This window comes from Carettochelys insculpta, chromosome 4 (assembly GCF_033958435.1).
Source record: "Carettochelys insculpta isolate YL-2023 chromosome 4, ASM3395843v1, whole genome shotgun sequence".
NCBI lineage: Eukaryota > Metazoa > Chordata > Testudines > Carettochelyidae > Carettochelys > Carettochelys insculpta.
This window is the reverse complement of record NC_134140.1, coordinates 30,013,329-30,590,044: the sequence shown is the minus strand read 5'-3', so window position 1 is coordinate 30,590,044 and position 576,716 is coordinate 30,013,329. Positions and strand designations below refer to the sequence as shown.

At 42.5% G+C, this 576,716-nt stretch overlaps 1 protein-coding gene across 10 annotated transcripts; it reads left to right on the top strand.

Moving 5' to 3' along the window:
• The first annotated feature begins 132,572 nt into the window (after window positions 1-132,572).
• LDB2 (LIM domain binding 2) lies at window positions 132,573-553,171 on the top strand. Of its 10 annotated transcripts, none has more exons than XM_074992531.1 (9): window positions 132,573-132,611; window positions 264,488-264,563; window positions 380,199-380,301; window positions 493,013-493,185; window positions 499,401-499,523; window positions 502,061-502,144; window positions 544,016-544,139; window positions 546,083-546,234; window positions 551,923-553,171. In XM_074992531.1, the coding sequence occupies exons 2-9, from the start codon at window positions 264,504-264,506 to the stop codon at window positions 552,151-552,153; spliced, it is 1,050 nt and encodes a 349-aa protein (XP_074848632.1). In that variant the 5' UTR covers window positions 132,573-132,611; window positions 264,488-264,503; the 3' UTR covers window positions 552,154-553,171. The 10 variants fall into 10 exon arrangements, with proteins under 10 accessions (XP_074848632.1, XP_074848634.1, XP_074848635.1 ...); XM_074992533.1 differs by lacking the exon at window positions 132,573-132,611 and adding an exon at window positions 548,815-548,957 and having other exon boundaries at window positions 264,031-264,563; window positions 546,086-546,234; window positions 551,923-552,032; XM_074992534.1 differs by lacking the exon at window positions 132,573-132,611 and adding an exon at window positions 548,815-548,957 and having other exon boundaries at window positions 264,032-264,563; window positions 546,083-546,228; window positions 551,923-552,032.
• The last annotated feature ends 23,545 nt before the right edge of the window (window positions 553,172-576,716 follow it).

The following is a 576,716-nucleotide window of genomic DNA, read 5'->3' as shown; positions in this document are numbered from 1 at the left end:
GAACATCATTGCAAGTGGACTGCAATTTATATCAATATAATTTATGTATATTTATCTTGTCATCCCAAAGGGTATTGCAGAGCGCTTAATTACCTCCAAATCCAATACATAAAATTGGTGTATTGGAATACTACTAATTTTCATACAGAGTGAAGGTCTCTAATTTGAAAAAGTGTTATCCCTGAACTAATGGTGAACAATATTGATGAATAACAAAAGAAATATGGAAGTACACACAAAGGGCAGGGAGACAAAGGACAGCAATAAATATAAGTAAATACATAAAAGAGCAATTTTAAGTAATAGATTTTTTTCTCAAAACTTTTAATCAGATTTGTTTGTCTGAATAACCTTTACTCAGTGGACCAAAAGTTGCCAGAAGTCTGTAGGTGACAATAATGCCTCTCTTCAAGGCTAGATCTCTAAAGTACCTCATAAAATCTAATGTATTTGTCCTCACAACACGTCCTTGAAGTAGGGAAGTATTATCCCTAATTTAGAGATGGTGGGGAGTCAGAGAGGTAATAGGCTTGCCCAGGTGACCTAGGAAGTGTGTGGTAGAGCATAGAACTGAACCAAGGGACTCTATATCTTAGCCCAATCACTAGACTATCCTTGGTTTAGTAAGCCAATTGCTGAAATATTTCAAACTCACCACTCACCTATAACTGTGTGGCCTATGCTGATCCTGAAATAGCAGCATTCCAGAAGCCAATAGTCAATATGCTGTGAATGAGCACTTATGGTGCAGGATGGATGTAATACCTAGGCAGAAGGGATGAAGCCAGACTTCATTCTTTTCCCATTTTATCTCTTAGCTAGTGGAGGCTGTCTCTAAAATACAGTGACTTGTGGAGAATTTGGGGATGTCTAAGTATCAGACTGCCATCACTAGGAATGGCCCATTGTCTCAGCAAACCTGGAATCCCTTTGTCTCCATCAGCCTTTGAGGGCACACCACGAGAATCATATCAGCCTGACATCAAATCCTTGGTCTTGCAAAAATCCATGGCAAAATTCCAGTTAAAGTCAAGAGAGCCAGGATTTCACCCTCTAGCTCTGTCTCTCTTGTAAAGTTATGATCCAAAGAGTGCTTATCAGTAGGAGCAGAAATTAAAACCACTTGGGATAATTTCTGTGAATACATAAGATTCTGAGCTATGAGAACTTAATATTTAGTATCTTCTGCACTGTTAATGTTGGATCCTGGGCTTTCAAAAGTGGTTGATGGCATCTGGTGAGCTTTGGCATTTCCATAATGTAAGACTATATCTTGTGCACCAAACAGTGAGTACTTTAGCACTATGTTGCCTTATGTCTCCTGGGTTTTAAAAATTCCTTTGATCAGATGGCCTTTTAGAGTGTGCCATAAGCCCTTTTCTCTCATCATGCCTACACACTCCCTTTTTTTTTTACGGTACTTGTACCTCACATCTTAATATTTTCTTACACTATCACTAATGCAAAATCTCTCAGTGAAATATTAAAACTAGTTCAAGCAAGAATGCCTGCTGGGTCTAAACTGCTTGGACTGTGCTCTTGTCATCTGACGTCAACCGAAATTCAAGCCTGAATTGTTGTCTTGTCGTCACTATAACAATTTGAATGAAGGCAGAATTATCCTTATTTAATCCCACATCTGCTTTCTCTTGCATGTAGAGTTGACAATTCACCAGGTAGGAAAACTGCAGTGAAATTTTATGGCAGCTAGTATTGCAAAAGGAAGGGAGGGAGCAAGCAAGCAGACACACATGATAATTATTCTTTTCAGAATCAAAATTTACTTGAAATTTCTAAAACCCAAGGAAATGTCTGGCCAAAGTTATCATGGGGTTATTGTGGAAATAAGCTTTGGAAAGGGAAACAATGAACAGAGGCTTAATGCAGTAGTTTATGTATACTGTCAGTTTCTAGGCAATATACCTATTGTCAGTTTTTTCCCCGCTCTAGCTACCCTCTTTAGCTTTTGGGAATAACTATGAAATGTGTTCATTTATGTGACATGTCTTCCTTTTATTTTCTTTGCAAAACTAACTCCATTCCCCGTTGGCAGATTTGATATTTCAAAGCACTCAAATGCACACTTGTCTGCGGTTTAAAAAAAAAACTTTGTTTTACAATATTGCCACTGAAGTGGTTTTTCGTATTATGTAGATAGCTGAGAAATCAATGTCAGGTTTGCATCCAGGCTTAAATAAACTAGAAATCAAAAGATGGAATGACTCATATTTATGAAAAGCTACAAAGTGACCATATGATTTCATGATGCTCTGTACTGGCTAGGCTATCCCCTTCTCCCTCTTTTATCCCCCTTCTCGATTATGCTCTGTTTTTCACTCCTAGTTTATTGTCCTCTCCTGTCACTCATACTCCAGTATGATCCCAGATCCTGCAGCTTAAATTATTATTTGACACTTCATGTCCTTATGTGAGCTGGTATGATCAATGCGGTGTAATTTCCATAGATTAGCAATTGTCCAGCATCTCACCCCTTGGGAGATGGAAGAAGACATTAAATTTCTGAACTGTAGTCCTGGCCTTAATAATAAGAGTAAAGTTAGATGATATGAAGCATTAATTATGGCTTAAACCGTAGGTGAATAATGTGTTTTTGACTGTGAAAAATATATATCTTACAAAGCCATTAAATAAATTTATATGATTGCCATTCTCTGCTAGACTAGGGCTGTAAAGCAAGAAATGAAATGCACTAAGCAGAGCTATTTTCAGATGCTCACACAGAGTCTGGCACACTTATGTGTTGAATAGCAACATTAATAATTAAAGGATAAACTTTTAATTTTTCCAGATTCACAAGGTGAATCTTTGTCTTAAACATATTCATGAGAATTATGGAAAATTTACCAGACTGCAAACATCAGGAAGGGGTTCTGAGGTTTATTGGTTACCTGTTACAGTAGGTAAGTTTGAGATGTTTATTACAGCAGCTGTAGCCAACAGAGTGTATAGGTTTTTTTTAAACTTTCCCTGGATTGTCTAAATTAGAAGAATATTGTTAAGCAAAAGGGAAGATAAGTTTTTCTAACCTACATACGGGTTTTTTTTTCCCTTTGGGCTTTTTTGTAATGTTCTTTTTTTCTAATGACATAAGATAACCAAAATATAGGGGCTTGATTTAGCTGGATTTCTGCACAGCTGTGACATAGGCTTCCCCCTCTTCCTACTGCACAGTCTGTCTAGAACAGTGGTTCCCAGCCTTTTCCAGACGAGGGCCCATTTTGGCAATTCAGGAAGACTTGGTGACCCAAGACAATTCAAAAATGGTGGGGGTAGGGGCACTGCTGTAACTAGCCAATTTTGTGCCTGAGGCAAGAACATAAAATTGTAGCCCCTCATATTTGTATATTCATAGCAGTTTTTCATAGAAAAGGGGAAATATATTAATAAACTAACACTACATTTACTACAGTTAGTCAGAGTTGTAGTGGTGGAAGGACACTCATCCCCATACTGCTCCCCGCTGGCTTAAACACCAAAATCAGAGGCTTGGGGAGTCACACTTAGGGTCTGTGGAGGGGGCTAAGGGAGTCACATTGAGGGGCTAGGAGTCACTCAGGTGCTGGAGGGAGCTAATGGAAGCACAGGAACCTCTGAGCACTGTAGTTAGAAGCTGGCTGGGGCAGCAAAGCCCCACCTGGCAGCACCAGCCATGGAAACACTGGCCAGGCGTGGGGGGAATCCCAACCCCCACAGCTGGAAGCCAGTTGGGGCGTGGGGCACAGAGCCCTGGGTGGTGGCACAGAGCTCTGAGCTGGCAGCACCAGCCATGGGAACCCTGGCTGGGTGCGGGAGGGAACCCTGACTCCCACAGCTGGAAGTTGGCTGGGGCATGGAGCCCTGGTGAGCAGCACCAGCTGCCAGAATCCCTGCCAGGTGCTGAGGGGACCCCTGACCCATGGAGCCCTGCACCTGCAGCGCCAGCCGGGGTGGATGGGGATCCCCAGCTGGAAGCTGGCAGGAGCAAGGAGCCCCAACAGACTCTCAGCCCCCAGTCCCAGGCTTAAGCCTGCCAACCTCCAACCTTGCCTCCTCTACAACCTCCCTCACTTGAGCTGGGTGCTGCTCCTTTGGCTCCCTAGCTCTCTGCTCTATACCATTTTCACATGCAAGTGCGCTGTTCCCTGCCCTGCATGGTTGAAATGGTACTCAATGTAATTGATTGGTTTAAATGCCTGATGGCTGTTAAGCCAATTAAGAAGTTGAGTACCATTTCAATGTGAATTACTTCTTACGAGCCACCTGGGGAGCCACCCAGCCCAGCCAGCAACCCTTTTCAAATGTAATCATGACCCATGTTTGGGTCCTGACCCATAGGTTGGGAAACCCTAGTCTAGAAATAGGACACTCTTTTGACTGTATGCAAGCCAGAATCTATTTGAAACTAACTTTTTTGGATCTAGTGTGGGTTGTATCTTTAAGCAGAACAACGAGGATGCACAGAGGCCAGTGAAAACCTGGAATAAATTGAGCTGTGGTCAAAAACAAACCAAGAAACCACCTCTTCCTTCTCCCGCCCCATTAATGAAAATAGTGAAGTCCACATGTGCCACAAACTGAATACCTATGTCATCTTATAATTGCAACCCTCTCTCTTACTTGCCATTGTTCCACTCTTACTCTGTGACATTAAAAATCAGCTGGTGAGCTTTGCCGGCCAGGGATCTTGGTTATTGGTAGAGCCTGTAAAGTGTTTCTGCATGTATTTGGGATACAGATGTTGGCACAGGAAACGTTATTATATTCTGATCTCATAGAGACATTGTTTTGTAAATGAATGCTTATTGATGTTCTCATAAGGTTCAATATTGAATTTAGCATTGTTAGTGAATCCTCCTTAATTTTTAGTATTGTTTTGTTAATGAGATCCTGTTCATGTTCTATACAACCAAATAACTCTACCTTCCTGTAATTTACTTTTTGTTAATAATCTATTGGTACTTGACCTCCTGCTCAATAGGGAATTACCAGAGCGGAATGGCATGAGACCAGTAAGAATTCAGTTTGAGCTGGGGGAGTGGATAAGGGAATTATGAGAAACTCTCCCCTGGTTTGTTGGGAGGGGGTGAACAAAGGAGGAGAGAGGTATAAGTATTGCTCACTGCTTGTTGCAAGGTGTGCAGGCTTTGAGGAGAGATCCCCCTGCACCTTACTTGGCATGCCAAATAAAGAATCTTCTTCCACTCTCGGTGTGTTATTGGGCCAGCGTTGGATACCGGGCACGAACTGCCACTGTGCCACCTTAAGAAGGAGGCAACACAGAAAATACATATTTATTGGGAAAGATGTAGACAAAATTCTTTATTGGGAAAACAAATACTTCAATAATGAATGTATTGGAAGTAATAAAACAAATGAGGTAAGAAACTAAACTTAACCCTACTCTAAATTCTTAATTTTTTTCCCGTCTTCTGTGAATTTAATGGGATTACTCACATGCTGCAAGTTAAGTTTATGCCTATATACTTTTCTGAATTGTGGCCAATTACAGCTGGCAGATCAGTTACAAAGCTGAACATTTTCAGAGGCAAGTGGAAGAGAGGACAAAATATTAATGTTTCCCATTGCTGTAAGTGCAAAACATTCCCCCATCCCTAACCACCCCATTATCTTAAACCTATATGTAGTATCTTGGAATAGTTTTTTAATGTAGTTGGCTTGATGTATGAATATTGTTTGTGAATTGCTCTAAGCTTAAGAAGACTGTATTTGTCACCAAACTTTCACTATGATTCTTTAAGGCTTCTTATGCGTTGTGACAGACCCAGGCCCGCAGCCAGCTACAGCACCCTGAAGCACCCTACAGCACCCTGGGAGGGGAGATATATAGGCAGCTGGGTGTGTCCTTTTACGTATCCCAAGGACTAAGGCCCAGGAAGGAGCAGCCTGCAGTACCAAGGTAAGCCAACATCTGGGGCTAATTAAGCAGCTGCAGCCAATCAAGGCCTGTGGAGCCCTTGAAAAAGGCCTCACCCAGGAAGGAGCGGGGAGGAGACAGTGTACAGACCGGGAGTGTGGAGAGAAAGACTCACGAGGGAGAAGAACTGTGGTTATCAGAGGAAGGTAGTGGGGAAAAAGTTTTCTGGTGGAACTGGCCCAGGGAGGCAGACTGTGGCACTAGGAGGGCCCAGGAAGGGAAGCCCCTCCTTCCCTGGGCCGGAACCTGGGGTGGTCCCCCCCAGACCACCCCACACATCAGGCCAGGCCTAGAGCGGCACCAGTCAAGGAGTGAGCCTCCTTCCCAAAAGACTGCATTTTTGGACTAGCCAATGATGAGATTGGCCTGGTGATGCTGTGACCCAAGCTCTCATGAGTACAGCAAGCAGAGCGAGGGACACAGCAGGCCTCTGAGGCTGCTTTTAAACCACCGAGTAGTGCAGGGACTAATAAGGACAAGCGTGGGGTTGTGTTACAACATATACTACAGAGATTTTTGCTTACTCTTCATTTGAGTGACTTAGAGGACCTCATTGACATCCTGCAAGATGCCACATATGTAAATGTTGTTGAAGGGGAAAAATGATAATGTAACTAAATGTTAATATAACAACTTCACAACAGACAGCAGGATTAAAGGCTGTGTGTACAATCTTGTCACTTCTTGATTACAGTGCATAACAATATCCTCTAATTATTTTGCTTAATGTTTTTAAATATCTAATACGTTAAATATCAAAGAAATGGAAATGCAAACAGCACTGCAGATGTTGATGATCATATCACATAGAATGAGGACTTATAGAGTAAAATGATGATATAGGATTTATGCAACAGACATCCATTAATACTAATGGGAGCTTACCTGAGCAAATGTAGCCACTAATGAGAGGATAGTAAATGATCAGACTATGTCAATATGATTTGTGCAATACACCATTTAGCTATTGATTCTAGCATGATTGTTTTTTCTTTGTGACTTTGCTGCTTGTGATTTTTACAAATGTTTTTGCTGTTCCAAGAAACGTTCGTAAAAATTGACTGTGTTTATGTAAGGGGATGTAACAAGTATGAGTTACCCAGTGGTACTTTCAGCAAATAGATAGCAATCAATTTAAATTAGAATTTTAAAGTGTAAAGAAAGCAGAAAACACTAGCAAAAATAGCCATACCAGCCATAGATAAGGAAAGTAAAAAGGCATGAAGAATATGAGGAGAGAAAAAAAATCCTGTCAATGATCTAGGCCCATTATTAGATGTAGATGGTATAACTGTTAATGATTCAGAAAAGTTAGAAGTGTGCAATAAGTATTGGTCTTCTGCATTTTGGAAAAACACAGGATGATTTTGTGAAGACAAAATACTTTCCCATCCATTAATCATTAAGGAGGATGTTAAATAGCTATTAGAGATAAATATATTTACATAAGCAGAACAAGATACCTTCTAATCAGGAGTCTGAAACGATCTGGCTGAGATCTTGGGCTCACAAATGGCTAATATTTAATGTATCTGGGAATATCAGGGACATTCCAGAACAGTGGGTGAGTGTCAGGGCTCAAAAAGAGCAAGTGGGATGAGCAGGACAATTTTAGGCTAATTAGCCTGATCTCAGACCCAGGCAAAATAACACCGAGAGTTGATACTCAATTCAATCCATAAAGAATAGAAATATAATTAATTCCTGTCACCATGAAATACAGTTCTTGTCAGACAAACTTGACTTCATTCTCTGAGATGACCAGTTTGGTTGATAAAGGAATTTGTAGATGTAATGTGCTTACTATTTATATTACTAGTGTCAGAGGAGTGTCTGTGTTAGTCTGTATCCAATAAAAACATTGAGAAATCCTATAGTACCTTACAGATTAACAGATACATTGGAGCATAAGCTTTCATGGGTAAAGATCCACTTTGTCTGATGCATTGGAGTGGAAATTCCAGAGACAGGTCCAAATATACAGGCACATGAAAAGAAGGGAGGAAGGCCTGAGTTAATGAGGTCAATTCAGTCAGGGAGGATCTGGTCCACCTGATGTGGAGGTCTGAATATCAAGACAGGAGAAACTGCTTTTGCAGTTGGCCAGCCATTCCCAGTCTTTGTTCAATCCTAAATTGATGGTGACAAATTTGCAAATGAATTGTAGCTTTGCAGTTTCCCTTTGCAGTCTGTTTTTGAAGTGTTTTTGTCACAGGATGGCTACTTTTAAATTTGCTACTGAGTGTCCAGGGAAATTGAAATGTTCTACAGATTTTTTTGTATGTTACCATTCCTGATATCTGATTTGTGTCCATTTATTCTTTTATGTAGAGACTGTCCAGTTTGGCCAGTGTATATGGCAGAGGGTCACTGCTCTCTATACCAATATCACACACAAAGATGGAATACAAGCCATCAGGAACAGTATCCCTGATGATGCCACAGCACAACTAGTGGCAGAACTTTGTGACTTTTTCCTCATGCACAACTATTTCAGATATGGGGACAATTTATATCTCCAAATCAGCGGCACTGCTATGGGCATCTTCTTGGCCCCACAGTATGCCAACATTTTTATGGCTGACCCAAAACAGCACCTCCTCAGCCCTTGTCCCCTAGCGCCTCTCCTCTATTTGCACTATACTGATGACATCTTCATCATTTGGACTGATGAGAAGGAGCCTTTTGAAGAATTCCACCATGATCTCAAGAGTTTCTACTCAACCATCAACCTCAGCCTGGACCAGTCAACACAAGAGACCCACTTCCTGGACACTACAGTGATAATAAGTGATGGTCACATAAACACCACACCTTCCATGAGTGGCTGCAATCTGTCAACGGAAGTTCTGTTGGAAGATGCTGGAGAAAACGCCTTCCAGTTGAGAGACTTGAAATCACAATCTGTTCAGATTATAAAAAGAAGACTGAAAAGTGATATGATTAAAATACATGAGTACATTAATGAGGGAAAACAGCAAGTACTAAAGGCCTCTTTAATCTAGCATAGAAAATCAAAGGAAGAACAAATGCCTGAAAGCTGAAGTGGTTAATCCCTGTCACCCTCACTCAATCAAACTGCCAAGGGATGTAGTAGGTGCCCTATGTTTTGATGTCATTAGATCAAGACCAGTTGCTCTTCTGAAAGACATGCTTCAGTTAAACACAAGCTTTTGGGTACAACACAGGGTAAATGGATGAAGATTTTATTTACAGTCCCTTTGGTCTTCAACTCTATGATATTAATCTAAAAAAATGTGTCTTCAAATGTCTCCAGGGAACTGGACAAAAATCTTTCAACCAGACCAACATTCCTTTTTGGCAAAACAAAAACCTTTTACTCAAACAAACAATTTTTCAGTACACTTTTTTTAATTCAAACTTTACTAAATTTTGACCAAAATAAGTAGTTTTTTTTGATATTTCAAGAAATATTTTTAATGTCCTTGCATCCCCGCCCTCCAAAAAGAAAAAAAGGGAAAAATATTTTTTTTTGTTCTACAACATTTTTGAGTAAGGATTCTTTCTACTTTGCAATCAGATTTACTTGGCACTCACACCCTGGGGGATCCTAAATCATTAGTGACTTTTACAACGTCTATAGAACCTAGAAACCATTTTCAAAACCATTTGCTCTTGTTCTGGAGTTTTTGCTAATGGCCAATCTAAACCTCCCTTGCTTCAATTTAAGCTCATTGCTTCTTGTCTTCTTCTCAGAAATTAAGATTTTTTTTCTCCCTCCTCCTTGTAACAACCTTTTAGATACTTGAAAACTGTTACAATATACTCTGTCTTTCTGTTCTATTCCTTCCTAGATCATCACTTCCTTTTTTATACGTGTGATGCTGATTGGTCATTCCTAAGTGAAGTACTTCGCACCTTTTGTTATTGAATTTCATTATACATTCTTCAGACCATTTCTCCATTTTGCCTAGATCATTTTGAATTATAAGCCTATCCTCCAAAGCATGTACAACCCTTCACCTTGATATCATCCTCATTTCTAAATCATTAAGGAAGATTTTGAACAGAACTAAACCCAGAACTGATTCCTGTGGAAAACCTATCATTATGCCCTTCCAGAATGATGGTGAACCACTGATAACTACTCTCTGGGAATACTTATCCCAACAGTTATGCACCCACCTTATAGTAGCTCCCTCTAAGTTGTATTTCCATGGTTTGTTAAGGAGAAGATCATGTGAAATTGTTTAAAATGCCTTACTAAAGTCTAGCTGTACCACATGTACTACTTTCCCCTTTTCCATAAGTCTTGCTATCCTGCCAAAGAAAGCTATTGGATTTGACATGACAAAAATTTAAATTCTGCCTTTTTTATTGATTTGAAAAAGACCGCAAAATCTCAACATTTTTGAGACAGAAAATCCATTTTCCAGGTAACTCTCCTCATCACTATTATGGTAACTAAGCACTGTAAAACTCTAGTCAGGACAGTGTTATTTATTGATCTTGTGACAGACCACAGCCAGCAGACTATAGTAACCTGGTGAAGGGCAGGTATGCTGGCAGTTGGATCTGTGCCTTTATGTTTCCCAGTAACTGAGGCTCATCAGGAATCAGCCTGCAACAGCAGACTAATCTAACACCTGCTGCAAATTAAGCTTCTGCCACCTATTAGGGCCTGCTGGGCCCTTTAAAAAACTTCTTGGGTGAAGAGGGGGAAGGAGAAAGGGGACAGAAGAGGAAGGAGAAAAGGTCTGAAAAGGAGGGCTTGCAAGAAGAACAGCTTGCTGCAACTACGTGGAGAAAGTACCAGAGAAGTGTCTGAGGAAGTGGCCCAGGGAGGAAGCTGCTGCACCCAGGGCTGAGGGAGACGGCCCAGCAGTGGCTACACAGGATCCTTGGGCTGGACCCTGGAATGACTGGGAGGGGACCAGGTTCCCCACACACCCTGGGTCAGCTCCAAAGGGGCAGGAGGAGACCCAACATACATGAGGGGTCTCCCCTGCTATTGACTGTGCCAATGATGAGAAGGGGTCAATAAGCTATCACCCAGGCCTGTAGGGAAAACAGGAGGCAGGGTAAAGGCATACAGCAAGCCTCTATGGCATTACTTTAACCATCACAAAGTGCAGGACCTAAGAGGAACTGCTCAGGACTTTGTCACAGTCAGTAAAGTTATAATGCACAACAGACACTGAATAAATACCCACATATACTATGGTGGGATATGTTTTATTGATGTCTGAGCTGTATGTTCCATAAATGTTTAAAAGTTACTTGATTATTTCCCTGTCTACCTGCACTGTGTATCTTTATAAGATTAAGTTGCTTGTCTCTCAGGAAATTGCTCCTGATACTCCTGTGCAGTGAAAATGCCCCATTCAATATATTTCAGTGAAAATGCTCCCTTCAGTATATTTTAAACGTGTCCATTGTGGAGGTATTCCTTGCCTGCCTTTTTCTTGATCTGTTTAGTTTGGGTTTTTCTTTTGTCTCACAACTTTCCCCTCTGGCTTATGAAATGCCAAGGTCAAAGTGAGGTGAATCTGAATGGTACCGAGGATCTGACATGGAAATAAATTTCAGATAATCCCTGTGATGTTCAGAGGGCATCTAGTCGCATAGAGTCATTAGCGTTCAGGGATACTCATTAGCACTCAGGCATCCCAGTCAGGGTGCATTAGCAAAATTAGATGTGTTGATTAGAGATACAAATTACATGTTGTATGTTTAGACACAAAGAGGATGGCTTAATATTTTAGATTTAAAAATGATCTTTTGTCCTGTGAACATTTTCTCTTTTCCTTTTTGGTGGGAGAGGGGAAAAAGAGGGGTACTAACTCAGGCCAGAAAGGGTAATGCCTCTTTTTCCAAAATAAAGTTAATGTTTAACCACATGAATAGCTGAATAAAGTGAAATTAGAGCCAAATTTAAGGTAAGCATTTTTGTTTCAGCTGTAACCATTGACAAGGAAGCTGGGTACCTAAATACACCTTTTAAAGGCTGGCGTTATGCTCCCTGGGGCAAAGGCAAATCTGTTTTCTAATATGCCCAAATACACCAGTACTGTCTGTAAAACTTTGGTGACTTTGGATAATCAACATATATTGTTAGCTAATTTACCTCATTCTGGGTTTCAAGTGAGATCTAGCTTAAATGGGAGCATCACGCACAAAGCACTGATGTGTAAGTTTTACTATCCGGCAGGGATGTATTAATATTAAAATTGTATCACAATGTGTCATGTTTATATTATACAGACAGTGCTATCTCATGTAAACATAACGAACAAGGATAGTGTACTTAACATTAGGCTATCAGTGCTTTGGATAACACTGGTAAAACATACCATACTTCTTGTGCAGTATGCATTAATACAGAAACACCAGAAAAGTTATCTTAAGCAAGCATAGCATTCCGATGTCAAACAGCCTTCAACACTGCCAAGATAAGGTACATCATGCAGGGAACTTAATCAGATATTTAGTTCACTGAGATGTAGAAGTTCCCGCTTCAACAATTCATTGGTTTTAATTGCCTTACATAGAACAGCCTAATGCAAATGAATATTAGCAAGTTGCTTATTGATCCTAAATGCTTTGCGATTAGTTTTCACTTTACCTAAACCCCACATTTGTGCATTGGTGAAAAAATCCAAATGGACACAGCACAGTATTTTCCTCTGCTCTGTTTTCTACATTTTCTTGCCTCATGGTGAAGAGTCTTTGGAAAGGTCCAACTATCAGCGAAACAACTATTTTAAATAGGTGGTGGCTTGGCTGAAGAGCATCCATACCCACAAAAAATTCCTTGAGAGTATTCATAAGGACACAACCATAAGGACACATTCCATATCCACATGGTGAGGAAGTTATCTAGCATACAGGACTTCAGGCACACCACTGGTGAAGAAGGTGACAGCTCTGTCATGGGGAGGGCAATGGCAGCTGGTTATTTCTGGCAGTAGATGTTGTCCCACTCCTGCTGCAGATCCTCCCCCATGGCACTGGAGAATCAATGTGCTGACCTGGCAATGAGAGAGAAAGAATCCTCCCTAAGGTGGAGAAGGAGAAGTCATGTATCCCCAGGCTGGGAGGTCTACAGCCACCTCTCCCAAGTGGAAACACAGAGTAGTGGTGGTTCAAAACTCTCTTCTGCAGGGGAGGGAGGCACCCATCTGTTGCTCTGACAGGGCATCCTGGGAGGTATGCTGCCTGCCAGGAGCCCATATCTGAGACATTACAGAAGGATTGTGGAGGTTCTCCCAATCCTCCAGCTATGAAGGCATACTACTCTCCCATGTGGGCACTAACAATACTGCAAGATATGACCCCAAGCAGATCAAAAGGTGAAGGAGTTCGGAGTACAAGATGGTGTTCTCTTTGATCCTTCCAGTCAAAGGTCGAGGTCCAGGCAGAGACAGGTGCATCCTGGTGGTGAATGCCAGACTACGAGGATGGTGTCAACAGGAGAGCTTTGGCTTCCTTGATCATGGGATGCCATTCCAGGAAGAAAGACTACTCGGCAGAGATGGAGGAAGGGGAAGAGAGTATTTGGACACTGACTAGTCGTCTTAGTGAGGAGGGCTTTAAAATAGATTAGACAGGGGGCAGCTGACTAAAGCCCCCAGGTAAGTCATAAACATGGAGACCTGGAAAACGGGTCAGAATATGGGTGGGGAGCATGGGCTGTAATAGCAGGGATAAGGGAGAGACAAGACAAAACTGAGGAGCAAAATCAAATCAGTATTTTAGCTGTCTATAAAAATTATGAGAAGTCCTGTGGCACCTTATAGACTAACAGATTGTTTGGACCATATGCTTTCACGGGCAAAGACCCACTTTGTCAGCTGCATGTGTTGTCTGTATACTGATGTGAGAAGTATGGGGAATAGGCAGGAAGAACTTGAAATGCTAGAAGATAAATACAACTATGACATCATTGTCATCACAGAGTCTTAGTGGGATAATATGTGTGACTGGAATATTGGTATAGAAGGGCATAGCTTGCTCAGGAAGGACAGGCTGGGAAAAAAGGGAAGATATGTTGTCTTATCTATTTAAAATATATACACTTGGATTGGGGTTAATATAGAAATAGGAGACAGGCTTATTGATAGTCTCTGGGTAAAGATAAAAGGGATAAAAATCAAGAATGATGTCTGACCTCCTAACCAGGAAGAAGTGGATGAGGTTTTTCTAAAAAAAAAAACTAAGAAAATCATCCAAAGTACAGGACTTGGTGGTGATGGGTGACTTCAACTATCCAGATATCTCTTGGGAAAATAACACAGCAGGGCACAGATTATCCAGCAAGTTGTTGGAGGCTGTGTCTACATTACCATCTTCCTTTGAAGCAAGGATGTTAATGAGGCTGTTTGGAGTTTACTGATGAAGTGCTGCCGTACATAGGCAGCACTTCATTAGGCAAATTCTGCCCCCCTGCGGCAACTCCAAAGTTTTAAACTTCAAAGTACTGACACATGTCTAGCCGTGGTGCTCCTGCTGGTACTTCAAAGTGCCGGGGCATCTTCCAAGTACCAGCAGGAGCGCTGTGGCTAGACACACATTGGTACTTTGAAGTTTAAAACTTCGGAGTTGCTGTGGGGGGGAATTTGCCTAATGAAGAGCTGCCTATGTACGACAGCACTTCATTAGTAAACGCTGAACAGCCTCATTAACATCCTTCCTTCGAAGGCAGGTGATAACGTAGACACAGCCAGAATGTATTGGAGACAACTTTTTTATTTCAGGAAGTGGAGGAAGCTACTATGGGGGAGGTGGATCTAGATCTACTTTTAACAAATACCAAGGAATAGGTTGGGGATTTGAAAGAAGAAGGCAGCATGGGTAAAAGCATTGTAATCATAAAATGATATAAGGTCATGATTCTGAGGAATGATGGCGGGGCAAAACAACAAAATAAAGATGTGGATTTCAAGAAGGCAGATGTTAGCAAATTCAGGGAGTTAGTAGATAAAAGTCCCATGGGAAAAAAGTCTAAGAAGAAAAAAATAATGAAGAGAGTTGGCAGGTTTTCAGAGACATTATTAAGAGTGCAAGAGTAAATTGTTCCATGTGTAAAAAAGATAGGAAGTCTGGCAAGAGACCACCCTGTCTTAACCAGGAAATCTCGAATGATCTAGAAATCAAAAAAGACCCCTACAAAAACGGAAACTAGGTCAAGTTACAAAGGATGAATGGAAGAATAATTAAAGATTACTTACATAAGTTAGATGTCTTCAAGTCACCATGGCCTGATTGCATCCTAGAATATGCATGAAGGACTGAGGAGATAGCTGAACCATTAGCTAATATCTTTGAAAAGTTATGGAAGACAGGAGAATTTCCAGAAGACTGGAAAAGGACAAATATAGTGCCCATCTATTAAAAGTGGAATAAGGACAACCCAGGGAATTAGAGTCCAGTCATCTTTACTTCTGTAACAGGAAAAAAATGGAGAAAAAATTAAGGAATCCATTTGCAAACTTCTAGAATGTAATAAGTAATAGTCAGTATGGGTTTGTAAAGAAAAAAATATGTTAAACCAACCTGACAGTGTTCTTTGATAGGATAACAAGCCTTGTGGATAAGGGGGGGAAGCAGAAGATATGGCTGCCTGATGGGCATGTCCAAGGATTTAGTTTTCACTGGCCTGATAACCTGATTAATACATACTGATTCTTTCCCAACCATTTTGGGCAAGAATCAGTTGCTGCAATTAACAAACTGAACCAACAAGATAATATCATCAATGTATTAGAGATCTAAAACCAGAATTGTTTTCAACACCACCACCAATTGTCTCCTCAAGCTTCTCAATCAGTGGTGATATTGAACCCTGATAAGGACAAAACACACTCATGCCAAACCCCTGCAGATAGGAAACCAGGTTGTGCATCTGTCATTGACTTACTTTGCTTTCTATTGCAATATAGAGCTCTTCTACCAATGACACTATCTTCCCAGAGATCTCATCAGCACCTAAAAACATGCGCAATGGACTGAATCAAAGACCCAATGGACATTTACAAAACGGCCCACACAGTTTGTTACACTCAGCCATCAACTGAAGAAATAGTTTGATATAAACAGGATGAAATTCAACAATAACAAATGCAAAGTGCTACACTTAGGAAGAAACAATCAATTTCACGCATACAAAATGGGAAATGACTGTCTATGAAGGAGTACCACAGAAAGGGATGTTGGGACTGTAGTGGATCACAAGGTAAATATGAGTCAACAGTGCCACATTGTAGCAAAAAAAAAAAAAAAGCAAACATAATTCTGGGTGTTCTAAGCAAGATACAAGAAGTTATTCTTCTGTACTACCGTGTGCTGATTAGGTCTCAACTGGGGTATTGTGTCCAGTTCTGGGCCACACATTTCAGAAAAGATGTGGAGAAATTGGAGATGGTCCAGAGAAAAGCAAGAAAAAATATTCAAGGTCTAGAAAATATGACCTGTGAAGAAAGACTGAAAGAACTGAGTTTGTTTAGCTGCAAAAGAGAAGACTGAGTGGAGACATTGCTTTCAAGTATCTTAAAGGATGTTACAAGGAGACAGGAGAAAATATATTTTCCTTTATCTCTGGTGACAGGACAAGAAGCAATAGGCTTAAATTGCAGCAAAGGAGGTTTAGGTTGGACGTTAGGGAAAAATTTCCTGTCAAAGTGGTTAACCACTGGAATCTCCATCACTGGAGTTTTTTAAGAGCAGGCTCAACAATCACTTATCAGGGATGGTTTAGATGGTGCTTGGTCCTGCTGTGAGTGCAGAGGACTGGACTTGATGACTTCTCAAGGTTTTTCCCAGTTCTGTGATTCTTTGATAAATTAATTGTTTCTTTTTCACTGCCAGGGCTGATCAGTGAAAGTGTCCTCTTTGAGAGGCTGTGAGGAAACTCAGTTATTTGGATTTGCAGAATAGGCTCACGGCTACATCTAACAGTGTCATCAGATGAAAAGTCAAGTGAGCAAAGTGTGATGTGATCTATATATATATATATATATATATATATATATATGTATTGATCAGTTCACTAAGGCAATTCCTAAAATTTGTTGCTTCTAAGAAGATGGATAGTTTTTCCTTTCCAAATTTCAGTGTTCCCTTTCTGGACCCTCACACCTGCTAACCTCCCAAGCGAATCATAACACAACTTTATGGATACAGATTATGTTTAGTAACATGTTCCCACAAAAATGTGGGACTCTGGTATGGTGGACTTTTCTGAAATCTGTTTGAGACACATTCACAGAACCACAGCCTAGATAACTGAGCAACTGTGTGGCATTCCTGTCTTATTAGAAGCCAAAAACCAAAAAAATGAGGAGTTGCCTTAGCAAACTGATCAATTATTCATGTGAGCTGAATGCCTTAGAAGAAGTTATAAAAACCCAGTAGAGCTCCAGCTGTGTAATACTGCAGTGTTCTATGGATGAGAGATCTTTTCCTGATCCCAGAGTCAAGGCTAATTTGGAAGGCAGACAAATAGGTGGTGATAGTTTAAGGGACAATTTAAAAGGTCAATCTCATTGGCTAACACTTCCAAAAATGAATGCTTATTGATTAGTGCCTAAACAAATAACCTGATTTTCAGAGGCATTTAGTGATGGCTCTCTGGTTCTGGGTTTCCTACACTCTGGAAAGTCACAGATCATAGAAAACACAGCCATTTCACTGATGTGGTTCATGTAACCCAGTGGAGCCAGGGTATATCTATACTGTAAAAAGCAATCTGCAGCACTAATTCTCAAAGCCCGGGTCAACTGACTTGGGCTTGCAGGTCTCCTGCTATGTGGCTAAAAATAGCAGTGTACATATTACTGCTGGGGCTGTAGCCCAAGCCCTGATACCCACGGAGGGGATATGTCTCAGAACCTGAACTCTAGCCCAAATGGATATGTTATGTGACAATCAGAGTCCAGACACCCCAAGGCAGAACATTGTCCAATGAGGGAAGACCATGGTTTATGGGCGAACACTGAAAAATCCTGAGAGGAAAAAGAAAGCCCCAGTCCTAGAAAACAAAGAGAAGAGGGAATTTCCATGACCATGACTTGCCACAGTCTCAGACAGAAAAACCAAATTACAACCCCTTAAAAGGAAAGGGGCTTATAATGAGGGATATCCAGAAATGGAAGGGAAATCTCTAAATGGCAAGTGGTCCATGAAACATCCATCCCCTCTAGGAGGGGTGGTTAACTGGGAAACTGTTCTAAGGCACTAGGAAGTGTATTGGAAAAGAGAATTTAGCTAATACAGAGGTGTAAACCTTGAAGCTGCATCTTCTGCTTATGTTCTATGTCAAGTGGATGTGTTTGCTTTCTTTGCTTTGAATAAGTGATTTTTCAATTGAATAAATGTTTTGATCTCTGTTGTGTAAATTGTGTGGAATGTGTGTGTGCCAAAGTGACCAGCTAGTGGGTCTGTTTTCCCTTTTGTGGTGGTGATGAACTAGAATACAAAAGTCAGTGTGTCTTGTAGTTAAGAACTGTGGGTAGACAGATCTGAGGACACTTGTAACCAGAAACTGTTGAGGTCACCCTGCAAGGAGTAGCTAGGCTCGGGAAGCCACAGTGAGAGCTCTGTGCTTGTGGGCTGGCTACTGATATCAGGATGCTGAGACATAGCAGTATAGCCCTAAGGCACCCAAAGTTATAAGGCAGGTGGTAATAAATATTGTTTCCCAGGTAGATACTTATGGATTGTAATCAAGTCAACCATTACCCTTCTCTTTCTTACACTAAATTGACTGATGAGGTCTTTGCGTATATCATTATAAAGGCAAGTTTTTGAGTCCTTTAATCTTTCTCATGGCTCTTCTCTGAACCATCTTCAATTTATCAACATTCTTTTTGAATTGTGGACTCCAGAACTGGTAACTGTATTCCAGCAGGTGTTGCACCAGTGCCATATATAAAAGTAAAATAATATATTCCTGCTTGAGAGTTCCCTGTTTATGCATACTATGACATTAGTTCTTTTGGATACAGCACTGGGAGCTCATGTTAGATGATTATCCCCCATGAGTTCCACATCTTTTTCAAAAATAGAGTCCCCCCAATCTTGTATCACCTGCATTCTTTGTCCCTAGATAAATATATTTACATTTAACAGAACTTAAACTCATACTACATGCTTGTGCTCAGTTACCCAGGTGACCTTCGTTATTTACAATTCCCCTAATTTTTGTGTCACCTGCAAATTTATCAGTGATGATTTTATTTTTTTCTGATAAAGCTGTTAAATACATAAATCCAAGAACCAATCCCTGAAGAAGCCCTTTGGAAAAACACCTGTTTGAGGATGAGTCCCCATTTACAATTACATTTTGAGACCTTTCAATAAGATAGTTTTTAGTTATTTTACCATGTACCATGTTAATTTTATATTGTTGCGCATTGCTGAGTTTAAGTGCCTTACAGAATTCTAAATATTTTACCTCATTAGTTTTGCATCGAAACTTGTAATCCCATTAAAAAAGACATCGGGTTAGTTTGGCAAAATCTATTTTCCATAATAAACATTGATTTGGATTTATTACCCTCCTTTAATTCTTTATTAATAAAGTCCTGTATCAGTTGTTCCATTATCTTGCCTATAATTTATATTATGCTGATAGGCCTGGGTCATCCTTTTGCCCTTTCAAAGTATTGGCACAACATTAGATTTCCTATAGTATTCTGCAGATTCTGCAGTGCTCCAAGACTTACTGAAAATCAGCTTTGGCAACCCAGAAAATTCCTCAGACAACTCTTTTAAAACTCTTGAATGCAAGATATCTGGACCTGCTGATTTAAAAATGGCTAATATTAGTGGCTTGTGTTGTTCCTTCAGAGATATGAGTGAAAAAGTGTTACTGTCATCATGTGATGATGATATATAATCTTTTTTGTTCCTAAATAAAGAACAGAAAGGTTTATTGAACACTTCTGCCTGTTCTGAATATCACTGATAATTCTACCATTTCTATCTAGCAATGGACCAGTACCATTGTCAGAATTCTTTTTGTTCTTAATATAATTAAAAACTCCTCCTTAGTGAAAATGTGCCAGATCTTAAAATAACATTGTTTGGCCTTTTCTCCTCCTCTCTAAGGGAAATACTGTCATTGATTGCAATGGAAAGAAAAGTGGCTGGTTGTTTTGGTTTTTTTTTGGAACTGAAAAAGGAAATACAGACTTAAGATTTTTATTTGAGTAAAACTAGTGTAGAGGGGCTGTTGGCAGAAACGCATGGACAAAGTAAGTAAGTGAATCTAGTGCATTTTTGTTTAGTTGGTTTTTGTCACACTTTAAATATACAGAAGATTTTGCTGGACAGAAGTATTAAGATAAGTGTGGTTTCATCACTGGAGTTTCTGAGAGGTATATTTTAGATTGCCAGACTTTTAACCTTCTTTTGCTTACAATAAGTTTGCTGTCCTTTTAAAACCCTTTGCTTCGGTGTCTTTTGTTCCCCTTCAAGGGGGACAGTGCTGCCTGGTTACTCAAGCAGATGCCAAGCTTGTGATTTGCATTTGATGAAAGCCCCTTGTGAAAGCAGAATCAATGCTCAGATTTACAAACAGTAAATGTGGGTCCTGGCTTGTCATTTCGTCCTAGGCTATTGTCCTATAAAGTCTCAAGTTCCTATCTCCACAAGAACATCTTCCTGATATCCCTGCTGCCCTGCTCTATAGTCCAGGCGATATGTTAGGTCGAGATGCAGGGTGAGTAATGTTTTTTTCCTTCATTTTACCAGCAAAAGCATAGCATGAAAATGTGGTCATTGAAAATAATCCGTTATAAGTTGATCAAGTGAACCATAACCAAACTGTGTTTATATAGGGTCCTAATCAAAGACCACCAGACACACAACAGGGAGTTTATTGCGAACAAAATAATGTTATAATAATGTAGTCACAGCAGTGACTACAACATGAGCACTAATACAAGTGTTTGTATGCAGGCAGAGTGAGAATGGCATAGAATACATGAAATAAAGGAAAAGAAATTAAATTGAGGTGCTTTATATATGACACTCCACCAATCAAAGTAAGAGCGGAGAGAAGCTTTATCTTGAATGAGGTTAACTGAAAACAAAATGGCATTTGATGTATTTATATTTATAAAATAAAGATGTGTACCTGTGATGGTACTTAGACTTTACACTTGAGACTGTATAAAGTGCGTGTGTGTTTATGTGGCAGAGAGAAGCAAGCATATGAGAAATAACTTCAGGGATTGTGATTTTAGATGAATAGATCAGCTAGGGCATGCTGTTGTATTTTCATCAAGACCAGTGCACAGCACAATGGAACACTGGAAGTGTGTTAAATGTTTTATTTAAGGGAGGTGGTGTTTTCCCTTCTTGATTCATGGAGCACTGTTGATACTTCGCATATAAAGCATAAGTGGAAGAACCATGTTGACTGTTCCAATTTTTAGATGCTCAGACTCATCATTAATATGGCCTGATAAACATATCTGTTGCCATTTCCCCTTAAAAAAGGCTAGACTGAATCTAACTTAACCTAGATTGAGGGTCCTGTCTACCCATTCTCAGCAAAACCCAATTCAGTAGACTGGTGTATGGTAGCTGTGAACAAAATGCTGGGAGGCTTGTGTTTGTGCCTGAGACAGAACATTCACAGGCGCTGGATCTGGACTAAGAAACTTGCTCCCACAAGCGATTGGAATAAACTGTATTCAGAAACTAATTTCTTTCATTTGGCTTTCCTGCAGTTCCTTCATACACTTAAGACACACAGCTACATGAAGGAAAGGGAGAAAGAGGAAGAGATGGTCACTGTAGGCTTCTAATGTTAAATACTTCCTACTCGCTCGGATATTGCAGATATTGCAGAATTGCGGGCCTTCTAATGAACTACATAGAACATCTGCATGTAATATTTTGCAACTACAGGCTGTATAAACTTTTAAACTTTAACTATTTATAACAGAAGTTAACAGTTAACTGTCTTAGCTGTTTATGTGAGGCATTTTAACAGGTTTGTAAATCAGCACTATACAAGAATCTTTATGAATCTTTAAGTCTTTATGCATGTATTTCAAATTTAATATTCAAAAATATTCATCAGATGCAATTGCTGTATGGCTATTTTTACAGGTGTATTCTGAATATTAAATAAGTGATAACCAAGTAGCAAAGTATCTACTTATCCTGTATTTTGCTGGGTACATATTTGATGACTTAATATTTCCATTATAATTTTTCATTTTTTTAAATTAATAAAGACGAGTTCATGACCCCAGATCATAATAAATAACCCAGCAACATAAATATCAAATTTTTAAAATTTTTAACTTTTTTTTAAATTAGCCTTCTAATACTGGTCTGTTTTTCTTTTTCTAATGGGAACCTAGCAGTAGTCTAACAGCTAGCTGCCAATAAGAGATTAATTCTTCATTTCTCTGAGTGTGATCATTTCCACTAGTAAGTTCACAGAGGTTTATCATTCGATCATTTGGTAATAAATAACCACCAGTCTGTAATACTTGGTTATGAATTGCATCCCTACTTTCTACTGTCCATCATTTAATATTTTTAAATTTGTATAAACTAGTATATTGTAAAACTCAGTCAGTTTAACAATGCATTTTACCTTTTGTAAGTCAGACTTTTTCCAGTGATAATTTCTTTTAAATATGTAAAATGAGAGTTCAAATTACATAAAAATGGCATTTTTAGGGCTGATTTTTACTGCTGAAGTGTGTTTCTGTTTTGACAGGTGACTGTATGAAATATACTGTGGAGTTCTGTGTTCATGGGTGGGTGTTTCTGAGACCTTTGGGAATGCCACAGCAAGTTTGCTCCATTTACAAGAAAAAATGTTTTTCCTAGCTATGTAAACTCACCCTGGACTATGTTTTTCCCCAATATCATAGGAAAAAGATCTAAGTCTAAGCTCTGCCTTTCATCACACCAGTGCTACCCCAAGAAGGCAAAGGTTGGCACAGTTTTAACCGAGGAGAAAAATGCCCCTGCAGTTGGAATGTAGTTAATATTTTATTTGCAAAGGAACAGAACAGAATTCAGCAGCTTTTTCAATGGCACTTCAGAGCCAATATGGATAAGAAGAGTAAAAAGACTCACTTTTTCTCCCATGGCTTATGAGGAGATGGAAATTGGGTAGTAGTGGGGTAGGATTCTGGGGTCTGTCTGAGGAGGTCAGCTAATTTTTTTGGTATTTATATTGTTGCCAGGTTTTTTATTATGAACTAGGGTCATGGACTTGTCTTTATTTATATATTTTAAAATAGATTGTCTTTTTTTAATAAGGAATTGAGTGTGTACTCTTTCACTTTTATTTTAGCTTAATAACAACACAAGTAGATACAAAGCAGTAAAAGGTTCTGCTAATTTCATTCATCAGATATTGTTCTGAATACGTACAAATTCAGATCTCTTAAGTAAGACAGTGTAACTTTAAAGACTCCAAGTAAAGAAAGTCTTTGGAGGTTATAGTCGAGAAGATTCCAGGTAAGTAGTAGTTTTGACTGGGAGTGGGGGATTTGGATAGGACTATTGTTTGGGTAACATCTCCCCAATCTGACCTAAGAATTTCCAGGTTTGCCCTCCACTTGGACCACTGCTATGAGGTGCTATAGGAGCACTTACATGGAGGCAGATCACAGGACCTGCAGCAATTGCATGAACAATGCAAACGATGTAATAGTAGCATAGGATTTATTTCACTCAATAATGGAGTTTACAATCAAATATCTGAGGTGGTGATTACATACAGATTAATCCACCTGCTTATATAAAAGCAGTATATAAGCACAAATATACCTAGAATAACATCATACACACACTCCCTCTGATGGACTTGAGGAGTTGAAGGACCAGCTTCACTCCATTGGTGGTGAGAGGTGAGGAAGCAGAGGAAACTTTTGAGAGAGAGTAGTACTAGTGGGGGGAGGGGAGAAGCAAGGAAACCCAAAGAAAACTGAACTGAGGGAGAACCAGGAAAAAAAGACTTCCCAGAACCCATCAGCCATAGGCCGCGTCTACACGTGCACGCTACTTCGAAGTAGCGGCGCCAACTTCAAAATAGTGCCTGTCACGGCTACACGTGTTGGGCGCTATTTCGAAGTTGAAATCGACGTTAGGCGGCGAGACATCGAAGTCGCTAACCCCATGAGGGGATGGGAATAGCGCCCTACTTCGAAGTTGAACGTAGGGCACGTGTAGACGATCCGCGTCCCGCAACATCGAAATAGCGGGGTCCACCATGGCGGCCATCAGCTGAGGGGTTGGGAGAAGCTATTTCAATGTAGCGTGCACGTGTAGACATAGCCATAGGGTGTTATGGGTTTCCTGATATCTCTTCAGTCCAACCTTTCAAAGCAAAAACTAGACTTCTGCACCCTAAGATTTTGAGTATATGAATACCTGATTGGGGAATGGAACCCCCTTTGAATATGCTTAAGATATCACACTGCATTCTAATTAACAACCTCCAAAAATGGGCATTTGGGGGAGAGATACCATCTAAAAGCCGTTAATGACCTTGGCTTCCACTTTGCAATAAACAGGATGGTAGGTCCCATGTGGCCATGACATCTTGGTATCACACAAGATAAAAATGCCATTTACTATCTGAACTAATGTCTGGGAAAGCAGATGCACTCACCCTTATCTATATTTGTCTAGAAATGTCCAGGTGCCTACACCTACCTAACTCAAGCTAATGTCTTACAGAGTATGATCTCTGTAGGCTTCTTGCATTATTGCTAAATGGAGTAAAACAGTAGAAGGAAATAGTAAATAATAGCAAATAATATATAATACAGGCTTAGGCTACAAGAATGAGATGTATATAATATAGGATTACATATCCTTATAGGCTTTAAGTCTCCACCTTTGATGGCATAAGCCTCCAGGTAAAGCAAATCTTTAAAGGTTATAGTCAGGAAGATTCCAGGTAGGTAGTAGAAAACATTACTCAGAGGACAAAAATCATTTCAGTCCTGCTTATGTCTATACTAGTGCTACCTCCTAGATTGGGGCAATATTTACTAGTGTGAGTATGACTCTAACAGACTCAGTAATTTAAGCCTCAATAACTGAGCTGGATATCAGTGAAGTGATGGCAGAGGCGAACCTAGAAAGTTATCAATTTAGAGTGAAGTACTATTATATGCATGTGCTTCCTGCATACCCAAGGTTCGAGGAGGACATTGCAAGCAATGGCCAACAGAGAAAAGGCAAGAACTGGACTGCACAGGTCCTAGGAGATGTTTGATCTGCCAGTACACAGTAATCACTTCTATCAAGCTCTGGTTATTACCATCTTCAATGAATTTGGGATCCACTCACATTTACACTGGTACACAGAGGATCCTAAATAAACTGCTACTTTCATATGCCTTTATTATGGATTCTAGATATTCCAGAGCTTCTATCATTCAAGACTAAAATGCAAATCTCCCTAGAGAGATCTGGATGGATGGGAACATAGGAAGAAGAGAAAACTGCCAAGCAAATGGATAATCAGGGGAAGTGTGATTGTATCAGAGCCACAGACATTTCTCCTACCTGCCAAAACCCTTCCACACCACTAGGGACAGGTTCTTTGACAGAACTCCCTGAAGTCATAGTCTTATGCACATTTCCTCTACCAATGGTGAGCAGCTGAGCTCAGTGCCTGGTTGTCAGATTGCAGCACAGGCTTTTCTATCACCCTCCTACAATCCTCTTCCTTTCCTGCCACTTTGACAGGTCAGTGTCCACTTAAAAACCCTTTCCCTGGCACCTTATCCCCTTCTGCATCGTTTTCTACTAGCCCCGACACTTGTTGATCTGAATAGCTCTGCTCCAGCTTATATCTGTCTCTTCTCTCCTTTCTCATTTCCTACTGTTATTTTCCACCTTGACCCCTCTCCTAACTATACTCTTTTTTCTTCTGCTTTGATATGTCATTTCAATGCCTCTTTCCATGCTACCTTTTTCCCCTGCAATATTTCTTGCAGTTTGCCAGTAAAAATAACTTTTTCATGTAAAACATCATCTCTTCCAGCTTGCTCTCCCTTGCCAATCTTTGCTCTGGTACGATACTGATTTGGGCTCTTCGGGGCACTGTGGTCCGGGGCCATGACTGGGAATTCTATATGCTATGGTGATACAGATAACTGGAGCTCCATATCGGTCATGGAGGTTGCATATGTTACTCCAGGGTGCCAAAGCAACAAGCTGATGTCACTGGCTCCTCCTCCCAGCAACAGTCCCACATGTACCCCCTCCTCCGCATCACCTTCCATACTGTCCCCCAGAAACAACCCCCATATGCATCCCAGCAACACCCCCCACTAAAATATAGTCTTGCTGTTTACCATACAGGTCACAGGTATGAATTTTTGTTGATTGTGCATGACTTGTCCATGACTTTTACTAAAAATACATGTGACTAAATCATAGCCTACAAATAATAATAATCCCCCTTCCATTCTGTGGCTACTCCTGGGAAGAAAAGGCAAAACAAACACCTAGGGCCTACATTTCAGATTAAAAAATCTCAAACCCACAGCACAGTCTCTTGTAAAAGGCAACCCCTGGAGAGCAGTTTTCCCTTTCGCCTCGCTTTCTGCAGTTAGCTCTCCCCTCCCCAATCATCTGTCATCAGTTCCTCCTGATGCTTTCTCAGTTGGGTTGCAAGCTCTTCGGCTCAGGGACCTTGTTTTCTCAGTTGTCTGTAAAGTGCCACCCACACCAATACACTACACAAAATCTGTTTTAGTGTAGGCTTGCTTATTTGCCCACCTATTCAGATACAGAGTTGGGGCTCGAGTTTATTTTATGTGATCTCTTTTGTGCCCCAGACAGAACAGATGGCTCAGCTCAATATACATCTGGATGTGGACTATAAAGAGCTCATATGCCTGACTGTATGCAAGGTGAAACCTTGAGCCTTTGAAAACTATTTTTTGAGGTAGGGGATTATGAAAACTTCCTATTAACACCAGATCATATACTAGGGATAGTTGCTATAAACACACTTTAAAAAATCCTCAGACGTCTATTGAGCTCCAATAAATAACATGCTTGGCTTGGAAAAATAAAAAAAATTAGCCATGTGTGGCTTGGCGTTCTCATGGGATCTTGCATTGGGCCTGTTAACTGGAAGCCATTTTCAGAGGAAACCTTGCTGCAAAGGCACCATTTCCTATGGGCTGCCCTTACTTTGGTTACCTCTGATTCATGAAGTTACAGCAAAGTTTCCTGTGGTAACAGATGGCAGTTGCACTGTCTTAGCAGGAAACCAAATACCCTGTGTACTCTGCAGCAAGCTGGCTCTAGATTATATGTGGTGCTCCCTGGGACCTGTGGAATTCCAGTTGTCAGATCTGTGGCATACTGTCAGAGAATTTTATTTCAGTATTAATTCTGGTGACTTTCAAAACATATGGGTTCCAAGGATTTTTGTGCTTAGATTTCTATTTTTTCTGTCAGCTGATATAGCTTGGTTTTAGTGTAATAAATTGAAGAGCTAAATGGATACTAATGTTGTTTAATTGTAGTGAATCAGCCTTGCCTAGTTCTTAGGCAAACCAAACAATTAACCAGCCAACTTTCAAGACCCTTAGATATAGCCATCACATTGTAAATACTCAAACACCATGTTTGTGAAGTCTCCAATGCTTCCTTCAACTCCTGCCAGCTTCATTCCCATCTCTGATTTTTCTCCTACATTTTCTGTTTTCTCTAAATCTCTTTTCACAGAAGATGAAGTTCTTTAGAAACTTTTTCCTGCTTTAGTTAGAAGGACTGATTGCTGTGACTTCAATAGCATGGCTTTCCGTATCATACCATTTTCCTTTGTTTATTGTTTCAGTGTGTTTGAGAAAGGGTTTTGTGCTAAATTCCGTTGTAGACAGATGAAAGAAATCAGTCCAAGAGCAGTCACAAAAATGCCCATTAAAATTTTTAGTTGCAAGAAAATGTTTTCCTTTTTTCTATTTGCCTTTAATCAGAAATAAAACACTAAGGCTATGGCTACACTGTTGTTGCTACAGGTATTTTGGCATACAAATGCATCCCAAAATAGCAACTACAGAACTAAATGCCCTGTTCGAAATAGAAGCGCTTGTCAGCCGATGGCCAGGTACGGGTGCCCTAAGAGTCTGCTCCATGGAGGCAGCACGACTCAGCGCCCAGCTATTACTGCACCTTACCACTGACCAGGCTGAATATAGCCAAACCGGCTAAAGTTCTTTCTTTGTGTTTGGCCGAGTTACAGCAACTAGAAGGAGTCAGGCTGAAGCTTAAACATGGTTACTATTTATTACAAAGCAGAAATGAAAATTTTAATGGTTACAGAATTATATAAAGTTTTAATGGTTACAGTTGCAGGAAAAGTTAGATAAAATCTTAATGGTTAGACTGTTATTGCTCTGTTTGCTTAGCCACTATAGTAGGATGGTACAAATGACATGTCAATTAGAGAAAGTTACCCATTTGAGGACCAGACGCCTCTGACTAAAGAGCTCTTACTATTAAATGTGCACAAAAAAAAATATTGCAGGTAAAATTCTCACCCCTGCATCCTTCGACTCCAGCATAGCCAAGGTCGTTCACTGAATCCCTCGGGAAGAACTGAACAAGGAAGGGGGTCCCCTAGATCTTCGGGAGGCAATAACCTTACCCGACCTGCAGGCACAGGAAATTGGAGCTCAGTTAGAGTAGGCTGCCGGGCCCCTCTTTATACCCCCTTGGGGCATGTAGGTTCTTCCTTATCTCAAGGTACCAATTGTACTGGTTCGTCTTTGTGACGCCAGCGCTTTCAAGGCAGTTACACTTGTAAGGACGGAGATAACTAAATTTATAGAAACAGGGCAAACTTTCACGCATGCAGTAAAGTTCCCCTCCTGGGACCAAGTGTGGGCGGATCAACTATTGATGCCAGCCAAGGGCAGCTTGAAGCCCTGAGGCCGACAGCAAGCCTGTTAGCCCCCTTATCTGTATTCTTCAGTCCAGGGTCATGCTGACATAGCACATCTGTGTTTGTGAGACACTGGACAGTGTGTTCTCACAACATTCCAAGATTGTGCTGTTTCTTTGTGGTGTGTGCTCTGAGGCAACTAAGAGGGGCAGGCAAGATGGAGTAGAGCAGGGGGATTCTGTCTGGCTACAGTGCTATTTTGAGTGCAGTATTCCATTTCCGCTACCCCTTGTCATGAGAGGAGTAGCTGAAACCTTGAAATAGCCCCTTATTTTGAACATCACTGCAGTTTGAATGGCACCAAGTTCGAAATCAGGTAACTCAAAATACCTTATTCAATTTGCATTGCACAAACTGTGTCAAGTTATTTTGATTTGCAGTTATGTTGTAGTCATAGCCTAAGGTGGGACAAAAGAGACATGTATAGGTGGCTCTAAATAAATGATGCATAACAAATCAAGTCAGTTTCACCATGAATCAAAGGCATGAAATACCAGACTTGGAAGCTGGTATGTAACTTCAGGCATGTTACTCAGATATGTAATGTGCTTTTCTTAAACCTCGACAGGCAAAGATGGACTTAGGACTCCTTCTCACTCAGATTTGACTTTTCCTCATCTGAGGTGTTTGCATCTCTGTTGTAAACCACTAAAAGCAACTAAAAGGCAAAGACTTGTTCTACTTTTATGCCTCCAACCTTACCCTTAATGCAGCACAAAATGAACTATTTTAAAGAAATAATTGAAATCCTTTACCCTGGATATTCTTCCATGACCATCTTCAGTCTCATGATTGATTGAAAAAGGAGGATTGCCGTTTCAGCTTTCCAGTGATATTCCCTAGACATCTCAGGAAGATTGTGTCTTTATGTTTATATCCAGTTTGCCATGAACAGATTAAAATTTTCACCAAGCCAGAGGAGAACTCTTGAAAACACAGCAAATGTTTTACCCACCAAGGGACTCTGCTGAAAGACATTAAATGGGTTTTGTAGGGACTACACAGTTTACAGGCTCATATTACTGTTACAGTCTAAGTAGAAATCTGGCTTGATCTAAATTACAAAGAACTGGGAACCACACTGGGACAAAATCGAAAAACTATTAAGGGAAGCTATGGACCATTGCAATATTTTAGCTGGGCTGACCACCCTCAAAGCAAAGATTGTGTATTGAGTCCAGAAGAGGAAAAGAGGCTGAAACAAAGCTGATGGAAAGTAATCCAGAGTTTGTTCCTTCTCCTCTTGCATATAAAAATCAAAAATCTAGGGTGTGTCTACACTAGCCGGCTACTTAGAAGTAGCCAGCACAACGTCGAAATAGCACGCGTCGCGTCTACATGTGCCATGTGCTGTTTTGATGTTGAAATCAACGTTAGGTGGTGAGACGTCAAAATTGCTATTCCTATCCGAAGATGGGAATAGCGCCCTACTTTGACGTTTAACGTCGAAGTAGGGCATGTGTAGACAATCCACATCCCGCTACTTCGAAATAGCGGGGCCCTCCATGGCAGCAATCAGCTGAGGGGTTGAGACACTCTGTCCAGCCCCTGCAGGGCTCTATGGTCCCCGCGTGCATGAGCCTTTAAAGCATCATGGACCTGGATTTCCTGTGGCAGGAAGCTGAGAGCGTGCAGGCAACAGCACACGCACGTGCTAGCCCTGCATGCTCTCCAGAGGCCCCAAACATCCCAAGCAGCACCATGGCATCCAGCCAGCCCCCAGACCGCCCCCAGGGCTGCCCCCCGAGGGGACCCAGGCACCCCCGGCACCCAAACAGGGGGGCCAAAAAGAGGCAGGACCCCTCCTGGCCGGAGGCCGAGCTCTGAGACCTGCTGGGGCTCTGGGGTGAGGAGGAAGTGCTCCATGTGATGGGGAGCAAGTGGTGGAACGCAGAAGCGTTCGCCCAACTGGCTGAGGGCCTGGATGCCTGGGGTCACCCTGCCCGCACTCCGGATCACGTCTGGAGTAAGGTGAAGGAGTTGCAGCAGGGGTACGCCCGGGCCCGGGACTCAGCCAGCCAGTCTGGGGCTGCCCCTGCTGCTTGCCCCTATTACAGGGAGCTCAGGGCCATCCTGGGCCCCCCCGGGACACCTCCCCCCTCCTAGCCACCCTTGACACCACGGCCGATGAGCCCCAACAGGCCTTGGAGCTGGAGTCTGGCCTGGAGGCCAGCTCTGCACCCCGGGGCCTGCCCGAGGAGTCCCCCGCTGGGACAGCAGAGGAGGGGTCCAACAGCATGGAGGGGGTGATCCCTCATAGCCCTCCCCTCCTGGAGCACCAGCCAGGCGTCCACCCACCGGGGTTCCCCTGACCGCAGCAATGGATGGTCAGGTATGTACCCCACAGGGCACGCACCCACGGGCCCTGGGGCGGAGGCACCAGACATGATGGAGAGCTTCACACACCCCCAGCGGACCCCAACCTGCAACTGCCCAGCCACAGCATGGTCCCAGAATGGTGGCATTGCCATCAGTGCCCGTCAGCACCCACACCCATGGACAGCACTGTGCCCTAACCCCGGGGGGCGAGGGGACCATGCATTGGGGACACCCAACAAGGACATCACATCCACTGACAAGGACAGAGACCCAGCACCCACGGGTCCATGAGGCCCTGCGCACCCATTTTGGTATGGGAGACCTCTGAGAACCTCCCTGGCCTTCCCTGGAGGTCCCTCCCTGGCCTTCCCTGGAGGTCCCTCCCCACCGCCCGCAATGCCCGCATACCACCCCCACCGCCCACATACCATCCCCCCATCAAGCACACATCTCGGGTTCTTTGGAAAATAAAACTGTGAATTATTGAAAACTGGTAACTATGTTACATGCACAACCAAAACTGCAACCAATATACAAAGGGGGACAACTATATATAAAGGAAACAACTATACACAAGTGGGACAACTATATACAAATGGGGGCCCAGTGGATGGCTTGGCCGTTGGCCCATCAGTCTCGGGTGGGTGTAGACGGGCGCAACCACCGGTGGGCACGGGTCACGACTCCCCCCTTGTCTGCGGTCCCCAACTTCCCAACTTTCTGCACTTTCTCATGGCTGCCTCCACATAGTTGTTGATATCCTTCAACAACCATATCAGGGTGCTACCATACTACTCTAACACTGCCAAAGTCACTTTCTGATCTATACTGTCAAATGCCTTCTGAAAATCAATGAAGTAATTGTAGATGTTGTTCTTTCATCGAGCTTTCTCCACTATCAATCTTAGCGTCAATATCTGCTGCATGGTTCTTCTATCTTTCCTGAGTCCTGGTTGCTCATCTGCTAGATGTTCTTCTATCTGCGATCTCAGTCTCTCCATCAGTATCTTCAACAGCAACTTGCCTAGATGACTTGTTAGGGCAATCGTTCTGTAGTTCTTGTACTCCAACGCACTACCTTTCTTGTATATTGTCAACAGCATGGATCTTGTCCATTCCTTAGGTGCCTTCCCTTCTTTCCATGCTAAATTACATAGTTGGTGTATTTCCAGAGTCATACTCTCTCCACTGTATTTGATCATCTCTCCCATGATCTTATCATTTTCAAGGCTCTTGTTGTTCTTTAGTTGTTTCACTGATATTTCTACTTCCTCCTTCAAAATATCAGTCATGGTTTCAATGGTTGCTGGTGATACCTCTTTCAGTTCCTCAAGTAGTCTCTCTGAGACACTTGGGTCCAACTGTGCTTTGTACAAACTGGTGCAATATCTCATACGTTGCTGCACAACCTTCTCCTTGGTCATGAGTACCTCATTGTTCTCGTCTTTGATCACCATCAGCTTTGGCTGCCACTGCCTATTAATACTCCTGATCATTTTATACACCTTCCTGGTCTTACAATAGCCGTAATATGCTCTATATCTTCAAACTGCTCCCCTAACCATTTTGCCAGATCCATTCTGGCTGCTTTTTTTAACTCGTTGCACTTCCCTCTATATTGCTGTTCCGCCTTCTCAGAAACATCTCTTCTGATCTTCAATGCTATCTTCTTTTGGAGCAACTTCAACTGTCCTGCATAATCCACTTTTTATTGATTTCCTCTTCTTCCAGAACCATCTGCTCAATTACCGCTTCTATTGCTGTGGCTGTCCCTTTGAACCTCTTATCTAGATCTTTCTCTGTGCCTGCATTCCTGATCTTCTCTTTGAGCGCTTCTCTGTATGCATTCCCTGTTTCTTCATCGCCTAGTTTGCCATGTCTCTTTGTTTCTTGAACTGTGTCTTATACTTTTTCTTGAGTTTCATCTTGATGTTTGCATTCACTAGACTGTGGTTTGAGTCTATAACTGCTCCTTGGAAAGTTCAGCACTGCTGTGCTGATGTCCCATCGTCTTCTTACCAAAATCATATCTGTCATGTTCTTGGACTTCCAGTTGTTCGTTCGCCATATCTACTTCCTACAGCCCTTTTGTTGGAATCTCATGTTGCAGATCACCATCTTGTGCTCCATAGCAAACTCTAGTAGTTTCTTGCCTTGTTCGTTTCTTCCTCTGTATCCAAACCTTCTCATGATTCTCTCCCAACCTTTTTTATCTGTTCCAACCTTTGCATTCCAATCTCCTCCAATGACCAACACAACTCTTTTCAGAATCTTCTCTGGTGTCTCTGTCAAGTCTTTATAGAACAACTCAACCTCCTCCTCCGTGTTAGCCAATGTGGATACATATACCTGAACAACTGAGATATTGAACAATTTTGCTTTGAATCTCACTACCATCATTCTTGCACTCACCAATTTATATCCTAACAATGCTCCTCTAGCTTTTTTGCTAAGAAGGAATCCGACTCCTGCCTCATGCTTTGTTTTGTTCCCTGACCAAATGACTTCGCAACCTCACATCTCTCCTGATGCCATCCAGTGCATCTTCGCCAGTCCAAGTATATCACATTGGTATCTCTCCATTTTCTTTCTAAGCGGATCTAACTTTCTAGTGGCCCACAGCATTCAGACATTCCACGTTCTGATTGATGGTATATGTGTTAGTTGCAATTTTCTGGGATATATTTGCAATTGACTGGCATGGAACCTCTAGAGACTTCATGGTGGAGTTATGAGGATCTAAGGGCAGATATAAATGAACGGTAGACCTAATTAATATATGGGGGCTTGATTATTGTGTTTCTGAATCTACCAGCTGCAAGCATTTCATTTTAGAAAATGTGCACATTTTTTGAGGAATTCTAACAAAATTATATTGTACTTTTCATTTAAGTTTCAGTGTTCCATCACTTCCACCCAGAGCCAGATTTACACCTCCCTCTGCACAGCACCTCTAGTGTCCCCTGCCCACAGCTGATCTTTATGGTTTCCATATAAAATGAAACTTTTAACCCATTTTTAACTTCTATCTCAAGGCATGTGCATACTGTGCCCAGTTGGAAATCTGGCCTGCCTCCGCCTTACCCAGGGATTTATGCCACTTTAAAGTCTTTGGATTATAACAACACTGTAGTGTAGAAAGGAAACATTCCAGGGTTTTGATAATCATTAAAAAACTACATTGCTGGCATTGGTGTCATAAGAGTTGCTTTCTTACAGGAAGTTAAGTAAGTATTTTATGCCTATGGTACTTTTGGAGTATTTTTTCAGCCATGATTAATGTTTTATTCTTGTTGTAATTAGAGCTAATTAGATCACCTCATTTCAGATGTAATCTATAGTAATTAGCAAATACATAAATTATGCTGAGAGTAGAGAGTGACCTCTGGTTCATTAAATACTAAGAAAGATATCATGCACAGACGCCTGCAAATCTTCACTCAGTTTCAGAAATCTCTGTTTCAAATTAAGAAATAAATAAAGTAAATTCCATTGAAAAACTGAACAGGTAGTACATATGCTGCTGAATTTGTCCAGAAGTAAAGCAAGTCAGAGGTAGATCTGAAAATAGTATCCAGGACCTGACCTCCAAAGCCATGTTCTCACACGATTAGTCACAGACAAAATTAAATTTCTTGTGTTCAGACAGTTTATTCTGCTTTGCCTATTCGTAGCCAGACATACACTTCTCTTTCTTCCATCTGCATTCACCTGGTATCCAAACTATGTGATGCATAATACACAGCAGGATAAATAGGGGTAGAACCCAGAACCTTCTGGCTCCAAAAACATGGGTTTATCATTTCAGATGAAGAAGAATTCCCTTTAGCTGTTGAAAGTATCAGGGGTGAAATCTGCCAGCTGTTATAAGGTAGCTTTAAAAATGCTGCTTTAAAATCATAAACTGTACCCTCTCTCAACCATACTCTTTCTCCTGTACAGTATGTATTCACGAGGCCATTGTGCTCTGTTCCTATAGGAGTCCTCTCTGGATTAAATAAAAAATTGAGATCCTGATGACTTTGGACTATTAAAAATCCACTACCATCCTTCTTAAGTATAGGTTGTTAAACTCCATGCCCTAGTCAGATTCCAATAAGTGTAATTAAATTCTACCTGTTAAATTGTTTCCTCCCTTTCATATGGAAAAAAATAGCACTCACCTTCAGTTTCCGATTAAGTCATCCTTCCAAATAATTGCAATATTTATTGATTTATTTTTATTCTTTTCCTGTCACACCTAGAGGTTTGGTAGTTCCTGGTTTTGTCCATGACTAGCTTGATGTGTAACATAATCCAGTACAGGCTAAACCTCTCTAGCTCAGCATCCTAAGGACATGACCTGTACTGAACCAAAGAATTTGCTGTATCACGGGAGGTGGTGCTACTGTATGTGACCATTACCAACACTTCCACTGCTTACTGGCCTCTTAGAAGACATTTAGGCTATGCCCCTAGGCTCTTAGAAGACATTTAGGAGTAAAGTAGAGCTAAACAAGCGCACAGAACGCTGAGAGCCAACCAGGACTGCTGGCTGTAATCAAACTTTATGGGATCACAAAACTTGGCCACTCCCACCATAAGTGGACATCAGGCTGGACCATGGAATTTGCTGCCCTAGAGATGTTCACACTATAGTGTTCTATGAAAATGTTTCTCTTAAAATGCTGATTCGATTATTCATTTGGCCACTAGGGGACACCAATGATCTCTAGAAGAAAAAGCAAAGCTTTGTTTTGCTTTTGTAATAAAACTGTACCAAGCAGAAAATTCTGTTAGTAAAAAACTTTATTTTTCATATTTTGCTATAAATCTTTACTTGAAGATTTTATTCTAAAATTCACAAAGAGCTGCCTGTTCCCCTGCTTCAGTGAAAGTTTTAGTTCTAAAAGTTTCCTTAATTATAGAAAGTAACGAGGTAGTTTAGGTTTTCATACCCACTTAACTCTTAACATAAAATCTATCACAGCTTTTACTTGAATCAAGGACCAAAACTGTAAAGGGACAATATCTTTTTTTTTCCGGGTGCAACACAGATAGTGTATAAATAAGAAGCCTAGATATTAATGCATAATTATACTATCAAAGTAAGACTTCTAACTGAAGTTTCACATTGTTCCCAGATTCTTCTCTCTTTAAGAATTGGTCAGTAATTAGATGTATTAGTCAGATCGGTAGGAAAATAAGATAGATACACACACTAAACAATGAGGGCAGGAAAATTAGCCGTCCAGCGGATGCAGTATTTTTAAAAATAAACCATAATAAAACACAGAATGTGCTTGTATTTTACAATTGTCCCTAGTCGGCTCAACATATGCACGATGTGTCTCAATTTGGTCCGCTATTTGGATCACGAGCTTCCTTGGCTTGGCCCAGATATTGACAGGATGTGCAACATGAATACTGATCCATGTAGAGAACTGGATTGGAATCCCTTCAAACCACATGGCTGTTTGGATCAAGTGCTCAAAGCCTGAGTCTCTTGTTCATGTAAATTTGCCCTTTTTGTGAGAGGAAAACCCACTTCCTTGGTTGCAGTCCTATATAAACATCTCATATTTATTCTTTTGCTCTGGGCATTGAACAGAGTTTAAGAAAAATGTCTAATGGCGACTGATTTCTAACACCTGCCACACACCTTGGGAATGTAAGTGACTAGTGATTATGTTCATACTGCTTTATTCTAATCATTTAATAAACTGTAACTGACAGAAAATGCAACACTTGCAAGCGGGTAAACAATCCCTGTTTTGAGGGAAGGTTCAGCTAAGTGTTCTGTGATCCCTTACTTTCTTGCAGAAAAGAACATACGAACATAATAATGACCATTACTGGGTCAGACCAAAGGTCCATTTAGCCCAGTATCCTGTCTGCTGACAAGGGCCAGTACGAGGTGCCCCAGAGGGAGTAGACCAAAGACAACGATCAAATGACTTGTCTCCTGCCATCCATCTCCAGCCTTTGACAAACAGAGGCCTGGGACACAATTCCCACCCCTGGCTAATAGCCTTTTATGGACCTAATCTCCATGAATTTATCTAGCTGTTCTCTGAACTCTCTTATAGTCCTAGCCTTCACAGCCTCCTCTGGCAAGTACCACCACAGATTGACTGCATGCTGTGTGAAAAAGAACTTTCCTTTATTAGTTGTAAACCTGCTACTCATTAATTTCATTTGGTGTCCCCTAGTTCTTATATTATGGGAACAAGTAAATAACTTTTCTCATTCACCCTCTCCACACTGCTCATGATTTTATATACCTCTATCATCTCCCCCCTCAGTCTCCTCTTTTCTAAACTGAAAAGTGCCAGTCTCTTTAGCCTCTCCTCATATGGGAACCGTTCCAAATTCCTGATCATTTTAGTTGCCTTTTCTGAACATTTGTGTGCCCTGGGGCCTGTTGTGCTGACCATAGTTCATGGGGACCAATAAGAGATAGTCCTGGTTTCATTTTCCCTAACTGGGGATGGCAAGTTTTTAAGTGAGTGGTAGGTTCTGCATATTGCAGCTAAGGCAAATGTAGCCCCAGAAGCACTGAGACCACGTACTAGAGGAGTGAAGTCTCTGCCCTACAGCTTTGGCTGAGAGGCAGGCTGGCCTTTAGTTCCTGTGGTACAGCATAGGGCTTTAGCCCTGTGGTTGAAGAATCAATCCCTTCTGCTGATGACCCAGGTTTGTCAGAATTACACAAAGATCCTGCAAACCCACAGGCTGGAATCAGGTTGTTGGGTTTAGTGTGCAGGTGCTGGTGGCCTGTGATATGCAGGAAATCAGACCAGATGACTGAAGGTCCCTGGTCACCTTAAACTTTCTTCATGTTAACCATCCCAGTGTGTCTTCAATCCACTGCAGGTCATCCTCTTTGCTATTGCTGTCCATGAAAATAACTCCCATTAGCCAACAAAGCAACATTTATTTAGAACCATAAATATATCCAAAACAATACAAATCGAGACAGTTCCTTTGCCCCAGTACATCATCCAACATCTCAAGATTTAGCATTGCTGGCTTTTTCTTATTTCCATTTCTATAAAATGCCTTCCAGCGGCATTGCATTGTGGATGGGCACTAAGAAAACCTGAGAGATTCCAATAGGTAGATCCTTGCTGGTTGACCATGTGGGGAATTTCTAAACCTCTGCATCATGCCCTGAAAGCATTTATCAACTAAACATGGAAGATGATGGTTTGACCTTTTAAATGTTTAAATACTTAGAGTCTCTCTTGAATCACAGACTCCCAGTCAGCTGACTGAGCCATTGAGCCATATGAGGCAGATAAACTGAGTAACAGATAATTAATTTGTCTGGGTCTTTTGAAAGGGGCCTTACAAGTAGAAGTACTGTCTGCTGTACATGAACACTAAAGATCTCTTGGAACTTAATGTAAGAATAAGGGACTGTCTTATAATCCTCAGCCAAAACAGTCTTCCTTCTTCCTCATCTTCTGACTCCTTCTCCTGTCAAAATGCAGTGCCACCTCGTCTGTTTGTTTGCCACATGGCTACCAATGTTCACTTCAGAAGTAGCTGCATTTCAGTGGAGAAGTATATTCTGTACACATGCAGCTTGTACATTTATTTGGAATCCAGCAGGAGGAAAGGTACTAGGTAAGAGTGATGTCATGTAATTAAAATCAGTCTTCTCTGACCTACAGCATTCAGTTGGAAAAACAATGTAAAACCAGATGAGCTACCATCGGTGGAGATTGTTTAGGTTGCTACCAGTCTCCCTGAATGGCTCCACTATTACCCTAGTGTCTGCCAACATAGGTGCTGACTGCGCAGGTGTTCCACCAGTGGCCCTCCCTCGTAACCAGCACGTCCCCCAGCAACAACTGCCAGCCACTGGTAGCCCTGCCAATTAGCACCTCTACCTCCCTCCCTCTCAGTGCCTCCTGTGGTCAGCTGTTCCACGGCAACCACCTGGGGAGGAGGAGGAGGAGGAAGAGCACGAGTCGGGTGTGCTGGTGGAGGAGGCAGAACAGGGACAGGGAAGGGGTGGGAAGAGGCAGGGTGGTGTTAGGGAAGTCCGGGGTCTAGGCACTCATCCCAGTTCTCTTTCCCACTCACCTTGTCTGCTGTGGATGATTACTGGCTCCTGGTAGAGCTGATTACTGTTAACTGTTTTAGTGAAAAGGTCAGACCGGAGAATTTAACCACAGCCTGCCAGGCAAGTTTATTGAGAAGGAATTGCACCAGCAGTAAGAGAGTTATATCAAGTACATGGCTTCTATTTTAGACAAAGTGATACATCAGAAACTATATGTTCCCCTAAAAGAGCCTCCCGTTCATAAACATACACAGATAGTACCCAGGCTGGCCCCACACAGGGCTTGTCTGGTCGATAGGAAGGGTGTTGACCAAACTACAGACAACTCCTTTTCAGCTCCTCTGGTCCCTTCTTGTCTGAGTCTGGTCTGTTCCAACAGAGCGAGGCCTTGGTTGCCTCAGAAATCCTCTGGTACACAGGCCCATAGATCACATAGTGGAACGCTCTGAGGGTCATGACTTAATCCTTACTACCACTACCAACAACACTCTGTAATTGATTTCAGTGCTCCACTAACACTTTTTCTATTTTCCTGGAGAAGTCACATGCCTTAAAGTCCTTCCCACTGGGTGTGTAATGCTGTTTCTGACCCAATTAGTATATTTGGAAGGGACTAATGGGGAGGTACCCAGACCACCCCACCCTCATTTACACATCGGCTTTTGTGTGACTTCTTTTGCTAGATTGAGGTGATCAAGTCAGTGTGGCGCTCTACACTGAAACTTTTCTTGCCAGGTATTTACCTTCTCATGGGCCCATATTTAATGACCAATAAATCCAATATTGACTGTACACACAAGCCAGTTCACAGTCCCAGTCCTGGTGACATATCAAGCCATCTCAGAGAGACCCCGCTCCTGGGATCTCCTCTTGTTCAGCCATGTTTAACTCATGTCAGATCACAATCACACTCATACAATCCAATCACTTTTCTACAGCACCGTCCCAACAAGTGGGGCCTGGAGGGGAGGGATGGAGTAGGGATGGGACCTGGGACAGAACATCTCCATGGCAGATTTGAAAGTTGGTGCCTCTGTCTGGCAACATGTTTATGAAACACCAACCCCAAGTTCTAGCAAGAGCTAAGGACTCTTCTTTCCAACCTTACCTCCAGTGAAGTCTCAGGCATTCCTGCAGTCTCTAACATAATGTGAGTCCTAGAGTCCAAATGCATGCAAATATTCAAAAAAGGAGTTGGACCACTCAGCAGGCTGGGTGTGAGACTAAACTTCTTGGGGTGCAGGGGCAACTCTCTGTAAATAGAGTCACAATTTAAATGTGCACATTACAATCTCCAAGTACAACTGAATAACATGGCAGTAGTCACATGGACTGCTATGAAGTATCTCCCTAAGAAGCCAAGAAAATATTCCCCTTAAATCCATGAGAACAGAAGAACTGTTGTGTGTAGTTTAACTAGAGCGGACTCACAGTGATATTCATACAGCATGCAAATAAAAAAAGGCAGTACTTTCACAATGACTACAGCTGGGGTATTGTAATGCCTACTGCTTTAACCAGTTTAAATAAGGCAAGGGAAGCATAAACCAAGAAACCCCAATCTGATTTGCTAAACAAGTTCTATCCTGACTTCTCTGTATATACTAAATCTTTCTCCAGCTGTTAGTCAAAACAATGCATAAATAAGGACACAACCCTTTAGCTCTGTTTCATTTCCTGGCAATACTATCAAAAATTAAAATTAAATAAAAAGCTTTCCCAAACTCCATTTCACCCCCTCCCCTCAGAACTCAGTCCTTATACTGATGTAGCTGTTGGATTCTTGCAAAACAGAATAACAAATTTAACCGAAATCTACTTGCAGGGTGGGGGGGTGAGATTTATGCAGTTTAATTGTTGGTATATTTTCCTGATAAGGTGAAACCACTCCCATGTCACTGGGGTATGGTGTCCTGCTGTGTTTTTCCATCCTCATTTACAATGATTATGTTATCAGGCTAGCCAGGCAAAAGGGTGGAGCAACTATAATTTCAAAGCAGGATTAGGTTGAAATAACGAGGTCACCAAGTTGTGGTTGCCACGGCAACGTCACATCTAAGAATATGGGATGCTTCTAAGAGATGAGGCAAGCCTGGAGTCTCTCTCCTGCCGAACAGAATCCTAGACTACTAGAAAATTGCTTAATTGCTTTTAAATATTAATTTTTTTTAAAAGAGTGGCTTCTGACATAATGAGAGTTGGCTTTCCTTTTTGTTTTGACATTGTCCAGTGTTCACATTATCTCTCACTTGATATTGAGCCTGTTTTTACTGTCACCTATCACATCGCATCTTCAAAAATTAAGACCCAGACACTTACTTATCTGATGCTCAGTATAACATACAAGCATTTTAAAACATTATGTGGGTGACAATAAACTGACCAGAGTTCAGAGTGGGAGGGGTCTGATCCCATTCCTCACTTAACACATGGGGTTTTCTATCAGATCATACACTACACTGGAATTTCTGCAATTCCCAGAGGTCTTAACCCTTGAATTTCCATGCTCTTGATGATTTGTATCCATCCTTTACCATGAGTTTAGTTTAAAAACAGCAAAAACATTTTCTATTTATTTTTGATGCTCTAAAGTGTTTTTAATACACCATTTAATAGATTCATGGTGTTTTGAATTCTAGCTAATGAATGGCAACTCTATAGAGTAACTGCTCTTTAGGACTCATTATCCGCTTTTAGCCTTTAGGGGGGAACATTTAAAAAAATATCCTGTCAAATGAATTGCTGAACAGCTGGATTTTTGTTTTGTCTTGTTTTGCTATACAAAATCCTAACAAAGGAATTTTGTTTTACTCTTTCAACCTTTTAGTCTTATAATGTTCCATTATAATCTGACTGAAATATTATGATGTAAATCTTTGGACACAAAGTCTTATTGAAATCAATGGGAGATTGTTATCCAAGCCAAAGCTTTACATTTAGTAGTGTAATGTAACATTTAAGTGCCAGTGGTGGGGATTTACTGAGAAAGGGCGTGTTACAAACACTCCTAAGAAGGTTTGGCTGTTGCAAAAAAGGTAAGGCAAAGTTTTTAAAAAGCAGATGGGCATTGCAGAGTGTTCACAAAATGGTTGCATATGAACTCAGTCTGATCTCCTTCAAGGGGTCCTTAGTCAAAGAAACCTTATCACTGTCCTCTCCCCATGGGCTTTATGCTAGACACTGGCCAGCTGCATGCTCCAAGGGGAGTACAAGTATTTGAATAGGTCACAGGTGGAGTGGTGAGGGCTAAAGATGTCACCACCAAGTCCTAACTCATTGAAGGCCTTAAAGATCAATATATTCTTTAGAGCAGGGTCTGTCTGACTCTTCATACATTTGCAAGGTACCTACCACATAGTGATACTATACAGAAACTGTTCTGAACTGGAACTAGAAGTGAACTTGCAGTCAAGAGAGGTGCAGTGTCTTTTGATAATCTGTCCTATCGTTTGTTCCCTCCTACATTTTGCAAAATTCAGAGGCTGTGTTTCCTCAGTCTTCAGCTCCAGATGGCATGAATTACAACAGCCCAGGCTGGAGGTGATGAAGACATGGCTTCTGTTGGACAGCTCCTCACCATGAGGATTCAGACAAGCTGAAGGTGAAACAGGGCATTTTTCACCACTTTTACTACTTGCGTATCCAAGTTGAGGGGTGATTGATAGACCCTTCAGACTTGATAATACTTTTAAATTGAGGACAGATGCCTTGAAGGAAGTCACGTCCCTAGCAAGCTCTTAAAGTGTTCCCCTATTTCTACCATTCACACTTAGACCTTTCATTATGAGCCAGCTGCTCTCCATGCAGGTGTTAATTGCATGCAGATAGTGTAACATATTTATTATGGTGCTGATAGTATCCAGTGAGAAAGAGGTCTTAAAGAAGAGTGCTGGCATGTTCTTAGTAGTAGAACATTTGGCTTCTTGCAATTTCTCCGTGAGGGCTCATAAGACACAGAAGAGAAGAGGTACAGCACTGGTTTCCATGGGGTTCTCACTGTAGTGCTTTGCTACCTATTCCTGTGTGGCTATCTATGGGAAGTCACATAACTTCCCTCCATTAAGAGCACAGAGGCCCCATATTTAAATATGCAGAATAACATATATACTTTGATTAAGAGCCCATGTCTAAAATAGAGCATCTCCTGCCCCCTGTGGGTGAACCTGGTGTTTGGTACTATGTGACCACAAAGCTGTGTATTCATGTTTCTAATGTCTCATCAGATCTGTTGCTGCACTGGTCAGGGTTTTCTCTTCTGAGATATTCCAGTCCCAGATGTACCTGGTAATACCTGCCTGGTCAATTCCTGACCCACAGGTTCAAGCTGAATTTAGACCTACTTCTAAGATCAGCTATAGCTATGCTTACACTAGCAAGTTTTGCTTACAAAAACCCAGTTTTGTTGACAAGACTGGTGGAATGTCCACATACAAAAAGTGTCTTGTTGACAGTTCGTCAAAACTCAGCACTTTCACTGGCAGCATTCTGCACCTCAGCCATGAGTCATAATGCTGCTGTTGACAGAGTCTGTCAACAAAAAATCTGTGTGGCTGTTCCGGGGGGCCTTCGCTGGACAGACAGAACACCCACAACAATGGGCAGCCCTATCTGCTGTATTTCTGGGAGGCTGTTTTTTCGAGAGAGCAGCCCGGCAGTCCAGCGCTCTCCCGATTTGCTTTTGTGTGTGGCTGCACTCTCTCAACAGAAGGTTTGTCAGGAAATCTCTTCCAACAGTGACTTGTGTGGACACAGCACGGTAGTGTAACTATAGCCTATGTGCCCTCTGGCCTTAACTGGATGACTCCTCTTTCCAGCCGATGCAGCACATTTGTCCAGAGCCTATGGTTCCCATCTGGGCTTGACTTCTGCAATTGACTCCTGGAATGCAAGGCAGGATATCAGAAGGAAGGAGGACTGGAACTAAATTGTCAGTGCATGTGCCCAACAGATGGTGATGTTCTGACAGTAATTTGGTAGTAAGACAGTTAATGTTTCTGGGGCACTTTGCAAGTCCATTGAGTTTAAGAGTGTTTCTTTCCACCTGTTTCACTACATATATAGTATGGAAAGAAATCCATGAGTTTCAAATGATGGCCAAATTGGAGAAGGGGAAAGAGGTTATATTTCTAATGTCTTCTCCCAGGCTAAAGAGTGGATTTAGTGTGTGCTGTGTAGAACATGGGATAAGAAAATATCCTGTCCTTCATGGAAATTAAGAAAATGCTACTGTACGGGAAATGATATTCCACCAAGGCCTTTCCGCCCAGGCCCTGCTGACATTGAATCTGGCAGACTCCAGTTCTATGCTGGACAGTTTCTGTTTAGTTACTTAGAAAGAACTGTGGTATGTTTTCTTAAAAAGTCTTTGCTAGGAGGACTTTGTTGTTACCACTGTTAGTTCCAGGCTCTTTCTGTCCCTTGCCTTGCAGATCATGGGAGTGCACTCAATGAGTCAGTTTGTCAGGTGTTGCCTCTTTTGCCTCTGCGGTTGGAAAGGAACAGAACAGCTTCATTCCTCTTTTTTTTCCCCCTTAGCTTGCTGTTGAGTAGAACAGCCTGCAGAAAAATTCCTGTGTGTCATGGAAAATTATACAGTTTAAGTTCTGGCTTTTCCTCTGTAATGCAAAATAAACATTACATTTCAGCCAGTGTGCATGACTAAAGTAAAATAACCATGCAGGGCATTTCCATACCCCAGTTAGACACTCACAGTTTCCTTGTGACAGCTGATGCAGGCTCCTGAGGCTGTGGTACTGTTTATTTGCAGTGTAGCTGTTTGGGCTCCAGGACTCTATGAAAGGGGAGGGTCCCAGAGCTCAGATTCCAGTCCAAACTTGAATTGCTACATCACAGTTTAACAGTCTCTCAGCCCAATCCCCTTGATCCCCAGGCAGTTGGCATAGTTAGCCCAGGGTGTCTCATTGCAGTGTAGACGCATCCTCAGAGTGAAACAGCCATTTAAAAGAGTAATTTCACAATTAGAGCTACAGGTGCACTTCAAAGAATAATTGCTAGTAAAACTTAATTCTTCACAAGTCTTCCAGTTTTTCTCTAGTAGACTGCACAAGTGTATCAAAAACACCAGGTATGTCATTCTGTATAACCCTATCTCACTAGTGATCAGAGAAATGTAAGTACAAATTTTTGGTCCACTATTATGCCTAAGTCTTTGTTTTCAGCTGTTTGTGATTCTCCTGCATGCATAAAGATCAAATGAAAGTACCTGAAAGGCTATTAACCACGTATAAACACAAAATAGGCCAAATTTAATGCAAAAGTGACTGAAAATGGCTATGTTCTGTGCCCTCAAAGCCCTAGGTCATAATAGGGGCAAACGCTCTTCTGACTGGAATGTCAACCACAGTAAAACTAAGCTTAAAGTCAGATTTGTCAAACAAAATGCCTTTTTCTACATTTAAAAGATATGAAAAACCTGTGATGGTAACATAGAACTGCATTCTACTTAACTGCATGCTAGAATATGTATTGTACTAAAACAGATTCCCACTTATTAATTCTCAATCACAATGCCATCTCTGATTTCACCAAGGTTATGTCTACACTACAGCAATCTCTCAAAAGAAGTTCTTTTGGAAGAGCTCTTCCAAAAAAAATCTTTCAAAAAAGCACATCCACACACAAACAAAGCAGACTGAAAGATCAAGCTGCTCTTTCAGTACAGGGCATCCACACAGCCCCCACTCTTTCGAAAGAATGGGCCAGGAATCAAAAAATCTGATGCCACGAATACTTATCTTTTAAAAGAAGAGCCCACAGAGCATTTACACATGCTTTTTTTCCCCCCATAAAAGAATCTTTCAGAAAAAGAAGTGCTTCCTTATCTGAGACAGGAAGAGGGCCACTGGAAAAAGTGCAGTTTGTTCAATTTCATATCGAACGAGTGTATTTGGTGTGTAGACACTGTGGGTTCTTTCAGAAAAAAGCACAGTTTTTTCAAAAGAACTTGCTCGTGTAGATGCAGCCTAAGGTGAAGAGCACAATTGGGGATAAGTCCACCGAGCCTGTTCACAGCTTCCTCTCTGACAGATAGAATGGTGCAGAGGGCCTTGGGAAATCCAGATTCAATACTCTTCATTAACACAGGCTTCCTGTGAGAGAGATGGCATAGCAACATCTGGAGCCATGTTGCTCGTAAAAGGAAACGCATGTGTTACTCCTTTCTTCTTTTCAGCTGCTATGATGAGGATTCTAAAGATCTAAATCAGCTTTATTGATCTAGTTCCTGACTTGAAATCTCTTTGGCTGGGAACTTTCTTTGTATCAGGACCCCAACATGCTCAAGAACTCAAATGTGGCAATTTTCTTATTGTGTGTGTCACCATCTACAACTAGTAAAGATAGGAACCTAAGGGACTTGTATTCACAGATGCAGGTAACAAAGACATTTTTTTATCATATGGGACTGAGAAGGTGAGCAAATGACATCTCCCAAAGACAACGCCCTACGCTGTTCTGTAAATTGCTTGACATGCATATGTCACAACCCCAGCACTCAAGACTCAATTTGCTAAGTGTGGAAGGTCTAAAAAATGCTGATCTTTTACACTGTGACATACAGCAGTCCTTTTTTGAAAAGTGGTGGCAATACAGCATGTATGATTGCTTTCCTTGTGGGCAGGGGACATATTTGCACATTTTTTTGCAAGTAACTTATGGCCTTCGGAGGCCAGGTTTGACTCTTGAGACCAGAGTGACTGAACTGGAGGAGCTAAAAGAGACAGTGGTACACAAAGGAGACTTTCAGGCACACTGTAGAGTAGTCTTAAATCAGTCTGTCAGCCCCTGGGCAGCTGTGGAGAATAAAACCCTGACAGGAGACGACCATCTAGCTGGAGTGGTAGGAAATAATCCTATAGCCAGGACCCTCCCTCCTTCAAGATGATTTTATGATATCCTGTCAATTCAAGATACTCCTCCAGGTGAGGAGACTCTAGTTCTTAGGAAAAGACAAGTACAGGCTGAACCTCTCTAATGTGGCAACATTTGTGGTCTGACATTATTGTACTTGGCCAGATGTGCATTTATTAAGGTGTAGCCAAGTTTCCTGCAGTCCCATAAAGTTTGTTTTCAGCCACCAGTCCTGGTTTCAGTGTTCTCTGATGTTATTTAGCTCTGATTTACTTCAAACTGTGTTCTATGAGCCAGTAAGTAGTGAAGTGTTGGTAATGCTGCTGGACAACATTAACTGCCCATGGTTTGGCAAATTTTTTGGTTGGGCACCGTCAGGTCCTCAGGGTGCTGAACTAGAGAGGTACGAGCTATAACAGTAATGAGAGAGAGAGAGTTGTACTTGTGATGGCCAGAAAAACCACATGGTGAATTGCCTGCTGAATGGAAAGGATGCATACCACTTGAGACATACTTACCTGTAATGCTGGAAAGGAGCCAGCAGTCATGGTACCAGTGACCTGGGGAAAGGGAGGAGATAAGCCTTGCTGGCCATTTTTAGGCTGCTAGGTAAGCAATTAAGGTCCAGGACTTCTAGAGTGGCATTGCCCAGTTCCACATTCAAGCCCATTAGATAGGCTCAATGCATGGGTGAGAAAATGGTATTGGGAGGAGGGATTTGGGATTGTCGGGAACTTTTGGGAAAGAAGGATCTTAAGGGAAGGCTGAGCTCCATCTGAACCAAAACAGCTGGCATCTGCAATTAAAAAAAGTTAGAGGCGTGTTTAAAAAAAAAAAAAACTGAGGAAAAGCTGCCAAGAGAGTAAAGGGATAAAACACATTACCATCTCAAAAATAAAGAATAAAAGATGTGATTAGAAGCAAAAGAGCATCTTTTAAAAATTGGAAGTCAAAGTACTGAGGTATATCTGGCAATTAAATGTAAAAGCATAATTAGGCAGGCAAAAATAGCATTTGAAGCTCAATTAGCAAAAGCCACAAAATAATTTAAATACAGGAGAAGCAGGACAACCAATGGGGCTGCTAGATACTTAACTAAAAGGCAATGCAAAGAAAACCCTGCTATTTCAGAGAAACTAAATGAATTCTTTGCCTTCACTATGGAGGTTCTGAAGGAGACCCCCACACCTAAGCAATTCTTTCTAGGTGACAAATCTGAGGAAATGACCCAGAAAAGGCTTTGGAACAAATTTATAAGTTTACCAGTGATAAACCACTAGGACCCAGATGATATTTATCCAAAAGTTCTGAAGGTGTTGTAGCGATAGCCCCTGTCTCCCTGGCCCATGTTTGGGCAAGCAGCTGATTTCTAGTGTTGGGAACCTAGCCACTCACTTTAAGACGCCCTCTCCTGCTAACTCTACTCCAGAGCTCTTTGTACCTTGCAAGTCCCTAGTGTACAATCCCTGTCTCATCTTCTCTTCCTCTAGCAAACTGGAGAGGCTTTTAAAGGCTTCCAGCTGGCCCCAATGAACCTGGGTGAGCTCCCTGCCTGCTGCTCCTAATTGTAGTGCAGTGCTCCACCCTTTATTAGCAGGCCTTTCACCCTTTTTGGGCTGCCTTTTCCCTACTCTGTAGCAGACCTCTGGTCTGACCTTGTTGCAGAGGTCAAATATGAACTGGCAGACACTGTTGTACGTAATCTAGCACTTCAATCTGAATCTGTATCAGATAAATAGATGTAGCTGAAGTTATGCTGATTTTCAAAAAAGTCTCCAGGAGTGGTCTCAGCAACTACAGGCTAGTAAACCTAACTTCAGCAACAGGCAAACTGGTTAAAACTACAGGGAAGAACAAAATTATCAAACACATAGATAAACTTCATATGTGGCAGAAGAATCAACATGAAAAGGGAGATCAGTCTGAATTCTTTGAGGGTGTCAACAAGTATGTGAACAAAGGCAATCCGGTTGATGTAGTATACTCAGACTTTCAGAAAGCATTTGCAAGGTCCCTCACCAAAGGCTCATAAACAAAGTGAGCTGTCAAGCGATGGGGGAAGGTCATCTCATACATTTTAAACAGTTAAAAGCTGCCAAAAAAGTAAATGTTAAGTGTGCTTAAAAGGTAGGAAACTAAGGATAAGAATAAATGGTCAGTTTTTACTACAGAAAGTAGTAAACAGCAGTGTCTCACCAGGATCTGTACAGGGACTTGTGCTGTTTAACATATTCATAAATGATCTGGATGGTGCAAGGGAGCTGTAAATAGTGAGGTGGAAAGGTTTGTGGATGACAAAGTTACTGAAGTTAGTTAAGTCCATGGCTGACAGAGTTACAAATGGATCTCAGAAAACTGGGTGAGTGGGCAAGCAAATGCCAGATGAAAATCAACTTTGATAAAAGCAAAGACATGCACATTAGAAAACATTATCTAAACTGTATGTACAAAATGAGGGGGGTTAGATTAGCTGTAAACACTCAAGAATAAAATCTTGGAGTCACCACAGATAATTCTGTGAAAACATCTGCTCAGTGTGCAATTGCAGTCAAAAAAGCTAATAGAATGTTAGGAACCATTAGGAAAGGATGGCTAATATAAAGCATATATCAATTCCACAATATAAATCCATGATATGCCCACATCTTAAGTATTGCATACATTTCTGATCACCTCATCTCAAAATGATATATGAGAATGGGAAAAGGTACAGCGAAGGGAAATAAAAATGATTATGTGCATGAACCAACTTCCATATGAGGAAACATTTTAAAATTGGGATTGTACAGCTTGGAAAAGAGACTAATAAGGGTGATGTGACAGAGGACTACAAAATCATGAATGGTGTGGAGAAAGTGAGGAGGGAAGTTATGGCTGCACTATCGCTGCTATTTTGGGATACAAATGTGTCTTGATATAGCAATTCTGTGGCTAAACATCACGCTCAAAATAGCAGTGCTATTTCAAGCATGGTATTCTGGTTCTGGTACCCCTCATCGTATGAAAGGTAGCAGAAACCTCAAAATAGCTGCTTATTCGAACTTCAGTGTGGACAGCACCAAAACAGCCATGAACTTCAAAGTGTGGTATGGACAGCACCAACTTCGAAATAAGTTAACTTGAAATAAATTACACAATTTCTGCAACACAAATTGCATAAGTTATTTTGAGTTATGGCTACAGTGTAGTTGTCACTGAAGTCATCCAGATAAATTAATAGGCAGCAGGTTCAAAACAGACAAAAGGCAGTACTTCTTTGTACAGTCACAGTCAACCTGTGGAACTCATTACCAGGGGGGTTTGTGAAGGTCAAAAGTACAACTGAAGTAAAAAAACCCAAACAATTAGATAAGTCCATGGTGGATAGGTCTTTCAATGGCTATTAGCCAAGATGGTCAGAGATGCAACCCCATTCTTTGGGTGCCCCTAAACCTCTGTCTGCCAGAGATGGTAGTAGATGATAGGAGTGAATCTCTTGATAAATAACATGTTCTGTTCATTCCAGTGAAAGTATGTGGCACTGGTTAGGATGGTGAGATATTGGATTAGACTGATCATTGGTCAAACCCAATATGAGTTTGACCAAAGAGCTGTCTAACCCAGTATGGCTGTTCTGATGGTCCAACTTTGTAAGGAGTAGTGACTATGACTAGAGGTAACAGCATTGGACTACACCTTGCCTGGTCAGGAGGAATTCAGGGGGGCTGACAGAATTTTCGGGTCACAGGACTAGGTGGGGAGGCAGGCTCTGAGCTCCCAGAAGGGGCAGAGCCTCAGCAGAAGGGGCAGGGCTTGAGGCTAACCCCCACTGTGAGCCCGGAGCATGCCTCATGGGGCTCTGGCAGCAATTTAAAGCACCCATTGGCTCCATTCATCATTGCTGCTGTGATAGCTGGTAGCCCCTGGCCCTTCAGAACCAAGGTACCTCAGGGCCATTGCCGCCTTTGATCTCCCTCCCACCCTCATCATCAGGCTGGGAGGAGTCAAATAGCGCAAGCTTTCTGTGCTTTTCTTCTGTTCGATATGAAAGGGCATTATGCATTGCTGACTTGCTCCCTAAGTTGTCTCCTACTTGGGGAAGTGCAGCTTGCATCTGTTAGAGGGACAGGTCTGCATGCTCACGTATCTGTAGGAGAGCTTTCACGAATCCTCCAACTTGTCAGACTCTATTAGAAAATGACTGAAAGGCTTGCGAGATGCAACAAATATTCCTGTGGGCTCCTGTTACATGTAAATGGATGGTATTGTACTTCCTCTTAGTTCAGTGTATCTTTTGTGTCATGGCCGACTGACAATTGGCAATACACTCTGTATATAAATGGAGTATCTGAGCTGCAGACAGCAATGTTTATAAATTGTGTTTCTTCTGGGTTTCCTTTCAGGTATTTGGTCTTGGCACATATTGTACCAGAAGACATGTGATTCCTATTTTTCAAAAGTGACCCACCCAAGGGATTCATGCAAAGGCAATGGCTCTTGTAATGTCATGCACGCATCTATCTAAAACGTATGCTGGGTTGGCACCTATGCCGTACTGAAAAGTGCTGCTATGATTTTTGTGTAAACATGAGAAAAAGCTTCCTAGCCAATAGACACAACCTTAGTGAAACTCTCCAGCTAACTTGTAAGGCACCTTGCCACCTGAACAGATGGGCATATATAGGCAGTCAATAGTCAGGTTTGTCCCTTATGTGGGGGAATTCAGACAGGAACTTTAAACATCTTCGTACACAAAAGGCAAAGTACTCTGAGTAGGAGACATGATGGGGTAGAATAGCCATATGTAGATATCCAGATGTCTGTGCATCTTGTTCTGGTGTCCTGAGCTGAACGGATATGCCATCAGTAAACTAATTCTGACCTGGGATAGCTTTCTGAAATAGATTTTGCCTTGACTGTTTCCCCACCTCCTCCTCCTCCCCCTGTTCCTCCTCCTTTCCTGGTTTTTCAATTTGTTCTCCAACCAATTCAGAGGGCTGCTGCAAAAAAATCCATTTTCTCCCCCAGCACTCAGAATCTCTTTGATGGTTTCTGTCCATACAGAATTAAGTTCCAGCTTCTGGTCCTGAGCAACTCCAGTTGCTCCTGCTTCTTTATTCCTGTCTTCCTACCCTTTTCCTGCCTATCTGCTATCGTCAGGCTTCTGTCTAACTGTTCCTGTGTGTTTTTCACACCCTCCTACCTTTATGCTTTCTTCCCTGTTGCACTTATTCATGGAGCAGTCTTAGCACTCAAGAGTCCCTTCCTCCTTAAATGCTTTCTTAAAACACACGTTTTGTGAGAATCCTGTATAGATACCAATGGTGACGAATAACAAAAGCCAGGTCTTTCAATTGGTCACTCAGTATCACCCCTTTGCATGTCTGTATTGAATTCCTCCCCGTATCTCACATCTGCAAGCACATGCTGATGGCGCTCAAGAAATAATAATCAAAGACCAGGATTTTTCCATGACTGACCACATATGGAACATTTTTGGCCCATTTGAAACAGTGGAATTGCTGTATAGGAAGTGAGGAGTGGAGGGGATTAAGGGGAAAGTTGGGCCCCTCTTTGTCTCTGGGAAATCCCTTTTCAGCATGTTAAAATAAGTGCTCCAGGGAAAACTATCTTCTGCAGCCTTACATACACGTACACCACATTGTCCAAATGGACCTTTGTATCTATTGGCTGGGAAGCTTGCCTTTCTTGTTTATGCAAAAATCATACTAGTACAGCTTATGACCATGTGGTTTGTGACTTAAAAGGAGTCATACAAACATGATTTTACTGCCTGCTTGTTACTAAATAACTGTGCACAGACTTGCACAAATGCAGCATACACATACATAGTGTATCAGACACATTGCAAGTGAGGAAACGCACGTGCGTGCGCGCGCACACACACACACACACACACACAGAGCCCAACATATGCTGAAGAACAAGGCAGCACTAACAGTTAGTCAACAGCCTTAATCATCTGCTAGGCAGGGGCAAAATGAAAGTTGCCAGAATGATTGCCTATGGATCTCACCAAGGAGCCAAATAGGCTGGCTGAGAATATAATATTCAGGCTGGCACCGGGGCACTCTGATTGTCATCAGTCCCTGAGCAGTGGGGAGCAGCTAACAGTAATCAACATGCTCACTGCAGCATTTTAAAAGTAATGATTTTAAATATTTTCATGCACAATATCCACCCTTGCAAAAATAAGTAAACGTGTTTTAAAGGGGCTGGGAGAAACAGCGTTAACAAAGCCATGCAAAATGCCTTTCCAATGGATTGCTGTTTAAATGGCTAAGCTTCATTTCCTGTTCTGTGGAGTCTCCTCCACCCTGCACCGAGGCTGTTAATTTAGCTTTCAAAATAATGTTTCTATATTGTTTTAACCTGAATAATAATTGTATGGGGAGGCATAAAAGTCAAAACTCCACCCCCTGGAAGTGAGGGGCTGTGCAGATGACACCAAGTTGTTCAGGACAGTCAAAACCAAAAGGGATTGTGAAGAACTACAAAAAGATCTCAGCAAACTGAGTGATTGGGCAGCAAAATGGCAAATGAAATTTAATGTGGGTAAGTGTAAGGTAATGCATGTTGGAAAAAATAACCCAAATTACACGTACTACATGATGGGGTCAAATTTAGCTATGACAGATCAGGAAAGGGATCTTGGAGTTATAGTGGATAGTTCTCTGAAGACATCCACGCAGTGTGCAGCGGCAGTTAGTAAGGCAAATAGGATGTTAGGAATTATTAAAAAAGGGATCGATAATAAGACAAAAGATATCATACTTCCCCTATATAAAACTATGGTACGCCCACATCTTGAGTACTGCGTGCAGATGTGGTCTCCTCACCTCAAAAAAGATATATTGGCATTAGAAAAGGTTCAGAAAAGGGCGACTAAGATGATTAGGGGCTTGGAACGGGTCCCATATGGGGAGAGGCTAGAGAGACTGGGACTTTTCAGTTTGGAAAAGAGGCGATTGAGGGGCGATATGATAGAGGTATATAAAATCATGAATGGTGTGGAGAAAGTGAATATAGAAAAATTATTTACCTTTTCCCATAATACAAGAACTAGGGGACACCAAATGAAATTGATGGGTAGTAGGTTCAAAACTAATAAAAGGAAATTTTTCTCCACACAGCGCACAGTCAACCTGTGGAACTCCTTGCCCGAGGAGGCTGTGAAGGCCAGGACTCTATTAGGGTTTAAAAAAGAGCTTGATAAAGTTTTGCAGGTTAGGTCCATAAATGGCTATTAGCCAGGGATAAAGTATGGTGCCCTAGCCTTCAGAACAAGGGCAGGATATGGATGGCAGGAGATAAATCACTTGATCATTGTCTTCTGTTCTCCTTCTCTGGGGCACCTGGCATTGGCCACCGTCGGCAGATGGGATGCTGGGCTGGATGGACCTTTAGTCTGACCCAGTATGGCCATTCTTATGTTCTTATGTTCTAATAACCACACACCATAAACCTATGTTCCTCAACTAATATCATATATGCCATCATGTGCCAACAATGCCCAGATGCTTTGAATATTGGACAGACTTCAAACCTTCTTATACAAAGAGTTAATGGGCACAAAACAGACATAAAAACACTCCTGATCCACAAACCAGTCAGCCAACATTTTAATGGAGTGGGCCATTCTGTTATTGACTTAAGAGTTTGCATGTCACTGAAGAGGAATTTTTACACTACTTTGGAAAGAGGCTGCTGAACTCTCTTTTGTAATCAAATTTGACACAATACGTGGTTTGAACCGGGATGCGAATTTTCTGGCCTCTTTTGCAAACTTGGCTTAATCTAATTCTTGACTCCCCCTTCCCCCCCGCCCCTCTACTCTCTGATTTGCTCACCTTGATAATATTTTTCTGATTTGTCAACCTTGATTACTAGTTTTGGTTCTCTGTGCCTTAAATATTGAGTCTGTTCTGGTCTGGCTATGGTCTGAAGAAGTGGGTCTATCCCACGAAAGCTCACCTAATAAATTATTTTGTTAGCCTTTAAAGTGCTACTTTACTGCTTTTTTGTTTTCATAAACCTATTGTTTCAGCTGAAGTCACCCATTGTAGAGTGTGCTTTATTGCACTGGTGCCAACTGTCACAAGTAACTGGTCGAGCCCCTGTTGCAGGAAAGACTGTAGCCTCCATATGATTGGAGAGTCCCCCTTCCCACCTCAGCTGTAGTCTAGTAGAAAATATGCAAAATTGCAAGGCCAGAACTTCCAGTCCCAGGTCTCCTGCTGAGCCATACAGTGATGAATCAAGGTTTCATACCTTGGGGGGTAATTTTCATTCACCATGTGCAGATGAGAGAACTGAGGCTTTCAATCAGGTCACTTCGGACATGGTGGAGAATAGACTCCCAGTCAGAATGAACTCTTATCCCCTTTACCCCTTAGTGTTTTGGAAGGAACACCCCAAATAAAGTGCTTGTGTAATCCATCTTTACACAGTAGTTCTTTTTCTGTCTGACAGACCACATAATGACAGTTTCTAGTTCTGCTATTACTTCCATACTGAGCAAATTGTGGTAAAAGGCTGAGTTCACTGAAATCAATGGGAGCTTAATCAATGGAACAAAAAAGCAGTCATGTAGCACTTTAAAGACTAACAAAATAATTTATTAGGTGATGAGCTTTCGTGGGGCAGGCACGAAGAAGTGGGTCTGCCCCACAGAAGCTCATCACCTAATAAATTATCTTGTTAGTCTTTAACGTGCTACATGACTGCTTTTTGTTTTGTTAGGGATACAGACTAACATGGGCTACCTCACTGATACTATTAATTAATGGAGTAAGATTTCAGCTGAGTTTCTTCAGGTCAAACATTGGAGGCTCATGCTTTTTTTACCTCCAGGTATCTCCAGTCCACTGCCTTGAGTTCAATGGTTTTCAACTAGAAGTATTCAGAGGTTTTCCAGGAGATGTATCAACTCATCTAGATATTTGTCACATTTTACAATATGATATATTAAAGGCACTAGTAAAGTCAGTGCAACTAAACTTACATACTTGTCTATACTACTGTTTGTATGATACAGTGAAGTGTAAGTATAGTGTTTATATTCCAATTGTTTTACAATTGTATGGGGAAAATTAAAAAGTGGGCAAATTTTCAGACAGTGCATTGTGACACTTTATTTTTATGTCTGATTTTTGTAAACCACAGGCCTAAGTGAGGTGAAACTTGTGGGATATGAAAGACAATTCACAGTCCTGAAAGGAGTACAGTGGTCTGGAAAGGCTATGGACCAGTGCCTTAGGTGATAAAACAGTGCTAATTTGCAACATTTAGTTATGCTCTTTGTAAGTGCTAGACCACAAACTACTCCCAGACACAGGAAGAGAATCCTAATGCACAACACTCTGCTGCTCTGTCATAGACAACTGTGTGACGGACCACAGAAACAACTACTACTCCTATGGCTGAAATGGTTTGTGCTGTGAAGCTGAGGAGGGTAGGCTCAAGCCTGTGCTGAGATGATAGAACCCCCCCCCCCCCAAAAAAAAGGTGGCAAAACATATTTAGAAATTAATGAAAGGGCAGTGGAGTTATTTTGAGGGGTAGGCACCTGTAGTTGAAACTGAACTTGCATGTTGTGCTCATATTGTTTTTATTTGCATTTTGGTTTGTAAGAGCTGTCCCTTTAAGAACTGGGTGGAGCAGACTCAGTGTGTTTCAGGACTGAAAGCAAGGTGGGGGAGATTTTTACTCTGCAGCTAGGAGTAGAAAACCCTGCCAGTATGAGTGCTGCAAAGGTCAGCAATGCATTTAATAAACATCTCTTTCCAGAAAGTAAGCCCCATTCTCAAAGTGAGAATATTAGCATTACTGGGGCTGGCAGCCACAGGGCATTGTTAATAAGCTATTGAGCCTTCTACCTTTCTTCATCAGCTTGAATCCTCTGCCCAGTAGGTTCTAAATGTTGTTCCTAGTCAATGGTTATCTGGTAAATCCTGTGACACGAGTATAACAAGTCCCAGTTTCCACGTGACAAACTCACTGCCCTCTACTCTTGTCTGTGTCCGAGGCCTGGGCTCTCTCTTATGCTTTGTACAGTGCCTTATGCAACAAAGCCCAGATCTTGTCTGGCTCCTCTAGCAAGAGCTCCTGCAGCAAAGACCACCAGCTGAGAAATTTAAGAGTTGACAGCTTTGCATGGCCACGTGTGTTATGGGTGGGGATGGAGCTTTCAGAAGGAACCCACAGAATAATAACCATTCTTTTTAAAAAAAAAATTTTTTTTTTGTTAAAAGACAAATCCCATGACCTTTTAACTTCAGGGGACGGCAGTCCTACGATTGGTGTGACTACAAAGTATACACCATCTTTGCATCAGAGCTTTCAGGTCCTTTTGTCTGAGTTTTTCTGCATTACCTTAGCAAAGTCTCCCTCCCTAAATCTTGCTTCTGCTCTAGCTCCCTCTGCACAGGGAGCTTCATCGGTCCCTCTCAGGAGTGTTGGTCACTCTGCTTCCCTAGATAGCTGTTCATCTGCCAGGGTCTGCAAAGAGCATCTTCCCTGGTCTCTTCTACACTGAGAAGGTGTCATTTTTAGTTTGCAATCCCCTATTCCTAGTCATGTGATAAGGAAGGACTTTTCACCTCTGATCAGGAGGGGTTACCTGGGGAGATGGGCATAGGTGAAGATGGTCCCAAACTCCACTAAGGTGTGTTTATGCTGCAGCTGAGTGCAAGCTGCCAGAATGAGAAGGTGCTGTGAAGAAGGACCTGGCACAAGGTAGGGAGCCCGCCACAGGAAATGAGAACATAGATGTGAATGGGACAGAACAGTGCAGCACGTTGAAATCCAGGTATGCACTTTTTTAGTTGTAGAAAAACTCCCCATGCCAAACAGTAACAGCTTCCTGCTATCTCCCTATTTACCTCTGAGGGGTTAATTGGTTAGTGCAGTTGGGCTGTCTGTAAAAGGGAGCAGAATGGTGCAGCAGAATTGCTCACTATAATCACATATAAAGCAATAGTTTCTAAAGTGAACTTCCTTACCTGGTGTTTGTAAATGACGAGTTCTCTTGATTATTGACTGAGAAATCGACTGATGAAGCTCATTTGGTTTATTAATCACAGACTGGACTTTTGAGATGAAATAGCACAAATAAAATAGTCTAACATGCTAATACTGGGGTACCAGGCCTATCTGCCTGCACTGTCTCAAAGAGGGACAGAGCCCAAAGAGTTTATATAGATCAATGGTCCCCAAACTTTGCAGCATCACACTCCCTCCCACCTCTTCTTTACCGTCATCCAACCCCCTCTTTTAAACAAAAACTCAATTAATAATTTAACAAATACAAAAACTTGATATAAAGATGTTACTGAAAAATAGAAATAAGCACAAATAGTTTTTCTTGGCCCAAAAATTTAATAAAAATGTAACTTAACAGCAGAAACAAAATGAATTTAATGTGAAGGATGATGCTGCATTTTCTTTCCAAGTTGGGAAATCCTAGGTTTGAAAGATGAAAGTGTACAACACAAATCATTTTTGACATCCACTCGATTTCTTTGTTTCGTTTTTAATGTGAGTAAACTTGAAAAGCTTTTTTCACAGGGATATATTGACAAAAATGGAAGAATATGTAGCACTTCTTCCCCATTTTGCAAGTACATTGGGAAATATTTTATCCAAAATTCCTCCAAGCTTGAGTTTTTGAAGTTCTTTTGCACTTAAATCATATTTTATTTCAATTGCTTGTTCTTGCGATATTTCTGGCAATGTATCGACATTGACATTGAATGGATTTCTTACTAATTTTATGAATAGGGTTGCCAGAAAAGTTGTCTGGAAAATAGCAGATAGCAGACTCAGTGGAGGTGTGCTGCCCTGCCCTGAGCCACGTGCCAACTGCCCAAGCCTTAGTGTCCCCCCTCCCGTGCCCCAGCCTCCTTACTCTTGCTGGACCTTGACCCCTGCTGGGCTGACATCAGCCCAGCCACAGGCTGCAATGGCTGATTCCAGCCACATGCTGGACATGGCCTGGGCCCCATGGGCACCAGCTCTGCCCCAAATGGGCTGCTGGCATGGCCTCAGAGCTGCAGGTGTGGCCTGGGCCCTTCAGAGACTAGGGGCAGTCCTGGCTGGGGTGCTGGACACTGTACTGGCTGCATCCCAGCCCAGAGGCTGATTATGGACCAGCCAGGCTAATGGGACAGCCCCCACCCAGGGGATGCCTGGTGCAGCCCCAGCTGGCCAGCTGCCTGAGTCCTGTGCCAGCCGCCAGAGCTGCCCACACCAGCCACCCACCCACCTGATCCCTGTGCTGAGAGAGCCTCTTGCCCACCAGCCGCCTGAGCTGCCTACCCAAATAGCAGGTCAGCTGCTTGAGCCACCTGCTCACCAGCCTAAGCCGGGTCCAGCTGCCTGAGCCCCATGCTGCTGGGGCCAGCTGCCCAAGCCCCACAAGCTGGCCCCACAAGTCCCTCCCCTCCCTCAAAGCCAGGCACCACCAGCTCCCCACTCTTACCCCATCTCTGTCCTCTCCCTTGAGCCAGGCTCCCCCAGCCCCACATCTAACCCCACCTCCTTCTCCTCCCTCTCCCTACAACCCACGCTCCTTTGCAGGAGGCAGCTAGCTCCATGTGGGTCTTTGCTGGTAGTCTGCTTTTTATAGCAGCTGCACCAGGTTGCCCACATAAAATAGCAGGGACTGAGAGCTGGAAGCAAAGGTGGGCTCTTTCTTGGAGTAAGAGGAATGAAGTGGCGGGGGGGGAGGGGGGGTGGGAAGGGGACTGGGTTGTCTCACCCCCGCACCTGGAATTTCTTCACGCACCCCCATTTTGGGAAACCATGATATAGACAATGACTCCTTTTGTTTTTATTCAATTTTTGTGATTTAGCTGTATAGCTGGTGTCATTCAGTCCATCTAATTGTCAACATTTTACTAATCCCATGGCATCCCAAATTTCCACCAATAAAAAAGCACAACAAATTTAGCTTATTTTATCACGGGCTCAGAATAAGTCTCTAATTATTATGAAACATTTTCTGACATGCCTCCCTCTTCCTTTTTTCCCCCATTATAATATTTATCTATTTATCCCATTTGGGTGGTTTCAGTTAACATTTGTAACTTGAATAACAAGTCAGTTAGCTAAGTGTATTTTACCTAGCAAGCACATATGCTATTAAAAACAACCATATACAGCTATAACGAAAGGTCATGCTCATAAACATATTTCTACTTACCAGGCAGTTTAGCTCTTGTTGGCTAATAATTCTATATCATCTCTTTTAGTACTACTATTTTGCAAAAGACTTATGGATGTTCTTTGGCATACTGATGGTAAATACTTAAATTGTAGGCCTTCATATGCAAGGATGCCTCATTCTCCTTGGGTTTCTGCCAACTTCCACTGGCATAAATCCTGGCACAAGTTCCAGACACCAGAAAGTATGCCAGGAGGAGAAGGTGACAGAAGCATAAAGTTGCTGCAACTTTCCAACAAGGAGCTGTTCTCAGTAGAGAAGCATACTGTAGACCCCAGTACGATGCTGTTTGACAAAAAATATTACCAGGAGATATGCAGTTTTGCAGTTTCTTGCAGCAGAAGTCTGAAGGAGCACCTGGTGTGGTGTTAAATCAGCTGACCCTTGCAGTGAGCCTTAAAGGAAGTGTAGTACAAGTACGACCTCCCCTCCACTAGAGCACAAAGGAAATCACTGGTGAATGGTGTTGTAATTCTCCTCCGCCAAAAGTAGCTTCACCAAATCCTGCCAGTTTCTCAGCTGTTTAGTGTAGGTAGAGCAGCCTTTGTAACACTTGTAATGGAGAATGGGCAACCATTCACCCTTGTTGTACAGGCCACTTATCAGGTGTTGCTGGGGAGCCCTGATCCTGAGGATCTGGTAGATACCTTTACACCATCTAAGGTGGAAGAATGATCAGAGTGTGGGTCTCCCATTTAACTGCCTGATCCAGTTATACAGAGACCGTAAGTGACTGATTTTGCCCAGATGTGCCAGCAAATGCAATTTCAGAGACTGTCCAATGGCTTGATTTAGGTAACAGTGAGGAAGTGTGAATGAACATTGCACTGTACTGTTCCCAGTAACCTCCTTTTTGTAAACCTCATACTTTATTTTGGTTGGTTAGTGTCAAAACCACATGTATGTTAAAAGCACCACTCCAACAAAAGATTGTAATTGGAAGCAAAGTGCATCTCACCAGATTGTAGTCTTTTCTTCTTGGAAGGGGAAATGAATATATAGATGTTTATTTTATCTTGTTATAATTGGTGAACTTTAATCAGGGTTTTTACATACAAAATGGTTCCAACTCTGATCACATTAGCACAATAATGGGAAGAAAAACTCCACAACAAATAAGCCCAAAAGGCAAATTTTTACTTTTGACTCTACTAATTTAGCCTTGATTAATTAAATATGTGGTGACAGATCAACTGCTGTTCCATCAATGTTTTATTAAGACAGTGTAAATACAGTCCACAAATGAAATTGCTTGGCAACACAAATAAAGCAGCTCAAATGGAGTCTATAGTTATTTCCGTGTAGAACAGGACACCTTTAGAGAGCCAACAACTATTTCATGGCTGTGTGTCAGTGGCATTTCTTTTATTCCCTACTCACGTAGGTGGCTGAAGAAACCATCCCATTTGTGTAACAGGGAGTTTTTTAAAATTTGGGTTTTCGCCTTTGCTTTGATAAAACGTATGAAACACTTGCTTTCTTGTGTTAGAACCATGAAAAACACTAGGGGCTTGTCTTCGCTACCACCTTCCTTTGAATTAGGGTGTTGGGAGTTTACTAATGAAGTGATGCCACGCCTAGGCAGCACTTCATTAAGCAAATCCCCCCCGCAGCAACTTCAAAATCCCCTTACTCCTCAAAATTTTGAGGAGTAAGGGGACTTCGAAGTTGCTCCGGTACTTTGAAGTACCGGCAGGTGTGCTGCGGCTAGATGTGTGCCAGTACTTCAAAGTTTACAACTTCGAAGTTGCCGTGGGGGGGGGCGGGGAATATGCTTAACGAAGTGCTGCCTATGCACGGCAGCACTTCATTAGTGAACTCCCAACACCCTAATTACCATCCTTCCTTTGAAGGAAGGATTGTATAAGTGTAGACGCAGCCTAGGTATGGTCTCTCTGGGGGAATGTTTATTGTGAGGGCTTCTATGCTCAAGAGTAGTGCTGAATGTTTAAAGATGACTTCAGTTTTCCAAATAATTCATTAGCCCCTGCAGTTAAGTAGATTGATAAGCACCCGCAAAAAGAATTTTAAGCAGCGTTAGCAAAAAAAAGAAAAAATCCCTTCTCTTCTCAGTGAGTCTCAAACACATTGGAATTGAATTCCTAGTTTTACCACTTTTGTTTTTTATATTTAAAAAAAACCCACTTCATTCCCACCTAATGTGGTTTACTGGGCCTCATATGAGATTGCTGGCTAGTTGAAAACCCACTGATTGAAGTTTAAATACTTTATGAGAGTCATTGTCACTTGTGGGCCCCAGACTTCTCTTCAGTCCCACAGCATGGGGCCCACTTGCCTTTGTGGGCAATCAGACTTGCCTTCCTGGGCTTAAGGGGCAGTGGGTAGGAGCCGTCTGAGTGGGCTGACCCCTAAGGTTACCTGGGGCAGGGAGCCCCAAACACTCCCTGCTGGAGCTGTTCAACTCCCAAACTGTCTCTAATATTGACGTTAGTTGCCTACACGCCTCTAACGTTCTTCTTGCCTTTTCAAATCTCCTCCCCCTGGCTTTTAAAATGCTCCTGGCAGCCTCAAGTAGGACCAGCTGGCCCTAACTGATTTATAGTGGCCTCTTCCCCTCCTGCTCCCACTCTGCCTGATTGCCAGGGCTGTTTCTGCTTTATGGATTTGCTTTTCCCCTTGTAAGTTACTCCACTGGCCTCACCCTGTCCATTTCCATCCATTGCAAAAAGAAAATGTAAAGCCCCCAATTCACAAATTGAAATGTTTCTCAGATATTATCTTTTCACAGAAGAAAGCGTTTTAGTTTCACTTAGTAAAACAAAGTCTTTAAAATGTTCACTTTTTATTTATTTGTAAGTTCATACCAGTGAAAGAATTTTAGAGTAAGTTTTTCTGTCAACAGAAAATTTCAGACCGTCATTTCCGAGCAATCCATCTTCATTAAAGAAAGACAATGGCACAAGTTTTGAATTTAATTCCTATTTTGAGGTGTTTCTTGAGGATTTCTGAAATGGTCCAGCCATTTAGATTAATCTAATGTGGCTTATTCATTCTTAAATTTGCTGGTTGTGGTGCCCTATGTTATGGAGTCAGCACATTTGTAGTAGCACTAAGAAGTGCTCATGCATATAGGAATGGGGGGGTTTGTCTGCTCAATTTCTGGATCCCTGGTTCTTATGCCAGAGCAAAAAATACTAGATGGAACAAACATTTTCCCAGGCTTGGTTTTATGATGAGGTGATATATCCTGCAGGCTCTAGAAAGGCAGATATAAGATTTAGATGACCCTGTTGAAACTGTGGAAATCGCATCACTATCCAGAGGGGGTGGAAGAACACCACTATGGTGCCATTGGTGACACAAGGTATTTGCAGATAGTTGACTTTATTTTTCCTCCCGTGATGACACTGTCTCATGATTTCGCTGAAATGTGAGTAAGAGCAGGGAAGCTATTCTAACATCTTCTGAGCAAGACAATGGAAAGCTATGGTTCGGTGAATATCCTTTTGGTTCACGTATTCCATCAAGAAGGTCCAGGAGTCATGCATGTGCCACAGTTTGTTTTGATTTGTTCCTGGTGTGGGAAGAAAAGGGGCTTTGTTCAAGAATCCATCAGAAATCACACGTGTGCCAGCTGTTTCTCTGAGACATTCTGGCAGTGGTCTGATCACAATGTGGAGTCCCTTGGCATAGTCTGCTGTGAAGCCCAGAGCAAAGCTGGTATAAGGTACATAATGCTGGCAGTTATGGATTGGTGATGTGCCTCTTGGAAAGGTCTGACTTTGATGAGAGCAGTGGAATTCAGGCAGCACCCATTAGTGAGGTGAAGATGTGAGAGTGGGATTTGGCTGTTGTATGAACTGGTGGGTCTTGGTGGCTCCCTACAAACAGGTAAATACTAATTCATTTGAGCAAGTTGGAGACGGAAGGGGAGTGCTCTGGGGTGGGGCAAAAGGCCCAAAAGCTAAAGAAACAAAAACCTGTTTCCTTGCAGTGACTGCAGCTACCATTGTAGGATATTCCTGACATCCACGTATGCAGGCAGTTCCTTACACTTGCTTTTTGAGGTTTTGATCTGGTCTTGTTCTGTATTCCAGATGTGGGAGCAGCACAGTCATTGCAGCTCTCCTTTCAAATTGAGAGTAATATTGCCAGGGCATTTTACAGGTCTCAGTATGCACCCTGTTTAGGTCTGATTTAAGCAAAGGGAGCAATGAGGAGACAACTTCTTCTGAAGAAGTGGGAGTGATTGCAGTAACACAAGGTCTGGGGAGTGTGCATGTAGCTCACATTAGTGGTTTGAGTAGTAACAGAGAGGAAGCCATGCTAGTCTATACACTATCAAAACAAAAAGCAGTCAAGTAGCACTTTAAAGACTAGCAAAATAGTTTATTAGGTGAGCTTTCGTGGGACAGACCCACTTCTATGGTCTGAAGAAGTGGGTCTGTCCCACGAAAGCTCACCTAATAAACGATTTTGCTAGTCTTTAAAGTGCTACTTGACTGCTTTTTGTTTTGATAGTGGTTTGAGGATTTTGTGGGGCTGCTTTTGGTATCCTTTTGGGACTGAAAAACTTAGTGATTGAAGAAAACATGTTTTCTCTGTCTTTATTACTAATGTGCATGAGTTCTTCGTGGTTTTGAGGTACGTATATTAATATTGTAGCTGCTATCTTTCTTTCCAAGCTGGTTGTAACATTTTGTGGTATTTTTTTTTGGTTTTACTGCTTATTTCCACTGGCCTTGTTTGAATTTTCTCATATATGGCTTGAGGCAGGTGGAGGCAGGGAGCAGCTTATGAATTTATTTCTTGAAAACAACAGCATGGCTCATTTCAGTATTGGGAATTTTTTTTTTTTTGGGTAAAACTATTCAAGTATTTTAATTCATTACTCAGAGTTGTCATGCCCTAGGATCATGCCAAATAACTCCTCCTCTTTGTGGTTCTCACCCTTCAAACATTCTTACAGCACTGTTTTTGTTAATCATGTATCAAATGTCTCAACTCTTGAGTACTATGCTTGATTTGTCACCTCAGGAGGAAAAAGTGATTTTGGATCTTTCACATCTTCGGCTTATGCGATGCCAGAGGAGTTCAGCTGGCTGACAAATGCGCATTTATAAATGATAATTGCCATGAGGTTGTCTGTGTATGTGTGTTTTACTTTATTAGCATTCACATTTGATTTGAGATGTTAATGGTGGGTTGTTTTTTTTTTGTTGTTTTTTTTTCCTGGCTGTTAAAGGATAGCTAGCTTGACAGCTATAGCTGGAACCTGTTACGATGTTTGTATATCACTTTGTGTCTCTTGCAGTATATTGATTGCAGCCTTCATAGATGAATAACTACATTAAGGACTGTTCCAAGCCTATTAAGTTTCTAGAAGAAATTGTGGTAGTGTGGCTTTCTCAGACTGGGGGGGGCATGGATTATTTCATTATTAGAATTAAGCTTAATCACTCAAAGTGCTGCTCATTGTGAGGAAAAATTGCAGAATGGAGCTGATTTTTTTCCTTCCCCCCACCCCCCCAGCAGCAGGAGGAACCTCTTGAAACAGATATTTTTAAATTCCAGTATGTGCTAAAAAACTTGGAGAAAATTTAAATATAGTGGGTAGAAAGAAGTTTTTGCTTCAATCTGTAGTGCTGCTTATGGAGCTTTTTAGTACCACGGTAATACCTTTAGAAGGGCAAGCCTCCTATTCTGAGAAAATATATGGTCCTTCAAAATTGTTTAAGAGCAGTGACTGGCAACCTGAGTGTAGAGTGGAGCTATCTCTGTTTCTATAATTTATTCCAACCTCATACCAGAGAGTTTTGCCCCTAAACATTCTGTAGTTCCACAGCCTGGTGGACAACAATGGAAATGCTTTGTTGCAGCAGAGCTGACAGTCACCACTGGCTTGGCGGGAAGGTGGGGGGGCCTCAGGCTCTGTGCTTCAGAAGGGGTGGGCCTCAGGTGGCAGGATGGGGCCAAGGCAGTTGGCCCTCATTCCAGAAGGTGGCACTTAGTCGCCTAGCCCCGCAGCCTTCAGAGCTGCATGGAGCAGCACTCTGGTGGCCATTCAAAGGGGCCTAAGGCTCCAGCTGCTGTCACAGTTTCAGCAGTCAGGAGCTTTTGGCGCCTTTGAAACTCCAGGCTCCAATGCAGCTCACCTGCTTTTCCCTACACCTGTCAGTGGTTCTGCTTTGTTGGCACCATTCATGGAAAGGCGCCTTTTCAGAGTCAGGATCCATGTGGAGAACTCTGCTTGTTTCGGGATGTGGCACTTCAGCTTAGTGGTACCCCAGATGCTAGTGAAGCATAGCTGAGACCAAAGATCCCTGCTTGTATTTTGGACGTGCACCATCTATTGTAATGTCATCTCCTGAGGCAGAGTGTCCTTCAGATGTGGAAGGGTACGACTGCCTTTCTATCCCCCCAGCCTGATCCCTGCCTAGAAGGCTTGGAGCACAACGGTACAGCCTGGAACAACCAGACCCGCTTTTGGGGAGCGCTGATTGATACAACTGACAAGGAACTGACAGAATTCCTGCCATAAAATCATCCACTAGGACAGCACAGTGTGCCTGCACTGTTCATAGCAAAAGCTGTGTAACTTTTTTAGTTTCTTTAGAATACTGCTTACTATGGTTAAATTGTAAACGGTATTACCTCGCTCATTTTCTCTGTCCTCAGCTTGAATATACAGTACTAGAAGACTGGCTTGGCGTTGCTCAGCTCCTTAACTCAATTTTTTATTTTTAATTCATTTCAGTCATTGTTCTGGGATGGGGCTGGGGATGAAAGGTTCGTTATACAGGCTGAGAAGGGGAGAGAGGACAACCCCAGCCCCCTTTCAAAGCAGCAGCTTGGGGGCAGGTGAGAAGTGCCTATCCATGGCCTCTGCAGCAGGCACAGCTGGGGGCAGGGTGCATAACAAAACACAAACAGGCAACCTCTCTCAAATATATGGTAGATAGCTGTCCCTCTCTCCACCTCTGCTCCCTGCTGCCAAAGGAGTTTTAGCTGTCTCTGACCCCTTGCTGCATCCCTATGGCCACTGTACCTTATGACTGTCCCTGCTTTACATCCCATATTGCCTGCTTTCCCCATGTGGTCATTTTATGAGAAACTATCCTGTTGCAGGCACAGCTTATTTTTTGGAATAACCAAACCCTAACCTCGCTTTAAGTTAGAGTAATAGGAAGCTGCCTGCCAAATTGGGTGGTCTTAGCTCTTCCCATTAAGAGGAGTTCTTGAATAAATGGACAGACAGACATACTCACAAACAAATGCTCTCAAATATATAGTAGACTAGTAATACTCTAGAGGATGTTTAAGTCTCAGTTAGGTTGTTCTAATTGATAATCGGAAGGAAAAGCCTTATTCCTTTTCTCCATGATGTCTGTCCTGTAGTTCCATGTTTGAAAAGGCTATGGGCATGATGTAATTCACAAGTTACTGTTGATTTCTATTCCTTTTCTTTATCTTTTGCATTGATCAATTTCTCTTGTCCCTGAAAATGCTGCCTCTGCATGTCCTTTACTTTTTTTATTTAATACGTGGGCATTGGTGCAGAAATATTGTTACTAACCATGAGTCAGAGTTTTTTTATTTTAGTTTTGCCTCTTATCTGGTCATTTCTGATGAGTGTTTAATTTTCTTGCTTATTTGATGGACTTGTAAGACCAGGGAAATTCAAATAGACCCTTTCCCATTTTGATTAAACCAGGAACAAGAATTAAAGTTGCTAAATCTGTTGAGTGTCACAATTGTATGTCATGTGGTTTTAATTGTTTTAACTAATTTCCTTTATCGTGTCACAGTAATTAAGACTATCCAAGTCATGTCATATTAATGGGAAAACAGCTCTTCGGCATGGCTGGTCAAGAAACAAAGCTGTTGTGACCTGTCTTGCTAAATTAAACCAGAGAGGCTAATCAACTTGTATTTGGCTACTTTCTTTGATAAACTACGTTAAAAGGTGAAGAAAAGTGCTAAAGTGCCAACTCATAATGGTGCTGAATGTTCCTGAGCCGCAGCAGCAGAAAGACTGAGAGGAGAGTTCTTTAGGCCTTTTAAATTTATGCCCCAGGCATTGATAATGAAAAATGAAATGACATGTAGCAATAAAGTAGTTTAAGAAAATTGATAATGCATGAACAAATCTAAACTCTATAGAGGGTTAAGTATAATGGATTTGGTTCTGCACAAAGCTGATATTTCCTCAGTTGGAAAAAAAAAAAAAAGACTTTGTGGCCTAGCTGCAGAGTGCTGGTTTTTTGTTTTTGATGCATGAGAGCCTGGGTTCAAATCCCAGGCGCTGGTATAGCAGAAGGAAATAAATGTATGTGGTGAGACTAGATGATCAAAATGGTCTCTTTTGGCCTTAAAAACTTGCGACTTATTTCATACAAACTAGGAATAAACAGAGGCAGATATATAATACTGTCAGAAATTACTTCTGCAGACCCTGAATCTGACTGCATCCAGTATACCTGCTCAAACTTGTCTTAGCTGTTGGAGTGTTCTGCTTAAACAGCAAGACTGCTGTAAGGGGATAGGTCTCTCCCCCTGCCAACCTTTGCCTTTTTGGGGCCTCCTCTTCTATGCATAGCAACAGCTGGGTGAATTTCTCCAGACTCTGCGTGGGTTTACGGCTGCTATTTGGAGCTAAGTATGTGCAGTCACTCTGCCCAGTCTTCATTTTCATTCCGTTACCCCTGAAGGAACATGCAGAGTAACAGGAGAGGCAAGAGAGTGGCTTGTTGGCAGACCCAGAAGGATAGCAGTACTTTGGTTCATGCCTAGAAGTGTATCTTTGTGACACCAGGGTAGAAAATTGCATTTCATTTTCAAATGTAGCCTTTTTCTTTAGAAATAGAAGGCTTATGCCCCCAATTCTTCAGAGAATGTTTCCCGTTAGCCACTGGTGAGTGGCTTTGTTGAAAGCCCTGATTAGAGAAGCTTGTGGATAGTCTGGGAGATGGAACTGGTGCTCCATTTCCAAACACTGCATGCTTACATACTATAAACTTTTTTCAACTAGAAATCAACTTTCACACACTGGATCTTCTGGTTCGGAGGCAGGGACAGACCATCTGATATGGGAAATTAGACGACTGTAGTAATGAAGACTTGAAGACTGGTAGGGGTCCAGGAGAGGGCGATGGAGTTACGGGTTTCCCCCTATTGAGCTGTGAAGCTCTATGACTGAACTATGGCCATTTATATAATTAATATTGCCACTCTTAGACTATTGCAATGAACCTTTGTATAAGTATCATGTGAGATGTCAACAGCAAATTGCTTGTTAAATAAGATTTTGCTGTTTAAACCCATGTATCATCACTGTATGTAAAACTTCAGGCAACAACTTTCTCCTTGATTCAGAGAGGCTCTGGCTCAGGGGTTGCACTGCAAATTGGCAAGTGTTGATGGGCAGAGAAATAAGGTGCAGGCTGGTGTGGTGTGATGTGTGGAAGGAAGGAACTTTTAGCTGGAACAAAAAGAATAAGGTGAGCAGCGTCAGAAAGCGGACACTTGACCATGCTTTGATCAAGTCTCCAACATCTTTGCTGTTTGCCCATTGCTAAGGTGAATGATATTGTAAGGAAGCCAACTTCTGAGGGGCTTCTTGAAGTCAAAGCTACTTTTAGCCCACTAAATCTTGCAGTATGAAGGGCTGTGCTTAGAATGCTGGCACCAACATGAGAGCACCAACTATACTTTAGGAGAGCTTTAAAACTATCCATGGAGTCTTCCCCCCCGCTCCACCGGGTTTAAATCTTCAGATTGTTAAGCTTCAATTTCAAGTGCTGAGCTGCTTTTGTAAGAATTTTTCTCCTGTCTGCTGCCCTTGTGTTAATCTGTGCTATGAGAGAGACTACTCCGAAGCTATGATGTGCCCTTTTTTCTGCAGGCTTCTCACATGAATTGGAGCCTGTTGCAATAGAAACTGACTTTTGGGATAAATCACTGTTCAAAGTGAACAGTAACTCCCATAAGTGGTACCTTCTCTTTCCCCCAGCGTGAGCTGGGCACCGGACATTCTTCCCACTTCAGTCAAAGACAAGGAAAAACAATGATGCAGAAGGAGGAGGGAGCAATAAAAGTTAAGGTAATAAATCAGAAAGAGAAAAAGGAGAGAGAGCATTTAATGAAGGAGCCGATAGAATCTGCTTTACAGCGTGTTCCCCTCCTCAGACATTCATCCCTGCCTGTTCTGCTTGTTGGCAAAGATCTCTGCTGTTGTCTAAATTCCAACATTATTAATATACATGGGCTGAAGAAGAGGTCGCTTGCGGTAATATTCAAATGTTTCTAAAACGTGCTGCTGCCCAATTCACTGAGTTTCTCTGTTCCCATCAAAATAATTCCACTCAATGGGGGAGGGGAAACATATCTGGAAGACATAATCAAGTCATAGGTATAATGGATATTAACACTTAACTGGCATGTTATGATCTTGAAACAACACAGAGTATCTTTTTCACTGTAATGTATTTAAACAGTTACTTTTGCACATCAGAAGCCTGATCTAAAGCCTGTTGAGATCAGTTGGAAGACACCCATTGATGAAGCATAGGATGAGGCCCTTGGGAAATGGCATTCAGAGGCTTTTTGGCTTAGGCATAGAAGCCATAGGCAAGCTCCTCACGTTTTACTTGCAGATGTGCATTTCTAAGCCATTCACACGCAATAGGGGAAATTCTGCCCTGGCTGTCCAAGGGAAAATAGAGGTTGTGTTTTTTCCAGTGACCACTTCGGAAATAGGTATAAAAGTGTACTCTGAGCTAAACTTGCTAGTCATGACAATGAAGAGGGGGTATGCAACTTGGAGGGTAGGATATTTGTGTAATAGATAGATAGATCCAACGATGAGAAAAGAGCACGCTGTGTATGTGGTTACAGGCAGAGAAATGGCAATACCAATGTGAATCCAGTAGACTTTTTTTTATGTTTAATACTTAGTCTTTGACCAGCTCCAGTGCGATCCTGTAAAAGCACCATCCTTAGACATCCTGCTTACTCAGCTCACTGTTCCAAGAAGCAATTTGATGTTTAGCAGCTGAGAATTTACTCTCTCCTTCAACCAAGATTGCAAGCTCATCAAATTGTATAAAAGCATGAAGTTTCATAACTCTTTCTCCCTAATTCAATAAACATAGAAAATCTGAGTTATGGGGCAGTCGTTAGCTCTATATTAAAATTAGTTTTGATACCCCAAGTTTTTCATTTTTCTCCCAAACCACAGTGCAAATCTCACTGAGATGTATAATAAGAGTTATTTTAAAGGGAAACAAAAATGTGGAAAACATGGAAGTGCTAACACTACAGCAAAAATAACTGCTTCTTATACATGTATCAGTTATTGATAGCCTATATTTTATATTCTGGGTTTTACTAGGTTACCACAGTTTGGGAGTGGCTGGATCAGCACACACCATTCATGAAAATAAAATACTGAGATGGCAAATTCATCCTTTTTCTCTCTTCTCATATTCATGTTTCTTTGGAGAAGGCTAAGAAGGTACAATAATTGCTTCCTCTTAGAGTATTGAAGGTGAGTAAATACATCTTTTTTCTTGACTGGAGTTCCCTCTTAGCTACTTGATCTCCTTTCCCATTCTGAAAACTCCAGTGATGACTTTTTTTAAGATCAGTGTCATGCATTATATGGTGTGTTTTTTAAATCCCAGTTTCTGGCGTCATGTGATGGTATCAATTACCATTTTGACAATATTTTTTTAGATTTCACTGTTGCAGAGAAAAGCTTGAAAATATGACTTAAAAGTTCAAAGCAGAAGGTTAGTATAAAACTCCATGTGTTGTATTTTAAAAAATTGCTATTTTTCTTTTAATGCAATCCTATGACTTCAGCAATGTTTATATCATTGAGGCTGGCAATACTGCTGTCTTCTCTCAAAACAATGATGCTTGTCATAGAATCCACAGAATACTAGAAATGGAATGAACCTTGAGAGGTTATCAGGTCCAATCCCTTACCCTCACGGCAGGACCAAGCAACATCTATAACATTCCCTATTACATATTTATCTAACCTGTCCTTACATATCTCCAGTGATGGAGATTCAGCAACAAACCTAGGCAATTTATTCTCATGCTTCCAGCTGGCAGCCCTGCCTTGTCCCCTTTTCCTTCCTTCCCTCAATCTTTGGTTACAGGCTTGTTTGTCTAGTCCTGATCACAGTTTCCCATCACTGCTGATTCCTTGCCCTGGGAGACAAGATTAGGAAAGAGCACCTATAGAAATTGGGGAACATTGGGATGCAGGAACAAGCACAGAGAAGGTTTCTGGTAATGAGAATAAAATGGCAAGATTCCCCCACCCCCGCCAAAAAAAACCCCAAACCCTACAACAGTAGGGGAACCCTTTAATGTTCCACCAAAGAGTCCCTAGTGGTGAATATCCCTCCCAAATGTCCATTACCAGACAAAGAAAAGCCTTGGAAAATTTCCCAGTTGCCAGGCATTCAACACCAGGAAAACAGTTTCACTGCTTTTTAAATAAAATCATTTCTCAGATGGGGATGGGAGTCTTAGAAAGTACCAAAACCTAGTTTTTCTATGAATATCTGAGCTTTTTTAAATCAGTAACAATCATAAGATTTCATTATAACATGCAGGATTGATTTCCATGAAAGTGTTTTGTATTTCAGAGGCTGTATGTGTACCAGGCACTGTAGTGATTTCTCAGGCAGTTATGCTCAGTCTCCCTGAATGCTGTAGATAATCTTACTGTGCACCAACGTAGGTCAAAACCAAGCATTCCCTCTATCAGACTGAAATAATGAGTCTGGTGGCTTTGTTCTGTGTGAAGTAACACTCAGTCTCCATCTCTTCAGAATGGCTTCCTGGGATAGTTCTGTAAAGATGCCAAGGCTCTGAGGACTACTGGAGGTTGTGAACAGAGTTAAGGGCTACGAGGTTGGTAGAGGCAGAGAATGGAGTTCCGCAGCTGGGGAAAGAAGTATCATTGGTACTCCAGTGTTGGATGGGAGCTGGTGGAGGCTGGAGGAAGACTCATACTGTAGAAGCAGCAAATTTCCCTCCTGAAAAATATCTAGAAAAGCAGTATCTCCAAGTTTCCTTTCTGGGAGAAGAGTAATGGATCAGGCCCAGTGTGGGTCTGGAGGAATGTTAGCCAATGGTCAGGTGAGATGCCACTATACCCTTGTATTAATATGAGATTTCAACTTCCAGGGCAGAGCTCACTAGTGACCAGGCTGAGAGCGGCTGAAAAGCAGCTAGGTTCTTTGTTTTGTGTTGGGGTTTGCACAGTAACAGGAGGAGTCAGGTTACCACTTAATCAATTACTTTGTTTATTTATCTAACAAGTTAAGCTCTTACTGTTACAATGTTTGTTGTAGCAGTTAAGTTCTTGTGGTTACCATTGTTACAAGGTTTATACTTTGATTACAAATAGCTAGCATACACTCTAATTCATAGATCTATACTTGTTGAATGCGTGCAAAAGAAATGAAAAGTAAAATACCTAGCAGGTCTTATTCTTACCCCTGCATTACCAACGTGGCTTGGCCAGTTTTTCTCTTTCAATCCCTTGGGAAGAAGTCCTTTGTCCTTTTTTTTTTCCAGGAGTCGAGCGTCCCCAGGGACCTGGGGAGACCCCCCACCCTCCTGTCCGGCAGGAAAGATGATTGGAGCTCAAATAGGGGGTCTGCCGGACCCCTCTTTTATACCCATTGGGTCATGTAGGCTTCTTCCTTGGTTTAATTGAATTAAACTGTCTGATACTGGTTCTCACAGGGAGTTCAAGGGTGTAGTTCACACATGTGAGGTAGACAATTGAGGGCATTTGTGTCTTAATGGGCCAGATTTTCCTCCTGTCTGGGACAAGTGTCCTGGCAAATCAACTAATGGTAATTAGCCAAGGGCAGTCCGAGGCTCGGCTGTTAATTAGCCCCTTTGTCTGGAGCTTCAAAGGCTGTGGCTAAGATAACCCCATCTGCGCTCTCTGGCATTCCAGGGCTGGGCTATTCCTTTTAACCCTTTCGTGCTCTGAAGCACCTAGGGAGGGCAAGATGGAGTAGAGCAAAAGGGGGGATTCTGTCTGGCTACAGGGAATGGCTGGGCAACCAACTCCTCAAGATCACTCAAAAACTCAAGAGTATCCTGACAAGCACAGATGCTGCCCTCATTAGCTTGTGACGAAGAACTGGAAATCAATTTTTTGCCAGAAGCGAGTTGCAAAATTTCACAAAGCAATGTTTAGAGCATGGATTCTTCTACCTGATGGAAAATATCATAATACTAGAAAGTGACTCGCTTATGAGTCAATCCTTTATTTCCCACCTAGAAATTTACTTCTGCTTTACACTATTAACCATTGTGGGGTAAAGATGCATCATGCTACTCCGATAGAGCACAATAGTGACTGTGTCTCAGAGGGTGTAAACTTTTCTAAGAGAAACTGTAAACCAAGAACTTGCAAGATTGAAGATGCCACGGTCCTAATTTCAGCAGAAGGGGTTAACTGTTGTGAAGATGATAGTCACTGTGTTCTGTGTTACTGAAACGTTATACATCTTTTCCCAAATACTTGTTTTCAGTCAGTCAGGTTCTAAACTGGCTGTTGGTGGGGAAGAGACTTCTGATATATGCGGCAATAACAAGATCTGTTAGAACACTGTTCTTGTGCATCATATTATTACTATAGGGACTGGCAATGTGGTATAGTGAGTTGGGCTCTGGATTAGGATTTGGGAGAACTAGGTTCTGTTTGTAGGTTGGCCACTGACTTGCATAATGTTTGGCATTTCTCCCCTCTGTGCCTCCATTTCTGTTCTCACCCTTTGTCTTATCTATTTGGACTGTTCAAATCAAGGACTATAGGTTTCCATAGTTACCCCTGGGAAAATTCTGTGCCAAAAATGAAATTCTATGTATATTTTAAAATTCTGCAAATTTTGTCAAATTAATACAATATAAACACTTTGTCAATTTATTTCAAAATATATGTCAGCCAGTATCTCTAACAAGACATGATTTTGACAAATAGATTCGTTATTAAGCACAGTGGCCGTGTCTACACTAGCCCCAAACTTTGAAATGGCTACGCAAATGGCCATTTTGAAGTTTACAAATGAAGCGCTGAAATACATATTCAGCTCTTCATTAGCATGCAGGCGGCCGCGGCACTTCGAAATTGATGCGCCTCGCCGCCGCGTGGCTCGTCCCGACGGGGCTCCTTTTCGAAAGGACCCCGCCTACTTCGAAGTCCCCTTATTCCCATGAGCTCATGGGAATAAGGGGACTTCGAAGTAGGGGGGGTCCTTTCGAAAAGGAGCCCCGTCGGGATGAGCCACGCGGCGGCGAGGCGCATCAATTTCGAAGTGCCGCGGCCGCCTGCATGCTAATGAAGCGCTAAATATGTATTTCAGCACTTCATTAGTAAACTTCGAAATGGTCATTTGCGTGACCATTTCGAAATTTGGGGCTAGTGTAGACACGGCCAGTAATTTATAACTTTCAATGCATTATTACTCAAGGTACAATATCGGAATGTGTTTCCCACAACTTTGAGAAATAAGGCAATGGCTTGATGGGAGTCAGGTACCATAGGAGCTGAGAGACAGAGAAGTAGCTGCTGGTGGTGAGAAGCATGGAAGTGAACAGGGAGGATTGTTGGGGCCTGGTCGGGAAAATTATGGAGCAGGTGGCTTTTTTTGGCCGGAGGATGATTTTTAGGGAGTTGAGGAACCTCCTTCATGCAGAGTGTTGCTGACTTCTAATCTCTCCCATCTGGTCAGGCATATCTGCTCCTGGTCCTCATATGTCCCTGCAACCCTGTCCCCATGTGTACTTGAACCACAATTTCTATTTTTTCCCCAGCCTAGTCCGTTCCCACCACTAGCCCTTCTGAAACCCATTCTATATGACCTCCCCTCCAGCAACCCTATGTGCCCTGCTCTGGGTGTTCAACCCACCTCCTCCCTGGCCCCATGGGCAACGTGCTGTGAGGAACACAGCCTCTCCTCTCTGTGAGCTTCTGGTTGTGCTACGGTAGCCCCAGGTGTGTAGAAGGTGGAACTGTAGTGACTCTCCGACAGAATATATTTGCCGGGGGCGGGGGGGGGCGCGGGCTGGAAGGGAGGGAATTGGCAAAGGCATGAATTATGCACGTGCACAATGGTGTGGAATTCCCCCAGGAGTACATAATGTTTATATGGTGCCTAGCACTCTGTTGGCAACACCTGGCTCTTTTGTCATACAAATACAAAATAGCAGCAATTCAGAACAGTCCTGTTTTTATTTCTCCATACACCTTTTGAGATGAAAGCACTTCTCAAATATATACACACTATCTCTCTGAAATACCCTTGGATTTACTTCTATTTCCTGCTGATGCACAGTGTGCTAAATGCATTCAATGCACATACAGTATAAAAATCAGGACTTTGCTTCACGTGGGCTCATACATTAGCCAGGCCGTGAATACAAGGAGAATGGGAAGCATAAGCAGTATGACTTGAACAGTAAAGTACAGCAAATGTGCTGGTGGTTCTGCAATTTGCTCTCCTTGAACAGTTGATTTTAAGGTAAATATGTGACTGTTAAGTGATTTGCAAACAAAGGACCCTGAATGGCACTTTCAGATGCACTAATGTGAAACAGTTATCTGGTTTTACAACTGCTAGCCCATGAAAGGAGTGGAGTGCTTGACTCCTGTTTCAGTGGGATATCAGGGGTTTTGTGGCTCTTTCATAGTACTGGACCCATCATACATATATCTAACTCAAAGGGTGTGTCTACACTTGCATTCCTTGCACTTGCACTTGCAAGAGCTATGCAAATAAGGTAAATTGGAAAAATGCAAATGAGGTATAAATTTGCATATTCAGCACCTCATTTCATATTCTAATTTTGAAAGAGCTTCTTTCAAAAGAAGAAAGCCAGTGTAGATGCTGCTCTTTCGAAAGTAAACCCATCTTCGAAAGAATCCTTCTTCCCATTAAATAAAGGGAAGAAGGATTCTTTCGAAGATGGGGTTTACTTTTGAAAGAGCAGCGTCTAAACTGGCTTTCTTCTTTCAAAATTAGAATATGCAAACGAGATGCTGAATATGCAAATGTGTGACTAATTTGCATTTTTATTTACCTCATTTGCATACCTCTTTCGAAAGAGGAATGCAAGTGTAGACACACCCAAAATGTTCCAAAACTTAGAATTAAAACTTGCTACCTCAGTGTCAGTGGATTCTTGCTGTAATTTCGCATGTACAGAATCGCAAAGTCTATTTGGTATGAAACTGCACATCAGGAAAAAACTACAGTAAACCCTTAATTTAATGGACTAATGGTCGGGGGTGGGTGTCGCCATTCCCAAAAGTCCATTGACTGCAAGGGTTTACTGCCCACCCACCTCTGCCAAGTTCCTCCAGTTCTCCCCCACTCTCCACAAAAAAACAAGGACCTGCCCCCCGCCACTCAGCAAAGCCACTGCCACTGAAAGACCCACTGGATCCTGCTGCGTGACTGGGACGCCACCAGTGCAGCTGTAGGCACCCTTGCCCTGCAGGGCTGGAGCTGCCCCTCCATGTGGTGCTGGGGCCATCTCACCACATGCAGCTGGAGGCACCCTGCTGCATGGGAGGGTGCCTTGAGCTGCAAGCGGCTGGAGGGACTGCTGCCAGTGCCGCCACACGGTCCTCCCACCAGAGTGCCAGGGTGCAGGAGTGCCAGTCTGCCAATGTACGTGCCCCACCATTGGTAGGAGGAGCATGTGGCAGCTCTGATGGAGGAGATGGCGGTGGCGTCTCCAGGCTGCAGCAGCATAAGTCTCAATTTTTTGGGAGGTAGGGGTTGCGGGGGATGATTTTGTGGACTTTGGAGAAAATGGGGTGGGGGAGGGGACATCCATTGTTGCTGAAGTTGGCTAAATTGGGGTCCATAAAATCAAGAGTTTACTGTACACCCATGTTGCTGTTCAATCCAGGAGTCCCCTTGTACGTTCTTAGGCTTCCAGTTTTGAATATGTGCACATGGTACCAACTGACACAAACTAAATGTCAGAAAGCCACTTTCCTTTAAGGGTCTGCACTAATGATAGCTATTGATCCAATGGTCAGCCCTAACTTAAAGGCGAGGTCAGCCTCAAGCTTTTCCCCTACCCGTCCCTCTGATTTATGAGTACGCTGTCTTTGGGAATAAAATCCACCCTTTATTTGGAAACTCACTAAGCTGCAGAAGTTGTTGTTCCCAGCATTCCATGTCTTCTTTTGTAGCAGTCACAAAAATAAATCACTGCCTGATACACCGTATCCTTTTCATCAGCCTAGAAAGCCTCACTATACTGGGCAGTAACACAAAGTTGAAATACTTAATTTATCTATATAGGATAATTTTGATCAGCAAGAAAAAAAATCTAGAACTGTTTGTATTACAGCAGGTCCAGCCCCGTACCTTTACATGAACACTTCTGTTGCTCATCCCATTGTTAGAGTATGCATATTATAATACATATGCACAAATATTTTTGTGGAGGGAACTCCTAGAAGCCCAAATTTTCACCAGGTCTCTGTGGAACCTCCAACTCTAAGGACAGATTCATAGATATGGCCAAAAGGGAGCAGTGTAGCCATCTAGTCTAACATCCTATCTAGTCTTTTCCTATCACAGCCAAATATTAAGGTAGGGACTGATTGCCCAAGCCTGAAAACAGACCTTGTAGGGTGAGGTGAATGTGATGTGCCAAATTCTGTAAAAGTTGTTCTTCTATAGTCATGCACTAGACAGAAATCTGGGAAGGTCAAATGAATAACCCAATTTAAACTCTTTCCCTCAGAAGAGATGGAAGTTAATCATGAATGAATGAACACAATTCAAAAACAGTTGCTGTAAAGAGCTCGCATATGATTTAAATAAGCGGCTGACACTGCCTCAGTCTCTTTGGGGAAAAAATGAATGCTCTTCCCAAGATCCATTTTAGTCTGAATTCTTTCCATATTCATATTCCTATCTCTTTTTTTTTTAACCAAAGGCAGCAATATACTGTGACCTTCCTTATAAAATGCTGATAAGTCCAGAATCACCTGGTAGCTCCCTAACAAAGCAGATGATTTTGGATTTCATGACTTAAACTCTTAGCCAAACAATGCTGTGTCTCATTCTCTCATGCGCTGAGCCTGGGATTGACTCCAGGTGGATGCAGAATTTACCTTTTCCCAGTGTGTTGCACTCAGAGTGCTGCTGATTCCATAAGGAGCAATTACCATTTATCGTGGCAGCCAGAAATACTTGGCATACGATGCTTACTCAGTTCAGAAATCACTGCCATCTATGTACTACAGCCACTGTCTGCGGTAAATCAAAACTGTAGAGCAGACAGCCCATCATTTGACCAGACTGGATAAGGAAAGGATATCTTGGCTATCAGCCAATTGATGGAAAATGATACCTTCCTCCTTTTATAGTATTAAAAGTTCAATATAGAGATCAACTAAAACATGTAATCTCTAATGAATTTAGCCCTGATGCATGTGCTACTGCACATCCACCTGAACCGCTTTCATTTCCTCAATATTACTCAGATTACCAAAACCTCTGTCTGCACACCAGGCCAGCAAATTTGAGTTAAATATGGATTCCCTAAAAATAAATGAGAAGAGGAACTAGACCAGCTACTCTCTCTGCTAACCAATTAAATCAAAGGTTTAGCCAGTGAACTGCTCCTGGGCTCCCTGGTTCAGATTAATCCATCAGAAAATCATACAGACGATGGATTGGACCTCCCTCTAATCACAACAGGTGTCGCTAAGTCAAGCAAATGCTGATTTTGATTCATCAGGTGCTAATTTAAACTATACGCTCTGGGAAGGCCCCTACCCTCTATGTTTTGGGCTGAATTCAACCGGAGAGTTAATGTTTTTCTATCACATAAAGTTGTCTTACTGTGTGCTAAACATGATATTTTAATGGACACTAATCAGAAGCTGAATAAATATGAAAAACTTTGGCTCATCAGAGCTCTAATTATTGCTGCAAGTCTAATGCTACAAAAATGGAAATTCAAGAAATGTCCAACAACTGAAAACTGGAGCACAGAGAATGTAAGTGTGGCTATGATGGAAATAATTAGTATACGGTAACACCAGTCTGCTCAAAATTGTCACAGTTATATGAGATATTTCCAGGAAAACATCTAACTGGCCCACCCTCACCAGCCCCTTTTCTCTGCCTCACTTCCTTATCTTCTTTTTCTGCTTCCCACCCCCAAAGTTTGGCTTTTGTTCTTTATTTTATTTTGATAATTCTTTCCTCTCATTTCCTCTGCATGAGGCAGAATAAACTGTGTAATACAAATAATTACTGTATGCTTTAAACCATTCATATTCCTATTATTCAGTTTAAAGTATTGTTAAGGTTAGGCAGTAAATGGTTAATTTGTATTGAGATGGTTTACATAGTGGTTTGTGTGTGCACAAACAACATAAACAAAATAAAAAGTTAACAAGAAAAAACAACTGCTATAAGATATAGTCACATTCTTTATACAGAAAGTGGATCCAAAATGGGAATAAAGGAGAAAAACTGTAACATGTTGGAGTAGAAGCGTTTACAAGAAATCATATGGGTTCAAAAAGGAAAAAAAATGTTCTTTTTAAAGATTTTATTTTCTCTTTCTGAACATCAACTAAAGCTGGAAAAACCTAGAAAATGTTGCAGAATTGCAACCAACAATCTTTTTTTTGGCAATTAAAAGAATCCTAATGAAGGTAGACGAGTCTGCACCTAGTATAAGTATTCATGACAGGTTGAACACCTCTAATCCAGAAGTGTCTCATCTGGCAACATCTGTAATGCAGAATGATTTCAGTTAGCCAGATGACCACTTATCATGCTAACGGAGAGGTAGCCATTTTAGTCTGTATTCCAACAAAACGAAACAGCAGAAATGTAGCACTTTAAAGACAAACAGAATAATTTATTCCATGATGAGCCTTCATGGGACAGACTCACTTCATCAGATCAATCTCATTTCCTACACAGACTGACATTTATAAGTAGAGGACCAAAAATATGTATAAATGTCAGTCTGTATTGGAAATGAGATTGATCTGATGAAGTGGATCTGTCCCACGAAAGCTCATCACTGAATAAATCATTTTGTTAGTCTTTAAAGTGCTCCGTTTCTGCTGCTTTGTTTTGTCACTAATCATGGGTGTGGTCCAGTGTCTCCTGGTCCCATGAAGTTTGTTTTATAGGTACTAGTCCATGTTCTCCGGGTTCTGTGCTGTTATTTAGCTGTAATTTTCCCCTAAATGTCTAAGAGCCAAGTAAACAGTGGAAGCTTTTGGTAACACAGCTAGGCAACACTGATCTCTCATGTTCCGGCAAATTTGCTGGTACCAGTCAGATCCTGAGTGTGCCAGATGAGAGGGGTTCAGCCTGCATTAGCTAGTTTCTGAATTAACTAAAGTATCCTGGAAACTTATTATGCTGAGGTTGAAATATATTTTTGCTGCCAACATAATACCTGCATGTAAAAATGTTCATGCTAAACAGTTTGTTGCAGAAGGGCAGGAAGGGCCAACAAAGAACAGCAAATGTAACCAGTTACTTTTCAAGTGGGTCCCAACTAGCACTGGCTGAAAAGTAGTACAACACTCTAACTGGATGTGAAGAACTCATTTCCAGACTTACGATAGTGGCTCACGCGAGTCTCAGTCGGAACTGGGGCCCCAAAGTGCCAGGTAGTGCGCAGATACTCAGACATGAACTCTGCACAGAAAGAGCTTGTCTGATCTGAAAGCTGACACAAGAAAAAAGGACTGACCCAGCTTGAGCTATTAGCATGTTAGGCATGTCCAAATGCCCTGCAGAGCTACACTGTGCCTTAACCCAAGGCTAATAATGAACTCTCAACTGAAGACACAATTTCTATGAATCAGTAATAAAATTTCTTCTTCCAAAACTGCTCTATTTAGAAAATCTGAAGTCCCACAATTTAAGACTTATTAAAGAACAGAAATAGACTGGAAGAAGTAAAGGAGGAAGAGAATGAAAGACCAAACTGAGGCACAAAATGAAACAGTCGCCAGTAGATTCACTAATGTCCATGCTATTAGTCTGCCAGAGGGTGAAACCCAACTCGCCATGAGTAATACTTCGCTGCAAATAGATCCATTCAGACCAGTGCTTGTGCAAACAGGCACTGCTCCAAGGTGAGTGAGGGATTCACAGTCTGATCCAGAGATAAATGAAATAAAACTGATTTAACCAAAATTCAAATAAAAGCAATCAAATTGGCATTATGATGAATAAAGCCACAAAAGCGGCCATTTCCACTCAGGAAATCAGTGGTATAGGGCTTGTCTGGAAACCAAAGTCTATCGATTTAACCAAGTAGAAAAACTCCAACTAATGTGCTTGAAGGTTGTAGCTTGATTTATGAATTTTGGTTAGAGTGGTTTTATTTAATTTATCTCTGCATGAGACTATAAAAGAAGTAAAACTACACGCTATTGAAGCAGGAAAATATATATAAGCGAATAATGCTCTAAGAAATTCCAATAAATGGATCATTGTGTATTTTTACTCTTTGCCTTAAAATAGAAGTGTGGTTTACATTAGGTTATTGGCTATAGTGCAGTCATTATTACAGCTCATGCATATGTAACATCTGTACTGGAATAACTGCTACAGCTATTTAGTTTCAGTATAGTGGTGACATAAGAATAGTAGGGATGGACACGGTATCGAGCCTAAAAGTGTTGTTGTTTCAAAATGCACTGGCATATACAGCTGTAGTTTTAGACTCTTGTGTCATAATGCAGCCAGAACACAGTACTGCGGGAAAGAAAGTTTCACACTTTGCTACAGTGAGATACACTGTCACTGGAAAACCTGACTGAATGCACCACAGTTTCAGAGGGAACAGCACTCTGTAGCACTCTGAGAAAAGAAGCCTGGACAACCTTCCTTTAACTGTTGATTTTTCTGAAACAATGTTGCACTCTCAGGCTGTGTCTACACATGCTCCTCCCTTTTGGAAGCCTCACGTTAATGAGGCACTTGGGAACAGCTTAATGAGGCACTGACATGCATATTCAGTGCCTCATTAGCATAATAGCAGCCAGTTGCACTTCGACAGTGCTGCAGTAAAAACGCAGGCTGGCTGTATAGACACAGGTGCTTCGAGATATACCCCGCACTTTGAAATTCCCTTATTACCATCTGGTTTGGGAATAATGGAGTTTCAAAGTGTGGCACTTATTCTGAACCGCCCGTGTCTATACAGCCACTCTGCATTTTTAATGCAGCACTTTAGAGGTGTGACTTGCTGCATTATGCTAATGAGGTGCTGAATGTGCATGTCAGCAGCTCACTAACCTGTTCCCAAGTGCCTCGTTAACATGCCCCTTCCGAAAGGGAGGGGCACATGTAGACACAGCCTACAAGGCTAGTTCCTTTCAAAAGACAGAGGGAAAATGAGCCTTTCCTAACAGCTTTAATAGATTTGAACAAACTAAAATAAAAAATTTTAATACAAAAGGCAAAGTGAGACCTAGCCATCTAAAATGACCCCTACCATTGTGGATCATGCCGGATCAGAGAGCTGCATTTGATGGTGCATGTTGTGCTGACATACAGTATGCAGGGGAATGGGTGGCCCATGCTGCAAGCCCAAAGCAGAGACAAGACGTTCCACATGGAATCCTATTTCAGCTGAGGGGAAAGAGACCTGATTTATCTTAAATTTACTTCCTAAGTTCCCTGGACTGAGGCTGATTCCCCACTCTAGGCCCTGACATTGGGATCCTCGAACCTTCAGGAGCTAATGAGCCCTGGGGCTGAGGTAACTCCTTCTGACTGTTTTGAGGGTGGGGCAGAGAAGAAGTAAAGGTGACTTGTTCCTTCCTTTTCACTAGAGTAAAGAAGACCCTTCTGTTCCCCTGAAGAGTGCTGCTGCTCAGCAGGGCTGACAGCCACCACAGGCCCTGGGGCAAGGTGAAAAGGGGCCCAGTTTTGCACCCCTGGAAGGGGCAGGGCCTAAGGCAGTCAGCCCTCTGCACCCTGGCCCCCTGCCCAGCCACACAGTGCAGTAGAGTAGTGCTGCCTTGGCATTCCAAAGTAGCAGTGGCAGCAGCCAGAGCTCTGGACCCCTTTAAAATGCTGAGCCTGGGGCAGCTGCCCTCTTTGCCCCCCTGCTGCTGCTAAAGGATGTCTCCATAAGTGGATGACTTTACTGGGGTCTGTGGGCTAGAGCCAATGTCACCGTTAGAGCCCCTGTGCACCATCTTCAGTCCCTTTGTAGCATACTTGCCACACCAGCTCAGCCCCAGCAAATGTCTTAGTCTGCCCCTCTCTCCCTGTCCAACACACGTTGTCCTGGCCTGCTCTGCCCATAGGTGTGACCTGGCCTTCCAGCCAGACCCCTTAACACAGTCCAGACCCTTCCAGGACCACACAGTCCTTTCTTTTTTTACAAAAAAAAATTCCAACAAAGCAAAAGAGTACACCAACCCTTCAGCCCAGCTGATACTGCTCACTCGTTCAGTCAGTCCCCCAATTCAGGGCTGGCACAGGTGCCACCTCAGGCTTCTTCCTAGGGAGAAGGCACATCCTGCCTTGGAATCTCCTCCCCAAGTGGATTTACCCAGTTTGTATGGTGGCAAGCCTTCCACTTCTCCAGGCTGTGCTTTATATCTACTTAGTTCTGGCTCACCTGCCATCTGCACCACAGTTAACTGGCCCCTCTCCCTGGAATACCACATTGTAGTTGTGGAGTGGCTTGCATGTTTCAGTGGCTCCAAGAACAATGCTGCCTGGAGTTGTGAACTCTCATAGGGTCACCCGGGGCAGAACGGTCAAGGGAATGATGCTAAAATCAAGCCAACTCCTCAATGACAAGAGCTTGACGTTTTGAGCTTGGGAAAATGACATAAAGTGTAATTCAAAGAGAGAAGCCCATGCCACGGTGAGAGTGGAAGGCCAATGTAAAGCCAGAGAACTCAGGAACAAATGGTGGCTTGAGAGAGGGAAGGATGCCAGCATCTCACAGACATCTACAACACACATGGTTTCCTACAATCCATTAAGGCCATCTACAAGCCAGCTTTTTTGTCGTGAATCCTCTTCTCTTTGGACCACACTTGTGAAGGACAATGAAGCCATCAATGTTTGCTGGAAAGAGCATTTTGAAGATCTGCTTAACTGCAATTCCATTGTTTTAAATGAAGTCCTTGAGCAAATGTCCTCAATGACCTTCTAGGAATCAGCTTGGAGACCCTTCCAATTTGTATGAGGTACACAATGCCGTTAAGAAGAACAAGGAGGCAGGCCCAGATGGGATTCCAGCTGAAATCTTTAAAGATGATGGACCAGAGCTAATTCTGCAGCTTTACTTGCTCATCTTTAAAATTTGGGTAAAGGAGGAGATATCCCATGAGATGCAGGACTCCCTTATTGTCACCCTCTTCAAGAAAGGGGACAAAGCAGACTGTGGAAACCATCATGGTTTCGCTCTCCTTGCCTCCACAGGCAAATTTGTGGCACAGACCCTTGCAACTCGCCTTCTTCCCTTGTGAGAAGAAATTTTACCAACGTCTCAGAGTGGTTTTCCACCATGTTGTGGAATGCAGATATGATCTTCACAGCATGGCAGTCGCAAGAAAAGTGTCGGGAGTAAAACCAACCACTGTATGTGGCTTTCATTGATCTAACTAAAGCCTTTGATTCAGTGAATTGCCATGTCATCTGAACTCTACTTTGGAACACTGGATGTCCTGATAAATTTATCAGTGTCCTAACATTGCTTCATGACAATGGGAAAGTGACTGTTCTGAGTGGTACAGGCTCCTAGAGTGAATCTTTCAAAATATAAACTGGAGTCAAATAGGGCTGCATCATCACCCCAACCATGTTTGTTGTTTTTATCACCATCATTCTTTATCTTATTGCTGGGAAGCTCCCAGCTGGCATTGAAATCATTTGTAGACTGGATGGAAATCTGTTCAGGCATAGCAGACTGAAAGCTAAGAGTTAGATTTCCATCACATCTGTCGTGGAACTTTGGTATGCTGATGCCAGTGCAGTTTTTGCCCACTCCGAGAAAGATCTTCAGATTATCCCAAATGTGTTTTGCCAATGCTTACACGTGTCATAGTCTCTGGCTCAACATCAAGAAGACTAAAGTGCTCCATCAGCCCTCTCCAAATGAGGTACCATAAGCTCCATCTAGTAAAATCAATGCAGAAATACTGAAGAAAGTCAACCATTTCCTCTGCCTTGGAAGTCATCTCTCCTCTAAGGCAGATATTGAGGCAGCCATCCAACACCCTCTGAGCTGTGCCAGTGCAGCCTTCGCTTGTCTGTGGCACAGGATTTTTGAAGATCACAACATTCAAATAGGCTCCAAGCTTCTTGTGATCAAGTGTTGTTCTCTCAGCATAGTTGGACAGGTGTGAAACGTGGACAACCTATAGACCTCGCTTGAAAGTCCTTGAGAGGCATCACCACCGCAGCCTCCACAAGATCTTTAACATCAAATGGGAAGACAGATACACCAACACTAACGTTCTGGACGAGGCAAAGACCACAGTATCAAGGCAATGATCACCCATCAGCAACTCTGCTGGACTGGTCTCATTGTCCAGATGTCAGACTGTCACTTCCCAAGACAGGTCCTTTTTTGTCAGCTGAAAGAAGGGTACTGTAATGTAGGAGGAAAACGAAAAACTTTAAGAACTTGCTGAAGGATAACTTGAAGTGCAACATTGACACTTGGGATTGCTCAAAATGGAGAGAAGTCCTAAGTGATTGTCCCCTGCATTTTGAACTTACCCACCAACAAAGTGAGGAGGACAACAGGTACAGAAAGAAGGCGAGACTGGCTTTTGGTCATAGTCAAGAACCTCCTGCAATACTGAGATACAACTGTCCTCATTGTAATAGAACTTATGATTCAAAGATAGGCCTTGTCAGTCACCTAAGGATCCATAACTCCCATTGAAGATGACCCTACTTGGAGTGATTACCATCACCATTATTTGACCTCTCTGGCTGGTATAATCCTTTTGCACCTTTTGTGGGGTAAACAACCCATCAGAAGAGATTAGCCAGATAGGAGTGATTTTGTGCTATACAGTCTCTGTGGTGCTTCCTTGTTTGATATGTCACCCAGGATAGAAAACAGCCCCAGATTGTTGAACTGATTGCCTAAGGTGGAGCGAGTGGATGAATACAGCCACCTCCACTGCCCCCTGCTGCTGGAAGGTCAGTGAGCGTCCTTCCTTACATAGCAATGAAAGCAGCAACCTATTCTGAATTTCAAAGACTTTTGCCTACCTGAATTACCACCATATGGTTGTGTCTCTAATACTATCACTGGGAAAGGACCAAGCAATTTGCCCACTACTGAAAAGGGAGCACGTTCTTCCAAAAAAAAAGTAGGGAGGCTCAGGGAGCTGTCATAGGGACAATAGTCTTGGACACCTTATTCAGTATGGACAGATTAAAGTTTTACTTAAAAACTGTAATTGCTCCATAGACCTTTTATACACAGAAAAAATATTAGAAGGGAGAGAAATGATGTTGCATGCAGTGATATTTAATGTATGAAATACTAATGAAGGGCTGATGCGTCACTCATGAGGAAGTCTGTTTTTTCCAATTTACTTAGCAGCATGAAACTCCAATGAAAAGAAATTTTTAAAAACCTAAAATAAGTGGGAAAACAGCTAAAAAGAGATGATTACATAAATGTTCAAACCATCTTTCAAACTTTCATAATTTTCTCACAGAAGCAATTTCTGACTTTACAAATATGTAGTGATTGTGGTGGTGTTTTTGCAGATCACAAAAGTCCCAAGAGGAAGCACAAGAGAGCTGGAGACAAGGAGCTCTCTCACCTGAGGAGACTCTGGCTTGGGTGAACTTCCAGAGAAGATCAGTTTAATCCAGACTATGACCACCTTTTGAGAAAGGTTGTAAAACCTTTTCATTTGACAGTTCATTTCCACTGTAAGTGGAACGGTGTTGCACGTCAGCCAGTCACACCCCTTAAATAACAATCCTCCAAAGCAGTGTTTCCCAAAGTGTGATTCGCATACCACCCCTGGTAGGCGAAAGGATTTCAGGGGTATGTGGCCGAAAATAAATGAATAAAAATCAAGAGATGAGCACTTGGATGGCATTGGGAAAGGGGGGTCTGCTGCTAAAGCTGAAGTCCCAAATGGGGTATGCAAATGTTTCGAGTTTGGGAAACACTGCTCTAAAGAACCAAACTCGAGCAGAGCTTTCTATAACACCCCCCCCCAAGAGAAAAGGGCAAGGGACTCCTAGTAGTTTAGCAGGGATTTCATTACTGACGATCTATGTCCTGTGAACGGTACTTACATACTACAGTGTTTGGTCTCAGTACAAAACACAAGGATTAAAAGAGGAGGCATTTTACTTCAGCTAGGAGAGAAGATCTGCAGACATGCTGACAGGAGTTTCTTACATTTGTGGGTTTAGTAATATAAATTACAAGTTTTGCATTATTCACTAACATTAACAAGGGAAACTGAAAACTTATGCCAGGTAAAATTCTTTTGAAACCTGTGCCTCAGATTCTTGAATTTTTACAGTACATGATGATGAGCATTCTAGAGCCCTTTTACTCAAATCAAGATATGTTTTCCTAAACTTTTATGTTCTAGGACTGTGAAATGAAATATAAAATACCCTGTTTTATTTAGAGGTGATGCCACATTTGTGTAGGTAATCATAATGCAGAGGCATTCCACAGCGAGTGAGGGGAAGGAATCCTCCTTCCAGAAGGTTGAATAGCAGGAGAATGGCTTTTTTGGGTGCAGCTCCAGGGTAGCTTGCAATAACCTCTGCTGCAATTCTGCAGAAAGAACTGGCAATGGCTCTGCTTAGTTGTTACCAGTCCTACCTCTACTGCTCACAAGCCCTTGCTGCATAACCCAACCATTGCTGTGTGGAAAGCCACTGTAGAACTGGTATTGTAGGTTCCTTGAATTCTTCCCACCTTGCACAAAGGAATTGTACTGGGTTTACTGTTCCTGGAGTCTGCTGTGGCCTTGGGGCAGGAAGTGGCTTTCCCTGTGTTAGAGTGATTATAACATGTGCACAGTTACAATATCTCCCTCATAAAAGATTGGTCTAACTCTTTTCTCACTGAAGTTGGAGGAATGACAGTGGCTGTGAAGTTAGGCTAATGTTGTTGTGCATTTTTGAAATTTCCTGTCTATATTTTAGTGAATAAGCACAGGATGTCAAGCTCAGGCTGCACATAGAAACCTATCTCTGGCAATGTAGTCTTGAATGCAGAATTTTATTACATATATATTTGCATGTTTCTTACATGGAGTTATTAACTTTTTTCGAGTTCATTTTTGTCCACTGACACAGTATGTTTGTTTTTGACATTGAAGCAAACATCTTATTACCCTTTTTCTATTTGACTTAGCATTATCATTTATATTACTGTAGGCTCTAGACACTTGAGTCATGGACGACAACCTCCTTTCTGCTAGGTGTTGTACTAACATGGAGCAAAAAATGCATGTAGGCTCCTTAGGGAAAGGATTATGAACTATATAGACAGAAACAACTGCTGACATTGGGACATATGGAAGGGGGATGACAAGAAATATGCCTAAGGGAATTCTGCCCCCACCGCCCTAAAAATTCTGTGCCAAAAATTAAAAATTCTGCACACAATATTTTAAACTTCTGCATATTGTATTTGTGAAAAAAACCTAATATAATTATATCAGTTTCCATTATTTTGGTGTAACCCTCCTGCCAGGTGGAGCCAGGAGCAATCAGGACTAGGTTCAATTTGTAGGGGTTCCTCTCCACCCATCCAGAACAGAACTGGCTCAAGCCCCCACCTAGTAACCTGGGAACTTCAGATACTACCTGTGCATGCCTGACAGGTGATGCTTCCCCACTCACAAGCACAGAGTCTGAATGTAGAAAACAAACTTTTATTAAAAGAGGAAAGTAGCTTGCCATTAATTTGGGAAAGCACCACAGACAGAGCTTATAAAAGTAAAAGTGAGACCCTAGTTGGCCCTAGGTTGGGCAATGTTCTCTTCCCCTCAGGTTCATAAATCCAGTAACCCAAATGTCCCCTTGACATGCTCAGTCCTTCTCTGCCCCTCACGCACAGTTGTTGCCCTTGGTCAGGGCAGACCCAGAGTTCAGGGTTGCCTCTGCAGGGTTCCTCTCCCATTCTGAGTAGGGAAGGTCAAGTTGTGTTCTACTCGCTCCACTCATTCCACACCATCCACCTGCTTACTGCTGTCTGCTGCCAGCCCGCTGGCCGCTCATTACAGCACTGTTGTAATGCGACTCCCGCTGGCTGCGCTGCTGCTCCTGAGAACTGCACTGGCTTGTGACGGATTTGTCTGCATCTAAAGCTCAGTGATGTCAGCTCTTGGCCCAAATCACAGTCCAGCCGCAAGAAGTCTCCAGCATCCACTGGAATAAATTTAAAATAAGACTCCTGATGAAGCCTGTTTTAGCTCTGTTATTGAATGGTGGAGAAAAACAGGCTGAACCAGTCTTACAACTCACACCTGGAGGGCAGGTAGCCTGCTGGCTCTGAGCCCTGCCCTCCCCCTCCAGTTTCACAGAATTCCAGCATGGGTCCGTTGGCCACCAAAGGTTGTTTCAACTGACAGTGTCTCTCTCCTTTTGAAAAAATGAGTTGAACACAGCCTGTCTTTTCTGAATACCTACAATAATTGCAAAAATCAGAGATCACGTTTCACAATTCCTGTGTTTAGCATTCATATAGTTTGTGATCCCACAAGAATCATATTGTTTACAATAGGTGAAACACTCCTGTATTAAAACAAAAAGCAGTCAAGTAGCACTTTAAAGACTAGCAAAATAGTTTATTAGGTGAGCTTTCATGGGACAGACCCACTTCTTCAGACCATAGCCAGACCAGGTAGAGGAGGATGGGCCAGATTCTTGGCTAACTGGGAGCTGGAGAGCTGGGCTCTGCAGAGTTCAGAGGTCCCTAATAGTGGCCAGCAGCTTTGCAAGCCTGAATCTACTGGGGAAACATGAAGTTCTGCGCAGAACATTAATTCTGTGCAAATTCTGCATTGTGCAGTAGCACAGAATGCCCTAGTGATACAGAAACATTGATCAGCTCCTGGTGTACTGATACCACAGCCTAAGCGCTGTCAAGTTGTTTGTAGGCATCCTGGAAATTTTAAGGAAGAATTTGAAGGATACTGAAATAACTTTACAAATCATAAAACCATAGAAATGATCAGCTGGAAGGCATCTCAAGAAATCTGTATTCTTTCCAGCAAATAGACGGGAGGGACTGTCAGAGATTACTGGAACCTGGAGCCAGAGGGCAGGAAGAAGTCTGAAGACAAACAGGCTGATAGCGGTGGTGGAGAGAAAGTTGGCAACTTAGGCACTGGGACTGAAGGGCTGAAAGCTGCAATTTTGTCCACTAGTGCCTGGACTGAGCACAGCCTCATTTCACAGAGAACAGCATGTAGCCATTAAATGGTAATGACTTTGGGTTGCTATATTTCTAATCTGTGCCTGAGGAGGTATATTACTTTAGAAAAAAGGTCATTTACTCAAATAAGCAAGGTAGAAATATGCAAGTGGAAAACACCAGGCACCACAAAGAGAGATGTATTTCACATCCAGTGTGATATTAGACTAGTGTTTTTTGGGTGAAGTGCAGCACCTAAAGCGGCAAATATCAAATGCAAGCATATGATTTTCTAAATTCTGTAAGGATCCAGGCAGTAAAGTGAAATGGAAGTGGATACAAAGCTTAGTGGTTACACCTATAGAACAAAAAGCTCCTGGAAGAGGAGGTTTTTCAATTTAAGTAAAGAATTTAATCGGTACCAGGGGACCAATACTTAAATGTGTACTATTTCCAGTCCAATATTTAAATGTCCTATATGAAAAAAGGTAATCTGAATTCAGAACATGGTCTCTCCTAGAGGAAAGGAAAAGCAGCAGCAGAAGCATCAATTTTGGGGAAAAATGGTTTAAAATTAATTTCAAACAAAAAGGGGTGATTGTTATAACTTACTCTGAGTGCATTCTGTAGAATGTCAGCCAAATCAGAAACCCAACCTCAGTCAAATCAGGAAGGTGTTAATGAGCTAGCTCAAAGCACAGACTGAAGTCAGCTTCTCTCTGCATCCTTTCCAATAGTGTCAAATTTGGAATAAGAAAGAAGCAGCAGACTTCTAACCCTTAGTGTAGGTATTAGATATTGGAATAAGCTACACAAGGCCCGCAATACAACATGTTCTTATCTGCTTTTCTTCCTGTTTTTGTTTTTTAATCGTTTTAGTTCCTAACTGGCTGCTATGCAAAATGCAGCAATTTTTCAGGATTTCTCAGTCCTGTCCTGCATAACATTAGGAGCAGCCAGCCAGGGGAGAAGGCTGGGATTGGACATTGTTGTTACTTTACTAGTACAGTAAAATTCTAGATGTAAGATTTGATTCTAGACAGGGTTTGTAAACATGGTCTAGGGCAGAGAGGGAAAATCATCTGCTCACAGTGTCTTGGGACGGGTGTACAAGTGGAGAGCGATCCTATTTGGGGGTGCATGAAATTTCACGATCGGCTGCTGGGTCTCAGGTTCATCCATCTCATTAAAAATGTTGAAATATGTTACTGTTCTATGCCTGTGTATTCACATTTATATACTGATTAATAAAGTGTCTACATTCTACAGACTTTTTTGGTTTTTTGCATGTGCCAAAAGGATTTTTTTTTCTTATTCTCATATGACTATAACCAAAATTTCAGTCCGTTCAGATTGCATTAGATGGGTTGGAGACGGTGGGACGGTGCTGCTAATTGCAGGCACAAAAAGTCAAACGTTTGCTCACCCCTGTCCTAGGAGACCCATCAGTGCTTGTGTGTCCAATTTGACAGAGCAAATATGTGCCTGACAAGGCCTATTGAAAGTGAAGTAAAAGAACTCAGAAAAATAAAATCCAAGTTTGCCTTCTGACCCTGATCCTAAGGGCAGAGGTGAAGTGAGATGCTAATTAATAACGACACAGGTATGAGAACACTAAAGGGTCTGTCATGTTTTTGCTGTCTAAAAAATTGAAATAAAAGGCCAAATAATCCTTTTCTGGAATTCGGAATCCATTGCAATATTGCAGTACATCAGGGAAAAGTGCAAACTGGCTCAGAGGATTCTGATGGAAGATTTACTTTTGAAAACATTTTTTAAAAATGTTTAAAAAGCAGCTCCTTATCATGCTGTTGATAAAATCAGACTCTATTAATTGGACAAAGAAAATAAAATTAAACCCTGCTGTGTCTGAATGGGCAATGAAGTTGAAGCTGTTTTAAAAAACAAAAACAAAAAAACCCCCAAACTGAAAGCAAATTATTAAAGTGGCTTTCTTCCAAATGGTTCATTTTTTGATATATTCATGGGCACTTATCTTCTTTTTGTTTTTTATAAAAAGAGCAGTTTTTTATTTTATGAAAAAAACAATCTCATTATCTGACCAAATATTAGCATGGAAAAACCCTGCCCAAACTACAAACAGACTAAGATTTTCATCAAAAGTGTTTATCAACAATGATTGAAAATTAAACTTAAAGTAAAAATTGCTTTTGATGAGGTAATTTTAAGTGAAAGGTTTTTAGTTGCAAAACCAAAATTTTAATTCCAGGTATAATTCCAGGTATAATATAGCTAAGGACCCATGTATTTTATGGTTCCATATACAGAGGCATTTGCCACACAGTCCATCGCTTACAGCAAAATTCTGCACCTCAAGTTAAACTTTCATTTAAATTATTAAATGATTTCTTTGCTTCAGTCTTCACGGCTGAGGATGTTACAGAGGTTCCTAAATCTGAGCCAGCCTTTTTAGGTGACAAATCTGAGGAACTCACTCAGATTGAAGTGACATTAGAGGAGGTTTTGGAGTTAATTGATAAGCTGAATAGTAACAAGTCTCCAGGACCAGACGGTATTCACCCAAGGGTTCTGAAAGAACTCAAATGTGAAATTGCGGAGTTATTAACAGTGGTTTGTAACCTATCCTTTAAATCCACTTTGGTACCAAATGACTGGAAGACGGCCAATATAACGCCAATATTTAAAAAAGGCTCTAGAGGAGACCCTGGCAATTATAGACCGATAAGTTTAACATCAGTACCAGGCAAATTAGTAGAAACACTAGTAAAGAATAAAATTGCAAGGCACGTAGAAGAGCACGAATTGTTGGGCAAAAGTCAGCATGGTTTCTGCAGAGGGAAGTCGTGTCTGTCTAATCTATTAGAATTCTTTGAAGGGGTTAATAAACATGCGGACAAGGGGCACCCAGTGGACATAATATACCTAGATTTCCAGAAAGCCTTTGACACGGTCCCACACCAAAGGCTTTTATGTAAATTAGGTGGTCATGGGATAGGAGGAAAGATCCTTTCATGGATCGGGAATTGGTTAAAAGACAGAAAACCGCAAAGGGTGGGAATAAATGGTAAATTTTCACAATGGAGGAGGGTAACTAGTGGTGTTCCCCAGGGGTCAGTCCTGGGACCCATCCCGTTCAACTTGTTCATCAATGATCTAGAAAATGAGGTAAGCAGTGAGGTGGCAAAGTTTGCAGATGACACCAAGTTGTTCAGGGCAGTCAAAACCAAAAGGGATTGTGAAGAACTACAAAAAGATCTCAGCAAACTGAGTGATTGGGCAGCAAAATGGCAAATGAAATTTAATGTGGGTAAGTGTAAGGTAATGCATGTTGGAAAAAATAACCCAAATTACACGTACTACATGATGGGGTCAAATTTAGCTACGACAGATCAGGAAAGGGATCTTGGAGTTATAGTGGATAGTTCTCTGAAGACATCCACGCAGTGTGCAGCGGCAGTTAGTAAGGCAAATAGGATGTTAGGAATTATTAAAAAAGGGATCGATAATAAGACAAAAGATATCATACTTCCCCTATATAAAACTATGGTACGCCCACATCTTGAGTACTGCGTGCAGATGTGGTCTCCTCACCTCAAAAAAGATATATTGGCATTAGAAAAGGTTCAGAAAAGGGCGACTAAGATGATTAGGGGCTTGGAACGGGTCCCATATGGGGAGAGGCTAGAGAGACTGGGACTTTTCAGTTTGGAAAAGAGGCGATTGAGGAGCGATATGATAGAGGTATATAAAATCATGAATGGTGTGGAGAAAGTGAATATAGAAAAATTATTTACCTTTTCCCATAATACAAGAACTAGGGGACACCAAATGAAATTGATGGGTAGTAGGTTCAAAACTAATAAAAGGAAATTTTTCTTCACACAGCGCACAGTCAACCTGTGGAACTCCTTGCCCGAGGAGGCTGTGAAGGCCAGGACTCTATTAGGGTTTAAAAAAGAGCTTGATAAATTTTTGCAGGTTAGGTCCATAAATGGCTATTAGCCAGGGATAAAGTATGGTGCCCTAGCCTTCAGAACAAGGGCAGGAGATGGATGGCAGGAGATAAATCACTTGATCATTGTCTTCTGTTCTCCTTCTCTGGGGCACCTGGCATTGGCCACCGTCGGTAGATGGGATGCTGGGCTGGATGGACCTTTGGTCTGACCCAGTATGGCCATTCTTATGTTCTTATGTTCTTATTAAATCTCTAGTCTTATGTGTCAAAGGCTATATCTACTCTACAAGATAAATTCAAATTTATTAATATTGATTTTATAATGCTGGATTTTATAAAGTCATATTTGACTATCACCTCCCACACATGCTTCCCACAAAGTCGACATTTTGCTTCCACACTCAACTGGCAAACATAGCAGTGCATTGTGGGAATCTATCCTAGGGTTCCCTCATTCCTGTAGCTTTCTGGATATTTTCTCTGGTGCACCATGGGGGAAAAAATTCCCCACAAGTTGTTATTGGTATGTGATATCTTCCCACATTGCATTGCCCTCATTTCCCTCCTGTGGTAAGCAAACTTCCATTTCTTCCAGGTGGAAGGAAGGAAAACTAGTGCATCAACAAAGATCTCCACATTAACAGAAATCTTTCTTCTGTAACTGAATTGCTTTTTAAAACTGCAGCTGTAACTGAATTATCAAAGATTTTATAAAAAAAGCAGAAGGTGCATATCTTCTCAACTGGCCCTCCAGCCACCGTGCCCCCCCTTGATTACATCTCATCCCTGAAAATAATACAGGGACAAGGCAAAGCTTGTAAAAGAGTAGATAGTAAAGGTTTTGAAAAAAAAGATTTGGTGAGGGAGGGTTTTTGGCTTCCCAGTTCATTACACAGCTTCTGTGCACAGTCTGTATTCTCAACTGGCCCTTCACTCACTCCTCCCTGTGTGAAGGGGTCTAAAGTTAGAAGAAAGAGGATAGAAAAGGCTAGGAAAAAAGATTTTTGGCTTCCCTTTTCACTACACAAACATTGCCAAGACAGGGGATGGGGCTAGCTAAATTTCATTGCCATTGGGTGGGAGGGAGGAGTTTGATATTTGAGATGTTGAATGGCCAGTTGACATGGTCCCTGAAAATCTTTTTTGGCAGTGGATTGTGGGGTCCGTGTCTCAAGGGCCACTCAAACTGTTTCCCCTGGGCAACAGCCAGGCCCCACAATTTGTGGCTGCTGGACAAGACTGCCCCCTGGCTAGCTAGTGTCCTTGTCATGGCAGGGTGTGTGTGTGGGGGCGGGGGGGGGGTTGAGTGAGGGGTGGCCAGTTGAAGCAGTTGCCTGGTGGCAGCAAAGCCCCAAAATTCTTAGCTGCCGGGAGAGACTTTCCCCTGGAGGCAGCAAGACCCCAAAAATATTTTTGAGGAGGGGCAGTTGAAGCAGTCTCCCTGGTGGCAGGAAGGCCCCGAAAATTGTAGCCGCTGAGGAGACTTTTCCCCGGCTGGAGCAAGGATCCAAAATTCTTAGCCTGAGGTGAGACTTCCCCCAGGCGGCTGCAAGCCACCAAAAATCTTTCCTACCCTTGGCGCCCTCACTGCATGCAAGCCAGGACATGGCACTGCCTGGCAGCATGGTCAGCACTGAATGGCAGGCACATCCTTTTATTGGGTCAGGGGCTACCTACGTGATGTGACTGGGTGCAGGAAAGGCCCTGACTGAGTGATGCCTGTGGGGGAGGGAGGGTGTGGTCTGCCTAAATTTAAACCACTGAGAAGAAGTTTCTCGGCCTCTCATACAAGCACGACCCCCACAAAAGCCATGCCAGGATCTTAACAAAGAATTTGGATGCCGGTGTTGTGGTGCTTATGGCCTTAGCTAGATTTGATTTTGGCTGCGTTCTGTCTGCATTCTTTATAACATCTTCTGTGTTTTGGGTGTTGTATTTCAACTTTTTCATGGATACATAGAAGGAAGTATTTTCATTCAGTGTCTGTGTTAAATATCCATGTTTCTCCTAAATAAACAGAATTAAGGTTATCTATTGCTAGAGCCCAGCATGGGTACAATTTTGTATGTGCATACACATCCCCAAAAAAGAGCTGCAGATATCCTCGTCCACATCCACGGGTGTGGATACCGCATGTATATAAAGTGGATATCTGTGGTTTTGTGGGGATTTATTTACCTCTTGTGGGAGAACCTAGGAGTCAGGGTCAATTATTTGAGAGGAGAAAGAGGAGAAAGAGATGAAATCCCGGTTCTTCTGGAGTCAAGAAAAGCTTTGCCATTGACTTCAATGGAGCCAGGATTTCACAATTTGTGTAGCAGCAGTGCTGGGAACCTGAACCAAACTGTAAACCCACATATAATGGAAACCCCTTGAAGCCAAGGGGTTTGGCAGCATTCCCCCAGTGCCAACACCTGTAACGCCACCCCGTGTATTTGAACTAAGGCTTTAGATTTATTGCGGTTAATTCACACAATTAACTAAAAGAAAAACACAATTTAAAAAAATTAATCAAGATTCATTGCTGTTTTAATCTCACTGTTAAATAATAGGATACTAATTTAAATTTATTAAATATTTTGTATGTTTTTTCTACATTTTCAAATATATGGATTTCAATTACAACACAGAATACAAAGTGTAGTGTGCTCGTCTTGTGTTGAATTACAAATATTTGCACTGCAAAGATGATAAAAGAAATATTTTTCAGTTCACCTTATAGAATTATTGTGGTGCAATTTATTTTTCATAAACAATATAACATTTTAGAGACTACAAATTCTATTCAGTCCTACTTGTTTGGCCGATCACTAACAGAAATATATTTGTTTACATTTACTGAAGATAACACTGCTGTTTCTTATTTACAGTGTCACCTGAAAAGGAGAACATGCATTCATATGGCAGTTTTGTAGCTGGCATTGCAAGGTATACCAGATATGTTAAACATGCAATGTACCTCTTCATACTTTGACCACAGTTTGAGGATATGCTTCCAGGCTGACCATGCTTATTAAAAACAAAGCATTCATTAAACTTATGACTGAATTTCTTGTATTTCCACTGTTCTACCCACATTCTGCCATCTATTTCATATTATATTAGTCTTAGAACATGACCCAGAACACTTTGTTCATTTTAAGAGCACTATCACTGAAGATTTGACATAATGCAAAGACAGTATCAATGTAATATTTTTAAAGATAGCTACAGCACTCGATTGGAGTTTTAAGAATTTGAAGTGCCTTCCCAAGTCTGAGAGGGGCAAAGGGTGAAACATGCTTTCAGAAATCTTAAAAGTGCAACACTCTGATACAGAATTTACAGAAGCTGAACCATCAAAAATGAAAATGAAGCTTCTGCTGCTGGCATATGACTCAGATAATGAAAATGAGCATGCATCAGTTTATGCTACTTTGATTATGTGTTCTGCTAGATAACAATCCAGTGTGAATTGTGTCCTATGGAATGGTGGTTAAAGCATGAAGGGAGACATGAATTTTAGCATATCTGGCATATAATTATTTTGCAATGCTGGTTATTAAAGTGCCACGTGAATGTCTGTCTACACTGACATCTGAAAGTGAGAACAGCATTGTCTTCTGCAAATGTCAACAGTCTTGTTTGACTGTCTTGAGTGATTGGCTGTACAAGAAATAGGACTGAGTAAACTTTCTAGGTGCTAAAGTTAAATTACACTATTTATAATACAGTTATTTTTGTGTATAATTCTACATATTTTTGCACATAACTCTAAATTTGTAAGTTCAACATTCATGATTACACTACAGTTCCCATGATAGGTGAATCGAAAAATACTTTTTTGATTTATTACAATACAGTATTTTAATAAAAATAAATATAAAGTGAGCACTGTACACATTCTGTGTAGTAACTGAAATCAAAATATTTGAAAATGTAGGCAACATCCAAAAATATTTCAATGCACCTATCCCTTGATTTACAAACTTCCAATTTATGAATTTTTGCTGCAGAGCCATGTAAATTTATATCTATTTTTCAATTTACAAATGTAATTTTCACTACAATGAAGAGCCAATCTGTGTCCAAGGAGGAAGATGGTACAGACAGTGCTCCATTGGCAGCTCCAGCCCTGGGACCCAGCTGGGGCTGGGGAACCCCACAAGCCCCTGGGATAGGAGCTGGCCAGGGTGTGGAGCTCTCCTGGCAGCTCTAGCCCTGGGATGTGGCCTAGGCCAGGGAAGCTGGCAGCTCTGAGCCTGGGAGCTGGCTGGGGCATGGAGATCTGCTGGCAGCTCCAGCCGCAGTATCTGGCTGGGGCTGGGGAAACCCTGACAGGCCCTGGACTAGGAGCCAGCTGCGGTACAGATCTCCACTGGTAGCTCCAGACCTGGGAAGTTGGCCAGGGTGGGGAACCCCAGCAACTGAGTGGGCTGCCCCAGCCGGCAAGGGGGTGGGGAGCTGGCTGAGAAGAAAGCAGTACACATGTGCAGGCTTACGCACTTCCCTCAGCCACCCTGCTCTTCACAGTTGGTTCATATGCTTCCTTGCATTCATGTCATCTTGACTATGAGTGATATTCTTCAAATATCTTTGTTATTTTTGGTCATCCTGGGTCCTAAATGTGAAAAAGTTTCTTTGGCAGGTGTTACTCAGGCCAAGAAACCAAGGAAAGTAATATCTGTGGCTACCAAACTTGAAGTTATTAAAAGAATTGAAGGGAGCCAGCAATCGAAAGAGAGATGTTTGGCAATGAACTTGTCAGCACCGACACTGCATGAGAACTTCTTGCAGAAAGAAAAGATAAAAGAAATGGCAAAAATGTATGTTGGTGGAGCTAAGTTATATTAAATAACAAAGGCCAGGGCTGCAATAATGTATAAACATGAAGGCTTTTAATACATTGGATCAATATCCACAATTAATGCAACATGTTTTGAGCTTCCTCATCATAAGGGAGAAAGCCCTGTCTTTGTTTGAGGACCTGATGAAGAAAGCTGAGGAAGAGAGGCAAGTTGGGGCTGCTGAAGTAATTTTCAAAGCAAGTCATAGCTGGTTTGAGCTCTTTACGGCATGTTCACAATATCATAGTCTGCATGTTATAGGCAAAGCATCATCTGCCGATATTCAGACAGCTAACATTTTCCCAGATGCATTGCAGTGAATAATTGATAGAGGTGGACATTCTCTAAAACAAATCTTTAATGTTGATGAAAAAGGGCTTTTCTGGAAAAGAATGTCATTTCAAACCTTTCTTTCAAGGTATGAAACAAAAGCAATGGGTTTCAAGGCCTTGAAGGACTGACTTTTCAGTGGAAATTTGGATGGAGGTGTGAAATTGAAACTGTAGACTATTGAAACTTAAGGGAATAGAATTACTCAAAGTATCCTGAAAGGTGTTTGGAATAAGCTATTGCCAAAATATGTTCATGATTTCCGTGGTTTTGAGGGTGAAGTGAAAAACATTCAAAAGACTATTGTGCAACTGGCAACTCAAGCAGGATTCAATGCAGACACAGATGATGTTCAAGACCTGTTATTGTCATACACACCTGTTATGGAAGGATTAACTAATGAAGAATTAGTTCAGCTGAATGCAGAAAGTTTATCAGAAAAGGAGGAGGAAGAATTGGATGAACCACAAAACACTTTCAAAAATCTTCAGTGCATTGGAGGCAGATAGACAAATTCTTGATAATGACCCAAACTTAGAATGGAGCTCAGCATGCTAACGACAAATTCATGAAGCCATTTGACGCTATCAGGAGTTGTACAACAGGAAGAAGTGGGCTGTAGTACAAACGTCAGTTCTATCATTTTTCAACCCTCAAGCTCATCATCTTCATGTAAACCCTCAACATTATCATCTGATCCTCAACCTTCACCCTCAAAAGCTAAAGATAAAACCCTAATTAAGGAGGTTGAAGCCACTATGACACTGTCTTCTGATGACAACGCAGATGATCTCATGAAACTCTCATCAACACCACCCTCTTCACTGCTATCTAAGAACAGACTAGTGGTAATAAATGCCATAAAAAAGTAATAAAGTATAAAGTATTTTTCACACTGAAATTAATGGAAATTTCATTTTTGATTTATGAATTTTCACCTTGAATACATCTACACTAGCCAAAAATTTTGAAATGGCCGTGCAAATGGCCATTTCGAAGTTTACTAATGAAGTGCTGAAATACATATTCAGCACCTCATTAGAATGAGGGCGGCCGCGGCACTTCGAAATTGATGCGGCTCACCGCCGCGCGGCTCGTCCAGACAGGGCTCCTTTTCGAAGGGAACCCAGCTACTTTGAAATCCCCTTATTCCTATCTGCTCATAGGAATAAGAGGACTTCGAGGTGGCTGGGGTCCTTTTGAAAAGGACCCCCGTCTGGATGAGCCGCGTGGCAGCAAGCCATGTCAATTTCGAAGTGCTGCAGCTGCCTGCATTCTAATGAGGCGCTGAATATGTATTTCAGCACTTCATTAGTAAACTTCGAAATGGCCATTTGCATGGCCATTTTCGAAGTTTTTAGCTAGTGTAGACACAGCCCTTATGAACAGTTTTCATTGAACAAATTATGTTTGTAAATCGAGGGATAGGTGTAAATGTTTTTCTGTTCTTAACAGCCTGATTAATTGTGTGTGTGATTAATCACAGTTAATTTCTAATTGCTTGAGAGTCCTAACTTGAACAGGATATTCAGCAGGGCACAGTTATGACACCTAAACCTATGCAGTTTGAGGATTTTTGGGAGATGCTGGCTCCCACCCATCATATCCTAGGTTATCTACATTCGTGACAATCCCTTCATGTTTCCATTTGGTGCCTTCTCACTATTGACCATTCCAGGGCACAAAAGAGACATCAAAAGATTCCTGATCCACAAACCAGTTAGTCTACATTTTAACGGAGGGGGCCATTCTGTTAATGACTTAAGGGTTTGCGTCTTATTGAAGAAGAATTTTCAGTGTGCTTTGGAAAGCGAAACTGCTGAACTCTCTTTCATATTCAAATTCGACACATTAACACATGTTTTGAACCAGGATGCAAATTTTCTGGGACATTATAGGGGCTTTTTTCCATACTTGGCTTAATCTAATTCTTGACTCCCCCCTCTCCGCCCCCTGCTCTCTGATTTGCTCACCTTGATAATTTTTCTTCTGATTTGTCAACCTTGACTACTGTTTTTGGTTCTCTATGCCTTAAATATTGAATCTGTTCTGGTCTGGCTATGGTCTGAAGAAGTGGGTCTGTCCCACGAAAGCTCACCTAATAAATTATTTTGTTGGTCTTTAAAGTGCTACTTGACTGCTTTTTTGTTTTGATAGTTTGGAAACAAGAGTTCCATTAGATTTCTGTGCTGTCTCTCGCCAGTGGGTCTCAAAGAAAGCAGTTGTTTCTCATATCGGGTTCAAAGGGAGCATATGTAGAGTGGCTGCTCCATTTCTTCATTTCTTCCAAACTGCAGAACCCCAAGAATGCGGGCTTGAGATAGGGGGATTTCACTGGCTCAAATGGAAAAGGAGGAGGGAGTATGTCATGAAACTACCACCCTTCCTCTGATAGAACTGTGTGGTCTCTTCCACCTTCCAAAGAGGCTAGGGCCATCCAGGGGGTTGGTTTGTGAACATTGTTTTTGATGAAGGGCTCCATTTCTGATGATGATTTTGCAGTGTGCCCCTAAGATGCTATGGTTTTCAATATGTTTGAAATTGCTGACCAGAAGAATTAGGGTTTTATCCAGAACATTTGTCAGGCTGGCTGAGCTTTCCATTGCTGTTCAGAACTACATACAGAATAAAAATATCAAGAAGTATAGATGCCAGAACCTAAAATTACAATATAAACCTATTCTGAAAAATAGAAGCCATAATGGCACAAATTACTTTAATTCACCTAAACACATTTTAAACTTTCAAGTTTAAAAAATCTTGCTTCACCATGAACATCTCACAGAACAATATTAAATGTAGAAAAGCCTTTTAAATGCTGTGATAGCAAGACTGGGGAGTGCAAGTTTACATGCAGTGCTGAAGATGTTCATTAAAATTGTAATTAGACTCACGATTAAATTCAGTCACAGTAGAAACTTTGCGTAAGTGTTGCTACAGGAAGAAACCTCCAGTCTGAAAATTAGTTCAGCAGCCTGAGCTATTTTAATTATGCAGAGTTGATTATCATTGGAGAAGAAAACCTTTATTACTACAGCAGAATTTTGATTTTTCTACTCTATTTTCTGGGCTACAGTGTGGTACATACTTTGATAACCTAATCTTTTCTGTGCAAATAACATGAAAATTAATAATAGCATGTGTTTAATATTAGGATACTGAATTTTATTAAATGACCATCTGACTAATCTGACATACATTTTCCTTGTGGTGTTACAACTGCAGTTATAGTGCATATCCTTTCAGAGGCAAACAGTCTTGCAATGAGAGAATTCTGTAAGCTCCAAAGCTGCAAAACCTTGTTTAAAGCTGCATTCCAAGGCAACATCTTGTTTCCATTTGCACACTCAAAGCTTGTGGCAGCAGAGATGATGGATGAGTCTAACTCCCTAAAATGTCACAAACATACTTTAATTTGGCAAATCTTAGTGTAGCAGAAGGAAGCGTCCCTCTCCATTCATATCTGGTTTGATATCTGTAGAATCCCCTATCACAGCAGCAGATATTATATACTAATTTAAGAGAACATTTCTCTGAAATGAAACTTGCCTTTATCTCAAATCAAACAGCAAAAGGTATATAGTGTGCAGGTCACTTTCTTCTCTGTTTTCGAAAAAGGTACTACTGAAAAGACTTTAGACATGGTGATCTGATGTACAGGAGATCAGGGACTTAGGATATTGTCTGATGCTGAGGGAGACTAGGGAAGTATAAAGGCAATGAAGTCAGGTCCTGAAGGAAGGATGTTCTTATGTTACTTTCTTCATTTTCATGCACTGTTCTGGAATTTAAATTCCAGACTACATATGCACACAAATATCCTCATGATTGGGGTTTAAATATGTGTAAGCTTCAACTCATGAAAAGGAACATTTTTCCTCTTCCAGATGGTTGGAAATCTTCTTTCCCAATATTTTGCTGATTCTCTAGAGTCCTGTAATGCGCCATCTATGTAGCCCTAAGATTCCTTTTTCAGTACTCATTTTTACTATACAATAGATATAAGGTAAGTATTGAAACACAAAATATGTCAAAATATAAGAAGTGTCTTGAATTGGCTAGCTAAACTAACATACCCAACTGAACTGGATAGTGCCAAGCTACGTACATCCTTTTTCTGACGTGCCTGATATTTTATATAGAGAATTTATTTTAAACATATATAAACCTATATTCAAAATCTGAAATGAACCTTGGTTACCATTCTAGCTAGAAGAATTAGCATGGAAAATCATAGTCATGGGGCCAGAACAAAGAGCAGATAGCTCTTGGAAATGTGGGCAGTATTTATATGTGTTACACAATGCAAATGTGAACCAAAAGACACCTGTTCATAGAATCACAAGGTTAGAAGGAACCAGAAGGGTCATGCAGTCGATTTGCATCTTAACCAACCAAGACAGATGGCTACCCAGTTGTGTTTTTTCCTTCTTTTGTTTTTTCAACCTCCAGTGGTGGAGCTTTCACAGCTTCCCTAGCCAGACTCCGTTCCATTATTCTACTGTTCTTACAGTAAGGATGTTTTCCCTGAGAGGTTTTCTAAATCTTCTGTGCTGTTGTTTGTACCCATTGCCTTTTCTGCCTCCTTTGGCAAGAGAGAACAATATTTCTCCTCAAATGCTCAACAATAACTTCAGATTTTCTTAGGAAGCAATACTATTTATTGTAAATGTTGTTGTTCTACTGTGTTTTCAGTAGTACAAGAAAATAGGAACATTCCAAACATTAGGGAAGGTTCCTGTATCCTGCAGTGATATTCCTTTTGGTAAGTTTATTATGGTCATGCTGTGTGTTTGAGTAACTTTCGAGGGTTCTGTGTTGTTGGTGCCTGTATGTTGGAAGTGTAAAAGTGTGCTAAGGACAAAAAGTCAGTGCTGCATATTTGGATGACTGGGCAGCAAGGTGTGTGAGCTGAATTTCGGCTATATGGTAATGAGCTGTGATTTGCATGCTGTTTAGTTACTGTGTTGTTAGAAGGTGCTCTTGAGCAATCTTCACAATAATTTAACAATGTTATTTTGCATAGGAATATTCCTAGTAAAGAGAACAGCAGGTAATTTTGTCATCTATGTGTGAAGTGGTATTCACCATTTCCAAAGAATTATCGCTTCTGTTACGTTGCAGAAGTGACTCTCAGAAGGAAAAGAACCAAGTTACTTCAGGCATTATACTTCATTGTATTAACCTGTGTGTGTGTTCACGCACATGTGCGCAATATAAACCACACCTACATATAAAATAGCTATTTATCTTTCAGGTTTATACAGTTTCCATCACTATAGCATGTAATTGCTTCTCAGAAAATAAGATAGGCATAGTGATGTCCCCTGGAAACTTTATGGAATCTTCTATTCTCCCTTCACTGTGAGGGCTTTTTGTGGGAGGCAGAGAGAAAAAAATGGTAGATGGTTGTGCACATCCAATTGTTGTTATGGTGGAAAACCTTTATTAAAACAAGAAAGTCCTGAAGTGTTTCCTGAAGAAGGTCATTCTGGTTGAGCTTGGTCTGCCCTAGAAGTATTTCTGCAGCTCACAGCCATATCTTGTAAAGGCCTTCTTTTTGGTATCCCAATATGAGCTACGCCCAGCTATGAAATATGTGTTCAGTATATCTCATATGCAACTCTATTCTGTGTAATAACAACTCACCACTGCTTCCATTTTTGCACATCTACTGCTAAGTCCTTGTTTATTCCCATGTCATTCTGGTATTTTCATTTCTGCTTCCATGGTGCATTTCAGCATCATCATTGATTTTATTATATTACCTCTTGTTCCAGTCCAATGCCAGTCTTGTTATTTTATTTGGTTCATTCTTCCATGTATGTTCAAACTGTACTCATTTGTGCTCCGAAATTTCCTATTCCATTGTTTTATAGTTTGTGCTTTGTCAGAATGTTTTGTGACTTTTTTCATCCATTTGATATTGAGGATTTGTTTGAGGTAGCTGTTTAGGAAAACTTTTAGTTCACATAATAAGTCATCAGGTTTAAACTCTATCCAGTAAGATAGACTTTGTAATTGTGTTCAACGTTCAAAGTTTTGTTTGAAGGGGAAGATTTATGTTTCTCCACACAGGCTTAAAATTACAAAGGCATGTATGCTGTGGCTCTTTGCGCTTTAATATTTTTGTACCTACAGTGCTGTCAAGATATATGAAATATCAGATCTCTCCTATAGCAGCTCCAGAAAGTGTTGTTGTACTTCTTGTTATGTGTTGACTCTCATGAGCTACGTCTACACGTGAAGCCTACTTCGAAGTAGCCTATTTTGATGTGGCGACATCAAAATAGGCTATTTCTATGAATAACATCTACATGTCCTCCATGGCTGGCAACGTCGATGTTCAACATCGACATTGCGCAGCACCACATCGAAATAGGCGCCGTGAGGGAACGTCTACATGCCAAAGTAGCACACATCGAAATAGGGATGCCAGGCACAGCTGCAGACAGGGTCACAGGGCGGACTAGCGCTTCTGGGGCAACAGCTAGCCGCTCCCTTAAAGGGCCCCTCCCAGACACACTCAGCCTGCCCAGCACGCGGTCTGAGGAGCCATAGGCACGCAGACCTCGGGCAACGCAGTCATGGACCCCCAGCAGCAGCAGCAGCAGCAGCCAGAGGTCCACCCAGCCCTCCCTGCAGGAGCAGGGTTCGCCCTCATCCATGCCATGCGGGAGGCAGCTGAGCACCTCCTTGCCACACCGGAGGAGGAGCGGCCTGCAGGGGAGCAGGACTCAATCCCCAACTGTGGAGCACCCCGACCCCCCCCCCCCGCCTCACACACCGCCGCCTGTGGAGCTACCCCACCAGCACCGACTGGTGGGAGCGGCTGGTGCTTGAGGAGTGGGACAATGACCGCTGGCTCAGGAACTTTAGGATGAGCCAGCAGACATTTATGGAGCTGTGACAATGGCTCACCCCCGCACTCAGGCACCAGGACACCGCCGTGCGGCGTGCCCTCCCAGTGGAGAAATGGGTCGGCATCGCTGTCTGGAAGCTGGCCACTCCAGACAGCTACCGATCCGTGGGCCAGCAGTTTGGCGTCGGCAAGGCCACCGTCAGGGCTGTCTTCATGGAGGTAAGAGGACCCACGGGGGGAGGGGGAGGCAGCTCTGGGAGGGCAGGGGAGGGGAGGGGAGCCCTGGCAGGGCAAGGCCACGCACACCCTGCTCATCCCTCATTGGTGCTCTCCCATGTGCTTCCCCTGCAGGTCGTGCGCGCCATGAACGCCATGCTCCTCCACAGGCTCGTGAGGCTGGGGGACCCAGATGCCACCATTGCGGGCTTTGCCACGCTGGGCTTCCCCAGTTGCTTCAGGGCTCTAGATGGGACTCACATCCCCATCCGCGCCCCGCAACACAGTGGAGGACGCTACGTAAACCGCAAGGGCTACCACTCAGTGGTCCTCCAGGCCTTGGTGGACAGCCGGGGCCATTTCCAGTACGTTTATGTGGGCTGGCCTGGCAGCACCCACGACGCCCGGGTTTTCCGGAACTCGGGCCTGTGCTGCCAGCTGGAGGCGGGGACCTACATCCCCCAGCGGGAGATCCCTGTGGGGGACACCACCATGCCCCTCTGCATCATCGCAGATGCGGCATACCCCCTCCGGCCCTGGGTCATGCACCCGTACACGGGCCATCTCTCTGCCAGCCAGGAGCGCTTCAACCAGCGCCTGAACCACGTGCAACAGGTGGTGGAGCGCTCATTTGGCTGCCTCAAAGGGTGCTGGAGATGTCTCCTGACCCGCTTGGATGCAGGCCCCAACAACATCCCCCAGATTGTGGGTGCCTGCTGCACCCTACACAATCTGGTGGAGAGCAAGGGGGAGGCCTTTTTTCAGGGCTGGGCTGTGGAGGCCGGCAGGGCTGACGTGCAGCCACCCGCTGCCCCCAGTCACCAGGTGGACCCCGAAGGGACCTGGGTCCGGGAGGCCCTGCGGGCCCACTTCGATGAGGCCGCGGGGTGAACACTGCCAGGCCCCCCCCCTTCCTCCACCACACTCCCTGCCCCTATGCCCACACCACGGAGCACCCAAGAGCACACCCGCCCCCCACTTTTCCTGGACAAATAAAAGCACGCACTTGTTGGTGAAATGAAACTGGTTTCCTTTGAACTGCTTTTTTTAACTAATAACAACAAACTATATACAAGACCTTCTAACTAAACTATTATATAAGTGAATAATAAAAAAGTTTGCAGATATTATATGTACAAAAAACAGAAAACCAGGGATTACAAGGAAGGAGAGAACTATGTACATGGGGGGGGCAAACGGGGGGCACAAATAAATAAGTCCCAAAACTATATACAAGAGGGGGGGCCACGTCCTGGGCCCCACGCCCCTATAGTCTGGCACTGGGGGGTGGGCGGCCGGGAGCCCTGCCTCGGCCGCAGCCCTGTCTGGGGCTGGCTGGGGGCCGGGCGGACCGGAAGATATGTCCGTCGAGTCTCAGCTGGCCCCAGGTGTCCCTTGGCGGTCCGGCCCTCGGTGGCGGGTGGCGGGGCAATGGCGGATGGCATGGCAACGAGTGGAGCAGCAGGTGGTGCGGCGGGTGGAGCACTCAGGGCGGGCGCTGCGGCAGCCGGCGTGGCATGGGGGGGCCAAATAGTCCACCAGGCGGTTGAAAGTGTCCATGTAGGCCCCCCATGCCTCTTGGCGCCAGGCCAGCGCCCGCTCCTGGAGGTCGAGGCGGCGTTGTTCCACCCGCAGGTGCTGCTCCGTGACCTCCAGCTGCCGATGATGCATGGCCAGCAGCTGGGGGTCCGTCGCCAGCGTGTGGTGTTGCAGGGTCCGCCGTCTTGCCCGCCGTGGGGCCGGTCGGTCCTCCGCCGAGGGGCTTGCCTGGAGCGATGGCCCCGGAGGGGTCTCCGGGACCACCGATGCCTCGCCAGCGCTCTCTTCTGGTCCTTCCGATGGTGCAGCTGCAGAACACAAGAGGGGGGGAAGAAGAGTGGAGACAGGCGTTAGTGTGGGCCCCGAGCCGTGGCCCTTGTCCCCCTACCCCTGTGCTGCAGGTTCACCATCCCCGTCTCTGGGAGATGCTGCTGTGATGGATGGGGTTCAGGGGTCCCCCTGCACTGCACCCCGTCCCCTGGCGGGAGTGACTCTCACTTCACTCAGCAGGGTCTGACAGGAGAGGTTTCTTAGGCCACAGATGCCCAGTTTCTCTCAGGAGTGACCATACAGCTGTCAGAGACAGTCCTTCCAACCCGTCCTGGGGAGAAGACCCTAAGGGGTGCCCCTCTGGGGTGTAGCTGTCCCCCTCCTCAGGCTGGCTGCCTTCCAGCTCTCCCTTCCCCTATCCTCTACCTGCGGCTCCCCCCGATTCAAAGCCAGCTCGGCTCCTCCCTCCTCTTTGTTCAGGGCAGAGGTGTCACCTGCCAGCTGTAGCCCCAGGATCATCCTTTGCCCCTGGGAACTATTCGGCTTGTTGCTCATATCTAGCCTGAGTCTCGCTTTTGCACTCCCCCCACTCCATCACATGCTGCTGCTGCTGCTGCTGCTGTGGGGTGTCCCACCCCCTCCTTCCGGGGGACCCTCGAGGTTCCGCTCCTCTCTGCCCCGGGGATGGGGCATGGCACTGTTTTGCTGAGGAGGGGGCAGGGGCTGATGCACTCCTGTGAGGGACATGGCCCTGCTGTCCTTGGGGCCATGGCCATGTGGGCATGTGGGGGGCCCTGGGCACATATTTATTACCCCTGCCCCTCAACCCCGGGGATGTACACTGGGGGGGGTACATACCTGTTGGTCCACTCCCACGGTCCGGGGATCCCTGGGGGGCGGACGCCTGGCTGCTGCTCTGGGAGGGCAGGAGGAGGATCTGCAGCCCGGTCTCTGCAGAGGAGGAGTCCCCCTCCTCCTCCTCCTGCCGCGATGGCCCAGGGGTGGGCTCCGGGGGGGCCCCCGGGGTGCGGGGCTTACCTCCTGTCCGGACTCCGGCTGCAGGGCCTGCTGGGGCTCGTCGGCCGATGTATCAAGGGTGGCTGGAGGGGAGGAGGTGTGCCGGGGGCCCAGGATGCCCCTGAGCTCCCTGTAAAAGGGGCAAGTGACGGGGGCGGCCCCAGATTGGCCGGCCGCATCCCGGGCCCAGGCGTAACCCTGCCGCAGCTCCTTCACTTTACTGCGGACATGATCCGGAGTGCGGGCAGGGTGACCCCGGGCGGCCAGGCCCTCGGCCAGCCGAGCGAACGCATCCGTGTTCCGCCTCTTGCTCCCCATTACCTGGAGCACCTCCTCCTCACTCCAGAGCCCCAGCAGGTCCCGCAGCTCGGCCTCCGTCCAGGAGGGGCCCCGCTGCCGCTTCCCAGCCTGGCTGCCTGCCTGGCTGCCCTGGCTCCCCTTGGGGGGGTTCCTGGGGGGGTGCTGGGGGGGCTGCCGGGCAGCCATCGCAGGTGGGGTGGCTGGTTTGGATGGCTGAGGGACGTGCAGGCTGGCCGTGTGTCTGGGCTGCTGCCTGCACGTTCCCTCAGCTTCCTGCACAGGAGGGGAGGGGGAGGGGACCTTTAAGGGGCCACTCCACGCGGCCACCATTGAGCTGAGGGGCTGTAGAGAGCGTCTCTCAACCCCTCAGCTGATGGCCACCATGGAGGACCCTGCAATTTTGACGTTGCGGGACGCGCAAAGACTACACGGTCCCTACTTCGACGCTGAACGTCGAAGTAGGGCGCTATTCCCATCTCCTGATGAGGATAGCGGCTTCGACGTCTCACCACCTAACGTCGATGTTTACTTCGAAATAGCGCCCAACACGTGTAGCCGTGACGGGCGCTATTTCGAAGTTAGTGCCGCTACTTCGAAGTAGCGTGCACGTGTAGACACGGCTATGGTGTTAGTTTTCTCTGTGTTGATTTTCAACCCTGCTAAGTATGTATAAGCTTGGAGATCATTTGTTTTAGATTGCATATCTCTGTGATATGCGATAACACATTGATGTCATCTGCAAAGTCAAGGTCCTTCAATTTCTGTGTGAAAATCTGTTGTATGCTTCTTGCTTGTTCTGTGCACTTTCTCATTATGCAGTCCACTACCAGTAAGAAGATCATGTGTGACATAAGACATCCTTGTCTGATGCCTATAGTAGCCTTGAATAACTTACTTAAGTTGCAGTTTATATTAATTGGTATGTCATGCTGACATAGAAGCTTTGAAGGATGTTCACAAATTTCTGAGGGATTCCATTGTGATATAGCAACTTCCATAAATATGTTCAATCTACTGTCTCAAAGCCTTTTGGAAATCTATGAAATTCAATTGACAATTCTATGATGATATATAGAGTTACTATTTGCGCTATACAACATACCTTTGTCTCAACCCTGCCTTTTCTTATTGTTACCTTGAATTATTACTTTCTTTATTCTGTCCAGAATAATACATATAAATACCTTTTTTGGAAAGGTCACCGGCTGCATGCCCCTCCAGTTTTTACACTGCGTGAGTTAGTCTTTCTTTGGCAACTTCACAATACAAACCTGGTTTTCCTCATTTAATATTTTTCTTCTAAATCAAGCAAGAACACAGACACAGTAACTCTAAGAGGAATATGCTATAATAAACAAAAAAAGGCCAAAAAGAGCACGGGGAAAGATAAATGAGACTTTATAGACAAAATGACATCCAAGCTGCGTCTACACGTGCACGCTACTTCGAAGTAGCGGCACCAACTTCGAAATAGCGCCCGTCGCATCTACACGTGTCGGGCGCTATTTCGAAGTTAACTTCGACGTTAGGCGGCGAGACGTCGAAGTCGCTAACCTCATGAGGAGATAGGAATAGCGCCCTACTTCGACGTTCAACGTCGAAGTAGGGACTGTGTAGACGATCCACGTCCCGCAACGTCGAAATTGCCGGGTCCTCCATGGCGGCCATCAGCTGGGGGGTTGAGAGATGCTCTCTCTCCAGCCCCTGCGGGGCTCTATGGTCACCGTGGGCAGCAGCCCTTAGCCCAGGGCTTCTGGCTGCTTCTGCGGCAGCTGGGGATCTATGCTGCAGGCACAGGGTCTGCAACCAGTTGTCAGCTCTGTGTATCTTGTGTTGTTTAGTGCAACTGTGTCTGGGAGGGGCCCTTTAAGGGAGCGGCTGGCTGTTGAGTCCGCCCTGTGACCCTGTCTGCAGCTGTGCCTGGCATCCCTATTTCGATGTGTGCTACTTTGATGTGTAGACGTTCCCTCGCTGCGCCTATTTCGATGTTGGGCTGAGCAATGTCGAAGTTGAACATCGACGTTGCCGGCCCTGGAGGACGTGTAGACGTTATTCATCGAAATAGACTATTTCGATGTCGCAACATCGAAATAAGCTATTTCGATGTTGGCTGCACGTGTAGACGTAGCCCCAGTGTGCAGACCACTGCTGCACAAAATGACGCAAAGACACTGTACAACATCATTAGACAGTTGTCAGGAAGAAAAACAAATGCCAACCAGCCAGTTCACGTCAATGAGTACGGTTTAACAACAAACCCATCCAAACACTTACCTTTAAAGAGGCAGAACTTTTTAGTAAACTATGGAATAGCAAGCAAGTGGCCAGTCCATAAGGAGAAGATCTGTAAGCTGAACAATGCTTTGTCACCAGAGTAGAAATAGAGAGGGAATGAAACATGGAATGAAACCTGGTCCAAATAACACTCCAAAAGAAGATCTTAAGGCAGACTTGAAGGACAGATATACTTTGATAGGTGTATTAAAAAAGATACAGACAGAAGAAGAAAATTCAGGTACATGGAAGAAGGTTAATATAGTGAAGCATGTGTACTGTACATGAATATTTACTGCTTTTTAGACACTGTCTGTCCAGGGCACAAACTTTGACATTTAAAATGTCTGCTCCTCTGGATGGTAATTATTTCTTCCATTCTGTTCTCTGTCTTCCTTTCTTTATTAGAGCAGTCAATGGTAATCTTGTATCTACTGTATCTCCTTTGGATGTCTATTGTTTCTATAATTCTTCTTCATTACCATAGCAGCTCTCAAGAGTACATTGTCTTCTCAGGGTGTCTTTTAATACATAATCTTTAACTCTTTCCCTTATTCTAGTGAGTAAGCAGCATTTATGATTACAATAATCCTTGTATCTCTTTCAGTGTGATGCCAGATGTGGCAAACATTTGAGTTTTAAAGTAGTATTAGTTTGTAACATGGTAAATATGACCCTTATCAGACTTGACAGGAACCAAAGTGAAGCATTTCTTCTTTATGGCGTATTGATAAGAAACTCACAGCAGTTTTCCTAAAAAACTTTGTGTCTAAGATAAGGAAAAGCCATTTCTGGTTTGCATTTGGTCAGTAAAGAAAATGCACATGTAAGTAGGACAGGGTTTTTAATGCATGGTTGTTTTCTTCAAACACATTTGCTAGTGATGGCTGTTTCAGTAGGAGCCTGCTTCTTACTTTATTTGGTTTCTTAGTAACAAAAGAGAGACACAATATGTTTTATTACACTGCATAGTAATATCTTTGGATCGGTAGGGACTTGGTTTCTATAGCCTGAGATTTTTTGTTTTGTTTTGTTTTGAATTAAAAAAAGTATACTGGAGGAGCATTTCATATTTTACTAGCCATGATTCCATCAGTAAAATTAGTTTTGTTTTGTACCTAACTACCTTCATTTTATTTCAGATTTAATACCATTCATTTTTACTCGTGACTATGTCCAAAATAGAGAGAGAGAAACAAAGAACATAATTAAAAACTTAGAAAAGATGGTACCTAGAAACACATTTTAAACTTCACATTCAGATGAAGTACAGGTTGAACCTCTCTAGTCTGGCATGCTCATCCAGCAATATCTGTAATTTGGCATGATTTTAATTAGCTGGACAGCCATTTATTATGGATATGTCCAAGTTTCTCATGGTCCTATAAAGTTTGTTTATAGCCACCAGTCCTGGCTCTCAGTGTTCTGTGCTGTTATTTAGCTGTAATTTACCCCTAAATGTCTTCTAAGAGCCCAGTAAGCAGTGGAAGTGTTGGTAACGTGTTGGACAATATTGACCTCCTATGGTCCGGCAAATTTTCTTGTTTGGCATCAGTCAGGTCCCAAAGGTGCCAGACGAGAGAGTACTAAACTCAGTCCTAGGGTAGATGAGTACAACTTCAGTTGAAAGCAACATGAGCTGCGCTCACTTCAGTCAAAGATAAATTGACCCAAAGAGTTCATTCATGTTTCGTGAGAGAGTGAGTTACCTCCAGGAAAACAGGCCAAATTCCGTGCAGCCTATATAATCCTATTGATATCAATAGGTCTTTAGTCCCATTTATCTCTGTAAAAATGCTCCATGGAATAAGCACTCTAGAGAGGTAGATTAAATGTAGGTCCAGTTAATCCTGATATTTAGGTTCTTATTCTGTGAGGTGGCAAGCACCTTTAGTCTCCATTCATATTAGTGGGATCTGTAGCTTTAAGTTATATAATCCGTGCCAAAAGTGCATGCAACTTTTATAAATAGAAGTAAACGCATTCCCTGCTGTGACAATCTGAACCCCATGTTCACCTTTTTGTAAAAGTATGTTTTGTGAGGTATCATTTGAGAAATCATAATTTTGCTTATCTCCATTGTCCTGGTAAAATATGCAAGGGAACATAGCATGTGAAGTTCCAAGATTCCTCTGTAGGGTCTTAATAGACGTGTTCCAAATGTGGGGGAGGTAGCCACAAACCAATCGCCCAGAGACAAAATGTTAGCCATTGCCTCAGCCAGGTGACAGCAAAATGAAATGGACCAGCACTTGGTTAAGCAGCCATTGTTTGACAGAGAAGACAGTATGGGTGAACATCTACAGCTTGGCAAAGAAACAGGTGGGGGCTCCCATCCACACAGGCTTTTTGTTCTTTTGTTGCCTGAACCACAGCTGGAGATGATCCTTGGACAGACACAAACAGCTGTAAAGAAGAGAGAGAAGACACCTAAATTATCTCTCCTTCCCTCTTTACCCATAGCATTGAGAACACTCAAGCTGCGTCTACATGTGCACGCTACTTCGAAGTAGCGGCACCAACTTCAAAATAGCGCCCGTCACGTCTACACGCGTCGGGCGCTATTTCGAAGTTAACTTCGACGTTAGGCAGTGAGACGTCGAAGTCGCTAACCTCATGAGGAGATAGGAATAGCGCCCTACTTCGACGTTCAACGTCGAAGTAGGGACCGTGTAGACGATCCGCGTCCCGCAACGTCGAAATTGCTGGGTCCTCCATGGCGGCCATCAGCTGGGGGGTTGAGAGATGCTCTCTCTCCAGCCCCTGCGGGGCTCTATGGTCACCGTGGGCAGCAGCCCTTAGCCCAGGGCTTCTGGCTGCTGCTGCGGCAGCTGGGGATCTATGCTGCAGGCACAGGGTCTGCAACCAGTTGTCAGCTCTGTGTATCTTGTGTTGTTTAGCGCAACTGTGTCTGGGAGGGGCCCTTTAAGGGAGCGGCTGGCTGTTGAGTCCGCCCTGTGACCCTGTCTGCAGCTGTGCCTGGCATCCCTATTTCGATGTGTGCTACTTTGACGTATAGACGTTCCCTCGCTGCACCTATTTCGATGTTGGGCTGAGCAACGTCGAAGTTGAACATCGACGTTGCCGGCCCTGGAGGACGTGTAGACGTTATTCATCGAAATAGACTATTTTGATGTCGCAACATCGAAATAAGCTATTTCGATGTTGGCTGCACGTGTAGACGTAGCCTCAAAGAACAAAGGAAGCATCATGAGCATGGGGAAGGGATCCTGATTGGAAGAGATTGAACCAGTAACACTGCTATAATGTGTTGTGAAAGAGACCTTTGCTTTGAATTCACCTAGCTTGTTAAGCTGGGTATTTGTGTTTTGCTTTTATTGCCTTGTTACTAATTCTGATATTTATGCCTCATGACCTGGAGTCATTTTACATGTATTTTTGTAGTGAATAATCTTGATTTATTGTTTTATCTAAACCAAAGTATTTGGATTGAAGTATATGGGAAACTCAATTTGGGATAATAGGATTTGTGTGTATCATCTTCTAGCAATAACATGATGGACTTTAGAGGAGCAGCTGTTGCCCAGGAGAAAGCTGGGCAGTACCAGATGTATATTTCTGTGGAAAAGCCTGGAAATGGGACTTTGGTGGTGTTGCTCTGCAGTGCAATTTAGCACTCATATATTGTAATTGGGCATCACTTGCATGCTGGAGGCTGTGGGAGGAGACCAAAAGCAGTAACTCTTACGGTGAAGCAGCGTAAAAGGCACCCCAGGTTGGATAATGGAGGGGATACAGTTGTTCATCAGTGCAGACTGTACCCTGGGTAATGTCACACCTGTCTAAAAAGCTTTTGAGCCTAGACCCATGACGACCAAATGAAAAATTGCTCTGAACTTTTCAGTGATAACATTTTCCAAAGGTACATTGTGAAAAACTGTGTAGTGATGGGAAAGTCATGATAGGAAGTGTAAGAGCACGACTCACTGAATCATCAAAACTATGAGCTACAATGTCTGGCTTTGCTTGTGATGACACTGAGAGAACTTTGATCAAAATAAGAACTATAGCACTGAATTGTTTTTTAAAAAAGATGTATTTAAAATTTTTTTTGGTTGAGCATACCTTTATGTGCCTCAGAGAAAAGTTTTGAGTAGGCAGTGGAGAAGGAGGAATAAGGGATTCATACTGGCTCAAAACTACATGACAGCATGTTTATTAAATGTGATGTTTGCCTTTGTAATTTTTGCATCTGCTTTCAAGTTTCTCTTTGTACCTCAGAGGAATTGGGAAAGAAATTAACACAAAAACGCACCAGGCAAACACAAGTGCTTTCCATTTGGATGCTAGATAGGTGGGCTAAAATGTCTTAGGTAAGTAACAAATATTTTTGGAATGTGTTTTTACGTGTTTTAGACAGAAGACGCCTGAAAAGTGTCAGGGGAAATAGGGATACAGCTATTTCCTGAATATTTATTTTGCGTAGCTACATTTATATACTAGCTGATTCCCTTTTCTTATGCATTTTCTTACCTTGAAAAAATTCTGTGGCTTGTGTTATACAGGAGGTCAGACTGGATGACCACAAGCAGTCCTTTCTGGCCTTGGAATCTATGAATATCCAGGCCTTCTATCTAATTTCTGTATGCTTCCTTTTAGCTGCCATTGCTTTTTTTTTCCCCTTCCAGGCAAACCTCATGTTTATAGATGATGCTGACTTTTGTGTAATCTCTATGATTCTGGCTTTGCTAGGTTACAGGCACAATTTAAGGAGCTTGTATACGAAATTCACATGCCCTATGTAGAATGTGAATTGGTTTGATCAGGAGCTTCCTGCATGTGGTTGCAAGGGATGGGTGATGGGCGTTAATTGTCTGCAGCTTTTAATAATCTATCCCCATAGGAACAGTGGACCAGATACTCCTGCTTTAGTAGTGGTCATAGCATTACTTTGCTGTTGCTCTGCAGCCTGACTTTGAAGGGGACTAGGCATAGTCGGAGGGTCCGTAAGGCAAGGGAAGACAATGGCTTTCCCGCAGAAGTGCACCAGAAACCCCTGGTGGTTCCATGCCTCTGATGTTTTTGTTATGGTCCAGGCAGGTTCTGGCGTGGCAGGGAGCCTTCTCAGCTGCCTGCCCTGGAACCTGTATGGAACATCCAAGCTCACATTTCAGATCCAGGCTTGCAGCTGGCAGACTGTGCCAGGATGTACATTGTCTGGGCAGCCAAAGGCAGCCTGCTGTCTGTGTCCTAGTGCCTCCCTTTCTGTGTGCTGGGAGGGGAGGCTGCTGGTTTTCTGTCCCTGCAGTGGAGCTGGGTAGTTGGGTGGGCATGGGGACCTTGAGGAAATGAGGTGAGGGGAAGAGGAAGTGGGGAAGGATGTGAAGTGACAGGAGTGAGGGAAGGAGGATGGAGAAGAAAAGGTGACAGGAGACTTGCAGGGGGGAAGTGCAAGTCCCACATGCAGTGCCAACTCAGCAGCTGGGGCTCTCTGGTTAGGTTGGCCCATCTAACCCTGTGCCCTGACAAGCCCTACCCCCTACACCTCGACCCATCCAACAAGCCCCTGACTCCCAGACCCCAACCCCACTGAGACCCAGCAAGCTACACCTGGACCCCTGCCCCATCAAACCCCACTTCCCCAGCATCTGGATTCCCTCATCAAGCTACACCTCTGGTCACCAGCCCTTCCACTGAGCTCGACCATAGTCCCATTGCCCCTACATCCACATCTCCCACTGAGCAACCCACATCCACATCTCCCCACACTAAACCCATCTACACTTGGATCATGCTGGATGATCTCCCCATCTCAATGCAGCCGGTGATCTGTGCTCTCCACTGCTGGATATGCAAAGCTCTTGGGTTTTCTTAATGGCTCTCCTGTCACAGACTTCCAGTATGACATGGGACCCTTCATTTAAGGCTTGATCTTAAGGGGAGTTTTTCCACTGATGTATAAAAAAACGAACAGTAGATAAGGAACCTAATTATCCTGTGCCTCAGCTTCTTCCTCTGAAAAATGGGATAGTTATAATACTTGCATGCCTCCTAGGAGTGTGTGTAAATTCATTGGTTTTTGGTTAGGTGTTTGGGGTCAGCAGATGGAAAGCGTTGAGAAGTGCAGTTTTGCAAAGTGGTTTTTAGAATTCCAAAACCTCTCAGCTTCATTCATGCAATAAGCACTGCTCCTGCATAACAGGACAATTCCAGTTTGGGACTTCGTGGCATGACTCCTCCTATTATGTGATACTGGAACAATTTGCCAGAAGAGGCAGAGTAATGAGAGCAGGGCCCCACCCAACCTACCCCATCATCCCTTGGCAAAAGGCTAGACAAATAGGCAGGTAGGCCAGCCAGCCTTATGCTATGTGTGTATGTGCTGCAGAATGGGATGGATCATTTGTGGCATCATGCACCCTGTGCTGGCCTGTCCTTAGTGCCTCAGCCAGCTCCGTGAGACTGGCCAGAGCAATAAATAGCCAGGAGGAATGGATGTCCCTCCACCTGGGCTAGGCCAGTCAGAGCATCCCCACAGGTAAGCAGTGGCCTGGGTCTGGGCAATTAGGGCTTTTTATTATTATTATTTTATGTTTACTTGTTCAAATTCTGTGATGGACAGGGCAGGGGAGTGCTTGGCTGGGGAGGGCAGAGAGCTTGAGCAGAGGAGGATTTCCCTCAAGGATTTTGTATGTGAGGGGTACAGAGGATTTTTAAAATGTGTTACTACCGTGTTTATTTTCAGAGAGGCAGCCGTGTTAGTCTGTGTCTTTGCGAACAACAAGAAGTCCTGTGGCACCTTATAGACGAACAGGTATTTTGGAGCATAAGCTTTCGTGGGCAAAGACCCGCTTCATATATAATATCCTAATGTGGGAGGGGCAGGGTTATTGTCTTTGTATGTATTAGTTGGCTGAGGTGAGCCCCAGCGGAGGATACAACTTGCCCTGCCAACACTGAGCTTTTACTCTTTTCACCTATTTCTTGTGATCATGTTTAAAAAAAAACACAAAAGCAAAGCCAAAGCAAACAGAAAACACGCACATGCCTTGAGAGAACAAAAGCTGAGCCAATGCAGCAGCAGTGCTGGCCACCTGATTCCTTTCAGCTTGAGGTGAGGAGAATAAGACCACCTGTGAATAATATTAAAAGAAATTCTAGTGCTCCCAACCACTGTTTCTGAAAGTCACAGGAGAGGCTCACATGCCAACTCTGTTGCCTCATCTGACAGGCTTTTGCCCACCAATGCTGCTGCTACCTAACCCGTATTACTTCATGTGCCAGTTTTACTTTCTTAACTGACATTCCCATGCCGTTTATCTACTCAATTTAGACACCTGTTGTCATTTAACCATCCCTTAGTGCTGCATACATTAGCTCAGCTGTGGATGGAAATTGGTCGCCTAGAAGAAAAGAAAGGAGCTCAAACTCTGTCATTTAGCAGCTCCAGCTAACATCACTGTCAGTGAGAAAATTAAGTTCCCACTGATATTTCAAATAATCATATTTATTGAATTGCTCTGATTACTGATTAACTTTCTCTGTTCATTATTTGAATTCCTCATGTGCCTTGAAAATGGAACCACAAATTGATCAATGGATTAAAATGTCCAGTTGTTTTTTTAGCAATTCAAGTTCTTCTGCACTCACATATCAATTGTTACTTCGTTGCCTTCTCAGGCTATACAGGTTGAACCTCTCTCGTTCACCCCTCTTAGGACCTGACTGGAGTCAGACGAGAGAATTTGCCAGAGGCGGGGGGTCAATATTTTCTAGCACATTAGCAACACCTCCACTGCTTACTGAGCTCTTAGAAGACATTTAAGGGTAAATTATAACTAAATAACAGAACAGAACACTGAGAGCCAGGACTGGTAAGCTGTGAACAAACTTCATGGAACCATGGAAAACTTGGCCACACCCATGATAAGTGGTCGTCCAGCAAACTAAAATCATGCCAGATTATGGAGTTTGCCACCTGAGAGAGTTCCGGATTAGAGAGATTCAGACTGTACTTCTGTTTGAATCACAGAAGACATCCTCATAGTCCTGGTTTGTTTAGAAATGAAACCATATCACTTATTAAAAAAAAAGTGTTGTTGCAGTAGGGCAGTAACATTTACTGTATAGGCATCCTGCACATAGAGCCAAAAACAGCTTGTTTCACAAGGGCTATTTTCTAGTGGGATTTGACTTTTCACATGCAACCTAACAAATGAAGTCTTTTTGTTTTTGAGAGACTGTGGCTTTTGTTTTGTTGCTGGTGTTGCACCACTCAAATTGAAAGCCTGACTAAAAACCCAGTGACTCATGTAGTTCAGTAGGGGTAGGGGTGCAACAATTTTGCAGCTGAAAGATTATCATAAAAAGGCTTCTGCCCATGTACTGAAAAGCCAAATTAAGAGAGGCTCTTATAGAAAAATAAGTATAGTTTATTGAACCACTTGAAGATTTATTATGGCGTTAGCTTTCATGAGTTGCAACTCACTTTGTCAGATGCACAAAATGAAAGAAAAAGACCCATATAGCAGGCATACAGAGATGGGAGTGTAACATCAGAGCTAATTCAATCATCAGAGGGGATGTGGATAAGAGATGAGACGATCTAAAGAGGAAAATACTTATTGTAATGAGAGAGACATTCTCGGTCCTTATTCAGACCCATTCAGATGGTGTCAAACTTGCATATGAATTCCAGCTCAGCAGTTTCATCTTACTGTCTGTTTTTGAAGGTGTTTTTTTCTTCCTTGAGAATGGCAACTTTCATGTCTAACTGTGTTCAGGAAGGTTAAAATATTCTCTCACTGTTTTTTGTATACTTCAATTCCTGATGTCTGATTTGTATCCATTTATTCTGTTGCACAGAGACAGTCCAATTTGTCTAATGTACAAGGCAGTGGGGCTTTATCAGCACATGATGGCATATACCACATTAAGGTGCCCCTGGATTCATTGTTTTTACTGAAACAGACTAATGCGGCTACTTCTCTGGAACCTAGTGCACGTTACGTGTGCCATATCTGTCACACACTACCTACAGGGTTACATTTAATGCTGAATCATCAGTCATGTTTTCTCCTGCAAACACAGAAATCATAGAGAGAAGCTAGAAGCTTGGTGGACTTCCCAAAGGTGACCTAACTGCCTGCGACACATTGAACACCATAAATGTCGTTCTCAGGAAGTGGATCCATGTCAGTACCTTGTAAGTGGGCATAATTGTCACAGTTCTGCCACAGTTCTGCCACAATGAATGGTGATGTAAAAAAACTCATCACCGTTTGTACCCTTTTACATTTTGGGGCTTTCAGTGAAACATAGTAGCCTGAAAAAAGAGAGAAGTGTAGCACATCATTGCACACAGATGGAATATCTGCTCTTATTTTCACAGCTCAGCGACTGAAGCTCTTTCTAAAGGTTTGGGGAGAGGGGATTCAGCATGCCTGCCCACAAAAACTGTTGAAGTATAATATGTTCGATGGTGCTCAACCTACTAGAGGATGGGTTAGCTGAGCAAAAACATTGTGTATCTGAGGCCATTTGAACCAGTCAGTAGAACTAAGTGCTGAAGGAGTGAGACTGGACCAGATCTGGGTAGGAGTTCAGATTGTCCTGTGAATAATTAAAGGTTTCAGGCAAAACAAAGATATCTGTCAAGCCTTGCAAATCTGCAGCTATTTGATTAATGTCTGCCAATAGCCACATCTGCAGACATGGATATCCGCACACCAAATCTGTGGATCGTGCATCTGATTCAGAAACAAATTTTTTTATCCCTGCAGCGCTCTGGATATCCATATGGAAATTCTTGTGTGGCTGAAACAGCCAAGGAACTCCACAGACAGGTGTACCAATTCTTATGGAAAGGAAATGTGGCTACATCGCTTCACCTAGGTTTTTGAATCAAAACTTTTGTTCTTGCTACTGAATATGGTGAAGGACTTTCTTGATTCCAGTTGTATGGAATCAGAAAATGATTATACATATAAAATATGCTATTGTTGTGGCTGGCATCCTAGAGTTGATTGTCACAGACTGACCAGTGATGGCTCCAAATATCTGTGTGGTGGGAGGAGGAATACAACTTCACTTCTTGGCATCAGTTTTCATGCTTAGTTAATCTGGCAGTTAAATTCATCTGCTCGTCTGTTTTCATCTTAAGGCATCAAAACAAATAATAAAAATCCCCACACAGATGGGTAGGGAAAAGATTCTGAACTAAGGTCTCTGATATATGCCATTGTTGTAGGAATGAAATCTAAGATAATATGCTGCTATGGAATTTATTTATTCATCACAGGAATTCCCCACTAAGTTAGTTATTGAGTGAGCATCCACAGATTTCGGACAGATGGTGTAAGAAAAGGAGACATTAGAAAAATTGTTGGGCTTTTACAGCACAGAGGCATCACTAACAGCAAAGTCACCAAAAAGAAAATTATTAGAGTGGTAGCCATGTTAATCTGTTTCCACAAAAACCATGAGAAGTCCTGTGGCACCTTATACACTGACAGATTTTTTGCAGCATAAGCTTTCATGGGCAAAGACCCATTTTGTCAGATGCATGAAAGCTTATGTTCCAATAAATCTGTTAGCCTATAAGGTGCCACAGGACTTCATTTTTTTCGAAAAAGTAAATGAAGAGCCACAAATTCCTGATTTTTTTCAATCCCTTCCCTAGGGAATGGATATTGTAATCGCATCCACTGTTGGCATAAAACCAATACATTCAATGGACTCACCAATATGAGGGTAGTAAGGTATATGGCATAGGAGACATTGCTTGAAACACACTGTTCATCAATGTTATTTTTCCAACCAGTTTTAAAAATCACTGGAGGCATCGAAGACTTAATAAAGCAACATACAAGAAAATCCTTGCACAAAATTACCCAACAACATAATTGATTTTAACATAAATGTTGACAGCGATCTGTGCACCCCCCCCGCAACTCATCCCTCTGTCTCTGACTGGGCAAGAACGTTTTAGACATCAGGAATGGAGTATTTCCTAATTGGGAGAGAACTGATACCACCAAGCAGACCTGGTGAAATGTGGGAGAAATGTTGCTTGAAATAATGACCACAAATCCAATGTAATGAATAACCTCCTTTGGCAAAGTACATGAGAGCAGAACTCTCATTGACATCTCAGGTTAACAGAATTATGGATAAATTCTATTAAGTCTGGCAATAGCAGGATGCGGAGGGCAACGAGAATAACCGTTACCCTTACTAGAAAAGATGAGAGGAGATCTAGAGCAAGATTTTGAGCTGTGCCTCTAAGAGATTTAATATAGATCCTGCAGTCCAAGGGAAAAGTCACCAGTGTAGGCTCTAAGCCACTTCTATGCTCTCCTGATTCCTGACCTAGGTTGTTCTGGAAATTGGAGTGGTTGCTGGTGTAATTTAGGCTTCCCAGTGCTATGCAGGTTACAATAGCTCCCATATGCTACCCAATGAAGCATAATGCTGCTCATTGCAGTGTGCTCCCCAAGGCACACATGTGCATTCATGCCCAGCCTTGACCTGCACATGTGTTACAAGCGGGTCCTCAGAAAGCAGCCTTGTAGCTGTCTATTGCCGTGCCTGTGCCAACAAAATTCTCCTTTGGCTGCATATGGGACGTTCAGGGTCCCTTTAGGCCACTCCACACTATTACATGGCATAGACTGAAACACAGGTGTGGATCTTACCCATAAAAATCCAGCCCCACTGAAGTCAATGGGAGTTTTGCTATTGACTTCCGCAGTGGGACCATAATGTCACTTATAAAGTATAATCTTAGTGAAAAAGAGGCAGGAGAGTGTAATAAAATGAAAATGTAATAAATAAATAAATAAACATAATAAAATAAAATAACATGGCCAGCCAAAACTGTGGGCACCTGATTTGCCCATTAGTGCAGTCCCGTAGAGCCCAGGCTTCTATGCTGTGGCTTTTAGTGAATTGCCATACAAAAAATAAGAGACAGATATAACACAGCTTGATTTTTAAGTTTTATGTGGAGTTTGCTTGCTAGGAACATGTGGATCTATCTCATCGTATCAGTTCCCTGTATTTGCAGGAGCCTTGGGCGTTGGCACACCTCCATCCCCCATAATCTCTGCCTGTGGCACACAGTAGTTGAATCTCCTGAGGGCTGTAATAATTTGGGATAAACCAAGTTACTGGGCTCAATTCAGGCATCAGTGTGTGGACTTTGATGGCTTGTGGTGTGTATGCAATCAAATCAAATCAAAGTGTGCTTTGACTTATAAACTAGGTACCTTTGATCTGGTCGGTGATATTTTTTCTCATTTTTCTGGCCAATAATTGCATTCTAATTATCTAGGTAGGAGTTCCTCACTGCACAATTCGAAATGAATTTCTCTTCCTATTCCCTAGAATTGTCATGCCCATGTCCAGAAGCACCCCAGAATTAACTGTATACCTTTTTGTTACATCTCTATGGCTACGTCTACACGTGAAGCCTACATCGAAGTAGCCTATTTCGATGTGGCGACATCGAAATAGGCTATTTCGATGAATAACGTCTACACGTCCTCCAGGGCTGGCAACGTCGATGTTCAACATCGACGTTGCGCAGCACCACATCGCAATAGGCGCTGCGAGGGAACGTCTACACGCCACAGTAGCACACATCGAAATAAGGGTGCCAGGCACAGCTGCAGACAGGGTCACAGGGCGGACTCAACAGCCAGCCGCTCCCTTAAAGGGCCCCTCCCAGACACACTTGCACTAAACAGCACAAGATCCACAGAGCCGACAACGAGTTGCAGACCCTGTGCATGCAGCATGAATCCCCCGCTGCAGGAGCAGCAGCCAGAAGCCCTGGGCTAAGGGCTGCTGCACACGGTGACCATAGAGCCCCACACAGGCTGGAGAGGCAGCGTCTCTCAACCCCCCAGCTGATGGCTGCCATGGAGGACCCCACAATTTCGACGTTGCGGGATGCGGATCGTCTACACGGTCCCTACTTCGACGTTGAACGTCGAAGTAGGGCGCTATTCCGATCCCCTCATGAGGTTAGCGACTTCGACGTCTCGCTGCCTAACGTCGAAGTTAACTTCGAAATAGCGCCCGACGCGTGTAGCCGCGACGGGCGCTATTTCGAAGTTAGTGCCGCTACTTCGAAGTAGCGTGCACGTGTAGACGCAGCTACAGTGTACAAAACCAGGGGACAAAGTTTCGAAAGACTTTTGAATGTGTGTTTGTTTGAAAATGTAAACAGACTAAAGAAAGAATGGGGAGAAAATGTACTCCTGCCCACCCCCGAGGCACCTTTCTTTAATAAGTATCCTAGATGTATGAAATAAATATTCTTGGATTGGAAAATAGCCTAACTGACCCTTTCTTAAAGTGTACTTCATGCTGGTGTAATAGTGACTAGTACTTTAAGAAAAGTATTAGGAAAAGTCATGTACAGATACAGCTACTGACCTGAGGAAGAGCTGTGTGAACAGAGGTGGATGCAGATTTAATGGGAACATGGGCAAAAAGAATCTTAGGACCCCTCACACTTGGGGTGCCAGGGACACAAAAGCTGTTTCCTAGGAGAGCCTGCACCCTTTTTAATACAGATCACGTAGCCTCAGGCAGGAGTGGAACAGCAGCAGTTGGAGCTGCACTTTGTGGCGGAGGAGCTCATAACATGATCGGCTCCCTTGCTTCAAAGCACAGCCCTTGCTGGTAAGGTTACCAGCGTGGTCATATTTAAACACTGGACACTCCAGCAGGAGTGCCTGAGGCACCCCTGCCCCATTTCATTCCACAAGACCCCCTCCCCAACCACATCGCCTGAGGCCTCACCCCTCATCTACTCCTCTTCTCCCTTTTCTCCCCTCACTGCTTTTCTCCTCTCACACCCCTGGCTGGGTTGCGGGGGACTCACCCTGGGAGCTCAGGCCTCTCTGTGGCGCCTTGAGCCCTCCACCTGGCCTGTGGGGGGGGGGCTTGGGGGCAGGGAGACAGAATAGGAGCTGCTGTTGAGCCCCTTGGCTCCCCTCAACAAGGGCAGGTAGAGGGTCTGGGACTCCCTGTAGTGGCCAGGGCTCCCTGGCAGCTCTGACCATGGCAGCTCTGACCACGTAGTTCTAGCTCTCGTGGGCCTCCCACTCCTGCACAGGTTTCCACACTCCTGAAAAGGCCTCCAATTTGTCTGGGACACCTGGGCATAGCCCCAACTTACTCACATCTCAAGGGGGTGCTCAACCCCTGCTCTGCCACAGGCTCCCATCCTGCCTCTTTCCATCTATTCCCCTGCCGCTTCCCAGCCAAGCTCTGCCCCAGGCTCCGCCCACACGCTACCCTGTCATCCCCTCACCACTAACTCCCCTGCCTCTTCCCGCTCCTTCCCATCCGTCCAGCACCCCTGCATGCTGTGGAACAGCTGATTGTGGTAGGCAGGAGGCAGTGGGAGGGTGAGGGTAGGTCCAATTTGTGGAGCTGCTGACAGGTGTGAGGCTGCCAGTGATTCTGAGCACCCACTATTTTTTTCTCTGTGGGTCTCCAGCTCCAGGGCACCCACAGAGTCAGACCTTATGCCCCTGGGATCTTAATTGGGCATAGGGAAAAGGGGCCTGTGGGTTAATCCACCGATCCCAGTGAAGTTCAGAAGTTTGTCCCTTCTACCAACACAAAGTGGTCCAATAAAAGTTATGACCTAACCTATTTTGTCTCTCTCATGCACTGCTGTTGACATGAATGGCCCTCTGTAGAAGAGCATTTCTGTAAACATATCTTCACCTTTATGTCATCTGTGTTTTTGGTGAAATGAACAAAATGTTTCTGCTTCCATTTAGCTGCTGTTGCATCCACCTAATTTTTGTATTATTTGTAGGAAATTAGCAGACGCAGGATGGTTGTGGCATAATTAATATTCATGGCAAATACTTTTGTCAGGGGAATTTGTTGCTCCTGCAATCAGAATGAAACGATAAAGACAAAAGTAGGTTTTCTGCTGATTTTTCTCCCATGCAAACTGTGTCCTTCATTTTTTCTAAATTAATAACTAACCAAAAAACAAATGACAAAAAGATTGTGTCACAGCTATAGTACTGCAGTGTCTAGACAGGTAAATAATGACTACAATAAACCTTTGAAATGTGCAGCTTCAAGTTGCACATAACTCGCTTTAACACAAGTTAAGCACAACTTGAAGTTGCTGTGTAGCTGTCAGCCTGCCTAGGGCAGGTAGGTAGGCGAAGAGCCCCTTTTCCCCGCCTTCCCCCAGCCACGCCATTGAGGGAAGTCAGGCAGAAGCAGCCAGGAAACTGACTAGCCCTGGTGGACTGTTCCGTTCCCGGGTTCCGCAAGTGGAGGGAAGCTGGGAACCAAGTGGCAGCCTGGCTCCTGGCTCTCCTCCACTTGCAGAGCTGGTAAACTGAACAGGGCAGCAGCCCTGGTCAGTTTAATGTACCTCCAAGGAGTGGAGGGGAGCCGGGAGACAGGCTGCCCCTGATTCCCAGCTCCCCTCCACTGGCTGGAGCCAGGAAACTGACCAAGGCTGCTGCCCTGGCAACAGGGATCTGGGAACCAGGCTGCCAACATGGCTGGTCAGTTTCCTGGGTCCTGCAAGTGATGGGGAGAGGGGAGCCAGGATGCGCCCCCCCCCCCCCCCCGATTCCCAGCTCCCTGCCATTCTGGGAGCCAGGAAACTGACCAGCCCTGGTGGGCTGGTCATTTTCCCAGCTCCTGCAAGCCTAGGGGAGCTGGAAATCAGGCGGCAGCCTGGTTCTCATCTCCCTCCTGACTTATGCGAAAATTTCAGTTATGTGGGGATTACAGGAATGCAACCCCCACGTAACTAGCGGATTTGGTGTAGTTAAGTGAAGAGATGGCAAAACCATCTTCTTTCCCTCTTTTCAGCAGTTTTGTTCCTTGTTAATTTACAAAAAAAAAAAAGGGGGGGGGATTTTACCTGGTGTAACATTCACAGTCTGTTTTGAAACAATTAAACAATTTAAGATAAAACACTGGTATCCTTATTTCTTTCTAGAATATTAGTAACAAGTAAAAGTAAACGCAACAGGAATCCAAAAGTTAAGGAGGGTTTGTATGGCATGGTGTCCTCCTGCATGAATTCTCTCTCTCTCTGCCTCTCTCTCTCTGTCTCTTCAGAATTTTAAATAGAAGGCCTGGGTTGGGAATCAATAGTTCAATTAGATTATGTGGTACTTCTCAGATGACTGTTAGCACAGCCAGGAGATTACTTTTGTTGATATTGGGAGATGTGGCTGCTTTGGATTTAAGCTTGTAACAGCACCTTGAGCTAGTATACCTTGTGAGAGACAAAACTATGGTAGAAAATATGCCTAAATTTGCAGTGTTTGTATCATGCATGTTGGATATACAAGGACTGTAACATGCATACTACCACACACGTAGCATTGAACAAAAACTGTTTGCAGAATATGCAAACAATGAAAGGAAGAGTTAGATGCCAATGAAGTAACTTTAAGCATGTGAGTTGTCTCACTTGAGTCAATGAGACTGAGGCTAAGTCTACACTTACTTGGAATATCGATGATTGCTACGCAATTTTAGGTGTGCCAGCTACGTACCAAAAATCTATTTTGCAGCCATCAATATTTGTCTCTGCTCCGCTGCAGAATGCTGACAGGAGTGCTCCTTCCATCAGCATTCCTTAATCCTTGCCGCTCGCAAGGAGTTCTGGGGTTGATGATGACCCCAGAATGCACCACTTCGCACATGCGTGAAACAGCACCCTGGAAGATTGAACCTGAGCATTTGATCTTCCGTGGCAAGTGCAGACCCAGCCAGAGTGCTTTGCTGGAGCAGAGCATTGGTGTTTTAAAGAGAAGCTACTGCAGCTACAGTATATGTTAGCCTGCTAGAAAAGCTATTTTTGAACATAAGAGAAATAAAATTCTTGTGTTGGAGGAAAATATAAACTGATGGTTTGCTTTAAAAAAAGAGTAAATATGTCTCTAACTCTATACAAACAATTCTGCTCAATAATCTTACCAGTTTAGCCAAAAGAGAAAATGTACTGTTGACCTTCTAAAATAAATGTTTGTAAATTCCATTTTCCCCAAAAAATTCAAACAGAATGTTTATTGGTCTATAACATCAACATTCATAAGCATTGCACAAATGTTCTTTGGAGTATTTGTTGGATGCATGCAGCTAAAATGCTTGAGCATGGATGTATTTTGTGGCTGTAAGGTCATTCATATAAATTACATCAGATTTATTAGGCTTTGGTTCACACTTTCCCGTCCCCCCAACCGCCCCATTTCAGTAGAAAAGAGGAATTTCATTATGAAAAGCTTTCATTTTGAAAGGATTATTCTATTAAGAATGTTACATTGGTTTGAGTGGTGATAAGCATCTATTTCTGTACTCTACAATCGGAGTTTTAAAACAGATATTCAGGTGGTCTTTCCGGGAGCTGATAAAACAAGAAATGAACCTGCATTTTTAACATAAAGAGGACTAACCATCTTCATAAAGATGTTATTTCTGGAAACAACCTTTCTATTATAAAAAATCTGTTTGCCGGAAGAGATTAATATTGCAGGCTTCCTTTGGGAAGCTTGGGCATTGCTCATTATAATAATATTTCTGGCTGAGAGGTTTGAAAAGGTTAGTCTTTACTCTTTGACCAGAAAACGTACAGAGACTGTAAAAAATTGCAGTTAGAAAAACTGTATTTTTATTGATCAAACTAAAATTTCTCACTCAAAAGAATTAATTAGAAAGATATAAGGATGGGGTAGTGAAATTCTAAGGACAGTGAACATTAGAGATGAATTTATCTTATTTATCACAACCTTTCTTAAACAACATACTCCATAATAATCCACAGAGAGCTGGTTGATAACATGACCTAGCTCTTTTCCTTGTTTCCAATTGTTTCTTCAGTTATCCCAGGTTCTTCTTTGCAAAGGGATTGGAGGTCTGTAGAAAGAGAACAGATCCTACCTGACTCCATAGGTGGCTTGTGAGCCATAAGAAGGATGGAAAATGAAGCTGAGTTTAGGGAATATAGTTACTAGTGGCATTAGGCTATTAGGTATTACACTGAAACAGGCAAGAATTGCATGATACTTCCTTCCCCAAACTACTTTGATCACATTAAAGAGAGCTAAAGTAGGGGATATGAGAAAGTTGCGGAGGGGAGCTCATAGCAACCAAAATGTCTGCAATTTTCTTTCTGTCTATATTTAAAATAAATATTACTGCAAAGAGAATTACACAATTCTCCCTGTATTTTCCCTTGACACATGGGGTGGACAGAATTCTTCACTTGAAACAAAACAAAACAAAACAACTAGCAGGGGGAAGGAGGGATAGCTCAGTGGTAGACCATTGGCCTTGTAAACCCGGCATTGTGAGCTCAATCTTTGAAGAGGCCTTTTAAGGTTCTGAGGCAGGTTAGATTTAAAAAAAAATCTGTACAAGATAGCGATAGGTCATGCTGTGAGTGCGTGAAACTGGACTTGATGACCTCTCAAGGTCCCTTCCAGTTCTATGACATATATACACACACATGTCAGGGATAAGCATAGCAAATGTATTTAGTTTTCAGTGAATGAGAGAGCAGAGTTCAAAATTAACAAATACAGGTGTAAAAAGGATATGAAGGAATGCTTCCACTGGAGATTGCTGGAATGGAAGAGAAATCTTGGATGTGTGTATCTAAATATAGTTTGTTCCTCTGTGCTTAGATCTGCTGGATATTCAGCTGATACAGTGGTGTTTCACCTGTTATAATCAATTTGGTGATTGTGGGACCAAAAACTATGTTAATGATAAATACAGGAATTGTGATCACTCATGATCAATCATTGTGGGAACACAGAAACCTGCTTTTTTTTTCCACAGAAAGAGAGAGACGTTGTCAGTTTAAACAAACTTGGTGGGGGCCAAGTGAAACTAGAGGGGGAGGGCAGGGCTCAGAGCCAGCAGGCTACTTGCCCTCCAGGTGTGAGTTGTCAGACTGGTTCAGCCTGTTTCTCCCCACTGTTCAGTGATAGAGCTAGAACAGGCTCCATGAGGATTCTCTTTTATTATTTTAAATTTATTCCAGTGGGTGTTGGAGACTTCTTGTGGCTGGACTGTACTTTGGGACAAGAGCTGAAATCATTGACCTTTGCTCGGAGCCACATCTACCACAAGCTAGTGGAAATTGTGAGCAGTTGCCCAGCCGGAAAAGCAGTGCAGCTGGCAGGAGCAGAAGTGCAGCCAGCAGAGCAGCAGTGAGGTTGGTGAGAGCAACAGAGCAGCCAGCAGAAGCAGCACTACAGCAGTGGTGCAATGAGCAGCCAGCCGGGTGGCAGTGGAGAGCAGTGAGCAGGTGGATGGCAAATGACCAGTGGAGTGAGTAAGATGCTGCTTTACCTCCCCTACTCAGAATGGGAGTAACCCTGAACTCTGGGTCTGCCCTGACCAAGGGCAGCAACGGTGAGAGAGAAGCAGATGTAGCATTCAGAGGTGCTGAGAAGTCTCTGCTGCACAGCCTTGGCTGAGAGCCAGCTGGCCTTTAGTTCACATGGTAGAGTGCAGGGTTTTAGACCCTATGCTTGCAGGTTCTCTCCCAGGGGCGGGCAACCTGGGTTTGTCAGTGTTACGCAGTGAAAGGTTGGGCATGTGAAGGGGATATTTGGGTTGATGGCCCTAAGAACCCAAGAGGAAGAGGACATTACCCCACTTACTTGGGGTTGGCCTTTTGCTCATGGCTTTGTTGATGAACTCTGTCACATTTTCCCAAACTAATGCGAAGCTACTTTCCTCTCTTTTATTTAGTTTCTTTTCTACACTCACACTCTATGCTTGCGAGTGGGGAAGCATTGCCTCTCAGAGGACCCCCCGGGGTGGTGCATGAACTTCTTAGGTTACTGGATGGGGGCTCAATGCACTTCTGTTTTGACTGGATGGAGAGGAATCCCTAGAAATTGAACCTGGCACTGGCTTCTGATGGTTCAACTTGGCAGAATGGCTACATAGGTACTTTGGTATATTGTGTAGCACCATGGGTAGGTGTACTGGCCATTTTCAATTACTTGTTCTCTTATTTTGGAAGCCCTGTAATTTCACATCACTGTCACAGTGGGCTGGAGATGGGCGCAGAGATCAGGATCTAAACAACTTCCCCAAAGACTGGAATGTCTTAGTTCAATCAGTCTGTACTTCAGTCACACACTAGCATACAGAGCCAGCAAGAGGCTGTACTGCAAGTGTCCCATATATTGCTTTGATAGATAGGCTATGGCAAGGCTTATTTCGACATCCTGTGGGCTATTTGTATGTAAAAAAGGCTAGCTTTTCTTCTTCTCTTTTTTTTTTAAAGCTGAACATAATAAAAAGCAAGAAACAAAAGAATTATTGGACACATATGCACTCCTACAGGCTTTTCAGGCAAGTTCTTTTGGTTCATCAACCAAATCTAAGTAAGGGAGACAGGCTGCGACCCTTTCTTCAGTGACACACTCCGTCCACTGTCACTCAGTTATTCTCCATTTGGAAAACACCAGGTGAAAACCCATCTATTGTCATTGCTGGCTGTTGTCAGCTTGTGAGAACTTGTCAGAATGCTGAAAAACACCAGAGAGGACAATGCATGTCCCTTTCTTGTTACTCCCTTCACCAAAAACAGTTACAAGGCTGAGGCCAACAGCTGATAACACGTAGACAAAAACTTAAAGAATGGCAGTGGAATTACCAAACTGAGGAACAGGTATATTCATCGTAAATTATGATTTCTGCTTTCTGCCACAAAATCAATGAGTTGTACAAATTGAGGTTATCCCTGTAAATAACATTTTAGGCAATCTAGAAAACATCATGATTTGTTTGCCTGCATATTACATGTACAGAGATTATTAATATCACATCGTATCAAGGCCATAAGTCAAATTAGAGACATTTTTCAAACCTGGGGGAAATAATCTTTTTAAAATATGATGAAAATTAAATTTCAAAATAATCTTAGAGAAATGCATGTCTGAACAGTTACACTTTATTTCAGAAACCTTATACCTATGGCCATTCATTTTTAGTTTTTACTGATTTTTACTGAGTCTCAGAGGGGTAGCCATGTGGGTCTTACCTACAAAAGCTCATTACCTAATACGTAAAATTGTTAGTCTTTAAGGTGCTGCAGTACTGCTTGATTTTTACCCAGTAAGTCCTGGATTTTACAAAATCTATTATTCTGTTTTTACTGATTTTTTTCACCCAAATTTTAGACCACTTAAGTATGTGATTCAATGTATTATACTAGATGTCTTTATGTTAATAATAAATTAATCTACGTGTAAATGTGATGCTGTCTGTTAAAATAGGCAACATAGGGGAAAAAGCAAACACAAGCATGAATGCGTACATACTAATAATGTACAGTTCATTAAATAAACTACAACATTAAACAGCTTTTGCTTTCAGTACTCCTACTTTCACTATATGTTGCTTTCTTTCCTCTCCTGTCACCCCACCAATATTAATTCTGATGTTGACTCAGAAATTGGCGAAGATAATTTTTGCACTCTTTCATCCATTTTTGCAAATGCCTAGGAAATTTTAAACAACTTAAAAACTGAGAACAAAGGGGCCTTACTTATGACATAGAGGGCCTGATCCTGACCAATATCAAGGCCTTCTTGGGAGAGGTTTAGCACACTGCTACATGAAAAAATATGCACATCTCTTATTTGCTTCTGGTATCACACACAATATGCTAAGCACTGCAGAGACACTAAAGAAGGTGCAGTGTTTATACCAAATAATTTAAGACCTCAACAGATGAGACAAACAGATCAGAGATAGTAAAGTGAAGAGTAAATAAAGGTAGTGGGGTTGGTGGTGAGTCACAGTGTCAGTATCAGTGAGGTAGCCGGGTTAGTGTGTATCTTCAAAACGACAAAAAGTCCTGTGACACCTTATAAACTAACAGATATTTTGGAACATAAGCTTTCGTGGGCAAACATAACGTTCACAAATTCAATTATTCACTAGCAGCCACTTCCCCTGGGCTCTGGGTGGGAGCGCCGGCAGCCGCCGCTTACCCTGGAGCCCCAGGCAGGAGCACTGCCAGCCACCGCTTCCCCTGAGGCTCCAGGCAGGAGTGCCGGCAGCTGCCACTTCCCCTGGGGCCCTGGGCATGCCCCCGTATTCATGAGAAATCAACATTCACGAGGGTTCTGAACACGGAACCCTCACGTATGTTGAGACCCTACTGCATATCGATTGATTATCTTCATATACTCTGTCTTCCTATAGTTATATACACCCCTGCAGCTGTTACAGTAGAAGTGAGTCTTCTGCAGAGATTTGAATGTGGAGAAGGTGGTGGACCTATGGACAACCTTAGAAAGGGTGATCCATAGGTGCAAAACCCCAGATTGGGCAGCAAGGGGTTAAGAAATGATTTTTGGACCTAGTCAGTCTCTGCCCAGCATACCTGCAACAAATGCTCCATCTGCTGGAGGAATGAAGACAATTATCTCATTTGGCTGGCAGAGCTGCAGGTGAGCCGACCCACAGCCCACAGCTCCAGCAGCATGGAGCAGAGGAAAGCCTAAACTCTCTGACACAAATGTCCAAAATGGCCCTCCCTAATGGAAACGAGGGCCTACCTCAGAAGCAGTGAGAGAGGGAAGTACCCCTGCCTCCATCCTGACTGTCACCCCTGGACATTGGTAAGCCCTCTTACTTATTTGATTTGGACTTCCTCAATAGGGGAAAGCCCTAGATTAAGGTGTGTGTGTTGGTGGGGGTGGGGGGTTGATAAAAAGAAGTGGCCAGATGTTGCGTGCAGACCACTACAGAGCATCATGGAAGAGAGTATGGAAGTGCTTGTGGGAGAAGTGGGCACACTGGAAACAAGGCTACCATTACCAGAGAAGATGGACATGAGTGGTGCTGTAAGTAGGGAGGAGCAGAGACAGGGAGGATCTTCCAGGACAAGCAACTAAATGTGCATCACCAGTGGAGTGGCATCTTGATCACACAAGGCATGGACTAGCTTAGCAGCTGCATTTTGCATGGGCTGGAGCGGAGTACCACATGTGTCAGGGAGGATGGAGAGATGGGAGTGACAGTAATTATAAGGGGGACATTACCAGAGTTTTAGCTGTAGGAAGAGAAAGAAAAGGACAGACTATAGATATTTTGGTGGAAGAAGCAACAGAAAAGAGCATGAGTTGTGTAGGGCACAAGAGGGAGAAGTCAAAGATGATCATAGGGAGAACAAACATGTTATTGACAGTGACAGAAGAAAGGGAGTGGGCAGGAATTGGGAGGGAAGATCAGTTTTTACTACATTTACTTTTGCTCTTGGTGAGACATCCAGCCAAAAATGTAACAAAGAAAGGCGTGAGACTGGAGAAATGGTAATTCTGACTTGTCTGCAAAACAATGGTTGATAATGTATGTGGCTGGAGAGATGGCCCAAAGAAAGAAGGTAAGCAAGGGAAAAATTGCAAAGCAAAAAGTTGGGTGATTTGGTGGATAGAGCACTGGACTGTAGTGTGATGTTGCACAAGCCACTGTCTCCCTCTCCATCCTGTCTGTTTAGTTGGCAGGCTCTCTGGGGAATGACTGGTCTCTTACAATGTGTGGGTCTGGTGCTTAGCAGGTGTCTGACACCTTTGTCTTGCTGAGACCTTTAAGTGCTGCTCCACTACACATAATCAACAGATGGTGAGGGAGCCAGAGTCACAGCCAAGATATTCCCTTCTGCATTATGGGAGAAAATGGGGAGGCACTGAGAAATGTAGGAGAGTATCCTACGGTAATTTTGATAAGGTTTCAAAATATGTGATAATGTTAAATACAGCGAAGGGATTGGGGCAGAGGATGAGGATGGTCTACAGGTCCTGAGATTCGGCAAAGAAGAGGTCATTAGAAACCATAGAGAGAGCAGGTTTTAGCGGAAAGGAGATGGGCAGAGCAGGACTGGAAGGGATTCCAGCTTACAGTTTGACAAGAGGCCTGGGTATTTCATAGAATCATAGAATATTAGAACTGGAATGGCCCTGAAGAAGTCATGAAGTCCAATCCCCTGCCCTCATACAGGATCAGGCACCGTCTATATCATCCATGGCATATGAAAAACATAGTGATAAATGGAAGAATTCTAGGTTGTGGTGGCTAAAGAGCCAGCTGAGGAGATGGTTACAGTTTGGATAGATTTTTTTCAGAATGGGAAAACCAGCGTGCAAACATTGTCAAGAGGGGCACCTACAGGGCTGAGGGAAGTTGAGGGGTAGAGGGGACGGAGAGTAGGCCTAAAGGTTATCAGAAGACAGAATCTAACAGTGTCAATGGAGCAGATCTAGAAAATAGGCAGCAGAAAAGAAACCTCAGATATGGGTCGAGAATGAGAACCTGTAGAGGGCAAGAAAGGAGGCAGAAGAATAATCTTATTTATGCTAATCATTTCTCTGAAAAAAGCCGACAGGATCTTGTGTGAACAAGAAAAAGGAGAAGATTGGAGAGGGGGAAAAGGGCACTTTGAAGTTGCTTGGGTACTTGGAAGTGCCTGTGGCTACATGGCTTGCTGGCGCTTCAAAGTTAGCAACTTTGAAGTTTGCACGGCAGGAATTAGGCTAACGAGGGTGCTGCATATGCAGCGCAACACCGCATTGCTATTCACTGATGGGGCTTGTTTAAATGCCCCCTTCGAAGGAGGGGGCTAGTGTAGAGAAGCCCCTTGTGACTCCCCTTTTTCAAGTTTATTGGTGGAAAAGCCCCATGACAAAAACACCCCCTGTAAAACCCAAGACAGATGAAGCCCAGTTCTTAATTTGTGCCAGGGCTGAACCCTGGCACCTCTAAGCTTGGCAATTCATAATCTCAGCACCTCTGGGCTTGCTGTACCAGTTATGAAAGTAAAAAGAAATTGCTTGAGTCCTAGCACCTAATTGCATGAGCCCTGGCATCATTCCTTATAAATTAAGCAATGCTCAGCATCCATGGTCATTTTACACAGGACATAGTTTCTGCATTCTTTGGGAGATCCTTTGATTGATGCACATCTGGAGAATATTGTTAAGGGAGACTGAGATGAATGGAATATGGAAATAATTCACATAATCTTTCTGCCTAATATTATAGTACAGGACATTAGTTCTCTAGAAATATCAGATGATACAGTATCACCCATAAAAATCACCCCCCTGTTTTTTTATCTATTTCCAATTTATTAAAAGGAATAGTGACCTTGGCACAGGGCATTTCTTGGAGATTAATGATGAACTGGGGTTAATGGTCCCAATCTGCCCCTTGGATGGGCTGTAAACTCCTCCCAGGCAGTAATTAATCCCCAGAAAATGCCCTCTGCCTCAGTTGTTATTGCTTAAGTATGACACGATTTGTCAAACCTGTAGGAAATTGGTTTCTGAACAGTGATTTGGGGATTTTTAGAGCCTCTGAGCCAGTACTGAGCTCTCCAGAGGAGACAGGTTCGTGGCTAGCATCAGTGTGGTTACTGATACATGACTCTTTAATCGAGCCTCTCCTTTCTCTTCCATGGTACTGACATTTTATGGTTCAACAAGTGTTCAGACAATTTCTCTGTCACTGAATGTCTTGTTTTCCTACCTCCGTCTTGTGATTCCTTTATTGTTTTGTTTAGTGAGGTCTCTTTAAACTCAGTGGGCCAAATTCATCTGTGGTGTAACTACTGTAGTCAACAGAATTAGACTTGGGATGAATTTGCCTCCCTATAGCTGCATCTACACGTGCCAGCTACTTCGAAGTAGCCGCGCCAACTTCGAAATAGCGCCCGCCACGTGTAGACGTGGCGGGCGCTATTTCGAAGTTGAAATCGACGTAAGGCGGCGAGATGTCAAAGTCGCTATCCCCATCAGGAGATGGGAATAGTGCCCTACTTCGATGTTGAACGTCGAAGTAGGGCATGTGTAGCTGATCCGCGTCCTGCAACGTCGAAAGAACGGGGTCCGACATGGCGGCCATCAGCTGAGGGGTTGAGAGACGCTCTCTCCAGCCCCTAAGCTCTATGGTTGCCGCGTGCAGCGGCCCCTTAAAGCTCCCCGCCCCCTGTCTTCATGTGCAGGAAGCTGAGAGAGCATGCAGGCGGCAGCATTGCCACACAGCCAGCCTGCATGCATCTGTACAGCCCCAGGCCACCCCCCCGCTGCAATGGCCATGCACCAGCCCCCCAAGCGCCCCCAGGGCACCCCCCCCCCAAGGGGAGCCAGGGCTCCCAGACAGCCAGCCAGTCTGGGAAGAGGCAGCGGGGCCCCTCCTGGATGGAGGCCGAGATCCGGGACCTGCTGGGGCTCTGGAGTGAGGAAGAGGTGCTCCAGGTAATGGGGAGCAAGAGGCGGAACGCAGATGTGTGTTGCTCAGCTGGCTGAGGGCCTGGCCGCCCGGGGTCACCCTGCCCGCACTCCTGACCACGTCAGGAGTAAGGTTAAGGAGCTGCGGCAGGGTTATGCCCGGGCCCGGGATGTGGCCAGCTGATCTGGGGCCACCCCCGCCACTTGCCCCTTTTACAGGGAGCTCAGGGCCATCCTGGGCCCCCGGTACACCTCCTCCCTGCCGGCCACTCTTGACACCTCGGCCGACGAGCCCCAGCAGGCCCTGGAGGCGGAGTCCGCCCCGGAGGCAAGCCCCGCACCCCAGGGTATCCCCCAGGAGCCCACCCCTGGGACACCGGAGGAGGAGGAGGAGGGGTAATCCTCCTCCAGCAACGGGGAGCTGCAGATTGTCCTACCGTCCTGGAGCTCCAGCAGGACGTCTGCCCAGAGGGTGTCCCCCGACTGTGGGAGCAGACTTTCAGGTATGTACGCCCCCAGTGCACACCCCCGAGGTTGAGGGGCGGGGACAAGAGACATGACCAGGGCCCTCCACATGCCCAGATGACCCTGGCCCCAAGGACAGCAGTGGCATGTCCCTCAGAAGAGTGCATCAGCCCCTGCCCCCCCAGCAGGACAGTGCCATGCCCCATCCCTGGGGATGGGGGGAGCAGAACCTAGGGTCCCCCGGGGAGGAGGGGGTGGGACACCCATCATCATCATCAGCATCTCCCGGGGACGGGGATGGGGAACCAGCAGCAGAGGGGTGGGGGGACAAAGGCCACGGCTCGGGGGCCACACTAATGGCTGTCTCCACTCTTCTTCCCCCCCCCGTGTTCCGCAGCTGCACCATCGGAGGGCCCGGAGAGCGCCGGCGAGGTGTCAGTGGTCCCTGAGAGCCCACCGGGGCCATTCCAGCAGGCCAGCCCCTCGGCGGAGCACCAACCAGCCCCAGGGCGGGGCCGACGGCAGAGCCAACACCATCCGAGGACGGCGACAGACCCCCTGCTGCTGGCGACCCTCCGGTGTCAGCTGGAGGTGTCGGAGCAGCACCTGGGGGTGGAGGAGCAGTGGCTGCAATTGCAGGAGCGGGCGCTGGCCTGGCACCAGGAGGCATGGGGGGCCTTTATGCGCACTTTTGAGCGCACAGCAGACTACCTGGCCCCCCATGCCGCGCCGCCTGCTGCTCTGCCCGCCCTGCCCGCCGCTCCACCCGCTGCTCCAACTGCCGTCCCACCGCCGTCCGCCACCCCAGGGCCTTCCACCGAGGGGGACCTGGGGCCTGCTGACACCCGCAGGCCATACCTGCCGGTTTGCCCAGCCCCCAGCCAGTCTCGGCCAGGGCTGAGGCCGAGGCAAGGGTCGCGCCCTCCAACCCTGGGCGCCGGACAGTAGGGGGTGCGGGGCCCAGGCGTGGCCCCCCTTCCCCTTTGTACATATCCCCCATCATATAATATTTGTGTATATAGTTTGTGTTAGACCCATGTTCTTTTATGGTACCTGCCACCCATGTAAATAGTTCCCCCCTTTTGTTCTTTTATATATGTATATTGTTAGTATTTTAATATAAGAGAATTCACTGTTTTGTTTTGGTTTCAAAAACAACAGCTCCATTTTTATTTGCAAGAAAAGTTGGGGGGGGTGCTCTTGGGTGCTCTGTGGTGTGGGCGTGGGGGCAGGGAGTGTTGTGGAGGATGGGGGGGGTGCAGTGGTGGGCCTGCCAGCATTCAGCCCGCGGCCTGGTCGAAATGGGCCCGCAGGGCCTCCCGGACCCGGATCCCCTTGGGGTCCACCTGGTGACTCAGGGCAGCGGGTGGCTGCATGTCAGCCCTGCCAGCCTCCACAGCCCAGCCCTGAAAGAATGCCTCCCCCTTGCTCTTGACCAGGTTGTGGAGTGCGCTGCACGTGCCCACAATCTGGGGGATGTTGGTGGGGCCTGCATCAAGGCGGGTGAGGAGACACCTCCAGCGCCCTTTGAGGTGGCCAAAAGTGCGCTCAACCACCTGGCGCGCATGGTTCAGGCGCGTGTTGAAGCGCTCCTGGCTGGCTGACAGATGGCCCGTGTAAGGGTGCATGAGCCAGGGCCGGAGGGGGTATGCCGCGTCTGCGACGATGTAGAGGGGCATGGTGGTGTCCCCCACAGGGATCTCCCACTGGGGGATGTAGGTCCCCACCTCCAGCCAGCGGCACAGGCCCAAATTCCTGAACACCCAGGCGTCGTGGGTGCTGCCAGGCCACCCAACATAAATGTCCAGGAAGCGGCCCCGCCTGTCCACCAAGGCCTGGAGGACCACAGAATGGTAGCCCTTCCTGTTCAAGAAGCGTCCTCCACTGTGCTCCGGAGCACGGATGGGGATATGGGTCCCATCCAGAGCCCCAAAGCAATTTGGGAAGCCCAGGCTGGCAAACCCCATGATGGCAGCATCCGGGTCCCCAAGCCGCACGAGCCTGTGGAGGAGCAGGGCATTGATGGCATGGTCGACCTTCAGGGGAAGGATATGGGAGAGCACCAGTGAGGGATGTGCAGGGTGTGTCTGGCCCTTCCCCCGCAGGGCTCCCTCCACCCCCCGGGGCTGCCGTCCACCCCCAGGGCTGCCCTCCCCCCCAGGGCTCCCTCCCCCTCCCCGTGGGTCCTCTTACCTCCATGAGGACAGCCCCGACGGTGGCCTTGCCCACGCCAAACCGCTGCCCCACGGATCGGTAGCTGTCTGGAGTGGCCAGCTTCCAGACAGTGATGCCGACCCGTTTCTCGACGCTGAGGGCACGTCGCATGAAGGTGTCCTGGTGTCTCAGTGCAGGGTGAGCCATTGGCAGAGCTCCAGGAATGTCTGCCGGCTCATGCGAAAGTTCTGGAGCCAGCGCTCGTTGTCCCACTCACCAAGCACCAGCTGCTCCCACCAGTCGGTGCTCGTGGGGTAGCTCCACAGCCGGTGGTGTGTGCGGCGGCGGGGGGCGGGGGGCGGAGGACAGCAGGGTCTGGGGCTGCTTCCTCCTCCCCTGGGGGCAGCTCCTCTTCTTCTGTGAATAAAAGGTGGTCAGCTGCCTCCTGCATAGCATTGAGCAGGGCAAGCACTGCTCCTTCAGGGGCAGGTGTGTGGACTCTGGCTGCTGCTGCTGCTGCTGCTGCTGGGGGTCCATACTGCTTCGACGGGTGTGCGTGCCTGTGGCTCTGCAGACCGCGTGCTGTGCAGGCTGAGTGTGTCTGGGAGGGGCCCTTTAAGGGAGTGGCTAGCTGTTGCCCTGGAAGTGCTAGTCCGCCCTGTGACCCTGTCTGCAGCTGTTCCTGGCACCCTTATTTCGATGTGTGCTGCTTTGGCATGTAGATGCTCCCGTGCAGCACCTACTTCAATGTGGTGCTGCCCAATGTCGACGTTGAACGTTGACGGCACCAGCCCTGGAGGACGTGTAGATGCTATTCATCAAAATAAGCTATTTCGATGTAGCGTACACGTGTAGCCGTAGCTTATATGAACAAACTATCTTTCATGCTAATCACAGTGGCTTCAATTCCAGTACATTTTACTGTATGTTTCTTTTGGCAAAGCAGTATAATCAGCTCATGCATAGAGGTGACATATTTAAATAGGTAACCAGACACTGGTATTACTGTGCATTATTTATTCTGGAACAGACTACTAGCCTATGACTTGCCTTGAATTATTTCATGTGGCATACAGGGCTTCACCATTGCCTTCCATCTCTGGCACTGTCTTGCTGTAGTCTTAGCTTCTTCCCTGGATGTTTTGATATCTTTCAGTTCTGCATCTGTTGTGAATTCCCAAATTGTTCTTGGTCTACCCCATCACCTCTTTTCCCTGAGGATTCCAATCCAGTCTCGTTCGATATTCAGTTCTTTCTCTCATGTGTCCTAGCCATTTTCATTTTTGTTCCATAGCTTCCTGCTCGGTTAGTTTCTGTTTTGTCCTCCTCCAAAGATCTCCATTTGCATTTTTTTCCTGCCCATCTGATGTTGAGGAGTTGTCTAATGTTTGGAGTGTAGGTAATAAGGTCTTGATAAACCCCCAAGTTTTAGTGTCATATACCAAGACAGGTTTTACCATTGTATTAAATATTCAAAGTTCACTTAGGATGGCAAGGTTTCTATTTCTTGACATTGGCATGAGAATTGTTAAGGCATGTCTGGCTTGCACTGTTCTCACGTTAATGTCTTTGTCTGTTCCACCTGGTTTGCTTACAGTGCTACCAAAGTATGAGAAGTTTTGGACCTCCTCAGTGTCAAGCCCAGAAATTGTTATTGATGTTTCTGGTTGTGTGTTGATTCTCGTGGTTTTAATGTTCCCTGTGCTGATTTTCAGCCCTAACTGTATAGCTCTGGAGATCATTTACTTTAGCTTGCATAGCTTTGTGTGTATGAATAGCAGCTGTTGCCATCTGCAAAGCTGGAGTCTTTTAGTTTCTGTGTGAATCCACGGTATACTACTAGGTTGCTTTGTGGTCTTTCTCATTATTCAGTTCGTTACCAGTAGGACTGTTACAGGTGACAAAGCATCCTAGTATTTAGTGATGCTTTAAATTCTTTTAAAATGGAGACAGTAGGAGTGATCTTCAGATGTATTAAAATGTAAAAATAGTCCAGAAATTCAGCACTAAAAATACTTCTCTTGTTGCCATAGAATATGCTATCCATTCCATATTTGGATGGAAACACATACATTACTCTCTTGTGAACAGACCTGGCTCTCCTATCATGAGTGCAATGTTGCAAAGAACAGATGGACTCTGCAGATCTACTCATCTCCTTCAATTAGTGGTTTTACTAGGGCCATCCACTATTGCATATAGCCAGTACGTGCCAAGTAACTGTTTCATGGTGCAGCCCTAACTTTTTATAGTTTGTTTTTCCTGGACAAAGGAGCATGTCTATTTCCTTTCTCAAAAATTCCACTTTTGCTCAGAGCACATTCTGTTGTCCAGATCTGAAGAAGTGGGTCTGTCCCATGAAAGCTCATCATCTAATAAGTAATATGGTTAGTCTTTAAGCTCCTACAGGACTGCTTTTTTGTTTTGTGAAGATACAGACCAACATAGCTACCTCTCTGAGTCTATTAGCATTTGTGTGTCGTGGATGTTTCACAGTTAGGCTTAAAGCTTCTAAGTGGCAATTTTGAAAGAACGAGACATTTGAGAAGTAGTGTCCAATGCTGTCTTCTTTGTACTTGCACCTGCCAGGAGAAGGCAGGGTGTGTGTGTTTGCGTGTGTGTTTGCGTGTGTAAGAAAAAAATGCATCTGTATTTCCATTTTATGTAAAACAATGAAGTTGATGCTGTTTTGAAATAATTTCTTTAACTGAATACATGTTGATCCCAGGGCTTCTGCCTTGAGAGTTGATTTCCAAGAACATATATCTAGAGTCAAAATTTACCTCAACCATTTAAAAACAATAATATTGGATTAAGCTGGTGTTTTATTGTTTGATAACCTGGTGTGGTCTTTTTTTCTTTTTTCCCTTTGAAATTTCTTCTTTTAAGAACTGTGAAAGGGAATAAAAAATTCAAGAGCTACCCACAAGAAAGCAAGCATCTCTTACTGGCTCTTCGGAGATGCTATTTTTGTTTTTAGTACCACAGTCTCTTCTGGCCCAGGGAGAGAACAAACTTTGGGTTTGTGGCAACTATTTTAAATACTTTTGACTATCGTTACTGCATGAGAACTTTATGCACCATCAATATTTAAAATGTAAATAAAATAGTTCTTTAAAAATGAAGATCACTTAAAACATAGTGCTACTTGAATGTGGAGGAGCCATTATGTTTAATAGCATTTTTAAACTATTAAAGTTGAGTGGTTACTTTTTATTTTGCATTTAGTCACTCCTGGGAGACATTTATTTTGTCTTATACTCTACAAATAGGGATGCTGTTAGCAGAGAAGGTTCTCGTTTTGAATAATGGCCTCATTTATATAATATCTCTTAGTGTAATATATTCATAACTTAGACAGGGATGAAAATTCACAAACTGTTAAGGAAGTGTGGAGAAAAATGAAATGAATGCCTATAAAGCTAGACAGTCTTAGGGTGCAGGCGAAGAAACAGGGCTTAATGTTTTATTGCAATAGTCATTTGCTTGTAGTTAACACCCTTTACCACTCCATGTATCTGATGAAGTGGGTCTTTGCCCATGAAAGCTTATGCTCCAATATATCTGTTAGTCTATAAGGTTCTACAGGACTTCTCTTTGTTTCTATGGGCAATAATGACATCAATAGGAAATAACAAAAATCGAAATTTGTCTTGTGGACTTTGTAATTTTTTGTGGTAGTCTTGAGCAGCTGACTGCATGAAAACACAGACAGAAATTATGGAATTAGATACAGCAGTTTTTATAGCCCTGACTTAGATTCATGTAGGCAGTTGAGATCCATTTTTGCTACATTTTATTCATTTTTTATGGATATTCCAGCATGTTCCATTGATTCTCTTTTTATGCTGTGGTAGCACCAAAAAGAAAGGCTCATTTATTTGCTACAAACCTTGCAGGAAAATGAATAAAAGCCTGATTCATCATTTGTTCCTCACAACGTATTTTTTTCTGTTACTTTTGGGTGCCTTGCCAAATGCCTGGTTTTATATTTCCTGTTCCTGAGTGCTTTGAAATTTGAACCAGAGAAATAAACAGATTACAGGAATAGGTGTACTGCTCCTTTTGGACACACTTGATTAAGACTGAGAGGCATATGCAGGAATTAGAAGCTGAAGCAAGTTGGGAGCAGTTAAATAAAAAGTAGGATGATGGATCTGGAAGGAATTGTATAAAATGCACATGTGAAATATTACATAAATTCATACACTGGGGTCATTTATAGCTTTCTTCCTATATGTAGGCAGAGCTACTGTTGATGCTGTGTATGGTCCTGGATGTTTAAGCATTTATTTTTAATTATTGATACAGAGTAAAGCTTAGCAAGAAATTCCATAGGTTTTAAAGTGATTCTGTATCAAATAGATATTTGACTTAAATTGTGTTTGGGAGAGAAGAATTTACATGAAAAAATCCATCTGATAAAGTCTCTTTGAAAGGCATGAAGACAAAATAAAAAATCCACAAACATAAAACCTATCCTCTGATTTGTTAACAACAGAGCAACTTTTAAAAATACTTAATTTTGAAAGAAAGATTGTTTCTAATTCATTTTTTTCTAGTAAGAGTTTACCATTTGTGTTCTCTTACTTTGTAAATCAATTTTATAAGTTTTTAAGCTATATTTTTGAGTGGAGCGTTGTTAATAAATAGAAAAGATTCCACTACTTTATGGCTATGTCTAGATTGCAGGCTTCTGTCAGGCTTCAGTGACAGAAGTCTGCTGCTCCGGGAGCCTTCTGCTGACATCCCAGTCATCCTCATTCAATGAGGAAAAATGACTTTGTGGGCAGTGGGGGGTTTCTTGACATTTGGCCCTGTATAAAGAGGCCAAATGTTGGGAAAATCTGTCCCAACAAAACTGTAAGGAGAAGATAACACATATGCATTGTGCAGTTTGAGTATCTTTTGCCAACAGATCTCTTCAGTCTAGACGTAACCTATAAGAAAACAGCACTGAGGTAGCTTTTTTGATGAACATAAGCTATCTTCTCTAATGTGGATAATTCTGTTAAGATATCTATTTAAAAGATGTTCATAGGTGTTACTAGAAAGATAAATGTTATTTTTATATTTAAAAATAACAAGTACAGCACTTTCTGAAATACATGAAGAGCATTTATGTGCAAAATGAATGCACTGAATAGTTGAAGAACAAATTTTGCACTCTGTAATTTTTGCATTTTTAAAGATTGGTTCATTTGCTACACTAAGAATTTATATTCTGAATGATTGACACAGCTATGTGATTTTTTTATGTGGAATCCATGGTCTTTTGAGAATGAAACATAATTGCTCTCTGCCTTTAGAACAGTTTCCTTCCAGTGGTATTAGATTTTCCTGCTTGGACTGGTTATAATAAATTAAACAGAATACTTATTCTTTCGCTCAGTTTGCAAACTATAGGCCAAACTTCTGCTTTCAGTTATATTTGTGTTATCCATCTAATCTATCTCTAATCCATATTTTGTATGGTGATCACTCTAGTTTCTGAGTAGTTAATTGAAGCAATTAGATTACACAAATAGATCTGAGAGTAAAATTTTAGTTTTAACAAAAATTTTTAAAGGGACTAATCTGGCATTTCTTACTCAGACAGAATTCCCATGTAATTTTAAGCAATTTGAATCCTGTTTCATACAAACAGTTATGAAGACTTGTGTTTAGAGTATTTTCTTAATTAAAGATGTACAAGTTTGTTTAGCAGTGAGACTAAATAGGATTTTAACCCTGACTCCCTGATACTAGATTAAATCTCTCTCCTGGGGAGCTTCTGAGCTAGTTCATTCACCTTGTCATAAATTTCTTGTTCATACCACAGTACAGTAAACCCTCGGATTATGCGGGCCTGCATGCCAGCAACCCCTATATAACTCGAATTTTCGGGCAAGCCAAGGGGAGTCCCCTGGTTCCTGGCTCCCCTGGGCTTGCAGGAGCTGGAAAGCTCACCCACCCACCAGGGAGGGCCATTTTCCTGGCTCTCAGAGTGGTGGAGAGCTGCGAACCAGCAGGACACCTGGTTCCAGACTCCCTGGGGCTTGGGGGATCGGGAAACTGACCATCTCGTTGCTAATCAATTTCCTGGGCTCCGCAAGCAGAGGACAGGGGAACCAAGTGGCAGCCTCATCTGGGGCTGCCACTGGAGGCTGGGCTGGGAGCCCAGCTGCTTCCCAGCCATGGGGCTGCAGGTCTCCCCACCCCCTTGGCTGGGGACCCTGCAGCTGCCTGGTGGTTGGGGGGGTGTGAGCCGGAGCTGGGCCATGGGGGTTTGAATTGGAGCCATGTGCAGGGGGTTGAACTGGGGCTGGGGGTGGGAGAGGGTTGAACTGGGGCTGCAGGTTGGGGGATTGAACTGGAGCCACACATGGGAGGTGGTTGAACTGGGGCCAGGGGTTGAACTGGAGCCACATGCAGGTGTAGTGAGCTGGAGCTGGACTGCAAGCTGTTGAGCTGGGGTGGGCAGCAGAGGGAGTTGAACCAGGGCCTTGCGTGGGTGGTGAGCTGAGATGGGGTGGGGGGGTTGAAGCAGGACCACATGGGGCTTGGGGGATTGAGGCGGGGCTGGGAGGAGCAGAATTTTGGGTTGCATTAAACTTGCATTAATGCAAGTTAAGTGCAATTTGAAATTGCACATTTCGAGGGTCTACTGTAGTGTCTAGCAACCAAAATAGTTTCCAGTCCACGTAAGAGCTTACAATCTATATTTCTTTCTAAAATCAAACTTGCAACTGAAATGTACCTAATTTGCCATCAAAGTTCATTTTTTGATAGATTTTTAAGGACAAACGGAACTAGTACATCATCTAATCTGACTTCCTGTACAGCACAAGCTACAGAATTTCACCCAGATATTCCAATACTGAGCCCAGTAATTTATTTGACTAAATCATAGTTTCCAGAAAGGCATCCAGTCTTGAACTAAAGACATCAAAAGAAGGAAAATCCATTACCTTTCTTGGTAGATTGTTCCAATGGTTAATCACCATTTCTAATTTTAATTTATGAGGCATTACCTTCTAGGTTCAGTATTGTTCCTTGTTGGGTACTTCTCTGCTAGAATGAAAAGCTGGTATTTTCTTCCTGGTTAAGTTTCTTATATACCACAATCAAGTCATCTTACAATCTTTTTCCTGAGAAACTAAACAGATTGGCTCTTTCTCTGAAAGTGGCATGCCAATAAACGGCTGAAAAAATGTTAATGAGGCACGGACGTAAACTCCTGGCGCCTCATTAGCATACGGTGACATGGGATCCAGAAGAAGCTCTTCCGGACTCCAGAACAGCGTGTAGAGGCGTGGCCCCTGTGGCACTCAGCTAATTTTGTGGCCCTTTTTTGTACCCTCTCCCATTTTTGACCATCCTGTCATCCTATCAAAAGTGTGATCACTGGACTCATGCACAGTATTTCACTATCTATTCCCGCCACCCCCTAATGCCATTTAGAGAGGTACAATAGAATCTCAGATTCATGAACACCTCAAGAAGGGAGATTGTTTGTAACTGAAATGTTCATAACACTGAACAAAGCGTTATGGTTGTTTTTTCAAAAGTTTACTGCTGAATGTTGACTTAATACAGCATTGCAGCTTTACTATACAAAAGAAAAATGCTGCTTTATCTTTGTTTTGGTTGAATAGTTTATGGTTAACACAATACTATACTGCATTGGGTTTTGGTTTTTGTCTGTGCTGCTGCCTGATTTTGTATTTCTTGTTCCAAATGAGATATGTAGTACGCTGGTTAGTTTGTAACTCTGGTGTTCATAACTCCGAGATTCCATTGTAATATAATCTCTCCGTGCTTACATACACATTTCTTATAAAGGGAAGGGAGAAAATAAAAGTCCTAGGATGAGGTCAGTTTCAGGCTTGCTTTGTTGAAGACTGAAAAAAGGAAGACATGGTCTCTATCCTTAGGATGTTGCACTCTAAGGTTACAGCTACACTGCAGCTGAACTCAAAATCATGTAAGGCATTTTAAGTAACCCTTCTTTGAACTCAGTGCCATCCACACAGCACTGAAGTTTGAAATAAGAGGCTATTTTGAGGGTTCTGCCTCCCCTGTCATGATGAGGTATAGCGGAAACGGAATACCATGCTTAGCGTTTAGCCCTGGAGTTGCTATTTTGGGTGCACTTGGTATCAGAAAACATGGGCATCATATAAGCCCAGCCCAGCCAGCCCACATAGATAGTGAATTGGCCCCGAGAGTCCACCAGCGTCTGGAGCGTGATTGAGTGGTACCCCTTGTGGTTCAGATATTGTCCAGCACTCTGGTCTGGGGTCCTGATGGGGATATGCATCCTGTCCATCACTCTGAAGCACTGGGGGGAACCTGAGCATGGCAAAGCCCTCAGTGACCACGTCTAGGTCCCTGATGTGCATGAGCCTCTGCACCAGAACATTGTTGGTGGCTCTCCCAACCTGCAAGGGACAGAGAGGAAGCACGCTTGTGAGTGCACACAGGGGAGCCACCAGGCCCCTCCCCAGACTGCCCCTCCCTTCCTATACCCCCCCTCCCAATGGAGTGCCCCTCTGGCAGTGGACCTGTGTATGGGTGGGGTGTCAGGGTCCCCTGTGGCTATGTCTCCCTGCTGCCCCTGGTTCAAGCCCTCCCCCACAGAGCTGCAGGGTCTCCATTGCCCAGTAGCCCCCTCCCAACTCTCTGAGCCAGGCTGGGGCCCAGTGTGTGGCTTACCTGGAGTACGATGGCCCTGATGGTGGACTTGCCGACCCTGAATCGCTGCCTGACGGATGAGTAGCTGTCCGGGGTGGCCAGATTGCGATGGCCATGCACTTCTCCATGTGTCCTGCCGTTGAAGGATGGGGGCAAGCCAGCTGCAGATTTCCAGAAAGGTCTCCTTCTTCATCCAAAGATTCTGCAGCTAGCATGCATTGTCCTACTCACCCATGACCATCCTGTCCCTGACCCTGTGGCTTAGGTCTGTGTTGCTACAGGAGGACAAGAAGGGTGGCCAGGAGAACAGACAGCATCCTGGTCAAGACAACCCTGCAGAGCTGCAGCTGCTGTGGGTCCATGCCTGCCAGTTTGCAAGGTCAGGAGCAGGAACAGGCTGAGCCTTGCTGTGAGCAGCAGAACCGGCCTCAGCAGCTTGTGCAAGGAGGGATTGCTGGGGAGGGGCCCTTTAACGCACTGCATGGCTGGTGGCTGCAGAAGAGCTCTCTGGCCATGCAACCCTGTCTGCGGCATTTCGTGCCCCATTCTTCCAGAAGAGCATCCGCACGTATGTAAATGCAATCTTCCAGAATAATGGGCAGCTCTTTCAGAAGACGTTTAATGTGCGGATGCGATCTTCCGGAAGAGGATCCTCTGGAAGAGAGATTCCAGAAGATCCTCTTCCAGATGATTGTGCATGTGTAGACAGAGCCAAAATGAATTTTGAAATAACCCTCAGTTATTTTGAAATAGAGCGTCTACACACAATATACCCTATTTTGAAATAGAATCAGTGGGTGCACTATGGTTTATTTCAAAATAGACGCTATTCCCTGTCTACACAGCTTCTTTTTTGAAATAGGCACTATTCCTTGTGTAATGAGGTTTACCTATTTCAGAATAAGTCAAATAAGCGGTTGCCTTGGGTATACGTTAGCAATGTTATTTTGAAAAAAGGGCTTTTATTTTAAAATAATGTTGCTATGTAAACATACCCGGAGGCTATGTCTACATGGTGAGATAAGTTCTAAATAAGCTGTGCAATTTGTGCTATGCTAATTGCTTAGCTTATTTCAAGTAGATTTTGAAATAGGCTATTTCAACATGTGGCGCTTTCTATATGGTGCCACATGCGGAAATAAAGTCCTATTTTAAGGCATCCCTGTACTCCTCATGCAATGAGGTATACAGGGATGCCAGAATAGTGTACCCATTGTCTAGAAAACTGTTCAGAGACAATGGGCATGTTGCTTAGACATGGGCAGCTATTTCAGGATATCACTGTATCCCAAAATAGCACTTGCCATCTAAACATAGCCAAAGAGTCCAGTTCAGCAAAACCTTGTATATATGAATAATCTAAAACTGATTTCAGTTTGTTAGCTTGGGCTATTGAGGTTTGATCCTGTGAACACTCTGTGGCAAACAACTAAAGGATCTGTTAGCGAGAAGACTGAATCACTGAAATTTCTTTGGAAAAGGGACTTTCATTTATTACATATTTGTACAGGGCCTGGTACAATGAGACCCAGCCTAGCTGTGGCCATTAGGTGTTACTGCAATATAAATGTTAAATTTGTTGTAAGAATCCATATCAATCAGAGCAGGACTAGACACTAAAACCTGATTAAGAGCCTGCTGAAATCAGTGGGAGTTTTTTCCATGCATTTCAATGGCCTTTGGAGCAGACTCTGAATTAGAAGCTTCTTTCTTGATTAAAAACCATTTTAAGCCTACCATATAGTATTCCTTATTCCCTTCCCCCAGGGGTTTTATAAATGAACAATGGCAAAAATTATTGAATAATGTTTCTTATGAATGATGCAATATGAAAGCACATATTCTTTAGATGTAAATCAGTGACAGAGATATCATTAGTGAAAACGTATACTTAACTTTACAACAGGTTCACATAATACCACATGCTTTAAAATCAGCGAGGCTATGGCATGCTAGAAAAAAAGGTTGACATGTTGATCAACTGGAGCGCTGCAGAGACTGTACACCGAAAGTCAGAAGGAGGAAAGAACAACAAAAAGAAATCATAGCAGAAAATACAGCAACAGAAACAATCTGCTACCTACTCCTATGTTTTTCTCAGCAAATTACACTGTGCCTCACTATCTGTCTCTTTTGACCAGGTCTAAATAATCTGAAATATTTGGTTTATATTTTTTGCTAAAAAACTTTGAAGGAATTATGGAGAAAATCAAAACATGTCTTTAAAAATTCTGATCAGGTCTTCTCTGAAGTCTTCTTGCTGAAAAAACGTCTTCTGGGTAAATTTCCACTCTCTCAGCGGGGCAGCGTTTTGCATGAACTAACTCCCAGGAGAAAATGTTGTGTGATTATTCTATACTGTAAAGCTTAGACAGCATCTTCATATTAAACTGTCCAGAATGGGGGAGGGGAGCAGTTGACCTGAAAGAGGCAGTGTGGAGAGGAGAAGAGGAGTTTAGATTTCAGGAGCCAGACCCATTGCTATACACAAAATTAAAAAATCTGTGAAATATTTCTATAGATTTTTCAGCAATGGTTTATTATTGAAAGCCGTTATGATATGTGAGTATTACATTAGCGTAAATATGCTTGTTAATAAAATGAGGTAAAGCTCCTCAAACAAGAAATCCTTTAATCAATAAATTATTAAAGAATCTTTAAAATTGAAATTAAGAGAAATATTTTTCTCCCCTTATACTGAGTGGACCTGGAAGTATAGGCACAGCTTTTAACCTAAGGTAAATCAGTGTAAACCTGGTATAAATTTACTGACCTCTCTGGAGTGACTTTGGATTTAAATTGTCTTAACTGAAACCAGAATTTGGCCTTTAGTCTGATTTTGTAACCAATTTTCATTCTCAGTGTCTGGGAATTAGATTTTTTTAAAAAATCATAACTTTTGTAAGGAAATATATTTGTTACCTGGCATTAGATATAAAATTGTGACTCTGAACAGTAGTATTTTTTAATATTCACTAAAAAGTAGTTTAACTTCTCATTCTTTTATGAAAAATGCTGCAATGCTAATAGAGCTCATTGTTAGAAGGCTATGTCTTGATATGATTCTGTGATTCAATACTTTTAATTATCTTTTTATTATAACATGTACCAGGTCCTACCATACAGAGGATTTACTGATAAGGCCATATACCACTTGTAGTGCATCCTTTATAGTAATTTTTATAATGATATCTAACTAATAAAATGTTATCTTATTCATACAATGTGTGTGAAATAAATCAACACCCTCTTCTCTTTCTTGCCATGCAGCTATCAGTATAAATATGTGTGACTGTGTGCATGTACGAAACCTGATGATGGTGCTTGCATACAAATGGAAATTAGCTTAAGAGCATTTCATTAATGAAAGTATAGCTGTTTGCTAGAGACCTGAGTAAAATTAATATGCTAAATAAAATAACATAGGCTGTGTTTTGCTTGTGCAAGTGTTTTTTGTTGGGAAAAGAAAAGCACTGCCTTGTTTTACTTCTTTTCTAGTCAGCAATCTCCTATTACTGATGAAATAAATACACTTAATCAGTATATATCATTCATATAGTATGTGCCAGTCATTTTTTAAAATGTGTGATATGGATATTGGTAGATTAAAAAAGGCTTATCCTATACTTTGCATTTGGCCCCAAGAAACAACAATTTCATCGGATGCTAGGCTATGAATATTACAAGGATATGATAACATGACACACAATGTCACAACATTGCTCTGGGTTCCTTATAAGTTTTCTTAGTCCATAAAACTGGGTTAATCTTAAATTTACAAATATTTGGAGAAAATGTAGAATTAAGATTTGGCTCTTGTTGCCTGGAGTAAACACATCCCCCTCATTTCATTTGTGATGGATGTGGCAGGAAAAATTATTGTGACTTTCCACAGTCCTTCCTAATCCCAATGGCCACAGAGTTTCAAGACAAAATCTTAAAAAATACATTAGTACACTGTTGAGAAAATTCAGATGTGATGGTTACTCTTAATAAAATGTAATTTTTTACAGTATGCACAACTTAATAAAGTATTAAACTTGAACCAGCTCACTATTTCAAAATAATAAAAAACAGAAGTATATCTAAGGGCACTGATCTTTTGATCATTTCTAGTTATACTGTTGTGTGTGGCTGAAAAATATTGTCTTTATTCCACATCTGTAGCATCCTTTTTGTCTTCTGGACTCGGAGATCTTTTTTCGGGTAAAATATGTTTGTTCTCATGAATGCCATGCTAATGATAGAAAAACAACTCTCATAGGTCCGTTCTAAATGAGAAATATATATCACATTTAAAATGTTTAACACTTTTTTAAACAACACATTTCACATTGTAGTATAGACAGAATTTAACATCATTTTAAATGGCAGCTAATCCTAGGTAAGCCTAAGCTTTTCCCAGGGATTCTTGTCCGAATCTGGCTTCTGATCTAACTGTCATATAGTTGGCTAAATTATCTTCTTTTTCTGCATTACCAGCATTACCTTGTGGGTAACTTAAGCATGATCTAAAAGGGATTTTATGGGCTCAATTTAGTTCTTGTGTAGTCTGGCACGATTATCTCAGATATAAGTGTAAAGTGGTATTGAGGGGTTATTATAAAAACTGAGGCCAGGTCTACATGAGGAGATAAAGTCAAATTTATGGCTCTATGGTTCATTTTAAAAACTCTGCATCTACACCCCAGTGCTCAATAAGTAGATTGTAAGTGGCTGTAATGCTGATTTCTGAACTGCAGGCTTCCCAATGAAGTTACTCAAAAAATCAAATGTGCAATGTCAAGCTAAAACAGTGTAGATTACCAGGGTTAAAATCGATTTCATTAGCCACGGAAATTGTGCCACAATGCCTCTCAAGATGTCCTTTCTGGTCATTGCCCTACTCCGGCTGCTCTCCAAAGCCGCGTCTACACGAGCCGGCTACTTCGAACTAGCCGTGCCAACTTCGAAATAGCGCCTGCCACATCTACACGTGGCGAGCGCTATTTCGAAGTTGAAATCGACGTAAGGCGGCGAGACGTTGAAGTCACTATCCCCAACAGGAGATGGGAATAGCGCCCTACTTCGACGTTCAACGTCGAAGTAGGGCACGTGTAGACGATCCGCGTCCCGCAACATCGAAATAGGGGGGTCCGCCATGGCGGCCATCAGCTGAGGGGTTGAGAGACGCTCTCTCTCCAGCCCCTGCGGGGCTCTATGGTCACCGTGTGCAGCAGCCCTTAGCCCAGGGCTTCTGGCAGCTGCTGCTGCAGCTGGGGATCCATGCTGCATGCAGAGGGTCTGCAACCAGTTGTCGGCTCTGTGGATCTTGTGCTGTTTAGTGCAAAGTGTGTCTGGGAGGAGCCCTTTAAGGGAGCGGCTTGCTGTTGCCCCGAAAGTGCTAGTCCGCCCTGTGACCCTGTCTGCAGCTGTTCCTGGCACCCTTATTTTGATGTGGGCCGCTTTGGTGTGTAGACACTCCCCTGCAGCGCCTACTTCGATGTAGGGCTGCCCAATGTCGACATTGAACGTCAACGGCACCAGCCCTGGAGGATGTGTGATGCTATTCATCGAAATAGCTTATTTCGATTTCGCTGCATCGAAATAAGCTATTTCGATGTAGCATCCCCGTGTAGACATAGCTCAAGTGAGCCGGAAGTAGGTGACAGGAAGTGGTATTCATCAGCCTGGGAATTTTGATTGGATTTCTTTTCCTCTCTGGGCAGCATGGCAAGCAGACATGTGGATCACATCTCTGCAACACACCTAGCACAACTTGTAGCTATGAGTTCTCAGGATTGCAAAAAGGCCCCAGCATGGAGCCATCAGGAGATCTTGGACTTCTTTTCAGTGTGGGGTGAAGAAGCTATTGTGAGCCAGCTCAAATCCTGCAAAAGGAACACTGATATTTATGACAAAATATCTCTAATCATATCTCTAATCAAATATCTCTAATATTATATAATATATTATATATTATATATTATTATTATCATTATAGAGAAAATATCTCTAATCAAGACAGCCAATGGTCGGTCTGGGGCATCTCCCCAGAAATGCCGATACTATTCTGGAGACAGGCGCAACCTCTTCCCCCCAAAAGTGGTATTGACAGGTCTGGTCATGGGTAGAGTGCTGAAGTGCGTGTTGCTTTGGAGCTGGTGGCCAACAGCAGCGTGTGGTCCACCTTAGACTTATGCCCTGAAAACCAGGAGATTTTTATCGAGCTGGAGCTGGTAGATCCTGTGCTTGTCCCTTTAAGTCAGGAGGTGGCTTCAGAGGCCAACCCGGATCCTGGAGACGGCACTTCTGGTAAGTAGTCTTTTTTTCTATTTGTAATAGTATGTTGCAATTGCGTTGTGGAGGGTCTATGCCCCCTTCTCTTAGAACAGCTTGTTAATGTGCCTGGGGATGAATCGTGGATCCTGGTTGGACAAAAAGATGAAGATCTTAGACAGGCATGTGTGGATTTTCATCACAACATTTTTGGGGAGACCTGACTTATTCCTACATCCATGGTAAGACACCTTTCTGTATCAAGCCACCAGTAAGTGATCTGGAATCATGGCACCACAGAAAATTCTTGCAAATTTTCTGGTGTGATAGCAGGATAGAACAAGCAATCTTTGCTTATCCCATTTCCTTAGTGTGATCAGCTGATGTCTTGGTTGGCCACCTAGAGCACATGGAATTTTCTTGAGTCACTAATTATTTTTTGCCTGGCATCCTACCCAGTGCAGAGTGACTCAGGCGTCTCCTGATGCAGCTGCTTTAAAATCCAGGATGGGGGTGCGAACAAGCATGTGGCAGCCTTCCCTCTCCCTACCTTCAGGGCCAGATGGCAATTGGACCCTGTTCTGGTTCACATGCGCACCCCCGAGTGACTTTTAATGGTTTATTAACTCGTACAGCAACCACTTGGGAATTTAAAATATGGGTGCCCCTTTAAGCAGCATATGCTCAGTCCCCCATGATCTGGCATCCCTGGGACACACTGAGCCATCCCTACACACCGTGCCACTCCCCTCCCCCATTGCTTTAAGAAAGGTTGTTGTTGTTTTTTCCCCATGAACCAAGGAATCGAGGATAGCTTACCATAGTGTTGGCTGTAAACCTCTTTCATGGACAAGCTCAAAGCGTTCTGCTTGGAATCATGCATTCTTCTGTCTTACAAGTAGCAGGAGTGACCTTACTGTTGCAATGCGTTCTTCAGTACAGCCAGCCAGCCATTATTTCTGTGATTATGGTCATCATTCCGAGTAAATATGAAAATGTGGCTATTGCTAATGAATATTTCTAAATTTGTTTTATCAGAAAACAACCTGGGAAAAGACCAAGAGTTCACAGTTGAAGAGATAGCCAGCTGCCTACGATGTAGAGGAAGAAGATCACCAAGAATGATTTGTTGAACTTTTGACAAGTAGTTTCAAAAGAAAAGAGTGAAATTAGTCATTGGAGGAAGCAAATAGTAGAGGCACAACACATGCATGAATCCATCATGTCCTTTATGGGCAAGCAGATAGAGTTACTGAATTTGATGATAGACAAATCACAATCAGACAGATCCGTCATGAGCAGGCAGATGGAATTAACTACCTCAATGACAGTCAGTGACCCATGCATGCCACCCCTCAATGCCCCTGTTACGTGACCCCCTACCCATACATATTACCTTCTCCTTTTAGAGGCACTGCATCCCCCAGCCACTCCAGGCACCATCATTTTAGACCTCTCTCAGCCCAGTCAGCCCAGTCCCCTGCTTCTTATCCACTGTCCAATTGATTCCCTCACTTTCATACCTCACCCCTCCACACATTTGGCATCCTCCTCTCATTGAGGACCCAGAACTAGGTCATGGAGAGCACAGCTTCCTAGCCCCATAACCTCAACACCCACGAGAAAGCTAATCTTTGATTAACCATGACCTTATTATCCTTTTTTCCCCCTATACTCAGCACTCTTGCGTTAGTGCCCCCTAAATAAAAACATATTTTGGCAAAAGGGTGTTGTTTATTGGTTAACATGCTTTGGGGTTGGGTAGGGGCTGATGGTTGTCTCATGGTTCATGGGGGTTTCATAAAGGGCAAGGAAACAGAATGATTGTGGGGTGTGTGCTGGTTAACGCCCTTCATGCTCACTGACAAACATAGTTTTCAAGGCATCCCTGATTTTCAGTGTGTCTTTCTGGGATTTCCTGTTTTCTCTTGGGGCCAGCTGCTGATAGTTTTTTGACAGGACCTCAGCCTCGGCCCCCCACTCAGGCACAAAACTTTCCCCTTTCACCTCACAAATGTTATGAAGAATACAGCAGGCCCCAATGATCATGGTAGTGTTCACTTCTTTGAGGTCTAAGCAGGTCAGAAGGCACCTAAACCTCACTTTTTTAAAAGGCCAAAGGAACATTTGGCACCTACTCAGCTGGTAGTTAAAGAGCTCCCTACTGGAATCCAGTGCACCTGTGTAGGGCTTCATGAGCCAAGGAAACAAGGAGTAATCAGGGTCGCCCAAAATCACTATGGGTATTTCCATGCCCTCAATGTTAATTTTCTGGTCTGAGAAGAAAGTACCACTCTGGAGCCTTCTAAACAGACCAGAATTCCTAAAGATTTGTGCATCATGAACCCTTTCCAACCACCCCACACTGATATCGGTGAAGTGACCTTTGCCTGCAACAACACAGAGAAGTACCTCTTGTGGTTAATGTACTCTGAGGCCTGGTGTTCCAGTGCCAGGATGGGGATGTGCATCCCATCTATGGCTCCACCATAGTTAGGGAACCCCATGGCAGCAAGTCTGTCCAATATGTCCTGCACATTCCACAGACTCACTGTCTTCCACAGGAGAAGACAACCTGTATGACGACAGCCCCCAACGTAGATTTGCTCACTTCAAAGTGATTGCACACTGACTGGTAGCTGTCTGGCATTGCAAACTTCAAAGAGTAATTCCCACACACTTCTTGACTGTCAAAGCTGGTCTCATACTGGTATCATGGCACACCAGGGCAGGAGACAGTAGTTCACAAAGTTCCTTGAAAGTGGCCTTACACATGCAGAAGTTTTGCAGCCACTGCTGGTCATCCCAGCACTGTAAAATGATGTGATCCCACTACTTTGTGCTGGTTTCACAGCTCCAGAACCTGCGCTTCACGATGTACAGTGACTCCAATGCTTCCAGAAAAATCTGCAGTTCTTTTCTCTGGAGATTCATGTCTCTCAATGGCACCGGCAATAATGAGCTCGTTATGCATGGGCATTATGGTCAGAAGATACTGCATCACAGTGTGTGGACTGAGCACAAAACATTGAATCAAACTTTGAAATGTATCGGGATCCATATTAGTGTCTGTAATGGAGGGTGGCAGTCAAGACGAAAAGTGCGTGAAAATGATATTTTTTCCCAGGTGGAAAGGGGAGGTCAAGAAAATGCATTCTGGGATGGTGAGATCAGAAATTCAGGAGCACTTGCAGTGACTTTTTTCCCATAAGACACCAGCACAAAATCCCAAAAATGCAACAAGGAGTGGGAACTGTGGGACAGATGCCCATAATGCACTGTGTCCACAGTCAGACTCAGGCACCCTTGTGGAGACAAACTAAATCGACTTTCTTGGCTGGTCAGGATACTCAACCTCAACTTTATAACATCCAGGGTTAAATATTGACTTTAACAAATACGACTTTATTCCCAAGTGTAGAAATATGCTTAGGCTACATCTATACTACAAGATAAATATGAATTTAAAAAACTAGTATTATAAAATTGATTTTTAATAAATCCATATTTATAGGCTCCCACAATGCACTGCTGCAACAGTTGATGTTTGGTGATTTGTTGGGAGTCTGTGGGAAGTGAGGATACTGAAAATTGAATTTAAAAAAACAGTATTGTAAAATTGATTTTTAATAAATTCAATTTTGAGTATCCTCACTTCCCACAGACTCCCAACAAGTCACCAAACATCAACTGTTGCAGCAGTGCATTATGGGAACCCATCCCCCAGTTCCCTCAACCCCGCATTCTGAGGTGGGAGCCAGGAGCAGTAGTGCTATCAGTTTCCTGGCCCCCACAGCTTGCGGGATCCAGGAAACTGACAGCGTCGCAGCCCTAGTGAGTTTCCTGGCTTCCCCAAGCTGTGGGACCTGGGAAACTGACTGCACAGCAACCCTTGTCAGTTTCCTGGCTCTTGCTAGGAGCAAGGAGATAGGAGCCAGCTGCAGCACATAGCTTTGTGGGATGCATAAGGGACACTTGTGAAGGCTAATAAGTTCAAATGAAAGACACAGCGCTTCCACATTAACCTTTATTTGACATTTTAAACTCGAGATTGATGCTATACCTGTCCATTAATACTGACATTTTTTATTGCTATTAGGGCAGACTAAATCAAGCTAATAACATTTACAGTGAAGACAGTGATGTTTTAATATCACGCTAACTCCTTTAAATTCAATTTTATCTTGTAGTGTAGACCCAGCCTAAGTAATCTCTTGACTGGAGAAGTAAATTGTGTCTGTGTGTGAAAGGAATAGATAGACTCCTCTTCCTGGTTGAAACAAAAAGGAATAAAAAAAATCTTATCTTTAAACTAGATATTAATGGGTCCTCACTATAGGGACTGGATTTCAGTCTGCCTGTAGGAAAATGGAGCTGGGATCAACCAGTGACTGCCCCCTCCCTCAAGAAGAAGGAATAAGAAGGAAATGGATTCAGAAATAATTTGCTCTTGGGTTTGAACAAAGAGGGGGAGTAGGGTGATTCTGGGAGAGGAGCATTTTTAAAGCACATAGTGATGAGGAACCTTTCTCTTTTTTGTTTTTAACACTGGTTATGAAAATCAATTTACTATGTGTTTGGCTTCTGCCACAAGAGACACATTTTTGCTTGAGACAACTGGTCAATTGAACCTAGCTAGTCTGCTTCTGTTCCAGACTATTGGCTGGCTAGACTTCAGTCTGATGTGTTGTATTCAACCATAAAACTAGAACTATCAGAGGTCACCCTCCATATGATGACAAGCTTGGAATCCTGAACATGCTGATTCTGTACATGTGTATACAAACATACACTGGCGATATGGACCCCAGTCCAGCACAGCATTTAAGCATAGGCTGAACATCCATGGGTCTACTGATGTGCATAAAGTTTAAGCATGCTTTTGTATTTTCTGGATCAAAGCCATTTTTAAATTAATTTTAAAGTATAGACTTATTAACTGATTGATTTCAAAATGCTTAGAAAACTGGCTCAGTAATTTAATTCTGGGGTAGGCTACAGTTTATTCATCATGCCTAACAAAGGGGCCGAATCCTTGCTTTTAAGTGCAAAGCATGACTCGGCTTTATTTATGGAGCCGTAAGTAATGCCTTCGTGGTATTCTGGATGAAATAATCCTGCTTTGTCAGGAAGAACAAGTAACTTGACCTACCTCATCTCTTCCATTTCTAATTTCTGTGCCATTTTAAATGTGAGTTGACATGACTAATGAAACTATGCTCCATCTCATTTACATGAGGAGACAGGAAGAGGTAGAGTCATGCCATAACACTGGATTCTTTGCCTCTGGAATCAACATGATAATGGTTCTTCAGACTCCACCACTGCAGGACAAATGCAGTAACAGAGAAGTCCAGACCTAAAGCTGTCTCTAGTCCAATCAGATTTACATGGTTAAACTTGGTATGTAGGTTGTGCAAGCTGCTGACTGGATCATATTGAAAATGGTATGTGGTGAGGCAGCCAATCAGCCTCCAGTGGAATAGTTAAATAATGCAGTAGCCCAGTGACATATAGGCCTGATTTACTCTACATAGTTCGTTAGATGCAGACTGCCTTGCATTGATCTAGCGATGTAAGTGTCTTCATTTAACTTTGTCTCTTGTTAATGTATGTGCCTCTTTACACTGATTTGGTCAAGTCACACTCCAGAGCTGGCCCAGCTGGTAGGTGGGGCTTAAGGGAACATGCTAACATCAGGGTCTGGCTGGTGTGCATTGGATGCTATAGTCAATTGGAGTGTGGGGCCCTGAAGACACAGGGACCAAGACAACTGTCTTGCTCTCCTTGTCCAAGGCTGGGTCTGTTGACATAATCATATCAATGCAGTGTCAGTGTAGACACTGTTTTACTACATCAGCTGTTACTGGCTTTCAGGAGCAGCACCACAATGCCCTATGCTAACAATACAATGGATACAAGTGCTCCTGATGAGAACGTGCAGTGCAGACATAAGGAGCCAGGTGTGTACACACACAAGGGGTTTAATAACTTTGGTGTCTGTACGATGACAATTTTGTAGTGAAGACATGACTTTAGTGGAGTAAGGAATGTGATTGTCCATGACGTGTGCCCAGAGAGAGCCATAGTACGTGCCAGGATGGTGAAGTGATGATGCTTGTTTGCTGAAAATGTAGTTGTGCATGGTCTGATAATAGCAGTATTGAGTTCCCAAAAGGGTTAGGTACCCATCGGCTAGCAGCATAAGGAATTACAGCAAAGCATGCATGTGTGCATGTGCATGCATGTGCCAGAGAGTCACTTCTTTTTTTTCACAGGTCTCACACCTGGCACAATCCCATGAGTTGGGCTGGTTGGTTGTTTTGTGTCTGGCAGTGCCACTAAATCTGCTTTGATTACTACTGAGTTATTGTATTATAAATACTTCTTGGCTATGGCCTTGCTTCCTTCACAGTTGTGGCACTAAAACTACTCATTACAGGGGCTGTTAATGCAAAGAATGTAGATCTCTACTCCTATAGTTTAAAGCAATCATACAAAATAGAAGGGTATTACATACTGGCAAGTTTTGATTGGTTTTAGAAAATGTATTTTATTCATTTCCTAGTAGTTGTGTGAACGCCTTTCCATGTTAACCTCACCCTGGCCTGTTGTTTGACAATTGCACAACTGATTGCAGAGTAGCTAGGGACCAGTGAGCCAGCCCGCTCAATGCTATGGTTTGTTTTCAGCTACTAAACCCTACTAGAGAACACAATGGTATTTTTTCCTGTGCTGAAATTCACAAAAGTACACTGTTTTTGAATGTATGGTCATGAAATCAGAAAAAAAAAAGTTGGGCTGATAAATGTTTGTTTTTCTGTTGTCACATTAGCACATAGCTCTACCGATTACTAAATTGTACAAGGAAGGGTATTCATGTATGATCAAAATATTTTAAACATAAATTGGGTCACGTGAGTCATCCCACTGAAGTTAATGTTAAGTAAGTACTTTCAAGCACTTTTCAAGACTGGGTCCAAAATGCTCAGCCCCTTGCAAGATCAAATCCTTTTAGGTAGAATCTGGCAGGAGCACAACAAGAATTTTCCTCAGGAGAGAGCCCAGGAGGGCCCTAAAAAGTCCTGCATGTGCACACCTATTTCGCAGAACATTACAATGCACCTTTGCACCACACATACCTGTGGGATGAACTAACCCACACACAAGTGCTTCACAGTTCTGTACGTATTCTACATTCTGAATTTCCTTGTTGGTGGGATCTTACATTCAGAAAGGTATGAACATCTGTGTAGGGTTCCCCAGCTTTGCTCTGCTTCATTGCACATGCATATTGTTCCCTGAGGGCATCTCTCCTTCTAGTGCAGGCCCAGATGTGGAAGAGTTGAAGGATGCAGTGTGAAGAGAGAGTGACACAGGCTTCTGGTAACCCTGCTGCATGCTGGGTTAGTTGCTGGTAGCTTCAGTGAATGGCAGCTCATTTTCAGGAGAAATGTGAAAATAGATTTTTCCTGTGGTCTGTCAAAGTCTGAATTTGGTTACCGTAAGATGGGGACTGGACAAGATCATCATCATCATCATCATCATCTTGGCAAGTCCTCAAAGGATGTGGCCTCCTGGAAGACTGAGTGTAGCCTGGGTTGATTTCTGTCTAGGTCTGTGAGAAAGCATAGGGACAGAGAGAATGGGGGAGCCTCTTGCAGGAGACTTGAAGCCTAAATCAGTCAACCAGAAACACCTTCTGGCTACGTCTACACGTGCACGCTACATTGAAATAGCTTATTTCGATGTAGCGACATTGAAATAGTCTATTTCAATGAATAACATCTACACGTCCTCCAGGGCTGGCAACATCAACGTTCAACTTCGACGTTGGGCAGCACCACATCGAAATAGGCACTGTGAGGGAACGTCTACACGCCAAAGTAGCACACATCAAAATAAGGGTGCCAGGCACAGCTGCAGACAGGGTCACAGGGCAGACTCAACAGCAAGCCGCTCCCTTAAAGGGCCCCTCCCAGACACAGTTGCACTAAACAACACAAGATCCACAGAGCCGACAACTGGTTGCAGACCCTGTGCCCGCAGCATGGATCCCCAGCTGCAGCAGCAGCAGCCAGAAGCCCTGGGCTAAGGGCTGCTGCCCACAGTGACCATAGAGCCCCGCAGGGGCTGGAGAGAGAGCGTCTCTCAACCCCTCAGCTGACGGCCGCCATGGCAGACCCCGCTATTTCGAAGTTGCGGGACGCAGATCGTCTACACGTGGCCTACTTCGACGTTCAACTTCGAAGTAGGGCACTATTCCCATCCTCTCATGGGTTTAGCGACTTCGACGTCTCACCACCTAACGTCGATTTCAACTTTGAAATAGCGCCCAACACGTGTAGCTGTGATGGGCGCTATTTCGAAGTTGGCGCCGCTACTTCGAAGTAGCGTGCACGTGTAGATGCAGCCTTTGTGGAACAAAGACCTCAAGTAGCTGGTTCCCTAGCTGAGACCTGAAGCAGTTCTTGAAGCAGGAAGAGCTAGCTCTGAGCAGGGCAGCTACAAGCTGAACACAGAAGAGGGCACCCCCTAAGAGCTGCAAAAGGACTATGTGAAGGAACCCTCTCACTCCCCCGGGCTCTGAAATAACAGCTGTGCTATGAGACAAATTTTTGAGACTGAATTTTACTTCTTGAGTACATTTGTGTGAATAAGCCCTGATCCAATAAGGATGGTGATTGGATGAACTAACATGCTTGGTCTGTTTAAAAAGGGCCTGCAAGAGAGTGAATTAAGAGTAGGGCATTACAAAGGCTATGGGAGGACATCAGGAAATTGTCAACTTGCTCATAAGTTGCTGGTTGTAGTTCAGTTTATGGCTATCACTCACAATTTTACTGTGTCATAGCTTTTGGTGCCCAGGTGATTGGTGGCCATATATTGGCATTTCTTGATATATGTGTTTTGGAATCTGTCTCCCAGTCTAATAAGATATCAATACCAAAAAAGCCACTAAAACTGAACTAGTGCAGATGGAGGCAGTTCTGAGTTTAGTTTTGAATATTGCTGTTTTTGATATTGTTCTGCTATTTGGTATGGAGAAGCTGATGAAGACAGAGAGAGTCAAAAATGTCAATCCAGTTGTCTTCAGCCTTCCTCCATAGCCAAGTTTGTCTTCAGTGCAACAGATCTGGTATAACCACAGTTCTGTAGATCCATAGCTTTATAGCAAGTCTGATGCCATGGTGTCCATGAACAGGCTGCTGAAAAGCCTGAAATATGGCAGCAGCTGCAATCTGAATGACCACATGTTTTAACCACCCTCCAGAATTATCTCTGATGATAAGCCCATTTTTCACAGTTGTTACCTCATTGATGTTCCATCCAGACAGGTTAATACTGAACTGTTTGTAATTTGGATTCGAAGCTGCTTGATGGTAATGGCCAGGGGCTTTGTTTCATGCAGATCAGTTACCAAGCCTGTGTACTCCACTTGTTGCTGAAGCAGACTGGACATCAAGTGCTTGACAAGATGCTTTTTCTCCATTTAATGAGTAATCTGGCAAAGAAATATTTTGCCAGTATCTGGTCATGTTCGTGGTGGTGGTGGTTATTCGATAATGAGTAGGATGTCTTCATGTCACCCTCCTGTTTGAGAGTCCGTTGATGCCTCATCAACCCTATTCTGGAGCCACAGGTGTTAACACAGAAGAGGCAGGTGTTGGTAGCTTGTGGAGGGATGTGGGGAAGTTTTTGATGCTCTTTGCTTCTCCTTGCCTGCACTATGGTGGGACCTTTCAAATTGTGTCACCCCCTCACAAATTACTGTTGTCCACTTGGTACGGTCTTGGGCAAGGTTCTCTCAAGTGTTGACACCAATGTTGCACTTTTTCGTTGCCAGAAGGGAGATGATGTATTTTGGGTGGGAATTGCAGCAAAAATTTAGGTATAAGATTCTCTGGACATGTTTGTCCTGTGGGACTTTATTTTAATTTTGCACTTGAATGAAAATTCTTTCAATTGAACCAGTGTATTTCATTTAAAAGTAAATGTGTATAAGCAAATAGCTGTTCTTTCTAAGTGTTCTTAGGACCAAGAGTTTTGGATCTTTGAAATTTGGTGATTATTCTCATTTTTTTAAAGACAACAATACCGAGTTAAACAATAAATGGTTGTACAATTGTGATTCTGCATATTGCATTTGAATTTTATATTTGGGTTTGAATTTTATTACTTAATCATTGAAAGTGAGCACAGCAATTAATACAACACAACATTCCTCAATTTTCGCACTTTAAGAAGATGCCTACATAATTTCCCAATGGAAATTAAGTCACCAAAAACAAAACAGAAGCCCCTCATACAAAGTAAAAAAATCCCTTAAGCAGCACTGAAGACTAGACTATTTGTTACTTTATCCTTAATGTATTCTTTTTGGCCAGAGTAGTATTACAGTGTGTATGGCAGAAGGATGTTGTGGACTGATTTAATTACTGTGCTTTAGGAATGAACTTTTAAGATTAAATGAAAAACATATGTGTTAATCTAATGTAAATTGTGAGTTTATTCACTGAAAGTAAAATTTAGGCTGGAGTAAAATTAGCATAAAATTATTAATGACTATTTTTCAGGGTCCGTTCATGTGCTAACTATCTAACAAAATCAAGTAAAAAAATAGTACTTGACCCAAAAAGCTTGTAGTCTAAAAGTTTACATGAAAAAGCGAGTTATAAACTGACAAGAAGCTGGGATGAAAGACAAAGGTGACAATGAGATCACAAGGTTTGTCAACAAGGTACAAACATAGAGTGATAGTCTGATCTTTTTGGGGACAGGAATTGAATCATTGCCCCTATTTCCTATTCATTTTTAACTTCCTTTATTTGGGGAGTCATCAGAAAACAATTTTGTATTTACTTTCTAAAATTGTTACAGTTAGCATGAGAAGTTAATTCAGTAACAGTTGCCAGATGTCTCACAAATAATGAGTGATATACTGGTGCCTATAGTCCTTGTGCAAGTTGTAGGAGTCTGCATCCTGCCATCAGAAAATAGATGTGAAGGAAGTGGGGCTGCTGTCAAAGAAGGATGTGCTTGAACCAACGGTACTACATTTTTGTTGTTTTATTTATGGGATTTCTAGGCTAGTAGCAAGAGACTAAGGGCTGTAGAGACTCCTACTTCAAGATTCTTAGTAAAAAAGGGTACTGGTAGAACCTAGTAGCCTCTATCCAAATTAAGGAATATTACACATCTTTGTTTCTGGCCATCCTGATATATATTGAAATATATTTTTCAATATGGTAGCACTTAAGACATTGCTGTCCAGCTGTCCTTGAGGTGCAGGGCGCAGGGGAAAGATGGTCACCCTTGGACAAGAGAAACACTTTTACTAAAAAACAGGAAAAGGTTGTTACACGTAGCAGAATTCTTAATGCTGCCTCTTTAGACTGATGGTCTTGTTTGTGTGTTCTCAGCCACCTGATTTATTCGTAGTTAATCCATCACATCTGTTCTCTGTCCAAGTGGCAGCGTATAAATATTGTAAGGCAAGTGAGATGAAACAGAGCCCTGGGACTTCTTTCATAGTGAATCTGTGTAAGTGTGGAAGTAAAGATGTTTGCTGATTCATAGTACCATGCTGGAAAGGTTCTAGACAAGAATAGGCAGCAAGAAGCAATTTTTCTTATGTGATCAGCTATTTTATCTCTGTTTTCCACACAGCCTCCCCTCACACTCCCACACTCCTATACCTTCAGTCCCAGAATTTACAGCAGCAAAAGTGGCAGGGAAAAGGAACTCTAATTGGTATTTATTTTAACTGTCTTTTCCAAATAGGTAGTATATTATACTTGTCAATGGCACAGTCACTAACATCAGCAAATGAACATTTTTCGGAGATGTGTTCAGAGGATTAATAACAGGAGATAATGTCTTTAGGCTGCTACTTTGAGACTGGCTAGCCTAGCTCAGTAGTGACCTACAGGCATTGTTAGCATTCCATCTGAAATTACTTGCTGCTCTCAGTCCAGTTCACAGTGGATGCATCCACATTACATTATTTAACTGCTATCCTTTTTTAGACTTGCTAGAGAGGCTTCATCGTTGACACACTTATAGCAGACCACCCATTTTTCCCACTTAAAAAAAGTGATACCTAACTGGACCACTCTCACACTTAAAACCAGAGCTTAGGTTCTGAATTTCTGTGCTACAAACATGTTTTGCTGCATTAGGGGTCCTCTAGGTCAGTGGTTCCCAATCTTTACACTTGTGCAGACTCCCAATCACCCACACCAATCATTCCCAGACCCCAGTTGCCCCCCCATAAAATCATTTGCAGACCCCCCAACGAAGCAAATTCTAGCCGCTATGTACACTTCAGTAAATGAAAAAGGTTAGGAGCTATCTAAAAAAGCTAAATGTACATAAATCGATGGGCCTAGACCTAATTCATCCTAGGGTTCTGAGGGAGTTGGCATATGTTGTTGATGAGGCATTGGCCATTATCTTTGAAAAGTTGTGGAGATCGGGCGAGATCCCGGATTATTGGAAAAAGGCAAATGTAGTGCCCATCTTTAAAAAAGGGAAGAAGGATGATCCAGGGAATTATAGGCCGGTCAGTCTTACATCCGTCCCTGGAAAAATCATGGAGGGGCTCCTCAAGAAAGTCATTTTGAGGCACTTGGAGGAGGGGAGAGTGATCAGGAATAGTCAGCATGGATTCATGAAGGGTAAGTCATGCCTGACCCATCTGATTAGTTTCTGCGATGAGATAACTGGCTCTGTGTATAGTGGAAAATCAATGGATGCGATTTATCTTGACTTTAACAAAGCTTTTGATACGGTCTCCCGCAATATTCTTGTTGGCAAGTTAAAGGAATGTGGATTAGATAAATGGACAGTAAGATGGATAGAAAGCTGGCTAGAAGGTCGGGCCCAGAGGGTAGTGATCAACAGCTTGATGTCAGGATGGCGGTTGGTTTCTAGTGGAGTGCCCCAAGGTTTGGTTCTGGGTCCTGTTCTGTTCAACATATGTCTCAGTGACCTGAATGGGGGGTTGGATTGCACCCTCAGCAAGTTTGCAGCTGACACTAAGCTAGGGGGAGAGGTAGATGTGCTGTAGGGTAGGGACAGGGTCCAGAGTGACTTAGACAAATTGAAAGACTGGGCTGCAAGAAATCTGATAAGGTTCAATAAGGGCAAGTGCAGAGTCCTGCACTTGGGCTGGAAGAATCCCAAGCATTGTTACAGGCTGGGATCCGACTGGCTCGGTAGTAGTTTTGCAGAAAAGGACCTGGGAGTTGTAGTGGATGAGAACCTGGACATGAGTCAACAGTGTGCCGTTGTAGCCAAGAAAGCTAACGGCACATCAGGTTGCATCAAGAGGAGCGTTGCCAGTAGATCCAGAGAAATGATTATTCCTCTTTATTCGGCTTTGGTGAGGCTGCGTCTGGAGTACTGTGTCCAGTTCTGGGCTCCCATTTATCGGAAGGATGTGGATGCACTGAAGAGGGTCCAGCGGAGGGTGACCAAAATAATTAGGGGGCTGGAGCATATGACTTATGAAGAAAGGTTGAGGGAATTGGGACTGTTTAGTCTGCAGAAGAGAAGACTGAGGGGGGACTTGATAACAGCCTTCAACTTACTGAAGGGTGGCTGCAAAGAGGCTGGAGAGAGGCTGTTCACAGTGGTCACAGATGGCAGAACACGGAACAATGGTCTCAAGTTGTGGTTGGAAAGGTCCAGGTTGAACATTAGGAAAAACTTTTTCACTAGGAGGGTGGTGAAGCATTGGAATGATCTACCCAGGGAAGTAGTGGAGTCTCCGTCCATGGAGGTGTTTAAGTCTCGCCTGGACAAAGCCCTGGCAGTGCTGATGTGATGGGTTTGGTCCTGCTTAGAGCCAGGGGCTGGACTCGATGGCTTTTTTAGGTCTCTTCCATCTCTCTTGTTCTATGATTCTATGGAAAGGAAACCATAGCACAGATTTTTGGCCAGCAATTAATAACATTATTGGAAGATATTTAATTTTAAAATAATGATTGATTGTAACATTGCAATGTGTTTAAAACTTATTTTCTGTTATCATTTTTATTTATCTTTTATTTTCTTCACGGACCACCTGTAATACCCTCACAGACCCCAGCACCCCATTGTTCTCAACAAACTTGTTGATCACTTGTTGATTGTACAAGCATCTCTATGTCCGATCTATCTGCATCTAAATTAAGCTGTGACTATGGAAAAAATGTTTTGCTGAACTTCTCAATCCATGTAAATCAAGAATGGGTTGAAAATTTATTAATTAAAAAGTATCTTTCTAGGTTTATACAACCACCTCCAACCTCTTCATTCCATTATTTTCTGATAACTCATTTGAGCTTTTCCTCCCATCTCCAGTTCTTAAAATTGTCTTTCTTGACTGATCTACACGTCAGAGCCACTCTGTTCCCTGTTGCTGGTATGCCTCAAAATCTTATACATCAATATCAATGAGAGCTTCAGCTCACAATACAGACTTATAGAAACATTTTGTTTCTTCATTGGGTGCTAGTCCCTGTGTACATTCCACCATGGGTAACCATGAATTCCATGCACCCGAGCCTGGAAAATTTGTGCAAATGGAGTCCCCTTGTCCATCTCTGTGCCCTTGCTCTCCTTGTATGCTCCACCGAGGGTTAAATGGTATGGTGGACTGACTGCTTCTCCAGTTCCTTCTTATCAACTTATGGCCTGGGTCAGAATCTTTCAGTGTCCAGAGCTAATCTTTCTCCTCACTTATAAATATGCAAGTTATACTATGGTTCATTAGTCTAAAATGATTATATTTGGTTAGGCAGTGTTAGAAATTCCACGCTGGGGGACACTCTTGGTCTCCCAGCATTAGATTTACATTATGCCCCAGATGCCACACTTCAAAAACTGTCTCCACCATCAGGGGAGAAAGTAAATGCCTGGACTTACTGGGGTCTTTGGCAAGTTAGGGGGTGTGGGGAATTCTGGGCCACCAGAAGAGGTGTGGCCTCCAGCAGGCCCTTTTTCTTTGGGACCACCACTGCAGTGGTGGTATCTGGAGCCCCAGGGATCTGGTGATGATTTGAAGGGCCTAGGGTACCCAGCTGCTGTGATAGTAGCATCCAGGAGCATCAGGCCCTTTTAAATTGCTGGGCCTCAGGGCAGTTGCCCTTTTTTGCTCCCTGTCAGTGGCCCACCTCTGCTCTTGCCCCTGTTCCTTTGTGGTCAGTGATGACCCAGTACAGCTTGTATTGCCTTGGAGAAGCTCATATCTCTGCTACGTATCGTATCTGCAGCTGTTTTCCCATAATAACATGAGAGGTGTAGTACAGAGTGACAAGATGCAACCTCCAAAGGTGGTGGTGACTTATCCCACTCCAGACAATAGCTGTATCCTCTTGGTCTTTTTATTTCCCTTTTTATCAGGATCAACCCTCACCATGAAGATAGCAATGCCTGCAGGACCCTGTATGATTTCTATCCCTTGTCTCATCCACTAGTTGCTATTTCCTCTTCATGGATCCTTTGCCATCACTTTTTGTCTTTGGGACAATTGGATGTAACCAGCTTTCTCTTCACCAGGGAATTCAGCCCAGACAGAGGGGTCAAGAATCTCCTGGAACCAGCATTAGCTACACAGACCGGGTCTTCCTCCTTGTGACTGGTGGGGTCCAATGGTTTGGAACCACAACAACCACCATCAGCCCCTCCTACTAACCTTTGTAACCCTTAGGCACATTATCAGAATATGTCTGTTCTAACAAGGACTGTTGCCACTTCTGTCCTTCAATGGGCCAGTCTGAACTCCTTGAGCCCTGATAGGGAAATTGACCTGGTTACCCAATGAGACAATTGCTGCATCTTCTACATTTCCCCTAGACAATAAGAGCCAAATTCAAGGATTGTTACTGAAATTGGTAAAATACCACAAAATCTCCTTAGAGGAGGTGAAGAACCCTCAGCATAAGGTGTTTATCCTATAGCCTACAGGCTCCAATCTGTGGCAGTCCAGTAAATGAAATCCTATCCAAACTGACAAGGGCTGTAGGCGTGTGCCAGCTACCTGTGTCCCTAACCCAAGAATGCAGAGAAGCAGAGAAGTGGTACTATGCTAGCTAAGGGAGCAGAGTTCTCATTCACTCAGCCTGCCTTAAACTTCTTGGTCATCTAGGTGACCTGAGAAAGTTCCAGACAACAAGTGCCAACCCCACAGGTAAGGAGGCCAAACTTCTTGACTTTATGAGAGATAGATGTATGCAGGGTTTATATTCTCAGAGATTATTTCCCAGTGTGCTCAATGCCCTTCCGATTTGGAGCTCTGGGCTTCAGTTGTGGGGCAGAAGTTCTTGGGACTTTAGTCCCACAGGGGTGGCAGGGCCAGGGCTCCAGGTTTGCAGGATGACCTGGGGCTTGGGGCGTCTGCCCTGTGTGAGGCACTTGGACTTGGGATTTCTGCAACATAGAGTGCACTGTGGCTCAGGATTTCAGCCTCATGGGAGATACAGGGGCTCCCACAGGTTTGGAAATATTTGCCAGAGCTCTGCCCTGGATGGCTCCAGATGAATTTAAGCCCTGGGTATATGCACCTATCAGCCTGTAGTTAGCAAGCATCACCTGCCAAAGGTGAATTCATTTTTTACCCATCTGTAAACAACCATGCCCTTAAAAGGAATAATCAGACCGAAATGCAGGGAGGGGCAGAACAGGAGGGGGTCCATCAGAGAAGACACTGAAGAAAGAATCTGGGGCAAAGGAAGAAACATATGGTAGAATGGAGCCTCAGGAACTAATTGGAAGAAAGAGTTTTGAGAATTTAGGGAGTGGTTGCCGGTTAGAGGAGCTACCATGAAGTCAAGGAGGACATGGGTGAAGTATAGGCTCTAAGAGCTTACTAGAAAGTGTCTGAAGTTTTGACTTTTTTCACAGTGTGGTGAAGGTTTATGGTGGAAAAAATATACTATTTATGCCTTTGTCTTATTTAATCCAGCTTTGCTTATGTGGAAAGAAAATATCTGTTCTCCAGCTGTATTTGAAATAAACCTTAAACTGCTGGGAAAACAGCAAAACAACTGCATTGCATAGACCTTGAATCTTACTCAGGTGGTCAAATGTTTAAATTATATAAAATCTTTTTTCTTCTTTGAAGGCAGCTTGGAGATGTTGTGACAAAGACTTAATGCGGTTTTCAACCACTTCTTTAAATGTGTAAGAAATATAATAGAAATAATCGTACTACAAGTGCAGCTCTTCAGTATCACACAAGTGGGAAAAATGCAGAATGTCTGAAGGTTTATCATTGTTATATTTGACAGCAACACTGACTTTTACAGAGGAAATATATAGATAGCACTCTCGCTAGTCTGTTGTCCCTTGACACTGAATAGATATTGTGAGTCAGTAAAGTTTCCTTTTAATTTTCCCTCACACTCTGACAAGTGTCCAGGATAACAAGCTGAGGCTGAAATGTGTTCTTTGTATTGAATCTCACTATGAAAAATACGGAGTTGCCCTCCCTTGATTGTATAAAATAGTAAATGTTACATGCAAATCAAGTTTTAAGAGACCACTCTCACTATGAGAAACAAAGTCCCCTGTGAAAATGCACAAGTCTCAGCTCTCCTATATCTTTGTTAAAAGTTGTTTTTGAAAACCCAGGCAAAGATATACAGTAGCGGGCCAGCTGCCCAATATTTTAAAGAAATAATTTAAATCCAATTCAATTTATAAAAGCTCTCTTTAAAACTACCACACTGATTAATTCTGATCATTTATGTATTACATTGGAACCATCATGGCTTTCATCACAGCTAACTTTACCTTTTTTTTGTATTGCGGGGGTGGGGAGTCTTCATGACAAAGTTCCTTGGGTGACTGGTACTTGCATATGAATGGCTGCACTGCCGACGCAGAGTCAAAAATGGCCAAACAAATGTGTCCCCACTGGTGCCGTACACATGCTCGTGTGAGGGGCTAGTTCTTCTGGAGTTGTAGTCTATGCTTTAGAGCACTGTGGTAACCTGAACTGCTCTGATTCTTTCCCATTGAACTAAGGGAGATCTTGTCTGTCTTTTGGGACACACTCAAGCAATTGTTGGAAGGCTCCATAGAACTATCAGCACCACAGAGATTTAGCCTAAGTTCATACTGCAAAGTGAGTGAATTCCCAGCCTGGGTACAAGCCGCACAGAGGTTTTAGCCTATAGCCACAGTCAGGTGAGAGGGTTTTGTGGTGGCGGGGGAGAAGAGTTAGGGCAGGGGTCTGCAACCTGTGACTCCGAGCCACATGAAGCTCTTTAAGGACTTCTTTGTGGCTTCTGACACTATAATTTCAAAAAAAATTTCAAAAAAAAACCAAAACCAAAAATAAAAAAACCCTCATGTTATTTTAGATAATCAGTGAATGTTTAAAAAGCCCAACAACGAATAACTCATATCTAATAGTGAACGATAGGTGATCTCGAAACATTGGATAACTCCCCCTTTAATATATGCAGTGCATTATGGGATATGATACTGTATATTTCTTTTGATCACATTGCTAATAGAGTCTTGATTTTGAAAAGAAAAAGGAAGCTTGTGGCATTGCTGCTGTGAAGGGCAACATGCATTTTAAGAAAGATAACAAATTAAGTGTGAAATAAAATTGGCATAATTAAAATGGGTTTGGGAGTGAAAAAATGTTATAGTGGGATGCTTAGAGTGATTGAACCAAATGATAAACCCTGTATATAATCAAAAACACTTCAAGCCAAGAGGTGCAGAAGCAACCCAAGCATTCTTAGTTCCAGCTCCTATGGAAATGAGGAAAACTGCAAACCACTGACAGTAGAAATGGCTTTTCTGTAGGCAAAAGCAATTTGGTCCTTGTTCATTTTAGCATTAAGCCTCCCTTTTATTAATCATTAATTTACATTAATTTTCTATTATGTTAAGAAACCATGACCATGAAATTCCTTCAGATATAAATAGGAACTTGATTTATCATTTATCAAATAAAATTTGATAAAAATTCAGGGTGAAGAATTACACTTGGCAGAGACAATGTCAAATTGTTTCCTTCCACGTATGGCTACAAGGTTATGCTCTTAGAATTTGTCTACATTGAGAGTTACTTCAGAATAGCTATTTCTGATGGACTGAACCCACTGAATTAAGCTAATTCAGAATGAAGCGGCCATAAGAACAGTCATACTGAGTAAGACCAATTGTCCATATAACTCAGTATGCTGTCTTCTGACATGGCCAATGCCAGAGCTTCAAGGGGAATGACAGCTCTGAAGAAGCAGGTCTGCCCCATGAAATCTCATCACCTAATACATTATTCTGTTAGTCCTTAAAGTGCTACAGGACTGCTTTTTGTTTAGTAAAACCCCTATTATTTGGCATGCTGGGGGAACAGAGGGTGCTGGTAAATTGAAAATGCTAGTTAACTAAGAGGTTGGAATTTGGAGTGCATGAAGGGGCTGCAAGGCAGAGGTGTGGGAGGGGCTGCAAGGAACAGGATCTGGGATGGTGCTACGGTCTGGTAGGGGTTGGATGTGGGAGGGGCTTGAGGTGCAGGATAGGGGACTCACCTACAGATGTCCCGTTTCCTACCCCCCCGCCCCTGGCCCCAAGCATCTCCTTATCCCTGCTACTCCTGGCATAGGCACAGCCAGGAGGCTCTGCTGCCCCCTGCAGCTCCCATTGGCCAAAAAACCACAGCCAATGGACTGTGAGCTGTGTAGTCAGTATTTGTGGGGAGTAGCGGGGCGGAGTATACTCAGAGCCACCAAGCCACACCTCTGCCAGGAAGAACAGGGACAGGGTGACACTTGCAGGGGCTGCCAAAGGTGAGTGTCCCCCATCCAGTCCCTCCTGTGCCCCAAGCAACCTTCTGAACCCAAACTCCCTCCGCCCCTCTCAAGCCCAGCCTCCTGCACTACAAAACAGACTTCCCATGCAGACCAAAAATGCCAGTTTATTGAGTTTGCCAGCTGATGAAGTGCTAGATAAATGGGCTTTTCTGTATCAAGTGATCCATCCACTGTCATCCAGTCCCAGCATCTGGCAGTCAGGGGCTGAGGGACCCCTGGAGCACAGAGTTATATCCCTGACCATTTTAGCTAATAGCCGTTGGTGGGATCTATCCTTTGTGAATTTCATCACGTTCATCTATGTGTCTGATATTCTGCTCTTTAGTGTAGTTTCATCTAATTTGCCTGCCATACTGAAGTTAAGTTTACCAGCCTATAATTGCCAGCTAGTAATTGAGCCTTTTTCAAAAAATCAGGGTTATTTTAGCTATCCTTCAGTCATCTGGTACAGCGGCTGATTTAAGCAAGAGTTGATGCTTTTGACCATTTATATCTGAATTCCTTCCTAATTCTTGCAGAGATACTATCTCGTCCTGGTATCATATTATTGTTTAGTTTATCCATTTTCTCTATTCTTATTCTGAAATAAGCATATCTACATATGAAGTTAATCGGGAACAGTTAATCCTCCCTTATTCCTAAAGTCCAATGAAAAATCACAATATATATGTTTGAGAATTCACAACAGTGCCATTACATACCAAATTTAATGGAATATGTGCAGCTATTGCGTCTTCTCTGAACTGCTGTGATATTTTCCAACAGTGTGGAGTTGGCAGGCAGGCCTTGTGCTTTGTGTGGTTTGTGGTGTCTGATAGCATCATGTAGGACATTCAATTTGCGGGGAGACTTGGCAGCCAATTTTTGAGAGATGTCATGCCCCCCCACCCGTGTTGTATGAAAATTGGCTTATGAAGATCCATAACCTGAAAACACTGCACAAAATGCATCTTGTAACATATCCATCGTAAGTTACAATCTGCTGAATCTGTAGATCCTATTTCTGTACATGTATCATTCTTACATGTGAAGTTAGAAATATGAAGTGTGAAGCTAGCTTTAATTCTGAATGTGCTAATGAGGGCCATTGAGGATTCTTTGGAAACCTAATGGCTTAGTATTCAGACCAGTAAGTTGTGAATAGTCATGTTTATCCTATAAGCCTAAACCGTGGTTGGTCCTAGAAGGACATGTGGCCAGGCCACCTGATGCTGAAACCGATTTTGGATCTGGAATTTTTTCACTCAAGGTGAGAAAAGCTTGAACTGAGCACAAAGAATTCCCAGCTTGGGCAAAAAGGATATGAAAGGGGAAATTAAATAACAGAGCAGTTGCCGGATACCAGGAGAACTCCACCTGCAGGTACCACCAAAGATGCCTTTTGGAAACATCTAAGACTGAACAGGGGGAATGATTGGGCCCAAATATGGAGGCTGCTTAGTTTGTGAAAGAGATATTTAGACAAACTGCTTAAGGTAAGAAGTTTCATGAAAGAAATTTCTTCGTATATTAGAATTAGCTGGCAGATTTTTTTTGTTGATTGTTTGTTTGTATATTTTAATTTTAATCACAGGACACATGGTAGTTAGTGCCACCACTGCTTGAAGTGAGATAGAAACAGGAATTTCCATGCACTGATCTTATGCTCAGTGTGGCTCATAGCACACAGCAATGTCATGATGAAGCAGCAATTTGAGGGGGACTATGCAGTTCTTTTTATGTAAGACACCATAGCCAATACTGCCAGGTCCTTTCCTCCCTGAGGAGGTGGAACCTATAGTAGCTCCTGACCCATGTCCCTGGCCTGTGGTCCCCCACTTCAGGCAGGTGGAGGTTTTGTGATTCCTCACAGCTACCCAAGTAGTTCTCCACAATCCACCTCTGGCTAGGGAACGGGGCCTTAGAGCCACAGTCCAGGAATAGAGCCATGGTAGAGAGGGAGATGGCGGAGACATTGGGGGTGGGAACATGAGCTAAGAGCTTCTCTTAGTCCACCCCACCTGAGGCAGATGACAGGTCCATGGCACAGCATCCCATGATGCACAGGTTCTTGCCTGGATAGGGTGGGGTAAGGTGGCCAGTGCAAAAAGTAGACAGGACAGGCCTGTCCCATTTCCAAACCTGGGAGGGTGTAGATACATCTTTGTTTTAACTATTTTCTGACTGGAGTTCTTAAATATTGTATCGAGTCATTTTATGTGTCATTGTATTAAGCCCTGTTATATAGAAATTCAGTATCCTTTTCATTTAGAACATAGAATATAGACACTTTGTATTATCTGTTCACATGGAAATTTTGTATCTTTTAATATAGAATGTAGAAACTTTGTATTAAGTCTTTTTAAATAGATATTTTATATTTTTAGAATAGTTCCTAGAAGTAGCTAAGGTAAAGAAAAACCTCTTTGTACCCTTTATTTTTGTATTGCTTAATTGAATGCCCTGTTGAGTGAATGAGGTCTGACTGCATAAGGCATGGAAGACAAGCACCTCCAGGTACTTGCAAGGGTTGGAGAAGGTAGAGAAGCTAGATCCAAGACCAATGAGAAGAAATATGGGACCTGTGAAGTGGGCCCTTTGAAAGAAGATTGGACATATGGATGCCTTAGGAGTCACCAGCAATTGCCTGCTTTTGGAACTACCACCTGGAAGAAGGTGCCACAGATAGCTAAATGAATATTCATAAGATTGCTCTTCCAGATTATGCATGTGCATGAGATGGCTAACTGGTGTCAACCTGCATGAGAGAGAGGACACTATAAATGGAAGGCATCTTGCACAAGGACCCTGGATTTGTCTTGTCAGCTCTGGAGCACCGATCTGGATTGGCAGAAGACTGGCTCTGCCCCTCCCCCATCTAACTCACCTGGCCAGTACATTTTTGGGGGAGCAACTATGGGTAACAGCAACAAAACAGGAGTGTGCTTGTGTGTGAGTGAGTGTAGTATATTATATGCATATGATAACTGTTCACTGTTATATGTACTATGGCCCCTTTTCATCTTGAGAGACAGCGGTTATTAGTGGCAGTGAGTATCTATGAGCAGTGTTTACACCTGCAGCTTTTCTCACAGCTTATCCACCCAGGATTGGATTTGCATGGTCAAATCAAATAATCACATGTCAGTCTACTTCCAAATTCTTGAGTCTGAGAGCTTTTCCGTCTAAGAAGAAGTTCTTTTGTGTGGCTTGCATATATACTGTCACAGGATGATGCGTCTTGTTGTAGCAATCATCACCAGGTGTTTCTATCTGATGATGTAGATTCCCAGGATTTTGGATTGATGTAGAATTTTTTTCATGGCATTGTTGCATGTATCCTTGAATCTTAGCTTTGGTCTTCCTCTTGTTCTCAGCCCACATGACAGTTCACCGAAGAGGAATTCTTTGGGAAGATGTTCGTCAACCCATTGTTCTCACATGACCAAGTCATCCTTGTCTTCTGCTGTTGAGGATTGCTATGAGGCTGGGTATACCAGATCTTGATGGGACATCTGCATGTATTTCCAATAAATGTGGCATTTTGCCTTTTCCCCCTGAAAAGATCCTGTGCAGTACTTTTAAGTGCAACAAGGGCAATGACCACCTGGCCATCCTAATTCCCTTAACCTTCTGTTGAAAGGCTAATTTCAGATCATCTGGAGCTGGATGGCCAACTTTAGACAAAAATAAATGAAAAGGAGGCTGATAGACTGGATCCATTGAAGTCCATGGGAGTTTATCCATTGATTTAACTGAGGGAAAGGCTTCATCCAGAATTTTTGGAGGACACAGTTACTGCCTGTCTGGAAATATTTGGAGCTGGACGCTGGATTCTGTAATAGAAAAGGCGTGTAGGCTGTGCTGGGAAAGAGACGTAGGAATTTCTCAGAGCAGATGATGAAAAATATCTTTGCTGGTCACTAGTATGTGCACTTGAGTTGTGCTGCTTTTGCTGTAAAAAGATGTTTTGTTCAAAGTCTGTCTGCAGGAATTGTACATTTCTAAATAAAAGTGAAATAGGATAATTTAGTAATTCTCCGACTGCTGTCTACTCATTTTCTCCCCTAAAAGAAATTACCAAGACCTAAGTGCACTAACCACTCGGATTGTGCCTACATATATTGCTGAGTGATTCTCATTGCATTCATTGGTAAACCTTTGTTTCTTCTGGGTCCTTGACACTCTCTCTCCCTCCCTCCTCTCAACCCCTGCTCAGGTTTTGTTCAGTTGTTCACTGAATTATCAATCCATTTGTTCAAACTGAAGGAGCCTCTATTTATGATTTTTCCACTGAAAATCCCTCTGGAACTAAAATCTGAAGTGCAAGAATTATAAATAGAGGGTCCTTCAACCTGAACAAGTTAGATAATTCAGCAGGGAAAAGGAAAAAAAAACAGATGACTTGAAATAAGTCAAAATATTCAAAAGAAATGGGAATTATACAACTATAAAGGCAAGCAATTTTTAACACTGACATTACTGCACCAGGAAACTCCCTTTAGGTATAAAATACACAACATATAGGACATCTATGAGGTGATCTTGCAATGTTCTGACCTCCCATAGTTCTCACTGAGTTCTACACTCTAGGAATAAGACTCAAAGTGCATACATTATGTTGAAAGAGAATTGGATTTTGTGCACTGAAGAACTTTGTATTTTTCTGGTACATGTCTTCAAAAGTACACCAACTAACAAGAAATAGTGGTGGTTACCAGATGAGGTCTCATAAAACATCTGTTGTTGTGAGCTGACAGGAAATTTTACTGGAAGCAAAAGGGTGTTGAGAGCTCCTGTTAACTCTCATGAAGTACTTTATTAATTGTCATGACAATTGCGCAAGTATGGTGTTTCAAAAATGTTTCTGTATACAAGTCATGTGATAGTATTCATCCCACAAGCAAAACACCAATTTGTATTAATAAGAAATCTCATACATGAGGTATGTATAGGTGAGATGAATAGTGACCCCATAGAAGTGAGTGGAATTCTATCCATCACTTCAGTATACTTTGAATCATGCCTAATCTGCCTATTTATTTTGTTTATATATAGATACAGTCCTTTTCTGATTCTTTCAATGTGTCACAACATAAAAAAAAGAAAACAGTGCTTAACCCATTAACAGCTTTTATTTGTAAAGTACCTTGATAATGCAATTGGGTATTTATTATAAAAAATGTCCATTTATTTTATGTTAATGGATTTGGGAGTCAGTTCTAAGACTGCCAAAACTATTTGTGATGTCACAAGAAATTTAGAAAACTTCCCTTATAGCATATAATTTGCAAAATGGTTTCTGCTCCCCGGCCATATTTTCTGTCAGGAATCTGTACTTGTTAGACAGTGATACTCGTTATCTAAAAGGGCTCTTTTTGTAGTTGGCATAGCAATGTATGAAAGCTGGCCAAAATATCATCAAAGAATCAACTCTCTTAGACTGTGTCTACACTACAAAAATAACTTTGACGTTGCTTACTTTGAAGTACAACTTTGAATTTGAGCATCTACACACACCCTATTTCGAAGTTAAGCTTCGAAGTAGGGCGCTACTCCATTCCTGGGAATGTAGCAAGGACTTCAAAGTTGCGCTCCCTACTTTGAAGTTAACTTTGAAGTAAGGGAAAATGTGTGTAGACTCTCTGCTGGCTACTTTGACGTAGTGCTTAACTGAAGTTAACTTCAAAGTTAGTTCCTAATGTAGACGCACCCTTATAATGCTAGAACAGGACTTACGACCCTGTGTATAATTTCAAATCATCAAACCCCTAAATTCTTGTAGAAATAAGTGACTAATCTGAAAAGGTAGATATATTAATGTAAATATATTGTTTTGGATTTATTGGCATGAATTGTCAACTCTTGTGGAATGTATAATCTTTTAAAAATTACAGTTCAGATTTATTTTCATATTGATTATATATTTTGGACACAGGCCAATCAGAGTATGATACAAATTCAAAGTAGGATTTCTAAATTCCTGACATACAAATAAATCCGTTTCCTGATTTAAAAATAAGTTTTAACTAAGGCATTGGCTAAAAGAGTAATTTAAAAAATCACAACGTTGCAGTTAAGACTTAAAGAAAAGAGTTGCAAACCTAAGTCTTAAAAGGACGTGCCTTTCATAGGAGTGGAGCACTTGTGTATCACACTAAAACAAAAAAAGCAGTCTTGTAGTACTTTAAATACTAACCAAATAATTTATTAGGTGATGAGCTTTCATGGGACAGACCCACATCTTCAGATGCAGAAAATTCTGATAAATTCCCTTTGTCTCAGTTTTCATTTAACAGAAGGATAGGAAGAAAATTAAATGAAAACTGATGAATCAGCTAGATAGGACAGAAGGGGGAGAAAAGAGAAAGAAAATACTTACTACAAGTGTCTGTTAAGTTAAGAGGGCTGCTTGAGATTGCTACAAATATCAAAGATGGGGAAACTTTCTTTGTAATGCATATGGTGATTGATGACTTTATTGAGTCTGAGGCGTAAAGTGTCGAACTTGATCAGGAACTCCAATTCAGATGTCTCCCTTTGTAATCTGGTGTTAAAGTCTCTCTGTTTTAGCATGCAGGTTTTTAAGTCTTGAATGCTATGACCTGCAATGTTGAAATGCTCACTGACAGGTTTGTATCTGATTTGTGTCCATTCGTTCTTTGGCAAAGTGATTGTCAAGTTTGTCTAATATACACAGCAGAGGGGCATTGTTGGTGCACGATGGCATAAATAATGTTGGTGGAAGAACAGGAATATGATCATGCACCTGACGTGCTTAGGTCCAGTGATGGTGTCTCCAGGGTAAATATGTGGATGGAGTTGGCAACAGGGTTTGTTGCAAGGAAATGATTCAGGATTAGTATTCCTGTGGTATGGCATGTGGTTGCTAGTGAGAATTTTCCTGAGGCTAGGTGGTTGTCTGTAGGAAAGGTCTGTCCATAGGAAAAGTGGAAACTAAAACAAATTGGATCTAAATTGGAGTTCATGATCAAGTTGGACACTTTACACCTCAGACTCAACAAGGATATCAATTACCTTATGCATTAGAAGGACGATTTCTCCATCTTTGCTATTTGTAGTGATCTCAGGCAGTCCACTTAACTTAATAGACACTTGCAGTAAGTACTTTTCTTCCACTTCTCTCCCCACCTCGCCTTCTGTCCTATCTAGCTGATTCATCAGTTTTCATTTCATTTTTTCCTGTCTTTCTGTTAAATTCCCTTTGTCTCAGTTTTCATTTATCAGAATTTTCCAGATCTGAAGAAGTGGGTCTGTCCCACAAAAGCTCATCACCCAATAAATTATTTTGTTTGTCTTTAAAGTGCTGTATGACTGCTGTTTTGTTTTGTGAAGATACAGACTAACATGGCTACTTCTCTGTGAGAATCACACTAAAGTTAACCAAGGCTGTGGGTGCTCCGCACCTTTCAAAATCAATTCATGCAATTAATGACACTTATTATATGTGTAAAACATTTACCCTTCAAAGAAAGCAGCTGCATGGATAGCTGGCCCAGTAGATAAGCACTTTCTGTTTGTTTGGTTTTTGATGGATTAGTACTTTCCCCTTGATAGTAGCCAAGTAATGCTAGTTAAACCAAAGATGCAGCTGTCACAGGCTTTGGAAGATCTTTACAAGCTTTGCCTAAACTGAATGCTTAGGTGGAGAGAGTTCAATCAAATATGGACACTCTATGAAGTAAATTCATTTAGGACCACATTGTAGGGCATGAAATTTCCACTATTAATTATTGCATATTAGAGAGATATTAAATTTGACATTTGGCGTAAAGCTGGAAGTTGACAGTAAGACACAAAGCAAACCTCAGCTTCACCAGAAATACCCCATCAAACCCATCACCATGGCATTTAAGCCCCAAACAAAATTATATGTATAAATTCAAGAAGAAATTTTACAGTTCCTTTTGTTCAAGGTTGAATAAATCTATATGGCAAAAGATGTTTTAAAAGAAAATTATTTACAAGCACTGTTGCTGGCTCTGTCAGTAAAAGGAGGGTTATGCTAGCATCTGAACAACAGACTTGGGATCAAGGTGATTCCTTCTTACCTTTCTGCTGAATAACTTTACCATCAATTAAGCCAACTTTCAAGGACTACCAGGACCTTGGATGAACTAAAAGACAGTAAATATTTTCTGCTGGCTTGAGGCATAATGGTTTTAAATAAAAAAATATTCTTCATTACAATATGTTTCCAAGATTCTTCCTATCTGAACTATTTGAGCACACAATCAAAACTGAAGTCAGCCAACTCTCTTCAAGTGCTGGGGTGTGGAATTTAATCCATGTGTTTGACTAATCTGGGCTACGTCTACACGTGCACCCAACTTCGAAATAGCTTATTTCGATGTTGCGACATCGAAATAGACTATTTCGATGAATAACGTCTACACGTCCTCCAGGGCTGGCAACGTCGATGTTCAACTTCGACGTTGCTCAGCCCAACATCGAAATAGGCACAGCGAGGGAACGTCTACACGCCAAAGTAGCACACATCGAAATAAGGGAGCCAGGCACAGCTGCAGACAGGGTCACGGGGCGGACTCAACAGCAAGTCGCTCCCTTAAAGGGCCCCTCCCAGACACACTTTCATTAAACAGTGCAAGATACACAGAGCCAACAACTAGTTGCAGACCCTGTATATGCAGCACAGACCCCCAGCTGCAGCAGCAGCAGCCAGAAGCCCTGGGCTAAAGGCTGCTGCCCACGGTGACCACAGAGCCCCGCAAGGGCTGGAGAGAGAGTATCTCTCAACTCCCCAGCTGATGGCCGCCATGGAGGACCCCGCTATTTCGATGTTGCGGGACGCGGATCGTCTACACGTCCCTACTTCGATGTTGAACGTCGAAGTAGGGCGCTATTCCCATCCCCTCATGGGGTTAGCGACTTCGACGTCTCGCCGCCTAACGTCGATTTCAACTTCGAAATAGCGCCCAACACGTGTAGATGTGACGGGCGCTATTTCGAAGTTACTGCCGCTACTTCGAAGTAGCGTGCACGTGTAGACGCAGCTCTGATGTCATACTGGCTGGGTCTACACCTGGGAAAAATTTCAAAATGGCCATACTAATGGCCAAATAGGAGAATACTAATGAGGCACTGAAATGAATATTCAGCACCTCATTAGCATGCTGCCAGCCATGGCATTTCGAAAGTGCTGCATGTCATTTGCACGCAGCTCACTAACATGGGGGTCCTTTTCGAAAGGATGCTGCAAGGGACCCTGCAAACACTGAAGTCTCCTTATTTCTGTCAGTTGATAGGAATAAGGGGATTTCAATGTTTGCAGGGTCCTTTAAAAAATGACCCCCATGTAGATGAGCCGCACATGAGAGAAATGCAGCACTTTTGAAGTGCCGCGGCCAGCAGCATGCTAATGAGGCACTGAATATTCATTTTAGTGCCTCATTAGTATTCTCCGATTTGGCCATTACCATGGCCATTTCGAAATTTTTCCCAAGTGTAGACGTAGCCACTATGTTTATATTGGTGTTTAAAAGATTCTCACTAGCAATGAAAGGCTATACCACAGTAACAATAGTCCTGGAACTTTTCCTTGCAACAAACCCCACTGCTGACTTTGTCCACATATTTATTCTGGGGATACCATCAGTGGACCTCACCATGTTAGTTACAAGATCAAGAGCACATTCTTGTGTACTTTGACCGATATTATATATGCCATTATGTGCCAACAATGCCCCTCTACAATGTACATTGGACAGACTGGGCAAACTCTTCACCAAAGAACAAATGGCCACAGAGCAGACATCAGGAATCTCAATACACATAAGCTGGTCAATGAACACTTCAATGGAGTGGGCCATTCTGTTAAAGACCTGAGAATTTGTGTCTTAGAACAAAGGGACTTTAAAAACAGTTTACATAGAGAAGTTGTGATTGGAGTTCATAGTCAAATTTGACACATTAAAACTGGGTATGAACAGAGACAACAATTACCTCACACATTACAAGGACTCTTTGACCATGGGACACTCTTCCAGGCACAAGGATTATTGGGAAGAGATGGGGTCCACCTAACCAAGACAGGAAGGAGCATTTTCTCAAGTAGGCTTGCAAACTTAGTGAGGAGAGCTTTAAACTAGGTTTGCAGGGGGACAGTGACCAAAACTCTGAGGGGAGAAAGGAACTTGGAGGCTGGGAAGAAATGCAAAGAGGGATGTACAACAAAAGTGGACCCCTGGTTCAAGTAGAGAGGTCAGGGAGATCAACCGGCTATCTAAGGTGTTTGTACACCAATGCCAGAAGCCTGGGTAACAAGCAGGAGGAATTAGAAGCCCTAGCCCAGTCCAAGAACTATGACTTGATTGGGATAACAGAGACTTGGTAGGATGACTCGCATGAAAGGGTATAAACTGTTCAGGAAGAATAGGCAAGGGACAAAAGGAGGAGGAGTTGCACTGTACATAAGAGAGCACTGTGATTTCTTGGAACTCCAGTACATAGAGGGAGAAAAGCCTGTTGAGCATCTATGGATCAAGCTTAGCGGTGTAGGCAGCACTGGAGATGTGGTGGTTGGTGTCTGCTACAGGCTGCCAAATCAGGATGATGAGGTAGATGAGTCTTTTTTTGGACAACTGAGAGAAGTTTCCAGATCACAGGCTCTTGTTATTGTGGGGGACTTTAATTACCCTGACATCTGTTGGGAGACCAATATAGCAGTACACAAGCAGTCCAGGAAGTTTCTGGAGAACGTTGGGGATCACTTCTTGATACAAGTCCTGAAGGACCCGACCAGAGGTCGTGTGCAGCTCAACCTGCTGCTTACAAACAGGGAGGAACTAATAAGGAAGGTAGAGGTGGGGGACAACCTGGGAAGCAGTGATCATGAGATGGTAGACTTCAGGATACTGACCAAAGGAAGGAAAAAGAGCAGTAAATTACACACCTTGGACTTCAGAAAAGCAGACTTTGACTCCTTCAGGAGCCTGATGGGCAGAATCCCCTGGGATGCTTCCATGAAGGGAAAAAGGAGTCCAGGAAAACTGGCAGTATTTTAAGGAAGCCCTATTGAAGGTGCAGAAAGAAACCGTCCTGATGTGCAGCAAGAGAAGTAAATATGGTAGGAGTCCAGACTGGCTTATTGGGGAAATCCTTGGAAAACTTAGGCACAAAAAGGGAGCTTACAAAAAGTGGAAACTTGGACAGATGTCTAGGGAGGGATATAAATGTATAGGTCGAGAATGTAGGGCAGTTATCAGAAATGCGAAAGTGCAACTGGAATTGCAACTCGCGAGGAATGTGAAGGATAACACGAAATGTTTCTACAGGCATGTTAGCAAGGAGGAGGTGATCATAAAGAGCATGGGGCCCCTACTAGATGAGGGAGGTAACCCAGTGACAGATGATGTAGGGCAAGCTGAAGTCCTTAATGCTTTCTTTGCATCTGTATTCAAGGACAAGGACAGCTCCCAGACTAATGTGATCAGTTATGCACTGTGGGAAGAAGGTGGACAGCCTTTGGTGGGGAAAGAACAAGTTAGGAGCTATTTAAAAAGATAAACACACATAAATCCATGGGACTGGACCTAATTCATCTGAGTGGTCTGAGGGAGTTGGCTAATGTCATTGACGAGCCCTTGGCCATTATCTTTGAGAAGTCGTGGAGATCAGGAGAGATCCTAGATGGATGGAAAAAAGGCAAATGTAGTGCCCATCTTTAAAAAAGGGAAGAAGGATGATCCAGGGAACTTTAGGCTGGTCAGTTTTACATTAGTCCCTGGGAAAATCATGGAGGGGCTCCTCAAGGAAGTCATTTTGAGCCACTTGGAGGAGGGAAAGTGATCAGGAATAGTCAGCATGGATTCATGAAGGGCAAGTCAATCCTGACAAATCTGATTAATTTCTACCATGAGATAACTGGCTCTGTGGTTAGGGGAAAATCAATGGATGTGACTTTAGCAAAGCTTTTGAAACAGTCTCCTACAATATTCTTGTCAGAAAGTTAAAGGAATGTGGATTGGATAAATGGACGGTAAGATGGATAGAAAGCTGGCTAGAAGGTTGGGCCCAGCAGGTATTGATCAACAGCTCGATGTCAGGATGGCGGTCAGTTTCTAGTGGAGTGCCCCATGGTTCGGTTCTGGATCCTGTTCTGTTCAGTATATTTATCAATGACCTGGATGAGGGGTTGGATTGCACCCTCAGCATGTTTGCGGATGACACTAAGCTAGGGGGAGAGGTGTATATACGCTGGAGGGTAGGGATAGGTTCCAGAGTGACTTGGACAAATTGGAAGACTGGGCTGCAGGAAATCTGATGAGGTTCAATAAGGACAAGTACAGAGTCCTGCACTTGGGCTGGAAGAATCCCAAGCATTGTTACAGGCTGGGGTCCGACTGGCTTAGTAGTAGTTCTGCAGAAAAGGACCTGGGAGTTGTAGTGGACGAGAAGCTGGACATAAGTCAGCAGTGTGCCATTGTAGCCAAGAAGGCTAATGGCACATTAGGTTGCATCAAGAGGAGCCTTGCCAGTAGATCCAGAGAAGTGATTATTCCTCTTTATTTGACTTTGGTGAGGCCGCATCTGGAGTACTGTGTTCAGTTCTGGGCCCCCAACTATAGGAAGGATGTGGACACAGAGGGTGACCAAAATGATTAAGCAGCTGGAGCATATGACTTATGAAGAAAGGATGAGGGAATTGAGACTGTTTAGCCTGCAGAAGAGAAGACTGAGGGGGCATTTGATAACAGCCTTCAACTTACTGAAGGGAGGGTGCAAAGAAGCTGGAGAGAGGCTATTCACAGTGGTGACAGATGGCAGAACATGGAACAATGGTCTCAAGTTGTGGTTGGAAAGGTAGAGGTTGAACATTAGGGAAAACTTTTTCACTAGGAGGGTGGTGAAGCATTGGACTGGTCTACCCAGAGAAGTAGTGGAGTCTCCATCCCTGGAGGTGTTTAAGTCTCGCCTGGACAAAGCCCTGGCTGGGCTGATCTGATGGGTTTGGTCCTGCCTAGGGCAGGGGGCTGGACTTGATGACTTTTTTAGGTCTCTTCCAGCTCTATCATTCTATGATTCTAAGGACTACTTCCCTTCCTTCGATGCTTGTACTTATCTCAGGCAAGACACTTAACATCCCCCCACTCCTCTTCCCCTTCCTTTACTCTTATGTACTTGATTTGTCGGTTTTTATTGCAATTTTTTTGAACCTCTGTACTTATATATGCCAGTCTGTATTGGATATGCAATTGATCTGATGAAGTGGGTCTGTCCCATGAAAGCTCATCACCGACTGAATCATTTTGTTAGTATTTAAGTGCTACATTTCTGCTGTTTTGTTTTGTTTTGTTAGCTACCTCTCAGTTACTATATTGATGTTTGTTACCTATTATTGTTTAAGCTCCTTGTATTCTAATTCAGCATTAGAAGTTCTAGCTAATTCAGCCAGAAATTGAATTTAATTCAAAGCTTCTTTTCTGCAACATTCCTGAAGACATGTAGGCTATGTTAAATATTGCAAAACCTGCCTCTTTTGAATTCTTTCCAGTTTTTGGAGCATTAATTCTTAGTGTCCAGCTACTTGTGCATGATTTGTTGCTTAACCAGTCATAGCAAACTCTCATCTCATGATAACTATTTAGATGTTTCTGTGTGTGTGTCTGTGTGTATACGTACAGTAAGCCCTCAACATATGTGGCTTCAAGTTGCGTGTAACTTGCTTTAATACAAGTTAAGCACAACCTGAGGCTGCTCTGCACTCCCTTCTCCCACCCACCTGGCTGTCAGCCTGACAGCCACGCTGCTAGGAGCAGGCTTTTAGCTCTCCTAGCTGCCAGCAGCTATGTAAGCTAAAAGCCCTTTTCCCCCTGCCTTCCTGCTACCCCGCAGCTAGGGAAAGGCAGGGAGAGGCAGCCAGGAAACTGACCAGCCCTGGTGAGCTGTTCAGTTTCCCAGATCTGCAAGCAGAGAGAGCTGGGAACCAAGTGGCAGCCTGGTTCCCATCTCCCTCCAGCTTGCGTGAAAATTTGAGTTATGCATGGGTTGCAGGAACACAACCCCCATGTAACTCCAGGATATACTGTATTGTAAATATTGAAAATAAGTACTAATATGTTAGAAATGTCAAAACCTCTGGGCACATAATGTGCAGTTATATAGCACATCCTGTACTAATCTATAATACTGCCAACACTAAAGCTGCATCTACACGTGCACGCTACTTCGAAGTAGCGGCACCAACTTCGAAATAGCGCCCGTCGCGTCTACACGCGTCGGGCGCTATTTCGAAGTTAACTTCGACGTTAGGCGGCGAGACATCGAAGTCGCTAACCTCATGAGGAGATAGGAATAGCACCCTACTTCGACGTTCAACGTCGAAGTAGGGACCGTGTAGACGATCCGCGTCCCGCAACGTCGAAATTGCTGGGTCCTCCATGGCGGCCATCAGCTGGGGGGTTGAGAGATGCTCTCTCTCCCGCCCCTGCGGGGCTCTATAGTCACCGTGGGCAGCAGCCCTTAGCCCAGGGCTTCTGGCTGCTTCTGCGGCAGCTGGGGATCTATGCTGCAGGCACAGGGTCTGCAACCAGTTGTCAGCTCTGTGTATGTTGTGTTGTTTAGTGCAACTGTGTCTGGGAGGGGCCCTTTAAGGGAGCGGCTGGCTGTTGAGTCCGCCCTGTGACCCTGTCTGCAGCTGTGCCTGGCATCCTTATTTCGATGTGTGCTACTTTGACGTGTAGACGTTCCCTCGCTGCGCCTATTTCGATGTTGGGCTGAGCAACGTCGAAGTTGAACATCGACGTTGCCGGCCCTGGAGGACGTGTAGACGTTATTCATCGAAATAGCCTATTTCGATGTTGCTACATCGAAATAAGCTATTTCGATGTTGGCTGCACGTGTAGACGTAGCCTAAGTGTTCAAAAATAATTGGTCAGACCCTCTCTCAAAAATAAAATTTAAAAATAAATCTTTAGAAGGATTTATTTGCCGTTTGATTTCTGAATCTTTATGGTACACTCCTGTCATGTTTTAAAGCTTTTTTTCTGAAGTGATGAGGCTGTTATTAAAACAAAAAAAAAACTGAACTACTTTTATAATCTCATGACTCCAAAAGATGAGACTTGAAATAAATCACAAGAGTTGGCACCAGTATATCTCATGCATCTGATGAAGCAGGTCTTTGCCCACAAAAGCTTATGCGCAAAAATATCTGTTAGTCTGTAAGGTGCCACAGGACTTCTTGTTGTTCTCAGAGATACAGACTAACATGGCTACCTCTCTGATAGTTGTCACCAATATATAGTGTATCTTGCAACTAGCTTTCTGTAGATAGACTCCTGAATCTGCTTTGATGACAAGTGAAGTCCATGAGTTCTGTGGGCATAGGTGGTCTTACTAGTTGCCAGTACAAAACTAAGTTTGTCTAGAGTAATATATGTAAAATTTACATTTGATACCCCCACATCCATCAAATCCCTGCAGGATACCACCATTATGTGTAAGTGAGCATGTCAATGTTACAATACAAATATTTCCATTTTTAATTTCCTTGTTTATTTTTATGCTTGATTGCTCATCTTTAAAGTTGCATTAAAACCTTTCCTTTTTCCACTTGACTCCAGTTTAAGGGACTGGAAACTGTGGGTGCTCAGTAACTATAAAAAAATTGGCTCTTAGTGACCGAGGTAAACCTTGGCAAAAGATTGTTTATGGCCTGATCCAGTTAAAGTTGGTAAGAGTCTTTAAATTAACTTCACTAGGTTTTTTATCAGACCTCTAGAAATGAAGGCAGCATTAAAGGCTGAACTACGTTTAGAAAAAATACGTTCTAGTTAAGGGTGACACCATTAAAATAATTCAGCAGAAGCTTTGTGCTCTAATCCACTTAAACTTTAGCGTGGAACTAAATAAATAGTAAAAATGAATTAAAAATGAACAAATGTGCTCAAGAAGAAATAGTCTAACTTCAGTCACTTTAAAACTACTAAAGAGATTTTCTTCAAATCTAGATTTTTTTCCTTCAGTTGAGTATATAAAATAAGCCACTATGAAGTGTGACTGGCTTAAGCCATTTTGGAGCTAAGCAAGTACAAAAAAGTTCATTTGGAACACAAGAAGTACATCTTTTTCAATCCTATAAAATTTAAGAATTGCAGAAGTCACTTAGCGGAAGCTTTTCTGGGGGAAAATAAAAGAAAGGAAAAAAATCTCAGCCTATATAGAATTTTTCTGAAAAAAATGGAACTCATTCTTAAGTATATGTCTGCTATCAGTGAACTCAATATGCTTACAGGTGAATCAGTTTAATTACATATAAATAGGTTTCACTTTTTAAATCTGAACATACATTTTATTAAGGGTTGAAATATTTGGCTAAATGTGGTCCCCCACCATTCCGTAGTCCGTTGCATTTCTCGTACTTTTTGCATGAAATGGGAGTTTTCAACATAGCAAAACAGTGATAATTTTTTAAAAGATTTCCAGTCCATTTCACAATATGCAAGAGCCCTGGTACTTTGGATAAGCATCCTTAACCAAACCAAGCTCCATGAATCTTTTCAGATTTACCCATAAGATAGTAATTTACTAATATTGCATATGCACTTTTCGATATGCAAAACAGCAGTCATAGATCAACAGCTACACAAATGGAACATCGACATCACTGCTCTCCAGGAAACCAGGCTGGCAGATTCTGGGTCAGTGAAAGAAACCAGCTACACTTTCTTCTGGAAGGGCTTGAGTTCAGAGGAACATCACCTTTACAGAGTTGGATTTGCTCTTTGGAACAATCTTTTGAAATCTATCAGTACGCCCACAGCTGAATTGTAATGCATTATATCCTTGAAGCTCTGCACCCAAGTCAGGATATGTCAACATCATCAGTGCTTATGCACCCACATTGGTGTTGTGCACCAAAGACAAGGATCGTTTTTATTATAATCCCAAGGATCCTATTTATTATAATCTTCAGAAACTTATCATCTCCTTTCCAACTGGTGAACAACTGTACCTCCGTAGCGACTTCAATGCAAGAGTTGGACATGACCATCAGTCATGGCCCATCTGCTTTGGTCATCGCAGTACTGGGAAAATGAACAAAAATGGTCAAAGTCTTCTTGAATTCAGCTCAGAATCAGCTCTGCATTACTAATATTTTCTTTAACTTGAAAGAGAGTTTGACAAAGTCAGTCCTATTCCTGGGCCCCTGTCCTCTGTTCAGTCCATTAGGACCACTTCAGGGCCCTGTTGCCCTTGCTGGGGTGAAGGGTGGTCTGGGGGGAACCCGGCCCCTGCCCACTCGTGCCAGGTTCTGGCCCAGGGACCCTGTGCAGCTGCCAGTGGGAGGAGCTGATTCCCTTGGCACAGCAGCTCTCCTCCCTGGGCCACTTCCCCAGATGACTCCCCCGGTACCTTCTCCAGGACATAGCAGTCACGGGTCCTCACTCTTGATCTTGTAGAAGCTCTCGCTCTCCCTCTGTGATTTCTGGTGTCCCTGCTGCTCGCTTCTGCTCCTCTCAAACCTGTTCTCTCTCACTGCTCCTGTCTCCTTGCATCTCTTCTCACCTCTCACTCTCTCCCCCTGCCCTTCCCACTCTGAAGAGTTTTAAAGGCCTCTTATTGGCCCAGTCACTGGGGCCAGTTGGCTTTAATTAGGCTGAGCTGTCTCCCACCTAGCTGCCTGTGATTGCCCTGCAGGCCCTTCTGCTTGTTCGGGCTTCCTTCACCCCGGCCCTGCCACAAGTTTCACAAGGTTTCATGGCACCACCCCAGATCTGGTCACTGGCATCAACTTGACTTTGTACTGGTACGCAGGAAACATCTCAACGCCATCAAATTTACATGCACGTTTCACAGTGCAGATCATGACACTGTTCACTCCTTGATCATCAGCAGAGTTAAAATCATCCCAAAGAAACTCTATATGACAAAGGAATGTAATAAGCCGAAAATCAATACCCTCCATACCAGAGATGCGCTGAAATGCTCTGTCTTCTCAGATGATCTCACTCACAACATGGAACACAAACCTGACCAACATGGTCCATGACAAGAGATGCAATATATGAATGTGCCAAATCTGCCTTTGGAACACGTAAATTCTCTAACAGACTAGATCGATGAAAATTCTGACATTCTTAGGCTTCTTCTTGAAGAAAAACACAAAGTACCTCTGAATGACATAAAGAACCTATCTCAAAGCACAAGAGATCAACTTTGACATGCAAGATCTCTTCTTCAGAGAGAATCCAGATGGTGTGAGAACAAGTATTGGGCCAATCTATGTTCTAATATTCAAAAGGCGTCTGATTTGGGTGACCTGAAAACCATGTATGGTGGATTGAAGAAAGCACTCAGACCAAACATTACTGAAGTCACCCCACTGAAGGATTTAAATGGACAGGTGATCACACACACAAAGCTGCAGATGTCCAGATGGGTGGAACACTACTCAAGTCTTTATTTCCATGAGCGTACAATACAACCTGAACTTGACAACCTCATCCCAACTCTTCCGGAAATGTCTGAGCTAGATGCAGAGCCTATGGAGGAGGAACTTTCTCAGCTCTTGATGCTATCTCCAATGGAAAAAAACCCAGGAAATGACAGAATCCCAGCTGAAGTCCTGAAGGCAAACAAAGCTGTGCTCTTCCCCTTCCTCTATGATTTACTCCTAAAATGTTGGAGAGCAGGAGATGTCCCACATGACACAAAGGATGCTAGCATCATCACTCTTTATAGAAACAAAGGTGACAAGGGTGACTGCAACAACTACAGAGGCATCTCATTACTGAGCATCACAGGTAAAACATTTGTCCGTGTCATTCCCAAACACCTGCAAAAATTCACAGATTGAGTCTATGCAGAAACACAGCGTGGCTTCAGGGCTGTTAGGTCAAAAATAGACATACTTTTCTCACTTCAACAACTACAGGAAAAATGCAGAGAACAAGGAAAGCCATTATTCATATCATTTGTGGAATTAACAGGGGCGTTTGACACAATTAGTAGATCAGGCCTATACAGAGTATTAACCAAGATTGGCTGCCCACTGACCCTACTCAGGATCGTAACATCCTTTGACGAAAATACAAAAGCAACAGTGCAATATGATGGATCTACATCGGAACCATTTGCAATGAGCAGCGGAGTCAAACATGGGTTTGTTCTTGCCCCTACGCTCTTTGACTTATTCTTCTCAGTCCTACTAACTTGCACATTTCAAAACTCCATGCAACGATGTATTTCTCCACAAAATATTAAATGGCTCTTTCTATAACCTGGCAAGACTCAAGGCCAAAGCTAAGGTCAAGAAAGTCCTCATTAGGGAACTCCTCTTCAAAGATGATGCAGCTGTCATCCCTCATAATGAAGACACGCTACAGTCACTGATGGATTCTTTATCCAGGGCCCACAAGTTGTTTTCCCTTGACATAAGCATGAAGAAAACTCTTGTATTCACTCAAGGCATACCTCAGCAACCTAATGTCATTCTAGATAACAGCCCATTAGATGTTGTTCAACAATTTTGTTACCTTGGATCTATTGTCACGACAAACCTATCCATGGACGAAGAACTGAACATCAGATTTGGGAAGGCAGCTATGATTTTTGGCAGGCTTACAAAATGAGCATGGAACAATCCTAAGCCAACAGCGGAAACAAAGATACTAATCTACCAGGCATGTGTGTGGAGTATCCTGCTATATGGTTCTGAGGGATGGACCACCTACTCGAACCAGGAGAAAAAATTTTGCAGCTTCCATCTTCGCTGCCTCTGCAGAATTATGAATATCAACTGTCAAGATAAAATTTCAAATGCAGATGTCCTGTCAAGATCTGGCATATCCAGCCTCATAGTGATCCTCGACAGCAGAAGACTAGGATGGCTTGGTCATGTGAGAAGAATGGGTAGAGAATGTCTTCCCAAAGAAATCCTCTTTGGTAAACTGTCGTGGGTTGAGAACAAGAGGAAGACCAAAGCAAAGATTCAAGGAAACATGCAAAAATGCCATGGAAAAAATTCAACATTGATTCAAAATCCTGGGAATCTCTATCATCAGATCGAAATACCTGGTGACGTTTGCTACAACAGGGCATGTCATCCTTCAATGGTATATGTGCAAGCCATGCAAAAGAACTTTGTTTTAGAAGGAAAAACTCTCAGACTCAAAATCTGGAAACCAACTGACAAGCAGTTATTGCAGTCAACTGTGCAAATCCAATATTGGACAGATAAGCCATGAGAGAAGCTGCAGACTCCCATTGCCCATAGATCCTCAACGCTGCTGCTAACCACCATCTCTCAAGATGAAAAGGGCCTATATATGCACTTATATACTATAATACACACAGGTGAAGCTTGCCAACTTTCAGCTCACTCTGATTTCAGATGGCTGAATTACTGAACCCTCAAAAATGAGGTTTCTAATGGAAACCTCAAAACATTAACTATTGCCACTCTAATCTATGCATATTATATGAATATCATAAAACAAGAGTTTGCTGCACTTTAATCCTTTTGTCAGGTAGTTGAGCTATTAGTGGATGGTCTTCAATTAGGACTTGTACTTTAAAAGAATTTAAACTCAAGGGTTAGACTGCAAACTTTGCTCAGAATCAGTTTAGAAGTGAAAGGATGAATTAATTTCTTAGTATTTTTGCTCATCAATATGTTGAAATTTGTGCAGCAGCCAGGACTAGAACCAGTGCTTATTTCTACTACCAAGTTTTTTCCCCATTATCCAGGCATGGTTTTCCCATTCAGCTTTTTCCTTTCTTTCTACATTTTTTTGAGATTTCCCTGCTTGGGCCCCTCTTCTATCCTTTAGTAAGGTTGAATTCCCTGATGGTAATCATAATTATAAGCATATGTTGTTACTTTGGGCTACCAATTTACTTGCAGATTGTGGTATTAAAAAGTGTTTTTTTGGAATACGTTTCACATAATCAGGGCAGATCTTATGAATAATTAAAATGAAAATGGACTCTGTAGTAAAAGAATGGGCTCTGGAATGTGTTGTTTTGAGATAGTTGCATAATATGTTTGAACCAAGTATCCAGTAGAAAAAAAAACTTTCAGCTTTAGCATCACAGCCACACACATCTGAATTGTAAAAGCCTGTTATAAGAGTAAAGAGCACTAGTGTGAAACAAAAAGGGGTAAATACACAAGGGTCTTTTCAAATCTGGCCACCTATTATTTTTAGAGTATTTTTGACAAGATTAGATTTTGACTCATTAATTTGTCACAGATACTCTCTGGAAAGGGTCATCTTTGCAACTGAAAGCACAAAAGGAACAAAAAGTTCAGCCTGAAACTCTGCGGTTTACATTCTTTTAAATGGTTTCCTCCATGATTTGATCTTTTATTTTTAGAGGTTAGTTATTGTAATAAATTTTGTGTGATATGAGGGAGATTGTGATCTAGGAATACTTACTCCTGTCTCAGTTCAGGGGATTGGTTTAGTTACTGTTTTGATGTCCTTTCCAGCCCCACGTTTCTATGACTCTATTTTATTATTTAACATTTTATTTTACAGAGATCTATATATGCCAATCATTACAGTGCTCATAATAAAACTTACAGTAACATGATGCTACATTGAATCTTTCATTTTCTATTTGCTATCCTGATAAAGCTAAAATGCGTGCATATTAGTGGCCTGCAATCAGCTGAAAATGAAATGAAGCCATGGTAGTAATTAATAAATTAATACAAAAGGGGTAGAGAGCTCTACCATTTAACATGGATCTTTGTATGGATCTTGCCTGTTGTTACATTTATCTGGAATAGATGATCCATACTTCTTTATTGAGTAAAGACTGGATCTACAGATTATTGAAGTCAATAGTAAGACTCCCTTTGGTTTTGTAAGCTTTGGACCAGGTCCTACAAGAAGAGAAGACACCAAAATGGTAATATGGCAAGAATGGGGAAATTTTACAACTGAGGCCTGATCTATGAAGTCTTTTGATTGACCTCAGTGGCAGATAAGTTGTACTCTCCAGCTGCATCTACTCTACAGTGATCCTTCGAAAGAAGTTCTTCTGGAAGAGATTTTCTGAAAACAAACAAACCCTTCTTTGGAAAGAGCATGTCCACACACACAAAAATGGATCGAAGGATCGATCCACTCTTTTTGATAGAGAGTGTCCACACAGCGCCTGCTCTTTCTAAAGAACTGGCCAAAGATCAAAAAATCTGGTACCATGAGGACTGCTCTTTCAAAAGAAGGGCTTGCGGTGCATCCACATGTGTGTTTTTTGAGAGAATCTTTCAGGAAAAGGTATACTTCATCATCTGGGAGAGGAAAAGGGCTGCCAGAAAAAGGGTCACTTTCTTTCAATTTCAAGTTGAAAGAGTGCATTTGTGTGTAGACATTCTGCAGGTCTTTTTCGAAAATGGCTCAGCTTTTCCAAAACAAAATCTTGCTAGTGTAGATGCAGCCACAGTGCACATGTATGTGATGGTTATTCTTGTGTCTGTTAAACTGTATCACTTAAGAGTTGCTCTTGAAATGGTGAGACATATGTCATTAGAGAAGAATAAAGTGATCAGTAAACTAATGTAGAAAGATCTGTGGAGTATTTATAAGATGATACTACCTATAAAATAGAGCCCGCTGTTGCCAATATGTTCATTACTGTAATGATCTGCATATTTTAACTTCACCAAGTGCATAGATCAGATAAACTCAGGCCTTTTTATCAGATCAGCAACATGGACAGTTGCTATAAAGTGAATGAGGTAAATACTCTCCTGTGATGTTATCCAGGAAGTGAACATCACTCTTGCAGGCCAGTTGCTTAAGGATCCTGAAAGAATGAGGCACATAATTGTTTAAAAAGCATAAAAAAGGAGTGAATAAAATGCTGTATTGTTGCTTTCAGAAAAGCAAATGCTTTGTCTCCAGTCAGACTCCTTTTGGTCATTTGAAGTCTGGGAAGATAACTGTATTCTTTTTAGTTTAGTTTTGGTTTTGTACTGTGTGTTGGGGCCAATTGTGAGCGATTTTTCCATCTATCCCTTAGGCATCATCACCCCCGGGGGTCAGGGGAAGCAAGCCTTTGGCCATGAAACATCAATACAGGCACATGAAAAATCTAAAGTCACATAGGCTGCCATTTAGCAGCCCCCTGCAACGGTCACTCCGAGTCAGTTGGTTTCCCTGGTAACCTGAACTCATGAATGATTCATGAAGCCAGCTTCAAAATGGAGTCCTCCAATTGGCCAAAGGGGAAGGATTTCCAGAACCTTCGGCCGAAAGGAGGACCTGGTTGAAAACCCCGGCATAGAATCATGAATATTATAATGAGCTCATACATAATCATGAGTAGTCTCTATAAATTCTGGGCTGACAGCTCAGTCTGGGGCCCTGGGGTACTGAGACAAGGATTCTACAGACCCTATACGGGAGAGCGCTGGCTGAAAAGCGTCCGCTGATCCTGAGGCTAGCTCAATAAAGAGCGAAGAGCTTATCTCACTGCGGCATCTGCCCTTTGGGTGGCGCCGCTTAGAACTGAACACCACAGCGCAGCTCGCCTCAGGGGCAGCTAAGCTGTGAAGCGGCGCTGTCGCCCAAGTGCCTCAACGCTCTCTAGCCCCATGCTTGCATCTAGGAGTGGGAAGCAGACCCTTCGGCCAGGCTGCCGAGTGGAAAACTGGCCCCCCACCTCGGTGGGGGTACTGCATACCCGGAGGCGCAACTAGGGGTCTGCCACCTTACACCACCATCGCTGCTCCGACCATACCATCAGCGCTCCCCAGCCTCGGCTCCTGCCATACCTACCCGGACCACCTCATCTGCGGTAACACCACCTCCGCCATTCTAACTTACCTGACTGACCACCGGCCACTTCATTACTAACTATTCCAAACACTGGACTAGGCCATTTACCTAAATTGACTACTGGACTTGACCATTTTCCCTAAATAAAGACTACCGGACTTGACATCTTTTACTCACCTGTATATAGGCCGGGCCTAAAGGCCCAGGCCTGGTTCCTTTCTGTAATATAATTGTAAATATTAATGTTTATATTAAGTAGTATTATTAGTATTATGGTTAAGTAATTAGGAAGTAGATAATTAGTATAGCTAATTAATATATAGATAAGTACTATTGATTACCCCGTCCTAACCTTGTTGTTCAAGTTCCCTTGCTACTATAGCGGGTAGGGAGTAGCGCCCCTACCCGCGGAGCTTTTAGTTATTTATTATTTATTATTTTGGAGTTTCTTTATATTTCACCCGGTGGGGTCAAAGACCCCCCCGGGAAAGGGCTGGGGTTCAAAGGGACTGACTTTGGGTGAAATTCCCAGCAGCCCCCACTCCCAGCCCCCTGTGGCTTGAGAATCTGAACACCCGTTTCCATTTACCTACTCTCTTTAATCATTGTATATTTGTATATATGGGTATAGAACATAGAATCATAGAACACTAGGACCAGAAGGGGCCTCGAGAGGCCATCGAGTCCAGTCCCCTGCTGCGACGGCAGGACTGACCACTATCTACACCATCCGTGATAGACATCTATCTAATCTGTTCTTAAATATCTCCAGCGAGGGAGATTCCACAACCTCCCTTGGCAACTTATTCCAGTACTTGACCACCCTGACAGTTAGGAACTTTTTTCTAATGTCCAACCTAAACTTCCCTTGCTGCAGCTTAAGTCCGTTGCCTCTTGTTCTCTCCTCAGAGGCCAAGAAGAACAAGTTTTCTCCCTCCTCCTTATGACACCCTTTAAGATATCTGAAAACCACTCTCATGTCCCCCCTCAATCTTCTTTTTTCCAAGCTAAACAAGTCCAATTCGTTCAGCCTTTCTTCATAAGACATGTTCTCCAGACCTTTTATCATTCTAGTTGCTCTTCTCTGGACCTTCTCTAATTTCTCCACATCTTTCTTGAATTGGGGTGCCCAGAACTGGACACAATATTCCAGCTGAGGCCTAACCAGCGCAGAGTAGAGTGGTAGAATGATTTCTCGTGTCTTGTTCACAACACACCTGCTAATGCATCCCAGAATCATGTTTGCTTTTTTTGCAACAGCATCACACTGTTGACTCATATTTAACTTGTGATCTACTAGAACCCCTAAATCCCTTTCTGCTGTACTCCTTCCTAGACAGTCTTTTCCCATTCTGTATGTGTGAAACAGATTATTCCTTCCTAAGTGCAGCACCTTACATTTATCTTTATTAAACTTCATCCTGTTTACTTCAGACCATTTCTCCAATTTATCTAGATCATTCTGAATTATGACCCTATCCTCCAAGGTAGTTGCAACCCCTCCCAGCTTGGTATCATCTGCAAACTTAATAAGCGTACTTTCTATGCCAATATCCAAATCATTAATGAAGATATTGAACAGAACTGGTCCCAAAACTGAACCCCACTTGTTATGCTTTTCCAGCAGGATTGAGCACCATTAACAACTACTCTCTGAGTACGATTAGCCAGCCAGTTATGCACCCACCTTATTGCAGCCCCATTTAAGTTGGACTTGCCTAGTTTGTCAATAAGAATATTATGCGAGACCGTATCAAATGCTTTACTAAAGTCTAGGTATACCACATCCACTGCTTCTCCCTTATCTACGAGTCTCGTTATCGTGTCAAAAAAAGCTATCAGGTTGGTTTGACATGATTTGTTTTTTACAAAACCATGCTGGCTGTTCCCTATCACTTTACTACCTTCCAAGTGCTTGCAGATGACTTCCTTAACTACCTGCTCCATTACCTTTCCTGGCACAGAAGTTAAGTTGACTGGCCTGTAATTTCCTGGGTTGTTTTTATTCCCCTTTTTGTAGATGGGCACTATATTTGCCCTCTTCCAGTCTTCTGGAATCTCTCCTGTCTCCCATGACTTTCCAAAAATGAGAGCTAACGGCTCAGCTACCTCTTCTATCAGCTCCTTGAGGATTCTAGGATGCATTTCATCAGGCCCTGGTGACTTGCAGTCATCTAATTTTTCCAAATGGTTTTTAACATGTTCTTTTTTTATTTCAAAAACTAACTCTACCCCTTTTCCACCAGTATTCACTATGTCAGGCATTCCTTCAGACTTCTTTGTGAAGACCGAAACAAAGAAGTCACTAAGCATCTCTGCCATTTCCAAGTTCCCCGTTACTGTTTCTCCCTCCTCACTGAGCAAGGGCCCTACCCTGTCCTTGGTCTTCCTCTTGTTTCTAATATATTTGTAAAAGGCCTTCTTGTTACCCTTTATGGCTGTAGCTAGCTGGAGCTCATTTTGTGCCTTAGCCTTTCTAATTTTACTCCTGCATTCCTGTGTTATTTGCCTATGTTCATCCTTTGTAATTTGTCCTAGTTTCCATTTTTATAGGATTCCTTTTTTAGTTTGAGATCATGCAGGATCTCCTTGTTAAGCCAAGGCGGTCTTTGCCCATATTGACTATTTTTCCTACGTAGGGGAATAGCTTGTTTTTGGGCCCTTAATAATGTCTCTTTGAAAAACTGCCAACTCTCCTCAGTTGTTTTTCCCCTCAGTTTTTCCTCCCATGGGATCTTACCTACCAGCTTTCTGAGTTTACCAAAATCTGCCTTCCTGAAATCCATCATCTCTATTTTGCTATTTTCCCTCCTACCAGTCCTTAGAATGATTTCATGATCACTTTCACCCAAGCAGCCTCCCACATTCAAATTCTCGACCAGGTCCTCCTTATTTGTTAAAATCAAATCCAGGACAGTTTCTCCCCTGGTGGCTTTTTCAACTTTTTGGAATAAAAAATTGTCTCCAATGCAGTCTGAGAACTTATTGGATAGTCTGTGCCCCGCTGTATTAGTGTCCCAGCATATATGTGTGTGTGTGTATATATATATATATATATATATATATATATATATATATATATATATATATATATATATATATATATATTATAGCATAGCATAACATATCAAAGTTTAGTTTGGTATAGTATAGTATAATACAGTATAGATAGACGTATAGGCTTCATTAATAGATAGTTGTTTATTCAATAAAGATAGTACTTTATTTCACTATTATTCCTTTGCCTCGGACATTCGCTCTCTCCATCTCCACCAGTTCCATCCCCCTGGGTGGCCCGTTTGGGTGGGGTCAGGTGCTTCTTCCCAGGGTGGCACCCTCGCCTAACACCGCACGTGGGGTCGCGGTTGGGTTTAAATCCTACCATCACCGTCCAAAAGGCAGCGTGCCGTGACACCAATAAAGAAAGACCATAAGCAAAATATTCAGAAAAGGCTCTTTTCAGGTTGTTTTTGCCATTGCCAAACTGTAAGTCAAAAGTACAGCAGGAACAGCTTCTCCCCAAATATTTCAAAATTATATTTCTCATGAAATAATAGTTTATCCTGCCTTTTAGGCAAAACAGAATCTACTTTTGTGGATCATTCTGAACTTTTTTTGAACATCCTTATAGCACAAATCATCTTCATAAGTCTGATCTTATCAGATTTGTGGTTTCCAAGCCAAAGAAGTTTGAGTAAGGTTCTTAAAACTTGTCTGTCCTGAATTCTACTGTCTCACCAAATATTATGAAGTTTGCCGACTATTAGTTGATTGCTGGTTGTAAGCATTAGCTGATGAACTGATGATTTTATTGCCGTTTCAAACAGAATTCTCTCCCATGCTGCTTACTGTAGTTTGAAAACCAGCTGCAAGTTCTGCTGGGTTACGGGGAGGTAGCAAAGTTGACACATGCTTAGAAGCCGTCAAGAGAAGCAAAAACAGCAATAGTCATGGAGAATATGAACAATTCATATTTTTGGTGTATGTGGTTAGTATCTAACATTTCAGTTCCTGAAGGGTGACAACGTGGTCTAGAGGCTTGGACACTTATGTTGGAACAAGTAATTTTATCTCTTTGTGCCTCAATTTTTAATATCTCCCATATGGGGTTAGTGGCACTAACATTAATTTGTGAAGGGCTTTAAAATCTGTGGATGGGACTAGCTTTATAAGAGAATTATTGTTGTTTGTATCATAGCATTAACTGTTTCTGCTTGAAACGCTTGCTGACTAACTCACCTGATTTCTGCATGGCCTTTACTTAGTTTATAAAATTCCTTACTATTTCAGAATGATTTGGTCTTGGTTAGAAAACCTGAAATGAAGGACAATCTTGTTTGAGATATGGTGATTATTTCAAACCAGAACTTGTATGTAGAGTGGTTGTTACTGAGGAAGCTAGATTTAATTGCCTTTTTCTCTTTTAAATGAGGGCCTGATTTATATCCAATTTTATATGGATTTGCTTGAGGTTATTACTGAGTGAGTGGTTGGAATGAGATTTCCATCAAGGATTCTCCTGACTATGCTTCCACATTTTTAACAAGTTCTGTTAGCTGTAGTGTGGAACTTCAAATTTCTGATTCAAAAGTTCTATAAACTGTGCATTGCACTTTCAGAAATAAGTGTGTAGTAGTAAGACACTGAAGGCCTCCCAGGGTTAGTACATAAAGCATGTAGGGTAGACTTTGTCTTGCTTGTACCATTCTGCTGACTGATCTAACAAGCTTTCAGAGTTGATGTATATGTATGCATTGAAAGAACTGTGTCACTCAGTAGACTTGCCATGAAATGCCTCGGAGGAATTCAAATACCAGTGAATATATGTGTATGATGCATTCTGGCCCACAAATATTTAAACCTAGCAGAGGAGAGACTAGAAATGTCTCTGAAGCAAGAGGGGAAAATGTGTAAAGGTTAAATTCACTGACATTTGAACAGCATAGATGTAAAAGAAACATGAAGGCATAAGACATTAACTAGGGGTATTGTACTGGAAATGTTATCATTTTAATGACTGTAAAGAAAAACAGGCATGCTGTGGATCAAGTAAGTAAAATGCTTTTTCTTTGTGGGTGTATTTGTGAATAGTATATAACTACAGACAGATAATGTACAATACTTAAATGTACACCCTAATGTCATGTAATATAATTGAAAATCATGAGATGATTAATATTAAGGGCCTCAGAATTAACAGGCAGCATGTAATGTGTCCAAACATTATTTTTTTCTTGTGAATTATGTGCATCGTCAGCACTTAATTAACATGATTGACCCTATGTAAATATTATAGATAGACTAACTAATGGTTAAAATACTGCCTACCTTATGTACACATATGGCCATTTCTCTGGTTTTCTTTCAGGCTGACTGAGCATGCAATATTTTTTAAGGACATCAAAGGGAAGAGGTTTGCTAAAGAGGTGATAAGGACCTTTCTGTTTGAATTTGAAAGTGGTATTTGGATAAGGTAATAGATTGAGTTTAGAGAAACCTGAAATCCAATACATTTGTAAATTTCATAAAATGAATTTGGCCTCCCCTGCGTTAAACATTATCCATGAGTTGCAGAAAAAAATGCATCTCCCCATCAAATATATAGACATACACTCTAAATTGTAAAGCTAGTCCTGGAGTGCTGGGACCCTCAGATTCAACTGTTTAAATGAATGAATGGCAAGCCAATGTGGATGTATGTAGTTCTGCATTTGGCCTGTACTGGATATAGGATTATATGGCCCCTTTTCATCTAGAGAGATGGTGGTTAGCAGTGTTTGAGTCTGCAGCTTCTTGCATGGCTTATCTGTCCAATATTGGATTTGCACGGTCAATTGCAATAACTGCACGTCAGTCTATCTGCAAATTCTTGAGTCTCAGAGTTTCTCCTTCTAAGACAAAGTTCTTTTGCATGGCTTGCACTTATACTATCAAAGGGTGACATGGCCTGTTGTAGCAATCATCACCAGGTATTTCGACCTGATGATGGAGATTCCCAGGATTTTGGATCGATGTTGAATTTTTTCATGGCATTTTTGCATGTATCCTTGCATCTTTGCTTTGGTCTTCCTCTTGTTCTCAACCCACATGACAATTCACCAAAGAGGATTCCTTTGGGGAGACATTCTCCACCCATTCTTCTCAAAAGACCAAGCCATCCTAGTCTTCTGCTGTTGAGGATTGCTATGAGGCTGGATATGCCAGATCTTGACAGGACATCTGCATTTGAAGTTTTATTTAGCCAGTTGATACTCCTAATTCTGCAGAGGCAGTGAAGATGGAAGCTGTTCAATTTTTTCTCCTGGTTTGAGTAGGTGGTCCATTCCTCAGAACCATATAGCAGGATACTCCATACACATGCCTGGTAGATTACTATCTTTGTTTTCACTGTCAGATTAGGAATGTTCCATGCTCGTTTCGTAAGTCTGCCAAAAATCATAATTGCCTTCCTGATTCTGATGTTCAGGCCTTCATTCATGGAAAGGTTTGTGGTGACAGTAGATCCAAGGTAACAGAATTGTTGAACCACATCTAATGGGCTGTTATCCAGAATGACGTTCATCAATAGTTGACGAGACTATGTGGATGCATGTAGTTGTGCATTTGGCCAATACTGAATAGGAAAGTTAAAAAAAAGGAAGCTCCATTCATTTTATTTCAATCATCAATAAACCATTTGAAATATCATGGAATTAGCTGCTGCTTTTGAGTTAAACCAGCTTTACCATTGACATTAATTGGTGGGATACTTGCTAGCAACACAGATTCAAATCCCCACTGGAATCCTACTGCCTGTGAGATACACAGCAGTAAACATCAATGAAATGCCTTGCTCACGGCTCTTATACATCTGTGTACAGGTGTATACACACACACAAGTTTATCTAATTTTTTGCAAAGATGTAAGTAAGCATCTTTGTCTTGGTCTCCCAATGTGTTTCTGTCCAGTCTTTAGCTCTGAGAATGTACTACGTGGAACCTGTATCTCTTTGTGATTTTACTGAGCTGAGCATGCTGTCAAAACTTAACCAATAAAAACATAAATTAAAACTGGGCACGCACAACTGCATGTTCCAAAAATTCATCCTCAGTTACGTATTTGGAAATGCTGACTGTGGTATTTCCTTTCTTGGACAATAATTTTTAGCCAAAAAGATTGAGGTCTGAAATGAACAATCAGTAGTTCATGGGGGAGAAATGCACTTGATTAGACCAAAAAAGTAACTGTTGATATGTGTAGACCCAGATTCACAGTTTACGCTTTTGGTTTATATTGTAACCCTTTATTTCCACCTCTCTCTTTTAATTTTAAGTTTTCAGAAGTACTGTGTGGTTTAAGGGGTGGTGATTTAAGGTAAAACTGGTAAAATGGTTTATAAGGGTGCAGAATATATGAAATTGCTGTAAGTATCCAGTGACAGGCTGAGTATCAAAGAAGTATGATTCAAAGGGACTCAGGAGCTGGGGTGTGTCTATTACTAATCTGAAAAGGGCTGGCAGTACTGCATCAGACTTCAGGAGTGTGCTCCACTGGTTGGAGGGTTGGCAGTGCCAGGGAACTGAATCCCAGCTGCTGCAAGAAAGAATTCCTCTAGCTAGAGGCAGGTGATAACAAGGTGACCACACAGGCCTGGGTCCCCAGAGATCTGTTACACCACCCATTTCTGAATTCATAAATAAGTATTTCCATCCTAACATCTGAAACGTTTGGGTTCCAAGACAGTTTCAAATACCATGCTGTTCATTAGCTGGAATTCAATTTCCCGTGCCTCTTCACTATCGTTTTGCTTCAGTGCACAGTATGTGCATATTCATTAAAGAGGAACAATAACAAAGTTTTGCCCAAAAAGGCAGGGGGGAAGGTAAATAAAAGCTGCCTGGAGCAAAGCTTTATACATTGCTCTTCCATTAAATAATATATTTTTAAAAAGTAGACGTTCCATAGCAACCAAAGCAAGTATGTATTACATCTCCAGTCGCTGAGATACTTGGAACCTTACTATGAAAACACGCTGGAAAAAATGTGAACTTGTGTGCCTTTCCCATGTTTGAAAGGAAGACCTTGTTTCTTATTTCTTCACCAGTATTTAATTCTCCCTGCGTTAGCAGAGTTGTTTTGTTCTCGGTGCATTGTTACCCATGCATCTCAGCAAAGGACGAGTGCAAGAGGCAGCTGAAATGTGTTCCCTCCTGAGACATTGTGATGCTGCCGTGAGCATGCAGCAATGGTTGCTATTAAGGTATTGTGATTTTTTTTAATGGTGTGCTTGAATAAATTCCAAATGCAAACACATCTATAGGCACAGCAGTTCTGTAGCTCCATACCTATGTTTCATGTCTAAATAAAATACATATGGTGTTTGCCTGAATGCTAATCACTAAAAGGAATGTGTACTTGTCTGTGGGATGTTATTTTTCTCTCCCTGTTCTCTTGAGTTCTCTTTGGATTAGAAGATATATGTCTACACATAAAAAGATTTATAACAAAATCATTTGTAAGAGTCCACATCAGTTCATACCAGTGTTTCCTGATTTCATTTGGCCATGGAACCCTTTGAAACACAAAATAATTTTGTGGAAGCCCATTCCCAAGCTCTCCCTCCATCTGCCTCCAAATCCACGTCCCATCTCCAGGCTTGAACAGCCTCAGCTCCCCATATCCAGCCCCCCTGTCACCAAGCTTTACTGCCCATCCCCAGGATTAACTCACCTTATCCCCAAACTGGCTCCTGGACTAACTCATCCATAGCACTGGCCAGGGAGCCAAAGCTGGATGGCCACATGTGCCCAGTGGAAGGAAGGCTGGCGTGGAGATGTTCTAGTGGTGGGTGTGAGCTGAGCTACGCCCACCAGAGAGGTGTGGCTGCCTCAGGTAGTGGGGCAAGTGAAGTGCTCTCTGCAGCTCCCTGCCCTGCCACTGCTGAAATAATGGAATTAAATTCAGTTGGTTTAACAGCTGGATCATTGCTGCTGCCCTGCCAGCAATTAAATCAATTAAATTTATTTCTACTGTTTCAGCAGCGGCAGAGCAGGGAGACGCAGAGGAATTTTCCTGCAGAACCCTTATTTTCACTTTGTGGAAGCTTGGGGTTCCACAGAACACCATGTGGGAACCGGTGGTTTATGTATTTGTATCAGTTGAAGAGGAAGAGAGGGGTATTCATTGATCCATTAGTGTCTTATACATTGCTGTCCTCTGGGGTGGTAAATTGGGATTTTATTCCACTTTTTGATGGGAAACTTTTTTCCTCTTTCTGATCTGTCTCTGTTCTTGGCGGAATAATTGCAAGTCCTCTCATCAAGACAATTTAGAGAATGAACTAGCTTCCCTCCCTATACTATTTTTAGTACCTTTGCCTGAATTTTTTCTGGAGAATGGGGCTCTCACAGTCACATGCCCTGCTTTTAAGCCAGATTTGATTTGGATAACATGTAATGAATATTTTGCATCTTGTTTCTGAAGACTTAGAGCCCTTGACAAAAGTTAACAGACTTACAATGACCGGGGAAGGAACGGAAGTGGGTAATACGAGGTATAGAGAAGTTGTGTCTGCCAAAGGTCACACAATGAGTAGTCAACAGAGGAGTGTGCAGGTTAACCGCTGTTTGAGATTTTAAACTAATTCAAGCAGAGATTGTTGGTCCAGGTTTCAATGCATAAGCACCTTTTACAAAACCTCAACCATATCTTTATCAGATGTTTTCTACAGTACTCCATCACAATTCATGTTATGTTCTAGGACTGTAGTGATGTGTGCTCTGCACAGAACTTCAGCCTAATTTTGGTATTGGGGCTTGCATATTCATCTCTGGAGATAGCACTTGACTTTTGGCTAAAACCTCTCTCTGCCTGATTAGCATGGGAACTGACATGGTTACTAGAAAGCGTAAAAGAATTTCATTCATATGGAATGTATATATATATAAAATGCTGTTTTGTATAAATCAAAACTCAATGTGGTAATGTGATGATTTGATACTTTTTTGTTTAAAAGAATTTTAAATGAAGCTTTGCAAGAGGGTCTGGTTTGGCCTTCTCCAAATGAAAGATTTAAGTTTTTCATATTGAAATAACTTTTCATTTTGAAACTTATATAAAGTTAAAATTGTAATTCTGATTTCGATCAACATAGAAACAATTGTTTTAATTTTGATTTGGAAATCTCAGAATTTCCAGCAGAAAAAAAATTCTCGGTTCTGACCAACTCTCAGTGTTATCGATCGCCTGTCTTCTCCAGTGGCATAAATCAGAAATCTATATAGTGTTGCTGTCATTAATCACTCCTCTAGGAGCATCTCCAGCTTCTGTTAAAGTTAAAAATATGCAACAAGTGAAATATGAATTTTCAGAATCTTACATACAGTTGGAACTAAAACAATTACTATTTTCCTTCCGAGTCTCATCTTGGAATTCATCATGCACTGACAATTCAAAATTTACAATTCAGACATTTGACATTCTCCAAGGAGAATATTATCCTTTGAAAAAACTTATAAAGAGAAATCTCTGTGCTAAAAAGTGAAACTACATTTTTGTAAGGAGACCTTAGCCATTTACATTTCAGTTTCAGCTTCTCATCCTCTGCTAAATCTTCAGATGCAGATTATTTTCTCAAAGTTCCCAAATTATATATTTGGCTAAAAGAGTTTTAATGTGACAGCTCTGACACCCTATTCTATCTCTTACCTGCACCTTTGCTGGAAATGTAGAATGTAGACATAATGAGATTTCAGTACTGAAAATAATAATTTTTATCAGCAGTAGAGACTGAACCTCAAAACAGATTAGCATCCCAGAATTTGAAACTGATACTCTAAGTTTTTTTTTTTAAATTTGCATGGTACTCTAAGATATGTTGGTGATGGGCACTATGTAAAAACTTAGGAAGATAGCATCTTATAGGATCTTCAAAAGTGCTTAATAGGGGTTAAGCATCTAATTCCCATGGACTTGTCTAACATACTTAGGGCTTGTCTACACTTCCGTGAAGATCCATTTGGTCAGGGTCAATCTTTTGGAGTCTATGCCGTGCGTCTGATAAAGATGTGCAAAAATTGATCTGTCTGGGGTCAGCAGTTGACCCCTGTACTCCTCACTATCATGAGGAGTAAGGGAAGTCAATGGGAGAAATGCTCCCATTGGCCTTCCTTAAGGAAGGCAGTCACAAAACTCTATTTCTGACAGGTCAATTCTAGCTACACAATTGTCATAGCTAGAATTGCACATCTGAAATTGACTTTCAGGCCCAGTGTAGACTTGACCTTAGTATAAATTCCACTAGACACGTCTCTGCATTTTTAGATGGCTAAAAACTAATACACAGGTAATTTGGGCCCTTAGGTATTATTATTATTATTATTATTATTTAATATCTACATTGCAGTAGTGTTCAGAGACACCAATTCATATCATGGCCTCTTTGTGGGAGGCACTATGCACACATGCACACACACAAAGAGGCTCTAACTCAAAACCTTTATAGTATATGGAATTTCAAACTGAGCTGTAGGGATTCTGTCTGGCAAGAAACCGCTTATCTACAGTTGCGACAGTGAAATCCATTGTTTTGCCTTATGGTCCCTACTTTTCTGTTGTTTATGTGTATGGTCTCTGATTCTTTAATTGTTTCTGTCTGTTGCATAACTAATTTTGCAAGATGTAAATTAGGGCTGTCAGATAATTGCAGTTAACTCACACAAATAATCATGATTTAAAAATTAATTGGTTTTAATCACCTGTTTAACAAATAGAATACCAAATGAAATTTATTAAATATTTTTGTGTGTTTTGATACACGTTCGGATATATTGATTTCAACTACAACAGAATACAAAAGGTACAATGCTCGCTTTATATTATTATTTTGATTAGAAATATTTGTGTTGTAAAATGATACACAAAATAAATAGTATTTTTCAGTCCATGTCATACAAGTACTGCAGTACAAACTCTTTACTGTGAAAGTGCAACTTACAATGGGTCTACAAGTCCACTCAGTCATATTTCTTGTTCAGTCAATTACTAAGACAAACAACTTTGTTACATTTGCAGAAGATAGTGCTGCCCACTTCTTATTTACAGCTCACTTGAAAGTAAGAACAGGTATCCACATGGTATTTTTGTAGATGGCATTTCATGCCAGCCAGATATTTTGAACATTCATATGCCTCTTCATGCTTAGGTCACCATTCTAGAGAACATGCTGATGACACTCATTTTAAAAAAAATGCATTAATTTAATTTGTCACTGAACTTCTTGAGGGAGAATGGTATGTCTCATGCTCTGTTTTACTTACATTGTGCATGAGATAGTAGAGTTGGATGATGATCCAACCCATGTACATTTAGGAACACTTTCATTGGAGATTTGAAAAAAAGGCAAAGGAGGTACCAATGTGAGATTTATAAAGATAGCTATGGTGCTGAACCCAAGGTTTGAGAATCTGAAGTGTCTTTCAAAATCTGGGATGGATGAGATATGCAGCACACTTTCATGGGTTTTTAAAAAGCAACACACCAGTGTGGAAATACAGAATCCAAACCACCAAAACAGATACTAAACCTTTGAGTGGTGGGATCTGACTCACATGATAAAAATGAACCTTTGTCAATCCACACTGCTTTCATACAATCATAGATTAGTGTTGGAAGAGACCTCTGGAACTCCTCTTGTCCAAACCCTTCATCAAAGTAGGACCACCCCCAACTAAATCATTCCAGTCAGAGCTTTGTCAAGCCTGGCCTTAAAAACCTCTAATGTTGAAGATTCCACCACCTTTTTAGGAAATCTATTTGACTAATTCACCACCTTATTAGTGAAATAGTGTTTCCTAATAGCCAACCTAGACCTCTCCCACAGCAACTTGAGACTAGTGCTTCTTGTGCTTTCATTTGCTGCCACAGACAATAGCCTAGGTCCCTTCTCTTTGGAACCTCTCTTTGGGTAGTTGAAGGCTCTTATCAAATCCCTCATCTTTCTTTTCTCCTGCAAACTAAATAAGTCCAGTTCCCTCAGCCTCTCTTAATAAGTCATGTGCCAGAGCCTCCTAATCATTTTCTTTCCCCTCAGCTGCACTCCCTCCTATGTGTCCACATCCCTTGTGTAGCAGGAGTCCCAAACTAGATGTGATATTCTAGCTGTGGTCTCACCAGTGCCAAATAGAGAGGAATAATTACTTCTCTTGATCTGTGGGCAATGTGCCTACAAATGCAGCTCAATATGCTGTTAGCCTTCTTGGCAACAATGGCACACTGTTGCGTCATGTCCAGCTTTTCATCCACTGTAATTCCCAGGCCTTTTTCTGCAGAACATCTGCATAGACAGTTAGTCCCCAGCCTGTAGCAGTGTATGGGATTCTTTCGTCGTAAGTGCAGGACTCTGCACTTATCCTCATCCTCCAGTTCATCTAGATCACTCCGGAACCTATCTCTATTATACAGGGTATCTACCTCTTTCCCTAGCTGAGTGTCACCCACAAACTTGTTGATGGTGTAATCCATCCCCTCACCCAGATCATTAATGAAGATGTTGAACAAAACAACCCCCAGGACTGAATTTTGGGGCACTCTGCTTGCTATTGGCTGCTAACTAGACATTAAGCCATTGATGACTATCTGTTGAACCCAATGATCTGGTCAGCTTCCTTCACCTTAGAGTCCATTCATCCAAGTCATACTCTTTAACTTGCCAGCAAGAATACTGTGGGAGACCATATCAGAAGCTTTGCTAAAGCCAAGGTATATCACATCCACTGCTTTCCCCATAGCCACAGAGCCTGTTATATAATCCCCCTTAATTCTACATTTCTAAGTTCAACTTTCTTGAAAAAGAGATTGCACAGCAGTACTTGTATTAGATTAATTGAAAAAAATATTTCTTTGGGCTTTTTACAGAAAATCAAAAGAAAGTATTTGTATTATGTGCACTGTATTTTGTATTGTAATTGAACTCAGTATATTTGGAAATGTAGGAAATATCCAGAAATATTTAAGTCTTTATTATTTAATAGCATGATTAATCATGACTGAGTACATTAGTCGTGATTAGTTTTTTAAATTACTTGACAACTCAACTAAGGTGATGGGGTATAATTGTTTAGAGAATTGTTTCACAATATGCTAGAATTGGTGAAAAATACTGTTTTGCTGTACTTTAGTTTAAAATGATTGGGTAAGGTAGAGCTAAATAAATTTTAGCTATATAAACTGGGGTCCAAAATGAAATTCTTTGGAACAGCTCCAGGAAACACCCTCAATGTTCTGATGACCATGCCGTGCAGAAGCTGGAGCCCTCATTGTCTAATTTTGACTGGTCATTAAGAAAAAGTTTGTCTGCCTTATCCCAAAAAGGAATGATAAACACTGTATATATAGCATGTGCATTCTATATTGCTAATTGTTAATAAATAGAGGTCAAGAATATTACTCTGTAAGACTCTTTTGCTGGTAACAGGCCATTAAGACCCACATAGGGTATGTCTATATTTCCAGGAAAATTGACGTAGTCAAGTTCAATCTTCTGGAGTTCGATTTTGTGCGGCTGGTAAAGACGTGTAAAAGTGATCTCCTTGGGGTCAGCAGTCAACCCTGGTACTCCACACTATCGCATGGAGTAAGGAAGGTCAGTGGGACAGTATAGAGGCTAGGTCTATACTAGGGAAATAAGTCAATTCTGATACATTGATTCTAGCTATGCAAATGCCAAAGCTAGAATTCTGTATTTGAAATCAACTTATTTTCATATTGACTTAGCCCTAGAGTCCACCAGGAATGGGTGTTAGCCCTGAGTCCACCGGGAATAGATGTTAGCCTGGAGCCCATAAAGTGGTGAAGTTGGGTCCCTTACTTCATGGATAGCCAAAGTGAGAGGAGGGGTAAAAGCCCTAAAATGAGTGGGGAATAAGGCAAAACCAAGACCCAGATGGTGTTTAGGAGAAATTGCTCTTTCTTAGGTGCCTCCCCTTGCTGCCTGCATCCAGGTCTGAGCACCCCAGGGAAACAGTCAGGGATGGGCAAGCACATGCTAGACAACCTGCCAGCCTGGTTTTCATCAATTTTTTTTTACAGACTTGACATTCCCATAAAGCATTTTGATTCTGTCCATCAGCATTTCCTGAATCTTCAACCAATTCTGCATCAAGTAGTTGCTTATCAAAACCATCTACCATTTAACTTTTTTGTGATCATCTGAATCTTCTGCTAATTCTTAGGCACCTCTTAGAACTGTTGTGGGAGGCTTTGCTGCCTTCTCACGCAATTCTCTGCTGTTGAGGGAGAAACCTTAAAGTGCAGAGGTAGAGTTGGATTTTGATAACTGTTCTCATGATCCTAATGAACTTTGGCATCTGCAGACTTGGACTGAAAAGCTGGTAAGAAAAAGCTTTATTATAACATTTCCACTGTACACATGGGTGGAGGAGGGGATTCTGAACACTGCAGAAGCTTATAAAGATTGAGTTCCCTTCTTGAAATAGATGTTGATTTTTGAGGTGTGAAAGGATGGCTTTTTTTCCCTAGAGAAATATCCAGGTTAATACATGGGATACAAATCCCATGAAATGTCTTAAAGTTTTAATCTGGATTTGAATTTTGAGAGTTGGAACTTTATAACTTTTTCCATATGTACTCCCCATATATCTCATCGCCGCTTTTTTTTAATCTCGGTTTACTTAAAATTTTGTAGTGATTTTGGAATATTCCAAGTTCCTCTATTTATGATACGATAGTTTCTTTGCCATACAAAGTAATTGGTGTGACTTTCCTGGGTTAATTTATTGGGGTTTTATATAATTTGCTGTTGTCATTAAGGCTATGTCTGTATATATATATATCTAGATTGCCATGTCAGGAGCCTCCTGCCAATATCCTGGCCTTCCTCATTCCTTGGCAGCGGGGGTTTTCCCAACAGAACTGTTAGCAGGAGATAAGCAAATGCATTGCACAATTTGCATATCTTTTGCTGAAAATTCTCGGCAATCTAGACATAGCCAAAGTGTCCAGTTCTGTTAAAGTTCTTCATTGCGTAAGAATGGCATAAATTTTTGAGTTTCAAATATGTATCATATGATACAATATATTTTACAACAAAGTAACAGTATTTTGGTACTTTTAGCTTTATTTCCATTCATGGACTGGAAGGGCCAAAATGTTTCAATTTTAAATTTGTAGCAGTGAAGATGTTGAATTTTCATTACTTATAAATACGTAGATCTTTCTTTCTTTCTTTCTTGTTAAAGTCTATGTTCTGTAATGCTGGATTTCTAAAAGATTTGTACCAGTTCACCAAGCTCAGTGAAAGAGCAGGTATCTTCAAGCTTGCTTAACTCTGGTTCCTAGGTTCATAATTAAAACCACTCAAATATTTCGGATTTCAACATTCCCTTTGTCTCCTCTTAACCTTGTTAGCCTTGTTACATACTTAAACACACGAACACACACAGACTTTGCCATTATGCAAGCTGGAAAAAATAAGTGATTATTAATCATGCACTACTTAAATAATCACAGATATCTACATCTAGACTTCTTATACTGGTAATAGAAAAAATATGATTTTCAGCAGTCTCATGACTATTTTTCTTAGTTTTAAAAATATTGTAATCTTAATAGCATTTATGATATGGGTGCCCTTCCAAATTTGATTTAATAGGTTTGTGGTGTGCACTCATCAAGTTAGGTCATCATCTTAGATGCTGACTTGTCACCTAATATGAAAACACGATCTGTGATGTATTTATCCGCACAAGAGGTAAGGAGGTCTATTATTCCCATTCTATAGAGGGAGAACCAAGGTTCAAAACTGCTAAAGGGCAAATTTGTAAATGTATTAGAGATCTATTGATGGACCATCTGCTGTGGATAGAGTCTACTCTGGCCGACCCATGAAAGCTCCCTAGGCAGGGAGTCGGGAGTTTCAGCCCAGCTGGAGCAGCCTCTGGCTGTGATCAGCACGGCCAGACTGGAGTGGCCTCCCCAGCCCTCACCACCCTACCCACACACCAGTTTAATATGCTAACTAGCTAAATCTAGCATTTAATCAGTTAACTACACAAGGATATCTGAGTGGCTTTCCATTTCCACTCACCCTCTTTTTCTTTAACTTGAAACCTTAAACCAAAATACTGAAATTTGCTGCAAGGAAAGTAATGATGCTCAAAAATGGAATTCAGTGCAACAGGAAGGAACCATTTCAATTAGCTGACGCCATTGCATTGTTTTGGTTTCTTTTAAAAATCAATGATGTGTCTGGAAATCATTTTACTAATGCCTTCATGCCCTTAAAGCCCTCACTAGGCAGCCTTCCTTCTTCCCATAAAATAAGTTTCCGCCCCCACTTTGAAATTGTTATAAAGACAGTCCTTAATCGGAAGGAGGTAAACACAGTCATTCTCCAGGGGAAAAGTGGGTAGGAGGACAGTGTGCAAGGAGTGTGCCTTCACTGCTGACAGAAACAGGTTTCAAAGCTGGTCACAAAGTAAAATCCTCTCCCTGTCTCTATATTTTTGTGTTTCTTGTTCTTTTCTGGCCTCAGGCAGGCCAGGAAGACAGGCAACAAGCATACTTTTCCTCCCCCAATCTTCTACTACTTCCCTCCCCAGTACAGAACACCACCCATCTCTTCACCAGAAGCATTTTGTGCTGGGGATCATGCCAGTCAGGCACAAACACTCAAACCAAAACAAAAAGCTCCCCAGCCCAAGCCACTTACCAGACAAATCTGACTGCTTGTAGCTTTCAGGCAGTATCTGGGGCCATCTGCCCCCTATCTCCTGACAATGTAGCATATGCATTCTGACATCTAATATTTTAGGTATGTATAATTCATGGCAGCCATTGACTATGCTGATTATTTTAGATATGTAAAATCTATAAAAACATTCTGATGAGGTACAGGTTAAAATGACAAAAAAAAAAAAAGGGCCCCACAGGCCTACACTAGTTATGGAGTAACCCAAAATGCAATCACTTATAAGCACTGTGATAGGACATGCCCCCATACCACTGATAAAAAGGTTATTTAGCATTTCCAGGCACAGGCACTGCCAATTACCGGCACCTGCAGATGCGGAGCTTTAAAAAAGTGAAGTTTGTTACAGGGGTGAGGAATAAGCCTGGGAAAAGAGGCTGTTGAGGTTGCTGTTGAGCTCCAAGCAGCAAGGAGGCATACAGCCTGAGCTAGCATTTGGCCTTTCCTCTCTCCCTGATCCTTGTTTGGTGGCACACTTATGCTGCAAGCTTGGGATCAGGGACAGGCCCCAGAAGGCTGATCCTAGCCAACAACCTGTGCTGGGAATGCCCCCAGGGTCTAGAGGTCAATGGATCAAAAAGAATCCTGTGAGTGAGCTGGACTTGGAACTGTGACACTGCCCAGTGCTGGGGAGGGGAGGCCTCCAGTAGGAGACCCAAGGATAGCTTTATCATGTGTGAAAATTGACTGCCCCTCATTGACTTGGGGTTCATGCCTTCCAGAGTCATTCTGCACTGCCAACGACACCCAATTCTCTATTAATCTTACAGGACTGGATTTGATCCAACATGTCTGCGTGGAGTGTTGGCACAGCTGAGGTAAGGGCATAGGTCTTTAATACCTTTGAACAGGCAGGTTGATTTTATGCTCTATGCAGTGCGTTGAATGTGCCGAAAACTAAGGAGGAAGCTTGACAGTTACTCACTGGAAGGAGATTACTGAGAAAAGAGAAGTAGTATCTGCCTGTTCTGGCTGAGGTTAGTGACAGAACGTGAGAGTCAGTTAATGTTGCTATCAGTTCCACCATGTCACATATATATGCCTCTTCTTGCCAAGCTTGTAACAACAACAAAAATGGATTGAGTGCGTCTACATTAGCAAGTTCTTTCAAAAGTTTTTTTCAAAAGCCAGGGCTCTTTCGAAAGATCCTGCAGAGCGTCCACACATGCAACACATTCTTTTGAATGTAAATGAAAGAACATGGCACTTGTTTTGGAGGCGTTCTTCCGATCCTTGATCAGGAAGAGCACCTTCATTTGAAAGACTCTTTTGAAAGAAAATGTGTATAGATGCTTCGCAAGCTGTCCTTTCAAAAGTGGAGTCCTCCATGGTGCTGGCCAGCTGGTGGGTAGAGAGGCCCTAGCCAGTGCTAGCAGAGCTCTAATGTCCCTGTGTCTGGCTACTTGTAAAGCTGCAGGGACCCAGAAACCTTGTGGCAGGAAGCTGAGAGCATGGCTGGAGCAGGGACATAAGCTGTCTTGGCTGCCCCCACCCCTGCTGCTCTCTCTGCCCTGCTCCCACCCGACCTTTCCCGCCACCTTATGGGAACTTGGCCATTGGCTTATGGCCATGTCAGGCCCCCCATTGACCCCAGGCCCCTTGTTGAACCTGACCCTGCTGCACTCCTTCCACACACCTTCCTCCCTGTGGCTCTGGCCCCATCCTAGCCCTGATGGGGACCCCAGACCTGGGGCAGTAGGGGCTCCCATGGCTGCTGCAGCTTGCGGGCCCCCACCCACTCAGAGGATTAAGGCCCCCCACCTCCTGTTCCAAGCCTCCCCACTGTATATAGTTATCCCCCACCAGTCCCCACTGTATATAGTTACTTGCATTGTTCGTATTTTTCACCCAGTTTGTATATTTTGTTAAACAGTTTCTTTCTTCACCATCCGCATGTCCCTTGTTCTTGGTGGGGGAGTAGTGAGGGGTGGATGGGCAGGAGGGGTCATGGTGGGGAAGCAGTGAGGGGTGGATGGGTGGGAGAGGGCTGCTGAGGGTGTCTAGGGGAGGGTTGCTGGGGCCTGTGGGTGAAGCTCTTGTGGAGGGCCTCTCTCATCCACACCCGTCCTGATGGGCCTGCTGGCTTGTGGCAGCAGCCAGCTGTTTTTAGCCAGGGTTGGCCTCAGCTGCCCACCCCTGCAGGAAGGCCTCACCCTCACTCTCCACCACTTTGTGGTGGGCACAGCATGCCCCCACCACCTGGGGGACATAGTGCAACCTGCCCTCAGGCACACAAGGAAGTGCCTGAAATGGTTTTCAGGTGCCTGAATGTGCACCCTACTGTGCTGCAGGCCTGGTTGCGCTGGCTGTTAAACAGCTCCTAGGTAGGGTTCAGATGGCCCATGTAAGGCCATGCATGAGCCAGGACTGCAGGGGGTAGGCCACGTCCACCACCATGCACAGGGACATGGCGATGTCCCCCCCGGGAACTCCCATCGGAGATGTAAGTCCCAGCCTCCGTCCTCTGGCAGAGGCCAGAGTTCCAGAACACGCTCACATTATGGTTCCAGCCCAACCAGCCCACGCAGATATCCATAATGCACTGCTTATGGTCCACCAGGGCCTGGAGCACCTCCGAGTGGTAGTCCTTGCGATTGATAAAGTGGCCTGTGCTGTGGTCCAGGGCACAGATTGCAATATGGGTCCCATCCAGGGCGCCGAAGCAGTTGGGGAATTCGAAGGTGGTGAAGCTAGTGATGGCTGCATCCAGATTCCCAACACAGACAACCCTCCAGAGCAGTGTCTCCTTGATGGCCTTGACAACTTGCTTGGGAACAGATCAATCTTTCGAAAGAGTAGATCGGTCTTTTGATTTGTTTTTTGTATGTGGATGAAATCTTTCAAAAGATGATCTTCCAGAACATCCCTTCTGGAAGATCTTCCTTTGGAAGAGTGCTGTAGTGTAGACCTAGTGATTGGCTTTTGCACTTACTCTGAAAATCAGTGATGATTTAGGTTTCCTTGTTGTCATAGAATGCACTATAAGGATTCTGCTCTTCTCTTTTGTCCCTTTTCCCTATTCTTTGTCTTCTCCCTGGGTGGTTGAGTGTATAAGGCCTCATTAGGCAGATATTATGCATGTGCTTAATATTATACACACAAATAGTTTCATTGTAAGGTTACCTTATTCTACATGGACATAGAAAGACAGAGGGTCTGTCTACACGGCAGCCTTATTTCCAAATAAGCTGTTCTGGAAGAGCTATTATGGAACAGCTTATTTCAAAATAATGCTGCTACACACAAAGGCTACGTCTACACGTGCACGCTACATCAAAATAGCTTATTTTGATGTAGCGACATCGAAATAAGCTATTTGGATGAATAGCGTCTACACGTCCTCCAGGGCTGGCAACGTCGACATTCAGCGTCGACGTTGGGCAGCACCACATCGAAATAGGCGCTGCGAGGGAACGTCTACACGCCAAAGTAGCACACATCGAAATAAGGGTGCCAGGAACAGCTGCAGACAGGGTCACAGGGAGGACTCAACAGCAAGCCGCTCCCTTAAAGGGCCCCTCCCAGACTCAGTTGCACTAAACAGCACAAGATCCACAGAGCCAACAACTAGTTGCAGACCCTGTGCATGCAGCATGGATGCCCAGCTGCAGCAGCAGCAGCAGCCAGAAGCCCTGGGCTAAGGGCTGCTGCACACGGTGACCATAGAGCCCTGCAGGGGCTGGAGAGAGATCATCTCTCAACCACTCAGCTGATGGCCACCATGGAGGACCCTGCTATTTCGATGTTGCGGGACGCGGATCGTCTACACGTTCCCTACTTCGATGTTGAACGTCGAAGTAGGGCGCTATTCCCATCCCCTCATGGGGTTAGCGACTTCGACGTCTCGCCTCCTAACATCGAAGTTGACTTCGAAATAGCGCCCAACATGTGTAGCCGTGACGGGCGCTATTTCGAAGTTGGCGCCGCTACTTCGAAGTAGCGTGCACGTGTAGACGCGGCTAAAGTGCTTAGCTATTTCAAAAGACAGTGTCTACACATATAGAGCCTATTTTGAAATAGATCCATTGGATGCACTTTGGCTTATTTTGAAATAGGTTCTATTCCCTGTCTTAACAGCACCTATTTTGCAATAGCTATTTTGAAATAGGTGCTATTCTTCATGGAAAGAGGTTTACCAATTTTGAAATAAGCCAACTGCTATTTATAAATCAAAATAGCAGTTGCATTGTGTTATTTACAGTGGATGGTTAGTTAGAAATAACTTTGCTGTGTAAACCTACCCAGAGAGAGGAAGACTGACCAATGCATACCTCTTTCTTGCACTAGGAATTTTTAAAAAAAAAATACATAATTAATTCAGTCATGTAGCCCTTACTCAGGCAAAATTCCCATTGACTGACTTTAGTGAAGGAAGAATGGATTAAGCTTCAATGATCAGCTCTTCAGAGGCAAGAAAAAAAACTTCACCTTCCCTGAGACTTCACCCTACGGGAAAACTGCTCAAGACATTCCCTGATTTCCCATCACAAACAAATGTTACAGAAAGTACTAAATACTTTTCCTTTTGGGTCCAGACAAAATAGCAAAAGATCTACATTGCTATCCCCAAGCGTATGGAATGCCCATTGCCATAACAGCTAAATCGTAGTGTTTGGCAGTGAACCTTGGTTTTCTTGAGTCACACACCCCAGTTCTTTCTTACCCTGCTCTTCAGTGCTGTGTCTGAATATTGCTGATCACATGTCAGTCAGTGAAAATGTAAATGGAATTTACACTTTGACTTTCAATGCCTTCCCATCTTCTTATGCAATGTAAATGTTGTTTTCATTAAGGGTAAAAAAGCATCATTAGCTTTTAAAAAAAATCCTAACCTACAGCTTCCCTCACACTCTTCTGACATTAAATTGGAGGGAGCGGGAAATGAAATCTGTGGTAGTAGAATTCAGGCTTTTCACTTAAAAAGCCAAAACATGAACATTTTTGTTAATATGTGAGAATGGGCTACATAATGGTAGCAGCAATCAAAAAAATATTCCTTCTGAGAAACTGCTACCAGACAAATTGGAAGATCCAAGAGGTAAGTAGTAAGAATTAGCCCATCTATTGTATGAAAAAAATATGCCAGTTCTATAATGAAGAATCTCATTGTTAAGGAGCTTCATGCTAAGAAGCTTAATGTCAGTATTCTTAGGAAAATGAAATCAAGAGAGGAACTCAAGAAGCAGCAAATCAAGTGATGTCATCTGTAAGAAATGCAGTTTGTTTCCTGGTGTGGGGGAGACATGAAATTTTTTAAAAAGAAAAATAATTTGAAAATTCTGCAGGCCAAGACGCTCTCATTCCTGAACAGAAATGATTAAGTAGTTATGATGCTGTGCCATTTTCAAGATCTGTGGGACTAGAATCCAGCTCAGTGGAGCCTGGGACACCTGACATTCCCGCTTTGTCAGGACAAGGCCTGGAAGACTTGTATTTAAGCAACACTATGGAGGTTAAATGCCAAAGGAAATGCTGCCCAAAGGGTCCACAGTGAAAGCAACCTGATCACTATTTTAACTTGGAATGATGCCCCAGGAAGTTGTCTGAACCATGGAGACTTCTGGCATGATGCAACTCTGGACTTCACATTGCTTTCTGGTCTCCAGCCTCTTACCTCAGCTTACCCTGACCCTGATCCTTACCTCCTGATTCTGTTCCAGTACTATCTCTGACCCAGGCCCAACTTTGACCCTGACTCTTACTTATTGATTCTAGCTCTAGCGATTACTCAATACTTGCTCATGGGCTATCTCTTTGTGGCCATCCTGACACCCACCTATGCCCTTAGCCCTTTATGGACATTGGCTCTAGGAAATGTTAATTTGGTGGTACATTAAATATATGCATATTCTTTCTCATTTCCTTAATGCTTGTATTACAAAACAGAGTACAGAATCTGAAAGGGGCCATTCTTTTATCATTGATTTTAATGAAGACTTCTTTTGGGGACAAGAGATCATTAGTTTCATTATCGTTTTACCCAAATACATATTTGGAATTGGGCCACTTAAGCAAAGAGTGAGCTATTTATATTATAGACCCCACCTACTTGTGTGTTTGCATATATGCCACAGCCATTGCTTACACTACTAAAACGTATGATTTCTACCAACCCCTTCCTACCTGATGTTTTGTAATGCAGACAAGTATTCATTTTGTTCCTCTTCTTTGAAACGCTATCAGGCTTTATTGACAAGTAGTGATGATATTCTCCTTTGAAGATGATCAACTTTCACACATTGTTCTGGTATTTATTCTACCAGTTGCTGCATTACTGTTATAATCTGAAGAGGTAGTGAGACCTATGAGACCATTACTGTACTATCAGAGAGGCAGCTGTATTAGTCTGTAGCTTCGAGAACAACAAGAAGTCTTGTGGCACCTTATAGACTAAGAGAGATTTTGGAGCATAAGCTTTCATGGGCAAAGACCTGCTTCATCAGGAAGAAACAAGTTAGATCAGACGGGGGATGTGAGCCTTTGACTCTAGGCCTGGAACCAGCCCCTGCATTAGTCCCCGCTGCCAAATCTGCTCACATATCTACACCAGTGACATCATCACAGGACCTAACATCAACCATACTATCAGGAGCTCCTTTACTTGCACATCTACTAATATAATATATGCCATAATGTGCCAGCAATGCCCTACTGCAATTTACATTAGCCAAACTGGACAGTCTCTATGTAAAAGAATAAATGGACATAAATCAGACTTCAGGAATGGTAATGTACAGAAGCCTGTGGGTGAACACTTCAATCTCCTTGGACACTCAGTGGCAGATTTAAGGGTGACAGTTCTGAGACAAAGAAATTTAAAAAATCAAATGGAGAGAGAAGTCTCTGAGCTGCAATTCATTTGCAAATTTGATTCCATTAACCAAGGATTAAACAGAGACTGGGAGTGGCTCGCAGCTTACAAAACCAGCTTCTCTGTCCTGGGCGTTAAAATCTCCCCATTAGACTCTGACAAAGACTCACATCTCCCTGTCTGGTCTAACTTGTTTTTTCCTCTTTTGATAAGTACTGTTGATATTGGGCCATTTCCACCTTGCTGAATAGATCTTGTCAGCTCTGGCCCTCCCTTTTACTGGCACCCCACTCTTTAAATACCCCTCTGAAACCACCCCCCCCCCCATGCATCTGATGAAGCAGGTCTTTGCCCACAATACTTATTCTCTAAAATATCTCTTAGTCTATAAGATGCCAGAACACTTCTTGTTCTCATTACTGTAGTGTTTGTGCATCAACATTTGGTCAATTGCTTATTAGGCAACAGTGAGAGAGAAGTCTACCTTAATGGTAAAGTTGGTTACTGGTTGATAAATATCTTAAAGTCCAAAGTGGGCATTTTACCTTTTAGATCTCATTTGAGTTAACTCTTGCCAGTTGATATCTTCAGGAACGATACCACCAATGCAGCAGTTACCATTTCTGCTGAGGTTAGCAGGCCAGATAGCTGACTGATTTCATCAGGTATGGATTTTTATTGGCTTTGACTCAATGCTTCAGTTGCCATAGGAAAATAAAATGGTCTCTTTCCTGGAGTGGATTACTTCCACTTCATCAACTGGATTTTCTATTCCAAATCTGTACTGCAAACTTTAATCAGGCTAAAGCTTGGAAGTTATCTTCTAAAACTTCCACACTTTCTTATGTTCATAGTTTTCTCTGATTGACTGTCATCAGAAAAGAGAAATGAAAGCAAGTAACAAATGAGAAGTGTGGGGGACGGTGTAGGCTTTATTATTTTACTATTAAATATTGTTTGTAATATAGCACTACTTAGCAGCAAGATCAAGCATCCATTGAGTTAGGTGCCAAAGACCATCCTGCCTCAAAAAGCTAATTGTGTTCCATCTGAATTCACCTCCAAATTTTGTTTCATCTGAAGGAATAATGGGATAACTGGACTTCAAATATTAATTAAGCAAAAAAAAAAGGAAAATACTCTCCCTACAGTTTTAATATATGAGGATTTTCAGGATGTCCACCTTCTACTCATGAATGCAATCCCATGTTATACATAGGATTCCAACTTGACTGAATGGTGCACAAGCTTTTGACTAGAAGCAAGAGGACTCCTGTAAGGTTTTATGGCGTGACTAAAATAGGCTCATGCCTTTTGTGCAGTATTTAACAAGATAACTAGCTGGCATTCATTCACAAGCACGCGATTCATAGTTAAGGTAACGTGAAATATGCATTATGCTGCCCTGATTCTGACTACTTGGTTTTATTGCCACTACTCTGAGGCATGAATAACGCATATTTAATACACTGAGAAGTGTTGCAAGAATTAAGCAAGCAGCCATTTCAGTTTTGTTGACTCTTGAGTTCTTTTGCTGGTTTGAGCATACTCAGTTAAACAGTGAGCTGTAGTCTGATTTTATTTTTTAGGAAAACGTCTTCCCTGGGCTTTCTTGCTTCTCTCCCTTCTTCACCCTTGTCAAAATTACTACCCTTGCCACAATACACACTTTTTTAAAGGGATTACTGTGCAGATAGTCTGAAATGATTTGCGTCCTTCAAGTTTAGTAATTAATTTTAGTAGTAGAACCATATCATGATATACTTGATCTTTTTTATTTATTTGTATTTCTATAGGATTTTGTTAACAGTATCCCTAGTCACAGGTAGCTACTAAACTAGCCTAGTGATTCACTTCTCTGACACTGACTCCCACAGATATGATTCCCTTGGTATGTATCTACTTATTTAAACAGACAGGCAATATTGTGAGAAATCGTATCTCATTATTTCTCTTTGCTCAAGTTTGTGAATATTTAAAAGATGGAGCCGAATCAAAAGAAAAAAAACCCCAGCCCCTATGGGTCAGTTGAAAGGTCAAGGTAAAAGTGAGTTTTAAATCATGCAATTTGATGCAAATACTGATAAACTAATCCTGTTTCAGAATGCAAACAGAAATGGGATGAAGAAAATGTCCATGTGAGTACATTCCCAATTACCCAATCCCTTGAGCATAACTTACCTATGTGATCAGAGACAGAGTACTGGAATCGTGGCATCCCTTCAATTCAACCAGAAGCCATAATTGATTTAACAATTAGAAGCAGCTAAACTAAATAGACATTACTAATGGCTGGCATTTGGCTGATAACTTGATAACTTATTCATCATGGTCATTTGAGGGCTTCACTCCCTCTCCCACCCCTCCAGCATTTAGAAGACACAATTGGATCAAGGAGAAATTTATTTCTGGAACACTCAAATATAGGTTGTAGTTGCATTTTGTTGCTAAGAAATCAAACCCTAGCAATATATAAGTATAAAGACCTGCATTTAAATGCTGGACATCAAAGAGGCTGACTTCAATGGAGATTATTACAGGTCACTTCTTTCTTCCCCACTTATCTTTACAGCATCAGCCTCAATATAGTGGAATTTCTCTTTATATTTGTTGATGTACTGAAACACACTTGCATTTCTTCCAGGTCTAAAGAACTGTCTGCCATTATGAATTCCTAAAGAACCCAAAGGGACAGCTTTATGTGAACCATGGTGTTTTTCAGCAACCAAAAATGCATGAAAGCTTTGGTATAAATGAAATCCCAGTTGCAGAACTTATAAATAAGAGTCCTGCCCTCACGAGCTCCCTCTTCCAAATAGCATTGTGTTGCTGCATTCTGGCTTCAGTCCCTGAAGATACCAAGTTTACATTTGTAATATGCTCAGCTTTGTGGCTTTTCAGACTAAAAGACAAAGGTAAAATCTTTTGGTATATGATTACTAGAAAGATTTATTCTGCAGGTTACACTGATTTATATTTAAAAAAAATCTCAATTAAAAAGTTCCCTGACGTTACATTTAAAATATTTATTGCATACACTTTTCTAATATTCAGAGAAAGATTCAGTGATTTGGTCACTCTGCTGTGTTTTTTACAGTAAGCAGTAGTAGGGCAGGTGGATTAATGTCTTGTTATCTGCAGGTTATTGGGTGACCAGCATTCTGTGATGCTGTCCTAGAATCTCCTGCAGGTAGTTTGGCATGTCTCTACTAATCATTGTGCTTGAACAACCTTGCTGTCACATGGCTCTCACACCCACATGCTGTCACAGCCTCAATTTTTAAATAAAAGGAAGCTGACAGCAATGAGGTTTTTTTTTCCAAAGTCTCTTAGAAGAAAGAATTATGTGCAACTGTCTTGGAAGGAATTGAGTTTGGGTGGAGGGATCAGGGGAGAGGAGTCAGTCACCTGGTCTCTCTTAAACACAAAACTTAGAACTAGCTGAGAAACAATGAACTTGGATGAGAATGGAATTTCTCTCCCTGTCCCTTTCCCACTGTCAGGTCTCTTTCTGGGGGAAAACAAAGATGTGGAAGAGAAGAAACTCTTTTGCCTCATTTCATGTATTTTAGTTTATTGTGGGTAGAGTGAATTTCCTTGATTTGTTGCACTGTGCCTGGGGAAAATAATCTTCCTGAAGGAAACAAGAAGTTCAGAGTCAGCTCTGATAGCTAGCGCCTGGTCTAGATGCTTGTCAGAAATTTGATCCTCTTCTGTCTTTATTGCTGACAGCTTCTCCCTCTGCTCTGGTGCCAGGTTGGTGCAGTCTTCTCCCGCTATCTGCAGGAATCTTTATTAGGGAGGCTCTGCATCCCAACCTCCTTGCAGGCAGAAACTTTGTCCACAAGGAAAGCTCCACACAGTTTATTACAGGAGAAGCCTTCATCCTCCACTCCAGGACTCTTTCAGCGGGAAGCTCTGAACCCTCCATTTTAATGGCATTTGTCTCAGGATGTGTGATGTGTCCACCACCATTCCATTGCCTCCCACTTCTATTCCTGGAAGTTTTTTTTTTTTTTTTTTTTTTTTTTTGGAAAAGTGTGTGTGTGGCTCACAGTGCTCCCTGAGCATCATTCTTAAAGTAGATGAACGGTTCATGCTTGACTCCCCCACAGCCTTTTTTCCAGAAAACATGCCTTTTTTAGGAGAGGGGCAAATTCTGCATCATTACTAACTTGGCCATTCCTTGGAGGATGCAGGGCCTGGAGCAACCCCTCACCCCCACACGTGAGGGCCAGGGCAATCCCCCATCATAAGCTCCTTCACTGGCTCTGCCTGAGCCCCATCCCTGCTCCGCCTGAGCCATGCCCCTGCTTTGCTTTCTCTCCTGAGCCATGCAAGCCAGGTTATTAATGGTAGAAGGGGCTGTTGTGGGGGCAGGAAAAGTTGGCCTCTCCTCCTGTGTTCACTTCAGTGTGGAGGAGCAGAGCAGACTGCTGTGGTGCCCGCCACCACAGTGAGGAGGGGAAACCTCTGCTGCCCCCTTGTGCCAGACCCCCAATAAACCCATGGGTCTGTTATAGTCATAGGATGTTTGAGGTGGCCACTCCTTCCTTTGCCCAATGTAGTGGCAGGGGAAGCTGAAAGCACTAACCTTGAACTGCTATGGGCTCAAATTCTGCCCCCAATTGCATATGTTTAATTTGCATAATAACAAATATATTGGGTCACACCAAAGATCCATCTATCCCAGTCCTGTCTTCTGATAGTGGTTAATGCCAGGTGCCCCAGAGGGAATGAACAGAATACGTAATCGTCTAGGGACTGCTGCTCATCCCCAGCTTTTGGCAAACAGGAAATTCTATTAATACGTGAAGCCATTGAGATTGTTTCATGAAATTCCATTGGCTTTAGCCAAAGTATACCTGAGTTTCTTATACAATAGATTTCCTCCAAAATTAAAACTGTACAGATGCCATAATTACTAAATAAAACAAACTTTAAAATACAGTATAAAGGACAGCTGTATCAACCCCAGATTTTGGGGCTAACTTGGTGGCTTTTAAAGCTTTTCAGATAATGGACCATTTCTTAGGGTAGTGAATCTGTATTAGACATACAACCCTCCCCGTTCCCCTTATCCTTTAGCATCTAAGGTTTAGGTCATATTGAGACAGTATTGCAGAGAATCGATGAAATAAGGCCACTTTAATTCCACGAGTGAAGCTGTTGATTTGCATTCTTTCATTTTGTGGGTTTTGCTGCTTATTTTCCTCTTCTGGGTATAGGACTTCACATTTTTAGTGCTGAATCTCCTCTTGTCAGCTGCAGTTCCAGCTTTATGTCTTATGGTTTCAGATCTGTCCAACATTGTGCCTGTGGACAATTATTGAGTCAGCCAAAAATTTGAAATGTGGTTAACTTTACATCAAGCGCCTAGTGAAGAGAAACGAGAGACAGCCCTGTTAGTCTATATTCTATCAAAACAAAAAGGCAGTTCAGTAGCACTTCCACCTAATAAATTATTTTGTTAGTCTTTAAAGTGCTACTGGACTGCCTTTTTGTTCTAGTAAAGAGAATCCTTGAAGGGCACAGAATGATGCTTTCAACCCCACCCTCCACCAACCAAACCACCTGGAAGCCATAAAAGGATTCTCTGACTTATGTAACTGCTTGAAGGTGACAGACACTTGAACACCGAAGACCTCTTCATAGATCTGTCTAGTAAAAGAAGTCATATCTTCAACTACCTTGTTGAGCTTCAGCACTGTGACAGAAGTAGCTACTCCAGTCCACCAGTGCTCCATGCACCAGAGTTTGAGAACAACTGGTCAAATTTAAATGAACTATAGCAAGAAAATTCAAACTTAAATAGTCGATGCTGGTTATCCTTAGCATACCTCTTTGGACAGGATTTTCCAGGCATAAGTGAAAATCAATAAATCTATATACGTATCTGGTATAATACCAGGTCTCAACAGGACCAATTAGGCATGAAGACTTCCTCATGTTTCTGAAAATCCTGTGTGTTGATTGGCATTAAATCATTCATTATCCTGAAATGTGTTTGGGATTTAATAGATACACTGCATTTTTACTCTTTTGACTGCCAGCTCATCAACCTTCCCTCTCATAGACCAAGAATGGTACTCATTTGTGGCTACTTGCAGGGCCAAAAATGAAAGTATCCTTGGAGAGATGCTGTGATCAACACCATCAAGTTTACTCACTCCTTGATGTTTTTATCTTCTTCCCTGGTGTTTGCCTGCCACACCATGATTGCACCCCAGCTGAGACTGAGGGGATATTGGTTCTATGAACAATAATAATCATAATATAAACAAGATTTATTTAAAAGCAGAGATAAAAGGGAATTAAAATAAAAGAAACAGTTGACTATATATACTTCTCATCAGTTAAACTAAATGGGGCATTTTCAGTTTAGTTATGGGAGTCGGGGTGAAAAGAGAACCACTTATGTCCCTTGTGAGCCAATTCCTTCTCTCTAAATAATCTAGTCCAGCTGGCATGCATCCTTTCCTGTCCAGAGACCAACAAATATTTTTTAAAAAAATTTGGAGATCAATCTTATCAAGTCCTCCCTAGTCTAGGGCTACACCCCTTGCTTTCCAAACCACTTTTTCCTCTGATTATCTATGCTCATAATATGCTTTGGACTCACTGCTGTCTTAAGACTATAGACCATTGAGGTCCCCTTAGTGCCGCAGCGTCCACTACATTTGCCACTCACTACATGTGTGGCGAACAGGACACTGGGGTATGGTGATTCTGGGCTCTGGAGCTGCATGTGGCTCTCGGAGCCTTTAAGTGCGGCTCCTCAGAGCCACACACGTGGAGTGCCCTCCACCAGCTCCATGCATGCACCACACAGCTTGGTGAGACAAGCACATGGTGGCCCCTGCAGCTCCTAAAGCTCTGGCCCTGGCACAGCTTCCATGGCCCCAGCATGGCTCCTCCAGCTCTGGCACTCCCGGCACCCCAAGTGTAGCTCTTGCAGCCATGGCTCCTGCAGGCCCACCACAGCTCTGCCAGCTCCAGACATGGCAGCTCTGGTGAGTCACTGGCATTTAGTTGGCAGGGGGAGGGGAGGGCTGAGGGTGCCTGTCTCTGGGGGAGGGGGAAGGCATTCAGTTAGAGGAGGAGGGCTGGGGGTGCCTGATTCTCGGGGACGGCATTTATTTAGAGCATGGGGATGGTCTGAGGGAGCCTGGCTCTGTGGGAGGGATAGGGGTTTTTATGGGGAGAGAGGGGGCTGTGGGGAAATGGAAGGAGCACAGCCACAAGTGTGGTGATCCTTGAATTACTATTGGACACCACTGCCTTAGTGATGATTAATAGTGAATTCTTCCTCGGCTTTAGGGCCCAGCTCACAGAGACTGCTTTGGCTACCTGTATCAATTTAAGGTAAGGCCTCCTGTTCAAATCCCCAAAATGCTTTTTGTTTTGTCAGTGTATGTAATGGGCAGGTCCCCAGGCCCTCCATCCCAGATGTATAGTACAGAACACATATTTATTCCAAGATAATGCTGTTATGTACACATAGCCAGAGCCCCAAATTCTGCCCTGGGCTATGGACTTCAACTGCTGTTGACTTGGATGAGAGTTGTACAATTTGTGTCCACATAAGAACAGAATTAACCTTGTATCTATTGGAGACTAAAATTACATTAGTAGCTGGTATCCTGTCTTAATTTAGGCATTGTAGCAAGAATAGTTAGCATAGGAAATTTTAACCATTGCATCTGGACTAACTGGTATGCATATAAATGTCACACCCAGATAATTCTTCTATTTCAGTTGTCTGGGGTGTGTTTGTTTTACTGTGAGAAGGTAAAAAGCCTCAGTGGGTCATACAACAGGCTGGTTTATATGACACACTAATGTATTCAAGTAGGATTTAGTATAAAACATGATGTGCTACGCACATGGTATATATAATAGCTTCCATTCAAAAGTCAACATATACCACAGGTTGCTACACACAGTAGAAATGGCGACGACTGGGTATTTCTCTACATTTAACATAGGGGGATAACAGAGATAACTCGTACCTCTGTTTGGTAAATATATTTAATGTCAGTGCTATGTATGTGGTATGAGGAACCATTTCACTCTGAATACACAATGAACAGGAAGTGTGGCGCTGCAATGTAACATGCCCTTCATTCTAAATATTGGTGTATATATACACAACAGCACAACAGATTTCATTTTTTACAGATAGATACTCTGAAAGTTCTAGTAGAGTCCAAATGAAAAAAGTTTGGTGTGCATTGATAAAAACTACAGTACAACACACCAATTTTCATGCAAACAAACTACTACAGATGTCCTAACTGTTATGCCTAATTTGGCTGCATAGTTCTGATCTTTAAGGAGAATTCATCTTCATTTTCTCACAGGCTCTGTTTTAATTTCTGTCTCAGTTTTCTAAAGTCAAAATCAGCTCATTTTATTGTAACATGACCTGAGCTTCATGGGATAATCTTGACGGGACCATAGTATATCATTTCAGTTGAGTGAGATGCTTTATGTGGCATTCCTGTTTAAGTGCACAAAAATCTGAAGTTAAATGCTGTGTAAACAAGAGCAGAACAGAGCCCTTTGTATTTCAATTCCAATTTGTTATAGGATCATTTGGAGCTATAACCACATAAGTCCCCTGAGGCTTCATCTCCAAGTTTCACCTTTACTATCCTGTTCCCTGATCACAATGGACAGCCACTCAACTGAGACTGAATCTCAGAGAAGTCTCACCTGTATTTTCTTTGACACTTGGCATTATGGCCTCTTTTTACGTACACTCTGGTTTTCTGACAGTGTTCTCCTGGCAGACCATAGAGGGTTAGTTTTGTTTTTTTTTAATGTTTGTATTAGAATATCTAAGGGGAGACAAGAGCCTCTGGTAATCAGGCCAGGGAACAGTTAGCTGGAACTCCAGAGTTAAAGCATATTCCTAGCTTTGTCACTGACTTTCTGCATGACATCAAACACATCATAACCTCTTTCTGCCTCAGTTTACTCATCTACAATATTGGAAGTTTGGAAATACTCTCTCATTGTGAAATCTCAAGTGCAAGGCGCTATATAACATCGAACTGAAACACAACTATTGTTTACATAGAAGCATCCAAACTCAGAATGAATTCCTATACCAAACTAACAAAGACATTAAAAAGCAAGCAAGCTACATTCAAAGAGGGAGACTCGACAAGCTAGGCTTTTAAAGTTAAAAAAAAAATTGAAGCAGTAACCAACTGTAGTACTATTCTTCAGTGTGTAATCTGCGCACTGAAATGTAAATAGGGGGTCAGGCTCTCCTATGGCCATGTGACCTTCTCAGCAGGAAAAGGGGAAGGGGCACGGAGGGAGGCAATGCACAGAGACGTGTACAAGGATATTCATGAGCTGGGAACTTCTGCTGCAAAAACAGCTTTCTTGCACAGTCAGTGGTGCATAACATTCTGTTTAAAACCCCTTATTAAATTAAGAGGAGCTCTCTGCAGCAACCAGGCTTTGCTGCTGTGTTTGTACTTCCATCGTGTTGTTGAGAATACTGAAGCTTAATATCAACATGAAGGTTTAGAAAAATGCAATAACATTCAGATGCAACTTGATTACTGAAGGAGCAGAGACATGGAACTTGAAAACTTGATATGTCTCACCTGAGGAAGTACCCGATCTTCTGCATCTCTTTGTTCCTTTCATAAAAAAAAAAAGTCTCATATGCGTTCTTTTGTCTCCAGAAGAAGACAGAGGGATTGGCAGTCAGGCACTCCTCAGTATGTTAATTACCTAGGTTTTCCTGAGGGTAAAAATCTGTAGGATTCCTTGGCTTTTCCCCTTTTTTTTTCCTTCTCAGATCAGAATATGAGTCCATCCCAACTATTTTAGCAGGATGATCAGTCTGTGAACTAATACAATGTATTTGTTCATTCATAAACATATTCATTTCATCACTGCTGTACTCACCATACTCCTGAATGGCTCTCTTGGGTTTTGTGCCATTTAAGCAACATTTTTGGTTTGCAGAATTCCTGTGACATAACAAACCCTGTTAGTTTAAAACCTAATGTATTGTACAATGTCTTCCACCCCAAATACCAACTCTTACACAACCTTGTGTTGGTCATTCATTCTTTCACTGGAGAAGTTCACAGAAAAGGTGCAGTATCTCTCTAAATCACAAATGAGATGAGTTTGTTGGCCTGAATTATATTTCTTGCAACCTCCCACACATTTCAGTGCATTCCATTAGTCATTGTGCAAATGAGGCTGCTCTCTGACCCCAGGGGGAGGGGAGGATGGAGGTTGGGGTTCAAATGCATTTGCTGAGTACATAGAGGGACATTGTTCTTCATTTTTGCATGTCCTGTTTTCAGGAGAAAAAAACAAACTAAACAAACCTAGTATCCAGTACCACCGTTTTTCAGTTTTTGGGCATGCTGCATGTTTGATGCAGCTAATTTAAATAAATGACTTTCACATATAAGCAATTAAACCTATAATTAGCACTGTTTGACTGAACTAATCCACTAATATCCTAACACACATTTATTTTTGGAGACGTTTTTAAAGGGAGATAATAAATATTTGAGAGGAATGCAGTATAAAAACATGATGTATTTTAATTTCCATGAATCAAAGCAGCAACAAGAAGAAAAAAACCCTGTTCAGACCAATATTTCTTCCTTTTAGCTTTGCAGGGAATGTGAAATTATTCATATTGACTTTCTCCGAATTAAAAGGAAAAATATGCAGTAATCTAAACCACAACATCTTTTTAAAGTAAATGATAAGCTTTTAGCATTGCTGTGTTTTGAAAAACATCCCGAAGTCCTTTTATAAGACCTGTTAGCTCACTGTATTTGGAAATGCGAGCACACATCTAATCCAGTGGTAGGAAAGCTCACTGAGTCATACCCCAAGAGGTTCACCTCTTACTGGATGAATTTTAGCCTCTCTGCTTAAGAGAGAAATTCATTAGGAGAAAATTTATGCTGGTGTCCTTTGACAACAACATTATTGATAAAAATCTTGTTTGGAGAGGCATCTAACAAGATATATTTGTGGGCTGTTTTTGTTCTTTGGGCTCCTCTTTCACTTTTAGCTCTGTTGTTTTGCTGCTGCATGTTTACCTTTAGAGCCAGATGTGCATTCTTATGGGATGTGAAGGGTGGAGGTGGAGAGAGGGGAAAGTGGAAACGGATAGGAGGGTAAAGTGTAAGAGGAAGCCTCCGTTTTCTGCAGTTGAAATCCAGAGAAAAAGAATCCTCATCACATTTTGAGTCAAAAGCTGGAACTAGTCAATTCCCTGTTTGTGCCACATTGAAATCTTTGTTCATATGAGTCCCTCATCACAAAAATTTGTGATTGTATTAAATTCTGATATACGGTGGCTCTGAAACCAGTAGATTTTACAGTACGACTCAGGGAACATGGGAATAACATCACGTTGGTGTTTCATAATTCTGTTTCTAAAACTAGATTCAGTTTGTTTATATAACAGAAAATGTAACCCAGCCTGACAGCCCTGAGGTCATTCAAATCTCTTGGGGGCACACATCATTCCCTTTATACAACTCTCTCGGGAAGCTATTTCACAACCTGCTTCCCTCTGGCCAAGTACCCATGCTGCAAGTTACCCACTCCTAATTCTACCTCATTTAAGGCTGGGAGTCAGGTTCTTTCTTCCCAAGGCTCACCACCTATTTTTTTTATAAGATCCCTGCCTTATTTGGTATCTTGAATGACAGGTGCTCAAAAAAGGAACACTTTTAAATTCTTGAAGCTCTTGTCTGTGGCAGCCCCAAATTTGTTGCAGCAGCTGGAAGATGCATAGTGAATGAGGGAGAGGACTGAAGTAGAAAAGAATGTACTATTGTGATGAAGTGTTTCACCAAGATGAGATGTAGGAGACCTGGAACTCAAAGTCGGTTCTTCTCAGTCTCTGCACCACATGTCCTGTGAGATGTTTACCAAAAGATGTGATTAACTGTGAGTCTGCACTGTCTGAGTGCCCAACCTCAGACATCGGGGTCCCGATTTTTAGAAGACTTGAACGTTCCCATGGCAACTGAAATCTAGGGAACTGCAGATCATAGAATCATAGAATCATAGAAGAGTAGGACTGGAAGGGACCTCGAGAAGCCATCGAGTCCAGCCCCCTGCCCTCATGGCAGGACCAAGCACTTTCTAGACCATCCCTGAAAGCCGTCTATCTAACCTCTTCTTAAATATCTCCAGTGATGGAGATTCTATCACCTCCCTTGGCAATTCGTTCCAGTGTTTGATCACCCTGACAGTTAGGAACTTTTTCCTAATGTCCAACCTGAACCTCCCCTGCTGCAATTTAAGTCCACTGCCTCTTGTTCTATCCTCAGAGGCAAGGAAGAACAATTTCCCTCCCTCTGCCTTATGACACCTTTTTAGATACCTGAAAACTGCTATCATGTCCCCCCTCAATCTTCTCTTTTCCAAACTAAACAAGCCCAATTCTTTCAGCCTTTCTTCATAGGTCATGTTCTCTAAACCTTTGATCATTCTCGTTGCTCTCCTCTGGACCCTCTCCAATTTCTCCACATCATTCCTGAACTGCAGTGCCCAGAACTGGACACAATACTCCAACTGAGGCCTAACCAGCGCAGAGTAGAGCGGGAGAATGACTATTGGTGCTTATTTTTAAATTTCAATAACATTTTTATATCAAGTTTTTGTGTTTATTTTAAATTACAAACAATTTCTTAAAAAGGGGGTTGGATGATGGTAAAGAAGAGCTGAGGGGGGTGTGAGGGTTTCTCAACAATCAAGAGAGCGGCATGATGCCAATAAGTTTGGGAACCCCTGCTTTAGGTCAACAGATATGAGACAGTTACTAAGTATACTTGGGGACCTACAGATCCAGCTTGACTTATGTCATTATTTTCGTCTGAAAACAAAGAAAATTCGTTCCCCATTTAATGGTGCTAGCTCCAATGCTCAACATCTCTGAAAAAATCAGGCCCTAAGCATTTCAAATTGGGCATCCAGTCACTGAGGCTCCTGGCATGGATGAAAGCTTGCAAATTTTAGTCTTAATCTCCCTGGGCCTCTGCTCCCCATGTGTAAAATGAAAAAATTTATTTTCTGGTACCTCAACAGGGTTTGTTTGTGGGGTCTAGATGCTATCTTAATGAGTACATCAGAACCACTCACGAGAAAATTGGTAATTCTGTATCTGCTGTGGAGTTGGGTTGATGTTGGATGAATATGGCATAACTGGGCTGGTATGTCTCAAAAAGTGGATGAGAGATTTCCAACAATGCAAGACCCCTCCTGAGCAGCTGCTTCTACTTGCAGTCATCAGTGATAGTGGCAATGGCACACCTACAGAGTGGAGCTGCTGGGTACTGCTTTCAAATTATAAACCACAGGGATGCAAGGAGTCTTTCAGAACTCAAACCATATAGATCCTGTCCAAGAGCATACACCTTTCACCCTCCCACAGATACAGAGATATGGTTAGAACAGCGTACACAGTCACTTAAGCAAAATCTCTATGTGCATGTCTGGTTGGGAGCATGCTCAAGGTCCAGTCAGGGTGCATGTTTTGGGGAAGACAGCAAGAAAACTAAAGGACCTTAATAACTATCTTTTAATGTAGTTTTTTCTATATTAATTTTCAAGTACAAGTTGCAGCTTTCTCATCCAGCACCCTCGGGACCCGAGTAGTCCTGAATGAGGGAATTTGTCAGATCAGGGGAGTTTCTGGGTTTGCCTAGGAGACTGTCCCTCCTGGCTACAATCTGGCAGGGCTTCCTGCTGCCAGTGGGTCTCCCCAACTATAGCTGGGCTCCTATTGGACTCCCTGGCTCCCCCTACCTTCTACAGGGCTGCTGGCAGGGCTCCCTGACCCTGCTGTGGGGCTCCTTACCCTCAGCTGCTCCCTGCAGCCATGGGGCTGCTGGAAGGGCTCCCTGGCCTAGGCTGCTCTGCCATTGCGTGGCTCCCTGTAGTAAGCCTCCTCGACCCCGGCTGGGCTCCCTAACTCCAGCCCAGCTCTCTGTTGAGGGGCTCCCTGCAACCAGCAGGGCTCTGCTTTGGCCCACCAGCCAGCCCAGCTCCAGGCAGCTGGGTCTCTCTGGTCCAAGCATGCTGTGGCCAGCAACCTGCCAGACAAGAGAGTTTCAACCTGTATTATCAAATATTGATTGTATTGGTTGTGTGTGTATATATATATACATATATTCCAACAAACAACTCTTTAGTTACCATTAATGTTGCTTAAGTGAAAACCCATCTAATGCAATCTCTTAAAAAACAAAAAATATCCCGTCCAAGTAGATTTCTTTACTGTAAATAACTTCCACAAATTATGTTAATGATCACTCTGTCAGAATCTAACCTTCTGAATTACTGTTTGAAAATCTGACCAGGCTCAGCAAGAATTATCCTTGTCACAAAGTTCCTGCTTAGTGTCTTGGTCCAGAAGTTCTAAATTCTACTTTAAAGAAATGGTACTTTCAAAGCCATATTGTTGTTGTTCCTATAATTTCTACTGGAGAACTGAAGACCCACAATGGCTGGGTGTGCTGATCAGCATGTTAAATAAAAACAGAATGAAGATATACAATGTTAAATGAAAACAGAATGAAGATAAATAATTCTGAAGCATTCACATACAAATTGCACAAATAACTTAAATTTCCAAATTTTTTACTTTGATTGTTTTGAATGTAGGGGTTTTATATGTAATGTAGGTTATAATGATATGCTAAAAGCTTATGCCAGTGCCTTTCAAAATGGGAGCCTAAAGGTATGCTCCTATCTCCATATTTAGTCATCTAACTGTCTTGATTTTCAAACTTCCTAGGTACCCAGCAGTTTCCACGGAAGTCAGTCAGGCACTATATATTGCATTTGCATGGGGATAAATGTAATCTTATGAGTTAAAACCTCGTTGAGATTAATAGGTGTGAACTTATCCTTCAGTTAACCTAACTGTAAGTATAAGCCTGCCCATGTGAGAGAGGGGGGGGGGGGGGGAGAGAGAGAGAACACAAACCTCCTCAGGAGCTTTTGGCTGAGTACTGTGGGCATGGGTGGAGGAAGAGACCACAAAAACCTTAGGTCAGACAAGAAGAGAGAGAGAGAGAGAGGCAAGAAAACCAGCCAGAAGCCTGTAGGCGCTTGATGTTCAGTGAATATTGCATAAAGTTAGAGAGAGAGAAAGAGAGAGAGAGAGAGAGAGAGCTTTTGGGCCTGTCATTGGATAAAGGGGTTTCAGGGCTATAAGGTATGAAAATGCTCCTTTGATTCTCAATTCCTGCTGCATTCAGAGACATAGAACTTTATATTTTCATTGTACATCAACAAGATTTTATCACTGAAAATCCCAGGCTTCATCAACTTTTATTTCCAGCTGGAACGCTGCAGGGGCCCGAACTTTGACTAGTCACTTGAGATTGAAAAAGAGCAACAGTATAAGGATGAACATTTTTATAAAATGAGTGCTTAAAGTTAAGCTCCTAAATGTATATTTAGACATGTATATAAGAAGCTTGATTCTCAACAGTGCTTAGCACTCAGAGCTAAATAAAAAAGGCTTAAATGCAGGCTGCTGTCTGTAAGACCACTGACACATTGAGTGTAGAAATTGGGAAAATAAAAGTACTAACAAGTTCAAAATTATAAAAATGAACAAAATGTGTGACTTTAGATACTATGTATGTAAAATGGCAACAGTATATATAGTATGTCTGAATCACACTGCACAACAGCTGTTCTTCTAGTTATTATCTAGAGAAAGTCCTAACAAACAAAAACTGCACTGTATGTGTAACCTTCCACCTTGAACCTGAGACCTCTAGAGCTTAGTGAAGGAGCCACTACTAGAGCCATCTGGCTCTCAGCTATGGCTGTAGAGGAGACATAGTCTGTCTCTCTGTGGCTACGTCTACACTAGCCCCAAGCTTCGAAATGGCCATGCAAATGGCCATTTCGAAGTTTACTAATGAAGCGCTGAAATGCATATTCAGCACTTCATTAGCATGCGGGCAGCCACGGCGCTTCAAAATTGACGCTCATGGGAATAAGGGGACTTCGAAGTTGGCAGGGTCCTTTCGAAAAGGAGCCCCGTTGGGACGAGCTGCGCGGCGGCGAGCCGCGTCAATTTCGAAGCGCCGCGGCCTCCCGCATGCTAATGAAGCGCTGAATATGCATTTCAGTGCTTCATTAGTAAACTTCGAAATGACCATTTGCGTGGCCATTTCGAAGTTTGGGGCTAGTGTAGACACGGCCTGTAAGTGGTGTAGGTACCTCTAGGTAGGGCAGTGAACCACACCTCTACGTGTATGGGTTACATATTTCCCCCCCTTTTGGGATTAATATAGTATATTGACCTCTGCAGCCGAAGTAAATCCAAACCATTCATCTTGAAGCCATCCTCTTCAGACATTTTCAGTGGATTGGAGTAAGTGGATATAGAGGAACATGGAATCGGAAGATAGTGATATTGGGAACTAAATTTGTCTCCTTATCTGCTGACTGCTTATCTTACAAATGTAATAGTATTGTGACCTGAGCAATTGGCATGTAAACTGGGGTTGATTTGCAACAGTCAGCAGAAAAATGCCTTAAGCCTTGGGGTAGTTACGGCTTTTTAAAGATATCAAATATAACATGCTTTTATTGATTTGATGCTGAAATTATCATTTGAATGTGGTGTACATTTTATACCCCAGTTTACATCAAGGAGAAGGACACCTGAAAAGGCTGGAGGTGGATTCTGATAATCATTCAAAACTTGGAATATTTGTTTGAAGCCTGTTGAACTTTTGTGATCTTAGTCTGAATATTAGTACCAGGAATTTCTTGAAAATAAGTTATTTATTTGTGACTCTGCAGCTTCCCATTCTGGGACAAGGCAGGGGTCAGAAGTTTAAAATTTGTGTTTGAACATTGTGGAACCTGGGCGTGAATGGAGCTTCATTCAAGGGATGGATCTTATTTTATCTCCATTAATTCACCCAGCCTTTTTCAGTACAGGTTGAACACTCTCGTCTGGCACCCTGGGGACCTGACTGGTGCTGAAGGAGAAAATTTGCTGGACCACGGGAGGTCAATATTGTCTATTACATTACCAACACTTCCACTGCTTATTGTGCTCTTAGAAGACATTAGGGGTAAACTACGGCTAAATAACAGCACAGAACACTGAGAGCCAGGACTGGTGGCTGTAAACAAACTTTATGACGGCACAGGAAACTTAGCCCCATCTACGTATGATAAGTGGTCATCTGGCTAACTAATATCAGGCCAGATTACAGATGGTGCTGAATGAGAGAGTTCTGGACTAGAGAGGTTCAACCTGTACCAGTGGAATTTTATATTCTACTTGACTGAAATGTGGTGTTACAATTGCAAGAGTAAGGATGTATTTGAATGAAAAATACCTTAACTCTAGTATCAGAGAAGTAGCCCTGTTAGTCTGTTATCTTTGAGAACAACAAGAAGTCCTGTGGCACCTTATGGACTAACAGATATTTTGGAGCGTAAGCTTTCGTGGGCAAAGACCCGCTTCATCAGATGCATGGGGGGCGTTGTCAGAGGAGTATTTAAAGAGTGGGGTCCCAGTAAAAGGGAGGGCCAGAGTTGACAAGGTCTATTCAGTCAAGGTGGAAAAGGCCCTTTATCAGTAGTATGTATAAAGAGAGGAAAAAACAGGTCAGATAAGACTGGGAGGAGGGGGGAATATGGCCCATTCTCAGTCTAATGTGGAGATGTTAACACCTAGGGCAAAGAATCTCCTTTTGTAAGGTGTAAGCCACTCCCAGTCTCTGTTTAATCCTTGGTTAATGGAGTCAAATTTGCTCAGGGATTTCTCTCTCCATTTGATTTTTGAAATTTCTTTGTTTCAGGACTGCCACCATTAAATCTGCTACTGAGCGTCCAGGGAGATTGCCGTGTTCTCCCACAGGCTTCTGTACATTACCATTCCTGATGTCTGATTTATGTCCATATGTTCTTTTACATAGACACTGTCCAGTTTGGCCAACGTAAATTGCACTGGGGCATCGCTGGCACATGATGGCATATATTATATTAGTAGATGTGCAGGTAAAGGAGCCTCATGGTATGGTTGGTGTTAGGTCCTGTGATGATATCACTGGTATAGCTATGTGAGCAGAGTTGGCAGTGGGGTTTTTTGCAGGGTTTGGTTCCAGGCTTAGAGTTACTGTTTTGTGACCTATAGTGGCTGGTGAGGATTTGTTTAAGGTTGGCAATCTGTCTGTAGGCAAGGACAGGCCTGCCTCCCAAGGTCTGTGAGAGTGAAAGATCATTGTTCAGGATGGGTTGCAGATCACGGATGATGCATTGGAGAGACCTTAGGTGGGTGCTGGATGTGATGGTCAGTGGTGTCCTCTTGTTTTCCTTGTGAGGCCTGTCTTGTAGCAGGTGGCTTCTGGGTACCCATCTGGCTCTGTCAATCTGTTTCCTCACTTCCTTAGGTGGGTATTGTAGTTTGAGGAAAGCTTGGTAAAGGTCTTGTGGATGTCTGTCTCTGTCTGATGGATCAGAGCAAATATGGTTGTACCTTAGTGCTTGGCTGTATACAATGGATCGTGTAATATGCCCTGGATGGAAGCTGGAGGCATGTAAATAAGCATAGCGGTCCGTGGGTTTTCAGTATAGGGTGGTATTTTTGTGACCATCACTTATCTGCACAGTAGTATCCAGGAAGTGAATCTCTTGTGTGGACTGGTCCAGGCTAAGGTTGATGGTGGGGTGGAAACTGTTGAAATTACGGTGGAACTTTTCAAGAGCCTCCTTCCCATGGGTCCAGATGAGGAAGATGTCATCAATGTAGTGCAGGTAGAGGAGGGAGCTAGGGCACGAGTACTGAGAAAACGTTGTTCCAAGTCAGCCAGAAGAATGTTGGCAGACTGTGGGGCCATGGAGGTGCCCATAGCAGTGCCACTGATTTGAAGGTATAATTTGTTCTCAAATCAGAAATCGTTGTGGGTGAGGACAAAGCCACAAAGCTCCACCACCATTTGTGACATGGTCTTATCAGGGATAATGTTCCTAACAGCTTGGAGTCCATCTTCATGTGGGATATTGGTGTAAAGGGCCTCTACATCCATGGTGGCCAGGATGGTGTTTTCAGGAAGGTCACCAATGGACTATAGTTTTCTGAGGAAGTTGGTGGTATCCTGTAGGAAGCTGGGGGTGCTGGTAGCATAGGTTCTAAGTAGAAAGTCCACATGTCCAGACAATCCTGTGGTGAGGGTGCCAATGCCTGAGATGATGGGGTGTCTGGGATTCCCAGGTTTATGGATTTTGGGCAGCAGGTAGAATAAACCTGGTTTGAGCTCAAGGGGTGTTTCTGTGTAAACTTGTTCCTGTGTTTTTATAGTGAGGGTTTTTAGGAGATGCTGTAGTTTCTTTGTGTATTCCTCAATGGGATCCTCAGACAGAGGCTTGTAGACTGTGGTATTGGAGAGTTGCCTGACAGCCTCCTTTTGGTAGTCTGTCCTATTCATGATGACAACAGCACCTCCCTTGTCGGCCTCTTGGATGAAAATTTCAGAGTTGTTTCTGAGGCTGTTGATGGCGTTGCATTCTGCATGGCTGAGGTTATGGGGTAAGCAATGCTGCTTTCCCGTAATTTCTGCATGTGCACACTGGCACAAGCATTCTATGTAGAGGTCCAGCTTGTCATTTAGACCATCAGGGGAGTCCATGAGGAATTCTTTTTCTTGTACCATATGTGGGAGGGTACCTGTGGGTCAGTGCCCTGTTCCGTGTCATGTTGGAAGTATTCCTTGAGTTGGAGATGGCAAAAGTAGGCTTCCAGATCACCACAGAACTGTATCAAGTTTGTGGGGGTGATGGGGCAGAAAGAGAGTCCTCAAGAAAGGGCAGATTCTTCTGCCGGGCTGAGTGTGTAGTTGGACAGATTGACAATATTGCTGGGTGAGTTAAGGGTACCACTATTGTATCCCCATGTGGAAAGTAGGAGTTTACAGAGTTTACAGTCCTTTTTCTTCTGTAGAGAAGATAAATGTGTATTGTAAATCTCCTGTCTCGTTCTAATAGAGTCCAGCCATGTGGAGGTTTGTGTGGAAGACTGTTGATTTATGAGGATCTCCAGATTTGACAGCTCCCTTTTGATGTTTTCCTGTTTGCTGTACAGGACACTGATCAGGTGGTTCCTCAGTTTCTTAGAGACTGTGTGGCACCATCTCTCACTATAATCTGTATAGTACGTTGATTTCAATGGGTTTTTCACCTTCAGTCCTTTTGGTATGATATCCTTCTGTTTGCATTTGGAGAGGAAGATGATGTCTGTCTGTATCTGTGCAAGTTTTTTCATGAGATTGATGGATTGTCACTCAATATGGCTAAATGCAGTGTCTTGCATGGTGACAAGGATCAGAGAGGTAGCCGTGTTAGTCTGTTATCTTCGAGAACGTTAACTGTAGCTAGTCTTATTGTGATCCCAGATTTCCTAAGAATTCTCTGACTTCAACAACCTTATTCCAGACTTAAACATGTGCATCTGGCATCAAAATTTGCTCGAACAGTTTGTATAGTGATGCTTCAATATAAAATAGCACTAATATATCCTACAATTCTTCTTCCCCTTACCCTCTCACAGAATAAATAAATACACTTCCTCCAGTATAAAGCCTTTTTGACTGTCTGGATTGATTTAAATTTAATATCCCCAGCCAGTTCTCTCCCACCCCTCTGGTTTCCAGCAGGCCTCCCTCTTACCTTTGCTGATCTCTCACGAAGTCCTTGGCAGAGTATCAGCAGATCTGATTATTTCTTCTGGGCAGGTTGCCATTGCCATATTTCATATACTTCAGGGTTTCCATGGGGTTGCAGATGCACAGTGTGTCACTGGAGCATTATGACCAAACAAGGCTTGAGTGCTGCGGCTTACCCAGCATTTTGCCAGACCTGCTGAGACCTTCTTGTGGGTTTAGGGTGGGGAGAGATACACAAAGTTTTGTGGGAGAGGGAGAAGAGTGCTGGAAGCAGACCTTGGGTGAGGGGAAAGAACCAAGTATTGTAAAGGGGGGAAAATATGCCGAGTAGGATTAGTAATTTCATTGCAAAATATCTAAAATGGAAAGAGAGAAGAATGCAGCTGATCTGGTTCAGGGTGTGATGTACCAGGCAAGGAACAGCCCCTAGTTGGAGAGAGAGAGGAAGCACAATGGCTGGACAGGGCAGAGGATAAGGAGAAGGCCATCACTGGAGCAGAAGAAAGAGCTGGGAGGGGTTGTAGTGAGGGATGAGAGTGAGAAGCCTTTGCATAAGATAAAGCAAGGAAAGTATCTTCGCCTGTAGATGCTTAACTGAACTGGACTGTACCTCAAACCTTTTGGGAACAGTCTGCCCCTAATTACAATGCCATTACTATGTGAGATTCTGATGACAACAGCAATGTGCAACAAGTCTCAGTGAGCTCATTACTATGCTTATATGATGTTGTTATGATATGAAAAGGGAAAGTTATTTCAGTGCAGTATGTCTATGGCCGTTGCTCTGTGATGTTGACAGTGGGTCATTGTTACATTATGTGCGTGACATACGCTCCTAATCCCCCACACAAAACAATTCATTAACTTAGATTTAAGGTTGCTAGATGCATACTGTAAAAAGCTAAGAATCAGCTAGTTAAGTCCCTCAGCACCTCTTTATGTTCTATACATTAGTCTCCCTCCTCAGGCTCAATTAACCTCTCTACCACCTCAAAATGGTATCACAACAAACCCACGCATGGGAGGAACGGTTGTGGGGGACAGATGGAACACAGGGACAGAGAATGCAAGTGGAAGTGTTGCATGCATCCGACCAAGCGAGTCTTTGCCCACAAAAGCTTACGCTCAAAAATATCTGTTAGTCTATAAGGTGCCACAGGACTTCTCATTGCTTTTGTGGATACAGGCTAATATGGCTACCCCTCTGATACTTTGCTTCTGTAAGTAAATACAAAAGACTTACTATTAATGTAATGCCTTTTTGTTCTTGTTTCTGTGCCATTCTTTTTTTATGGGATTCACATTTATGGGAACCAGACAGCATTTAGCATGATCCACTGCTGAAATCTAGACAGAAGCCTTAGGACAATACTTCTCAGAACCTTGCTTTGGAGAAGGCATGAATGAAGTACTAATCCGGGGTGGCCAACTAGTTAGGGACTAAGAGCCACAGATAGATAAAAATAAATATGTAATTCATGGCTCTTTGCATGCTATCCATGTGTCTCTTTGCACTGTAATCTATCTAGCTATATAGATATAATATAATATATAATATATAACTAGATAGGTAGATAAAAAAGAAATAAATAACATGTGGCTCAATGCTCTTCCCCTCCCCAAGGGCGCTACCCCTGCCCCAGATCCAGGCCTCCCCAATTCCTCCCTCCCCTCCCACTCTAACTTGATGCCAGCGACTCAGTGGAGCTGCTGCTGCCGCTGCCACCAGGCACTTCTCCCACCAAGCCCTGGGGTGTGCACGCAGAGCGGTGGACAGCACTCCTGTTCTGGTCTCCAAGGAGCTGCTGCATTTAATGGCTCCAAGAGCCACATGCAGTTCAAGAGTTGTGGACTGGCCAGCCTTGCTCTGTGCTGGTAATCTGCGCATGCTATCACTTTTGAAAGGAAGTAATAGAGACACTGCATTGTTTGGATAAAGGTAATGGGAGTGTCATTGCCTAGTGTAAGCAAAATATATACTTAATATAATATGCAGCTTGCAAAAAGTAAGGCTTCATTAGCTGTATATATTTTGGTTTGCGTCTCTTGAGCTGTGTAAAACATCATTCCAGAAAAGGAGAGATCCATAGGCAGCCTTCTGCCCTTATGAGATGGAGTATTTCACTCCTGGAACATAATCAGACTCCAAAAGTGAAAAGCCTGGTTAACTTTGTGCTATCTTGGCAGCTGTACAAGATCTTGCTAGTACCAACGCAATCTAGCTCGTACAATAAACTTTCAACTACTGACATATGCTTAAAGATGAGTGCCAGAGGAGGCCTGTGACTGGAATGGTGGTAGAAGGGATAGTAAACTTTTTCATAGTGAGGTGAAAATTGGGCCAGAGTTTTCACATATGGATCCCTAGCCAGAGTGAGCTGCTTCTGATCTCACACTTCACCCGGCATGCAGGTTATGTTTTTGTTATAATCAGGTTGAGCCTTCCTGTATTTGGCAAGTATGGATAGGTGAAAGAATTGCTTAAACTGTGCCCATGAGTTAGGTAATATCTTTGGTACAAGCATATGGAGTGAAGTAGAAGTTACTGATTCCTGCTCTGGGCTGTGGAAAGGAGTCAAGAAGCTTGCATGTCAGCTGATTGACTGCAAGCACATGTTCCAGAAAGCTGCCCATTAAAGTTGAGTGATTGTGACACATCCTTTGCACTTATACATCTGCTTTAAAGTGTTCAGATTCCCTTTAAGGGAAATTGATATGCCAGCATAAAGTTGGACTCCCCGGGCCTTGGTTCTGTGCTGATTTATGTAACTTCCACCTTTTGGTTGGAGGCTTGGTCTCTTGGGCTATTTCATTTTCTTAGCCTCCTGTCCCACCTCTCTGGCTTCCTTGGCCATCTGCCAACATTAAACATGAAAAACTTCCCTTATTAACAGCAGACCTAGGCCATACACTTCCTCAGCTGCTGGGTGAGATTGCAGGCAGCCAGTGACTGAAATTCCCTCCTTTTTCTTCCCTGCTTGACAGCTCTGGAATTACTCTGCTCTGCATGCTTCATTTCTGAGGGGAAGCCAGCGGTGCTGACTGGGTTCTACATAGAAGGGTGCAGGAGTCTTGAACTGGTTCAGTAACACCAAATACAGTAAACTCTTTCATATCTGGCAGCCCTGGGACTGGGAGGTTTGCTGAATATTCATATATTCTGGATAATAGAGAGGTATACCTAGCAATGCATAATGCTAAAGAAAAACAAGATTAGATATAAAACAAGCAAAAATGTATGCAGAATACTTTATTTACCAAGAACAGTAGTATTATATACTGTAAACTTATACTGTATTTGCTGTGTTTATTTGTATTTATTAGACTATACACTCATCCCTCACTATACAAGCACAATTAGTTCCCAAGTTTCTGCACACAGGCAAAAACTCATAAGAGGAACACTAAATTCCCATTAAAATATGTGTAAAAGTCTCTGATTGGTTCCAAGTGCTCGGAGTGGCAGCAGGTGGCACTGCTTTTGAAAGGTAAGTGAACCTGGGGTTGGGAGGATTAAAGGCTGGGGGCAGTCTGGGGACATGACTGGGAGGGAGGATTAAAACATGGTAGTGGGTTGGATCCATTGTGGGGGGGCGGGGTTCAGGCTGCTGCAGGTTGGGTGTGTGGGGCAGGCAGCGGGGGTTAAGGTTGCGACAGTTTTGGTCTGCAGGGCCGGTGGGGTTAGGCTGTGGTGGTTTAGGTGCGTGGGGCCGACGGGGGGTGGGGGGTTAAGGTTGCAGCAGTTTGGGGTCTTCGGGGCCAGTGGGGAGGTTTAGGTTGTGGTACTTTGGCATCTGCGGGACAGCAGGGGGTTTAGGTTGCAGTGGTTTAGGTCTGTGGGACTGGTGTGGGCATTTAGGTTGCGGTGGTTTGGGCGCGTGGGGCCGACGGGCGGTTTAGGCCATGGCAGTTTAGGTGCGTGGGGTTGGCGGGGGGGGGCAGGTTTGGGTTGCCGTGGTTTGGGGTCTGTGGGGCTGTCAGGAGGGGGTTAGGTTTCAGTGGTTTAGGTGTGTGGGGACGGCAGGAGGGTTTAGGTTTCGGTGGTTTAGGTCTGCGGGGCCGGCGGGGGGTTTAGGTTTCAGTGGTTTAGGTGTGTGGAGACGGCAGGAGGGTTTAGGTTTCGGTGGTTTAGGTGTGCGGGGCCGGCGGGGGGTTTAGGTTTCAGTGGTTTAGGTGTGTGGGGACGGCAGGAGGGTTTAGGTTTCGGTGGTTTAGGTCTGCAGGGCCGGCGGGGGGTTTAGGTTTCAGTGGTTTAGGTGTGTGGAGACGGCAGGAGGGTTTAGGTTTCAGTGGTTTAGGTGTGTGGGGACGGCAGGGGGGTTTAGGTTTCGGTGGTTTAGGTGTGCAGGGATGGCAGTGGGGTTTAGGCTTTTGCAGTTTGGTGTCTGCATGGCTGGTGGGGAGAGGGATTAGGTTTCGGCAGTTTAGGTCTGCAGGGCCAGTGGTGGGAGTTAGGCTGTGGTGGGTTGGGGCTCCGAGGCTGGCAGGGGCGCAGGCTGCAGCAGGTTGGAGCCATGAAGAGGTGGTAAGGCTTATATTCAGGGATGGAGTTCACTCGTCCAGTGAACAAAAGGTAACTATAAGTGTCCCTCATTTAAGCAAGTGCTTGTTAATAAAGTACTCGTTTAATGAGGGATGAGTGTGTTGCACTTATGGAAAATGTAACTAAAATTTACTTATGGTTAAAATGCCGGTTTTGTGAGAGTGCCAGATGATAGAATGCTGGATATGAAAGAGTTTAATGTAGCAGCAATGCATAAATAACATCAGCCCCAAACCTCACTTCTTGTCCCTAGTACACATTGTCAGTAGTTAGGGGAGGGAACAGTTTTGGGAAAATTTACACTGGTATTGCCCCAGGCAGTACAAAGGAGAATCAGGCCTTTCTGACTACACTGCTCTCCCAGAATGAAACAGTACCCGGCAGCTCACTGAGAACTGAACTGAGGCTTCCAGAGCTTAAAACATATAACCCCTTATCTGGAGCTAAAGAGACCCACCATAGCTGAGAGCTGTAACAGACCCATATTCTCTATATGTCTGGCACAGAGGGGGATTGTAACGCACGCTGAACTGTGGGTTACAGCAGCTTAATGGAAGAGGGGATAACATGATCTATTGGTTACACCACGGCATCTTCCGAGGACCCTTAGAGTAGCACCTCATCATCACTTGTGCCAGTTTGCAGTTGTCCCATATTACATGCTCTGCCCCACCTGCAGTAGGCTTCTGCACATATACAATCTGCATAAATCTGACAGTTTGCCAAGTGAGAAATCTGTAGGTTCATTGAGGGCTTTCTTCTGTTGAGCATTCGTCAGTTTGCGCAGCAAAATTTCAACTCCATGAAGGCCTTGTCAGCATAGGCAAATTAAGACAAAAAAAATCTTATTACTGGTTCACAGGTATTTCTAGTGCACACATGGCCCAACAGGGACTGGTTCAAGGCATAGGCATGAACCTAGGCCCCTAACTTTTTAAGTCATGTAGTGGTATTAGACTCTCATCTAAGAATATTTTGTGTTTCTAGCAATTATGAATTGTATGTGAAACGAATCCTTGTAATGTGACCTGAAGGTATTTGATACCGCTACGTCTGCCTGAATCTACAGAAAGTCTGAAACAATAACTTGAAAGGTGTGAGCTGTCTCATTCTTTGTAATGCTCTGTTAATTCAGAAACATGTTCCTTCATGCAATCCTGTATCTATTTTTTCCCCCTTTTATGAAAAAGTTTCTTGTACTTTTCTAATAGTGAAAGAACATAACCATTAATCATGGAAAAATCTCATTCATCCCAACAGAAATAAAAGTACATGCTAGACAAATCAGGCAAATATTTTGTAACAATGTAGTCAAGAAATATTGCTCTTTTTTCTGTTCACAAATTCTGCATGGCCGACTACTTCATTTTGAATTTATTCACAATTAAAAAGTTAATTTTTAACTTGCCCTGGCTGGGCAATTTGCAATATTTCAATTACTTGACACTTTTACCATATACCAGGATGTGTTGCTGGAGAAAGGACTCAGGGTTATGTAGTACCCAGTGGCACTGAGCGCTCATGTGGGGTGAGTGACATCTCTGCTCTACAGCCTCAGCTGACTACCAGCTGTTCTTTAGCCCATGCAGTAGAGTGCAGGGCTTCAGACCCAACGCTCGCAGGTTCTATCCCTGCTTCCAGCAACCTGGGTCTGTTGGGCTACATCTACACGTGAAACCTACATCGAAGTAGCCTATTTCGATGTGGCGACATCGAAATAGGCTATTTCGATGAATAGCGTCTACACATCCTCCAGGGCCGGCAACGTCGATGTTCAACTTTGACGTTGCGCAGCCCAACATCGAAGTAGGCGCAGCGAGGGAACGTCTACACGCCCAAGTAGCACACATCGAAATAGGGATGCCAGGCACAGCTGCACACAGGGTCACAGGGCGGACTAGCGCTTCCGGGGCAACAGCTAGCCGCTCCCTTAAAGGGACCCTCCCAGACACACTCAGCCTGCACAGCACGCGGTCTGAGGAGCCATAGGCACACAGACCCCGGGCGCCGCAGTCATGGACACCCAGCAGCAGCAGCAGCAGCTAGAGGTCCACCCAGCCCTCCCGGCAGGAGCAGGGCTTGCCCTGACACATGCCATGCGGGAGGCAGCTGAGCACCTCCTTGCCCCAGGGGAGGAGATGCCCCCAGGGCAGCAGGGCTCAACCCCTACCCCTGCAGCACCCCGCCCCACCCCCCGCCTCACACGCCGGCGGCTGTGGAGCTACCCCACCAGCACCGACTGGTGGGAGCGGCTGGTGCTTGGGGAGTGGGACGATGACCACTGGCTCAGGAACTTTAGGATGACCCGGCAGACATTCCTGGAGCTGTGCCAGTGGCTCACCCCCGCACTCAGGCACCAGGACACTGCCATGCGGCGTGCCCTCACAGTGCAGAAACGGGTCGGCATTGCTGTCTGGAAGCTGGCCACTCCGGACAGCTACCGATCCGTGGGCCAGCAGTTTGGTGTCGGCAAGGCCACCGTCGGGGCTGTCTTCATGGAGGTAAGCGAACCCACGGGGGGAGGGCAGGGCAGGGCAGGGGGGCCAGAGCAGGGCAGGGCAGGGCAGGGCAGGGCAGGGCAGGGGGGCCAGAGCAGGGCAGGGCCACGCACACCCTGCTCACCCCTCATTGGTGCTGTCCCATGTGCTTTCTCTGCAGGTTGTGCGTGCCATCAACGCCATGCTCCTGCACAGGCTCGTGAGGCTGGCGGACCCAGATGCCACCATCGCCGCCTTTGCCACCCTGGGCTTCCCCAACTGCTTCGGGGCTCTGGATGGGACCACATCCCCATCTGTGCCCCGCATCACAGTGGAGGACGATACCTCAATCGAAAGGGCTACCATTCTGTCATCCTCAAGGCCTTGGTGGACAGCCGGGGACGTTTCCAGGACATTTACGTGGGCTGGCCTGGCAGCACCCACGACGCCCGGGTTTTCCGGAACTTGGGCCTGTGCCGCCGGCTGGAGGCGGGGACCTACATCCCCCAGCGGGAGATCCCTCTGGGGGACACCACCATGCCCTTCTGCGTCATCGCAGATGCGGCCTACCCCCTCCGGCCATGGCTCATGCACCCCTACACGGGCCATCTCTCCGCTAGCCAGGAGCACTTCAACGAGCGCCTGAACCACGCGCGCCAGGTGGTGGAGCGCTCATTTGGCCGCCTAAAGGGACGCTGGAGATGTCTCCTGACCTGCCTGGATGCAGGCCCCAACAACATCCCCCAGATTGTGGGTGCCTGCTGTGCCCTGCACAATTTGGTTGAGAGCAAGGGGGAGACCTTTTTCCAGGGCTGGGCTGCGGAGGCCGCCAGGGCACACGTCCAGCCACCTGCTGCCCCCAGTCGGCAGGTGGACCCCGAGGGGACCCGGGTCCGGGAGGCCTTGCGGGCCCACTTCGATGAACAGGCCGCGGGGTGAACTCTGCCCAGGCCCCCTACTGCCCGCCCCTTCCTCCCCCACACCATGGAGCACCCCACCGCCCCCCCTCCCACTTGTCCTGGACAAATGACAGCACGCACTTGTGGCTGAACGTAAATTTTTTTTTTTTCTTTCCAAACCTTTTTTTTTTGGATGTAAATAAATATGTGAACCACAAACAGAAAACTATGTACAAACGTTCAACAAAAGCAATATGTACAAAAATAAAACAATACAAAGAAACAACTGTCTGACATAATAAAAAGAAAACCAGGGAGGATAAAGGGGAGAACTATGTACATGGGGGGGGACGGGGCAAACGGGGGGCCGAAAAAAACAGGGTCCAACTATATACAAGGGGGGGGGCCACGTCCCGGGCCCCTCGCCCCTATAGCCCGGCACTGGGCGTGGCCGGCCGGGAGCCCCGCCGCGCTCGCAGCCTGGTCCGTGGCTGGGTGGGAGCGGGCTGGACCGGAAGGTATGGTGGCCGGCGAGTGTCAGGTGGCTCCAGGGGTCCCTCGGTGCTCCGGCCCTCGCCGGTGGGTGGCGGGGCGACGGCGGATGGCCCGGCGACGGGCGGAGCAGCTGGTGGTGGGGCTGCAGGAGCAGGCAGGGCGGGCGATGTTTCGGCCGGCGTGGCATGGGGGGCCAGGTAGTCCACCAGGCGGTTAAATGTGTCCATGTAGGCCCCCCATGCCTCCTGGCGCCAGGCCAGCGCCCGCTCCTGCAGCCGCAGGTGCTGCTCCGCAACCTCCAGCTGCCGACGGTGGATGGCCAGCAGCTGGGGGTCCGTCGCCGTCGGCGGTTGGAGACGCGGGGTCCGCCGTCTAGCCCGCCGTGGGGCCGGTCGGTCCTCGGCCGAGGGGCTGCCCTGGAGCGATGGTCCCGGAGGTCTCTCCGGGACGACTGACGCCTCGCCGGCGCTCTCTTCCGGTCCTTCTGATGGTGCAGGTGCAGGACACAGGAGAGGAGGGGGGGAAGAAGAATGGAGACAGGCGTTAGTGTGGGCCCCGAGCCGTGGCCTTTGTCCCCCCAGCCCTGTGCTGCAGGTTCCCCATCCCCGTCCCCGGGAGATGCTGCTGTGATGGATGGGGTTCAGGGGTCCCCCTGCCCTGCACCCCGTCCCCTGGTGGGAGCGACTCTCACTTCACCCTGCAGGGTCTGAGAGCAGGAGAGGTTTCTTAGGCCACAGATGCCCAGTTTCTCCCAGGAGTGACAGCACCAGCTGTTGGAAGAGACAGTCCTTCCAACCCGTCGTGGGGAGAAGACCCCAAGGGGGGCCCCTCTGGGATGCAGCTTTCCCCCTCCTCTGGCTGGCTGCCTACCAGCTCTCCCTTCCCTTAGCCTCTACCTGTGGCCCCCGCCCTCGCCCCCCAATTCCAAGCCAGCTCGGCTCCTCCCTCCTGTTTGCTCAGGGCAGAGGTGTCACCTGCCAGCTGTAGCGCCAGGATCCTCCTTTGCCCCTGGGAGCTCCTCGGCTCTTGTGGCTCATATGTAGCCTGAGTCTCCCTTTGGCACTCCCCCCACTCCATCACATGCTGCTGCTGCGGGGTGTCCCACCCCCTCCTCCCGGGGGCCCCTCGAGGTTCCGCTCCCCTCTGGCCCGGGGATGGGGCATGGCACTGTCATGCAGGGTGCGGGGGGGCAGGAGCTGATGGCTGCAGTGCTGTGAGGGCCATGGCCCTGGTGTCCTTGGGGCCATGGCCATGTGAGCATGTGGGGGGCCCTGCACACATATCTCTTACCCCCGCCCCTCAAGCCCAGGGGTGTCCACCAGAGGGGGATACCTACCTGTCGGTCTGCTCCCACGGTCCGGAGATCCCCGGGGGGCGGAGGCCCTGCTGCTGCTCCGGGATGGCAGGAGGAGGATCTGCAGGCTGGATTCTGCGGAGGAGGAGCCCCCCTCCTCCTCCTCCTCCTCCTGCTGCCGCGATGTCCCGGGGGTGGCCTCCGGGGGGGGCCCCCGGGGTGCGGGGCTTGCCTCCGGGGCGGACTCCGTCTGCAGGGCCTGCTGGGGCTCGTCAGCCGAGGTGTCAGGGGTGGCCGGAGGGGAGGAGGTGTGCCGGGAGCCCAGGATGTCCCTGAGCTCCCTGTAAAAGGGGCAAGTGACGAGGGCGGCCCCAGATCGGCTGGCCGCATCCCAGGCCCGGGAGTAACCCTGCCGCAGCTCCTTGACCTTACTCCTGACGTGGTCAGGAGTGCGGGCAGGGTGACCCCGGGCAGCCAGGCCCTCGGCCAGCCGAGCGAACGCATCTGCGTTCCGCCTCTTGCTCCTCATTACCTGGAGCACCTCCTCCTCGCTCCAGAGCCCCAGCAGGTCCCGCAGCTCAGCCTCCGTCCAGGAGGGGCCCCGCTGCCACTTGCCAGCCTGGCTGCCCCTCTGGCTGGGCTGTGAGCCCTGGCTCCCCTTGGGGGGGGGTCCCCTGGGGGCGCTGGGGGGGCTGCCGGGCAGCCATCGCAGCTGGCTGGGTCGCTGAGGGAGGTGCAGGCTGGCCGCGTGTGCAGGCTGCAGCCTGCACGTTCCCTCAGCTTCCTGCAGAGGCATGGAGGGGGAGGGGACCTTTAAGGGGCCGCTCCACGCGGCCACCAGTGAGCTGAGGGGCTGGAGAGAGCATCTCTCAACCCCCCAGCTGATGGCCGCCATGGAGGACCCGGCAATTTCGACGTTGCGGGACGTGGATCGTCTACGCGGTCCCTACTTCGACGTTGAACGTCGAAGTAGGGCGCTATTCCGATCCCCTCATGAGGTTAGTGACTTTGACGTCTTGCCGCCTAATGTTGAAGTTAACTTCGAAATAGCGCCCGACACGTGTAGCCGCGACGGGCGCTATTTCGAAGTTAGTGCCGCTACTTCGAAGTAGCGTGCACGTTTAGACACAGCTTTGGTGTTACAGTTATATAAAAATTTCCATAGTTAGATGGCTATGTTGTTGGATGGCATGTTATTAATTTGACTGGCAATGTTACACATGAATTACAGATGAATAATGATGCAGATTAATTATACTGCAAAGAGGCAGATGACATTTTATGTTTTTTGTAATACATTCAGTACTGCCATGGAATAAACTTTTTTCTTATTTCTCATCAAATATCCAATATGTTGCAACTTTCAGCTGATATTGATTGCTTATAAACTGTGTGCAAGCAGCTAATCTCATCTATGAAGCCTGTTTATTTATAGTGCCCACATCACTGTAGTAACATGGCCACATTCAATATTGAAATAGTCAACATTCAATATTTGAGTTGTGTGATTGGCTATCTACTATAGGTAATGCAGCACTGTTTCTGTTTTTCTGACTGGATGCACTAACCTTTAGAGACTATTTAGTGAGAAGTAAATTTCATGGAGCCACAAAACAGTTCATTTTGTGATAGTTTGAATGTTCTTGGTAAACTTAGTTTGCACCTGTAGCTGAAATTCATTTTATATAAAACTTGGCTATCATTTCTTTTCTTGTGGAGAAGCTCTGAATTTTTTTATTTAAACAAAAGAAAGGTGGAACAGGTCAGTTTGGTTCAGTGCTTCCTATAAATTAATATTCACAAGACTTCTGTTTTTAGATATCTATAGTTACACTACCTTCATTTTGCCATACTTCTTCAGCTAAATGTGAACAGCACTTGTTTCTCTGTTAATTACAAACCACCTTAAATATGTCCTTATAAACTCTGTATACGAACAGACTGACGTGTCTGCTGCATACCAAGCAGACATACATCAGAAGTCAAACTTATTTACAGCTGTATCACTTTGCTGTGTTATTACCAATTAGTAATTAAAAAAAATAGTAACATTTAGAGCTACTTATTTTGCTAGCTCATGAAACCAGGGACACTGTCTTACTGAAACATTTGCAGACCTGTGCAGTACTAGATGATATGACTAGTAATAATTCCAAAAGTCAGGTTGTCATATGAAAGGTGTGTCTTTGTATGGTACAGAACAGCTCCTGTTCTGGTGCAGTTATGCAGGAACATGTTCAGCTACGGGCAGGGTAGAAACATAACTCCCCCAGGCTTCTAATTATAGCAACAACCAGAAGGCTGGCAAAGACCACGTGTGAGAGTACAAACGTCAGGGACAGATGAATGAACTGTCCCTGTTCATGCCTTCTCTCTCCCAGTTTTTGTCCTGAAGTGCTTCTGGGCCAATGTACCAATCATTATCTTGCAGTAAATCTTGGGTACTACACAGCTGTCACCACGCTCGACACAAAGGCTGCCCTGAACGTTATGCCAGCAGTGAGGAATACAACTGAGACCCTCAAACTGCAAACACACAGGTTCCTACTGTCAAAACAAAAAAGCAGTCCAGTAGCATTTTAAAGACTAACAAAATAATTTATTAGGTGATGAGCTTTCGTGGGACAGATCCACTTCTTCAGACCATAGCCATACCAGAAGAGACTCAATATTTAAGGCACAGAGAACCAAAAATAGTAATCAAGGTTGACAAATCAGAAAAATATTACCAGGTGAGCAAATCAGAGAGTAGAGGGGCAGAAGTGGGGGGGAGTCAAGAATTAGATGAAGGCAAGTATGCAAAAGAGCCCCTATAATGACCTAAAAAATTCCATTGTGAGTCAAACCATGTGTTAATGTGTTGAATTTGAATATAAAAGAGAGTTCAGCAGCTTCTCTTTCCAAAGTGTTGTGAAAATTCCTCTTCAGTAAGATGCAAACTTTGAGGTCATTAACAGAATGGCCCACTCCATTAAAGTGGTGACTGGCCGGTTTGTGAATCAGGAATGTTTTTATGTCTGTTTTATGCCCTTTAATTCTTTGTCTTAGAGAGTTTGAAGTCTGTCCAATATACAAAGCATATGGGCATTGTTGGCACATGATAGCATACATGATGTTAGTTGAGGAACATGAGAATGTGTCTGTGATTCTGTGAACAAGCTGGTTAGGTCCAGTCATGGTATCTCTAGAATAGATATGTGGACAAAGTTGGCAACAGACTTTGTTGCAAGGAAAAGTTTCAGGACTGGTGTTCCTGTGGTATAAACTGTGGTTGTAGGTGAGAATTCTCATAAGGTTGGGAAGTTGTCTGTAGGAGAGAACAGGCCTGTCACCTAGGGCCTTCTGGAGTGTGGCATCCTGATTAAGGATAGGTTGTAGGTCTTTAATAATGTGTTGCAGTGGTTTGAGTTGGGGGCTGTAGGTAATGACCAGTGGTGTTCTGTTCTTGGCTTTTTTGGGCCTATCTTGGAGTAGCTGGTCTCTGGGTATTCGTCTGGCCCTGTCGATTTCTTTATTTCTCCTGGTGGGTAATTCAGGCTTATGAATATTTGGTAAAGATCTTGTAGTTTTTAGTCTCTGTCAGTAGGATCAGAGCAAATGCAATTGTACCTAAGGGTTTGACTGTAAACAATGGATCTATTTTGTGTGTGCAGGATGGAAGCTAGAAGGGTGTAGGTAAGTACAGCGATCAGAGAGTTTCTGGTAGAGTGTGGTACTGATCAGGCCATCCTTGATTTGTACTGTAGTGTCCAGGAAATGTATCTCTCATGCGGAGTAGTGGAGGTATAAGTTGATGGTGGGGTGTAGATTGTTAAAGTCTCTGTGGAATTCTTCTAGAGTCTCTGTACCAGATTCCCACTGGGTGGTCTAAAGGAAAAGATAGGGGCTATGACATATGGTGGAGCTGTTCCAATTCCATCCAGCAGAGGGCTGTAGTACACATACACAGGGCCAGCTCATGACTATACTATGGCTTCTCTGAATATTTGAAACCCATTGTTTAGTTTCTGAGTACACTTTCTCTAGAAAACATGAACCATATCTTTGTCCCCTGTTGCCTGTTCTCACAATTTTAATCTTCTTCACAATACTTTTTTCCACCCCAGGCCATACTTCTATCCCAGTAAATCCGGTGTCTCTGTATACTTCAGTATTATGTTCTTTCTTGAATTAATTTAACATTCACACTTCCACTTTCTAAGCATTTAATTGGTTGAGGGAATTTAAACTCTTTTAGTATGTGCTAACAAAGGCTGAGAAATCTCCTCAATTCAGAACACTTTGAGTAGATGGAGCTTTGCCCTGTGGCATGGACACACACACACACACACACACGAGTGTGCATCCACTCTCTTTCAGTCCCATACATTCATAGGCAGACGTGCCAGATGTTCAGCTTCAGAACTGAAGAAACTGGCTGCTTTCTTCCTCGTGCTTGCCTATGCCCTCTCTTGACTTCAGAAACCCCATTTTCCAGATTAAGGAGTGTTTCAGTTTTCTGAAGTCTCCATTCAGAGTTTAGTTCAGGTGAGAGAGTTTTCTCTGAGTTATTCTTCAGTTTATAATCAGTCTAGGAAGAAATGCTAGCCATATGCCTCCTAACTGCCAGAACTGCTGAACTTTTAAAGAGTTAAGACCCCAGCAGAGATACATACCTCTCCCAAAGAGACTGCCAGTCCCAGTAACTCTATTTTTATTTCATTTTATATTTTAAATTTAGTGTTTTAAGCATGATGTCTGGATGAGAATATGCAAGTGGAAAAGCAATCGGAGGTTGTCAGTGGCAGGCAACCAGCCTAGGATTTAATTGCTGCTGGTGGATTATAAAGGTTTTATAATCTAGCCATAAATCACTGGGTGGTATTAAAATTTAAAAATTTCTGCCATCATTAGAGCTCTATGCATAAGCTCTCACCCTGTTAAGACTCCCAGTAAAGAAAAACATGGTACTTACTTATCTTCATTTTTGTTTTTGCAGAAACAAGCAAAATTTTAAATGGTAATTTTGCTGTAAAACACAACTTTCTGAAATGGACCAATTTTGGACTGGGTAGAAATTCCTCAGAATTGATAAATTTTGCCCAAGGTGTGAAGTTCAGTCCTTTAACCATGAATTGTAGTATATATACCCTGTCTGTAGTGCTGGTTTTTGTTTGTTTGTTTGTTTGTTTTGGCTCTGGATTTAATTTGTAAATAAAATGCAGCTCTAGTTAGGTGAAATATCCAAAGAGGAGTTTAAAAACCCTCCAGCTCAGAATGTGGTGAAGATCCCATGTGTTGGTCAATTTGATACGAAAACTGTGGGAAAACATCACAGAGTTTCAATTATATGAGGGCTTTGATTACATGGGGCTGGTTAAACAGGTTTTCCTACACTAGGGAAAAATTAGTTGTGTATGTGCATGGTCAAAGAGCTAAAACTGTGTTTTTTTTTTCCTGGACATTTCTATCACCCTGGTTTTAGGGTTAGGTTGTTGATATTGGTACAATATGATATGGATAGCAATAGAGACAGACTGGATGCTCAAAGATACAAACGCCAGTTAGAGACTTATTGGTCAAGCCGATGTGATGTGGAACCACAAGTAAGAGATCAGGCAGCAGTGGAGACCAAACCCCCCCGCCCCCCAAACAGAGAAAGCAAATACTGTACTGGGAACAGAAGCTGAGGACGAAGCTTGGAGGGGCTGAAGCCCTGAATCCCAGTGCTTTCCACAAGTTTAAAGCCCTGAGTCCTGTGTTCCCATGGAGCAGAATCCCTGAGCCCCTCTGCCTGGAGCTTGCTCCTCCTTCCTCTGTGGCTGCAGCCCCAATAGTGTCTGAAGTGCATAACATCTTACTCAGTTATGAAACATTTAATTGCAGTGCCTTATTAGCATTTCCCGAACTGTCTCATTAGCATCCCTCTTTCGACATAGCCTTAGTGTGAGTCCACAGGGTACACATGGGCCAGTTAGTGCATTACATGCTCGCGTGCACTAGAATTTACACCCTTTAGCTGTGTCTACACGTGCACGCTACTTCGAAGTAGCGGCACTAACTTCGAAATAGCGCCCGTCGCGGCTACATGCGTCAGGCACTATTTCGAAGTTAACTTCGACGTTAGGCGGTGAGACGTCGAAGTCGCTAACCTCATGAGGGGATCGGAACAGCGCCCTACTTCGACGTTCAACGTCGAAGTAGGGACCGTGTAGATGATCCGTGTCCCGCAACGTCGAAATTGCCGGGTCCTCCATGGCGGCCATCAGCTGGGGGGTTGAGAGATGCTCTCTCTCCAGCCCCTGCGGGGCTCTATGGTCACTGTGGGCAGCAGCCCTTAGCCCAGGGCTTCTGGCTGCTGCTGCCGCAGCTGGGGATCCATGCTGCATGCACAGGGTCTGCAACCAGTTGTCGGCTCTGTGGATCTTGTGTTGTTTAGTGCAACTGTGTCTGGGAGGGGCCCTTTAAGGGAGCGGCTTGCTGTTGAGTCCGCCCTGTGACCCTGTCTGCAGCTGTGCCTGGCACCCTTATTTCGATGTGTGCTACTTTGGCGTGTAGAGGTACCCTCGCAGCGCCTATTTCGATGTGGTGCCGCGCAACGTCGAAGTTGAACATCGACGTTGCCAGCCCTGGAGGACGTGTAGACGTTATTCATCGAAATAGCCTATTTCGATGTTGCTACATCGAAATAAGCTATTTCGATGTTGGCTTCACGTGTAGACGTAGCCTTTTAGTGCAGCCTAACATGCTGTATCGATAAACCCTTAATTAAGTACTCGTTGATTGCTATATAGTAATGTCACTGTGACTGCACTACAATTAAATCAGACTTTGTTTATATAACAGCTGTGCAGTCCTTGCCAGTTGATCAAAAATTTTCTGGAAAGGATCTCACAGATACAATATAGATATGTAGTGAATATTACATCTGCCATATATTGTCTGCCAGTGCTTATGCATGCCAAAAGAAAGTTTGTGGGAGGTCCACAAACAAACTCAATAGGCAACATGTTATAGAATCTCACATAATGTATGGAAAAATGTATGCTAAAATATTATTGCTGATGCAACCAAGATAATTCCTATCTCCACCCTCACTAAGTAATAATTCAAAACTTTCATAATTAATTCTGAAACTGACATTCACTGGCAAAAGTTTGCAAAGTACAGGCCACGTCGAAGTTTTAGTGAGCCTAGCGCCAGTTGATAGCACTGGTTGATACTAAAAATATTTCCCAGGGTTATAACATGAAACCATCCCAAAGTTGATTGCTTGCACCTTAGTTTCTTCATCTGTGAAATGGGGGATAATACTACATATGTACGAAAAGCAGTATAGAAATATGCACCTTGTGTTAGTTAGCTAAATCCATCCCTGGTGCAACTCTACTGATTTGAATGAAATTACATCAGAGATTAATTCAGCCATGTTTATTGTACTTGTTACTATTTTTCTAGGTTGTAAATCTGCATGGTACTTTGCGGAAATATAAAAAGACACAATCTTGGCCTTCACAAGCTTTTTACTGGGATTTTAAAAACTCCCCTCCCAAAAACTTTGAATATCCTATGTAGTAGATAATCCATTTCAGTTGTTTATATATTGAACACTTTTTAATCCACATACTATAGGTTCTAGAACTTTCCTATGAATTTAATAGCTAGATTTTACCCTTCACTTTTAAGAGGTGATCTTCCCCACCCAGTGGGCAGTTCTGGATTTCTTCTGTTTATAATATACTGCAATTGGTGAAAGATTTATGTACTTGAACAGCCTTTGAAAATAAGAACAAGCTCTCCATTAGAGCTGGATCTATTATTTGAAAACGATCCATTGGATTATCTATAATTTATTGCTTAACAGCATTTTTCAGCAGGTATTTTACACAGTCTCTCTCTACCCCCATTTAATCCCCCTCCCCAGTTCCTTGCTTTGATATCTTTCTGGGAGGTTTTATGTTATTAGCATGTGAGTGTTCTCCCTTGTGTGAAATGTGTTGAGATTATTTCTTTGTGCAAATTCTGTATCCACAATAAATTTTAGTCTCTGATGAAACAGTGAACCAAACCCTTTAACTGTTGATTGGAAATGTAAAAACAAAAACCGCCCAGAAGTGTAATAGGCTATTGAAACCACTGTAGATAAACACAAGTACTCTGAACTGCCAGATCTCTGCTAAAAGAAATAGTCTCCTGGAAGTGACTTACCAGGCTTCAAATGCACGTTATTGTTGTAGCCTTTGTTTATGTATTTTGTAGTGATCATATTTCTGATATTACACAAGTGTGGGCTTCTGAGAGGGTGATTGGCTCAGGCAGCAGTTAAACCACCTATATGCTAACAAGCCTCTGCTGCCAGGTTCCTAAGGGGTCCTGGCTGGGAAAAATTAAAACCAAACCTTAGACCTCTGTCAGACTGAGAAGAAAATTATATTTTTGAACTAGTCTACAGTGTGGACAGGAAATGACCCCTTCACAAACTGCTTCTTTAAAAACAAGCAGTGGTGCCTGAAGCTATCCAGCCTCTCTCTCTCTCTGGAGCTTGTGCTCTCTCTTTCTCGCTCTCTCCCTCTCCTCCCCCTTCTCTCTCTGCCTCCTGTTATAGCAGGGCTCCAACAGCAGTTTCCAGCCAGTGTGTTCTCTGTGTGTGTATGTGTGTGTGCGCGCGTCTGCCTGTGTGTGTGTCTGTGTGTGTGTGTGCCCGTCTGCCTGCTGCTACTTTGTACTGTGAAGAACACACAGCCCATGTGCTCTGTATGGATGTTGATGATACTCTGTGTGGCTTGATTCTCTGCAAGCAGGCAAGATGTCCAGCACACCACATGACCCTTTCTATTCTTCTCCTTTTGGCCCATTTTATAGGAGACACTCACCATACATGGTGCAACCAGAGTACCGAATCTATGAAATGAACAAGAGGCTGCAGTCTCGTACAGAGGTAAGTCCCTCTGCCTTGTTTTACTGTGCATGGACTGAGTGGTAGGTTTCAGGCTGAATTTCGTCTGAAGTGTCCCATTAGACAGCACAATATATACAGGAACGAACACTCTAATTAATTTAGTAGTTTAATTGGGTAATCCTCATTATATTTTCATGCAGAGCAACTCTTGGAGTAGATACCAGCCTAGGCTGAAATCTTGAAATCACAGCACAGCACTTCAGGTTTGATGCCAGTCTGAGGATTTTTTCCCCTTTAGTGTGTTTGCTCAGGATCTGTCCTGTTGGCATTTTTAGCTATACTGTTGCAAGATAGTCCTTGATCAATTGCACTAATGTTTCTCCTTTGCAGAGAAGTGAACCATGACCTGTATTTGTTTTTCTGAGTCTTAACATTAAATATGAAAGATTGCAGCAAACAGAAGCAGAGTTTTAAAAAACTTACTCAAGAGCTGTCCTTTAAGAACACATGGGCATAACAAGCAAATACTGAAATATGTGCATCTGTTGAGAAATCAGTTCCTTTTAGCAAGACAGTCAGTTTTTGACTTTATCATGTACTTGTCAGACTACCTAGAAATGCACTGTTAGTAATGCTTTGTGTAGTCTGTTACTGCTTCCTACATATTGAATTGTATGCAGCGCTCAGCTTCCTTAAAGGATATGTTAAATAAGAAGAAATAATAGAAATACTTTTAAAACTTTTTATTTAAAAATCCAGGCTTGCCACTTTGAATTTAAATGTTTAACAAAGCACCACTTTTGGTCTGTGGGAGTGAAAAGTGTGTGGACTGGGTCACGCTGCATTTCTGTCCATGTATCCTTGCAGCATACATGCTTCCTGCTGCAGTTTTTCCAAAGTAGTTTACAGTGGATATTCTGAAAACTCTTTAAGAAGTATAAATCATATAGAATGAATAGCCTTCTTTAGTGTGCAGGTGTCCAGTGAATTCATGTGGAGAGCCTTACTGAAGGATTTTGGTGGCATTTAAGATGAATCTGTTTGCTGTCCTATATTTCTTAAAGGGAACACAAGGTTATCATAAAATAAAACATACATGCCTGAATTGTCAGCTAAGCCAGAGATTTCATGACGCTTAATATATATGATGCAGCTAACAATATGTGACCTGCTTTCTGATTGGTTAAGTGCTAGAGAGTGACTGATTTCTGAAAGATTCTATTTTCTGAACATATTTTTGGTCTGTATATGTTAAATAGGTTTAATAATAGCTAAAAATTTGAAGAAAGCTCCTGGCTTCCACAGTCATGTTAACTATTCTCAGTTTTGCCTCAGGTTATCATCTGCTGGCAGTAACTGATGCTTAGGCGTGGAAGGTGTGTTGTGCCTGTTTGGTTCTTGCAACTCTTGACTTACATTCCTATACAAATTAATGTAACAACTATAGTGTCTTACAGCTGAGCAGAAAAGAGATCATGCTATCAAATGATTACTTGGGATGATTTTGTAGACCTTACTTTGAAAAGCTGTGTTTGTGACTGGCAAAACCACCTTTTTTCTTCAGTGGTATTTTTTTTCTGGTTAGACAGAAGTTACAAAACTACTGCAGAAACTTTTTGGAGAACTTGTAGGAAGACTTCCCCCCATTGCACTGCTGACGTGGGCTGAGCCAAAGTTAGGCTCTAGTGCATTTCATTACAGTTCTGCTTTACACGTTTTTTGTAGTTTGGGCTACTCTGATGAGGAAGGGATCATTTACCCTTCTCTACTCTTACCCTCACAGATTTCACTGAGCTATAACAGATGGAGTATGGATAATGAAGTGTGCATCCTTATGAATTTTTCTTTTCTCAGTGTAAAAATGCCTTGTGATTGTTCTATATTAAAATTCTTTTCTCGTTTTTTTTCTGAGTTCCTGAAGCCTGGACTGTGGCATGGTTCCTTATTGAGACAGATATGATAGCTGTGGCACCAACATTAATACTTGTATTATAGCATTTTCCTAAATACAAAGCTTAATTCCTGAGGCATTTTGTTATTCACGGTGACTAGAGATGAAAAGATTGTGATGAAGCATTCCCAATTGTTATCTAACTGCAGGTGGAGAGTGGAAGTTTGCATTCATTTTACATACTTACAAGTTCACCTGTCATTTGTAGCTATGGAGCTCTAAAGTGTTGTTAGGACCAGCCTCTGCTGCTTTACATCCTGATCACTGGAGCCTTGTAGGTTATGGAAGGAATGTGGTTGGGCTTTGAGGATATGGGCTCACTACATAAACATTTTTCTTCAGGCAATCCTTGGAATGATGTAGGTGAGGGCCTCTGGGTGGGAGGCTGCTTGCATACACTAAATCCCATGGGATAGGTAGCAAACCTAGAGGAGCTAAAAAGCAGTTTAAAAAAGGCTCCAAAAGGGAAGATGGGTGGGTGCGTGTGGTGGGGAGAGTTCTTAGACCCGTTTGAACTTATTTTGGGCAGATCCAATCAAAAACAAAAGAAGGGTGGAACCACACCCACCAACAAAAAGAAACCCCGTAACCCCACATTTACTGCCTGGGGTAGACACTTACGGTGGCTTGTATCATGATGCACAACAGTACCTCTCTTAAATCTTGTAATGTCCAACTACAGCCCATGTCTACAGCTCAGGATGGTCCAAGACAGTGTGTCATGAGCCAATCTCTTATATGTCTCCCCTCACTACACATACGGCAGCATCCAGTTTTGCAATGGCTCCCAGAGCATTTTCACTCATCTGGACTTGTGAGCACGTTTGGGTGGGTCGAGAAAGAGTGGGGTGGGATCTGTGGATCTACCTCTATGCAGGTCAGCCATTACCGCATCCCCTTCCACTTTCCCTGGGAGGCAAGGCTCTGCCATTTCCTTAGTGATGCAGATGTGCCCAAGAGTGGGATACAGATGTTCCGTGACCTCAGGGCAAGCCATATAAAGTTTTTTGCATCAAATCTGATAGGTTTGGCTTGGGGTGGGGATAAAGAATAGCCCCTAACGAAGCAGGTGTGTAGCTGTTCCTCAACATGCTAAGCAAATGAAGCTCGGTGTGTTTAGAAACAGCTTCCATGTTTCTGTTTTTCTTAAGTATGTTTTCTTTAGAAACAAGTGGTGGCTGTGGGAATGAAGATCTCAATAACTCCCTAGTACACACTTCTGCATTATCAAGTCTCCCTCGATGCTTTCAGTGTTCCTACAATTGGCTTTTAAATCTTGGGCCTTCCCTAAGCAAAGAATACCTGTCAAACATGGTCACATGATGGTTTTGTGATGTAGGGAATTGTCCAGTGGGTAAAGGTTGACACTATCAAACTCCTTCTTACTTGTATTATTTTAGTGATGCTTGAGCACAGCTTGTTAACCAGCCTTCATCAACACTCAAGCCTCTTTATAGATTGTATGGAAAAAGTCAAATCTCTCAGAAGTTTGAAATGGTGGTTATTTTTCTTTAAAATACAAATTAATATACCAATTTGTAATACTACTTGGGAGTCAAATGTCCTTCCCACATTCATGATTTTAATAAGTGAAAATAGGTTTTTTCCTTAAAATATTTAAGTAACACTGTCTGACAAATACAGGTAAAAACCATTTAATTTTTATCTCCGTTAACTGAAGCTCCTTGTTTTTAAAAATGCAGCTCTTTTTCTTGCCGTGAGGGGGACTTCTTTCTGTACATCCATGCACAATTTATCTGAATGTTTTGGGTATCTGTGTGAATTTAACTTATTTAGAAATTAATCTGTTATAACTATATAAGCAGTCTCACATGTGTACCAAGTGTAAAGTATTGGTAAATTAACATAGATTTCATATTTTCTTTTCCATGGAATGTCCAGCATAAAAGAAATAACTTTTTCTCCTCCTTTGATGCAATTCCTACTTTATTTTTTATATTTGAATAATATTTTAAAATAAAAAGATAAGACAAATGAAAAAGTTTGAAATATCCACTATTACTACAACATGCTACAGGCAGACCACTTACAATTGCTGACAGTTTAGAGTCTGGTCAATTTCTTTATTGTCAGTATGCAATGAAATGTCAACTTTTTTCACTTGTTTCTAGATTCCCTAGTATTTGTGAAAGACGTTTGTATTATAAACTATTCAGATCATCCAGCAGTCTATATGTTTGACTCCTTCACAAGTGGTGATATTTTTCATTAACTATTATGTCCTGTTTGTAAAATATAACTTTTTACCTAGCTCAGAAAATAGACCTATAAAGTTACAGAAGTAGCTGGCAATTAGCTTAGAGTAGTATGATTTTTTTTCTTTAAAAACAATAAGGAATCCAATCATAGTACCATTTATTACTCTGTACAGTAAATTTCACAGAAGTGAATTTCACAGTGAAGAATATCTATAAAAGAAAATAGTAACTTAAAAACAGCTGCACAAATATTAAACCAAACATTTAAAGAAAAACAAAGCAAACTCCATACTTACACAGAAATTTCTCTGTCGCTCTCTCTCCCCCACCTCTGCTTGTTTCCTTAGATTGCTGTTTTATGACATCATCTTTATTTCTCCTTTCTGATGCATTTTTAAATATATTAATCTCAAAATTCTGTGTTGTGGCATCACATTTGTTCTCATAGCAGCTTGCTGTCACCAACAGATATCTGGGACTATGTATTTAAGTACAAGTTTGTTCAGATTCATTTGTTTTGTGTTAGGGAGAACCCCAAAATGCTTTGATATACTGACTCTTGTTCTTAAGAATTTATGAGGCTGTTACCCTCAAATACCCTCATAACGAGCATGGTACTTTAAACAATTGTTCCTGAAGCATGTTTGTCTGAAAGTAAAAGGTTGCTTTTAAAATAAGACCCATAAGCCTTCTAGACTGACATGGACTTTGAAAATTAATTCAAGAGTCTTTGTACTGCTTGTATTATATTTACTGATTTCTTTTTCTTTCTTTTTAAAAAAAATCTGAAGGGGCTGTTTTCAATTAAAATTGCTACAAACTAACAATATTTATGAGGCTAGAAAAAATCTGTTCACTTCCTTTCCACATTCATTCTTAGCTTGCAATCATAGAGGGGTTTCTCCTTGTTTGTTTTTCTTTCATTATAATATAGAACATGAACTGTATACTTGGTGAGCACAGAGTTTTTCATTTGGTTTTGGTTGGGGGGGGGTGGGAAATGTGAATTTTGAGAACACTTTTCTGTAAACCCGCTTCTTAGATTGCAAAGGCTCTATACCAGCTCATTGTTCATAAAGACCGGAAAGCATGTTTTGTAGAGTGGGGGAAGCAACACAAATAGTTCAAAATCAGCCTTGTTCAGATCTTCTTCAGATTCGCTGTAGACACTGTTTACAATGCAGAGCTGAAAATCAAAAGCTCTTTCCCGTGTGAGGACAGAGAACTGAGATCCTATGTGAAGGACAAATCTTGTGCTCATATTTCACTGGGAGTTTTGCCTGCATGAGGACTGCTAAATCAGACCTAAAAAACCCTCTTTTGGTTTAGCTGCATACAGTGCATCATCTTCTGTTTTTGTATCACTAACGAGTGAATTTCTGAAGAAATTAAAATGTATTTACTAGACACTCTGCTTTGTAGGGAATATTTTTGTGTTCTTTTGCCAAAAGTTGCATGTGCGTCACACACCAGGTATTCCAACTGTGCTGATTTTTCCCAGCTGAACACTTGTGTTGGGTATGTTTACAAAGAGTACTCCAGTTTGAGTAAAGTCTCCGGTCTACATGAAAGATTCTAGCCCACCTGAAATTGGGGGCAGGGGTGTGAGGACTGCCCAAGGAAGGGCAAATGTGAGTCCCCTACTGACCTCAAAAAGATTTCTGTAGGTTACTCCTGCCATCTCAAAAAGGGGCAGAACCATAGGGTAGTGCCCAGCCCTATGGGGTGGCTGCCTCAACCGGCTTCACTCATGGAGAATCAGATTTATGAACAGCAAGGTACAGGTTGAACCTCTCGTGTCCGGCAACCTTGTGACCCAACCAGTGCTGGATGAGAGAATTTGCTGGATGATGGGAGGTCAATATTCTCTAGCACATTACCTTCCACTGCCTACTGGATGCTGAGAAGACATTTAGGGGCAAATTAGAAATAAATAACAGCACAGAACACTGAGAGCGAGGACTGGTGGCTGTAAACAAACTTTATGAGATGATGGAAAACTTGGCCACAGTCATGATAAGTTGTTGTCTGGCTAACTGGACTACAGTTTGCCAGGTGAGAGAGTTCTGGATTAGGGAGTTTTTCAGCACTGATATATTGTTTTTCCTTAGGCTTGGCTACTCCAGGGATTTTTTTCATGCTAGCTGAAAGTTCACTGTAGTTTGGTTGCTCCCAGGATTTCTTCCCTTAGAACTTGTCGTTATGCCATAGTTTCCCCTGCCCCTCAACCACCATTCTATTCAGGATACAGCCACAGCTGGGTAAGCGTATACAGTGTCTATGTAAATATACATTTAAAAAAATACGTAAGAGTATAACTTCCAGGTTTGGATGTCTGCTAGCTTTGACTGAGCAAGCATGCTAAGAGTAGATGTGTATTTATGGTGGCATGAATGGAGGGCCAGGCGGCATGAATGGAGGGCCAGGCTTAGCAGTACAAGCCTGTCCAAGAGCCTAGGTATGTAGGCTATGTAGGCTATGTAGGTATGTAGCGACATCGAAATAAGCTATTTCGATGAATAATGTCTACACGTCCTCCAGGGCTGGTGCCGTCAACGTTCAACATCGACGTTGGGCAGCACTACATCGAAGTAGGCGCTGCAGGGGAGTGTCTACACACCAAAGCGGCCCACATCAAAATAAGGGTGCCAGGAACAGCTGCAGACAGGGTCACAGGGCGGACTCAACAGCAAGCCGCTCCCTTATAGGGCCCCTCCCAGACACACTTGCACTAAACAGCACAAGATCCACAGAGCCGACAACTGGTTGCAGACCCTCTGCATGCAGCATGGATCCCCAGCTGCAGCAGCAGCAGCCAGAAGCCCTGGGCTAAGGGCTGTTGCACACAGTGACCATAGAGCCCCGCAGGGGCTGGAGAGAGCGTCTCTCAAGCCCTCAGCTGATGGCCGCCATGGTGGACCCCGCTATTTCGATGTTGCGGGACGCGGATCGTCTACACATGCCCTACTTCGACATTCAACTTCGAAGTAGGGCGCTATTCCCATCTTCTCATGAGGATAGCGACTTCGACGTCTCACTGGCTTATGTTGATTTCAACTTCGAAATAGCACCCAACACGTGTAGACGTGGCGGGCGCTATTTCGAAGTTGGCACGGCTACTTCGAAGTAGGCGGCATGTGTAGACGTGGCTTCTATGTCCAAGTCACCTACCCAGTCACATCTTCCCATTCACCCATGTTTCGACAGTAAGCACCTGCTCCAGGGCTAAATAAAGCTTTATTGATAATTGGATAACCACAACAAAACAATTAACTTCAGACTAGACTTTCTCTCCAAGCTTGATCTGAAGATATTTCTGTGTTTTTGCCTGTCTATTTTGGCAGATCACATATGTCTTTATATCTAGAATAGATTTAATGGGCCAGGCTAGCCACAAAGAGTTTGCATCTTTATGTAAGTTTCTAAACCTGCCAGCTGGGTGGGCCAATGCAAAATTGCTGCCACACTGTTATTTAGACCATATAGTGCCTTTTCACATCCCTCTCACTCTCCCTGCCCCATGGTTGAGAATGTAGAACTGTGTTATGTTTTTTTTTCTTTTCTGTCATACACAGTTCCCACACGTCTGCTGATTTCTATCCTTACACTGTAAACCATCAAGTCAACTTGCCAAATCTAGGCAGTTGAACAGGACCTAATTCAAATATCTACTTTTCTTTTTAAGAAAATAATAATTTCTTGTTACAGTTTTTAGATCTAATCTCATGAGAGAGTCTGTCCTGATTCCACCAATTATAGAAATACTAGCTGCAGACTACAGCATCCTTCATGCTACAAAAGTAACTGTGTTGGCTAGTAAATTATGACTTATCCATTGTACCTAGGGGACAATGGGAATATGTGAATATCATGTGTATGCAACTCCGGGTATATTTGGAATTCCTTGCTTAGGACAGCACCAAGACTAAAATTCTAATTGCATGTCCCATTTATTTGTTTCCTTTTGTAAAATATAAGAAGCTGATGGATTCCTGCTTCATTAAAACTTTAGTCTTTACTAAGATATTTTTAGCTTTCAAACACACAGTTTTTCTAATAAGGTTATTTTCTAGATTAATAAAAAATTCTCTGCCAAAATTCTTGGTTAAGGCAGAGTTACAGTTGTGATTTTACTGTACGTCTGTTTACCATATTCATTGTACGTTATAGTATGCTTGTAAAAGGGTTAGGGTTCAGACATTAGCATATTTCACCCTTTTATCAGCAAAAGAGCTTTACTCTTGTTGCCCATTTTAACAAGAGATCCATACAGTCCAATTGCAATGAATATTTTAAATGTTAATGAATGTGTGCAAAATTCAGAATGTGTATATGTACACGCGCACACAAGCTCATATATATAAATGAAAAAAAGACTTAGAAAACATAAAAGTAGAAGAGTGCCACCTTTTATCCCCCTCCTAAATTCAGGCTTCCTCATTTCTTACTTTATCCAATAAGAAGCTAGGCAACAATACCAAATTTCAGTGTCCAATTTCTTTGTTGTGATATAGAACCTTTCAGATTATCTGAGACTAGAGAAAACAGATAGGTGAGCTTGGTTTTCAATTGTTTTGCAACATATGTGTTATTCTACACCTGAGCAAAGTCAATGTGAAATGCTACCTAATCAGAATGGTAGCATTCTTCAGTCAGTTTTTACCAAAAGTGACAAATAGTAGACAGGATTGGAAAACAATGGAAAATCTGGCCCAGCATACCTTTTCTGTCCAGTTCTCTATAATCTGAATGGCATCTGCATTGTTAGACCAGCATCATTCAATTTCCCATAATGTTGATAGAACGCTTCAGTATCAGAAGTGGTTTGATAATATTCCAGCTAGCATACAATAATATTGTGACTGAGACTCATTAGTGTAAAATAATTTACTTTTGTAATGGAAGTGTTCACTTATGAATCTGCTTGTCAGATGGTTCAAAATCATCAGGAACACTTCGCTCTCCATAAAGGAGCACTTCTCATCATTCATTCTTCATCAGCCCTGTTACTCATCACCAAAACCAAGATGTTCGCGTAGGGATATGCAGCCCTATACCTGCATTTGTCACCATACCTATTTATTAGACTGAATGTAGGTAGTAAATAGCCCTCTCACTTGTCCCTAGTATGCATCACAAGAGTATCAGTTAACCCTTACACTAATTAACTAATAATGCCATTGATATGATTTGAAGTATTTTTAGCAATTTGGAGTTCAAATATGATGCACTGCAATTATTATATAGTGCATCTATCAGTTTTACATAGCAATAATTGCCATGTACATAATGCTTTGTGGGATACTTGGCATTATGCTCTGAATAGAATCCTGCCTGCAATCATGAACAGTGTGCCAGCAAGCTATGATGATAACCCTTTGATTGCCATTCCTTATGCACACCCATGATTATTATTAAAGGGTAGGCACGTTATGAAGAATGTGCTGGCATGAGTTACAGGCAGAGCCAGTACAGTAGATGACAGCTCAGTATTAGAGAGTAAAAAATACTGCAGTAAAAATGCCCATGAGCAGTCACTTGAATTTAAAAATAAGTCCATGTCCTTTATGTGTTTGCTTTCTTCTAATGTTGAGCAGTTGAGTTTCACTCTCATGAATAGTTGGAGAAAACGGCTTTTAATCTATCCTTATCAAGTGTTCAGCCAGGAAGTTGCCTACGTGATACAAAATAAGATGCTACTTGACTCATCAAAGGACAATTTCTAAACCCTCCTCACTGGAGCCCTAGCCACAGTAAGTTTACAAACCTGGCAAAGATCTCTCTGTCAGCCATAGTAAGGTCTGTGCATATATATGAAGTTATTTAGCGTCAATGATTGGTGAGTGGCAAGTATGTGTGTATTTTATGTGGGATGGGGCACTGCTAGATGTGAAGTTACTCCATCTGGCTGTAACACAAAAAAAAAAAAAAAAAAACTAGACTGAAGCATTCCAAAGCCTCAGTGTCTGTTTAAGCCTGCCTTGTAGTTATAATAGTTATGGTCATCCTGTCAGGGAACAGAAACAGTATGTACGACTTAAATCATCAATCAGTGATCACACTTACAATCATTCACCATGTATGTAAAACACCATGTAATTACAGCAAACAGGTGATTTAAAAAAAGGAGAAAAAACCCAGCAAAAATTAGTCTAAAATGTGAATAACTAATACGTTCTAGGAAATTATCTAGAATTGCTGTGAATAGAAAGAGGTTCAGTTCATCAAGTCTGTCTTTTGCTGTGATTAGCTCAGCTCTTTTCAGTACCTCTTTTCACAGGGACAGGGTTAATAATGCAAAGTAAAATGACGGGTTAAGAAGCCATCATACTAAGCATATTGCTAGAGACAGCTAAGATATTTAACACCCACAGAAGCAGCCAGTCTGAAACAACCAGGTGGACCTTGACTGGCTGACTTTCATCCAAGAGGCTGCATGCAGCCTGTGAACTTCTAAATATGCAGCACAGTGCAGATGTACTAATACTCAGCTGTGTTAGCATTGGTGTATAACCTGAAGCCACAACCTGCCCACGCAGACTAAAAAGAATCCTACCTTTTTGAGCTACCATGACACCTTGTGGCTTCCTAAATTACTGATGTATGTTTATTAAAATAACAGCTAAAATTTAGCACTTTTTTTATATTGACATACCATGGATTACAATTGTCTATTGCCTTAAATACCTTTTCTAGGTCATTATATTATGCTGGATTAGTTAAGTTAAACATGGATGATTTGGTTTTACTTGTGCAATGGGTCCATAATGAATTAGTTTGTCACAGCATACATGCCATCTCACAACACTTGACCTTTTGATTTTATATTCATACTCTTGGTATCACCTTATCACTCAGATTAAACATTGAAAATTGGTGTAGCTACAGTAAAGGACCAGAATTTTTTGTAACTGAGACTTAGCTCAGGGATCAGCAACCTCTCTGAGGCAGAGTGGTGAAATTTGACCTTCTGACCTCTATTTACACTCCAAGTGCTGGTGATACCTTTTAAAGTCACGAATAGTCCTACTTACAACAGCTTCATTAATAAATAAATAAAGATGAAGAGTGTTACTGTTTAGGTGGTTGTTGGTAGCATTAGCTGGTCTTTTTCTAACCTGCAGGCAGCATGGCTTTGAGCAAGCTCCCAGCTGCCTGGGGGAGGAGAAGTGGGGCTGAGTTCCCACTTTGCGTGCTAATGAAAATTGGCTTGCTTGCTACTCTGGGCACCCATGGGGGATTGCTGACTCCTGACTAAGATTAAACCAAAGAGGCCCCAAAATTAAGGCGAATTTGTTGCTTGCAGAAAATGGCAAAAAACCAGTAGAGTTAAATGAAGGTGACTAAAAGGTGCTAAGCAATAGACAATATGCGATAAACACAGCCCCCCAAAATTAAGGTAGAAAATTGAACATGTTCTTTAGCTGTGGAGAATTCACTACACATTGTTCATGATGTGAATATCTCATGGTTTTGTGGAAAAATTATCACTTGAATGTAAATGGAGCAGGTAAGCAGTGATGCATCGAGCTGAGATATTCAGACAGAGCATTATGTCTGTAATGAATCAGGATCTTTCAGTACAAGATGCCATCCTCCATTGCCTACTTGTTAAATTTTCAGACATGTGGGTAACACTGCTGCATATCATGCTGACCAATATTGTCTTGGGATTTTCTTATACGCCCTCAGATATCTGTGCCTGTGTCCATCTCTTGTCTTCTACTTAGGTGTATCTGCAAAGCAAATGTGGGCATTGGCTGTCCTGCCCAAGCTAGATTGAATTCAGCTGGTACATGTCAGCAAACATAGTGCAGTGCCTTCAGAACTGACGTAGTACCTGGCACAGACCCTTGGTACATACTCTGCTTGCTAGCTGTCACTGAATCCCATGCTGTATTGTCTTCACTACCTTCGCTAGCTAGATTCAAGCCAGTTCAGATCTGTCTTGGCAGTCACTTGATAATGAGTAGGACATCTTCATGTCACCCTCCTATCTGAGAGTCTGTTGATGGCTGATCATCCAGATTCTGGAGCCCCAGGCCTTGTCACAAAAGGAGCAGGTGATGGTATCTGTTGGAGGAGCATGGGGCAGTTTTTAATGCTCTTTTTTGCTTCTCCACCACTCCTTGTCCGCACTGTGCCAGGACCTTTCAAATTGCAGCACCCTCTCATGGAGTACCATTCTCCATTGGGGACAGTTGTGGGTAAGGTTCTCTCAAGTGTTGACACCGATGCTGCACTTTCTCACGCGTGCTTTCACCGTGTCCTTAGGTTGCTTCCTCTGGCCACCAATGAAGAATTCAGATTGATGTGCTTGTGCACAGTGTTTACTGTGTAGACACACTGATCGGTTGTAAACTGTTTAGGGCAGAGACTGACGACTTGTTCTATGCTTGAACAGCACGTAGTGAGTGGGTCCTGACCTGAAGTTCTCAGCCACAAAGAAGGAAACACAAAGAGTGACTAATAATAGGTTCATAGAAAATACAGGCCTAGAAGATAGGGTTTTATGTGCTGGCATAAATCAGATCCTGTGTATTTCCATTTGATTTTAATACCATGATTCATAAGGATTTCATTTATATTTTATGCACTTGCCCAACATAAATTCTGCTTTAATTAGAAAATACCACACTATATTTTGTTTTTTGAAAATTATGATTATTTGACGCAATTAACACGTGTTGCTCTAAAACATACTGGCTATGTTATTGCTGTCTTTTATACTCAGACCATGCTAGTGGGTCGCTAGGATTGCATATGTACAACAAAGGGCAGCATTTGGCCACCTGTACTGTAATTTGATATCAGTTGTTAAATGCACAATGATTTTCTGTTGTTTAGAGTAGCCTCATGCCAATTAAAGGGATTCCTTCCAGGGCTCAGTTCTCATAGTAGCAGAAAGTTTAACGTACCTTCAGCTTCATATGACAAGTATTTTCTTTTCAGCAGTAGCTACTGTTGTGGGCCATGTGTTTTACCTCACTAGGATGTTGGGTGGATATGCAGTAAACACTTGCAAAAGGCACAAGTACTGAGGTAGAGATGAATGGTGGAGATCCTCCTTGGGGACAGAGGAGACTCATTGCTTTTTAACCTCTGCATTCAACTGATCTAATTAAACACTGTGTGCCCAATCCAATTTTTTTTTTGAATCTATTGGCTTATCAAACACTACTCCCAGTACCAAGGAGATGTGTATTCAGTTTTGCTTTTTAATAGACATCTTTCATTTTCAGCCAAATGACTAGAGTAGGTCTAAATATTTTAAATCTTGCGTCTGAAGGGAAGGGTCTATTTTAAATGTCATTTTGCAAATAAATTGGTCTACCAATCATCTATGGTGTTCTACATATGCTAAACAGTAGAAATATTTGGTGGTGCTTTTCTGAATGCAGGTACAGTAGCTATGTCTTAGCTCTTGCCACATTATACAGTGAATGTTACAGAAGCTGCTGTAAGTTGCAAAGAACCATTTCCCTCAGGGGCAGAAGTGACAGAGGGCTCTATGTTGGTCAAGAAGCTAAGGGAGCATAGTTGTTTAAAACTACTCAAATAATCTCTGCTCCATTTCATTCAGCTACATCCCTCTGCAAGTCTAATATGATGGAATGAATTTCAATAAAGAATTGGAGCAGTTCATTGCAGTGCTTATTGGTTAGGCCCATTACAGCTAAGGAGCAGTGGCTCCATTCCTAATAATAAATTAGAGTATGAATATTAACACACATTCTTGAGTATCGTCAGGGCAGGTATGAAGAGATGTTTTCTACATAGAAAGTGCTGGAAAGAATTGGTGGCTGTGATTATTTGAACCCAGAGTTCCTCCACCTTTACATTTTTGTTTGTTTGTTTGTTTGTTTTTTTGTTTTTAAGGATGAAGGAGGGAGTTCTGATAATTAGTCCCATTCCCATGTCTTGGGTGGGTGGAAGGTAGATACCTTTTCAAAACGCTTCTTTTGTTTGGAGGAAAAAAGTGCCCTTCACTAAATTCACTGAAACATGGAGGGTGGCCTATTACAAATACAGTGAAGTGTATGTGTGTATAAAACAAACACACACACACACACACACACATTCAGGTAAAGTTTCAGGAAGTGTACTAAAATACTGTATCTATGACAACTTGGTTATGCTCACCTGTGAACTTTCCTTAATAAGATAACTTTTATTAACTTGCAAACCCAGAACAAGATTATGAGTAGCAACAGAAAAATAATGAGAACTCCTGTGGCACCTTGTAGATTAACAGATATTTTGGAGCATAAGCTTTTGTGGGCAAAGACCCACTTCACCAGATCGTGCTCTTTGCCCATGAAACCTGATGCTCCGAAAATCTGTTAGTGTATAATGTGCCACAGGATAACGGACAAATATAAATTGCGAGAGCCTGGTTCAATATTTGCCATTTTTTTTACGGTGACACTGAAGCCACGGAGGTACACATGAAAACAAATAGCATTGTGATTGGTAATTCAGCAGCTTTAATATAATTTTTAAATTGATATTTACCATAAACCTAGAGGCCATAGATGCTGGAACTAGAGGTACTGGGGGATGCTGCTGTACCTCTTACTTGAAGGTATTTCCACTATACGTAAGCTTTACAGTTTGGTTCAATGGCTCTCAACTTCCTACTCTATAAATTGTTCCAGTATCTTTGCTAGGGGCCTGAATGTCATTGAGAGTCTGATGTTTGTAGGACTTCTCCAGAGAAAATCCTGTTTCTGCTGAAAGTTTTGCCACTGACATCGATGGGACCAGAATTTGGCGTATCTGTGGAACTTTGCATTGAAACTTCTGGCAAAGTGTAATCAATTCAATATCTGCAGCACTGGGTTCTATGTTTGTTCAGCAGGAAAAAAAAACCTCAAACTTTCAGAAAAGCCAAGGCCTTAAGGCATCCCAAATAGGACACCAAACATGAGGCACCTGAAGGCTCTTAAAATATTGTCCAAAATCTGACAGCAGTGTAAAATTACACGTGCAGGTACCCAGATGTCAGAGTCCCATGAATTGTCCACATACAGCTTCACACCCATCACAAATGTAGAAAGCTTGGTTAACAACAGCCAGACTCACGATCCGAGAGTATGGGATCGCAAAGCATACCATGAAACTTCATCTCCATTACACTAACTCACAGGTTTAGCCAGACAGTGTGTGAAACACAAATAAACTAACAAAATGCTGCTTGGTCTTTGAAGTAATGGGATAAAGTAATGCATTCCCCCAGTTCCATACAATTAATCAAATGGGACACTGAATACTACATTATTAGCTATGTTCACAGATTATAACTTTTACAGGATTCACTCTCAGATTTTTTTTTCTCAGTTTGGACCAAAAATTACACTCACAGTTAATGTTTGTTTTTCAACATATCTTTGGACAACAGCTGAGGATTGGTAGTTGGCTGTGAGGAAAGAGCAGAGGATTAAATGAAATTCATAGCTTTTTAGTGTATGTTCAGGCCGAGACTGGCAGCATGCATGATTTGTGGCTGGTGAATTGGCACACTTACAGCCTCCATACTATGCCCAGTGTGCATGTTGTGGATTTGTGCAAACTAAAGATCAGCTTTACAAACAGCTCCCAGCTTGCTCTTCTTTAGGGGGCAATGTACTCCATCTAAATCAGGTGAGGATGATAATCGAGCCAATCATTACCATTACAAGACTGGTATTGTTTGTAAGCAGGGCCTCAACTGCTGGTTTTCAGCAGCTATTTCAAAGTTGTGCTTACTGAGAAGTGTTTTACTTGTTATCTGTAATAAACTACAACACACTGGCTGGGTGAGAGAAAATGGCTTCATCGGGTTTTATGGTGCATTTGGCAGATAAGAGTGGTGTAATCTCAGCCACACAGAATTAACAGAGCTTTTATTTGGCTTCAGTGGGACCAGGCTCTCACCCCATTTATCTGCCTTAAAACATGGATTCCTTTAGTTTAGGAATCATATGCCTTTTACAGCTCTGGTAGTGGAGCATTAGAAAAATAATGAAATAAATTCCTCTGCAAGATTACAGTGAGCACTGATGACTTTTTATTGTATCCTTCACACCCAAATCACCTTGATACTTGTAATTCCCTAGAGGACATAGGCACCAACTTCCTCTCTGCCCCAGTCCCATTCCATGCCTTCCCTAAGCCCCTGCCCTGCCTCTTCTCACCCCTTCTCCATGCCTGACCTGCCCCAATTCCACTCTTTCCCCCATTCCCCATGCCCTTGTCCTGCCTCTTCCCACCCTAACTCCATCTGCTCCCCTAAGTGCACCCAGTCCCTGCTTCTTCCCCACCCATCCAGAGATTCCTGAGTGCTGCAAATCAGCTGTTTGTGGTGCTCTGGAAGCACTGAGAAGTCGGGGGAGGAGTTGGTCATCAGGGTCATGAGTGGTTGAGAGGAATGGGAGGGAGGCAGAGGAGTTGGTTGGCTGTTGATGAGTGCTCAACACCCATTAATTATTCCCTGTGGGTGTCCCAGCCGCAAAGGACCCATGGAGTTAATGCCTGTGCCCTTGGAAGCATTTCAGGTCACAAAATAAATTTCCAAACATGTAATTGTAATGGTATTGTCATATTTCCTCTGGGCATCAAATTTATTAGTTTTCTTGTAATTCCATTTGACATTTCTGAGTAATTTAAATCTTTTTTGGCATAAAATTCATCCCTAATTTTAAAAAAACGGTTTTCTTCAACACCCGCTCTCTCCTTGACAATACTTGCAGAGATTAAAATTACTGGGAATTATTTTGACTTCTGCTTATGTTATGGGCTTCATTTTAATATTGAAAATGAATATTCCTTCTTGCTTGCTGCTCTCTGAGTATGATACCGTTAAAAATATGGCTCAGATCTTCCACAACACTACTGCTTAGTAACCGAATTTGAGTGAGCCATTCTCTGGAAGACAGTCATATAATTTTAGGAAGTCACAGGAAAATAGAGGACTGTGTCTGTTGGTCATCCGTCTTCATTACCGCTTGCCTCATGAGACATCACCAGATAATTCTCAAAGATGGCACACTCTCACACACCCTTATGGTGGCTTATTTAAAAGGCCCTTATAGCGCACTCTTTTATTTATCTGCTGTCTGTATACTGTACACCTAAGAAGCAACCCTGTTTTCAGTATCCATTAATAAATGAATCAGTGAAATCTCAGAATCCTCTCCATGTTCTTTGCACAATACTCCAATTCAAAATAACCCTACCTTTCACTCTAGCAAAAGGAAACTTTCCCAGTCACCTTCAGCAATGCCATAATAATCTTCACACAGGGAAACCTTTAGCAAAAGGAACCACTGTTACTGGACTTTTTCTGACAGGAAAGATCTTAGCAGTGCAGTCAGTGTTGCTCATAGAGGAGGACACCAGAATTGATGGACATGTGGGTGTAGTAGGTGGTGGTGGCTGACTCTGCACTCCTGGAAGGGGCAGTACCTTGAGGAGGAGGAGTGCAGCTGTGGGAAGCTAACCTTCAGCTCTGCCAAGAGCAGCTCATGCCACGCCATGCGCTCCCACATCCCCAGACAGCCATGGGAGTTGTCCGGAGCCCACTGCTTGGTGCTCTGGTAGTGTCTGGGACTCTGGGCACTTTTAAATTGTTGGGGCCCCAAGGCGGTTGCCCTCTTAGCACCCCACTGGCAGGCGACTTCTTATAGCAGTTAATTCAACTGTATAACCCTTCTCCACTGCATATAACTTTCTAGAGCACCCCTAAATTTTGCTTTTTGCTTATAATTTCACTTAAGAACATGAGACTTAAAGGGTCATTCTGGATCACCAAGGCAAGTCCCTATTATCTCGGAACATTCAGTCATATAATCCCATTAATAAATTTATCAAACTACACCTTAAGCTACTTTGATTCTTCGTCCCCACTATTCCTATTATATGACTGTTCCACAACTCTGTTCCACTGATGAATAGAAATCTTTTAATTTCCAGTAAGTTTGCTGCAGCACTCAAATGTTCTGCTTCAATGCAGTAGTCATTCTTTATGGAAAAGGATGGTGCAGCATGCAGCTAAATGTTGCATTAATCAAAAGCTTGTGGAGACCCTTTAATCTGTGAGAAAGAAGACCCTATATCAGTTCACAGTAGTAGGGGCCTACTGCTGACCTCTGCCTGAGCATGTGTAATAAACCATGACTGCCCGTGTGCAGACATCTTAACGATCAGCATTTTTTTGCAGCTGCGATTTGCAGTATCAAAAGAACAAACTTGATGGAATAATTGTCAGTTGTCAGTGAGTAACAGTGGTTCTTATCCTTGCTGGGACCAATTAGGGGCAAGGAGGGGTGAGCAGGATCTCACGCATTAGCCTAGTGAATTACAAATGTATTGGTGAAACACTGTAAATAATGACTGGTGGAGGAGGGAATTAATTACCAGGTAGCAATTCTACAGATTTCTTCAGCTAAGGCCAAGTCTCTTCCAGCCTACAAAAAGGCCCAAGTAGAGTGTAACCTTATTTTTGGAAGTGGGTTGTGTATTTTAATGTAGACTTAGCTTAAAGGCACATCTGGAAATAAGTAATTGAAAGTCTTTGACCATTGACAGTTGGAGTGAAGTGAAAGGAAAAGTGATGTAAATCTTCATCTCTTTCGTTCATTTGATGTATAGTTTTAAAATTCTTTTCAATAGCAAGTTTGTTCCAAAGTTCTTTTTTGTTGTGTTTTAGGGCAGGTTGAGTCTTTGAGCTGGGAGTGTATTTCTCACCTCAAGGAGACATATCTGGGCTGGGTGGATGAAGCTAACAGACTAAAACTAGAATGTAGCTGTCTTGGCCCAAGAGGCAAGAGGGGCTAGTTACTCCTATACTCATGAAACTCTAGACGTGATCTCAGAGTGGCTAGCTTCTCCTGCTGCTTTTGCTACCATGGTTACCCAGTATTCAGGGATTCCCAACCTATGGGTTGCCATTAGATTTTCAAAGGGTCGCTGGCTGGGCAGCTCTGAGCCACATGTGGCTCTGTAAGGAGCCATGTGCAGCTCTCACTGCTGCCGCTGCTCACTCCTCTCAAGCCTCCCCTGCTGTGCTGAAATGGAACTAAGCTTAATTGGTTTAATGGTTAGTAGGAGGGATCTGGCCATTAAACCAATTAAATTGAGTCCCATTGCAGTGTGGCAGGGCAGAGAACTACCCGTGCTGCAGGTGAGGGAAGGGAGTAGCAGAGGTGGGGGGAGTAGTGGCCTGGCAAAGGAGCGGCATGGTCAGCACTCTCTTGACTCCTTATCTGCTTTTGCCTTTTCCTTTCCTCCAACATAATGGCTCTCCAAACTTCTCCACCTCCTCTCTGACACTCCCCACTCCCTGTTTGCCTCGGCTGCTTTTAAGGTTGCTGGCAGTCAGATCAGCTGGCTCTCGTTAATTGATTGCCTGCTGCCACACCCTATTGCCTTCACTTGGGAGCTTAATTAGCTCTTTCTGCTCTTCCCCTAGCCCAGGCTGAGTCTTGAGCTGTCTTCCACCTTTCCACCTGGGGACTGCTGGTTTGACCCTCTTACACATTATGTCTTCTCAAGCTGGAAATTGCATAGTATCTTAGTTTCAGGAAAAGAGAGAGAAGAATAAACTCACTTGGGGCTAGTGAAAATAATCGGCTTTGGACATAAAGAAAGGAAGTGTTTTCAGGAATATCTTGTTATTGGATTACAAGTCTGATCTTCTTTGGCCTAAATGATGCACTTTAATACCCCTTTTTGTACATGCAGTAGTGACCGATATATGCTGAAAGAAAGGTTTTGGGAGAGGTGACAAGCTTAGAATGGTATTTGCAGGATCAAGCAAGGCCATTAACTAACTAATGTGGTTTACTTAATAAACTTTATTTATCCTGGAGAATTAGTCTAAAATATTGTCTAGGATTTATCAAGAATCCTAGACTAGAGTAACAAGCCAGTTCAAAACAGTTATATTCAAATACCAATAAATGTGACGAATTGACTTAGAGATGCTTTAGTGATAAATGTAGTGGCTGGCCTGATCTGGTTAATGATGGATTGAAAGGTTTAGTCTCTGGAAATATACATGTCTTCCAGGAGGCATCCCCTTGAAAAAGCAGCTGTGAAGTATGTGGCATTTGGCTCTGCAAATATCACCTCGTTGATTGCCTTCAATTGCATGTGCTTCTACAAGTACCTCCTGTTTCATCACTCCCTGGGTATCCTCCTCCATCTCTCAAACTTCTCCTCACTTTCTTCCTTAGGGTCTGTCTTCACTGCAAAGTTAGCCTGGGTGATGGACTGAACACCTTGGTTATCCCGGCTGGGGGGTGATGGACTGAACACCTTGGTTATCTCGGCTGGGGTGTGAACAGCCTTATTCATAGAGTTCAAGGTCAGAAGGAGCCATCATGATCATCTAGTCTGACCTCCAGTACATTGCAGGGTACAGTGCCTCGTCCACCCACTCCTATAATAGGCACCTAGCCTCTGGCCGAATTACTAAAAACCTCACATCGTGATTTAAAGATGTCAAGTTACAGAGAGTCCACTATTTACACTAATTTAAACCGTACTACTTAAAAAGGCAATAACAAACCCAGGGTCTCTGCCAGTCTGATCTGGGGAGAAGTTCCTTTCTGACCCTAAATATGATGGTAAGCTGGACTCTGAACATTTCAGCAAGGCTCAATAGCTAGACGTCAGGAAAGAATTCTGTAGAAATCAGGACTCAGAGCCCTCACCTCTCCCTATTGTCGCGCCCCTAGTGTCCCATTACAGGTTACTGATCAGCTACTTGCTGTTTATATGCGGTCTCATCACACCTTCCTCTCCACAGACGTGTCCAGTTCAGTCTTGAATACCCCAGTACTCCCCTTCGAAGGCTTCATTCCTCTGATACTTAGAAACTTCCATTTAATTTCAACCCTTGATGACCAGTTTATATCCCTTTGTTCTTGTGTCAGCATAACACTTAAATAAATCACCTTCCTCCTCCCTGGGATTTATCCCTCTGACATATTTAGAGAGGGCAATCATATCTCCCTGTAGCTGTTGTTTGATTTGTTGAGTCTCCTTTTTCATTCCTCTAATCATGCTGTAGCCCTTTTAAACACCTGTTTCAAGTTGAATTCATCTCTCTTAAACATGAAACACCAGAATTGCACACTACTGTAGCTGAGGTCTCGCCAGTGCTTTGTATAATTGTATTAACAGTTTCCTATCTCTACTGGAAATGCCCTGCCTGATGCATTCCAAGGTCACATTATCCTTTTTTGTGACTGTATCACATTGGTACCTCATAGTCATTGTGTGATACACCCAGGTCTTTCACCTCCTCTATCATTTTCAACTGTTGAGTCCCTAGTTTATAAGAAAAAATCTTGTTAGTCGCTAAGTGCATGGTGCTGCATTTTGCACTGTTAAATTTCATTATATTTCTATGACTGCTATCATCATGGATCTCCAGATCTTCTTATGTGATATTCTGGTTTGTCCCTCTTTTGGCAGTACCTCCCAGCTTAGAGTTCTTTGCAAATTTTATTAATATGCTGCCACATTTTTTTTTAGTAACAAAAATGTTAAATAAGATGTCTCAAAACCAATGCCTGAGGAACTCCACTAGTAACCAATCTCCAGACTTGCAGTTCACCTTTCAGTATGACCCATGTCTCCCCTTTAACCACTTCCTTATCCACCTTTCAGTTTTCACATTAATCCCCACCTTCTCCAATGTTACCAATAATTTCCCATATGGAATTATAGCAAATGCCTTACTAACATTAAGTAGGTTAGATCTCCTGCATTTCCTTTGTTTAAATGATCAGTTATTGTCTCAAAGAAATCAGTTTCGTTTGGCCTGCTCTCCCTTTTGTAAAACCAAGTATTTTATCCTGAGCCTGACCATCTCTCCTGCTATTTTTAGCCTTGCAGCATGAGCTCTGGGAGCCTGAGTCAGTGAACCTGGGCTCTGGGGCTTGCTGCTGCAGGTGTTTTTTTTTTTTTTTTTTCCCCAGGGTATTGCACGCCAAAAAGTCTTTCTAATGCAGATGTTGCAGAACTTGTATGTTTTTCTGGGCACATGGGGGAACTGTGGGAAGTTGCAGGAGGTCTCTCAGCACTTGGGTGCTTTATCCTGAGTCTTTCTGTAAAGTGGGTGAGTAATGGGACTGAGTGAAAGTACAAGCCAGACTCTACAGCACAGGTAGCCTGTGTTTGAAAGCACCATTTAACTCAGGAGAGGGGTTTTGCTGTGATATTGGGAGAGGTTTGGGACAGCACCTGAGTGCTGCTGAGTTAGCCTAGAATCTTAAAGACATACCTTTGCATCTGATGCAGGGCCACACACTTTCGTCCTCAGATTCCTCAATGTAAAGCAGTTCCTTCCATTAGGCTTATTAATATGAAGTATCTTAAAAGTGCTAAGCTGAAAAACTTGAAAACAAAACAAACTCCTGTGGACCAGTACGTATTTACTTTTTGGATATGTAGGCCATGTCGGCAGGTGGGGTGCCGGCAGTATAGAGGCTTGAATCGGCATAAGGGACTGGTGACAGAGAGGGATTTAGCTGGCAGAGGCATGTCCCCACAGCCTCTATAATGCCAGCACCCCTCCTGCCGACAGTAAAATCTTGTGTGGCTATGCTAATTAGCTACGTGAGTTTGCAAATAGGCCTCCATTTGCAATTTCATGAACTGTCATTAGCATAGCAGTGCCAGCAGCAGTGCTGTGCTAAAGGGCCGTGTAGACACAGCCTAGTGTTTTGTGTATAATTGATGTCTAGGTTTGACATACTCCTTTCTTTGGGACATCATCAGTGCCAACATCCTCAAAGAAGGAATGATAAAAGATGCTATTGGTTTTAACTTGTTTCTAGGCAGGTATTTTACCCGTGCTTTGGTCCGTGTCCTTAGTTTTGTTCCTCTGGAATTTCATGGGAATTGACTGTCTTTTTAACTAGAAATCCTGTGGCACCTTATAGACTACAGATATTGTGGAGCATAAGCTTTCGTGGGCAAAGACCTGCTTCAGCAGCTGCATGTTATGAAGCAGATCTTTGCCCACGAAAGCTTATGCTCCAAAATATCTGTTAGTCTATAAGGTGCCACAAGACTTCTTGTTTTTGCAAATATAGGCTAACACGGCTAACCCTCTGATAGTTGTCTTTTTAACTGTATTGTCAAGAATTCCATATTCAACAATTAACCATTCCTAGAAATTGCAGATTCTGAACTTTAAAAGAGCTTCTGTTGAGTTGGACATTATTTTTGAATTTTAATCCTCCTTTGTTTCTTGGACCTTTGGGAATTTCACTGTGGGACAAGTGGTAAAGAAAAGGATGACAATGAGGAAGAACTTGTGCAGCAGAAAGGAGAAGACCAAGATTTTGATGGCTTATTCTTTTCTAGCAAGTAATGTTAAATCTGTCTCACTACCAAAATCAGACAATTCTCTGGTCGGTGAGGTCTCCCAGAAAGTTTTGAAGAGAATCATTGGTGAGTATCATGTCCCTGTTTGACTACTTCTATTAATGCATCATTTTATTATCCATTTTTTGAAACCACCCCAAAAGAGACTTTGCCATTAGATCCTTGACAGGGACGTCTTACCATATCCATGTGAAAGAGCACTGAATCTCAGGAACGGAGCTTTCTGGCAAGATCATGGACACAGTTTAGACTTCTATGCTATCATGTTGTCACACAAAGAGAAGAGACATATAAGTAGCTGTTTTTTCCAGATGTCTTGTGAAGAAGAATCGAAGAAGCTCATTACTTTTGGTTATGGGTTATGCTGAAGAACAATTCATAAAGTTTAAAATTGAAGATTTTGGGTCATTAATGTACACTGGGATCTGTTTGGAATGTGACATTTAAAATTGTTGTTAAATATGAAAATGGACGGACACACGTAAACAAGAACATTTTAGTTGAGATTCCTTAATAGTGAAATCCACATTTCCTTCATAATGGATTCACATGACAATTTTGTGCTGGCTCCAAGGATGTTATTGTGAAATTCTGCACCAACAATCTGCACTCACTGAACTTCTAGAAAAGCCTTGCATATACTTGGTATCCTCTTGTTAACATTCTGCTAAGCAAACTGAGGGGAATGCTATGGTGGTTTCACTGTCTTGGATGCAGTTCACTTTTTGTCTGCATACTGCTAAATCATCCCTCCTGGAGACGACAGTGATCCTAGTGTTCTGTGATTAAGAAAACCTCCAATCTCAGATTTAAAAAAAACAAAACAAAACATAAAGAACGCATTTTTGTGCAATTAAATTGGAATGCAGAACTTCAGTTTCCCAACCCACAATTTATATAGGTATCAGTTGAACACAATGTTTTACTGGTATCATAGCAAATTTTAAACGGGTTCAATGCCTACCAGTTGCCTCTATCATTATTATAAGAAAAATTGTATCAAAATTTGTGTATATTACCCACATAAATATTTCTCTCTGTACACTGTATTTTCAGGAAAAGAAATTAAATACACAAAAATGATAGAATCCAGTCAGTCTGCATTGGTTTTTTCCATTGTTGTTGTTATAGCCATTCTCTTTCAGCCTCTTGTTTCCATTTCTTTTCATTCAGTTTATATTAAGTGCTTTCTGTGTGTTCTGCAGTTGTCTACCTTTGAATGTAATCTTCAGTGCTGCTGTGTACAAAAGAGCAAGTTACCATCAATGAGAAATCTGTTCTTTCCAAAATCGGTCACATGGTCTTCAGGGGTGATTTTTTAATTTTTTTAAATTTTTTTTATATCTTTAATTATTAAAACACTAACCTCTATATGCCCTTAAGTAACTGCTATGCACTGTTTAGTTGCACAGTTCAGCTGAGTTTGTTCAACTATGTAACTTTAAAGTTCATTCAAAAATCAGCAAAAAGATTGGGGATTGTGGGTAATAAATGACAATAGTTCTTTCAATAACATAGTAAATAGTTAACATATGTTTTTATTTTTTTCATAAGATGTAAAAACTAAAAATTTGCTCTACAAGGTCTCTGTTTATTCCTTGGCAACTGGATGTCTAGGATCCCTGGAGATGACCAAAGTACAAAAGAAGCAGAAAAATTAACTAGAAGTACATTTTTTTTGAGGAGAAAATTTTTTTGCTTTTTTAAGTTGACAAACATAAGAACATAAGAATGGCCATACTGGGTCAGACCAAAGGTCCATCCAGCCCAGTATCCTGTCTGCTGACAGTGGCCAATTCCGGGTGCCCCAGAGAAGGAGAACAGAAGACAATGATCAAGTGATTTATCTCCTGCCATCCATTTCCTGCCCTTGTACTGAAGGCTAGGGCACCATACTTTACCCCTGGCTAATAGCCATTTATGGACCTAAACTGCAAAAATTTATCGAGCTCTTTTTTAAACCCTAATAGTCCTGGCCTTCACAGCTTCCTCCGGCAAGGAGTTCCACAGGTTGACTGTGTGCTGTGTGAAGAAAAATTTCCTTTGATTAGTTTTGAACCTACTACCCATCAATTTCATTTGGTGTCCCCTAGTTCTTGTATTATGGGAAAAGGTAAATAATTTTTCTATATTCACTTTCTCCACACCATTCATGATTTTATATACCTCTATCATATCGCCCCTCAATCGCCTCTTTTCTAAACTGAAAAGTCCCAGTCTCTCTAGCCTCTCCCCATATGGGACCCGTTCCAAACCCCTAATCATCTTGGTCGCCCTTTTCTGAACCTTTTCTAATGCCAATATATCTTTTTTGAGGTGAGGAGACCACATCTGCACACAGTACTCAAGATGTGGGTGTACCATAGTTTTATACAGGGGAAGTATGATAGCTTTTGTCTTATTATCTATCCCTTTTTTAATAATTCCTAACATCCTATTTGCTTCACTAACTGCCGCTGCACACTGAGTGGATGTCTTCAGAGAACTATCCACTATAACTCCAAGATCCCTTTCCTGATCTGTCGTAGCTAAATTTGACCCCATCATGTTGTACGTGTAATTTGGGTTATTTTTTCCAATGTGCATTACCTTACACTTACCCACATTAAATTTCATTTGCCATTTTGCTGCCCAATCACTCAGTTTGCTGAGATCTTTTTGTAGTTCTTCACAATCCCTTTTGCTTTTGACTGTCCTGAACAACTTGGTGTCATCTGCAAACTTTGCCACTTCACTGCTTACCTCATTTTCTAGATCATTGATGAACAAGTTGAACAGGATCGGTCCCAGGACTGACCCCTGGGGAACACCACTAGTTACCCCCCTCCATTGTGAAAATTTACCATTTATTCCAACCCTTTGTTTTCTGTCTTTTAACCAATTCCCGATCCATGAAAGGATCTTTCCTCCTATCCTAATTTACATAAAAGCCTTTGGTGTGGGACCGTGTCAAAGGCTTTCTGGAAATCTAGGTATATTATGTCCACTGGGTGCCCCTTGTCCAGATGTTTATTAACCCCTTCAAAGAATTCTAATAGATTAGTTAGACACGACTTCCCTCTGCAGAAACCATGCTGACTTTTGCCCAACAATTCGTGCTCTTCTACGTGCCTTGCAATTTTATTCTTTACTATTGTTTCTACTAATTTGCCTGGTACTGATGTTAGACTTATCGGTCTATAATTGCCAGGGTCTCCTCTGGAGCCTTTTTTAAATATTGGCGTTATATTGGCCGTCTTCCAGTCATTGGTACCGAAGCGGATTTAAAGGATAGGTTACAAACCACTGTTAATAACTCCGCAATTTCACATTTGAGTTCTTTCAGAACCCTTGGGTGAATACCGTCGGGTCCTGGAGACTTGTTACTATTCAGCTGATCAATTAACTCCAAAACCTCCTCTAATGTCACTTCCATCTGGGAGAGTTCCTCAGATTTGTCACCTAAAAAGGCTGGCTCAGATTTAGGAACCTCTGTAACATCTTCAGCCGTGAAGACTGAAGCAAAGAAATCATTTAATCGCTCCGCAATGGCACTGTCTTCCTTGATCGCTCGTTTTATATCTTTATCGTCCAAGGGCCCCACTGCTTTTTTAGCGGGCTTCCTGCTTCTAATGTATTTAAAAAACATTTTACTATCATTTTTTGAATTTTTGGCTAGCTGTTCCTCAAAATCTTTTTTGGCTTTTCTTACTACATTATGACACTTAATTTGGGAGTGTTTATGTTCCTTTCTATTTTCCTCACTAGGATTTGACTTCCACTTTTTAAAAGCTGCCCTTTTCTCTCTCACTGCCTTTTTAACATGGCTGTTAAGCCATGGTGGTTCTTTGTTAGGTCTCTTACTGTGTTTTTTTTATTTGGGGTATACATTTAAGTTGGGCCTCTAGTATGGTGTCTTTAAACAGTTTCCATGCAGCTTCCAGGGATTTTTAGTTTAGTTACTCTACCTTTTAGTTTCTGTTTAACTAGCTTCCTCATTTTAGTGTAATTCCCCTTTTTGAAATTAAATGCCAGAGTGTTTGACCGCTGCGGTGTTCTTCCCAACACTGGAATATTAAAAGTTATTATATTGTGGTCACTATTTCCAAGCGGTCCAGTAACAGTTACCTCTTGGACCAGATCCTGCGTTCCAGTCAGGACAAGATCGAGAATTGACTCTCCCCTTGTGGGTTCCTGTACTAGCTGCTCCAAGAAGCAGTCATTTAAGGCATCAAGAAATTTAATCTCCTGAATCCCGTCCTGAGGTGACATGTACCCAATCAATATGGGGATAATAGAAATCTCCTATTATTACTGTGTTTTTTTATTGTGATAGCCTCTTTAATCTCCCTTAACATTTCAGCATCACTATCACTGTCCTGGTTAGGTGGTCGGTAATGTATTCCTAATGCCATATTCATATTAGAGGAATGAATTGTTATCCATAATGATTCTATGGAACATTTTGATTCCTTTAGGATTTTTGTTTCATTTGATTCTATATTATCCTTCACATATAGTACCACTCCGCCACCCGCACGACGTGTTCTGTCTTTCTGATATAATTTTATATCCCGGTATGATAGTGTCCCACTGATTGTCCTCATTCCACCATGTTTCTGTGATGCCTATTATGTCAACTTCCTCCTGTGATATGAGGTACTCCAGTTCACCCATCTTATTAGACAGACTCCTAGCATTTGTGTAAAAGCACTTTAAAAAACTACCACTATTTATATGTCCGCCTTTCACAGACGCCTTGGATTTTTTTATATGCGATTGTTTCACATCTGATCTTGCCCATATATTATTTCCCACGTTCCCTATCTGACTAACTTCTAGGGAACCCCTATCTATGGAGCCTCGTGTGAGAGAAGTCTCCGTCCGATCCAGGTGCTCCCCTGCACCAATCGGCTTTCCCCCACCTCTTAGTTTAAAAACTGCTCTACGACCTTTTTAATGTTTAATGCCAGCAGTCTGGATCCACCTTGATTTAGGTGGAGCCCATCATTCCTGTATAGGCTCCCCCTACCCCAAAAATGTCCCCAGTTCCTAATAAATCTAAACCCCTCTTCCCTACACCATCATCTCATCCACGCATTGAGACTCTGAAGTTCTGCCTGTCTATCTGGCCCTGCGTGTGGAACTGGAAGCATTTCAGAGAATGCCACCATAGATGTTCTGGATTTCAGTCTCTTTCCTAGTAACCTAAATTTGGCCTCCAGAACATCTCTTCTACCCTTCCCTATGTCATTGGTACCGACATGTACCACGACCACCGGCTCCTCCCCAGCACGGCCCATAAGTCTGTCTAGATGCCTCGAGAGATCCGCAACCTTCGCACCAGGCAGGCAAGTCACCATACAGTTCTCCCGGTCATCACAAACCCAACTATCTATATTTCTAATGATCGAATCCCCCACTACTAAAACCTGCTTCTTCCTAACAGCTGGTGCTCCTTCCCCTGGAGAAGTATCCTCGGCATGAGAGGATACCATAGCACCCTCTGGAAGGAGGGTCCCAACTATGGGATGGTTTCCCTCTGCTCCCATTGACTGCTCTCCTTCCCTGAGCCTTTCATCCTCCGTAACAGCATCAGGACTGTCAGATTGGAGGTGGAACAGCCCTACTATGTCCCGGAAAGTCTCATCAACAAACACCTCTGCCTTCCTTAGCTCCTCTAGTTCAGCCACCCTGGCCTCCAAAGCATGCACTCGGTCTCTGAGGGCCAGGAGCTCCTTGCATCGAGCGCACACATACGCCACCCGCCCACAGGGTAGGTAGTCATACATATTGCACTCGACACAATAAACAGGATAACCCCCCCTCTGCTGCAGGGCTTCTGCCTCCATTTCCTACTCTAATTATATATGAGGGTTTAATTAAATGTTTCAGATAGAGGTTGTTATAAGGATTTAAGTTTAAGGGCAATAGCAGTCACTGGCTCCCTCCAAGCTCCCCCTCTCAAAACTCCCTCCTGTTAGCACTCACCCCGGTCGCAAAGCTCCCTGGTCGCTTACTAGCGGGGTTTAAGTGCTCGGCCTCCCTGATAGCTCCTCCCTCTGCCTACAGCTCAGCCAATCAGCACACGGTGTTTCAATTCAAACTTAATCAAGACTCACAGCTTCCAACTGCCTGCCTGAGCACACAGCCTTTCAAACAAACACTCAGCTCAGCACTCCAAACTCCAAACAAACAAACAAACACAAGCCCAGAACCCCCAAACACAAGTAGCCACTTACCCAAGGTGCTTTAGTTTGCTCCTTCCTTCTCCTCCTCCAGGAGGGCCTCTCAAAACTCCCTCCTGTTCGCAAGCACCCGGTCGCAAAGCTGCAAAAAAGTATCACAATAATGCTGCCTCCTATTTTTTTTTTTTTTTTTTTTTTTTGTTGTGGTCTAGGAGACAAAAATGTTTAAATGAAAAAGGAGGCGTGTTGATTTCCTATATTCTTACTGCTTTATTGAAATCCTTGTCTACAGATTAACAGTAATCCAAGGTGTCTGTGTGGCATATCTACGGGCCCAATGTAAACAGTCAGCTTTAAATTCTTTCCATGAGTTTACATATGAAATGTTATTTGCATGTGCACAAATACATACAAGTAGCACAGTGAGTACCTATCTACTTAACCTGTGTTTGCAAATTCCTTTTGTGTTCGAACGTGAATTTTTTTGGTGCATGGACAAGCCTCAAAGCTCATTTTAGTGTACTGAAAATTTGGATCTCTGGAGTTTGGATTGAAACAGCTCTCTGACTTGCTTTGCTGAGGTTCATGCAGCTCCTATGAGGTTCTAGTGGATTTCCCTATCTGATGGTATTTGTTGTTGGGTCATCCATTTTTCTAAGACTTTCTGAAGAAGGACCCGTACTAATAATTCATTCATATCTTTGACTTTTCTGGCTTTTGTTGATGTCATGTCATGTAAATTTTAATGCAATTTTTGTGTGTCAGATCATTTTTGTGGGCTCTGCATTGCACTATCAGTGTAAAATCTCTCTCTCTTTCTCTGTGTTACCTTGAAAATCTTGTAAATTAAATTACTACAGAGTGTATGTTGGGCTGATAACAATCAACATTTGGCATTAACTAAGTATCTTGAATACTCCAATGTCTATTGTGAACCTTGGTTAGTAAATGATAACCCAATTTTATTTATTTTTTTTATCTGGGGCACTTTTTGACTTTCTTTATGAGCAAATTGCTATCTAGTGATCTCCAGAGGAACAAAGCTGCTTAACAGTTGGAAAAGGATACTACAATCGAGGCTAAATGCTTGCATAAAGCAATGGACTGATGCTGCGTTTTGTCAATGCATACTGTGCAAAGAGGAATGGAAGGCTAAGAACTCACCCTGGTATGTAAGGACAAAAGCATTGAGCTACCCCTATAGCTGTAGCAATTCTAGATGTTTCTTGGCAAACTATAAGTAAAGAGTTAATCACAACTGTAAATGCCATTTCATAATAATGAAATTTCAACTGCTGAACAATCCCCCATTCGGTGAAAACAATGAATAAGCAAGTTTTTAAAATAATTGTGGCCAAGTGTATGTGCTAGCAATGTAGCTTGTGTTAAAGCAAGCCAGAGGAAAACACCCAAAACTTAACCCAAAAGTTTTTGTGATGGATGAGTGCTTATATGTGGTGCCATCTTGTGTGCACTGGTTGCTTACCTGCAAATAATTATCAGTCAGGCAGTGCAGAAGTAACACAAAGGTGCATGCAACCACACAAATAGGCATGATAATTTTCATGACTGCAGCAGAATGAAATCCAGACACTACCCCAAATCCAAACACTGTTTCTGTTGCTGGCAGGCCAGCCAGTATTCAGAAAAACAATTAACATTTTCACAAAGTAACAACCTTGGGTTTAGAAGAGTTATTTGGCAGTAAGCAAAAGTGTTGAAAATCAGATATATAAAGCTAAGGCTGTTGTCTTTGATGTTGTGTCTTTTATGCTACACAGATCTCTTATAAAATTTCAAATTCCTCTTCCAAGAGGAAAGCACCCAGCAAGGAGAGACTATTGTGTTAGTTAGTAAAGGTCACCGGTAACTGCTAGTGTTATTTGAAAGACTTTGAGATGTGTATGTCTAACTCCCATGGTCTTCAATGGGCATTATGTTTACATACCTGAGGTGTGACGGGGTATCCACCCCACACAAGGCAGGGCAGGTACAGGTAGTCTCGTAGGTGGTACCTTGGAAGAGAACTAGGCTTGAAGGATAAGCATTAAGTGAAGATGGAATCCAGCTGAGAAGGAGCAGTTTGGGCTATATAAAGGGTAGAGGCTCAGAACAGCAAAGGTCTAAAGGGGAAGTTTGAGGCTTCAGTATATGGTGAAAAGTCAAAGGAAGGAGTAGTATACAATTAGTATGGGGGAAAAGGGAATTTGGGCTTGTGAACGTAGAGGTGGAGGCCAAAAGACAAAGATGGGGAAATAGAAAAGGGTCCAGAAAAAAAGGCAAAAGGTTCTGAGAGCAAAACCAGACCATAGTTGCTAGACATATGGTCCCTGGGCTGGAATTGGATATCGTAGTTGAGCACCAGTTCCCATTCTAACCACTGGGAAAGGAGCACAGGACTTGGCCATGGAGCAGAAAACTGTGTGAAGGAAAATGTGGACAGCAGACCCAAAAGGACTTGGGTATCCCAGAAGGAGAGAACTGTAGTGAGTTGTCAAAAAGAAGGAGCACCCTGAGACCAGTTTGAGAGAGAGAAATCACAGTGCAAGGAAAGGAGGATCAGACCTGAGGAGAGAGATTCCTCACATGAGTTACCAGAAGGTGCCAAACAGTGAGGGAAAACTCATACATGAGGGCAGAACCTGGCACAAGTCTTTTACACTGTCAATTTCTGTCTTGTATTATCTAAATATTGACAGAAGGGCACAAATAGAAGAAAATACAAATAATCTGGCATTCCGTAAACAGAAATTTAATGCTGCAGGGCTAATAACAGCACATGTTTGAAAGAATTTAAGTATGGCAAAGAATTAGTCTAGTACTGAATGTGGATAAGACATATCCCATAGGTGTTATGTAAGGATCCTGAAAAAAATATGCAAGATTCCACTGAATGACAGCTGCATGACAAGTGATAAATTATTGCTTCTTAGGAAGCATCGTTACAGAAGATAGAAGATTGTATGCAGAATCTCCAGAACTGCAAGAGTGAAAGATGCATTCTGGAAGAATAAACATATGACAAGAAGGGACATAAATCTGAATACTAAAATCCAGCTCTTAGAAACATTTACTGAAATAATGGTGATGCTTCCACTAGTTGGACAAAGGGGAGCAACTGAAAGCCTATCCTACAAAAATCATTGTTTTTATGCCCCCTGAAATCCTGCCAATTGAAGCCACTGTGGTACCCCAAAATGAGTTATTCCGTGAATTCAAGTCAGAAAACAGCTGAAATGTGGAAGAAATCCTCCAGAGGCTCAGGTGAGAATCATGCTTTAGTCTATGGCTGAGTTTTCAAAGTTCCTTTTGGGCTTGTCTACGCTAGTTGCCATGTGGGGGAGGGGGGAGGAATTTGCTTAATGAAGTGCTGCATATGCACCACAGCACTTCATTAATAAACTCACAACACCCTACTTACCATGCTCCCTTTGAAGTAGGGAGATAGTGTAGACAAGCCCTTTGTGTTTCAAAGGAACGCAATCGGGTTACAATCATGCACTGGTAAAAAAAAAAAAAAAAAAAAGCCTGAAATGTCTTCCCTGTGTAACCAAGACACCTAAATTCAGATCCAACAGTTGTATTGGGACCCTCACTACTGGCACTAAAGTTAGGTTTTAGCTTTTTTGTGTGCTTCACATGCCCTGATCCTAATAGTGATCCACCAACTCTCAATCCTATGTCTGCACTGAATCCCTCTCAATGTCTGACTTGATTGAACTGGAACTTCAATGCCAAAGCAGATTGTTTCAATAAAAAGAGGTTTTTTGCTTAGCTGGAGACGGTCTTTTCTAAACACTTTCCCTTTTCTGCACTTCAGGCTCATATGCATGCAACATTCTGCTGTTTTAATCAAGATCAGCAATAGCAGAAATGAAGTCTGATGGTTAGAAGAAATAATTAAACACTTGAGACCATGGATGGGTTTTCAACATGTTGGCATACGCTTCATCCTTTGCCTTTCTTAATTTTCTAGCAAACACCACAAATTTCTCATTTATGAGATGCCAGATCTCCATCATATTCCTGAAATGATCCTAAATCTACTTATCTAAGATCTTCTATTTGCCTCCATCAACTATATATCTAGCACTTGCCAAGCATAAGACAAGTGATCTCTCTATCTGCCTTCCTTGCTGGGAATGGAAATAGTTGATTTGTTCTTTTCTAGCAAGGTAACTTAAGCTGGGCCAAGCAGCTAGGCTGACATTTGTATATTGTAACTCTGGCAGGGGGATTTATTTCATGCTCGTTTTTTCTTCCTTGAGGTGATTGTGCTCTTGCAAGCCAACTCGTCGTCATGGTCACTGGCACAACCAAAAACACGTAGAGGAAGGTTGGATGTGGTGGATTGGCAAGGTGAAGCTGTGAGACTGATAGCAAGGAGGCTTTGTGAAACAGATGGTTAAAGGGACCTTACAAGCATGAGATCAGATAGACTAAGGGAAAGGATTTTTGCAGATCTGGGAACTCTTCCATTTTTTGATGTGAAGCCCCATGGAAATCTGAGGGAGCCATGAGAGCCTGTGCTCATGACATGTTGATTTCACTTGATTCCTGACATCTGACTTGTGGTTTCTGATCTCCACTTTCTCTCCTGCCTGGGGCCCCCTGGTATCCTGACCCAGCCTGACTCTTGCTTCTGATCTCTGGTTCGTCTTCCGGTTTTGACCCAGCCCACTCTTGATTCCTGTCTTGTAACTATGGACTTTGGCTCTGACAGCCAGGTCCTGGGTAGCGACAATGTTCTTTGCACCAGGGCTCTGTGAGGATCTCTGCCTCTTTTCTGTTAATTTATGACAGCAGAGAGAGGAGCAGCAGGGGGCAGAGAGGTTGGCATTGACAGGCTCAGTGCTCGTTTATAGAACTGGAGACTTATAAGGAACAGTGGAATCCTGGATTTACCTTTTAACTTCCTAATACAGTGTTGCCTCTAGCGTGTTATGATTGTCAATTATATGGTTAGATCAGAGTAAGCTTCATGCCCCTACGTGTTATATTTTGCCAATCTTTCTGCAGTGGGTGGAAAAGCAGGTTTTTGTGTCCTTTGACAGGATAATGTTCCCCTGTGATTTGTCACCACCTGAAGCTACAACAAACAGGGATAGTAGCATAACTAAGCATAAGAAGGCAGTGTTAGGCATAATACTTCCAGATCATTCATCTCTATTGAGTAAGGCTATTGGGTTCCAAGGCAGCAATTCTTTACAGTACAGACAGGTTCCAGGACATTGCCTCCACGGGAAGATGGATAAAAATATTAAGATTCCATATCTGCCTTTGAGTAAATACATGGGGTTTGTCTCACTTTGAGAGGGACTCCTGCACATGTGTCCAGGGGCCCAGTTTGTCTCTAATTAGAAAGCTGCTTGACCTAAGTGTACTTGCTAAGAGTTTTTCTTAAGAACATTCTGGCCAGCCCTAATGTATCAATGGAGTTGGCCTCTAAGAGTCATTCCCTGCCCCACTTCTCTGGCCATCTTTCTGGGCTTTTTCCATTTTTTCAGTGCTACTTTACTGCTTTTTTGTTTTTGATGGTATATAGACTAGCATGGCTTTCTCTCTGTTACTATTTCCATTTGGTTTCTCTCAGCATTGGTTCACAGAAACCGATGCCCTCAGTTCCTGTCCGTTAGCAGGATGCCTGGGGGGTAACCAGGTGATTGATAGCTCCTTTGCTAAACTTGCTTTTCCTTTCTACATCCTCTTCCTTTTCCTTTTCCTGGTTCCTTTTCCTTTTTCCCTTGACGGCACAGTGCTGTCCAAACTCTGCCTCTTTGGCATTTGTGCAACTTAAAAATACTTCCGAATTACTCCATTTTGGGGGTCTGCTGGTGTGAAACAGTAGTTGTGGGCTTTTCTGTTCCCTTTATTTTCCTCTGTAGTTGTAATTCCCTTGAGTACCCGTGGGAAAGAGAGAAACTTTAGCAACCAACCATCAATCTTGCTATGGCTGGGAGCACTGCCTTGGGAACTTGCACATTACATGTAATACAGTCCCTAGCCTTGGGATTGTGTGCCCTCACAATATGTGTGCAATAGTATCAGCATTTCCATTATAATGCCTGTCACTGTGTATCTTATAGTTCAGTTATTTTGATTCAGAATGGTCTGAAGTTTTTATTCCGTAGTAAAAATAACTATGGGAATGAAATACCCAGCTCTGTATGTACCCTCCCTTTCTGGCATAGTGAAATTCCACTGCCTTGTGGCTGCTGGTGCTACCTACAGGACTCTGGCTTTGGGTGGTGTGCATTTTGTATGTTTTTTTTTTCTTTGATGGGCTTTGCGCCTTGCTGGGGTGTTCTGTGCAGTCCACATTGGGGAGAATTTCTTAATTGGTAACTTTTTAAGTTTGCTCTTTGCAGCTTAAGGAGACACCTGTGTCCATGACTTTTATTTTTCTTCTCCTTATGGTCAGTGTGCTTTGTTTGTCAATAATGGACAACATACAAACTTAGGAAAAGAGCTTGGGAGGCAGGGGAGGAAAAACTTGATTCTTTGGTACAAAACTTGACCCTGCTACTAATAAAATCTGTCAGACTGCAAATCTGCTGAAAACTGTGGTGATGTGATGCAGAAAAGGAGGAGTCGCATTTGGGCTAGGCCAAAAAAACTTCTGTGGACCGATTTTTTTTTTTTTTCTTTCTAAAAAACCTCTTGTCCGGCACTCTTGGGAACAGATCAGTGCTGGATGAGAGAATTTGCCAGACAACAAGAAATCAATATTGTCTAGCACACTACTAATATTTCCACTGCTTATTGGGCTCTGAGAAAGACATTTAGGCGTAAATTACAACTAAATTACAGTACAGACCACTGAGAACTAGGACTGTTGCCTATAAATACACTTGGGAAACTTGGCCACACCCACAATAAGTGGTTATCCGGCTAACTAAGATCATGCTAGACTACGGAGTTTGCTGGATGAGAGAGTTCCAGATTAGAGAGCTTCAACTTATACTGCACAAAACCAGCACAGATGTCTGTACACGAGTAGCTCTCAACTTTTCCTGATTACTGTTTTGTTTAGCTTACCCCATGTTCCAGGACTCTGATTTCTTTTGCCTACCCCACATTTCACTTCACTAAAAACTATTTGTTTACAAAATCATACATAAAATTACAAAGGTGTCACAGCACTCTAATATTGAAAATTGCTGACATTCTCCTTTTCTCCATATATTTATAACATAAATTAACTGGAATATAAATATTATATTTAAATTTTAGTGTGTAGTCTACAGAGCAGGATAAGCAAGTCGTATGAAATTTTAGTTTTAGAGTGTACCAACTTCCCTATTGCTTGTTATGTAGACTATTGTAGAAGAACCTAGGTAAATCTCTGTATGGCTACGTCGACACGTGAAGCCTACATCGAAATAGTCTATTTCGATGAATAACGTCTACACATCCTCCAGGGCCGGCAACGTCGATGTTCAACTTCGACGTTGCGCAGCCCAACATCAAAATAGGCGCCGCGAGGGAACGTCTACACGCCCAAGTAGCAGACATCGAAATAGGGATGCCAGGCACAGCTGCAGACAGGGTCACAGGGCGGACTAGCGCTTCCGGGGCAACAGCTAGCCGCTCCCTTAAAGGGACCCTCCCAGACACACTCAGCCTGCACAGCACGCGCTCTGAGGAGCCATAGGCACACAGACCCCGGGCGCCGCAGTCATGGACACCCAGCAGCAGCAGCAGCAGCAGCAGCAGCAGCAGCAGCAGCAGCAGCAGCCAGAGGTCCACCCAGTCCTACCGGCAGGAGCAGGGCTTGCCCTGCTCCATGCCATGCGGGAGGCAGCTGAGCACCTCCTTGCTACCGCAGAGGAGGAGCTGCCCCCAGGGCAGCAGGGCTCAACCCCCAACCCTGCAGCACCCTGCCCCCCCGCCCCCCGCCTCACACGCCGGCGGCTGTGCAGCTACCCCACCAGCACCGACTGGTGGGAGCAGCTGGTGCTTGGGGAGTGGGACGACGACCGCTGGCTCAGGAACTTCAGGATGAGCCGGCAGACATTTATGGAGCTGTGCCAGTGGCTCACCCCCGCACTCAGGCACCAGGACACCGCCATGCGGCGTGCCCTCACAGTGGAGAAACGGGTCGGCATCGCTGTCAGGAAGCTGGCCACTCCCGACAGCTACCGATCCGTGGGGCAGCAGTTTGGTGTCGGCAAGGCCACCGTCGGGGCTGTCCTCATGGAGGTAAGAGAACCAACGGGGGGAGGGCCAGGCAGGGGAGGGCAGGGCAGGGCAGGGCCACGCACACCCTGCTCACCCCTCATTGGTGCTGTCTCATGTGCTTTCTCTGCAGGTTGTGCGTGCCATCAACGCCATGCTCCTGCACAGGCTCGTGAGGCTGGGGGACCCAGATGCCACCATCGCGGCCATTGCCACCCTGGGCTTCCCCAACTGCTTTGGGGCTCTGGATGGGACTCACATCCCCATCTGCGCCCCACATCACAGTGGAGGACGATACCTGAATCGGAAGGGCTACCATTCTGTCGTCCTGCAGGCCTTGGTGGACAGCCGGGGACGTTTCCAGGACATTTATGTGGGCTGGCCTGGCAGCACCCACGACGCCCGGGTTTTCCGGAACTCGGGCCTGTGCCGCCGGCTGGAGGCGGGGACCTACATCCCCCAGCGGGAGATCGCTCTGGGGGACACCACCATGCCCTTCTGCATCATCGCAGATGCGGCATACCCCCTCCAGCCATGGCTCATGCACCCGTACACGGGCCATCTCTCTGCTATCCAGGAGCGCTTCAACGAGCGCCTGAACCATGCGCGCCAGGTGGTGGAGCGCTCATTTGGCCGCCTGAAGGGACGCTGGAGATCTCTCCTGACCTGCCTGGATGCGGGCCCCAACAACATCCCCCTGATTGTGGGTGCCTGCTGCGCCCTGCACAATTTGGTCGAGAGCAAGGGGGAGACCTTTTTCCAGGGCTGGGCTGCGGAAGCCGGCAGGGCCGACGTCCAGCCACCTGCTGCCCCCAGTCGGCAGGTGGACCCCGAAGGGACCCGGGTCCGGGAGGCCCTGAGGGCCCCCTTTGATGATGAGGCCGCGGGGTGAACTCTGCCCAGGCCCCCCACTGCCCGCCCCTTCCTCTACCACACTCCTGCCCCAACGCCCACACCATGGAGCACCCAACCGCACCCCCCTCCCACTTTTCCTGGACAAATGACAACACGCACTTGTGGCTGAACTTAAACTTCTTTTTCTTTGAGAACTTTTTTTTTTAACTGTAAATATATAAAACAAGAACAAACTATATACAACATGTGGAAACAAAGTCATATGTACAAATAAAACAATCGTAACAAACAAGTGTCCTCATTAATAAAAAGAAAACCAGGGAGGATAAAGGGGAGAACTATTTACATGGGGGGGACGGGGCAAACGGGGGGCACAAACAAATAAGTTTAAACTATATACAAGGGGGGGGCCACGTCCCGGGCCCCTCGCCCCTACAGTCTGGCACTGGGCGTGGGCGGCCGGGAGCCCCGCCGCGGCCGCAGCCCTGTCCTGGGCTGGCTGGGGGCGGGCCGGACCGGAAGATATGCCCGGCGAGTCTCAGCTGGCTCCAGGGGTCCCTCGGCGCTCCGGCCCTCGGCGGTGGGTGGCAGGGTGACAGCGGATGGGACGGCGACATGCGGAGCAGCTGGTGGTGCGGCTGGTGGAACAGGCACGGCGGGCGCTGCGGCGGCCGGCGCGGCATGGGGGGCCAGGTAGTCCACCAGGCGGTTGAAAGTCTCCATGTAGGCCCCCCATGCCTCTTGGCGCCAGGCCAGCGCCCGCTCCTGCAGCTGCAGGTGCTGCTCCGCGACCTCCAGCTGCCGGCGGTGGATGGCCAGCAGCTGGGGGTCCGTCGCCGTCGGCGGTTGGTGGCGCGGGGTCCGCCGTCTAGCCCGCCGTGGGGCCGGTCGGTCCTCGGCCAAGGGGCTGGCCTGGAGCGATGGTCCCGGAGGGCTCTCCAGGACCACTGATGCCTCGCCGGCGCTCTCTTCCAGTCCTTCTGATGGCGCAGGTGCGGGACACAGGAGAGGAGGGGGGGAAGAAGAATGGAGACAGGCGTTAGTGTGGGCCCCGAGCCGTGGCCTTTGTCCCCCCAGTCCTGTGCTGCAGGTTCCCCATCCCGGTCCCCGGGAGATGCTGCTGTGATGGATGGGGTTCAGGGGTCCCCCTGCCCTGCACCCCGTCCCCTGGTGGGAGCGACTCTCACTTCACCCCGCAGGGTCTGACAGCAGGAGAGGTTTCTTAGGCCACAGATGCCCAGTTTCTCCCAGGAGTGACAGCACCAGCTGTCGGAAGAGACAGTCCTTCCAACTCGTCGTGGGGAGAAGACCCCAAGGGGTGTCCCTCTGGGATGCAGCTTTCCCCCTCCTCAGGCTGGCTGCCTTCCAGCTCTCCCTTCCCCTAGCCTCTACCTGTGGCCCCCGCCCTCCCCCCCCAATTCCAAGCCAGCTCGGCTCCTCCCTCCTGTTTGTTCAGGGCAGAGGTGTCACCTGCCAGCTGTAGCCCCAGGATCATCCTTTGCCTCTGGGAGCTATTCGGCTCTTGTTGCTCATATGTAGCCTGAGTCTCCCTTTTGCACTCCCCCCACTCCATCAGATGCTGCTGTTGCTGCTGCTGCTGCTGCGCGGTGTCCCGGCCCCTCGAGGTTCCGCTCCCCCCTGCCCCGGGGATGGGGCATGGCACTGTCGTGCGGGGTGTGGGGGGGCAGGGGCTGATGCACTGCTGTGAGGCCCATGGCCCTGCTGTCCTTGGGGCCATGGCCATGTGAGCATGTGGGGGGCCCTGGACACATATCTATTACCCCCCGCCCCTCAAGCCCAGGGGTGTACACCAGAGGGGGGTACATACCTGTCGGTCCACTCCCACGGTCTGGAGATCCCCGGGGGGCGGAGGCCCTGCTGCTGCTCCGGGATGGCAGGAGGAGGATCTTCAGCCCGGATTCTGCAGAGGAGGAGCCCCCATCCTCCTCCTCCTGCCACGATGTCCTGGGGGTGGGCTCTGGGGGGGGGGCCCCCGGGGTGCGGGGCCTACCTCCCGGGCGGACTCCGGCTGCAGGGCCTGCTGGGGCTCGTTGGCCGAGGTATCAAGGGTGGCCGGAGGGGAGGAGGTGTGCCGGGGGCCCAGGATGTCCCTGAGCTCCCTGTAAAAGGGGCAAGTGATGGGGGCGGCCCCAGATCAGCTGGCCACATCTCGGGCCCGGGAGTAACCCTGCCGCAGCTCCTTCACCTTACTCCTGACGTGATCAGGAGTGCGGGCAGGGTGACCCCGGGCAGCCAGGCCATCGGCCAGCCGAGCGAACGCATCCGCGTTCCGCCTCTTGCTCCCCATTACCTGGAGCACCTCCTCCTCGCTCCAGAGCCCCAGCAGGTCTCGCAGGTCGGCCTCCGTCCAGGAGGGGCCCCGCTGCTGCTTGCCAGCCTGGCTGCCCTTCTGGCTGGGCTGGCTGCCCTGGCTCCCCTTGGGGGGGTCCTCTGGGGGGGCTGCCGGGCAGCCATCACAGCTGGGTGGGTGGCTGAGGGACGTGCAGGCTGGACGCGTGTCTGGGCTGCCGCCTGCACATTTCCTCAGCTTCCTGCACAGGAAGGGAGCGGGAGGGGACCTTTAAGGGGCTGCTCCATGCGGCCACCATTGAGCTGAGGGGCTGGAGAGAGCGTCTCTCAACCCCTCAGCTGATGGCCGCCATGGAGGACCCGGCAATTTTGACGTTGCGGGACGTGCAACGACTACACGGTCCCTACTTCGTTGAAGTAGGGCGCTATTCCTATCCCCTCATGGGGTTAGCGACTTCGACGTCTTGCCGCCTAACGTCGAAGTTAACTTCGAAATAGCGCCCGACGCGTGTAGCCGTGACGGGCGCTATTTCGAAGTTAGTGCCGCTACTTTGAAGTAGCGTGCACGTGTAGACACGGCTTATGAGTTTCTTCTGTGAGACTTCTGCATGGCCACAAGGGCATCGAATGATAGGGACGGAAGAGACCTCAGGAGATCATCAAGTCCAACTCCCTGCTAAAAGCAGGACCGGTCCCAACTAAATCATCCCAGCCAGGGTTTTATCAAGCCAGAACTTTAAAACTTCTAGGGATGGAGATTCCAAACTTCCCTAGGAAATCTGTTGTGCTTCCTCACCCTCCTGGTGAAATAGCTTTTCCTCATATTGAATCTAGACCTCTCCCACTGCAACTTGATACCATTACTCTTCGTTCTGTCTTCTGTTACCATTGAGAACAGCTGTTCTCCATTCCCTTTAGGACCCCCTTTCAGGTAGTTGAAAGGTGCTATCAGATCCCGCCCTTCCCCCGGCATCTCTTCTGTAGACTAAAGTCTAAATCCCTCAGACTCTCCTATATGTGTGGGTGATGTGAGGTGAATGCATAGAGGGCCACACCCTCTGTGAGTGCCATGCTGCTTCCGATGAGTAGGGGGCAGTCCTACCCCTCCCCTGAAAGTGCTATTCCTAGGGTGCACTGCTCCAGGGGAATTTTCAGGAAGAAGGGGCTTCCAGAAGGAGGATCCCCTTCCAGGAGGTCCCCCGGGGGCCATGCTTTTGCACTCTGGTTTGGAGTCCAGAGGAGCTTCTTCTGGACTCCAAATCATGTGACCGTATGCTAATGAGGCACCAGAAATTTACATCCATGTCTCATTAGCATTTTTGGGCCATTTATTAGCATACCGCTTTTGGAACAAGTGGCATGTGTAGGAACAGCCCAGGTGTGGCCTCACCACTGCCAAATAAAGGGGAATAATCACTTTTCTTGATCTTCTGGCAGTGCTCCTACCAGTGCACCTCCAATATGCCATTTGCCTACTTGGTAAGAAGGTCACACTGTTGACTCATATCCTTTTTCTCATCCATTGTAATCCCCTGGTCCTTTGCCACAGAACTGCTGCTTAATCAGTTGGTCCCCAGCCTGTAGCCTTGTGGAACGAACAGCTCCTGAGACCCTGCTGTTGCCACAAATTGTAAGCTGCTCCAACTTGCTCTGGAGCTACACTGACCGCTCTATACCGCCAAAATCAGGCAGAAGAAAACCTTATGCTGCTCTCCCATCCCTTAAGGAGTGCCAAGTGCTGCTCTTTGACCCACGTAGATCTTTGGATGTCAAGAATGAAAGTAGGAAGACACTAACTGGTGTCTCAGTGAAAGATTATTCTCTATTACATCAGACAACAGAGAAGCTGGAAACTATGAAAATTCCATTAAGATCGGTAAAGCAGTGCAGGCCATAGCTCATTTAATGTGAAATCTCTCTCCTTCTCTTTCTCTCTCAGGTGTGACTGCCCCATGGTTACTTTAAGTTTTTCTCCTTAGGGTTGGATACTTCGAGGCTTCTTCCTTTAGGACTTCTAGGGCTATTCAACCTCCCTTGTATCTGGGTGAAGCAAGTGGCCAGCTTCACAAGCAGTCACCAAAACTTGTTATGGCATTTCCCAGTTGAAACACCACGTGCTGACAGGGAAGAGCATTGTTAGCCTGTTGCTGGATATGATGTTCTGCTAGTTTTAAAATTAGCTTCTATAATATACAAAAGACTAGGAAAAGGTGGAAGTATAGCTGTAACATGAGTTAATCTTCATCTGTATCAACAGTGAACCAATGCTGGTATCATGCTCCTGCTGTAGAATAGGAATATGATGTATGTTTGTGGAGAGCATGCACTTTTAACAATATTAAACTGGGACCTCGAGTGTACAGCAAAAGACACTTCATTTACTTTGGCAATGGTAGATCTCCAACAAAAAAGAAGTTTATGCAAGAATAAACACAAATATGAGCTAGGGAATATTTTTGAATAAGCCATGAGGGAAAGTACCATGTGAAAACTTATGTAAGCCATTAAATAAAAATCACAGCACAGGGACACTGAAAACAAAATGACCTCTGGTACTTATTCCTGGCTCAGAAGATACAAGTTGTTCTTTGTGGCTCTGATTTTGACATTGATGATTCATTCTGAGATGTGCATGACCAAGTTTATTTCTGTCCAAATATTAGAATTTACTGATTGGCAGGCTGACATAATTCTGTGTTGCTGTCTCCTCACTTTAGAAAGTGACTACCTCAGTGAAACAATGCAACATCAGGTAACAGCCATGCTATGCAGTAGTGATGCAGGCCTATGTGATGGAGAGCTAAATACCCAGCATGAAACAGTGCAGCTAAAGTTAGAATCAGCTTTCCGCACAATGTGGTCTGCAGGGTGTGTGCCGGAGTGGTGACTCCTGAGCTGCTTTAGATCTGTAGACATTGATCAGGAGTCGATTTTATGAAAGCTCAATTCTTTCAAACATCAGGCTATTTTATTTCAGGTGACCTAAGTGTAGGCAATCAAACTTAAATGTGTTGGCCAAAATAGAGAGACAATGTGAGTGAAATAGTATCTTTTATTTGACCAACTTCTCTTGGTGAGAAAGACAAGGTTTCCAGCTACACAGAACTCTTCTTCACATCTGGGAAAGGTACTCAGAGTATCACAGCTAAATACAAGATCAAACAAATTAGCATAAGCAGCTGGCACATACTCCAAAGGACCATTCAAAGTGAAGTGGCCCGTTAATACACATCTACACTCATAGGAGAAAAAGAGTGTGATTAGTGGGTTTAAGTACTTTGTAGTAATCCATAAAACAAGTGTCTTTGTTCAGTCCATAATTTTTGGTATCTAGCAAAGTTATGAATTTAAGCTACCAGGATCAACTTCTGAACATATCATGAAGATTTCTTTTGAGGATGAGGACTGAGAGGTGAAGTATAGCATGATCACTTTGTGAAAAGTGTTTACCCACAGGTGATAGGGTTTTTTTGTCTTTGATCATCTTCCTTTGTGAGTTCATTCAAAAGTGTCATGACTGTCTGATTTCACCTACTTATTTGTTAGAAGTTGTTTGATGTCCTGTATGGGTCACACCACAGTAGAAACCCTATAGGGTGTCATCAAACAACAACAGTCTATTCTGAAATAAGTCTTTTCTGAACCCCCTCTTCTGGCCTTCAAATAACATCACAAACTCATCATCAGAAGGAAACTCTCCCATAGAACAAGACATATCAGCTTCAAGTGGCATGCATCTTTATTGCTATAATGACTAACACCTCACAAAACATACCTGACATGATTCATGCAGTCTATACAGCACAATGTGGTAGTGTACCTCATCCAGTGCTTTAAATGGCCCAATAACAGCTATGTCGGTGAAACCAGACAATCCTGATTCTCTCTTAAGCATTCACCAAGAGTGAGCCTTTAGAATATCTGCTAACTACTTACGCTAAACTATAGCAAGAGTCCTGTGGCACCTTATAGGCTAACAGATATTTTGGAACATAAGCTTTCATGGGCAGAGACCTGCTTCGTCAGATGCATGTACGTATGCTTTTGTAGTTAGCTGTGCAACTCTTAGTACCTTTCCAAGATCTGAAGAGAAGCTCTCTGTGGTTCGTAAGCTTGTCTCTCTCACTAACAAGAGTTGATCTAATAAAAGATATTACCTCACTCACCTTGTCTGCCTAATATCCTGGGACTGATGTGGCTATGATTGCACACTGCATAGAACTTCTGGCAAAAATACTCATAACAGCACTGAAATATCTAGTTTGTTCTTGCTAAACAGGCAGTTTTTTACAAACTGAAGAAAGATGTTGAATGCAGGCTCTGTTATGGTACTGAAAAGTGCTGGAAATCCTCCCTACTCAGTACAGCTGTCCTTTATATTTCACAAATAAGTGGCAAAATACATAGCTGAAATGCTGTTCAGTGTTCCATAGTGATATTTCCCATCTGCCAGTCATACAAAACAGATTGATTATCCCCTGAAATTGTAGTGATAATTCATTTATGAGGCTGGAAAGAGCATACGTCAAATTTTTTAACCAAGTTGATATATTCAATTACAAATACTTTAAAAATAGAGCGGTCACATTACACAACAACTTTCCTCTACATTACTTACTACTTTACATGGTGAATAGTAACAGAGGTAGCTGTGTTAGTCTGTACTCCAACAAAACAAAACAGCAGAAATGTAGCACTTTAAAGACTAACAGAATGATTTATTTGGTGATGAGCTTTTGTGGAGAAGTTAGTCTTTAAAATGCTACATTTCTGCTGCTTTGTTTTGTTACTACTTTTCAGTTATTCATTGTAGGGCGAAATCCATTGTTATTCAGAGAGCTAGTTTCAAGTCCACTAATCAATTAGATTTACTTATGCCCTCTTTGGAGGACTTACAGGGTGCATAGACTTTGTCCTGGTTCTCTAGAAGCCTGTGATTAATACTATACTACAGACAATTTCTAGTGAAATGATGCAGTTATGTTGCTCAGTGAAACTGAGCTGGTAATGATAACCTTGCACCCACAACTTAAGTGAGATTCTTACCCTGTATCTACACATGCTCCTTCCTTTCAAAAGTGGCATGTTAATAAGCAGGTTCGAAAGATGCTAATGAGGTGCTACAATGAATATGCAGCGCCTCATTAGCATAATGGCAGTTGCAGTGATTCGAAAGTGCAGCTTTTCAAATTGTGTGCTGCTCATGGAGATGGGACCTTCTGAAAGGGCCCCCCCCGGTTTTCGAGAGCCCTTCTTCCTATTTGGTGATTGGTAGAAGGGCTTTCGAAAACTGGGTGGGGTCCTTTCGGAAAGTACTGTCTCCACAGCTGGCACATGATTCGAAAAGCCTCACTTTTGAATCGCCGCGGCCGCCATTATGCTAATGAGGTGCTGCATATTCATTTCAGCACTTCATTAGCATCTTTCAAACCCACTCATTAACATGCCCTTTTCGAAAGGAAGGGGCACGTGTAGACCCAGCCTTACTGTTTAAAAACATTATTCACAGCAAATAAAATTATTCAAAATAAGAACTTTCAAGAATAACTGAGCAGCTGATATTGTTGTAGTTCTAGCTATACAACCAAGGGATTGTGAAAGATTCTTCTAGTTTTAAATTTAAGTTAAAAATGCAAAGTGGAGCAAGTATATTGACGCAGTTTTCACAAGTCAATAAATACTGTATCAAGTTCTGCCTGGAAAGAGGATGTTGCAGAAATAAATATGACATGAAGCGATAGGCTGTTTAAAAAAAATCAGAACAATACATTAGTGTTCTGGCCATCAGGAAACATTGACAATGCTCCCACCTTTTTCCTGTGACTTACCCAGAGTTCCTTCCAGGCGACACAGATAACTGATAATGCTGTGGACAGAATTCTGTGCCAAATGAAAATAGAATAATTTTTGGTACATTTGTATCTGATTAAGTAATGGATGTGAGGAACACCCTTTCCATGCAGCTTCAAACCACTTCGTTGCAGATTAAATGAAAACCTTCTTTCTAGTTCATCAAATTGGTAAACATATTGTTGCATCTGGAGACAGTCACCAAAAATTATTTCACTCTTGCAATTTATATAGCTTTAACAATTTAGAGTGACTAAGAAAGGTTATTGCTGCTATAGTCAAGAGAGAACTTGTATAGTTATTTGTGTTCTAAATGATTCAAAGGATTATTTAAAGAAACGGGTTTAACTGTTAATGATTAGAGGGCTGTATACTGCAGGTAAACAGTTTAATTTCATACCAGGATTTTAGTTTATTCATAACCCACTGGTGAGTGTTTGCTAGAGGTCCACCTTCTATACAAAGTACACAGAGTAAGCTTGTTGGAAACCCCTGGGAGAGCCTTGGCTTTTCAGTTCAAGCTGTAGCAGGTCATCTGTTGAGCTCTACTGGTTTCAGGTTCAAGCCTTTATGCATCAGCCACGACTGGTGGCTGCAATGCAATTGTAGCTGTGTTGGTCCCAGATGAGGTAGTATTTTTATTGGACCAACTTCGGTGGTTACATCTACATTACAGCAGTCTGTCAAAACAAGTCCTTCTGGCAGATCTCCATACTCAAAAAAGTGGATCAAAAGAGTGATATGTTCTTTCAAAAGGGAGCATCCACACAGTTCCTGCTCCTTCAAAAGAATAGGCTAGGGAGCTATAAATTAGGCGTCATGAGGCCTACCCTTAAAAAAAAAAAAAAAAGGAGCTCTTCCTGAAATAAGAATGGAAGAACACTTTTGAAGGAACTTGCTAATGTAGACTTGGCCTGTATGTGAGAGCCACACACTGGCTGTTTCTACACAGGCCACTTCCTTCAGAAGTGGCATGCTAATACACGGCACGAAAGATGCTAATGAGGCGTGGATGCAAATTCCCCACACCTCATTAGCATAACGTCACATGATTTGGAGTCCGGAAAACAGTTCTCCTGGACTCCAAAATGCTGTGTAGCAGCACAGCCCCAGTGGGGGCTTCCAGAAGGAAGTCCTTCTTCCGGAGGCTCCTTCTTCCTGAAAACTTTTGGGAAGAAGGGGCCTCCGGAAGGAGGACTTCCTTCTAGAGACCCCCGGGGCCAAGCTTCTACACGGCATTTTGGAGTCTGGAAGAACAGTCTTCTGGACTTCAAATCACGTGACGTTATGCTAATGAGGCATGGGGAATTTGCATCCATGCCTCATTAGCATCTTTCGCTCTGTGTATTAGCATGCCACTTCTGAAGGAAGTGGCCTGTATAGAAACTGCCACTATGTACCTGTCCCTCTCACTGGCAGAAGTAGGTCCAATAAAAGATATTATTTAACCTGCCTTGTCTCTGTACGAATGGTAGCTCTTGGAAATGTCCAGAAATGCTATTTGGGTGAAAATCCCCCATCCTTGCTGGTTCCCAAATGACTGTGGTAGTGTTCCATTCTGCCACAATTGCATCATGGGATTGGATGTCACTACTGTGTAGGCATGCAAGTGAACTTTGCTGGTGGCAGAGCAGGGTTGCATAAAATGGGTTAATGGAAAAATAATTTGGGATCATGATCAAAAATATTGTGGTTCCCCACTATGTGGCTCAAGCAAGCATACACTCAGGTGGAGAGAGCTGTTTCAAACACTGCATACATGTGGAGTGGATTCTTTTACCTCTCTTCTTAATTATGAACCACTGAGCCCATTTCCTCAAGTTTTTCCTAGAGTTGTGTGAATTTCACCTTTTACTTAACAGTCAAGCATTTTTTCTAACAGCTGCTACTGAAGAATAAGTGAGTTTTATCCTCCATGCAGAGAAAAACCAAAAAATTCACCAATTGAAGATTGCTTCTTTTTTTTTCCATTTCCCAAATCTTTCTGCTCAAGTTGTTCACATAAAATCTAGATAAATATTTATAAAGTATCCTGGGCACAGTGACTAGTAGTGTTTAAGACATTTGGAAGAGATTGTGAAATTTAAATATTAATGACATTGCGTGGCAGCTTTGTGACTAACAGTTCATAGCATTTCACCATTCACATAGGAAAACAGAAAACGTTAATTTTGTGTAATGATTTAAAACAAATGTTTTATTTGACTTGGCACTGCATAAGAAAAGCGCTCAAAAAACCCTGAAAATAGTGGGTGACTAGCATTGTTCCCTGTAAACCAAGTGCCTAGGTGGCCACCCAGGAGAGATTCAGGTGTTGCCTGATGATTGGCAGAGATCCCTCAGCCAAACACAATTGGTAGCACGAGCTTCTATTGGTGGTGTGCATCTACTCTTGCCTTGGTACACATAACAAAATTTATTCTGCAAATTGATGGAAAAATTAGAGGGAATACTGTTGACCAGTGAGGGGACTTTAGAATAAGTTAATTTCACATATATTGTAATTTTTGAAAAAGGTTCATTACCATCTTATCAAATGCTTTTAGTAACCAAGGCTGCTTTGTCTTTGGGCTGTAGAAGTAACTTCTGTTCCTTGTCTGTTTTGGTGTCTCTGGAAGGTCAGATAATTAATCTGTTTAGTCAAGGTCTGTCTCCTAGAAATTAGTTGTACTCTCATTGAAGTCACTAATTTCAATGAGACAGGATTAAGCCCTCTATCCATCCCAATCCCCTTCTCCGTTATATGCGGCCATGGAGAATGTCCTTTGGAGTGACTTCTTTGTGTCATGCTTCTGGACTTGGAATATCTGATTCCCATCATAATCAACCTGAAATCCAAAAAGATTGTCTCTATTTATCCTTTTTTAAAGGGGTGGGAGTTTAATGTTTTATTAACCTTTAATAATTAATTGTCAAAAAGTGCAACAAAAATAGATGGAAAGCTGAAGCAAATTTCTGACCCTTTGAAGTTAAGAGATGCAAATAAAAGCAAAGGCTGTGTTCCACCTTCAGCTATCAGTATCAAACTCATCAAAGTAAACCTGTTTTATTTAGACATCTGGAAAATGTACTTTGACAAATATCCACTTGATGAATGTCAGTGTCTTATAAAGAGACTTTGATATCTAAGATCCTCAGAAACTGTCAGAGTAAATCAGATATTTACGACAGAGACATCTTTCCCAGCCATGATTTTGTATTGTCTAGTTTATATGTTTCTAGCATCTTAAACAAAGGTCTCTTTTGCAAATATTTTTGCACATTTTATGCAAAATAATATGATCTTATGAATGAGGCAATTCAGGTAGTTAAACAACCAGGAAAAGCCGAATCTGTGTAGCTGCTTTCACCATGACCTCCCAGGTTTTATAATGTACAGATGCTTACTAGCTTTGTATTCACCATGTATTTACACAGGTGAAGTGATCTAATGAAAAGTCCTTTCAAACTAACAGAGAGAAGAACTGTAATACCATATTATAAAAGATGTGATCACCTTGCATTCAGGCTAGCGAAATCTATAGCTCAAATGTTAAAACCTATTAGATGCAGGTAAAAAAATATAATAGATTTGGTTGTACGTTTTAGCCTTTTTTTCAGATGTCCTTTCATCAGCAGTCTTCAGCGAGTGAGCATACTTCACCTTAAATCAGATGAATAATTAGTTACTGAACTATACAAATCTAGTCATCTGTGTGTGACAATGCCCCTTCGAAACTGCAGCATGCTTTTTCTTAGCTGAACTTTAAAAAAACCTAGAAATGAAAGTACTGCCTTGTGATGGGACTGGAGAAGCTGAACCAGTGAAAACAGAAAGGAGAAATGCATTGTGATTATTCTCCTCTTTGAAAAGTGGGACCTCTCTATTGTTTTACATTAACAGTGTACCGTGGAAACGTTAACTATCTAATTCTGACAGAACTGAGCTGCGATAGGTAAAGGATTACTCAGAATTTTTGCATATTTTTGCAGATGGCAAATCAGTCTTTTAAGTTTCACAGAGCAACACAACAACCAGAGCCAGCATCAGAATCAAATAGTTCCTATCTCTCTGGTCCATAGAAGCTCCATCTCAGAAAATAAGAGGTAGTGGAGAGGATTGTCACACCCACCTGAGTAAGGGGATTCTCAGTATCTAACACCTTGTTCTCTGGGGATGCGAAGAACTGGGATAAGCTTATGTGAAGCTTCCAAGAGTTTAGGAAGATATTATGACAAGTATCAGAGAGGTAGCCGTGTTAGTCTGTATCTTCAAAAATAGCAAGAAGTCCTGAGGCACCTTATAGACTAGCAGAAATTTTGGAAGCAATTTCGTGGGCAAAGACATGCTTCATCAGATGCATGAGTGGGCAGGGGGTTTTCAGAGGACAATTTAAAGGCGGGGGTCTCAGTAAAGGGGAGGGCAGGAGCTGACAAGGTGTAGTCAGTCAGCATGAAAATGGCCCATTATCGGTAGTTAATGTGGAGTAGTGACCATCAAGAGAGGAGAAAACAAGTCAGGTCAGTCTTTGCCCATGAAAGTTTATGCTCCAAAACTTCAGTTAGCCTGTAAGAACAACAAGAAATCCTGTGGCACCTTATAGATTAACATTTAGTTTGGAGCATAAGCTTTTGTGGGCAAAGACCCACTTCATCTGATGCATGAGTGTGGGGAGGTGGCTTCAGAGGGGTATGTAAAGAGTGGGGTCCCAGAAAAAGGGAGGGCCAGAGCTGACAAGGTCTGTTCAGCAAGGTGGAAATGGCCCATTATCAATAGTAGGTATCAAAAGAGGAAAAAACAAGTCAAATCAGACAGGCGCATATGACCCATTGTTAGAGTCTAATGGGGAGATATTAACATCTGATGAAGCGGGTCTCTGCCCACGAAAGCTTATGCTCCAAAATATCTGTTAGTCTATAAGGTGCCACAGGACTTCTTCTTGTTTTTGATGATATTATGGCAACTATATAGAGGAATGCCAACTGCAGTGGGATGCATTAGCTAGAGACACTTTCTGAATGGAGAGATCTGTTAAATTATTGAAGTCTCATGGGCACAGATGGTATTTTGAACACTCCCAAGTTACCAGTGGATGCCCTTCTCCTGAATTATGTTTGATAGTACTGCTTCCAAGTAGTGCTTTCAGTAAGTAGCACCAGTACACAAATCTGATGATATCTTTGGGTAGTTCAGATATCTGGAGAAGGGAGGAATTGACAAATAATACAGTTTGCAGAAGGAGGTCCTAGTTCTCCCAGGACTGGATCTTTGGATCTTCTGGCTAACTTCCAGAAATGCATCTCTTTCAGAGTCACTTCAGTCTTGACTGATGCTGGAATCCTTTTCTCCAAACTATCACTGCATGAGTCCCTCCTGACAACCTTATGACACCTACATCCTTTTCCTTGGATCCAACTTGCATACTGCAAGGAGGTTGTATTTTTGTTGAATTCTGCTCTTGACCTATATTAGGGGCTACAGAAAGAGAGTGAGTTATTTTAATATATTCCCATCACTGTATGGGAATAATGTGTTTGCAACAATGTATTGTGTTGGCAGATGGAAAACAAGGATCTTGTAACAAATTACGTTACTAAATTCAGGCTTCCTTTAGTGTGGATATCCTGTATGGAGTCAGGAAGGTACAGGAGGGGATGGGATACATTGTGCCTGCAGGGGTCATAATCTAGAAGAGGATAATGGAGGAAGGCTTTTTGCAGTTTTAAGGAAAATGTTACTCTCCTTTTGCTGTCCTATGCATTTTTTGTTAAATTTTAGTTAATACTTAGTAAACAGCCCTGCCAAGGAAATACAGTTTTTAAACTGTATGTTTGCTGCAACATTTCAAAAAGGTTTAGTCAGCTTTATCTCAAAATAAAGTCGCTAGTTAGAGATCACTGGTTACATGCTGGATGGTTAGTGTGCATTTCTAAACCACTGTGCTATTTTAGAACAATTACTCACAATACAGCTCATTCCATAGTCTGGATAATGTCCTTATTTAAGGATGAATGTTCTGGGAATTGTGGATACCAGCTTATTTTAGCATATCCAGTGTTGGCCAGAAGCTGAACACATAACTGGATGGATTCTTAATCTGTTTGGATTTACAGTTTTGTTCCTCTGTAAAGGACCAACAGGTTTATGGCATAATGAACTTTCAAACCCCTCTTTTTCTTGGCGTTTTGGAGGGGCTTTAACATGCTTTGGACCAAACTGAAGCATAGTAGCTTTGACTTTGAATCTGAAGCTGAAGGTTCAATTGTTTTTCCTTGGGACAAGCCATTGTCACTCATATTATGTGTTCGGTATCATAGGTTTGCAGGATGCTTACAGAAAGTTGCTTGAAGTGATAATCCAATTAATCATCACTCATTTAGGTTAACCTGAATTAAAGCAAGGCTTATTTAACAAAGAAAATAGAGAATCACTGGAACCAAAAGCAAATTACAAAACTTCGTACTGTAGTGTAAGCTTTGCTTTGTTTTGGGCCAGTACTTGCCAGTACTGAGTACCAACACCTTGGCAGCCCAGCCATGGGATTGGCTGAGGAGGGTTGGTGGGGAGCTGTCTGAGGACTGGCACCTCTTTTTTCTAAAAAAGGCACTGAGTGTAAAGTTATCACATCAGTGGCTAGACAACAAAGTTTTTAGAGCTGCAGGAAAAGTTTAAGCAGAAAATCATGTTTCCAAACATTTCCTTCTGGGTTGTTCCCTTTCTGTCTCATCCAGTTCCCATGTCTGACAATGTTTGATCGCTCTCTAATAGCCTGGCTTATCTCTTCTATTCCTGGCAATGTCCTCCTCTTCTCAAGGGAGACTTCCAACCGCCTTGCTGGAATTTTAGTGTTCTTTCCACTCAGTGACAGCCACCTGTTCTCTCAAGAAAACTAGTCTCCTCATCTAGTCATTCAACAGGATTCAAAAAAGAGCTAGATAAATTCATGGACGATAGGCCCATCAATGGCTATAGGGCAAGAATGGTGTCCCTAGCCTCTGTTCATCAGAAGCTGGGAATGGGTGACAGAGGATAGATCACTTGATGATTACCTGTTCTGTTCATTCCCTCTGGGGCACCTGGCATTGGCCACTGTCAGAAAACAGGATATCAGGATAGATAGACCTTTGTTCTGACCCGGAATGGCCATTCTTATGTTCTTATGAATCACCTTTCTGGAAACTGGCCTTCTCATCTAATATCTTATCGGGTAGGCATTGCTTCTTCCAGCCTACTCCTTTGTCAGAATCAGGGCCCAAATACACACCCATAATAACCTCCAGGACAGCAGATGTGAAGCCAGCACTTAAACCAGGAAGTAGAGGAGTAATATAGAGGGGTAACAAGGGCTTGGAGAAAGCTTACAAGTGCACAGGAGAACATGGTTTAAATAGAGACGTCCTAAAGGCTAGTGACAGAGAGCTAGCTGTGTTAGTCTGTATTCCATCAAAACAAAAAAGCAGTCATGTAGCACTTGAGAGACAAACAAAATAATTTATTAGGTGATGAGCTTCCATGGGACAGACCCACTTCTTTAGGTTATCTATAGGTCAGTGTTTCTTAAACTTTTTGAGACCATGGAACACCAAAAAATAATTTTTTAATGCAAAACACCTATGAAAATTTTCTTCAGAAATAACTGTTGTCAGACCAAAAAAAAGAAAAACAAAACAGAAGAAAACAAACTAGCAAAATATACAGCAAAGTCAAAATGAAGTAATTTAATCATGTATCATAACAGTGAAGTAACATTGTATCTGGTTTAATAACAGAAAATATACACCATCAGTATGCTATCAAAAAAGTGTCAGACACTTGCAGCCTTCCTGCAATTTGTTCACGGAACACCGGTGTTCCGCAGAACATAGTTTAAGAAACATTGATTGATACAGGAGACGTTCTACTAATAGGGATTCTCTGTCTTAGTAAATAGGAGTGCTAGAAGTCTAAATACTAAAAAGGGTGAACTTGAGTGCCTGCTATTTAATGAGGCTATTACTATCACAGAAATTTTATGGAATAACAGCTACCAACGGGACACTGTAACATCAGGGTATAAAATATATAGGAATGAAAGAATAGCATGTGCTGGTGGGGGAGTGGCACTTTGTGTGAAAGAAAACAGAGAAGCAAGTAAAAAAATTTAGTTTTTCCACCTTAGAAAGTGTTGTTAGCTGTTAAGACTTCCTTAGACTTACTGGAAAATTTCACATCACTCACAATTTGCATAATTGTGAAAATTTGCAAAACCTTATTCTTGTACTGAGTAGCAAGCAAAAATTACTAGATGGGAGAAATTCTTACATATTTCTTCCAGCAGCCAAACATTCCCAAGTGGGCCAAATCTATTTAAATTGCACAGGAAACCAAAAAACTTGAATACTCAAAGCTAAAGGATTATGCATATTCTGAGAAACTACACTTAAAATTTAGTTTTCTTAATATTTAAACACAGACAGTGAGAGTGTATTATACCTATTTACATCTAAACTTAAATTATACTTCCGATTTCAATGAATACTAAACATTGTTACGCTTTTTAAATATCTACCATGAGTTCATGCGCTAAACTTTTAATTAAGAAATACACACACACACACATTTAGCAATAGAGCTACAGGTATCTATGAGTCCAGAGTACTATAGCTGTAGGTTCTGGTTATGCAAAAGCAGACTTCAGTTTTGCTGTAGGTGGACATGAAGTTAATACAGTGTACACAATAAATGGGCATTTTAAAGTAAACTAATTTCCGTAGTCGACAAAAGTAGAAATATAATAGAGAATGTAAGTGGTCCCTAACAATATAAAAGAAGTGGTTACAGTGAAAAGTAAAAACTTGAGCTCATCACATCTCATCCAAATCTGCATAATTCTGTACTTCAGGATGACAAAGAAACAATATTTTATCAGAACAGCACATTTTGAATTCAACCATATTTTTAGTGTTCCAAACCAAACGTTGTACTCTGGTTGTCTTTAAGTGATGTTTTCCTGAAAATTTGTCTGCTTTCAAGAGCTGGAACAATAGCTAGTTATGTCTGAGTTGAAATTTAACAGTGTAACGACTGTGTACTTTTTCTGTAAAAGTTAAGTAAGTTTTCCATAAAGTTCCAGTGTATTTGTATGCCAACTAAGAGAGAATTTCATCGGTTAAGAGTATATAAAAAAGCATAGTTACATTATATGTTTGTACACTAATATTCCACATAAAGATGGATTACAGTCAATCAGGAATACCATCCCTGATGTCACCACAGCCAGTCTGGTGTCTGACCTCCTGTAACTTTGTTCTCACCCACAATTATTTCCGATTAGGGACAATTTATACCTCCAGATTAGTGGAACTGCGATGGGCACCCGCATGGCCCCACAATATGCTAATATATTTATGGCTGACCTGGAACAACGATTCCTTAGCTCTTGTCCCCTATGACCCCTCCTCTACTTAAGATACATTGATGACATCTTTATGATTTGGACCCATGGTATAGAGACTCTAGAAGAATTCCACAGAGACTTTAACAACCTGCACCCCACCATCAACTTATGCCTCGATTACTCCACGCAAGAGATGCATTTCCTGGACACTACAGTACAAATCAAGGATGGCCTGATCGGTACCACACTCTACCAGAAACTCTCTGATCGCTATACTCACCTACACCCTTCTAGCTTCCATCCTGCACACATAACTAGATCCATTGTGTACAGTCAAGCCCTTAGGTACAATCGCATTTGCTCTGATCTGACTGACAGAAACCAAAAACTACAAGATCTTTACCAAATATTCATAAACCTGAATTACCCACCAGGAGAAATACAAAAAGAAATCAACAGGGCCAGATGAATACCCAGAGACCAGCTACTCCAAGAAAGGCCCGAAAAAGCCAAGAACAGAACACCACTGGTCATTACCTACAGCCCCCAACTCAAACCACTGCAATGAATTATTAAAGACATACAATCTGTCCTTAATCAGGATGCCACACTCCACAAGGCCCTGGGTGACATGCCTGTTCTCTCCTACAGACAACCTCCCAACCTTATGAGGATCCTCACCAACAGCCATAGTCTATACCCCGGGAATACCAGTCCTGGAACCCTTTCTTGCAACAAAGCCTGCTGCCAGCTTTGTCCACATATCTTTTCTGGAAATACCATCACTGGACCTAACCAGGTTATTCACAGAATAACGGGCACATTCTCATGTTCCTCAACTAACGTCATATATGCCATCATGTGCCAACAATGCCCAGATGCTTTGTACATTGGACAGACTTCTGACTCCCTTAGACAAAGAGTTAATGGGCACAAAACAGACATAAAAACACTCCAGATCCACAAACTGGTTAGTCAGCATTTTAATGGAGTGGGCCATTCTGTTGATGACTTAAGAGTTTGCATGTTACCGAAGAAAAATTTTTGCACCACTATTGAAAGGGAGACACCTGAGCTGTCTTTCGTATTCAAATTTGGCACATTAACATGTGGTTTGAACTGGGATGGGAATTTTCTGAGTCACTATAGGGGCTTGTTTGCATACTTGGCTTAATCTAATTCTTGACCCCCTCAGCCCTTCCTATCCCTCTACTCTCTGATTTGCTCACCTTGATCTTTTTTTTCTGGTTTGTCCTCCTTGATTACAGTTTTTGGTTCTCTGTGCCTTAAATATTGAGTCTGTTCTGGTATGTCTATGGTCTGAAGAAGCAAGTCTGTCCCACAAAAGCTCACCTAATAAATTATTTTGTTAGTTTTTAAAGTGCTACTTGATTGCTTTTTTGTTTATATATGTTTTAGGTTTAAGAATGAAGATGTGTGCAAAAATAGAATGGTGTTCTGGATTCTGTCTTGTAAGGATCATTCTTACCATCCAGTATTTTCAGTCAGCATTGTGGATGTTTTAGCACCTCAGTGGAGGCTCTTAGTACCTTACAGCATTGGACCCATTGGGTCCTTAACACTACTAATTTCCTGTCCACAGCTTTGCTTTGGACTATATATTCTGATGCAGTCTGAAACAAGAATCAGGTGGCACCACAGGAGAGAAATAAAGCTTTAGACAATAAGTTGTGAGCAGAATTTAGCCCAGTTCATCTACTAGTTCACAATATTCTGCAATCCATCAGCAGTTTCATATCACTAAAATATAGTTAACATTTTAGAAAGGTAAAAAGAAAATACACACTGAATAGCAGTTTGCAAGAGGTTAAAATAAGGCCCCCAAAATGGGAAATAGTTATATTGCTTGTCACTCTATTTCCCATAAAATTCTGCAGAATGAATCTGCCCATTGCAGAAAATAAATGGTTGGATCTGTGGATTTAGGACGGTGAATGTGAACACCTTGAAGAACAATGCACAATTAAAAATGCTTCTGCTTTTAGGGTTTTTTTAAATTCCCAGTCTTTCTGGATTAATATGCACATGTACCCACATATACTTGTGTTAGTATTGCAGAGACTATGTGGGCATGATTGCATGGATCATCTGATGATATACAAAGAAAAAGGGGGAAACACATTCATATGTTTTAAAACTGGGTATTTTAAAATCAAATGTTTGTGTCTAATAAAATAGTGTCCTTGCACTCCGAATTGTCTATTGGGATTTCTTTATTTTAAAAGGACTCTTGTTCTAGGATGTTTGCATACTAGAGTTCCTCACAGTAACTTACATTGTATGTAAGTGGCCATAAAAACAGTTATTTAGTGTCATTATTAGAACATTCTTAGGATGTTTTTTTTTTTTTTTTCTGCTTTGGAAAGCGCGTTTGCCATTTTGACCAGGGAGCACATTTTCCTATCTCATTCTCTTTCTGCTCCCTTTCTGGCTTTTACTCTCCCCTGGGGTGAAATAGTGATTCTATTGCTGAACGGTAGGAAGAGTGTTAAATAAACAATAAAAGCCAAAAGTCCAGCAGGGCTAATTCACTAGTAGGTGTATAACTGTTGCACACTTCGAGGTAAACTCTGCCAAAATCTGTGTTACTGCATATTGTACTGAGTCATGTATTATCTCATATCAAAAAAAGTTTTCCTTGTCAAAGATGCTTTGTGTAGTCTCCAAAACTAATGGAGATGTGATTGTGTACAATTAATATTTCCTTAAATAATTGCAGTTTCTCTAATCACTGCATGATTGCTATATGTAAAGATTGACTTTTTATGGACTCACCCTACATGTGTGTATTGGAGAAAGAATTAATAACAAGCGTTGCATTTCATGTCATTATCACTTTTTTTGAAATGCTGTCTTCATGGCAGTTAACACTTAATAGTGCGACTTCCATGGCAAATCTATCAAATCTAGTTCAAAACCTGTGCAACCGGAGTCAAATGGATACTACTTTTTTGTACATAGCAAATATCTCATATGCAGAAATCTTGAGGATATTTAACATTTCTCTGCAATAAAGTTGAGTACTTTTATTACATTGTATTATATAGTAGTACTTCGATTAAAAGACATCTGGAGAGTTGTACGCTAAAAAATGTATTTTTGGAACAGAATACGTTCGCAGCATAGTGCTCTTTTCTTATGTAGCCCTGTGCTGTGTTGGTGCAGTGCTCCTTTAAAGCACGGGTATTGGGATTTTAAATCAGCATGTGGTTGATGTTCCCAAACTTCTCTGAATGACATGAATTTTGAAAATCTGTGCCTTGGGCTCCTATTTTTGTGTTTCTTTTTGTTATATCGAGCCCCATAGTAAGATAGAAATGCCTGAGCTTCTCATCCTTTAACTGCAGAAACTGTAAAATAAATCCAATAAATAGCATTTGCTCCTTTTCTTTTGTTATATGTGAAAATAATGCCATGAGTGAATCCTCGTTTGGTTTTCTTTTAGAATTTCTTAATTTTTACTCTTAAAATTTATATCCAGATCTTAAAATTATATTGTAATATGTTGATGAAAATGCTACTTGCTGTTATCATAAGGACTGATCAGTCCATTATTGAAGCTTCTGAATAAAGTGAATGAGTAAATATCCGTGTAAATCTGATTTATGTTGAATTTGTCTATGCTCAATGTCAGGGATTACTTATAGTTGTTTGTGTCCTTTCAAGATATCTTTAAACTAACACCAATACTAACCATGGTCAAGAGTCGGGTGAAAAATTCTAGCATCTATCTGAATTAACTATTTTTGTTTTAGAATTACTGTTTTAAGAAAAAGTAAGAGAAATATTACTCTTGATACTGGAAGATATTCCTCACATAGCTTTTTCTGAAAAGCTTCAAGCGGTGGATTTTTTTCTGATTTAGTTAATGCTCATCATATTCAGTAGGGCAAAATTACTGGGGTGAACTCTGTTACTGTAATAGAGGTCTTGAGAAATGAAATATTAGAAACATTCTAATGCATCTCAGCAGAACATCACTTGCTTCTCCTCTGAATTTTTTGCTTGCACATGCAGAACATATATGTGGCTTTGAGGGTTTAATGCATATAGGCAAGTATTGTTCCCTCCCTGCTTCTATAGAAGCAAAATGACACTGGAAATAGTTCCAGATTTCCCCTACTTGGGATTTAAACACCAACACTCACCCCCTCCCCCCGCCCATAATCCTTAGTGTCATAATCTTCCCATGTTTGGGTTCTCTTTTTTTATGGACATTTTTATGTCTGAAGTTCTGTTGCTATAAAAGTTTGCAGAAATCTGTTGTTGCACCACTCTCCTCATAGTTCAGTTTTCAACCAAACAAAACTTGGAAATCATTTATAAAGGTTACATGATCCAATCAGGGAACATCAAAAATGTTGTGTGGCATAGTTAACCAGTTTGCACATCTCCAGTGTTGAAATGTGTATATTGAATTCTTAATGGAATTCTCCTCAGGAACAGCTCGTGTGTATTGTAGACTGAGGTTTGTTCACATATTCTACTGAATGACTTTGAATAGCAAACAAATTCATAAGTAAAGCAGCCTTGAAGACAGTTGCAAACAGGAGAAAGGGCTGATTTATCTGGATAAATGGTTTTTCTATTTGTTCTGTTATATTGTATGGTCTCATTTTAGATTCATTTTAGTAACAGTTTGTGCCAGGTTTTTGTATTGTGTTACTTCATCTGCTGATGATATTCACACCCATTAGAACTTCATTGCTTTCCATGTCTTTCAGTGTTATTATGGTGACAGTCGCTTTGAACATACACTTAACTCTCCTGTTGTGTATGAGCTGCAGGATGGCCGTGAATCTTCTAGAGTTGCTCCCTAGACAGACCTGCTTTTCTGGAGTCTGATTCCTATTTTTAATGAGATTCTTCCCATGAGGCAGAATACAAATGTTCTAAAAATCAAAGCAGTGAATGTGTGTTTTCTATGGTGCTATTGTAACAGTTGTTTCAGACCATGTCTGAAACTATACCCTGACCTTTCCATACTCCAGTGTACTTAAACAGCTGTTATGAATGTGCCTTTAAGTCAGTCAAGCTTAGTACAGTATTTAATCAATCTAGAATTACAGCACTTTCATAGGTCAAATGTCAGTCTTTGCACCTTGTAAGCTTTTCTATTTGTATTTATCTCAGGTAACTTTTCTGAGGGAAAATTGTCTAAGCTTATAAAACACGGCACATTTTCTTAGTAATTTGTTAACAATGTGATTACCTTAATTTATTAAAAATAACAGAATGAAGATTTTTCTTGTTTTTATGTTATCAAAATGCTGTAGAAACCTGGCATGGCCATATTTAAGTCTACAAGCAAGAGCACTGTGCACTAGAGTGAAGCAAGAGGCAGTTTAGTGTATGCGGTAGATACTGCCACTTGCATAACAATTCACCTCCTTTTGTTGGGGGTGAATATTCATATTCCCATAGTAGGACTCTTTATATTTACACTTTTGTTGAATTGCTGAGCTGGTATACAAGCCCTCTAGTGTTTTAATAGTGTAGATATGTAATTTGCTTTTTTATTCTACACATTCCTAAATAGGCAAATGAAGATTAGCAGAGTCTCTTTAAACCCCTCAGAAAACTCCCCCTGGAAATACAAAATTGTGGTGATTCCTACTTATTTTGCTGCTCACATCAAATCATCTTTAGGCTATGTCTACATGGCAGAGCTATTTCCAGATACCTCAGTATCCCAAAATAGCTACTCTGCATCTTTGAAATGCACCCGTTATTTTGAAATATTTTTCAAAATAACAGTTGAGTTATTTTGGTATCCCCGTACTTCTCATTGCATAGCACCGATTGTGTATTTTATTTCGACTTAAGGATGGTGTGTGCCATATACACCTCAAACAGAGTATTAGAAGAATTTGTTCGTAATATTTACATATTACGAATCTGTATGGAAATGAGCGTTACACAGAGAATCAAGTACTCATGATGTGGGCTCCAATTCCATTTAGAGGTTCTAATCACTATTTTGTGTCTCAGTGGGATTATAGCCCTGTGATTGAAAAGGTACTGACTTCTTGCTTCATATGAAATTAATAAATAAAACTGGTACCAGGCTGCATGCCCTGCACTGTTTGCTGTACCTAGACCATGTTGCATACTACGTCTGCCTTCCTCTCTTGTCTTGCCTCTTTCCTGCTGCTACAAGTTGAGCTCTCTAGTCCGACTCCCTTTTATCCAGCAACATCCATCATCTGGCATGATTTTAGTTAGCTGGATGACCACTTATCGTGTGTGGCCAAGTTTCCCATGCTCCCATAAAGTTTCTTTACAGCCACCAGTCCTGGCTCTCACTGTTGTATGCTGTTATTTAGCTGCAATTTACCTCTAACTGTCTTCTAAGGTCTTGTCTACATGAGAGGAACTAGTCCATTTCAGAGACATAATTCAAGCTATGGCAATTGCATAGCTAGAATCAGTGTACATGAAATTGACTCCCCTGACTGTCTTCACTGAGGGAGGTTGACAGAAGTGTTTCTCCCATTGACCTCCCTTACACCTTGTGATAGCAAAGAATACAGGGTTCAGCTGCTGACTCCTGACAGATCAATTTCACACATCTTTACCAGATGCGCGAAAGTGAACTCTAGGCTGATCTTCCACATTAGTATAAACCAGTGGTTCCCAACCTTTTCAGTAGGAGGGCACACTGCAGTGAGACAAACTATTTCAAGCACACCCACTTTTTTCAGCTAAATCAATTGCTCATAAACATCACATTTACTATGCTTATCCTTACTAGAGAGGTTTGCAACATAGTAGTGTATATGAGAAGTTAAACAAGGATCAAATGCATTAATGTTTCAAATCCACCACAGAATACACCATCTTAGACAGTGAGCACAGACACATATTCAAAATCTGCTCAACACCATGCTATGGATGTTATGTCATTGAGTAACCACTGGAAGGAGGGAGCCATACTGGAGGCTCCCTTCCCTGCCAGCCCATTGGAGCCAGGATGTGGCATTTAAACTGTATCCCAGCTCCAGCTGGCTCCTTCCTTTCTTCCCTCCTCCTTGCCACAGCAGGGGGTAGGGATGGGCTCCGCTCCAGCTTGTTCTGTCCAGGAAGCAGCATTTCAGCTGCCTCCTGGTGCAAATGGGGTCCTCCAGGGTTGGCATTTCCCCTCACAGTGGCTCTTTAAAGAGCTTCCCTGGGGGAAATTGACAAACCCTGCACCAGCTTGGACTTAGGGACTTGCTGCTTGAGCCCCCAGCAGGCATGGCGTTTGTCTGCAAAGAACCACTGCAAGGGGAAATTGACAAAATTTCATGGCACACTTGGACAGTTCTCATGGTGCACCAGTGTGTTGTGGCACATTGGTTGAAAACCGGTGGTATCGGCAAGCTCTTCGAGCCCGGCAAGCGGCGGAAGTGCTGGTAATGCTGCTAGACAATACTGACCTGCTGTGATCCGGCAAATTCTCTCGTTTGCTCTCATTTGGCATTGGTCAGGTTCCAATGGTGCTGGGCTAGAGAGGTTCAGCCTGTACTATACTTTCTTTCCCTGTGCTGCATTGTTCATTGTCTGTCACTGAAGTAGCTCTCACCTTCTACTCCAGTAGCTGTATCTTTTCCACCAGAGCAGGGCGTAACTCCTGCTCCAGGAGTCCCATATGCCCAGTGCCTCCTCACTCTCTCAGGATGTGCTGCTTTTCTATTTCAGCAGCTCTCTACCTTTGGCAGGTTAAATCACATCCGTGGATTGCAAATCCATTCTAACATGGGTTGCAGGGTGTTATGTTACCATATACCGTAGTAATTCATGCTGTATTACTGCATTTCAAAATGGATGTAAATAGTCTGTGTTCTTTGAAAAGGAATCAAACCTGCACACATGCCCTTTATCAACCAGCTTGTTCTCATACAGTTAGCTCTACCCTGTCTGTGCAAACATTACTTTTAAGTGATCAGTCAGCATAATTAGGCAAGACTGTATTTTAGAAACACAAGTGAATTCCCTCTCATCTCAGTTGGAAAACAGGACACAAACATCAGGGATCACACTGCAGCAGGTTAGATGCTGTAGACTTGTATGGCAGATACAGCACCTGTAATCAACAGGCTTCTTTCCAAATCACAGTTAATGCTTTAGCGAGCCCTTGTCAAATTACATTGCTGTGCACAGCAAGAGGTACATACACAAATATGTAAATAACATTTTGTCACTCTTCTGGCAAGTCATCAAATTAATGTTGCTGATGACATAACCACAGTAGTTGTATATTGATGAATGTACATAAACACAGATGAGGGCTAGTTGGTGGGATCAGAAAGAATTAGGATCTTAGTGGTGCTGGAAGCAGGGAGGGGCTGTAGCCCCTGTTTGTTTGTGCAGGAAATAGAGATTTGGATTTGAGGGAGATATTTTATCAGAAAAGAAGAGCTGCAAACGGCTTAAGTGTGCAACCTTGCAAACTACAGAAGAGGAACTCAGCAGTGAATCAAAGCCAGACACCCACTAAACAGTGGAAGGGGAATGGTTAGCGACCCTCCATTGCTAATCTGTATTGTGTATTAATATTTAGAACAGAATTTACAGGAATTCTTATAATTAATACATACAAGGCAGAGTTGATAGTTCTCTTTCTACAGTATTATTTTAATTTTCCCATTTGACAATATTAAACTTGATGTTTGATTTTATTCCCAGTCTTTAACATTCATTTCCAAGTTTCCTTACTTTTTCATATCCTTATTTTGCATCATAAAACACAACCGCCATTACACTTTGTAAATGTAAATGGGTTATGACTTGAAACCCCCACAGGCCATTTGGGCTGCAGTTACACTGACCTGAACTGCTGGCAGCAGTATGCAAATGGGCGGTCTCAACATGCAAAGGGATACTTATTTGCATATTCACTTGCCAGCCGAGGCTGCTGCCAACAGGAAAAAAATAGTGTAAACCTGGTTCTGCCTGCAAACCATGTTTACGCTGCTTTTTTGTGCCGGCAGCAGCCTCTGCTGGGGAGTGCATATGCAAATGAGCATCCATTTGCATTTTTGAAACCACCCATTTGCATGCTACTGCCAGCAGTTTGGGTCAGTGTAACGATAGCCTTTGTGTTTTGGAAGTGGCCAGGTTTGCTTGTTTATTTGGGCAGAATTTTAAACTAAAACACCACAGAGAGCAAAATAAAGGTGTGACATCTTTTTAATGATCCACAGCCAAGGTAATTTGAACCAGTTTATGCATCTTATAGAGATGATGTTGATATTTGGGACAGTGAATCAGAAAACCAGGAAGCAAGCAAACACCCACCTACTTTGTTAAGAAAAGAATGTAAGAATGGCTTTATTGGTCAGGCCAATGGTTCATGTAATACAATATCCTCTCTTCTGACAGTGGCCAATGAGATGCTTCAGAGGGAATGTTCAAAACAGAGCAGTTTCAGAGTGATTCATCCACCGTTCTCCAGTCTCAGCATCTGACAGTCTGAGTTTTAGGGACATCCATCGTATATAGGGTTGTATCCCTGACCGTCGTTATTCACCACTTATGGACTTACCCTCCATGAGCAACTTCTTGTTTTAATTTTGTTATACCATTGGCCTTCTGAGGACCCCCTGGCAATGATTTCCTCAGATGGACCCTGTGTTGGGTCAGGAAGTATTTCTCTTGTTTGTTTTTATACCTGCTGCCTCTTAATTTCACTGAGTGGCCCCTGCTTCTTGTATGATGTAAAGAGGAAAATATCACTTCCATGCATCTGATGAAGTGAGTCTTTGCCCACTAAAGCTTATGCTACCGTATATCTGTTAGTCTATAAGGCGCCACAGGACTTCTCATTTTTTCCTTGTTAATGTTCTGCACACTTTTCATTATTTTATAGATCCATCACAGATTCCCTTCTCCCGTAGCCATTTCTTTTCCAAGCTGAAAAGTTCCAGTCTTTTTAATATCTCCTCATACGAAAGCTGATCCAGACCCTTAATCATATTTCTTGCCCTTCTTTATACCTTTTTTCAGCTCTAATATCTTTCTTGTGATGAGGTAGCTAGAGCTGCATCCAGTATTCAAGTTATAGGCACACAATCAATTTAAATGGTAGCATCATGATATTTTCTGCCTTATTCTCTGTCCCTTTTCTAATGGTTCACAATATTAACTTAGGCTTGTGACTGCCTTGTGTGATGAGGAGATGTTTTCAAAAAATGATACGTGATGATTCTAAGACTTCTAATTTAGACCTCATCACTTTTTATGGGTAGTGGGGATTGTTTTCCAATATGTATAACTTTAAATGTTCTGATATTCAGCATGGACTAGGGTGCTTTTCAAACCCAAGGAGAGACACAATTCCTCCTTCCCGCCAAGGCCAGCACTGGGGTTTTAGGTGATTCTCTGTGGTTCTCTTTGAACCTTTTTACCTCTCAACACAATAAAAAAAGCACCTGTTGGGGGAGAAAATGGAAAAGAGATGAGTTATCTCTGAGCTCCTCACAGCTGCCTCTGATGCAAGATGATGGAGTGCACTTGCTTGTGCTGAAATCTGTACGTATTTGCCAATATTTATACATGTTTACAGGAGACTGGCTTTCAAAAAAATTGGGGCCTCGGAGAGTGCCAGGCTCCCATCTGCTGGAGAATTTTATGTCAGAGCTGGGGAATTTTAGGTTATTTCCACTGCAGTTTTCTCTAATAATTATTACTAGTACTTATCTTTTATTATTTATTTTGGTAATGGCTAATGGTCCAGCTGAAATCAGGGCCTCAATTTGTTGGGTGTTGTACAAAGAAAGACAATTCTCTCACCCAAAAACTTGAGATTAATAGACTAGACCTGCAGAGGTGGTGGAAAAGGAATCATTATTCCTATTTTACAAATACGAGATAGAGAGGGTGAGGCTGATCTTGCAAGGTGCTGAGCATTCTGCCTGCAATACAGAGGAACATTTAAGTATGGGCATAGTCCCACTGAGGTCAGTGGTTTGTACCTTGAAGGTTATTTTTCAAAGCAGAAAGGTTTGGAAAGGTACCTTAAAAAAGAAGTTGAAATTAACTGTCCTGGCCAGTTATGGGCAACCACGATTAGTAAGTGGACTGCATGAGTGTACCTCTTTCATCTCAACGGGCCACATGCAGCCCAGGTGCCCCCATGTGCCCATCTCAAACTGGGGTACTGTAGACATGCACCTTACCTGCTCCTTTCTCACCCTCCCAGCACTTTTGGAACACCACTGATCTGGTGATTTGTGCACTGTCCCTGTTCCTCCCCAACCCTCCCAGAATGTGTGGTGTTCCAGCTCTGGGAGGGAGGGGGAAGAAAGGGGATGGGGTGCAAATCAGGTGATTAATGGTGTTCCGAAAGTGCTGGCAGAGAGCAGGAAGATGAGTATATGTGGGGTTCAGGTACCCCAGTGGATGAGAGGCATGTGAGGGATGGGGGCAGCCAGGGGGTCCGTAGTTCACAGGTGGAACTCAGTGGGCCATCTGTAGCCCACAAGGCCCCAGGTTTCTCACCACTGTTCTAGGCTAATGGCCACTTTGCAACTAAGAAACAAACTCCAGAACTCCCAGCTCAGGTGAAGGGAGGGGCTACGGTAGTTCCAAGTCACTGAGCCTCAGCTGCTCTGTAACCTTCTCTGCCTCTCGTCTCAGCATAAATTGAGCAATCTGGGATCACGTCTAATTTGCAGAAGCCACCCTGTGCTACCCTACAAGTTGTAATGCTGGCTGGACACTCTGCCTCCACCAGAACCCGACTGTGATGTTCTCTTTATGCCAGGGTTTTTGAGGGCATCCACAGAAGGCAGCTTTATGGCCATCTACTGCAGTGCCTATACTGGACGAATTCTCCCATGGCCAACAGGCTGGGGGCTTTTAGAGCTTTTTTACACCACCTCTGCTCTTTTATGTGGCATAAAGCAGGAAGGAAGGGTGCGTGAAACACGCACCAGAAGTGTCCAAAAATCAGACCCTGTTTATATTGAGCTGAAATCCTTCACACACACATGCCAATCTAAGTTAGAAAGACATAAATGTATATTCTTATTTCACAGTTTAAAACTATTTACAAAATCATAAGAAGTGAGTACAGTTCAACCCAAATGTTTACATGTATCCCCACTAGTGAGCGATATAAAAGTGTGAAAATCTTTCCTTCCCCCTTTCCCAAATGAAAATACAATTGGAGAGTGTTCAGTCCTCTCTGAGTGGAGGTTTATGAGTGGCTGAGTATCCCCTTTTGCTCAGCAGAGCCCTTTTCCAAAGCCTATAAAAGTACAGATGAGATGCTTTTGATGAAAGAGATGTGAATAAGGTGAAGACTCTAGAGTTTGGAATGAAAACAGCAGTGGTGAAGATCACATTTCTGTTTCAAAGCCTTCTTTTTAGCCTTCACAAAAGCTGTGAGAGTAATATTTTCTATGAACCTGGTTAAGGAAACTGGGGTGAAGCTGGCATCAAAGCCTGCAAGCAGCACCTTTCATCATATAGAGAAATTTCAGAACCCATCAGCACTACAAATACAGGTGGTTATAACACAGGTCCAATTTGTAGAGTAAATGAAACATATTTAGTGACTGGGCTTGAAGTGTTGGTTGTGGTTAGGATCCCATCTACCCTGCAAATTGTAATCACTTTGAAAGTGACTGTAGTTTCACATGATTCCTCTTTGGTTCTGCTTTTATTCTCTGACCCTATGTGCTACAGAAAGAAACGGTCTTTTGAAAAAAGAGAGACTCTTTTTGTAACCATGAAAGCCTTTTGGCTTCCTAAAATTAAGGAAAACAATCTCACACTGAGTTCTGTAGACTACTTTTATAGAGTTAAAATCCATGTGTTTTCTTGTAACATGAAGCCATAGTATGTTTAAACACCCAGAAAGAATCTGAAAGACAGATTTTTCCTGGTATCTTGTCATTCTCTCAAATATCCAGTGATAATAAGACAGTAGAAATAACAGAGACCAGCTGTGCCGGTGCTGACCGTTATTTAAAAAGTAACGTGACTGAGAACTGAGCACCAGTAGCTCTTCCCTGGAGAGTCTGGGTGATATCCCATCCTAATACAGTATCTACTGTACTTAAAATTAATGTGATGAACCACACTGCTATGTCCTCAACCCAGTCTCCCTCCCCTTGCCAGATATTACAGTGGTGAGTTGTATCTATTGGCGAGAAATCCACAAAATGCTAATGCATTCTGGAGTAGAGAACCAAGGAAAACTGAAGTCCATATTTGTGAGATACTGAGGACTTTCAAATCCTTTGCTTTCTGCTGTGCCACATGTTCCCTCAGCTCACTTTAGTGCCATTCTCAAAATTCACTTCTGTTGGTTTACTACTCACAACTGATCTCCACTTCATAGCCATCCTTTTTACTCCACTGTATCCCACATTAAACTTTCAGATGAGAACAAGATGAAGAAAAGGGGGAATGGGGGAAGGTGGTAGAATCAGAACTAAGATACTTAAATAGTCTGATAAAATAGTCTTTATTAATTATAACCATTGCATTTCCTCCTGTGACATTATTAATCTCTTGCTGTGTTTTCTTAATTATGCTTAAGACTTCTGATTTTTGGTTTTAACATAAATACCAACAAAGCACTCTTGATTTAAAGATAGAAGGAAATTGGTATTTATCCAACGAATGCTGGCAGAACACCAGAGATGGTCACTTGTATTGAAGGGGTTATCTATGTGAAGCAGCCATGTGGACTACGAGGTGTGATATGTGAACTGCACTCGTGTTGGTCCATGCAGACCCTGATTTGCACACCAAAGGTTCCCTAGTGCTTTAACACAGCGCTGTTGGAAACAGTAGTGTGCTAAAAGGCACGCAGGAGCATTACAAAGAGAAACTCATTGCAGGGTATACTACTGTAACGAGCAGTTGCATAACATGTATTACTCATTACTGTGCATACAAAGAGCACTGTTGGAAGACAGGATAGTGGGCTCGATGGACCTTTGGTCTGACCCATTATGTTCCTTCTTAAGCTCTTTTGTAAGTGCCAACATCTCCTTCCTCCCACAATTTTTGTACATCTCCATAAAACTGAAAAAATATTAAAAATACCTGCCCAGTGAAACTCCAAAACCCATCAAAGCCTGATTTGGACTGCACATTCTTAGGGGCTGAGACCAGTAACCTTATATTTTTGTGAAGTACTTTGTGTATCTGTGATGTTGTATAAATAATAGTAACTTAGGAAACAGAGGCTTGAGCCATCCACAAGCCAATATTCTCTCGAGTCCAAATTTTGCCACCCCCACTCCTGCAGCTCATTTAACTTGCAAGAAGTTCCATTTTGCACTCTCTTTTGAATGTTTAGACACCAAACTGCCAAGAGAAGTGTTAATTGATTAGTTCTTCTCTTCAGTTTGTGCTAATATTTTCCATTATTTGACCTAATCTCTCCTTTATCCTTCTTATAGGATACACCATACAATATACAAGGGGGCTGGGTCTACACGTGCCCCTTCCTTTCGAAAGGGGCCTGTTAATGAGCAGGTTTGAAAGATGCTAATGAGGCACTGCAATGAATATGCAGCGCCTCATTAGCATAATGGCATCTGCGGCAATTCGAAAGTGTGGCTTTTCGAATCGCGTGCTGCCCATGGAGACAGGACCTTCGGAAAGGACCCCCCCCAGTTTTCAAAAGCCCTTCTTTCGATCAGCAGATAGGAAGAAGGGCTTTCGAAAACTGGGGGTGGGTCCTTTTGGAAGGTCCCATCTCCACGGGCGCACGCGATTCGAAAAGCAGCACTTTTGAATTGCTGTGGCTGCCATTATGCTAATGAGGCACTGCATATTCATTGCGGTGCCTCATTAGCATATTTCAAACCTGCTCATTAACAGGCCCCTTTTGAAAGGAAGGTGAATGTGTAGACCCATCCGGGGTGTATGGATGCCCTAATTGTAATATTAGGCTGAACATAGTGCAGCTGAAAATAGTATTCAGTGGAAGTTAAATTGGGAGGTAAATATTGAGCTGAGCAGTACAAAATAAAGCCATACATACTATAATTTATCATAAATGGCAGCAAGAAGCTGTAAAAACTAACAGTGATAATTAGTTAACATCATGAAACAGAACCTATTAGCTATATTAGCCTTCACAGTGTATTTTATTAATAAGTTCCTATTTTTCTCATGGCACATTTTGAAACTAGAATTGTAGTTTTTTTGTCTTATGAAGGTACAGTACAAATAAAATACTGCATTTGAATTAACTACTGAAGTGTCAGTAAATCCTTAATTACAATTAGAAAGATTTTAAGATATTTTATATATTCAGTCTGCCCAGGAAAGAATTACTCAATCATTTTATGAAATGAATAACTTGTGTTTGTTTCCAAAATGTAATTATGTGTGAATACCTTCTGGAAAGGTGAAAGACCGTACTCCAAATGCTCATATGACTACATTATATTCAGAGGTATACTGTAATGAGGCTACGTGATTATATTCATATCCATATCTTATAAGAGAGATGACCTGAGAGTGGCAAAATTATAATTTTAAAATATAAATTGCAAGGATGAGAAATGAGGCAAATAGTCACTCTACAAGCTAAGGTCTTGAAATCACCCCCATTTAGGAAGAATGCTTTAAGTGAATGTCTCAATACGTTTAAAGTCAGTGGGATTTAAGAACATGCTAAAAAACACATGCTTTCTTGAACAGCAGTTACCTTAGGTATTTATTTACGTGCTTTCGTGAACTAGGGATTTAAAGACCTACATATCTGCTGTTTTATGCCAGTGCTATTCCAAATGAAATTTGTTGTGCTTATGTTGAAGTAAAACTAGAGCAATACAGGGGTGAGCAAAGCTCCATAAGCATTTTGTACATCTGGTGTTTTCTGCTGCTCATTCCTCTCTTTGTAACTGATTTTGCTCCTTTTGTAGTGAGCAACAACAATCTCACTGATTTCAGTGGTCTGCTTGCACTGGGAAGGAGAGTGAAAGCCAGGTAGAAGGGAACGTAGTGGGAGAGTCTTTAAATGGATTTTCCATGGGCAAGAAGGACCAGAAGGAAGAGAAACTCTTGCAAGCCATAGTGAAATGTGCCCAACATAAGAAATATCTGTTAGGAAAAGAGGAGAAAAAGCTGCAGATGACATGGCTCTGACACAGCTGCTTCTAGAAGGGGAATGATACCAGTTCCTTGCTTTGAAAATTTATGCATGGAAAAAAAATAATTAGGCCAAAGTTTATTATCAGCATTTTCATCAAACTTCGGCCAAAAGTCTGTGAACAAGCGAATTTTAGTACATCTCTACTGCGCACATTCAGCCAGGGTGAAGCCGGGTGTATGTTGATGTTGTCCCACTTCACCACAAAGTATTAAGTATTCAGAGACATAAGGCTGCTCTATAACTTGCCTTGGTGTTCATTTAGCCAACGACTATGTATATTTTAAACTGACTTTTAGGCTATTCCATAAATTATTGGCATTTTAAAGTATTCTACAGTGCTTTGGAAGTATTGACCTGCCACTCGTACAGCTCATGTGCAGTTGAACAGCAGACATACTATGAACTGAGGAGATTTTTTTTCTTAGGTGTATAAAAGGCTTTTTCAAAGTAATTTTATAGATCAGCCAGCACTGGTTTCCTTATGAAGCGATTATTAGCTGTCTGAGTCTATTTTGAAACATTTCCTGGAGAAATTTTGCTTTTGGATCACAGTGATAGGAAAACTCAAGGAAATTAAACACCAAATAAAGAAATTGAAGTAATTTTAAATTCATACTTGCACGTATCCATGGTCACAAAAAAATTCACATATTAGGCAGAGGTTCAATCCTAAAAATGCCTGCTCTGCTGTGGCGTTACAGGGACCTCTGAACAGTGAATTGTCTAAACCAGCACATTAAATTGGAGCTTCCTTCTAGTCAGAACTGAGGTGGCTGTTGGCAGCCTCTTTGTTGTTAGAGACCTACAAGTTTGAATTTGCTCTTCTACTGCTGGTCCAAATGAACCAAAAATCTGCTAAGCTATAATGCAAGTTGCCATCTCTTTTTCAGTCTTCTGGGGCAGGAAGGGTACGCTGAAAATATTGGTGAAGTTTTGGACTTTTTTCCATTTTCTTGTTTGTACCAGGTAGCTCTATATTTGACATTTGTTTGCAATTCCTAGAGCTCTTGATAGCCTTTGTGTGTCCTACACGTGTCTTTAATGCCTAGGCCCAATGGAGCAAGTTAATGATTAGTACTTATGTAACACTTTACATGTTTGGATCTCTTTGTTAAATGTATGCATTAACCTTAGAGTATCTTAGAGTTTCCTTATTTTCTAAACATAACAACATGAAAAGCCAAATTCATTCCTGGAGTAATGGAGTTTAATCAGGAGAGAGTTTAAAGAAATATTTGATAAGCCCTATTTCCTTTAGTAACTGTGTACAAGGTGTAAAATTATAAATACTGGAACAGATTATTAGCTCATGTAAATGGGAACACCTGAAAACAAACAATATAATGCTCAGGGCCCTTTTTGTTTTTTTTTTTAAAAAAAAAAGGAACTGGTACCCAGCTGCCTCCCCACACTTCTCCCCTAGCCAGTCCCAAGCTTGGGGCTGCTGAGGTGCCAGACAGAAGAAGCACTGATAATGCTAATAGCTAACATTTGCTTTTGCATCTTGAAACTCTCTGCTGGCAGCGTTTCCAATTCTGATTTTATTTACTCATGCACAACACTGTTAACTGCAGAGGACATTGAGGTTGGTCAGCACATCTGGAAATCAGGTTACTTAGTTATATGCCTAAATGTGGATTTAGTTGCCTATCTGCAGGTTCTCATGTTGGATGATTTAGCCCAAAATGCACCTATTGTATGAGTATTTTTAGTTTGGGACAGAATAAAATAATTGTAGTAACATGCGTTTTCACTGCCAATAACGTGCACAGGACCCTCGACTGCAGTTACAAACATTAAGAACCTAGTCATTGAAACCAGCGTTTTTCCATCCATTTAATGAGTATATGACTAGGCTCTGAGGAGAAACACAAGAAAAAACACTGTTTGGAACAATTCCATTTGGAAGTAATTTTAAGCTAATCATTTAGATCGTGAACTGTTTGTCAATACTGACAATTAGCAGACCAATGATTCCATTGACCACATGACAAGAATCAATATACACAGCACTTTTGTTATTTACCACAAACTGTATTAAAGCCTGTATATTCCCCATAAATCCTTTAAAGCTATCCTGCTATGATCCTTACTACAACATGCACTGACTCATCAATAAATCCTTTTGACAAGGGTGATATGTGAAAATCAATATCAGCGTATCATCTGGTCCCATGTAGTGTTTCCTGCACAGGTTTAAGACCATTTCCCAAACCGGTGTAACTGTCAAGGCTTAGGGGGCAGATCTCGTATCAACTGTGCACACATGTACTGACTGTGATTAACATCTTTGTAAATCCCATACAAGGGAAATAAAATCACTATATGTAGTTGTTATGAAGGTCATTGGAAAGTGCTGTTCAGTGCTTTTATTAGGACTATAATTTTTCGAAAAGTAAATGAACTCCTAGTGTTCCTAGAGACGCAGGGAAGTTTTACAAAAATGATTCCTTGTGCTGTTGGGGAAACTGCCAAGTGCATCTTTGTCACTGAGCCATTTTCCATTACATCACAGCCATGGCAAAAGGCTTTTGATGTTTTCTTATTATGCTGTATGAGCCTTATTGTTTTACACTGTAAAACTCCAATATTATTTAAGATTAATAAGCCTATTTTGGCAGGTTCTCTATCATTTGGCACTGTTTTGATGGATACTATAGGCTTGAGAGACCATAACTTCCCCTGTTCTTTGTGAAAGCTCCAAGTGGCCGGTTTGAAAACCTACTAATATGTCAGGCTCACTAGATTTCCAGAGACCTCCTGTGATGTCTAGCTGAAGTAATCTGCTTTATTTCCTGCAGTGATGTCATCTGTGTTGGACTTGTGGCCCATCCTCATTCAAGACTTTTGGCCAGGAGTTGCACAAATTAAGTTACTTCTTCAGACAGTCACAAAAGTCCTAGAGCACGTAGAGATCTTTTGAGCCTATTAAAACAAGAAGCCTTCATATGAATATATTAACACATCCTAAACAATGTCTATATTGAAAATTATTATTGTAAAATCTACATTTTAGCCCTTCGTAGGCTAGTCTCATTTCCTTTTTGACCCAACACAAAACGAGTTCGGATTTCAAGGAAAGCAATGTATTTAAGTGGTTATATATTTTATGTCCAGGAGCCTGCAAGTCACACGTGAACCTGAAAAGGATCTCAAATCCCAGCAAAAGTAAAGGAAAAAAAGCCTGTTATATGGTGCTTTGGGGAACTAGCAGCAAAGTCCACCTCAGTATACACAAGCCCAACTCCTACTGCAATCAATGTGAACTGGAGTTGCTTATGTCATGGTTGAATTTGGTCTCTTGTGTACAATTTTTTCTGCGGGGTCTGTGTGCATGTAACAAGTTATGGCTCAATGAGAGTATTTCCTGAAAAATATTCTACAGAGATACAGCTCAAGTGAAACTTACAACAATATCTTGGCTTAGCAAGGAAGGTTTTAAAGGAGTGGATACAAGAGATAGCTACAGCACTGATTATAGAATCATAGAACACTAGAACTGGAAGGGACTTCAAGAGGTCATCGAGTCCAGTTCCCTGCCCTCTTGGCAGGATCAAACACCATCTAGATCATCCCTGATAGGTGTCTATCTAACCTGCTCTTAAATACCTCTAGTGATGGAGATTCTACAACCATCCCACATAACTTATTCCAGTGTTTAACCATCCTGACAGTTAGGAAGTTTTTCCTAAGGTCTAATCTAACCCTCCCTTGCTGCAGTTTAAGCCCATTGCTCCTTGTCCTCTCCTCAGAGGCCAGGGAGAACAATTTTTCTCCCTTCTCCTTGTAACCCTCTGAGGTACTTGAAAACTGCTATTATGTCACCCCTAAATCTTCTCTTTTCTAAACTAAACAAGCCCAGTTCTTTCCGTCTTCCCTCATAGCTCATGTTCTTGAGACCTTTAATCATTCTTCTTGCTTTTCTCTGGACCTTTTCCAGTTTCTCCACATCTTTCTTGAAATGTCATGCCCAGAACTGGACACAATACTTCAACAGGGGCCTAATGAGCACTGACTAGAGCAGAAGAATGACTTATTGTATCTTGCTCACAGCACTCCTGTTAATGCATCCCAGAATCATGTTTGCTTTTTTGGCATCAGCATCACACTGTTGACTCATATTTAGCTTGTTGTCCACTATGACCCCTAAGTTCCTTTCTGCAGTACTCCTTCCTAGACAGGCACTTCCCATTCTATATGTATGAAACTGATTGTTTCTTCCTAAGTGCAGTTCTTTGCATTTGTCCTTATTAAACTTCATCCTGTTTACCATTTCTCCAGTTTGTCCAGATTATTCTGAATTCTGAGGCTATCCTTCAAAGCAGTTGCAACCCTTCCCAGCTTGGTATCATCTGCAAACTCTATGCCAATATCTAAATTGTTGATGAAGATATTGAATAGAACTGGTCCCAAAACAGATACCTGCAGAACCCCACTTGTTATGCCCTTCCAGTGTGATTGCGAACCATTAGTATCTACTCTCTGAGAACGGTTATCCATCCAGTTATACACCCACCTTACAGCGGCCCCCTCTAAGTTGCATTTGCTTAGTTTATTGACAAATAGATCATGCTAGACCATATCAAATGCCTTACTAAAGTCTAGGTATACCACATCCACCACCTCTCCCTTATCCACAAGACTTGTTATCCTGTCAAAAAAAAGCTATCAGATTGGTCTGGCATAATTTGTTCTGTACAAATCCATGCTGGCTGTTACCTATCACCTTATTTTTATCCAGGTGTGTGCAGATGAATTCCTTAATTATTTGCTCTCTTATCTTTCCCAGTACAGAAGTTAAACTGACTAGTCTGTAGTTTCCTGGGTTGTTCTTTTTTTCCCTTTTTATGGGTGGGCACTATGTTTGCCCTTTTTCCAGTCTTCTTGGATCTCTCCTGACTTCCAAGACTTTTCAAAAATGATAGCTAAAGGCTCAGAAACCTCCTCTATCAGCTCCTTAAGTATTCTAGGATGCATTTCATCAGGACCTGATGACTTGAAGACAGCTAATTTTTCTAAGTAATTTTTAACTTGTTTATATATTTTGTCCTCTAAACCTACCCCCTCCCACTAGCATGCATTATGTTAGGCATTTCTGCATCGGCCTTCTTGATGAAGACCGAAACAAAGATGTCATTAAGCACCTCTGCCCGTTCCAAGTTTCCTTATTATTGTTTCTCTCTGCTCACTGAGTAGTGGGCCTACCTTGTCCTTGGTCTTCCTCTTGCTTCTAATACATTTATAGAATGACTTCTTGTTACCCTTATGTTTCTAGCTAATTTGAGCTCATTCTGTGCCTTAGCCTTTCTAATCTTGTCCCTGCATATACACATTGTTTGCTTATATACATCTTTTTGTAATTTCTCCTACTTTCTGGTTTTTATACAATTCCTTTTTGATTTTGAGATCATGCAAGGTCTCCTGGCGAAGCCAATACGGTCTTCTACCATACTTTCAAGCTTTCCTATGCAGTGGTATAGTTTGCTTTTGCGCCCTTAGTAATGTCCCTTTGAAAAACTGCCAACTCTCCTCTGTTGTTTTTTCTCTTAATCTTGCTTCCCATGGGACCTGACCTACCACCTCTCGTGAGTTTGCCAAAATTTGCTTTCCTGAAATCCATTGTCTCTATTTTGTTGTTCTCCCTTTAACTCTTGCTTGGAATCATGAACTCTGTGATGTCATGGTCACTTTCTCCCAAGTTACCTTCCACTTTCAAATTCTCAGCAAGTTTCTCCCTATTTGTTAAAATCAAATCTAGAACTGCTTCACCCCTAGTAGATTTTTCCACCTTCTGTAATAACAAATTGTCATTCATGCAGTCCAAAAACTTTCTGGATATTCTGTGCCTCACTGTGTTAGTTTCCCAAAATATGTCTAGATAGTTGAGTTCCCCCATCACCACCAAGTCCTGTGTTTTGGATAATTTTGTTCGTTGTTCAGAGAGAGTCTCCTCCACCTCTTCTACCTGGCTAGGTGGTCTGTAGTAGACCCCTATCATGACATCACCCTTGTTTTTTAACCCTTTTAACTTAACCCGGAGACTCTCAACAAGTCCATCTCCTGCATCCATATCTACCTCAGTCCAGCTGTGCACATTTTTGATATATAAGGCAACACCTCCCCCATTTACCATGCCTGTCCTTCCTGAGTAAGTTGTACCCTTCTATACCAATATTCCAATCACGTGTATTATACCACCAAGTTTCTGTGATACCAATTATATCAGAGATGTGTCTGTTTATTAGGATTTTGAGTTCTTCCTGCTTATTACCCCTGGTTCTTGCATTTGTATATAGGCATCTAAGATACTGATTTGCTTTTGCCTCCCATTTCTGCCAAGTCCCTTTTTTTCTGCTGTTATAGCTCATGATCCCTCCCATTTCCAACCCACTTCCAGTTCTCCAGGTTTTTTACTTATGTGTGGGCTTTAGTCACCTGTCCCCATGGAACCTAGTTTAAAGCTGTCCTTTCCAGGGTAGCCAGTCTTGATCCAAATACATCCTGCCTTTTCCTTGAAAGGTGAATTCCATCCAGTTTAGGAGTTGTTTATGGAACAGCATCCTGTGATTTTTTAAAAAATAATTGGAGATACACATCTCCTAGAACTGGAAGGGACCTTGGGAGGTCATCTAGTCCAGTCCCCGGCCCTCTTGGCAGGATCAAGCACCATCCCTGACTTCTATTTGTCTCAATCCCTAAATGGCCTCCTCAAGCATTAAACTCACAACCCTGGGTTTAGCAGGCTAATGCTCAAACCACTGAGCTATCCCCTCCCCCACAAGGAAGCCAAAGTGCTCTTGGTAACATCATCCTCGCAGCCAGACATTCGCATCCAGAATGCACCTGTCTCTGCTGGGGCCCCTACCCTGGACAGGAAGGATTGAGGAGAATACCACCTGCACTCCCAACTCCTTCACTCATACTTCCACAGCCCTGTAATCACGCTTGATCTGCTCAAGGTTATGCGTTGCAGTATCATTTGTGCCCACATGGATGAGTAGCATGGGGTAGTAGTCTGTAAACTGGATAATCCTCAACAACACCTCTGTAATGTCTTGGATACAGGCTCCTGGCAGGCAGCATACCTCCCAGGATGACATGTCAAGGCAACAGATAGGTGCCTCTGTCCCCCTCAGAAGAGAGTCTCCTACAACCACTACCCTACATTTCTTTCTCGTAGTGGTGGTATAGAAAATACTGCTGTTTTAAAAAGGATATTATACTGTATCTTAGCACAAAAGCCTTACCTGAAACTTCAGCTCCCTCAACACTGTGCTTCTGGCTTTGCATATTCTGTAGCAATGTTTCTCAAGATTTTTTTTATAAAGTACCCCTTTTAAAAAAATGTATAAGTATCCCCAGACTTCTGTCACACACCCCTAAGGGTATGCATACCACTGATTGAGAAATGTGGTCCTAAGATAATTTGAGGTCTTGAAATAAGTGTCATTCATCTTTCCAGATTAGTGTACGGTTTTCAGGAGTCAGATTTGTTTTGCATACCACCAGGTTACACCTCACTTAAAAACTACTTACAAAAACATGCAAAAATATCACAGAAGAGTACTCTTGAAAACTTGCTGATTTTCTACCATCTTATCATCAAATAAATGAATTGGAATAGCAATATTTATTTACATTTCAGCATAAGGCATATGAAGCAATAGAAACAAGTCATTGTCTGAATGAATTTTTAGATTGTACTGATGTTACTAGTGTTTTTATGTAGCCTGTTATAAAACTAGGCAAATATCTAGATGAGTTGATATACTCCCCAGAAGACCTGTGTGTACCCATAAGGGTACACGTACCCTGCTCGAGAAACACTGTTCCATGGTTTTATATTTTCTTCCTACTATCTGCCTTTCTCTTTTCTATTCTCAAACCTCATTCTTCTGCCCTCTTCTTCATTTCTCCTTTCTTTTTATTATGCCTGCTGATTAATCCTTAAGTATCCACTTAAGTAAATTACTGAATGGCAGTGAAGCCAAGGAACAACTAAATACATTTAGATACATATTTTTGTTTTGTTTATGTATGTGACATTCCTTATCCTTCAAACCTCTTAAATGAATTTCTAATTTTTTTCACCAAAGATTACTTTATCTACTTTCATGCCTTTTTTCTTTTTCTTACATAAAAAAGGCAAAGAAGAAATATGGTAGAAGACTACTGTCCCATCTAATTCCAATATCATGAATTTCTCAGCACAGAGGACGACAGTTGTGTGGTGTGTGCCTGGGAGCCACCAAACTGAAAGAGGACCAAAGAACAGAAAAAAAGTGGTGGAATTAAATCCACATTTAAACAAGTGGAAAAACAATGATTCCTAAAAGAAAAACAAGTTACACTAGCTATGGGTAGCACATAACCCAAACTCATGCTGAGCTGAGCAACCTGGTGGGGTCTTTATATAACGGACTTAAACAGTTCCTCCAAAGTATTAAGCATATATGTATGCTCACCTCCCACAAACATCAACGATAATATTTTTACCCCCTTTTTGTTTTTTCTTAAACAAATGTATTTGTTACTGTTAATGCAAGGAAAATCCCACACTCTTGTGTCTGTGTTCTCATAAGTCTCTTGTACTCTGGAGTATTGATGAAATGTGTCACTTAAAAGGTTGATTATCTTTGAAAATGCTTAAGCCAGAGGGAAGTAGGTATTAGTATTGTTCTGTAACAGCAGGTGCATGTTTTGGACAGGAAAGCTGTTTTGTTTTCCATTTTGGTGCAGATTTAGAGTGTAACTTTCACTCATCTCCTATGAATGGGCAACAAAAAATGGGAAAGCAGCAATTTCAAACATGTCAGTTGGCAGCAACAGGACTTTAAGCCTGAACAGATTTGTAGAGGCAGCTTTTCCAGTCTCTTCTGCAGAGGCAACAAGTTCTCAGCCTTGTTTGAGCTGAGAGAATTTACTAACTATCCTCTCATGAAACACTCTTAGAGTTGAGAGAGACCAGAGCGATGGGAAGGAAAGCCTCGTATTTATTAACAGTTGTAGGCTTAGAATTGACAGGGGTTCTGTCTGACCAAGGCTACTTTCCAGATGGTTGGTTTGCAAAAAAGTATCTGGATACTCCTTAGTCTTACATTGCAGAGGTTGCATGCACCTCATTGATAAATAATGTGTCAAAAGGCTCAGTAAGATTTGTGCCAGTCATTTGAATGATCAGAACAAATGGTCATGCAATACCAGTAGTTGGCACACGCATAACCAAAAACAAAATACCCTTAGGCTATGTCTACACTAGGGGGAAACTTCGAAATGCCCATGCTAATAGCCAAATCAGAGAATACTTATGAGGTGCTGAAATGAATATTCAGTGCCTCATTAGCATGCCAGCCATGGATTGTCTACACAGGGGTCCTTATTCCTATCAGCTGATTTCGACGTTTGCAGGGTCCTTTTGAAAAGGATCCCAGTGTGAGTGAAACGTGGTACTTTTGAAGTGCTGTGGCTGGCAGCATGTTAATAAGGTGCTGAACATTCATTTCAGTGCCTCATTAGTATTCTCCAATTTGGCCATTAGCACGGGCATTTCAAAGGTTTCCCGTAGTGTAGCTGTAGCCTTAAAGAGTGACATTGTTTGGTGATTGTTTTGCACAGCACTGTGTATACATGGCACCTATGCTACTTACATGGAGAAAACTTTTAATATTAATATATGGAGATACGCATCTCATAGGCCATGTCTACACTAGCCAAAAACTTCAAAATGGCCATTCAAATGGCCATTCAAAGTTTACTAATGAAGCGCTGAAATACATATTCAGTGCCTCATTAGCATGCAGGCGGCTGTGGCACTTCGAAATTGACACGGCTCGCCACCGCGCAGCTCGTCCAGATGGGGCTCCTTTTCAAAAGGACACTGGCTACTTCGAAGTCCCCTTATTCCCATCTGCTCATGGGAATAAGGGGACTTCGAAGTAGCTGGGATCCTTTCGAAAAGGAGCCCCGTCTGGATGAGCCGTGTCAATTTCGAAGTGCTGCGGCTGCCTGCATGCTAATGAGGCGCTGATATGTATTTCAGTGCTTCATTAGTAAACTTCAGAATGGCCATTTCAAAGTTTTTGGCTAATGTAGACATAGCCATAGAACTGGAAGGGAGCTCAGGTGGTCATTGAGTCCGGTCCCCTACCCTCTTGGCAGAACCAAGCACCATCCCCTTTCTTTTTTTAAAGAAAATCTATTTGACCCAGATTCCTCAATGACCCCCCTCAAGGATTGAGCTCACAATCCTTGGTTTAGCAGAGTAGTGCTCAAACCACTGAGCTATCCCTCCCCATGAATGAGGTTTTGTTAGAAAAAGCCAAATATTCATGAATTAAAGTTCAGCACATGCAGGCTGTGTCTACACTTGTATTCCTTTTTTGAAAGAGGTACGCAAATGAGGTGCAGATTTGCATATCTGGCACCTCATTTGCATATTCTTATTTCAAAATAGCTTTTTTCGAAAGAAGAAAACCAGTATAGATGATGCTCTTTTGAAAGTAAACCCCATCTTCGAAAGAATCCTTCTTCCCTTTATTAAATGGAAAGAAGGATTCTTTCGGATATGGGGTTTACTTTCGAAAGAGCAGCATCTACACTGGTTTTCTTCTTTCAAAAGAAGCTATTTTGAAATAAGAATATGCAAATGAGGTACCAGATATGAAAATCTGCACCTCATGTGCATACCTCTTCAAAAGATGAATGCAAGTGCCGACACACCCACAATGTGTTACTATGCAACAAATGAAGTTCTAGAGTATGTTAATGATTTGGAGAGATTTTTACAAGGTGAAATATAATTGTGCTTTTAATAAGCAAGTAGATTCACAGACTTTAAGACCAGAAGAAGACAATCATGATTATCTAGTCTTCCATTCTTCTCATCACAAGGCAAAGAATGTCACCCACCTACTTTCGGTAGTCCTACAGCATCTGATTGAATTACTGAAATCCCCAAATCTTGATGTAAAGCTTCAATTTGCAATTTACTTACAAGTTTGTATATTAATAATCGGGGGGTAACATTTTTATAATTTTGTCATTTAAATTTTGATTCGTGAACTGAGAGATTTGTTTTTGAAAGGATGTCATGTAGCTTCAAAGAGAGAGTAGCAAAAATATCATTAATGTCAATATCAATAGTATCAATAAATTAATATCACTAGTTTGATATAATAGTTCTAACACTGCTGAAAAGGAATAGTGTTACTAACCGCATAAGAAAACTGGGCTACATTGTGGTAACAGAAAAGGAGGGGAGAAGGGTACAAGGGTAAGGATTTGTTGGGGAGTCTAGAAGGGTTGATTTTTCACTGACCTACACTTTGACTTCCATTCTTCAAGCTTCCTTCATGTCTCATTGGCTATGTTTAGACTGGGGGTGCTATTTTGAATGCAAAAGTATCCCTCATCATGACAGCGATAACGGAACTATTGAAATAGCCCCTTACTCTGAACTTTGGTGCCATTAGTGTTATGCAAATTGCATAAATTATTTCCAAATAATGATGCAGTTTAAATGTAGCCTGACTGAATAGTGATGTAGCATACATTTGAAATAGTTGCAACATTTCACCACGCGGGTGGTTGAATTTCACTGATGAGGGCCATTATTTATAGAGTTTGTCAATCTGTGGGTGGACATTCATGAAATGCTTTGGAATTGTATGCCAAGGGCAGTGCTGTACAGCCGTATAAGTGAATTATCATTAGAAGGTGTAAAAATATACTGGAGATTTCATTTTAACTAGAAATGAATTTGGCTTTAGCAAAACTTCAATTATGTGACAAAACCTAAACCACCTTGCTTTTTAATTTCTGGCACACATATTGGGGATTATGGAATATTTTAGCTTTCCAAGTTTTTGACAGTGTCTGTCAAGGTAGATCACCACTCTGGCACTTCAAGTGCAGAAAGTGGGGGCCCACATGAGACTTTAAATATACCCTGCCACTAACGGCTTCTGCTTAAAAACTTCCCAAGGTCACAGATCCCCTGATCTGGAGTGATACGCTGCCCCCACCCAAATGCAAAAAACCCTTTCGAGAATTCAGGAAGGCAACACTTAGGAATTTCTTCCTGTGGGGTACCCTCTTGAATCCTAACTCTAGAGAGAGCTTTGTAATTGTAGTTTTCCTAATAGCTGACTTTTGAGTCTCAGGCATATGTACACTGAGCCTCCTGTCTTCTAGGACACAGGAATCAGATGACAGTCTTTAAAAAGGTGATTTTATTAACCAAACACCGAAGACATATTTAGTAAACCACACCTGCTTGCTAGGTCTAACAGAGCAACCGTAAATGGAAGATTTAAAATAGGGAATTGCTTCCATGGGATTCAGTTTAAAAGTTACAGTGGGGAGTAGGGGGATTTCAAGTGCCCAGAACACTGGAAATCTAACAAACCCCCAAAATGAAGCAGATAAACTCATCATATGTGACTAAACGTTTCCTATTCTACTTATAAATCTGTTGTTCCAAGGCCTAGTCTTTCCCTAGGCATGGATATTGCTGGAAATGCCATGCCTTGCTCCTGGATTAACTCATCCAGCTCATCTCAGCTGATGCAAAGACTGTATCAGGTGGATCAGTGCTTCAGTTTAAATCTCACCCTCTCTTCCCATTGGCTGTCCTGGCTTCCTGCCAACACTTCTTGCTTCCCTAGCATTCCTGGAGATTCTCTGGGAGCCCATCATCAGTGGTTTTAACCCTTCCAGGCAATTTAGTTAACTGAATGGCTGGAGTGTTGAGAAAAGGGTGGTACCCCTCCTATTCATTACAAACGAAGATAGTTATTTTTCCTTGTCTAAACAATGCTTCTTATGCTCCTAGATTATGAGGAGAATAAAGTAAAGCAATTGACAAACCCTGTCCTTAACATAACTAATCTACATACTGTATATCTCCGTACTCCTGGAGGGTATAGCACAACCCCCGTCTCAACGTATTTGTGATATTAAAGCATGTTCCATGCTAAGGATTGAGACATGTCCTTCCTTATGTTGGAGATGTGTGCAGTTCAACAGAATTCCTAGCAGGGATTCTGGCTCCCAGGGGATATTGACCTCTTCAACGCTTTGAAAATATACAATATCTGAACAACACTGATGGCTGGTGTAGAAGAGTGTGTGACACCGCTGCCAATCACTCCCTCCCTCTTCTCCACAGTGATTATGCTTCCCTAGTATTTAGTTTTAGGCTTTTGTGCACAGGCATATGGGGAAGGTTCTTTGCCTGTCTCTTTTCCCTGTCATGTGGCAGTCATGTGCAGGGCCATGCATAGTCAGACCCTTTACTGAAGAGTTGAATCAGTTGTCTTGCACTTCTTTTGTCTTTTAAGGGCTGCCAGCAGTACTGTGAAAATATTTAAGTACCTAGAAAATATTGAAGGGTGATTCTCCTCTGAAAAGTGATGCTGAAAATAATCTCTTGGGGTTCCATTCTGTTTTCCCATGATTTCTAAGTCAAATAAGCTCAGATTTCAAGTAAAAAAACACACCCTAGTTGCCAGTCCAACACATTCCCTCTTGTTTCTGCGAGCCCAACTGTGTTTGTTCTGGCTTACATGTTATCAGTAATAAACATTTTGCAAATGGAATTTAATTTAACAGTTCTGTTTGGTACTCAAGACAGAAAAGGATCCAGCTCATCTGGAGGGAATAAAAAGTAGCTGAGAATGTGAGTTTACATTAAGTATTTTCAGCCGAAATTGACGCTACCCCATAAGGTACTCACTATTAAAATACATTCTAAAAGATTAATAATAGGAGGGAATAGACTAGTTTCCAGGGCAAAGTAGCACCCATTATGTTGATAACAAATTACTTACTGTGACCAATAATGTCTTCAGCTATGTTCAGCATTACTTTTCAGCCTGCAGAATGACCTGTAGTTTTAACCTAAAAACCTCTGCTCTCTTCTGTGCATATTTATAACCTTTGTCCTGATCCTGTAACGAATCCCAGGATGACAGACCCTTACACCCATGCAGCATTCCACAGGGTGTTGTGTATAGCCATAAAGTTCCTTTAGCGCTTAGTTTATCATGCCGTCGAGACCTTTAAGATCAAAAGATCATGTGCCTTTCAAACCCACTGAAGTTCATTATAAACATTATTTGCTAATCATGATGAAAATGTATTTACTCCTAAGCCTGGTTAACTATAAGCAGATGGGTTTCCCCCCCATTTAGAATAACAGTAGAGGAGGATATATGCACTACGGAAAATGCAACAACTACTGTAACAGTAAAAATTAGGGTTTTAATACAAATGTAAGATTTGAGAGTTCTGGATAGAAATTGTGGAGGTCCAAGTGCAACAATCTTTTCTTAATTGCAATGTTGTCAAATGTTTATTCGGCCTTTTTTAATCTGTTGTAAACCCGTGTTTATGTATTCATACAGCTGTACATAGAAAGCAAACAAAAGAAAATCTCCTTGACTTGTGAAAAGAAAGCTCTTGTGACCTAAGGAATAGAAAATGAGACACTTTAGCTTCTACCCGGGGAGCTGACAGCTTGATCATTATTAGCTGGAATGGAATTCCACCTACAAGTCCTTAAATATAATTAATTACAAAAAAAACAGTATTAAAGGAAGAGTGTCTGTTTAGTTAAACCCACAAAAGCTGGATATTAAGAGAGAAGGTTTTCAATTCAATCTTTAATTTTTCCTGTTACAATTAGAAATTGCATCTCAGATAGCCATATACCGGGGGTCTTGGAAAAATAGGAGGTCTGACATACCTTATGATTTACATTAGGAGTGATCTAAGAATGCTTTCATCATCCATCTTTGCTTTGAATTCCTTTCCTTTCACACATTTAAAACTGCCTCTTGCTAACACCTTTTTTTAAACAAATCTGTTTCCCCATTTTTGAATATCAACTACCATACCCATGGCTATTTTTAATCATAATTTTTATTATTTTGGTTTGTAAAGGCTAAGTAAATGCAAGGAGTGAATATTGCAGGCCATTACTTCTTATAGTCATTAGCTAGGTAGCTGGTCTCATTAGGCTCTGGTTTTGAATCTTAATTAAATATTATAAAATAAAAATAATACATAAGTTAAAATGACATACCCTGAAACTACTGGCTACACCCACAGCACAAAACTATACCTTCCTTTTACCAGAGGCACCAATAGATGCCTACTTTTTATAATGCTTTGTGTACTTCATTGTTACCTCTGGCCAAATTTCAAATCCTTACTCCAAAGCATGAGTATGGTAGAGAATTCAGGTGAAAGGAATGCAGCAAACTGCCTTTTTCCATTGCTTCCTGATGGGAGGGGGAGCAACAGCAAGCAGTGTCCAGGTATGAGTCTCTCTAAATGGCACTGCGGGGGGGCTCGGGCTGGGACACATTAAATGTTGTATTTAGTGTTAGCTACCTATAATTTAAGTTTTAGGGCTCAGATATTTTCAAATCTGCAGCCCAAATGAATTCAAGGGGAGTTTCCATACTTCTATCGCTCATTTGATATATATATGTATGCACTCTGTGACTGTGTGTGAACATTTATATTAGGGTGGTCACTGAGGCATCCCCAGATCCTCAGACACTCGAGAATGGTGTGGGTCCCTCACAGACTGTGACACCCCCCTTGCTTGCTCCCCTTCCACCAGTGCAATACACAAGGTAATGCAGGGGGTGGAGGTAGAGGTGAGGGGGAGGAGCAGCACATTCTGTAAAATGTCAGTCCTCTGTGATGATACCTGACAAAACCATGGCCAATGCTGGACAGGGACAAACCTGTCCAAAACCAAAACTGTCTGGCTTAAAACCAGACGAATGGTCTGCCTAACACATATGAGTGCAAGAGGGCATGTACAGGTGTAAGTGCATGTACACATACAGAGTTAACTTCTATCCATAAATCAGGAAAGCGCTTGAAGAAGTTATATACATGCTTAAGTACATTGTGAAATATGGCTTAGTTAATGATTTTGAAATTGCCAAACACAGAAGGTCAATATTTAGGCAATACAGTTCTGTTCACTGTAATGGAAGGCGTTACATAAATGTAAAATATTATTGTAAGAAATTACTTTCTTTTTAAAGCACTAGAAAAACCACTGTTCACTGAATAATTGTCTTCAAATGCTTAGATGTAGATATTGGCAAAATAATGCCCAAATTCTCACGAAAACTCTGCTGTGTATAAATCAATACCAGCTGTTCCTGTTTATATAATACTTTGTAAAAGTAAAAGAATAAAAACCTTGATTTGACAATGGATGCCAAGTCTGCAAATATAAAACAGACAACATATTAAACTACGAAATATGGGATTTATCCCAGGAATTCCAGTTGACTGAACCGCATTGGTGGTAATGAATTTAATTAATCAACCTCAACTCCCCACAAGCTAACAACACAGCAAGTACTTCTGCAAACAGATTTCTAAAGCCAGGCAGTAAGAATTACCTTTTTTGCTTTTCTCTGATAGTAAAGAAGTCAGGATTGTCACATATATAGCAGCTGTCTAGCACTAAGCCCTTCAAGGCTCTAATTTGCCTTATGTGAGGGGCTGTAAGACAACCTTTGGGTTAACGTAATTTTATATGTAATTCTTTCTGAACACCTGGAACACAGAGGCACAGAGCTGTGAAGTCTCTTGTAACTTTCCAGTTTGGAAATTTTCTGGGGCACACTCGCATGCCATTTTAGTGATGGAAACCACTTAACAGTGTATGTTATTTTGGAATGCTATTCCTCGATTATTTATTTACTATTTGGCAGACTCCTAGTCACTGGGGGATGAATCTGGCCCTAGTGATAAGTTTTAACAATGGCATGTTTATGCACCAGTAGGGATCAGGCGTTCAGTAATAAAAACCTGTCAGTTTGTATTACTTGTCTGTAGCTTTACTGTTAAAGCACGAAGGAAAGGGAACTAGCCATCCTTCTTCCCCTAATGGTGGGCAGTCAGTCATTTAATTAGATAAAACAAGCCAATCTTGGGTGCATTCTTTGAGGAAGAGAGCCTTGGGCCCCCCGCACCTTCAGCCCGGTCCCTTACCTTGGCACCCCCATCCCATGCCAGCCTGCAAACTGATCCTCCTGCTTGTCCACCCATATGTCTCTGGATGAGATCCTCGCTATTGGACACACATGGTGGCTGCACCACCAGAATCCAGGCATGCCCTAGTTGAAGTATAAGTCAAAATGTGAATTTAGGGCCATGATGGTCGCGGCCTGGGCAGGGGTCAACAACTACTCGAGCACTTGGGCCTGCAGAACCAGGCCTGGAGCAGAGGGTGTGAGCTGGGCATGGACATAGTGCCAGTTATGTTGCTGCGTTTGTGGCTGAAGATGTGCATTGTTCTTATACCAGGAGGTGGTGACACTGACAGTGCAAGGCAAGGAGAATATGGGTGGTAGGTGGGAGCAGTCCTGAGCCACTCGGAGCTGGAGCTGTAGTTGCAATCTTACCTGTCCAAGGGGCAGAGAGCAGCAAGTGACTGGGAATGGGACAGGACTGCTTCCTTGGCAGCTCAGCAGAGTTGCTGCTCTGCAACCTTAAAATAATGGAGATAGTAACAAGTTGGCAGTGCCTACAGACACTGGTGCTAGCTAGCTTGTTGTGTCACCAAAGTGAACCTATTTGGACATTAACTATTTGTTAATGTTTTTATATCACGTACACCAGAGAAAGGGTGGAATTTGCCTCTCCTTTAATGAATTTAGATCAGTGTTTGTCAATACCAACACTGGGAGAGAAATTGGCTGGGATGAGAGAGAATAACATCAAGAGATAACCTTGACTTCACCTGCTCTAAGGGAAAGATTTGCATTTTATTTAATGTGTCATCAGTGTGGAAGTTTCCAGTATTTCACAAATACTCTCTTCTTCTGTATGGAAATGAACTTGTATGGTTTAAAATGGAAAGCTATTACATAGTACCATCTCCAAGCACTCAAAGCCAGGAGTCAGGTTCTGAAAAAAATCATGAAATTGGCTTAAAATAATGGTTTTTCAAATAATTTTTATTCCTTTTAATTATATGCTGATTTTTTAAACATGCACTTGGGTCACATTTTTCAAATTTTTCTCTTGAAAAAACTTTACAGCAAGGAAAAACTCTTGTGCATGCTAGAGCACCATGGGACTTTTTATGAGCATGTGAAAAAGAGAGGGCCATTACTTTCAGGATCATTTCTGAAATGCTGACACAGTGCACAATTTACCAAACGTGGATGGAGTGTCGAATTACCTTGAATCTACCTGAGTCTGCAATCTAGGAGACCTTGAATTCCAGACACAAAGCTAAAAGTGGTAATCCATCTCCTTTAGTACAACACCTCCAGAAACAGAAAATTGTATTGGTGCATCTGTCCTGTGGTGTAGACTTTACAACAGAACAGTCACCCCAGATTCTTTACATCATAGCCCTAACTAGAACAACATGTTTTTATATTGTAAATAGAATTTATATTAACCTTTTCAGAGGCTCCAAGACATAGATATTTTTTTTGTATTGTTGTCATCATCATCAACAACAACTATGGGCTCAGTACCAATTGGTGTCCAATGCCTCTCTCACTATTTTCTTCCATCTTTCCCTGTCCAGTGTGGAGTGGCTTAGTTTCTGTAGACTGGCGCTGCACCAGTCTAGTATATCATCTACCCATTCTCTATGAGGTCTGCATCTCCTATTCTAACCATCTAACCAGGGTCTTGACTTTTTGCTTGTCATTCATTCTGCAGATATGCCTGAATAGCTGTAGCTTCTGTTGTATAACCTTCTGCAGTAGGTTCTCTTTTAGCTGTATCTTCCTATGTACTTCCTCGCTGGTGACCTTTTGCATGCATCCTATTCTCAGGATCTTTCTATAACAATGTCTCTTGAATGGCAATATCCTTCTCTTTGAATCTTTCGTTATCACCCATGTCTCACATCCATACAACATGCTGCTGAATAAACCTTTTCAAGACACTGCGCTCTGTACCTTAGCTAATTGCTTTGCTTTTCCAGATCTTAGCCATCACCTTCTAACTCACTCTTGCTTTTGCTAGTCTAATCACTATTTCCTTCTTACAGTCTAGATCATATGTCATGCTGCTCCCCAGATATGTGAACTTCTCCACGTTCTCTAGTTCAATCCCATCTACACTGATCTTCTTTCTTATTTCCTTATCTCCAAATACCATTGTCTTTGTTTTATAGATGTTCATAATCAGTCCATACCACTTCCCTTCCTCATGTAGCACCAGCACCATTCGCGCTAGCCTCTTCATCTTCCTTGATGATAACTGTATTATCCATGAACGTCAAGTTTTTGTTAATTCTCATCCCATGCACCAATATCCCTTCTACTTCTTCCTTCATCTTGTCCATCGCTCTCTCCAGGTGTGTGATGAAGATACTTGGCGAAATCGGATCTCCTTGTCTCGTACCTTTACTCATTCTGTATCAGTTTCCCAACTCTCCACATGTTCTCACCACTGCCTCCACATTGTCGTTGATATCCTTCAGCAACTATATCAGTCTGCTATCCACTCTGTATGACTCTAACACTGCCCAAGTCACTTTCTGATCTATATTGTATTTTTTGTTGTAGCAGTCATCAAAAGGAATGTCACATCTCTCCCCTTTTCACTTATTTCATTTGGGGGTAAATTATGCCCCTAAGTTGTGATCTCTCAAAGCCTGACAGGATTGAGGACAAAAGTTTTGACCTTCTTGCATTTGTTAAAATACTTAGTTCAGACTTAGAAGCAGTGGTGGCAGATTCATTAGGATTGATAGATAAGCTTAGTTTTTTTTCAAGTTGGAGACTCAGTTTCTTAAACAGGTGATTACCTCAAACCAGCTGATGTCCTTACTTTTCCTGTGAGACTTTTAGAATGCCTGTGTTTATTATCATAATAACATTATGGAATATGATATTTCCTTTAATTTTTGTAAGATACTGTAGTTGTCCTTCCTTTGATGGTCCAATAGGGTCCAGTCTTTCCATCTGACAATTTTGATTGTGGTTTAGGTCCTGTGTAACTCTCTTTTCATGACTCATCCCAGCAAATGGGATCAGCCTTGATGTTTGAAAGCACAGAATTGTACATCTGGGGCAGGGTACAAAGGTATCTCTTCAGATATTATCAGTGTCTTTTTGTGGTTTCTGTGCATTTCTCAGTAGACAGTTGCACATTGTCTTCTCAATTGGTGCTAATTATTATGTGTCCTTGGAGACTAGTAGAGCCAAAGGGATGAATAAGCATGAAGACTATACTGACAGCTTAATCTTACTGGTGGTTCCTCCAGGTCAGGATGCTGGTACACTGTCAGGGTGGTACAGAGACATTTGTCATGATTCTGCACTAGTTTTGTGCATCCATAGAGACTGCAGGACAGGGACCCAAATGTGCTACTGCAGACTTTTTGCAGAGGCGTAATCAGTTCAAAAGGAGCATCAGTCAACCTAAATCTTAATCCATCCACACATTCAAACTCATTTAATTAGAAGGTTTTTGAAAATTTGTTTTAGTGTCTGCATACCTAATGAACCATGTCATCAGCCCTCGGTAGACATTTGTCATTGCTTGTATCCAACTACGTTTATGATGCAATCTGAGCAGCTCTGGCAGTCAACTGGGCTTCTTATTGCTTTCAGGCCTCACATGTTACAGATGTTCATGAGGCCACATTCATTCCAGAGTGCATCACGTCAGGGAGACCCTAAGATGTGATTTTAGGATAGGTGCTGACCTGCGCCCAATAGAGACTGCCAGATCAGCTGGGATTATTTGCAGAAAGTAGAGTGGTGCATTGAGAATGAGTCACTTGATGGAGGTCCGGAGGATCACTCTTTGAGGATCAGATTGGGGGTTACATGGAGAGTTGTTTGGGGAGGAATTGGTTCTAAGGGTGATTGGTGTCCTAAAAGTTTTTTAAGAATGATCATTCAACTTTTGAAGGAGCATTGAACTAACCTGAGCTGAGGGCTGCACCCACATATTCTTCACAGAATAGCAAAATGCACAGTACTGCTACTAAATCATTTTGATCCTCTGATTAGAATAATTCTAATTATTATTGTTATTATTTAAAATTTAATCTTTTACCACCATAGGGCCTAGGGGTCTTAGTTGTGGACCCAGACCACATTATGCCCACAGTTGTCAAAACACAGAACAAAAAGACATGTTTAGCTCCAGAGAGCTTGCAATTGAAGTGCACCTAGAGTGAGTGTGTGGCAAGCTAGGCTATGAATCGACAGCTTGACATAGGCCAGGCCCTAACTGGCTTTGTTGACTCTGCTACCATGCACTAGAACAGATGTTCTCAAATTTCATTGCAGCATGACCCCTTTCTGACATGACCTTGGAAAGGGGAGCCAAAGCTTGAATCCCTCACAAGCTCTACCACCTCTGGGAGGGGGCAAAGCTGAAAGCCAGGTCCCACCAAGCCCAGTGAGAGGCAAAAGTCAATGTCCAGGGGCTTCATTGCTGACTGAGATGAGGGGTGGGTGGTACCAAAACTTAAGCAAATGGGCGTTAGCCCTTGGCAGCAGGGCTCAGGCGTTGGCCAATGGTGGTAGGCCTCAGGCTTCAGCTGCAGCCTCAGGCCCCAGCAAGTATAACACAAGTGCTGGTGACTGCATTAAAAAGGGTCCATGACCCATTTTGGGTTTGCAATCCACAGTTTGAGAGCCACTGCACTAGAAGTTCCCTTGTGTTTCAAACACCAATAAGTCAGACTGCACTTCCAACTTTTAAGGGGCAACAACGGGATCCACATAGTCTGTTTGTGTGCATCAGGATGATGCACTCTAGATTTACACCCCAGCTTTCTGTGCGGTAACTTATCATATGGACAAGAGACAGCACTTGGATGCAGACAGACTCAATGGGGGAACTAAAAGGAAACAGTGAGACATTATTGTTCATCATTATAGGCATCGGTCTCAGCAAAGCCACAGCCCAATTGTTGTCAAGTTTTTTGTAGCTGTCATTGTAAAAGAGTTTTAAAGGGTTTTGAAGTTGGACAGTGAGTTAATGTTATGCGTGTTTAGGGTGAGCTTCTTCAATGTGGAAGATAGCACAGAAGGCTTGGCTGAAAATGTAACAAGTGGGCAATGGAGGCTGGAATACTACAGAAATGGATCTAGGGGGACATAGTGGACCACAAGCCAAATATGAGTCAGTGTGACACTATTCCAGAAAGAGCAAACATCATTGTTGGACTATAACAGGGTGGGATCTCTACTGCTACACCTTCTCTACTGGTCACTCAGGAATTAGCTCTTAATCAGCAGGGCACCCTCACCTGGCTGGGTTGCTATCCATTGTCACTCCTTGCTCTCTCCACACTCTTGGTCTCTGGACCTGAGTCACTTGCCAGATTGCGGTCTTCACTTAAGGACACTACATTCTCTTGCCCATTTCTGGGTGGGGGTGTTCAGCAGTCCTGCCTCCATGCACCCACCACTGTGGCCACCTGCAGTCTCTATCTAGCCCCTCACCTTAGGGGCAAGCCACAGTTCATAATGGTCACTTTTAGGTGCAGTATAAGTGAGGAAGGGAAAGGACTCAGGCCTGCCCACTATTCTGAGTCCTGACTCAAGGACCCTCTGGTGGCAGGCTTGTCTTGCCCTCCTCCTCTGTCCCTTAACTGCCTCTCCTTCCCTGGGCCCCTTCCCTGTGACTCCTTACACCCTACTGGCCCTATTATTAGGACTACCAAGCTGGCAGGTGTCAGGCTGAAGTCCGTCACCTATTCCTCTGAGCTTCCCCAGCACTGCTCTCCCCAGGTGCTTCCTCTCTTTCTGGGAGCTTGTCTGGCACCTTCACTAGCCAAGGCCCAACAACTCAGCTCCGCTAAGCTGCTCCATATGTATAGGGCTGCTCCAGCAAGCTGCCCTCCAATTGGCTCTTCTAGGAACCCTTTCCTTATTGGTTGGGGTGCTGGTCAGGCTCCCTCCAGCCTGTCTGAACCCCTTCGTTGCAGGAGTGGGGCCTGTGCCCCACTACAGGGATACATTAACAGAAGTGTTGCAAGCAAGATACAAATAATTCTTCGCTCTACTCTGTGCTGATTAGGTCTCAAGTGTAGTATTGTGTCCAGTTCTGAGCACCACATTTCACAAAAAATGTGGACACATTGGAGAAGATCTAGAGAAGAGCAACAAAATGACGAAAGGTCCAGAAAGAATGACCTGTGAGGACAGATTGAAACATATGGGTTTGTTTAATTTGGGAAAGAGAAGATTGAGAGGGGGACATGGAAACAGCTTTCAAATACCTAAAAGGGAGTTACAAGGAAGAGGGAGAAAAAAGTATTCTCCTTAGCCTCTGATGATAGGACAGGAATCAATGGGCTTGAACTGCAGCAAGGGAGGCTTAGGCTGACCATTAAGAAAAGCTTCCTCCCAGGGTGGTTAGGCACTGGAGTAAATTGCCTAGGGAGATTGTGGAATATCCTTCATTGGAGATTTTTAAAATCAAGTTAAATAAACACCTGCCAGGCATTGTCATGATGGTACTTGGTCCACCTGTGAGTGCAGGGGACTGGACTTGATGACCTCTCAAGGTCCCTTTCAGTACTAGTATTCCATGGTTCTGTGAAATATAAGATGAGGGGGAAAGTGAAGATGGGTTGTGAAGCACCTTGAAAGAGAAGAAAGTAGCTTGTATTTGCTGTGAAAGGTGTAAATGGAGGAGTGACACAATCCAAGCAATGGGAGAGGAAAATGGTCTTTGTAGCAGCAATCTGAACGGATATGAGCTGCACACAATTAAGAAAAATGCTGCGGCAGTTGAGGTGCAAGATGGTAAGAGCCTAGATGGGTGCATTAGAGATGACAGGGAAATGTATTTTAAACATGTTGCACAGCAAGAATCTGCAAGATTTAGTCATGGCCTAGGTGTGATGTTGTAGAGGGAGGTCTAAGTACATTCAAATAAAAAAATGACTAATGAAACATGGTGCATAGAAGTATGGCAACATTTCCTAACAGTATTTAATGGCCTTTAAATGCATGAAAAGAAATTTAAAGCACACTGGGTAGGCAAATACTGCTGATCTAACAGATTCAGCAGGTGTAAAGCAGTAAGTTTACAGTTCATAGGAGACTTCTGTTGTACAGCTAAAATTTCATTAGATATTCATGGGCCCATGGATGAGGCCCCCGTTGCATTATCAGATATAACAAACAGCATTATTTATTTATTTATTTATTTATTATTAAACAACTCTCACCTCACCTTTCCAATGGATCATACAAAGTCTCAGTAGTAACAATGACCTCATAGGGATCTTTTCGTGACATTGTGACAGTCACATTTGGCCTTGCTTAGTTCGTTAAAATTTGGGTTTATACATTTTTTGTGTTCTCACAGTAGGGCAATTAGTAACTAGATATTTTTAATAAATAGCTTCTCATGTTACCACTAGTTCAGCGACAACAAATGAAATCTTACAAGGAGTTTTATACCTTTTGGTGGTAGTGTTACTGATAAGTGGCCACTTGGTAGGTGAGAGCTTTGTTTGTCTAGGGTTTTAGCATAATCATTGAATCACAGCTTTCTCTAATTGCTTCTGTGGCAGCCAAACTCAGTTGGAAGGGATTCTATAGCAAATGGTATTCTGTCGCATTCAATATCAGTGTTTGCTTTATTAAATAACATTTCTCAGAGGACTTGCATAGACTTTTGCAGAGTTTTTAATTTGTTACAATATGTAATAGCTGGCTTCTGTGAAGGAATTGTTCTCCAAGTGGCTTTCTCTATTGCTACTGATGCCTTTTTATTTTCTCAGAGGATGACAAGATAAGATACTCAGTTTAAAAGGAATCTGTACTCACTTTGCTTAGTGCAGAGAGACTTTTGAAATAAAACATTTCTTACTATGCCTAAATCTCGCTATTTTAAATAAATATTTAAATTTAACAAAAATTAAAAATAAGTTAGTAATTTAAACAAACAACTTGGTGATCACCATTTCTGGCTTTCCCAACATGTCCTGCCTTCCTGTATCTCTGCATTAGATGCAAAGCCTTTCACAGCAAGGATTCTCGTATGTTTTGTTCTGTTTCCAGCACGTCCTTGGCAACTAGCTAATAATAATAATATTAGTATCAATAATAACAGCAATAAAAAGTTTTTGGTGGTAAGTGGTGGTAACAATCTTTCTAAAAATCTTTAATAGGAAGTTCAGGCATGCCTATTTTAACTAAACCTTTGTATATGCTAGTGGCAGTTCATATATATTAGCTACTATTCATTGATATTTTCCACTGTATAAAATTTCTGAGCAGTGTGCTAAGCTGAATGGGTATAGCTTTCTTATGCATAACTTTCTGTTCCTGCCCCCATACCCTCCCCCAAGTAGCTGCGCTTATATAACCTTAACGCCTAACTATTACTTTTTATAACACAGACATGACTGTAATTTCAGGTTTTTGATGTGTGCATTGAGGGCGATGATAGCGTAGAATTGAAAGGGAATGTCCTTGTGTGTTTTATGGCTGAGTATAGTGATGTAATAGAGTAATGCTTGAAGAATGATATTATTGGATGTGACTGTTGGCTTGACATATGATTTCTTTGCTGTTTAGTGAAGGAATGTTGTTGAAAAACCCTATCTCTATGATTTACTGTGATTTTTTTTTCCTTGGGACTTTCTAAGCATTTTTAAGCATGAACATAGGAGGCTCAGGGGTCTGTACGATGAGAGGGGTAGCTAGGGAATGGGGCTGAGGAGCCAGTCAAACAGTCGGATCTCCTTCATTAAAATGTTTCACACTGGCAGGGAAACATTTAACCCGTGCTCCATGTTCTCCTATCTGCCACTCAAAGCTTTTCATGTGACGCAGTGGGAATCTGGCAGCCTGAAGAGCTTTGAGCGCCAGGAGGAGAAAATTTGAACATGATTTAAAGCTTTCTCTGCCAAGAATGTGAAGTTTAGGAAGAACAGATATGATTATTTCATCAGCTCCCCAGTTACTCTTGCCCCATTCTTGGCTTGCTGGGCTCCCAAAATCCTCACACTCCCTCCTTTATTTCAAGTCTTGGGTAGGCACCTAACTCCTCACCTTCAGTTTTCATCTGGTAAAATATTAAGAAAATCCCTTTCAAGGATGAGCTTTTCAGAGCCACTGGGAACCTTTGGACATTCAGTTCCCATTAAAAGTAATGTAAATTAGGTGTCTGGGACCCTTATACACTTTTCCAGATCTCAGCCTAAATGTCTAAATTTTAATGCCTTTAATATTTTATAGCTGCAAAATGTTATACACACACACACACTACAAAACTACACTTGCAAAAACACATATATTCACATACGCTGGGCACGCAGTAGCAACCACTGACTTTGATGGCCCAAATATTGACACAGATGCTAGATGCCCAGCACCTTCAAAAATCAGATCACTTCATCCAATTCCTAAATATTATGAAATTATAAGATCGGAAACAACCTTGAAAGATCCTCTAGAATAGTTCCCTGCACTCATGGCAGGACTAAGAATGATCTAACTATCCCTGACAGTGTGTCTACCTTGTTCTTAAAAATCTCCATTGATGAGGATTCCATGACCTCCCTAGGCAATTCAATTCAGTGGTTATCCACACTACCAATCAGAAGAGTTTTCTGCTGTCCAACATAAACCTAAATATAAATTTAAAAGCACTGTTTTTGAAAGCATTGGCCATATTTGTGAATGAAAGCTTGGATTTTAAAATACGTGTTCAGAAATGAAAATGTTTGTTAATGAAACAGCATACAAATGTAGACAAAAATGGCTACAATTACTAATGTTAGTATGTAAAAAAAAATGAACACATTAATACAAATAAAATGCAGCCTGTACTATGAATTTTGCTTCAGTAAAAAATTGTCAAGAATTTTCCTAGCAGAGTGAGCGGAAAAAAGTGTACCTGACCAAAATATTTTTAAGTCCTATTTCAAAACGATTCTTTCTTTCTTTTACAAACTTGTACATTCTTAGAAAAATCATTCTGTGCTTAAAGAGCAAGATGCACTGTCTTATTCATCTGTAACAAAAAAGATTTAATTCCTGCTTAAAGTGCAACTCTCATTACAACCATAACAATGATGCTAGTGTATTGCCACCTTAGTATTTGCCTGCCTGCTCTTTCTGGAATTGTATAATGCTCTTGTAAACTGTTTGGGTGATACCAAGCATGCAAAGCTACAATTATATTATTAGGCAACTATATATAACACATGTTTGTCAACAGGCAGGATGAAAAATAAATAATTTCTTGAATATCCTCCCTTCTTCCCTGCAGGTACTCCTAGAATAGAATTCACAATTGCCGTCACTTTCTCTCTGCCTCTTTGCAGATCAAGTTTTTGTGTCATAAGGCTACAGAGAACAGTCCTAGTCTGTAAGTGGGATGGGATAGGTGACAATAGGTCTTCCCCATCTCAAACATCTGTATTTCTGAGAGGTAATATCTCTTTTGGAAAAAGAAATGCCTAGGATTTTGATGTATATTTTGCTGAGGCTGGTAGGATAGATTTCATTGGTTTGATTTACAAGTTATTATTTTATTGTTTATAGACAACAGATATACACATGGGTCCCAGTCCAGCAAAGCACTTATCCCTGTGTTTAACTTTAAGCACATGCTTAAGTGCTTTACTGGATCAGAGTCTTAATGCGAATTTGTTCCAAGCCCTTTTAGTTTGGCAACTCAAGAACATTCAGCTGTCATATTGCTGTATGTTTCCTCATTTGAAAGCTTTTTCAGTCGCTTTAATTTAGTCTAAAATCATCTCAGTTCTTCATTATCGAATTTCTCGGCTTGCTACAGTCCCGATAATTTGCTAATTATATAACTATCAATAAGCTGGAACGCGTGTTTTGCCATACCAGTAGTTTGTCCAGTCTACTATCCTGTTTTTCACTGTGGCTAGTACGGTTGCTTTGGAAGAAGACGCAAGAAATCCTGTAGTGGGTAACTGTAGGCTAACCTCCATATAAAGACAAATTTTCCTCAGTCTACTGTTAGTGCTTAGCTTATGCTCTGAAAACAGAATGTTTACATTTCTCATAATTGTATTCATTCTAATGAAGTGATACATAGTCTGACTATCTGCATAAAATCTAATCCTGTTTTAAATTCTGCTAAACTCTTCTCCTCAAATGAAAAAGCCGTTTCTGATTTTTTTTCAGGACATGGACGTTTTCTGACAAACATGCTGTTTACTAACACAGTGACCTCTCTGTGACTCTGCTGTTTATATGATAAGGTCTCTGGGCCAGTGACCTTCCAACATATGTGCAAAGAACCTTTTGTGATATTGGGATTATATCAATAAAATATTTTGCTGGTGAGAATCCAGTGAGGTTTACAAAAGGAGGTTTACAAAGACTATCACTGCTGGTCCTCCAGAACCCATCACTGCAGTATTTAGATGCTGTCAGTAGTAATAATTTAGTTTCTCTAAACCCAGCCATAATGCTATAGATGACTGTGTTTTGTGATTATCAAATTTGAGACTCTTAATTCTCGCTGTTCACCGACATTGATAAACCAGGTAGTTTTTGTTTGCTGAAGTTGATGGGCTGCTCCATTATGACAGATGCCATTAGGTGGCTTATACTCACTGATGGTTCACTGCTTGTTCTGTGAGGTAGATGGAGTAGGCAGTTCTCATTTACTAAGGTAGATGCAGGTAAACAAGGTAGAAAGTAGAAATGGGTCAACATCTCAGAATGAAATAAGAGAAAACCATACCAGTGAGGGTAATATGCAAGAAAATACACTGTTAATATTGTTTTCTGTTTCTAAAACCATTCGCAAAGGCTATGGCTATTGCTTATTCTAGTTCAGAGCACAGGAATGTAACCACAATTTATATGGGCTAAGCACAAACCTATGTCTGTGATTTATCTGTAATAGTCAAGGGTGAAGAGTGCTAGTAAAGAAATTCTATACTGCGGTCAGGCAGGCAGAGGCCTCCTTCAAGTCTGTTATAAAAGGGGGCCAATATCCTTCAAGTTTCAAATAACATTGAAGAATATAGATTTATCAAACACTTTATATAATCTATGGAGTGAGCCCAGTCCAAATGGAGGCTGTATGAAAGAGGGAATAATCCATCTCTATTAACAACTGCAAAATAATAATTTTAGCCTCCTTATTCACCAGTCTGTCCATTCTCCAGGAATCAGAATTTCCTATGGAATCTAATAGATGAGCTGTCTCTGAAGGCAACCTATACCAGACATTTCAAAAGGACAGAAAACATCCCATAATAATTCTGGACAATTTTGCTATAGCCTGCTGTGTGGCAATGGGAGAGTATGTCTTGAGCCTGGTTCCCTCTCTCCTCTTCCTTCCTTTCCTACCCATGACCCCTTTTCATAGTTGCAAAATCACATGCAAGAATATAAATGGTGGGCTTGGATTAAATCTGCAGGTAAAAATGACCATACCTCTTGTCAGGGCTTTTTGTTTGTTTTTGGTTTTGTTTTTTTCAACAGCTGCAGCATGGTATTAAACATTGCTACTGAGGTATTATTAACATAGGTGGCTAATGGGTCACCCAGTGAATGGATACTTAAGGATTCCTTCTCTTTTGTCCACAAGCTCTGTTGAAACATAAATGACGGTAAATAATAGGTTTGGGACATGAGATATTTTTCTTTCAGTTCTGTTACTATATTGAATCAGATAGCCTGTCTCTTTCTGCTGTTCCCGACTCCTAAAGTTATCAAGCTTACGAAGGGTGTGGTTTTTCCTCCTTCATTCTAAAGACTCTTACGTTTAAAGGGCTGTCATACTTGACATACATATGGAATTTATCTACCTTGAAAAATTGACCAGTGTAGCCATAGCAAATAGTAGAGTAATTAAACAGATATTGTTATGCCAATATAACTTCCCCATGTAGACACTGTATTCTGGAATAAAGCATAGTGATATCCGTATCCCTGTAGTTATGCTGATCAATTATACAAGCCTTTGGCTATTTAAACAGTAATGGAACACAGCATGAAATTGACATTAATAAATCTGTGCCTCTTAAAGATTCTCACTCATGTATTCTTTTTTAGTCTGCCAGATTTTTCTTAGACCAAAGAATAAATACCTCATTTCACAGAGTGGCCGTATTAGAAATTAGCCACTATTGCATTGTATTATATTATAAAAAGCAGTCAAGTACTGTAGTGTCCAGGAAATGTATCTCTTGCATGTTGTAATCGAGGCATAAGTTGATGGTGGAGTGTAGATTGTTAAAGTCTCTGTGGAATTCTTCTAGAGCCTCTGTACCATGGGTCCAAATCACAAAGATGCCATCAATGTATCTTTAACAATCTACACCCCACCATCAACTTATGCCTCGATTACAACATGCAAGAGATACATTTCCTGGACACTACAGTACCAATCAAGGATGGCCTGATCAGTACCACACAGTACCGAAAACCTACTGATTGCTATACTTATCTACACCCTTCTAGTTTCCATCCTGCACACGTGACTAGATCCATTGTTTGCAGTCAAGCTCTTAGGTACAATCTCATTTGCTCTGATCCAATTGACAGAGACCAAAAACTACAAGAACTTTACCAAATATTCATAAACCTGAATTACCCACCAGGAGAAGTAAAAAAACAAATCGACAGGGCCAGACGAATACACAGAGACCAGCTACTCCAAGATCGGCCCAAAAAAGCCAAGAACAGAACACCACTGGTCATCACCTACAGCCCCCAACTCAGACCACTGCAACGAATTATTAAAGACCTACAACCTATTCTTAATCAGGATGCCGCACTCCAGAAGGCCCTGGATGACATGCCTGTTCTCTCCTACGGACAACCTCCCAACCTCATGAGGATCCTCACTAACAGCCACAGTCTATACCCCAGGAACACCAGTCCTGGAACCTTTCCCTGCAACAAAGCCCGCTGCCAGCTTTGTCCACATATCTTCTCTGGAAATACCATCACTGGACCTAACCAGGTTACTCACAGAATCATGGGCACTTTCTCATGCTCCTCTACTAACATCATATATGCCATCATGTGCCAACAATGCCCAGATGCTTTGTATATTGGACAGACTTCTAACTCCCTTAGACAAAGGGTCAATGGGCACAAAACAGACATCAAAACGCTCCAGATCCACAAACCAGTTAGTCAACATTTTAATAGAATGGGGCATTCTGTCAATGACCTGAAGGTATGTGTGTTAATAAAGAAGAATTATCACACTTCTGGAAAGGGAACCAGCTGAGCTGGCTTTTATATTCAAATTCAGCACATTAACACATGGTTTAAATCGTGATGGGAACTTTCTGAGTCACTATAGGGGCTCGTCTGCATACTTGGCTCAATCTAATTCTTGACCTTCCCCCCACCCCTCCACTCTCTGATTTGCTCACCTTGATTATCTTTTTCTGATTTGTCCTCCTTGCTTACTGTTTTTGGTTCTCTGTGCCTTAAATATTGAATCTGTTCTGGTCTGGCTATGGTCTGAAGAAGTGGGTCTGTCCCACGAAAGCTCACCTAATAAACTATTTTGCTAGTCTTTAAAGTGCTACTTGACTGCTTTTTGTTTTGATAGTGTATAGACTAGCACGGCTTCCTCTCTGTTACTATTATATTATAGTGTAACACACTGCATGCAAATATGACATGATATAAGAGCAATACATCTGTGACTCTTGGTGCTTCATGTCCTATGAAGGAATTGTTTGTGAGAGTGGTGTCTTACTAACTGCTGTAATTCCATATATCTCAGTGGAGTTACTTCTGATTCAAATCATGAGTAGAGTGAATCAGGCCCTTTATCTTGACATATGAATCAGAGGGCATTTTCTCTTTGAAATTGTAGCTCTGTGTGGGTATGTGATGAATCATATACTGTTGTAGTACAGATAGAAACTTTTTTACTCCAAAAACTTTGTTGAGTTCCAAATTGGAATGTGAACAGCAATTTAATTAATTATTAACTCAGCAGAAGAAACTGATATGCTTTGGCTACCAAATAGGGGTTTGGCAAGAAACTGAAGAATATAATTGAATAGAAAACTACTAATGAAAATGCCAGGTCTTCAAGCCTTTCTGCCAGTTTTACATTCCAGAGTTGGCTTCCGGCCACGCTAGTAAGGGAAATAAGTAAGCAATGAGATGGAAGTAAAAGTATCAATATGTGTAATAACAAATGGCAGTTATACAGCTTTATATTCCTATTGTTGGACACTGGCTGTGATAGGGCTTCTTATGAGATAATGTCTGGATCAGACTGTAGGAGTTTTTAAAGAGATCTGGCCTATAAGAGCAAAAATAAATAAATAAATAAAATAAGAAGCCTGAAAAGGAAAAGTAGTAGCAGGAATGGTAATGGTCAATTTAAAAAATGAAACCTGGTGTACTATACCTAACAAATAGTATCCAGGAGAGAGGAGAGAATCAGGAATGATCAAATTTTCTTGTCTCTGCCAAGTCTCATCATCCATCAAGGTCAACAGTTGATACAGAATATCTTGTACCAGACCATGTTTTATATTATTTCATTTGGCTGCATCTGAGGAAGGTTTATGACATTAAGGCTCAAATATTAGTCTGCCATAGTTATTGGGTATTGTTAGAACCGTTGTTCTGAATGAAAGAAGAGGTTGTATCTCACTGTCAGATATACCTTTGACTGTTACATCACTTCACTTAAGAGGTGCAGAAACCTTGGAGAAGTGGTAGGAGTAGATTTGTGTGTGCTTTAACTAAAAGGGCCCTATGGGGAAGAAAAGATACCACATCATCATACATCTGAACTCTTGACTCACAGAAGCAAAAAGAAGCATTTGAGATTTTCTTTTCCAAGTGAATTTTGTTTTATGTGCCTACAGAAGAGGATTGTGGGGAAAGAAAAAAATGGAGGGTTGGCAGGGAATGTTACCATGCACTCCTGCTCTCTCTCACATCTTTCCTGAAAGCAAAAGTAAGAATCATGAATTGGAAGCTCTTCTGTGAACAGACTGTGTTATTTTGCATTCTGTGACATACCAACCAAATTGTTGGCATCAAACAGAAAAGTATTTATAGAATTACTGCTGGGGTCAGAACCCCACTATAAGCCCTATTTTGACAAACTGCATTGACTTTTCATAGAAAGTTGATTAAGGAGACTTTTAAAATACTTTTAAGAGTGTCGGATTAAAGATTTTCAAATGTGCAAAATGTAAAACAGAATGGTCTCAGGATTCTGCAGCCACTTAAAACTTTGAAGTTTATGGGCTATGCCATTTTTAAGTTCAAATACAGGTAGATGTTTATAAAATCTTTTGCATAACATAGCTTATTAGAACTTCGGATTGATCACAAAAAAGGTTACCAACAGTTTTTATCATAGTAGATTGGATCGTTGCCAACCACTTACCTGACAATTTACACACACATTTCATTTAAACAGAAAACTTCAGCATGTACAACAGCCACATGATATTAGCTTTGTTCTGTATCAAAATATAGCTAGGAAATTTAACTGACTGGTATGCTATAATCATATAGTTTTTCCCCCAGACCTTTACGTAAACATTCTAATATCTAAGGCTCTTAAGAAAACTATGTAGTCATGGGATAACAGAGAACGTCCTCATGGATCAATAGCTGATAAAAAGATAGGTTAGAATAAATGGACGCTTTCCTCAATGGAGAGGGATGAACAGGGGGCTGTGCTTGAATTCATACGAGAACTGGTGCTGTTAATATGTGCATTAATTATCTGAAAAACAGAATGAACAGAGAAGTGACTAAGCTTGTGGAGGATATAAAATTGATCGTGATATTTAAGTCCAAAACTGAGGAGACACCATGAGAGCTCATAAAACTGGTTTGACTTTGTTGACAAAATGATAGAAGAACTTCAATGCTGACAAATACAAAATAATGAAGTCTGACAAAATAATCCCAAATACAATTATGTAATGAATGGCTTCTAAATTAGCAACTCAAGAAAGATATTGGAGTCCTTGTGGATAATTCTCTGAAAACTTCAGCTCAATAGACAGCAGCAATCAAAAAGCCCACCAAAACGTGAGGACCTATTAGTAAAGGAATAGAAGATAGGACAGAAAATATAACAGTGACACTGTGTACATCCACGTTGTGCTCACACCTTGAATACTGTGACTAGTGCTGGTTGCCCCATCTCAAAAAGGATATAGTAGAACTGGAGGAGCTTCAGAGAAGGGCAATAAAGATGAACAAGGTCATAGAACAGTTTCTGTACACAGAAATACTAAAAACATTAGGGCAGTTCAGTTTCAAAAAGAAATGTTTAAGAGGAGTTATGATGGAAGTTTATAAAATCATTAAGGGTAAGTGAATACGGAAGTGTTGCTTACCTTTTTCCACAATACAAAAATCAGGGATCATCCAATTAAATTAATAGGCCTCAGGTTTAATACAAACAAGGAGTATGTTTTCACACAGTGCACAATTAACCTGTGGAACTCATTGCCATAGTAAACTGTGATGGCCAAAAATATAACCTGAATTTAAAAAAAAGTGCTAGGTAAATTCATGGATCACAGTCCCATCAATGGTTATTATCCAATATTGTCAGGGATGTCACTTATGCTTGGGAACACCTTACATCTTTCACAGCCAGAAACCAGAAGGGCAAGACAAGCGTAGCTGTCTCTGAAATCACTTTTTTTTTTTTAAACGTACACCTCTGAAGATCTGGTAGGTCTGACCCAGTCTGTTGTTTCTTGGGTTCTTACTCTCATTCATACAAGCTTGAATTTTCTGACATTTATACAAAAGCAAAAGCAAATAATTCAATTCTGTCTCAGATTTCCAAATAATAACAGAAACAGACAATACAATTTATACCACATCACGAAAGTGTTGTCCATTACAGAAAACACACACATATATATCATAAAATAAACATTTATGGTAGTAAAATGCATATAAGCATCTGATGTAATTTCCAATTAAGTAAAAAGAAGAACTGCTTCTGACTTTGGTGGAAATTATATGAGGTCCTTAAATATAGTAGGAAGAGTTAAGCTTTGGCCAAATCCAGGAGCGGATTGAAGGTTATTAGTCAATGAAAATTTCTGTTTCTTGCTCTGCACATGTAAATTAGGCATAAAATTGGTCCCAGAATTTTTTTTATATAATCTTATCTTCTGATTTACACAATTTTTTGTGTTTTTTTTCATTTTTACTTAAGTATTTACTTAAGTAAGTCTTTTCTTGTGTCTCTTGCACTTAGAAACTTCTACTATGACTTTGTGTGCATGTTTGGGCTGAGTGGGAGTCTTCACTTTCAGAGACAGTAGGTCCCTTGTGCAGAGTTAGCACCCCAGCCCCTATGAGGAATTGTCAGTCTTGAGTGCTGGCACTTTTTTTCTAGGAAAAAAAGCACTCATCATCATCACCAATAACCATGGGCTCAGTGCCCATTGGTGTCTGATGCCTCTCTCACTATTTCGTTCCATCTTTCCCTATCCAGTGTAGAGTGGCTTAGTTTCTGTAGACTAGCTCCACACCAATCTACTACATCATCTATCCATTCTCTGTGGGGTCTGCCTCTCCTATTTCAACCATCCATTATGCCGAATACTAGGGTCTTGATTTTTCATTCGTTGCTCATTCTGCAAATATGTCAAAATAGTTGGAGCTTCTGTTTTATAACCTTCTGCAGCAAGTTCTCTTTTGCCTGTATCTTCCCATATAACTCCTCATTGTTGACGTTCTGCATCCATCCTATTCTCAGAATCTTTCTATAACAACTCCTTTAACGCCAATATTCTTCTTTTCAAATCTTATCACCCATGTCTCGCATCCATACAACATGCTGCTGAATACACGTTTTCAAGACGCCCAGCTTCGTTCTTAAGCTTTGCTTTGCTTTTCCAGATCTTATCCATTGCTTTCAAACTCGCTCTTGCTTTCGCTATTGTAATCGCTATTTCCTTCTTACAGTCTAGATCATGCGTTATGTTGCTCCCCAGATATGTGAACTTCTCTACATTTTCTAGAACTAAAATGGAAGCTCCCCAAAGCCACACCTCTGTCTATTTTTGTCTCATACAGAATTGCGCACATAAGGTTGGTCTTTACAATGCAGTTCTGCTCTGGAAATGACAATGTAAAAAGAGTCCCTTTTCACAACAGACATGTTTGCTGTAAGCATTCAGCGTCACATTTACTACAGGTTGAACTTCTCTCATCTAGCACATTTGAGACCTGACCAGTGCTCGATGAGAGAATTTGCCATGCCACAGGAGGTTAGTGCTGTCTAGCAGCATTACCAACACTTTCACTGCTTACTGGGCTCTTAGAAAACATTGGGGCAAATTACAGCTAAATAACAGCACAGAACACTGAGAGCCAGACCTGGTGGCTGTAAACAAACTTATGGGGCCATGGGAACTTGCCCACACCCATGATAAGTGGTCGTCTGACTAACTAAAATCATGCTGGATTATGGATGTTGCAGGACAAGAGTTCCAGATTAGAGAGGTTCAGCCTGTAGCTTTAGTGACTGTTATTTTAAAATACCTTGTGCATGTACAGACAAAAGAGGAGACTGGGAGTAAACAGGAATCATCATCAACAGAACTGGGCAATCTTGTGGCCCAGAGATCCATAGGTGGTAGGGAGCCCCTGTAAATGTTTCCCCTCTTTTTGGTTAAATGGAAGCAGTCATATTTAGGCTACTATTTTCCCACACCCATGTCCTGGATCTGCAGAAGATTTTCTGACAAACTAGTAATCTGGGAGTAGGCAGGAGGACTGTGGAATGAGGGCAGGGAGGGTTTATATCATTCCTTCTCCTGTCACTTATGCTTTTACTGAGGAATAATCAATAAAATTGATGCAGCCTGAGGTTATAATGATTTTACTATGGGTCAGTCCTCTGTGCTGTGGAACCCTCTTATTTAAGTAGGGAAATTGCAGACACGGATCCCTGTAGGCCTGGCTTGAGGTAAATCCAGCAATCTCCACAATAGGAACATTTCATTGCATCTCAACTGGGGCCACACTTGCAGAAGGAAGAGAAAAGCAGCAGATTGTTTGGGAGCTTCTCAGAGGCAAAGGACCATGTGCCCCCTGTGAAGTTTGGGATTTAGATTCCCTGTTTGAAAGAGGGAGTAGGGAAGCAAATCCTACTTCCATACAATAGAAGAACTTGGAGACAACCACAGGATAACCTTGTAAATATTTCTCCTCACTGGAGAAAGGGCAATTTGCCCTTATTTTCCAATTGCAGAGTCAGCTACCCCTGTCCAGCAGTCACAATTTGCAGGAAAGAGAGGAAGCATTGTTTCATCTCCAACTATTTACTGTGGGAAGGGGGAGGAATAGACTTGCCAGAACCCAAGGCAAGGTGGCAGCGGGGTGCCTCTGTTCTGCTGGAAGGGGTGGGGCCTCAGGAAAAGGGGCAGGGCTGTGGGCATCCACACCTCAGTGCCCCTTGGAGTGCGTCACCTCCTGCCCTCAATGCTCAAAGCTACCCAGAGTACACTACCCTGTGCTCTGACAGCAGTTTAAAGCGCCCAGGACTCTGGTTCCTGCTGCTGCCACTGCCACCATCTTGGTGGTAATTGGTAGCTGTGGGCCCATCAGAATTGCTGCACCCCAGAGCAGTTGCCTCTTTTGTTCCCCTCTCCCATTGTCAAGCCTGATTGTTACTATTGTAGGTGTGTAAGGAGGAAAGAATCCAGCTTGGTTCCCAGATCTTAGAGTCAGTCTGTGGGACTGTCAGGAAAAAGATCTTGAAAACTGAGCCTATTTCATATGGAAATTAGCTACAGAATATAAACCCAGAGTTCCGCAATTCGTGAACACTAGTCAGAATTGAACCACATTTCAAAATGCAATTAACAGTAATGGTGGAGGTCATACGAAGGAACAGTGACAGTTATGACTGAGAGACATTTTGCTTCTGGAGTAGTTGTTGTCTCTTCCACTGACCTAAATATTAGTTTCTGTTTGTCCTTTCATCCCCTTTGACCTATTCTTTAAGTTTGTTGTAGTGAAAATCGTTTTCCAAGTATTAATTTTTTTTTAACATTTGGTCCATTATTTCAGTGTTCCAGTGTGTGAGTGCGCTATGTGAAAGGGAGGTTGCCATGGTAATTTCTCATTATTGTTGAATAGAAAAATAATTACTCTGGCAAAATCCCATATAACCTGTCAGTGCATAAGTTAAAGATGCCTGGGGGCAGCCTTGACTTCAACACCCTTCTTATTTTTTGTGGGGAAAGAGGGATTTTTTTTATCCTTTTTCATAATAATTATATCAATTTTCTACAATTTGACTGGGGACACCTCCCTTGGTTTTGTTTACCATTAGACTACAAGTATGGTTGGGCCCACTTCTAAGGAGGCTGGACCAGAAAACTAATCAGGCAAGTGTATCTGATTCTTTGTGCAAAATTTGTACATCCCACTTGAAGGGGGGGGTGGGATTTTTTTTCTTGTTCCTTATTTTAGGTATGCAAAAAACATTAAGAAAAAGTCTTTGGACGATGTTCAAACTGCAGTAGAAACTGAATGTTTCTTATTTATCCTTAGAGACAATCTATGATAATGTAGTTGCTACACTCTCCTAGCCTTCAGAATTCGTGGCAATGAGAAGGAATGAAAATATCTGCAATTTGAGCTAAAGTGCTGCTCTTTTTGCTGTCTTCTTTGCTTTGTTTTATGTGTGTGTTACAATTGTGTGATGCTTCCTTTCTGCCTCTGTCATTGTTGGAGTTTCATTAGTAGCTGTGATCATACGATAATACAGAACTAGCAGGAGCTGTCCCACAACAGAAGTGTAAATGTGATACAGTAGATCCTCACTTTGTGCGCACTTGACTTGTGCATTTTTATATTAACATGAGTCAAGTCCACGGTTGGAGCTGCTGCCACCTGAGCAGCCCTGGGACCAAGCCATGCCGTGGCTGGATCTTCCCCCTCACTCTTCTTTTCTTTAGACTAAATAAGCCCAAATCCATTAGCCACTCCTCATAAGTCATTTGTTCCAGCCCCCTACTTGTTTTTATCTGTCTCTGCTAGATTTTGTTCAGTGCGTCCACATCTTCTCTGTAATGGGAGGCTCAGAGTTGAGTACTGTACTCCAGACCTGGCCTCACCCTCAATAAAGGGGAATAGTCACTTCCCGAGATCTACTGAGTGCTCCTACTAATGCACCACCAGATGCCGTTAGCTTTCTTGGCTACAAGGGCACTCTGTTGACTCATATCCAGCTTCTCACCACTATAATTTCCAGGTCCTTTTCTGCCAAACTGCTGCTTAGCCAGTCAGGTCTCAGACTGTAGCAGTGCTTGGGATTCCTCCGCCGACATGCAGAACTCTGCCCTTATCCTTCTCGTACCTCATCAGGTTTCTTTTGGCCTAATCCTCCAATTTGTCCAGGTCTCCCTGGATTCTGTCCTTTTTCCTCCAGCATATCTACTTCTCCTCCTATCTTAGTGTGATCCACAGATTTGCTGAGGGTGCAGTCCATGGGGTCATTAATGAAGCTTTTGAACAAAGCCATGAGTGATTGCCCTGAGTGAAGCATCAGTGCTCAGAATACAGAGAAGTGCTGTTGGAAGACCATGGGTTGTGCTGTTATGGAATATCAATCTGTTCTATGCTTGACACCACAGTGCCTCAGCAAATAAGTATAACAGTGTGTGCGTGTGCACACGCACATAAAATTGCTCAGCCACCCATAAGAGAGTAGGAATCTCTCGCTCATGATAGACTTTTGAAAAGTGGGGTCAATATCTATTCATTTTATTTTAAAATTCCGTTTCATCTTTTTTGAGAGCATTGACCAAATTACTTTTTAGGAAGTCCAAAGCTGCTCTGTTCCTTATTACGGTGCCTCCTGTTGGTGACACCGCTGAGAGCGGGAATAAGCACTGACAAGGAACAGTGAATAACAACGGCTGGCAGCTAGCCAAGAAAGCTCTTGTACTGTCATGACAACAACTAGAGTGTTATGCAGTGCTCTTATTACTTCATTAAATGTTAACAAAAAGAGCTGTCCAAACACAATTGAGAGCAACACCCGTAACAGATTTCTCAAGAAAACAGAAACAGGAGGAAGAGTGTCTTAAAAGACCAGGTAGTTGTTTATCATGTTGTGCATATATAATTAATGTGGTATATGCCCATTTTTACATTAATTAGCATTTTATCTCAAGATTTATTTTCGGAGGGGTAGTTGTGTTAGTCTGTTTCAGCAAAAAGAATGAAGAGTTTATTTGGCATAACGTTCATGGATTGGAATCAAGAGAGCATCCAGTGAAGTGGGTTTCAACCCCAGAAGCTTACACCAAGTTTTTTGTTTATTTAGATCAAGATGCTAAGCACTTGCTGCCTGTGATACACGTTTTTGTGGACATATGAGGTCTGCCTATAACTCACCACATTTCATCCAGCCTTCTATTGAGTAGATTGTTGCTGTAATTGTTTTAGATTGGTTGCAGTACATGGGATTCCTGACTTATAGTCCCAGTTTAGCCACAAAATCACTTTATTTCATTTGCATTGTTTAACTACAAATCCTTTTCTTTCCCTACTCATTTTGTCCACAACATTTATACTGGTGTGTGTCAATGTATGGATGGCTTTAGGAAAGGATACAGGTATTTTCAGAACAAGAAGTATTAACTGGCATCCTTGATGGATGTTTTCAGCAGAGAAGCCAAGATGAATAGTGTTTTTGAATGTAACTGCCGTACTGGGTCCATTTAGACCAGTATCCTGTCTGCAGCAATGCCTTGCACAGAACTTCAAGAAAAGTGCATAAACAGGCAATTTGTGAGAGCTCCACCACTCTTTTTGGTGCTGTTTCCAGTACAGCGCTATTTCCAGATCTCAAGAAGTGGGCCTGCCCCATGAAAGTACATCACCTAATAAGTTATTCTGTTAGCCTTTAAAGTGCTACATGAGTGCTTTTCTGTTTCACTCTTTTTAGCTGTGTCTGCACTTGCATTCCTCTTATGAAAGAGGAGTGCAAGGGAAGGAAAGAGGAAATGCAAATGAAGTGCTGATTTACATATCTCATGCTTCATTTGCATAATCTCTTTTTGGAAGAGATTCTTTAAAAATAAAAATAGCAGTGTAGATGGGTCTCTTTTGAAAATAAACCCTGTTTTCGAAAGAACACTTGTTCTTAAAACAATTAGTTTATTTCGAAATAACACTGCTACACACAGAAATGCACTTAGAAATAACACTTAGATATTTCAAAATACATCTGCTACATACACAGAGCCTATTTTGAAATAGAGCCATTGGATGCTCTGTAAATAAGATGCGTGTTTTTCAAGTTTCCATTGACTTCATGAAAAACTGTGAGTGTGAAGCACTTTTCAAATTCAGAGTACTTATTTAGGTGCCTAAATATGGATTTGGATGCCCAAATTAAAGCAGCCATGTTTGAAAATTGTTGATTCAATTTCCAAAATCATCAACTCACCCTTAGTGTTGTAGTTGTTATGTGGTGTATATTTTACCCTATGTTAATCATTTTTGTATTCTAATAATGTAAAACAGTGAGGCTACGTCTACACGTGCACGCTACTTCGAAGTAGCTTATTTCGATGTTGCGACATCGAAATAGGCTATTTCAATGAATAACGTCTACACGTCCTCCAGGGCCGGCAACGTCGATGTTCAACTTCGACGTTGCGCAGCCCGACATCGAAATAGGTGCAGCGAGGGAATGTCTACACGCCAAAGTAGCACACATCGAAATAAGGGAGCCAGGCACAGCTGCAGACAGGGTCACGGGGCGGACTCAACAGCAAGTCGCTCCCTTAAAGGGCCCCTCCCAGACACACTTTCATTAAACAGTGCAAGATACACAGAGCCAACAACTAGTTGCAGACCCTGTATATGCAGCATGGACCCCCAGCTGCAGCAGCAGCAGCCAGAAGCCCTGGGCTAAGGGCTGCTGCCCACGGTGACCACAGAGCCCCGCAAGGGCTGGAGAGAGAGTATCTCTCAACCCCCCAGCTGATGGCCGCCATGGAGGACCCCGCTATTTCGATGTTGCGGGACGCGGATCGTCTACACGTCCCTACTTCAATGTTGAACGTCGAAGTAGGGCGCTATTCCCATCCCCTCATGGGGTTAGCGACTTCGACGTCTCGCCGCCTAACGTCGATTTCAACTTCGAAATAGCGCCCAACACGTGTAGCCGCGACGGGCGCTATTTCGAAGTTACTGCCGCTACTTCGAAGTAGCGTGCACGTGTAGACGCAGCTTGAATGTCTCTGAATGCAGGGGAACTTTAAAATGCTGGTTTCATCTTCTGTGTTATATTGAAAATTAAAGAATTTTCTCAGTGAGTGCATTTAAATAACTAGGTGATATTTAATTAACCTACAGTACTGTCATAGTTATAATAAATGCATCTAAGTCCAATAGCTATTACATTTTGTTTCAAAATAACTTGCACATAGGTGCATGCTAATCAGTGCTTTTTTCTAGAAAGAAAGATGCTAGAACTCAAGTCCTGCTGGCAGCCTCAGCTGTGGAATCCCTGGATGGGTGGAGTGGGGTGGGGTGGGGAGACCCCACAGCTGGGAGCCAGCTGTGGTGCGGAGCCCTACTGGCAGTCTCAGCCGCAGGATTTCCAGCTGGGTGACAGGGGGACTCTACAGCTGGGAGCTGGCTGGGGCATGGAGTCCTGCTGGCAGCACCAGCCATGGGCTCCCCAGCTGGGGGGCAGCAGGGGACCCTACAGCCCCATGGCTGGGAGCTGGCTGGGGCAAGGAGCCCTGCGGACAGCCTCACACAAGGGATCCCTGACCGAGAGAAGAAAGGTGCTGGAACTCCATTTCAGTGTGTTCTGCCAGAAAAGAAGCCCTGATGCTAGTAATAATCACATTGCGTAGTATTACAGAATAAAGTAGTCTTCCTTCTCACCTACAAGACCAATCATACCACATAAGTAGCACATGGAAAAAAAAACTATTACAGTATGTTAATTACCAAGTGATTTGTAGAAACACTTTAGGATTTAACAAAATCTTGTATGGAAGATATTTTGTTGTTTTATGTGCTTGCACAGTGCCTAACTTAATGCACAATCTCTTGTCATACAAAAAATAAATATTAATGCTATATAATCTGTTTCTTTAAATCACAATCAAATGCATAGATGAGTAAATTAATTTGAAATATGACCACATGGTCATCCAACCTTTCATGCAGACAGATCTCAAACCAAAAACCAGATCCTTTGAATTTCTTCTTTAAAAGATATTTTTTCTTATTGCTGTGTGTTAAATGAATGATCCTTCTATTCCTAGGATAGTGACAACCTCTGGTGGGATGCCTTTGCAACTGAGTTTTTTGAAGATGATGCAACCTTAACCCTTTCATTTTGTTTGGAAGATGGACCAAAGCGATACAGTAAGAGAGACATGTCTTGTGATTTTATGCCAACTTCTGTAAGAGCTGATGGGTGGTATGTTCACTACAACATGTGAAGTTATCAACAAGCTCCATTAACAAAAGTCACTCATTGACTTTCTCAAAGAAAGAGATTTAAGTTTTGAAATATCTCTTCATTTTTATACTTGGAATATAGGAGTGTGAATTCCAAGCCAGGCAAATAATATAAAAGATTCTTCTAGTATACACTGGACTTTTAAAATAAATTTGCATTGTCTGTGTTTCTACTCTTTATATGTTCACTTCCCATTAGCATTCAAATGACGCAGTTTTGATGAAAAAATATTTCCAGAAGGAAAATTTTGTGTAAAATTTCATTCTTCCTGCTGGAAGAGCTTCTGCATTCACTCAGAACTCAGAAAAAAATACCAAGAAAAAGATCCTTGGCTGGTGTAAATTGGCACCATTTCTCAGTCAACATCACAGAGCCAGTCTGATTTTTACCAGCTGAAGATGTGCCCTTGGATGTAAACTGACCAATCACAACTATGCAATGATGCAGAAATTTAGAATAAGGTCAATCAATCCATGAATAATTTGAATAACAAATAAATCTGATAATATAGAGATCCATTTGCCCATGTTCCACAAGCAGGACAAAGGGCTAAAATTTATTGAACAAATTTTTCGAGCAACACAAAGATACATAAAAACTGAAAAACTGCATTGCACATTGTTTCAGTCTGTTCTGAATGACCCCTGTTCTTTGTGACAGTTTGTGGTCTGTGCTTAATGTTCTGGATCTTGCCATGCTCTTATTTTTCTTCAAATTGACTGATTGTCAGTGTGTCACTCACATACTTCTAATTCATTTTATCAATTATCTCAGGTATTTATTTGACAAGTGTTACTTTTTCTGAAGAAAAAAAAATATAACAGTCACTTTGAACCAACCTTTTGGGATTATTGTTGACAGAATTACAGTTCCTTGCTTTTCAAAGCGAGTGATAACTCTGTGAAGGGTCTGAAATTACAACCGGTAGCAACATAGGTAACAACTGATCTGTCCTGATTAGGTTGAATCAACTTGTCAGATATCAGATTTCCCAGTCATGTTATCAGTCCAGAAGACACAGAAACATCAGCAAAAATGCAATTAATGTCCACTTAGATCAGAGGGAGTTGTGTGTCTAGAAAACAGTACTACATATAAAATAATTTGTCACTCGCTAAAATATTTCTGTTGTCAGAAACCTTTGATAACACTTGTGCTATGGGGAAGTGCGGGTAGCTCAAGGCAGGCCACAGCTGTAGTTCTCAGAATTGCTGTAGATAAAATGTGTTTGAAAGATCACATTAATGTGAGTACATTTTGAACTTGTCTTGTATGCACATTTGTAAAAAAATGGTGACCTGTGAACAAACTATTGTTATGGCAGCTTTTTTGATGATGCTACTTAACATTGTGATTACAGTTGACCATATAGAGGCTTTTTCATTGCATTTTTATTTCTGTATTTTCCTTAGAAAATATTTACATAATTGTCTCATGAAGTAATATTGAGGTTTTCTGGCACTAACCCTGCTTATATTCGTTATTACTGTAAAATATCTTTCAGTGTCCCTTAATCTGTCAAACAGCTAGGCCAGTGACTATTCCATAAATGGCAGCTCTCTGTATCTAGGAATGATGGCTCATGTCCTGAGAGAGTCTCCAGCTAGTTTAGAACAGAGTAGTGCACATTGGTAGCAATATAAGTCATTAGCACAATGCACCACTGTCTCCATAGAACACAGAGTTCCATTCATAGTTTCTTTCCAGATTGTCAAAGCCATATGTAGAATCAGTCCTTTGTACCTGGGCGAGAGACTCTCTCAGGGACCCTGAACACATAAGACCATAAGAACAGCCATACTTGGTCAGACCAAAGATGCATCTATCCCAGTATCCTGTCTTCTAACAGTGGCCAATGCCAGATGCCCCAAAGGGAGTGAACAGAATAGGTAATCATCAAGCAATCCCTCTCCTGTTATGCATTTCCAGCCTTTGACAAAGTCTGTGGACACCATTCCTTCTTGCCCTGGCTCGTAACTGGTGATGGGCCTAACCTCCATGAGTTTATCTAGTCCTTTTCTGAAACCTGCTAAAGTCTTGTTCTTCACAACATCCTCTGGCAAGGAGTTCCACCAGCTTGCTATGCACTGCATGAAGAAAAACTTCCTTTTGTTAGTTTTACACCTGCTACCCATTAATTTCATTTAGTGACCCCCTAATACTTACGTTATGGAAACAAAATATAACTTTTCCTTATTCACTTTTTCCACACCAGTAATAACTTTATAGATCTCTGTCATACTCCCCCTGTTAGTTTCTTCTTTTCTAAGATTAAAAGTCACAGTCTTTTTAATCTGTCTTCATATGGCACCTGTTCCAAACCCCTAATCATTTTTGTTGCCTTTTTCTGAACCTTTTCCAGTGCCATTTGTACACAGTATTCAAGCAGTGGGCATAACATGGATTTATATAGAGGCAATAGGATATTTTTCTCTCTTAGGCTACGTCTACACGTGCACCCAACTTCGAAATAGCTTATTTCGATGTTGCGACATCGAAATAGGCTATTTCGATGAATAACGTCTACACGTCCTCCAGGGCTGGCAACGTCGATGTTCAACTTCGACGTTGCTCAGCCCAACATCGAAATAGGCACAGCGAGGGAACGTCTACACGCCAAAGTAGCACACATCGAAATAAGGGAGCCAGGCACAGCTGCAGACAGGGTCACGGGGCGGACTCAACAGCAAGTCGCTCCCTTAAAGGGCCCCTCCCAGACACACTTTCATTAAACAGTGCAAGATACACAGAGCCAACAACTAGTTGCAGACCCTGTATATGCAGCACGGACCCCCAGCTGCAGCAGCAGCAGCCAGAAGCCCTGGGCTAAGGGCTGCTGCCCACGGTGACCACAGAGCTCCGCAAGGGCTGGAGAGAGAGTATCTCTCAACCCCCCAGCTGATGGCCGCCATGGAGGACCCCGCTATTTCGATGTTGCGGGACGCGGATCGTCTACACGTCCCTACTTCGATGTTGAACGTCGAAGTAGGGCGCTATTCCCATCCCCTCATGGGGTTAGCGACTTCGACGTCTCGCCGCCTAACGTCGATTTCAACTTCGAAATAGCGCCCAACACGTGTAGACGTGACGGGCGCTATTTCGAAGTTACTGCCGCTACTTCGAAGTAGCGTGCACGTGTAGACGCAGCTTTAGTTCTCAATCCATTTTTTCATTATTCCTAACATATTTTGTTTTTTTGACTGCTGCTGCACTTTGAGTGGATGTTTTCAGAGAATTTTCCACAGTGACTCCCAGATATCTCTCTTGAACTAAGTTAGTCCCTATCATTTTGTATGTGTAGTTGGGATTATTATTTCCAACGTGCATTACTTTACATTTATCAACATTGTTTCATTTGCCATTTTGGTGCCCAGTCACTTAGTTATGTGAGATCTTTTTGAAGCTCTTCACAGTCTGCTTTTTTCTTCACTATCTTGAGCAGCTTAGTATCATCTGTAAATTTTGCCACCTCAATGTTTATCCCTTTCTCCGGATCATTCAATGCTGAATGCTGAATAGGACTTTTCCAATGGGGACGCCACTAAGTATTACTCTCCATTCTGAAAATGTACAGTTTATTCTAAACTTTTATTTCCTATCTTTTGACCAGTTATCAGTTCATAAGAGGACCTTCCCTCTTATGCCATGGCAACTTTCTTTATTTAAAAGCCTGTGGTGAGGGAATTTGTTAAAGGCTTTCTGGAAATCTAAGTACATTTTATCCACTGGATTCCCCCTCATTCACATGCTTATTGACTCCCTCAAAGAACTCTAGTAGATTAGTAAGGCATCATTTCCCTTTACAGAAGTCATGTTGACTTTTTTCCCAACCAATTATTTTCATCTATGTGTCCCACAATTTTATTCTGTAATATAGTTTCAACTAATTTGTGTGCGACTGATGTTGGACTTACCAGTCTGTAATTGCCAGGATCAACTCTAGAGCCCTTTTTAAATACTGGTGTCAGATTAGCTGTCTTCCAATCAATAGGTACAGAAGCTGATTTAAAAGACAAGTTATAAACCACAATTAATAGTTCCACAGTTTCACATTAGAGTTCTTTCAGCTTTCGCACCTAAAAAGAATGGCTCAGGTTTGGAAATCTCCCTGAATTCCTCAGCCATGAAGACTGAGCAAAGAATTAATTTAGTTTCTCTTCAGTACCATTTAGTCAAAGGCTTATCAACACCAACAATAGCTTTATTCCTGGGAACAACAAAATTGTTGGCTAACAGCGGGAGACTCATATCACGGGATGCTATTTCAGGAAGGACTGCTAGGCAGAGATGGCGTTCACCTTTCGAGGAGGGGAAAGACTATATTTGGACACAGACTTGCTAACCTGGTGAGGAGGGCTTTAAACTAGGTTTGCCGGGGACAGGGGAGCAAAGCCCGCAGGTAAGTGGAGAACATGGAAACCTGGGAGATGGGTCGGAAGTAGGAGGGAGCATGGGCAACAATGTCAGAGTAAAAAGAGGGCCAGCAAAAAAATGGGGGGCAAGTTCAAATCAATATCTGAGATGCCTATATACCAATGCAAGAAGTATGGGTAATAAGCAGGAAGAACTGGAAGTGCTCATAAATAAATACAACTATGATATCATTGGCATCACAGAAACTTGGTGGGATAATACACATGATTGGAATGTTGGTATTGAAGGCTACAGCCTGGTTAGGAAAGATAGACAGGGAAAAAAGGGGGGAGGTGTTGCCTTATATATAAAAAATGTACACACTTGGACTGAGGTGGAGATGGACATAGGAGATGGACGTGTTGAGAGTCTGTGGGTTAGTTTAAGAGGGGTAAAAAACAAGGGTGATGTCCTGTTAGGAGTCTACTACAGGCCACCTAATCAGGTGGAAGAGGTGGATGATGCTTTTTTTAAGCAACTAACAAAATCATCCAGAGCCCAGGATTTGGTGGTGATGGGGGACTTTAACTATCCAGATATATGCTGGGACACTAATACAGCGGGGCACAGACTATCCAATAAGTTCTTAGACTGCACTGGAGACAATTTTTTATTCCAAAAAGTTGAAAAAGCCACCAGGGGAGAAACTGTTCTGGATTTGATTTTGACAAATAAGGAGGACTTGGTCGAGAATTTGAAGGTGGGAGGCTGCTTGGGTGAAAATGATCATGAAATCATAGAATTCACAATTCTAAGGACTGGTAGGAGAGAAAATAGCAAAATAGAGATGATGGATTTCAGGAAGGCAGATTTTGGTAAACTCAGAGAGCTGGTAGGTAAGATGCCATGGGAGATAAAACTGAGGGGAAAAACAACTGAGGAGGGTTGGCAGTTTTTCAGAGAGACATTATTAAGGGCCCAAAACCAAGCTATTCCCCTATGTAGGAAAGATAGTCAATATGGGCAAAGACCACCTTGGCTTAACAAGGAGATCCTGCATGATCTCAAACTAAAAAAGGAATCCTATAAAAAATGGAAACTGGGACAAATTTCAAAGAATGAACACAGGCAAATAACACAGGAATACAGGAGTAAAATTAGAAGGGCTAAGGCACAAAATGAGCTCCAGCTAGCTACAGGCATAAAGGGTAACAAGAAGGCCTTTTACAAATATATTAGAAACAAGAGGAAGACCAAGGACAGGGTAGGGCCATTGCTCAGTGAGGAGGGAGAAACAGTAACGGGGAACTTGGAAATGGCAGAGATGCTTAATGACTTCTTTGTTTCGGTCTTCACAGAGAAGTCTGAAGGAATGCCTGACATAGAGAATGCTGGTGGAAAAGGGGTAGAGTTAGTTTTTGAAATAAAAAAAGAACAAGTTAAAAACCATTTGGAAAAATTAGATGTCTGCAAGTCACCAGGGCCTGATGAAATGCATCCTAGAATCCTCAAGGAGCTGATAGAAGAGGTAGCTGAGCCGTTAGCTCTCATTTTTGGAAAGTCATGGGAGACAGGAGAGATTCCAGAAGACTGGAAGAGGGCAAATATAGTGCCCATCTACAAAAAGGGGAATAAGAACAACCCAGGAAATTACAGGCCAGTCAGCTTAACTTCTGTGCCAGGAAAGATAATGGAGCAGGTAGTTAAGGAAGTCATCTGCAAGCACTTGGAAGGTAGTAAAGTGATAGGGAACAGCTAGTATGGTTTTGTAAAAAACAAATCATGTCAAACCAACCTGATAGCTTTTTTTGACATGATAACGAGACTCGTAGATAAGGGAGAAGCAGTGGATGTGGTATATCTAGACTTTAGTAAAGCATTTGATACGGTCTCGCATAATATTCTTATTGACAAACTAGGCAAGTCCAACTTAAATGTGGCTGCAATAAGGTGGGTGCATAACTGGCTGGCTAATCTCACCCAGAGAGTAGTTGTTAATGGTGCTCAATCCATCTGGAAAAGCATAACAAGTGGGGTTCCGCAGGGGTCTGTTTTGGGACCAGTTCTGTTCAATATCTTCATTAATGATTTGGATATTGGCATAAAAAGTATGCTTATTAAGTTTGCAGATGATACCAAGCTGGGAGGGGTTGCAACTACCTTGGAGGATAGGGTCATAATTCAGAATGATCTAGACAAATTAGAGAAATGGTCTGAAGTAAACAGGATGAAGTTTAATAAAGATAAATGTAAGGTGCTGCACTTAGGAAGGAATAATCTGTTACACACATACAGAATGGGAAAAGACTGTCTAGGAAGGAGTACAGCAGAAAGGGATCTAGGGCTTCTAGTAGATCACAAGTTAAATATGAGTCAACAGTGTGATGCTGTTGCAAAAAAAGCAAACATGATTCTGGGATGCATTAGCAGGTGTGTTGTGAACAAGACACGAGAAATCATTCTACCGCTCTACTCTGCGCTGGTTAGACCTCAGCTGGAATATTGTGTCCAGTTCTGGGCACCCCAATTCAAGAAAGATGTGGAGAAATTAGAGAAGGTCCAGAGAAGAGCAACTAGAATGATAAAAGGTCTGGAGAACATGACATGAAGAAAGGCTGAAAGAATTGGGCTTGTTTAGCTTGGAAAAAAGAAGATTGAGGGGGGACATGATAGCGGTTTTCAGATATCTTAAAGGGTGTTATAAGGAGGAGGGAGAAAACTTGTTCTTCTTGGCCTCTGAGGAGAGAACAAGAGGCAATGGACTTAAACTGCAGCAAGGGAAGTTTAGGTTGGACATTAGGAAAAAGTTCCTAACTGTCAGGGTGGTCAAGTACTGGAATAAGTTGCCAAGGGAGGTTGTGGAATCTCCCTCGCTGGAGATATTTAAGAACAGATTAGATAGATGTCTTTCAGGGATGGTGTAGATAGTGGTCGGTCCTGCCGTCATGGCAGGGGACTGGACTTGATGGCCTCTCGAGGCCCCCTCCGGTCCTAGTGTTCTATGATTCTATGGGGGACAGAACCATCACAGCAGCTGGATCAAGAGTATGGAAAGTGCTGGCAGATTTCAGTTAGTTTAGTAATCTCACAGCATTCAGAACTAAATGTGACACCAAACTCTCTCTGAGCTTTCCTTTGGCAATATCCTTATTTTTAGAGCAGATCTTTTAGAAAAATCATCCATGATTGATTTAAAAATGGTCAGTGATGGAGAATTCACCCTGACCTTTGGCAAATCCTTTCAGTGGTTAGTTACATTAACCATTACACTGTCAAAAATTTACACCTTATTTCTAGTCTGAATTTGTCTCATTTCAACTTCCAACCGTTGGATCAGGGGCAGCTTTCTCAATTTCTTTCCTCTGGGCTCCAGCTATCCATTGGAATGATAGCTTAGGTATCTATCAAGACTGAAATGTCTTCCCCATCTGGGATGGACAAACTTCAACAAAACCAGTTCTTTGTCTGTTGATTGGGGAGGACAAATAACCTTTCATTATCCTGAGGCCAGAACAACTTTGCGTCCATGTGACAACCTCCCCTTGGTTGCGGGCAATAAGAACAGTCCCTTTACTCTTCTGTCACAGGGATTGCCAGGTCGTCACCTCAAAGTGGCACAGATGAGGTGTAGGGGGAGTGCCCTCTTCTACCACAGACTCCAGCCTCAAGACTCTAAATAGGACGGTGTTAGTCTGCTCCGGTCTCAACTCTTCTATTTTGTTTTTTGCCTCCTTTGACCCCAGACCTCTCCTAGTGCTGTTCTTTATATTTTCTTGCCATCTGACTTTTAGTCCTTCCTTATAGAATCATAGAATCATAGAAGAGTAGGACTGGAAGGGACCTCGAGAGGCCATCGAGTCCAGCCCCCTGCCCTCATGGCAGGAGCAAGCACTTTCTAGACCATCCCTGAAAGCCATCTATCTAACCTCTTCTTAAATATCTCCAGTGATGGACATTCCACCACCTCCCCTGGCAATTCATTCCAGTGTTTGAGCACCCTGACAGTTAGGAACTTTTTCCTTCCTTGACTTCCATAGGCCTCACCCTCAGGCCGTTCACCACAGGTCCTACCCATACTCCTGTCACACTACAGGGGTCCACCAGCTTTCTTCAGCTCGCTCTCTCGTTGTATTGCCAGTTCCAAGTATTTCAAACTTATGGCTCAGTCCCCAAAATCATGAGACTATTTGAAAAATTATCATTTTAAAATTATTTTTGCCTTCTGATTTTTAACCTCTGAGCACACATGCTTCAGATATTTTCTTGACCATGGTAAGAGTTGTAAACCCAGTTTTTTAAAAAAAAGAAAATTGAAATGTTCATTCAGTCACGTGACTCCAAGAGATACAAGCTTTTAGAATACCAAATTTTATGAGATTCACAATTAAATCACTTACAGTCGTCAACTTTCCTTTCTACAACAAGAAAAGTTGCTTGCCAAGATAACACTTCCAATCTGCACGCCTACAGCTGTAATGGTCTGGACCACTAATTCCAGAATTCCCTTGATCTATGAGGAAAACCAGACTTGGCCTAGAGCTGGGAGTGGGACTTCTCTTAAGGGCCCAGCTCAACCTCTAACTCAACCTATGACTCAGTTCTGGCTTTTTCTGTCCCTGCTCATACTCTTACCATTGTAAATCCAAGAGCCTTACTCTCTATAGCTCCTGCTCTCCAGTACAGAATTCCTGGGAAATTACTTCAGTCTTTCCAATCTTATTTGGAAACACATCTTTTCTCCTATGTGCATATTCCTTAATGTCCCTGTCCCTTTGCTATAACTGGTTATGAACTCTATCAGTATGTTGTTGAACTACACGTGATATCAGTGTCAGCAAATGCCATAGTGGAAAAATGTATGTTGTTATGTAGTAAAGGTGTGTAGGATTACAAAACGTGTTTTCCTGACTGGCTTTCAGGCTAGAGAAAGACACAATAAGACCCCATATTCCAGTGCCAAAGGGAGAGGAATAGCTCTCTTATACCAATGTAAGAGATGTTACAGGTTGAACCTCTACAATCCAGCACTCCCTCATCCAGCAAAATCCGTAGTCCAGCCTCATTTTAGTTCACCAGATGCCCATTTATCATGGGTGTGGCCAAGATTCCTGTGGTCCCATAAAATTTTCTTTACGCCACGAGTTCTGGCTCTCAGTGTTCTATGCTGTGATTTAGCTGTAATTTACCGCTAAATGTCTCGTAAGAGCCCAGTAAACAGTGGAAGTGTTGGTAATATGCTAGATAATATCAATCTCCCGTGGTCCAGCAAATTCCCTCATTCAGCACTGGTCAGGTCTCAAGGGTGCCAGATGAGAGAGGTTCACCCTGCACTTTATATTAAACTGAAAGCACAGCACAGCATATGCTGGATTTCACTCAACAAAGTAAACAAATAAGGAACCCTGTGAAATACATTTTACAATATTGCTGAAATTGAATTTGAGTTCACTTATTATGCCCTGTTTTATTTTATTAAGACCACGGGAGGGTTATGCAAAACAATAAAATTTGCAACTTATCCTAATAAAACAGATTTTTCCTAGTTGTGGATAAAACATGTTCATTTCCTGTTAAGAGCCTTGTATCTTTGTAAAAGAGTAAATACAGACTCTGATCCATTGTTGCCCAGGTTCTTTGTTTCTGAGACAAAATATTTCCAGAACATATAAGAGAAACAAGTTTGATTGGCAGCTCTTAGCAGAGTCTCATCAGCTGCTGCACTGACAGCCTGATGATGCACAGTGTGCTGATGTGGTAGGGACTGACAGTTGATTGACAGCCCAAGACTGTGGAGACAGGGAAGATGAAGCATGCTCAGTAAGAAAAATGTGCAGTGTTTATGCAGCACTGCAAGAGAACAAGAGCTAGGAAGTTAACTCCTTCAGAGCAAAGTGTCACTCTAACACATAATAGATGTATCTGCCACTCTACTCAAAATCAGACATGTCTAGGCTTCGGTCTAATTAACTGAGAACTTTGCATTTATAGGAGAAATAGATAGTGTAAAGAGTAGAGGAATTAGTTATTATATTCATAGCTGTAATAAATTACCTAAATTACATTTATGTAAGAGAGACATTTCAGATTGTGTTTACCTAAGCTTTACATTCAAAAGCTGTTAAAGTAATCCCTCCATTTACGCAGAGGTTGCATTCTGGGCAATTTCACATAAGCTGGTGGAGGGGGGGTTGGCTAGAGGAGTGGGCAGCTGGGGAAAGCGTAGCGGGGGCAGCTCTGTGGTTTCTCCCAGCCGGCGAGCCCAGCACACCGACAAAGGCTTGTGTTGTGGTTTCTCCCAGCTGGGCTCTGCCAACTGGGGATGCTGGGGGCTGGAGGAGGCGGGTTGTTTCGATTTGCACTTAACTCGTGTTAATGCAAGTTAGTGCAAATCAAAATCACGCTTCTCGAGCGTTTACTGTATCTAGAAAGTATTGTGAATGTCAGGCACTTTTTTATGAGCTTGCATCAACGTAGCGTACACACCTTTGCATAACTTTACACAGATCAGAAAGGTAGAGATTTCAGAATGACCAAGTTCAACTAGGTTGCTTTATGATTTCCTAGAAAAATATACTGTGCACTAGTTTCATTGCTGTTCTAAATCTTTAGATATGTAAATGTACATTTTATATTATACCATTATTGTATTTTGTGGATGAAATGCACAATATGACTATTATATATTCTCCCATTATGCATCATGATTCATTTGCGTATTGTTTGGTGCGTGAAATATGTTTGTATTTTTCTCTTCATTCTAGATTTATCTTGGCAAGTGATTTTACATGCAGTAATGTAATATGCAGCCAACAATGATTAGATGCACATGGTTTTGGTTTTAAAGTGATTAAGTAGGTACTGCCTAAGTCTTTACACAGAATAGTTAATTTCTGTGTATTTTTAGACTGAATTTCAAATTGTTTTTTTTTTTGTGAATCCATGATACAAGTGTATTACAAATGCTGCTTCTATTTTTGAGCCTCATTCACCGTACTGCTGTTTGCCTTGCTCACACCCTGTGCTGGTCTGTTAATCTCTCAGACTTTGGTAGGATACTTTCTAGCAATCCAACAGTAGAGGATTGAGATGTATTTGGCTTTTCCCTAGTGCAACATGTGTATTTTGGGACTCTGCCCCCCAGGAAAACAGTGACCATCTGCTACACTTTACTCATGCTTAACTGTTGTCAAAAAGATTGTTAGAAGATGCTGGCACTCTGTCTTTATACCCAAGTTTTACAAATATGTTATCTGACCTCTCTCACATAATTCATAGAGAAAAAATATATATTTACCAAAAGAAACAGGTTGCCATGTTTCAAGGTCTATCCTCTTGTAGTCCTATTTTTTTCCCTGAGAAATCCTAGTAATTAAACACGGTTTGATTATTCAAGTACAGGTTGCACTTCCTTGGTCTGGCATGGTTGGGACCTGATCAGTCCAAACACAAGAACTTGGAGAGGTTCCCTGCCACCCTCCCCAAGCACTTACTTTAGCTCCCTTCCCATCTGCGCCTCCTTGCCAACCTGCTGTGTCCTGGGTGGCCACGGCCTGCTGTGGGGCTCCCTGCTGTCCCAGCACATGCTGCCACAGGGCTGCCACAGGGCTCTGGTCCCATGTTGATGATGGGGCTTCAGCCATGGGCCCCCCAGAGCTCTGGCCTCAGTCCTGCACTGCTAAAACAGGGCTCTTGTCTGCCCCACTTGTGGGGCTCTAGCCCCAGCCCCATGCTCCTCAGGGCTGCAGCAGGGCACCAGTTCACTCAGCACGCTGGATTCCAGTCCTGGTCCAGGGCTCCAGCAGGTCCCACTCATGGAGCTCCAGCCCCAGCCCAGGGGTGCAGCAAAGTTCCAGTCTGCCCTGTGCATGGAACTCCAGCCCCAGTCCCAGGCTCCCTGGTGATGCAGGGAGCCTCTGGCCTGGCCTGTTCTGCTGCAGGGCTCCAGCTCTGACTCACACTCTCAGGGCTCCAGTTTGACCCAGACTGACTCCCCCAGGCTGCAGCAGAGCACTGTCCCCTGTCCCCCATGGATCTCTGACTCTGTCCCCCTGAGGGATCCAGCCCCTCTGGGGCTCAACTTCAGCCTTTGCTGGGCTGTGGCTTCTGCCCCAGACCCAGTCCTGTGCTGCCGCCACCAGGGTTCTTGTCCTGGCCCCTTGCTGCTGTGGGCTGTCACAGTGCTCTGGCCCCAGCTGGCAGACTGTCCTTCCACTCCCAAGCTCCCTGGTCCAGGAGCTGGTTTTCACAGGTGCAATCTGCATATTGGCATCCAACACCTTTCTTGTCCCTTTTGAGTCTATTTTTCTTCTCACTTTTACATGTTTTCTTTCTTCCTCTCCCTTTGCTTGTGGATACTTGGTCAGTTTCACTTATGCCATTTTGGCGAGATGTCCTGAAAGTTGTGGGTATTTTTTTAGAATGAAAATCTCTCCATTGAAACTTTCATTGCCCTTGTCCTTTGTAGTAACATTTATTAGTCACTGTTTCTTCTGACAGGCTGTCTTTGACTGTGTCTAGGAACTAACTGTTTCTAGGAAGTTAATGTCGAAGTTAGGCGTTACTTCGAAGTAGCCAGCACAGCGTCTATACAGATTTTCCCTTACTTCGAAGTTAACTTTGCAGTAGGGAGCACAACTCTGAAGTCCTTACTCCATTTCCAGGAATGGGGTAGTGCTGTACTTCGAAGTTTAACTTCCAAGTAGGGTGTGTGTATATGCTCAACGTCAAAGTTGCACTTTGAAGTAAGCATCTTTGAAGTTATTTTTGTAGTGTAGATGCAGCCTTTGTGTTGTAAGTGTCAGGAAGCAATTCCATGAATTCCCTTCCTTTTGTTGATACCCCATGGCTACGTCTACACGTGCATCCAACTTCGAAATAGCTTATTTCGATGTTGCGACATCGAAATAGGCTATTTCGATGAATAACGTCTACACGTCCTCCAGGGCTGGCAACGTCGATGTTCAACTTCGACGTTGCTCAGCCCAACATCGAAATAGGCACAGCGAGGGAACGTCTACACGCCAAAGTAGCACACATCGAAATAAGGGAGCCAGGCACAGCTGCAGACAGGGTCACGGGGCGGACTCAACAGCAAGTTGCTCCCTTAAAGGGCCCCTCCCAGACACACTTTCATTAAACAGTGCAAGATACACAGAGCCAACAACTAGTTGCAGACCCTGTATATGCAGCATGGACCCCCAGCTGCAGCAGCAGCAGCCAGAAGCCCTGGGCTAAGGGCTGCTGCCCACGGTGACCACAGAGCCCCGCAAGGGCTGGAGAGAGAGTATCTCTCAACCCCCCAGCTGATGGCCGCCATGGAGGACCCCGCTATTTCAATGTTGCGGGACACGGATCGTCTACACGTCCCTACTTCGATGTTGAACGTCGAAGTAGGGCGCTATTCCCATCCCCTCATGGGGTTAGCGACTTCGACGTCTCGCCACCTAACGTCGATTTCAACTTCGAAATAGCGCCCAACACGTGTAGACGTGACGGGCGCTATTTCGAAGTTACTGCCGCTACTTCGAAGTAGCGTGCACGTGTAGACGCAGCTCATATCTGTTAACTCTCTTATGAGAATTTATTATTAAATAGAATGGAGCTGTTTTTCCTGAGAATTTTTAAAGACCATTGGGTCTTTGGGTGAACCAATGTAACACACTTCTTTCCACTTTCATATATTTTATAAATGTTACATTGACTGAAGGCTGGGCAAATACCAGTAGGCAAAGTATTTTAGAAATGTCTTTGCCACTCCTATCTGTTACACATTTAACATCAGTCCCAGAAATGCCATCCCTGGAAGGTGGCCATTCTGAAAACAGCTGCTGCACTTCCAGGCAATTCTTTCAAAAATGGTGACGCAGCAATTGCACAGTTATTATTTATTACTTGCCTTGCATTGACACCTGCAGTGTGTCACTTGGGATCAGGAGCTATTCTACTGAATGCCATGCTCACACATACATGTAAGACATAATCCCTACCCAGAAGAATTCACAACCTGATTTAGGATAGGACATAAGATATGAGTGCAACACACTATCGTAAAGGCATAGGGAGCAAAGACAAGTGGAACAATGACAGGGTCACAGAGTTATACAAGCTATTTGTGGGCTTGCTTCAAAGGCCAGTGGAAAGCATATCACTGGCTTTACAGAGATTTCAATCAGCTCTTATGCCCCCAATTAAATGCTTTACAGTAATTTCTTTTTTTAACAACAACAAAAAAAAGAAAATACTAGCAGCACCTGTGTATCAGTATAGTTTTTCATACAGAAACATCAAACAGGTATAAAATATAATTAATATAACAGGTTATCTTATTTACATAATAAGGATTGCACTTACATACATGGGAATGGAATGGGCTAGATGTTTTTATTTTGACTAGGTTTAAGATGCATGCCAGACAAATCCATGTTTGGCATTACTGCATTAAATATCTGTTGTTATCAGGTATTCATAGAATCATAAGGCTGGAAGGGACCTCAGGAGGTCATCTAGCCCAGCCTGCTACTTCAAGCAGGATCAACCCCCACTAAGCCAGTAAGTAGTGTATAAAATGTCAATATATGTGTATTTGAAAAAAATTAATAGTTTGATCTCAAAATAATAAGATCTATTTTTATAGAATCATCTTCAGCCGCTAAAATAAAGTTATGTATTACCTTTATCAGAAGATCAAACATTACTTTTTGACAGTCTGTGGTGAGGCCACTTAATACATGTTTCGCTGTGTGTTAATATTGATTTTCATCTGTAACTTACATATCCTCAGATTGCTTACACTTTTAGTAATGCAGATGAGAAGGACAGAGGAATCAGTCCCTATAAGAGCTAAGTTTCAACTTGAATCTTTAATGAAAACTGGACTGTGTACTTTAGTAGTAAAAAAAAAAAACATATTTTTTACTCTGTTGGTTTGGTTTTATTTTCCATCTTCCTTTGCCTATGCTGTGTCTGGTTTTAGGAGTGGAAATACTGAATTCTGTAAGAGACAAAAACAGAACTAGAGGAGAATGATAATCTCATTAGAAAAACTTGTGAGATTTCCATCCTGATTTCTGTACCAAAGAGATCCAGATATACACTAGCCAAAACCTCTGAAGCTTTCTGAGTCTTTTCTAGCAATAGTACAGACAGTAACATTTCAGGGAATTGTGATCACCTTTAGGCTTCAAAAAAAGAATTCTTTCCCCTCTCCATTATAAAGCACTTTATAACTGAACAGGAGTACTATGCTATACCACCAACCTCCTTTTTGAAACACCAAGGCTGTGACCACACTTGTCCAAAACTTCGAAATGGCCATGCAAATGGCCATTTCAAAGATTACTAATGAAGCACTGAATTGAATATTCAGTGCTTCATTAGCATTAGGACGCTTCTGGCTGCGGCACTTCGAAAGTGCCACCTTCGAAAGCACGCGGCTCGGCGCAGGTACACGGGGTTCCTTTTCGAAAGGACCCTGCTCCTTTCGAAATCCCCTTATTCCTCTCAAGGGGAATAAGGGGATTTCGAAAGGAGTGGGCTCCTTTCGAAAAGGACCCCCGTGTAGCCGCACCGAGCCACGCGCTTTCAAAGTGCTGCGGCCGGAAGCGTCCTAATGCTAATGAAGCGCTGAATATTCAATTCAGCGCTTCATTAGTAATCTTCGAAATGGCCATTTGCATGGCCATTTTGAAGTTTTGGACAAGTGTGGCCACGGCCTTGGTGCTTATGACTCAGTATATCAGGCTAGATAGACTTGAGATCTGCTGTGGTATGACAATTTAGATAGCAGGATACATGTATGAATGTATATGTATCTGTTCGTCCTTTAAATTGAGGCTGGCAATGCCATTGCTATCCTTGATCATCTTCTCTGTTCTAGTCTAGTCTAGTCTAGTCTATATGTTCTCTTATATTGCTTTCCTTACCAGGGTATTTGAGTGCCTTGGAGCGTTGCATTAAACAATGTGATGCATATCTGTCACTTGTTGTTTGCTCTCTGATCAAGAGGAGACTTGTATGTGCAGTGGAGATTTGTTTTGGTGGGGTTGGTCCTCCTTTCTGGAGGAGTTCATCGAGCCAGCTCTCGTGAAAGCTCTGTCTCCTGCACAGAAGAACGTTACCCTTTTTGTAGTTCAGCTGGGGCCGAGCATTAAAATTATCAAACCCAGTCTTCATCCTGGATTTTAGGAGATATCCTGGGCCAGGCCATGGAGCATCTTGAAGATAGTGACCAAGACTTTGAACCTGATTCCATATTCTTCAGGAATCCAGCATAGGGAATAGAGGTCAGGTGTGGTGTGTTTGTGGCAAGCTGTATTGCAAAGGTGATAGACTGCAGAATTCTGTACCAGTTGGAGTTACCTAAGCATTGAAGGCTTCACATGCAGGGTTATTGCATTGCTGTAGGCCAGCTGAGAGGTGAAGGAGATATAAGTAGTTAAAACCAGGATGAGACAGAATCTCCTAGCCAGCTAGGACAGTGGAAAGAATTAATTGTGAATGCTGCTATGTGAGAGCCGAGCATCAGTGAGCAGTCCAGGAGAACTCTTAAACAACAGATTGAAATGACCAATTGTGGGTATGTGTTTTCAGCCAAAGTTCAGCTTCCAGTTCGTTGAAATGCTTCCCACTTTCCACCTCTCTTTTGATTGGGTTCAGCTTCAGCCAGCTATTCTTCATCCATGATCTGATCCAATTCAAGTCTGGGGCCATCTTGGTGGCAGTGCTATATTCAAATGTGAAGGATAAGTACAGCTCTGTGTCATCTGCACATTGCTGGCATTTGAATTCATGAAGCCTGACCAGTTCACAGTGCAGCTGTAGAACATTCCAACCATTTAATTACATCTTTTAAAAGCCCATTACTGCTCCCATAAGGCCGTGTCTACACTTAGCCAAAATTTCGAAAGGGCCATGCTAGTAGCCAAATCTGAGAATACTAATTAGCTGCTGAAATGAATATGCAGCATGCTGCCAGCCGTGACACTTCGAAAGTGCCACATTTTGATTGCACGTGGCTCATCTACACAGGACTCTTTTCAAAAGGAGCCCGCAAATGTCAAAATCCCCTTATTCCTATGACCAAGACTTTGAACCTGATTCCATATCCTTTGGGAATCCAGCATAGGGAATAGATGACAGGTGTGATGTGTTTGTGGCAAGCTGTGTTGCAAAGGTGATAGGCTGCAGAATTCTGTACCAGTTTTCAAAAGGACCCTGCAGACGTCGAAATTCCCTTATTCCTATGACGAGCCGCATACGAGCAAAATGTGGCACTTTCAAAGTGCTGTGGACAGCAGCATGCTAATGAGGCACTAAATGTTCATTTCAGCGACTCATTAGTATTCTCTGATTTGGCCATTAGCATGGCCCTTTCAAAATTTTGGCCAAATGTAGACATGGCCATACTGTCCAAAATGCTATCACATACAGGCTACGTCTACACGTGAAGCCTACATCGAAGTAGCCTATTTCGATGTGGCGACATCAAAATAGGCTATTTCAATGAATAACGTCTACACGTCCTCCAGGGCTGGCAACGTCGATGTTGAACATCGACGTTGCGCAGCACCACATCGAAATAGGCGCTGCGAGGGAACGTCTACACGCCACAGTAGCACACATCGAAATAAGGGTGCCAGGCACAGCTGCAGACAGGGTCACAGGGCGGACTCAACAGCAAGCCGCTCCCTTAAAGGGCCCCTCCCAGACACACTTGCACTAAACAGCACAAGATCCACAGAGCCGACAATGAGTTGCAGACCCTGTGCCTGCAGCATGAATCCCCCGCTGCAGCAGCAGCAGCAGCAGCAGCCAGAAGCCCTGGGCTAAAGGCTGCTGCACACGGTGACCATAGAGCCCCGCACGGGCTGGAGAGACAGCGTCTCTCAACCCCCCAGCTGATGGCCACCATGGAGGACCCGGCAATTTCGACGTTGCAGGACGCGGATCGTCTACACGGTCCATACTTCAACGTTGAACGTCGAAGTAGGGCGCTATTCCTATCTCCTCATGAGGTTAGCGACTTCGACGTCTCGCCGCCTAACGTCGAAGTTAACTTCGAAATAGCGCCCGACGCGTGTAGACGTGACGGGCGCTATTTCGAAGTCGGTGCCGCTACTTCGAAGTAGCGTGCACGTGTAGACGCAGCCACAATGTCACAGAATGAAGCTCTAGCAAATGCATACATATATTAGAATACAATGTGTGCTGTGAGTCAAATTAATTTTTGTCTTTAGTCTCCTGGGCTGATCTAATACGTCATTACTTTTTATGAATCTTACCCCTTTCATTCAAATCCACATTCCTTTGTGACACATGATTTGATTCTCTAAAACAAGGTAAAATGAAAACATGGATCAAGTGGTATTAAACACTTTGTATGAGAGGAATTAGTAAGGACTGATGGTAGCAATCCTGCTATAGTTAAAGTTATGTAACAGTTTCCATTTTAAACCCCTATTTTCAGCTATATAGAAACATCTGACCCTTTTTTTTTTCCCCCTACCTTTCAAGCTGATATTTCTCATGCTTAGACTTTTAGATTTTGTTCGTTTTGGAAATTTTAAGAAAAAGCAGTTCACCATTTTTCAGTGAGATTAAGATAAAAATTTGAACTTTTCTATTAAAAATAATTTTTGTGAAATTTTTTAAGTAGGCATGTGCACAAAACAGCATGGTGAAAATAGTGGAAATTGTAGAATCATAGGTCTTGAAAAGACCTCAGGAGGTCATTGAGTCCAGCTCTCTGCCCAAAGCAGGACCAACCCCAACTAAATCATCCCAGACAGGACTTCTTCAAGCTGGAACTTAAAAACCTCTAGGGATGGAGATTCCACCACCTCTCTACTTAACGCATTCCAGTGATTCGCTACCCTGGTGAAATAATTTTTCCTAATATCCAACCTAGACCTCCCCTGCTGTAATTTGAGACCATTGCTCCTTGTTCTGCCACCCATCACTATAAAGAACAGCCTCTCTCCATCCTCTTTTCTATATGGCATAGAAATAGACTTTATTGAGGGGCCATTGCATTTTCTGGTTCTGGAGAAAATTAGCTTTGATTTTACAAGTATCAGAGGAGTAGCTGTATATAGTCTGTATCCGCAAAAACAATAAAAAGTCCTGTGACACCTAGACTAACAGAATTTTGGGAACGTAAGCTTTCATGGGCAAAAACTCACTTCATCAAATGCAAATGCTTATGCTCCAAAAAATCTTAGTTTATAAGGTGTCATTGTTTTTGACTTTACAGTTATTTATCTTTGAAAACCACAGTCAGCATACACAGTAGTTTTTCTCCTAAATGTGTGCGCTCCTAGAGACAGTTGCATTGTGCATGAATGAATAGTTTTGCCTTGAATTCTGTATTCCCGTAGGCTAATGTAAATCAGGATCAGTTATCAAAAGGTTTAGAGAAATACAGGACCTAGGGAAAGTGATGCTGAATGTGTGTCTGTCTGGGAGCAATATAGTTCCATGTTCTGTTCTGACCTTTTCCACTGACTCACCATAGCAATTTTCTGCATTCCACCATCATGCATAATGGGCTGGCTAGTAACTTTGGGTTGAAGATCAGGCAAGAGAGTTTGTGTACATTGTGCATCTGTGCTGAGGCGGGGTTCCGATACGTGGAAGGTATGCAGGGAATATAGAGTTGGCGTCTGTGGAGCATGAGAGCTGTTCAGTGACTAAGATCAGGGGTCCAGGAAGTGGGCAAGTGGAGATGTTTGTGTTCAGGGAAGTTTCTGTATTTGCATTTGGTGGCAGGATAAGAGAACATAAGCAACTGGATTGACATTTTAACGAGAATTTTTAAGTTATTCAGGCAAAGGCTCCTAGGAACCTTCTAAGATGTGCAGAGCTCAGGCAAGGGAATTGATCATGGAGCCTGTTTGCATTTTTAGTAACCAATACTTGTTCAAAGTCCTGGAAACCGAAGTGGCTTCTATTAAAATTCCTTCTTTTTCTCATTTGCTGTCTTTAATAAAACCAAAACGAAAGCTTAACTAAACATCAGATAAAATACTGCTAACTGCTGTGACTGTCTAGATTGCAGAAGAAGGTTATGTACATCCACATTATAGAGAAAATGATATATAGTCATTTATATCAGTAATTTGAGAAAATATAGGTGATTTGTATAATTAAGGTCTGCAAAGAAATCCAGACACTCAAGAATCAGGGTTAAAATAGCACTGGTAACCTTAATGTGAGCATTCTCTGCCCTTTGAGTGCTTATCAGTGCAACATTAATATTTCCTTAGTCTATTTTCTTACATGGAATGCAGTTTTAGAGTAAGTAGCAAAGACTGCTTCTATCTATGGTGAGTCATTTGGGTGCCAGCTTCTTGACTGGCCATTGTGAATCTGCATTTGCCAATATTCAATAGCCACTTCAACCAGTGCAGAAAACGGCAGCATGCCTCAGCAAAGCAGACCAATGAAAGCACAGTATCTTGATGGTCTGGACATGATGTTGGCTTCCCTCTGAACTCTAGGTTATATACAAAGCCTCGGTATTGATCTTCAAAACCATAATTATACTAGCCCTGCCCTACCTCCAGTGTAACGTTTCTTCACCACAAGGACCCACTTAGGACATGTGTAAACACCAGGAATAGGGAATGTTAGCAATGTTTGAGCAAGAGATGAGCTTTCTCAGCCACTGTCATATACTGTGGAAAACCCCACCACAAGAAATTATCATGGCAAAAAATGTTCAGAGTCTTCAAGATAATTTGCTAGATTTTTCTCCTTGTTTTAGGATTTTTTTTCTTACAATAATCACCCCCTTAGTGTGGCAGAGAGAGGAGAAAACAAGGTGAAAGATCTGTTGAAGCTAGCACACTAAAAATAGTGTAGTTGAAGGTAGCACAGGTGACCTTTTGGGCTCGCCATCTGACCCATTGGTTGAGCCAGGTTTCTACTCAGGCAGCTACCCTGAACTCCTACTCCTTGGTAGTCCCAGGTACACTGCAATATTTGTTGTGTTAGCTTGAACCGAACGTATGTGTGTGTGCGCGCACATGCCCACCTGATGTAGGAAGGACCCTCACAGCTACAGTTACAGATGATAATGGAACTAAAGAAAACTGGGGCCTTGTGTTACACACTCATACAAAGAATAGAAAGAATTAAAGTTCAATCGTTTTATGCTTTCCCTTTTTATGTAAGATATTTATTGTAAGGTGATGAATGGATGAGTAAAGGCTAGGTTGAGTGCATGATTAAATTTAAAGACATTTTAGCACTTACAGTAAAGGATAATAAATAAAAGGAAAGGATGTACAAGACTATTATTTATGGTGCTCAGGCACACTCAAATCACTATTTAATCCATGTTATAATGAACATATGTTTGAATTCAAAAGCTCTCTGAGCGAGATGTCTATTTTTGTATTCCACTTCTATCAACCTAATTCTAAAATAAAGGACAGCAAAATTATACAGCAGTCATATTTTGGTTTTGGGCAACTGATGCAACTACCCTGCAGACTGGGGCGCACATCCCCAGTCTTGTCAGGGAGAGAACTATAGTTTTTTATGTGTGTATTTGTGACTTTGAATTTTCAAGCACAAGTCAAAGGGATTTGAAAGGGAGAAAGGTGAGTGTGAGTACCTTTTACATGCAATTCTCAAACAATGAATTGTAATATTAGACCAAAAGAGTTGGAAGCTTGTGGTGGAAAACAGGCATCTTTTTTATGACAGGATATCGTTTTTATGTATACATTAATATCTGATCTTAATATCACCCAGGAGGAAGAAAATTACATTTCCTTACAAGCCTTTCAAAAATCCTTGTCTTTTTGTGCTTTTCTCTATGTAAAATCATATTTCTGCTTTGATTGTTTTTTTTGTTTTGCTGTAGAAAACTATTTACTACAAGATTAGGTTAGTTATACTGGCAACAGTGAGAACATAACCTTCCAGAAAGCCAGTGAAAATGAAAGCAAAGTCAGTTGTGGTGGGGTGAGTCTTACCCAGGTACACAATATTCTGTGCTTATGCCTGGTTGTGTAAACGGAGACTAGAATAACAGTTTTCACAAACAAGGAATTCATAGTGTACAAGGTTTTACGTAAGTATTCAGCAGTAGTTCTCTTTGAAAGTACCTGAAAAGTTTGCATTATCTAATGTTACCAAATAGAAGTATTTGCCTGTGCAAAATTCTCTTTGAAAAAATCTATTATACCATGTATTTGAAGCCTTATCACCATTTGTTAAAGTTAAGTGAATTTTTTTTCAGTTTCCTACTAAGGCATTTTCAAAAGTTAAACTTTTGTAATTTTTTTATAATAACCAATTTTTTTCAGGGTGACTGGCAATAATAGAGCTTGCAGATTTTCTGACATGTTTATTTCCCTGTTGAAAGACAGTCTTGAGACGATAAATAAATAATGTTTGATTATATATGAGTAAACCTACAATTTTTACAGTTTGTACTTGAATATATTTTATGTGAAAACTTTAATATGCAAAACTGCCTTTATTCTTTTAAAATAAAGATAGGCCAAAATATCAGTAATTACAAGAGTTGTTCAGGTTCACAGCAGCGCAACAGCTATTTTTCACTCAACAATTACCTTGTTAAAGTAGTATCTGACTAGCTCTATAACTGATTTTAAAAAATCATCTGCCTAGCAAATCCTGGTAGAACTCCAGCATGATGCTTCAAATTTTTGGTTTGGAAGTTTAACTAAGATTCAGATTTTTTAGGAGGAACCAGCATTTTCTCAAGGTTCCATTAAATCCCTTCATGGTCTTTTTCAGACATGCTTTCTTACCCTTAGCTCTAGGGCTATAGATCAAGCTCTGCTATGTTTAATTGGCCATATCTGTCTGAGTTCCATACAGTGCCACAAGAATGGAAGAGAAGGCTAAATGTCTCTATATTGTAAAGGGAAAAGTGCATGATATTCCACCCCATCACCTTTTGGAGAGAAAGAGAGAGACAGACAAACAGGAAGTATGTAGAATTTTATTTACCATCTTTTTCTTGTTCTCTCTGTTTTCTCACGTATTTTGTAGGATGGGGAGAGACTTCGTTGGTGCTACATAAAGGTCACGTGACACATACAGTAAATCGACCATCTTAACAAAACATGTAAACATTTGCTTGGGTGATAGCATGTGACAAAAAACAATGGGCTTAAACTGCAGCAAGGGAAGTTTAGGGTGGACATTAGGGAAGAGTGCCTGTCAGGGTGATTACATTTTGAGACAAATTTGTAGAGTCTTCATCACTGGAGGTTTTTTTAAGACAAACACTTGTCAGGAGTGGTTGAGTTATTATTTGGTCTGGTCTTGACTAGAAGAGGCTGGACTAGATTACAATGTTGAGGTAACTTCCAGTTCTACATTTCTACAATTCTGTGTTGCCATATGATATGAGAAAAGCTACAAATCTTCAAAAGCCCCTTCCTTTCTTTAATATTTCAGAAGTAGCCAAAATCTGTTGATTAGTTTGCTGTGAGTTATTGATGAACTTGGATCAACAGAAATCTTCCTTAAAAGTTCCAGTTTCTCCTTTTTCTCTAAAAACAGTCAGCCTCTCTCTTCCAGATCCATGATATTTCTTGCTGGGGGTGGTGAAAAAGGATAATAGCAGAAAAGGAATTTGTGCGGTTTCAAGACCGATCAGATAGAAATAAATAATAATACTGTTAATTTAATCATAATTAAATAATGAAGTTAATGTTACACGGTTTTTGTTTTGATGTCACTGAAGATGCAGTAAGGACTTCTGAGATATATTTCTCTATCTAAACAACATAGAAGCTTTCATCTGTCTACCATCATTACTATTTACAATAGCAGTGGTGCTGAAGATGATCTTCCTCAAATTTCCAGTTCATAGCATTTTCTCAAACCCTTCAAATCTGCCAAAAGATATTTTGACAACATACTTAAAATAGGCTATTAAATGTGGCACCTTGGATTCCTCAGGACATATGTCAGGATTGGCTAAGTCCTTATTCCTTTTGTCCACTGACCTCAGGAGAGTTTCCTCGTGCTTAAAATTAGCTCCCTGAATTTTAGTCAGTGTCAAAAGTGCAGCGAAAATGCTTTCCCATTGGCTTAATTATTACAAAGTGATTTTCGAAAGGCAAATTACACAGTAGGGTTCCGCTATGTGTCCTTTCCAATAATAGGAAGCTCTCAGAAGTTAGATTTCATATTTTCTCCTGTTCCTTGTTTTTCGTCTCTGGAAGCTGAGTCCTTATTTACTCTAAGAATCCCTCATTTCCTAAGACTTAGGTTCTCAGCTTACTAGGCCTGCGAGTGGACTGCAAATGTGCTTTTTAAAATCCTGCCTATTGACTTGAATCCTGGTCCCTTGTGCAAAGGCTAAATAATATGGACATGAAAGAATGACCTACCACAGCAGCTAAACACTCCATCCACTACAATGGTCTTTGGCCAGTACATCAGCATGGTAAGAAATTCACTGATTTTTACCTGCTACCCAGCTGCCTCTGCATGTAGCCTGGCAGGCTTCCTTACAACCTGCCCTTCCTGCCCCAGTAGAACTGTAGTGGCTCAGCTGATTCTCAGGCTTTGAACATATGTGCATGGATTAGAGAGATTTATCTCTGAACTTATCCTGCTTCCATTTTACCTAGACTTGTGATGGGCAGCCATGAATACCTAGTGAGCCACATGAATGGCTCACTGAGCTGCAGCAGCCCACTGCTCAGAAGGGTTCCACCTGCAGCTCCATGGGCCCCTTGTCTACCCACCTCCTGCACACACTTCTTGCACTGAGGCACCAGAGTCCCACACTTACTACACCTCCCCCCCCCAGCACATTTGGAGCACCATGGATTACTGACTTGTGCTCTGTTTTCACTTCTCCCTCTCCATCCCAGAGCTGAAATGCTGTGAACACCTAATTTGCAGTGTTCCAGCTCTGGCAGAAAGTAGGGAGAAGCGGGACCAAAACATGAATCAGGCAATTCATGGTGTTTCTAAAGTGCTGGGTGGGAGGCATAGAAATTGTGGGGCACCAGTGCCCCGGTGCACAAGAGAGGTGTGGCAATGGAGTCATGGGGTCTTCAGGCTGCAGATGGGGCCCTGTTGCATTGCAGGTTGCCTACCACTGACCTAGACCTTTCTTTCCAACTGTGACCTTTCTATCTCATTAAATACAAGCAGAACAAATATTATATGGGTTCTGTCACTTGGGCTATGTCTACACTAGCCAAAAACTTCAAAATGGCCACGCAAATGGCCATTTCGAAGTTTACTAATGAAGCGCTGAAATACATATTCAGCGCTTCATTAGCATGTGGGTGGCCGCGGCACTTCGAAATTGACACAGCTCGCCGCCACGCGGCTTGTCCAGATGGGGCTCCTTTTCAAAAGGGCCCCATGTACTTCGAAGTCCCCTTATTCCTATGAGCAGATGGGAATAAGGGGACTTCGAAGTAGGCAGGGTCCTTTCGAAAAGGAGCCCCGTCTGGACGAGCTGCGCAGCGGCAAGCCACGTCAATTTCGAAGTGCCGCGGCCGCCCGCATGCTAATGAAGTGCTGAATATGTATTTCAGCTCTTCATTAGTAAACTTCAAAATGGCCATTTGCATGGCCATTTCAAAGTTTTTGGCTAGTGTAGACACGGCCTTGGAGACAGAAATTTCCTTGGAATGCATTGGAGAACACCACCCTGTGTGTTTGCCCCTGTATTGGCTGAATCTTTGGATCACCTGCTTCTACCTGAAATGTACTTCTGCCTTCAGACGAAAAGCCTATTGAAGCAAAGAGTTGTCCTTTAGACAACTTGCCACTTCTTTCAATTCTGGTAGGCCCCTGAAATCTATCAGTATTATTTTTGTGTATGCAGAGAAGCATCTCCAGATGGTTCAGAAGTATCTCTTGTCATTGTAGAGAAGCAACATACTGCAGCCTCACTTACAAAATATCGCGGTTCCCGTGATTATATTATAAAAAAAAATGTCATTGCTAACATTTTCTGCACTGGTTCCTGCAGGTGTCTCTGGGGTGAACACAGTGCAGCAGAGCTGTCCCCCACTCCTCCAAGCTCAGCACAACTGGCCTTACCCTACACTTCAGTGCAGAAAGTGGATGTTAACAGAGGCAAGAGCCTAGGGACTGACATTCTGGATCTGTGGGAAAGCCAAAAATAAAACTCGAGTCTTCTGACTCCCAATATCTTTTCCATAACCACAAGATCATTTTCCTCAGACGACCCTTCTGAAAATTTTGGCCAGAATGTAATCCAATAACAAAACTATTCCTGTGTTTATATTCTTAAATCTCTTCTGTTTGTTTTTACCACTTCCTGATTTTGCCTAATATTGCAAATAAAGGAACTGAAATGCCATAGGATGGACTATTCTCATAGCATTTCTAAGCAACCAAGGACCACAGAAAATAGCAAAACTCTCCTAAAATGGGGATTCCTGTGATATATCTACTTTGATTTTAAGATACAGGGATTTACAAAAGCCTCAAACTTCCAAACATTTGAAGGCTTATGTGAACTGAATCTCTAGCAATTTCTCTGTTGCTACCAGATATGCAGCAGGTATTTTTTTCCTGCAGCAAATGTTGTTGGACATGCCCTTAGAAAGCCAACCACCAATATCACAAGGCAAGTCTTAAGCTGGAACCCCCAATGAAAAAGGAAAAGTGGGCACCCAAGAAACACCTGGCATAGGGATCTGAAGGCAGATGCTCAAGGGGCAGAATACGCACCCGCTCAGAACTGGAAACCAGACAGGGGATGCTGCTAAACAGTCATCAGTGGCCAATGCTACACGATGTATGAATGGAAGAAGCTTACTGCTACTGTAAATGTTGCTTGGAACCTAAGAGTTCACACAACATGCACAGACAAAATATCTTTTCTGTGCTGCCATCATTAATCCTGGATTTCATACAGCAAAATACATATTAATTTTATGTACCAGAGAGCTAAAAATCAAAGGTAATAAACCCTTGCAGCTTGCTTCTAATCTTCCGCAGCATGTTTGACTGCATCACATTAGAGCTGCAGGAAAGACAGTTTCCATTTCAGCACACAGATTTTCTCAGATTTTTATCATATAACTTGTTTTTGTGGGGTAATTACCATGCTCTCATTTATTTCACCTGCAAGATGATAAAAGTGACGCAGACAAAGCAAATCTGAATAATCCAATGATTCCTGTCCTGCTGTAAGAATTTGTGCTCGCATATAGTTTCTGGTGCAAGGTTCTTCCTTGTGAATTTATAACTAAAATTTACTGCTGGCTATAATGTATTCAGAGGATATTGTAGGTGCTAAATAAAACTGCTGACTTTTGGTGAAGTTTGTGACTTAAACTACATCTCAGCTACTGAAGAGAGTCCATAGGGTGTTGCTAGATTGGAAGTAGCTCATTAGTCAGAGTGTGAACACTAACTCTGGCAATACAACCGGGATTGTTATATTCACAATAAAGTGTTTTTACTTGCCACAATTCTTATTTGCTTTTGTTGAATTTTTTTCATTTTTCTTCTGAAGTCTGAGGCAGTACTTCCTAAAGGCCAGATCAGTCAGGAGGTCTGGGCCAAGGTTTTAAAGAAGTGGATTTCTAAAACGAGGCTCCTCAAAATATGTTTAGGCATCTAAATATTTGGTTTTCAAAAGTGTAGAGCATTCAGCAGTTTCCATAATGGTTTATGAGCACTGCTTTCACATTCAATTAATTGAGTTATTAAGGAAGAATCATTGAAAAGTGCAAATGGCAATTTAAGGGCTAGCCACTATTATCTGTGAATAGGGATTAAATACCTGAGTTCTGTCTGTGCCTTTCCCATCCTGTTTCTGAGACTGAATGCCCACCACTGGTCATGTTCAAGCCTGGGGGAGTAGAATAAGCCTATCTTATAAGTGGTCTTCACCAGGTAAGCTGAGATGTTTCTAACACCATGGGCTTGTCCACCTATGACCCCAGTACATACATAGAAGCACAGATCTTATAAGAAGAAAATAAACTTGAATATGTATATCCCCTATTAAATGCTTAATCAGAAAAGAAAATGAGCAGACGCATTGCAGTTGTACATCAAATTGCGAAGACCAAATTGTATGTGTTACCTGGGCATACTTGTTACACCAGTTTGGGTGGTGGAGGTGAGCTCTTTGCTCTCCATGAGAAACTGAAAGTTTTTTACGTCACTTTTCAGTCATACCTTTCTGGACTAATAGTGTGACAGTAACTTCAGAGGAGGTTGCCATCATCTTGTCCTTGTCTGTCATCTGCCTTGTATCTGTTAGATGCTCTTTTCTGTAGATCAAGAAAAATAATTGAATTGCAAAATAATTTTATAAACTGATACAAAAAGTTCAGTCAACACCTTTTTCCCCCTAGAGAAATACCATGACATTTGGGCAGATGTTAATCAAAAATGCCATACAGATAGGCTTATGCTTTTTAATTCTGTTGGAGAAGGAATGTGTATAGCTGTCAATAATGGTTCCAAAAAGCTAGACAAATAGAAGGTAGATCTGTCATTTAGACTAGTTAGGTTTATATGCATTTGCTATTCTTTGTACCTTTTGCGGTGTGATATTTGATGGTCCACAAGGCTTTTATCAAATGTTGAATAGATGGAAGTCCCTTGAAAATTTCCTTAACGCTAGATGAGTTATCTGGTATGACTCCTAAAGCAACTTTGAGTGCTTTTTCACCTCTGGGGATCAGTTCAGACTAAGTAGGTGTTTTCTTAGTTTTATCTGATTATTCATTTAATAGAAATCACCAAATAAAATAACTGACAATCTAATTTAGCTGGAGAGAGCGGAGTTTGTGGAACGTTCTGTTTAATCTTCCTTAATGTCGCTTTTGTTACATGTTTTGACGAAGGTTGGACTTCTCTAGTCTGGCACCCTCAGGACATGACCAGGGCTGAACCAGAGAATTTGCTGAACCACAGGAGGTCAATATTGTCTAGTACGTTACCAACACTTCCTCTGCTTACTGGGCTCTTAGAAGACATTTAGGGATAAATTACAGCTGAATAACAGCACAGAACACTGAGAGCCAGGGCTGGAGACTGCAAAGAAACTCTATGGAACCACAGGAAACTTGGCTATACCTAAGACAAGGGGAATCCAGGCCTGCTGATGGGAGGGGCAAAGAGGGCAATTGCCCCTGGGCCCAGCATTTCAAAGTGACCCGGACCTCCGGCCATTGATGCGGCCAAAACTTCAGGCCCCTTTGAAACGCTGCAGAGTGCTGTGTGCCACTCCGCAGGCTGCTCAGAGGGAGCGTGCAGGGTGTGGGCAGAGCTGACTGACCCTAGCCTCACCCTGCCCCTTTTGAGGGGCAGAGACCTCCACCCACAACTTTGCTTGCTTCTGGGGACATCCAGCTAACTAAACTGGTGCCAGACCATTGACGTTAACAGACCAAAGAGTGCCAGATCAGAGAGGTTCAACCTTTAGTTTAAACCACGCATTCATACTCAGTCAAGTTTCGTTTTCCCAAGTAGTTATTTATTTTGTTTCTGTTGAAAATGGTCCCTGTAGATTGTCTGGTGTGTTTGATCTCATGTACAGTCTCAAATGCCAGTAAAAAAGACAGAGGTAGGAAGAACTTTGAAGTTACAAGTCCTTACTTTAAAAATTATTACTGCAAATGTAAATGGCTTTAATAAAAATCAGTTAAACTGATTTTATTTTTCTATATCAGAATTCTCCACCATTGGAACTGTCACATGAAGATCTTAAAAATCTGAACTTTTACATTTTAAATCTAAACATGTTGATTCGCATACTCACCTAAATTTCCAATCCTTTCCAATCCAATCCTTTCCGTGTTAAAGTAACAGCTGTTGATTGGTAGTGGCCTTTATATTGCAATTTTAAGCTGGTCCTATAGCATAAATTTTGTGCTCCATTTGCATAGTAATTAAGGTGAGGTTAAACTTGTAGAAGTCCAAGCCTATAGTGAAATCATTGTGCTATGTGTGTTGTTGTTTAATAATCATATGCTTCTTCTGGTACAAAAAAAGCAGCTATGGATGCAAGAATCACTGTGCTAAAATCCACAACAGTGAAGCAACATTTTTTACCTTGTGGTTGTGTGTGGGGAGGAGGAAGAATCCTATGATAAGGGAATTCTATAATTTAGTTTTTAATTTTTTAGTGTGTAGTGTAGTGCATATCTAACAACTATAGTTGCATTTGTAGAGAAAGGTTCTTCAAAGGACCTTCGGTGCAGAAATACCTACAGTGCAGATCTGGAGGTAAAGCATAAATCTGTTTCTCTCTATAAACCATTAAGCCAGCACGACAAACTTTTTAGTATGTGGCTTAACTGTAAAACAAGTCATCTTGGAATTAGGCAAGTCAGTGATGGATAGTTTAATCTTTTACACAGAGTTGCTTTCCTTAGGGACAGGTACCCTTTTTAAAGAGAATTTCTGTGAATTCTGAGATTTTGTTCCTGATCCTGGTCTCACGATAGTTCTGTTGGCTCAAGTGATGTTACACCTGCATGAAAGAACCATTAGTCATTTTGGCTACGTCTAGATTACAGCGATGTGTCCAGAGAAGTTTTTGAGTGAAGATATCTTCCAACAAAACTTCTGTGGACAGATCCTAGCCAAGCTGCCAAACGGATTGCACGAGTGATCCGCTCTATCGACAGAGTGGGCAGGAAGTTTGGCTGCTCTCTATCAGCAAAACAGCTAACTGAAAACGCAGCAAACAGGGCTGCCAGGTGTCCCAGAAGCCCTGCCTGTCAACAGGGGATCCTCCGGAGGGTCCAGACTGACTTTCTGTCAACAGATCTTTTGTCGACAGAAGTGTTATGCCTCCTGGACAGCAGGATAAGGCTGTCGATGGAAGTGCTGCGAATCTGGATGCTCCCCGAGGTTTGTTGACAAAATGCCAGTTTTATTGACAAAACCCTCTAGGGTAGATGTAACCCACTTACTTTTGTGTGGTTAGTTGTGCTGTGTAGAGGTAATATGACGAGTTCACAGAGAACAAATAAATGATCTCTATATGCTCAGCTGAGAGCTGGCTGACCTTTAGCTCATGCTGTAGAGGCACTTGCACTAACCTCCAGAAATCCCAGGTTCAAGTCTGCCTTTGGGCAGTTACACAGACATAGCCCATATGTCCATATCCTAAACCTGCTTAGGCAAAAAACCACCTGGCTGGCTTAAGAAAACTCTGCTGGATTTGATTAAATTTTATGATAAAAATGTCTGTCTGTCCCTGAAATAATTAATATAGAACTGTAATTGGGTAGAACTTAAGTGCCTACACAAAAATCCCAAATGAATCTCCCCAGTGTCCATCTGGATAGTTCAGGCAGGAGTTTATTGTCACGGGCCCCTTGCTGCTTCTCCTGCTGTCCAATACACAGAGGGATGTGGTCTACCTACAAAGAAGTGACAATTGAATCCAAAAGCTGCGAAAATAGGTACAGCAGCTCATTCACAAGGTCTTGGAAATAGCTTATATGAGTGCAAATATTTGGAGGGCCTAGTCTCACCTAGCCACTGATTTTAAACAGTTGTGCTAATGTCAGTCTGCCTCCCTAGGGCCTAAAAATCAATGATAATGCTAGAGCACTTCCATCATTGTTATTTTAGAAAATCTCTAATCAAAACAAGTATAAGTGCTGATGTGTGCTCAGTGGTAGAGTTTTGTGTATTCCTTGGAAAGATGATATTCCTTGGAGAGAGAGGAAAGGATTAGAAATGATAACCACTTTTTAAATACATCAGCTTGCTCATGTGTATGGTATTTTTTATCAGCTTTACAGCAAAAGCTTCATTTGATTTGTGCAGGGATGTGGATAATGAGAGGCCAGTGAGCTGATTTTTATAGTCCATTTGTAGCTTAAACAAAGATCTGGGATTTTGAGGATCAAGTCTGTCTGAAATACAGCAGATTACGCAGCTTTGAGACGTGGAGGAGGGGCTCTCAAAAATTTGTTAATTTTTTGTACTGCATGGGTTTCCTGTGACCAGGACAAATGAGACTGTGAAGTGTTAAACTAGAATTTGTGACAGAACTTCATCAAACCCTGCTTCATGACTGGGGCCAGCTCGCTGTATGTAAGAATGTGTCATGTAAATGAACTAGTGCCCTTATGATAAGTAGAAGTTGAACTTAGATTCTAATATTCGAAGGCACAATTTCCACTGCTAAACAAGAGGTTTTTAAAGTGTTTCTGTGAAAGATGTTATTTATTTCCTTCTAAATATTTGTAGCCAAACAGGAGGTAGGCTGAGCATTAGTGTTTACTGCAAAGGTGAATGAAAGCGGGACATATTCATGGGTTTTCCGCACCACAATTTAAAACCCTAATGAAACTCAACCTATATAATTTATTGTGTAGTACAGGGATATGGAGAGATGCCAACAGCTTTTCAGTCCAAGCAGGCATTGTATTTGTTTTCTTTTTCCTTTTCATTTGAACTTCTCTTCAGTTATGTTTATTTTGTACGGGGTTTCAGGGCACAGGGTGCTTTCTGTCCAAGGATTTCTGAGTGGGATTTTGGATAAAGTCCCCATTTGTACTGCTGCATAGTACACTGGCTACATAGGTCACAGCTCTGTTTCTTGAAAGACTGAAAAAATTGCCTTCGCAACTAAATAGAGGTCTTCTGCATGAGAGTACAGAGTAATGGAACATGGCTGGACCAGTTTAATAAACACGACTGAGATATTGTTTTCTTAAATTTGTAGCAGGAAGGTAAATGGAGGCAAGAGATGCCCATGTAAGAGTCCATGCAAAAGCTCTGCCATGAAGGAAGGGTCCACAGATACAATAGCTTTGGACACAATATCATTTTCCTTACTTTAATCAAGTTTCTGATTCAGCGTTAGAACAGAATTTACACATTATCTTTAATTCATTACAAATTTGGTCTAAGCTTTAGGGTTTACAGAATCCCAGAATGTTAAATAGTTCGTAAATTCTGATGGAAACAGATTTTCTTAAAACAAACAAACAAACAAAACAGAAATAAAAACAAAACCCTTAAACATTTTCAATCCAAACACTCTTCCAGTTTTGGAAATGAAGCTGGTTAGAATTTGACTAAACAAAATGAAGTGTCAGGTAATTGGATCTGTTGTGTTTCTGCTGTCCAAGCTGGGACACATGCAAAAAGGAAATGAACATTACTATCAACAGTGTTGTCTAGTGGTAGGGTGCTAGAATGAGGTTCAGGAGATTTGACCTAGGGCAAATAATTTCCTTTCTCTGTGATACCCCTTGTCTTGTCTGTTTAGACTGTAAATACAAGGGCAGGAACTGCCTGTTATTCTGTGTTTATGTGATGCCTTTGACAATGTTACCCCAGTCGCCACTAGGACATGTAGGTACTGCTTTGATGACGTTATTATTATTATTATTAAATTTATTGTTAGTAACACAGTCACTTTTAGTTACACAGGCAGGAGCATCTGTTCGAATATAACAATTCTAGTCTGTTGGTGTTGTTTTAATTTTTATAGAGCTACCACTTGTTTTCCAGCAACTAGGCAGAGCTTAAATGGAAAAAGGCATAGCCTTCTGAAACTGAAATGAACCAGAATTTCCATTTAATAAGATCAAGCACTCTGAATATTGGTTAGATCAGTGTTTCTCAACCAGGGATATGTGTACCCTTGGGGATACATCAAGGTCTTCCTGGGGGCACATCAACTCATCTAGATATTTGCCTAGATTTACAGCAGGCTACATGAAAAAACTAGTAAAGACAATACAATCTAAAAGTTCATTCAGACAGTGACCTTGTTTCTACTGCTTCATATGCCTTATGCTGAAATGTAAGTACAATAATTCTATTCCGATTCATTTATTTGATAAGATGGTAACAAGTGAGCAAATTTTCTGTTGTCGTCTGCTGTGATATTTTTGCATATTTTTGTAAGTAAGTAGTTCTTAACTGAGGTGTAAGTTGGTGGTGTGTAAAGCAAATCTGACTCCTGAAAAGGGTATAACAATCTGGAAAGGTTGAATGGCACATTTCAAGAGCTCAGATTACCTTAGGACCATGTTTATCAACCAGTGGTATGTGTACCCTTAGGGTATGTGAGAGAAGCCTGGGGGTACTTTTTAATTTTTTTTTAAAAAGGGTACTTTTTTTGTGATTTTATCATATCTCAATATAAATCAGGGCTGGGTCTTTCTAGTACTTTGAAAACTAGTCTGACTAGTACTGAGAAAAACTAGGGGTGAGTGACCTCTCTTTAGATATATTGTTTATAATATACTTTGCGATCCTTCTGGGTTTAAGGTGCTTTTGTTCACTGAAACAGTACAAACTAAGAGTCATATTCAGATGCCAGTACTGATAGTAGGTGGCATCTAACTATGTTGACTTCAGCAGGTCTGTGTTTGGAATAAGTCTTTTTAAGATTGACTCAAGATATCTGAATATCTCTCTAAATAAACTAATATTAAATCTATCAGAATAATCTATGATTAATGTTGATTGTACCACACAAAAACAAGAATGTGGCAAAGTGATTAAAAAGTTAGCTCTTTATAAAAAGCCACTAATACCTATTGGATAAATGCATTTTCAGAATTGTCTGAACACTTAGGTTGCATCTAGATTCAGTCTGGCTGCCAGCAACATGATGCAAATGAGGGTTCATGTAATTGCAAATGGTTGCTTATTTGCATAGCTCATTTTCATATTTGTAGCAGAAAACAAGCAATGTAGATGTGATTCTGCTGGCAAAAATCTCCCCTGTTGCCAGCCGCTTATCCCTGATTTTGGGGGCTGTAAGGGGCTGGCAACAGAAGGGGTTTTTGCCAGCAGAACCACATCTATGCTGCTTGTTTTCTGTCTTAAATATGTAAAGGAACCATAAGAATATGTAAATGAGCATCTATTTGCAATTTTGTGACCCCTTATTTGTCTCATGCTGCTGGCAGCCAGACTGAATCTAGATGCAGCCTTGGGGGAGTTTTTTGAGATAGTACCAATCAGTAAAGTTCAGATCATATTTGCTTTTTTTGTGGATGTTTGTTCAAATAAGAAAACAATCGTTACAGTGTGACCTAACTGGTCATATCCACTGAAGTGAGATCAAGGGCTGGAACTGCAGGATGTTTTGCTAGAAATTGGCAAAGCTAGGTGGTACGTTCATGACATGGGTAATGCTTCTCCCCAACCACCGTTGATTCTATTTAGTTTCGCGCATGCTAAAATCACAGAATTCTTTACCAGTCTCATTAGCTATCCAGCCAATGGTGGATTGAGATAGAAAAGGTTTGGCATGAAGATCTCAGCCTTTGAACAAAGAACTGCTGAAACCTATTCACAGCCATGTTTGTCTGGGGATTCACAGACAACTTCTCATAGCATTAAATAAGAACATAATGTAAGAATGGCCATACTGGGTCAGACCAAAGGTCCATCTAACCCTGTCTTCCTACAGTGACCAATACCAGGTGCCCCAGAAGGAATGAACTGAACAGATAACCATCTCTCTCCTGCTGTCCATCTCCAGCTTCTGACAAACAGAGGCTAGGGACACCATTCCTTACCCATCCTGGCTAATAGCCATTAATGGACCTAACTTCCGTGAATTTGTCTAGCTCTTTTAAAAACCCTGTTATAGTCCTAGCCTTCACAGCATCCTCTGGCATGGAGTTCCATATTTTGACTGTGTGCTCTGTGAAGAAGAATTTCTCTTTATGCTGCCAATTAATTTAATTTGTTATCCCCTCGTTCTTATAATATGGGAACAAGTAAATAATTTTTCTTTGATCACATTCTCCACACCACTCATAATTTTATTTACCTCTATCATATCCCCCCTTAGCCTCCTCGTTTCTAAGATGAAAAGTCCTAGTCTCTTCAATCTCTCTTCATATGGGACGCATTCCAAACCCCTAATCACTTTAGTTGCCCTTTTCTGAACCTTTTCTAATGCCAATATATCTTTTTTGAGATGAGGTAACCACATCTGTACACAGTATTTAAGATGTGAGCGTACCATGGTTTTATATAAGGGCAATAAGACATTCTGCATCTTATTCTCTATCCCTTTTTAAATTGTTCCTAACATCCTGTTTGCTTTTTTGACTGATACTGCATACTGCATGGATGTTTTCAGAGAACTGTCCACGATGACTCCAAGATCTCTTTCCTGATTAGCTGTAGCTAAATTAGCCCACATCCTATTTTATATATAATGTGGATTATTTTTCCAATGTGCATTACTTTACATTTATCCACAATAAATCTAATTTTCCATTTTGTTACCCACTCACTCAGTTTTGGGAGAGCCTTTTGAAGTTCTTCACTGTCTGCTTTGGTTTTAACTATCTTGAGCAGTTTAGTATTGGCTGCAAACTTTGCCACCACATGTTTTACCCCTTTCTCCAGATCATTTATGAATAAATTGAATAGGAATGGTCCTAGGAGTGACCTTTGGGGAATGCCAATAGTCACCCCTCTCCATTCTGAAAATTTATCATTTATTCTTATCCTTTGTTGCCTATCTTTTAACCAATTCTCAGTCCATGAAAGGGTCTTCCCTCTTATCCCATGACAACTTAATTTACATAAGAGCCTTTGGTCAGGGACCTTGTCAAAGGCTTTCTGGAAGTCTAAGTACACTATAGCTACTGGATACCGCTTGTCTACATGTTTGCTGACCCTTTCAAAGAACTCAAAGAGATTAGTAAGACATGATTTCACTTTACAGAAACTATGTTGACTTCTGCCCAACAAATTTTGTTCTTCTATGTATCTGACAATTTTATTCTTTACTGTGGTTTCAACTAGTTTGCCTCGTACCAATGTTAGTTTTACTAGTCTGTAATTGCCAGGATTGCCTCTAGAGGCCTTTTAAAGTATTGGCGTTACATTAGCTATTTTCCAGTCATTGGGTTCAGAAGCTGATTTAAGGGCTGGGTTATAACCCACGGTCAATAGTTCCACAATTTCACATTTGAGTTCTTTCAGAACTCTTAGGTGAATGCGATCTAGTCACAGTGACTTTTTATTGTTAAATTTGTGAATTAGTTCCAAAGCCTCCTTTAATGACACATTAGTCTTGGACAATTCCTCAGATTTGTCATCTACAAAGGATGGCTCAGGTTTGGGAATCTCCCTAACATCCTCAGCTGTGAAGACTGAAGCAAAACATTCATTTAGTTTAGTTTCTCCGCTATGACTTCCTCGTCTTTGAGTGCTCTTTTTTTATCTCAGTTGTCTAGGGAGCCCACTGGTTGTTTAGCAGTTTTTTCCTAGCTGTTTTTTTCCTGTTTTTTCCTAGCTATTCTTCAAACTCCTTTTTGGCTTTTCTTTTTACATTTTTACACTTAATTTGGCAGTGTTTATGTGGCCTTTCTATTTTCCTCACTAGGATTTGACTTCCACTTCTTAAAAGGTGCCTTTTTATCTCTCACTGCTTCTTTTACTTGGTTGCGAAGCCATGGTGGCTCTTGTTTGGGTCTCTTACTGCGTTTTTTAATTTGGGATATACATTTAAGTTGGGCCTCTATTATTGTGTCTTTTGAAAAGTTTCCATGCAGCTTGCAGCGATTTTACTTTAGTGACTGTACCTTTTTAATTTCTGTTTAACTAACTTCCTAATTTTTGCATAGTTCCCCATTCTGAAATTAAATGCCACAGTGTTGGACTGCTTAACTGTTCTTCCCACCACAATGCTAGGTGTTATTACATTATGGTCACTATGTCCAAGCGGTCCTGTTACAATTACATTTTGGATCGGATCTTGCACTCCACTCAGAGCCTCTCCTCTTGTGGGTTCCTGTACCAGCTGCTCCAAGGAGCAGTCATTTAAGGTATTGAGAAATTTTATCTCTGCGTCTCATCCTGAAGTGAGACGTACCCAGTCAATATGGGGATAATTGAAATCTGTTACTAAGTTTTTTATTTTGCTTGCCTCTCTAATCTCCTTTAGCATTTCATAATCACTATCACTATCCTGGTCAGGTGGTTGATAATATATCCCTGCTAGTATATTCTTATTTGAGCATGGAATTTCTGTCCATAGAGATTCTATGGAACATTTTGATTCAATTGAGATTTTTATTTCATTTGACTCTACATGTTCTTTCACATATAGTGCTACTCCCCGACCTGAATGACCTGGTCTGTCCTCCCAATATATTTTGTACCCCGATATGATTGTGTCCCTATTGATAATCAAGATAAGAGACAGTTCATGAAGAACAACAGGCCTGGTCTAAACTGAAAACTTAGGTCAGAGTAGCTCAGTGATGTTAAGAATCTACATCTCTGAGCACTGTAACTATATTTACCTAATTCCCGCTGTAGACATAGCTATCACATAGCTAGGTGCTTTTGTCAATGTAGTCCATATAGTTTAGAAGGGGTTAAGTAACCTCTGCAAAATTTACAATGTTTGTTGAGTACCAATAACAGGCTTAACGTAACAGTCTTCAAAATATTATCCTCTTCCACTGATATTGTGATTTAAGGTTTGAATCTTGAAAGCTCATATGCCTCACATGTTGCAGAAGTACAGAGATCTGTGGTGCTGATCAGCTTGAAGAATTGAGGCCTACATGCTTTTTGAGCAGCTAGAGAAATTACAGTTATGCCCCACTTGCTAACGTCAGGGCATTTTTAGATGTAACCCTGTTTGTCAGTCTTGTAATTGAGATCCTTTGCTAACTGCCCTGCTTTCTTAACCACACTTTCTGCGGCCATGTCTACACTAGCTGCCTCCTTTCAGAAGGGGTGTGGTAATGAGTGAGCTGGGAAGATGCTAATGAGGCGCTGCGCATGATTCGAAAGCCATTTGGAAGGATCCCCCTGACTCTGAAAGCCTCTTCTTCCTAAAACCAAATAGGTCCTTTCAAAAGGCCCCTGTCTACATGGGCGGCATGCTTTCAAATTGCGTGTGGCCACCATTATGCTAATGAGGTGCTACATATTCATGGCAGCACCTCATTACCGTTTCCCAACTTGCTCATTACCAGCTCCCTTCCAAAAGGAAGGGGCTAGTGTAGACAAAGCCTAAATGTATAACAACACCTTAAACATTTCTTTCCAAGTCTATAACAGTGACACTCTTAATTTTTAATGCTTCAGTTTACAGTTTGAAATAATCTTTTATGATGTTCTGTTACAGTACATCTGTTTGACAAGAGTTTGCTATTAAAGTTAAATGTTTTTAACAACATTTATTCTTGAGAACCAACTCTGTCACTCTGGAATTGTTTAGCAATAAATAAAGTAAATTTTAAGTGTTGTGAAAATGGTCTGTTTTTAAATCAAACTTCTGTTATACACGGACCATATATTATTTCCAATTAAAACCAACAATTTATATTACAAACTCTAAATTTAATTTACTGGTAAACAGTTGTGGAACAAAGCTGCCTGTGATGTAACCACACTTAGATGTGATTTCCATTGGGAATGCTTATGATAGGCCATTATGAAAACATGCTCATTACAAGAATCTAGAGAAAAAGAGAGGTTCCAGCTCGCTTAGTTTGTATCCTGTGTCCATTTTAACCATTTGCAAATGGTATGCAATGATTTCTGCAGAAGGAAAGAATGATTCAGATAGCTTTCAGCATCCGAACATCCACCTCAATGATTCTAGTTTTTGATCAATTGCTGTTAAGATACCATCTTAAAAATCACTGTGCAGCAAAGCTGCTGTTCTATATATGGCTCAAATGTAGCTGAAATGTGCTCTAGCTTCATTTTAAAGATGGTTGTTATTTGAAAGAGTGTTAGGTGTTTTTGAATACGTTTATGTAGACAGCTGAGGAGACTTTTCCCTACAAAGATATAATTCTCCGAGGATTCGACCTGCAAGTGGGTGAGCACTCTAGCTTTAATCTCACAAAGCATTGAAGCACATGCTTCACCTTAACCACATTTACTCAGTCAATGAGCAATTCCACTAACTTCATTTAGCACCTGGCTAAAGTGTGGGATGGAGCCCCAAGGGCTGGAGATCAGCTGAGATTCACTCAGCAGCTAATTAACTTCCTATGAGCTCAAGAAGTGGGTTCCCAGTCACCATCCACTCCAGCTTACGCAGAAGAGACCTTCAATGAAAAGTTGCACTTGGCTTGTGGCCTTTTGTAGTAACAAAAAGTGTGTGATGTTTGCCAGTTGAGAACCAAGTTTATTAGTTACAAGAAGACCTGTGGCACCTTATAGGCTAACAGATATTTTGGAATGTAAGCTTTTTTTACCCATAAAAACTTATGCTCCAAAATATCTGTTACTCTATAAGGTGCGACAGGGCTTCTTGTTGCTTTTGAAGATACAGACTAACTTGGCTATCCCTCTGATACTAAGTTTATTAGTGAATTCCTTGCTATTAGGCAGAGAGGGAGAAGTAACAACAACTCACAATGAGGCAGCTGATGTACAGCCAAACTAATCACTAAAGCACTGTTAGTTTAAAGTAAATATTTTAACAATAAGACTGCATTGTTAATCAAACTGGCCAACTAGCTGTTGGTGCTAGTACCTTAAAAAAAAGTTTGCTGTCCAGCCGTCAAAGCCTAGTGTCCAGCCACTGATATGTCGGAGAGTTAGATTTTCATCTTGTTGTGGATAAGCCCCTATACTTGGGAACAGAATGTCTATTCTGGGAGGAACACTCGCTCTCTTTTGATGTAAAATGAAAAATGTCTTCATTACTCTTGAAAATATATTAAGTCAGACACACAAACTACTCTTCCCTTGTGACCTTTACAGACATGATATACTAACTGATGAAAATGGCTTTCATGGCTTGGTCATCTCTTTTGGTTAGTAGATCTGTCCTTTTAGAGGAAAGGTACATAGTTGGGCAGGTGTGGGAGGCAGCAAGGGCAGCAATTCAAAATGTTTTGGTATGAAATAATCAGCCATTTATCTCCTCTTTGTCCTTGTCTGACTTACCATGTTTCTATCATTTGAAAATTGTTACCATGGGAGGGAGATTTTCAGAGCATAGAATGAAGAACAGTGAAAAAGACAGTGCTATCTCTCAGATGAGCAAAACATTTTTACTCTTGTTGATCAGAATACTGTAGGCATCTGGTTCTAGCTAAAGATGCAGGATATGGGTTTGGTTTTGGCTTTTGAAAACCTCACTGTTTTGTGATTTGAATTTGAGCCCCACTTTCAGGATAAAGAGCATAAAATAAAGGAATGTTTGTGGTTTGGCCCATCTTTGGTTTTACAGCTCACCCTCATAAAAGTTATTGTGTGGGGGAATGCTGCTGCTTACTGCTGCTAGTTTTCTTCCTCTTCCTATTGTGCCTTTCTGCTGCCATTGTATTTATAGACGAGTCAGCTGAGTCTCTCCATCCGTGATTGCATTGCTCTTCATTGTTACCTTGTTCATTGTTCATTTCAGCATTTTGTGGTTAAATAATTGACCAGAAATCTGGGTTCACCTCCCCAGGGACACTGGATCATCGTCAACTACAATTACATATGATCTTTCTCCAGCTCCTTTCTTTTGACACAAGACTAAGTAATGAATTAAATTGATTCTCATAGTGATGGTCAAACAGCAAAGCTGGGTCTACACGTGAGTGCCCTTTCAAAAAGGCAAAAATCGAAGTTTGGTGGTCGAAATAGTGGCCGTTGAAAGGGAGCACCTGCCGGCATTATCGGATCAGCATTTTGATCCTCTGTTTTGAAGTGCCACCACAGGTCTTTCAAAAGAGAGCGTCCACATGGCTCCAAGCCCTCTTTCAAAAGAAGGGAGGCAGGAAACACCGCGGACGGGGTCCCATGGCTGACAAGATCTTCTGGGGCCGCAGCCAGCTGCCCCCTTTGAAGGGCCCCTCCCTCCATCCTGCCCTCTGCACAAGCTGAGTGCTGCCCAGCCTTTCCCAGCCTGGCAGAGCTCACCCATGCCCACAATGGAGGCCCAGCGACAGGTCCTGCAGGAGGACACCCTCATTATGGACACCCTGCTGGCAGTGCTGTGCACCATCACCACAGCTGCACCTGATCTCATCGGGTGGCTGTGCGGTCCCCCTGGGGCTGTGGGGCTCCCCCACCCAGGGCACTGCCGGCTGTCCCCCCAGGTGTCATGATGTCTCTGGACTCACCCCAGCAGCACCAACTGGTGGGAGCGCTTGGTGCTTGGGGAGTGGGGCAGGGAAAGGTGGCTGCGAAACTTCCACATGTCGAGGCAGACCTTCAAGGAGATCTGCCACTGGCTCGCCCCTGCACTCTAGCACCAGGACACCTGCATGCAGCCAGCCCTCACACTGGAGAAACAGGTCATGATCACCGTCTGGAAGCTGGCCACCCCCGACTCCTACCGCTCCATGGGACAGCAGTTTGGGGTGGGCAAGGCCACTGTCAGGGCTGTACTTATGGAGGTAAGGTGGGGCTGGGTGCGGGGGGGGCTGGGGCAAGGGGAACCCACCACTGCAAGGAGCCAGATGGGGCAGGGGCTGGATGGGAGGGGGGCAGGGGGCTGGATGGGGTGGGGGTTGGATGGGAGGAGGGCAGCACGGGCCCGAGGCAGGGGAAGATGGCCACCACACCCGCAGTAGAGCACATGTTCCCCTTCCCCCCAACAGGTTGTCAGGGTCATCAATGCAATGCTGCTCCATAGGGTCGTCTGCCTGGGGATCTGGACAACACCGTCGCCGACTTCCAGGACCTGGGCTTTCTGAACTGCATGGGCACTTTGGATGGCTCACATCCCCAGCCATGCCCCTCCACACAGTGCTAGCACCAGCCAGTTCGTCAACAGGAAGGGCTACCATTTGGTGGTGCTCCAGGCCCTGGTGGACACAAGGGGCCAGTTCACCGACATCTGTGTGGGCTGGGCCAGCCGCACCCACGATGCCCAGGTCTTCTGGAACTCTGGGCTCTGCCAGCGCATGGGGACCAGCACCTTCATCCCACAGTGGGAGATCCTGGTGATGGAGGACCATGCCACTGTGCATGGTGGCAGATGCAGCATACCCCCAGCAGCCATGGCTCATGAAGCCATACACGGAACACCTCGACCCACCAGGGAGGCATTCAATCAGTGCCTCGACCACCTCCGCAATGTTGTGGAGCAGGCCTTCAGGTGCCTAAAGTGGTGGTGGAGGTGCCTCCACATGTGGCTGGAGGTCGGGGTCCTCAGTGTGCAGCAGGTGGTGGGTGCCTGTTGTGTCATTGTGGAGGGAAAGGGGGGTGCGTATGTCCCCCTGGGGTCCCTCTGGCCAGCACTGGCTATGAACAGCTGGGCACTGTCCCTATCTGCCAGGCCCACTGGGATGGCCACTGCATCCAGGAGGCCATCAGGCAGGCCTTTGCCAACAGGCACCTGTGACTGGCATGCACATCTGCCATCCCCCGTCCCCACCAGCACCGCACATGCACATCCATCACCAGCATCCCTCTGAGCACAGCATGAAGTGGTGAACAATAAAATAAACATTTATCTACACTATTCTCGTTAACTATGTACAGGGGGTGTGAACCTAACTTGGAGGAGGGCGGGGGGGAACCTAACTTGGAGGGGGGTGAGGCACTCATTCCAGGGCGGGGTGGTGGGTGCAAGCCCCATCAGCCCCTGAAGACCCCGCCTCCCCGGGTGCGGGGTCCCCAGCGGGGAGGAGAGGGTGTGGGGAGCACCAGCAGATAATGCCAGCGAGTGGGCCTGGTGGGGGTGGAGGGTGCAGGCTCAGTTGGGGCAGAGCGGGCAGCCTCAGTGTGGGCAGAGGGGGCAGGATCAATGTGGGGGACGTGCCGGGGGGGCCAAGAGGCGGGCAACGGTGGCCGCATGGTCCCGGAGGGTGTGGCCAATGCCCTCCAGGGTGGTCAGCAGCCTGTCCCGGACTGTGCTCCGCTACTCCACCTCGGTCTGGGCGTGCCTCAGGTGCTGCTCGGCCACCTTGGCCTGGTGCTGACTGGCTGGTGCTCTTTGGCCTGGCGGGGCCCTTTTTTTTTCTCCCCCTGGGAGCCCTGGGAGGCTGGGAGGGGGGGCTGTGGGGCTCGCAGGGGGGGGCTGGCTGCTGGCCATGGTGCAGCACTGGAGCATGGGGCTGGAGCACGTGCAGAGGCTGCTCCTAGCATGCTCTCAGCTTCCTGCCACAGGTTTCCTGCATGCATGTAGCTTTAAGGCAGCTGAATGCAGGGACCATAGAGCCCTGCTGCTGCCGACTGGAGCGGCCCTGCGCTCCAGCTGACTGGTGCCATGGCGGACCCATATTTCAAAAAAGCAGACCGTGGAGCGTCTACATGTGTACTCTTTCAATTTAGTATTTCGAAACGGAGCGATCTTCCTGTCTGGGATCGGGGTTCAGATTTCGACATCTGCGCCCCATTCTTTTGATTTTCTTTCAAAATACAGGTTTACACATGTGGATGCTCCTCCTGCTCTTTCGAATAAGGGCTGCTTATTTTGATGTTTTATGCACATGTAGACACAGCTCAAATGTTTGCAGAAGTGACTTTTTTATCATCAAACATAACTTTAACAATGTTTGCTAAATTCAAAAAAATACTGTCGTTGCAAAGTTGATAATCAGCACACTTCCCCATCTCCGCAGCTGTTTATATTCCCTTACTCATTCCATCAAACTTCAGAAGAAATTCTGATCTTGAGTTTCTATCCACTTCTGTAACAGCCACGTCTTGTGTCATTGTATGTCATATGGCATACAGCAAATAAAGCTGTTTTGTGACTCTCCCTTCTAGTTTTATTTCTACATGGTGTGTTACGGAATGTGTAGATTTGCACCAGATGTGCTGACAGAATAAAAAACACGTTCTCCAGCCTCAACAGCTATAACCCTACCCAGCATGAGATGGCTGTGTTTGTGGTTTTGATAGCTTCCTGCAGAGAGAGATTCATTCAGCAATACACACACTATCCTTGTTCTTTAAAAATAAAATAAAATCACTTCTGGGAAAAGAGAGGTTCCTTTTTGATAATAGAGATCTTGTGTGATGTTTGCCAGTTGAGAAATAATGTGTTGTTGAGTCCTTCCCCAATCCTCAACAATATCCCCGCTACTTCTATTCCTTTGATGTACATGTAGTTAGCAGATTTACTGTGAACACATTTGTGGTTATTAGCATGGAAAACTGGCATGAACCAAGTGTTTGAGGTGAGCAAACTCCTTTCTAATATTGGTGAAGAAAACATTGTAGCAGTAGGAAATCAGTCCATATCGTTTTTAACACTAGACTGACTTCTCATTTGAATCATGCAAGCAAATTAGGAGATTTTGCTCATTCTTTTGCCCCGTGTTACCCAAAGGTACATGTTAAGCTCTTTGATACAGCAGCTAATGCGGTAACATTTCTCAAGTTGTTTTTTTCTCCCAAACACTCCAGAAAGGCAATCAGACAGTTTTTAAGTGGCTCTGAATCAAACAAGAATTTGCCTTCAAAATCTTCACCCATCCCTGACCTTTAAAATATTTAAATAAATAAATAAAAGGATCAGTATAAAATAATTTAGTAAACTGCAGAATTCATTTAGCTTAATTTATGCTAATCATGATGTATTTGTGTTGTGGCAGATAAAATAAAGCTGGTGAAGAAGATTGCATTGAATAAGCTACAACAATTAACCCTAGAAATTATTACTGTGAAAATGATTTGAGCTCGCTATGGAAAATAACTAATCTGGCAAATTCTGTTAATTGTTGATGATTAAAGGGTTGGTTAAATTCTTAGGTGTGTAAATACAAATTTTATATATTTTCACGTGTGTACATATAAATGGTATATATTTTGTCAAGTGTGTAGACATAAAATGCACATTATAGTGATAAGTTCCAAGTCTTTATGTAGGCGTGATTTAATTTGTATTGTACAATTTGTATTGTTTTATAGAAAGTATAAGATTATTTCTGGCATGCAAATTTAATTCAGAGTTTTCTGTAGACTATGGCATAAGCGTGCATAACATAGGTCATGATATTAGTACAGCTTTCAGTACTATCTGAAGGAGAAAAGATGCAAAACAGAAAAGGCTGTAATCATCTTTCTAGCTATTTGATCATGAAAGAATGATTCATGGATTCTATCAGGTTACATCTGATAGAATTATATCCTGAACACTGGGTCACAGAGGGAACCCATGGAGCATATAGCTTACAGAAATAAATAACATGAGTATCATATACAAACAACTGGCTAAGGGCTCCTTATGTACTCTTTTTCTTGTTTCTGTTGATTTGAATAGAGTTGTAACTGAAGTTCTTCGGTTTCTGAGTTTTCACTTCAGAATTGGATAGGCATGAGATTTCAGAGATAGGATTTTTAAACATAAGGTATTTCCTCTCCCCAATTGTTATGTGAAAGACCATAAGAAACAGGTAAAACTTAACTACCTGACCGAAGAACATACAGTGAAACTGACCATACAAAAGTTCTACATAGAGAAACCAATGAGGAAAGGGGAAACAGAAAAACAACATTTTTCCCTAAGACATTTCTGTTGCAGGTATTATTTGTAGTAAGAATGGTTCCAAACTGAGAGGCACAGTTGTGATTTTTGAAGTTGACTGTGCCCTTAAGATAGCATCTTGACTTGACTGTGTATAGCGACGTCTATTGTAGCTTCTGGTTGTCAGTCACTCACAAGATAGTGAAATATTCACTTTTGAGCTGAAATGTTCAATGCATTATATCGCCTAGAGATTACTTTTTTGAAGTTTAAGCAAAAATGGTTCAGCTACTTTTCCTGTTTATAAATATAATTATTGTGGCATTTTTGAGTAGCTCTTCAGCCAAAGTGGCTGAGCCTAGAAAGTCAAAATTTGGAATGGAAATGGTTCTAGATTAACATACTTTTCCTTTTTCTTGAGACATATAGGCTGTGTCTACACTAGTCCCAAACTTCGAAATGGCCATGCAAATGGCCATTTCGAAGTTTACTAATGAAGTGCTGAAATACATATTCAGCGCTTCATTAGCATGCAGGCGGCTGCTGCACTTCGAAATTGATGCGCCTGGCCGCTGCGTGGCTCGTCCCGACGGGGCTCCTTTTCAAAAGGACCCCACCTACTTCGAAGTCCCCTTATTCCCATCTGCTCATAGGAATAAGGGGACTTCAAAGTAGGCGGAGTCCTTTCAAAAAGGAGCCCCATCGGGACGAGCCGCACGGTGGCGAGGCGCATCAATTTCAAAGTGCCGCGGCCGCCCGCATGCTAATGAAGCTCTGAATATGTGTTCTTCTTCGAGTGGTCCCCGTGGGTGCTCCACAATAGGTGTCGGGCTCGCCTGGCGCCGCAGATCGGAAATCTTCTAGCAGTTTCTCCTGGATCGCGCATGCGCTGGCGCGCGCCGCCCCCCTTTGTGCCCCCGGCCGCATGCACAATCCGGTCCCCGCCAGTTCCTTCTCAACCACCATCGGCTGCAGACGGAATCCACTCAGGCTAAGGCCAGAGTCAGATTACTTAGTGGTTTTTTTCCACGTGTGATTTGTTGTTTTTCGGTTATTTAAAAAAAAAAAAAAAAAAGAGAGAAAGCAAAGACAAACAGAATACCAGCAAAAAAAAAAAAAAAGGAAAAAGAGAGGAGCGGAGAAGAAAAGAGCGGACATGAAAGGCCATTAGGCCGCCCGCTGCCGCAGGCCGGTGATCACTCTTTGGGGTGGAAAGGCACGGATTAAGTGCTAAGTACCCTCTTAACAATAAAGGACTCACCACAATGGCCTCTTCAGGTTTTACACAGCATGAGTCATGCCGTGAAGCTATGCCGGCCTCCGTGGGGCATAGCGAAGGCATCCGACGCCTGGGGGAATTACAGGCTACCCGGCCGCGTTCTCACTGTGCTCTGACCGCCCCCCCAGTGCAGAAACGGAGGGAACTCTCCCTGGCTCGATCCTTGCCATACATCTGCAGCGAGCAGGATGAGCAGAGCACACAGCTACCGGCCGCATACTCAGGTGGCGGCACCGTCACAGGCGGCACAGACCCCCGCGGCACCAGCGGTGCAGGCGTGCCAGGCATGGAGCCTGCAGGCACCGGAGGGGGATACCTGCACAGCACCGCAGCTGACGGTGCTGAGCGTGGTGCTAACAGTGGGGCCGAGATTCCCAGCAGGGGAGGGGGCGGTGCTGGCCCCGCAGCGGAGGGGCAAGACAACATCAAAAACCTGGCACCGCAGTCCATCTCTGGACAGGGCTGCGCTGCTGTTAGCACCAAGCCCTCCCCCTGTGATACACACGCCGCACAAAAGGCCTGTGTCTCCACCAGCCCATCAAGGAAAAAAAAAAAAAAACCTCCTTTTCCGTTCCTCCAACCAATGTCACCATGGCTTGGGCCACCTTCACCGTTTTCTGGGATTGGATCCCCTGGAGTACTATCACAAGCCAGTTTCAGCTCTATCGGTGTCGTCGCGGAGGTCTCGCTCTCCCAGACATCGGGGGTACACACCCCGTGAGTGGTCCAGGTCTCCATCTCCGGACCCTTGCCCATGCTGCCATGGTCGTCCTTATCATGCTGGACTCAGACAAACCACAGGCCTGCACCCAGGGGCAGGTCTCCCCCCCACCCCCCGGCCGCTCAATACCCCCGTGGGCGCTCCTGATCGGGGACGGAAACACAGTTGTCTCAAGGGGAGTTAATTTTAGAACCCCAAGACCTTCCTTCACAATCCTCCAGTGAACAAGTGTGTCATCACTTGCGGGAACCCGAGGGTTCGAGGGAGGTTTACTTTAGGGGTTTCTCCTCATCCTCCCCAGACGAGGCCATGGCCCCCGGGGATGTCTCTCCCCTGGATGACCTTAAACAGTTTCAGGAGCTGTTTTAAAGGGTGGCCTTCACGCAAGACATTCAAACGGCAGAGGTGCAGGAGAAACATCACAAACTCCTGAAAAATTTGAGACCCCCGGCTTCATCCAAAATTGCTATTCCGCTGGACGAAGCCATTCTGGAGTCAGCCATTACTATATGGCAGACTCCGGCCTCCGTTCCGCCTATGAATGAGACAGCGGATAAGAAGTACTTCGTCCCGGCAAAGGGCATGGAGTTCCTCTTTAGTCACCCACAACCAAATTCTTTGGTGGTCAGGTCGTCCCAGCAGAGGTCAAAGGCTTCTCAGTACAAATTGGGGGATCGGATAAAGATGCTAAGAAGCTAGAGCTGTTTGGCAGGAAGGTATATTCCTCTCCTATCCTGCGATTGAGAATGGCAAGTTATGGGCACACCTAGCAAACCATAATTTTGATACTTACTCCGGGCTTACTCCCCTCATGGATTCACTTCCGGAAAACAAAAAGCCGGGGTTAAAGGCGATTGTTCAAGAGGGCTACGCAGCATCGCGGATGGGAGCCCAGATTGCCCTGGACGTGGTGGACACGGCGGCACATTCAACGGCTACAGCAGTGGTCATGTGTAGAGAATCCTGGCCCCAGACGTCGGGTATCTCGAGGGACCTACAGGCGAAGATCGTGGACCTTCCCTTTGATACACAAGAGCTGTTTGCAGACTCAACCAACTCAGTCCCTCACTCCAGTAAGGACTCGAGAGCTACCCTTAGAACCTCGGACATCTATACTCCCCCATACAGGAGGGGAAAAATTTTATCTTCAGCAAAGACGCTACGCTTACAACCACAGCGTGCTCAGTATCAACGGGGCTACAGCCAAGGGTGCTATCAATAGCGGTAACAGTACAGAACTCCTAGGCGATGTTCTCAACAAAGCCGTACGCCCTCAGGTCAGGCCTCAAAGGCAACAAGTTTGATGGGTATGTCGGGGGCTGCACTATCAATACCCTCGCTCAATGCCACTCTCATCTCATGTTCCATCATCGCCTCAGACCGTTCCACTCCCAATGGCAAAAGATCACCACAGACATATGGGTGCTGGAGATCATAGCCACGGGTTACGCGATCCCCTCCCAGTTGCTTCCACCGACGAAGCCTGCCACCAGGCCTCACCTCAGGGACGCTGCCACGAGGCGAGGCTCAAGCAGAAGGTGACTCACCTTATGTTCATACGGGCGGTGGAAAGAGTGCCGGAATAATTCCAGGGGTAGGTTTTTATTCACGCTACTTCCTACCAGAGAAGAAAACAGGACACTGGAGGCCCATCTTAGATCTTCGGGGCCTCAACCGTTACTTGTGCAAGCAACGGTTTCGGGTGATCACAGTTGCTTTGATACTCACGGCACTGGACGATGGAGACTGGGTTGCAGCTCTCAACTTATGAGATGCTTACTTTCATATAACAATCCACCCGGCACACAGACGCTTCCTCCGCTTCACGGTCGGCCAGGAGCGCTTCCAGCACAGGGTTCTTCCGTTGGCCTCTCCTCCGCCCCCAGAGTCTTCACCAAAACCCTGGCAGTGGTGTCAGCCTACGTGCACTGACAGGGGGTGTTTATTTTTCCCAGATCTGGGCAACTGCCTGCTGAAAGGGGACCTCGAAGGCAGAGGTCTCACGCATGATACGCATCACAGTAGACACATTTCTTCACTGGCTCTAGTCATCAACCTCGCAAAGTCAAAGTCCGAACCCACACAACATATAGAGTTTATAGGGGCACACAGAAACTCTATCACAGCAAGGGTGTACCTACCCGACGCCCGCTTCTGCGCAGTCAGTTCGCTGGTGAAAGTCATCACATACAGCCCCATGGTGCCAGTCTTAACGTGCCTACAGCTGCTGGGCCATATGGCAGCAGCGATGTTTGTGGTACAGAATGCCAGGTTGCACATGTCAAGCCTGTAGCATTGGCTGGTGAGCGTTTACAAACTGGCATCCCACACTGTCCACAGGGTGGTGTCGCCCACAACAGAGGTGCGCAGATCCCTGGCGTGGTGGGAAAACCCCGAGAATCTGCTAATGGGGGTGCCTTTTCACCAACCACAAATTTCTATTTTTCTTACCACCGATGCGTCCCACATGGGATGGGGAGCGCACATCAGCGACAAGGTAACGCAAGGGCTATGGTCCCCTGCGGAACAGGCACTGCACATACCCATACTGGAGCTCAGAGCAGTGTTCAACGCCTGCAAACATTTTCGAGATTACCTACCTGGCAAAGTAGTTGGGATTCAATACCGACAATACCTCCATTATGTTCTACATCAATCGACAAGGAGGAGCACGATCCCGTGCCCTATGTGCGGAAGCACTCCGATCGTGGAATCGGTGCATCGCCAACAACATAGCGTTGAAAGCCTCGCACTTGCCGGGCGCTCACAACGTGAATGCAGATCAGCCGAGCAGGCGCTGCGCAATCACACATGAATGGCAGATCCGCTCCGATCTGCTACAGCGCATTTTTCGTACATGGGGGTTTCCCCAGATCGATTTGTTTACCACCCAGTACAAAAAAAAAAAAAAAAGTGTCCCAGTACTGCTCCAGGACAGGAGTGGGGCGGGGGGGTCCCTGGGGGACGCATTCATGTTTTCATGGAAGGGCTCCCTACTTTACGCGTTTCCCCGGCAGCGCTTATCTGCAAGGTCTTGCACATAGCCAGAAGGGAGAGAGCTCACATGATACTCATAGCCCCGCTTGGGATAGGCAGCAATGTTTTCCCTTGCTTCTGCGCATGTCGGACCGCCCACTGCTCCCTCTACCGGTGGCGCCGGACTTACTCATGCGGGCTCAAGGGTCCATAGTGCACCCGCACCCTCAGGGTCTGCACCTACAAGCATGGCTAATCTATGGCTCAGCTCCTTAAAGAGCACATGTACGGAGGGAGCACAACAAGTCCTGGAATGTAGCCGAAGGACCTCCACCAGGAGGACTTGCAAGCAGAGATGGACTCGATTCACAGCCTGGTGTTCTGCCAAGCAGTTAGCTCCCCTTGACGTCCCTATACCTGTAATACTAGAATACTTATTGGACCTCAAGAGAGGCGGGTTTTTCTCTATCCTCGCTAAAGGTCCACCTCACCGCTATATCAACCTTTTGGCATACAGAGGAAGGGCCCACGGTATTTGCCCATCCTATCGTTACCAGGTCTTTGAAGGGGCTGGTAAACCTGCACCCCCCCTCGGAAACTGCTTCCACCATCGTGGAATTTGGACTTGGTGCTCAGCACGCTATCGGGTCCACCTTTTGCACCATTAGCCACAGTCCCCCTACATCTCCTTACGATAAAAACAACCTTCCTCCTTGCAACTACGTCAGCCCGCAAGGTGAGTGAGCTCGCGGCAGTGATGGCAACGCCGCATTGCACAGTATTCTCAAAGGAGGCAGTAACCTTAAGGCTGCACCCAGACTTTGTTCCAAAAGTCTCTTCAGAGTCCAATCTTAACGACCCAATAGTTTTACCCTCGTTTTACCCGAAGACTCACAGCTCCGGCAAGGAGGCACGCCTGCATCTCCTGGATGTGAGGAGGGCGTTGGCCTTCTACACAGACAGAACTAAGTCCTTCTGGAAAACGGACAGGCTTCTAGTCTCTCTTGCTCCCGGGTCAAAGGGAGAAGGTCTCTCTTCACGAAGAATCTCAAAACACATTGCGTCCTGTATAAAAACGTGCTTCAAGCTTTGAAGACTCCTTTGCTGGCCCCGCCCAGGGCTCACTCCACCAGGGCGGTGGCGGCGTCAACAGCCTTCTTCAAGGGCATCGCGTTAACAGACATCTGTAGAGCGGCGACCTGGTCATCATGTGACACCTTTGCCAAGCATTATGCCCTGCCTTGGGTATTCCAAAAGGATACCCGTCTGTTGACAGCAGCCCTCTCGGGGGCAAACTGCACATAAACCGATTACCCACCTCATTACTTGGGTTACTGCTGGGTAGTCACCTATTGTGGAGCACCCACGGGGACCACTCGAAGAAGAAAGAGAAGTTACTCACCTGTAGTAATGATGGTTCTTCGAGATGTGTCCCCGTGGGTGCTCCACCACCCGCCCATCCTCCCTGCTTCGGATCTCTGTCTCGTGTTTTTCAGGAGCATCCAAGGTGGTTGGTCAAGGAACTGGCGGGGACCGGATCGTGCACACGGCTGGGGGCGTGCAGGGGGGTGGCACGCGCTGGCGCATGTGCGATCCAGGAGAAACTGCTAGAAGATTTCCAATCTGCAGTGCCGGGCGAGCCCGACACCTATTGTGGAGCACCCACGGGGACACATCTTGAAGAACCGTCATTACTACAGGTGAGTAACTTCTCTTTTCAGTGAAATTTTTGCATGGCCATTTGCATGGCCATTTCGAAGTTTGGGGCTAGTGTAGACATGGCCATAGTGTTGATTTGGCTGTTACAAACCTCTGAGTAAGCAAAAAAGCCTTTCCCCTCCACCCCCAACAAATGCACGCAGGCAGAAAAAGGGATCACTGTCTGTACCTGGCTAATTTAGATAAATGTGAAAAAGATAGTATAATATATTTCCGAAAACCAGTACATTCACAAGGGGCTTGGACCTTGTATGGTGAGTAAGGGATGTGGAAAGAGCTGCTGTCAGTTTGTAAAATGCACAGGGACTAAGCCATGGGCTTCCCTGGAGCCCTTTCTTCAGCTCCTACAGATCTCATAATTGATGCCCATAACACAAACAAATGTCCTACCTACACACAAAGTCACGCTTCTCTGCCCCAGAGGAAAACAGAGAGACAAGAACCTTTTGTTCTGGGCTTCTTTGCTCTTTGAACTTGTACGGAGCTTAGATGCCATGGTGATAGCACTACATAAAATCTGGCAGACCCATCATGCTACACGTAAAGGGCCTTGTAGTGACAATTTACCTAGTCTCGCAGCAAGTATGTTCACTGCCTCAATTTACTTTCCTTCCCATCAATAAAAACACCTCACAAGGCAGCCTTTCTAATTAGCTCTTATGAAGTCTGATCCATTAGCAGTCTAAATCAAAGCATATCTTCCCTGCCCTCCTTTATCCGGATTCAGCACTTCCCCGAATCATTACAAATCTTACACCCTCTGGTCAGAGGTCCTGGGGTCTTTTTCGGCTCTCCCAAGATTCAATCAGTTCCTTTACCCTGATGGCACAGGACCAGATAAGTGGCTTTCTCACACGTTCCTGCTTGTCCCTACAGCTGCCTTGGCAGAGCTGTAAACCCCTCTCTGGCTGAGCCTTTCCTACAGCTTTCTTGAGAGCTGATATTTCTCTCCCCAACAGGTTTCAACTACCTGCAGCTCTCTCTGCCTCACTAATTGACTGATCCAGAATCTTGCCCTTAATATGTACCCCTGTTATGTCACCTGAAAACTGGATTCTTAGTCTCACCACCTCTAAAAGAGACTAACCCAAGCGGAGGTGAAACCCATCTAAAGGGCTAGCTCTCCTTTTGACAGATCCTAATTCTCCCTTCTTACATCTATTCTCTGCTGGTGTAACTTCACTGAATTAGGCACAACTGTACAACATATAATAACAGCAATGGAGCTTCTGGTATGCAGTGCATAATTCACTTTATTCCTACTTAAATTTGGTCCGGATGTTAACTGTTTTTTCTGAATTTCACCTAAGAGAGGCTGTACTGCTGAATTTGGGAAAAATGTGCAGTGTGTGCTTGCTGACAGAAATGATGAAAATATACACCATGCAGAAAGGAGAAGTTATCATATAAATCAGTCTATGGAATAAGATTCAGGAATGTCACTCTGTGTCACTCTGAAAGTGAATTGTCTGTTGAGGCAGTAGAAAGCAGAGGACAAAATTCAAGCATGATTGAGCTCTCATTAAGGTTGAATTATCACTGGGTTTTGCAGTGTGTTGCTAACTGGTTTTGAAGTCCTCAGCTCTTTTGACTTGACAACCAGTGTACAGCTACAGAAAGCTGTGTATCTGCCAAGAGTCCTAGACCATTGTGATTTCAGAGGCAACTCAGACTACCCTTAATAGCTAATTTTCATACACAAGTTTAAGTGGTCGTATGAGGGAGACTTCACAGACTTCACGTGGCCCAGTTGCCACACCTTTGTGCGTAATTCCCATCATGCATATCAGCACAACACCGTCCACAAGTACACAACCAACAGCTCCAAATTGACTACCATAGCACACTCCTCACACTCAGCACAGCATACACCTCACACTCACCACAGCACACATCTCTCATTTGCCACCACCACAAATCAACCTCAATCTCCCAGCACAAAACAACCCCCAAACAAATCATCAGTTTTCCCACCACACCACACAGAGTTGCCCATACTCGCTTGGATTTACCGTAAATTTCAGTGGCTAAGTGGCAGGTCCATCATAATAAACATATATTAGACTAGTAACAGAGAGATAGCCGTGCTAGTCTATATACCATCAAAACAGAGAGTAGAGTGGTAGAAGGAGGGCAGGGGGAGTCAAGAATTAGATAAAGCGAGGTATGCATAAGAGCACCTATAATGACCTAGAAAATTTGCATCCCTGTTCAAATCACATGTTAATGTGCCCCTCTACTCTCTGATTTGCTCACTTTGATAATATTTTTCTGATTTGTCAACCTTGATTACTATTTTGGTCCTCTGTGCCTTCAACATTGAGTCTGTTCTGGTATGGCTATGATCTGAAGAAGTGGGTCTGTCCCACAATAGCTCATCACCTAATAAATTATTTTTAGTCTTAAAAGTGCTACTGGACTGCTTTTTTGTTTTGATATATTAGACTATTATGGCAACAAAATCTGTAGAAAAATCACTGTAACACATGATACAATTTAAGGTTATGGAAAAATTTTACTGTATTACTTGAGAAAATGTACATGACCCTGTAATGAAAAGATTACGCAATAACATATAGACTCAAGGGGGCTGAAAAAAACCTGTGTCTGGAACCCTCGTTTTGGTGCACGTGCTTAACCGTGCCTAGTCTATAACATTCTCTTACATCTTAGTATGTAATGTGGTTCATCTTAAAGAAGTATCCCATTTATGCCAACTGAAATCAAAAGTAGCTGGAAGGACCCAGCCTGACATGCATTACAATAGTAGATAAATACTATTCTAGGAATAGGAGAAGATACCACAATGGAAAAAAACATATCCTGGGAGGAGAGAGGGGGAATCCGGTGGAAAGCGCAGAAACCAGTAGCCTTCAGAACATAGCAAAGAGCAGCAAATGTTCTTTAATTGCCCAAATTAAATTACACAAGAACAGAAAGTGCATTTAAATAATGTGTGCGATTTAAGAATAATCCTCCCTTAGAAATTACTTTGATCCAGGGGTCAGCAACCAAAATAGCAAGAAGAGACATTTTTCCCAGTTTGGTAAAAAACTCAATAATTCAAGAGCTGCAATTCATGGGAGTATGAGATGGTCCTTAATAAATAGCATCAAAGCATACTTTCTGTAATTGCTATTTTAAGAACACTGCACACGCAATTATGTGTAATGTGATCCATGTTTACTGCAGTATGGTCACAAACTTTTTACGTATTCTATTTCCTCACACTTTCCATGTGTGTTTGTACCACTGTCTTCCTGACTTTCACTCTCGAATCTTCTCTCTAGAGAATGCTAGGGTGAGTTGCTCAACTTTTGAGATCACATATTGTTTATTATTTAGATATGAGTTTTTCATTTTGGGGCTTTTCGATGTTCACCATTTATCAAAAATAATCAGGAGGGGTGGGTTTTTTTTTAATTTTGCTATTATAGCATTAGGCGCCACGATGAATTCTTTAAAGAGCCAGATGCGGCTCCAGAGCAGCAGGTTGCAGACCCCTGCTTTGATCCATACCAAGGAATAAGTACTTAAACAGTACCTCTGTCACGAAAAAAATTTTCCCCAATTTCCCCAAAATTGTCCATATGATTTTGTTGTCGTTCCCTTACTTGCTGTGGTTGAAGAGAGGGTAGGTTATCATGCATGTAACTCAGTCTTGTTTACAGTGTAATTGCACTTTATTGAAAGACATCTTTTATTTCTGACTGTAAACTTCAAGACTTGTCTGTGTGTTGATATGAAGAGCCAATACAACTCTTTATGTATTGCAGACAGCACCTCATAAGAGTTTTTATTTGTGACTGACGAAGCAGTTGACTAGATTTGTTCCATTGCTGATTTGCAGGACATTGTTTATAAAATGATTGCAAAATGGAATAGAAATGTTGAGTCTGGATCTATTTTTGATTTTTATTAATTTCATCCATTTCCAACTTGAAAAAAACCCAGAGTATTTTGTGAGGAGTCTTCAGTGAGAACATTTGTAACCTGTTCCATGGGTCACAGCATACTTTCATAAATATAAGGGAAATGTACTGCATTCTTGAGATGTTGTTTTCTTGAAATTATGAAGTACACTGAATAGCTTAACTTTACAACTACATGAGTCTCTGGGAATAAGGGAACTTTGAAGTTCACGGCGTACTTCGAAGCGCCGGTGGCTATGCTGCCTATCAGTGCTTCAAAATGAGCAGCTTCGAAGTTCCCACAGCGGCCATTATGCTAATGAGATGCTGCACATGCATCGCAGCACCTCATTAGCCTCCTCTGACCTGCCTGCTTCGCAAGTCCCCTTCGAAGAAGGGGGCTAACGTAGACACACACCAAGATTCTAGTGTACTTCAGAAGCAGAGGTAATGTGAACTCCGAGGTACTGAAAATGCTGTTGCCACTCCTGATGTCTAAATTTAGAGTATAATCAGATTACACACTGCATTCTGTTGTTTGATAGCATTTTACTTGTTTTTATCATAGACTGGTTTGTGACAAAACTAGGGACTGGATTGAGCCTGTGCTGAGTAACCATCAGACAGTATACTTGTGTTTCCCTAGTGGCCCCATCATCTCCTATAGAATTTAAGCTTCTTGTCCTTCTGGTTGTTAGGATAACCTTTCAATGCAAAGTGGACTATTTTCGTCATGACTTTACAGTCATCCTAAAATAATAGTTCTAAGGAATGTGTGCACTCTTATTCATCTCAGTGGAGTGTTAACTTTGATTACAGAAATGAGTTGAGTTCGGTTTTGAGGTTGGTGGTATGATAAATAGCCCTACATTTGCAAATGAGGGAAATAATACATGAATACTCAAAAACCAGCATTTGCACATGAAACAGAATAGTGGCATGTTTAGTTCTGGGAGTTGTGTATGCAAATAATTGCTTGGGCAGACAGTTGCCTGGTTTCCAGATGGGAAAGCTGGTTCTGTGAGCACTACAGCTAAGTGAGCATTTTCAAGCACACCCATTGTTAACACTGTTGTTTATGTAGCACCACAGATATACGCAGCACTGTGAAATGGGTAAGTGTGTCAAATAAGTTAATTGCTTCCCCACAGAGATCAGAGTTTAAAGGTGCATATCAATGCAATAAAGAAACAAAGCAGAGCAAAGACAGAGTGGGAAGTCGTCTTCCTAGAATGAGCACTTCAGAGGGTTAGCCTTCAAGAGTTTAATTAATAAAAAGAGAACAAGGGTATGCCCTTGATGTACCTGTAGTTGTTTATTAGTTGTCAGGTTGCTCTTACTTATCTGAACAACTAAAAGTATAACGGAAACTGAGATTACTTATTTTGAATAAGTACTGACACAATGCTTAAAAGGGGAATGGTTCTCATGGGTTGTCTAATCAGTATTGTGAAAATTAGATTTTAAAGAATATTTTATTTAATGTTAAATCACAGTGCAAAGTGAGCTGTAATACCTTCGCTGAAGAATTATGGCGCTTATAGTGGTAAACTAGCAAATCATTAACTACTATAGTTACCCTTTATAACAATGCTAGTGACCGCCACTCTGATGTGTTTAAATTCTGCATGTGCTGTACTGTTATATACTCAATTTAAATAGGGGACGGGGGAAGGAGAAGCGATGCTTCTGTACAATATTTTGTGACTAGTTATGGGGAGAGTAAGTCACCTTGAATTCTTGCCAGCCATATAGATAGCACACTGTTCCTTAAATTTGCAAGTTAAAGGGAGACAGCCCTAAATTCTTTCTGCTATGAAACCCCCCAGCCCTCTGCCTCTCAGGCAGAAGTAAAAAGGAATGGAAAATTCCAAAGTAACAAGCGCTTCGATTTTTTTTTCTGCAGTGCTGGGCTTGGAAAAATTGGACTTTCTCTTTGTAAGTCAAAGAAAAAAATTAAAGTTGTATGACTGTTATAAATATTACATGTTCAGGGTATCAAGCGTACCTGGAGTTCTCTGGTTTGGGAGGGTATTTCAGAATTAACCCTTTAATAGGACTTAGGTTTGGGGGATAGAATATTTACATACATCAGATCTTAAAGTGTTTTGGGAGGGCTGTCCTGACTCACAGATGCATTCATATAGTTGTTTGCATTTATATGTATATTTCACTGGAGTGATCTTCCCTGTTCTACAGATGTGGAAATTGAGGAATAATGACTTGGTTAGGTGCGCATAGGAGGTCATTAGCAGAGCCAAAAACAGAACCCTAATCTCTTGAATCCAAATTGTGTGGTGATTTATACTCTCTGAAGCCTTGCTGCATTAAATGGAGTGGTGGATTGTGTTCATTAATACAGGATTTGATTCCAGATTAAAACTCCTTTGTTCTCAACCGGTGTTCCCTGTTAGCTGTGTATTTGTGTGGCTGCTTGGGAGAGATTCAAAAGCTGCCTAGCTGATTATCATAGTGTCCACATCTTTTTTTTTTTTTTACTGATGATGCACATTCGCACATTCCTTGGTGCACATAACATTTATTCTGCATGTGAATGGAAAAATCCACACGTGGATGAAAAACAGTATAGTAAACACTGTTCTCAACATTAGTACAATTCAAAGTGTCTCACATTTCCTATAGCACTAACTTCTGTGCAGCAGCCATTGTATGGAAGGCATCTGGTCATACCCTCTAACTTAGATGCACTCAGCTGCTCCAGGTGATGGGATACTACCAGGTTCCTTTTTCACTTGGGTCATGCTCAACACCAGCTTTGTGCCTTTGGCTTGCAGCAGGGACAAAGGCTCTCATTACCCTCATTCCATCCCCACCCTACCCCCGAAAGCATACGCATGTAAGGCTATATATAATTTAGTCCCTTCAATTAATAAAGTAATATATGGGAAATTTAAAGAGGATTTTCATGCTAAACCAAAGTTGAAAAGAGAACATTTGCGGAAAACTCAGTATTATTGGATCCTGTTTTGTTGCATTTCCTTCTCTGTTGTAGATTTTATTTTCTGAAAAGACTCTTTCTCCCTTACATTTCTGCTCTCCACAGACTTGATTCTGCCGCCGTTGTTGTATCAAATTGTTTCCTGCCCATAAGTGCCAACAGCCACCCTAGACCTGTGGGCAAGGTGGTGGGGGGACCCAGGTCCCCGTCCCGGAAGGGGTGGGGCCAAGGGCAGAAGGGGCGGGGTTTAGGGCAGTGAGCATTAGACTGCCTCCCCACCACTTCTTTGTGCAGAATGGTGCCACAGAGGTCTGTGGCATTGCAGAGGGGCCTGGAGCTCAAGCTGACACTGCTACTTCAGGAACAATGCAATCTGGAACTCTGGGCCCCTTTGAAATGCTGGGCTCGGGGGCAACTGCCCCTTTTTCTCTCCCCATTGGCAGGCCTGACTCTGCCCATGATAACTCCCTCTTAAAGACCCTCTTCTCGTGTGCATCTTATGGTGACTGGAGAATTGACTTTTATATAAATTGCCCACTGTAACCTTAATCTAGGTGTCTGTAATTTCTACAATGTAAGTGGCTCAGAGTAAAGACTGTATGTCAGTGTTTGTAAACTCTCTAGTAAATTGTGGGCTATTTGATGCTAGCGGAAATACAAACCATAACAATAATACATTTTCTAGCCTTTCCTTGGGTAAAGCAACCCGGACTTCAATAAAAGTTTTGTGTGCTAGGGCTTCAGGATTTCATATACTGTGCCTATGGCAGCTTTATATGCTCTTATTGAAATTAATCTGTTCTCACAAATTTATCATTCTGCCTTTACCACAGAATCCAAAAGGAATCAATAAGCTATTAGGAAGAGCACAATCCTGGATAACTACAAATTGTTTTGATAATTAGTAAGCAGACAACAGTAATGAGAAAATATGTAAGCTTTTGAAGTCCATGTATGTAGCATTTTAAAATACTTCCCTAGCATGTAGACCATTCTTTTAAGTATTCATGCATTGCAATGCTCTTTTTCATATCTGCAGCATATCTGCAGTTTACACACACTGAATATATTCTTGATAACAACTGTATTTTCAGTCTTACAGTAAAAGTTTTAATGTCTTAAAAGGGCCATAAGTCCTCCTCAATATGGATACCCTGCAGTTATTTTTCAATGGAGTTTAGAACATTAGAAATTATGTTATAATGTTCAGCAAAAGTATTGCAGAGACATTGTTAACCACACTGTAGATGTGACTCTTGTTTGTGAATATATTTTTATGTGACAAATGGCTGTTACTTAATAGGAGACAAAGGGAGTCTGGAGTCACTTGGAAAAAAAGCAGATTAAAGAGATATTAATTCACCTAAGCATGCAAATATCTTTCACTGGCCAGGTGTGACTAGTTTAAATCTAAAGCATAAAGAGAAACTTAGCTATTGTTGCTATGTCTTCAGTTTTTAACATTTAATTTGATTTTCATAGATGCAGACTACTGCTAGAAATGCAGACTGTAGCCCAGCATTCCTTCATGGCTGTGGAAAGAGATCTCAAATCTTCCAGGATAAAATCCTGTCTTGAAGTCAATGGGAGTCTGTTGTTAACTTCATTGGAGTTGAGATTTCACTCCTGATGTTTAACACCAAGGCTATTGTAAACTCAGATTTTTGTTGACTGGAGAATGACAATTGTATAGAGCTGAACAAGCCAGGTTGCATAAACTGGATCGCAAGGGATCTGTTTGCTAGATTGGCCATGGTCTGAATGAACTCCTCCTGGTTTATATGGAAGCTCAGAGTGTGCAAATGTTCAGCTAGAAATCTCCACCCACCCAAAATCAGGTTACTTGCAGATTCTACCCCACTGTAGACAACTGCTAAAGTTCCACAAGCTTATGGAAATTTGAGCTATGATGCAATTATTTTCTAATATTTTCTGTTCTCAGAGGAACATATGTGAACGCCATAGATTACTTCTCAGCTCTCTGGTCTTCTATCATCTTGTTTGAGGTGTGGGTTAGCTCTTAGTTACTGCCTCACTATTCACCAATATTTTCAGGGGAGATAGAAAGTTTGTTTGGAGTCGCTCACCTAAGGTTTGTCAGCTCATGAATTCATCATGAGTGTTATAATTTTGGTACCTCTAGCAGGCAGCCTACTGACGACATGAAGAGCCACAGCCTTCATACAGGTTTGGGGGATGAATGGTGAGAGAGAGACAGACAGGTCTCTTCTGGAGCCCTGCACAAGTTACCTCAGAGGAGGTACTGTGAGAAGGGAAGGGAAGGGAGGGCTCCTGAGGGGACAATATTTGAGGGAGGAGAGAGGGGAAGGCAGGAGCTCCACTGAAGGCAGTCTCTATCTGGCACCTTGCCCCCGGACCCGGACCCCAGCCCTGCACTGTGCTTCCCTCTGCCCCCCACCCAGCACAGTTACCTACCAGTGCATTTCTCCACTCCTCCCACCCATTGCAGCTTCTGCTAGGGCTTGGGGCTTCCCTGGGGCCAGAGTGGAGCTGCAGAAGTGTCACAGTCTGGCAGGAGGGAGTCTTCAGATAGTGACCGGCTGGTAAGAGGCATCAGGGAGAAGGCAGCTATACTGCTTGGAGAGCAGCTTCAGGCAGGGGGCTGAGCAGGAGAGGAACCAGTGGTGGACAGGGCCATCCTTGGGCATACATAGCACATAAGCCTGTGCAAGGACACCAAAAATTGAGTGACTTAAATTTTTATGTGCCCTACACTGTCAAGTGTGCTGCATGTACCTAAGGATGGCTCTAGAGAGACAGAAAGGTGTGCATTAATCTACCAACCTCGGATGTCCCTAAAGTGCAATAAATTTACACGGGATCAGCCACTGTGAGGATGTGAAACTGCCACATAGACTCGCAGGCTGGATTCGTCTAATCACTAGTACCTTTCAGTTTAACAGTACAGAGCAGCAGAAGGAACTTTTGTGGAGGGGAGTCTAAAATTCAGGCACCCCTTGTTTAAAGGGATGAAAATTTGAATCGCTAATGCTATACTATACCTGTGTGAGACACAGTGAATTTCAAAGCTGTCCCATTAATCATTTGGCTTTTAGAGCACTTATATGAGTCAAGTTTAAAGCCATGTACAGTGGCAGGGATGGAAGCCTCTAGCCATTTTCTGTACTGGGGTGTGTACAATGTAAAAAATGTGGATTTTTGTACATACCATTCTCAGTTTGGGTCACACATAGATTTAGTGGATACCCAGATTGAGACAATTTCATCACATCAACAGTTTGATCTCTAGACTTGGGAAGAAAAGCCCTAGAATTTAAATAAATAAATAAATAAATGAATGAAAGCTGTACGTCAGGGGTATATCTGCAGAAACTCTGGTTCTGATGATGTCACGTTTGGGTCACTAACCCTACCCTGCACCCTTTTTACACACATTAGACTTTGTCTCTCTCCTATCTTGGGAGCAATATGGCTACAGCTGCACTGTTAAATCATGCGTGCATGTTAAATCATGAACTGTTTTCTGCATTTTACACAATAAATCAGAGTCTCAGAGTTAGAGGAGCTACAGGGTCTAGTTTAACCACCTGCTAAGATGCGGGATTTGTTGTGTCTCACCCTTCAGGACAGATGGCTCTCTAACCAGCATCCTTTTGAAAACCTCCTGTGAAGGAGCTTCCAGCAGCTCTAACCAGACTCCATTCCATTGTTTTACTGTTCTTACATTTAGGAAGCCTTTTTTCTGAGATGTAGTTTGAGCCTCCTGCCTCTTGTCTCACTCTCTATAGCAAGAGGAAACAGCTTTCACTGTTATTTTGATGGCAACCTTTCAAGTATATGAAAATCTGAAAACCACTATTATTTTCCCTGTTAATGTCTTCTTTTCTGAACTAAACATACCCAGTTCCTTCAGCCTTAACTCATATGGCTTGCATTCCATCCCTTTGATTATCTTTGTCGCTCTCCTCCGGATCCTTTTCAGTTTCTCCATGTCTTTTCTGTACATTGGTGACCAAATTTGGTTACAGTACTCCAGCCATTTGCATCACGTTGCTGACTCATGCTGAGGTTGTGATTCACACCACGACTCCCAGATCCTCCTCAACAAATGTTGTTGCCAAGGCAGTTCTCCCCTCCCCCTTCATTACTTGTGCACTTGTGTTTCTTCTTCCCTTAGTGTGGTACTTTGTCTAAGCTGAATTTCATTCTGTTATCTAGAGTTTAGTTCTCCAATTTATCAATTTATCTCTAATTTATCAATTTTAATTCTATCCTCCAAAGGGTTGGCAACCACCCCACCCAGTTTTGTGTCATTTACAAATTTGATCAATATGGTCTCTGTTTGTATTCTTGGGCCATTAGTGAAGATATTAAACAACACCCTCCTACTTCATTAAAATTCCATCATTTCCTGAACAACAAGAAGTCTTGTGGCACTTTATAGACTAACAGATATTTTAGAGCATAAGCTTTCATGGGCAAAGACCTGCTTCATCAGATGCATCATTTCCTTCACATTATTTCCTGTTATATTGTGTCATTAGCAGTGATATTTCTTCCTGTACTAGTGGGTATTATTTATATTTCAGTTTGGTACATAATCTAATGGGTCTAGAAGGACATCAAGAAAAATAAGGCAAGAGAATGCACAAAATCACTTCAGGCAGAGTTGGAAATACAATTCCAGTCTCTAATATGGCAGACTCAAGACCTATCCATTTTGTCTGATAGACCATGTTAAATCTATGTAAACACCAGTAAACACCAGACCATTTTTTCCTCTCAGAACTGAGGATAAAATAAATGGAATCCTAAGTCCCATCATTTTGCTTAATAAGAATAATAATAAGAAATAACAACTTTCTGAAACAATGTGTGTCAATTCCCCTGTCTGTGATTGGACCAAATAGAAGCTAGCAGCTACTCCTTTGGCTCAAATGTGGTGGTCTTTATTTAAGACCTCAGGGTCTCTGGTGTGAATCAGGTGGAGAGTCCTGGTAGTAGAACATGGGAAAATTTATATCTCCAGATTTCCTTATTTTAAAAAAGCACTAGTTTATTTAATTGACAGTGAGAAAACATCCTTTTAGACAGGGTTCATAGACAAAAATCATTATAATCCTTCATTTGTGGGCTAGTAGACAACCAAGCATGGGTTTTCCACATTTTTATACTTGTTACACACTGTGTTGCGTACTGGTCAGTTGGGAGGTATGAAGCCTTGCTGCTTTGCTCCTTTCAGCCTTATTGAGGAGTTTTACATAAGCAGGCACCATTCAGTTTTTAGTGTTACATTATTTTCCTATGAAATATGGATGTTTATTTTAAACATTTTCCATTTTTATCAGTTGAAATGTGCACAGTTGTGCAAAGTTACAGGGTGGCTGGAGAATGAGACACACGGGCCACCATTTAATTCCAGCAGATGTTGAGATTCAAAAAGTTTTATAACCATTATAACACAAATTGTCAATAGCATAACAAAATATACAAGGTTAATATCCTTAAATCAAACTCTACTATGGTCTCAAGCATTATTTTCCTTGATTTGCCTCTGTGTAAATTGTGATGATTATCACTGGAAACATTTTACCATTGTTTTGTGGGTGTACAGAGAAACTCATGTCTACCAGCATTTACCAATAAAAATATATTCTTTCCAAGCCTTTACATAGATTAACATTTTCAAAGCAATGGATACAAGAAAAAGGGCTGGAAATGGCATTTTTTATAACTGAATTCTTAAAATTCTCCTTCGTGGAATTCAAAGAATCCAAAAGACAACTTGAATAACATTAACAAGAGGCTGTATGAACACTGTCCATCTCAATAGTGATATTTAATCTTAGGGCCTTCAGTTGAACCAGACAGTAATAAACAAGTATATAGCCACGGTTTATTTGCAATTACTTGTGAGTACATCTTCAGAAACACAGAAATGGGCCTGATCCAAACACTTCCTAAAACAGCCCTGAACTTGATTAACTTAGGCCTCTTTCCCAATGAATGTGAAAGTTGAAAACATTTAGGTTCTCCATTTGAGCTGACAGATGATTATTCCCGTATAAAACTTCTATTTGTTCACGACAAAAAAGAGCCTCACTCTTTGTGGTATTCCTAGATGGTCTATGATAGTAAAAGGGGGGAAAAACAGAGTAAACAGGAAAAAAAAGAAGAAAGCTCAAATTCAGGGAGAAGTGGATTCTAATTTTTCCCAAAATGCTAGCGAATAGGTTGGGTTTTTTTCAAAGATAGCACCAACCTAAGCTTTGCCACTTTGCATCTAATAGAAGACAATAATCAGACAGTTCACTTTTGTCATTGTGGTCATCCCTTGATTTACCTTTGGGGTTTTCATTTTTGTCTCCTTGGTCCTAAAAAACTTTGGAATGCCTGAGATCTTCTGTATCTGAAAGCAGGAAATTATGAAGCCTTCCACAGTAAATACACTTGGGAAAGTGGGGGACATCTTATCTCTCTGCCTAGGTTTCTTTGCTTCATTCTTCCTCTGCCCATCTTCAAGCATGTTTTAAGAGCCAGAAGCCCAGAAAGGAATGGAGCATGTCTCTAATGGTAGACACAGCTTAGTGAATAAAATACTGCAAGATTTACACTTTTAGGGGACAGCGGAGGAGAGAGATGCAGAGTTGGTCCATTCAAAATGCCATAATTATTCCCTTCAGTCTGCATAACTCTCCATGTTCATTGCTGTCAGAACAGAGCAGCATATCCAGATGCAAATAACAGGAGAATAATTTCCTCCCTTCCCCCCCACAGAAGAATGGGAGATTAATGTTTAATTGCGGCCAGAATATGTGGCGCTCACAGAATGATTCCTTTCCCTTCGTATGTCTCTGTTGATACTGATGCTGTTTGTAGCTCATCTCCATGTGCCCTTACTGCCTAACAGTGCCTTGCTGCCTAAGCAGTTTTTTGACCTTTTTTTTTTTTTCCAATAAGGAGAAGGGAATTCTTATGGTCCATCCCTATAGTGTATTTTAGGGAAAAAAGCAGAACACATAAGCAAACTGGGGCACAGATTAGATTCCTTTAACTCTTTCATTGCTTTTTGCTCCTTTTCTTGATTTAATTTACTAATATGAGTTTTGTGGTGCATGCCTGGTACCCCTCCACTTTCCCCTTCCCTCCAACATCATAGGGTGGCTCTCAGGTCATTCTGGTGTAAAGTCAGCTTTTACTTGCCAAAGCAATTTACCTGCTTCTGCTGCTGGCTACTTCAAATCACAGTAATGTATCAAAGAGGTGGGTGAACTGCTCGGTGTTTCCAAGTGGGATCCACTCAGCATTGTACCTGTGAGAGAGAAATTTCTGAAGCATAAAACAGGGGTGGGAGAAAGACTGTTCCAGCCCATTTTACCTCATAGAAAACAGCAAAGATTTCCTGAACTTTTGCCCTGGGAAAGTAATTATAGCATAAATCACCCCATTGTTTATAAAGGAGCTCTTTACAAAAGCTCTTGACACTGCCACGCTTTGCCTGTTCTCTAAGCATTTTAAAAATGGAACAGACCCCACAGTGCTGTGTTCTCAGGATAGGCTTGTGAGGTACAGGCAATGCTGACCCCAATAGCCAGTTAGACTGCCCCCTCTGGCTCCCCTGACATGCTTTAGCAAAAGGCAGTGCTGTTTTCCCACGCCTGACACCCATACTTAATGAAGGGCTATAGGAAACAGTACGACATTTGTGTTAATCACAGATTCCAGTAAAAATGAAATGTCGGACAGAGGATTATGTGATCGCAAACATATTGCCGGCATGGGACTGCCTCCATATCTCTCTTGCTCATGGAGCACTGGAATGCAGGAGTAATAATTTCAGTTTCTATCGTGTCTTTCATCACAGAGGAGCCAGAGATGATTTACAAATTTAAGCCATTACATAAACTACCCTTATAAAAGGGAACAAACCTGCAGTGTTCTGAGTAATGGTCCAAAACACTACACCATACATTGGTGTTACTGAAGTGATTTGGGCCATTATTGAAAATTATTGTATGTTTATTTTAAAAAAGAGAAGAAATGGGTTCACTGTAGCCAGCATAGGAGTGGCACATGGCAGTGACCAGTAAGTCAACAGGACAGTATGGCTCAGGAAACAAAGAAAAGTCTCTCGCCCAACCCCATGAAACTCCCTGCGCATTTCAGATAAAACAGAGTAACTGCATAAGTGGGGAGTTATTCAGGACACATGAGTAAAATTCTGCCTCTTCCAAAGAGTGACATGGGATCTTTAAATCTCCCAGATGGTCACAACCTCAATGTTACAACTTGTCTGAAAAGTGTCATGTTCAGTACCTTGGGCTGTGTCTACACAACAGCCTAACCTCGCGTTAAGTTATGTAATTTGCCCTATGCAAATTCTCCATGCTGTACCACAATGTACCCTGCTATATATCATTCTCTTTTAGGAACTAATTCTGCATTTGTGCATGAGTGGACTAGGTGGCAAAATAGGTCTTGGTCATCTTTAATTTTTATGTGATTATGTAGTTCTCTCTCTTGGGTCTTTTTTACTGAAATCTCTGCTGCTTTTTTTTTTAAGAGAGTGTGTGTGTGTGTGTGTGATCTTGATTTGCTATGCCTTGATAGCCAGCTATTGCTTTTAATTAGTACAAATAGTGCTCTTCCATTTGACAGTTGCAGAACATAACAGCTGATTATATGATCCTTTAAACCCTGTAATTACAATATCTAAATAAGTAAGAAAATGTGCTGCTATTTTGATTTTATTTAAGTTTAGAAATATGCTTTCTGTGCTGGCTTTCTACAGACCAATTAGCAATTGGCTGATGTGAAAATACCTACTGTCTCTTCTCCTTAGTGTTCACTTACAGTGTCTTGGGCAATATGTCTCTAAGGGTCCATTTCAGTTCAAACTCAATCCAGCTCCTGCAGGATAGCAGTGTACAGCCAGGAAAATTCAAAGGTCTGCTTCTCTCCAGGATCCATGCTGTAGAAACCAGATGGACTTTTTTTATTACTACTGTATTACCGAACTGGAACCTTAAAACTTGCATGTGGCATGGCTGGATCCACAATGGCAAACCCAAGTAAATTGTATAGTTTTAGTCTATGTTTGCTAAACATCCACCAGATTGTATGTATATGTTTTTCCATTTGCGTTGGTGGTGGGGGAAGGGGAGATATGGAATCTGCAATGGTTGTACAGAGAGTTAGAATAATCCACTATCGCTAATCCTCCTTACCAGACTCGGTGCACGAGTCAAAGCTGTTCTCACTTTCCTTCCCAGCACTGAGTCCTGATCAAATTCTCTGTTCTTTACCCCAACTAGGAGGCATATAGTTGGAGGTGAATTAGATACAAAGAAGTAATGCCACAAGGCTAAGCTTTTGTTATTTTTACTTCAGCATTCATCTTTTAACAGTGGAATAGTAAAACTAACAGTTTCCTAAGCGCGTAATAAGGCCTTTCCTCCAAAGACTCCTGAAGTACTTTGCAAACTCTGAACTGCTACCTTGATTGTTCAGAGCCATCAAGCACATGCTTAAATGCTCTGCTGACTCAGGATCTACATCTTGGCATTCCTACTCAGTTTTTAAAGACTCATCTGTGGGGTAAAAGTACCCCTGAAAGCAATGAGGTTTTTGTCTGGATAAAAATGAAGTAAAAGCTGACAGAGAACTTCAGGCCTTGACCTGTCTGTAGTGGATTCACTTAACCTGCCACTGGAATGCAGCCATGTTGAGAGTGCCTTATTGCACCTCTGCACGAGTACACCACTATGTTTTTTAGCATTTTAGAAAAGTTCAGATAAATGTCAGAGCCAGTTAAACTACAGAGGAAATTTAGGGAAGCACAATATAGGAAGTCAGATTACACTTGGGTAAAGATACCAAAGCCAACACCTCAAAGTACTATAAGAACGTCAAAGATCACATATAATCAGGACCTCTGATTGACATCTCATAAGAAGCCTGGTGTGTCCAGTGACAATAATGTGAATTAACAGAAGAGAGAAAAAAGCTCAAACTGCAAAAATGACCTGTAAGGGCTTTGATTATGTGAGTATAGGCTAAGGCTTATGTGCTTGGGAAATGAAATCAAAATCTCAATATTGTTCTGAAGATACTGTGCCCTGCAACCCAGTGATGATCTAAAAGAGGGAACTAAGCAGTTAGTGACTTTCAGTGAATGCTAAATATGTATGTGGTTAGGATCCTTATATTTTTGCATCGTATTAGTTCCATCCAGTCCTCTTTTTTTTTTTTTCCTTTTGTAAACAAAAGAGGTGCTGGTACTCACCTCTGGGAGCCAGACTTTGTGATGAATTCCATTGGATCATGTTGCATTCCTCTAACAAAAAGATACTTCAGACCAGCAAGGAGAGAGGAATTTTAAGGCTCCAGCAGTGAAATCCAGGCCCCTTTTATACCTAGTGTTTTTTTTTTTGTGAAAAAACAGGTGCCAGTACAGAGTACCAGCAAGTACCAACACGGACAGCTTTCTGGATTTTGTAGGAAGAAAATTATCCCCTTTGCTATGTACTTATTCCTGTCACCTTGGGCAGAGGGGCTTACAGCATGTTGTCTCCATTGTAATGCTTCAGCATAGGCATTTCATTTAAGCAGCCTTCATAGCAGGATGGGTGCTGCTTTAAAATGAGCTATTTCTATATTTGTAAGTGCCCTGTTGGTGTTCCAAGTACGTAGTTCCTTGGAGACTGCACACATGGCATGATGTTGCCTATCTCACAGGTGGTTAGAGACCAAGTGAAACAGCACTGGTGGTAAAATCGACCATTGCAACAAGCAGTTTTGTACAAGGGGAGCTAGTTTACTGAAGCAGAAATTCTCATTTTTTGTGATAAGTCCCTATGGCTGGTTTGGTCTTGTCATCCAGACTAACGGCGGGCTCTTCTGTGGCTTTTCAGTCACAGCCCCTGGTAGGCAGCATGTAGTTCTGCATCATCTGGCTGCATCTCCCAGAGGCAGCATGTCTGAGAAGACACAATAGGACAGATCCTCAGCTAGTTTTGCTCCATTGGTTCCGCTGGAGTTATACCGGTGGGCCTCAGCTGAGTGTCTAACCCTGTGCTTCCAACAGTCCTGACACTCAAAATGCTGCATTATCATCTCTACTTTCTGACAGTGTACGTCTGCCTCCCTGTGCTGGCTTAGTTCTGCCAGCCATGTTCTTTCCCAGCCTCTCTGGAGTTTCTAGCCGTGGCAATTCTGCCAACTATGCCACTCCTCAAGCCTGGGGAGATGAGGACTGGGATGGTTATCTATGCAGATTTTGAAAGGAAGATTCGTTTGCCCACCGAACATCCCAAGCTGGGCCATGCACAATCTAACTTTAACTTACAAATAGCAGGTAAATGCTGCTGCCCAAACCTGCTCTGTATGCCTAAGTCTCCAGACATGTCGTTGCTATGAAGGCGTGATGGATCTCTGTATTAGACACAATTTATACACTCCCATGGCAAGCTATGCCTCATCTAGCCATCTGACCATGGAAATCGGTTGCTTGCTTACACACCCATTGTTGTGCACTGAATAAGATCTCATATTAAATAGGACTTGGTTTCTGCAAGTTGTCCAGGGATGCCATCTCTCACACCATCATTACTACATTTTCTTAACTGATAGCGGCAAGTAAGCAGACAGAGTTGCCGAGAAGTCTATACAAAAGGGAGAGAAATACATATTTTAGTAATAGAGCCACATGACTACCATTCTAATGTAACGATTTATTTTCTGTTACAGTACCTTTAGCCTCTTTCTAAAGCACAGCTCAGAGCACTGACCATGGCATGGTTCTTCATGTCAGAAAAAAAAAGATAGCTAGATTTCTACCCGTAAGTTGCCCATTCAGTTCTATCAGTGAGAAACGCCTTTAGTCTGCTTCTTCATAACATACTAAAATTGTGGACTCTCTGAATCCCAAAAATGCTTTTTCTTTCATGATCAGTAGATTTAGTGTTTATATTCAGGAAGAATATCATATTAAATGCAAATAAACTGTAAGAGAGACTCTTAAGTCATATTGATTTAAGTGGTGAGATCATGCCAAGGAAGTTAATAGAGCCTACTCTAGGGGAATGCTGATCTACTGATTTATTCACCTCTCTGCATTCCTAAGCAAAACCACATGCCTAAGGAATAAAGGTTTTCAAAACTAGGATGAAAAACTAAGTTCCTGTCAAACCCTTGCTAGCATCACTAGTTTCACTATTTAAAGCTTAGCTTTTCATTGGCAGGCAAAACAGAAAGAAAACATGTCCACTTAAATGTGTTTTTGTTTTAAGTATATTTCTTATCCCGTACTAGTTTATGAAATAACAAGGATCAAATGCTGTGCACGTGACTTCAGTACAAGACAAAATTTGATCCTATGCACGCAACAAATTTCTGTTTGTGTTTGGCTTTATCAATCTCTCAAATACACATAATGCTACCAAGAGGTTATGTTTAAATTTCTATAATAATCTAATTTGGAGTGTTTATAATGTGGCTGTCAGGATGTACAAAAAGAACTAGACAAGAGGTCTGGGATCTGAAATCATCTTGGGATATTTTAAACTATAGAAATGCACAGATAGGGCAGTCTTTCCCCCACCACCACTGCCAACCAGTTAAGTTTTGATGATGTCCAGTCTCATCCTAAGATGCAGACTTGCAGGCAGTGAGATGCTGATAGGTCTATTTTTTTAAATAACCAAAAAAATAAAACCTACCTCACTCCCACCACTTAGTAACATTTGAGAATCTGCTTCTACCCCTGAATACTAACTTTTCCCATATGTTGTTGAATATATATCTCTGCAATGAATATGTATTTTGGATTGATCCAGTATGCAGTAAAGCACTTCCATTCAAAATCTCTGCTTTGGGGGCACCGAAGAAGCTTTTAAGTATTATGTTTGTTTAGTATCCTTGAGAAAGATGTGCAGGTTTATTTGTGGCAGGCGATCAAGCAAATTATGCCCATTTCAAAAATTATATACCACTGTAACAGTTGGGTAAATTAAACGCATTTGTATAATTGTGCTGTGGCACACACCTGTGTATTCTTATGATGGATGGAGACATTACAGTCCTGTCATCCACATTCCAGGAGAGAGTTAATTTTCACATTCATTGACCCCCTTTTAGGCCAGAATGTGAACCCCTGACAGTGGTGAGAAGTTGCTTGCCACTGTGAGAAAAGCTCATATCTGGTCTTTACAAAATTCAGGGCAGGGTGGGTCCAATCTCCAGGACAGGTTCACAAGTGAGGGTTAAAAGCCGTCCTTCCATCCCTATTGAGGTACCCAGGCATAGTGGCTCAGGGAGCAAATCTAGAAAGACAAGGCAGTGAATGGACACTCTTTCCTCTCCAAGACTGGCATAGTTATCCACCTGTGTGTGGAGACCCACAGTTTTCATTGGGGTAATGTGTCTCTGCATGGCCTTGAGGTGGGGCTGCTCACACTGTTTGCCACAAATGAGCCCTGAAAGACCCGTGTCCAGGAAGGGAGTGATTGATAAGGAAAGATTGCAAGGGATAAGTACCGGATAAGAAGAAACTGAAACGTCCGCATATATCTAAAAGGTGTAAATGCCAAGGATGGAGAGGAATTTTTTGGTGTGAACCATGGGAATATAGCTACTGCAAGAGTAATGATGTGGTATTAAGAAAGGAAAAGTTCAGTCTTCATACCAGGGGAAACAGTCTCATGAGGGACAAGTGTTAAGCTGTAAAATATTTTCCATGCGGAAGTAGTGAAAGCTCCATTGCTTTGGACTTTTAAAACTAGCTTGGACAAAGCACTAGAAAGTCTACTCCAGGGACTGATCTTACAGCAGCAGAGGAAATGTCTGGATGACTTATTAAATTTTATCCATCCCTTACTCTGGCTGCCAGTTTTGGTTGGATGTATTCCTGGAGGTTTCCCCATGTGACATAATCTTCAATTAAAGATTCATTCTTAATTCCTGGAGATTTCAGGACAATGTTGTAGGGTTGGCAAACCTCCTTACTTCTTAATATGGTTCCAGTCTGTGGGCTGTGCATTGCTCAGCTGTACACATAGCAACCAGAGGGAGGTGGAATCACATGGAGGTAACAAGGGAAGAATTAGACCCGAAACATTTTGGTAAAACATGGTGCTGCTGAGGCAAGATAGAAACTGATTTTCTATCTCTGGCATCAGACTTTGCTCCCTTGCTCATGATGTACCCATTGTAACTGTCACAATTTTTATTATTGATTTGGTATATTTATAATAAGGTTGCACATAAAAGCCCCAATCTGCAGACATGTTCCCATTGTGCTAGTTCCTGTATTCACATGTGATAGACAGTTCTTGTCCAATGTTCCCTCTAATTTTTTTCCATCCATGAGGGGAATAAATTTTGTGATGTGCACCAGGGCATGTGCAGATGGGCACCACCCATGGAAACACATGCTGGTGGCTGTGGGTGCTGTGCTAATCAGCTGGGAAGCACCTGAATCTCTCTTGGGCAACTGCCTAAACACTCAGCTTACAGAGAACATCATTTCTGTCCCCACAAGTAGCATCCTAAGTGTATGATGAGAAGAACAGGCGAGAGCAGCAAACACGTAGAAGAGGGAACGAAAGAGTGTGCTGGAACAACTGAAATCAAAAGCCATGTCTTTGGGTTGTTATTGCTACGCCATGCTTGTGAATGCAGCAGCACCCCTGGTTCCAGCACTGTAGAAGAAAAGAAGGTAGAATAGGGTAGCAAAGAGATGAGCGTGTTGAATATAACAAGCATACCATCTGCCTAGGCATTGTTGATTATTCTATGGCTGTTTTTCAGCAAGTCTGCTGCAGCAGAAGGCTCAGCAATGGCACTTTCAGAAAAGGAAAGGTTTTATTGAATTGCCACAGAAATGGAACCGGCATAGAAAAAAATGACACAATTTGCCAATGAATGCATCATGCATGGATGTGTGAGAACAGGACCATCATGATCATTACAGGGAGCCAGCTTCAAAGTACTTAATTCATAGAAATACAGTCAAGGGCTGGAGGGTGGGCATTTCCACTGTGAGCTAACTAGCATCGAGAAAGATATGCTTTTAATTAAAAACACTGGCCCTGATCCTGCACCCACTGAGACCCTTGGGAGTTTTATCATTCATTTCTCTGAAGGAAGGACCATGCTCTCCTTTCCAATACATGGTAAAAAGTGCCGCTTGTACCATGTGAAGTCTCAGATTGAGAAAAATGGCTACAGCTTTCTTTCAAATAATTCTGAAGTGCAAGCTGTACCTAAACCCCATGATGGATTTGCTGCTTTCAGATTCTCAGTGGTGTGCTGGACATTACTGAATACCTTTCACATATTCAGGCACTCTGGGTTCTGCCACATGCCGGGTAAATATTTTAAAGCATAAAAAGAATAAAATCCAAAACGAGTCAGATATGCCTAAATAAAATACAAGTGCTTGGAATATAGCGTTATTAACTTAATTGGCTTTTCTAGATAACCTAAAATGATCCCAGCACTTCTAGAAAAGGGCTTTCTATGGACTGGGGGGAGAAAGGAGTCTTCTGAATATGCACCATAGTGTGCAGAAATCTCAGTTTCTGCGTAATAGCTATATTAGACTTTTATATTAAATTTATATCATATAGAGTATCATATATGTGCAAATGTACTTAGTGCTTAATGTGTAATTAGTGGCAGAGCTTGTGGAATATTAAAGTACTTAATTTGCAAATATATTCATAAATAAATGTGTCACATTCCGTTCCCTTAGATTTCAGAGGGGAGTAGCTGATTTATAGAATTCAATCCAATGCCCACTGAAGTCAGTAGGAGTTTTTCCATGTACCTCAGTGGGCATTGAGTCAAACCCCTATTATTCATCATTCATTAGTATTTAGATGACAGCCACATATTTGTAAAAATATTTGCAAATGCTGAAAACTACGTTATTCCTAACAAGTAGTTAAAGCAACTCTTAAGCTTTGCATTAGTATGTCTATCTAGTATAAAGACAGGATGCTGTAGTTCTTTGCCTGCCATACACCTATTGATACTAAAGGAAGTTTTTCCTACATTAAAACCACAGTGCTGGGCCAAAAGTGTAGTTTTTCAGAGAATAGTCAGTTAGTTAAAACCTATCAAAACAAAAAAGCAGTAAAGTAGCACTTTAAGGACTAAAAAAATAATTTATTAGGTAATGAGCTTTTGTGGGACAGACCCACTTCTTCAGACCATAGCCATACCAGAACAGACTCAATATTTAAGGCACAGAGAACCAAAAATAGTAAAAAGCTCACCTAATAAATTATTTTGTTAGTCTTTAAAGTGCTACTTTACTGCTTTTTTGTTTTGATAGTATATACACTAGCACGGCTTTCTCTGTTTTTAGTTAAAACTGTTACGCCCGCTGGCCTATAGGGTAGCAACGTATGTCCTCCACTTCTGTCTGTCTTTGGCCATTTTCTCTAGTGTTGCTTATATAGACTTGTGTTGGGGTGATGTTTGTGCATCTGTAGATCTCATTATAAAGGAAGGAAGAAAAATATTCTTAAAAATTTTCAAAAGCCATAAGTTTGTACAATTTTCTTTCTTTCTTTCTTTCTGTCTCTTACTTTTTATACACATGTTTAGTAAGAAACTGATGAATTCTTTCATGCTGAGGTATTTTTAATATCCACATGATTTGAAATTCTGATACCTTAACACAAATTGATACAGTCCATGTCCTATCTGTTACTTTGCTGTGTCACTTTTGCACTTTTCCCCCTTAATTGCATGTGGCCTATTTCCATCATCGAGGGCAGCTCTGTCTTTCTTCTATCCCGGGCACAGTTCATATTATATTTCTGAAAGGTACAGCTGTGTTTAGAAGTCCCATTCTCACACATTTAAGAATAGTTGTGCCTGATTTTTTCTGAGATGGAGCCAATATCCCACATGGCTTCTCTTTTTGTTTTTGAGACATTAAAGCTTAAATTTTTGGCATTTCTCAGATTTGAAGTTATGTTTGTTTTCAACAGCTTTTTTGTAAGATCCATCATACAAAATAACCCATGGTAATGAAATGGATTTGCTGTGGTATTATAGAATACTTTATGCACATGTTCTTTCAGTGAGAGACTGATGGAGTGCGAGGGTGGAATCGTGTCAGGGAGCTTTTTGTATGAAATGTTCTCTGGCTGTTACACAGTAAGTGCAGTGTCTGCAATAACCCACCTCTAAGGCTTAGTGATCTTCAATGAGTCTTTATGGCCCTTATTTGCCTGTTGTTCAAGCTGTGTGTCACAGCCAGTCACAACAGTTACTTCAAGCAAATTTTCACACTCTTTGGCTCAAACTGCTGGCAGCATTCCTAAAGACTCTGAGGAAATAATTCCACAAAGTGGCATAAATTAATGTGACTAATTAACATGATGTTAATTATTTGTAAATTGCATGTTTGGATACACATTACTTGAGAGGCATATGTTACATTCAGTGTTTACTGAAACAAGTGACTGCTAATCGCATCTCCTGAGTGCTCCTTTCACAACAGTCAGCAAATAGAGGCTTCTCTAAAAATAGTGTCCTAAGGGAATGCATGAACTATAGCATGTAATGAAATGAGCATCTAACATAGCGAGTTACCTTCAGAAACATTTAGTAACTGCTTTTGTTGGTAGTAATTTTGTTGACCATGCATATATGTTGGGGTGTGTGTGTGTGTGTGTATTATGTTAAAGAACCCATGGCAAAATAGTATGTGGTGATATAATTAGGCTGAATCATAATATGTAAGCACATGAAGGCCAAATCTGAAGGGGCAGTCTTATTCTAACATGGCCAAATTTTTGAGTATTTGGTTTGACAACTTCTGTCTTCCCTTAAGACAGATTTTTTCCAAGCAATTCCCTAATTAAAAACAAACTGAAAAAGTAGAAATTCCATCATATAGAACCATATTGACCCACACACATGTCATCAATAGGTTTGAGACCTTTAGATGCACAACACTGACCTCTGTTTGAATTGATTAATTGATGGGAGTAATATGTGGTTGTTCTCTGTGTGGACCAATTAGAGGGGAAAGTTAAGATCCCATTTTTCCAGTGGAATTTACAGCAGTTGGTGATAGAAGAATGAGGAGTTGATTCAATTCTTGGTTCTAGAAGAGAGTGTGTTCTACGGGTTATAGCCCCTTCTACCTCCATTCTCCCATTTTTCTGCCCCCCCCACCCCCGATCCTATACACTTGTCCCTGGGCCTTGGGCTTACCACCCATTTGGGTTTACAGTCCTGTTTTTGGCTTCTATGGCCAGGTGCCATCTTGGGTTGCCAGATGCCCAGTTTTTGACCTGAAATCCCTGTCAGGCTGCAGCAGCTCCCATTCCAGCCCCGCAACAGAAGAATCCTAGCAGGAGGTGAGGTGGAGATGATCCAGTGAGTGCCAGGAAGAGCTGGGTGTAGAGAGAGAGGAGCAAGGGGAATAGGCGGAACAGGGGTGGGGCCTTGGGAAGAAGATGTGAGAAAAGTGTGTGGCCTGGAGAAAGTGGCAGGGCAAGGGTTGGACCTTGGAGGTCCAATCACTTGCAGTTAGAAGTGTCGCAACTGTACTCTGCCTCCTTTTTTCTGTCTTCTTTGGCTTCTATCATTTGCAGCCTATATCTGCCCCCTACATACTCCCCAGACACTCACCCTTTGCAGTCATATTGGAATGCTCTTCCTCCTCCATGCTGGCTGTGCACTAGCAGAAAGTCATTGAGAGCACAGGTGGAGCAGTTTTCCTATTCTCTGTTCTGGCTTTGAGCCACAATGGGCCCCCCCAAGAGCAACCAGGAGGAACAGTTTTCACAGGGACAGCAATCATTACATCTCTGATACTGGGTAGGGTTTTTCAAGGCCTGGTACCAAAACATGATGGTGTCAAGCTTCTCAGTGAAATGGTTTCAAGAATTTTTTATCAGATGCAAAACAGCATGTAGTTTACTAACCACTTTCTAGGAAGTGGCAGAACTATACTTGCTGAAACTTTAAAAACAACAATGGAATGCCTTACTCTGAGACAGATGCCCATTATGCAAAATATCAGCCAAAATGATCTAAGTTTGGCAAAATTATAAGCAACTAAAAACATGATCTTATGCTACAAAATATTAGAGAAATGTAACTATAGGTGTAGCTAACAACACTGCCTATAGTGAAAATCTGTGTGTATATTTACATTATATTTATACACATGTTTGTATGTGTGTGCACATGTGTGAGAGAGAGAGTGTGAATATGTATAAATGTACACATACCAGATCATGGTTTTTAGAACTATGGCATTGCAATACTCTCTCAGGCTATATCGTGAGTTCAGTGGGATTATGCATGGATAAAGTGAACAGATATGTATTTCTTTCCAGGATTGGGTTCTATGCAAATGTCACAGTAATACTATGAATTCACATGCAAGAAAGGACTTTTGAAAAATAGTACTGTATTAATATTTCCAATGGAATTTAAAACCTCAGATTTGTAGGTTTTTATACTTTCATCATTTTGGACAATCAAATATATTTTATCAAAAACCCTGTAAAAATGTCAATCTTTTTGTAGAAAAATACATCAGTGTTTGGCTTTATGGTTCCATTTTTCTCCTAAAAAGTAGGGGATGGGATGCTACAATCAAGCAAAAAAAATCTTGAAAAATTGTTTATATTAAAATCCATTAGCACATGGACACATGCAACCATTTACCCCTCTGACGAAGAAGGGTGCATGAATCCTGTATCTTTGAGTACTGGACTGAATCCAAGTTTGTTGCAATATATGTCTTAGATGGGTGGAGAGCAGAAAGAGACTCTGGGTCAAATTCTAGCAGTAGTTCCACTGAAGTAAAAAAAAAAAATGGCTCTCCATTCCTGAAACAAACTGTCTAATTTACTAGGATGCTCTTTGCTGTTCAGTTACAGGAAAACCCAGTGAGTTCCTCAGCTTATTTCAGCTAACAACCCCCTTGTGCCTCACTCCTGTGTCCTTGTTCACCTTTTCTGGTGCTTTGATCTTAGGTCCTAACTGAAATATTTTACTCTGTAACTAAATTAACAATAGTTATTCTACCCCTGAAAACTAACTTTTCCTATGGTGGGAGAGTGAGAACTTGTCACTCGCGGGTGAGAAGCTGCGATCTGGATTCTTTAGCAGCTACTGGTTTGGTCCAAGATTTGTCACAATGGGTAGATCAGGTACTTGTTGCTGCTGAATATTGTTTGAATGTGTGATCCTTGCATGGTGCATTCAGGTTCAGTTTTGTGCATCCTGTGTGATTGTCCCACTGTGCACAATTTTTTAATGTGTACACTTAACACAGAGCATAATTACAAATACTAAATTGCTGTGTCCCTGGAATCAGAATTTGCGGCTGAAAGTGCATGGTTACATCAACAAAGAGCACGGCATGCTCTGAGCCTGCTATTTTCAAACATTTCAAACATTATTTCAAATCCACCTTTTAAAAGAAACTTAGCAAAGGGCTTAGTAAGACAACGTACACCATTTAGAAATTTCCACATGTGCAATATTTTTGTGTTATCTATGAATGAATGTTGGATCAATTTTTTCAAAAATAAAAAACTGTTTTTTAGAAGGAGGGATTGTTGGCATGTAAGAAGACGTTGAAATTTTTCAAAAATAATTTCAAGATTTTGAGTTTTCAGAACATTTCAAGCCATCTGCAAGTTGGTCAAAACCATCAAAAAATCGTTAGCAAAATTATTTGAAACAAAAATCACTAGACATTTTCAAAAGTTGAATAAAATACTACCAGCACTGATAGTAAAGATCTTATGTTTAGTTATCGCAGTCAGCCAGATGCCAACTAATCTTCTCTGTAGACTGTGGAAATCTGAATATAGTGTCTGTGTATCCTTGCATCTACCACTACTCAGCAGTTGCCTCTGAAGAAGGCAACAGAACTACTGCTCAGTCATGCGCAATGAAATGACCCTCAACAATGCAAAACAATGCACAATGGTGCTTACAAAGTGGCTTAGAATATGATATGAAAAATAAGAAATTAGAGGCAAAATTTAGCAACCAGCAGACAGAATGTAATTACTAAAATAGTAATTTTCAGTTATCAAGGTTGATACAGGCATGCTTACGAAAAGTGCCATAGGACCGGAGCTTTACAGCTGCAGATGGCACCTCAAACAGCATGATACTTCTAAAGCCTAACAGCCTTCTGAGGCACTGATTCGGTATGAATATGGAAACGAAAATGAGCTTTGTTTTCTACCTCCACTTCATTCCACAATACTCCACTTCTTGTCTCAGATCTACTCAGCCATGCTTGGTTTAGGATCTCATGAGATCACAATTTGAGGTATTCTTGCTGCAGCCTTAAAGAGCCTGTGTTAACATAACTTTAAAAATCCAACATTTTGGAAAGGTGTAGTTGGGGCTATGACTGTAACTTCCATTCACTCCAGGGCTTAGGCAGAAGAATAGTTCTCAGATGCCTTGAGTGCGTGTGTCCAGAGGCAGAAACATCATCTTCAAAAACAACAAGACGTCCTTTGGCACCTTACAGACTAACAGATATTTTGGAGCATAAGCTTTCATGGGCAAAGACCTGCTTCATCAGATGCATGAGTTCCCTACTCATGCATATGACGAAGCGGGTCTTTGCCCACGAAAGCTTACGCTCCAAAATATCTGTCAGAATTTGAGTGTTTTGTGTGCCTCAGTAGAGCCAAAATTGGGACTTTGGCACCTAAAGCAGGGACTTAGGCAGTACGTAGCTCATTTGTGCAGCCAGGCCATATAGCCTGATCCACTGAAGTCAAGAAGACTAATATGCGACAGGAAATTGAAAGGGTTTCTGCCATCTCCCAAATAATAATAAGAGACTTGCTATAAGACTCTCAGAAGTGAGTTTTAGTGATATTTCAGGAATCCTCCACACAATGGAGGCATTCTAATGAGGATTACTGCAGTACTTAAGCCTAAGTGGGGAATTCAAACTTATTACTGAAGTTCATTGCTTGAGAGATATATTACAAACATTTCATGTATTTTACCATCATTTTATGGTGAATAGTAGATGTTTCAATATTTTAAGTTTGTTTTATTTTGGCTTATTTTCCTTGTCATATGTACTGTTTCAAACATTCACCTGCTATATTTCTAAGCATCTGCTCAGGAACTTCGAATCTCATTAATGCTTCCACATTTAAATTAATCATACGTATGCAGCTTGAAACTAGTTAAAAATATGTTTAAAAGTTCTATGGTGAGGTAAAAGGCTCATAAGAGTTTAATTCGAATTTGTTGCATAAAAGAAACTAATCACTATGTAATGGTAATAATTTTGTATGCATTGTAAGTATTTTAATGTAGCATATACCCATCCCATGCACAACCTAATTAAGGTGAAGTTCAAGTTGCAAGTGCACATCAATATTTTGAGTCTATGTTCCCTTTTAAGAACACTAATGTACACAACCCACCCAAACCTTTTAAAGTTGCAATTATACAAGTCAGAGTCACATTAAGATGAAAACCCAAACCTTATCTCTGTCCCAGTAGAGTTGCAGCAATGCTATATTCTTTAATGGATTTTGAAAGCATTGCATAATGTTGTTGCAATTTGTCTGTCTGTCTACTGAGACATCTGTGGTGAGAGACAGAGAGAGAAGATGGATGAGATAATATATTTTATTGGACCAGCTTCTATTGGTGAGAGAAACAAATTTTCAAGACACACAGTGAGAGGTGTCACTTTAGGGACTGTAATGGTAACACAGGTGACTTAGTATCCAACTGTCCAGTTGTAGCCCATATGTCTGGCCTGCAAGTTTATTTTAAATTTTGCCATATACTAGCACAATATTTTGAGGAGGACTTTGAAGAGCTACTGAACCGCCCTGCCCATATGGAACTTACCGAGTTCCTACCTGCAAATATACCGCTGCCAATTAACAGCAACAGACCTACAAAAGAAGAAATTTAAATCCTTTTCTTATAACATATATCTCTTTGCTGCAGATCATTTATGTTTTAAGTTGATTTATCTTAAATTAAATTCATTTTCCTCTGCCTGTTTTAATTTAGGGAAGCTGTATAATTAAAATGAAACTGTTGCATATGACAATACAATGCTTAATTATGATGTTAAAAATGAAAACAATCTATTTTTGAACAGGTAATATTTCACAAAAAGGTTGACCTCTTCCAGAAAAGCATATTTGCTACTACTTGGTGTATCATTAATTTGCTTATTTAAATTTGTAGACTGTGGGGAAGTGTTGCCTTCTTTTTGAGTAGTATATTTAATTTTCTAGTCTGGTTGCAACATAACTGCTTTTTCACTGAAAATATACCTTGACTGGAAGATGAAATATTCTGCTGCATATGTCATTCATTAAAGAAGTGGCTGGCTGTTTTCTGTATTATAAGCAGCTCTTTCAAAATATGAATTTCCAAAAGCAGCTGTGACAAACCTCCAAGGTATTTTTCTGCTTCCCTGGATGTAAACAGAACAGCTTGATAGAATCTGTCGACCATATTTAATAACATCCCAGTAGGAACAGTTTCTCTCTGAGAAAAGTGCGCAAATTTAACAGTGAAAGACAACAAAATGGGCACACAGTAGAGACGCACTATATGCACAGTTTCTACTTTAGTTTCCACAAGTTGAACCTCTCTCGTCCAGGACCCTCAGGGCCTAACTGGTGCCAAACAAGAGAATTTGGCCACAGGATGTCGATAGTGTCTAGCAGCATTACCAACACTTCCACTGCTTCCTGGGCTCTGAGAAGGCATGTAGGGGAAAATTACAGCTAACAAACAGCACAGAACACTGAGAGAAATGGCTTGTTGGCTGTAAACAACCTTTATGGGACCACAGGAAACTTGACCACACCTATAAGTGGTTGTCCGGCTAGCTAAAATCATGCCAGGTTATGGATGTTGCCAGATGAGGGAGTTCCAGATTAGAGAGGTTCAGCATGTATTTTTGTTATTCATGTTTATTTATGGCTACTTTAGTACCTGTGACTTCCAAAGAAAATCATTTATTTTCGGTCGTTTGAATCGGGACGGCATAATTGGGAGCAGACGTTAGATTTTCATTGAAAAAGTACGAAGCTTGACTCCTGAGATCTACTTGAACTGTAGACTCTGAGATGAGAAACCTTTAAAAATGCTGTTGAACCTGCTTACTATGTGTGCCTATATATTGAACCTAAATTTAAGGAGGGTAAGCAAGATGCCATCAAAGAGCCCAGCAAATGGTGACTCTGCAAATCAACCACTTATCTGTGTTGTTTATTTGGGGGAGGGGTCACCCAGGGGTTAAATCCTTTCATCACATGTCCCTACCCTAGCTGTGATTTAGTGTCTGCATTGCACTATGCAATTCTTACATATATGAAAAGCAGTCACAAGATGCACGTAATATTAATACTAAATGTAAAACATTAAGACAGCCATTTGACACTTTGGGCCTCTCTGTGGGCAAGAATTATTTGTGCCTACGTAGTTACAGTGTTTTGAAAGGATTTTCTTTGTTTTGTAATCAGGACAATTCCCAGTACTTGAGACTTGTAGGCTATAGTGTTGGTAGTTTTTACTTTTATTGCAGTTGTTTTCAGAAGTAACATGATATAACAGGTAATGCTGTTGTGCACTAATAATGTTGTGGTCCTTATTTATATGCTTTGTTATGCTCTGTTATCTTAATTTTTGAATGCATCAAAATATGGATTTCCCCTTCTCTGTATCAAATAGGAAAATAATACATGACTAAAACTAGTACGTAAAAGTAGAAATAATAATTTTTAAAAACCAAAGCTGTTTGAGACAAATTCCGCTATCAGTTATCCTGGTAGGATGTGACATAACTCCATTAAAGTCTATGGAATTGTAATCCCAATGGAAATCAGTGGAATTACCATGCATTTAAGCTAGTGTAATTGATTGGTTTATTAGTGTAAAATATTACCCAATAAATTAAATTACAAATGTAAGATCCAGTGTTATTTTCCTGCTACCAGATGCCCTAGGAAATCCCCTGAGGAGACTGCACAACACAAAGAGGAAACCATTAGAAATTAATATTCCTGTCCAGCAAGTAGCTAGTTGGAGGGAGACCATCACTGAAGTTACAGGATCAGGATCTTAGCCCATGTTACTGTGGGCTTGTTTACACTTGCCCCCAACTTTGAAGTTGCCGCAGGGGAGCATTTGCCTAATGAAGTGCTGCATATTCACTGTAGCACTTCATTAGTAATCTCTCATCACTCTGATTACCCTGCCGCCTTCAAAGTTGGAGGCAAGTGAAGAGAAGCCCCTTATGTGTGACGTTGGCTCATAGGTTAAGGAGTGGCATTGTCTCCACTGTCCTTTGAGATCTGTGAAGCCCGTGTGTCAGAAGCTCCCATGGGCCCATAGGGATGAAAGGTGCCTATCACAGAGCTGACTCCTGTCATCTTCCTTGCCTTGCTCACATGATGCATAAGCATCTGCCTCTGTGTAGTCACAAAGGGACTCTGGGTCTGGTTTTGTTTCCCACTTCTTTAGAAACAAAGAAAACAGTTTGTATTATCTCCTCTGTGGCATATTTGCAAAATTAATGTGTCAGCTGGGCACACTTAAAAACTTAAAAGTTATTCATTGTAGTGTTGGAGAGAGCACCATTTCCAGAGATTTTGCTTATACTAAATGGGAAATCCAGAAATTTTCTACAGATCTTCATGTATTCTTCAGGAATGGTTTCCATTTGATTTTTTTCCCTTTGTTTTTGTCAATAGCTTATGCAACCATGAAGAACAACAAGCAGGGCCAGTTCTTGCTTGCCTTACTGCGAAAGGTTGAACCTCTCCGTTCTGGCAGCATCTGTTGTCTGGCAGAACTATGGATGTTGCTGGACGAGAGGCCACAGTCACAGAGGTTCCCAGCAGCTGGGAGCTCAGCTGGTCGGGTGGCAGGCAGCCCTGCTGGTTGGGAGTAGAGCCACACCAGCCCTGGGCAGGGAGCCCCAGTTACTGGGGGGCAGAGCAGCCACCCCAGGGACGGATCACCCCAGTGGCCAGGGGCGAGGAGCTGCCAGTGCAACACGCCTCCATAGCTGGAGCAGGGTGACTCAGAGTGACCTGACCTCCCTTGGTCCTTTGTGAGGCTCAGGTTGTGAGGTTGCCAGACCAAGGAAGTAGAACGTGTAAGATAATTGTAGTTAACGTCAATATGGCTACTTACAATAATAAGAGGCAGGTTAGTCCCACAGTCATGCAGGACCATATAACAGAGGAAATGATGTGCTTATCTTATGAACCATTTAAGTAATAAGGGCTCTGTAAATTGCTACTGACTTTTAGCATATTTTAGTACCAAATGAAAGAAGCTATTATAACACAATTTAGGCAACCACTGATTTTTTCCAAATAATTTTAGCTGTCTCTTAACAAAGGCATTTATTGGTTGGATCTTGAAATGTTTACTTCTGATATATAAATTATATGAGAAAGTAAAATGGAAATTTAACTATCTGGCTCATATTTCTGTCCTTGTTTTCACTGAAGTAGTCTGATTCACTTCCCTGACCACTGTTTTTTTGTTCTGGTGTTCTTTTGTTTGCTTACTTGCTTTATCTGAAATACATTCACTTAGACTGATAGACTTTAAGGTCAGAAAGGACCATTGCGATCATCTAATCTGATCTCCTACATGTTGTGGTCATGAAACCTCACCCACCCCCTCCTGAAATGGACCCCTAACCTGCAGCTGGGGGCTGAGTTACTGAAGTCTTAAAACCATGGTTTAAAGTCTCCAAGTTACAGAGAATTCACCATTTACGTTAGTTTAAACCTGCAAGTGACCCATCTTTTCAATGCTTTTAGTTTACCTTCTTTCTGCCACTATTAATCCATTTATCCAGTTTACATCCATCATCTTTTTTGTGTATAGTCTGATAATGTGGGTTAAGAAAACATTATTAATTAGAGTGAAAACAGGGATTCAACATTTTCCTGAATTTAGCATCTTCTTGGAACTCCATAGTGATCCGTTTTGTCCAACTGTTTCCAAAAGCTGTTATCATTGGGTAGGACTACAATAGACTTACATTTCTGAGCAATAATTCAATGGAACCTGTGATGTCACTTGAATTGCATCCATTTTCATTTTGCATTTCTGGTAACTGTATAATATTTCTCATCTCTTATTTTGTTTCATACTTTAGGTGAGCATTTGTAGCTTTATTTATTACCCCAGATTATTATTTACTTTATGTGCATATGTGTAAGCATAGTTAAGTGTGATAAATTCCAAGGCCAGTAAGGATCATGGTGATGGTCCATCCTGACCACCTATGTAAAAGGTGCCACAGAACTTCCCCACAAATTCCTAGCCCATATCTTTAAGAAATACATCCCACCCTGATTTAAAAATTGCCAACGATAGAGAATCCACTACAACCCTTGGAAAATTATTCCAACAGTTAATTAGCCTCACTGTTAAAATGTACATCTCCTTTCTAGTCTGATTTTGTTTAGCTTCATCTTGAAGCTGCAGGATTGTGCTTCCCCTTTCTCTGCTAGACTGAAGAGCTCATTATTAAGTGTTTGTTCCCCATGTAGGTTCTTGCAAACTGTAATCGAATCATCCCTTAATCTTCTTTTTGTTAAATTAAATAGAGTGAGTTCTTAGAGTCTGTCACTATAAGACATGTTTTGTAATCCTTTAGTCATTCTCTTGGCTCTTTTCTGAACCCTCTGCGATTAATCAACATCCTTCTTGAATTTTGGGCAGTAGAACTAGACACAGTATTCCAGCAGCAGCCACACCAGTGCCAAATGCAATAGCAGAATGTTCCTACTCAAAATTCTCCCAGGGTCACATGCACTTTTTTGGCCATAGCATCACATAGAGAGCTTGTGTTGAGATGATTAGCCACCACAGCCAAATCTTTTTCAGAGTCACTGCTTCCCAGGATAGGGTTCAACATCCTGTAAGCATTGCCTACATTCCTTGCCCCTAGATGTCTACATTTACATTGAGCCACATTGCAACACACACTGCTTGCCTGCTCCCAGGTTAACGAGTAGTCCAGATTGATTTAGAGCAATGACCTGACTTCCTTATTTTTGACTACTCTCCTAATTTTTGTGTCATCTGCAAATTTTATTGGTGATTATGTTTTGTTTTCCTCTTTTTTGTTTTCCTCAGGACCTTGACAAATATACTAAATAGCATAGGGCCCAGAACTGATCCCCATGGGATCCAACTGGAACTAAACTGGTTGATGGCTATTGCCCATTTACATTACATTTGGAGAATTATCGCTCAGCCAGTTCTAAACAATTTAATGTGTGCCACGTTAATTTTATATTCTGGTTTTTTTAATCAAAATGTCATGTGGTACCAAGTCAAATGCACTGCAGAAGTCATTACTGCATCAACACTATTTGTCATGTTTTCTGGAGAGTCTCACAACTGTGAATGCCTATTTCAGGGCAGAGCTGTCAGGAAACAAGGTGGATACCCCAAGCTAGTGATGTGTTCTACAGTTAGATTTCACCAAGCCTATGGTAAATGTGAACTCCTCAGTCACTATCCCAGTCTTTCTGTGGACTCACAGACAACGTTCGCTCTAATTTTTTCCATCTGTGGACAGAATAAATTTTGTTATGTGCACCACTAGTAGAAACAAATGCTGCCAGCTTTGGACGCTCTGTTAATCAGCTGGGCAGCATTTGACTCTCTCTTGGGTGGCCACCCAAGTGCACAGATTACAGGAACACTTCCCACAGACTGTCACTTTAGAGTCTTCATTTTATCTTGCCACGCAGACCAACTGGACTTTGTGATAAAAGAAAAAAGCAGTCATGTAGCACCTTGAAGACTAACAAAATAAGTTATTAGGTGATGAGCTTTTGTGGGACAGACCCACTTCTTCAGATCATAGCCATACTAGAACCTGTCCCACGAAAGCTCATCACCTAATAACTTATTTTGTTAGTCTTCAAGGTGCTACATGACTGCTTTTTTGTTTTGATAGAATACAGACTAAAACGGCTATTTCTTTGTCACTGTTTTTGATAAAAGGTTATTTAAACCAGAAATTATGTCACATGGGGCTGTTCTTAGTCCCAAAAGACTGTTCACTCATCCCAGATCAGTTTGTACTCCATATCTTATACCAAAGACAATGTTGGTAGCCAGTTTTATAGAATATTAACTATAGCCACAAATGTGCTACAGAGGTCTTTTGAAAAAAGCTCTTCCAGAAGATATCTTCCAAAAGAACTTCTTTCCAAAGAGTGCATCCACACACAAAAGCATGATCTGTACTTTCGAAAGAGAGCATTCACACAGCCCCTGCTCTTTCAAAAGAATGGTCCAGGGATAAAAAAATCAGGCCCTGCGAGCTCTGCTCTTTTTGGGGGGGGCGGGGGAGAGGCCTGCAGAGCATCTACACGTGTTTTCTTTCGAAAGATGCTTTCGAAAGGGGGCGCTCTCCTTGAAACGGGAAAGGAAGAGCGATTCTGAAAGGAGAACTGTATTTTGTCAATTTACTTCTGAAAGAACACCTCCTGTGTGTAGACACACCAAGGGATCTTTCGAAAGAGACCCTTTCTTTCAAAAAATCTTTCAAAAGAACTTGCTACTGTTGATGCAGCCCATAGGTTTATTAGTTAAGAAAAGAAAATTAGAGTTACTGAGAGGTTAAAACAAGTAAAATGCAATAACTGGTGAATTACAGTTAGTAATTCTAAATATTGTCAAGGTGTAATAAACTGCCGGTTTCCCAAAAGTCCTTTCAGGGTATCCAGATTGTCTGTGAGGTCTTGGCTTTGTATGTTGTACATTTCCCTGTAAGAGTTAGAGGTAAAGGTGGTTTCCATTAATCCCTTATTTTAGCTTCTTTGAACAGAAGACAGACAATATTTTTACCCATGTGGGCTCTTCCTTTGGTGACAGTAAGCAAGGAAGGCACTCATACCTAATGGACACTTGCTTTCTAATTAGCATTTTCTATTAAAGTCCTTACGTCCTCCATTAGTATTTCACAAGATTAATTTATTGTTATTTACAGGGGCACATGCAGTATAAATATTTGCTATTACATTATATCAGGAATAGATAAGTGAAAACTATGCAAATAATGTTCCATTAATATTCGGGAAGTTTAAACACCCACTATGCTCTTATACATCCAGTCATAAATATTGCTATTACATTATATCTGGAACAGATAAGTGAAAACTGTGCAAATAATGTCCCATTAATTTTTGGGAAGTTTAAACACCCAATATGCTCTTATACATCTAGTTATTACTTTGATCTGTACTGATACACAACTTGCAGAATGAACGACAAACGACATAATGGATGGTTCAAATAGGAGAGGCAGGCCCCACAGAGAATGGATGGATGATATAGTAGATTGGTGTGGAGCTAGTCTACAGAACCTAAGCCACTCCACACTGGACGGGGAAAGATGGAAGGAAATAGTGAGAGAGGCATCAGACACCAATGGGCGCTGAGCCCACAGTTATTGATGATGATGAATACACAACTGAATTGACCTGAATACATATTTGTATGATCTGGTCTGCCACACCACAGCTTTATCAGCCAAATTTGTGATCCCATGAAAAAATCAACTTTGATTGACAGGATCTGTTTTCCATAAACCTTTCTTGATTTGCATTAATTTTATTACCCTTCTTTAATTCTTTACTAATGAAGCCCTGTATCAGCTGTTCCATCATCTTGCCAGGAATCAGTGCCAGGCTGACCAGCCTATAAGTATCCAGATCAGCCAATTTTCTCTTGGTAGTCTAGTCTCCGTTTCATTTGACCCATGCAAAACACTCAGTGAACTTACTTAGTGTCTGGGTGAGAATGTTGCATGGATGAGAGCCACCTGGCTAAGACTGAATCCAGACAAGACTGAGGTGATGTTGTTTGGCTGGCAGTGGGAGGGAGAGAAACTACAGGAGATCGTAAGTATCATATGCTTCCCCTTAACTGTGTGTGTCTGCCATTTGCTGGCAAAGTTCACAGTCTAGGTCAGGGGTGTGCAAAGTGGGGGGCGGGCCCCCTCAGGGCATGATATTTTGTAGGGGAGAGGGCAGCATAATCGGCTGCTGAGTCTCAGGTTTGTCCATCTCATTTAAAATGTTGAAATCTGTTACTGTTGTTTACGTATGTGTATTCACATTTACAACTCAATTAATAAGGTCTTTTTATTCTAACATACATATTTTCTTACACATGCTGAAAAGGCGTGTGGTTTGTTTGTTTTCATGTGAACATAACTGAAATTTCTCTCAGCTTGGATCACATTAGACAGCTTGGCGGGAGCCTGCTAATTGCAAGGACAAAAAGTGTAGCCCAGTGTAAAAAGTTTGCTCACCCCTGGTCTAGGTGTCTGGGCAGAGTTCCATTTGTGGGTAAGGTAGCAGCCCTGGACACCTTTTTATCTTTTATATATGTCTAAGAGCAAATCGTGCAACTTCCATCCATGCTTCGGTTGCCTTGAAATTATCCTACTCCAGTGTCTAATAGAAAGGGCTAAAACCAGACTAAATGGAAGCTGGTACAGAGTTTGATAGATATGAGCATTTACCTACCTTTTTTCTAACCATTCCTAAGAACTTTACTACCCCCCTTCTCCCCTCAATTATAAAAAGCACATCTCCTATAGAGGCAAGCCAGACGCTATCTGGAAAAAGGGACTTTTTTTTAACATGGCAGGGGAAAGAGGGAAATGAAATGTGGGAAGAAGTTGTCAGATACCCACATCTACTTGCAGGGCATTTTTTTCCCATGCTGCACCAATGAAAATAGCCAGAATGCTATGGGGCTCAAGGAACTATGGAATAGGTCCCCACAATAGACTGCTGCAGCACTCAATTTAAGCTACTTGTGTGTGGCAACAATAAGTCAATTTTGTGGGGAGCATGTGGGAATGTGAGAATGCTTAAAATCAAATTCATAAAACCCAGCGTTAATAAATCGAAGTTAAGAAAATCGATTTTTAGCTCATATTGTAGACGCAGCCTAAGTGTGTTTGGGGCACTAAACTGGAAGTGATTTCCATCTTATTTGGGGTTTAAAGTTTTGTTCAATAGCGTTTTGCACCCCCCTACTTAAAAATTGTTCCAGTGCCGCTGTTACAGGATGTTATTTGCTGCCAGCTCTTTTTATCACTTGAGCACTGGTTTTTCTACATATCTGTCACTTGGCATACACCAAAATACTGTATTAATAGGGGGTTTCCAGAGCGCAACTAATTATGACATATTTATTTAGTATATTTAAATACTGAACAAATTTGACAAACATTCTTTGGGGAATGGGTTTTGTGATTTTAAAAAAGAAGCACGTTTTCAAAGAAAGATGAATGGAGGCAGGCCTATACAGGAGGACCATATAAGTGCAGACAGAAATTAGAGTAGTAAATCATGAGATGGTGGAATAACAGGCAGATTAGAACAGCTCATCCTCACCAAGACACAGGGGAAACTTCCCCTGAAGTTGCCCCAGGGAAACATCTGACCCTGAAGACCCTGAAGAGGCGGCCTTTTTTTTTTTTTTAAAGTCGTTTGCCAACAGCCTCAATCTGTACATGTAAGCAAATTAACACGGACCTCAGAGTTTTGGGGACCTAATATATAGCCTAGTCTGTTAGGAAGACCCTTCTTTCCCATCCTACAAGTTTTGTCCCTAGAACGAGACTAAAGAAGCGTGTGGTCACTTCCACTAAATATTTAGTTGTGCCCTGAATAGAAACAAACAAATACAGTCACAGCAAAACATCATTTTCATGTTTCTGAAGCACTAGTCACAGTGCAGATGATGTGGGGAAATAATTGTTCCATCCTTAATAATATGAGAAACTCAGCTAACTAGTGAGACAAACAAAATGAACAAAGAAGCCCTGTCTGCATTTCAGTGGCATGATTTTTGCTGTGTGATGCAGTCAGTACATATAGCAGACTGTTCAGTGCTGAACAAGAGGGAAGGAAATATGAGACTATGACTGTTTATTAGCAAATCGTAACAAAATGAAATTATCCCCAAGGAAAATATTCTCTTCCTTATTGGGAAGGTCTGTGATATTAAGAGCCAATCTTGAGGTCCCTAAAATCTGGGGTACTCCTAGGCTACAGTTATACTAGCGAGTTTTGCATACAAAACCCTGTTTTTTGCCAACAAAACTGGTGGAACATCCACACACAAAATGTGTTTTCTCGACAGTTTGTTGACAAAACTCAGCACTTTTGCCAGCAACATTCTGCCTCTCAGTCATGAGGCACAAAACTGCTGTCAATAGATTCTGTCACCAAAAAAGCTGTTTGAATGCTCTGGGGGGCCATCTCTCAACAGACAGGACATCCAGAACAATGGGCAGCACTTTCTCTTATGTTGAGAGAGCAACTGGGCACTCTGGCCACTGTGTCACAAAACGTAGTGCTCTTCCAATTGGCTTTCATGTGTGGCCTCACTCTGTCAACAGAAGTTTTGTTGGGAAATCTCTTTCGACATTGTGTTCTGTCAACAGAGTGCTGTAGTGTTACCATAGTCCTTGTGTTTAAGGGAAAACTCTGTAGGGATTTCAGGATTTGACCATAAAATATTCTTTGAATTAGTACTGCAAAGAACAGTTATGTTGCACAACCTTAAGACATTTTAGCAGTCATGCTCCCATATGCCACATTATCCCTCTGTGTAGAGAAATCCTTAGATGTTCATATTCTAGTTACTGTGTCAGTCTGAATCGCGAGAGCATCTGCAGAATAGTTTTACGCCGTGCAGGTATTATGGGGTAACACATATTCTGACACTGCCATCCCAATCCAGCTGAGTAAATGGTCTCACTGTGGCCTGAGAATAGCTCTCAAGGATACCTAATTTCAAAGTAAAACAAAGCATCAGAAATGTAGCACTTTAAAGACTAACAAAGGGTGCGTCTACACTAGGAACGAACTTTGAAGTAAACTTCAAAGTTAGGCACTACATCGAAGTAGACAGCACAGAGTCTACGCACATGTTCCTTTACTTTGAATTTAACTTCCAAGTACAGAACCCAACTTTGAAGTCCGTACTCCATTCGCAGGAATGGAGTAGTACTCTACTTGGAAGTTTAACTTCAAAGTAGGGTGTGTGTAGATGTTGTACTTCAAAGTAAGCAACTTAGAAGTTATTTCTGTAGTGTAGGAATAGCCAAAATGATTTATTCAGTGATGAGCTTTCGTGGGACAGACCCACTTCTTCAGGTCAATTTTATTTCCAGTTCAGACTGACATATATAAGTACAGAGGACCAAAAAGAAAATCTATCACTATTTTCTTAAAGTTCCCGATCTTCCACTCAAATATGGTGTTCCCTCACTTTTATGCTCGAAAAATTATTTATATCAGAGATAAAGAATTTTGGAATAGAGTCTATAGAAAAAGTTATTACACTTGAGGAATTAATTCCACAAAAGGTTTGAATTCCTGCATGGTACTATTTTTGTCTCGCTCATTTCATCCCACTTGTGGGCGTGAGTCAATTCAAATTGATATCAGCAAAGCTGCTCATTAGTTGTTTTGGGAGTTGTTTCAAGCTTTATGGCTGAATCACACCGTGGAAAAATAGACGGCTTTACTTCCCATCTCTTTGGGAATCTACCATCTTGAATTTCTGCAGTTCTCTGAGGAAATGTATTCTGATAGGAATTTATAATGAAATGTTTCCAGTCTCGGATCAAAATATGTTTGTAGATATGTTTCTTTAATTAAAATGATTCTCTGATCATTTGAAATTGTGAGCAGAGCAGGTTCCTGAAGTGGTCTATTCACGGTTTTTTAAACTGTCAGTCACTGGTCTTGTCATATATCAATTGAAAAAAATGTAAATTGTTGTGGCAAGTATATATAGAAAAGATAACCTTATGGTTATATAAAATGTGGAAAATATCCCACAGTTGAAGGGAGGGGGTAATTTCCTCTTCAGTAGAGATTTGTTAATTGAGTAGTGTCTTATTGGGAATGGTGTACAATATATGCTCTGACTGAAGCATGGAAACTTGCTTCATTTCTTTCTCTTTGTTGAAAATGGTTTGACACAATTTTGTCAGAAATCTGATTTGTATTGTTGTGTACTGGTTCTCTAACAAACCTTCATATTTAAAATGAACAGAACATTTTAAAATTATGGAATGTTTTTCTCTAATTATTTTGTCAAAGCTCTAAAATATTGTTTGTAACTGCAGTTAACTTCCATTAACATTTTAAAAAGAAAAAGAATGAAAGAAAAAAGAGATTTGCAGTTGAAAAAGAAATCAAAGCTGACCACCAACAGCACTGTGGCTGGAAAAAATGTTCTCATTATTGTAAAACATATATGTGACTAGCAACTGATGTTATCGACTGGTGAGATATTGTTCATATGTCTGCAGTATAAAATTGCCAGAAAAATGACACTGCTTACCAGTCCACATATGCTCACTCTCCTTTTATGATTTGAGAATTTTTTGCAGATCTTTTGTTACATTTCTCTAAACCCTTGTCCTCCCACAAATTCTCCGTACATGGTCCTTGCTACAAATCACCCTTTGATGCAGACATGGACATATGTTTCTTGCCTGTATTTGTAAACTGAACATGGAGCTGGTTGAGGTGCTGGATTGACAGTCCTGGAACATGAAGTTGTCTGTCCAGAGAATGGGCAAGCTTCCCTTCCGACACTGTCTACCAATATGCCTCAGTCCTGACCTGAAAAAATGTCTTTGAAGGTTGAACTGGTCATTGGTCTGGGTGTCCGTTCAGGCCTTCAGATTTCTTGAATCTCCCAGTTGGAAAGCTTAGAGCACATGGTGGTGATTTTGTGTCTGTCTACTTCTGTCTGCTATGAAATTAACTGAGATGAGAACCACAGGCTCATGAGCAATGAGCAGACGATAAAGTTGAGTAGGTACTGACTTGATATGGATGTAAACAAAAGTGTTAGAGGCACAAGCCTTCAGCTTGTGTTCACAGTTCTTTGTCTCAGTAACCCTCAGCTTGTTTGCTCATGTTTCTAAGAGTGTGCATTGGAAAGATATGCATTTAGAGTAATACTGTATCAGGATTACATCTTCCTGCACAGAGGCTATAAATGGTGAGGATTTATTTAGAGCACAGTTAAGGATCTTTTATCTGTGGCCCTCCAGCTTCCAGAACATATTGACCTGGCTTTGAGTAGATACTGGAAATTAATAACTAAGGAAATTATGTTTGGAGTAAGATTATTCTAAATGAGTTCCAGAACATGTTTGCACCAGTGAAACTGGTAGACAGGATCTTGTTGCTTGATTGTATATTCTCATAAGCTGCGTCTACACGTGCACGCTACTTCGAAGTAGCGGCACTAACTTCAAAATAGCGCCTGTCACGTCTACACGCGTTGGGCGCTATTTTGAAGTTAACTTCGACGTTAGGCAGCGAGACGTCGAAGTCGCTAACCTCATGAGGAGATAGGAATAGCGCCCTACTTCGACGTGTAGACGATCCGCGTCCCGCAACGTCGAAATTGACGGGTCCTCCATGGCGGCCATCAGCTGGGGGGTTGAGAGACGCTCTCTCCAGCCCCTCAGCTCACTGGTGGCCGCGTGGAGCGGCCCCTTAAAGGTCCCCTCCCCCGCCCTGACTGCAGGAGGCTGAGGCAACATGCAGGCTCCTGCTTGCACACGCGGCGGCGAGCCTGCACAGTCCTCAGCCCCTGTCAGCAGCCATGGCTGCCCAGCAGCCCCCCCAGCGCCCCCAGGGGACCCCCCCCAAGGGGAGCCAAGGCAGCCAGCAGAGCCAGAGGACCAAGCAGTCTGGGAAGCGGCAGCGGGGCCCCTCTTGGACGGAGGCTGAGCTGCGGGACCTGCTGGGGCTCTGGAGCGAGGAGGAGGTGCTCCAGGTAGTGGGGAGCAAGAGGCGGAACGCGGATGCGTTCGCTCAGCTGGCCGACGGCCTGGCTGCCCGGGGTCACCCTGCCCGCACTCCGGACCATGTCCGGAGTAAGGTGAAGGAGCTGCGGCAGGGTTACGCCCAGGCCCGGGATGCGGCCAGCCAATCTGGGGCCGCCCCCGTCACTTGCCCCTTTTACAGGGAGCTCAGGGACATCCTGGGCTCCCGGCACACCTCCTCCCCTCCGGCCACCCTTGACACCTCGGCTGACGAGCCCCAGCAGGCCCTGCAGACGGACTCCGCCCCGGAGGTAAGCCCCGCAACCCGGGGGCCCCCCCCGGAGGCCATCCCCGGGACATCACGGCAGGAGGAGGAGGAGGAGAAGGAGGGGGGCTCCTCCTCCACCGATTCCAGCCTGCAGATCCTCCTCCTGCCATCCCGGAGCAGCAGCAGGGCCTCCGACCCCCGGGGATCTCCGGACCGTGGGAGCGGACCCACAGGTAGGTACCCCTCTCTGGTGGACACCCCGGGGCTTGAGGGGCGGGGGGAACAGAGATGTGTCCAGGGCCCCCCACACGCTCACATGGCCATGGCCCCAAGGACACCAGGGCCATGGCCCTCACACCACTGCAGCCATCAGCCCCTGCCCCCCGCCACCCTGCATGACAGTGCCATGCCCCATCCCCGGGCCAGGGGGGAGCGGAACCTCGAGGGGCCCCCGGGCGGAGGGGGTGGGACACCCCGGAGCAGTAGCATGTGATGGAGTGGGGGGAGTGCCAAAGGGAGACTCAGGCTACATATGAGCCACCCGAGCTGAGGAGCTCCCAGGGCCAAAGGAGGATCCTGGCGCTACAGCTGGCAGGTGACACCTCTGCCCTGAACAAACAGGAGGGAGGAGCCGAGCTGGCTTGGAATTGGGGGGCAAGGGCGGGGGCCACAGGTAGAGGCTAGGGGAAGGGAGAGCTGGTAGGCAGCCAGCCAGAGGAGAGGGAAAGCTGCATCCCAGAGGGGCCCCCTTGGGGTCTTCTCCCCACGACGGGTTGGAAGGACTGTCTCTTCCGACAGCTGGTGCTGTCACTCCTGCCAGAAACTGGCCATCTGTGGCCTAAGAAACCTCTCCTGCTCTCAGACCCTGCGGGGTGAAGTAAGAGTCGCTCCCACCAGGGGACGGGGTGCAGGGCAGGGGGACCCCTGAACCCCATCCATCACAGCAGCATCTCCCGGGGACGGGGATGGGGAACCTGCAGCACAGGGCGGGGGGGACAAAGGCCACGGCTCGGGGCCCACACTAACGCCTGTCTCCATTCTTCTTTCCCCCCTCCTCTCCTGTGTCCTGCACCTGCACCTGCACCATCCGAAGGACCGGAAGAGAGCGCCGGCGAGGCATCGGTTGTCCCGGAGAGCCCTCCGGGACCCTCGCTCCAGGGCAGCCCCTCGGCCGAGGAACCACCGGCCCCGCGGAGGGCCAGACGGCGTACCCCGCACCTGCTACCGGCGGTGGCCACAGACCCCCAGCTGCTGGCCATCCTCCGCCGGCAGCTGGAGGTGTCGGAGCAGCACCTCCGGCTGCAGGAGCAGGCGTTGGCCTGGCGCAGAGAGGCATGGGGGGCCTATATGGACACCATCAACCGGCTGGTTGATTACCTGGCCCCCCGTGCCGCGCCGGCCGCGCCACCGCCCGCCATGCCCGCTCCTGCAGCCCCACCACCAGCTGCTCCAGCCATCGCCGGGCCGTCCGCCGTCGCCCCACCACCTCCCCGCGAGGGCCACCGCACCGAGGGACCCCTGGAGCCACCCGAGACTCGCCGGCGCCGCTACCTTCCGGTGGAGCCCGCTCCCACCCAGCCGCGCACCAGACTGCAGGCCCGCCGGAGCTCCCGGCCGGGCACGCCCACTGCTGGGCTGTAGGGGCGAGGGGCCCGGGACGTGGCCCCCCCTTGTTGGACATAGTTTTTGGTGGACTGGTTTCTGTTGTTGTTGCCCCTGTTTGCCCCGTCCCCCCCCGTAAATAGTTCTCCCCGTTCTCCTCCCTGCTTTTTGTTTTTCTTGCTTGATGGCGCACAGTTCTTTGATTTGTTGTTGTAGATTGTTTTATTTGTGCCCATCTTGGTTTTGTTGAATGTTTGTCCCTCCTTTTTGGTTTCTGTTTCACATATATATATTTTTTTATTTAAAAAAAAAAAAATTCGTTAAGACAAAAAAAACATTTACGTTCACCCACAAGTTCGTGCTGTCATTTCTCCTGGACAAGTGAGGGGGGGCGGTGGGGTGTTCCATGGTGTGGGCGTTGGGGCAGGAGTGTGGGGGAGGAAGGGGCGGGCAGTAGGGGGCCTGGCCAGAGTTCACCCCGCGGCCTGTTGCTCGAAGTGGGCCCGCAGGGCCTCCCAGACCCGGGTCCCCTCTGGGTCCACCTGCCGACTGGGGGCAGCAGGTGGCTGCACGTGTGCCCTGCCGGCCTTGGCGGCCCAGCCCTGAAGAAAGCTCTCCCCCTTGCTCTCCACGAGGTTGTGCAGGGTGCAGCAGGCACTCACAATCTGGGGGATGTTGTTGGGGCTGGCATCCAGGCGGGTGAGGAGACATCTCCAGCGTCCCTTGAGGCGGCCAAATGAGCGCTCCACCACCTGGCGCGCACGGTTCAGGCGCTCGTTGAAGTGCTCCTGGCTGGCAGAGAGGTGGCCCGTGTAGGGGTGCATGAGCCACGGCCGGAGGGGGTAGGCCTCATCCGCGATGATGCAGAAGGGCATGGTGGTGTCCCCCAGAGGGATCTCCCGCTGGGGGATGTAGGTCCCCGCCTCCAGCCGGCGGCACAGGCCCGAGTTCCGGAAAACCCGGGCGTCGTGGGTGCTGCCAGGCCAGCCCACGTAAATGTCCTGGAACCGTCCCCGGCTGTCCACCAAGGCCTGCAGGACGACTGAATGGTAGCCCTTCCGATTGAGGTATCGGCCTCCACTGTGGTGCGGGGCGCGGATGGGGATGTGAGTCCCATCCAGAGCCCCAAAGCAGTTGGGGAAGCCCAGGGTGGCAAAGGCGGCGACAGTGGCACGTGGGTCCCCCAGCCTTACGAGCCTCTGCAGGAGCATGGCGTTGATGGCACGCACGACCTGCAGAGAAAGCACATGGGACAGCCCCAATGAGGGGTGAGCAGGGTGTGCGTGGCCCTGCCCTGCCCTGCCCTGGCCCCCCTGCCCTGCTCTGCCCTGCCCTGCCCTGCCCTGGCCGCCCTGCCCTGCTGTGCCCTGCCCTGGCCAGCCCTGCCCTGCCCTGCCCTGCCCTGGCCCCCCTGCCCTGGCCAGACCTGCCCTGCCCTGGCCCCCCTGCCCTGGCCAGCCCTGCCCTGCCCTGCCCTGCCCTGCCCTGGCCCCCCTGCCCTGGCCAGCCCTGCCCTGCCCTGCCCTGCCCTGCCCTGCCCTGCCCTGCCCTGGCCCCCCTGCCCTGGCCAGCCCTGCCCTGCCCTGCCCTGCCCTGCCCTGGCCTGGCCTCCCCCTGTGGGTTCTCTTACCTCCATGAAGACAGCCCTGACGGTGGCCTTTCCGACACCAAACTGCTGCCCCACGGATCGGTAGCTGTCCGGAGTGGCCAGCTTCCAGACAGCGATGCCGACCCGTTTCTCCACAGGGAGGGCACGCCGCATGGCAGTGTCCTGGTGCCTGAGTGTGGGTGTGAGCCACTGGCAGAGCTCCAGGAGTGTCTGGCGGGTCATCCTGAAGTTCTGGAGCCAGTGGTCGTCGTCCCACTCCCCAAGCACCAGCCGCTCCCACCAGTCGGTGCTGGTGGGGTAGCTCCACAGCCACCGGCGTGTGAGGCGGTGGGTTGGAGCGGGGTGCTGCAGGGGTAGGGGTTGAGCCCTGCTGCCCTGGGGGCATCTCCTCCCCTGGGGCAAGAAGGTGCTCAGCTGCCCCCAACATGACATGAGCCAGGGTAAGCCCTGCTCCTGCCGGGAGGGCTGGGTGGACCTCTAGCTGCTGCTGCTGCTGCTGCTGCTGCTGCTGGGGGTCCATGACAGCGGCGCTCGGGGTCTGTGTGCCTATATGGCTCCTCAGACCGCGTGCTGTGCAGGCTGAGTGTATGTGGGAGGGGCCCTTTAAGGGAGCGGCTAGCTGTTGCCCCGGAAGCACTAGTCCGCCCGTTGACCCTGTGTGCAGCTGTGCCTGGCATCCCTATTTCGATGTGTGCTACTTTGACGTGTAGACGTTCCCTCGCTGCGCCTATTTCGATGTTGGGCTGAGCAACGTCGAAGTTGAACATCGACGTTGCCGGCCCTGGAGGACGTGTAGACGTTATTCATCGAAATAGACTATTTCGATGTCGCAACATCGAAATAAGCTATTTCGATGTTGGGTGCACGTGTAGACGTAGCCATAGTCATATATTGAATGGTCATATTGGTTTTCATCCTAATGGTCAGATCATTATCTTGTGTAAATTGGCATAGCTCCATTGATTTCAATGAAGCTGTGTCTGTTTACACCAAATGATGATCCGGCACAGTATAAGGAAAGATGAAATATGTAGATGGGTCACTTAACCCACCACTGAAATCCAGTACCTTTCGTTACTGTCTGAGTCGGAGCACTGCACATCTCTTCCTGCAGTGACCAAGTATTGATTCTGAGGTCTCCCATCTGAGTTCTGACCCAGTCCAACTTCAGTTAGCTTGTGATAAGTGACAGGCTTATAGCACCAGAGAATGTATGGTTACTGTCACGTTGACTTGATGTCACTTTGCTTGTTCATGCACATAATTTTTGTGCAATGCAATCTTCAATATACTGCCGAAGTCAACTAAAGTCAGGGGTTAGATGTCTGTTTGATTTAGTAAATGTGGGTTGTTTGCCTGTCTTTTGTTTATCCCTTTTGGTTGGGCTGTCATCTGAATTTTATGTGTTTGTCCTTATTTCTTCAGACCATTTATCTGGGTATCATTTTCTGTGTTGTTGTAGTACTATGTGCTAGAAAGGACTGCAGTTGTTTCTCTAAAATGCCTGTCCTGTACAATGTTTGTCATTTTTATTGTCTTGCATTTTGTCTTTTACTTGAGTTTGGTTGTGGTGTGTTATATTTTGACCGTAGAATGTCATAAATTCATGGGTATCTTCTCTGGCTCGCCTTTGAAACTTTGTTCTGAGCAGTTGCTGAGCTAAATTAGCTAAAAAAATTAACACAGACCAAACTGTAACTAAGATTATATTAAGGCAACACATTTGTTAGTTATATTAGCTTTCAGTTAAAAAAGTACATATATTTGTGCCTTTTACTGAATCCAAAGTTAAACTTGAGATCTTAGGTCTTTACTGGGGCGTGAGGATTTTGGTTTTCCAAATGTGAATGTTTATATGTTAAAACTGAAGATTCTTTATCACAGATTTTTTTCCAATCATATAAAATTAAGAATTGACTGTAAGTTTTTTGATGGAAAGTGGGCAAATTATTAGTTCAAAATGCTTCCTGGAGCAGTTCCAGATTATAAATCTACATCCATCTTTAATCAGAAGGCTTGTATTCTGTATTTGAAGTATACAGTGGTCTACTGTGAGCTTCCAGAAATCTAATTCTGCTGTGCAAATGCCAAGCCATGTGAGATGTTAGATCATCTTTTTTATGATTGGTAAGCCTTATGAAAAAAACTGCAACCTAATATAGGTCCATTCTAATACCCTTTCTATGGGCACTTTAAAACCACTCGGAGAATTGAAGCTGGTGCAGAGTGCAGCCGCATATTTAATGAACGGATATGTTACGAGGAGCAGATGATTTCAAGGAGTTGGTTACTACCTAAACTTTGCTAATGTCCTGGAGCTGGCCTTTCTGAGAGATTTCCTCTCAGCCGTGGTCGGAATTGATGCATACGTTGCATCTCTTAGTATAAAAGAGAAAAGATATCAGGTTTGGCATTTTCTGCAAGGGATTTGGGATTCTTGTTCCAAAATACCCAAGTATGGTGACTTTCAAAGTATGCTGTAAGACACCTGTTTGCCCGGGCTTTTGTTGGGGGTAGGGAAGGTTTAGGATATGTTTCCCAGAATGATAACATAGTGCAAAGGAGCCTTTTTTATTTTTGGTAGGTAAAAGGTTTGCAAAGTTCAGTAATGAATAATTATTTTAATGTTCCTGCTTTTGTTGTAATTTTCATTGTGTCTCCAGGTCCCTAAAGCTTTGTACAGGCATCTTTTTATTTTAATCAAAATAAATACTGGATTTTTTCAGAGGCAGTGGAATTAAAGATTGTGCTGCCAAGTTAATTTCAGACTGTGTGTTTCTGAGAAAGCATGTTTAGATTCCACCATGAATAGTTGAAAGAGAGATCTCATTTTCATGAAGGCTGTGTCTCCACGTGCCGCTTCTTCTGGAAGCAGCACACTAATGAGCTAACTGAAAGATGCTAATGAGGCAGGGATGCAAATTTTCCACTCCTCATTAGCATATTGGCACGTGGTTTGGAGTCCAGAAGTACACGTGGAGACACACGGCCCACGGAGATCTTCCGTAGGGAAACCATCCTTCCAGAAGCCCCTTTTTCCCCAAAATTTTGTTCCAATCCTTAACTATCCTTATTCTTAGGAAATTCTTCCTAATATCTGATCAAAATCTTTCTTTGCTGCAGATTAAGCTATTGTCCTATATGCTGGGAGGTATAACCCCACACTGGGACTGAAGGGGTGAAGGAGCAACTCTGGGCCCAGGCGACCCTGTCCATCCCCACCTAGAGAGCATGCTCCAGCTAGAGATGGAGCTTCAAAAGGAGGTGGACTCCCCAACAGGGACCTAACAGGGCAGCAAGAGAGATCTGCCCTGATATCTCCTGAAGAGACTACAGAAATTTTGTTTAGCAAAAAAACCGGCCTCCTGAGCCCAAAGGGGCTGACATTTCAGTCATGTTCCTCTTCTCTGCAACTGTGTCAAACTGTTAGACTGTTGGGGTATTAAGTGGCAGGAAGTGGCCCAGAGAAGTAGCCTTAAAACACTCCAGAGTGCCAGACATGATTGCTTCTCACAGGACTCTAGGCTGGAGCCCAGTGGATTTGGGGACGGCGGGGTCCAGGCTCACCGACCAACCTCCTTGAGTTACAGAGAGTGTAGGAGAGTATCTTCCAGGCTTCCTCTTGGGGAAACCCAGAGGTGGTTAAAGACTTTGCAAACTAGTGGCTGTCATCTAACACCCTCTGGGTCGCTAAACAAACTGAAGGTGTCCCTACCACCATCTTTAGAAAGGCCTGGGTTGCTACATCTTCTTTTGGACCCCTTTATACCAGAGAGGGCTGCACCTAATGGTCATCTGACTGGAAAGTCATGTTGACACCCAGCAAAAAACAAATCACCATGGACATGACAGTGATCAGTGAGAGACGTTGACAAATAGCAACATAGTGTCCCAACCACTGGGCAACAATTCTAGTGATTGCTGCCCATCACAGCCTACCTACAGTGGACATACAGAACAATTGATCACCCTCGTCTTTGTAAAAGCCCTTAACATATTTGAAGATTAACAGGTTCCTTAGTCACCATTTCTTAAGTCTAAACATGCCCTGTTTTTTAACCTTTCATCAGAGGTCATGTTCTCTAAATCTTTTCTCATGCTTTTAGGTCTCCAGTTTATCCTCTTCTTCCTTAAACAGTGATGCCCAGAACTGGACACACTACTCCAGCTGAGGCCACATCAGTGACAAGAAGAGTGGGACAATTATTTCCTAGATCTTATCTAGTATACAGCCCAGAATATTAGCCTTTTAGACATCCATTGAGCAGTTTGCGATCAGCTATCACCCTTGCTCTTTATCAGGACTACCACCTAGCCAGTTATTCTCAGTTTGTGCATTTTGATTTTTCCTTCTTAAGTATAGTACTTGGAACTTGCTTTTATTTAATTTCATCTTGTTGATTTCAGACCAATTCTCCAATTTTTCAAAGCTATTTTGAATTCGAATCCTATCCTCCAAAGCGCTAGGAATCCCTCCCAACGTAATGTCATCTGCAGATTTTATAACCATTCAGTTATCCAAGTCATTAATGAAAATACTGAATAGCATTAGACCAAGGACAGAGCCTCATGGGACCCCACTGGAGATATCTTCCCAGTTCAGCAATGAACACCTGATAATTATTATTTGTATATGGTCTCTCAGCTGGTTATACACCCACCATATAATAGTTTCATCTAGACCACATTTCCCTACTTTGGTTATGAAAATATCTTGTGGGACTCTTGTTGAAAGCCTTACTAAAAGCAAGCTATAACCCAATTACAGTTTCCCCTTCATCCATTTGGCCAGTAACCCTGTCGAAGATCACAAGAAATCAGAAAGGAAGACACAGCATACTTAGACTTTCATGAAAGTTGCTTAATAGGATACATTTGATAGCAGGATTGGGATTTTTAAGTAACAGAGAGGGAGCCGTGTTAGTCTATATACTATCAAAACAAAAAGCAGTCAAGTAGCACTTTAAAGACTAGCAAAATAATTTATTAGGTGAGCTTTTGTGGGACAGACCCACTTCTTCAGACCATAGCCAGGCCAGAACAGACTCAATATTTAAGGCACAGAGAACCAAAAACAGTAATCAAGGAGGCCAAATCAGAAAAAAATAATCAAGGTGAGCAAATCCGAGAGTGGAGGGTTGTGGGGGTAGGTCAAGAATTAGATTAAGCCAAGTATGCAGACGAGCCCCTATAGTGACTCAGAAAATTCCCATTCCAGTTCAAACCGCATGTTAATGTGCCTGCCGAATTTGAATATAAAAGCCAGCTCAGCTGCTTCCCTTTGAATAGCGGTGCGAAAGTTTTTTCCCTTTGAATAGCGGTGCGAAAGTTTTTTCCCTTTGAATAGCGGTGTGAAAGTTTTTTTCAGTAACACGTATGCGTGTTTGAACCGGGATGGGAATTTTCTGAGTTATAATGTCTAACTGACATGAGTTTGGGATGGGCACACTACTCTTAAGTTCCCCAGATGAGTGCCAATAAAATGTATACATCACACCAGCTTATCATGTATTCTATACGTTAGTTTATTTATTCCACTTAAAAAAACGAACATAAAAGAACACCCATCCTAGGCTCTGTGTAACATTGGCATCAATTGAAACTACAATTCTAAAATTATTGTAAGCAATAATTGGAGTCAGCAAGATCCTATTCTTCTGCCCATTCACATAAAAGTCTCAGCATAGCAATGTTATAGAGGATCCCATCTCATGCACAAACTCCACCAAAGCTTGCCTCAGCCTCCGAGATGGGCTGTGCACATGCTTGGAAGCTCAGGAGATTCTGGTCCAAAGAGAATGAGAGCAGACTCCCAGCAAGAGAGGCCCTCACAGAGAGTGCCACCCTGGCAGCCCTATTCTTTTCATCTAGAACCTGAGTGAAAACCATTTGAAATATGGGGAAGGACAGTAGACTCCTGATGACTTTAATCAGATACAGAAGGAGTATCAGAGAGGTAGCCATGTTAGTCTGTATCTTCGAGAACAATATGAAGTCCTGTGGCACCTTATAGACTAACAGATATTTTGGAGCATAAGCTTTCGTGGGTAAAGACCCGCTTCATCAGATGCATGAGTTGTGGGGTGGGGGTTTCAGAGGAATATTTAAAGAGGGAGGTCCCAGTGAAAGGGAGGACCAGAATTCACAAGGTCTGTTCACTCAGGGTGGAAATGGCCCATTATCAGTAGTATACGTCAAGAGAGGAGAAAACAAGTCAGATCATTCTACCTTAAGCACCTCCACTGTCTAGCAACTGTGGCTTGAAGGTGGGGAGCGAGGTGGTGTTTCAGATAGGAAGATCCCAATCTGTGTTGGGCTTTACAGGTGAAACCAACACCTTACACTCCACCTGACAACCAATAAGCAACCAGAGCAGGTAGTGCAGCACAGGTGTAAAGTGCTCACAAGAAGTGCTCTTACCCAGGGAGCTGCTGCATTTTGAAGTAATTCAGCTTCCAAATAGATCTAAACTAAAACGTAGCCCCACACACAGCATGCAGCACAGTGCCATCCAGTCTAGAAGTGATAAAGGCATGAATCCTTTTAATTATTTAATGTTAATATTATATTAGTGCCTATAGGTCTCAACCAGTTCTCCGTTTGTGATTCTGTAAAAACATACAGGCTACATCTACACTGCATTCCACTTTCGGCTATCTTGTATGGTGCTGACCACACTGTTGACCATGAACAAACCTACCTTACAGAACTGGCCCTGTTGGCCACATAAATTTGTCAGTCTTTAAGATGCCACAGCACTATTCATTGTTTTTGTTTTAACAAACAATCAGATTGTCATATAAGGCTGATCAACAACAGGTTAAATCTGGACATGGGGAGAGCGGGTTTGGGACTGATAGGGGTTAAGCCTGGGAATGGGGAGGTTGTTTGGGGCTGATAGGGCTTATGGGGCTTAACTTGGGGGTTGGGACACGTGCAATAAATATGGGGGTCATGGTTGAAAAAAGGTTGCACACCACTGACTTAAAGAAAACTCCTGGAGATTAGTGCATACATAAATGGTAATGATAGGGAGAGGAAAGAGGCTTTAGCGTGCAGAGTGACTGCTGAAGGCAATGGTGGTTATCTCTAAGAAAGCTTGTGTTTCTACAAGTGCTGGTCTCTAGGCATCTCCACTGTGCATACACATGCTGTCCTACATCCAGAGCTGGGCAATTTTGAAAGCAGTATCCTTTGGTCTGCACATGTGCACTGACTCACCTCATGTCTAAGGAGATAAAGGGCAAGGCAAACAGCTTCTCTACAGTTCCTTGTCACTGCCACGTGGTCAGGATCAGGACCTCCTGGGTCCAAGTTTTGGCTTTCTTCTTTATCTGCAGATATCTTCAGTTATCTGTAAATAGTTTTTATATTCTAGCATGTTAAAGTTTTTATTGGATAGTTTTAGTGCAAGTTTGTTGCATATCCTCTTGAGGATCTAGGGTCCTCAATACAAGCTTCTGAGCATCCTCTGGCTTCAGTAGAATAGTGCGCCTGGTTGACAAAGGCACCTATGTTAACCTCAGTCCACATTGGCTAAATATTATGCCTGGTCCTGGACTCCTCTGCTGACGCATCTTTTAGATCAAGAGACCTCTGTAGCGGTTTGCCATCTATAACCTGAAAACTTCTTCTTATTTGAGTCCTGCTTGTCAGTCACCCACACGGGGCCCAGTACTCAAAAAAGAGAAAGTTCCTTTCTTTAAAGTTACTGGAGATTCTGCAAGATGTGTCATTCCTTTCTGTATTCCACAACCCACCCTAATCCCCTCTGCTTCAGATTTTCTCTGATGTGTGGAGGAGAACGACCTGGAGAGGCAGTCAGCCTTCCCGTCCCTTTGTCTCCTTAGTCAGAGGCATGAGCTGAGCCAGGTCACATGCAGACCATCAGACACTATTTTCAAAATTCTCCAGTTCCAGGTGCATGGAGGAGATGCATACCCAAAGTGGAGTACAGCTAAGCACCACACATCTCAGAGAGCCTCCAGTTACTTCAAGGTAAGTAGTAACCTGCTCTTTCTGCCCATTGCACTCTCTTTTGGATAGTGCCCTGCCACCAGCTTGCCATTTTCGTGCCTCTAAAGAGTTCTAGGATGGATTAATGTCTCTCCTAACTGTGAGGATTAAGCTCAGTTGTCCTCAGAATGCAACTTACAGTCTGTTCTAGCACTGCCTACTATTAAGGTTGCCTGACACTTCCCATTAGAAGCGCCTGTTTTCAGTTGCCAGGTGGGACTGGTAGCTCTGGGACAAGGAAACTGGAATTGGTTGGGCAAGGAGGCTTGGTCTGAGATCTGTGGAATGAAGACTGGCACTGAGAGCTGGTGAGGAATATGTGTATAGGAGAAAACTGAGAGACAGTTGTTTGGGTGGAAGAAAACACTGAGATCAGATGAAGAGATGAGGAAGGGGGAAATTGGGGCTGATCAGACAAGAAACTTGTTGTGGGGATAGAGAGAGGAGCATGAGAGAGAAATTTGTGTATAGAGTGAGTGTATAGAGCTAGTGTATGGAGTGAGGGAGAAATGGGACTGGCTGGGCAAAGAGACCAGGACATGGACCTGCAAGGGTGAGGGATGAGACTGAAACTGGATGAGGACCCCATGTTGGGAGCCAAGAGAGGCAGAGAGAGAGACAGGTGGGATAAGAAGCCCAGGAAAGGGAAACTGGGATGGGCTAGATAAGGAGACTGAGGTAAAGGAGTGGGGGAACGGATGCTAGCTGGGCGAGGAGATTAGGACATTTGGATGAATCATCTGAGTTGTCAGTATGATGCCACATAATGGAATTTGTTTTTCCAGTTTGCTTTATTAAATACAGGAAATTACACACAAAGACCTTCATTAAAAGAACAATTAACCATTGTGCAAAATCACACCCTTGAAACTTAGGAAATGCCAGAATTAAGGTTGCATGTGCAACTTTGGTTCCTCCTCCTTGTGTATATGCATTATGATAAATATTTAACTACGTGGTCACAGAACTCCTGCCTCACTCAGTGCACAGCATGGATTGTTCTCAGTTGTTTGTATTGACACTGCCTCTGCACCCCAATTCTAAGTGCACCGTTTCAGGTGGAGAAAACCTGGTTAGGATTTTTCTCCAATTTGGACATTCGTGTTGGTTAGTTCTGTTTTTACAGATGTGTAGTTAATGTGTGAGCGTGCATGTGTGGTGTGTTTATATACAGACACCCTACTGCAAAAGAGTTCTCACGCTCCTTCACAGCGTGGGGCACATCTTTGCAGAGAGATAATCATGGGGACACCTCTTTTCCCATTCATGATTGTGAGAACCCCAACTCTTCCATACACAGCTGCATAATGTCCCTGTGACAGCCACTGCTTCTATGGAAAAATAATAACAGGAAAGTATCCAACATATTTTTAGCTTTCTTTAATGTGTTGCAGCAGCTGGAAACAAGAAGAAAACCAGCACCATGTGACCAGGCCATTTTAGGAACCACCTATCAAACTGTTTTAAATTGCATTTCAGATGTGTACACAATTCAGGCACTGCATAAGTAATGGGAGTATACATTTACTGCAGTCAGTAGAAATCCTGGCTTTTTGTATCAGGCAGTAACTGCACAAGATGATTAGCAGGAAACTTAATTTGTCCTAATTAGCCTTCGGGGAGCAAAAAATTAATCTGATGGACAAATTTCTCATTTTACAATATACCATGTGAACAACATAGAAAATCGTTACTGAAATCTTTAAAAAAGTTTTCTACTTATTCACTGGGTTTTAGTTTCTCTAGCTACATTAAAATACAATAGCAAATGAATACACACTTGATGTAGGGGTGTGTTTTATGGGGGCTTATGTGGTAAAATAATTTTTCAAATTGAACACTGACAGTTATATCTAGGGACTTCAGTATAAATTTATAAATTACATGCAAAATTCCAATATAATATAATATAATATAATATAATATAATATAATATAATATAAGACATTTGTAACCATGTTAAAGTTCCATATCTTGGCAAAAAAATTTAATAAACGTTTATATATTGTCTTTATATATATTTTTATATATTTATCTATTGAATTGTATTTTTATAATATAAAAAATAAAAAGGGTTTATTAAATTCTGGGATTTTCTAGCAAAATTCAGTTGTCTGAGACCAATATATATATATATATATAATTTCTGAAACTAATGCAGAAAGACTACTTCGACAAAACTGCCCATCTTTACCTTTTAAATCCCAGACCCCAGTCTCAAATATATAAATAGGGCAGGTGCTTTAGTTCTTATGTAAGCAGAACTCCAGAGGAAGTATTTTAAAAATTAGCCTCAAAACATACAGAACAAGACAGAGAGACATGAATTCAATGGTCTGAGTTCAGAATTAATGAATTCTAATCTGGGTTCTGATATTGACTCCTCTGTTGACTTAGATTAAGTCACTTAACCTAGTTACCTTTGTTTACCTCCCTATATAGACCTATCTGCCTTGGTTTCTCCTCTTCTCATATAATTGATTAAATCTTTCCTTATTACCACACAGGGATTTACACAGAGGAATGTTTAAGATGAATTAATATTTGCAAAAAATTTTTCAGGGGAAAAACATAATATACTGCACATTCAAAGTAGCAATTGTCATACTAAAAATACATTATTGATCTGTTTATAAAGTACTTATTCCTATGTCTTGCTGTTTTAAATTGCTGATGGCAGCCAAACTGTCTGCAAAAATGAAGCAGGAAAATATCAATGGCACATAACACATTTCCCTTTGATGCCTGTTACTGCTACTGCTCTGTGCAATTGAAAAACATTCAGAACTCACTTTTGTTAGCATTAGTATTACTAATGTTACTAGAATTGTATTATCAATATTATTATATTATGAGCTATGTGCCACTGTCCTTATTTAAAACTGCCATTGATTTTATTTATGTGAATTCTTCAAGTTATTCCCAAGATGTGCAGGGTTTGTCCCTTGGAAGTCTGTGAGCTGGCATTTAGAAAACACATGCAAGCTGGTCTGTTGGTCAAATCTGTCTTTGTGTATGGTCCGTTTCCACAGTCAGGATATATCTACACCACAATAAAAACCCTGCAACACTGAGTCTCAAGAGACAAGGTCAGCTGATTTGGACTCCGTCTGTGAGACTAAAGATTGCAGCGTAAACATTTATACTAGGGCTGGAGCATGAACTCTAAGACCCTCCACACATCATGGGGTCTCAAAGCCTGAGCTCCAGCCAATCCTCGAGCAGCTGCATTGCAAAACCCAAGCCCCATGAGCCCCAGTCACCTGACCTAGGTCAGCCACAGCCACATGGCATGTCTTGTATCTCAGTACAGGTTTACCCCCCTGTGCATCTTCAGTTATTTTAGACCATATGGGCAACTAGTTTCATTTGAATTGAAAAAGTGATCTCTGGTGTGCTCTGTGCTCTTAGTTTGTGGATTTATATATTGTACTGCACTGTCAGGCACTTTTTCAATCACAGGGTTTTTGTTTTCCTGCTGTATCTCTCCAGTCAACTGACTATATATTTAGAGAGAGAGAGCGTATATATACTGTATTAATATATATAGGTCTGTACTTTACATATTAAGAGTTATGTTTCTGTACATGTGGGTATTGTATATGCACATGGATGCTCTGGTTTCATGTACACATTTATTCATGGAAGTTAGGATGTAGTATCCAAGTTTCAGACCAGATTTACAAAGCATGGCTTTTATGTTTAATAATCTTTGACCACCTACAAGAATCCCCAAAACTTCAGGAAGAAAGGAGCTAGTTCACTAATGATATAAAAAAGCTAGAGGCACTGAAGTTCATGCCTACTGAAGAGAACAGACTGTTTGCCATTGATTTCAATGGGAACAGTTGGAGAGTCTAGTTCCATAGCTATCAGAGATTCTGTATTATTTTCTATAAATGAAAGTTTCATTTAAAAACATTGATGGTGTTTGTTATAATGTAGAGAAATTGCTGATTTTTTATTTGTATTTTATTTGTATTTTCCTGACAGCCATTGGAAGGACCTTAATTCCTCGTTATTTTAGCACTGTCTTTGAAGGAGGTGTAACAGACCTGTATTACATTCTCAAGCACTCAAAAGAGTCATACCACAACTCATCTATCACAGTGGACTGTGATCAGTGCACCATGGTCACCCAGCATGGAAAACCCATGTTTACCAAGGTAACGGGAAAGACTCAGTGAAACCTATTGTGGGGCTTTTGGTTTGGTTTGTTTTTTTCGTGGAGTACTGAAGGATAATTGTGACGGGATTTTTCTGACTGGCAGAGTTGACTTCTAATACCTCAAGCACTGTCCTCCCTTTAGCTTTTGTATTATTATGATTCCTTATGTGACTGGAAAGCTTTATGGCCACCTTTTGCAGACTTCCTAGGAAGTTCTGCAAGAAAAGGCACATAAAATGAAGCATCTTACAAAAAGTTAATTCCCATCTGATTATAGATTGAATTTTCTTCATGCTTTGGCCTCTTCTGGTCTAGCTGGTGAATCACATAATTACATAGGATGCATTTGACTTATAAAAACTAGACCAAATGGCAGAAAAGCAATTAGATATACCAAATGAAAATAAAATTCAAATCTTACAGGATTAAATGACACACTTGAAATGAAAAATTACAACAAATTGTGGTTGGTTAAAATGGAAAAACATGTTTTTTCTTATTAAGCCAGGGTTGTTCTCATGCATCTGTATAATATCAATAATCTCAGATGGCTAAATCCCACTCTTTGGATGGAGAAAAGTACAAGAGGGAGGGGACTGATGAAATTTATTCGTGGCTCTAGGGAATATGTTCCATGTTCCTCCAAGGTGTGTGGGACTGGTGAGATTCTAATGTAGGCAGAGAACATGGGCTGCTAGCATGGTGATGGCTGAATATTTGTAGGGTAGTCATGGCCTAGTATGGCCACGTAGAACTTGTTCCATTGGGTTGCACTGACTTTTTGTCAGGCATATTCATGTATCTCTTTCACAGTATTTAAAATACACTGAGATTGAGTTATGAGTAGGGCTGGCCAGAAAACTAGGGTTTTGTTTTGCAAAAATGTTTGAGGTTTTGGCATTTGGTCCTGTTCTTTGAAACTGGAACCAAGATTCTTGCAATTCTTTTACCAAAACAACAACCAGAGCGGGGCGGGGGGCGGGGGGGAATAAAGCTGCTTAGAGATTAGGACACTCACCTGGTATGAAGGAGTGCCACATTCATGTCTCTGCTTCAGTTTAGGTAAAGCAGGAATTTGTACTAGCATCTTCTACATACCAGGCAAGTGCTCAAACCACCAGATTATTGGTTCTTCTGACAGTGCTTTTCTTCCCCTTGTGTTTTTACCCCAGATTCCATTTGGAACTTGAGAAAGTTTGGGCAAAACCAATTAGTTTCCATAAATTGGTATTTTCTGACAAAAGGAATTTAAAAAAAAAACAAAGCCACAGTCTTAACTGAACTTTTCCCAACAAATTCAAGCTTAAGGCACATATATCATAAATTTGCCCCTCAAAGAGAAGAGAGCACACCACGTGAACCAGCTACTCCAGGGCAACCCCTCCTTGTCTCGCCTAGCCAATGAAGAGCTTTCATATTGCAGCCATGGCTTGATGTGTGGCTACGTGCAGTGGAAGAGAAGCTATAGTGTAGCTACTTGTCCCTTCTGCATGGCACTCTAGCAGCACTTGTGTCATTTCCATGATTTTTCCCCCCTTTTGGGAGAGAGGGCAGAGCATAGGTCAATCGGTTTAATGCAATATTACCCAGAGAAGGAGTTTTTGGACCCCTTTCTTTTGGAAACTCTAGCATTTAATAAATACTTTTACTGATTGAACATGTGTTTTGCATTGTCAGCACACTGCGCTACAGTGTGATTCTAACAGAGGGGGAAAATATTACAGCCTAATAAAAAAAGAAATGAAAGGGTGGAACACTACTAAGGACCACTATCTGCACTGGGTTTAACATGTGTACAGATCCCTTCCACTGAAAGAGAAGCACTTTGTACATCTGACAGAAAGTTTGATCTCAATCTTGCAGAGATTTGCACATCTTAATTTTAGTTTAAGAGAAAAGTCTTGGGCATACAGTTAAATATGTAAGACCGCACAGGATTGGGTTTTAGTGATGCCAAACACAATCCAATAGTGAAGGTTCTGGGGAGGGTTCTTGTGTACATCTGTCTACTGCAATAGAAAGTTCAGTCAGGAATAAAGCTTGGCTTAAATGGTTCTATACGTATTTACCATTAAAACATTATTTGTCTTAATAAAATGCCTTTTGTAAGTAGAATAATTTAGAAAAGAGTAACCCTGCTTGTTTTATTCGAAAATGAGTTAGAATCATATTCTGCCCTTTAATGTACAAGCACAAGGCCCAGTGAAATCAATAGGGGCTGAGCACAAATAAAACTGTGCTAGCAGTAGGGGCTCTGCAGTGGCAGAATTTGTGCCCATGTGACAGGGATACAGTGGACAAAATTCAAACCTTACGTATCATATTTAACGTTGTTAAATCTCATTCACCCACTTGAACCCCTGTCAGAATTTGGTGAAGTATGTTTTTTTCTTCCTTTAGTGACTGCAGTCTAAAAATATTTAATGTGCAGACACACCAAGCATGCTGCAGTTATTTAACACCTATTTTGCTCTGATACACAGTCTGTAAGCTAAAAATTCTCTGTGTAGTTTTTAAACAATAGTCTGGAAAAATAATCCACATGCTATAATTTTGTACATTTTCCCAGTTAGGTTAATTTATTATGTAGTACTGAGTAAGTGTGAGATTAGACATTTTTAATTTTTTTTTCTTTTTTTAGGCAAGGTACTTAAGTATATAACTGACTTTAACTGCAAGTAGTCAAATCTGACTTGAATGGGATTACATAGGCTATGGTCACACTACAGCGCTTTGTTGACAGAAGTCAGTGTCGGAAGAGATTTCCTGACAAAGCTTCTGTTGACAAAATGCGGCCATACATGAAAACCAATTGGGAGAGCACTCTGCTCAGTCGACAGAGCAGACAGACTGCCCAGCTGCTCTCTCAACAAAACAGGAACCTGGAGGCACAGCGGACAGGGCTGCCCATTGTTGTGGATGCCCTGTCTGTTGAGAGAAGGCCTCCCCAGAGCATCCACCCAGCTTTTTTGCTGGAAGAATCTGTCGACAGTAGCGTTACGCCTCATGGCCGAGAGAGAGAATGCTGCTGGCAAAAGTGCGGAGTTTGGCTGACAAACTGTCGACAAAATGTATTTTGTGTGTCCACATTCCACCAAACTGTCTGCAAAACTCACTAGTGTAACCATAGTCTTACTGTTTAAAGTTATGTAAGTGCTTCAGTATCTGACTGAACCAAGAGGTAAATAAATGATACATTTTTAATAAAATCCAAAGGGAGTAAATTAACAGAAGTATTTAAGATTCAGGACCTGATTTAAAACTATTAAAAGAACGGAAATTCATGTTCAGGATTAGAGGTGCCAGTTGACAATTTTGCCACTGACTTCTATGGTAGTACGATCTGCTTCTAAATAGCCAGACTATGATGTGGATTCCCCTCAGTGGTTGGATTTTTTTTCCTTCACATGGTGGAAACCATTAAGTAGTGCTCTGTTAGCATTAATCCAGACTCTAACTTATACAACAGTATTTCCCGATAGCTTCACATACATGAACTTTACAAAGATCAGAGCTACTAAAATGGTAATAGCTTACATGTACATATTATCATAAAACTACTTTTTTCTCTGTGGTTGACAGTGACTCATTCAGCCATACTTCACAAGTATAACACTAAACCTCACTTTCAACTCTTACTGAGTAAATAATCTTACTAATTTTATGTATTAATCTAAGCTTCAAGCTGTTTTTCCAGTAAAGAAATAGGTTGGAGAAATGGTCTAGTAAGAAGAACTAAAAAGGGGGAAAAAATCTTTTTTTTTTAAAGAAAAACTACATTCTATCCAAAAAGAGCAATATTGAGGTCATTTTTAATGGGTATAACCCAGTGAATAGCTGACAGTCGATGCAAGGAAGGGGTTAAAAAGCTATTGGTTAGTTTGAGAAATGTTCTTTTTTAGTTTTTCTTTTTCCTGGCCTACTCTAGAGCTACCACGTGATACACTGAATGCCTGCCAGCCTCTTTCTTGTTGATCCTCCGGAGACCATCTGTGCTGGGGGCATTGATTAGAGTGTGTCTGCTGGGATTACATCTTTTCTGTTGCCATGCCAACTAATCAGCTGATTTTGGTTACCACAGAAACAAAATGTCAGAGCTCACAGTAAGGTAACATGAATTCAGCACAACAGAAAATGTTTTCTTAATTGGAGACCCTTTTGATTTGGATTCTATGTGAAAGGCACCTTTTCTTCAGAAAAGAGGCCAACTTTAAAATTAACTGCACTAATTGTATTGATTAGAAGCAATGTGTAAAATTCTTCTGTATATGGGAAAATTTAATTCCTTTATACAATGTGTAAAATTTTACCACTGCTCCGAGGTATGTGTTCCCACATTTTTGTGACCATTTGTTAACACATAGGCATAAAATAAAGTGTATAGTATATAGACTAGCACTGCTATCTCTCTGTTTCTATTAAGAGCAGTGTTCCGTAGCATTTCATAAAAGACATATTTTTGATCTTATTAGATATTTTCATAAAAAATTATAAATCTGAAGTAGTTTAATATTAAATGGGCAGGCCTCAGCACAATAATATTGATAGGCTCAGCTACCTCATATTGATGTATTAGAGTCGAGTGTGTGAAATTTTTAATCTGATTATTAAAATAATGAGGGCATCGGAGAGTCAAGTGAGGGGATGAACCTTGCATAGAGGCCATCAGCTATATATTATATAAAAAACCCAGAATTCATGTCTGAGGTAGAACGAATAAGAAAACCCAAGATCTACCAATAAATCTCTCTTTCTTAGGCCTACAATGTTTTGCTTGTACTGTATGCCTGGTAGCCTAGCCTAAGTGCTTTTAAATAATATGCTAAAGCAGGTCAAACTGAAGAGACACCACTATGACATCCAATAAACAGTTAATCAGGAAAAATACACACTGCAAAACCGCAAACTAAATAACTCTGGATTTGGTGGTCATACCAAAGTGCAAACAGAGTAACTAGTAAATGAGCATTAAAACTTTTTTATTTAATTCAGCTATTTGATTAAAGTTGCAATAAGCATCTTTTTGAAAATGGCAGATTAGGCTATCCAACTGTGTGCAGTACCGTAAGAACATTTCACTAATTACTGGCTCTCTCCTTTCATTATTTCTTTCGCTGCAGGTTCTCTCAGTCATGCTAACTCCTAACAGGAGCATTGAGACTAACTTCATAACCAGGTTCTTTAAAAGAATTTCCAGTGAAGCTAATATGTGCAGTGCTTCAGGGATCCACTAGCCAGGGCACCCCACCAGGGGTGCATTTGGCACCCTCAAGAAGACTGAATGCATGACAGTTGCATGATCCTCAGAAACTTCATTGCTTACAGAAAAAGCTGTGGGCAGCTCCATGAAAGTCAGCCCTTTCTTTTCCTTGCAGTACCCACTGCATTAATCCATCCTTCTGCCTGTCCTTCCCCCTCTTCACTTTTCTAATACAGCATCCTTCAAGTATGTTATGAATTATTTGGCTGTGGAGGCACATGTACAGGGCTGCAAGAGCAGGCACTGGCATCCCAGTCACTTATCTGCCCACACAACACTCAGCTTCAGCGTCACATGGGAGTCAGCCCCATGGAGCTACCAGGGATCCTCTGTGTAGCTTTCTGGTTAGTGGCTTATCTGGGGGATAGGCTGCTGATAAAAAAGAAAAGAAATGGGAGAAGAAACCAGATTAAAATAAAAAGTGGGTGTATATGTCAGGAGGAAGCATTTGGAAAAAGACAATAAGAAAAGAACAGAAAAATGATAATTGACAGCAAACATGCTGGGACATTATGCACTCCCAGTGGATGCAAGTGGCAAATTTATACATTAATCCATTAGTGGGGTGGATCAAACTTTAAAAGGTTGGGAACAACTGGTTCAGCAGCTTGAGATCAAGTATGCACAACAGTCACCTCTGTTGAAAGGTTTAGTTTCATTAATTAGCAATAGTGATTCAAAAGAGAAAAACAGAAATGGTGTCATAAATAAGATTCAGAGCACACAATGCTATGCAATCTAGAGTGTAACAAGATATCGTCTCCACTATGAGCCCTACCAGCTTGTTTTCCCTAATGCTGTTTTTAAAGGAGGGGAAACAATCAACCCAATGAAAAAGAACACTGAAATACATATGGTATTTTGCTGTTCAGTTTAAATGAATGAGAATACAGTACCTAATTCTGCACAGATTTCCTGGAAGATTTTTATTTCATGTGTTTTATTAATCTTAGGTGTGCACAGAAGGGCGTCTTATCTTGGAGTTTACCTTTGATGATCTTATGAGAATAAAAACATGGCACTTTACCATTAGACAGTACAGAGAATTAGTGCCACGCAGCATTCTAGCCATGCATGTAAGTAATTCTTTTTTCATTTGACATAATGCAAAGAGATGAGATTATGTTAATAATGGACTCCAGCAAATTTCACAGCTCAGGCAATTAACTGTAAATATTTTGTTCTGACTGCAACCATGCTGATATAGAAGCCCTTCGTTCTTCACTCGCCTCTGTTTTCAGTGTTTCGTAGTAAGCTGTCTTATAATGATATTGTCAGCATTATTTTTCACTTCACCCATACATTTTTGTCTTGAAACCCATTTTTGTCACTGGGGTTGCATGGCAAATATTTAAGGCCAAGTCTGCTTTCATTTATATTGCTGCAACTCCACTGAAGTCAGTGAGCTTTCCTCACTTTAGTCCTTACATGTGAAAACTGATTTTCAGACTCACAGGAGATCCATACAAACATTCTGGTGGAGGTGGGCCTAAACCAAATCTTTGAAATGTGATTCCAGAGCTTATTACCACATTGAAATCCCTTTATCTGTAATGATATGAACCTGAACCTCAAAGTACCTTTACACTGTGGAGAATTGGATGGGCAATTCAAGGTCTGAATTTTTCAGCTACCTTCCATTTCTATAATCCGTAGTAGATCTTTAAAACAGCAACAGTGCTACAACAGATCTACTATGATAAATAACTAACAGAGGGTAAGCAGCCATGTTCCCTCTAATTTTTTTTCCATCTGTGGGCAGAATAAATTTTGTTATCTGCACTCAGGCATGTGCAGACGTGCAGCACCTATAGAAACACATACTGCCTGCTGCGGGTGGCTCTGGGCGCTCTGATAAGCAACTAGGCAGCATCTGAATTTCTCCTGTGTGGCTGCCCAAGCACTCAGCTTGCAGGGAACATTGGTAAGCAGAGAAAAATGGAAATTCAGAGTATCATTATTCTTTTCGATATAGACTCTTCTGTGCACTCAGCACTGTGCAAACACTGAGGGACATGTCTATCAGTCCAACTACATACAGTGAGTTGCAGGATCAGAGCTACAGATGTTATAAGGACATAGGCCCAGATTTTCACAGGTATTAAGATGCCTAAATATACATGCTCACCTAGGCTACGTCTACACTGTGCCCCTAACTTGAAATAAGATACACAATTCGCACTAGGCAACTTTGTATCCAATTTCATGTCCAATTTCAAAATAGGCTATTTTAATACAGCGCTATTTCAAGGCATCCTTCACCCCTTCTGCAACGAGGGGTAGAGGTATGCCAAAATAGCATGCCCTGTATTTCAGAAAATATTTTGAAATACCAGGCACAGCTTCTAGACACAGAGTAACAATTTCAGGGTACCCCAGTAGCCCTAGTGAGATCTCAGAAACGTCAGACTAGTTGAAAATCCCACTGATCGCCTATCTGCACCTTTAGACTCCTCAATATCTAGGAAAATCTACCTCGCAGTCCCTACCAGAAGATCTTTTAGTCTGTGGCTGGTCCTGCAAGCCCTCTGACTAGGGTGACCACTTTGCCATATGGCAAATACAGGGCACCAGCCTCTGGTGGTAGGGTGGGGCTCCTTCTCTAGAATGAGGCACCAGGAATGGGGTTTCTGCAGCTTCCAATGGAGAGGCACCAGGGATGAAGGAGAGTGGAGGATGGGAACTCCAGAACCCCCTGGTGGCAGGAGTGAGTGTTCCAAAGCCTGCTGGTAGGGGAGGACCAGAGAATGAGGCTGGAGAAGAAGGCAGCTGACCTCCCCTAAGCGTAGGGCACCAGGAAATGATGCAGCCACCCCACTGTGGAGTTTGCTGGCAGTGGGGGCTGCCACTGCGTGGTGCCAGGAAATATGGCAGCTCCCCCACAGAGGAGTTCCCTTGCAGCAGGAGCTGCTGCCACAAGATACAGAGCACTGGTGAGCAGCACAGCCACTCAGTGGAGGAGCTCCCAGTCAGGAGAGGCTGCCACACCAAGGCACAGGGTGCCAGGGAACAGGAGTCCCACGAAATGTGGGACAATTTGCCTATTTTCTTTAAAAAGTTGAGAAACCTGTGAGATAGCTTTAATAAGGGACTGTCCTGGGAAAAATGGGACGGATGTTTACCCTACCTCTGACACAGAACCTTCATGAACATACATGACAGCGTGCACAACTGGGTTAGTCACTTAATACAAGAGTTATATATTTAGCAGAGTGTAATATGAAAAGATTACATACTTGGAGGTGGTTGATATCTTATACTGTATCTTTTGTAGTGTCTTATACACCGGAGTCCCAATCTCAGTTAGCATTTCCATGTACTAATATATTATAAATAATAATAATTTTATGCAAGTGCTTTTAGCTATTCAGATGAGCTGGAGCAGGATTTAAAAGGATCATCTGAAATGGAATTTGTCTGACAGCAAATTAGTATTGCTTAATATTACAAACCCAGGAAAAGACATTGGGAGTGGTTTTATTCATTTAACTTTTAACACTAGCCTTGAAATGTAATTTTCCCACAATAGTGATTCATCCATCCCCTCCTTCCACCCTCCCTGCAAAGAAAACCGAAAGCAAACTAAAGATGTTCTTGTTTCCTTCCTACTTAGGCACAAGACCCTCAGGTGCTGGAGCAGCTGTCCAAAAACATCACCCGAATGGGTCTGACTAACTTCACCCTCAACTACCTCAGGGTAAGCACTATTGCACGTCGGTTATTGTGAGTAATTTTTAACAGATTACCAACAGCGTTAAGCCAACATAACAAAAACAGGGCACGATGAGTCAGGTAAAGTATGCACCCTGCTCTCTGTGAGAGTGGGGGAGTAATACGGTCATTGGAATCAGGGTACCAAAGCAGCACATAACAATTGGTTGAGGCTCAAACCTGCCCCATTGAAATTAATAGAAAATGTGTTATTGACTTGAATGGAAGCTAGATCTGCCCCTGTTGTGTTCCTGGCTTTTCTTGAAAGTTTGTGTAATTTAACAGGATTTATTGTTTGTAAATTTGAAGGTTTTCATCCTGTTTTGTTAATATTTCTTGTTTTCTGATGTTTCTAAATCACTTTCTGAGAAAACTGCAGCTAGTTCTTAGCACCGTCCCATCTTCTCAGCATCCTTTCCACCTCTCTAATGAGAAGCAGGACTAGGAAGAAGCACAGGCCCAGGTCTGAAAGCAGTTGCCCCCTCCCTGCTCCCACCCTGCTTTGCCTCTGGGAGTCTGAGTTCTTTCCTCTGCTTTGCACTGCATTGACCATATTTTTTTTCTGATTAAATAATGCATTTGTTCCCATTGCTTTCTGACCCTTGAAGTGCATTTAAAGTTGTAAGTTTATTTTTATTTTCTGAAAGAATTCCCTGTGTGGGCTTACAGTGTACATGCTGAAATCTGAGTCTAAAAAGTTAATATTTTTATGTCTAATATGCAAATTGTTTCTAGCTTTGGAAATACTATTAAGCAAATAAAATGAGGCAATGTACCTAGCAATGCATCAAGCCAAGGTGGACACCAGTTAACTACTAGTTTTTCCTTGTAATTAAGTGAATAGTTATTCAAAATGTTTGGGGTATTTTTAGGAAAACCAGAGTATTCTGGAAGATGAAAATGTTAGTAGCCCAGTGCAGAGCTGCACAGAATAGGAGTTAAATCAGCTGCAATTCATGACAGCTGTGATCCTGAAAAATGTTCCACACTGACAGAGACCTGCATCAAGCAGAGCCCCATTGAAATCAGTGGGACCCAGTGAGCACGGGGACAACTTGCAGGAATAGGGTCTAAGGCAAGTTCTTACCAAGATTTCTCTATGGCTGTGCCCAGGTTCCCTCGATAGACTAGCTGGTCATTGCTAGTGTCAAGATAAGCTCTGGGAAGATGCACAGTGAAGGGGAAGGGGGTTGAATGATGAAGTCTTACCTTTTTTTCTTCTTCCATAGTAGTCTACTTTTGTTAGTTTAACAGACACCATAGGCTTCTGGGTGCAAAGCTTTCACTGATTCTTGGCTGTGGTGATTCCAAAAGGAAATCTTTTTTGAGGCACTCTTTGCATCCTTCTATTTTGTAATGGTGAATTGATCATTCTGTTCTTTTCAGTTGTACATCTCATCATTGGTGCTCCTGTGAGGTGATACACTTGCCATTTGATTTACTTCTTTTCCCATCATTTTCTTCTGTTAATTTTGAAATGACAATTCCTTCTTAACCCAGAACTGTAAAAGCATTAAGGGGGCGGGCGAAAATCTTTTAATTGCAACTATGTTTGAGTTTTTAAAAGTCAGCATTTTACCCGATTTTTATTTAAACCTTTCTGATGCTTAATAATTAGCATTTTTACGTGTTTTAAATAAGGTTTTAAACATAAGCCTGTAAATGATTTCCATTTCCATGATTTCTTTTGCTGCCTGCTGCAAACGCTTGTGATAATCATAAGAAAAAACTTCACTGATGGGGAGAATTAATCATTTTTATTCTCCAGAGCACAGAAAGCAGTGAGCTGTGCTGCAGTCTTTTTAAAAGCAGAATTTAAACCTAGTTTTCAGATACTGCCAATATACAGGTGTAGCATGTATATTCTGCTCTGTAAACACAATAGTATGGCATAGCCTTATTATTCTATAGAATTACAATTTTTCACATTCAAACCTACTTCTATACAGGTTTTTTCTTCATTCACTTTGAGCTGGTAGAAGTAAAATTGTTGTGCTTAGAGGAAACATACATTTTTTTTCAAGGGTGGAGAGGGAATCTTAAAAATATTTTCGTGGAAACATGGAACAAAATTTACTGCCCTGCCAGTTGTGCCATGTTGGATTTCTCAAATGCACTTTCACCCCACTCCTTCCTCATTTTGTAATGAACACAGATTTTCTTTTGCTTTGGTTATTGCCTTGTTTTGTACCAGCATAACTGATTATCTCATCACTGTGTTCTGTGTGTTGTGCTGTAGCTCTTGCATAGGATTTGTTAGTTACTGGGTATTCTTGGAGAAATAATGAATGACACCTTGTAGGCTTAAATTTAATATCAACCCCAGTTTTTATTTGTTTCTTTGCTAGTGATGCATATTGTAAAAAAAAATCAGATATTAAGGCTAAGAACTGTATTCTGTCCTCAGATAACACTGTAAGGGTATGTCTACTTAACAGACTTAGTTTAAAATAAGATTTTCTGAAAGAGTTATTCCAGAATAGATTATTTCGAAATAATGCTGCTACACGCAAAAATGCATTTCAAAATAGCACTTAGCTATTTCAAAATACACCTTCTACACACAGCCTTTTTCAAAGCAAAGCCATAGGATGCATTATGGCTTATTTCAAAATAGGCTCTATTCCCTGTCTTAACAGAACCTATTTCAAAATATCTATTTTGAAATAGGCACTATTCCTTGTAGAATGAGGTTTACCACTTTCGAAATAAGCCCACCGCTATTTTGAAATTATTTTGAAATAGCAGTTGCAACGTGTATACGTTAGGATGTTTATTTTGCAATAACTTTACTGTGTAGACATACCCTAAGTAACAAATAGTAGCCCTAAATAGAGAGAGAGAATGAACAATCTGTAGAACAGTTCCTATCAGGTTGTAAGAATTTTAGGTAGGCAAATTGTCACCTGTGTGCTGCTTTGTTAGCTACTTAGCTATTCCTCTTAGTTCTGAATTTACATACCTCTAATTTACAATGGCCTTGAACCAAGGCTGAGCAATAGAGATATGTTTGGTGTACCATTCCCTCATATTTTAGAGCACAAATTCCTCTCTGTCCCTGTGCTATACAATTTCGTATTTCAAAAAACAAAGCTACATTTCGCACATACTTGACGTTTAAAAGTGTCACTCCAGCGCTGTAAAGCAGTTACGGCTAAATGGAGCCTTCAAGCACCACACTGCATTGTCTCAGAGGAGCCCAGAGTTCCTCCTCTGCTTTTCCCTTGCTCTGGGACAAGAAGGGAATGGAGTAGATTGCTACAGCCTTTTACCAGGTGTACATATTCCATCTTCCCCTCTGTCCAGCTTAGCTCTACTCACTTGTGTGTTAGGGTGTGTGCAACCAAAGCTCTGCCCATTCCCTAGGATCTGCCCCGCCTCTACATAGTAAGGACCAGCTTAGTAGAATCAGCCCTCCCTACCCCAGTGTCTGGGGCAAAGGTCCAGGCAGGCCACAGTCTTCCCTCCCACTTATATATCTGCCTGTGTGTTAAGGCCAGCTATTATCACACTCTTTATTACAAATTATCCAGTTCTCTATTTTGCACACCAGCAACAAAATATCACCCCTGCAAATGCCAGTGTTGCGGGGCAGTAACTTCACTTCTTGCTTAATAGATTTTTCACTACATTTTCCGACTTCTGTTCTTAGAAGGCTAACTATTTATTATGTTAGTCGTTATATAATGGGATAACATTTCAAAAGGAGACACTTACATTGCATCCACTCAGGTTATGTAGGTTCCGGTTATGCATGCACATTTTTCATTTGTACATGCAAAATATACACTTATTCATGCAATTTTTCCTTGTAATGTGCAAATAAGGAGTTTGCATGTATAAATACAAGTATTAGTGCAAAATATTTGGGTATCATTCAGGTGTTGTCCTCAGGAAATTTGGCTCTAGTTCTGCAATTATCTGTGGTACAGTCTAGTTGGTATTTCACTGTGCTGTTGTACCCCAAAAAAACCACATTAAAAATGTAAAGGCTGCAGAGCCAAGTACTCAAAAGTTAGGAGGTGCCAGAAGTAAGGTTGCCCTCTTAACTTTTCCCCCTTGTGCATTGTAATATTATCTTTAATTACATGACCAGATGCTTTTTTCCCCCACTGAACTTCTTCCTTATTTAGTGCATGCAGTAGTTGATGCTATTCAATGTTTCTTTTTATCCTCAGAATTCAGTTTGTGGCCCCTTGCATTATTTACTGTACACCATCCAAACACCACACTAAATACAGAGTTATTAATTTCCTCATGGACTGTTTTATGTTTCTTTTATTGTAATATCTTAGACTTTTATAAATGTTAATGAATGTATATTCACAAAAAACCCTATGAGATGAAGTCAAAGATTAGAACCAAACCCACTTTCAGAGATGTAGGGCCTGATTTTTCAAATTACTTACACTGCTGGGGCACTTTATATCATTTATGAAGATGCAGATCTCACAGAGCTGGGAGCCTGGGGAGTCCAGTCCCCTGTCCAAGCACCACCCAGTTTTTTGACCTATTTGCCCTACATCCCTAAATGGCCTCCCCAAGGATTGGGCATACAATCCTAGCTTTAGCAGGCCAATGCTGAAACCACAGAGCTATCCCTCCTCCCCAGTGTACTTGTTGACTTTGGATGTAATTGAGAGTGCTGAGCACTTTTGTAGCTCAGTTGTGGAAGAGCTTCAAGTAAGGTGCCCAGAAAATGAAAAGTTTAGTTATCACTCTGTGGCAGAAGCAGAGAGAGAATTTTTCTAAGCTAGCATTCAGTTGCAATAAGGCTATCTTTTGTTTTCCTGGAATTCCTTCCCTCATTCACTACCTGCGTTCCAACTTTTAGAAGAAATGAGGAAAGGCCCCAGAAACAAGTCCATTCTATTCCCTGAAAGAGGGATCCTGTAGAAACAATAGTTTGTGATCATGTATTTAAACAGTGTCATAATACATGCGCATTATAAAGGAGGCACACTTTGATTGTGCACACAAACTTATTTCTGGCATTTCCTAACTTCTGAGAGCTTGCCATTGCAACTGTAGTATTTTTGGATGTGATTTGTAACAAAAAGTAGAAATTGAAAAAACAAAAGTTTCATAATGTGGAACTATACCAGCTTCCAGCACAGGCCATCAGTAAGTTTGGAATCTGTAAGTCCAGAGCAAAGTACTCTGCTACTGATTATCCATATAAACTACAGGTAAAAATAAGGTAGCTGTAGAAGACCTGCTACTAGAACCAAGCGAGCCATGTACTTCACCAGCAACTTGCTAAACAGCAAAGGAATGTTGAGATTCAGGAGTCCCAGTTTCAGCTCCATGTTCCGTGAGACGTTCTCCTGGCTCTTGGTTCCAGTACAGCTAGTGTAAGGAGCAATTTCAGGGAAAAAGCAGGCTTAGCCTCTCCAGCTCCAGGATGGAACATGTTCAGCTGATCTGTGGAGGTGGGAATATGCAGAGTTACTGAAGGGCTGGAGCATGCTCAGTGCAGATGAAATCTCCAGATAATTTAGCTGCTGCACTAACAAATCTCTGCAATGCTGATAAAAACAGATTCATAATTTGCCGAATTTGGGTGATTTCTCACAGGGACAGCAAAAGGCACAGGCCTGCCACAAGGGTGACCCTTTTTCCAGATGTTTAGTCCCTGCTCCAATGTATGGAGGTGCCAAAACTTTTCAACTACACGGTTAAAAGTTTTGTTTTTTTACCTGTGCAAAACAAATGTGTTTCCCCAAATCCCATCAACCTGAGGGAAACACAACCTCCACAAGAGATTTCAGTCCAAATAAAGTAAATTTGACAAAGCTATAAGTAACTGAAAACAGGCTTTTATAACTGAAAGTGCCAGACAACGTTAGCCATAGGAATATATATATATCTATATATTTGTGCTGCCTATAATCAGATGACTCTGCCATGGAATTTCTAGTAAGACAAATACTACCTACTAGTAAAGTGTTGATTATTTTACTGGCAATCTCAGTAGCCTCCCTTCCGTGGATCTACTCTTTTGTAAGTTAATATATGCTGGTGCTTTCTGAATGGAAAATTTGATGAAGTATGCATCTTTGACAATCAAATACAAGCTAGTTTTCCTTAAAATTTAACATCCCTTGGTGTGCGGTTTAATGAAACACTCTGTGGCAACAATCCATCCATCATAAGTGGACTTAAAGGGGGAAATCATTTCTGGAAAAGGGGGTCAGTTCAAGTAAAAAATGAACACCCAGCACAGCAATATTGCAAAGAGTAGACCAAATCTAGTGTAACAGAGTCCAGAGATGATTACAAAGTCAGGAAATTATTATTAATAATAACTGCCCCTTAAGTAGCGCTTTTCAGCTATCGGTCTCAAAGCACTTTACAAAAAAATGTATATATCTTGTAGATGCGGAAGCTGGGGCAGATGAATGAAAAGTTGGCAGTAGCAAATGTCTTGAGAATTTTGAAAACCGAGAAGGTAATTATTAATGGGATTTTGAGATGTGTAGGGGGCCAGTGCAGATGCCAATAGTATAGATATGGCTGATCAGTTCTGCTTCTTGCCATCATATTTGTTTCTCTAGATCCGTGGTGTCCAGTACATTTGCTGCTCACCACACGTAGCCAATAGAACACTGTGTGGTGACAAATGCATGCATGCCTAACTCATAGAAATAATTATTTGAGTCTGTCATGTGTACTCAAGATGATTAGCACAGGCACTTGCACAGGCAAGGTGTCCTGCCTGCCAGCTAGCATGAACCCCTGCGGGCACTCAGCATGGGAGGCATCAAAGGGAACACTGCAGGGCATCATGGCAAGGATGGGAATTTGGTATCACACTCTCTAATGTGAGCGGGGGGTAGCGCCACTGTCTGGGCGCCACTCCCAGGGAGCAGCGGGAGCTGTGCCACTCCCAGCCACACCAGGGGTGTTTGTTACAGGCTCTGGAGATTCAAAGCCAACCTGTAGTTATCCTTCCTTTACTGTGAGATGTGTTGCTGTGCTTGTGTCTGTGATTATTATGTCATCTCACAGGTTCATTCAAGTTCTAAGGCTAGAAGGTATTTATTTTTCTAATATTATTTAATAAAGTTTTGTATGCTATAATGTGGCAACTAAGGAAAGACAACAATCACAAGTGTGGTGAGCTTTGAATTCCTATTGGACACCGCTGCCTTAGATAGCAGGAATTTAGGAAGACAATAAACAAGAGGGAAGGTAGCATTAAGGGAGGAAGTGATTAAAGCCATAAGAATTTCGAGTGAGGCAGAGACAAATTCTAGCAATATTCCAGAAGTAGTGAAAGCAAATTTTCACATACAGGACACTGTGATAGGCTCATGGGTCTTAGTTTAAGAGAGTACTAAAGGGAAGATATATTGTGCTTGAATTCAAACTGACTATTGTGCACTGTGGACACACGAAAACATGACCTTGGGAGCAAAATTAAGGTCTAGATTAAAGAGAATGAGAGGATAATAGAGAAAGTGAGACAAAAAGGTCTTCCGTCTCTGAAGCATTCAGGAGTGGGAAATCAGGATATAAAATGATGTGGGTAGTTTAAAAAAAGACAGAAAAATGGAAGACAGAGGGATTGGAAAGAGAGAGTTATCCACAGAGAAATAACATACAAGGTTTAGGCTAAGAATATTATCTTGGGAGACAAGAAAGAAGGAGAAAAAAAGAGGAGCAAGAATAGAGCCTTCAGGCAGTTTTTAGAGGACAAGATGAAAGACCGATACTAGAATGCAATGCAATCATAAATAGCACTAAGAGACAAAAATTTGGGAAGTAGGATTTATGAGAGGAGCTGACACTGCCAATCCCAATATTTTGTCCCAGGCAGTCAGAATGATTTGTTGTTTATCAAATACCGGCAGCGTGTTCTATGCAAATAGGAATGTGCAGAGAGGGATGTATACCTAGAGGAGGTCAAGAAATAGATACTGATACAAAACCAATGACTTAAAAATGCTGCACTGGGGTATGCATAGGGCATTCCATAGTCTGAAATATTAGCTGCAAAAGAGCTACATTGCAATTATGTGGTCTGCTGGCAAGCTGGGAGGAAAAATTCCACACCCCTCACAGCCCCCACACACCTGTGTTTATGTTCTTGCACAAAGTCTGATTACTCTAGCTTTCTGCAGATAGTAGGGAATTTTACTACCAGTAAAGGGCAGACGGTGCAAGCAGCAGGGATTAAGGTAAAAAAACTCAGGATTTTTTTTTTTTTTTTTTTTGTGAAGGACCAAAGCCTGAGCAGCCAAAAGGATCCTTAGCAGCAAATGTAGCTATTTTATTTTGGGGGGATATTTGGTGATATTTTATTTTGGGGGGATTTTAGCTTTCTCTTTATGGTGATTTGGTTAAACTCTGTGAATCCACTCAGGAACAGCTAAGGAGACAGAAAAGGCAATGGTATTGTAATGTGACTGCTAACTAAAGCAAGAAAACACATATAAGAAATGTAATTACAAAACTGGCCATTTGGTTTGGTACGAGTAGCTTTGTATCTCTCATTTTGAGTTTGCTTTGTTTTGTACACCCAAATGTTCCCAAAATGGGAATATATTCTTACCATTTTCTATTCAGAAAAATACCAGTGGGCCCTAAATAAAATGTAAGCCAAGATTTTCCAGTGTGACTAGCTATTTTGGGTCTCTCAACTTTGAGATACCCAACTGAGACAACTTGAAGACATCCGATCATTAGAAAGTGCTAAATACCTCATCTCATCCTGGGCAGTAAGTTTTCCATTCTGTGAATCTAAGAAAATTATAGCAATTGGGTCTGATTTTGATCTCTTGTACAGGGGACTGTGTCTAGATTACAGGGATTTGTTGACAGAAGTTTTTATCGGAAGGTATTTCCTGACAAAATTTCTGTCGACAGATGACAGCCAAACTGCCAAGCAAATTGCAAGCAAACAGGCTGGCCACTCTACTGGCAAAACAGCCAACTGGAAGCACATCAGACAGGGTTGCCCAGTGGAAGCCCTGTCTGTTGACATAGAGTCCCCCAGAACATCTACACTGGTTTTCTGTCAGATGATCTCTTTCGAGAGAACATAAGAACATAAGAACATAAGAACGGCCATACTGGGTCAGACCAAAGGTCCATCAAGCCCAGCATCCCGTCTGCCGACGGTGGCCAATGCCAGGTGCCCCAGAGAAGGAGAACAGAAGACAATGATCAAGTGATTTATCTCCTGCCATCCATCTCCTGCCCTTGTTCTGAAGGCTAGGGCACCATACTTTATCCCTGGCTAATAGCCATTTATGGACCTAACCTGCAAAAATTTATCAAGCTCTTTTTTAAACCCTAATAGAGTCCTGGCCTTCACAGCCTCCTCGGGCAAGGAGTTCCACAGGTTGACTGTGCGCTGTGTGAAGAAAAATTTCCTTTTATTAGTTTTGAACCTACTACCCATCAATTTCATTTGGTGTCCCCTAGTTCTTGTATTATGGGAAAAGGTAAATAATTTTTCTATATTCACTTTCTCCACACCATTCATGATTTTATATACCTCTATCATATCGCCCCTCAATCGCCTTTTTTCCAAACTGAAAAGTCCCAGTCTCTCTAGCCTCTCCCCATATGGGACCCTTTCCAAGCCCCTAATCATCTTAGTCGCCCTTTTCTGAACCTTTTCTAATGCCAATATATCTTTTTTGAGGTGAGGAGACCACATCTGCACGCAGTACTCGAGATGTGGGCGTACCATAGTTTTATATAGGGGAAGTATGAGAGGCATTATTCCTCATGGGGAGCGGGATACAACTGTTGACAAAAGTGGCGCACTCTGCTGTTTTGCCAACAAAACCCTCTGGTAGACATACCTCAGGTGTGCATTGTTTCAACTATTAACTTCAGGAGATTTACTGCTGATCTATATGGTTGGGAGAGCAGAAACTGGCCCATTGAGAATTTACCATGTTTTATGGTCTTTAGCTGAGTATGTCAAGCTAATGTCAAAATATGTATGTGAACATTGCTTTGTGACTCTCTTTCATTTGAGCTTGCATACAAATATGCATTACACACAAACATGTTTAAAAAGCATCATGGGTGACATAGATGTCAGGGATTTAACAGCCTATTTACAGTGTTCTCTTGAAACATATTAACATTTTAGGCATTCATAAAATGAATGTAGTGCTATGTGTCCATCCATTATATGAAAAATAATGTATGTCTGTGCAATGTTGTTGTAGCCCTCTTAGACCCTGGATATTAGCGAGCATACAGGGTGAATAATAACTTTCATTCGTCCAACTTCTGTTGGTGAGAGAGACAGGCTTTCAAGCTACACAGAGTTCTTCTTCAGGTCTGGAACCTCACTGAGTGTGTCACAGCAAAATAGGAGATTGAAGGGTTGGTATAACATAAGTAGTCAGCACATATTCTAAGGGGCCATTCAAGGTGAAGTGGCCCATTAAGACCCCTGTAGTCATAGGACAAAAAAGGGGACTTAGTAGGTTGCAGATTGTTGTGATAAGCTATACATGCATTCTCTGTTCAGTCCATGATTTTTAGTTGCTAGCAGTGTAATGAGTTTAAGCTCCCAGGCTTCCTTTGAGATTCAGGCCTGATGGGTCAGATAAGACTGATCACTTTTTGAAAGTGCTCACCTACAGGTGATAGGATATTTTTTGCTTTTGTCATTTTCCTTTGTAAGTTCCTTTGAGAGCATAGTGATTGTCTGGTTTCACCCAGTTTGTTGTTATTGGGGCATTTAGTGTACTTGTTGAAGTACAGCACATGGAGTGATAGGCATGTGTAGGACCCATGGATCTTGAAAAGTGTGCTGTGGAGAGAGTCGATGATTATACCATTGGAGAGGTCTGCAGGTTTTGCATCTGTTGTTCTTGTATAGTCTGGTGCCACTTTGAATTGGTGTGTTATGGTCTGTGAGGAGCTGGCTTCTGATGATGAGGTGGGAGATGTGTTTAATGGCAAGAAGAAAGGGTTCAGGAACAGTTTCTTTCAGGATGCAAACATAGTTCTTCTGCTACAGTGACCCCTAAGATTTCCCTGTCACAATTTAAGAAGGCAGCAAGCCTAATCCTGGTATCAAAAAGACTGAAAAACATTGCCTTAGAGTATCAAACAACAAGCAGTCCTGTAGCACTGTGGAGATTAACAAATTTATTAGGTCATGAGCTTTTGTGATAAAACCCCCCACTTCTTCTGATGAAGTGGGTTTTACCCACAAAAGCTCATGACCTAATAAATTAGTTGGTCTCTAAGGTGCTCCAGGACTGCTTATTGTTTGTGAAGTGACAGACTAATATGGATACCACTCTGAGACTATTTGCCTTATAATATCTCTGCACTACTTCTGCTGAGCTGTTTTACCTCTAGTGTTGAGAACCGCACAGCTAAAACTCTGCGCAACACTGAAATGGTCCCCAAAATGACATCCTTAATTCTTTTTGTGCAACTGCCTCAGTATTACAGAATAGTATGTTTAAGCAATGTTCTAATACAACTTCCTTTGAAATCCACAGGTGTAGTTCCTTTTTATCCAAATACAGTCACAGATTTTTTCATTTATTCAGAGAGCTTTTGTACCTATGGAATCCAGTTTCTTGAAATTAATTTCCTCATTCCCTTGGGCAGTTCCTAGCCATAAACATGCCGTGCTGTATGAAGAAAAAAATAAATGGTTAATTTATTGTGTATTTTTTTTTGTGCCAAGAGAAAATGAAGTTGACTTAATCACAGATTATAGTTCTTGGATGAGACCAAAGAAACAAAGATCAACTTGGGGGTCTGATCTGAAGAAAAAGGTTAGGAATATAAAACCATAAAAGAATGCAAAAAGAATAGCGTAAGAAAGGACTAGCAAAACAAAAAATAGTCTCATATTATTAATGATCCAGGCAAAACTTAGGGCTGATTTAATTAAGGGGCTGTGTACTGTTTCTGCTCAAGAGAAAACCATTTTATGTAGAATAAATAGTAAGCACATGCATGACTCCTGCAGCCAATATCCTAAGGTTGTGGTTTCACTTTATCTCATAAATAAAGCAAGATTTGTCCTGATCAGTAGTTGAATGGAAGACCTCCATGCAAAACACAAGTGGTCTAGAAAATGATAATAGTGATTGAGTAAAGATTGTTCTTCCCTCTGGGTCACTTGTTGTTCCACCATGCTGCTTGGGTGCAGAACTCTTGCTGATTTCAGTGGGATGAGGATTATTATTATTTCATTATGGGTGCATCTACACTTGCATTCCTCTTTTGAAAGAGGTATGCAAATGAGGGAAAGCAAAATGCAAATGAGGTGGATAATTGCATATTTGGCACCTCATTTGCATATTCTTATTTCGAAAGCACGTCTTTCGAAAGAAGAAAACCACTGTAGATGCTGCTCTTTCGAAAGTAAACCCCATCTTCGAAAGAATCCTTCTTCCCTTTATTGAATGGGAAGAAGGATTCTTTCGAAGATGGAGTTTACTTTCAAAAGAGCAGTGTCTACACTGGTTTTCTTCTTTCGAAAGAAGTGCTTTCGAAATAAGAATATGCAAATGAGGTGTCAAATATGCAAATATGTACATCATTTGCATTTTTGATTTCCCTCATTTGCATACCTCTTTCGAAAAAGGAATGCAAGTGTAGACGCACCCTTTTTGTATTATGGTGGCTTCCACAAAATGCTATGCATGAGCCAAATTTCCAAGCTTATTGGAAGACACAAACCATACTAAAGAAGTGAATCATTAAACATCCCCTGGACACTTCACTTTCTTGACTTTTGGCAGGAGGTGTCAAAGCACTGGTGCCATTTAAAAGTTCCTGTATTATTATTGTGTTTAGTATTATGCTTCTGTGTTTTACAACTCTGCCATGTGTAATATTATGATTGATATTCCTTTGCATCTCTGATAGATTCATAGCCTATGATGTGGAGGAGAAAAGTCCAGCCATAGAAAGGACAGAGTATTGTATATACTATTATTTATGTGCCCTTAAATAGTAACAGAGATATAGCCGTGTTAGTCAGTATTCTATCAAAACAAAAATGCAGTCATGTAGCACTTTAAAGACTAACAAAGTAATTTATTAGGTTATAAAATATCCTCTTAAAATATGGTAGTTTTTTTTTTTATTTCATAATAAATTCTGTGAGAAGAATGCAGTAAGAAGCAGAGCATGGAAGAAAACTCATTCATTCTGACAATGAAGATTGTGAGTAGAATGAAGGAGGGTACAGTACAAAAATCTGCATCCCCGTGATTCTCTTATTGATGAAAAGTAAAACATAGACACGAAATTAGAACACAGAAGAATGTAGCTGACAGTCTGAAAGGCAGCGGCAGCTGCAGAAATAATGTACACTTGTTAGACTGACACCAAATTGAAACAGTAACTGGAAATCCCTCATGCTGGTAAATTTCACTTTTTCCATACCAAGATTTCACTTGGAAGGGGAGTGTCAGATTTTGCTTTACAAAAGTTTAGCAGCAGAATAACAACTGTTCATGACACCTTATTTTTTGCGTCTTCTGGGTAGCTTGCAGTACCTTGAAGACCATCTGGACTCCTGGTGTGCCAGCTCTGTCAGTTCTTTCTGACTCTATTTCTGGGACGATGGGCTCAGTTAGTCATATTTTAACATTTTGGCTCATATTGCCGCTTAACTCCCTTAGAAAGCCATGCTATGGGCATACTAAAAAATATGTAGGACCAAATTCTGCTTGCAGTTACACTGATATAGAAAATGGAGTAACTCCTCAGAAACCAGTGGTCTTTCTTTATATTTACTGTGCTATAACTGGGAGCAGAGTTTCACCCTGGTATGACACATTGCTTTTAAAGTGTAATATATGCATACTAACAATGAATCATAAAAATAACAACTTGAGGAGCCTCGTAGAAGCAAAACAGATGTGAAGACTGTTATAGTTTAATTTACAGCAATATTAGATACAAAGGCCCTTACCTTCAGCTGTATAAATCAGCATAGTTCTGTTGAGGTGAGTGGTGCTGACCCCATTTGCAGCCGGGGAGAATTTGGCCCCAGAAGTACAAATCTGGCTTATAGAGGAAAATCTTTCCTGTGATTTGGACTGAGGTGGAGAAGACAGTTGAATGGGGATCCAGAGGAGCTTGGAAAGCTTTCATTATTTTTCACTGTTTACTGCAGCAGGAATTAAAAATATGTGAAGTAGGGAGACAAGGAACAGAAGCAAGAACGTAGCCACAAGAGTGAATTATGGCACCCACAGATGCATGTACAAATTGTTCTCCCTCCAGGTACTTTTAGTTCTGCTAGTTCCTTTCTGCCACCAGAATTGTGTTCATGATTGTTGCCTGAAAAAGCAAGCAAGCAAGAAAAAGGGTTAAAATATAGAAGACAAAATACATTGTGCTGCCTAGTTTTTGGCATATGTTGTTGTAACGGTGTTGGTCCCAGGATATTAGCGAGATAAGCTAGGTGAGGTAATATCTTTTATTGGACCAACTTCTGTTGGTGAGTGAGACGAGATAAAAGACATTACCTCACCCACCTTGTCTTTCTAGTTTTTGGCAATTATTTGAGACTGTTTTCCACAGTTTTTGATATCTGCTAAAATGAAGTTATATAAAGAAGAAATCAAGCTGATATTGTAGGACGTTGTTAGATACTGGCTAACAGTGTAATTGTGTGCCCAGTTTTGCAAGATGCCTAGCTCACTAAATTTCAGTGGAAGTTTATGGCTGCTCAGCGCCTCTTGGGAGAGTTTTCAGCATCCTGAAAAATTGTGCAAACACAGCTAGAAGAGTGACTACTTTTGTATCTGAGAATGTTTTCCTTTAATTATCCAAAGATTGCTTATTATATGGGCTTCTCCTGAACAATGAGTTGGGCCAGCAACTTATCTGCTGTAAATTGGTGTAAATCTCTTGATTTCAATGGAGCTGTAATTATTTACATCAAAATGTGGGAAATTATGAAGGCCATACCTGTACTTTTTACTGGAGTTGCTTTTCAACAAAGACCTGGAGAAATTTATCAACGAGCTTTTGTATTTTTTAAATTGCTGGGTGTTAATTTGCTCTAAGACTATAATGACATACTTTCCATCTAACAATTAGTGCATTTTATTTATTCTAGAACATTTTTGTTGGATTGTACAGCATTCATGCTGGAGGGGAGCATTTGATTCTGTGTCTAATGCTTGGGGCAGTGTTATTCTAAAGTGCCATCTATCTAAATCTATAATCTCAAAAGGGCGATGTATATAAAGGTGAAGAGTATTATTTGTCATTGCATTCTAGCTTAAAGATGGCTTGAGCCTTGGGAATTAGGCAATATGGGCAGTTTTTCTTCTCATTAGCTGCTTTATTTGTAACTGCAGGGGCTGTCAGAAGCATGCACTTAATAACACTCAGCTCTCTGCATATTAATAAATAAAGCTGCATGAATCTATGGGATGTCATAGGCACAGTGATCATGTAGAAAATGCCTTTGGTAACGAACAATTAAACCTTCCGTTTGGGAACACTCAAAAGAATTAAATCTGAGAATAGACGGGATTTATTTAGGGTGACTTATTTATGCTGATCACATAGGTATTCTTATGTGTATAGAAAACAGTGCATTTTCTTCAGTTTTGGACATCTAAAAGTTACACTAGCTAGCAGGTATTGGCAATGTGTTACTGAAGCAGTGGGAAAGTCCAATAAGTTCATCTGTGGTTGGCTATCAGTATTAAACACCTTGAATGCTTTGCGTATCATCAAGAAGGACAGATTACTTCAGCTACCCAAAGACATGCCAGAAAAGGCATTGCCTGCAGGCTGGTGTTGCTATTCTAAAATGGAAATAATAACGAAGAGAGAAAAGGTTTATACGAGTACATTTTATTAGCGCATAGGCCTGTGACATAATTGACAACACGGCTGAAAGTTCCATTTGTGCCAAGCATCTGTGGCTGGCTACTCTGGACCCTTGTGTATCCTCCATTGCTGTGAAACTATTACTGCACAGTTTTAGTGTATTTTTTGCTACAACAGCTCTCTGTATTGGGGAGGTGCTGTTATCACAGGGGGAGCTGTGGTTCAGAGAGACTAAATGAGTTGTCCAAAATCACCAAACAAGATTGTGGTAAAGCAGGACCTTAATCACAGGTCTCCAAGTTCTAGGCTTGTACTGCACCATCTTTCCTATTTGCTGCACATGATATTTATCATGCCATGGAAGAGCTACTTTTGGTCTCCTGCAATACAGGACCCTAGTTAGCAGCAGCTCTTCACTCCCCCTGCTAGCAATGGAAGCAACTCATTTTTACCTCCAACTCATAGTAATCTCCAGCAGCTAGAGCAGCAGCTTCTCTTTGCCCATTGGGAGGAAGCCAGCCACTTGAGCTGCAGGGAGGTGTGACAGAGCTGGCAAATGTATGAGTCCTACATGAGGTGGTCTGTGCTGCTGTGTGATATGGGGAGAATGCCCAGTCCCGACAGAGAATCCCTAGTTGTTATCGAGTAAAATATGAGTTTTCTTAATTTGCTTGAAATGTGGTTGTTGTCAAAAAAAATGAGATGTTCTTTTTCGGTGGATCTGCTCCCCTGTACAGTAAACTCTTTCGTATCCAGCAGCCCCAGGACTGGGAGGTTGCCGGATATTCAAATATTCTGGATAATAGAGAGGTATACCTAGCATTGCACATCCCTAAAGAAAAACAAGATTAGATATTAAGAAACAAACAAAACTGTATGCAGAGTACTTTATGCACCAACAGTAGTGTTGTACACTGTAAACTTACTCTGTATTTGCTGTGTTTATTTGTATTTACTTTCACTATACTGCACTTACGGAAAACATAACTAAAATACTTATGGTTAAAATGCTGGTTATTTGAGAGAGTTCCAGATGATAGGATAAAAGCTATGGAAGAGTTTACTATATGTAAGATATGGATTTACTGTATTTATTATTTCTTGTGAGTGCTACCCAGCCAATACAATGCAGAGAGATTGGACTTGATGATATTCTGACATGCTTTTCAGCAACAAGATCATTAGCTAAATTCTGATTGGAGAGTTATGATGGCGATATATGAGTAAAAAAAGAATGCAGCTTGACTCTCAGATTCCAGAAAGTGAGGGAGAAAATATTTTTATAATGTAAACTTCAAATCTTTTCTGGACCTCATCATAAGGTTATAAGCTTGGAGTGCCATGATGCTATTTTATGGAGTCACCCAGTGATTCTTAAAAAATGCAAGTAAAAGCAGGAAGTGGTGATTATGTCCCCAAAGGAATTGGTGCAATGTTGTTCTTTTCCTTTAATAGAGGACTACTTTTTTCTTGAAAGCTGTTTCTTGGGTGTTTGTCGTATGTAATCTGATGAGGACAGGGGATTCCAAAATCACAGTGTGGGTGCAATTTTAACTTTTGTTTCAATCTTTGAAACAACATGTAGCTGTTGTTGTTTTGATCATTTATTTTGCTCATTCATGACACTGACCTATTTCACAAATCTCCAAAAAAATAAAGTTAAAAAAAAAGTAACCCAGCCCTTTTTTTACCTGATGGTTGAAAGTCCCACCTGGGCACATGGACTACAGATTAACTTGTTTTCTTACAACAAGCATCACTGTGAGTGAAGTGTTATGCCCCTTAACACAAATGATGGTGATATGAGGGGGATATGTTTGATTTTGGTTCTTATTTAAAAAAAAATTGGTCTCAACTTGCTGTGCATGTTTTCATTGACTACATGACCGTGCGACAGGCCAGCGAGTGCTCAGCTGGTGTGGAGGTACAAACTCCACATTTAGGCGTCTTTTCCCACATGGGGTCCAGTGTCCCCCAAAACAGTCAAGGAGTATGTGAGCTATGGCCATATGCCCCCCAACCACCACCTACTCAGCACAGCAACAATCACATAGCAGGAGTATGCAGCACCCACTGAAGGGGTGGGGTAGGGGAGACCCAGGAATTCTTTACAGTACTGTCCCTGGGGACGGAGAGTGATAACAACTGGAATTACCCATGCAGCAAAGTTAAACCAAGGATTGCAACTACCTCTGCATGAACGAGCTGAACTGTGCAAACCTTTTCAAAAGCAAGATAATCTCTGATTCATTCCTTTGGCTTCATTGGTGTGCAGTGGGGTTGACCCCTTCTGACGCAGTGCTAGCGAAGGCATCCAGTAAGTCATGCTTCCATATCTGGGGAGGTGAATAGCTAGTTTGCTGCTAGTTTGTAAGTAGACTGAAGAGTCCAGCTGAAGGTGGAGGTAGTCTGGCTGTAAAAAGACAGAGACAACAGGAGCAATGCACCATACAAACAGCATGGGATTCTGCCAGGGAAGCCCTAAGATTGTTTTAAGTACAGAGGAAAAGATGTCAGTAACCCAAGAGAGGGCACTCTGAGGATGAGTGGGCTCTGCCACATGCTGTTACACCAGGGATTTGACCCTCTCCAGGGTAGCTGCAGAGTGTTATTAATGAGGCACTGCTGCATAGTTGTTAAGTTGCAGGAGCCTTGAAGCAGAAATGAAGTCTGAGGGGAGAGTGTATAGTTGTCTTTTCATCTCCGTGCTGTGGCTCACCATAAGCCTCTGCCTGCATGGACAAGCCCATTCTCCTCCCACACCTTGCCAGTTCTAAGTCACAGTCCTGACAATAAGGTAGTGGATGTACGGCAGGCTTGAGACATCCGCTCATCAAGGAGAGCTAAGGCAAGCACTTAACCTTACTTCGCCTACATGTAGCCTCTCCTCATGTTTGCCCTAGAGTAGAACTTCCTTAAGCTCCAGGCTATACACATACAAGAGCATAGGTCAATGGTCCCCAGACTTTTTCCCTCATGCCGTCCTTATTGCCCAGGTCCATGCTCTTCTTCAGAGCTAGGGCTTGGAGTAGGGCCATAGCACTGGGAGGGGATGTGGCCAGGGATAAGGGGACTGAGGCTGGGGTCACACGTGGAAGTGGGGCCAGGAATGGATTCCCAGGGAAGGGGATGGGACCCAGAGCTAGGTGATGCTCACTCTCCACACCCATAGCAGCTGTCCCAGTCCCCAGCTGCCCCACGCCATCGTGCCCCACCCAGATGTTCTTTCATGCCACCTAGGTGGACATGCCCCACAACTGGGGATCTCTGACATGGAGGATCAAAGCCCAGGGACTAATTTGACCCAAGGTTTTGAAGCTGAAGTGGGTTAACAAGCCATGATAAATTTGCATGATATTTAAAATCTGATCCTTAACTTAATTATTCTTGGATCTTCCTTTCAGCACTCTGTGTTGCATACAATATTTCAGTGATGGTTATTTCTTCAGCCTACTGTTATCAAGTGACTTGAAACGGGGGCTCAATTAAAAACAATGAAAGAAGGAAATCAGTGAGTGACCCCTTACCAATTCGACACCCAGAGATGCTGTTTTTTGTTTGGTTTGGTTCAACAATCAAACACATTACTATTGTGCCATGGGTCATGTGGCAGCATCCGTCAAAATGAGATGAAAAATACAGATTTAGCTTTGCCTGCCAACCTAAGATAAATAATCAGACTTTTGAATACTCTCTCTTGTCCAGACCACTAGACCATAGAGCAAAAAGGGGAAAAGCTCATTCATGTGAAAAGGCCTAAAATCTGCCAGGTGTTATATGTAAAGGCTGTGAATGCTATTTGTTGTCACCCCAAACTGTCGTATACTATTGTATAGCCTCCCATGTACTGTAACTGTATAGACTCCCATGTTAGAAAACTGTAGAAGATCTGGTAACCCTCAAAAGGGGGTAGACAAATAGGGAAAAATGGTTCTGTGACCTGTTCTACTGCATGGGAGAACAAAGAGGAGAAAAACACTGTTTTATAATATATCTACACTTCAACCTGGGAGTGACAATCCCAGCCCAGAACCACAGAGTTGGAAGGGATAGGAATAAGGGTTCATTTAAAAATGGGATTTAGTTTCGAAAGAGCGGCACGTACACTGCTTTTCTTCTTTCGAGAGACGCTCTTTTGAAAGGAGAATATGCAAATGAGTTGCCAAATATGTAAATCTGATCCTCATTTGCATTTTGATTTCCCTTATATGCATGCCTCTTTTGAAAGAGGAATACTAGTGCAGACATAGCTTATGTTCTATAAGGCAGTGGAAAATCTGGCCACCTGATAGCAGATACTCTAGAGAAGAAGAAAAACAACAAAAAAATTGAACAATAAAGATAAAGTTGCAATACTAACCAAAAATGCCCCAAAATGCAAAATCACAATATTAAGCAAGTGAGTAGAAAGTGCTGCCACAGAGCAAAGTAACAAAGATTAGTAGGTGTCTGGCCTTGATTGTGCAAATACTATTTATGCCAGTCCGTTTGCACCATCTGCTGGACTAAGTGTTGGTAGAAGACAGTACGGCAGACACTTGGGACTATGTGTTGAAATGCCATTTGGAAAAACAAAGTTGGTTTACAAGGCCATGAAAACAAAAATCCTGGGTGTTATAAGTGGTTGTTGCTAGTATAGGAACGGAAAAGCAAACACCAGTAGTACCATAGCTGAGTCTTAGAAGATGATTTAACTTTCTTCTATACCACTTATATAAGTAGAAGTAAATTGAAACATTATCTCTGGCACGAATGTATTATGGCATGAAGTTAAGTGTAAATTAAATTAGTCCCAAAATTGGACACACATATCTATGGATCTTTGCACACTCATGATGCAAATGTGTATACCTGGACACATCAGGTTAATGTGTTTCAGAAAATGTAACACAATGGTCCAGTAGGAATGCATTCTGTATGGGATTTGGGGACCTTCACTCTGGCCTTCTGGATTAATTGCATTGAATAAGGGTCTTAGTCTGGACTGTATAATTACATCCAGTGATTGGGAAGCTCTATTATTCAGCTAAACTTTGTGGCTATGTCTATACAGCAGCATTATTTCCAATTAAGCTATTCAGAAGAGATTTTTCAGCATATCTTATTTTGAAATAGCGTAGCTACACAAAAAATGCATTTCAAAATAGTGCTCAACTATTTCAAAATAGAGTATTTACACACAACAGAGCTGATTTCAAAATAGAACAATTTGACACACTGTGGCGTATTTTGAAATAGGCTCTATTCCTCAGACAATGGCTACATCTACATTAGCATTCTTCTTTCGAAAAAGGCATGCAAATGAGGGAAATCGAAAATGCAAATGAGGCACAGATTTACATATCTAGAACCTCATTTGCATATTCATCTTTCAGAAGAGCTTCTTTCGAAAGAAGAAAAGCAGTGTAGACACAGCTCCTTTGAAAGTAATCCTCATCTTCGAAAGAACCCTTCTTTCTTTTTTTTTTCCCCCTTAGGAATAAGGGTTCTTTCAGAGATGGGGATTACTTTAGAAAGAGCCACATCTACAATGCTTTTCTTCTTTTGAAAGAAGAATATGCAAGTGAGGTGCCAGATATGTAAATCTGTGCCTCACTTGCAATTCGATTTCCCTCATTTGCATGCCTCTTTCAAAAGAGGAATGCTAGTGTAGACACAGCCAATGACATTTACCAATTTCAAGATTAGGCATCCACTATTTCAAAATTATTTAGAAGTAATGGTTGCATTGTGTAGATGCAGAGTTATTTCAGAATAGCAGCTGCTATTTCCAAATAACTTTGCTGTGTAGACATACCCTGTGAACAGAAGTATATGCATTTTCTTTTCACAAAAGACCATCCCAATATTCAAAAATATAATTTCATTGATTTTGTTATGTGAAATGTAATTGACATATTTAAATCAATCATAATTAAACCAAAGCTATGCTACAAAAGATGGTGGCTATATGAGCAGAAAGGGACTTGTACACTGTGACTTGCTGATAAATGACTTCCTTTGTGAGATGACATGCCCCAGCCATGAAGCCTTGAAAAATAGTGACTCAGCTGCAGCAAGAAAGGAACTTGCTTAAAAACATCCTCTGCAGTTGAGTAAAATAATGTTTTAGAATACAATGATGTCTATATTGGAGAAGCTTCTAAAACAATAATTACGATACAGTGTAATTGTGTAACTGTTTAGCTACTTAAATGCCCCCATATCCCATATGTGAGTCCCTCGCAATCATTGATGAAAGAGTCAAAAGGGCCATCAAAGATCATCAAGTTCAGTGATGCTCAGGTCTCAGTATTTCAGGAGCCAAATTAAACATCAGTGTCACCCAAACAAAATTTACCACAGTCATGCAAATTTGCTTCCTTTACATATGTGTATATATGTATATAATTCCTACAGCAAACTGACTAGCCATTTTATCCACTGCAACTAGTTACCAACGTAGTGAAAGCATCTTACTTTTACTAACTTAGATCGGTTAATAAATAAATCATACCATGTTTTAATATCATGTGCTGCAAAGAGCTACAGAAGACTCATTAAAGAGCCACTTGAGGCTCAATAGGCCAAGTCTCAATATCACTGATCTAGTCTACCCTTCTGTATATATCATAGGCTATCCAATTTCACCCAGTTATCCTTATACTGAGGCCCAATGATTTGTTTCCTTTAAGCATACAGTATCTTCACCATGCCTACCTGAGGCATGGAAGTGTTACTGACACCATTTTACAGATGGGGAACTGAGGCATATAAAGGCTAAAGTGACTTTCCCCAGATCACATAGCAAGTCTTTGGCAAAGCTGGGATTTGAACCCAAATTTCCCAAATGTAGTCCAGTTCAATGGCTTAATCACAATATCACCCTTCCTCCCACAAGTCCAGGCCATTTATGTAAGTATTGCTGAAACACATCCATTACAGTAATAGCAAAGGAATAGCAATACAATAAGAAGGTATGAGAGTAGCTACAGACAGTAGGCAAGAAAGGGTGTGCAGTGTGTTGGAAATGGACAGCATCCTTATTGGCAGTAAGTAAGAAGTGGGGGGCTGGATTTATAGTGTAAAAAACAATAGGCAGAGTTTAAAGTAGATTGTAAAAGGAGGTGGAAATCTCTGTACAAATGCTCTGGAGCAGGGAGAGATCTGAGCAAGTGCTGCTCCTGCAAACCAGCGAGAGGAAGGGGAGCTCCCTTCCACTTTTAGCAGCGTCTGATGAGTTATATTCCCACCCACACTGCTCCTTCCTACTTTAGACCTTAGGGTGAGAGATTCAGAGTAACTGTGTACTTAACAGAAGATGGACCCTGTCAGTGTTGATCTTCAAGGATTCAATTTAGCATGCCTAGTGAGGACGTGCTAAATTGAACCATCAGGGCTTGACAGTTGACTCTGGCACTCCTCATTCTTGTGAAGAATGAGGGAGGTTGACGGGAGAGTTTCTCCCATTGATTTCCTGCTGTGCGGATGGCCTGATAAATGTATCTTTGGTTATGTCTATACTAGACACAGAAGTCAACTACCGGTATGCAATTTTAACTATGCCAATTGCATAGCTAAAATCGGCTTATCAGCAGTCAGCTTCGATGTCTGTCTGTATGGAAGAAGGTTGATGGGTGCATTTCACCCATTGACCTTCCTTAATCCTAACTGCTCACAAGGCATTCTGGGATTGACTTTGACCCCGGAAAGTGCTGTTTCACACATGTGCTAAACAAAACCCTGGAAAATCGACCATGAGCAGGTCGATTTTCCCTGGTTAGTATAGACACAATTGTCAGAGCTGGAATTGTTTATCTAAGAGTGACTTTCCCTCAGTGAGGTGTAAGGGCCAGGCAGACAGTTCCAGGTAGCTGGTGCACTGGGGTTGGTGTAGAAAGAGGAAAAGGTAGAGTTAAGAACCAGGAAGAGCCCAAAAGCAGAACTGTGGAAAGAAGAGGCGGAGTTGAAGGGAAACATGGGATCATGTAGGTAGATTGGGATAGATTCTTCAAAATGGAAAGAGTTAATGCAGAGAATGGACACTGAAACCTTTTTCCCAATGAGCTGGTGTGAACATGTGATTCATCACGAAGTCATGTACAAGAGCAAAAGGAAAATGCTGCCCTTCTTTCCAGTCATGGTAACCCTGTGACTAGCTGGGTTAACATTCTCTGCTCAGTAGAACTGACTACTTCTGACCCCACTGGTGACAACAAGAGTTCGACAGTTTTGCTGCGCTGTCTGATATTTGTGGAAAAAATTAAAAGCCCATTTAAAAATAAAGGATACACAACTGTGAGCACAATAGTAGAAAACAATATAAAAGTTGTCCTCAATTTCCAGAATCAGTAGACTGCCTGAAGAGGAAGAATACGTTGGCATTGGCAATAATGCTTGATCCACAAGCCAAAGGCAGAATTCACACAACCCTCCTTCCCCTAGAATATCCCAACTGCAGTTGTTAAGCAGAGTACAGCATGACATACTGTCAATCTAATGTAGTAACTTAGCTGTGTTACATATGGAAAATGTAAATTGTTCTTTCCACCCCATAGTAAAAACCTGGGCTGGTTTCATCACAGTAATAGTGGAATTCTCAATACCTGCAGCTGTCCTCCACTGGAAAATGATTCTGGTAAAACTTTCTCCATGATGTGCCCACCTTATTCCTTATTCTGAGAGCTGCTCCAGTACAGCTGGTGACATTTCTCAGTATTGTCACTGTGGAGATCCTAAAATTAATGGGTGAATTTGAAAAACATCTGAGATAACACATAAGCCCTTCAATTTGCAGCTCAGATTACTCCTCTCAGTAGTCTTGTGAATTAAGAGTGAAATATTTTTTCCCATGAGACAGCTGGGTTATTGTCCTTCCCTGCCGCATTCGATCCACAATAACCAGTGACAGGTATCCCACAACTACAAAACAAAAAATACCATGTGTCAGGCGTGCTAAGTAGTATGGCTGGTGCTCCTAACCCCATTATAGGGCATGCAAGGTGGCTGGTAGGAGAAGGGAAGGATGAGAAATAGTGACACAGGTGAGATGTTTTTCTTACTAGTCGTTTTCATTTAATTTCAAAGGGGTGGGCTGCATGCAGTTATTCTGTGGCATTAGTACTGACTGCTGAAGAGGCCAATGCTTAATGTAATATCAGATAGTGTGTGGCTACTGAACATGCCACACTAAACTTGTGAAGGTACCAGGCAGATTGAACTTCCTAATTATCCATAAATATCTAATGATTCTGAGCCTGATCTGATATTTCTGCTCTTTTCATGTAAGGGAGAAAGGGAGACCTCTCTCTCTCTCTCTCTCTCTCTCTCAAAGGGCCCATAGTCTTCCTCCTTGCAAGGCAAGCTGGATGCAAGTCCTACCAGAGTCTATCCAAAGCACTCTGACAGATAGTTTCATAGCTGCCAAGTAGCTGTGCAACACAATGCAAGCCCCAAGCTCAATGTTATGACTCCATAACACTCTCACATCCTGTCATTCTGGAAGTCGACACCCACATCTGCTCACACATTATACTGATATTTGATACCTAGACCTCATGCTCTGAAGACCATATCCGATTTTGAATTGATCATCACACAAGAGCGTGTGTACGATCAGGGGCAGAATATTGATTTGACAAACCTGACTGGAATTCTTAATCTCAACACAAACTTAATTCTTACTCTCCTTCTGACTTTTGTGGATGGCTTTCTGTATTCGCCAAATAGCTTCTCACCCATTGCATGGTACAGACACAAGCCCTGAATTTCAAAAGGGATGCAACTGGGGCACTGATATTTACAGTCACAGTTTTGGGTCTGCAAAAAATTTTGTCTGGAAGTTGGTGACAGCAGTTAACAGTAGGTGCAGACGCCAGCAGCTACGTATTTACCTAGCAGTCTGCACCTGCAAATTCGGTAGTTAGATGTACAAATGTGACAAAGCAAAGCCCTGTTATTTCAATATTAACCAGAGAGATTTGAAGCATGTCAAATACACAACCCCAAGGAACCATGGAGAGCTAAATTTATATTCCTTTCATGCGGAAACTGAAATTAGAGTATGTTTCTGTAAACTATATTTACTGTGTTATAATTTGTAATGTGAAGTTTGGGGTATAGTATGTAATATTGTGTTGCTAATTATATTGTTACAAACATAGCGTGGAGCATTTTTAAGGCAGGCAATATCAGTACTTAAAAGCATCGTTGGCAGACAGCAATAATATGGCTTTAGTAGGGGATGATCTATCTGTAAGCATTAAATACTCTCCTACTTAAAAATCATTAATCCCTACTTACTTCAAATGCATTTAATTAAAAAGTTCCATTTTCCAGTAATTGCTGTGTTTAAGTAACCCCAAAATGGAATTTTATTGAGGCACAAGGTCCTTTATATAAACATCCATCTGTCCACAGGGTAAGAGTGGCTGGGACACGTATTGTAGTGAAAAGTGAGGGAGATTAAGGAAGAATCTGTGTCCCTGAAAGAACGCTATGCTCTTTCCCAAGGTATAAAGACTCGAGGATTTTTGTTTTCATAATTTTCACTAACAAGTGAGTTGCAGAGTCAATGGAAGAGAGAATCATAAACCATGGATTTAGTGACCAAAGATGTTGCTCTATTAGTACATTTTGAAAATGCTCCCTTGTTTTCCTGCTTTTCAGACCTTGCTCTGCAAAATATCATCTGCTATTCATATTGTTCCATTCTGCTTGAAAGTTGAAGTAAGAGGGCCTCAGTAATGTACACATAACAGAATCAGGCTGAGAAATAAGACTAACAGAATTGAAAATGTTGGTATTATTACAGCTGGCATGCAAAAAGTATGAAATAAATGCATGAAAGTTTGTCAGCTTATTAATCATTCCATTATAAGTGGTGTTCCTACTTTCATTGTGCTAACATCTAACCACAGTTCATTGGCTGAAGGCCAAGGTAGCTTTCACATTGGCACTTTACCATGTGGTGTCATTCTGTATTTCTCTTCCACTTATTAATGCTGCAGACTTCCTACAATTCAGTCTAAAAATAGAACAAGTTATGTGAAAAATACTGCATTTGTTCCTGAGCTGCAGTATAGAAACAGGATGATGGAAGGAGATTCATGACAGTTAACTGGTTATACCCTGGAAAAAGCTTCCTGTTTGCATGTTTGTAAATAAGATTATAGGTGCATGTACATGTACCCTTCTACAGATGAATGTGCTTCTTTGATGATATTGTCTCAGTTTGTGTGAATGATTGTACATGTATGCATATGTAAGCAAAGAAAGGTCATGACTTTTGATAATCACAGAATCATAGGGCTGGAAAGGACCGCAGGAGGTCATCTAGTCCAGCCCACTGCTTCAAGCAGGATCAACCCTCACTAAGTCATCCCAGCCAGACCTTGTCCAGCCAGGACTTATAAACCTCAAGGGATGGAGAATCCACCACCTCTCTAAGCAACACATTCCAATGCTTCACCACCCTCCTGGTGAAGTAGTTTTTCCTAATATCTAACCTACACCTTTCCCTTTTCAACTTCTGACCATTACTCCTTGTTCTGCCATCTGACACCACTGAGAACAGTTTCTCACCCTCCTCTTTTGAGCTCCCCTTCAGGAAGCTGAAGGCTGCTATTAAATCACCCCTAAGTCTTCCCTTCTGTAAACTAAACAATCCCAAATCCCTCAGCCTATCCTCGTAGGTCTTGTGCTCCAGACCCTTAATCATTTTGTTGCCCTCCTCTGAACCTGCTCCATCAAATCCACATCCTTTTTATACTGGGGGGCCCAAAACTGGACACAATATTCAAGATGTGGCCTCACCAGTGCTGAATAAAGAGGAATAACTACTTCTCTAGATCTTCTTGAAATGCTCCTCCTAATGCACCCTAATATGCCATTAGCCTTCTTGGCTAAAAGGGCACACTGCTTAGTCTTATCCAGCCTTTCCTCCACCCAAACCCCTAGGTCCCTTTCCATCGTACTGCTGCTGAGCCACTCGGTCCCCAGTCTGTAACAATGCTTGGGTTTCTTCCTCCCCAGGTGCAGGACTCTGCACTTCTCCTTGTTGAACTGCATCAGATTTCTTTTGGCCCAGTCCTCCAATTTATCCAGGTCTCTCTGGATTTTGCTCTCTAGCCTCCAATGTATCTGCCTCTCCCGCTAGTTCTGTGTCATCCACAAACTTGCTGAGGGTGCAACCCAGTCCCTCGTCCAGGTCATTAATAAAGATGTTGAACAACACTGGACCCAGAATTGAGCCTTGCGGCACTCTGTTTGAAACCTGTCACCATCCAAATATTGAGCCATGGACCACTACCCGTTGGGCCTGACTCTCAAGCCAGCTTTCTATCCATCTTATAGTCCAAAGATCCAATCCATATTTCCTTAACTTATGGACAAGAATGTTCTGGGAGACTGTGCCAAAAGCCTTGCTGAAGTCAAGGTATATCACATCCACCGACTCCCCTATGTCCACAGAGCTTGTTACCTCGTCATAGAAGCTAATCAGATTGGTCAGGCAGGACTTGCCCCTGGTGAATCCATGTTGGCTACTTTTGATCACTTCCCCCTCTTCCAAGTGCTCCAAAATGGAGTCCTTGAGGATTCCCTCCATTATTTTCTCAGGGATTGAGGTAGGGCTGATCAGTCTATAGTTCCCTGGATTGTCCTTCTTTCCTTTTTTAAAGATGGGCACTACATTTGCCTTTTTCCAGTCATCCAGGATCTCACCTGATCGCCAAAAGTCTTCAAGAATAATGGCCAAAGTTTCAGCAATGACCTCTGCCAATTCCCTTAGCACCATCGGGTGCATTAAATCCAGACCCATGGACTTGTGAACATCTAGTTTTTCTAGATAGCTCAGAACTTTTTCCTTCCCTACAGATGGCTGCCCTCCACTTTCCCATACTTCATTGTCTAGGACCGTCATGTGGAAGTTGACTTTGTCCGTGAAGACTGAGGCAAAAAAAGCATTGAGTACTTCAGCTTTTCCTGCATCATCTGTCACTAGGTTACCTCCCTTATCCAGTAATGGCCCCACATCTTCTCTAATAATCTGTTTATTGTTAACATGCCAGTAGAAACCCTTCTTGTTACTCTTCACATCCCTTGCCAGCTGCAGTTCCAATTGTGCTTTCACTTTCCTGATTACTGCCCGGCATTCTCCAGCCATATGTTTATGCTCCTCCTTAGTCAACTGCCCCATTTCCAGATCCTGCAATCTACGATCTCATGGTCGCTGCAGCCCAGGTTTCCTCCCACTTCTATTTCTTCTCCTAGTTCTTCCCTGTTTGTGAGCAGCAGGTCAAGTTGTGCATGGCCCCTGCTCTGTTCCTTTGGCACTTGTACCAGGAAGTTATCCCCAACATTCTCCAAAAACTTCCTGGATTTTCTGTGTGCTGATGTATTGGTCTCCCAACAAATGTCCAGATGATTAAAGTCTCCCATGAGAACCAGGGCCTATGATTTGGAAGCTTCACTCAGCTGCCTGAAGAAAGCCTCATCTATCTCCTCTCCCTGATCTGGCAGTTTATAGCAGACACCAACTATAACATCACCTCTGTTACTTCCGCCTCTAAGTTTAACTCAAAGACACTCAACTGGATTTTCTCCTTCCTCATACCGGAGCTCTGAGCAATCATACTGCTCCCTCACATAGAGCACAACTCCTCCTCCTTTTCTCCCCTGTCTGTCCTTCCTAAACAGTTTATAACTTCCATGACTGAGCTCCAGTTATGCGAATCGTCCCACCAAGTCTCCGTTATTCCAACCACCTCATACTTGTGTGACTGTGCCAGGGCCTCTAATTCTTCCAGTTTGTTCCCCAGGCTTCTGGTATTAGTGTACAAGCATCTTAGAGAAGGGGCTGGTTGGTCCACGTTCTCCTCTTCACCCAGGAAACCCACTTGATATGGATAATGGAAACCTAGATACATGAAAATGTAGGAAATTGAGCTTTTAAAGCAAAGAAGCATAGTATGATGTTTTGATTTCCAGTATAAAGAAAATTATTTCATATGTGCTGTGTTTGAACAGCCATCTAAAATTAAACAGCAAATTATACACTATATTAAAACCTTTAGGTTGCTGCTAAATTATAGACTCGCATTCTTGTCAGGTGTGACCTAGTCATTCTTTCTGTCTTCTGTATTTCTAAAGTTTCATTTGCTGGCTAAAGAGCATTTCACCAAGAAAACATTTCTAAACTTACTTACAAGTTTTAATATACCTGCATAATTAAAACTGAGCACTCAAATGCAATCTGTACACCCGTGGTATTTTTTATCCCCATAAGATAGTGATTTGTTTTGGATCAGCAATAGTTTGAGCAAGACAAACAACATCCTAGACTCCATCTGAACCTAAAGGATTTGCCAAGGACACAGTGAAGAGAGATAGTGGAGGCATTTTATAGTCCAAATCAAAGGCTGCAAAACTGAAAAGGTCTCGTTGCACAAATAGAAAAGGCTGAGAGTTTGCATATCAGAAATATCAGGTGGTAGTAGTTGACTCAGAACTGCGGTGTCATTTGCTGTGTAGCTTGTTTGCCTTTTGGAGAAATTGAGAGGAAGGAAATGTCATGCAGCAACATCACAGATGATAGTGATGGGAGATGGCAAGCAGGGAAATAGACCTTCCCCAGGCTGTTTCCTAAAGATACTGTGTGGATTGGGTTTGCCAGTAGTTTATGAAGAAATTCTGATCAGTAAAAATCTGCACTTTGTGAAGAATAATACAACATCCTTTTGAAGTACGCAGTAGGATTAAAAAAAATTGGCCATTGTATTAGTACTGGCTACGATAATAAAGAAACAAGAATAAGGTGTAAGCAATACTGCTTTTTGACAAGATAGCAAAAGTTGAATAAAGGAAGTGTCAAATACCGCACACTCTTCATCCGGCCATACTAAGGGCTGGTCTACACTAGGAGATTAAGGTCGAATTTAAGGCTCTGTGGTCGATTTTAAGACTCTGTCTATACCTCAGTGCTCAAAATGGGATTCTAAGCAACTGGAATGCTGACGTCTGTACTGCTGTCTTCCCAGTGAAGTTCCATGAAAAATCAAATTTGCAATGTCGAGCTAGAACAGTGTAGATTAACCAGCCCTGGAAACTCTCCCACAATGCTCCTTAAGTTGTCCTTTCAGATCATCACTCCAGGTGAAAAGGAAGTGGGAAAAAGGAAGCCCGGCATTTTGAATTCATTTCTTTATGATCAGCGTGGTGGTTGCATTTAGCCACTTTGGAAAGCACTAGCATGGAGTCATCGGGAGAGCCAGGGTCTCAGTTCATCTGGTGTGCTAGCCCCTGCCTCAACACAGCATGTGGTGGCTTGGCTGTGAGGATGAGACAGTGGGATGTCTTGTCCTGCGCAGGTGAAGGCTTCTTCCTTACATAGGATATAGGAAGAGAGGCCGAGATTTTTTTCAGTGCTTCAGATTTGTATGTGGAAGCCCCGGTCCCGCACAGGTGCCCTGCAGTCAGGGGTCTAGCCCACGCCTCACTATGCAGCTTGTCTTCTCAGGCACCAGCCACCACCCCAGCACACCACATAGTGGCTAGGCGGTGGGGGTCATGCTTGTATGATAGGCTGAGAAACTTCTTTTCTGTGGTTCCCATTTGTACGGGGGCAGCGTCCCATCCTCTAGAGGCACCAGGAAGTCGGGGCCTATCTCCTGCCCAACCATATCACATAGCTGGCCCCCAGCTCGATAAAAACATGTGACTGCGGTGCAGTGCGGACCATGCTTCCAGACAGCAGTGTGTCCTGGCTTGCACACGGAGTAGGCTCAAAAGAGAGGAAAGATTTTGCAGGGGCTGCCACCAGGGAGAAGTCTCTCCCCAACAGCAAAGATTTTTCGGGGGCTGGCTGGCTGCTTCCCCCATGGGGCTGTACCTATATCCTGGTGCCTCCACCATGCTAATAGGAGACTTATAAGAGCCCCTGACTCCTGAGGTTTGGGGGAGCCAGCCCCACAAATAGCCATATTGTGAGCTACCCGTCCTGCTCCCCCTCTTCCCAAAGCGTGTGGCTCAGGGGAGCCACACAATCTCTGCAGTGTCCTGTTTGCTGTATTTTCACAGGGGGAAAACTGCTCCCTGCCTTGCTGCCCTGCCCCATGAAATGTGTTCTTTCCCCAGGGGAGAACTGAGGTACCTGTGAGCATGGCACAGTCAGAACAGGGAAAGGCACCCTTGCTATCTGCAGGCAGAATAATTCTTACATGGGAATAACAGGTGCCCAGCCCCATTCAAGTAAATTTACAGGCTTTATGAAGTGCGTGTTGATTATTGTAGCCTGAGCACCTTTACCAATCTGTTTGGCTACTGTACGGTTTTCTCAGGAGGCTCACACTCACGTGTTCTTTCCCCTGGGGACCACTGAGGTTCATGTTAGTATCTCAAAGACACCTGGAGAACAGACACCCTAATACGTGGGACTGACAGCTCCCAGATTTGCTGCCCTATGAATGGAGCTTGTGTGCTCTCTCTCGTCACTACACATCTAAGCCCTCTCGCATTCCCTCCGTACCTTGCTGCATGTGATCTGGCTTTAATCCACTGTGGGATTGAAGGTATTCTTTCACCGGGTGCCTATTTACATGATTTTCAACAGGGCAAGAGAGCCTAAGCACTAGAAAGCAAGGCACTCTCTTTCCTTCTCTTGTTCTGAGTGATGCTAACCACTCGACACCAACGCCCGCTGGGATTCCCCACTTTGTCTAATTTCCTTCTGAAAATTGGCCATTTGGTTTCAAAGGGAGGGAAATGAAGGCAATGCAGTCTTGGAAGATGACAGTGGGTTCTGTCAGGGCACAATTGGTTGAAAGTTCCATGATGCAGATGACTCAAACAATATCTCATTAAGGAAAGAGACTTCTGAAAAATGGCCATTGGTTTTGAGGGCAATGCAGTGTGGGAAGATGACATCACACTCTCACAACCGCTTGTGAGGATATTTTTTCCCCTAATGCAGCATTGAAAACCCCGAATGCAACAGGGCTTAGGGAACTGTGGGATAGGTTTCCACAATGCACTGCTGCCACAGTCAAGCTTTGGTGATTACTGAGGACACCCTGTTGACTTTGTGGGTAGGTGTGGACACTCAACTTTGACTTTATAAAATCCAGTGTTATAAATTTGACTTTATTTAGTTGTGTAGACATAGCCTAAGATAGAGCAACAGATTTGGGATACTTGCTTTCATTCATATCCTGTAATTGAACTGAGAGCGATCAAAAGGTAGAAGGAATCCTGGAACAAAAATGTTAGATTCAAAGTGCCAGAGGTCCTGTCCTGAAGACTGTAGGTCAACTTATCCCTGGTGCAATGATGCATCTCCATCAAAGACCTGTAAAGTCAATGGAATTATACCTTAAAGGTTGATTTTTTTCCCAGTTACTAGATTGAGGACAAAATCTTTCAAATTGGTACACAGTATAATATAATTTGCAGGGGATGTAACCATCCAGTCAATGTGTTGTACTTTCCAATGTAGTCTAAAACTAATGCTAAATTAAATTACAAGAATAATGTTATGCTGAGTCATAAAATCATTAAGGCTGCTTCTACATGTGCCACTTCTTCCAGAAGCAAGATGGTAAAGAACATCCCAGAAGATGCTAATGAGGCACGGATGTAAATTTCCTACTCCTCATTAGCATATGGCCATGTGATTCAAGTCTGGAAGAAGCTCTTATGAACTCCAAAATGCATGTGCAGACGAGCGGCCTGTGGGGACTTCCTGAAGGAAACCCTCCCTCTGGAAACCCCCTCTTCCTTATGGAAGATCCCCATAGGCCGAGCGTCTGCACAAGTATTTTGGAGTCGGAAAGTTCTTCTTCCGGACTACGAATCACATGGCAATATGCTAATGAGGTGTGGAAAATTTACATCCATGCCTCATTAGCCTCTTCCAGAAGAAGCTGTTCTCAGATATGCCAGGCACCGATCACTGTGTATTGGCCTTTATCCAAGTGCATCTTAGATGAGAGACATACTACATGATCACCTGATGGTCTGGAAGCTATGCCTTATGATAGGGCTTATTACTGGCTGTATTTACCTTATCCTGTGGTTAGTCCCTCTGCTAAAGGAGAAGGGTCAAAGTGTTGGTTGAAGAGTATGCCAGGACACCCAGCATTGACAGGATGAGGCTTTAGACATTAGAGGGAACCATCAGAAGAGCTAACTGTTGAATTACTCAGATTGAGAATCAGACCCGACCAAAGAGGAGAGCAGACTATGGCTGCAGGAAGACGTCTTGCTTTTGTTTGGTAAACTGTCACAGTAAGATGCAGTTTGCCTTTGTAGTTTGGAATCCAAAATTGTGCTTTGGAGCCAAGCACCCATAGTCTCACTGTTTGTCATCTGTAGATCCCTACACAGATACAAAATTTTCATCTGCATCTCATCCATGAGCCACAAAAGTGATCTGCAGATTAAAAGGTGAATATCCGCAGATTTGCAGTGCTTTAGATATAAAATTGGAGTCTGCATCCATCCACGATCCACAAAAATGGGCCACAGAAGCAGATATAAAGCAGATATGTGCTTATTTGCAGAGCTCTAATCATCAAGGACCACACAAGAGGCCCAGATCACCTACAGCATTCAATCAGGGCACAGGGAGTTAAAGAAAGTATGAGCCTGGCTAGAGCAAACTGTTTCAAAAGCTCAAACAAATGAGATAGTGCCACCCCAGAAAGGGCTTTAAGAATCATTTCTCCACTGTACACAAGTCTAAAAATAATATAAATCTACTAGAAAAACAATATAAAAATTTCAAAGGGAGAATCACTGAACATAAGCAATAAAACCACCTTTATAAACATATAAACAATGCATTAAAATAGAGTGATTAAGCATAATCACACGGAAAGTTTAAAAAGCTACATTCTCAAAAAGCCTAAGGGAAAACAAGTCTCAAATGGGCTTACCAATGAGAATCTGGTATGGCTAAAGCGCTTTTAAAAACCTCAAGAGAGTCTTTTGCAAAGCAGGACTCATTCCAGCCCATGAAATAGCATCACAAGGAACATACTGCAAAAGAGAGAGACTAGGCAGATGTGACAATCAAAATCCATCCCCAGAAACAGCTTCACCTCAAGTTAGAGCCACATATATTAAATGTCACCTATAAAAAGGTTCACATGCCCCTCTCTGAGTTAGCCAAAGATTCAAATAGGGTTGCATATATCCAGCTAAACGAATGCTAAGCTCAGTGCAGTGCGGCTTGAGCCATACAAAGAGGAACAATAAATGCAGTGTGAATGCTGAAGAGGACTTTAAATGGGAGCTGTTGTGCTTGGGTATTCACAGAGCATTTCAGTATCAGTTATCTTACAATCAGGAAGTTTATAGCAGTGCTCTCTTGACCACAGGAGAATTGAAATGCTAAGTTCTTTTGTTGGCATGAGCAAGTTAATTGTCAAAAACATGAGCCCCAGCTTGTGATTGAGGAGGTTCTCATGTCTTTAAAATACTTGCCCATGTAGGTTCATGCTGCTGCTATCATTCTTCCTTCCACTATTCAGATACCTCAGGATTAGAAAGAAGATTTGGCAAAGTAGTCACATAGTCATGCTGTTCTTGATCACTGTGGAGGGAAGAGCAGCACCAGATGTCAATAGCTGGAAGATATTTAGAAATATTGCAATACAAACTCTTAAGAAGCATTAAGTATCAGAGGAGTAACCATGTTAGCCTGTATCCATAAAAACAATGAGAAGCCCTGTGGAAGAAGTCAGATGCATCTGATGAAGTGGATCTTTGCCCACAAAAGCTTATGCTCCAATATATCTCTTAGTCTATAAGGTACCCCAGGACTTCTTGTTGTTTTTCAGCTGCATTAGTAGCAGTGTTGTCAATGATATATTAGGGTCTAATTCTATTTCTGAGGACAATTATGTATATAATGAACATCTCAAAAATAGAATTAAATCCTTATGTTTCACTGACAACACTGCTACTAATTGTAATATAAATATAATATATTCTTAAAAGCTTTGGCCTCCCTGAAACGAATGCAGCTTCTTTCCCATTCTCCCTGTTACTGGGAGTTGAAATGGCTGCTGAAACAGAGTGGTGTAAAAACATGATGAGCTCTGTAACTCGGGAACAATTGAGCAGCTGAACACTGCATTATTGAGAAATCATTGCTCACCTCTGGGTGTTAGGCAGAAACTGAAGAGCCCTAGACAGAAGTTCAGAGCAGACCGTAAGATGAGTAAACATAATCGACTACTGAGTATTTTGCTGGTAAATCTAAGACAGAGATTCAGAAATCCCAAATTGTCCACAGAAATCCCAAATTGTCCATTAGAGCGTTGTCAACCCAAGATAAGAAGACCCTAAATTTCAGGAGCTTTCTGCTATAACGTGTATTGAATTTCTCAAAGAACCAAACAACAAATGAGAGGAATAACAACTTGTTTAATGTGCAGCAGGCAAGCTGTATGGATAAGTGGTCACATTCCTCCAAGGCTGCAAGGGACAATAATCCATGAGCATCAAAACAAAATCTGTGCAATGCTCCAGAGGCATGCAGATAACCTATTCAAATTATCATCTTCACCCACCTCTCTGTTCCTCCCACACAAATCTCTCCTTTCTCTGACATCTCCTCCGCTTTGTCTCAACTAACATAGTAATCTCTTCAGAGTGGTCACTCAGTAGTCTGTAAATTACCACACATGCCTATAAAGCTGCACAAGCAATAAATAATAATATCTAGATTATAATCATCATTCATATTGTAAGAGTTCAGTTGAAAACTCTAGTTCTTAGCCTATTAGATAATTACAAGTATAGATACCTCTTGAGTTATTGTGACAGATCCTTGCATGAATCATAGGCACACCCAATGTGGGTTATTAATGATATATATATAGATAGATAGATAGATATAGATGGATATAGATATATATATATAAATCTATGAAAATTATGACTGAATTTGCCTCTTGCTGCAGAATTGTGTTGCAGAACCTCAGCATTCATTTCTATATGGTCATGAAGTGCATCAAAATGTGACCCAAAGGTGATCTGATGCAGTGCCATCTTGCAGTATCTTTTAAAAATATATATATAAAAGGGCTTAATCTTCGTTGTGAAGACATCCAGAGATTGTTCTTATCCCACAGTTATAAACTGCCTGCTGTGCCCATCTCTATGTACCAGAACTTCAAACTGCTCTTAATGCTCCCTGAGCAGGTGACAAAAGCTCCACCTATACCTTTGACAAAGGCCACAGTGCAGTTGTGTGTGTCACTACTGCCAATCTTTTGCATGGCAAAAACAGAAAATGTAGGGAGAGTAACAAATAAAAGGAAATTAATATAAAAACAAGGACTAGCAAATATTACTAGATTACTTGGATTTTAAGTAGTGACCATCTTTTAGTTCTTTCTTTGTACAGTCCCTAGTGCAATGGGACTGTTGCCCATGACAGGGTCTCCCAGGCACTACTACAGTGCAAAGAATAAATACTGCACTGGCTGAATTTGTAGTTTTCAGAATGTATTTACTATGTTTTAATGAAAAGAAAGCTGCTGCAGAATTTCCTGTCTGTCACACTAAAGTGCTGGAGATTCCAGAAATCCAGAAGAATTTATGTTCCGCCTGCCTAGAGTCATGCAGGGCCTTCACAACAGCTTGAAAATGTGTAGTTAGTGTGTAAAATCTGAACAAATATGCCATGGTACAGAGAGTTGCAGTTGTAGTTGCAGAAGATGCAGTTAAGTAGTAAGAAGTAGCACTTAGGTCTGTTTAGTGACAGCAGAAATCTACCAAAATACTAATTTTGGTGTAGTATTCATGAAGTAGGAAGAATGCTTGTAAGTCACCCACTAAAAACACAGTGAGGCGAGAGACTGGTAGTAGAAGTAAGAAACCAGGCAGGTGCTTAGAGAAAAGTAAAAAATCTATCAAACAATAAAACTACTGGTAAAATCAATACTAAAAAAGCACATGAATTTAGGGTGATGAAAAATCTATTTTTTTCATTTACCCAATTTTTTTTTAATGGAAGCCATTAAAGGCAGTTTTTAAGGTGAAAATCTGCATACACATGTACATACTCACAAAGTACAAACTATTTTGAATCATGAATTTTGTAACCAGACTAATGAAAGAGTCAGGGATATATTCCATGTTCCTGGGATGTTTTGATTTTCTTCTACAGAAAAATAAAATACATTTATTTTGAAAAAGTCATCAACAGAGAGATTTAAAGTGACTCAAAACCCTTTTTTCCCCTTTATCTACTTTGCCTAAGGGTACACCGTATTCAGGCTGCTGAGAAGTGATACTATTTCAGTATGTTACATGTGCTATTATCCAGTGCTTTGAGGGCACAACAGAGGTCAAACTTTCAGGGCTAGTTCTTCCCAGTGTGAATAATAGTTTCTATATTGTGACAACAAGCTGCTCAGAGGTGTACTAGTAGCAATATGTAAAAATACCTTTGGGCCTCTGGTAAAAAAAGTAATTGGATAGACAGTACAGCTGCATCTACATGGCCCCTGCCTTTCAGAAGGGGCATGCAAATGAGTGAGATTGAAAATGCAAATGAGGTGTGGATTTAAATATCTCACATCTCATTTGCATACTCCCACATAATCTGGCTTCTGGAAGAGCCATTTCTAGAAGCCAAAGCAGCCGTGTTGACGGGGTTCCTTTGAAAGGAAACCTTGCTTTCGAAAGCACCCTTGCTCCTGAAACAAAATACTGGAGAGTAAAAGCTAAATTGTAATAAAGCTTCAAGGAAGTGTCTCTAGTTACTGATGAATTTCTCACTCTTGTTTCAGAGCAAATTATATTACATCATAATATTCCACATTGTTTTCTAAGTGTCGGCACCAATGAAATATTTAATAAGCCCATCTTCTGTGGTGATGATGTAGCTTTTCCTTGTGAGGGGTAAAAGCAATAAACTGCAGGCAAAGTGATTTCCTAACCTACTTGCTTTGGTTAGAATTTTGGAGTTGGTGCTGGCCTGGCACATGCTAACTAAACGGGTTTCATGCTGGCTATGGTTCCTCTTATCACTTTATCATGACTCCAAGTCCCACTGCATTCTCTTCGAAATGCAAAAATCACTGATTTATTTCAGTCAATGCAGTTCTTTTGTGCTTGCTAGCATTTAAGTTGTGGGGAAAGTTTCTTAGCTGAGTTAGTTCTGCCACCTGCAGCTCATAAGTGGCAGAGCTACCACAGCTTTTTTAAAAATCAGCCTTGTGCATGGGGAAATAAACCTAGATTATGCAAGCTGTAGCAATGCTGGTCGGGAAGGGAAGAGTGGCTGAAGAGAGAGTTTGGGAAACAGCATTAGAAACAAGAGACTTAAACTTGTTATGAGGCAGTGTGTGAAAGAGAACTTTCCTATTAGCCTTTTCCTCTAAACGCTGGTACTATCATAGTGCTCTGGTGTTCTTATATGAATATAGCAAATCAATGTTAGAACAAAAATTGACAGGTCAAATCCAGTCTTGGTGTAACTACAGTGAACTTCCACTATTGCATTTGGACCATTAACTGTGAAAGCTTATTTTGGCCTTATGTTATCTGCTTGAGCCAATAATTAAAGCACTATAAAAGAGCTTTCATACTGCCCCACACACTCGAAACCTTTCTTGACCCTGACTGCTATGTCTCCAAATCCTTCCTTAGATACTGTTCTTTCTCTGAACCCTATAAACTGTTCTTTCTCTGAACCCTTCAGACTAAGAAAAATGATTTTTTTTTAAAAAGAGAGCCCTCAGTATATGTGTACTTTAATCAAGCATGGGCTTATCATTGTCTGTCTTTCTTTCTATACTGTGTCTTGCAGAAATAATCATGGATCAGGGCTCTACTGTGCTTGGCAAAGTTATCTTCCCTTTTCTTGAGCTCCAAAGGCATATTGCTGCTCAGCCACTCATATTTTATTTTATACTCTAATGTGAACTCTAATCAAATCTAATCCGGATCAGTGTGGATGCACTATAAGGTCCACATGTAGCTCTAGTGAAGTTATTAAGATGCCACACAGGTATGAGGATGAAAGTCTGAGGATCTAGTTGTTTGATTAACACCCTACACTAGATTCTATTCGTGCTCCTAGTAGTATAATAGTAGTAGTAGTCAAATCCCATGCTGAAAAGTGCAATATAAAAACCTAGGTAGAGACTAATAATAATTATAATGCTAGTAATTGAATTGAATTTGTAATTGAAATGTATGGTTCTTTAGGAGGTGTTGTAATGCAGGGAGACGATATTTTCCTTCTCTGCTTTTCTTCGCTGGTATGCATTCTTCCAATAATTTTCAGACTACGTGCTATGAAAATTGTAAGTTTATCAGGTTAGGAACCATCTCTTTTGTGTCTTACACTGTGGTAAGCACAAAGTAGCTACATAAAAATAATCTTAACACTTACATAGTTGTGCATCACTGCAGGAGAATATTTAATTTGTTTATCGTTCCCCATCAATAACATTTGTATTGGTTTCAGCCATTTCTTTATAATTATTTGAGAAAACCACTTCATAAAATAATAAAGTTGAATCTGGGCTTCCATTTAGATTACTCACTGGTAGTTAAGGGTGGCAGGTGCTTTAGGTCTGTATCTGCTTTGGTATTAAACATATCTTGTCCTTATGTTTTTAATCCCTCTCTTTGCAAGGACCAAGCTACTGACTGTCACTGACAGATTCTTCAGACTTAGGATAATTGGACCATGATCCCTTCCTCTATCAAGGATTTGTTCTTTGAGGCACTTTAGATTTCAAAGGCCACCAAGAAGGACTGAAAGATTTAATATCAATCACCGTTAATCCAGTTTCTTTTACATTTGTGTCCAATTCACAGCAAGCTGGATGCATTTAAAGTGAACTTGTCATTGCAGAGCACAATTCCCTGTTATTCCTGAGGCATCCAGAACTGCCTGTTACCCACAAAAATCTTAGGGCATCCTTATGTTTTGCAGGAGACATCTCTAAGTCTCCACAGGGAGAAATAGGCTAGAATTTCCTGATTTCACAGCTAGGGGGTGAGAACCCATATGACACAGAAGAATGGATGATTACCTGCCTTGTGGCAGGCAGCATATGGTTACATTCAGTGCAAGGAGTTCATGATTCTCAGAGTCCAAATATGGACCCTCAGTACCTGAATGGCTGAACTGAAGGAGATAAAGGAGCCAGAGATGTGTATATATACAAGACTTTCCAGGATATAGTTGAGTGGTCCCACCCCAAGTCTAATGGCTCTGTGCCATTGATAGCAGTAAAAGTCTTGGGGAAGGACGTCAAACTGGCATAAAGGAAAATGATCCCATGGTCAAGACCCCCCCCTTCCAGATGGTATCATGGTAACCTTTCACTGAAGATACCCCTCTTGGGGAGGGGATCCCAGTTATTAAGAAGAGACAGGTAATAGTAATGGGAAAGTCGAGAATCAGAAGTGTAGATGGGGCAGGGGGTTGTGCTGATTGAGAGAACCACATAGTGTATTCCTGCTGGGTGTGAAGATTGTGGAACTTTGAAGACCTCTAGATAGACTTAAGTGTAGTGCTGTGCAGGAGTCAGTGCACATGGAATGGTAAATACCAGTGACATCAGGCAGACCCACCGACGGTGGGCAAAGATGGCAGTTGGCCCTGGACCCAGGCTTTCAAGGGCAGCTGGAGCTCCAGGCTTGTTTGAATTGCTGCAGCAGTGAAGTTCTGGCTGCACATGGCTGCGGGGGGGAGGCAGCACTGTGGTCCCAGCAGCACTGAGGGCTCAATACCCTAGACTCTGCCCTTTCTGCCATTGGCCCCGCCCCTTCCAGGGCACAGAGCTGGGACCCCCTTCCCACCTTGTCAGACAGTCCACAGCACCTCTTGGTGGTGCTGGCATCAGGAAAGGAGGAGGGAGGTTTCAGAGGCCAAATTTAGACTGGTCTCAACAAACACTAAACTGTATTGCATTGGACATTCTCCATGAGCTAGTTGGAAAAGCCAAAGCCAGAAAAGTAATGACTTAGCTTCAGACTCCGCAAATACTTTATTGCTAAATTGTTTTTAGATTAAATCATTCTGTTCTGATTCTTTCAGTTGTGTGTAATATTGGAGCCAATGCAAGAACTGATGTCAAGACATAAAACATACAATCTAAGTCCCCGGGACTGCCTGAAGACATGCTTATTTCAAAAATGGCAGAGAATGGTGGCACCACCAGGTATGCTTGTATTTTTATTCACTTGTTACTATTATTATTTAATTAACATAAAAATGATGAGAAACTTCATGGATAATCCACTGGAAGTGGAAAGAACACAACCAAGTTAAGTATTATTCTAAACATAACCTTACATATTATTCTAATGGCATGTAATGAGTCTGATGGTGGATAATATGAAAAAAGTTTTACATGTATACACATTGAAATAGTTTTATAACGTGTAATATATAATGCCGCATAAGTAATACATAGCACAGGTTGAACCTCTGTCATCCAGCATCCTCAGGAGCTGACCGGTGTCAGGCGAGAGAATTTGCCAGATGCCAGGAGGTCAATATTGTCTAGCACATTACCAACTCTTCCACTGCTTACTGGGCTCTTAGAGACATTTAGGGGTAAACTACAGCTAAATCACATCACAGAACACTGAGAGCCAGGACTGGTAGCTGTAATCAAACTTTATGAGACCATGGGAAACTTGACTACACCCATGATAAGTGGTCATCCAGCTGACTAAAATTGTGCCGGATTACAGAGTTTACCAGACGAGAGAGTTCCAGATTAGAGAGGTTCAACCTGTATGTGACATGTCTACTGGCTCCATTAGAATTCATAGTTCACATTGGGGGTTGGCCACTGGGAACTGTGAGCAGTTGTGCCTGCGCAAACTCAGGTATATCATCTTGTGGCACACCAGTGGCTAACCCTGACAGACCATGTACAGTCAGTATTCTGGAATTCCCCTATTCTGGTTTATGTATATGTTACACCTTCCTGCTGTGACTCTGGAATTGCAGCTTCAAGTCACAATTAGTAGTATTCTAACTGAACACATTTTTACTTACAGTCCTGAATTTAATTTCGTTGATCACAAACACAAAACTATACTTTGCCAAAACATTATAACTGAAAGTAGTAGATGCACATACCACAAAGGTCTTAAGTCCAGTGAAAGTAATAGTCTTGGCTTGGTTTTTTATTTGGAAAATTAGTAGAAAAGTATCATTTAGCACAGTTTGGCATATTCTACTGTGAGGGTCTATCAAAGGTGAGGTCCACGCCCAAAGTAATAGAAAATGATGTTACCTTTTGCTTGAATCACCAGCCTGCATGTGTTGTTTGTCCAACTGGTCAGAAAAAGAGAGTAATTCTTGATGGTTTGAGGGGAGGAGGGGGAGACTTAAAACTGCTGGAGAAGAGGCCAGCATGATAGCTGACTCATCACTCAGGATTAAGGGGATTTAAAAGGTCAGTCTATGCCAGGACCCTCCCTTCTTATTCATGGAGCAGGGTTGGCAGCATCCACCCTCTTTTCCCATTTTGGTGGTAAATATAACATATTATTGACTATATCTGCTCTGGGCATTAAACCACTCAACCTGCTGAGAGAGGCAGGGAAAGAATTTTTCCCTTCCTGCCATATTGGTTCAGGTGGAGTTGGTTAAACCCATATCAAATGTCTTCTGCCCTTCTTTCCACAGAGACAGACAATCCCATTTGATTCTGACAGGACTGTACAAAGTTGCCCTTCTCTGTTAAACACATTTGCTATAGGCAGACAGTCCAAAGGATAGCTGCAGTGTGCTTGGAGAGTAGGGTTCAGTTCTTAGCTCCATGCCTGGCTTGCTTTCTGACCTCTAGCAAGTCACTTCACCTGTTGGTGCCCCAGTTTTCTCTAATGATACTTAACTAACATATTTCTTTTTAAAGTACTTGGAGATCATGGGTGGATAGTTTTGTTCCATGAGGCATTCACAAGCTCATGGGTTCATTTAAAATAATATTATTTTTATTATAGTTGTTGTTAGTAATAATTAATAATACACATGAGTTTTAAAATAGATTACAAGAACCAAATTTGTGGTGTCTCTTTGTACTTAGTTCTTCTACAGTCTTTAAAATATCTGTACTTTGCTTTGCCTCTGACATTTTTATTGTAGCAGAACCCACAAGACAACCGACAACCAAACGGAGAAAAAGAAAAAATTCAACTAGCAGCACTTCAAACAGCAGTGCTGGGAATAATGCAAATAGTACCAATAGCAAGAAAAAAACAGCAGCTGCAAACTTGAGCCTGTCAAGTCAGGTACCTGTAAGTCTCATTTTCCTTTAAGGCCTGAACCACTTACAATATTTTAAGATGTATCTAAAATCTTATTGTGAGCCAAGTTTATCAAACACATGAAGTGACCTTACACAGTGTGGTGTGGATACAGGGAAAGCAGAAGTGAAAGGTGAGGAATCAGTGCTGCAGCGCAACTTTAATAAAAGATCCTCAAGCAGTGGATGACCTTAAGAATAAATTTGGGAGATATGATCCAAATCCCATTCTGGCCAATGGGAGTCTTCCTTCTGCCTTCAGCTGGATTTTGATTGGGCTTTTGTTTATCACTAGTGGCTTTCTCCATAGGGCAAATGAACACATTCATCTGATTCATAATAGGAGCATAAGGAGTCTCTCTAGACAGCTATCCTGTCTCCAGCAACACGTGACCTTTGTCAGATGTGTCAGCGAAAGCTGAAAGAAAGCCCACACTGGACAAGCATGAAAGCAGAAGTTGTTTCTTCATAACCCCTGTCAGTTAGCAGTTCACTTATGCCCAAAACAGGTGAACTGCTGCCACTTACAAATTTTTATCCTGTTATTTGTACCTATTAATGAGCCTGTGGGCTATAGTAACAGCTGATTCTGTTTTGAACCATACTAAAATCTTAATCTCTGTGGGATATTGTAGCAATAGTTCCATGGGTGAATTATGCAGCATACAAAAGAATGTTTCCTCTTATCGGTGTTAAGTCTCTTGTCTTAATCACTGTCTCTGAGTAATCAGACACCAGACTATGAGTGAATTGTCTCTCATATCCAGAGAGCGTAGAATTAGAAAGCTAGAGAAATTAATTTGACAATAGGGGAACTGTAATGTAGCAATTTGAGAACAGCATACAGTGACTTTTATTGTGTTTTTGATCAACATGTACAAAAGGCAGGGTCCTTTGTGGATCCTAGCAAAGGATTTACGCCATTTATAACCACCCAGAAGGGAGCCCTGAGAAAGCCTGCCATTTTAGGTAAAAAGGATTATTGGACTGCCTAGAATTAGTATTATACGAAATGATATGAAATGGACTGATTAAACAACTGATTGAGCAAACTCCAAGGTTACTGCAGGTTTTTGTCTCAGTATAGCAAGTTCATATTTTCTCCTGGTTAAATCTAACATTTATGTGGCTTTTTGTCCAAGGACAGATTTTCACCCCAGCTCTAGCAGCTCTTCTACTATTCAGATGGCACAAAGCATATCTCATGAACTGAAGAATTATTATAGTTCAGGTCTCATTGAGGGTAATGATTGTTGTACATCTAATTTGATGCACACAATGGTACAATATATTACATATGATTTTTACAAGTCATGTAGGTTGACTTTCAATTTTCAGTGCATTTCATAGTGCTTCATAGAAAACATCTTTTATTTAGTGTTTGTCTTTTCCAGAAAAAATTCTATTACGTAGGAAAAGACAGACCCTAATATGTTTTCACTTACATTCTGGTGTAAACCTATTCAAATCTGGTTTTCTTTTTTGTTTTTTTTTTAAATTGAATATACCTTTCACCTAACCATACTGAAGTGTCTTAGGCATTTCAATGAGTGAAGTGAGACCACATTTTCTTAAAATAATACAGGTGAAGATCTTCATTCCCTAAAGCTGGTTACAGGTCTCAGCAATCTTGCTTTCAGTTTTCCCTTTTAAACTCATTTGCAAGCAAACGGATCAACAGCCAAGGTGGAGTTTATTATACTTGCCTTCACCTACATGCAGTCAGGGAGGGAAAAGCACTACATTTTCTTTACCTTCACGTGCGTTCATTTTCATTACAATGCCCTCACTTCACAAACGAAGGAGGTGATGAACCTAAAATCTAATTTAAATGACAACTTTCTCACTGCCCATCATTTCAGCAGAAATGTTAAGGTTGATGAGCCTAGCCTTCTTCATTGGGTGTAGTGATGAACACTGAGGCAGGAGATTGTTAATGGTTGCTTGTTCTGGGAAACCAAGAGTTCAAATCCTGCAAAATAATCACCTCCAACCCCATTCACAAAGGAAAAGAAAAGAGTGCTATGTCATCTGCCCAGTCTCCAAAGAGCTCCTGAGTACCAAACGTTGTCAAAACTGGCAGCTGCATGCTCATGAAAACTCATGCATTAGCAATACAGAAATTGTGGCAAATTGAAAATTTGAGGTCAACTGAAATTAAGAGACTCTAATATCACAGGAAGTAACAGTCTTATTGTACTGTTCATTTTCATATATTATATAGAAGGTTAAAATTTTAAATTGGGATTCAGTTAGGGATTTTTCAGTGTGAAAGGCACTAAATATATGTTATGATTATAATATGACATGATCATTTTATCAAATAGTGTAAAACATCTACTGCTTTATTTACAGAGCTTCACTGCAAATATATTTTGCCATCACTAAACACTCCTTAACTAAAAATGTTGTTTTAACCACAAAGTAAATTAGTAAGCATGACTATAGCCTAAATCTTGATTTAGATAATCTAGTCAAATATGTGCTACTGTAACTAGCCCAGAGCAGTATATGCTGCCATGCAACAGACTAGGGTTTAATGCTTGGATTCTGCTTCTCACTCCATGAGCAGGAGCTAGGAGTACTCAAGAGCTGCAGCCTCAACCCTGGGAGGGATGGAGCCTTGTGTCATTCAAGAACAGTGACCCCCACTGGCCAATTTAAGGAGAAGCGTTGAGGGGCTCTAAAAGGAGTCACTTCCAGTCCTCCTCAGAGGTTGGTGGAACTAGTGAGTGGAGGTTAAATGGGGTTAAATTGCTGGGGATCGTCAGCATTCCATCTGAGGAGCAGAGAACCCACTAGGGGGAGGAGATAGCATGGGTGCTGAGAAGTTATTTATTGACTGATATAATGCACTATGAAGAGCAAGAATGTAAAGAGTATGTGCCCTCTAGCTAGTGCTGTGGTATCTTTTAAGTAAGATCAGGAAAAACACCACTGCACTCATTAAAATTATAATTTAGCGTTCAGTCAGAAATTCTACAGCAAATATGGCGAAGAGAAAGATAAGACAAGCTGTTGTCTCCTGTGGATGTTGTTATACTGAAATATCTGCAAAACATCTTAGAAATTGGAGATGCAATATACTTTGTTGGTCACTTAAGGCAGGTCTACGCAAGGGGGCAAAGTTAAACTAAGTTATGCAGCTCCAGCTACATGAATAGCTTAACTGGAGTCAATGTAACTTAGCTCAACTTAACCGTGTTGTACCCACTGCAGAGGGTGGACAGAAGAAACTCTCCCCTTGACTTCCATTACTCTCATTACCCCATGGAATATCAGGTTTAACAGGAGTGCAAGCAGCAGTCAATCTAGTGTTCCCTACTACACCTGCTAAATCAACCCCCAGGAGATCGATCTCTGTAGTATCAATCTACTGATAAGTGTAGACAAGCCCTAAATTTATTCCCTGCCTGTGCATTATTGTTTACTATGTCATATTGAAGTGACTCAAGTGATGGGGCTATTACTGATTCCTTTCAAATTCAGTTCCTTAGTTTGCTAGTTTGAATATCAGGAAAACTGGCCTTCCCACGTTAGTTACATTGTCCTTTACTTAGTTTCATCTTGGTAGTTCTAGTTAGACATCCTTAGGCCATGCTACACAATTCCTCTCCCTTTCACCCTTCTACCCAAATAGCATATCCTTCCGTAGCAGTAATTTGGTAAAAGGTGTACATATTTTGTTCTTTTAATTGTCATCTTAAATTGGGCTTCTAGACTCTTAGTAATTTTGATGCACTTCTCTGAACTTCTTCCAAATTGCTGACATCTTTCTAGTATTGAAGTGCCCAGAATTTGATGAAAGAGTCAAGGTACAGTCTCACCAGTGTTTTATTCAAATGAACTATCACTGCCTTAGTCTGTGATTTAATATCCAGCTCAATGACACACTGGTCTTTTTTGGGTGCCATATCACATTGCCAGCTCAGATTTAATTTGCTGCCCTCTTACTGCTTTCCCTACATGGTAGGGCCTGTCCTGGTTCAGCACTGCGAAATAAATGTGTTCTGTGTTTTTAAAGGAACAAAACTAAATGAGAACAAACTTTTGATTATAAACACCTTTGTTGCATTAAATTTTTATGGTCCAAAGCTCTGCAATGGTTTGATTTAAGAAATATTTTATTGCTATTGAAAGTAACACAATAAAAACAATGAAAAGAAGAAATTATCTAACACATTTCCTCTAGTCCAAAATTCCTCGCTGATTACACAGTTTGAAACTGCAATACATGCTTTCTTCCATAACATGTCAGGTTTTGTAAGGAATTTGATGGAGTATAAATATTTATGGTCATCAGCTTGTTTTATTTCATGAAGAGTGAAAAATCTATATGATAAAAACCTTATTAAATGAAAGCAATAGTTTCCTGTTTGCACTTCATAGACGGTTTATATTCATGAATAAGAATACATCCTTTTATATATGAATCTGTGTGGTATGGTAGGATTATTTGAAGGGCTGATTAAATCAGCAGGTACAATCTGGGCATCTGGAATGATTGCACTTTCACCAAATATGTTATCTGAAGTCCTACCAGTCCCACTGCATCAAAAGATGCACCCTATGTATTTCCTTCCCCAGGGCAGTAGTTTGCAAAGCAACCTGATTTTCTTTAAATCAGAAAGAACAAAAGAGCGCTCTGTTTTCCAGTCTGGTTTTGCACCTTTCTATTCTATGCTAGTTAGTGTCCAGCAACAAAACCGTGATGCACTATAGTACAGTAGGTGGTTTACTTGTTCTCCTGGAAGGACCATTTGTACTTAAAGCAGTGATTAGATGGATTCTTTGTTACTTGAAGGCTTCAGCTTTTGATGACTACTAGTTTCATCAGTATAATTGTAATTAGCACTCTTCATCTTCCTTTGATGGTACCAGCTGGACAGATTGATCCTCTTACTGCACAGATTGGCAGCAGGGTTGCCTATGCGAAGATAGGTGACAGGCACCATGAAATAACAGATGGTAAATTCAGGGCTTGTTGGCAATCAGCAGGTTTTTGCTAATGGCTTAATTAACTATGCAAATTGTCAAATCAGCATGAACATCGTTTTTATCAAAAACTTTACCTAAATTAATTACCATAATTAAGTAGCAGAATGTCAAGTATTTTGGATGCACAAAAGGGCTTGGCTAGCTAGGGATAAGAGAGTTACCGTCTTTGCCCTATGTTCTTTATTTCAACAGCCTGAGTGTGAGAAGTACTGTGTCATGGACTAGATTTGACGCATAAATATGACAAATTGCAACTCATTTGCATCCTGAGCAGTTTGTGTAAACATAATAATTTATGGTGTGGAAAGGAAAATAATTTATAGAGGATAAAAAATAACAAATAGGAGGTTAAAACAATCGTTGAAAACTTTTGAACAGTCTCCACTTTTGTAATCTAATTATTTTTAAATGTATATTTTGTTCATCTTGCATTAGCTATTTTCGGTGGGGGTTGAGGCCTAGTGCCTTGAATGTATATATAGATAATGGTTTGGCAATGCTTTATTTGATAAATTAAAAATGCAGTGTAAATTTGCATTGTGACTGTAACCATATAGGAGCCTCTGGTTCCATTGTGTGAATGTCAAAAATTAACATCTTCAGATCCTCTAATATGGCTATTTTAAGTTCATTTTTTCTCTCTCAAGGTTTCCATATAACAAATGTTGGGTGCTGTTCACAGGATGTGATGGTGGTAGGAGAACCAACGCTGATGGGAGGAGAATTTGGGGATGAAGATGAAAGGCTTATCACTAGACTAGAGAACACACAATATGATGCAGCAAATGGCATGGATGATGAAGAAGACTTCAACAATTCACCTGCCCTGGGAAATAGCAGCCCATGGAACAGCAAACCTCCTGCTAATCAGGAGACCAAATCTGAAAATCCCACACCACAAGCTTCCCAATAGGTTATTCTGTAGCATTATCCACTGTTATGTATGTCAGTGGATTATAATTGCTATTTCACACCATTCTATCAAAAAAAAAATTTCCAGATACAGTATCTATTTCTAAACTACAGCTATCTGATTTTTTTTAATTAGAGAAAAATCATATATAAGCTTTCATGTACTTTTCTTGGAAGCTTTCACATATGACACTATACTGGCACTGACCTCAATTAAAATAATTGAAAATTAAATAGCACCTCTTGACAAATTTCAGACAAACCATTTTGTTGGAGAGGTCTTTTTCCTCATCAAATAAAGGCCATATTTTAACAAGTCATCAGTGCTCAGGATCTCAGTAACATAACTATGGAAAACTTTTTAAAAATTGTAAAATATTTTCTGCTTTTCAACTTGCACCTAAATTTCTTGTTTCAGAAAATCAGCTTTTTAAAAGTAATTTAAAGTAACTTTAGTTCTTCCTTTAACTCTTCTTTCATTGATTAACCATTTAAAGGATCCAGCATTTTTAATTTATATTGTAGCTGATGCCAGTAGTCCTTCTGTCTTTATTCAAAAGTGCTGAAACAAGAAATGTCTTTTTTTTCATCAAAGACATGAAAAATATTTTTATGTGGAGAAAGACGCGCTGTCCTATGAGAGTTTATGCTTTGTAAAATTGCTGTTGATCCAGATATTTTAAAGCCATGTAATCCATTAATTTTGTGGGCAGCTTAATAAATCTAAAACTTTTGTGTTTTTATTATTGTATCTGAGTTGGCTTTGATGTTATTTCTTTTCATAGTATATTTCTTGTATCATATTTTTGTAAAGCCCTGGAGCCCTCGAACCAGTTAATTTTTTTTATTATTCTGGTGTATTTATGTGAAACTTTATAAAAGAAACTAATTTTTTTCATTTCCATATTAATATGTTCAATTCATCATGTAAAGACACAGTGAGTCAGTGTGTTATATAATACAACTGTATTTTATGTATGCTTTGCCAATAAGTGTGCCAATAAACTGTGTTAACAAATGCACTCTTGTATAGTCCCTTACAGACAAGAAACTTACCAGCCTTGACTGATCATGTAACAGAAATGATGGGTGGCAGCTGATCTGAATCTCTTTGTCAATTTCATTTCTTGAAATCAGTGTTTCACCTAACATCATCAAGACTGTGGCCACACTAGCCCCCCTCCAACCTAGGCCAGTGGGAACAGGAATTCAAAGCTTGCCACACTTATGGTTATTGTCTTTCCATATTCACCACATTATATTGTATAAAACTTTACAAAATCTTATTAGAAAAATAAATACCTTCTGACCGCTGAATTCACATGAAACTGTGAGATGACATCATAATCACAGACACAGGTACAGCACACGCAACTTGTCGCAGCAAAGAAAGGCTAACTACAGAAGGCCTTAGAGCCCCGTGTGGCCTGTAACAACCACCCCTCGGTGTGGCTGGGAGTGGTGCAGTTCCAGCTGTTCCCTACTAATGGTATGCAGACAGCTGTGCTGCCCCCATGTGTTAGAGGGTGTGATACCAACTCCCCATCCTTGCCATGCCCTGCAGTGCTCCTTTTTAGCACGGGTGACATCAGTGCCCACAGGGGTTCCCGCTGGCAGGCAGGCAGGCTGCTTCACCTACACGAGTGCCTGTGCTAATCATCTTCAGCATGTGTGATGAATTTGAAGAATTATTATTTTTTATGAGTTAGGTATGCATGCATTCGGCACCATGCAATGTCCTATTCGCCATGTGGTGAGCAGCGAACGTATTGGACACTGCAGACTGAGGCCAAAACACTCTAGGCCTCTGATGTTCTGGTCCCGTGAGTTGCTTGAGCAGAAGCAGTCCACTCTGTTGAATTGTGTGTGATAGGGTTCCATTGACTATTGCCAAAGGGACTGGAAGTTATTGTTTCTTCTTTTGCTAGCAAATGCAGTATTCAGAAACTCAGATGTGCAAAGTTAACAGGTACCTACAACATTTTAAGTAGCAGGGAATAGCGCGATACATCCTGGAACATTGTAACAAAAGTAGTAACAGACTGCATAGGAATTGCTGAGCATGTCAGAAGAGTACTGTGAACACCATTAAAAAGTACAATCCGGCGGGGAGAGTGTTGTGTAAGATTCTTAAGGGAACATACTTCATAATTTTTTTTATTTTTATTTTTTTGCATGTAGAAGATAAAACAATATCGCCAAGGCACAACATCTTTGAATGTCTGCTACTTTATTAGCCATATCACTAATATTGCACCAGTTTTCTGAGCATTCATGCAGCTTAAGCAATATGTGAAGTTAAAGGTTCAAATAGAATGGTGCATTATTGCGTGGTGGCTGATTTGAACTGATTGATTAAAGACCACAGACTGTGAAAGGTGATCTGCATATGACACAAAATGAACTCAAATTACAACAAAAGCCGGGTTAGCTGGGATTCTGGTGACCGAAATGCTCAGTTAACCAGCACCTGCTCCATTGGTGGCCAGTGCCAGTTAATTGAGCATATGAACATGGAGTTGGCGACTGCAGGGCCAGCTGCAGGGCTGGCAGCAACCGTGGCAACAGAGCCAGGGGCTGGCTGCCATGCCAGGGCCAGCAACAGCGGACCAGGGAGCCAGCTGCCCAGCCAGTGGTGGTGGCAGGGCCAGTTGCGCAGCTGGTGGCAGGTGGGCCAGGGCTCAGCTGTCATACTGTGGCTCATGGCAGAGAAGCCCAACTGTCATGCCAGGACCAGTGGCAGAGGGACTGGGGGCTGGCTGCCATGCCAGGACCAGTGGCAGAGGGATTGGGGGCTGACTGCCGTGCCAGGACGACGAACCAGCTGTCCCACTCACAGTGGCAGCAGTGGGAGTGGTGCCAATGGAGCCAATTGGCTCTGCTCCACTATCCAGCACATTTGAGTATCCAGCAAATCTAGTTCCCTGGAGGTAGCAGATAATAGAGCATCTACTGTAGCTGTCTACATGAAGGATAACAGGAAAATACTCTACCAATATATTGGATGTAAGGGGAAGACCAAGGACAGGGTAAGCCTGTTACTCCATGAAGAAGGAAAAGAAACAACAGAAAATGTGGAAATCATAGCGGTGCTTAATGGCTTTGTTTTGGTTTTCACCAAAAAGGTTGTTGGTGTTTGGATGCCTATCATAGTGAATGCTAGTGGAAATGGGGTATGTCAAGAAATTAAAAAGGGAAATTATAAGTTAAAAATTATTTAGCCAGCTTAGAGGTCTTCGAGTGTCCAGGGCCTGATGAAATGCATCATAGACTACTCAAGGAGCTGATTGAGGAGATATCTGAGCAATTAGCTGCTATCTTTGAAAGGTCATGGAAGACAGGAGAGCTTCCAGAAGCCTGCAAAAGGACAAATGTAGTGCCCATGTATAAAAAAAGAAATAAGGACAACCCAGGAAACTACAGACTTAGTTTAACTTCTGTACTGGTGCAAACAAATCATGTCAAACCAACCTGATAGCTATCTTTGATAGAATAACAAGCTTTGTGGGGAAGGAGGAAGGGCTAGGTATGGTATACCTAGATTTTAGTAAAGCTTTCAATATAGTCTCACATGACCTTCTTATAAATGAACTGGGGGCATACAACCTAGAAGGAGCAGTATAAGGTGGGTGCGTAACTGCCTGAATAGCCGTACCCAGAGAATACTTATCAATGTTTCACAGTCATGCAGTGATCAGTGTTGGGGCCAATTCTGTTCAATGTCTTCATCGACTATTTAGATAATGGCATAGAGCAGGGGTGAGCAAAGTGAGGATCAGGCCCCCTCAGGGAGGTGTGACATTTCAAAAGTGGGGCACAGCGTGATTGCTGACTAGTACTCAGGCTCATCCATCTTAGTAAAATATTAAAGTATATTATTTATTTGTGTATGTGTATATACCAATTAATAAACTTTTTACATGCTATACATACCTATTTTCTTATGTGTGCCAATTTTTTTCATATGGAAATAACCAAAATTTCCATTGATTTGGATTACATTAGACAGGTTGGGGGGCCCTGCTAATTGCAAGGATGAAACGTGGGGTTCAGCATAAAATGTTTGCTCACCCCAGCATAGAGAGAATATTTACAAAGTTTATGGATGATACCAAGCTAGGAGGTGTTGCAAGTGCTTTGAAGGACAGGATTATAATTCAAAATGATCTGGGCAAACTGGAGAAACGGTCTGGCATAAATTAGACTGAAATTCAACAAGGACAAATGCAAAATACTCGGTTGAGGAAGGATTCACACATACAAAATGGGAAGTGGTTGCCTAGAAAGGAGTACTGCAGAAGGGGATGTAGAAGTCATAGTGGACCACAATCTAAAGATGAAGCCACAGTGATACACTCTTTCAGGGGAAAAAAAAAGGCAAATATTCTGGGATATATTTACAGGAGTGTTACAAGCAAGACATGAGAAGTAATTCTGATGCTGTCATCCACACTGATTGGGCCTCAAGTAGAGTATTGTATCCATTTCTGGGTGCCACATTCCAGGAATGATAGGGACAAATTGGAATAAGACAAAAGGAAAGTGACAAAAAATGGATAAAGATCTAGAGAACATGACCTACGAGGGAAGACTGAAAGCACTGTGTTTGTTTAGTCTGGAAATGAGAAGACTTAGAAGCAACATAATAACAATATTCATGTACATAAAAAGTTGTTACAAAGAGAAGGGAGAAAAAGTATTCTCCTCAATCTCTGATGATAGGACAAGAAGCAATGGGCTTGAAATGCAGCAAGGGAGCTTTAGGTGGGATATTAGGTAAAATTTCCTAATTATCAAGAATGGTCTAGCTGGTGCTTGGCCCTGCCACTACAGTAGATGCCCTATCAAAGTGTCTTCCAAATCTCTGATTCTGTGAAGTATCCCCTCATGGAAGACACAGTGAGCTTCAGTAAGATGAGTTGCTAGCTGAAACTGAATAAAGCGTGAATGTTGGAATTTTTTGTACTGCAGCAGTCCATAAATACAACTGTAGATCTAAAGTTGGGATAAGCAGAAAAAAGATAGAAATGAAAGCAATTTCTACGCTATAAGACAGCTCATTAATAGCTATAAATTAATGCTAGTGAAGCCTTGCTGATTTACATCAGATAAGATATAGTCTCATGGCTCATGATTTATGTCCCCATAAATTAATTATTTAATAATGAAATTACAAATTAAAAAAGAGAAAAGATCACAAGTGCTTTCTCCATCTAAATACTTCACACTTTTCTCCTAGCGTTCTAGTTATTTTGTTTCCTTTTTTCTTGGTAGTCTTTTCATGTTGGCGCTTTTCATTAACAACACTTATTTTTTTGGAAACCCAGAGAGTTATTGAATCAGCCATCGAAGGAAACATATAATACAAAAAATGTTTGCACTGAGGAGTCTACTAACATGTTTTGATGTACGTCTTTTTATTGTTGTTAAAAAAATAGAAAACAATCTCTCTATGACAGTGACAGATTTGTAGATTGCAGTGTTGCCGACTCTCGTGATTGTGTCACAAGTAATAGTGGATATTTTATGTAAAGTCTGAGCTACTGGGAACATGAAGAGCTAATCCAAAATCCATTATAGTTAATGGAAAATCTTCTCTTAAATTAATGGACCTTGGATCAGGTCTTACATGCAAAACCCATTGCAGCCTTAACTGGGGAGCTGCTGACTTCATAATACTGTTCATGTTAAAAACACAGTTTCAGTTAAGAGAAAGTCTTTACTACCCTAAGCTAAGGGACTTATGAATTGTATCAGTGTCTCAGTAACTAGTGCAGAAGGAAGGATCTAATGTCACTAATTCCTTCTCCCTACAGTCATTGAAATGCGCATGCACCTCTTGAAAAGTACACCACAGCTTCTGGATAAGGAAGGGTGCCCTCCGTGAGCTTCACAATGGTGCAGGGGTACTTGTGTGCATTATGATTGTCTCAGATCTCAGCCCTCGGGACAGCCATGCATGGATATCTTCTGTATTAAGAGTGGGAAAGTCTGGACAGAGCATATCTGCGAGATAACAGAGCTGGTCCTTCATAGCACATTCAGCATGTCGAGACAGTGTGTCTATCAGTCAATGACTTTATCAGCAATGACTTTTTCTCTGTAAATAATTAAATGCACCCTGTATTCCATTAAGGGATTACCAGCTCCTACATAGCCACAGAAACATTACAATTACACACTGCAATTCTAATATTCTAAAACCTGAATCATTTGTGTTATATTACCATAAACAGACTTAAAAGGCTTTCCTTATTATTAATCTTTAAAGACTGGTGCTACCATTTTAATTCATTAAAAATGTATAATGTGTTATTATCCTTGTCATTACAGTAAATAAACATAAGAACATCTGAAAAATAGAAAACAGACTCCTTGGAATGCCCCTGAACTAAGCTGCAAGACAAGTTTCCCATAGCACTTCTAAATGTTCCCTACAAAGTAACAGTTCACCAGAGATGGTTAGACTGACTGGCAGCTGGAGAACAAATAAAATCAGCTACCTATGAAAGAAAAATTTCAGCTGATTTGGACCAATAAAGTTGTGTGATGCCTAGTTACATAAATGTGATCTTTTTATTGACGCCTGTCCCCCTTTCCTCCTATAATTTGTTAAACTCATTCTTTGATTCTTGTATCAAATGAGATTGTAGACTTTTCAAGACAGCTCTCAAAGTATAGAAATGTAGGGCTGGAAGTCAAAGTCCACTCCCCTACACCAAAGCTTAATTAATCTGTAATTAAGTTGTACCTCCCAGATGTTTCTCCAAATTGTTCAAAAACTTCACATGGTAGGGAGTCCACACTCTTCCTAGGAAATCTGTTCTGGAGCTTTACTGCCCTTATAATTTAAAAGGTCTTTTTTTTCTAATAAAAGCCATAAATCTCCCTCATTGTGGGTTAAGCACATTATTTCTTATCCTATCTTCAGTAGACATGGAGATTGATTGACCTCTTTATAACAGGCCTTTAACAGATTTGAAGACTGTTATCAGATCCCTCCCACCCCAATCTTCTTTTCTTAATGTTAACATGGCCAGTGTTTTCCGTTCCCTCAGTGGGCAGGTTTTCGAAACCTTTTTTTCATTTTTGATGCTCTTCTCTGGACTCTTGTCTAGCACTTTCTAAACGTGTGGAGTGCAGAACTGCATGCAATACCACTATGACAAGGTAAGACTGGGAGGGGTAAGAACAAGAAGGAAAAGCAGGGCAGGAAAACAAGCAGGGTGTGAGCAGCTGGGGAGGAAGACACCCTGGGTCAATTGGGGCCAGCTGGTCCCACTTAAGCCTGCTTTTAAAAGAACCCTTGCCCAGGAGGCAGGGGGAGAGAGAGGAGGAAAGAGCTGGAATATAGGAGAGAAAAGGACAGGAGCAAAGAAAAGTGAATTTTCTAGAGTGACCAAAAGAAGGAGGGGAGTGCTCAGCCACAAGGGACTAAAGCCCCTGCCCAGGAGGCCTGGGATTTGGAGTAAGGCCAAGCAGGCTGAATCCACAGGAGGAGCCAAACCAAGAGGGGGAACAGGCTGCTGCTGCTACCGCTGCTGCTACCTGGAGGAGGTACTGGGGGGAGGAATTGTCTGGGGAAGTGGCCCAGGGAACAGCTGTGGTGCTTGTAACAAGGACAGCCCTCCCCCACCACCAGCAGCCACACAGGGTCCCTGGGATGGAACCTGGAACAAGTGGGTGGGGCCCAGATTCCCCCCCAGACCACCGTCTTCCCCCTCCTCATGAAGGGCAGTGGTGTCTAGGCCAGGGAAGAGTGGACTAAACAGAGGCCTGGAGCCCAGGAACCTGGCTGGTCTTGCCACACCAGTCTCAATTAGAGATGGACAATTACCTTGTGCCTTACATACAACACTCCTGTTAGTGCTGCCCAGAATAATATTAACCTTTTCCTCAGCTGTGTCTCATTGTTGCATCATATTTAATTTTTGATCCACTGTTGCTTTAGATCCTCTTCAGCTGTACTTCCACCTAGACAACTACAAAACTTCCCACTTTTGTAATTGTGCATTTAATTTTTCCTTCTTAAGTGAAGTACTCTCCACTTGCCTTTATTGAATTTCAGGTTGCTGAATTCAGACCAAAGCTCTGATTCATCATGAGCACTTTGAATGCTAATCCTGTCCTCCAGATTCCTCCCAACCCCTCACCCCCCCAACCTCCCGACAGCGCACCCTCCACACTTTTATGCCAGGTGCACATTTATTTGTGAAGTACGTAACACAGTAATACACCGCAAGTTGGTAGATACTGTACAGATACACTCCCTGTCAGGAGTGTCATCTTCTTGGAAAGGTCATATATGGTAACCCTAATCATTAGGGCAGTGCAAAGTGTACACCCAGATCAGTCATTGGCTCTATTGACTTGTATATACTCTTGACTTGTAGAAATAAAGCAAGTTTAAAAAATACGTACAAGTTACTTCCTGGTATCCTATTCAGTGAGCACCAGAATTACATGACCCTCCTGTCAGTGCAGAGGCTGGCAAGAGGAAGAAGGGCCCTCACCTCATAGAAGATTCTCATGTAGATGTAGCCAGTCAGTAGAAGTCACTGTTGGAAGGCATTCCTTGCCAAAACCTCTGTCAACAGATCATGTGTACACACAAGTGGATCGAAAGAACCATCCACTTTTTCAATAGAGAGCAGCCAGACTGCCTGGGCACTCTCTCGACAGAAGGGCCAGCTGGAAGCTCAGCAAACACGGTTGCCTGGGGAACCAGAAGCCATGTTTGTTGCCAAAAGGGTCCCAAGAGTGTCTCTGCAGCTCTTTTTTCGACAGAACGCTGTCAAGATAAGCATTATACCTGAACAGGGAGAGATATAATGCTCCCAGAAGATGTGCTGGGTTTTATCGACAAAGCACATTTTGTGTGTTGATGCTCCAGGGGTTTTTCCAACAAAAGACTGGTTTTGCTGGGAAAAGCCTCTTGTGCAGACATAGCCCATATGTATATATCCTTGCCAGATGTTTCCACTTCATGCATCTGATGAAGTGGGCTCCAGCTCATGAAACCTGGTGCCCAAATAAAACTGTTAGTCTTTCAGGTGCCTTGGGACTCCTTGTTGTTTTTGCTGAAATAGATCGAGAATCACAGGGCTGGAAGGGACCTCAGGAGGTCGTCGAGTCCAGCCCCCTGCTTCAAGCAGGATCAACCCCCACTAAGTCATCCCAGCCAGGACCTTGTCCAGATGGGACTTAAAAACTTCAAGGGATGGAGAATCCACCACCTCTCTAGGCAACGCATTCCAATGCTTCACCACCCGCCTGGTAAAGTAGTTTTTCCTGATATCTAACCTACACCTTTCCCTTTTCAGCTTCTGACCATTACTCCTTTTTCTGCCATCTGACACCACTGAGAACAGTTTCTCACCCTCCTTTTTAGAGCTCCCCTTCAGGAAGTTGAAGGCTGCTATTAAATCACCTCTAAGTTGTCTTTTCTGTAAACTAAACAAGCCCAAATCTCTCTGCTTATCCTCATAGGTCTTGTGCTCCAGACCCTTAATCGTTTTTGTTGCCGTTCATTGAACCTGCTCCATTGAATCCACATCCTTTTTATACTGGGGGGCCCAAAACTGGACACAATATTCAAGATGTGGCCTCACCAGTGCTGAATAAACAGGAATAACTACTTCTCTAGATCTGCTCGAAATGCTCCTCCTAATGCACCCTGGTATGCCGTTGGCCTTCTTGGCTACAAGGGCACACTGCTTAGTCTTATCCAGCCTTTCCTCCACCATAACCCCTAGCTCCCTTTCCATTGTACTGCTGCTGAGCCAGTCGGTCTCCAATCTGTAACAATGTTTGGGAGTCTTCCACCCCAGGTGCAGGACTCAACACTTCTCCTTATTGAACTGCATCAGATTTCTTTTGGCCCAGTCCTCCAATTTATCCAGGTCCCTCTGGATTCTCTGTCTACCCTCCAACGTATCTACCTCTCCCCCTAGTTTTGTGTCATCCACAAACTTGCTGAGGGTGCAACCCAGTCCCTCATCCAGGTCATTAATAAAGATGTTGAATAACACCGGCCCCAGAACCGAGCCTTGCGGCACTCTGCTTGAAACAGACCGCCACCCAGATATTGAGCCATTGACCACTACCCGTTGGGCCTGACCATCAAGCCAGCTTTCTGTCCATCTTATAGTCCAAGGATCCAATCCATATTTCCTTAACTTATGGACAAGAATGTTGTGGGAGATGTGATGGGGTTCAGGGGTCCCCCTGCACTGCACCCCATCCGCTGGCAGGAGTGACTCTCACTCAGCAGGTACAACACAAGGTTTATTAGGCAACAGAAGCCCAGTTTCTCACAGAAGCGACAGTACAGCAGCTAGAGACAATCCTTCCAACCCGTCCTGGGGAGAAAACCCTGAGGGGTGCCCCTCTGGGGTGTAGCTTTCCCCCTCCTCAGGCTGGCTGCCTTCCAGCTCTCCCTTTTCCTAGCCTCTAACTGCCGCCCCCGATTCAAAACCCAGCTCAGCTCCTCCCTGCTCTTTGTTCAGGCAGAGGTGTTACCGGCCATTTGTAGCCCCAGGGCCATCCTTAGCCACTGGGAGCTGCTGCTTGCCTCAGACATCCAGCCTGACTCACACATGCACTCCCCCCACTCCATTACATCTCTCCCCCCTTCCAGACCGAACTGAGCGGGGTCACTTAGCCAGTGACCTGGGGAAGTTCGGGGCCCTCCCTGCGTGACAGGGCATCGGCTATGGTGTTGTTGTTCCCCTTCACATGGACCACCTCCATGTCGTAGTCTTGCAGGAGCAGACTCCACCGCAGGAGCTTGGCATTGGCCCCTTTCATGTGATGCAGCCAGGTCAGGGGTGAGTGATCGGTGTACACGGTGAAACGCCGTCCAAACAGGTACGGCTGCAGCTTCCCCAGTGCCCACACCATGGCCAGACATTCCTTCTCTATAGCTGTGTAGTTCTGCTCCTGGGGCAGCAGCTTCTTACTCAGGTACACGATGGGGTGTTTCTCCCCTTTGTCATTCACTTGCATTAGCACCGCCCCCAGCCCCACGTCTGAGGCATCGGTGAACACCAGGAAGGGCTTGTTGAAGTCTGGATTTGCCAGCACTGGGGCCCTGACCAGAGCCTCCTTCAGCGCGCAGAGGGCCTCCTGGCACTGCTCGGTCCAGACCACCTTGTCAGGCTTTCCCTTTTTACATAGCTCCGTGAGAGGGGCTGCGATGGAGCTAAAGTGGGGCACAAACCTCCGGTAGTACCCCGCCATCCCAATGAAGGCCTGGACCTGTTTCTTAGTCTGGGGTGTTGGCCAATCTCTGACAGCCTCCACTTTAGCTGGCTCTGGCTTTAAGCAGCCGCTGCCCACCTTGTGGCCCAGGTAGGTCACCTCAGCCATTCCCACCTTGCACTTCCCTGCCTTGATAGTCAGACCAGCCTTCTGGAGTCGGTCCAGCACCTGCTTGACTTGGGACACATGGTCCTCCCATGTCTGGCTGAAGATGCAAATGTCATCCATGTAAGCCAGGGCAAAGCTCTCCATCCCTTTCAGTAGCTGGTCCACCAGACGCTGGAAGGTAGCGGGTGCCCCCTTGAGGCCAAAGGGCAGGACCAGGAACTTGTAGAGCCCCACAGGGGTGATGAAAGCTGACTTGAGCCGGGCATCTTGGTCTAATGGCACTTGCCAGTACCCCTTGGTGAGGTCTATGGTGGTGAGGTAACGGGCTCCCCCCAGCTTGTCTAAAAGGTCATCAGGCCTGGGCATGGGGTAGGCGTCCGATACAGTGATGGCGTTAAGCTTGCGATAGTCCACACAAAACCGAACAGACCCATCTTTTTTAGGGACTAACACCATGGGAGAGGCCCAGGGGCTGAACGAGGGTTGGATCACCCCCAGAGCCAGCATGTCTTCAACCTCCCCCTCTATGTCCTGAGCCGTCCTCCCTGTGGCTCTGAATGGCACACACTTGATAGGGGTGTGGGTGCCTCTCTCTATTCGGTGGACAGCCAGGTCAGTGCGTCCGGGTCTGTCCGAGAACAGCTGTTGATGCGAATGCAGCACCTCCTTGATCTCCATCTGCTGGGCAGGGGTCAGCTGGTCTGAGAGGGGAATAGACTCCAGCAAGGAGCCGGCTCCAGTGCTTGTGAGTAAATCCACCAAGGGATCATCCCCCTGCCCCTCCCAGTGTCTGCAGACGGCCAGCACCAAGTTCTCTCTGTCCCAGTAAGGTTTCATCATGTTCACATGATAGACCCAGTGGCTGTGGGCCCGGTTCGACAGTTCCACCACATAATTCACGTCATTTAGCTGTTTGACAACCTTGAAGGGCCCATCCCAGGCCGCTTGCAGCTTGTTCCGCCGCACAGGTACAAGGACCATCACTTGATCCCCGGTGGCATAGGCTCAGGCCCTGGCGTTACAGTCATACCAGACCTTTTGCTTCCTCTGGGCCATGGAGAGGTTCTCCCTGGCCAGGCCCATGAGCTCGGTGAGTTTTTCCTGGAAGGTCAGTACATACTGTACCACTGACTCCCCTTCAGGAGAGGCTGTCCCCTCCCACTCTTCTCTGAGCAAGTCCAAGGGTCCCCGTACCCTCCTTCCGTACAGCAGCTCAAACGGGGAGAACCCCGTGGATTCCTGGGGCACCTCCCTGTATGCAAACAGCAGGTGGGGTAAGTACTTGTCCCAGTCATGGGGGTATTGATTCATGAAGGTTCTCAGCATCTGCTTCAGAGTCCCATTGAACCTCCCCACCAGCCCATTGGTCTGCGGGTGGTAGGCTGTGGCCCAGGTGTGCCGGACCCCACACTTGTCCCACAAGCTTTGCAGTAGGGCCGACATGAAGTTGGACCCCTGATCTGTGAGGACCTCCTTGGGGAACCCCATGCAACTCACAGGCTCGCTCAAAGGCGGTAAGGAACTCGCCCATGTCCCCTGGGTCCTGACACTGGGCCAGCACACGCGTCTCCAAGTGACTGGCCACCCCGATCCGTCTGGCCCTCTCCCCGCTTACCGCAGCTGGGGCCTCTTGGCGTCTCGCCTCTGCCATGGTTCGTTCATGCTCCCACTCTCGCTCTCTCTCCTCACGCTCTTGCTCTCTCTCCTTCCGTTCTCGTTCTTTCTCCTCCCGCTCTCGCTCTCTTTCCGCCCGCTGTCTCTCTTGTAGCTGGCGCTCGTGCTCACGCTCTCTTTCCTGTTCCTGGCGCTCGTGTTCCCTCTGCCGTTCCTGGGCTTCCAGTTCCTTTAATTTCACCTCGAGTTCCAGCCGTCGCAGCTCTGCGGCGGGGGACTCTGCCCGCGATGGACCACCGCTAGCTGAGCGCGACCTGGCGGGCACCGCGTCTGTCTGACGGCGTCGAGCCCCTGCTCCTGTCGGAGAATCTGAAACGCTTCCCAAGGCTGACCAGCCACTTTCTGCCGGGACAGGCTCTGCCCCCCCGGATCGGTCATTCTCTTCCAGCTGGGCAATCAGCTGAGCCTTGGTCGCCTTCCCCACGGTCAGGCCCCTCTCTCTGCACAGCCCTGCTAGCTCTGCCTTCAGGAGTCAGGTATAATCCATCTCCCCGCTATCTCCCGGGGTATCCACTCACCAGCAGCAGCTGCAGGAATGGCTCTGTTCCCCCTCTGGCTCTTGTGAGACTCCTTCCTTCTCTTGTGCTCAGTCAGCCACTGCTGGGAGCTCATCCGTGGGTGCAGTGCATCCCACTTCTGACACCAATGTGATGGGGTTCAGGGGTCCTCCTGCACTGCACCCCGTCCGCTGGCAGGAGTGACTCTCACTCAGCAGGTACAACACAAGGTTTATTAGGCAACAGAAGCCCAGTTTCTCACAGAAGCGACAGTACAGCAGCCAGAGACAATCCTTCCAACCCGTCCTGGGGAGAAGACCCCGAGGGGTGCCCCTCTGGGGTGTGGGTTTCCCCCTCCTCAGGCTGGCTGCCTTCCAGCTCTCCCTTTTCCTAGCCTCTAACTGCCGCTCCCGATTCAAAACCCAGCTCAGCTCCTCCCTGCTCTTTGTTCAGGCAGAGGTGTTACCTGCCAGTTGTAGCCCCAGGGTCATCCTTAGCCACTGGGAGCTGCTGCTTGCCTCGGACATCCAGCCTGACTCACACATGCACTCCCCCCACTCCATTACAGGAGACCGTATCAAAAGCCTTGCTGAAGTCAAGGAGTATCACATCCACTGACTTCCCCATGTCCACAGAGCTTGTTACCTCATCATAGAAGCTAATCAGATTGGTCAGGCAGGACTTGCCCCTGGTGAATCCATGTTGGCTACTTTTGATCACTTTCCCCTCTTCCAAGTGCTTCAAAATGGATTCCTTGAGGATTCCCTCCATTATTTTCCCAGGGATTGAGGTAAGGCTGACGGATCTATAGGTCCCTGGATTGCCCTTCTTTCCTCTTTTAAAGATGGGCAGTACGTTTGCCTTCTTCCAGTCATCTGGTATCTCCCCTGATCTCCAAGAGTCTTCAAGGATAATGGCCAAAGGTTCAGCAATGACCTCTGCCAATTCCCTCAGTACCCTGGGGTGAATTAAATCCAGACCCGTGGATTTGTGCGCACATAGTTTTTCTAGATAGCTCAGAACTTGTTCCTTCCCCACAGATGGCTGCCCTCCACCTTCCCATACTGCATCATCTAGGACCGTCATGTGGAAGTTGACTTTGTCCGTGAAGACTGAGGCAAAAAAAGCATTGAGTACTTCAGCTTTTCCTGCATCATCTATCACTAGGTTAACTCCCTCATCCAGTAATGGCCCCACACCTTCTCTGATAACCTGTTTATTGTTCACATGCCTGTAGAAACCCTGCTTGTTACTCTTCACATCCCTTGCCAGCTGCAGTTCCAATTGTGCTTTCGCTTTCCTGATTGCTGCCCAGCATTCTCCAGCCGTATGTTTATACTCCTCCTTGGTCAACTTTCCACGTTTCCATTTCTTGTATGAATCCTTTTTTAATTTAAGCTGACTAAGGATTTCTCTGTTAAGCCAAGCTGGTTGCCTACCATGTTTGCATTTCTTACTACGCAGCGGGATTGTTTGTTCCTGTGCCTTCAGTAAGACTTCTTTAAAATACTTCCAGTTCTCTTCAACTCTTTTCCCCTTCATCTTCATTTCCCAAGGGATCCTGCTCATCTGGTCTCTTAGGGAGTCAAAGTCTGCTGTTCTGAAATCAAGGGTCTGTAAGTTACTGCTCACCCTTCTTCCTTTCGTCCGGATCCTGAAATCTACGATCTCATGGTCACTGCAGCCCAGGTTCCCTCCCACTTCTGTTTCTTCTACTAGTTCTTCCTTGTTTGTGAGCAGCAGGTCAAGTTGCACACGGCCCCTGATCAGTTCCTTCAGCACTTGTACCAAGAAGTTATCCCCAACATTCTCCAAAAACTTCCTGGATTGTCTATGTGCTGATATATTGGTCTCCCAACAAATCTCCGGATGATTAAAGTCTCCCATGAGAACCAGGGCCTGTGATTTGGAAGCTTCACTAAGATGAACATGGCTACTCCTCTGAAACATGCCTGATTATGTTGATGGAAAAACCTGTGTGTGCCTAACCTGTCCTGGAAAAATTGCTATCTGATATTGTATTCTCTTCCTGAAAATAAGCCATGATCACGTAACCCTAGTGAATCAGCTCTTTTGTAATAAACTCAATGCCTTAAGTCACTCACTTAAACCTACTTTAGCTTTTCCCAGTTTTAAAATAGTCCCATTGCTAGCATACCTTCACAAGAGAGCTTTGTGCATATTTGCCACATGCCTAGCGATGCTTCTGCTATACAATAGACGCCATTAGTCACTTAACCATCAGCACTGCATACAGGTGAAGTAACACTAATATATTGCTATGCTAAGACTAGGAAGTACTATGGTACCACAATATAGCAGAGAGGTAGCTGTGTGAGTCTGTTCACAAAACAAAAAAGCTGTCGTGTAGCACTTGAAAGACTAACAAAATTATTTATTAGGTGATGAGCTTAGGTGCAGCATTAGAAATTGACATTTTAATTGTGCCCCTGCACAGAGAATTTTGTAGCTAATCTTCTAAATTTACGAACAATACTACTATGCCACACCAATAGATTGGAGTTTTCATTAAACAACTCAACACTGTACTCAGATTTACATAGGACTCACTATGCCAGAGCCATGTAATGCAGCCTTCTGTGTCTGACAGTGCTTGGTCCCAAATGCTACAGAGAGAGAGGTCAGAGGACAGTTGTGAAATATTCTAGATCAATGGAACATTTCTTCCTGACCTTGTCAGCCAGCTCTTGGCTTGTGCTCTGAAACAATTTGTATGCCTTATAAAAATATTGTTTTGGTCTTTATGTAACTCTGGATGTTCTCATTCATGTAAATGTTTAGTCCTCTCTGCTTTTGTAAAACTACTTATGCAAATCATTCTCCACACATGCACACCAGCTGACTTTACACCATAGAAAGCAATGCACCTATGTGTTGTAACAGGGAGGCCAGCAGACCCTGCTAGGATGGGGGGGTAAAAGGCCGGTCAGGTGGGCAGCCTGAGGTAGGGAAGCAGCTAGAGCTGCAACATAGGTGAGAGCAATCTGCAATCAACTAATAAGAGCCAGCTGATCTGACTGCCAGCAGGCTTAAAAGCAGCCCAGCCAAGCTAGGATAGATGGGAGAGTGAGGGAAGAGTTTGGAGAGCCACTGGGAGGGAGAAGGCAAAACAGACAAGGAGTTGAGTGAGTGCTTGTAAGGGAGTTGGGGAGGGAGGAGTAGCTGGACTCTCCTCCCCCAGCCAAGGCTGGCGGCTCTGGCTGTGATTAGAAGACAGCTAACTGTCCAGAGCAGCAGAGGTAGCTGCAGCCTAAACCGTACAGCCAAGGACAGAGGCAGGGGACTCGAACCAGACAAAGAGGCACCTTGCCACAGTGTTTAGAACCTGAGGCATTCATAGAGAAGAGCTGGGTCTACATGGCACAGCTTTCCTGGCAGGTTGATGCTAATGAACAGCCTCAAAATTGCAAATGGCTGCTCATTAGCATGGGTTTACATGGCACCGCCTGTGTGGCTCATTAGCATAGCCGCACGAGAGCTCGGTTTCGGCAGAGGGGGCTGCCAGCAGTAAGGAGGCTGTGTTGAAGTGCCCCTGCAGGCAAAAAGCCCCTCTGTCAACAAGACTCTTATGCCTGAACGGGTGGGTGACAGAGGGCCTTTTTGCCATCAGGGGCATGTTGACACGGCTTCTTTACTGCTGGCAACCCTCTGCTGAGCCCAAGCTCTTGTGCGCCTATGCTAATGAGCTGCAGGACCATGCTAATGAGCAGCCATTAGCATGGACCAGCCAGGAAAGCCGTGCCATGTAAACCCGGCCAAGGTGTAAAATAGAAATGACAATTAAGCTAATTACACTGACAATTTTATACCTTCTCAATGAGACACTGTGCCATGGCAATATGCCAGCTATTGTACACTTAGGTGGCCTGAAGTAAATCCTACTGAAGTCAATATGTGCATTTCCACTGACTTCAGTGGGAACTGGATCAGGCCCATATGCTTTGGTTTTGCAAAACTCTTAAGCATATGCTTAACTTTAAGCATAGCTGTAATCTTAGTCCTGGTCAGTTACACAGTTGCAAAAATGCCTTGTTCAACAGGGCCCTTAGTTTACAGGCTTTCTCCTGGTCTGAGAATGATCATGACTGCAGGCCCTTTTGTTTCAGCGGGTGCTCTCAGCTTTAATGGTGATACAGTAAACACATCAGCACCACATTTTTTAAGGGGCCAGGTGCTTTCTTATAAATCATATGTCTGAAAACACAGCTGATGTTCAAAGTGTCATATATACAGTACACTGTTCTCCTTGGGCACTCGAGGAATTAACTATGTATTTACATCTGGGGGTGCATAATTTCTGGGCCAGGGGTGTTTTTATTTTGATTTGGTTTTGGCAGGGGTGCTTTGTTTTGTTTTTGTTTTTCAATTAGGGTATCCTTTAAAGATTTTCAGCTGTTTGCAGTCTTATAAGTTGTGAGTTGGCAAGAATTAATGCCATTAGACCACCAGTTTATCTGACGCAGTTCATAACATGATAACATGGATTCCATTTTATCACTAGAGACCCTCAAGTTTTGTATCTTTCTAGCTTAATTAATAGCACTGCCGCAACAATTCTGACTTCATCTGAGATAGGGTACACTTCAGTAATAGGCATTTATAATGTAGAGCTAGTGTCTCCTTCATAAGTGCATTTAGGAGACATTTACAAAAGCTAAATAGGAAATAGTCGTTTAACACTTATTTCTTATTGTATTCAACTCCCGCTTTCATTTCATCACATAAAATTTCATCTTCCTTGTGTGATCTCTGGGGGACCTGAGTACTGGAAAAGCTTTTATGAACTGTGTTCTTTATTTCTACTGATGACTTTTAAAACTTTCCCCTCTAATCTTCCTGATGGCTTTTTAAAAACTCCTTTGCTGGTTTGCCCAACATTTTTAATCCTCTGCCTTTTGTTGGCCATGTATAAAGTTAAATTGTGGCCCATGGATAACTGCATTAAAATCAGGAAGCTATATAGAATGCAAAGGATAAACCATTTTTATTGCTAGAACTGCAAAATACATAAATATACTGCATTCTGAACCACTATGTGCTCTATTTTAATATAGAGAAGCTCAACAATACAGAATTGTTGGTGAAATTAACTAAATTGCAATTTCTATTTTACACCTTCTCTGTGGAGGTACTGTGAGCTCAACCCATTAAATTCACTTTGGGGGAAATTCATGTCTCCCTCTATATATAGACTCAGCAGTGACCTAATGCACATGGATAAATTTTCCTTCTGATCTGTAATCTGGAACATGAATTCTCAGCAAGAGAGCTTTGGGGGAGTTGGAGGAGAACCTTTGTTTTCCTGCTTCACAGTTATGAGAGAACAGCTATAAATTCTTACTTCTGTACCTTTAGTTGCTATATGTGATCACTTCGGAATTGTTACAGAAATCCTCTATAGATGTAAACAGTTGCTAGAGAAAGGTGCTAGTTCTGGTGTTCGTAGGACCAATAAAACTGCTTGGGTATGCGCTGAAAATAGATTCCTTTAGCTGCTGTTTGTATAAACTCTGATCAGAACTCTCAGGTTTCGTTATTTTGAAAAAGTAATTATTTAGCCCTCATGGCCTAGCACAGTGGTGGACAACCATGGTCTGCTTGCCCGAATCTGGATCCCTTTGCTTGGGACTCCCTGCCCCAACATCTGGCCTGTAGTGGTGGGGTGGAGAGCCCCAAGCCTTGAAGGTCAGATCAAGCAAGCTGGGGGCAGATCCAGAATGCAGGCTCTGACCAGGCACATGGGAGGCAATAAACAGTGCTCCCCTTGCTCCTCCTCCTTCCCCTACTTTGGATGGGAGGCAATGGTGGGAGAAAAAGCTCCCTAGAGAGGCTTTTCTCCTGCTACTGCCATTTCCCCAGCCTGGGGAGGGGACAGCAATGGCAGTGCACAGAGGGTAAAGGACTCCCCCAGCCCAATTCCACCTCCCACTCCTCCCCTGATCTTCTTAGCCTGATCCCACACTCCTTCCCACACAGACCCCCACCTTCGGCTGGGTCCCATTCCCTCCTTCCCCTCAGACACCCCTACCCTGCTCCTACACTCCCCACCATCCAGACCCTTCACTGCCACCCTGCTCCTGCACCTGCTCCCATGCAGAACTCCCCCTCAGCTGATTTCCACCCCTTCCTCCTGCCCAGACACTTCCACCCCCTCCTGGCCCCACATCCAGCCAACTCCTGGACTCCCCCTTGCTCCCCCAGGCCAATTATGCACCTTACCTCCCATCCAGATCCCCCAACCCACCCCACTTCTGCACCCTTTCTCCCATGCAAACCGCACACCTGCTCCCCAGCTGCACCCTCCCACACACTGAAACCCCCCATTTTTTGGTCCCACCATGGGTCCTCCAGAAGAGGTACTCTGGCTTGGGGGATGCCCTGAACCTCAGTTCCCACTTCTCCACCCACCTGCCCATGTTGCTGGAGTGTGAGAGGGGTGAGGTGTCACAGGCCACTTCAGCAAGGTTGTTTGGTGTTTTTTTTTTTGTTTGTTTTTTTTGCTTTTCATTTTTATATGGCCCCCACCTGACTGATTTTTCTGTGGGTCAGTGGCCTCTGACCCAAAAAGGTTCCCTACCCCTTTGTAGTGTAGAGCTTGAAAACGTGCATGTTAATGACTCAATGCTCAGGGGGGAAAAAAAAACAGTTTTGCAAATGACATAGTTGTAGTGAGTCAGACTCAAGAATGTTGAGTACTTTAGGTTGGCAATATTGAGGATACCAGTTGTATTCCAGCAGGAAAGAATGGCTAATCACCATGCACAAGAAGTATAAGAAGTCTGGATGCTGTGATGTGAACATTGAAATCCCAAGGGGACGTAGCTGTTTTAAGTTTAAGGACATGTAATAGACATGACACACAAGTTTGGCACAATCCAATGCTTTTATAATTGGCAAAAAGTTTTAACTTCTTTTTTTTTTAACTACAGAATTACTAAGAAAAACCTACATAGATGGAAAAGCCCAAACAACTACTAATTGAGGCTCCAGTCCTGCAAGGTGTTTAGGGCAAGCTGAGCCATGTGAATGTGTGCAAATCATTGCAGGGACAGAATTTAAGATGCAAATGGGATAGGTGTGGGGTTTTTTTTCAATTTGCCCTTTGATAATGGAGGCACAACTTAAACTGTTTTTTAGCCTTAATTACACCATCTAGTAACCAATGCTGTAATCCAATGATGAATTAATTAGCCATAACCCTCCAAATCAAAAAACCAACCCAAATGGATATCCAGAAGTCAAGCAAGTTATTTTGTTGCATTGAGATTTTGTCTCTACTGGAAAGTTTTACCAGTTATACCATAAACTCTGTCTTAGTTGGCATTCTATTATCCAGAAATTTCAAATAACTGGAATTTTAACCATAAGTAAACTTTAGTTACATTTTCTGTAAGTACAGTAAAGTCAAATACAAATAAATACAGCAAATACAATATAAGTTTTGATTGTAAAGTACTACTGTCTTTGGTAAATACAGTACTCTGCATACATTTTTGTTTATTTCTTAATATCTAATCTTGTTTTTCTTTTGTGTTATGCATTGCTAGGGATACCTCTCTATTATCCGGAATATTTTAATATCTGGCAACCTCCTGGGCCCAGGGTTGCCAGGTATGAAAGAGTTTACAGTACCAATATAGTGATAGCAGCATAATACCCTTCCTCTCCACCCTGTATGGACAATGGTCTATTATACAACAAGTTTGTTTTTTCAGGTATCTTAGTAAGACATACCCAAGGATTTTTACACCCACATAAGAGTGCCCACATGTGTGATTATATCAGCATAACATCCCCTGTAAATGAGCTCTGAGGTCTTTTCTTATATTGGCCATTTAGTAATCATATCCATCAACTTAATGTGAAATATGTAGCCGGTATTGATTTTGCAGGTTGTCTGTGGAGAGGTCTTGTTTGTTGTGCAATGAAGGCATCCCGTCAATACCTTCTTTATCAACATCCTGGCACTGAGCTGAGACACCAGCTAGCAAGAGCTTTCTGTTTACAGAACTAAAATAACAAAGAAAGAGAAATGTGCATAATTTTAGGACTGTTTGCAATTTTTCCATCAAAATTTCTCAATGGAATCTTTTTCACAAGTATCTGCTTACCCTGAAAAAAATTTATTTTACCTAAATAGTTTGATTCTGAAATGCTGTCACGCTTCCCGGGCTGCACTTCCATCTAGGAGCTGAGGGACATGCCAGCCACTTCCCAGCAACCACCTGAGGTAAGTGCCATCCAGAGCCTGCACTCAGCAGGCCCGCCCACATCCCTTGCCTCAGCCCTGAGCCCCTTCCCACACCCAGACTCTCTCCTGGAGCCTGCACCCTGCAGCAGCCCCCCAGCATGCCATCTGGCACTACAAACTTGTTGGCCCTAACTCAGAGACCTCTCCTGCACTTCAAGTCCCTCACCCTAGCCCCAGCAAGAGCCTTCACCTCTCTGCACTGCAGTCCAATCCCCTGATCTAGCCCAGATCCTCCTCCTGCATCATGAACCTCTCATTTCTGGCCTCACCCTAGATTCTACACCCCAAGCCCAGAATCAATATTTCCTCCCACACTCCAACCTTAGCCTGGAGCCCCCTCCCACACTCTGAACCTCTCAGCCCCAACCCCAGCCCAGAAACCCTCTTGCTCCCCAAACCACTCAACTCTGCCCTCCCAAGAGCCTATACTGCCACCCGTTAGAGTTCTCACTCCCTCCTACACCCCATCTCCTTCCCTGTGACATGAGCATGTGAATGACAAAGGGCTGAAATGAGCAGAGCTGGGGCCTCAAGAAGGGGTGGGACAGGAGGCAAGATAAAGGTATTTGATTTTGTGCGATTAGAAGCTCGGCAACCCTCCGTCCTGGCCTGAAGCCTGCTAGAGTGATCCAGGATACAATCAGTATGATGGGGGTGTACTAGACCTTTGAAGCCCCTTACTCTACCACATGCTGCCTTTGAAAAGCAACAGTGAAAGTGGGTCCCCCAGGCTTGCAAAGAAAAGCTACAGGGAAGCAGCCAATGAGAATGCAGCTGTCTCAGTTAAAAGCTGCTCCAGGGTATGAACGGGTCAGCTTGTACCAAAAGAGTGAGGAAGTCCTGGCAGTTGGAGAAACTCTCCGGGTAAGGAGGCTTGGCAGGTGAGGGCTGCTGCAAAACAAGGAATGAGACAGGGAGAACTAAGGACTGTAACGTAAGGTAATGAATGAAGGTTGTGCGACTGACTGGGAAGAGACCCAAACAATAGCAGGTGCAACAAAGAAAAAGAAACCATTTTGTGGCTGCTTCCTATAGGCTTCTTACAGTGGGCTATGGAGTGATGGGCAAGCCTTGCTCCCTCTCACTGGCCACTGGAAACATGGCCTAATCCCCTCTCCCCACCTCGCCAAATGGATAAATCTCTACTAAAAGCCCAAGAAAGGAGCTGTGAGTTTAAACAAGCCTGGGGATGGAGCTGAAGAGCCTGGAGAGGGATAGCTCTTTGATACCCTCCCAGAAAGGGACTGAAATTAAGTGGCCTGTCTGAAGAGCTGGGATGCCACAGAACTGCTAACAGCAAAGAGTTGCCCTGAAGAAACCCCTGGAGGCACTGCTCTATATCGGGGCAAAGACAGACTTAACACTAGCTCAGATACAGCTGAGCACTGAGTCCCACAGGCATGGACCACAGGAACCAACAAGGGTACAGTGACAGTCCTTGTTGGGCCTTCGTGATTCCAGAAGGGATTCATCTATTTTAAAGTATGTGTGACTTGGCTGGAGCACTGAGCCACTGAAGACCCTCCTGATAAGGGCAACAGCCAAAAGTGGTCACCACAAGCAAAGAGGAGTGACAATTTACATGGAGCTGGCAGGAAATGCTCACAAGAAGGGTGTGCCTCGTCACAACTAACTGGCAAGTACCATTGGCCATGGGCAGGGGTTTTCAACCTGCAGCTTTGGAGCTGCATGCGACTCTGTGAGGAGTCATTTGCAGCTCCAGACGTTGACTCCTCCTTTGCAGCTCCAGATGCTGGAACTAGGGTTACTGTACATCTGGCTTTTCCTGGACATGTCCCCTTTTTCAGCAATTAACTTTTTGTCTGGCCAGGTTTTTACAAAATCTAAAAATGTCCAGGATTTTGCTCTGCCCTTTCAAACCATTTCAGCAGCCCTGGAGCTCTTCCCCAGTTGTGTTTGCCTTGGCTCAAGTTACAGCAGCTGCTAATTGCAGGGACAAAAAGTGGGGCCCACCATAAAAAGCTTGCTCGCCCCTGCTATACTGTATGGCCCTAAATTGAGCCCCTTAGGATTGCCAATTTATTTCTGGTACTCAGTGCTACTAGATAGTACTGATCTTGGAGCTTACTAGGACTCAGAGAAGGGTTAAATATTTACATGGATTGCATTAAAAATCATTGTGTGCGCTGTTCTTAAAATAGGGGTGACAAAAGGTATGGTTTGATGTTATTAAGGTCTGTCTCATACTCACATGCATTGAGGCTCTTGATTTTGATTTTGTAGCCAAATTTGAAAAAATATCTCTTCTTGCTATTTTGGTTGCAGACCCCCTCCCCTGGATGAAGGAGTACCCTCAAATATATTAGACCAGTTCCTTGTTCTTTGATTGTAAATAGGATTCTTCCTCATTTCACCTTTCCCCACACATTGTTAACAGGAAGAGGCAAATTTCTCCTCATAAGCATTGGACTTAAAATGAAAATAGACTTCTATTGTACAATGCCCAATGGTCAGCCAGTGTCTCATAACTCCCGTCTGGAGGAACCTGTCCTCTAGGCACGTCACCTAGAAGCAACATGCTTAAATTTAACACCGCACTGAGGATGGCTTCAAAAGCATAACAGAGGCAGTGTATTGGCATCCCTCTCTTCTTGTGGGAGTAGTGTAGAAGAGGGGAAAAAAAAAACCTGAAGCATGGGCCTGGTGTAAGGTTTGAGGTCAGTGCCGGTGACCGAGAGCTATACTGTAACTGTGAGGCCATGTCAAAAGCAGATATTTGCCTGTAAGTCC

Excerpts from the sequence above, each read along its gene's own strand:
- LDB2 (XM_074992527.1), top strand. The coding sequence starts at position 264,432 with ATGTCCAGCACACCACATGACCCTTTCTATTCTTCTCCTTTTGGCCCA. Across the intron at positions 493,186-499,400 it reads GAAAACCCATGTTTACCAAG|GTGTGCACAGAAGGGCGTCT; the intron begins GTAACGGGAAAG and ends TATTAATCTTAG. Across the intron at positions 499,524-502,060 it reads GCAGCATTCTAGCCATGCAT|GCACAAGACCCTCAGGTGCT; the intron begins GTAAGTAATTCT and ends CTTCCTACTTAG.